We start from the raw sequence: 535,079 nt of genomic DNA, 5'->3' as shown, positions 1-535,079 counted from the left end.
GACACTATACATTCTGGGAAACCTTCCTTCATACAAACATCTCTAAGGAATGTAATCACCATTCTGGAATCTGTTTCCCTAATTAGCTTCACTTCAGGCCATTTGGTGTAGCAGCCAATGAGGATTAATGCAAATTTGAAATGACTTGGTAGGGAATTAAATTAAATGGGCCCACCAAATCGATACCCACATCCAACCATGGTCCCTCCGCCTTCAGTGCGGCCCTCCATGTGACTGGCTCTGCCCAGGAGGAGGCAGAGGTTGAGAGGACCCCAGTGCTAATAAGACGCACCCTCCTGCCTTCAGTGAGGCTCTCCATGTGACTGACTCTGCCCAGGAAGGAGGCAGAGGTTGAGAGGACCCCAGTGCTAATAAGACACACCCTCCTGCCTTCAGTGAGGCTCTCCATGTGACTGACTCTGCCCAGGAGGAGGCAGAGGTTGAGAGGACCCCAGTGCTAATAAGACGCACCCTCCTGCCTTCAGTGGACTCTCCATGTGACTGACTCTGCCCAGGAGGAGGCAGAGGTTGGGAGGACCCCAGTGCTAATAAGACGCACCCACCTGCCTTCAGTGGACTCTCCATGTGACTGACTCTGCCCAGGAGGAGGCAGAGGTTGGGAGGACCCCAGTGCTAATAAGACGCACCTTCCTGCCTGTTGAGTGCGGCCCTCCATGTGACTGACTCTGCCCAGGAGGAGGCAGAGGTTGAGAGCCCTGCAGAGCTAATAAGACGCACCCTCCTGCCTTCAGTGCGGCCCTCCATGTAAATGACTCTGCACAGGAGGCAGAGGTTGAGAGGACCCCAGTTCTAATAAGACGCACCCTCCTGCCTGTTCAGTGAGGCCCTCTATGTGACTGACTCTGGCCAGTTGGAGGCAGAGGTTGAGAGCCCTGTAGTGCTAATAAGACACACCCTCCTGCCTGTTCAGTGCGGCCCTCCATGTGACTGACTCTGCCCAGGAGGAGGCAGAGGTTGAGAGCCCTGCAGTGCTAATAAGACGCACCCTCCTGCCTTCAGTGGACTCTCCATGTGACTGACTCTGCCCAGGAGGAGGCAGAGGTTGGGAGGACCCCAGTGCTAATAAGACGCACCCTCCTGCCTTCAGTGCGGCTCTCCATGTGACTGACTCTGCCCAGGAGGAGGCAGAGGTTGAGAGCCCTGCAGAGCTAATAAGACGCACCCTCCTGCCTTCAGTGCGGCCCTCCATGTGACTGACTCTGCCCCGGAGGAGGCAGAGGTTGAGAGGACCCTCAGTGCTAATAAGACGCACCCTCCTGCCTGTTCCGTGCGGCCCTCCATGTGACTGACTCTGCCGCAGCCCTGCCAGCCTGTCCACGTCAGCCATATATGACTGACTTTCCTCCAGTGCGGCCACCACCAGGTTGTTTCCGTCCATACTCGACAGGTCACTGTGCGGGCCTCTCTGTGGCCAGCTGGGGTCTGGGATCAAAGTCCGGAGTCCAGCACACCTGCCCTGCTGCCCCATCTCACCCCAGCCCACCAATGCCTGACCACCGTGTGGGGGTCCACCTGAGGAGGGGTCCGTGCAGGAGACAGGCTGCGGGGGTGGGGGTACAGTTAGGGGTGTACATTATAGGCAGGAAAATAGGCTCGTTTACAGGTACTTTTCTGTATTTGCAGTGACTGGTGTCTGCGCGCAGGTAGGTGTGTGTTAAAGTGAGGTATGTAACTTTACTAAGAGGAGTAGTTTCATGAGTGGGGGCCCCCTGACAACATCACAACATCATCTGTAAGCGAGACAGGGGCGGGGTACTGGATACATAGGCAGCGAGTGCCTTATCTGCAGGGCGAGGAGGTGGGGCAAGGGAGTGAGTTACAGGACTGGCTGTGCTCCTATAGACAGGTATTTGCAGTGACTGGTGTTTGGGCACAGGTAGGTGTGTGTTTTTGGGTATGTGACTTTATTAACAGGAGTGGTTATGTAGGTGTGGGGCCCCCTGACCACATCGCCTGTGGCACGGAAGGTGGGGGGCGGGTGAGTTACCGGAATACATAGGCAGGGGGTGCCTTACCGCAGGGCGGGGCCACAGGAAGGGCTGTGCATTTATAGACAGGTATTTGCAGTGACTGCTGTTTACGCGCAGGTAGGTGTGTGTTATACTGAGGTATGTAACTTTTACCAACAGGACCGGTTTTAAAGGTTGGGGTTCTCTTGGCCTCTAAGCTCTCGAGCCAACACTTTAGAGCCGGTAAGTGGGAGGTGTAAGAACATACAGTTTGGAGAATGTATATCCCCACTGGCCTATAGTGGAGGGGAGTGTGCACGGTGGGAGACAGTCAGCCCTCTATTTTCGGCACTTTAATAATATCACCCAAACATAAACAGAGTTCTGAGCTCCGGATTTGGTTGAGCTGCGTAAAACTGCCGAAAATAAAATGCTGAAGCCTGTCACAGTCTGCAGCCCCCCCCAAGAACGAAGGGCGAGCGCCAACCTTTGGTGTCAGAGGTGATGCCTGGAGGGGGGGCTGGACGTGCACGTGCTCTGAGCAGGACTAGTTGTCAGCTGCTGGCAGGAAGTTATTTAACGAGCAGACATGGCGCTGGCTTTAAACATTGCCAGTATTTCCTTGGTGCCCCCTCCTGTGTGCCCATGCTGACGGAAGCTGCCTCTCTGCCCTTGGGTTGATGTAAAATTGGAGTCCTTCGTCTGTTTTGTGTAATTGTAGGAAAGTACCATCTTGCCTGGCATGTTACCCCCATATTTCACTGTACATATGTTGTTTTAGTTGTATGTGTCACTGGGACCCTGCCAGCCAGGGCCCCAGTGCTCATAAGTGTGCCCTGTATGTGTTCCCTGTGTGATGACTAACAGTCTCACTGAGGCTCTGCTAATCAGCACCTCAGTGGTTATGCTCTCTCATTTCTTTCCAAATTGTCACTAACAGGCTAGTGACCAATTTTACCAATTTACTTTGGCATACTGGAACACCCTTATAATTCCCTAGTATATGGTACTGAGGTACACAGGGTATTGGGGTTCCAGGAGATCCCTATGGGCTGCAGCATTTCTTTTGCCACCCATAGGGAGCTCTGACAATTCTTACACAGGCCTGCCACTGCAGCCTGAGTGAAATAACGTCCACGTTATTTCACAGCCATTTTACACTGCACTTAAGTATCTTATAAGTCACCTATATGTCTAACCCTTACCTGGTAAAGGTTGGGTGCTAAGTTACTTAGTGTGTGGGCACCCTGGCACTAGCCAAGGTGCCCCCACATTGTTCAGGGCCAATTCCCCGGACTTTGTGAGTGCGGGGACACCATTACACGCGTGCACTACACATAGGTCACTACCTATGTGTAGCTTCACAATGGTAACTCCGAATATGGCCATGTAACATGTCTAAGATCATGGAATTGCCCCCACAATGCCATCCTGGTATTGGGGACACAATCCCATGAGTCCCCGGGTCTCTAGCACAAACCCGGGTACTGCCAAACTGCCTTTCCCGGGGTTTCACTGCAGCTGCTGCTGCTGCCAACCCCTCAGACAGGTTTCTGCCCTCCTAGGGTCCAGCCAGGCTTGGCCCATGAAGGCAGAACAAAGAACTTCCTCAGAGAGAGGGTGTTACACCCTCTCCCTTTGGAAAAAGGTGTTAAGGCAGGGGAGGAATAGCCTCCCCCAGCCTCTGGAAATGCTTGCATGGGCACAGATGGTGCCCATTTCTGCATAAGCCAGTATACACCGGTTCAGGGATCCCCCAGCCCTGCTCTGGCGCGAAACTGGACAAAGGGAAGGGGAGTGACCACTCCCCTGGCCTGCACCTCCCCTGGGAGGTGCCCAGAGCTCCTTCAGTATGCTCCAGACCTCTGCCATCTTGGGAACAGAGGTGCTGCTGGCACACTGGACTGCTCTGAGTGGCCAGGGCCAGCAGGTGATGTCAGAGACTCCTTCTGATAGGCTCTTACCTGTGTTGCTAGCCTATCCTCTCACCTAGGTAGCCTAACCTCCTTTTCTGGCTATTTAGGGTCTCTGCTTTGGGGAATTCTTTAGATAACGAATGCAAGAGCTCATCAGAGTTCCTCCGCATCTCTCTCTTCACCTTCTGCCAAGGAATCGACTGCTGACTGTGCTGGAAGCCTGCAAAACTGCAACAAAGTAGCAACGACGACTACTGCGACCTTGTAACGCTGATCCTGCCGCCTTCTCGACTGTTTTCCTGGTGGTGCATGCTGTGGGGGTAGTCTGCCTCCTCTCTGCACTAGAAGCTCCGAAGAAATCTCCCGTGGGTCGACGGAATCTTCCCCCTGCAACCGCAGGCACCAAAGAACTGCATCACCGGTCCTCTGGGTCTCCTCTCAGCACGACGAGCGAGGTCCCTTGAACTCAGCAACTCTGTCCAAGTGACTCCCACAGTCCAGTGACTCTTCAGTCCAAGTTTGGTGGAGGTAAGTCCTTGCCTCCCCACGCCAGACTGCATTGCTGGGAACCACGTGTTCTGCAGCTACTCCGGCCCCTGTGCGCTCACCGAGGATTTCCTTTGTGCACAGCCAAGCCTGGGTCCCCGGCACTCTAACCTGCGTTGCACGACCTCCTGAGTGGTCCTCCGGCGACGTGGGACCTTCTTGTGCAACTTCGGGTGAGCTCCGGTTCACTCCACTTCGTAGTGCCTGTTCCGGCACTTCTGCGGGTGCTGCTTGCTTCTGAGTGGGCTCCTTCTCTTGCTGGGCGCTCCCTCTGTCTCCTCACGCAATTGGTGACATCCTGGTCTCTCCTGGGCCACAGCAGCATCCAAAAACCCTAACCACGACCCTTGCAGCTAGCAAGGCTTGTTTGCAGTCTTTCTGCACGAAAACACTTCTGTACGACTCTTCACGACGTGGGACATCCATCCTCCAAAGGGGAAGTTTCTAGCCCTTGTCGTTTCTGCAGAATCCTCAGTGTCTACCATCCAGTGGCAGCTTCTTTGCACCCACAGCTGGCATTTCCTGGGCATCTGCCCACTCCCGACTTGATCGTGACTCTTGGACTTGGTCCCCTTGTTCCACAGGTACCCTCGTCTGGAAATCCATCATTGTTGCATTGCTGGTGTTGTTGTTTCTGGCAGAAATCCCCTATCACGACTTCTGTGCTCTTTGGGGAACTTAGGTGCATTTTGCACCCACTTTTCAGGGTCTTGGGGTGGGCTATTTTTCTAACCCTCACTGTTTTCTTACAGTCCCAGCGACCCTCTACAAGGTCACATAGGTTTGGGGCCCATTCGTGGTTCGCATTCCACTTCTAGAGTATATGGTTTGTGTTACCCCTATCCCTATGTGCTCCCATTGCATTCTATTGTGACTATACATTGTTTGCACTGTTTTCTATTGCTATTACTGCATATTTTGGTATTGTGTACATATATCTTGTGTATATTTGCTATCCTCATACTGAGGGTACTCACTGAGATACTTTTGGCATATTGTCATAAAAATAAAGTACCTTTATTTTTAGTATATCTGTGTATTGTGTTTTCTTATGATATTGTGCATATGACACTAGTGGTACTGTAGGAGCTTCACTCGTCTCCTAGTTCAGCCTAAGCTGCTCTGCTAAGCTACCATTATCTATCAGCCTAAGCTGCTAGACACCCTATACACTAATAAGGGATAACTGGGCCTGGTGCAAGGTGTAAGTACCCCTTGGTACTCACTACAAGCCAGTCCAGCCTCCTACAGTAATGTCCCGGTTTTTGGATTTCAAAACCTGGTCACACTAGTCAAGCCGGGATTTTGGGGAAGGGGTGTGGCAGAACATAAGAGACTTTAAGAGAAAAGGGAACAGAAAGAAAAGATATGTGTATATACTAAAAATGGGTGATTTGGAGGTGGGTAGCCACTGTAAATCCGTAGGTCTGCGGAGGTGGTGGGGGCGGGGCTGGGGTCTGTACGATTTGGGGGCTCTTCAAAAGCACAGACTCTGCCTCCCAAATTACCGCTTCCAGATGACCCTCAGGGTGGCCCTGATTTCAGGCCAGTTCCCCACCAGAATCCCATACCAGGCAGGCCTGCCTGCTCCACTACACAGCAGAGGCGCTGCAGTCACCACAGTGTGCCTGTTCTACCCAAGCCCTGGCTTCACTATTGAAGGACTTCTGGGTGCCGACGACACCCAGACTGTAGCCGCGCAGTCTGGATTCAGGCCCAACCACAGCACAGAAACACCACCCATCACCTGCACAGGCCACATCCGCATGATCCTTGGCAGAAGAGGCACGGCCTCGTTCTCCTGGACCTCTCTGTTGCGTTTGACACGGTTTCACACCCCGTCCTCATGACACATCAGCACGAGCACTACGTAACGAAACTGGAGGGGGCCACCCCGCAAAGAGCGTAGAGGCCACCCTTCTGGACTCGCTTATTCCAGGAGCTTTGCTGAGGGGGCCGTCTGGAGCTCACCCCCCTCATCGCACCGCACAGGCTGCAGAGGCCTTTGTTACGCGCTGGGCATGAGACTGGTATTCAAGGACCTGCTCTCCCTTGGATCTGCTCCTTCTTCATGGATGTCATGTAGTGATAAGCAGGGGTCACAACTGCAACCCCTGGCTTGACCCTTGCGACCCCTGGCACCACCTTTACAACACCTGGCCTGAGTGATGGCAAAAGCAATGCCAAGGACAGAAGATAAACAGTGTCCTAGTGAGCAGGGTTCACTTTCTGCAGCTTCCACTGTGACTTGGGACATTAAGCTTTTAATATAGTAAACAAACAAACTCACTAGTGCAATGCACACTTTACTGAATGTATTAATAAATGAAATAAGATGTAAACAGCATGCTGCCCAGTTTCATTATTGTGAGAAGATGTTCAATGATGTGTTTGAATAAAAACATTACCTCTGTGCTTTGCAAGCGTCGATGATGTCTCACAAGCGATCAAAACGAAAATATAGTAACTGTGATAAGAAATAAGTTAATGTAACTCACACGCAAAATGTAGTCTCCATGAATTAATTCAGGGAGATAAACCCCACTATTATGTTTGTATGCTTTTTCATGTTATTTACCAGAATATGTTATTCTTGGGGTGTACACTAGAGGAATCAATGAATCCTTGTTGGTTTTGATTTAAATATGTTGGGTTCTGAGGGTTGCCACTTTGAACGCACTCCTGCGTTTTTATGCACTAACAAGGAGAGATGCCCACTGTTCCTATCATGTGAGCACCTTCTTTAATGGAGGTGGTCTACAGTATAAACACTCATCTGTGTTGGTACCTTTTGTGTTGTTGTATAATTGTGCACATTGGGGCTGTTAATTTCAACAGTGTCAATTATTTTGATGTCATCAACGTAATGTGACATCACTACCTGATACAATTAAGTGTCAAAAATCATATGAAGCCACTTCCTGTGATGGTATTGGGGCAAAGAGTGGGTATGGGATGTCACTTGCACGCCCCATACCATTTTGGTCAATCCCCATGAATGAAGGTCTTTGCCTGGCTTCTTACTTCTCAGAAGCCCACAAACACATCTGTGGAGTCCCTCAGCCCAGCCCTCTTCAACGGCTACACGGCTCTTTGGACAGTATCATTTGTGCACACATCAACATCCTCTCCTACACTGAAAACACGCAAATCAAACTCTCCCTCTCGGACAAGATCCCCAGAACAAGGAACAAGGTTGACTCCTACATGTCCAAAGAAGTCAAGTGAATAAAGTCCGACTCCTTCAAGCTCAACACCGAAAAGACAGACATAGTGATTTTCAGCAAGAGCACATCACGGTGGGATTCTACCTGGTGGCGGGCCGACTTGGGACCCACGCCCATCCCTAGCACCCACGCCAGGAACCTGGGGATAGTCACTGACGGCAAATTGGACATGACGAGCAACTCAATGCTGTCACAGCATCCTGATTCCACACACCAAAGGTGTTGAGAAAAATCTTCACGTAGCTCATAGCAACACCAGAAAGACCTTCACACACCCTGTCACCAACAGGTTGGACTTAGGGAACACCCTCTACACGGAGATCAGCAAGCAACTCACCACAAGACTAAATAATCCAGAACACAGTAGCTAAACTCAACCTCAGCTTCCCTCACAGAACGTACATAACACCACACCTTAGGGAACTCCATTGGCTCCTGATACACAAGTACACACACCTTCAATGCACTACACAACACAGGTCCCCATACCTGAACAGTCACAGCTCCTTCCGCCAACCCACCAGACACCTCCGCTCTGCCAGACTCCGACTCACATAGATCCCACGCATACACAGAACTAGATACAGACTGGTCCCTCTCTTACATCGCTTCTGAGGAGTCGACATCACATAGCACAACAAAACACAACCCAACACAGCGTAACATATCTCTCAAGGGCAATCTGCACACCTAATAACAATTCTGAATCAATCTAAGTTTGGTCAGTTGTTGGGTTGACTGATAACTTTAAATCCTGGTGCCATTCAGCATCAAAGCGTTTAGCTGGGTTTACTTCAAACAAGACCAGTAAGGTGCCCTGCAAGATGGTTTTCAGGGAAGAATTTGCAACCTACATGGCAGAAATAAGGAGGGGTGAGATTCAGAAATAAGTACCTTCATTTCACGCTGGTGTGCTGCAGTCCCCCACGTCAGGTAGGGATACACAGAAAAGGTAAAGTCATCAGTTGTAATCCAGCATTTTTCTTTGGGACCAAACACAATTTTTCTCATAAGTTTAAATTCTTGGTAATAAAGAATAGTAGAACGAGTTCTGCGGACAGTTTTTAGCGTGCCTGAAGGGACTCGATGTAGCAATTGAGAGTTTCTCACCCTCCAGAAGGTCTTGATCCCTATCCCGCAAGTACTGTGTAGTAAGGTCGGTGTCCAATGACATCAGGTTACTTTGATCATCTCCCTCAGGCCTCTAAGGGATGCCATCAATTTGTAGATTAGACAGACAAGACCTATTCTCTAAGTCCTCACATTTCTGTGATACAGTTTTAATCTAAAGAAGAATGTTATTTTGGACCTCTTCCACAGCAGCTTCTAATGAAGTGATTCTTACTTCAGTTCTAGAGTAAAGCTCCATAAATGTAGTCAATCTCTCATCTTTGGTCTGGACTTTCTCCGTTTGGGGCTCAGCCTAATGTGCCTCTTACTTTTGGCTTTATGTAATAGCCCTGCTCTTTTTAGGAGCTTTTCCAATCTATTCGATCCTCTGACTATTTAGTACATGAGGGGGGCTGGTTCTGTTGATGCTCTAAAAACCCTGGTTCTCACTGGATACATCAGTCTCACTGATGTAATTTAGCTCAGAAGATGGGCCCAATAGTTGAAACCAGTTACTGTTACTGGTGCCTGACTATTTTAAGGGCCCCTTCCAAAACATACTCGATCTATTGCACTTGTGTTTGTGTAGGAGGCTGACATGCTTTGTAGTGGGTATCAAAGGTACTTAAACCTTATACCAGATCCAGTTATCCCTTACTAGTGAAGTGTAGGCAGTGTAGAAGCCAGGCTCTCTAGAGGTAGCTGTAGTAGAGCAGCCAAGGCTGAACTAGGAGACATGCAAAGCTCTTGCAATACCACTGTGGTCACACAATACTCACACACATGAAAGACAGTACTCAGTGTTACTAAAATAAAGGTACTTTATTTTATTCACACAATGCCAAAAATACTTTGGAGACTATACTCCCTTAGGAGGTAAGTAAATTACACAATATATACACAAGTAACCAGAAGCAGGTAAGTACACAGTAGGAAAAACAGTGCAAATAGTACAAATCACAATAGGTTGCAATTGGCCTAGGGAGAATACAAACCATATACTAAAATAGTGGAATGCGAAAGTCGGTTTCCCACCTAGGCAAGTGTAGTGTGTAGAGGGGCGCTGGGAGTGTAAGAAAACACCAAAGGCAATTAAAATACCCCACCCCAGAGCCCAGGAAAGCAGGAGTCAAACACAGCAAGTTTCCTAAAACACACTAGAAGTCGCGATAGAAGATAATGCAAGAACCAGAAGAGACTGCAAGACACCAATGATGGATTCCTGGACCTGAAGACCTGTGGAAGAAGGGGACCAAGTCCAAGAAGCACCGAAGAGTCCAGGGAGAACAGCAGCCCCTGCTAATCCGGATGAAGGTGCAAAAGTGGAACCTCCGGTTAGAAGACAAAGTCAGCAGTGAACCAAAGAAAACAGCTACGGGGCCCTGGTCGGTGCAGGAGATATCCCATGTCGGATGGATGAATGCAGGCTGGTTTGCGTCGTTGGATTCCACCAACAAGCCTTGGCTCATGCAAGATACACGTTTAGCGGGAAATGGCACTGCTTGGGCCCAGGAGGACTTGGAGGTCTCACCTCAGGATGAAGAGACAGAGGTGGGACAGGAGTCCCACAGCATGGGGACAAAGGAGGTGCAAAATGAGGCCCACGCAGCACGACACAAAGGATTCCCACGCAGCCGGAGAACCACTCAGGAAGCTGTACGTCGCAGGATGGAGTGCCGGGGGCCTAAGCTTTGCTGTGCATGAAGAACTTCCTGGAAGGTCGCACACAAACCTTGGCAACTACAAGTCATGTTGTGCATGGGGGCACTGTTTTGCAAAGGGAGGCAAGTTCTTACCTCTACCAAATTTGGACAGCTGGATGTTGGGACTGTCGGAATCACTTTAGTCCACCACCGGTGTTGCTGGATTCATGCCTGTCATCTGGAGAGAGGACCCAAGCCACCGGGCGTCGCTGCAGAGAGGTGCCTGCTGGAGCAGGGAAGTGACTCCATCACTCCACAGGAGATTCCTTTGGTTCTTCTGGTGCAGGCTAAAGACAGGCAGTCCTTGGAGGTTGCACAACCTGGAAACTGTTGCAGTTGCTGGCAGGAGCTGAAGATACAATGTTGCAGAAGTCATCTTAGCTTCTTTGTTGCAGTTTTGTAGAGTTCCTGGAGCAGTCAGCAATAGATCTGTCGGTAGAAGATGAACTAAAGGATGCAGAGGATTTCTGCTGGAGTCTTGCAGTACGAATCTGAAGAAACACCCAGAGGAAAGACCCTACATAGTCCTGAGAGGGGGATTGGTCATCTAACCGGGTAAGCCAGTGGTTCCCAAACATTTTCGACCCACGGCTCCCTTGATCTATTGGCCACTGGCTGCGGCTCCCCATTATGTTACTTTTTGTTGGCGGGTGGGGGATGTAAGCCTGGCCTAGGGAGTACATCCATTTTTCTCCCTGAAAAGAATTGGGATGACGCCAATGAAGGTATTGTAATTCTATATATAACTGTAAAAAATAAAAATGTAACAGTAGTTTAATTACAGCATGCATAGGGTTTTTTAGTAAGGGGAAAATATTGGTTGACGGTAACCCTAGTAAAATGGGCAGGTCTCATTTTTATGTAGTTATAACATAACTGTTTAAATATTGTGAAATGTAGAATCCCTTTAGTTGTGTTTAACCACCAGAGGGCGCTCAAGGACAAAATTAAAAAAGAGCTGCTACAACTGATTAGTTTTATTTTGTACGAACTGGCCCAAGGGCTATAAATAGCTCAGTGGTTCCCAAACTGTGTGCGGCGCCCCTGGCTAGTTATGATGGCGCACCAGCGAGCCGCGGCGCACAGATTGGGAACCACTGGGGTAAGCACTTATCAGGAGGGGTCTCTGACGTCACCTGCTGGCACTGGCCACTCAGATGCTCCCGGAGTGCCCCACCACCTTGGAATCCAAAATGGCAAAACCCAGTGACACTCTGGAGGAGCTCTGGGCACCACCCCTGGGGTGGTGATGGACAGGGGAGTGGTCACTCCCCTTTCCTTTGTCAAGTTGTGTGCCAGAGCAGGGACTGGGGGTCCATGAACCGATTTAGACTGAATTATGCAAGGAGGGCACCATCTGTGCGCTTCAAAGCATTTCCAGAGGCTCTGGGAGGATACCCCTCCCATGCCTGTAACACCTATTTCAAAAGGGAGAGGGTGTAACACCCCACTCCTAAAGGAAATGCATTGTTCTGCCTTCCTGGGATTGAGCTGCTCAAGCCCAAGGAGGACAGAAGCCTGTCTGTGAGGTGGCAGCAGCTGGAGCTGCAGTGGAAACCTCAGAGGGATGGTATGGCAGTACTGGGGGTCCACTGTGGATCCCCCAGAGTGCATGGAATTGTGCAACCTATACTGGAATCAGTATTGTGGTACAATCCCCAGTTGTTAGACACCTTACATGGCCATATTTGGAGTTACCATTGTGAAGCTGTGCATAGGTATTGACCTATGTACAGTGCACACTTAAAATGGCGTCCCTGCACTCACAAGGTCTGGGAAAATGGGCCTGGACAACGTGGGGGCACCCCTGCTAGTGCAGGGGTGCCCTCACACACAGGTACTTTGCACCCAGTCTTCAGGGTCCGAAGGCCTGACATATAGGTGACTTATAAGTGACCTGGTGCAGTGAAAATGGCTGTGAAAAAGTGCATGCACTATTTCACACAGGCTGCAATGGCAGTCCTGTAGAAACCTTTGTATGCGCTTCCTATTGGTGGCAAAAGAAATGCTGCAGCCCATACAGATCCCCTGGAACCCCAGTGCCCTGGGTACCTAGGCACCATATACTAGGGACTTATAAGGGGGGTCCAGTATGCCAATTTGGAGTGAAATACTGGGTTACCAGTATGTAAGGACAAATTTGGAACCAGAGACAGCATAGTGACTAGGGTCCTTGTTAGCAGGATCCTAGTGACACATTCAAAACACACTGACAAACAGGCCAAAAAATGGGGGTAAACAAGGTTGAAAGAGGCTACTCTCTCAATGTTTGTAATTCAGTATTGGCGTGTAACATAGAGGTTTTGGGGGCCATTAACAGTTCTTGCTGTTTAGTCTTAGAGAAAATTACAGGAGTTCTCACAACATCTGAAACGCCTATTCCGGAGGATTAATTTTATTCTTGTGCACTGGTACAGAGGGAGACTTTAGCAAATGAGGGACCATGAGTATAATTATCATAAACGTTCTAGAGTGCACGATTACCTAAAAAAGGCACCCTAGCGCTGAGCTTGCGAACCCTTTACAGGGTGAGCAACTTCCCAAACCGAATATACTCGGAAGTCCACCTGTTGCTGTTCCAGAGGCGGGAAGCCTGAACTGAGAATGCTCTTCCACTAACATAGGAGAGTCTAAATTTCAGCTGCAACGAAAGGTTGGCATCAGAGGAACAAGAAACAGCAGCAGGGGTGATAACAATTAAACTGGTCTCAAAGAAAAAAAAAGGCCAGCCTGATAGAAGTCCCTGTGGACAATGCACGGAGACTTGAGGACATCCTTTTTGGCACAGGAAGCCAATGCAGTGTTGTTAGAGCAGCAGCCACATACAATTCAGGGAAGGGAAACAACCAGGCGCACAGCTGCATTTTCAATACAGGAGAGGCGCTCGATGAGATAGTTCGCCGTCCCCATTAAGACTTTCCCGCTGGGCTGACCGGCGGAAACCAATGTTTCTGCCGGTCAGCCCAGCGGGAAAGTGGCGGCAGCTCATAATCGAGCCGGCAGCAAGGCTGCTGCCCACAGGTGGCACCATCACCCTCGTAATGCACACTGTCTGCACAGCTGAGGTCAGCGCCGCCCTGACTGATTCCAACCTGCACTGGTGTCAGCCTGTCGGGACCCCGAGCCCGGCGGAGGCTGCAGCCAACCTCATAATGTGGAGGTCGGATGCCACAACTGCAGCAGTCTGACAGCCACGGAGAGTGTGGAGGTCTGAGGATAAATAAATATGATTTAAATATGATTTATTCTGGCTACCTTTTACTAATTTTCTCCTTCTGCACTCAATTCATTCTTAGTTTATCTTGGTCTAGGGTCCTATTTTTCCTCCTTCGTTCTTACTTTTCCTGACTCTCATTTTCTTCTTCTCTCCCTTTCTTTCTATTTTCTGTCTTTTTTCATATATTTTTCTCAAAATCTTCTACTGTTCCTGTTTTGCAATGTTTTAATATTCATTAAAGTATACAACTGTACTTATAACTATAATATTGTTAACTGTGATTACCAATAAAAATGATTTTTTAAAGAGATAAACCCCAGCAGGTGAACCCACGGAAAGAAAATCAAACTTGGGGGGGCAGAAGTATGTGGGGAGAGTGCGGGGGATCGTTTTCAGGGTGCAAGAGAGGACCTCAGCTTTATCCTCATTAAACCTGAGGGCGTTCGTGGTCAGCCAGCTAGTGAGTGATTATGCACATGCAGTGATGGAAGTTCTCATACGGAGCAGGAGACGTGGTGTCTTCTAGAATCACAAGTTGGGTGTTGTCCGCATGGCTCAAGAAGATGGCACCATGATTGTGGAGTGACTGAGCTAGTAGCCTCAGGTAAATATTAAACAGAGTGAGACTCAGAGCCGAGCCCTGCTTGGTGCAATGGATCCCAGAATGGAACAGAGGAAACCAAACCACCTGCACTCTGTTGTCAGCTTATGAAGTGCTTCAGTGAAACTTTTGATAATTTCCATTGATTCTGCTGTGAGATCTAACTGCTCTTGATAGTATTTCTTTCTGAAAAGGCCACAGTGATTGAGTCTTTCTATGTGGACATTATTCGCAGAGATAAGGTGTCTGAAGGATGCTCAAGTGCAGAAGGACGAGGGACACGCACATTTAAGTCCCTCTGGATTGTCTCTGCCTTTAAGGGTGTTGCAGAAAAACGGCAGGAACTGAGGTCAGAGCACCAGCTGGTGCCACACACGGCTCTGTGATGTCACATCCGGATGTGCTGGAGTCACCTCGCAGCCATGATGCCACCTGCTGCGGCTGCTGCAACATTTCTTGATCCAATCTGGCACCTGGGGAGATTCCAGAAGTGAGGAATCTACAGGTAGATAGAGAATCCACCAGAGAGATTGTTACCAAAGGTCAGTCGTTATTTCATTTATGAAAATAATCGAAGTCCTTAGCAAGGACAGAGCATTGTGATTTTATTTTCCAAGTAAATCTGCTGCCATGAACTCCCAAACCCCCACTGAGTAGTGTCCTGAGTGTGAGAGCTTCAATCATGGGGAGACAGTATGACATACCGGCCGGAGCTGCCGACTTTGGAGCTGGGGAACCAGGTTCTGGCACCGGCGTCGGCTCAACAGCTTGTGTTTCTGGGGATGTCACTTACGGCCTGATTTAGAGTTTTGCGCAGGTGGGGTTACTTCGTCACAAACGCAACAGAAATCCCATTCTCCGTATTACGATCTCCATAGGCTATAATAGGATCGTAATATAGCAGACGGGATATCCATCACGTTTGTGGGGAAGGAACCCCCCTGCAAACCTACAAATCAGGCCCTTAATCTGCCCGTGCCTACCAAAAATGAATGAGTCCTTGTGTAATGTAACTGGTGCTCGTGTAAAGTGCTCCAACACCTTCGGGTCGAGTTTGTGCTATAAAAACCTGTAAATAAAAAAAGGATGTAGGGCACCAAGACAGGAAGCTGTTTCGGCTAGATATTTAAGCACCTCTGCCTTGGGTCCCAGACTGCGGATGATGATGCTTTGTGTAGGGTATAGTCATGCTTTATGATCTCCTATTGCGGGAGGCATTAGCAGGGGTCTTTAGAGAGCGGCCAATGGAGCTTTCCCACAAACAGTGCTGATGAACACCTTTGGGGTGCAGTGCTTCCCCCAGGCAGAGAAAGCTGTTCTGCGCTTGAGATTGGAAAGAGGAAAGTCGGATATCGCACAAAACTGGAGGGACAACCTATCCTCTAGGGTTCCTAGATGGAAGTCTGGGCTTGGGTGTCCGTGATTCCTCCACAGCCCCCAATATTTGAGGCGATTCCTTTTCAAACGCTCCCCTTCTTTCTAGCCATGTCTCCCAACTAACAGGCACACACCTCACAGTGCCTCATAGCGAGTGTGCCATAGCACCTTGTCAGGTGCAGTGTGTGTGACGTGCAGTGCGGGTCCCACAATGCCTCAGTGTGAGTGTGCCATAGTGGATTGTCAAATGCAGTGCGTGTGACGTACAGTGTGGGTGCCAAAATACCTCATAGCGAGTGTGCCATAGTGGATTGTCAAATGCAGTGCGTGTGACGTATAGTGAGGGTGACACAAATGCCTCACAGTGAGGGTGTCGTAGTTTGATTCTTGCTCTAGGCAGGACTGCTGGTTTAAGGATGACAGTACTTACATATGTAGATGACTAGGCCCATCCTACAACAAGTCGCAACTGTCGGCCCAACCCTCCTGGCTCACAAGCAGTACCTTACCAAAAACCCCAAACAGTAAAAAGTGATTGTGGTAGCCTTTATGCATGGACTCAAGAGTGCGACATCTCAGGGAGGTCGTGGTTAAACCGAGATTACTCCTTTCTCACATGAACAACATGTCTCAGTCAAACACAGGCAATGATAAGGATAATGAACAGTGCAAGAAGCAGAATTGTGAACACAAGAGTCATTCATACATAGACCCCCAACATCTAGCAATAACATAAAATGGCATGAGATATGAAATATGCCCTAATACCCTAGCATGATGAGCCCAATCTCTAACCTAAAAGAGGGCTAGGTGTGTTAAACCTAATCTGCCAATGCCATGTCCATGAGAAGAGCCCCCAACCCGCGTCACCTTGGAATGACGTCTCTAGTTCAGACTCCGTAGGGTAAAGAATACTGGGTCAGCGTTGAGGCGACGTGTAGCATGGATAGCGTGGATAGCGTCAGTGGCTTCTGGTAGAAATCACTCTGACTGTCTGTGTAAGGTGCATTTATACAGATCTGATCAGACCCCTGACGTAGGTCTGCTCCCAAACAACAGATAACAAGACATGCTTGGGGCGGTAATTACATAAACAATTCCCTGGAAAGCACAAAGTGGGAAAGTACCTAATGTGAATACCTACATCCTATCCATCTCTGGCGCTAATAGTGACGCCTTAGCAGAGTGGCGCTGATAGCAGGACACTAAAGCATTGTCCTAACTAAAAACAATGCAGCCATCTTGGAAAGATTATAATAAAACAGAGCAAGCGAAGTAGGGTAAAAGTCACTGGGTGATGGGGGCACAGGCCTGCAAGCCAGAAGGCTCTGCTAATTCCTGCTTCCCATTAAAGCAAGATAGGATTCACTACAAGTGTGCTGTAGCGCTTTGTCAGGTGCCGGGTATGTGACGTGCAGAGAGGGTCACACCATACCTCTTAGTGAGTGAGCCATAGTGCCCTGTCAGGTGCAGCATGTGTGACGTGCAGTTCGGGGCACACAATGCTTCATAGTGAGTGTGCCATAGCGCCTTGTCAGGTGCAGCATGTGTGACGTGCAGTGCGGGTGACACAATGCCTTATAGTGAGTGTGCTGTATCGTTTTGTCAGGTGCAGTGTAAGTGACGAGCAGAGAGGGTCACGCCATACCTCATAGTGAGTGAGCCAAAGCGCCCTGTCAGGTGCAGTGTGTGTGACATGCAGTGCAGGTCACACAATGCCTCATAGTGAGTGTGCCATAGCACCTTGTCAGGTGCAGTGTGTGTGACCTGCAGTGCGGGTCACACAATGCCTCACAGTGAGTGTGCCATAGAGCCTTGTCAGGTGCAGTGTGTGTGATGTGCAGTGCCTCATATCATGCACCACGGGTGATGAGCACAGTGGAGGACATACTGAAGACAGTGAGGGTGACACCGTTCATCATTAATTGCAGTGGGGCAACATACTGCACTGCCAATGACTTGGTACCTCGTGTGATACAGTGTGAGTGATGTGCTGTAGTGTGGGTGACACAGTGACTTATCAGGTGCAATGTGTCTCATAAATTGCAGTGTGGGTGACAGGGTGTCTCACGTAGTGCAGTGTGGGTGACACGTGGTAGCCTGGGTGTCATGGTGTCTAATGGTGCAGTGTGGGCGGCTCAATGATTTTTAAAGTCTATTGTGGGTGGCAATCAGCACTGTGGATTAGCTAGTACCATACTGTGTGCAGTGTGTGTCATGTGCTGTAGCGCAAGTGACATGGTGTCTCGTGAAGTGCTGTGAGGGTGACATGGTGTCTCACGTAGTGTAGTGTGGGCGACATGATGTCTCACGTGGTGCAGTTTGGGTGACATGTTGTAGAGTGGGTGAAAGGGTGTCTCACGTGAAGAAGTATGGGTGACATGGTGTCTTACGTGGTGGTGCAGTTTGGGTGACATGTTGTACAGTGGGTGAAAGGGTGTCTCACGTGAAGCAGTGTGGGTGACATGGTGTCTTACGTGGTGGTGCAGTTTCGGTGACATGTTGTAGAGTGGGTGAAAGGGTGTCTCACGTGAAGCAGTGTGGGTGACATGGTGTCTTACGTGGTGGTGCAGTTTGGGTGACATGTTGTAGAGTGGGTGAAAGGGTGTCTCACGTGAAGCAGTGTGGGCGACATGGTGTCTTACGTGGTGGTGCAGTGTGTTGTAGAGTGGGTGAAAGGGTGCATTGTGGGTGACATGTTATAGGGTGGGTGTCAGGGTGTCTCACAGGGTGCAGTGTGGGTGACATGGTGTCTCTCGTGGTGCAGTGTGGGTGGTATACTGCAGCATAGGTGATACAGTGCAATATAAAGTGCAGTGTGGTTGACACAGTGATACACTGCATTATAAAGTGTGGTGTGGGTGACATGTTGAAGAGGGGGTGACAAGGTGTCTAATGGTACAGTGTGGGTGACAGAGTGTCTTGTAAAGTGGAGTGGGGGTGACATGATGTGTGGGTGACAGGGTGTCTCACCTGGTGCAGTTTGGGTGGTATACTGCAGCATAGGTGATACAGTGCATTATAAAGTGCGGTGTGGATGACACAGTGATGCAGTGCATTATAAAGTACAGTGTGGGTGAAACAGTGCATTATAGAGTGTGGTGTGGGTGACACAGTGATACAGTGCATTATAAAGTGTGGTGTGGGTGGCACAGTGATACAGTGCATTATAAAGTGCAGTGTGGGTGGCACATTGCTACAGTGCGTTATAAAGTGTGTTGTAGGTGACAGTGCTATAGTGCATCATAAAGTGCTTTGGGGTGACACAGTGCTACAGTGTATTATAAAGTGCGGTGTGGGTGGCACAGTGCTACAGTGCATTTTAAAGTGTGGTGTGGGTGACACAGTGCTACAGTGCATTATAAAGTGCAGTGTAGGTGGCACAGTGATCCACTGCATTATAAAGTGCAGTGTGGGTGACACAGTGCTACAGTGCATTCTAAAGTGCAGTGTGGGTGGCACAGTGCTCAGTGCCTTATAAAGTGCCATGTGAGTGGCATGTTGTAGAGTGGGTGACATGGTGTCGCACATGTTGCAGTGTGGATGACATGGTGTATCTCATGGTGCAGTGTGGATGACATGGTGCCTCATGTGGTGGAGTATGGGTGACATATTGTAGAGTAGATGACGGTGTCTCTTGTGGGGCAGTGTGGATGGCATGGTGTCTCAAGTGATGCAGTGTGGGTGGTATACTGCAGTGTAGGTGATACAGTGCATTATAACGTGTGGTGTGGGTGGCACAGTGCTACAGTGCCTTATAAAGTTCTGTGTCGGTGGCATGTTGTAGAGTGGGTGACATGGTGTCGCATATGTTGCAGTGTGGATGACATGGTGTATCTCATGGTGTAGTGTGGATGACATGGTGCCTCATGTGGTGGAGTGTGGGTGACATATTGTAGGTGACGGTGGCTCACGTGGTGCAGTGTGGATGGCATGGTGTCTCAAGTGATGCAGTGTGGGTGGTATACTGCAGTGTAGGTGATACAGTGCATTATAAAGTGCAGTGTGGGTGACAGTGTGCTACAGTGCATTATAACATGCAGTGTGTGTGGCATGTTGTAGAGGGGGTGACATGGTGTCGCACATGTTGCAGTGTGGATGACATGGTGTCAGCACTGTACGTGCAGTGTGTGTGACAAGGGGTCTCACATGCTGCAGCGCAAGTCACACACTGTCTCATAAAGTGCATTCAGGGTGATATGATGTGTGGATTACACGGTTTCCCACCTGATGCAGAGGGGGTTACAATGTGCCCTACCTGTTGCAGTGTGAGTGACATGGTGTCTCACCTGGTGCAGTGTGGGTGACATGGTGTCTCACATGCTACAGTGAGGGTGGTATGCTGCTGAATAGATCATACAGTGCATCGTTAAGTGCAGTGTGGGTGACATGTTATAGAGTAGGTGACATGGTGTCTCACATGGTGCAGTTTGGATGACATGGTGTCTCGTGGTGCAGTGTGGGTGACATGGTGTCTCTCTTGGTGCAGTGTGGGTCGTATACTGCAGTGTAGGTGATACAGTGCATTGTAAAGTGCAGTGTGGGTGACACAGTGATACAGTGCATTATAAAGTGCAGTGTGGGTGACACAGTGATACAGTGTGCTAGAAATGGGTCTCTAGTTGGTACTCGGTTTGCACCCTGTAGGGACCCTCACTCTAGTCAGGATAATGGAGATAACTGCTCAGATAACCCTGCTCACCCCCTTGGTAGCTTGGCATGAGCAGTCAGGCTTATCTCAGAAGCAATGTGTAAAGCATTTGCACATAACACACAGCAATACAGTGAAAACACTACAAACGGACACCACACCAGTTTTAGAAAAATAACCAATGTTTATCTGTTTAAAACTAGACCAAAACAAGAAAAATCCAACATACAGTAACAAAGATATGAGTTTTGCAAGAATGAACTTAAAAATACAGTTTCTTGAAGTGGATAGCTCCGTCTGGGCTATCTTGGCATCATGACCAACAAATCCAACAGTTCAGGCTGACCACGGGGTCGTAGGCTAGCTACGGTGTCTGGAAGACCTGCAAACAGTACCTTGGGAATGTAGGGTGTTGTGATCCTCAATATGAGATCCCGAGTGCGGATTCACCGACGTCAGCAGCCGTATGCAGGTGTCAGTTCTGGAAGCCAGTGAAGGGTTCGTTGGGCCCTTGAAGTCACACGCGTTGCAGATCGAACTCCGGGGTGACGATGAAGTCAGGAGCGCTGGCACTGATGGCTTAGGGGCAGCGGGGCGAAGCAGGACGGTCCACACAGGTCACGGTGCAGGCAGCGGCTCAGTGACGGTGTCCTGTGGTTTCAGTGAGACCAGGGCTGGGGTGTGAAGCGGGCGGTGCGCAGTGCAGTGTCTCCAGGTCGCGGTGCAGGCAGTGGCATCATCGTTGCAGAAGTGCTTTCGTTGGTAGGCCCAAGGCGGCGGTATGACACGGGGTGGGCTTTGTGCAGCACCCACGGGTCGCAGAGCAGACAGGGGCATTTGTTGACAATGCTGGAGTCAATGGCACTGGTTTCGGTGGACCAGGGCTGCGGTGCAGTACAGGATGGTGCATTGTGTACCTCACGAGCGGTGTTCACAGACCACGGTGCAGGCCGCAGCGTCGGTGTCAGCGTGGAGCGGCGTTGTCAGGAATGCCAAGGCTGCAGTGTGAGCAAGGTGATGCGGAATACAGGGCCCACAGGTCACGGTGCAAGCAGTGGCTCAAGGATGGGGTCAGGTGGTGGCAGCGGTGAGACCAGGGCTGCGGTGCGAAGCAGGGCACGGCTCCATGCGTTGTCACCAGGTCACGGTGGAGGCAGCGGCGTCGTTGATGGAGTCATGGTGATTTTTCTTCTGTTGCAGCGCAAAACACACAGTTCCCAGTTCTGCACACATATGACCCTGAAGTCTTTGGTATCCCTGAGACTTCCAACAGGAGGCAAGCTCTACTCCAGCCCTTAGAGAAACTTCACAAGCAGGACACACAGCAAAGTCCAGTCTTTGCCCTCTTCAAGGCAGAAGCAGCAACTGCAGGCTAACCAAGTAAAGCACACACAGCAAAGGGATGTACTCCTCCTCCAGCTCTTCTCCTTGGCAGAGGTTCCTCTTGATCCATAAGTGTTCTAAATGTCTGGGGTTTTGGGTTCACTACTTGGAGGTTGCATTGTGTGATGACAGGCACAGCTCTTTCAGGTGCAGGTGTCAGCTCCTCCCTCCCCATTCTAGCCCAGGAGACTCATCGGGATATGCAGAACACACCTGAGCTTGCTTTGTATCACTGTCTAGAGGGAATTAACAACAGCTCAACTGCCAGTTTGACCCAGACGTGGAATACACAAGCAGGCAGAGAAACAGAATGGTTTAAGCAAGAAAATGCCCCCTTTTTAAAAGTGGCATTTTCAAACTGACAGGCTAAAAAACAACTCTACCAAAAGATGTATATTTAAATTGTGAGTCCAGAGGCCCCAAACTCCATACCCCTATCTGCTTCCAATAGAAATATGCACTTAAAAGATATTTAAAGGCTGCCCCCATGTTAACCTATTGGAGAGATAGGCCTTGCAATAGTGAAAAACGAATTTGGCAGTACTTCACTATCAGGACATGTAAAACACATCAATACATGTCCCACCTTTAACATACACTATACCCTACCCATGGGGCTACTAGGGCCTACATTAGGGGTGCCTTACATGTAGTGAAAGGGAAGGTTTGGGCCTGGCAAGTGGGTACACTTGCCAGGTTGAACTGGCAGTTTAAAACTGCACACACAGACACTGCAGTGGCAGGTCTGAGCCATGTTTACGGGGCCGCCAATGTGGGTGGCATAACCAGTGCTGTAGGCCCACTAGTAGCATTTGATTTACAGGCCCTGGGCACCTCTAGTGCACTTTACCAAAGACTTACCAATAAATAAAATATGCCAATCATGAGTAAACCAATCACCAATACAATTTACACAGGAAGCTCCTGCACTTTAACACTGCTTAGCAGTGGTAAAGTGCGCAGAGACAATAAACCAGCAAAAACAGATCTGAAAAAATAGGATGAAGAAGGCAAAAAGTTTCTGGATCATCCTGCAAAAAGGGCCATTTCCAACACACGTACAGTGTGGGTGACATGGTGTCTCACCTGGTGCAGTGTGAGTGACATGATGTCTCACCTGGTGCAGTGTGGGTAGTATGGTGTCTCACCTGGTGCAGTGTGGGTGACGTGGTGTCTCACCTGGTGCAGTGTGAGTGACATGGTGTCTCACCTGGTGCAGTGTGGGTGACGTGGTGGCTCACTAGGTGCAGTGTGGGTGATATGCTGCAGCGTAGGTGATACAGTGCATTATAAAGTGCAGTGTGGGTGATGTGGTGTCTCACCTGGAGCAGTGTGGGTGGTATGCTGTAGCGTAGGTGATACAGTGCATCATAAAGTGCAGTGTGGGAAACGTGTTGTAGAGTGGGTGCCAGAGTGTCTCACCCAGTGCAGCGTGGGTAGCATGATGTCTCACGTGGTGCAGAGTGGGTGGCATGGTGGCTCACCTGGTGCAGTGTGGGTGACGTGGTGTCTCACCTGGTGCAGTGTGGGTGACATGGTGTCTCACGTGGTGCAGTGTGAGTGACATTGTGTCCCACGTGGTGCAGTGTGGGTGACATGGTGTCTCACCTGGTGCAGTGTGGATAGTATGGTGTCTCGCCTGGTGCAGTGTTTTGTGACGTGGTGTCTCACCTGGGGCAGTGTGGGTGACTTGGTGTCTCACCTGATGCAGTGTGGGTAATATGCTGCATTGTAGGTGATACAGTGCATTATAAAGTGCAGTGTCGGTGACATGGTGTCTCACCTGGTGCAGTGTGGCTGGTATACTGCAGCGTAGATGATACAGTGCATTATAAAGTGCGGCGTGGGTGAGAAGTTGAAAAGTGGGTGACAAGATGTCTGACATGGTGCAGTGTGTGTTGCATGGTGACTGACATGGTGCAGTGTGGGTGACAAGATGTCTGACATGGTGCAGTGTGGGTGACATGATGTCTGACATGGTGCAGTGTGGATGACATAGTGTCCCACGTGGAGCAGTGTGGGTGGTATATTGCAGCATAGTTGATACAGTGCATTATACAGTGCAGTGTGGTTTACACAGTAATACAGTGTATGATTAAGTGTAGTGTGGTTGACACAGTGAGAAGTGCAGTGTGGATGGCACAGTGATACAGTGCATCATAAAGTGCAGTGTGGGTGACATGTAAAGTGGGTGACATGATGTCTCACCTGGTGCAGTGTGGGTGACGTGGTGCCTCACCTGGTGCAGTGTGAGTGACATGATGTCTTACCTGGTGCATTGTGGGTGGTATGGTGTCTCACCTGGTGCATTGTGGGTGGTATGGTGTCTCACCTGGTGCAGTGTGGGTGACATGGTGTCTCACGTGGTGCAGTGTGAGTGACATTGTGTCTCACATGGTGCAGTGTGGGTGACATGGTGTCTCCCCTGGTGCATTGTGGGTGGTATGGTGTCTCACCTGGTGCAGTGTGGGTGACGTGGTGTCTCACCTGGTGCAGTGTGAGTGACATTGTGTCTCACATGGTGCAGTGTGGGTGACATGGTGTCTCCCCTGGTGCAGTGTGGGTGGTATGGTGTGGGTGACGTGGTGTCTCACCTGGTGCAGTGTGAGTGACATTGTGTCTCACATGGTGCAGTGTGGGTGACATGGTGTCTCCCCTGGTGCATTGTGGGTAGTATGGTGTCTCACCTGGTGCAGTGTGGGTGACGTGGTTTCTCACCTGGTGCAGTGGAGGTGACGTAGAGCTTCTTAAAGTGCAGAGTGGGTGACACTCCGAAGCAGTGCTGGTGTCGTGCAGTGCGAGTGCCACGCTGCAGCAGTGCGGGTGACGTCACATGCAGTGTGAGTGCCATGTTGTCTTGCAGCAGCCGCGTGGCTGGAGGTGAAGGCTTGTGCTCTGACGGGAAGAGGAGCCTGTCCGGAATAACTTGTCCTCCGCACCAGCCCTGCCAGGCCTCTGGGCGTTACACTGGGGCGGGGGTTAAATACCTCCGACAGGAGGGCAACAACTGCTGGATGGGAGCTGCACTGAGTCAGACTGAGCCTGCACTGGGACAGACAGAGCCCGCAGTGGGACAGACAGAGCCTGCAGTGGGACAGACAGAGCCTGCACTGGGATAGATAGAGCCTGCAGTGAGTCAGACTGAGCCTGCACTGGGACAGAGACTGCAGTGGGACAGACAGAGCCTGCAGTGGGACAGACAGAGCCTGCACTGAGTCAGACTGACCCTGCAGTGGGACAGTCAGAGCCTGCACTGGGACAGACAGAGCCTGCACTGGGACAGAGACTGCAGTGGGACAGACTGAGCCTGCAGTGGGACAGACAGCACCTGCACTGGGACAGACTGAGCCTGCAGTGGGACAGACAGAGCCTGCACTGGGACACACAGAGCCTGCACTGGGACAGACTGAGCCTGCAGTGGGACAGGCAGAGCCTGCACTGGTACAGAGACTGCAGTGGGACTGAGCCTGCAGTGGGACAGACTGAGCCTGCAGTGGGACAGACAGAACCTGCAGTGGGTCAGACAGAGCCGGCACTGGGACAGACAGAGCCTGCACTGGGACACACAGAGCCTGCACTGTAGACACAGCTTGTACAGGCACACAGATGTTTGCCCCTCTACACAGAGACCTGTCCCAGCACACACAGAGAGCTTAGCCCAGGATACAAACGTACTCAATCACACAGAGGCCTGCAGGAGAGGGGTCCTGCCCCAGCACACACTGGCCTGTCCCAGTACACAGGGCCTGTAGCAGCACACAGAGGCCTGTCCAGCACACACAGGCCTGACCCAGCACTCAGAGTTCTATCCCAGCACATTAGGGCCTGTCCCAGCACACGGAGGTGTGTCCTAGGACACAGGGCTTGTCCCCACACACGCAGGCCTGCCCTAGGACACAAGGCTTGCCCCACCCCACACAGGCTTGTCCCAGGACTGAAGGATTGCTCCAGCGCACACACAGACCTGTCCCAGCACACACTGGCCTGTCCCAGCACACACTGGCCTGTCCCAGCACACACAGACCTGTCCCAGCACACAGGGCCTGTCCAGCACACACAGGCCTGTCCAGCACACAGAGTTACATCCCAGCACACACAGTCCTGCCCCAGCACACACAGGGCTTGTCCCAGCACACAGTCCTGCCCCAGCACACACAGGCCTGTCCAGCACATTAAGGCCTGTCCCAGCGCACACAGGGCCTGTCCCGCATATTAAGGCCTGTCCCAGCGCACACAGGGCCTGGAGCTGAGTTTAATATAGTCCTGACCTCTGGGAAGGACAGAGGGTGAGATCCGGCGGCTGGTGGGGTGGGGGGGGGGGCAGCCTCCGGCACAACAAGCAGCAGCTGAAGGACAGAGGGACCTTCGGAAGTAGAGGACCCCCAGCCCGGCTGTACCCCAGGATGGAGAGGACCACCTCCCCCAGGGAGGAACGCACCCCCAAAATACCAGGTGCGTGAGAAGACGGGGGAGGGGGGGGGGGGGGGGTGCGGTGTGGGGGCAATGGGGGGGGGACTTGTTTATTTTGGGGCAGCACTGGCCCTGCTGGGCATGTGACATTATTATCACAGCCGCCCCTGCCCTGGCACAGAAAGCGGCCCGGATTCAGGCCGGGAGTGCTGTGGAGCAGGGTGGGGGTCTCCACACTGACACAGGCTAGATGTGGGGTACCAGGGCAGTGGGGGTCACCACACACTCCGGGGGGGGTTAGTTTGACTGCTGTGGTGTCACCCTGACCCAGGGGGGCCTGGAATTGTAACCGGGCTCTGGTGGGCACCAGACACTGCACAGACTGGTTGTGATGTTGTGCCTGGTCTGTGGTTGTGTTCACACTGACCGAGGTTGGTTGCCGTGTTGTGCCTGGTATGTGGTGGTCTTCACACTGACCGAGGTTGGTTGTGGTGTTGTGTCTGTTCTGTGGTTGTCTTCTCACTGACCGAGGTTGGTTGCGGTGTTGTGTCTGTTCTGTGGTGGTCTTCACACTGGCCGAGGTTGGTTGTGGTGTTGTGCCTGGTCTGTGGGGGTCTTCACACTGGCCAAGGTTGGTTGCCGTGTTGTGCCTGGTCTGTGGTGGTCTTCACACTGGCCGAGGTTGGTTGCGGTGTTGTGCCTGGTCTGTGGTTGTGTTCACACTGACCGAGGTTGGTTGTGGTGTTGTGCCTGGTCTGTGGGGGTCTTCACACTGGACGAGGTTGGATGCCGTGTTGTGCCTGGTCTGTGGTGGTCTTCACACTGGCCGAGGTTGGTTGCGGTGTTGTGTCTGGTCTGTGGTGGTCTTCACACTGACCGAGGTTGGTTGTGGTGTTGTGCCTGGTCTGTGGTGGTCTTCTCACTGACCGAGGTTGGTTGTGGTGTTGTGTCTGGTCTGTGCTGGTGTTCACTCTGGCCGAGGTTGGTTGCAGTGTTGGGCCTGGTCTCTGTGTGGTGGTCGCCACACACCCTCAGACCAGTTCTAGCCTGTCTGACGCCCGAGAGCCAGGGCTCCTGTTTGTTTACCTTTGACAACTGTCCTCGCACATCTGTCCTTTGACTGACCAGTAGCCTCTCACTGTGCGATGGGGGAGGGGTGTATTGGCATTAAGGGTCGGAGAGCTTCCTTGTGGACCCTTCTGTCCACCACAAGGGCGAGGGAGCACAACCTGACGTCACAGGACCACCTTGCACCCCACCCTCGGGCTGTGCACACAGACAGGGCTGACTGACCCCATCCACCTGTGCGCACAGATCCTGTTAGCCAGCCTGGACACACACACCTACGAGTGAACCCTAGCCGTATGTGCGCACAGGTCCTGCTAGCCAGCCTGGCCAGCTACACCTAGAGTGAACCCTAGCCGTGTGTGCGCACAGATCACTTGCCTAGCCTGGCCAGCTACACCTAGAGTGAACCCTAGCCGTGTGTGCGCACAGGTCTTGCTAGCCAGCCTGGACACACACACACGTAGAATGAACCCTTGCCAAGTGTGCGCACAGGGTCTGCTTGCCTAGCCTGGCCAGCTACACCTAGAGTGAACCCTAGCCGTGTGTGCGCAAGATCCTGCTAGCCCAGCCTGGACACACACCTAGAGTAAACCCTAGCCGTGTGTGCACACAGGTCCTGCTAGCCAGCCTGGACACCCACACCTACGAGTGAACCCTAGCCGCGTGTGCGCACAGGTCCTGCTAGCCAGCCTGGACACACACACCTAGAGTGAACCATAGCCGTGTGTGCGCACAGGTCCTGCTAGCCCAGCCTGGACACTCACGCCTACGAGTGAACCCTAGCCGCGTGTGCGCACAGGTCCTGCTAGCCAGCCTGGACACACACACCTAGAGTGAACCCTAGCCGTGTGTGCGCACAGGTCCTGCTAGCCCAGCCTGGACACTCACGCCTACGACTGAACCCTAGCCATGTGTGCGCACAGATCCTGCTAACCAGCCTGGATACCCACACCTAGAGTGAACCCTAGCCGTGTGTGCGCACAGATCCTGCTAGCCTAGCCTGGATCCACACCTAGAATGAACCCTAGCCACGTGTGCGCACAGATCCTGCTAGCCCAGCCCGGGGACACACACCTAGAGTGAACCCTAGCCGTGTGTGCGCACAGATCCTGCTAGCCCAGCTTGGACACACACCTAGAGTGAACCCTAGCCGTGTGTGCGCCCAGATCCTGCTAACCACCTTGGACTCTGTAGGAAAGTACCCTCTGTCTTGCCATGATGACCCCTATTTTCTGGCTGTTATCAGTATGCTTAGACTGTGTTCACTGTGATCCTGCTAACAAGGATCCCAGTGACTGTGCTCTCTCCCTTCAAACTTGGTAACTTGGTTACTTACACCTCACATTTGGCATACTGGTGCCCCCATAGTATATGGTACCCAGGGCATTAGGGTACCAGGGGATCCTCATGGACTGTAGCATGTATTATGCCACCCATGGGGAGCCCATACAAAGTGTTCTGCAGGCCTGCCATTGCAGCCTGCGTGAAAGGGTGCAAGCACCCTTTTACACCATACGTCACTGCACCAGGCCACTGTAAGTCACCCTTATGGCAGGCAGAGGGCAGGGTGAAAGTACCTGTGTGTGGTGGGCACCCCTGCACTAGAAGAGGTGCCCCTACAAACTCCAGTTTGATTTTCCTGGACTTTGTGAGTGCGGGGACGTCATTTTATATGTGTACTGTACATAGGCCACTACCTATGTCCAGCTACATAATAGTAACTCCGAACCTGGGCATGCTTGGTATCAAACATGTCGGAATCATACTCCAATACTGTTGCCAGTATTGGTTGTATGATTCCATGCACTCTGGGGGCTCCTTAGAGGACCCCCAGCATTGCTCCTACCAGCCTTCCGGAGTTTTCCAGGCAGCCCGCGCTGCTGCCTTCCCGAAGACAGGTTTCTGCCGTCCTGCTGCTTGAACAGCTCAAGCCCAGGAAGGCAGAACATAGGGTTTCCTTTGGGAGAGGGGGATAACACCCTCTCCCTTTAGAAATAGGTGTTACATGGCTTGGGAGGGGTGGTCTTCCCAAGCCCCTGGTATGCTTTGAAGGGCACATTTGGTGCCCTCTGTGCATAAACCAGTCTAAACTGGTTCAGGGACCTACAGTCCCTGCTCTGGCGTGAAACTGGACAATGGAAAGGGGAGTGACCATTCCCCTGTCCATCACCACCCTAGGGGTGGTGCCCAGAGCTCCTCCAGAGGGTCCCTGGGTTCAGCCATCTTGAATCTAAGCTTCAAGGGGCCAGGTCATTCAGGTGACGTCAGAGCCCCCTCCTGACAGGTGGTCACCTGGCAACGTGACCAACCCCCCTTTCAGGGCCATGTAGGGTCTCTCTCTTGGGTTGGTCCTCAGATTTGGCTTGCAAGATTCAAGCAGGACTCCTCTGCAACCTCTACTTCGACTTCTAGCTATTGGGACCATGACTGGACATTCCAGGAACCGACAATCTGCATCCAGGATGAAGACTCTGCTTGCTACATTATTTCCACGGCTCCTTCCAGCTTCTGCAACATTTCCCTGGCTGTGCATCCTCTGAGGGTGGCAAGTCTTCAGTCTGCATGAGAAGGAAGAAGGAATCTCCCCTGGAGTGAAGGAGTCCCTCCTCTGAATCCGGATGCACCAACTGCAACGACAACCGGCTGCGTGGATCTCCTCTCATCCTGAGCTGCATGGATCCTGCATCATGGGTGGTGGTCCGGAGTAGTCCTCTTGGTCCTCTCTGCCAGCTGTCCAACTTTGGTGGAGGTAAGCCCTTGTCTTCCCACACAGGGCAGTTCCACAGTGCACCATGTCTCTTGCAGCTACCAAGACTTGTTTGCATCTCCTCCAAGGGATCTTCAGGGTCCCTGCAGCCCCAGCCACCAGAACGTCTTCCTGCAATGCACAGCCCTCTGTGTGTTTCTCCTGCGGCGTGGGACCCTTCTTCATTTATGCTGCGTGGGTTTCTCTGTGACTCCTGTTTCCTCATCCAGTGGGTCTCCTGTGGGGGTTGCCTCTTCTTTGGACTCCCTGCCTTGCCGAAGGCTCCCTTAGGACTGCCCCTGTGGGTTCAGTCCTCCTGGACCTTACTGGTCCCAGGCAGCTCCACTTTTGCTTCACCGCAACTTCTGCCTTTGCCAAGGTTTGTTGGTGGCTTTTCCAGGCCACTGAACAACTGCAATCACCCATCCGGTGTGGGACGTTGACTGTATCCTCCAGGAACTCTTCACCTGCTCCAGGGCTGCATTCCTGACTGTCTTCGTCCCACCGTAGACCAACTCCTGCATCCACCGCTGGGTGGGTAGTAGCTCCTACTCCTCCTGGGCTCTTCTGTGAGTTCTGGACTTGGTCCCCTCCTTCCACAGGTCTTCCTCTTCAGGAATCCACCGCGGGTTTCATGCAGTCTTGTCTGGGTGTTTTCCTCATTTTCTTCCTTTTGGGTGGTTTGGGGAAAATCTAGTAATTTACTTCTTTCCTCCTGGTCACTAGGGGGCACTGCGGTACTTACCTCTGTGGTTTTCTAGTACTCCCAGCTCCCCTCTACATGTTCCACTTACCTAGGTGGGGGTCCTGTGTTTGCATTCCATTTTTTTTAGTATATGGTTTGGGCTCCCCCTAGGGTCACTATTTATTTGCATGTGCACTGTTTTCTATCATTTTTTATGTCTATTACTGATTACTGGTGTACATACCTAGCGTGCTACCTACCTCCTTTAGGAGGGTTGCATCTCTAGTTCTTTTTGGTATTGTGTCACTAAATTAAACTACCTTGCTGCATGAGCAATATGCCCCCACTGTGTCCTTACCAAACCTGGGACATAGTGAGAGAACAGAGCCGCCATTTTAATACGTGTGCTGGACACTGGTCAATACGAGTTTCACAGCTATGTGATGGCCACTCGGAACCCTGGGTTGTTTGGTACCAAACAACTCCGAATGATAAATCCAAACTGACACCAGTGTTGGGTTTATGATCAAATGTACCCAGAGGTCACTTTCAAGGCGCCCCCTTCAAAAGCGAACTATCCTGGCATGGTTGCTGGCCAGAACATCCAGCCTGCCACCTCCAGACACAAATCTGCACCCCTGGGGTTAGAGCCTCTGCCCTCTGGGATGTCGAACAAAGCTGTTCCTGGGTGGAGGTTCTAACACCCCATCCCTTAGGAATGTGCACTGCCCTGGCTTGAGCTTCAAAGGGCTTACCGCCTTTGAAACGTGACCTCCAGGCCTGCTGCTAGCAGCCGATGGCCTCCCCAGTTGTACACCTCTACTTTTGGTGGGAGCAATGGTGGGAAGTTCGAACAAAGGAAGTGGCCCTACCTGGCATGCACCACCCCTAAGGTGTTGCATGTGAGGTGGACCCTCCATTTCATTTTCCTTCATCTTGGATGGAAGGAAAATAGCCAATCGGGTGGAGGGAAGTGACGTCTGCCCACAGGAAGTGGTCACTCAGTGGGTGTAGCCAGCCTAAGGTACATGACACATTTGTAACTACAAGGTTTCCCCTAAAACGCCCACTGAATACAGTATTTAGTGGGCATCCCCAGACCAAGGAATCAGATTCAACGGACAGAAGAAGACCAGCACCATGAAGATCCAAGGCACAAGAACTGTGGAGCTGCTGCACCAAAGAAAAGGTTCCAAACGCTGCCTGCTGCCCCCAGGACCTGTCAATCACCACTGAGGAGCTGCTGGACAACTGGAAAACCTCTAAAGAATCCCAGAGGACCTCCAGGCTTCCCAAATTGCCAGAGAACTCCCTACAGAGTGGAGGTACCACTCTAAACCCAAGGGAAACCAACAAGCCAGTGAGGCCCACTTCACTGACCGAACACTAACTCTGCAGCCGGGCAAACTCCATATTGACAACTGTGAGGACAAACCCTGCCAGTGTGCTAAGTTTGGTGGCACTGTGTACTCTAGTGGCTGAACTGAACCAATTCCCCCGGCATTGGTCACCTGACTTCGGACACCAAGAAAAACAGTTCACCCGGGACTGAAAAAAGGACCAGGATGAAGCCCCAGTGGAGGGAGACATGAGAAGCAACCTGGACCTCCCTCCAGAGTGCCCCCCGTTGTCCTGCAATCTACCCTTGAACCAACCTACTTCCTGCTTCTGAGGGCATCCTTGCGCACAGCTCCTGGCTCATCGATTCGCTGTGCATCCGGCCACCCTGGGCCCTGCACCAAAGAACCTGCTGTGCCCTACGGGTCCCCCGCCCCTTGCAACCTCGACACTCCAAAGTGACCCCAGGATTCATCTGTAAACTTACCTGTGCAGTGCTTATCCAAGTGGTCTCTCACAGTGGCCCTGCACCAGCTCCAGAGACCTTTTCCCACTGCCCCCTCCGGAACCGGGAGCCGCCCGAACTTCTCCAGCTGGCACAGTGTGCCCACCGACGACCTCGACCAACCTGCAAATGAAGAACTTGGAAAACCCTCTGTGATTTTATATGTACTTTCAAAGGTTATCCTCGCATGATTCCTATGGTGCGTAATTAGGCACAAAAATACTTTTTTTAAACTTCAAAAATTCATATCTCGAAAAATACTTAACCAATTTTGATGATCTTGGTCTTAAAAATTACATAACAATCTGAAGTATTTGTTTGTTAATTGGTCTTGAGTTATTCCTTTGAGTGTGTGAGTTGCAAGGTTTATGCTGTGAGTACAACAAATGCTTTGCACTTCTCCAAGATTGGCCTAACTGCTCGACCAAGCTGCCATAAAAATTAGAGCATTAGGTGATCTAGTTTTTACCCCGTAAACCGAAGTGTGGTTGCCTGGACCCCTTGCACGGTGTGCCTAGCCTTGCACGCTACATAGAGGTCAAACTCCCCATGTACACACATTTAGCGGCCCCCACATCCGCCCATGTACACACATGCACAGGCCCACACATGTGCCCCATATAAACACATGCAGGAGCCCCCAACTCTGCACCAGTACTTTTCAGTTGTCATCTTTTGAGTACCAGAACGTCTCCTTCACCAAGGAGAGCACCGGTACCCGACAGGATGAGTGGCATGAGTGCGCAACCGTGCCACTCTACAGATGGGCCCCGGTGTTGCTCCAAGCTGAGCTGCTGATTTGCTCTATCAGGGCTGCCTGCAGGTTTGGACAGCTTGCACCACAGTACGATTCAAGGTCAGGGCCGGACTAGCAGTTCCAGGCATCGGGTGTTTCCCCGGGGGGGCGGTTTTGCAGAGGTGGGGGCCAGTTTTGTTACTGGGGGCCGTTTCCAGCCTTCCGGGGCCAGGAAGAGCTGCCCCAGGGGCTGGTCCGAGAAAACTGCCTAGGCTGCTTCGGGTTCCCAGTCCAGCCCTGTTCACACTGGTGGGTCCACTGACCCCGCACAGTTAATCCCACTGTAGGTGTGCGCTGCAGGCCCGGCTGCCTGTCCCTTGCGAAACGGGACGTTAAATCCAAGTTGTGTAAGGTTTTTGTTTTTTAAGAGATCTGAGTGATTTTGAGCTGCAATGCAGTTTGGAAGGCAATAGACAGTGTAGAAAAACACTAGAGTTCTGCGTGGACACAATTTTACAAGGAGAAATATTTAAGCTGCATTCAGTTTCTCTCAGTGGGGGGGGGGAGAGGGGAGAGGGGAGAGGGGAGAGAGAGAGAGAGAGAGAGAGAGAGAGAGAGAGAGAGAGATTTTTTTTTTTTTTTTTTACAGGAACGGACAAGTTTCACAGTGGTGGAGTGTCTGAGCACATAAGACCGATTCAATTAAACAATAACTCTCTGTAAAATATCAACCAAGCCCCTTCCAGCACCTCTTTTTTAGGGTCGAGCCTGCGTCGCATACGCTTGCCCATGCGTATCGCTAGCGAGACACTTTAGGAATTAGAAAAGGGCTCGGAGCCCCATCCACGTCACGTCAGTGTCTTTCATTGGTTCATGGGCTTGCCGGTTAGAATCTGCTTGCTTTGATTAGTGGAAGGCACGCATACGTCATGCCTTTTCCTGTGGTTAGCCCTCCTCGAGCGCAGCGACCAAGTACAGAAAACAGGCGAGGCTCGCTGTTTCCCGTCAGGTTTGTGGACTACTTTTTCTTTATTTTCGCAGCGCGATCTCGCTTGGCAGAAGTCGAGCACTTTGCATAATATCGACCCTGTTACACAGTTAATTGCACTTTTGCCGGTTCCGTACATAATTGCACCTTTGCTGATGGGTTTCATTAAGAGTGAACTGTAGCAGCGCGATTGCGCTGTTTTTTTCTTTTAACGTGGCAAGAAAAATCCGGTTGGGAGTTTACAACTGGTAATAGCTGTAACTCGGACAAATGCGAGACCCTAGTGCATTGCAGATGCTTGTTATAATTTCCAGCTATTTCGAACTTTGCACGTGTGATGCACGTGCACACAAAGTAGGTCAGCAATGCAAGAATAAGCCAGGTGCTCGTGCTTTAAATTGGTTCTGTTGCAGCAAGGTGCTTTTTATTCTGTGTCACTGGCTTGGTCGCTAGTGCCTTATTTAGGATTTTGTGCAATATTTGCAGGGCCACTCAAATTACGTGGTATGGTGGACTAAATTATGCAGCAAGAAAAGGCAAATTATGAGGCATTTTGTGGCACATTTTATGTTTGCATTACCTCATTTTACATAAGATAGCATTGTCAGGGAAAAAGTTCCCCTTGTGAGTACCGGTTTAATACCCAGATACAGCGATAGGATGCTCAGAGAGGACCAGCCAACCTTTTCGAAGGGCCTCCCACTGCAGAGGAACACGTGGCGCCATGTTTTTAGTAACTTTTGATCCGTATAAGCTGGAAACTGTTTTTTTTTGTAAGATCCGCAGATGATGGTTCATAGTCCAAATGGTGCAATTCTGTCATTATGCAGGAAATGCTGCAGCCGCAGAATCGCGTGCTTCCAGCGCTCTGCAGATAGGGTTGTAAAACGGTGGCCTGGAATGCACGTGCCGGGTGTTTGACAGGTGTGACGAGGCCAGTACTGCTTCTCTGGCAGGTAGCTCTTTCTGGTACATGATCAGTATGAAGGTCAGTCTGAGGGCAACAAGGACTGACTGCCGAGTCGACGAATCCTGAGCTCTGCGCGTGCGCACTTAGAACATTCGAAAGGAGAGACAGAAAGGAGAAGAGGGACAAACCGGAAGTAGAGTGAGAAAGGAGAAATAGGAATTGGAAGAAAGAGTGAAAGGAAGGTACTGGGGAAAGAGCAGGAGACACAAAGATGGGAACGAGTGAGTGACAGAAGGAAGAATGAGGGGTGAAGACAAGACCAACAGTTAGCAGAGACCGGACGACTGACGAGGAGTCACCGAGATACAGCTCAAGAAAGGAGGAAGGAAGAGACTGATGGACAGGAGGAGAGAGCAGAAGGAAGGATGAGGGGAAAGGAGGTGGGAAAGTGCAGATTGTGGTTACAAGTGAATTATAAATGCATAGTTTCAGGGGGTTCATCTCTCCTGAAGAAGTAGGTTAGCTCCGAAATTCATTGGAATCCCACTTTTACTCATATAAAGTTACATGCTGCAATGATGGAAAAATGAAAGAAGGGTTATGAATACTCATAGTACCTGTTTACAAGACACTCATGTCCTTTAAATGCAAATAAAAACACACAGGAGGAACTATGAGTGCACTTTGAACTTTCCCATGAAGTCAGGTGGCTTGCAACCACAAGGGGTGATTAAAGACTCAGAGCTCATTTTCTCAGTCACCACATGGAGTGGCACAAACTTTGTTTTTAGGTTTCGCCTGCATGTATGTACTTGAGTGCTGTGCTTGCGAAATTTTTTGTGAAGAAAAAAAAAATCTTTAAAGGGGCTTAGAACCTGCCCCTTACTTACCTGAACTTACCATTCGTTCATTCCAACATTGGTCTCAGTTACTCGCTTCTCATTGGCCCACATGCCGTCACACGTCATCTGCTTTCCGTTCCTGCTCTGCTTTTGCCATTGATGCCATCCAGTGGAGTCGGGACCAAGTACAGCTTCCGGTCACTCGTTATTGGCTGATGGCCAGTGTCCTTCCACAAGAATAGTTATCCTTCTCGAGTTGCACTAAAGTGCCCACGGACCGGCTTCATCACTCTGCAGTCTGTTGTTACTACCACTGACGCCGAACACTCACCCTCCTACCGCCAAGGGAAAGTGACGACGCCTGCCCGTGCTCATGCCCACCCGCTCACTAAACCACAGCAAAGCTGCCACAGGACACTAGTGGACGTGCATCACTGCATGTTACTGTCTCTTCCTCTCCCACAGATGCCGTGCTTCCACTGCATCGCCCTAATACTTCATCGCTTTGCTGCGGTGGTTGCAGGCCCACTATGCTTCTCGTGTTGCTGAAGCAAATCACAACCAACCACATAACTGCGTGATCCCGTCTTTAGCCTGCCTGACCAGCCTTGCGCTCGTTTTTACTTTCACGCTCTCCCCTTCTAATACATCTTTCTGTAAAGATATAGATTAAAAATCTGCCGACTTCCACGGTTCTGGATATCAGCTCTAAGCATTATAATCAGAGACAACAAGCATTGGCTAAGCCAGTAGGTTTCACCGCTATGAACTTTTTTGGCTTTGTCATTGTTTTGAGACACGTCACACGGGAGCACTAGCTGCTGTGCAGCAGGTCTTATCGTTTAAACAAAACAAAAAAATCTATACCGTGGCCACCATTGACCCCATTACAGTTTATTGGTCACCGCGTCAGAGTGCTTTCTTTTTTAAACTTAAAGACATGATGCTCTATAGCTAGCGCTGCTGTGTGACGTGTTTAGAAGAACAGTAACAGAGTTCGCAGAGGTGAAACATACTGGCTTTGCCAATGCTTGTTGTGCTGCAGATCCCTTACATCAACGTACTTCAGTATTTTGTAGGACCACGTTAAGTGAATAAACATTATTGCATGCGTTCCTCTTGACCCCGCCTTTACCCCCAGCCCAAACCCCACCCTCGGTCCCAGCTGAGCACCTGCACTTACATACCCTCATAAAGCACTGGTCCCCCGTATGCCCCCCCATCCGTGGCACACGTGGTGCACGCCAATACTGGTCCCCTGTACACATACGTGCACGCCCCCCTCATCCGTGGCACACGCCAATACTGGTCCCTTGTACACACGTGCACGCCCCCCCATCCGTGGCACACGTGGTGCACGCCAATACTGGTCCCCTGTACACACGTGCACGCCCCCCCATCCACGGCACACGCCAATACTGGTCCCCTGTACACACACGTGCACGGCCCCCCCATCCGTGGCGCACGTGGTGCACGCCAATACTGGTCCCCTGTACACACATGCACGCCCCCCATCCGTGGCACACGCCAATACTGGTCCCCTGTACACACACGTGCACGGCCCCCCCATCCGTGGCGCACGTGGTGCACGCCAATACTGGTCCCCTGTACACACATGCACGCCCCCCCCATCAGTGGCACACGCCAATACTGGTCCCCGGTACACACACGTGCACGGCCCCCCCATCCGTGGCGCACGTGGTGCACGCCAATACTGGTCCCCTGTACACACATGCACGCCCCCCCATCCGTGGCACACGCCAATACTGGTCCCCGGTACACACACGTGCACGGCCCCCCCATCCATGGCACATGTGGTACACGCCAATACTGGTCACCTGTACACACGTGCACGCCCCCCCATCCGTGGCACATGTGATACATGCCAATACTGGTCCCCTGTACACACGTGCACGCCCCCCATCCGTGGCACACGTGGTACACGCCAATACTGGTCCCCTGTACACACATGTGCACGGCCCCCCCATCCGTGGCGCACGTGGTGCACGCCAATACTGGTCCCCTGTACACACATGTGCACGGCCCCCCATCCGTGGCGCACTCCAATACTGGCCCCCTGTACACACACGTGCACGCCACCCCCACCCATCGCTCACGTGGTGCACGCCAATACTGGTCCCCTCTACACACACGTGCACGCCCCCCCATCCGTGGCACACGCCAATACTGGTCCCCTGTACACACACGTGCACGGCCCCCCCATCCGTGGCACACGTGGTGCACGCCAATACTGGTCCCCTGTACACACATGCACGCCCCCCCATCCGTGGCACACGCCAATACTGGTCCCCTGTACACACACGTGCACGGCCCCCCCATCCGTGGCGCACCTGGTGCACGCCAATACTGGTCCCCTGTACACACATGCACGCCCCCCCATCCGTGGCACACGCCAATACTGGTCCCCTGTACAAACACGTGCACGGCCCCCCATCCGTGGCGCACGTGGTGCACGCCAATACTGGTCCCCTGTACACACATGCACGCCCCCCCATCCGTGGCACACGCCAATACTGGTCCCCTGTACAAACACGTGCACGGCCACCCCATCCGTGGTGCACGCCAATACTGGACCCTTGTACACACATGTGCACGGCCCCCCATCCGTGGCGCACTCCAATACTGGCCCCCTGTACACACACGTGCACGCCACCCCCCATCCATGGCTCACGTGGTGCACGCCAATACTGGTCTCCTGTACACACACGTGCACGCCCCCCATCCGTGGCACACGCCAATACTGGTCCCCTGTACACACGTGCACGCCCCCCCATCCGTGGCACACGTGGTACACGCCAATACTGGTCCCCTGTACACACATGCATGCCCCCCCATCCGTGGCACATGTGGTACACGCCAATACTGGTCCCCTGTACACACGTGCACGCCCCCCCCATCCACGGCACACATGGTACACGCCAATACTGGTCCCCTGTACACACGTGCACGCCCCACCATCTGTGGCACACGTGGTACACGCCAATACTGGTCCCCTGTACACACACGTGCACGCCCCCCTCATCCGTGGCACATGCCAATACTGGTCCCCTGTACACACGTGCACGCCCCCCCATCCGTGGCACACGCCAATACTGGTCCCCTGTACACACGTGCACGCCCCCCTATCCGTGGCACACGTGGTACACGCCAATACTGGTCCCCTGTACACACGTGCACGCCCCCCATCCGTGGCACAAGTGGTACACGCCAATACTGGTCCCCTGTACACACATGCACGCCCCCCCATCCGTGGCACACGTGGTGCACGCCAATACTGGTCCCCTGTACACACGTGCATGCCCCCCATCCGTGGCACACGTGGTACACGCCAATACTGGTCCCCTGTACACACGTGCACGTCCCCCCATCCGTGGCACACGTGGTACACGCCAATACTGGTCCCCTGTACACACATGCACGCCCCCCCTTCCGTGGCACATGTGGTACACGCCAATACTGGTCCCCTGTACACACGTGCACGCCCCCCACAATCCGTGGCACACACCAATACTGGTCCCCTGTACACACGTGCACGCCCCCCACCATCCGTGGCACACGTGGTGCACGCCAATACTGGTCCCCTGTACACACGTGCACGCCCCCCATCCGTGGCACACGTGGTACACGCCAATACTGGTCCCCTGTACACACGTGCACGCCCCCCACAATCCGTGGCACACGCCAATACTGGTCCCCTGTACATACGTGCTCGCCCCCCCCATCCGTGGCACAAGTGGTACACGCCAATACTGGTCCCCTGTACACACATGCACGCCCCCCCATCCGTGGCACACGTGGTGCACGCCAATACTGGCCCCTGTACACACGTGCACGCCCCCCATCCGTGGCACACGTGGTACACGCCAATACTGGTCCCCTGTACACACATGTGCACGCCCCCCCCATCCGTGGCACACGTGGTACACGTCACTCCCAGTCCTGATGATGATGCAGGGTCTGGTGACCGCCGTGGGAGGGGAGGTCCTCGCCTGTGCTTCCGTCGCAGATCACACGGCGCGTCGGCCGGCTCCCCTCCCCCACGGGGCTGTGACCCGCTCCAGCGGACAGGCTGGCCTTTGTAGCGCCTAATCTGCATTCGGCCTGCCCTGCCGGGGGAGGAGCTGGGGGAGGGCCGAGGGGTAGGGTCCCCAGCATAGCAAATAGCTGGGGCATGAGCTGCAGGAGGGGCCGGGGACTCAATCACAACAGCAAGCAGGGGGTCGGGGCGGGGCCCCTAGCTTTGCAAACATACGGGGCCTGAGGAGCCCCCCCACCGTTGCATCCAGCCTGGTCCTGGGGAGGGGGGTAGAGGACCCCCCCAGCATTGCATGCAGCCTGGTCCTGGGGAGGGGGATAGAAGAGCGCCCCCCCCGCAGCATTGCATCCAGCGTGGTCCTGGGGAGGGGGATAGAAGAGCCCCCCAGAATTGCATGCAGCCGGGCGGGGGGAGGAGCTGGGGGAGGGGCCCCAAGCGTTACAACCAGCCTGGTCCTGGGGAGGGGGATAGAGAAGCCCCCCAGCGTTACAACCAGCCTTGTCCTGGGGAGGGGGATAGAGGAGCTCCCCAGCATTACATCCAGCCTGGGGAGGGGGATAGAGGAGCCCCCCAAGCATGGCATCCAGCTTGGTCCTGGGGAGGGGGATAGTGGAGCCCCCCAAGCATGGCATCCAGCTTGGTCCTGGGGAGGGGGATAGAGGAGCCCCCCAGCATTACATCCAGCCTGGTCCTGGGGAGGGGGATAGAGGAGCCCCTCCCCAGCATTACATCCAGCCTGGTCCTGGGGAGGGGGATAGAGGAGCCCCCCAGCATTACATCCAACCTGGGGAGGGGGATAGAGGAGCCCCCCCCAGCATTACATCCAGCCTGGTCCTGGGGAGGGCGATAGAGGAGCCCCCCAGCATTGCATTCAGCCTGGGGAGGGGGATAGAGGAGCCCCCCCAGCATTACACCCAGCCTGGTCCTGGGGAGGGGGATAGAGGAGCCCCCCAAGCATGGCACCCAGCCTGGTCCTGGGGAGGGGGATAGAGGAGCCCCCCCCAGCATTGCATGCAGCCTGGTCCTGGGGAGGGGGATAGAGGAGCCCCCCCAGCATTGCATGCAGCCTGGTCCTGGGGAGGGGGATAGAGTAGCCCCCCCCAGCATTGCATGCAGCCTGGTCCTGGGGAGGGGGATAGAGGAGCCCCCCCAGCATTGCATGAAGCCGGGCGGTGGGGGGGCGGGGTTGGGGGAGGGGCCCCGGCATTGTATGCAGCCGGGTCCGGGGGGGGGGGCAGCAGCCCCTGTGAACACGCGGTCACAGCCTTTATCTCACACCACACATTGCACCACAGCCCCCCACCCGCCTTGAAGCCGCACCGCCCCTGCCTGCCGGGGCTTCGTGGCGCACTCAAGGCCAGGAGGTGGCCCCTTGTGCTGGGAGGAGCCAGCCAGAGTCAACCAGGCGCTAAACCGGAGCCAGCCAGAGGCCTCCAGGCGCTAAACTGGTGCCAGCGCGCCCCGTGGAGGCGCCGAGTTCCTTATCCGCGCCAGTAGACCCAGCCGAAGGAGCTAAACTAGCGCCACTGGACGAGCACGAGTACAGCGCCGACCACCCCCCCCATTTAAAAACAACAAACCCGTGCCGACGAAAAACGTGCGCAGTGGAGCCTGCGATCATAGAGTGCCACGAAGGCACCCACTAGCGCCAAGAAGTGCCTGACCGACTCAACCTGCACAGATTCAGGGAGCGCCTCCACGGCCGGACAACCACCTTCGAAGCACCAGCCACCAGTAAGGAGAAGCTCCGGCCTCCTGGCGCAGCTGGCAAGAACCATCGACCGCCCATTGGTGCCAGTGGGCACAGATAAGCACCAGTAAGAGCCAGTGGGCCCAAACAAGTACAAACTTTGGGTAAAGAAAGCCACGGACACTGACGAGTCACCAGCGAGGACCCCAGACACAAAGAAATGTAAAGAATGACCATTAGTGAGGTCTGATGGCACCTGCGCACCCGTGATCAACTCATGTGCGCCTGCAGCTGTGCCAACACCCATCAGTGCCAGCAACCCCTCGCCTTCACCAATAACCAACGCTGTGCCAACACCCATCAGTGCCAAAAATCACTTTCACCAGCAACCAACGCAGTGCCAACCACCAACGTGAGCCTGCAGCCAACACTGTGCCAAGATCCATCACTGCCAACGACCACCGACTTTCACCAGCAACCACCTCTGTGCCAACAACCAACACAGTGCAAACAACTACTGACGTACACCAGCAGCCAACATACTGCCAAATACTACCAGTGCAAACAACCACTGGCCTTCACCAGTAACCAAGGCAGTGCCAACAACCACTTACGTTCACCAGCAATCAATCACCTCTGCCAACAACCACGACGTGTACGAGAAACTAACACAGTGCAAACAGACCCACACCAACGCTGCGCCAGGCAAGACCATACACTTGGCAAGTAGCGCCAAACAATGTCCTGCTCTCCTCGTGCACGGAAGCAAACCGCACCGAGCGCCAACACACACCTGTGAGGCCACGGAAAGCACAAACAAGCACTGGTGAGTACCAGCACAACTGTCTAGCGCAGAGAAGCCCAAGCGGGCGATGAATGAGCGGCCATAGGGACCCGTCAGTGGCCACCAAAGAGCACCAGCCGGCACCGTACAGCGCCTAGAACCTCTACAGGCACTGACAAGAGATAGGAAGCGCTCCTGAGTGGTGACCAGCATCACTGCACGCCCCGACCGGATGGCCCAGGGGTTGTGCAACCCCAAGAACAAGCGTGCCCTCCGACCCCAGAGGCTTCCAGCGGTGCCAGCACCTGGTCCAGTACGGCGGAGATCACTCGCGGGGTCCGGACCCTCTTCTGTTTACACCTGGAGTGTTCTGGGGCCACGTGTGGCTTAAGTTCGGCCGCAGAAACCAACCTATGAGCAGCCGGAAGTGTCACCGACAGACAAGGGCGGGGGCCAACGAGCCCCAGCAGGGGCCAGTGCGCACCGACTAAGCGCCAACAGGCTCCATCAAGCGCCAACCAGCACAGGCGCCCAGAAGCCGTCCCAGGTGCCAGCAGCAGGCTCAGTCAGCTGCGAGGATGTCCCACCGGGCCTGGGAGCTCACCCAGACCCCTCTGCAGAAGATCTGGATCCCGCACACCAGCAACCGGCTGACCCAGCGCAGAGGGTGTAAGTGGGGGCTTCTGGGCGCGCGGAGAGGGCGGTGGAGGCCTCCAGGCGCTGTCCGCTGCAAGCACCTGGTGGCAGGGATTGGCTGCACGCTGAGCATGGGAGGAGGGTGGAGGGAGGGTGTCCGAGTGCAGGGTGGACTGGACTTCAGGGAGGTACCAGGGGAGGGCAGTGACCCCAGGAGGCCTTCGGAGAGCTCCCGGAGATGGCAGTGACCCCAGGATGCCCCCAGAGAGCTCCCCGGGGATGGCAGTGACCCCAGGAGGCCCCCAGAGAGCTCCCTGGGCAGTGACCCCAGGAGGCCCCCAGAGAGCTCCCTGGGGATGGCAGTGACCCCAGGAGGCCCCCGGCCCCCAGAGAGCTCCCGGGTATGGCAGTGACCCCAGGAGACCCCCAGAGAGCTCCCCGGGGATGGCAGTGACCCCAGGAGGCCCCCGGCCCTCAGAGAGCTCCCTGGGGATGGCAGTGACCCCAGGAGGCCCCCAGAGAGTTCCCCGGGGATGGCAGTGACCCCAGGATGGCAGTGTAGGAAGCTGGCCTGGTGTCTGGTGGGCACCTGTGGTACTTACACCTTATACCAGGTCCAGGTATCCCCTCTCAGTGAGGTGTAGGCTGCGCCTAGAAGCCAGGCTCTCTAGAGGGAACTGTGGATGAGCAGCCAAGGCTTATCTAGGAGACATGCAGAGCTCATGCAATGCCACTGTAGTCACACAGCACTTACACACATAAAGGAAAACACTTGGTTGTACAGAAATAACGGTACTTTATTTTAGTGACACAATTACCAAAAAGTACTAGAGAGGCGACCCTCCACTAGAAGGTAAGTAACACACTAGATATGTACACTAGTAATCAGAAATAGGCATAAAAAGTAATAGAAAACAGTGCAAACAACAATAACCAAAAGTGACCCTGGGGGGAGCACAAACCATGTACTAAAAAAATGAAATGCAAACAAGCTACCCCCACCTGGGTAAGTAAGATGTGTAGAGGGGGGCTGAGGGTACTAGAAAACCACAGAGGTTAGTAACACAGTACAACCCCAGTGACCAGGAAAGCAGGAGTAAATCATTGGAATTTCCCCAAACCACCCAAAAGGAGGAAAAGAAGTAAAAGGAGACACCCGACAAGACTGCAAGAAACCAGCGGTGGATTCCTGGAGAAGACGACCTGAGGAGAGAGAGGACCAAGTCCAGAAGTTACAGCAGTGTCCAGTTGGGGCAGGATCCCCTACCCACCACACTGAAGATGCTGGAGTTGGTCGACGGTGAAGAAAAACAGGTCAGCACTGCAGCCCAGAAGGTGGAGAAGAGTTCCTGATGGATGCAGATGGAATCCCATGCTGTAAGGAAGATTGCAGATGGGTGTCGGTGCAGGAATTCCACCAACAAGCCTTGGCAAATGTAAAGTTGTGGATGGAGGAAAAGAGGTGTTGCCGGGGAACAGCAAGGCCCAGGAGGGATTTACCCAGGAGGGGGAGTCACAGGGGACCCTCAGCGTTGCAGAAGGCCCATGGGAGCAGAGACGGCACCCACAGGACAGGGACACAGAAGTCGCTGAAGCAGCCCACGCAGCACCAAAGAAGTTGCTCCCACGTCGCTGGAGGACCACGCAGAGGCCCAGGAGCTGCAGGAGGCGGTGCCGTAGGCTGAAGCTACACATCACCCGAAGTTCCAGTTGGAGGTGAAGCAAACAGGCCTTGGCAGCTGCAAAGGACGCAGTACATGGGAGTGCGGTCTTGCACGGAGTGGAAAGGCCTTACTACCATCAAAGTGTGACAGCTGGCAGAGAGGACCAAGGGAGACTCTTTGGACCACCACTCATAATACAGGATCCACGCCATTCGGGATGAGCGGAGATCCATGCAGCTGGTCATCGTTACAGCCAGGTACCTGCAGTTACAGGGGACTGATGCCTTCACCCCAAGGGAGATTCCTTCTTCTTCTTGTGCAGGCTGAAGAGTTGCAGTCTTCTGGGGATGCACGGCCGGGGAAATGTTGCACGCTGTCAGGAAGTCTGGATACAATGTTGCAGAAGAGTCGTCCTAGTGGATCTGCATCTTGTGCCTCCTCGTGGAGGGTCCAGTCGTAGCTCCGGAGGAAAGAGGGCAAAGCAGAGGAGTTCTGCTGGATCATTGCAAGCCCTATCAGGAGGGAGCTCTGCTGTCACCTGCCTGGCCACTCAGATGCTCCCAGAGTTCCCTGCCAACCTTGGAATCAAGGTGGCAGAACCCAGGGACCCTCTGGAGGAGCTCTGAGCACCACCCCTGCGGTGGTGATGGACAGGGGAGTGGTCACTCCCCTTTCCATTGACCAGTTTTGTGCCAGAGCAGGGACTGGGGTCCCTGAACCGGTGTAGACTGGTTTATGCACAGAGGGTACTAAATGTGCCCTTCAAAGCATACCAGAGGCTCTGGGAGGCTATCCCTCCCAAGCCAGTCACGCCTATTTCCAAAGGGAGAGGGTGTAACACCCCTCTTCCAAAGGAAATCCTTTGTTCTGCCTTCCTGGGCTTGAGCTTCTCAAGCAGCAGGAGGGCAGAAATCTGTCTGAGGGGTGGCAGCTGCTGGGCTGCCCGGGAAAAACCCTGTAACACTGGTGGTAGCAATGCTGGGGGTCTTCTAAGGAGCCCCCAGAGTGCCTGGATTCATACTTCCAATACTTGCAACAGTATTGGGGATTGATTCCGACATGTTTGATAACAAACATGCCTAGGTTCGGAGTTACCATTATGTAGCTGGACATAGGTAGTGACCTATGTCCAGTACACATATAAAATGGGGTCCCCCCACTCACTAAGTCCAATAAAATGGGGCTGGAGTTGCAGGGGTGCCCTCACACACAAGTACCTGCACCCTGCTGTCTGAGCTGAGAGGGCCTACCATAGGGGTGACTTATAGTCACCTGGTGCAGTGACCTGTAGTGAACACGGGTGCATGCACACGTTCACGCAGACTGCAATGGCAGGCCTGCAGAGTCCTTTGCATGGGCTTGTATGGGTGGCAGAATAACTGCTGCCGCACATAGGGATCCCCTGGTACCCCAATGCCCTGGGTACCTAGGTATCATATACTAGGAAAATATACATGGGGGGACCAGTATGCCAATTGTAGGAAGAAAAAAGTGCAATTTAGAGGGGAGAGAAAAGTTACTGGGGTGCTGGTTAGCAGGATCCCAGTAGACACAGTCAAACATAGTGACAATGGGCAGAAAATGGGGGTGAGCATGCCAAGAGAGAGGGCACTTTCCTTATATCTTAAGGCATCGGCCACCCTTTTGCAGTTTAGGAAATAACTTAACACATGTCTCTGTTCCCAAAATGTGGCATTGTAACACCGCTAATCCTATGTATATGGATCTGATTTTGTATTTACGGACGCCAGCGGCAAGAGAAGACGCCTTAGGGCATTCAAGTGCTTTATAAACTTATCAACATCAATTTATGTACCTTGTGACACTAAGGGGTCTTCCATCAGCCTGAAGTAGTCACATATGGTTAGGACACGTATGTAGTGTGTGCGCTGTGAGTTCAGGGCCTCACTCCTGGGATGTGTCTACAGGTGAGGGAGAGACGGGTGAATCCCTGTGTCTATAGACGCAGACCGGTTCCGTCTGACTTGCTGTAATATAACCTGGATACTTGTGAATACTTGTTACAGATTACATACGCTGTGTGTGTTTTTACCTCTGTAAATGTGTTTTTACCGTGGAATTCTTGGAGTTCATGTCCTAATACCAAGATGATGAAAGTGTAAAGTAGGTTACTCCAGTTCTTGCCAAGACCCCCTCTTTTTAGGTCGAGCCTAGCTGCTCGCAAGCGCTGCTTTTACAACGTGTTGGTATCTACGCCCCTCACTATCACTTGTTCATGAGCTTGCCTTTCAAAAATCCTTTGTTATCATTGGTAAATGCTTTACGTTTGTCCTGCCTTTGGGCGGTTTTGTTACCGCCTTGGACACCGACCCTGTTACATGGATAACTGCACGTTTGCCGATACGTTTGACTGCGAGCAAATTTCGTCTTCCTTTTGTGAGTCTCCTCACGCTGATGCTCATGGCGGCCGTGGAGCTTTAAATCGGCTCGCTTATGTGAAACTGTTTTACTTTTCATTTTATGTGGTAAGAAAAATCTAGTTAGGAATTTACAACGCTAATGGCTCTAACTCGAGCAAATGCAAGACCCATTACATTGCAAATGCTTGTTTTAGTTCTAAGGGTCTCCAGGTTCTCTGCCACGGTGGGGGTCAGACCCCTGCCCCAGGGACACCTTTCCACCGGGCCTGGGAGGTTTTATGTGTGACTCTCAGGATGGTGGCTGTTTAGTGTCTGGACATCTGTGCCTTGGGCTCATTCATAGAGCTCCCTCTCTCCTGTCCCTCATTGGAAATATTCAGCAGAAATCTGTATACAGTATATTGTATACGTTGTCCCCCCAGGAGTGAGGAATATTTCAATGACTCGTCACTTCTAGATGCCAAACTTCGACTTTAAAGCGCTAATCGGAATCAAAGCGCTATAACTCTACACAGGTATTAAGCGTTCTCAGCAGTACTAAGTTGGTCCTTCCATAATACACATTTCTGGCCTGATTTAGTGCTTGGAAACAGATTTCTCCCCCACCACCGCAGCAGATGGCACTCCTCTGGCGAGGAGGCAGGGGAAAATTACTAAGTTTAGGGTACTCAGTTGACACAGGATGAGTCCTCATTGGTATCATACCTGCCACAGGTCGAGTGCTCTTTGGGAGTATACTTTGCCACAGGTGGAGTCCTTATCTGGAGCATACCTGCCACAGGTGGAGTCCTCCTATAGAGTATACCTGCCACTGGTAGAGTCCTCCTCGGGAGCATACCTGCCACTGGTAGAGTCCTCCTCGGGAGCATACCTGCCACAGGTGGAGTCCTCCTCTAGAGTATACCTGCCACAGGTGGAGTCCTTGTCTGGAGCATACCTGCCACAGGTGGAGTTCTTATCTGGAGAATCACTGCCACAGGTGGAGTCCTCTAGAGTATACCTGCCACTTGTAGAGTCCTCCTCGGGAGCATACCTGCCACAGGAGGAGTCCTTATCTGGAGCATATCTCCCACAGGTGGAGTCCTCCTCTAGAGCATACCAGCCACAGGTGGAGTCCTCCTCGGGAGCATACCTGCCACAGGTGGAGTCCTCATCTGGAGCATCACTGCCAGAGGTGGATTCCTCCTCTAGAGTATACCTGCCACTGGTGGAGTCCTCGTCTGGAGCATACCTGCCACTGGTGGAGTCCTCATCTGGAGCATCACTGCCAAAGGTGGAGTCCTCCTCTAGAGAATACCTGCCACAGGTGGAGTCCTCCTCTAGAGTATACCTGCCACAGGTAGAGTCCTCATCTGGAGCAAACCTGCCACAGGTGGAGTCCTTATCTGGAGCATCACTGCCACAGATGGAGTCCTCCTCAAGAGCATACCTACCACAGGTGGAGTCCTCATCAGGAGCATATCTGCCGCAGGTGGAGTCCTCGTCAGGAGCATATCTGCCGCAGGTGGAGTCCTCGTCGGGAGCATATCTGCTGCAGGTGGAGTCCTTATCTAGAGCATCCCTGCCACAGGGCGAGTGGTCATCGGGAGTGTACCTGCCACAGGTGAAGTCCTAGTCGGGAGTGTACCTGCCAGAGGTGGAGTCTTCATCAGGAGCATACCTGCCGCAGGTGGAATGCTCATCTGGAGCATCACTGCCACAGGTGGAGTCCTCGTCGGGAGCCTACCTGCCACAGGTGGAGTCCTCTTCAGGAGCATCACTGCCACAGGTGGAGTGCTTATCTAGAGCATCCCTGCCACAGGGCGAGTGGTCATCGGGAGTGTACCTGCCAGAGGTGAAGTCCTCGTCGAGAGTATCCATGCCGCAGGTGTAATCCATATCAGGAGCATCCCTGCCACAGGTGGAGTCTTCGTCAGGAGCATACCTGCCACAGGTGGAGTCCTCGTCAGGAGCATACCTGCCACCATCAGAGTCCTCCTCGGGAGCATACCTGCCACAGGTGGAGTCCTAGTCTGGAGTGTACCTGCCGCAGGTGGAGTCCTAGTCTGGAGTGTACCTGCCAGAGGCGGAGTCTTCGTCAGGAGCATACCTGCCACAAGTGGAGTCATTATCTGGAGCATACCCGCCACAGGTGGAGTACTCTTCGGTAGCATCCCTGCCACAGGTGGATTCCATATTAGGAGCATACCTGCCACAGGTGGAGTCCTTGTCAGGAGCATACCTGCCACAGGTGGAGTCCTCGTCAGGAGCATACCTGCCACAGGTGGAGTCCTCGTCAGGAGCATACCTGCCACAGGTGGAGTCCTCGTCAGGAGCATACCTGCCACAGGTGGAGTCCTCGTCAGGAGCGTACCTGCCACAGGTGGAGTCCTAGTCTGGAGTTTACCTGCCACAGGTGGAGTCCTAGTCTGGAGTTTACCTGCCACAGGTGGAGTCCTAGTCTGGAGTTTACCTGCCACAGGTGGAGTCCTAGTCTGGAGTTTACCTGCCACAGGTGGAGTCCTAGTCTGGAGTGTACCTGCCAGAGGTGGAGCCTTCGTCAGGAGCATACCTGCCACAGGTGAAGTCCACCTCTACAGTATACCTGCAACAGGTGGAGTCCTCGTCAGGAGCATACCTGCCACAGGTGGAGTCCTAGTCGGGAGTGTACCTGCCACAGGTGGAGTCCTAGTCTGGAGTGTACCTGCCACAGGTGGAGTCCTAGTCTAGAGTGTACCTGCCAGAGGTGGAGTCCTAGTCTGGAGTGTACCTGCCAGAGGCGGAGTCTTCGTCAGGAGCATACCTGCGACAGGTGGAGTCCTCTTCGGCAGCATACCCGCCACAGGTGGAGTACTCTTCGGTAGCATCCCTGCCACAGGTGGAGCCTTTACCAGGAGCATACCTGCCACAGGTGTGCACTAAATGGCGCAGTTGCACAGCCAGAGGCTCATCTGGTGAATCCACCTTGTTTTGTGGGATTCTGTGTTACCGCCCTTCCTACTGAAGACCCTTTAGTCTCCTTTGGACTCCACAGGAGAAAGGTCAGGATGGCAGATCCAGGCAGCTCCAGAGGTGACAGCAGAACCCCAGGGGCAGTGAATGGGGCAGAATTCACAGATCTCCACCTGGTCACACATTGGTACCTGATGCCTTTAGGGAAAGCGCTTTACTCCGGTCCAGCGACGGACAGCCGACCGCCCAATCTGAAGGAAGATACTTTGTATCTGACTTCTTGTCAGCTGTACTTCATCAGTACAACGAGTTTGGGGGAACAGGTGGTGAACCTCAGTATCAGGGCTGGTTTGTGTTGTTCTGCGGTGGGGTCAGAGCTTATTGCAGGTATCCAGGCTGCTGTCCCAGAAAGGTTTGCGCAGGGTATAACACGTCCTGATTGTAATTCTCAGAATCTGAGCTGAGATCTGAGGTCAGAGTCTCAGACCTTGAGTTTGACTCCTTTGCTGAGGTACAGGCATTTACTAACTTGTGACTTTTTGTGTCTTTGGTAGTCGTGGCCGCCAGGATCAACATGGCATTGGGTTTGCCAGTGGCAAGTATCTGCCTGGTTCTGAGAATAACTTTTGTCACCACGGGCGCCCCATTGCAGACTGGGCATCAGGGTCGCAGTCCTCTGCCAGGGCTACCATACGTCACAAACTGGCACTGACTGAGAAGGAGCAGGGTGGGTGGCACACGCCCTGCATCCTCCCGGGGAGGTGGCGCTTGTCCCACACCTTCCTGGGAAGGTGACGCATGTCCAGTCACCCTCCTACGATTGGCACCCGTCCAGGCACCCTCCTAATGCAGGCGGCACATGTCCTGCACCCTGCTAGGGCAAGGGGCACATGTCCTGCACCCCCCTAAGGCAGGTGGCACATGTTCTGAACCCATCTAGGGCGGGTGGCACATGTCCTGGTATCCTTCTAGGGCAAGTGGCACATGTCCTGCACACATGTAGGGCAGGTGGCACATGTCCTGGCATCCCCCTAGGGCAGGTGGCACATGTCCTGCACACATCTAGGGCATGTGGCACATGTCCTCCACCTTCCTAAGGCAGGTGGCACATGTCCTGCACCATCCTAGGGCAGGTGGCACATGTCCTGCACACATCTAGGGCATGTGGCACATGTCCTCCACCTTCCTAAGGCAGGTGGCACATGTCCTGCACCATCCTAGGGCAGGTGGCACATGTCCTGCACCATCCTAGGGCAGGTGGCACATGTCCTGCACCCTCCTATGGCAGGTAGCACATGTCCCAGCACACTCATAGGGCAGGTGACACATGTCCAGGCACCCTCCTAGAGCAGTTGGCACGTGTCCTGGCATCTTCCTAGAGCAAGTGGCACGTGTCCTGGCATCCTCCTAGGGCAGGTGGCACTTGTCTCTGCTGCTTGTAGGGCAGGTGCCACATGTCCTGGCACCCTCCTAGGACAGGGGCCACATGTCCTGGCACCCTGCTAGGGCAGGGGGCACATGTCCCACACCCTAATAGGCCAAGGGGCACATGTCCCGGTACTCTCCTAGGGCAGGGTCACATGTCCCGGCTCGCTCCTAGGCCAGGTGGCACTTGCCTCTGCTCCTTGTAGGGCAGGTGGCACATGTCACTAACCACTTAGCGTGGGGCGCTGTGGTAGATGGCTCCAGCTGCCTCGCTCTGCTGTACAGATGTATGCTTGCATAAGGGTCCAAACATTTGCTTTTTGCACCTCAGAGAAAATAAACTGAGAGCAAAGTGCTGTGACCACTCTCACTGGGATGTTGTCTCCTTCTCCTGCAGCATCCATCCCGCAGTTCACCAACTCTCCCACCATGGTGGTCATGGTGGGGCTGCCGGCCCGAGGGAAGACCTACATCTCCAAGAAACTGACCCGCTACCTCAACTGGATCGGAACCCCCACCAAAGGTGAGGCCATTGGATGGTGTGTCTGTGTGGTCTGGGCCCTTCCACCAAGGTTCAAGGCCTCTTCATGTGGCTGCTCCTGGGGCACGAGGGCATATTAACTAGGAGTTGGCATAGGGCAGTGCCGCAAGCCTTTCTGCTGCGCTGCCCTGCGCCAATCCAAAAGGGCAAAAATGCGGCATATTTACAACAAATGGTGCATTTCTGTTCTTCCCCCCTGCACTGCTGCACAAATTGCTGCCTCGCGCCAAGCCAGGCACCCTGGCACCATGGTGCAAAGGTGTCTGCATGTCGGCAGGATTGTTTTTGTACAGGAAGGGCACCTTCCTGCTCAAAACAATCCTGGGAGGCTTTTCTCTCTATGTGTCAGATGGCAGCACACATGCAAAGAGGGAAAAACTAGTAGAAATAAAGATATTTCTCCTCTTTACGCCTGCCCTGGGGAGGCGTAAGTTTTTGGCGCTGCCCCAGGTTTACAGATTCTTGTAAACCAGTGAAAGTGTCAAACCCCATGAGTATTGAGAGGCTACACTCACCGCAATGGCCATGGTACGCCTCCCTGATGCAGTGGAAGGCAACGCAGGGACCTGCACTGCGTTGCTTTACACCTTATCTACAAGGCCACGAAAAGCCACGCTAATTAGCTTTGCGTGGCCTCATAGATAAGGGTCTGCACTCTGCACCTCCGGTCCGTCACAAAAAGTGATTCACCAGCGGCTCGTCAGGCTTGTAAATATGCCCCACGGTGTAGTGTTGACTTTAACTCACAGTGTGAGATCATTGGCCATTGTGTGAGTTTGTCATCCATGATGGGACACCTTCAGCTTGTGGCTGTAGATTCATTTGTGACGTGGAACCTTTACTAACGGTGTGGCTGTATAGAGAGAGGGGCTGCACGCATGGCATGGGTCCTGCACTCAGTGTGACACCTTCATTAAAGGAAGGCTGGTCTCACCCTTAGCATGGAACCTTTACTCATGTTTTGCCCATCACTCATTGGAAGAAACTTTTATTCGTGGAGTGAGACCCATTGTGTGAGACTTTGAGTAGTTGTGGGAGATTTTCAGCGTGGTGTGAGATGTCCAGACCTCATCCACACACTTGAGGTTTTAGACATTATGTTCACACAGTGTGTGCTGTCACTCATAGAGTGAGACCTTCTGTCTCTCTTGGAACCTACTGAACTGAATATGCCACACAGGGAGTGTGAAGGATGCTAAGATATTGGTGCAGTCTCCCTGTCAGGGGTCCAAAGCAGGGGGTGTGCAGCAGGAAATATGGCGCCATGCAGTGCGCCACTTACAATTCTGCTTTGGAAGGAGGGCAATGGTTGTGCGACCTATGTGTTCTTCTTCTCTCTCCTTGCCAGTGTTTAATGTGGGTCAGTACCGCCGTGAAGCTGTCCGCACGTACAAGAGCTACGAATTCTTCCGCGCAGACAACGAAGAAGCCATGAAAATCAGGAAGTGAGTCTTTCTTTTATTTCTCTTTTTGATTAAGTTAATAACCAGCAGTTACAGTCACACAGGTGACATCAGTGTCCTCATCAGATATTGACGCAATCAGATGTGGATCCCATAAACAATAATTATTATATAATATTGTTGCTCTAAATTCCATAAACATCCCCCACATGTTCTTGCCATGCCTGTTCAAACTCTTAATCACCCAAGTGGCTTTCTACTTTTGAAACAATTTGCCCAGTATTCTGCTAGTAGCAGGAACAGGTAGCCTTGCTTTCTCACAATAGATTAACATTGAAAAACACAACATGGCCCCAATCTTTCCAGCGAAACCAAATTTAAACACCCGAACAACTGTGACGTTCAGCCTGGGGCCTGAAATGTGTTAAAGGTCACTACATGTTTTTACTCATACAAGTGACAAAGAAGAAAGACTTCATCAAAGTAGAAGGTGATTTGAAATGTTCAGCAGCACCCCAAGGCTGCTAGAAGCACTCAAGAAGCACTACACCAGGCACTGGAGGAATGACGCACATTTTAACCCAATGCGATTCCTCTTCAGGATTAAGTCCACCAGGAGATCTGTGTTTCAATATCTAAGTGAATAGATTTTAAATATGGCCCATAGTTGAGTTATTCATTGATAATTTTAAGATGTAAAACATAGCTTAAGATGTAAAGCAGAAGTACTGGCCAGAGACGAAAACTCCAGAGGGGGAGAGTTGTAGGGAAATCAGCAACTAATGTAAAGTTGAATATGAAAATGTCTGTTTACTGAGCCTTCTGGAGAAAGGCTGTGTAACGATTTAGAGTCTGTGTAGTGAAGGGGTATGTGGATAGGGGAGGGAATAGTAAAGGACGTCTGCAGCAGATAAAGATACACCAGGAGCCATTGGCTCCATGTGGAATCAACCTCAGTGCGTTGTCCTGGTGGCTGAGTATGAGGTTGGAAGCCTTCTCCTGACTGTTCAGGGAGAGGAGGTGTTTGTAAGGTGCGCATTGCCAACATGTCTCAAGTCCTGGGCTTTACCAGAGAAGGAGCACTTGTTGGTGGTCATTTTGTTCAAACGCAATGCTTCAAGTCATGTTTATGGAAAACAACATTGTTTGCTCTACTTACAAATGACTCCTTTTCTTTCTCCAGTCTTTTAAAGATCTTGGAGTAAAATCTGTCCTCTACATCCTTGCAGCTATAAGAGTTAAGTCAGGCACACAGATTATATGTTCTATTATATTACACAGAAATCTTGGTTCTAGTGTACTAGTCTTCAAGTCAGAATAGTGTTTCCTGGTGTGCTTTCATACTCAATGTAACATCACTTTTCATACTCTGTGTGGTGGCACCTTATAGTCTTCAGGTTAGCGCTCTGTATGTCCTGGTGTGCTTTCATGCTCTGTGTGATGGCACCTTTCATGCTGTCTATGGTGGCACCTTACAGCCTTCAGGTCAGCCCTCTCTTTCTTCTGGTGTGTTTTAATGCTCAGTGTGGTGGCACCTGTAGACTTCAGGTCAGTGCTCTGTTTCTCATAGTGTGCTTTCATGATCTGTGTGATGGCATGTTTAATGCTCTCTGTGGTGGCTCCTTATGGCCTTCAGATCAGTGCTCTGTTTCTCCTGGTGTGCTTTCATGTTTCCTGTGATGGCACCTTTCATGCTTTCTATGGTGGCACCTTATAGCCTTCAGGTCAGCCCTCTCTTTCTCCTGGTGTGGTTTAATGCTCTGTGTGGTGGCACCTTATATACTTCAGATCAGTGCTCTGTTTCCTGGTGTGCTTTCATGCTCTCTGTGGTGCCACCTAATAGCATTTAGGTCAGTGCTCTGTATCTCCTGGTGTGCTTTCATGCTCTCTGTGGTGGCACCTTATAGCTTCAGGTCAGTGCTCTGTATCTACTGGTGTGCTTTAATACTCTGTGTAGTGGCACCTTATAGCTTCAGGTCAGTTCTCTGTATCTACTGGTGTGCTTTAATACTCTCTGTGGTGGCACCTTATAGCTTCAGGTCAGCGCCCTGTATCTCCTGGTGTGCTTTCATACTCGGTGTGGTGACTCCTTAAAACCTTCAGGTCACCGCTCTGTATCTCTTGGTGTGCTTTCATACTCTGACCATGTATACACCTCTCCATGTACAGCTGATTCACCACTAGCCATAGAGGTGAAAGCCTGACCCTGTGTACACCTCTCCATGTACAGCTCATCACCCACCTGCCATAGAGGTGAAAGGGCCTGACCCTGTACACACCTTTCCATGTACAGCTCATTCACCACTAGCCATAGAGGTGAAAGGCCCTGACCCTCTACAAAGCTCTCCATGTACAGATCATCACCCACCTGCCATAGAGGTGAAAGGGCCTGACCCTGTGTACACCTCTCTATGTACAGCTCATCACCAGCTCTAGAGGTAAAAGGCCCAGACCCTGTACACACCTCTCCATGTACAGCTCCTCGCCAGCCCTAGAGGTGAAAGGCCTGACCCTGTACACACCTCTCCATGTACAGCTCATCGCCCACCTGCCATAGAGGTGAAAGGGCCTGACCCTGTGTACACCTCTCCATGTACAGCTCATCACCAGCACTAGAGGTGAAAGGCCCTGACCCTGTACACACCACTCCATGTACAGCTCATCACCAGCCTTAGAGGTGAAAGGTTCTGACCCTGTGTTCACCTTTCCATGTACAGCTCGATCACCTCCAGCCATAGAGGTGAAAGGCCCTGACCCTGTACACACCTCTCCATGTACAGCTCATCACCACCAGCCCCAGAGGTGAAAGGTTCTCTGATCCTGTCCAGATACGTGTTGTGCCATTCCATGCACACATAGCGCCACTCGGCAGAAGCGCTTTATTACTGGAGATCTTGTCTGTGATACGAGTTTAGCTGGAGAGAGGACCCTGACCAGCCTCCAACTTGTCATTTCAGGAAGTGCGCCCTGGCAGCCATGAGGGACGTGGAGACCTACCTCTCGCAGGAAGACGGCCACGTGGCGGTGAGCAGAGCCCCCATCCCTCCCCTGTGCATGAGTATCACGTGTGGAGTGTGGTGCTGCGCGTGGCACGTGTGGGGTGCACTGCGCCCGGTGAAGGGGGGGCCACCCGTGGCGGCTGCTGAGGTGGTGGGAAGTAAAGGTTCATCACGAATGACCTGTCATGAGCGAGCGACCCCGGCGGGGATACTGGGGTGGGGTTGGTGGGAGGGACAAATGGTGCATTTTTAAGTAAATCTGAGAAAGCAAGAAGATGAATAAGGCAACTGTGAAAGTACTTCTGTCTCCAAGAGGGAGATGTCATTCTGATGATGTAGGGAGCTGCTAACTCCCTACAACCGAAGCACAGGACTTCAGAGGCTTCCAGATGCCAGTGGTGACTGGCAGTGGACAATCCGCCCCCAGACTACGAGCACGTAGTGGAGAGCCCGCAGGGGTACAGCACGCGGCCCTTAGGGAGTGCAGGGGTACAGCACGCAGCCCTTAGGGTCTGCAGGGGTACAGCACGCAGCCCTTAGGGCCTGCAGGGGTACAGCAAGCAGCCCATAGGGTCTGCAGGGGTACAGCACGCAGCCCTTAGGGTCTGCAGGGGTACAGCACGCAGCCCTTAGGGACTGCAGGGGTACAGCACGCAGCCCATAGGGTCTGCAGGGGTACAGCACGCAGCCCTTAGGGTCTGCAGGGGTACAGCACGCAGCCCAGAGCCTGCCGGGGTACAGCACGCAGCCCAGAGCCCGCAGGGGTACAGCACGCAGCCCTTAGGGACTGCAGGGGTACAGCACGCAGCCCTTAGGGACTGTCCGCAGGGGTACAGCACGCAGCCCTTAGGGACTGCAGGGGTACAGCACGCAGCCCTTAGGGACTGCAGGGGTACAGCACGCAGCCCTTAGGGACTGCAGGGGTACAGCACGCAGCCCTTAGGGACTGTCCGCAGGGGTACAGCACGCAGCCCTTAGGGACTGCAGGGGTAGAGCACGCAGCCCTTAGGGACTGCAGGGGTACAGCACGCAGCCCTTGGGGTCTGCAGGGGTACAGCACGCAGCCCTTAGGGACTGCAGGGGTACAGCACGCAGCCCTTAGGGACTGCAGGGGTACAGCACGCAGCCCTTAGGGTCTGCAGGGGTACAGCACGCAGCCCTTGGGGTCTGCAGGGGTACAGCACGCAGCCCAGAGCCTGCAGGGGTACAGCACGCAGCCCTTAGGGTCTGCAGGGGTACAGCACGCAGCCCAGGGCCTGCAGGGGTACAGCACGCAGCCCAGAGCCTGCAGGGGTACAGCACGCAGCCCTTAGGGTCTGCAGGGGTACAGCACGCAGCCCTTAGGGACTGCAGGGGTACAGCACGCAGCCCAGAGCCTGCAGGGGTACAGCACGCAGCCCTTAGGGACTGCAGGGGTACAGCACGCAGCCCTTAGGGACTGCAGGGGTACAGCACGCAGCCCTTAGGGACTGCAGGGGTACAGCACGCAGCCCTTAGGGTCTGCAGGGGTACAGCACGCAGCCCTTGGGGTCTGCAGGGGTACAGCACGCAGCCCTTGGGGTCTGCAGGGGTACAGCACGCAGCCCTTAGGGACTGCAGGGGTACAGCACGCAGCCCTTAGGGACTGCAGGGGTACAGCACGCAGCCCTTAGGGACTGCAGGGGTACAGCACGCAGCCCAGAGCCTGCAGGGGTACAGCACGCAGCCCTTAGGGACTGCAGGGGTACAGCACGCAGCCCTTAGGGACTGCAGGGGTACAGCACGCAGCCCAGAGCCTGCAGGGGTACAGCACGCAGCCCTTAGGGACTGCAGGGGTACAGCACGCAGCCCTTGGGGTCTGCAGGGGTACAGCACGCAGCCCTTAGGGACTGCAGGGGTACAGCACGCAGCCCTTGGGGACTGCAGGGGTACAGCACGCAGCCCTTGGGGACTGCAGGGGTACAGCACGCAGCCCTTGGGGTCTGCAGGGGTACAGCATGCAGCCCTTAGGGTCTGCAGGGGTACAGCACGCAGCCCTTGGGGTCTGCAGGGGTACAGCACGCAGCCCTTGGGGTCTGCAGGGGTACAGCATGCAGCCCTTAGGGTCTGCAGGGGTACAGCACGCAGCCCTTGGGGTCTGCAGGGGTACAGCATGCAGCCCTTAGGGTCTGCAGGGGTACAGCACGCAGCCCTTAGGGTCTGCAGGGGTACAGCACGCAGCCCTTGGGGTCTGCAGGGGGGGTCTGCAGGGGTACAGCACGCAGCCCTTGGGGACTGCAGGGGTACAGCACGCAGCCCTTGGGGTCTGCAGGGGTACAGCACGCAGCCCTTGGGGTCTGCAGGGGTACAGCACGCAGCCCTTAGGGACTGCAGGGGTACAGCACGCAGCCCTTAGGGACTGCAGGGGTACAGCACGCAGCCCTTAGGGACTGCAGGGGTACAGCACGCAGCCCTTGGGGTCTGCAGGGGTACAGCACGCAGCCCTTAGGGACTTCAGGGGTACAGCACGCAGCCCTTAGGGACTGCAGGGGTACAGCACGCAGCCCTTGGGGACTGCAGGGGTACAGCACGCAGCCCTTAGGGTCTGCAGGGGTACAGCATGCAGCCCTTAGGGTCTGCAGGGGTACAGCACGCAGCCCTTGGGGTCTGCAGGGGTACAGCACGGAGCCCTTAGGGACTGCAGGGGTACAGCACGGAGCCCTTAGGGTCTGCAGGGGTACAGCACGCAGCCCTTGGGGACTGCAGGGGTACAGCACGCAGCCCTTAGGGACTGCAGGGGTACAGCACGCAGCCCTTAGGGACTGCAGGGGTACAGCACGCAGCCCTTAGGGACTGCAGGGGTACAGCACGCAGCCCTTGGGGTCTGCAGGGGTACAGCACGCAGCCCTTAGGGACTTCAGGGGTACAGCACGCAGCCCTTAGGGACTGCAGGGGTACAGCACGCAGCCCTTAGGGACTGCAGGGGTACAGCACGCAGCCCAGAGCCTGCAGGGGTACAGCACGCAGCCCTTGGGGTCTGCAGGGACCCACAGGATGGACAGGCCTTTGCTGGGTTAACCCCCGATGAGGGGAGGTACAGACCTCTGGGGTCTCGTGGGGTGCCTTAAACTGAATACTGAAGACCCCCGTCAGCCGGGCCTTCGCCCCCGAAGGATTTGCCCCTTTTCATGGTACAGAAGGGGGTGAGTTCGTCCTTCCCGGCGGCGGCGGGAGAGGCCCTGGTTGCTATTCAAAGCCTCGTAGATCAGAAGCTCTCCGGCCGCCGCCTCAAAGTCAACGTATGCGCTGCATGTGAAGCTCGTTCTCTTCTAATGGGGTTCCTAGTGGAGCCCCCGCCCCAGCGCCCCCATGTACTCGCGGCGGGGCGCAGAGGCCGTGACTTCCCTCTAGGCTGCGATTAAAAATGACTTCTTGGTTTCATGGCACACAAACCTCCTAGTGCGGGCAGCACTTTATAGGTAACAATAAAAATGTCAAGAAAGCTCTGGTGATTCATGTTCCTGCTGCTGAGAGGTCAGATTTGTGTCTAGCGGCAGTTTTGACTCCTCTGAGGTAGCGCCGAGGGTGAATGCGCTATACAGTATGAACGTGATGTGAGAGGGGCAGGGAGAGGTGAGGGGCGCTATGAACCTGATGTGAGAGGGGCGAGGGAGAGGTGAGGGGCGCTATGAACGTGATGTGAGAGGGGCCAGAGAGAGGTGAGGGGCGCTATGAACCTGATGTGAGAGGGGCGAGGGAGAGGTGAGGGGCGCTATGAACCTGATGTGAGAGGGGCCAGGGAGGGGCACTATGAACCTGATGTGAGAGGGGCGAGGGAGAGGTGAGGGGCGCTATGAACCTGATGTGAGAGGGGCGAGGGGCGAGGGAGAGGTGAGGGGCGCTATGAACCTGATGTGAGAGGGGCGAGGGAGAGGTGAGGGGCGCTATGAACCTGATGTGAGAGGGGCAGGGAGAGGTGAGGGGCGCTATGAACCTGATGTGAGAGGGGCGAGGGGCGAGGGAGAGGTGAGGGGCGCTATGAACCTGATGTGAGAGGGGCGAGGGAGAGGTGAGGGGCGCTATGAACCTGATGTGAGAGGGGCGAGGGAGAGGTGAGGGGCGCTATGAACCTGATGTGAGAGGGGCGAGGGAGAGGTGAGGGGCACTATGAACCTGATGTGAGAGGGGCAGGGAGAGGTGAGGGGCGCTATGAACCTGATGTGAGAGGGGCGAGGGGCGAGGGAGAGGTGAGGGGCGCTATGAACCTGATGTGAGAGGGGCGAGGGAGAGGTGAGGGGCGCTATGAACCTGATGTGAGAGGGGCAGGGAGAGGTGAGGGGCGCTATGAACCTGATGTGAGAGGGGCGAGGGGCGAGGGAGAGGTGAGGGGCGCTATGAACCTGATGTGAGAGGGGCGAGGGAGAGGTGAGGGGCGCTATGAACCTGATGTGAGAGGGGCGAGGGAGAGGTGAGGGGCGCTATGAACCTGATGTGAGAGGGGCCAGGGAGGGGCACTATGAACCTGATGTGAGAAGGGCGAGGGAGAGGTGAGGGGCACTATGAACCTGATGTGAGAGGGGCAGGGAGAGGTGAGGGGCGCTATGAACCTGATGTGAGAGGGGCGAGGGGCGAGGGAGAGGTGAGGGGCACTATGAACCTGATGTGAGAGGGGCCAGGGAGGGGCGCTATGAACCTGATGTGAGAGGGGCCAGGGAGAGGTGAGGGGCGCTATGAACCTGATGTGAGAGGGGCCAGGGAGGGGCGCTATGAACCTGATGTGAGAGGGGCCAGGGAGAGGTGAGGGGCGCTATGAACCTGATGTGAGAGGGGCGAGGGAGAGGTGAGGGGCGCTATGAACCTGATGTGAGAGGGGCAGGGAGAGGTGAGGGGCGCTATGAACCTGATGTGAGAGGGGCCAGGGAGGGGCGCTATGAACCTGATGTGAGAGGGGCCAGGGAGAGGTGAGGGGCGCTATGAACCTGATGTGAGAGGGGCGAGGGAGAGGTGAGGGGCGCTATGAACCTGATGTGAGAGGGGCAGGGAGAGGTGAGGGGCGCTATGAACCTGATGTGAGAGGGGCCAGGGAGGGGCGCTATGAACCTGATGTGAGAGGGGCCAGGGAGAGGTGAGGGGCGCTATGAACCTGATGTGAGAGGGGCGAGGGAGAGGTGAGGGGCGCTATGAACCTGATGTGAGAGGGGCAGGGAGAGGTGAGGGGCGCTATGAACCTGATGTGAGAGGGGCCAGGGAGGGGCGCTATGAACCTGATGTGCGAGGGGCCAGGGAGAGGTGAGGGGCGCTATGAACCTGATGTGAGAGGGGCAGGGAGAGGTGAGGGGCGCTATGAACCTGATGTGAGAGGGGCGAGGGAGAGGTGAGGGGCGCTATGAACCTGATGTGAGAGGGGCCAGGGAGAGGTGAGGGGCGCTATGAACCTGATGTGAGAGGGGCCAGGGAGAGGTGAGGGGCGCTATGAACCTGATGTGAGAGGGGCCAGGGAGAGGTGAGGGGCGCTATGAACCTGATGTGAGAGGGGCCAGGGAGGGGCGCTATGAACCTGATGTGAGGGGGGCCAGGGAGAGGTGAGGGGCGCTATGAACCTGATGTGAGAGGGGCGAGGGAGAGGTGAGGGGCGCTATGAACCTGATGTGAGGGGGGCCAGGGAGAGGTGAGGGGCGCTATGAACCTGATGTGAGAGGGGCGAGGGAGAGGTGAGGGGCGCTATGAACCTGATGTGAGAGGGGCCAGGGAGAGGTGAGGGGCGCTATGAACCTGATGTGAGAGGGGCGAGGGGCCAGGGAGAGGTGAGGGGCGCTATGAACCTGATGTGAGAGGGGCCAGAGAGAGGTGAGGGGCGCTATGAACCTGATGTGAGAGGGGCCAGGGAGAGGTGAGGGGACTGCTGGGGGCGCTGCCAGTGAAGGGGTTAGTGGACAGGGAGGTCACGGGGTCACCAAGCGATCTGCTGATGGGTACAAAGGTCTTCTTGGCTATTGATAGGGTAACATGTCGCAGTCCATCTCACCCGCAACAGACTGGCACAGCAGGCTGGCACCGTGTGACCGCAAGGCCAGCAGCTTCAAAACAAACCTCCGACTTCGGCCAAGGAAGCCAAGCCCCACCTGTTACTTCGGCTTCACGTCAGTAATGCCGTTTCCAGTATTTTCTGTGTCTGTCAGTCTTGATTTTGGGACTGGGCTTCAGTCCCTGACTCACAAAAGATAACACTATTCTTGTGATGTGGTCATTTAAAAGGCCAAGTGAGTGGATCATGCACCTGGCCTGTGTGTGGTTTTTTTCAGAAGGCAGTTCGAGGCCTGGTGGGCAGTAAACACATGACCCCTGCAGGAGAGATTGCGAACTAGAGGAGGGAGAGTACGTTTTGAAAGTGCTGCAGTGTGTGAGTGCTCTCTGCGGGAGCCGTCACCCAACCAGGCCGATGTGCCACACATCACACGTTCACCCTGGTGACGGGGCTCCTGGTGCCTCGCCGGGGCTGAGCGTGTGATGCCGTGTCCGGGGGGGGGGGGGGGGGGGGGAGTATACACTTTCCCATTTCACCTACGTGTGCGAGGCTTGTGATATGCAAAACGTCACTTTGGCGATGGTGATTGATGTTCACCTGACTCCAGCGCTTGCTTAATGTGTATTTTCCTCTCTCTCCACTCACGCCCTGGGTCTCGGTGCTCACCTGGGATGTTGTTCCCTGATTTTACACTCCTCGTCCAGCACTAAAGGTCCTCATTCACGCAGCCAGGCAGTGCTTCATTTGTGCTTGTTGTTTCCGGTGCGGGGCACTGGCACTTATTTTTGAGGCCAGCAGTTATTTTTCTGCCTGAAGTATTTACTTAGAGCAGAAGACACACATAGGAAAGACGGAGGAAGAGAAAACTGAAAAAGCGTCACAATGTGAGAAAGCAGAAAGCTGCAAGAGTGAGCTGAAGGGGCAGGGAGTGGCTGTAAATGGATTAAAGAGGCTCGAGACGGCTTCAGGATTGCGCCGCCTCAGTATTCCGTGCTCGCACATTTAATTGCAGCAGCCGCGTGTTCAAGAGGAGAGCTTTGGGCACCAGGATGTTTTTATTTTCAAATGAAGTACTGCAGCCAGGTTAGTGAAAACTATGAGACATGGGCTTGAAATATGCATGTTATTTGAAGAGAGCGAAGTTGGTGTTGTGACGGACAAACGAAATGAACACACTTCTTTTCCGATCTGGCTGTGGCCTGTGAACAGAATATGCTATGCGACCCTCAGACCCTCCCATTCACAGCTTGCCTCCTGGCTCTCCCCAAACCTTACAACAGCTTTCCCAGGAGGGGCGCGCCCAGACCAGCAGCCTCTGAAAGGGGCCCTGAGTGCCTCAGACCTGCAAGCCTTGGGTACCGGGCTGTGGCAGCGGAGAAAGCCCCATTGTACTCCTCGGAGTCTGCAGGCGCCATAATGTCCCATGATGTGGGGTATCCCAGGGTCCCGCAGAATATCCGCCTCAAGGGTGGAACCAGGAAATCCACACAGCAACAGTTATGCCGAAGCCTGACCCACGTGCCACCTGCCATTCCGTTCATTCTGGTGTAGGGCATCCCACGATTCAGGAATATCTTTTCTTCGGCCTTTAGGATCAGTACACAGTGGGAGAAATTGAGGGCACATAAATGCCTCATAAACCTGATTGTAAATGAGTGGTAGACGCCTCAGTGGCTGCGTCAGTGGGCAGAGGGCGTCACAACAACAACTTTCTTTGTGTCCCTTACATTTGTTTCTTTTCAAAGTCCACACTGAGGGGCTGAGGGCTGAGGGCCAGGGATACCTTCGCCGGCTCCCTCGGTTCGAGAGCAAAATGATCAAATGCGCACACCCCAGCAACACGTGGACTCGGTGGAGGAGGAGGTCACAGGTCATCGCAAGGTGTGACCCATGAGCAGCCCTGCCCAGCACCGCCAGGGATGCCCAACCAGTGCATGGCTTCATGATAATCATACAGTGACTGCTCATGTTAGTAACGAGGCAACAGAGCCCCACCCCCTGTGCACAACCTGCACTAGAGCGTCTCGACCAGGCACCAACCGCGATAGCCAATCCGGACGCAGCGCCAGCACTGGTGGAGCGTCCTAACTCACCGCTCATCAGTAGACTGGGGGTTGCGGCTTTGAGCGACCCTCACTCGCTAATGAGCAAGTGAGGAGAAGCCTTTAGTGCGCATGTCGGGCCGGCCGGGTAACGGCAGCCGTCCCACCAGACATGCGCACTACCGAGCTCCGCCGTCTGCCACTGCCAGCACCATTAGTTGTTGTCGGACTGACGTGACGTGTGTCTTGCCTAGTCAGTCATTCAATTTAATTAGGCCCAGCCCCGCCCCTTCGCAGCTGAACTGAACCGCCCACGGCAGCGAAGGCGGGCACACGAAAGAAGATAATAAAATAATGCGTGTACTGTGTTATTATACTCACACATAACGGGGGACAAAGCGGGCCAAAAATATTAGTGGGGCAACGCCCCGACGCCCTAAGGCAGAAAGCGCCCCTGGTGACCCCCTCCCTTCAGGTCCTTGCAGACGCGGCTCCAGCCCTGAACCTTCCACCCTCAGATCTTTGGTCCCAGATGTGCCCTTCTAGTGGATTCAAAGGGAAGAAACAAGACCCAGAAGGCGTTAGTTCATCAAAAACACGGCCACTGGAATTATGCGGCAGAGGAAGGCCAGATTATGCAGAGGGTTAAATAAATCATGCAGAAAGAAAAGGTAAATTATACGGCATAATCTGGCACGTTTTATGATGATTTTATTTCATTATGTTGTCACTTGTACACTTGTTAACACTGTCTGGGCATTGGTTGCACCTTATTGGTATCAATTTATCACTTATATGTGGCAAAACGCAAGAGAAATGTGGCCTGTCCAGCTTTGCAAAGAGCCTTTCACTGCGCGGCAACACGTGTCGCTGCGTTTTTAGTAACGTTTGAACCATATGAACTAGAAACAACTGTTTTCAACTGCTGTGCCAACAGGTCTTTGATGCCACCAACACCACCCGGGAGCGGAGGGCTCTGCTGCTGCAGTTTGCAAAGGAGCGTGGGTACAAGGTACAGTGAAGTGCATGCTGGGAAATCAATGTTCAATTGGGAGTGTCGGAGACGAGGCCTGAGGTGCCCTAGCAGAGCTGTGTGGGTTCTGGTACTGGAACAGCTAGGGGTGCAGCAGGTCAGGACTTAGGTGCATCGGAAGAGCTCTGCTTCGGTCCCAGTACTGGAGCAGTAGGGGTGCAGCAGGTCAGGTCTGAGGTGCATCGGAAGAGCTGTGGTTGGGTTCCAGTACTGGAGCAGTAGGGGTGCAGCAGATCAGGACTGGGGTGCATTGGCAGAGCTGTGCTTGGGTCAGAGTACTGGAGCAGTAGGGGTGCAGCAGGTCAGGACTGAGGTGCATCGGAAGAGCTGTGGTTGGGTCCCAGTACTGGAGCAGTAGGGGTGCGGCAGATCAGGGCTGAGGTGCATTGGAAGAGCTGTGGTTGGGTTCCAGTACTGGAGCAGTAGGGGTGCAGCAGGTCAGGACTGAGGTGCATCGGAAGAGCTGTGGTTGGGTTCCAGTACTGGAGCAGTAGGGGTGCAGCAGATCAGGACTGGGGTGCATTGGCAGAGCTGTGTTTGCGTCACAGTACTGGAGCAGTAGGGGTGCGGCAGATCAGGACTGAGGTGCATCGGAAGAGCTGTGGTTGGGTCCCAGTACTGGAGCAGTAGGGGTGCTGCAGGTCAGGACTGAGGTGCATTGGAAGAGCTGTGGTTGGGTTCCAGTACTGGAGCAGTAGGGGTGCTGCAGGTCAGGACTGAGGTGCATTGGAAGAGCTGTGGTTGGGTTCCAGTACTGGAGCAGTAGGGGTGCAGCAGATCAGGACTGGGGTGCATTGGCAGAGCTGTGCTTGGGTCAGAGTACTGGAGCAGTAGGGGTGCAGCAGGTCAGGACTGAGGTGCATCGGAAGAGCTGTGGTTGGGTCCCAGTACTGGAGCAGTAGGGGTGCGGCAGATCAGGGCTGAGGTGCATTGGAAGAGCTGTGGTTGGGTTCCAGTACTGGAGCAGTAGGGGTGCAGCAGGTCAGGACTGAGGTGCATCGGAAGAGCTGTGGTTGGGTTCCAGTACTGGAGCAGTAGGGGTGCAGCAGATCAGGACTGGGGTGCATTGGCAGAGCTGTGTTTGCGTCACAGTACTGGAGCAGTAGGGGTGCGGCAGATCAGGACTGAGGTGCATCGGAAGAGCTGTGGTTGGGTCCCAGTACTGGAGCAGTAGGGGTGCTGCAGGTCAGGACTGAGGTGCATTGGAAGAGCTGTGGTTGGGTTCCAGTACTGGAGCAGTAGGGGTGCTGCAGGTCAGGACTGAGGTGCATTGGAAGAGCTGTGGTTGGGTTCCAGTACTGGAGCAGTAGGGGTGCAGCAGATCAGGTCTGGGGTGCATTGGCAGAGCTGTGCTTGGGTCCCAGTACTGGAGCAGTAGGGGTGCAGCAGGTCAGGTCTGAGGTGCATCGGAAGAGCTGTGGTTGGGTTCCAGTACTGGAGCAGTAGGGGTGCAGCAGATCAGGTCTGGGGTGCATTGGCAGAGCTGTGCTTGGGTCCCAGTACTGGAGCAGTAGGGGTGCAGCAGGTCAGGTCTGAGGTGCATCGGAAGAGCTGTGGTTGGGTTCCAGTACTGGAGCAGTAGGGGTGCAGCAGATCAGGACTGAGGTGCATCGGCAGAGCTCTGCTTGGGTCCCAGTACTGGAGCAGTAGGGGTGCAGCAGATCAGGACTGGGGTGCATTGGCAGAGCTGTGCTTGCGTCACAGTACTGGAGCAGTAGGGGTGCGGCAGATCAGGACTGAGGTGCTTCGGAAGAGCTGTGGTTGGGTCCCAGTACTGGAGCAGTAGGGGTGCTGCAGGTCAGGACTGAGGTGCATTGGAAGAGCTGTGGTTGGGTTCCAGTACTGGAGCAGTAGGGGTGCAGCAGATCAGGTCTGGGGTGCATTGGCAGAGCTGTGCTTGGGTCCCAGTACTGGAGCAGTAGGGGTGCAGCAGGTCAGGTCTGAGGTGCATCGGAAGAGCTGTGGTTGGGTTCCAGTACTGGAGCAGTAGGGGTGCAGCAGATCAGGACTGGGGTGCATCGGCAGAGCTGTACTTGGGTCCCAGTACTGGAGCAGTAGGGGTGCAGCAGGTCAGGTCTGAGGTGCATCGGAAGAGCTGTGGTTGGGTTCCAGTACTGGAGCAGTAGGGCTGCAGCAGGTCAGGACTGAGGTGCATCGGCAGAGCTCTGCTTGGGTCCCAGTACTGGAGCAGTAGGGGTGCTGCAGGTCAGGACTGAGGTGCATCGGCAGAGCTCTGCTTGGGTCCCAGTACTGGAGCAGTAGGGGTGCAGCAGGTCAGGTCTGAGGTGCATCGGAAGAGCTGTGGTTGGGTTCCAGTACTGGAGCAGTAGGGGTGCAGCAGATCAGGACTGAGGTGCATCGGAAGAGCTGTGGTTGGGTCCCAGTACTGGAGCAGTAGGGGTGCTGCAGGTCAGGACTGAGGTGCATCGGAAGAGCTGTGGTTGGGTTCCAGTACTGGAGCAGTAGGGGTGCTGCAGGTCAGGACTGAGGTGCATTGGAAGAGCTGTGGTTGGGTTCCAGTACTGGAGCAGTAGGGGTGCAGCAGATCAGGTCTGGGGTGCATTGGCAGAGCTGTGCTTGGGTCCCAGTACTGGAGCAGTAGGGGTGCAGCAGGTCAGGTCTGAGGTGCATCGGAAGAGCTGTGGTTGGGTTCCAGTACTGGAGCAGTAGGGGTGCAGCAGATCAGGACTGGGGTGCAGCGGCAGAGCTGTACTTGGGTCCCAGTACTGGAGCAGTAGGGGTGCTGCAGGTCAGGACTGAGGTGCATCGGAAGAGCTGTGGTTGGGTTCCAGTACTGGAGCAGTAGGGGTGCTGCAGGTCAGGACTGAGGTGCATTGGAAGAGCTGTGGTTGGGTTCCAGTACTGGAGCAGTAGGGGTGCAGCAGATCAGGTCTGGGGTGCATTGGCAGAGCTGTGCTTGGGTCCCAGTACTGGAGCAGTAGGGGTGCAGCAGATCAGGTCTGGGGTGCATTGGCAGAGCTGTGCTTGGGTCCAAGTACTGGAGTTGTAGGGGGTGCAGCAGGTCAGGTCTGAGGTGCATCGGAAGAGCTGTGGTTGGGTTCCAGTACTGGAGCAGTAGGGGTGCAGCAGGTCAGGACTGAGGTGCATCGGCAGAGCTCTGCTTGGGTCCCAGTACTGGAGCAGTAGGGGTGCGGCAGGTCAGGTCTGAGGTGCATCGGAAGAGCTGTGGTTGGGTTCCAGTACTGGAGCAGTAGGGGTGCAGCAGGTCAGGACTGAGGTGCATTGGCAGAGCTCTGCTTGGGTCCCAGTACTGGAGCAGTAGGGGTGCTGCAGGTCAGGACTGAGGTGCATCGGCAGAGCTCTGCTTGGGTCCCAGTACTGGAGCAGTAGGGGTGCAGCAGATCAGGACTGGGGTGCATTGGCAGAGCTGTGCTTGCGTCACAGTACTGGAGCAGTAGGGGTGCGGCAGATCAGGACTGAGGTGCTTCGGAAGAGCTGTGGTTGGGTCCCAGTACTGGAGCAGTAGGGGTGCTGCAGGTCAGGACTGAGGTGCATTGGAAGAGCTGTGGTTGGGTTCCAGTACTGGAGCAGTAGGGGTGCAGCAGATCAGGTCTGGGGTGCAATTGCAGAGCTGTGCTTGGGTCCCAGTACTGGAGCAGTAGGGGTGCAGCAGGTCAGGTCTGAGGTGCATCGGAAGAGCTGTGGTTGGGTTCCAGTACTGGAGCAGTAGGGGTGCAGCAGATCAGGACTGGGGTGCATCGGCAGAGCTGTACTTGGGTCCCAGTACTGGAGCAGTAGGGGTGCAGCAGGTCAGGTCTGAGGTGCATCGGAAGAGCTGTGGTTGGGTTCCAGTACTGGAGCAGTAGGGCTGCAGCAGGTCAGGACTGAGGTGCATCGGCAGAGCTCTGCTTGGGTCCCAGTACTGGAGCAGTAGGGGTGCTGCAGGTCAGGACTGAGGTGCATCGGCAGAGCTCTGCTTGGGTCCCAGTACTGGAGCAGTAGGGGTGCAGCAGGTCAGGTCTGAGGTGCATCAGAAGAGCTGTGGTTGGGTCCCAGTACTGGAGCAGTAGGGGTGCTGCAGGTCAGGACTGAGGTGTATTGGAAGAGCTGTGGTTGGGTTCCAGTACTGGAGCAGTAGGGGTGCTGCAGGTCAGGACTGAGGTGCATTGGAAGAGCTGTGGTTGGGTTCCAGTACTGGAGCAGTAGGGGTGCAGCAGATCAGGTCTGGGGTGCATTGGCAGAGCTGTGCTTGGGTCCCAGTACTGGAGCAGTAGGGGTGCAGCAGGTCAGGTCTGAGGTGCATCGGAAGAGCTGTGGTTGGGTTCCAGTACTGGAGCAGTAGGGGTGCAGCAGATCAGAACTGGGGTGCAGCGGCAGAGCTGTACTTGGGTCCCAGTACTGGAGCAGTAGGGGTGCTGCAGGTCAGGACTGAGGTGCATCGGAAGAGCTGTGGTTGGGTTCCAGTACTGGAGCAGTAGGGGTGCTGCAGGTCAGGACTGAGGTGCATTGGAAGAGCTGTGGTTGGGTTCCAGTACTGGAGCAGTAGGGGTGCAGCAGATCAGGTCTGGGGTGCATTGGCAGAGCTGTGCTTGGGTCCCAGTACTGGAGCAGTAGGGGTGCAGCAGATCAGGTCTGGGGTGCATTGGCAGAGCTGTGCTTGGGTCCAAGTACTGGAGTTGTAGGGGGTGCAGCAGGTCAGGTCTGAGGTGCATCGGAAGAGCTGTGGTTGGGTTCCAGTACCCGAGCAGTAGGGGTGCAGCAGGTCAGGACTGAGGTGCATCGGCAGAGCTCTGCTTGGGTCCCAGTACTGGAGCAGTAGGGGTGCGGCAGGTCAGGTCTGAGGTGCATCGGAGGAGCTGTGGTTGGGTTCCAGTACTGGAGCAGTAGGGGTGCAGCAGGTCAGGACTGAGGTGCATCGGCAGAGCTCTGCTTGGGTCCCAGTACTGGAGCAGTAGGGGTGCTGCAGGTCAGGACTGAGGTGCATCGGCAGAGCTGTGCTTGGGTCCCAGTACTGGAGCAGTAGGGGTGCTGCAGGTCAGGACTGAGGTGCATCGGCAGAGCTGTGGTTGGGTTCCAGTACTGGAGCAGTAGGGGTGCAGCAGATCAGGACTGGGGTGCAGCGGCAGAGCTGTACTTGGGTCCCAGTACTGGAGCAGTAGGGGTGCTGCAGGTCAGGACTGAGGTGCATCGGAAGAGCTGTGGTTGGGTTCCAGTACTGGAGCAGTAGGGGTGCTGCAGGTCAGGACTGAGGTGCATTGGAAGAGCTGTGGTTGGGTTCCAGTACTGGAGCAGTAGGGGTGCAGCAGATCAGGTCTGGGGTGCATTGGCAGAGCTGTGCTTGGGTCCCAGTACTGGAGCAGTAGGGGTGCAGCAGATCAGGTCTGGGGTGCATTGGCAGAGCTGTGCTTGGGTCCAAGTACTGGAGTTGTAGGGGGTGCAGCAGGTCAGGTCTGAGGTGCATCGGAAGAGCTGTGGTTGGGTTCCAGTACCCGAGCAGTAGGGGTGCAGCAGGTCAGGACTGAGGTGCATCGGCAGAGCTCTGCTTGGGTCCCAGTACTGGAGCAGTAGGGGTGCGGCAGGTCAGGTCTGAGGTGCATCGGAAGAGCTGTGGTTGGGTTCCAGTACTGGAGCAGTAGGGGTGCAGCAGGTCAGGACTGAGGTGCATCGGCAGAGCTCTGCTTGGGTCCCAGTACTGGAGCAGTAGGGGTGCTGCAGGTCAGGACTGAGGTGCATCGGCAGAGCTGTGCTTGGGTCCCAGTACTGGAGCAGTAGGGGTGCTGCAGGTCAGGACTGAGGTGCATCGGCAGAGCTGTGGTTGGGTTCCAGTACTGGAGCAGTAGGGGTGCAGCAGATCAGGACTGGGGTGCATCGGCAGAGCTCTGCTTGGGTCCCAGTACTGGAGCAGTAGGGGAGCAGCAGGTCAGGTCTGAGGTGCATCGGAAGAGCTGTGGTTGGGTTCCAGTACTGGAGCAGTAGGGGTGCAGCAGATCAGGACTGAGGTGCATCGGAAGAGCTGTGGTTGGGTCCCAGTACTGGAGCAGTAGGGGTGCTGCAGGTCAGGACTGAGGTGCATTGGAAGAGCTGTGGTTGGGTTCCAGTACTGGAGCAGTAGGGGTGCTGCAGGTCAGGACTGAGGTGCATTGGAAGAGCTGTGGTTGGGTTCCAGTACTGGAGCAGTAGGGGTGCAGCAGGTCAGGACTGAGGTGCATCGGCAGAGCTCTGCTTGGGTCCCAGTACTGGAGCAGTAGGGGTGCAGCAGGTCAGGACTGAGGTGCATCGGAAGAGCTGTGGTTGGGTTCCAGTACTGGAGCAGTAGGGGTGCAGCAGGTCAGGACTGAGGTGCATCGGCAGAGCTCTGCTTGGGTCCCAGTACTGGAGCAGTAGGGGTGCGGCAGGTCAGGTCTGAGGTGCATCGGCAGAGCTCTGCTTGGGTCCCAGTACTGGAGCAGTAGGGGTGCAGCAGGTCAGGTCTGAGGTGCATCGGAAGAGCTGTGGTTGGGTTCCAGTACTGGAGCAGTAGGGGTGCAGCAGATCAGGTCTGGGGTGCATTGGCAGAGCTGTGCTTGGGTCCAAGTACTGGAGTTGTAGGGGGTGCAGCAGGTCAGGTCTGAGGTGCATCGGCAGAGCTCTGCTTGGGTCCCAGTACTGGAGCAGTAGGGGGTGCTGCAGGTCAGGACTGAGGTGCATCGGAAGAGCTGTGGTTGGGTTCCAGTACTGGAGCAGTAGGGGTGCAGCAGGTCAGGACTGAGGTGCATTGGCAGAGCTCTGCTTGGGTCCCAGTACTGGAGCAGTAGGGGTGCAGCAGGTCAGGACTGGGGTGCATCGGCAGAGCTGTGCTTGGGTCCCAGTACTGGAGCAGTAGGGGTGCAGCAGATCAGGACTGGGGTGCATCGGCAGAGCTGTGCTTGGGTCCCAGTACTGGAGCAGTAGGGGTGCAGCAGGTCAGGTCTGAGGTGCATCGGAAGAGCTGTGGTTGGGTTCCAGTACTGGAGCAGTAGGGGTGCTGCAGGTCAGGACTGAGGTGCATCGGCAGAGCTCTGCTTGGGTCCCAGTACTGGAGCAGTAGGGGTGCAGCAGGTCAGGCCCGAGGTGCATCGGAAGAGCTGTGGTTGGGTTCCAGTACTGGAGCAGTAGGGGTGCAGCAGGTCAGGACTGAGGTGCATCGGAAGAGCTGTGGTTGGGTTCCAGTACTGGAGCAGTAGGGGTGCAGCAGGTCAGGACTGAGGTGCATCGGAAGAGCTGTGCTTGGGTCCCAGTACTGGAGCAGTAGGGGTGCAGCAGGTCAGGCCCGAGGTGCATTTGAAGAGCTGTACTTGGGTCTCAGTACTGGAGCAGTAGGGCTGCAGCAGGTCAGGCCCGAGGTGCATTTGAAGAGCTGTACTTGGGTCTCAGTACTGGAGCAGTAGGGCTGCAGCAGGTCAGGACTGAGGTGCATCGGAAGAGCTGTGGTTGGGTTCCAGTACTGGAGCAGTAGGGCTGCAGCAGGTCAGGACTGAGGTGCATTTGAAGAGCTGTACTTGGGTCCCAGTACTGGAGCAGTAGGGGTGCAGCAGGTCAGGTCTGAGGTGCATCGGAAGAGCTGTGGTTGGGTTCCAGTACTGGAGCAGTAGGGGTGCTGCAGGTCAGGACTGAGGTGCATCGGCAGAGCTCTGCTTGGGTCCCAGTACTGGAGCAGTAGGGGTGCTGCAGGTCAGGAGTGAGGTGCATCGGCAGAGCTCTGCTTGGGTCCCAATACTGGAGCAGTAGGGGTGCAGCAGGTCAGGACTGAGGTGCATCGGCAGAGCTCTGCTTGGGTCCCAGTACTGGAGCAGTAGGGGTGCAGCAGGTCAGGACTGAGGTGCATCGGCAGAGCTCTGCTTGGGTCCCAGTACTGGAGCAGTAGGGGTGCAGCAGGTCAGGACTGAGGTGCATCGGCAGAGCTCTGCTTGGGTCCCAGTACTGGAGCAGTAGGGGGGCAGCAGGTCAGGACTGAGGTGCATCGGCAGAGCTCTGCTTGGGTCCCAGTACTGGAGCAGTAGGGGGGCAGCAGGTCAGGTCTGAGGTGCATCGGCAGAGCTCTGCTTGGGTCCCAGTACTGGAGCAGTAGGGCTGCAGCAGGTCAGGTCTGAGGTGCATCGGAAGAGCTGTGGTTGGGTTCCAGTACTGGAGCAGTAGGGGTGCTGCAGGTCAGGACTGAGGTGCATCGGCAGAGCTCTGCTTGGGTCCCAGTACTGGAGCAGTAGGGGTGCAGCAGGTCAGGACTGAGGTGCATCGGCAGAGCTCTGCTTGGGTCCCAGTACTGGAGCAGTAGGGGGGCAGCAGGTCAGGACTGAGGTGCATCGGCAGAGCTCTGCTTGGGTCCCAGTACTGGAGCAGTAGGGGGGCAGCAGGTCAGGACTGAGGTGCATCGGCAGAGCTCTGCTTGAGTCCCAATACTGGAGCAGTAGGGGGGCAGCAGGTCAGGACTGAGGTGCATCGGCAGAGCTCTGCTTGAGTCCCAATACTGGAGCAGTAGGGGGGCAGCAGGTCAGGACTGAGGTGCATCGGCAGAGCTCTGCTTGGGTCCCAGTACTGGAGCAGTAGGGGGGCAGCAGGTCAGGACTGAGGTGCATCGGCAGAGCTCTGCTTGGGTCCCAGTACTGGAGCAGTAGGGGGGCAGCAGGTCAGGTCTGAGGTGCATCGGCAGAGCTCTGCTTGGGTCCCAGTACTGGAGCAGTAGGGGTGCAGCAGGTCAGGTCTGAGGTGCATCGGAAGAGCTGTGGTTGGGTTCCAGTACTGGAGCAGTAGGGGTGCAGCAGGTCAGGACTGAGGTGCATCGGCAGAGCTCTGCTTGGGTCCCAGTACTGGAGCAGTAGGGCTGCAGCAGGTCAGGACTGAGGTGCATCGGCAGAGCTCTGCTTGGGTCCCAGTACTGGAGCAGTAGGGCTGCAGCAGGTCAGGACTGAGGTGCATCGGCAGAGCTCTGCTTGGGTCCCAGTACTGGAGCAGTAGGGGTGCTGCAGGTCAGGAGTGAGGTGCATCGGCAGAGCTCTGCTTGGGTCCCAGTACTGGAGCAGTAGGGGTGCTGCAGGTCAGGACTGAGGTGCATCGGCAGAGCTGTGCGGTGGTGGCTGCGGTGAGTGAATGGGGCGAGGGCGATGCCACCACTCACTAACCCTACGTTTCCTCTACATAGGTGTTTTTCATAGAATCCATCTGTGACGACCCGGACATAATCGCCGAGAACATTCTGGTGAGATATACTGGCAAAGCCTGGGTGCTGTGCCGTGTCCTGCTGTATTGTGCCGTGCCCTGCTGTGTTCTCCTGTGCCGTGGCCTGCTGTGCCATGCCCTCCACTGCTGTGCTTTGCCGTGCTGTGCTGTGCCATATCCTGCTGTTCTATAACGTGCCCTGCTGTGTCATGCCCTGCTGTTCTGTGCTGTGCCCTGCTGTGCCATGCACTGCCCTGCTGTTCTGTGCCGTGCCCTGCTGTCCCGTGCCATGCCTTGCTGTTTTTTGCCCTGCAGTGCTGTGCCCTGCTGCTCTATCTCGTGCCCTGCCGTTCCCTGCTGTGCCATACTCTGTCATACTGTGCTGTGCTCCTGCTGCGCCGTGCCCTGCAGTGCTGTGCCTTGCTGTGCCCTGCTGCTCTATGCCATGCCCTGCCGTTCCCTGCTGTGCCATGCCCTGCTGTTCTGTGCCAAACCTTGTCAAGCTGTCCCGTGCCCCTGCTGTGCCGTGCCCTGCCCTGCTGCTCTATGCCGTGCCCTGTCATACTGTGCCATGCCCCTGCCATACTGTGCCGTGCCCTACAGTGCTGTGCCTTGCCCTGCTGCTCTTTGCTGTGCCCTCTTGTGCTGTGCCCTCTGTGCCGCACCGTGCCCTGTCATGCTCTGCCATGTCTCTGCTGTGCCCTGTCATGCTGTGCCATGCCCTGCAGTGCTGTGCCTTGCTGTGCTGTGCCCTGCTGCTCTATGCCACCCCCTGCCATGCCCTCCTGTGCTGTGCCCTCCTTTTCTGTGCCGTACTGTTCCCTGTCATGCTGTGCCCTGCTGTGCTGTACCTTGCTGGTCCTTTGGCAGGTTGCCTCCTCCGGCTCCAGATGGTGGCTGCTCTGATCCGTATTTCACAGCAGCCCACGGGAGGGGGGTGCGGGGAGGGGTGGATCATGGGGATTATTTTAAATGTAGCAGCAAATTATTCTTTTTTCAGACAGAGGGCGGGGCTTGCACCAATAGTGCCTTGTGACTGGGACTCGCAGAGGACCAGTCGTGCCATTGACCGAAGCCACTAACCGTGAGCTACTGTGGCTGAACTACTGGAAGTTACCCTGTGTAACATTCCATTCCATCATTGTTTGGCTAGATGCGCCCTTAGAGAAGACCAGCAATATGCAAACAAGTGTTTGGGAGTTCTAAGAGAGCCGTCCCTCCTGATTGGCTAGGGCCCTTCCTGTCTGCGTGGCAGCACACATCCCACAGGTGTATTTAAACCCAAGCCATCACTTCTTTACTGCCAGAAATCCACCTGGGCAGCATTGCAAGCAGCGTGCCTTTTCAGAAGCAGACCAATCATATGCAAGCCGGTCTTGGGCCTGAGACAGGTAGAGCAGAAGCAACACGGGTGGGGGGGAGGGGAGCAACATGGGTGCCGCGGGCACGATGGAGGGCGCAGATGGGGGAAGTGGACAACACAAGGAGAAACCTAACTGGAGTGTTGGCGGGGAGCAAACAAGAGAGAGCAACATCGAGCGGGCTGTGGAGAAGCAAACAGGGGAGAAAGCAACTGGAAGTTGTGGGAGTACACAAGGAAAGCACCGGTGGGGGGAGGGGAGGCAAAGAGCAACACATAATGCAGGGGGGGGGACATAGGGGGTAGATGACTCAAAAACACATGCTCTCTAATAGAATGCTTCACACAAAAGAAAAAGTAGTGATTGAATAGCAAGAATCAAAGCAGCAATGCCAGCCAGTCAAAGAGATGGTAAAGAGGCAATGCTCCATGGGAGGGACAAACACATGATTGACAAGCTGGGACACAAATAAGAAACAGGCAAATGAGAGTGACCGGGGAGCCAATCGTAGGAAGCAGTGGGCGGGCTCCAAGCTCCTCTACGTTCTTGGTGAGCCACAGCATGTCTCGTACCGACCCCACATGCGCTATTGAGCTGGCTCAACCTAATGAGGCTGTGGATGGTGAGTGTGTGAAAAGTTCTCCGACAGCCGAGACCTTCAACACCAATACTCACTCGAAGCGAGCAACTCTTCAGTCTCTTCCTCTCACCCCTTCCTCCTCCTCTCTTGTCAGCAAGTGAAGCTCTCAAGCCCGGACTACAAGGACTGCGACCGCGAGGAGGTGGTGGAGGACTTCCTGAAGAGGATCGAGTGTTACCAGACCTACTACGTGCCCCTGGATGACGACCTGGACAGGTGAGACACTTGTCAGCAGTCCCCGTCTGAATAGGGTGATCGGGTGTCCCGGATTTGCTGGGCAGTCCTGGTTTTTCAGGAGCTATTCCGGCAAATTTGGCTCATGTCCTGGTTTTCAGAGAGGGTCGAGTGAAAACCGAGGGAGGCACGTTTTTATATGTTCCAAAGCAAGACTAGTTACCATCTGTTCTCTGTAATTAGCTGTGATAGTGGGTTTACAATTGCACTTTATTTATTTCCTCAGTGCCCCGTTTGTTTTTCTAGGTTGATAGGCCCTGTCATTCTGTACATCTTGGTTGATGAAAAATTGTAGTCCTCCTTCTATTTTAGTGAAATGTCCTAGTTTTGGGGTTTTTATCTCTGGTCACTCTACCCCAGAAATTACCAGGGTGTCCAGCTTTGCCTTCTGCATCGCACCCTCACGCGTTCGCCCCTCTGTTCTCCTGGTTCAGGGTCAGTCTGTCTGTCCGGAGAGGCATCATCTGCTGGGCAGACGCTCTGAGCAGATAAATGCTTTAATACCTGGGATTACATGCTCCTGGAAGGACTTGCTGGGGCTCTGGAGGGATGTTCTCCTCAAGGGGGAGGGGCTTACAAGAAGACTCACTCCCAGGGGAGGAGTTATGGACAGGGCAGCCTGGGAGAGTGAGGTCACCTCCCATCTCTGCTTCCTTTATTCACTTCAGCCCCAGTCCTCTCCGCAGACCGGCCACAGGGGGTGGCACAAAGGGACCCCGGAGTGTTGAAAACAGGCTGTGAATGTAGACTGACCAGGCGTCCCGGATTTGCCAGGACAGGCCTGTTTTTTTCACCAGATGTCCCAGCAGATTTTGGGAAATTTACTCATGTTCCAGTTTCTAGAGAGGGTCGACTGAAAACGGTGGGAGATGCCTTTTTTTGTTTTCCAAAGCTGGGGTATTTTATTCCAGCAATTTAATTAACAGACATGACACTGCCTTAAAAAACTGCATTTTATTCATGTTCTTAGCACCTCTTCTGTAATTCTGTGCTGATGTGTGCTTTCATTTTGTGCGCTTGGTTGAAGTAAAACTGTAGTCCCTTTGCTATTGTTATGAAATGTCCCAGTTTTTGGCTTTAAAACTCTTGTCACCCTGTGTGAATGTTGCTGTAAGGAGGGTGAGAGCCCAATTTGTACCAACTAACAGAACCCGTCCCCTCTGAACCCGGATCCCCCTCCCAGCCAAGACCCCTCTCCAGCTCCCATGAACCCCAGGCCCTCAGAAAGCCCCCGTCCCAGCCAAGGACCCCTCTCCCGCTCCCATGAACCCCAGGCCCTCAGAAAGCAGTGGATCCCCCTCCCAGCCAAGGACCCCTCCCGCTCCCATGAACCCCAGGCCCTCAGAAAGCAGTGGATCCCCGTCCCAGCCAAGGACCCCTCCCGCTCCCGCTCCCATGAACCCCAGGCCCTCAGGAAGCCCTGGATCCCCGTCCCAGCCAAGGACCCCGCTCCCGCTCCCATGAACCCCAGGCCCTCAGAAAGCCCTGGATCCCCATCCCAGCCAAGACCCCTCTCCCGCTCCCATGAACCCCAGGCCCTCAGAAAGCAGTGGATCCCCGTCCCAGCCAAGGACCCCTCCCGCTCCCATGAACCCCAGGCCCTCAGGAAGCCCTGGATCCCCGTCCCAGCCAAGGACCCCTCTCCCGCTCCCATGAACCCCAGGCCCTCAGGAAGCCCCCGTCCCAGCCAAGGACCCCTCTCCCGCTCCCATGAACCCCAGGCCCTCAGAAAGCCCTGGATCCCCGTCCCAGCCAAGACCCCTCTCCAGCTCCCATGAACCCCAGGCCCTCAGGAAGCAGTGGATCCCCATCCCAGCCAAGACCCCTCTCCCGCTCCCATGAACCCCAGGCCCTCAGAAAGCCCTGGATCCCCGTCCCAGCCAAGACCCCTCTCCAGCTCCCATGAACCCCAGGCCCTCAGGAAGCAGTGGATCCCCGTCCCAGCCAAGACCCCTCTCCAGCTCCCATGAACCCCAGGCCCTCAGAAAGCCCTGGATCCCCGTCCCAGCCAAGACCCCTCTCCAGCTCCCATGAACCCCAGGCCCTCAGAAAGCCCTGGATCCCCGTCCCAGCCAAGACCCCTCTCCAGCTCCCATGAACCCCAGGCCCTCAGGAAGCAGTGGATCCCCGTCCCAGCCAAGGACCCCTCTCCCGCTCCCATGAACCCCAGGCCCTCAGAAAGCAGTGGATCCCCGTCCCAGCCAAGGACCCCTCCCGCTCCCATGAACCCCAGGCCCTCAGGAAGCCCTGGATCCCCGTCCCAGCCAAGGACCCCTCCCGCTCCCATGAACCCCAGGCCCTCAGAAAGCCCCCGTCCCAGCCAAGGACCCCTCTTCCGCTCCCATGAACCCCAGGCCCTCAGAAAGCCCTGGATCCCCGTCCCAGCCAAGGACCCCTCCCGCTCCCATGAACCCCAGGCCCTCAGGAAGCCCTGGATCCCCGTCCCAGCCAAGGACCCCTCTCCCGCTCCCATGAACCCCAGGCCCTCAGGAAGCCCCCGTCCCAGCCAAGGACCCCTCCCGCTCCCATGAACCCCAGGCCCTCAGAAAGCCCCCGTCCCAGCCAAGGACCCCTCTTTCGCTCCCATGAACCCCAGGCCCTCAGAAAGCAGTGGATCCCCGTCCCAGCCAAGGACCCCTCCCGCTCCCATGAACCCCAGGCCCTCAGAAAGCAGTGGATCCCCGTCCCAGCCAAGGACCCCTCCCGCTCCCATGAACCCCAGGCCCTCAGGAAGCCCTGGATCCCCGTCCCAGCCAAGACCCCTCTCCAGCTCCCATGAACCCCAGGCCCTCCGAAAGCCCTGGATCCCCGTCCCAGCCAAGGGCCCCTCTCGCTCCCATGAACCCCAGGCCCTCAGAAAGCCCTGGATCCCCGTCCCAGCCAAGGACCCCTCTAGCTCCCATGAACCCCAGGCCCTCCGAAAGCCCTGGATCCCCGTCCCAGCCAAGGACCCCTCTCCTGCTCCCATGAACCCCAGGCCCTCAGAAAGCAGTGGATCCCCGTCCCAGCCAAGGACCCCTCCCGCTCCCATTAACCCCAGGCCCTCAGGAAGCCCTGGATCCCCGTCCCAGCCAAGGACCCCTCCTGCTCCCATGAACCCCAGGCCCTCAGGAAGCCCCCGTCCCAGCCAAGGACCCCTCTCCCGCTCCCATGAACCCCAGGCCCTCAGAAAGCAGTGGATCCCCGTCTCAGCCAAGACCCCTCTCCAGCTCCCATGAACCCCAGGCCCTCAGGAAGCCCTGGATCCCCGTCCCAGCCAAGACCCCTCTCCAGCTCCCATGAACCCCAGGCCCTCAGGAAGCCCCCGTCCCAGCCAAGGACCCCTCTCCCGCTCCCATGAACCCCAGGCCCTCAGAAAGCAGTGGATCCCCCTCCCAGCCAAGGACCCCTCCCGCTCCCATGAACCCCAGGCCCTCAGAAAGCAGTGGATCCCCGTCCCAGCCAAGGACCCCTCCCGCTCTCATGAACCCCAGGCCCTCAGGAAGCCCTGGATCCCCGTCCCAGCCAAGGACCCCTCTCCCGCTCCCATGAACCCCAGGCCCTCAGAAAGCCCTGGATCCCCATCCCAGCCAAGACCCCTCTCCCGCTCCCATGAACCCCAGGCCCTCAGAAAGCAGTGGATCCCCATCCCAGCCAAGGACCCCTCCCGCTCCCATGAACCCCAGGCCCTCAGGAAGCCCTGGATCCCCGCCCCAGCCAAGGACCCCTCTCCCGCTCCCATGAACCCCAGGCCCTCAGGAAGCCCCCGTCCCAGCCAAGGACCCCTCTCCTGCTCCCATGAACCCCAGGCCCTCAGAAAGCCCTGGATCCCCGTCCCAGCCAAGACCCCTCTCCAGCTCCCATGAACCCCAGGCCCTCAGGAAGCAGTGGATCCCCGTCCCAGCCAAGACCCCTCTCCCGCTCCCATGAACCCCAGGCCCTCAGAAAGCCCTGGATCCCCGTCCCAGCCAAGACCCCTCTCCAGCTCCCATGAACCCCAGGCCCTCAGAAAGCAGTGGATCCCCGTCCCAGCCAAGGACCCCTCCCGCTCCCATGAACCCCAGGCCCTCAGGAAGCCCTGGATCCCCGTCCCAGCCAAGACCCCTCTCCAGCTCCCATGAACCCCAGGCCCTCCGAAAGCCCTGGATCCCCGTCCCAGCCAAGGGCCCCTCTCCCGCTCCCATGAACCCCAGGCCCTCAGAAAGCCCTGGATCCCCGTCCCAGCCAAGGACCCCTCTAGCTCCCATGAACCCCAGGCCCTCCGAAAGCCCTGGATCCCCGTCCCAGCCAAGGACCCCTCTCCTGCTCCCATGAACCCCAGGCCCTCAGAAAGCAGTGGATCCCCGTCCCAGCCAAGGACCCCTCCCGCTCCCATTAACCCCAGGCCCTCAGGAAGCCCTGGATCCCCGTCCCAGCCAAGGACCCCTCCTGCTCCCATGAACCCCAGGCCCTCAGGAAGCCCCCGTCCCAGCCAAGGACCCCTCTCCCGCTCCCATGAACCCCAGGCCCTCAGAAAGCAGTGGATCCCCGTCTCAGCCAAGACCCCTCTCCAGCTCCCATGAACCCCAGGCCCTCAGGAAGCCCTGGATCCCCGTCCCAGCCAAGACCCCTCTCCAGCTCCCATGAACCCCAGGCCCTCAGGAAGCCCCCGTCCCAGCCAAGGACCCCTCTCCCGCTCCCATGAACCCCAGGCCCTCAGAAAGCAGTGGATCCCCCTCCCAGCCAAGGACCCCTCCCGCTCCCATGAACCCCAGGCCCTCAGAAAGCAGTGGATCCCCGTCCCAGCCAAGGACCCCTCCCGCTCTCATGAACCCCAGGCCCTCAGGAAGCCCTGGATCCCCGTCCCAGCCAAGGACCCCTCTCCCGCTCCCATGAACCCCAGGCCCTCAGAAAGCCCTGGATCCCCATCCCAGCCAAGACCCCTCTCCCGCTCCCATGAACCCCAGGCCCTCAGAAAGCAGTGGATCCCCATCCCAGCCAAGGACCCCTCCCGCTCCCATGAACCCCAGGCCCTCAGGAAGCCCTGGATCCCCGCCCCAGCCAAGGACCCCTCTCCCGCTCCCATGAACCCCAGGCCCTCAGGAAGCCCCCGTCCCAGCCAAGGACCCCTCTCCTGCTCCCATGAACCCCAGGCCCTCAGAAAGCCCTGGATCCCCGTCCCAGCCAAGACCCCTCTCCAGCTCCCATGAACCCCAGGCCCTCAGGAAGCAGTGGATCCCCGTCCCAGCCAAGACCCCTCTCCAGCTCCCATGAACCCCAGGCCCTCAGAAAGCCCTGGATCCCCGTCCCAGCCAAGACCCCTCTCCCGCTCCCATGAACCCCAGGCCCTCAGAAAGCCCTGGATCCCCGTCCCAGCCAAGACCCCTCTCCAGCTCCCATGAACCCCAGGCCCTCAGGAAGCAGTGGATCCCCGTCCCATCCAAGGACCCCTCTCCCGCTCCCATGAACCCCAGGCCCTCAGAAAGCAGTGGATCCCCGTCCCAGCCAAGGACCCCTCCCGCTCCCATGAACCCCAGGCCCTCAGGAAGCCCTGGATCCCCGTCCCAGCCAAGGACCCCTCCCGCTCCCATGAACCCCAGGCCCTCAGAAAGCCCCCGTCCCAGCCAAGGACCCCTCTTCCGCTCCCATGAACCCCAGGCCCTCAGAAAGCCCTGGATCCCCGTCCCAGCCAAGGACCCCTCCCGCTCCCATGAACCCCAGGCCCTCAGGAAGCCCTGGATCCCCGTCCCAGCCAAGGACCCCTCTCCCGCTCCCATGAACCCCAGGCCCTCAGGAAGCCCCCGTCCCAGCCAAGGACCCCTCTCCCGCTCCCATGAACCCCAGGCCCTCAGGAAGCCCTGGATCCCCGTCCCAGCCAAGACCCCTCTCCAGCTCCCATGAACCCCAGGCCCTCAGAAAGCCCTGGATCCCCGTCCCAGCAAAGGACCCCTCTCCTGCTCCCATGAACCCCAGGCCCTCAGGAAGCCCTGGATCCCCGTCCCAGCCAAGGACCCCTCTCCCGCTCCCATGAACCCCAGGCCCTCAGGAAGCCCTGGATCCCCGTCCCAGCCAAGACCCCTCTCCAGCTCCCATGAACCCCAGGCCCTCCGAAAGCCCTGGATCCCCGTCCCAGCCAAGGGCCCCTCTCCCGCTCCCATGAACCCCAGGCCCTCAGAAAGCCCTGGATCCCCGTCCCAGCCAAGGACCCCTCTAGCTCCCATGAACCCCAGGCCCTCAGAAAGCAGTGGATCCCCGTCCCAGCCAAGGACCCCTCCCGCTCCCATTAACCCCAGGCCCTCAGGAAGCCCTGGATCCCCATCCCAGCCAAGGACCCCTCCTGCTCCCATGAACCCCAGGCCCTCAGGAAGCCCCCGTCCCAGCCAAGGACCCCTCTCCCGCTCCCATGAACCCCAGGCCCTCAGAAAGCAGTGGATCCCCGTCTCAGCCAAGACCCCTCTCCAGCTCCCATGAACCCCAGGCCCTCAGGAAGCCCTGGATCCCCGTCCCAGCCAAGACCCCTCTCCAGCTCCCATGAACCCCAGGCCCTCAGGAAGCCCCCGTCCCAGCCAAGGACCCCTCTCCCGCTCCCATGAACCCCAGGCCCTCAGAAAGCAGTGGATCCCCCTCCCAGCCAAGGACCCCTCCCGCTCCCATGAACCCCAGGCCCTCAGAAAGCAGTGGATCCCCGTCCCAGCCAAGGACCCCTCCCGCTCCCATGAACCCCAGGCCCTCAGGAAGCCCTGGATCCCCGTCCCAGCCAAGGACCCCTCTCCAGCTCCCATGAACCCCAGGCCCTCAGGAAGCAGTGGATCCCCGTCCCAGCCAAGACCCCTCTCCCGCTCCCATGAACCCCAGGCCCTCAGAAAGCCCTGGATCCCCGTCCCAGCCAAGACCCCTCTCCAGCTCCCATGAACCCCAGGCCCTCAGGAAGCAGTGGATCCCCGTCCCAGCCAAGACCCCTCTCCAGCTCCCATGAACCCCAGGCCCTCAGAAAGCCCTGGATCCCCGTCCCAGCCAAGACCCCTCTCCCGCTCCCATGAACCCCAGGCCCTCAGAAAGCCCTGGATCCCCGTCCCAGCCAAGACCCCTCTCCAGCTCCCATGAACCCCAGGCCCTCAGGAAGCAGTGGATCCCCGTCCCATCCAAGGACCCCTCTCCCGCTCCCATGAACCCCAGGCCCTCAGAAAGCAGTGGATCCCCGTCCCAGCCAAGGACCCCTCCCGCTCCCATTAACCCCAGGCCCTCAGGAAGCCCTGGATCCCCGTCCCAGCCAAGGACCCCTCCCGCTCCCATGAACCCCAGGCCCTCAGAAAGCCCCCGTCCCAGCCAAGGACCCCTCTTCCGCTCCCATGAACCCCAGGCCCTCAGAAAGCCCTGGATCCCCGTCCCAGCCAAGGACCCCTCCCGCTCCCATGAACCCCAGGCCCTCAGGAAGCCCTGGATCCCCGTCCCAGCCAAGGACCCCTCTCCCGCTCCCATGAACCCCAGGCCCTCAGGAAGCCCCCGTCCCAGCCAAGGACCCCTCTCCCGCTCCCATGAACCCCAGGCCCTCAGGAAGCCCTGGATCCCCGTCCCAGCCAAGACCCCTCTCCAGCTCCCATGAACCCCAGGCCCTCAGAAAGCCCTGGATCCCCGTCCCAGCAAAGGACCCCTCTCCTGCTCCCATGAACCCCAGGCCCTCAGGAAGCCCTGGATCCCCGTCCCAGCCAAGGACCCCTCTCCCGCTCCCATGAACCCCAGGCCCTCAGGAAGCCCTGGATCCCCGTCCCAGCCAAGACCCCTCTCCAGCTCCCATGAACCCCAGGCCCTCCGAAAGCCCTGGATCCCCGTCCCAGCCAAGGGCCCCTCTCCCGCTCCCATGAACCCCAGGCCCTCAGAAAGCCCTGGATCCCCGTCCCAGCCAAGGACCCCTCTAGCTCCCATGAACCCCAGGCCCTCAGAAAGCAGTGGATCCCCGTCCCAGCCAAGGACCCCTCCCGCTCCCATTAACCCCAGGCCCTCAGGAAGCCCTGGATCCCCGTCCCAGCCAAGGACCCCTCCTGCTCCCATGAACCCCAGGCCCTCAGGAAGCCCCCGTCCCAGCCAAGGACCCCTCTCCCGCTCCCATGAACCCCAGGCCCTCAGAAAGCAGTGGATCCCCGTCTCAGCCAAGACCCCTCTCCAGCTCCCATGAACCCCAGGCCCTCAGGAAGCCCTGGATCCCCGTCCCAGCCAAGACCCCTCTCCAGCTCCCATGAACCCCAGGCCCTCAGGAAGCCCCCGTCCCAGCCAAGGACCCCTCTCCCGCTCCCATGAACCCCAGGCCCTCAGAAAGCAGTGGATCCCCCTCCCAGCCAAGGACCCCTCCCGCTCCCATGAACCCCAGGCCCTCAGAAAGCAGTGGATCCCCGTCCCAGCCAAGGACCCCTCCCGCTCCCATGAACCCCAGGCCCTCAGGAAGCCCTGGATCCCCGTCCCAGCCAAGGACCCCTCTCCCGCTCCCATGAACCCCAGGCCCTCAGAAAGCCCTGGATCCCCATCCCAGCCAAGACCCCTCTCCCGCTCCCATGAACCCCAGGCCCTCAGAAAGCAGTGGATCCCCGTCCCAGCCAAGGACCCCTCCCGCTCCCATGAACCCCAGGCCCTCAGGAAGCCCTGGATCCCCGTCCCAGCCAAGGACCCCTCCCGCTCCCATGAACCCCAGGCCCTCAGAAAGCCCCCGTCCCAGCCAAGGACCCCTCTTCCGCTCCCATGAACCCCAGGCCCTCAGAAAGCCCTGGATCCCCGTCCCAGCCAAGGACCCCTCCCGCTCACATGAACCCCAGGCCCTCAGGAAGCCCTGGATCCCCGTCCCAGCCAAGGACCCCTCTCCCGCTCCCATGAACCCCAGGCCCTCAGGAAGCCCCCGTCCCAGCCAAGGACCCCTCCCGCTCCCATGAACCCCAGGCCCTCAGAAAGCCCTGGATCCCCGTCCCAGCAAAGGACCCCTCTCCTGCTCCCATGAACCCCAGGCCCTCAGGAAGCCCTGGATCCCCGTCCCAGCCAAGGACCCCTCTCCCGCTCCCATGAACCCCAGGCCCTCAGGAAGCCCTGGATCCCCGTCCCAGCCAATACCCCTCTCCAGCTCCCATGAACCCCAGGCCCTCCGAAAGCCCTGGATCCCCGTCCCAGCCAAGGGCCCCTCTCCCGCTCCCATGAACCCCAGGCCCTCAGAAAGCCCTGGATCCCCGTCCCAGCCAAGGACCCCTCTAGCTCCCATGAACCCCAGGCCCTCCGAAAGCCCTGGATCCCCGTCCCAGCCAAGGACCCCTCTCCTGCTCCCATGAACCCCAGGCCCTCAGAAAGCAGTGGATCCCCGTCCCAGCCAAGGACCCCTCCCGCTCCCATTAACCCCAGGCCCTCAGGAAGCCCTGGATCCCCGTCCCAGCCAAGGACCCCTCCTGCTCCCATGAACCCCAGGCCCTCAGGAAGCCCCCGTCCCAGCCAAGGACCCCGCTCCCGCTCCCATGAACCCCAGGCCCTCAGAAAGCAGTGGATCCCCGTCTCAGCCAAGACCCCTCTCCAGCTCCCATGAACCCCAGGCCCTCAGGAAGCCCTGGATCCCCGTCCCAGCCAAGACCCCTCTCCAGCTCCCATGAACCCCAGGCCCTCAGGAAGCCCCCGTCCCAGCCAAGGACCCCTCTCCCGCTCCCATGAACCCCAGGCCCTCAGAAAGCAGTGGATCCCCCTCCCAGCCAAGGACCCCTCCCGCTCCCATGAACCCCAGGCCCTCAGAAAGCAGTGGATCCCCGTCCCAGCCAAGGACCCCTCCCGCTCCCATGAACCCCAGGCCCTCAGGAAGCCCTGGATCCCCGTCCCAGCCAAGGACCCCTCTCCCGCTCCCATGAACCCCAGGCCCTCAGAAAGCCCTGGATCCCCATCCCAGCCAAGACCCCTCTCCCGCTCCCATGAACCCCAGGCCCTCAGAAAGCAGTGGATCCCCGTCCCAGCCAAGGACCCCTCCCGCTCCCATGAACCCCAGGCCCTCAGGAAGCCCTGGATCCCCGTCCCAGCCAAGGACCCCTCCCGCTCCCATGAACCCCAGGCCCTCAGAAAGCCCCCGTCCCAGCCAAGGACCCCTCTTCCGCTCCCATGAACCCCAGGCCCTCAGAAAGCCCTGGATCCCCGTCCCAGCCAAGGACCCCTCCCGCTCCCATGAACCCCAGGCCCTCAGGAAGCCCTGGATCCCCGTCCCAGCCAAGGACCCCTCTCCCGCTCCCATGAACCCCAGGCCCTCAGGAAGCCCCCGTCCCAGCCAAGGACCCCTCCCGCTCCCATGAACCCCAGGCTCTCAGAAAGCCCTGGATCCCCGTCCCAGCAAAGGACCCCTCTCCTGCTCCCATGAACCCCAGGCCCTCAGGAAGCCCTGGATCCCCGTCCCAGCCAAGGACCCCTCTCCCGCTCCCATGAACCCCAGGCCCTCAGGAAGCCCTGGATCCCCGTCCCAGCCAATACCCCTCTCCAGCTCCCATGAACCCCAGGCCCTCCGAAAGCCCTGGATCCCCGTCCCAGCCAAGGGCCCCTCTCCCGCTCCCATGAACCCCAGGCCCTCAGAAAGCCCTGGATCCCCGTCCCAGCCAAGGACCCCTCTAGCTCCCATGAACCCCAGGCCCTCCGAAAGCCCTGGATCCCCGTCCCAGCCAAGGACCCCTCTCCTGCTCCCATGAACCCCAGGCCCTCAGAAAGCAGTGGATCCCCGTCCCAGCCAAGGACCCCTCCCGCTCCCATTAACCCCAGGCCCTCAGGAAGCCCTGGATCCCCGTCCCAGCCAAGGACCCCTCCTGCTCCCATGAACCCCAGGCCCTCAGGAAGCCCCCGTCCCAGCCAAGGACCCCGCTCCCGCTCCCATGAACCCCAGGCCCTCAGAAAGCAGTGGATCCCCGTCTCAGCCAAGACCCCTCTCCAGCTCCCATGAACCCCAGGCCCTCAGGAAGCCCTGGATCCCCGTCCCAGCCAAGACCCCTCTCCAGCTCCCATGAACCCCAGGCCCTCAGGAAGCCCCCGTCCCAGCCAAGGACCCCTCTCCCGCTCCCATGAACCCCAGGCCCTCAGAAAGCAGTGGATCCCCCTCCCAGCCAAGGACCCCTCCCGCTCCCATGAACCCCAGGCCCTCAGAAAGCAGTGGATCCCCGTCCCAGCCAAGGACCCCTCCCGCTCCCATGAACCCCAGGCCCTCAGGAAGCCCTGGATCCCCGTCCCAGCCAAGGACCCCTCTCCCGCTCCCATGAACCCCAGGCCCTCAGAAAGCCCTGGATCCCCATCCCAGCCAAGACCCCTCTCCCGCTCCCATGAACCCCAGGCCCTCAGAAAGCAGTGGATCCCCGTCCCAGCCAAGGACCCCTCCCGCTCCCATGAACCCCAGGCCCTCAGGAAGCCCTGGATCCCCGTCCCAGCCAAGGACCCCTCCCGCTCCCATGAACCCCAGGCCCTCAGAAAGCAGTGGATCCCCGTCCCAGCCAAGGACCCCTCCCGCTCCCATGAACCCCAGGCCCTCAGGAAGCCCTGGATCCCCGTCCCAGCCAAGGACCCCTCCCGCTCCCATGAACCCCAGGCCCTCAGAAAGCCCTGGATCCCCGTCCCAGCCAAGGACCCCTCCCGCTCCCATGAACCCCAGGCCCTCAGGAAGCCCTGGATCCCCGTCCCAGCCAAGGACCCCTCCCGCTCCCATGAACCCCAGGCCCTCAGAAAGCCCTGGATCCCCGTCCCAGCCAAGGACCCCTCCCGCTCCCATTAACCCCAGGCCCTCAGGAAGCCCTGGATCCCCGTCCCAGCCAAGGACCCCTCCTGCTCCCATGAACCCCAGGCCCTCAGGAAGCCCCCGTCCCAGCCAAGGACCCCTCTCCCGCTCCCATGAACCCCAGGCCCTCAGAAAGCAGTGGATCCCCGTCTCAGCCAAGACCCCTCTCCAGCTCCCATGAACCCCAGGCCCTCAGGAAGCCCTGGATCCCCGTCCCAGCCAAGACCCCTCTCCAGCTCCCATGAACCCCAGGCCCTCAGGAAGCCCCCGTCCCAGCCAAGGACCCCTCTCCCGCTCCCATGAACCCCAGGCCCTCAGAAAGCAGTGGATCCCCCTCCCAGCCAAGGACCCCTCCCGCTCCCATGAACCCCAGGCCCTCAGGAAGCCCTGGATCCCCGTCCCAGCCAAGGACCCCTCTCCCGCTCCCATGAACCCCAGGCCCTCAGAAAGCCCTGGATCCCCATCCCAGCCAAGACCCCTCTCCCGCTCCCATGAACCCCAGGCCCTCAGAAAGCAGTGGATCCCCGTCCCAGCCAAGGACCCCTCCCGCTCCCATGAACCCCAGGCCCTCAGGAAGCCCTGGATCCCCGTCCCAGCCAAGGACCCCTCCCGCTCCCATGAACCCCAGGCCCTCAGAAAGCCCCCGTCCCAGCCAAGGACCCCTCTTCCGCTCCCATGAACCCCAGGCCCTCAGAAAGCCCTGGATCCCCGTCCCAGCCAAGGACCCCTCCCGCTCCCATGAACCCCAGGCCCTCAGGAAGCCCTGGATCCCCGTCCCAGCCAAGGACCCCTCTCCCGCTCCCATGAACCCCAGGCCGTCAGGAAGCCCCCGTCCCAGCCAAGGACCCCTCCCGCTCCCATGAACCCCAGGCCCTCAGAAAGCCCTGGATCCCCGTCCCAGCAAAGGACCCCTCTCCTGCTCCCATGAACCCCAGGCCCTCAGGAAGCCCTGGATCCCCGTCCCAGCCAAGGACCCCTCTCCCGCTCCCATGAACCCCAGGCCCTCAGGAAGCCCTGGATCCCCGTCCCAGCCAATACCCCTCTCCAGCTCCCATGAACCCCAGGCCCTCCGAAAGCCCTGGATCCCCGTCCCAGCCAAGGGCCCCTCTCCCGCTCCCATGAACCCCAGGCCCTCAGAAAGCCCTGGATCCCCGTCCCAGCCAAGGACCCCTCTAGCTCCCATGAACCCCAGGCCCTCCGAAAGCCCTGGATCCCCGTCCCAGCCAAGGACCCCTCTCCTGCTCCCATGAACCCCAGGCCCTCAGAAAGCAGTGGATCCCCGTCCCAGCCAAGGACCCCTCCCGCTCCCATTAACCCCAGGCCCTCAGGAAGCCCTGGATCCCCGTCCCAGCCAAGGACCCCTCCTGCTCCCAAGAACCCCAGGCCCTCAGGAAGCCCCCGTCCCAGCCAAGGACCCCGCTCCCGCTCCCATGAACCCCAGGCCCTCAGAAAGCAGTGGATCCCCGTCTCAGCCAAGACCCCTCTCCAGCTCCCATGAACCCCAGGCCCTCAGGAAGCCCTGGATCCCCGTCCCAGCCAAGACCCCTCTCCAGCTCCCATGAACCCCAGGCCCTCAGGAAGCCCCCGTCCCAGCCAAGGACCCCTCTCCCGCTCCCATGAACCCCAGGCCCTCAGAAAGCAGTGGATCCCCCTCCCAGCCAAGGACCCCTCCCGCTCCCATGAACCCCAGGCCCTCAGAAAGCAGTGGATCCCCGTCCCAGCCAAGGACCCCTCCCGCTCCCATGAACCCCAGGCCCTCAGGAAGCCCTGGATCCCCGTCCCAGCCAAGGACCCCTCTCCCGCTCCCATGAACCCCAGGCCCTCAGAAAGCCCTGGATCCCCATCCCAGCCAAGACCCCTCTCCCGCTCCCATGAACCCCAGGCCCTCAGAAAGCAGTGGATCCCCGTCCCAGCCAAGGACCCCTCCCGCTCCCATGAACCCCAGGCCCTCAGGAAGCCCTGGATCCCCGTCCCAGCCAAGGACCCCTCCCGCTCCCATGAACCCCAGGCCCTCAGAAAGCCCCCGTCCCAGCCAAGGACCCCTCTTCCGCTCCCATGAACCCCAGGCCCTCAGAAAGCCCTGGATCCCCGTCCCAGCCAAGGACCCCTCCCGCTCCCATGAACCCCAGGCCCTCAGGAAGCCCTGGATCCCCGTCCCAGCCAAGGACCCCTCCCGCTCCCATGAACCCCAGGCCCTCAGGAAGCCCCCGTCCCAGCCAAGGACCCCTCTCCCGCTCCCATGAACCCCAGGCCCTCAGGAAGCCCTGGATCCCCGTCCCAGCCAAGACCCCTCTCCAGCTCCCATGAACCCCAGGCCCTCAGAAAGCCCTGGATCCCCGTCCCAGCAAAGGACCCCTCTCCTGCTCCCATGAACCCCAGGCCCTCAGAAAGCTCTGGATCCCCGTCCCAGCCAAGGACCCCTCCCGCTCCCATGAACCCCAGGCCCTCAGAAAGCCCTGGATCCCCGTCCCAGCCAAGGACCCCTCCCGCTCCCATTAACCCCAGGCCCTCAGAAAGCAGTGGATCCCCGTCCCAGCCAAGGACCCCTCCCGCTCCCATGAACCCCAGGCCCTCAGGAAGCCCTGGATCCCCGTCCCAGCCAAGACCCCTCTCCAGCTCCCATGAACCCCAGGCCCTCCGAAAGCCCTGGATCCCCGTCCCAGCCAAGACCCCTCTCCTGCTCCCATGAACCCCAGGCCCTCCGAAAGCCCTGGATCCCCGTCCCAGCCAAGGGCCCCTCTCCCGCTCCCATGAACCCCAGGCCCTCAGAAAGCCCTGGATCCCCGTCCCAGCCAATACCCCTCTCCAGCTCCCATGAACCCCAGGCCCTCCGAAAGCCCTGGATCCCCGTCCCAGCCAAGACCCCTCTCCTGCTCCCATGAACCCCAGGCCCTCCGAAAGCCCTGGATCCCCGTCCCAGCCAAGGGCCCCTCTCCCGCTCCCATGAACCCCAGGCCCTCAGAAAGCCCTGGATCCCCGTCCCAGCCAAGGACCCCTCTAGCTCCCATGAACCCCAGGCCCTCCGAAAGCCCTGGATCCCCGTCCCAGCCAAGGACCCCTCTCCTGCTCCCATGAACCCCAGGCCCTCAGGAAGCCCCCGTCCCAGCCAAGGACCCCTCTCCCGCTCCCATGAACCCCAGGCCCTCAGAAAGCAGTGGATCCCCCTCCCAGCCAAGGACCCCTCCCGCTCCCATGAACCCCAGGCCCTCAGAAAGCAGTGGATCCCCCTCCCAGCCAAGGACCCCTCCCGCTCCCATGAACCCCAGGCCCTCAGAAAGCAGTGGATCCCCGTCCCAGCCAAGGACCCCTCCCGCTCCCATGAACCCCAGGCCCTCAGGAAGCCCTGGATCCCCGTCCCAGCCAAGGACCCCTCTCCCGCTCCCATGAACCCCAGGCCCTCAGAAAGCCCTGGATCCCCGTCCCAGCCAAGACCCCTCTCCAGCTCCCATGAACCCCAGGCCCTCAGGAAGCAGTGGATCCCCGTCCCAGCCAAGGACCCCTCTCCCACTCCCATGAACCCCAGGCCCTCAGAAAGCCCTGGATCCCCGTCCCAGCCAAGGACCCCTCCCGCTCCCATGAACCCCAGGCCCTCAGGAAGCCCTGGATCCCCGTCCCAGCCAAGGACCCCTCCCGCTCCCGCTCCCATGAACCCCAGGCCCTCAGAAAGCCCTGGATCCCCATCCCAGCCAAGACCCCTCTCCTGCTCCCATGAACCCCAGGCCCTCAGAAAGCAGTGGATCCCCGTCCCAGCCAAGACCCCTCTCCCGCTCCCATGAACCCCAGGCCCTCAGAAAGCCCTGGATCCCCGTCCCAGCCAAGGACCCCTCTCCCGCTCCCATGAACCCCAGGCCCTCAGGAAGCCTCCGTCCCAGCCAAGGACCCCTCTCCTGCTCCCATGAACCCCAGGCCTTCAGAAAGCCCTGGATCCCCGTCCCAGCCAAGACCCCTCTCCAGCTCCCATGAACCCCAGGCCCTCAGGAAGCAGTGGATCCCCGTCCCAGCCAAGGACCCCTCTCCCGCTCCCATGAACCCCAGGCCCTCAGGAAGCCCTGGATCCCCGTCCCAGCCAAGGACCCCTCTCCCGCTCCCATGAACCCCAGGCCCTCAGGAAGCCTCCGTCCCAGCCAAGGACCCCTCTCCTGCTCCCATGAACCCCAGGCCTTCAGAAAGCCCTGGATCCCCGTCCCAGCCAAGACCCCTCTCCAGCTCCCATGAACCCCAGGCCCTCAGGAAGCAGTGGATCCCCGTCCCAGCCAAGGACCCCTCCAGCTCCCATGAACCCCAGGCCTCAGAAAGCAGTGGAAGCCGAGGGCCCAAGGGTTTGGATCAGGGTTCAGCCAGCAGCAAGGATGTTTAGGAGGCAGTGGGCCTTTCATCCAGGCAGCAGCAGCGATCTGTGCCCATCTCAGGAGACCCCAGGTCTGGACACACAGGAGCTGCCTGAGTCCTTGCAGTATACAGCCTCCCCTCCACCCCGGGAACTCTCTTCTGTGCCCCCCCCGGGCTCTACCAAATCCACGGCGAGGTCTAAAACTAGACAATCAGCTTGGGGAGCTGGAGGTGCTGGTGGAACACGCTTCCCTGTACCTCAAAGCATCATAGAAAGCCTTTTGCAGGTTAGGAAACAACTCCAAACGTGGCTCTTTTCACAAAGTCTGGACCTTCCATTTTGCATTGAGATCTTTTTTCCTTCAGTATTTACGGACGCTAGCGCCAAGACGCCCATGGCCATTCGAGCGCTTTATATATGATCAGTATGTCAGTATCTGTGCTTCACCCCCTCTTTGATGCACACTGATCCAGGACAGCTGGCTGACCCCTGGGCGGGGCCACTGCTGGACCCTGGGCGGGGTCACTCCTGGATCCTGGGCGGGGCCACTGCTGACCCCTGGGCGGGGTCACTCCTGGACCCTGGGCGGGGTCACTCCTGGACCCTGGGCGGGGTCACTCCTGGATCCTGGGCGGGGCCACTGCTGACCCCTGGGCGGGGTCCCTCCTGACCCCGGCTCTATCCTGCTTACCAGGTTTCCCTCCCTCTCGTCGCTCTTCCCTCGCTTTCAGTGGTCTTGCCGATATTATAATCACGGCTCCCGGTTTTATGGTATTTCTTTTTTACACTTTCTCGTCTGTATTTATCCATCATTTTTTATTTTTTATTTTATCTGTATTTAGCGATAGTTATGCCGGGTTTTGTGAACACATTTATTGAAACTAATATATTTCCACATTTATTTAACCAATAAATGCACGCTGATACTTGAACAGCTGACAAGTTTTAATGACACGAGTAGCTGTGAATGATAAATCAATACACTGGAATGAAAACATGTACATTTTAGTTAGTAGAAACTTCGTCTCTTTTTTGACCCACTTCCCTGCCAATCCACACAGCTATTCGCCTGGCAGTCATGACTGACAGCATTTAGAATCACTCAACAACAACAACAAAAGTTAATTTTTATCCATATTTAAAAATGAGGGCAAACCAGAAAATATATAGTTTTGTAGCACGATTCCCTTTCTGGATTTCACACGCTGTGCCTTATTCCACCATCTAGTGGATGGGTCTGGAATTGTGTGTTTCCCTTTTTTTTAATTTTTTTTAATTTTTATTTATTTACTTATTTTTTCATTGTGTGCATCATCAACCACCATTTGGTCCTACTGATAACAAACTATTTCGTTGTCTGTCTATATTCACCTGTAAAAATCAGTAAAAACGGAAACCTGTGAACCCTAATTATGATCGTTCATTCTCTCGCTCGCAGCGGTCTCTCTTACATCAAGATCTTCAACGCGGGCAGCCGGTACCTGGTGAACCGCGTGCAGGATCACGTGCAGAGCCGAACCGTGTACTACCTGATGAATATCCATGTGACGCCCCGCTCCATCTACCTGTGCCGGCACGGGGAGAGCGAGCTCAACATCAAGGGGCGCATCGGGGGTGACTCCGGGCTCTCCCCCCGGGGCAAGCAGGTATACACACCCCGAACCAGGCAGCACAGCTCAAACCCCCAACTAGTGAGGGACTGCATCCTTCCTGGGGGGCTCCTATCAGCACCAGACTGTCAATAGGGAAAACCAGGAGGGTTGCCCAGAAGAACGGGGCAGGGGCGTAGCTTCACTGGGGAGGGGGTGGGAGTGGGCCGACGGGGGTACACCTTCCCTAATAAATGTATTTTCTGGTAAATAGTTGGGTACAGGTGACTTCAGTTGGGTATGGTGATGTGTTTTTCAGATTTCACCAGGAATTTTCACATAAACATAGACAAAAAAGCACACTCTCTCCATTTCTGCTTTTGAAGTCATTGGTTATTTTAGAAAGTAATGGATTTTCTCTTACTTGGGGCCAAATGTACAAGCTTTTTTCAGCTCGCAAACGGCCCAAATCTGCAAATTGGGCTGTTTGTGTCCAGAAAAAGGCATTTTCCTATGTATCAAACTCTGTTTTACAATTCATTAACTATTACTGAATTGCAAAAAATGGTTAGCGATTCGGTGTTCGGAAGGGGTGTGTTAAGGGCGCCCCTTCCTAATTGCGACTCACAGTGGTATTTACAAATGTTTTGCAACTGAAATGCAGTCGTAAAACATTCACTTTTGACCACCAATTACAATTTGGTGGTAACCCGTTTGTAAATGGGAAGGGGTCTCCACGGGACCCCTTCACTTTTGTGGATGGTCGTAAAAACGTTTTTTAAGAGCAGGCAGTGGTCGCACAGATGACTGCCTACTCTGAAAACATGAAAAGAAAAAAAAAATTTTTTTCATTTTTGTTTTTGTTTTGAAACCCATTCCGTTTTCCTTGAAGAAAACCGGGCAGCATTTAAAAAAAAAAAAGTGTTGCTTTATTTAAAAGCAAACATAGACATCATTGTTTCCTGACCCCAGCAGGCCACAATCCCTGGAATTTTACCGATTCCCAATGAGTCACATATTACGTGCCTCCTGAATATTAATGAGGTAGGAATCGCAAACAGTGTAAAGCACACTGTCGTATATAGCTGTTTGCGATTTCCTAATAGCCAATCACAAAAATCCACTATTAGGTAATCACAAAACTAGAGCTTTACATCTGGCCCTTAGTACCACAGCAAATCCGCATTCGTCTCCTTTATCCCTCTCATGCGCTCTGCTTCTGGTATAATGTATTTTAAAAAATATACCAGTGAGATTGTTGGCAAATATGAAGCATACAAACACCCACCCACCCGAAACTTACTGACCAAGCTACACCCCTGGAGTTGGAGTCCGAACAGCTGGGGTGAGCTGAGGAGTGGTTTGCATGTAGCAGACGTGCTCGCCTGAGGTTTACGTGTAGGTTTCATGGGGCCAGTGTTGCACCTTCACAGGGTTCTGCTCTGACCAGTGTTCCTTCCCCGCAGTTTGCCAACGCGCTCGGAGCCTTCATCAGCTCCCAGAAGATCCCAGACCTCAAGGTGTGGACCAGTCATATGAGGCGCACCATCCAGACGGCGGAGGCGCTTGGAGTACCCTACGAGCAGTGGAAGGCGCTGAACGAGATTGATGCGGTGAGTTAAGCTTAACCATCCTTGAAAACGGCAGCTTTGAAGCTGGCTGCCGAAAACGCCCAAACACATAGAGCCTGATTTAGAGCAGAGACAGACGAGTTACTCTGTCACAACCGTGACGGATATCCCGTCTGCGTGTTAGATTCCCGTAGGATATAATGGGATCATAATACGGCGGACGGGATATCCGTCACGTTTGTGACAGAGTAACGCCATCCACCAAACCCTAAATCAGGCCCAGAGTTTCAGCGCCTCGCTCGAGCAGGGAACTTTCAGACCCACCTGTTGTGCTGCTTTCCCTCATTTCTTGACTGACCCAGCCAACAAAGCATTAAAACCCAACCACTGTCAAGTGTGGTGAATATATACGTTCACTGTAATCCTCTGCATGCCACACCGCCCTTTATTGAGAGATTTCACCCAGGACCCCGTAGGCAGGTGAAGTTTGTGGGATTGCAAAGTCTCGCTGGGGAACCCCTAACATAACTTGAGTTTGTGAAGCACATGTTCACTCTTCAGGGGATCTTGCCAATGAATAACAGATGTTTATATTTACTCAATTCACTGGTACTCATTTTTTGACCTTGATAGATTGAGTTGCTGAGTGGGCCACGTGAAATTTGAACCTGTGACCATAAGGTCAAGCACTGATCTAGGAATGCATTCCACCTCCCTGCTTATCATTGACTTTAAGTTTGTCACTCACTGTTGCATGCTTTCTATTCACTGGCTTTATTTGTTTTAGTCCCTCCAGTTTGTATTTGTCCCTCCCGTGGAGCATAGCCTGTGTACCACCCCCATTTGGGTCCTTCTATTCTTCCACAAGTGCTCATTTTTCAGGATTTTTTTTCCTTTTTCTTGAAGCACTCCAGGTGAGTGCATGTGTTTCCCATTGTGTCCCTTGTGTACTTCCGTTACCCCATTTCACTGCGGTCCATCCAACACGAATCAGTAACTAAAAAAATAAACTAAGAAAAGCTACTGCATTGCTTTGTAGGCACACACCTGCATGGCGCATGGTCTGGCAAAATGACGCGGCTGGTGGCATCAATAGTTGTTTTTTTAAAACATTAGCCATGCTGCAGAGCATCAGGGTCTGCATAGGATGGCTAAAGACGATTGTGAAAGCCAATAGCTCCAAAAGGCGAGACCTATTGGCTTTGCCAAAGCTTGCTTTCATACAGGCATGGAAAAAAAAGTTAGTTTTAAAGTGGGATTGTAGTTCCTTCTGAAGTTAACTAACAAATGGGGACATTGTCACTCAAGATGGTTTATGAGATGGACTCTGATCCCTCACTCACATTAGGTGGCATGCTTTATCCTCGGGACCACTCCTTACCTGTAACGGTTTGTTACAGGCAGGGTCACTATGAACTCTTTTCTGAGCACTTTTGTGAATCCAACTATGTTGAAACTGGACACTGCCAGCAAAAGGTGTTGTGATTGGTCACCTGATGGTTGTACTTATATGAAAAATGTTTCTAGGGGGAATTAAAATAGGGGGAGAATAGGAGGGAAAATACTTTGATTATCCCACTAATACAAGGTTCAAACAATTAGTGACTGGGGATCTTATTAAATGCCTGCCTCGTCCTTATCTGAAGATCAGCATGTTTCGGCCTCTTGCAAATAAGTCTTTCGGTTTTGGGGCCTTCTTCAGGTCCACCCGGACGCCTTGTGTCATATTATTCCAACCCTATGCCCTGAGTCTGCTTTGAGATCACTGTCAGTGGAAGGATAAAGAGTTCAGTGCACAACCTGTGAGTCAAGGACCACAGAAGAAACCTGTGCCCTGGAAGCTCTCCTGTAGAAACTGCAACCACTGAAACGTTCGTTGTGACCAGCCGAGCAAAGTGCATCAGGACTTGTATACAGGCACTATATTCAGTATCGAGGAGCTCTGTAGCCTACTTTCTCCTATCCACCACTCATGCTCCACCTCCGGTGTACACACTGCACACTGTGGTGCCAGTGCATGACGATACAGTGATCACTTACCACACACTCACTCACACTGGGTTTCACTAGTCCTTGAGCTGGTGAGGTGGCCACGTCCTCCACACCCTCACAGGGTATCAGCGACTTCCTTGGCACCGAGGGATAAAGGCATGCGGTAAAGAGATACTCTTCTTGTTGTCGTGTGGTCCTGTATGGACTACCTGAACCCTAGTGCCACCTCCTTGTAAAAGCAGAGTGCATTTCTGTCTTTCTTTCTTCAAGACGTTCTTTGTGCAGGGACGTTGTAAGGCTTGGGAAAAGTGGGCTCTGGCCCCGGGCCCCAGCCGTTTAGGGGCCCCCATAGAGTCAACTCTGTTCTGCAGAGAGTCTATCCCTGATGACCTTAAGTAATTCTTAATCACATCGCTTTAAATACTGTCTCCCTTTCATTTAATTTTAATGTGTGGGAGTCTGTTACAGACATTTTGCAGAGAAATGTGTTTGGTTCATGCAACTTCCATAAAAAGTTTCTTTTAGATCAAAAGAGAATCACACATATGAGGAATGAGAGGGTGTCACAGAGATTATTTGCAGTAGTATTACTGAGCTGTTGGTGTCTTACCATATTGAAAACACACGTCACTGTCCCTGAATATTAGACGTAAACACATTTGGACCAGTGTGGCTGTGCACTGTCAGTGACCTGACAAAGAGGGCAAGATAAAGCTGAAATTGTATCATAAATTCAAAGCTGTGGTGAACAGGGGTCTACAAAATCCATTTGGCCCCGGGCCCCCAACCCCTCAAGAGGTCCCTGACTGTGTGTAGTGGTTTTCTCCAGAGTCTTCACTTTGGTTTCTCCCAGTAGGATTTCCATGAGGGTGGTGTGTGACGTTCTTTGTGCTGCATCGATAGTGAGAACTCGCCAGTCCCTTGTACACTTCTGTGGTGTGTAGGGTCTCTCCCTTCAGGAGGCCCTGGTGATGGTGGTGACAGGCACTCCCTTTGCTGCTGCTTTTCTTCTGCAGGGCAGTTTTATTTGATTTTTCTCCAAGGTGGTTGGGCTTGCGATTCATCCATATGGTTTAGTATGCCTTTCGAAAGACTCGGGGCTCGCCTCTGCCGTGTGGTAGGGGCCTTGGGGTGCAGCGGGTGAGCAGTGGAAGGGGTAACAGGCCCCTGAGAAGGCTCTGCACTTTGGACCTTCGGGCTCTAAAGCAGGACAGCTGATAGAGGTAAACTTGTCCTCTGCTCCGGGGTCAGTAAATTGCATCTTCTACTCACTTCTCCTAGGGTCAGACTTGGGCAAAAAATAGGCCAAGGCCCAAAATAAAAGTGTTCCCCATTAGTGAGTCAGATAGCTAAAAAAGTGGGCCACGTTTGCAAATTGGAACAGTTCTGAAATGGTGAAACACACACTCTATATGTGTTTTGCAAGGTATGGAAGGCTGCATGGGTTTGAGATTCCTACAGGCAATACTTGTAGTAATATCAGGAATATCAAGAGTAAAAAATGGCCCAGAACAGCATTAAACAAGCCCACAGGCAGCAACCAATATAGTTCTGCCACTGACCTATCAGATCAGCCCATCGGGCCCTGCCTGACTGCCCTGAAGGCCAGGAGGACCCCGATTTCGCCTGCGGCTAGGGAAAGTGGGGGGTGTTTTAAAAAGATAGTTTTCCCCCATAGTAAAGATATGTACAAGCCACATGGGCCTCCCTGATTTGGATGGGACGAAGGGGAGGGGCTGCTTCAGTTGGTCTTATCCCCATGTGGTTTATTAGACTGTCTTAAAAGTTCTGCATTAAGATTAAATACGGATTTAGAAAGCAAGTGACAGAAAAATGGTGCCTTTGTTAACTGACCTTTGAGAGAGGGGAAGTGTTCTGGAGGAGGAAACAAAGGCTCAGTCCAGAGCAGTTCTTCGTGGCGGACCAGTGTCCGCCCTCCATCCTTCTGAAGAGAGCCAAGGGGCCAATCACCACCAGTTACTTTAGGCATCTTGAAATGGGGGTCTTCCGTTAAAAAAGACCTCAAGTTTGTCGTCTGAGGCAGAAACCCCCCTTTGGCTGTTTCTGGGACATCTTGTGATCACAAGTCCTCCGATGCTGTCCGTGTATCATTAATGGAGACCCCCTGAAGCCGTACGTGGTCTGTGTACAGCTCCAAAGCTGCCCTCTCCATTCAGCATTCCTAGACCAGAATATCTTAGATATTTGCTGAATAATTTCTTGTGATACTTTTGCCAAATTGGTCAATTTTAGCAAGTGAAGATGATCTGGGCTCTGGTGTTTGCATGTGACAGCACAGCTTCTGATATCGTCTTCAGTAGAATTGTCGTATTTTCTGGAACCAGAGCCTTGATGGCGAGCACCCGGCCAATGGGCACCTTCTGCTAGCAGCTGCAAAGACCAACAAACTTCTTGTAACTTTGCATTTCAGCCCCCCTAGTACAAGCAAACGCAGCTTCATGGGGGTTCACATCTACCGTCCAATCACTTTAATTAATTCATAGCCCTACGAGTTTGTGTTTCCTAAAGTAGTGAATAAGGTTACATCCCGATGACTACGCACGAGGCCTCCTGAGGTGCCCTCCTGGTGCGTTCGGATCTTGTGACCGCTCTCCAATGGATCGGATCCAGCTACAGCTACTTGGACACTTCTTGGGAGGGCTGGCCACTGGACAAGGACTTTTAAGTCATTCTTGGTGTCCTTACACCATGGTGGTCTGGTATCTCTTAATTCATGGGACTTGCGTTGTTCAGTTTTCTCTAAATATGGGGGAAATGCTCTGACTTTTACCAGCTTCTTTGCAGTTTGTAGTAGGAATGCGTCTTGTGGAGACTCTTGAGCCCAAGGCCTCGGTGCTGTTCATGCGCTGCGTGCACCTTGGGGTAAACCTACCGCCAGTACCTGCTGGTGGTTGATTGCTCTGCCCTCAGCTGCCCTGCTGACACCAAGGTCGCTCTTGTTCCAGTTCACACTGAGGTTGCAAAGTCTCTGTGCTCTGGAGTCAATGTAGTTTCAATACTTTATTGATCGCAGAGCCTTGTCCCTGCTAATAGCACGGATGTTACTGGTTTGTGTTAATTGAATCCATACATCATGTCCCCTAAGGCATGCATCAATATGTCCTGATGTGCTCGAGCATCGCACGTGGGTCAGCACGCTCGTCAGCGCACCATGTGACCATGTGATGGCATGCTGGGTCTGGCCTCCATTGAGGCGCCAGGGCAGGGGCAGGCCTGTGCTGATTCTGCACTGCCCACATCCCACGTGACTGATGGAGCCATGGCAACCAACAGATGGGCAGACTCTGGTGCCAATCAAACATCTGGGTTATACCATCATTTTCAATAATTATATCCCCTCTGGCTTGGTGAGTGGGAAATAGTCTCTAGTGTTTAGTCAGCTTTTGATGTCGGATCACAGGGTTTCTGCTAGAACCGAGAAGAACAGGAGTGCACCTTTTTTTTCTAAGGTACCAGGAGCGGCTCACGGGACGGAAAAGGGGTGGGCAGCGCGTGGCAGGCAGAGAGGGTGTTGTAGTGGAGGGGTAACGAAACAAAATGTAATAAAAAAAACAAAGTACCTTTTTTGTCCCTCGCTTTTCCGCAACCATCCGCTACTACACTGGACTCAGGCACAGGCTCCCAGCCTGCCCTGCGTCCAATCCTATATCTGCTTTCATGCTGCTGGCAGCATGAAAGCAGCGTTGGGATTGGATGGAGCGCCCAGCCAAGGCGCTCTGTGGCAGACTGAAAGTCTCTGCCTGCTCTCTTCAACTCAACAACACAGTGCCTGCGTTGATGGCTTTGAGAGTGTGTTTGGCTGGCCCAACATACATGCGCACTGAGGGGGAGTGCTGTGCACTCCCTCTTGTCTCCATCACAGCCCCAAGGTCCCGCACCGTTTACTATAAAATTATAATAAACGTAGTTTATTACCGTTTTATAGAAAAAGTTGTGCAGCTGTTGGCGCTGCCGGGGGACGGGGGGGCGACTCTCCTGCGCCCTAACGGAGGCGCCCTCCCTGTAAGGTACATGTTGGGATTTGCAGATTGACCGAATAGGAGATATCAGTTAGTCTCGGCTGCCTTTGGCCCCACACTTCTCAACAAATGACCGTATCTGGGAGTACCTTCCTGCACAACTATGCTGCAAGGCAAGTTTCTCTTCATCTATGCGCTGCGAAATGGAGCCCACATGCAAAGAGTGAAAAATGAGGGGAAATAAAAATATGTCTCCTTCTTGCACCAACCTCAGGGAGCCATAGGATTTAGGGGCTAACCCATGTCTGGATGGAAAGGAATACCAGCGCACCACGCACGGAACGCTACCTTGATGCAAAGTAACACAAGGCAGCGCATTGCTGGGTCAAAAAACGTAACACAAACCCGATGCGTAGCGTTTGTAAATCTGGGCCTGGCTGTGTGATGGTAGACTACCTCCTGTTTGTACTGGGACTGTGGTTGGGGAACACCGCAGGCACCCCAACGATCAGTCACATGTGGTGGGTTGGGACAGTCACATGTGGTGGGTTGGGACAGTGCACCCTCGCATTCTGGGCGATCACAGGCGAGCTGCACCTGCACGAACCAGGCGATGCTGTGCTGACGTCCTCTGGGACAACAGGATACTTACGGTTTTTCAAGCAGTGTTATAGACGTTTGCCCCGTCTCACGTCCTGTTCACACGGCACACATCAGTCCATCATGCGCAACTCCTATTTTGCAGCTGACTTAGGTCTCAAATGGAATATGGTAATCCTGTTATTTGAATAAGATGAATTATAAATGCAACCTTTGGTAAACATCTCAGCTGAGCTTCCAGGAGTCCACCCCCCTGTGTGTTTGTGTCTGTGGGAGGTGCACTGTTGGCCCGCTCTGGCTGAGGTCGACTCTTACGGTCAATACACAGCGCTCTTGAAAACATTCATTTCATGGTGTTTGTTGTGGGCCTTGTGCAGCGTGTTAAATTACATACATACAACATGCACATTCAGTGCTGGGTTTCTGGCACTGTGCATGGCTGCTTCTGCTATCTCAAGAAAAAAGGGCCAGTCTTGGTAGTGCCTGCTAAACCTTCTGCAGGGTGAGAAAAACCACAGGGCTTTTTTATAACCCTCCCCCACCAGGTTGCCCCTTAGTGGCATGCTTCATTATAATGTTCTCCCCTTTCTGTTATGGAACAGGGCGTGCTGCTACCTATAAATACGCGGCAGTGCTGTGCTCTAGATGGTGATAGAATACGAGTAGAGGGGCGTCTAAATGCCATTGGAAAATACCTGTCTGGTCGGAGAGCCAGGCTTTATTCCGACCTCCACACGGTTTGGTTATAAACTCCATACCATCCGGAGGACGGAATAAAGCGTGGCTCTCCTGCCAGGCAGGTATTTTTGACGGTAGTAGCACGCCCCATTCCATAACGGAACTGGAGAAACCCTGTGACGATGTGTGCCAAGGGGCAACCCTGGTGGGTGAGGGTCATACAAAGAAGCCCTGCGCTTTTTCTCACCGTGCAGGAGGTTTAGCACGCAGTACCAAGACTCAATGTTTTCTCCTGAGATTTATGCAACTAGGAGGACGCCCCCCCGAGATACTCCTCTCGTCTCCTCCTTCTTTTGACTTGGATGGTTCAGGACCAGGGTAAAGAGTTCTCAGCCCTGGTACCCAGGGTCTCAAAGGCTCGCCGAGGTCTCTGGCTCCAGGAAGGCCATTGTGGCAGGCTCGCTTGTGGTTTAAATCTTGGTCCTGTTGTTCTGTCCTCCTAGGGGGTGTGCGAGGAGCTGACCTACGAGGAGATCCAGGAGTACCACCCCGAGGAGTTCGCACTGCGCGACCAGGACAAGTATCGCTACCGGTACCCCAAGGGTGAGGTGAGTAGTGGCCACCCCAGGATAAGAGGGCAAGGTGTGATGGGGATCATGTGTAATAACCCTATGTCCATCCCTTCTCCACTCTGTGTAGTCCTATGAGGACCTGGTGCAGCGCCTCGAGCCAGTCATCATGGAGCTCGAGCGGCAGGAGAACGTGCTGGTTATCTGTCACCAGGCAGTGATGCGCTGCCTCCTTGCCTACTTCCTGGATAAAAGTGCAGGTACTGTACCTCGTCCTCCCAACTCACTGCAGCTCAGATTTAATTTCAGGTTTCATTTCTGCAGCCAGTGCATGTAATGCAAACCGCTGCCTGGTTAGGCAAACAGCATGAGGCGTCCTGGCATTCCTTACTTCCTGCAACAAGCACGCAACCATGCATGCTCACACCCACTTCCTGCAACCGACACATGCTTGCACCCAGGGCACAAGTCTGGGGTACACGCGGGTACATGGCGTCCACTTACTGTTTTTACAGGGTAGGAGACGTCCACCCCGTCAAGAAGTTGAGCCGCACTGAAACATGCTGAACTCGTCCAGGTGTAATTTTCAGACAGCGGGACACGTTCAGCTGCGCCTGCATGTTGTCTGCTTTCCATTCCCAGGCTTTTTATCTTCACACCAGCTGAGCCAAAGATGAAGGCCAAAGTTAAGGGGCCATCAGGCCTTCTTCTGTTCCACTATGTTCCTGGCTGCTTGGGCGTGGTCTGCAGCCTCACACTTGGATGCAAATGCAAGGGAGTGAAACAAGGGCACACAGCTTGTTCTCACTTCACACGTGCTTAAGAGAGGCTGCTTTAGAGTTCAGTCAGTCCCTGTATATGAGATATGCATGCACCGTGAGAATGTCAGATGTGATGGCCTGTCCCAGCATTTACTCAAGTAACAATTTAAATACCACAATTTTATTTCTTGTATAGCACTACTCATCCAAATGCAGGGTGTCACAGCGCTTTACGTAATGTACACATTATAGATACACAGTAAATGATGTAAGTGTGTAAATGAATGTACAAGATACGTTACCTGGGACAGTGAGGGTTACAAGATGTAGGAGTCGCATGTATCTGATGTCACTTCCAATGAGGTCACTCCCCGTGATGCCACATGCAAAGTCACTTGCCGTGGTGTCATGCGCAGTGATGTCACGCACCATATTGTCACTTGCATACCACCTACCTTGGTTAGTCCCCCGCTTCTTTTTGTTTTAGGACTTGTGCCCTGCTTGCACCCAGTGTGCCACACACACCTTCCAGTCAACGCATGAATGTTCACTCTCACTTCCGGTAATCAATCTGTGCAGGCACTGCGTTCGTGTGGACTAGCACCTCCCCTTCCTGCACGCGGTGCATGCACCTCGCTCACAGTACTTACCTCTGGTGGGGACTGTGTACCTGCTGAGGGCCTAGTATGTAACATGTAATGAGGTACCTGCTCACTCCCTGTCACCCCTCACTAATTTCACAAAACATTCCTTCCAAACAAACCTTCCCTGGTGATGAGTACCAGAGACGTGAAACGACTTTAGTTTTAGTACAGAGATAGTGTACGTCAGTATTGTATTTACTCCTTTCAATAAACATATTCACACCTTTTGTGTCATAACAAACAGTGCATAATTTGTAAATAAAAGCGTGTCGGTGCTCAAAGCCCTCCTCTTAAACACACAGCTGCTGCAGTTAAATGTACGAACACGGAATACTGAGGCAGCGTAATCTTGAAGCCATCTTGGGCCTCTTTAATCCATGTACATGTACTCCCTGCCCCTTCAGCTCACTCTTGCAGCTTTCTGCTTTCTCCTATTGTGAAGCTTTTTCGTTTTTCTCTTCCTCCGTCTTTCCGTATGTGTCTTTTGCTCTCAGCAAGTGCTTGAGGCAGAAGAATAAGCCCCGGCCCTGAGAAATAAGTGCAACAAAGCAGATGAAACTGTGTTGGGGAATGTAGATCTCTTGTAAGTTGCCTTCTCGGGGTTCTGGTGACATGAAGTAGCTGCGCGACCTTCACCTGAGCCGTGTGTGACGTCACCAGACCCCTTGATGGCTCCACCTATAGGCTGCAGGTCAGGGGAGGAGCCAGGAGAGTAAGATCCTGCCACTGAGGTCCCTCAGCCGCCGGGGAGGGCCAGTGAGAACTGTCCACCCAAGGAACTCTCCCAAAGATTCCTCAATAACAACTCATGGTCTTAAAGGAATCCGGCCAGAAACTGCATTGACCCGGGTTCACTTCTTTCACTCTCTCTTTTTTCATTGTGTCCTTCTTTCATCCATCTTTCATTCCCGCTTTCTTTTCTTCTTTCCATTCTCCTTTCATTTCTTTTAGTCTTTTTCCATCTGTCCATCTTTTTTTGATTCCATCCCTCATTCTTTCTATCCTTTTTTATATTACTGTTTTCTTTCCATTCTTCTTTGTTTTTATTTTCTTGTTCCTTCCTTTCTTCCTATGATCCTCTTGTCCTTCATTCCATGATTTTCTTTTGTATTCCTTCCATTAGTTTCTCTTCTTCCTTCCATCTCCCATTTCTCCTTTTCATTATTTCAATCTATTTTCTTCCTCTCCATATTTCTTTCCCTCGTTGCAGTCTTATTTTAGTTATTTGTTCCTTGCATTTTTTTCTTGCTGTCCTTTCCATGCTTCATTGCATTTCTTTCCTTCCATCTTTGCGCCTTTCTTGCTTTTAATTTCCTTCCTTATTTTCATATTTCTTCTTTTGTGTTGTTTCCCATGGTGCTTCCTTTTTGTTTTCCATCTTTCTCTCCTGATTTGCATTCTATTCTCCTTCCTTCTTTCACACTCTCCCCCTCCAATTCCCTCTCACTTTTTTGTCTTTGCCATTTAAATACATTTTCTTTTCTCTCCCCTTTTGGCTTCCGTAGGAAGTCTTCATCCCTCACACCACAGCTTTGTCTTGGTGGCTCCTCTTGCCACACTGCAGCCACGTATCCAGGGTTAGGAGGGGCCATAAAACAATTATTTTTTCTCCAGTGGCCCCCGCTTAAGCTGGTAAGGCAGGTGCGTCACTACGCCCTTGCCGCAGGTACCCAGAGTCAAGATCTAGGGTCTGCTCCGTGTGCAGTGCTTTTGGCGGTGGGTCAGGGTCCTCCTGCATGTATGAAGTGTCCGTAACTCGCATTACAGCAGCAGAGCTGCTTCGGTATAAGTAGGCGTGAGGTGAGCACCCATGACGCGTGTCTGGGGCACATGTGGCAGAGACAGGTGGAGACCATGGCTTAAGGACACATGGGGAGGGCACGGGTGGTGAATGCGGGTGAGTGACCTAGAAGGGACAGGACTGGAAGGCATGAGACCTATGCAGTGGGCATAGACACGGACCAATGGGCCGTATGTAACCTGTGTAAGAGGTGCCCAGCAGGGCCTTTGTAGGGGGTTACAAGGTGCAGGCTCCTTTGGAGAGGGGTGCACAGGTCTCGGTGGCTTTCTGTAGGTAGGTGTACACAGTGCAGACCCGTTAGTAGAGGTGGCACTGCACGTGTTTTTAGAGTACCGGGGTGAACAGTGCAGGTCCGGTGAGGGTGCAGAATGTTGGCTTGCAGAAGAGAACACAGTGCAGGCCCCGATAGTAGAGCTCACAGTTCACTGTTTGTAGGGGGTGCGCAGTGCAGATCCTATCCCGGCTGTATAAATGAGCGCACAGTGCAGGCCCCACTAGTAGAGCTCACAGTTCATTGTTTGTAGGGGGCGCGCAGTGCAGATCCTATCCCGGCTGTATAAATGAGCGCGCAGTGCAGGGCCTGTTAGTAGAGCTCACAGTTCATTGTTTGTAGGGGGCGTGCAGTGCAGATCCTATCCCGGCTGCATAATTGAGCGCGCAGTGCAGGCCCTGGTAGTAGAGATCACAGGTCATTGTTTCTAGGGGGCGCGCAGTGCAGATCCTATCCCGGCTGTATAAATGAGCGCGCAGTGCAGGGCCTGTTAGTAGAGCTCACAGTTCATTGTTTGTAGGGGGCGTGCAGTGCAGATCCTATCCCGGCTGCATAATTGAGCGCGCAGTGCAGGCCCTGGTAGTAGAGCTCACATGTCATTGTTTCTAGGGGGCGCGCAGTGCAGATCCTATCCCGGCTGTATAAATGAGCGTGCAGTGCAGGCCCCGGTAGTAGAGCTCACAGTTCATTGTTTGTAGGGGGCGCGCAGTGCAGATCCTATCCCAGCTGTATAAAAGAGCGCACAGTTCAGACCCTGGTAGTAGAGCTCACAGTTCATTGTTTGTAGGGGGCACGCAGTGCAGATCCTATCCCGGCTTTATAAATGAGCGCGCAGTGCAGGCCCCGGCAGTAGAACTCACAGTTCATTGTTTCAATGGGGTGTGCAGTGCAGATCCTTTCCCGGCTGTATAAATGAGCGCGCAGTGCAGGCCCCGGTAGTAGAGTTCACAGTTCATTGTTTGTAGGGGGCGCGCAGTGCAGATCCTATCCCGGCCGTATAAATGAGCGCGCAGTGCAGGCCCCGGTAGTAGAGCTCACAGTTCATTGTTTGTAGGGGGCACGCAGTGCAGATCCTATCCTGGCTGTATAAATGAGCGCACAGTGCAGGCCCCACTAGTAGAGCTCACAGTTCATTGTTTCTAGGGGGCGCGCAGTGCAGATCCTATCCCGGCTGCATAAATAAGCCCGCAGTGCAGGCCCTGGTAGTAGAGCTCACAGTTCATTGTTTCTATGGCACGTGCAGTGCAGATCCTATCCCGGCTGTATAAATGAGCGTGCAGTGCAGGCCCCGGTAGTAGAGCTCACAGGTCATTGTTTCTAGGGGGGGCGCAGTGCAGATCCTATCCCGGCTGTATAAATGAGCGTGCAGTGCAGGCCCCGGTAGTAGAGCTCACAGTTCATTGTTTCTACGGGGTGCGCAGTGCAGATCCTATCTTAGCTATATAAATGAGCGCGTAGTGCAGGCCCGGTAGTAGAGCTCACAGTTCATTGTTTCTAGGGGGCGCGCAGTGCAGATCCTATCCTGGCTGTATAAATGAGCGCGCAGTGCAGGCCCGGTAGTAGAGCTCACAGTTCATTGTTTCTAGGGGGCGCGCAGTGCAGATCCTATCCTGGCTGTATAAATGAGCGTGCAGTGCAGGCCCCGGTAGTAGAGCTCACAGTTCATTGTTTCTATGGCGCGTGCAGTGCAGGCCCCGGTAGTAGAGCTCACAGGTCATTGTTTCTAGGGGGCGCGCAGTGCAGATCCTATCCCGGCTGTATAAATGAGCGTGCAGTGCAGGCCCCGGTAGTAGAGCTCACAGGTCATTGTTTCTAGGGGGCGCGCAGTGAAGATCCTATCCCGGCTGTATAAATGAGCGTGCACTGCAGGCCCCGGTAGTAGAGCTCACAGTTCATTGTTTCTACGGGGCGCGCATTGCAGATCCTATCCTGGCTGTATAAATGAGCGTGCAGTGCAGGCCCCGGTAGTAGAGCTCACAGTTCATTGTTTCTACGGGGCGCGCAGTGCAGATCCTATCCCGGCTGTATAAATGAGCGCACAGTGCAGGGCTTGTTAGTAGAGCTCACAGTTCATTGTTTGTAGGGGGCGTGCAGTGCAGATCCTATCCCGGCTGCATAATTGAGCGCGCAGTGCAGGCCCTGGTAGTAGAGCTCACAGGTCATTGTTTCTAGGGGGCACGCAGTGCAGATCCTATCCCGGCTGTATAAATGAGCGCGCAGTGCAGGGCCTGTTAGTAGAGCTCACAGTTCATTGTTTGTAGGGGGCGTGCAGTGCAGATCCTATCCCGGCTGCATAATTGAGCGCGCAGTGCAGGCCCTGGTAGTAGAGCTCACATGTCATTGTTTCTAGGGGGCGCGCAGTGCAGATCCTATCCCGGCTGTATTAATGAGCGTGCAGTGCAGGCCCCGGTAGTAGAGCTCACAGTTCATTGTTTGTAGGGGGCGCGCAGTGCAGATCCTATCCCAGCTGTATAAATGAGCGCACAGTTCAGACCCTGGTAGTAGAGCTCACAGTTCATTGTTTGTAGGGGGCACGCAGTGCAGATCCTATCCCGGCTTTATAAATGAGCGGGCAGTGCAGGCCCCGGCAGTAGAACTCACAGTTCATTGTTTCAATGGGGTGTGCAGTGCAGATCCTTTCCCGGCTGTATAAATGAGCGCGCAGTGCAGGCCCCGGTAGTAGAGTTCACAGTTCATTGTTTGTAGGGGGCGCGCAGTGCAGATCCTATCCCGGCTGTATAAATGAGCGCGCAGTGCAGGCCCCGGTAGTAGAGCTCACAGTTCATTGTTTGTAGGGGGCACGCAGTGCAGATCCTATCCTGGCTGTATAAATGAGCGCACAGTGCAGGCCCCACTAGTAGAGCTCACAGTTCATTGTTTCTAGGGGGCGCGCAGTGCAGATCCTATCCCGGCTGCATAAATAAGCCCGCAGTGCAGGCCCTGGTAGTAGAGCTCACAGTTCATTGTTTCTATGGCACGTGCAGTGCAGATCCTATCCCAGCTGTATAAATGAGCGTGCAGTGCAGGCCCCGGTAGTAGAGCTCACAGGTCATTGTTTCTAGGGGGCGCGCAGTGCAGATCCTATCCCGGCTGTATAAATGAGCGTGCAGTGCAGGCCCCGGTAGTAGAGCTCACAGTTCATTGTTTCTACGGGGTGCGCAGTGCAGATCCTATCTTAGCTGTATAAATGAGCGCGTAGTGCAGGCCCGGTAGTAGAGCTCACAGTTCATTGTTTCTAGGGGGCGCGCAGTGCAGATCCTATCCTGGCTGTATAAATGAGCGCGCAGTGCAGGCCCGGTAGTAGAGCTCACAGTTCATTGTTTCTAGGGGGCGCGCAGTGCAGATCCTATCCTGGCTGTATAAATGAGCGTGCAGTGCAGGCCCCACTAGTAGAGCTCACAGTTCATTGTTTGTAGGGGGCGCGCAGTGCAGATCCTATCCCGGCTGTATAAATGAGCGCGCAGTGCTGGGCCTGTTAGTAGAGCTCACAGTTCATTGTTTGTAGGGGGCGTGCAGTGCAGATCCTATCCCGGCTGCATAATTGAGCGCGCAGTGCAGGCCCTGGTAGTAGAGCTCACAGGTCATTGTTTCTAGGGGGCGCGCAGTGCAGATCCTATCCCGGCTGTATAAATGAGCGCGCAGTGCAGAGCCTGTTAGTAGAGCTCACAGTTCATTGTTTGTAGGGGGCGTGCAGTGCAGATCCTATCCCGGCTGCATAATTGAGCGCGCAGTGCAGGCCCTGGTAGTAGAGCTCACATGTCATTGTTTCTAGGGGGCGCGCAGTGCAGATCCTATCCCGGCTGTATAAATGAGCGTGCAGTGCAGGCCCCGGTAGTAGAGCTCACAGTTCATTGTTTGTAGGGGGCGCGCAGTGCAGATCCTATCCCAGCTGTATAAATGAGCGCACAGTTCAGACCCTGGTAGTAGAGCTCACAGTTCATTGTTTGTAGGGGGCACGCAGTGCAGATCCTATCCCGGCTTTATAAATGAGCGCGCAGTGCAGGCCCTGGCAGTAGAACTCACAGTTCATTGTTTCAATGGGGTGTGCAGTGCAGATCCTTTCCCAGCTGTATAAATGAGCGCGCAGTGCAGGCCCCGGTAGTAGAGTTCACAGTTCATTGTTTGTAGGGGGCGCGCAGTGCAGATCCTATCCCGGCCGTATAAATGAGCGCGCAGTGCAGGCCCCGGTAGTAGAGCTCACAGTTCATTGTTTGTAGGGGGCACGCAGTGCAGATCCTATCCTGGCTGTATAAATGAGCGCACAGTGCAGGCCCCACTAGTAGAGCTCACAGTTCATTGTTTCTAGGGGGCGCGCAGTGCAGATCCTATCCCGGCTGCATAAATAAGCCCGCAGTGCAGGCCCTGGTAGTAGAGCTCACAGTTCATTGTTTCTATGGCACGTGCAGTGCAGATCCTATCCCGGCTGTATAAATGAGCGTGCAGTGCAGGCCCCAGTAGTAGAGCTCACAGGTCATTGTTTCCAGGGGGCGCGCAGTGCAGATCCTATCCCGGCTGTATAAATGAGCGTGCAGTGCAGGCCCCGGTAGTAGAGCTCACAGTTCATTGTTTCTACGGGGTGCGCAGTGCAGATCCTATCTTAGCTATATAAATGAGCGCGTAGTGCAGGCCCGGTAGTAGAGCTCACAGTTCATTGTTTCTAGGGGGCGCGCAGTGCAGATCCTATCCTGGCTGTATAAATGAGCGCGCAGTGCAGGCCCGGTAGTAGAGCTCACAGTTCATTGTTTCTAGGGGGCGCGCAGTGCAGATCCTATCCTGGCTGTATAAATGAGCGTGCAGTGCAGGCCCCGGTAGTAGAGCTCACAGTTCATTGTTTCTATGGCGCGTGCAGTGCAGATCCTATCCTGGCTGTATAAATGAGCGTGCAGTGCAGGCCCCGGTAGTAGAGCTCACAGGTCATTGTTTCTAGGGGGCGCGCAGTGCAGATCCTATCCCGGCTGTATAAATGAGCGTGCAGTGCAGGTCCCGGTAGTAGAGCTCACAGGTCATTGTTTCTAGGGGGCGCGCAGTGCAGATCCTATCCCGGCTGTATAAATGAGCGTGCACTGCAGGCCCCGGTAGTAGAGCTCACAGTTCATTGTTTCTACGGGGCGCGCAGTGCAGATCCTATCCTGGCTGTATAAATGAGCGTGCAGTGCAGGCCCCGGTAGTAGAGCTCACAGTTCATTGTTTCTACGGGGCGCGCAGTGCAGATCCTATCCCGGCTGTATAAATGAGCGCGCAGTGCAGGGCTTGTTAGTAGAGCTCACAGTTCATTGTTTGTAGGGGGCGTGCAGTGCAGATCCTATCCCGGCTGCATAATTGAGCGCGCAGTGCAGGCCCTGTTAGTAGAGCTCACAGGTCATTGTTTCTAGGGGGCGCGCAGTGCAGATCCTATCCCGGCTCTATAAATGAGCGCGCAGTGCAGGGCCTGTTAGTAGAGCTCACAGTTCATTGTTTGTAGGGGGCGTGCAGTGCAGATCCTATCCCGGCTGCATAATTGAGCGCGCAGTGCAGGCCCTGGTAGTAGAGCTCACATGTCATTGTTTCTAGGGGGTGCGCAGTGCAGATCCTATCCCGGCTGTATAAATGAGCGTGCAGTGCAGGCCCCGGTAGTAGAGCTCACAGTTCATTGTTTGTAGGGGGCGCGCAGTGCAGATCCTATCCCAGCTGTATAAATGAGCGCACAGTTCAGACCCTGGTAGTAGAGCTCACAGTTCATTGTTTGTAGGGGGCACGCAGTGCAGATCCTATCCCGGCTTTATAAATGAGCGCGCAGTGCAGGCCCCGGCAGTAGAACTCACAGTTCATTGTTTCAATGGGGTGTGCAGTGCAGATCCTTTCCCGGCTGTATAAATGAGCGCGCAGTGCAGGCCCCGGTAGTAGAGTTCACAGTTCATTGTTTGTAGGGGGGGCGCAGTGCAGATCCTATCCCGGCTGTATAAATGAGCGCGCAGTGCAGGCCCCGGTAGTAGAGCTCACAGTTCATTGTTTGTAGGGGGCACGCAGTGCAGATCCTATCCTGGCTGTATAAATGAGCGCACAGTGCAGGCCCCACTAGTAGAGCTCACAGTTCATTGTTTCTAGGGGGCGCGCAGTGCAGATCCTATCCCGGCTGCATAAATAAGCCCACATTGCAGGCCCTGGTAGTAGAGCTCACAGTTCATTGTTTCTATGGCACGTGCAGTGCAGATCCTATCCCGGCTGTATAAATGTGCGTGCAGTGCAGGCCCCGGTAGTAGAGCTCACAGTTCATTGTTTGTAGGGGGCACGCAGTGCAGATCCTATCCTGGCTGTATAAATGAGCGCACAGTGCAGGCCCCACTAGTAGAGCTCACAGTTCATTGTTTCTAGGGGGCGCGCAGTGCAGATCCTATCCCGGCTGCATAAATAAGCCCGCAGTGCAGGCCCTGGTAGTAGAGCTCACAGTTCATTGTTTCTATGGCACGTGCAGTGCAGATCCTATCCCGGCTGTATAAATGTGCGTGCAGTGCAGGCCCCGGTAGTAGAGCTCACAGGTCATTGTTTCTAGGGGGCGCGCAGTGCAGATCCTATCCCGGCTGTATAAATGAGCGTGCAGTGCAGGCCCCGGTAGTAGAGCTCACAGTTCATTGTTTCTACGGGGTGCGCAGTGCAGATTCTATCTTAGCTGTATAAATGAGCGCGTAGTGCAGGCCCGGTAGTAGAGCTCACAGTTCATTGTTTCTAGGGGGCGCGCAGTGCAGATCCTATCCTGGCTGTATAAATGAGCGCGCAGTGCAGGCCCGGTAGTAGAGCTCACAGTTCATTGTTTCTAGGGGGCGCGCAGTGCAGATCCTATCCTGGCTGTATAAATGAGCGTGCAGTGCAGGCCCCGGTAGTAGAGCTCACAGTTCATTGTTTCTATGGCGCGTGCAGTGCAGATCCTATCCTGGCTGTATAAATGAGCGTGCAGTGCAGGCCCCGGTAGTAGAGCTCACAGGTCATTGTTTCTAGGGGGCGCGCAGTGCAGATCCTATCCCGGCTGTATAAATGAGCGTGCAGTGCAGGCCCCGGTAGTAGAGCTCACAGGTCATTGTTTCTAGGGGGCGCGCAGTGCAGATCCTATCCCGGCTGTATAAATGAGCGTGCACTGCAGGCCCCGGTAGTAGAGCTCAAAGTTCATTGTTTCTACGGGGCGCGCAGTGCAGATCCTATCCTGGCTGTATAAATGAGCGTGCAGTGCAGGCCCCGGTAGTAGAGCTCACAGTTCATTTTTTCTACAGGGCGCACAGTGCAGATCCTATCCTGGCTGTATAAATGAGCGTGCAGTGCAGGCCCCGGTAGTAGAGCTCACAGTTCATTGTTTCTAGGGGGCGCGCAGTGCAGATCCTATCCCGGCTGTATAAATGAGCGCGCAGTGCAGGCCCGGTAGTAGAGTTCACAGGTCATTGTTTCTAGGGGGCGTGCAGTGCAGATCCTATCCCGGCTGTATAAATGAGCGTGCAGTGCAGGCCCCGGTATTAGAGCTCACAGTTCATTGCTTGTAGAGGGCACGCAGTGCAGATCCTATCCCGGCTGTATAAACGAGCACACAGTGCAGGCTCTGTAGTAAAGCTCTTAGTGCAGTTTCTTATAGGCTTGTGGGTTGGGTAGGGGTTCACAATGCATGTCCTGTGGGAGTGTTGGCTTTGAAAAGGTGTACAAGGGTGAATCTGGTGTGTGGGGTCATGGTAAGGGCATCCCTGGAACTTACCTAACCACTATTTTCCTTTCTTCCCCTTCAGAGGAGCTGCCCTACCTCAAGTGTCCCCTGCACACAGTGCTGAAGCTCACACCAGTGGCTTACGGTGAGTGACCAACATTCACAAGTAAAACTCACATCACAGAAAATAGCACCACTGAACACGGGCCACACCAAGGGAGGAGGCAGTCATTCACAAGGGAGGCAGAGAAATGGCCTTGCCTCAGCCTAACATCTGACTGACTCTCTACATGGCCTACTGGCCTCTCATGAAAACTTATAATTTCCTGTAGGCTGGTTCTCCACTGGGGAACCTCTCTCCCCCTGTCTAGGGTGGTTTCCCTCCTTCTCCGAGGGCATCTTGCCTTGGTCTAATCGCAGGATGTTGTTGCTTGCTCCTTCCCTGCACTGGAAGAGCAGCCTGTCCTATGTCCAAATCCCTCCCACTCCTTGCCGAGGAGGGTAACCTCCCACAGCACTTCTGGTCGAGTGGTGCTTCTGTGCTCCCAGGAGACTCCTCTCTCTGTCCTAGGACTCAGGTGGTGAACAATCTTGCAGACACGGGAGCAGTATCTTTCAGTGGTGCATACTCGGGGCTGCAGACGCGCAGCTCCTGCAAGGGAAGAACCGGCTGCGGAGCTGGTCTGGGCCCAAGAGACACACAGGCCCTGGAGGGTGCCCAGCGCCACCTTTCCTTTCTCGTCCTGGATACTGAGGGTGCACAGGATCCACAGACCTACCCAGAAGATGCTGATGCCCACATCACTCATCCCGCCCTTTGAGTGTATGGGGACAATACATGGTTCCCTAAAGCACCCACCTGTCCAGTCACAAGCTCTTTGGGTACGGTTGTGGACTGGCCCGGTCAGTATCTCCCCTCTTTGAAGTTTATGGCTGACACCCCATGTTTCAGACCCCCCCCCCCCCACACCCAACGTCCACCATTGAGCAAGACCTCACAGTGTTTTGCATCTTACACTTATCGAAGAGGATTGCGGTGAGGAGTGACTGCATCAGATCCACATCCTTGAGAAAAGCACAGTGGTGCAGAGTAGCTTGGGAGTGAGTGCAGTGGAATAGAGCGCACTGGTTTTGAGTTAAGGGTGTAGAGTGCAGTGGTGCAGAATAGATTAGCATGGAGTGATGCAGAGTGTAATTGCTTACCTGTGCATTGGTGTAGAGTGCTGCAGAGTGCAGTGGCACAGAGTAGAATAAGGTGGCGTAGAGTGCAGAGCGGCGTGGAGTTCAGTTTTGTAGAGTGCAGTGGTGCTGAGTAGTGTAGAGCAGCACAGACAGCAGTGGCACAGAGTGCAGAGTAGAATGCAGTGGTGTAGAGTGCAGTGACAGAGAGCGATGGTGTAGCATGCAGTGGTGTAGAGTACAGTGGTGTAGAGTGCCGTGGAATTCAGTGGCAGAGAGTGCAGTTTTTTAGAGTGTCAGAGTGGAGTGGCGTAGAGTGCAGTTGTGTAGAGAATAGTGTTTCAGAGTGGGGTATATTGGTGTAGGGTGCAGTGGCGAACAGTGCATTGGTTTTGAGTAAAGTGTCATTGGAGGTAGGTGCAGGGATTTGGAGTAGAGGAGAGTGTAGCAGATGCAGTGGAAGAGTTCAGTGGCAGAGAGTGCAGTGTTGCAGAGTAGACTGTAATAGAGGGAAGCGGTGTACCATAGAGTGGTGTACAGTGGCATAGAGTGCAGTGGCGCAGAGTAGGATAGAGTGGCAATGAGTGCAATGACAGAATACCATGGCACAGAGTACAGTGGCATAGAGTGCAGTGATACAGAGTGCAGTGGTGTATAGTGCAGTGGCGCAGAATAGAGTAGAATGGTGTAGAGTGTTTCAGAGTGGTGCACGGTAAAGTATAGTAGTGTAGAGTATAGTGGCATAGAGTGCAGTGGCACACAATAGAGTAGAGTTGTGTACTGGCGTGCAGTGGCACAGAGTAGATTGGTGTGGAGTGGTGTACAGTAGTGTAGTCGATTAGAGTGGTGTACAGTAAAATGGTAGAGAGTGCACTGGTGTAGAGCTGAATGGTACAGAGTAGAGTGGCACAGAGAGGAGTGGTGTAGAGCGCAGTGACGAAGAGTGCAGTCATGCATAGTGGAGTAGTGTGAGGTAAAGTGCATTGGCATTGAGTGCTTTCGAGTGGAGTGGGGCAGAGTGCAGTGAAATATCTATGGTGTGCAGTGGTGCAGAGTAAAGTGAAGTATTTAAGGTGTGGAGTGGTGCAGAGTAAAGTGGTTCAGCGTAGAGAGCAGTCATGCATAGTGGAGTAGTGTGAGGTAAAGTGCAGTGATACAGAGTGCAGTGGTGTATAGTGCAGTGGCGCAGAATAGAGTAGAATGGTGTAGAGTGTTTCAGAGTGGTGCACGGTAAAGTATAGTAGTGTAGAGTATAGTGGCATAGAGTGCAGTGGCACACAATAGAGTAGAGTTGTGTACTGGCGTGCAGTGGCACAGAGTAGATTGGTGTGGAGTGGTGTACAGTAGTGTAGTCGATTAGAGTGGTGTACAGTAAAATGGTAGAGAGTGCACTGGTGTAGAGCTGAATGGTACAGAGTAGAGTGGCACAGAGAGGAGTGGTGTAGAGCGCAGTGACGAAGAGTGCAGTCATGCATAGTGGAGTAGTGTGAGGTAAAGTGCATTGGCATTGAGTGCTTTCGAGTGGAGTGGGGCAGAGTGCAGTGAAGTATCTATGGTGTGCAGTGGTGCAGAGTAAAGTGAAGTATTTAAGGTGTGGAGTGGTGCAGAGTAAAGTGGTTCAGCGTAGAGAGGGGTAGAGTGAAGTGGCGTAGAGTGGTGCAGAGTATAGTGCGGTGACAGTGTGGAGTGGCGTAGTGTGGACTGGTGCAGAGTGCAGTGCATTTGTGTGGAGTGGTGTAGAGGAGAATGTAGCGGCGTAGTGTGGACTGATGCAGAGTGCAGTGCATTTGTGTGGAGTGGTGCAGAGTATAGTGCGGTGACTGTGGTGTGGGGTATGGTGGACCTGATGCAGAGCGCAGTGCATTTGTGTGGAGTGGTGTAGAGTATAGTGCGGTGACAGTGTGGAGTGAGGTGGTGTGGACTGGTGCAGAGTGCAGTGCATTTGTGTGGAGTGGTGTAGAGTATAGTGTAGCGGCGTAGTGTGGACTGATGCAGAATGCAGTGCATTTGAGTGGAGTGGTGCAGAGTATAGTGCGGTGACTGTGGTGTGGGGTATGGTGGACATGATGCAGAGCGCAGTGCATTTGTGTGGAGTGGTGCAGAGTATAGTGCGGTGACTGTGGTGTGGGGTATGGTGGACCTGATGCAGAGCGCAGTGCATTTGTGTGGAGTGGTGCAGAGTATAGTGCGGTGACTGTGGTGTGGGGTATGGTGGACATGATGCAGAGCGCAGTGCATTTGTGTGGAGTGGTGCAGAGTATAGTGCGGTGACTGTGGTGTGGGGTATGGTGGACCTGATGCAGAGCGCAGTGCATTTGTGTGGAGTGGTGCAGAGTATAGTGCGGTGACTGTGGTGTGGGGTATGGTGGACCTGATGCAGAGCGCAGTGCATTTGTGTGGAGTGGTGTAGAGGAGAGTGGAGGGGTGTAGAGTGATCATGGTGTGTTACTGCACTTCCATTACAGGCGACACATCTTCATTTGAAATGACCATTACATTTGCCCAAACATACAGTGTCGCTGATAAAACTATACGGTGCACAAATGATAATGTGCGGAAATGCCATCACCTAGTGTATTGATTTGTTTTGATCATATTAAAGTATTTGTTTTCACCACACTTCAGCATTACCAAAAATGTGCTTCATTTGTGCTTTTCTAATTCTGAAGTATCTGCAGTTTGTTTACAGACATTTACATTTGTGTTGTGAGTCTGTGCTGTGTGAAGGGTAGTACTGTCACCCACATACAATAAAACCAATAGGCCTCAGAAGGTGGGCTTTTCAACCCAGCTTCCAGCCTTCTTCAGTCTATTAAAAGAGCTGTAGAAGTAGGTAATAAGAATTATATGTGGGGCCGGTGTACAACTGGTTGTGTGCAGTAAACGGAATCAGGATGCGAAGCACTCTATGTACTGCCCAGTACTGTCCAGCAGAGGGCAGGTGATGCACACAAATGAATCAATCAAACCAACGCCCAATTCCCTCCCCCACACTCCACTGTCCAATCAAGTCTGCGGTTAAGGGCTGTGCAGCACCTAAAGGTTTCAGTAGATCACTGCTGAGGCGACTTGCTGTCTTCTAGATACAGGTATCCTGGGGTCAAATCGGATTAAACTGCTAAGAAGTTAAGGGTGCTGCAGACACCAATCAGTAAAACGGCTGAGCAGTAGGGTCCAGGGAAGTAGGAGACAATTAAAAATGGAATAGGGGTCAACTCATAAAAATGTTTTAAAAAATAAGTAACATCCAAGCATGATTTGCAGAAATGAAAATGTAAATAAATAGCTGAACACTGCCATCTACAGTCTGAAGCGAAACTTTACATCAGTCGAATCTTAATAGGTTCATCCAGTGTAAATGCAGAAAGGTTTAAACATAGGGACCCATAATTAATTACCTGAAGATTAATTGAAAAAGATTAATACCAAGGTAACTAATGGTTCTAGAATAGGCACGCGGGACTGGCAAGCTCTACACACTGGTGATTGCACATGCTGGAGCTCCAGGTCTCCAGTAACGCTGACTATGCAAACCTAAGTAAGAGCAGCGTAGCACGGCACACCTCTGAGGGAGCACGGCTGGGATGAGGCTCCAAAGTGTGCATATCAGGTGCATCAAGTTACGGCTTTGGTGCAACTGTACAGTGTGTGCTTTCCCACCCCCAGGCGACACCGGGGAACTTAGTTCAGTGCACCAGCGATGAATGTGAAAGACGGATCACTGTAGCCCCGCAGATCACTAGTCACTGTCAAACTGACATAGAAGCATTGCTTTTGGGTTACTAACAATCCTAGAAACGGACCAGGGGCATTTGGAAACAGCAACAAAACATATGACTTTATGCACCGTATCACAAACACTGTACTAAGAAGAATGAACACCTTTGAGTTAAAAGAGTTATTTATTACTATAGGAACAATCTGTTCCTTAGAACATCTAAAAAAAAATAAAAAAAATTACACAGGATATTGCAAAAACAGGTAGACGGCACGTTAGGAATAACAAGCATAGAATTAACATTTCGAACATTGTTAAAATGCCATTAAGAATGTCATCTAGAACCTGGTCTACCTCTATGCGCTATATTAAGGAAGCATGGAAGGCAGAGCAACTTGCAGCCTAGAGTTTCTTAGGGAGTGATGACGTACTGCATACCTTGTTGACAGCAAAAGCTGCCTCAGTGGAGGCACAACCACAGTGTTCCCCATGAAGGGCAAACACAGGCTGCTGTAGCAGTCAGTCAGTCAGTCTTCCTTCGGGACTTGGCTCTTTCAGCTTCCTTCTTCAGGACAGATGTATCCTGTGCAAAGTCTGCCGGCAGCAGGTGAGACCGTCTCTGGTGATACCTGGCCGAGTGACTTCTCCTGACAAGTGGCCGTCCTTATATACTAAATTCTATTAGAAATTGGAATTTCTGACATAAGTTTAAGAATGTCTGACAGACTATGTGCACCAAGGTATGCATCCTAGATGTTTCCTTATGAACATATAAGGCAAAAGGACGACAATTCAGACTACACTCTTTTGATTATATGTCTGTATGTTTTCTTAATCAACGTTGATATGGTGGAAGGCAGACATCTGACCTAGACAAAAGTTTCACTGATGGTTCTATATGCGTCATCGATAGAAGGACATGAGGCTCTCACAGCTCTTAGAAAGATAATCTCAGGTGACATCTGCGTCTGATAGCAGACATGACAATAATTCTGCATAAATTAAGAAACATGGTGCTTCCATTGTTTGAGCGCGAAGCTGGTGGCCTCCAGTGGTCAAGGTGGAGTCGCACCTTAGAGACTTTACGTCAGAGGGATGTGGGATATGCTGCATTACACTTTTTTTCCATATTACATGGCAATACTGCACATATGTATAATAATATAACAAGTACAGAGAAATTAAGTCCCATATTTACTAAGGCCAGTTGCCAGCATGAAGAGATGCACTATATTTACTTTCCAGTGCAAAAGTCATCTTGCACTGGAAAGGTTCCATTTCATCTGCCCAAAAAGCTCTTTGGGTCGCTTTGTGTCACGGGGCATTTCTAGGGTGCTAGAGAGAGAAAGCGGTGCAAACATCCATAAGTTTAGACACAAAGCTTGAGCTAGTAAAATAGTTTTTAGTGAAAACTATGGTCTGGCTACACCTCCTTGAGAATAGGTGCTAACCGTGAGAAATGTTTTCATTTCCACCCCAAAAATACAAGCATGACATCAAGTGCACAGCACACATCCAGTGCGTGGGGTCCTTGTATGTTTGTCTGGACAAAGGAATCTGTACTGGAAGGGGAGCTTCTAGTACAAATCCTACGCTAGACAGTGCACACTGCGCTCTGTGAGGCTGTGCATTGTGCAAGACAGCCTTACTGGAGCACCACGACAGGGCATGACAGCAGCAGCAGTTCAATCTTAATAGAAGCGCCGTTAGTCCCCTTGTGCAACGCAGCACAGCAAGTTTGGTTGCTGTGCTGCATGAAACATTATTAAATCTGGACCCAAGTGATTTGGCCAAGATCAAAGAATTTTGGTTCAGGTGCTGAAGCCGTGATTGATATCACAGTTCTCTGGTTACAGCATCTTACCCATGACACCATACCCCCACCCATTCATTTCTGCAAGGCCTCTTCTATCCCCTCAGTGCTCACTCATCAGAGTGTGCCTACACCACTGGATTGGCATCCAGATGCCAGGGGGAAAAAAAAGTTTTATTCTCCCACCAAACCTAGGACTCTTACATTTGGATCCAGGCAGTCAACTGAGTAACTCTAAACCAGGGAGAGGAGGTTGGAGTTACCGCCCCAAACCCCAGACCACCAAGAAACAGGAACTACCCGAGTTAACATACAAAATGCAGAATCATGCAAGAAATCTCTTTAAATGTCTTTAGGTTATTGCTTGTGCTCTAGGTGTGTCCCTACAAGTCATTGCTCAGAGAGATCCTTTTGGCACATCCTCTCCGTAGTCGATTGGTACGACACCAGAGTCCGTCTTGACCAACTGGGGGGGTTATGTCCTTGGTGTTGCAGATCAGTATGACCCCCCCCCACCTTCATTTACAATGTCTGCCAGACCGATCTACTGCCACCAACACCCATCCTCGGCTTCAAAACACACTTCCAATGATAACTCTAGACTACATTAGACACTAAGGCCCTCATTATGACTTTGGCGGTCTTTTTTAAAGACCGCCAAAGCCACGGGTGCCAGAAGACTGGCAGTCTTCCAACACCATATCATGGGTACTGCTAGATTTCCATCACACTCTGGGATGAAATCCGGCAGTAGACGTGCTGGCGGGCGGAGGCGCTCTGGCGGTTCCACCACCTGCCCCGCCCCACCAGTAGGACACCGCATACTGTATCATGGGCCATAATACGGCCTGGCGGTGTCCTGCTGGCGGGCCTCTGCCAGCGGTGGAAGCACCTCTTCCCGTTCCCTGATGGACGACCTTCTCCCTGGAACTGGTAAGGTGATTGTCCGACAGGGGAGGGAAGGTGGCAGAATAGGGGGTGTTGTTCGTGCATGTGTGAGGGTGTAGTGTCTGCATGTGTGTGAGAATGTGTATGCATGTGCGTTTCTGCACGTAAGTGTGTATGCGTGTTTGGATGGGTGTGAGTATGCATGCTTGAATGCATGTATGTAAGTAGGTGAATAGGTGTATGCGTGGTGCGTGTGGGTGTATGTGTGCATGTATGCGTGGTGGGGGAGGAGAGCACTGTGGCTGGAGGGGGCTGGGGGTGCTGTGGCTTAAAGGGGTTGGGTGTGAGGGAAGGGGAGGTCTAGTGCTTGCTGGGGGGCATGGGGAGGACAAGTGCTTGCTGGGGGGTGGGGGAGCTCTCTACCGGTGCCTGTCACCGGTCGCTGCGGAAACCATAGTGGAAAGCAGGTTTCTAATACCACCGGTGGTCTTCTGTGGACTGACGGGTCAGAGATGATGGTCTCCGGCCTGGCAGTTCCGACCGCCATGGCGGTATGACTGGAGATGTGGCGGGTTGGCACAGGCCAACCTGCCACACTCATAATGTGGCGCTCTGCACTGCCAGCCTGCTGGTGGTGGGACCGCCACATTTACCCTGGCAGTCAAAAGACCGCCAGGGTCAAAATTACCACCTAAATCCTTGAGTAAAGCATTTAAATAGCCGCAAAGTTTCCCTGCTTTAGAGAACATTTCTTCCTGTGACTTGACAGCAAATTGTTCTATGAGGAGGAGCAGGGAGCCCATGATCTCATCTTCTGGTGTCCAGTGCTCGAAGTGTAGTTCCAAGACTTTCCACCCGGTGGAACGGCACAGAGCAGGCGATAGCATAGTAATGAGAACATTACAATTTTGAGAACAAGTTCACCATCAGATAATACATCCGCTAAAGTTGGGATCTTTGACAGTCTTGGAAAGGCTGTACAGCGACTCAGTGGTGTGTCCGGCATCACTTCACAAAGGGTCCATTTTATTAACCTCACACAGGTGAGTAGATTTTAATTACTCTCACTGTAGCATTCTCCTTGACATGGTGATGCCGCTGGGGTGGACTGTCTGATAAAGGGCAGCCGCTCAACATGCTCTCTCCTTCTACACACAGGTTGCAAAGTAGAGTCCATCTTCCTGAATATTGAGGCAGTGAATACGCACCGCGAGCGGCCAGTGGTGAGTACTCATCACCGTACATCAACCATCTGTGGCACATTCACTCACTTGGCTGCAACTCCCCCTCCCTGAGTTGGAGGGATGGGATGAAGCTTTGAGGTGGAACATGCTTGGAGCAGGGCTTACAGACCCTGGTACCAGGCGAGGGGCTGGGATGCCTTCAAAGCATCACCTGGGGGTGCTTTTTTGCTTTATTAGAAACATAATCCAGTTTCCATTTGGGGAGTCGCAGCTCAGACAGAAGCGGGTGGCTCAGGGGAAATCCTTCTTTGGTGCAGCTTTTCTATTGATCCTTCCCTCTCATTTATGGCTACATTCACTTTGTCAGACCTGTCCCTTCTCTGTTTCCCAACATACTCCCTGATCTCTTCTCCTCTCCCATCACCTTCCTGTAGTTCTGGAAGTTACTGCCTCTTTGCCTTCACTGCTGCTTTCTGCTTCTTCACTCCTGTTTTTGTTCTGCCTCCCCGTCCCCTTCCATCCATCCATCCATCTTTACTCCTATGTCTTAATTTTCAATGACCCTCTCTTCTCCATCCACCCAGCTGTTTCCTCTCTTGTGCTCTTCTGCCCTCTTTCAGACCACCATCTCCTGCTCTTTTTATCTTGTGTTGGTAATTGTCGTCCCCACATGTTTATTTGTTCTTTAGATCTCCATGCACAGTTTGTCAACACTGAAGTAAAGGTCAGCATGTCTTCACAGACCGAGGCTTGCTTAGATGATAACAAAATATATTCTTTGATCAGATCCTTCACATCTGGAAGAGCAGAGGAGTGAGATGTGGCACAAGGTGGCCTTGGCACTGAAAGAAAACACAAGGAACCAAACAAGCACTAGCAAAGTCACTTGGTCTCACCTATGTGAATTATTGGCTTTGGCAAAGTTGTGTAGCCGTGCTGTACAGCCTCACACATGCTGTGCAGTGTGGCTAAAAGTAATTGTAAAAAGTGCTATGATGCTGGCAGGGCTAATGCAATTTTTTTTTTTTTAAAGGCGCATTAGCACCGGATGCACAATACTCCTTTTTTTATTAATATTCTTTTTAACCAAGCTGCACCACAACCATGCATGCTTTACAGCATGGCTACAAATCATCGTTAAAGCTGCAGTGCCAATGCTGTATGCATGAACAAAAGCCCATGGCACAGCCAAGACCTTTTGGCTTTGCCAAAGCTTGTTAGGTGTTCGCACAACACGCCTGTGATTCTGAGCAAATCAGTTCATCTCTCCATGTGCGAAAAGGAAATAAAATAGATTTGGCAAAAAAAATCCTACCACACAGAAAAAGCAATTGAGCCCATATCTTAGTGAAAATAAAACTTGAAGCAGATAACATCTGTTGTGGCAATAAAAGCAGACACCACCTGTTAGCATAATAAACATCCATTTCAAAGGAAAAAAGGGCTTCTTTGAAGAGCAGATGGCGCAGTAAAACAGCTACAAATGGCAAGAGGTTGAACACGGATAACAGGGAAGAAGAACAAGCATTTACAATGCAATGGGTCTCGCATTTGCTCGAGTTAGAGCTGTAAGCGTTGCAAATTCTTAACTGGACTTTTCTTGCCACTTAAATTGAAAATGAAAAGTAAAACAGCTGACATAAACGAGCTAATTCAAAGCGCCACGGCTGCCATGAGCATGAGTGCGAAGGAGAGACACAAAAGGAAAAAGAAGTTCACTTGCAGCCAAACGTATCAGCAAACGTGCAATTATCAATGTAGCAGGGTCGATATCCAAGGCGGTAACCAAACCGCTGTAAGGAGGGGCAAACAAAGCATTTACCAATGATAACAAAGGATTTTTGAAAGGCAAGCCCAAGAATGAGTGATAGTGATGGGCGTGTGGTGGGTGTGGTTAAAACCTCACACATAGATTACAACACGTCAGAGCGCTTGCACGCCCCTCCTAAAAAATAAAAGTAGTACCTTGATCACAGCACAATCAGCAGGACAGCAATTAAGCGGAAGCAATCAGTACTTGGTCCATGCTCCAGTCAAAAAAAGAGGAAGTAAAGACAGCATATTCTAGCCAATCAGAAGGCAGCAAATAAGAGTGACAATGAAACCAACAAATGTTAAGCGGTGGACGGCTCCAAGCCCTTTGTTGTATACAATATCTTGTGCAAGTGAGAGCGCACGCAGCACATGTGCTGTTGTGGGTCAGACCTAAAAATCAGAGCGTTCTGTAAGGAGTTTAGTGAGAAACCAACGACACAAACGTGCCGAGGCCAGGTTATAAGGACACATGAAAACAGTTTGAAGGAAACCGAACCTTATCTGAGTTCAGTAACCTTAGAGGAATGGAGATGGAACTGGGGAACAAAGGCGATAAGAGTGATGAAACTGGAGTGCCTTGAGGTTCCCCCCATCCCTCATCGTTTTAATCTTTAAATTCCCCCATTGATGCGCTCCCTTCAGCTGCTGAAGGTGAAAATATACAACTGTGCTGAAGATATGCTGCTGATTTTACCATCAACAATATGGTGGAATCCATAGAATTCTTCCACAATACCGTGTTACACATCCCAGGGACTGGATGAACAGCCATCCCCTGAAGCTGAACGGAGATTGTGGTGACTAAGAAAAAAAGTCACCAATGGAACCCCTCCTTTTGGCCTTCCAAGATGGGGTCTCCCTCTAAGCCCAAAAAAGAGGTGAAAAGCCTTGGAATCCTCACTGACGATGATCTATCCACAAAACTCTGGATAGGTGCTGTGACTTCCTGACGCGGTCACTAACTTCAGAGAATTAGAAAAATCAGGAGGTACTTCAACTTTGAAACGATCATTCAAATTATCATTGCCTTAGTGATGTTCCGGATAGACTGTGCTAATGCTCCCTATCAGGGGCTCCCCATTGGCCTAAACCACAGATTGAAAATAGTGCAAAACCAAGCAGCCCGACTGGTCTTTTAATCAGCCTAGACATTCCCGCACCTCACCCTTGAGGGAAAAGATGCACTGGCCCCCAGTAGCCCAGAGGACCATTTTTAAAACAGGCTGCATAACTTTTAAATCCCTCTGCGGCAAAAGTCCAGCCTTTGCATCTACTAGAACTCAGCACTGCGCCCCTAATGGACATCTGAGATCAGCTCATCTGAACCTACTGACTGTTCCAAGAAGCAAAACGAAGAGGCTGGGCGGGGCTAGGTTTTCAGTGATTGCTCCCCACACCTGGGACACTCTCCCCCTTGCTATGAGATCTACAGGCAACTATGTGGGTTTCAGGGAACACTGAGAAGCTTGGCTGCTTAGATAAGCCTATGACTTATTTCTGCTTGCAATTGCCAAACTTTACCTCCGGGCCAACACACCTTTTTGGTGTACATACACCCAATAAATACCTAATAAGATAACATAACAAGAAATAGGGATACATAATCAAAGAATTTGTGAAAAATAGGGAAGAAGAGAAAGAGGACAGAAGTTTGATAAACCTGAGGAATCTAAGATTTTTTCATCAATGGAAGGACTGCAGCAGATTCAAAGGAAGCAGGGAGAATACATGAGGGAGGTGAAATAGTAAAGTCATCGGATGTAGAAGAACAGCAGAGAGAAGGACCAGGGGGCAGAGACAGCAAAAGGTTGAGACAAGAGAAAGATGTGGATCTTGAGCTTGACTCAAAACAAACTTTGAAGATAAGAATCCTTCACAGCGTTCAGCATAGATGGATAATGACAATGAGTGTCCAGCAGCTGGGAGAGATCATAAGGCGCCCTAAGCTTACATCACAGGTGTCCAGGAGCTGGGAGAGATCATAAGGCGCCCTAAGCTTACATCACAGGTGTCCAGGAGCTGGGAGAGATCATAAGGCACCCTAAGCTTACATCACAGGTGTCCAGGGGCTAGGAGAGATCATAAGGCACCCTAAGCTTACATCGCAGGTGTCCGGGAGCTAGGAGCGATAGCAAGGCACCCTAAGCTTACATCACAGGTGTCCAGGGGCTGGGAGAGATCATAAGGCGCCCTAAGCTTACATCACAGATGTCCAGGAGCTGGGAGAGATCATAAGGCACCCTAAGCTTACATCGCAGGTGTCCGGGAGCTGGGAGCGATAGCAAGGCACCCTAAGCTTACATCACAGGTGTCCAGGGGCTGGGAGAGATCATAAAGCACCCTAAGCTTACATCGCAGGTGTCCGGGAGCTGGGAGAGATCATAAGGCGCCCTAAGCTTACATCACAGGTGTCCAGGGGCTAGGAGAGATCATAAGGCACCCTAAGCTTACATCGCAGGTGTCCGGGAGCTAGGAGCGATAGCAAGGCACCCTAAGCTTACATCACAGGTGTCCAGGAGCTGGGAGAGATCATAAGGCGCCCTAAGCTTACATCACAGGTGTCCAGGGGCTAGGAGAGATCATAAGGCACCCTAAGCTTACATCGCAGGTGTCCGGGAGCTAGGAGCGATAGCAAGGCACCCTAAGCTTACATCACAGGTGTCCAGGAGCTGGGAGCGATAGCAAGGCACCCTAAGCTTACATCACAGGTGTCCAGGGGCTGGGAGAGATCATAAAGCACCCTAAGCTTTCATCACAGGTGTCCAGGAGCTAGGAGAGATCATAAGGCACCCTAAGCTTACATCACAGGTGTCCAGGAGCTAGGAGAGATCATAAGGCGCCCTAAGCTTACATCACAGGTGTCCAGGAGCTGGGAGAGATCATAAGGCGCCCTAAGCTTACATCACAGGTGTCCAGGAGCTAGGAGCGATAGCAAGGCGCCCTAAGCTTACATCACAGGTGTCCAGGAGCTGGGAGAGATCATAAGGCACCCTAAGCTTACATCGCAGGTGTCCGGGAGCTAGGAGCGATAGCAAGGCGCCCTAAGCTAACATCGCAGGTGTCCAGGAGCTGGGAGAGATCATAAGGCGCCCTAAGCTTACATCACAGGTGTCCAGGAGCTAGGAGAGATCATAAGGCACCCTAAGCTTACATCACAGGTGTTTAGGGTCTGGGAGAGATCATAAGGCGCTCTAACCTTACTTCACAGGTGTCCAGGAGCTGGGAAAGATCATAAGGCACCCTAAGCTTACATCACAGGTGTCCAGGAGCTGGGAGAGATCATAAGGCTCCCTAAGCTTACATCACAGGTGTCCAGGAGCTAGGAGAGATCATAAGGCACCCTAAGCTTACATCGCAGGTGTCCAGGAGCTAGGAGAGATCATAAGGCACCCTAAGCTTACATCACGGGTGTCCAGGAGCTGGGAGAGATCATAAGGCGCCCTAAGCTTACATCACGGGTGTCCAGGAGCTGGGAGAGATCATAAAGCACCCTAAGCTAACATCGCAGGTGTCCAGGAGCTGGGAGAGATCATAAGGCACCCTAAGCTTACATCACAGGTGTCCAGGGGCTAGGAGAGATCATAAGGCACCCTAAGCTTACATCGCAGGTGTCCGGGAGCTAGGAGCGATAGCAAGGCACCCTAAGCTTACATCACAGGTGTCCAGGGGCTGGGAGAGATCATAAAGCACCCTAAGCTTTCATCACAGGTGTCCAGGAGCTGGGAGAGATCATAAGGCACCCTAAGCTTTCATCACAGGTGTCCAGGAGCTGGGAGAGATCATAAGGCACCCTAAGCTTTCATCACAGGTGTCCAGGAGCTGGGAGAGATCATAAGGCACCCTAAGCTTACATCGCAGGTGTCCAGGAGGCACCCTAAGCTTACATCGCAGGTGTCCAGGGGCTGGGAGAGATCATAAGGCACCCTAAGCTTACATCGCAGGTGTCCAGGAGCTAGGAGAGATCATAAGGCACCCTAAGCTTACATCGCAGGTGTCCAGGAGCTAGGAGAGATCATAAGGCACCCTAAGCTTACATCACAGGTGTCCAGGAGCTGGGAGAGATCATAAGGCACCCTAAGCTTTCATCACAGGTGTCCAGGAGCTGGGAGAGATCATAAGGCACCCTAAGCTTACATCGCAGGTGTCCAGGAGCTGGGAGAGATCATAAGGCACCCTAAGCTTACATCGCAGGTGTCCGGGAGCTAGGAGCGATAGCAAGGCACCCTAAGCTTACATCACAGGTGTCCAGGGGCTGGGAGAGATCATAAAGCACCCTAAGCTTTCATCACAGGTGTCCAGGAGCTAGGAGAGATCATAAGGCACCCTAAGCTTACATCGCAGGTGTCCAGAAGCTAGGAGAGATCATAAGGCGCCCTAAGCTTACATTGCAGGTGTCCAGGAGCTAGGAGAGATCATAAGGCGCCCTAAGCTTACATCGCAGGTGTCCAGGAGCTAGGAGAGATCATAAGGCGCCCTAAGCTAACATCGCAGGTGTCCAGGAGCTAGGAGAGATCATAGGGCGCCCTAAGCTAACATCGCAGGTGTCCAGGAGCTGGGAGAGATCATAAGGCGCCCTAAGCTTACATCACAGGTGTCCAGGAGCTAGGAGAGATCATAAGGCACCCTAAGCTTACATCACAGGTGTTTAGGGTCTGGGAGAGATCATAAGGCGCTCTAAGCTTACTTCACAGGTGTCCAGGAGCTGGGAAAGATCATAAGGTGCCCTAAGCTTAAGTCGTAGCTGGCCAGGAGCTGGGAGAGATCATAAGGCACCCTAAGCTTAAGTCATATCCGGCCAGGAGCTGGGAGAGATCATAAGGCACCCTAAGCTTACATCACAGGTGTTTAGGGTCTGGGAGAGATCATAAGGCGCTCTAAGCTTACTTCACAGGTGTCCAGGAGCTGGGAAAGATCATAAGGTGCCCTAAGCTTAAGTCGTAGCTGGCCAGGAGCTGGGAGAGATCATAAGGCACCCTAAGCTTAAGTCATATCCGGCCAGGAGCTGGGAGAGATCATAAGGCACCCTAAGCTTAAGTCGTATCCGGCCAGGAGCTGGGAGAGCCAGTAAGGTGCCCTAAGCTTAAGGTGTAGCCGGCCAGGAGCTGGGAGAGATAGTAAGGTGCCCTAAGCTGAAGCCGTAGCCTGCTGGGAGAGAGAGTAAGGCGCCCTAATCTTAAGTCGTATCCAGCCAGGAGTTGGCAGAGATAGCAAGGCGCTCTAAGCTGAAATCGTAGCCGACCAGGAGCTGGGAGAGATAGTAAGGCTCCCTAAGCTTAAGTCGTATCCGGCCAGGAGCTGGGAGAGATAGTAAGGTGCCCTAAGCTTAGTTGTAGCCGACCAGGAGCTGGGAGAGTTAGTAAGGTGCCCTAAGCTTAGTTGTAGCCAACCAGGAGCTGGGAGAGATAGTAAGATGCCCTAAGCTGAAGCCGTAGCCTGCTGGGAGAGAGAGTAAGGCGCCCTAAGCTTAAGTCGTATCCAGCCAGGAGTTGGCAGAGATAGCAAGGCGCTCTAAGCTGAAATCGTAGCCGACCAGGAGCTGGGAGAGATAGTAAGGCTCCCTAAGCCTAAGTCGTATCCGACCAGGAGCTGGGAGAGATAGTAAGGTGCCCTAAGCTTAGTTGTAGCCGACCAGGAGCTGGGAGAGTTAGTAAGGTGCCCTAAGCTTAGTTGTAGCCAGCCAGGAGCTGGGAGAGATAGTAAGGTGCCCTAAGCTGAAGTCGTAGCCTGCTGGGAGAGAGAGTAAGGCGCCCTAAGCTTAAGTCGTATTCAGCCAGGAGCTGGCAGAGATAGCAAGGCGCTCTAAGCTGAAGTCGTAGCCGGCCAGGAGCGGGGAGAGATCATGAGACGACCTAAGCTTAAGTTGTAGCTGGCCAGGAGCTTGGAGAGATAGTAAGGTGCCCTAAGCCTAAGTCGTAGCTTGCCTGGAGCTGGGAGAGATAGTAAGATGCTCTGAGCTTAAGTCGTATCTGGCTGGGAGAGATAGTAAGGCATCTTAAGCTTACATCGCAGCGGCCAGGAACTGGGAGAGATAGGAAGACGCCTTAAGCTTACATCGCAATCTGCTAGGAGAGATAGTAAGGCACTCTGAGCTTACATCGTAGGCAGCCAGGAGCTGGGAGAGATGTTAAGGCGCCTTAAGCTTACCATGCAATCAGGCAGGAGCTGGGAGAGATAGTAAGGCACCCTAAGCTTACTTCGCAGGCAGCCAGCGGCTGGAAGAGAGAGGAAGGCACCCTAAGCTTACATCATAGGTGTTCAAAGAACCAAGAGCGGGTGGTTCAGAAGTAATTCAGGGTGTTTGAGGTCTTGGTCTGCAGTTGAAAGGTCTAGGAGCAGCTTTCCCTTTGGTCTATATGTACTTTCCCTCCAGTCCATGTTGTTGTCATTGCTCTGCATGTCCCCTCTGCTCTCCTGCCTGCTTCCTCCTCTCACTCTGCCTTGGCTTTCTCTCCAGTTCTCTCTGATGCTTCTGCCTCTTTTGTCCTTGGTCGTCCTTCCCCTCACACTGCTGCCCGCTGGTTATTTAGACTCTTCTCTCGCCACCTTCTTTTACCCTTCGTTTCATCTCTCGGTTTGGTCTCACTTCTCTAGTTCTTAGACCTCTTTCTGCTCTCTTTTCTTTTCCTTTACAACCCCTTCTCTTTTCTAGTTCTTTGGTCACCGCTTTGCTATTTTCTGCTCATTTAACTCCTTGTGTGCCTCTTACTCCATTAGCACATTCTTTCTTCCCCCTTCTCATTTTTTTCCCCAGAGGTGTCGCCCTGTCCCTCGTGTTTTCTTTTTGCTTGGCCTTGTCCTCCCCGTGCAACGCATTCTTTCTGCTACTAGGTCTCTGTGCTTTGCCGCTTTCCTCCTTCAGTTCCGCCTTACTCGGTTTGCTTTTTGTCCTTCCTTGTTATACCCCTGGGGCCTCATTTACAAACATTTAGTGTACGAGAGCGCTGCGAGTCTTCTCGCTGCGCTGCCCTACGCTAATCAAAAGGGCAGGAATGCACCCTAATTACAAGATGCGGTGCATCTCTTTCAGCCAGCACCGGCGCACAATTTGCTGCCTAGCACCAACGCAGGCACCCTTGCACCCTGCGTTGTTGGCAGGACAACTTCCTGCACAAAAACAATCCATGGAGGCGTTTTCCTCGTTCTGTGTGTGCTGCAGAATGCAGCACATATGGACAGAAGAAAAAAAGAAAGAGAAGTGAAAACATTTCTCAGCGTTACACCTGTTCAGGGTAGGCGAAAGGTTTAGTTGCTGAACCAGGTTTACGTGATTTTCTGAATCTGGGGCAGCATCAAAATCAATGGGTGTTGTGTGGGAACAGGCAACGCAGCGTTCATGAAACAGAGCAATGCAATGCAGCGCTTTAGCTGCCTTGCTCCATATCGATGAGGCCATGCGAAGCCACGCAGGGTCGCTTTGCGCCGTCCCATAGATATGATTGAGAAGCTGGCGCCCCTCGGAACAAGTGACGCTTTGGCAGCGCAGGCCTCTTGTAAATAACCCCCTTGTGTCTTCCCACCTCCTCACGCGGCATCCATGTTCTATCCTTCTTCATTTTCCTCTCCCTTCTGTTTGTTCTTTTTTTTTTTCTCCCACTCGCTCACGTTGTTTCTCTCTTCTTTGCCTTATTGTCTGTGCCCTGCTTGCCAGCATCTATCGCGAATGCCCAGCAAGGCTCCCTTGTACCGCCATTTCCACGCAATGCCCATGGCTAGCCCAGAACCAACCAAAAAGCCCTCCCTGGACGATCTGGGCCAGGCAGCGCCTCTCTGCACATCCATCTCCGTGTGTCCACAGGTAACTGGTTCTGCACCACACCCCTCTCCTGACTAACCGCTGTGACAGTAGGGCCTCGAGTGCCTCCCTGAATTAACTCCACATGTTCACACCGTCTCTGGGTCTATCAAGGGTGCACCCTAGGGCTTTCTCTGCTGCCACCTAGTGTTGCTCTTTGAGATCTCCTGCAGCAGATGAACCAATCACTACCAAGGAGACAACAAACACCACCCGTGAGTCAACTTGGAGGGAATCCATTTTCACTCAAGTGGGGGCTTTCCTATTACCTGCGTTTGGGAATTCAAAGTAAAACATTCAAGGCGCTGGGTGGAAAGGACACCTATTGAAAAGGTCACCGCTTGACACAGTTTCTTTTTAAGGGCACCATAGTTCCAATAATCCCTATTTAAATTGAGTTATCAGCAGTTTTGATACAGAGTCCATCGTACACAGGAAATGAGACCGCAATGGAGAAGAAATGCAACTAATAGCTACTGACGGAGCGGCAATAGTTTAACATGTCATGACAGTGGCATTTAATGTGAACTTGATAATAAGAAGCTCTAAGAACACAATTAAACTTCCATACATTGCTCGCATGCTTGGACCTGGGCGCACACCAGAGCTTAAGATCTAAAGAGAGTCGCATGCCGCTGGAACTGCATATGTACCTTAGTGCATGAAGCTATGCCACACTCGTGCATGTGGGCATCCAGATCCAGTCACCAGGACCTGATGGTGAGAGGGGGCGGGTCAGAGGGTGGGCATCAGAGAACCCAAAGCAGAGATTACCAGAGACAAGTTGAAGTCAATGGTTCTCATGCATCTGTCCATCTCTCTCGCTTATTAATTACAGGCAAGAGGGAGGAACACTTCACTGGACAACCAACCTTCAGTACCGGTGTCTCATCTAGGCGTCCATCTCTCTTCCATGTCACCAGCTCATCAGAAGAGCTATACCCAAGAGGGGGAGGGAGACAGCGTAAGGGCGCCAGGCTCACTGACTGCTCAGATCTCTCTTCCTGAAACTGACCATCCTTCCAGACAATAGTGGATGTAGAAAGTGTGCACTGTAGCCCAGTCAGCTGCCCTACAAATGTCCTTGCCCGGCAGTAGTCCTCCAAACATCTGGAGGTGCATAAATGTGCAGCAAACAAACTATCCTTCAACAGCAGCAGCAGCCAATGAGTCTAATCTGCCACAGTGTAGAATAAAAAGTGCTCACCTACGGAGCAACAACAGGTAGAATCCGCTCAACGAAGAGTGTGGTATCGGGAAAATACGGAAGAAACATGGAATACCTGAATATGGAACTTCTGTAGGGCTTTCAGTAGAAACAAAAGGCCGTGCCCTAAACACCACCTTCTCCATGAAAGGAAAGATGCCTAAAGGGTAGAGGATGAAGCTTCTGGCTGAAGGGATGGTCACCAGGGACGTCATCTTCAGCTGTAGTTGGGGTCACAATATGCCAGGGCAGAAGGAGCTGCTGGAAAGATGCAACAGAATTGCATTGAGGCACCATTGGGAATGAAGGGCCGTACACACAAAACCTTTTTGGCTGTTTTCAAAAGCAAAAAAGCATTTTTAAATGTACAAAAGCCAAATTGTAATTCAGTGTTTGGAAGGGATGTGTTTACGGCGTCTCTTCCAAATAACGATTCACAGCAGTATCTATAAATTTTTGGAACCCAATTACGGTTGCAAAACATTAAGGGGGTCATTCTGACCCTGGCGGCCGGTGCCCGCCAGGGCCACCGACCACGGGAGCACCGCCAACAGGCTGGCGGTGCTCCCACGAGCATTCTGACCGCGGCGGTTCAGCCGCGGTCAGAAGCGGCAAGTCGGCAGGCTCCCGCCGACTTACCGCTGCTCGGGGGAATCCTTCATGGCGGCGGAGCGCGCTCCGCCGCCATGAGGATTCTGACCCCCCCTACCGCCATCCTGTTCATGGCGGGAAAGCCGCCATGAACAGGATGGCGGTAGGGGGGGTCGCGGGGCCAATGGCATGGGCACGGCAGGGGCCCCCGTAAGAGGGCCCCGCAAAGTATTTCAGTGTCTGCCTTGCAGACACTGAAATACGCGACGGGTGCCACTGCACCCGTCGCACCTTCCCACTCCGCCTGCTCGATTACAAGCCGGCATCCTCGTGGGAAGGGAGTTTTTCCCTGGGCTGGCGGGCGGTCTTTTGGAGACCCCCCGCCAGCCCAGGGAAAAACTCATAATACCCTCCGCGGTCTTCTGACCGCGGAGCGGTATAATGGGGGCGGAATTCTGGCGGGCGGCCTCCGCCGCCCGCCAGATTCAGAATCACCCCCTAAGTTTTGACTGATTACTGAAAGGTAGTGGTAACGATTCGCAAATGGGATGGAGTCCTCATGGGACCCTTCTCCTTTGAGAATTCAAAAATTATATATCTGTTAAGAGTAGGCAGTGATCCTACTCTTGAAAAATGAAACTTAAAAGTATAATTTTTCTTTTGAAACGGATCCCATTTTGCTTTAAGGAAAACAGGCTGCATTTCAAAGAAAAAATCGTTTGCTTTATTAAAAAGCAATCACAGACACGGTGGTCTGCTCACCCAAGCAGGCACCATCCCTGTGATTGGTGCGATACCCTGGTGGGTCACAAATTGCGACCTACCTCATTAATATTCATGAGGCAGATCAATTTGCGACCTCACTAATAATCACTTTTTAAAAATATATAATTAGTACATTAGGAATTGCAATTTCCAAATTGTGATCTAGTAAGAATCACAATTCAGATTCTGCTATTCCTAAGTTTTCTACATATGGCCCAAATTTCTTACCAGAAAGATCCCTGAATTGATATTTAATAGTGTCACTGGCCGACAAACTGATTGATCTGGAATGGTTAGCCTTGTCTAGATCCTCCTGCACAGGACGACCTTCCAGAAAGTTCTGATGACTGATGTACCAGCTTCAAACTGCATTGGAGGTCGTGGATTTATTGCTGTGTTTACTCTGGAATTTTTTCTGTTCCAAGCACAAATGGGTTTGCTATGGAGGATTCCGTTACCTCAAGGGGACGAGCTCAAGAAAGTCGAGAACACTTCCATCACCACAGCCTCCTTCCTGGAAGTCTGGAAACAGGTTGAGGTGCAGCCCCGTCTGAAGAAACCATCCACCGACCCAGCACAACCCAAGAACTACCAGCCCATCTCACTACAACCCTTTCCAGCAAAGATTCTAGAGAAGCCAATCAACCAGCAACTAACCAAACATCTAGAATGCAGGAACGTCCTGGACCCTCTCAATCCGAATTCGGAGTCAATTACAGCTCGGAGGCAGCCCTGATGCAGTCACAGACGACACTGGAGCCATCCTGGAGCGCAGCGAAACAGATGCCCTCATCCTCCTGGATCTGTCAGCCGCCGCCTTCGACACTGAATCCCATCACATCTTGATCAACTCCACCACATTGGCATCCAGGGAGACGCACTCAAATGGATCACTTCATACCTCATCAGAAGAACACAGAGAATCCGTCTCCCACCATTCACATCTAAACCCAAGAAGAAAATCTGTGGGGTACCTCAAGGATCATCCCCGGTCTCACCCTCTTCAACACATACATGACCTCCCTCGCCAGCATCATCCGATCTCACGCACACGTCATCTGCTATGCTGACGACACTCCGCTCATCCTCTCGCTGTCAGACGACCCCTCCACCCCCAGAGCCAACTTCCACAGATGCTGGATGAACATTGCCAACTGGATGAAGGAAAACTGACTCAAGCTCCACACGGACAAGAGGGAAGTTCTCATCTTTGGGAACAACACCTCTTCATGGAAGTACGCTTGTCGAAAGATGCAGAAATATTTTCAGATGTTTGTGAGAAACCACACAAAGGCCAGTAGGGCAGTGCCAAAAATAAGGACATTAAACTGTACTTACTGGAAATAGATTGAACATTCTTGAACGTTCAGAAAAAATAATTTGATTAAAATGTTAGGGTCTCAGACCTGCTTACTTTAATCTCTTGAACTCAGATTCAGGAGTCCAGATATGAATGTCTCCACCCCCCCTCGCACACTTCTCAGCAGCCTGTGTGCTGGTGCGTCTGCATCCTCACACATCTTCCCTCAGGCGCATCTGCAGGTTTACAAACTTCAGACCTGATTACTACACTCTTTAGGAGACGGCAAGCATCACTCAATCCTCTGGGAGCTTCCCTGCAAAGATACTGTGCCCATGGAGTAAAACCCCTGATTATGTGAGGCCTTGCGACGCCTTCAATGTTCTCTAGTGTAAGCAACTCGGTTTGGTGGCTTGTAACAGAGCCCAGAAAGGAATGGAAGGAACCATTTGAAGATTAAAGCAGAGGGACGGAAAGGGCCATTTGAAGATTGTGTGGCAGAGCCCACGGGTGGAAGGAACCTTTGAAGATTGTGTGGCTTGTAACAGAGCGCAGCGGTGGAAGGAACCATTTGAGGATTAGAGGCCAGGGGTGGAAGGAACCATCTGAGGATTAGAGGCCAGGGGCGGAAGGTGCCATTTGAAGATTGTGCGAACATGTCAGGCATTGTGGACGTGCAATCAGTGTCCTGCAAGCGTCGCATTGCTGACATTAAGAAGGTCTAAATCCACAAATTTCTAATTTGAAACAACTTCTCCACCACCCCCAGTTAAGATGCTGGACTCCATGGGTGGGCTGCAGGGTGGCAGATTCATATTAAACAAATCAGCGGAGATCCGCAGAGCTCTACTCGGAAGAGCCGGGTTAGACCCAGAGGAGCATATTTGAGCTTTTGGAGCATGGCCGCGCAGCGAGTCACCTTGCCGCGTTGTACTGCGTCACACAGGACGAGCAGGAATGCACTGTATCTATGGAACATGGCACGGCCATATCCTTTCCCCATGCGTTGGTGTCATTTCGGCAGGCTACCACCAACGCAGACTCCCTTCCATCATGGTGCAGGGGTGCCTGCGTTGCAGGTAAGAATGTTTTGTGCAGGAAGGTACACCTTCCTGTACAAAAACTATCCCCTGAGGCATTTTTCGCTGTGTGTGCTGCAGAAAGCAGCGCAGATAGAAAGAGGAAAAAACATGGAGAAAAAACGATAGTTATCCTCGTTGCGCCTCCCCTAGGGAGGTGTAAGGTTGTGGCGCTTCCCTATGTTTACAAGGGCTTGTAAATTTGGGAATGTGTCAAAATCCATGAGTTGTGGGGTAACACCCACCGCAACGCTCCTGAAACGCCTACCCATGGCGGCGTACTCGAGATTTAGGAGGCCACTTAAAGCCTTGCAAAGTGGCTTTGCCTGGCCTCATAAATCTGACTTAGAGCCCTGCATCACGCATATACCACTTGCGTGGTGCAAACGTGACACAAGGCTCTCATAAATATGGGCCTGAGTCTGTAGAGAGAGATACTCGCCCTCCTTGGGTTGGTCCTGCGAAGTTGGGCATTTGCAGGGGTGCAGACGTGGAGCCAGATCAAAGGCTTTCCTTCAGGGCCCCAGTGCCACCTCAGCTCAGAGGGGCAGGACTTGGCCGCTGCTTAAATAATTATTTTGAGGGTCAGCTGCTGGGACCCACCTATAGGAAGACACACATACACTGCAACCAGGCTTGAATAGCACCAGCCATGCCCATGGGCAGCAAGCATCTGATAAACTGTCGGGAGTGCTGCCAATCCATGCTGGCACCCTGCAGCTGGCAACAGGGAGGAATGCACACATGCATGGGTACGTATGGGCAGCCTGAGGTCGGCCGCCGGGCTGTGATGCCAGGATTGAGAAATGGGGGCAGGCGAGTTCCCAGTCAGGCCCAAAGAGTGGCCCTTTAATGGTATGTTTCACTTCTTTGCTAACCGGGCTGGGTGCCTACATCATTCCGTGGGGTGAGCGGTGGAAGGAACGCTGTCACCACCTCGCTTCTCACTCTTAACCTCCATGCCTGGTGTATGACACTGCACAGCGAGTCCATCTCTGCTGGTGGCGCCTTAAGGGATGCACTGATATGGTTCCTACAGACCGCAACTGCACTAGTCAGTCGGCGCATAGAAGCCCTGGGGTCTCTCAGGGCTTGCTGTGATGTGACTCAGGAATAATGAACACTGGGTGACCTGCTCCAGACTGCAGGCTATGCCCCTGCCATACTGAGCTCACCAGCATGGTCTCTGAGGTGCCCACTGTGTGGGTGCTCACCATGGCACCTTTGTTTACCCACATAGAAGCCTCTTACGTTACACATAGGTGTGCATTCTTTACACCAGCGCAGGTGTGGCAACGCCCGCCTCAACGCGCTTTTTAGGTGCAGGCGCAACACGCATGAAGGGGCTGGCATTGCCTGCACTGGGTGCTATCCTGGCATGTGCTGCAACGTATGCATGAGGACTCTTGCTTACACAGGTGTGAACATGCATGGACTGGCATGTGTACTTTGAACTGGCAAAGCAACACCTATTGGTATGCTTCCTTGGGGCAGGTGTAGCAATTCTGCATCAATGCGCTCCCTTGGCACAGGGGTGGCAGTGCATGGGTGTGCTCCCTTGGCACAGGAGTGGCACTGCATGCTTGGGTGCGCTCCCTTGGCGCAGGAGTGGCAGTGCATGCTTGGGTGCGCTCCCTTGGCGCAGGAGTGGCAGTGCATGCATGGGTGTGCTCCCTTGGCACAGGAGTGGCAGTGCATGCTTGGGTAAGCTCCCTTGGCGCAGGAGTGGCAGTGCATGCTGGGGTGTGCTCCCTTGGCACAGGAGTGGCAGTGCATGCTTGGGTGTGCTCCCTTGGCATAGGAGTGGCAGTGCATGCATGGGTGTGCTCCCTTGGCACAGGTGTGGCAGTGCATGCAGGGGTGTGCTCCCTTGGCACAGGTGTGGCAGTACATGCATGGGTGTGGTCCCTTGGCACAGGTGTGGCAATGCATGCATGGGCGTGCTCCCTTGGCACAGGCGTGCCAGTGCATGCATGGGCGTGCTCCCTTGGCACAGGTGTGGCAGTGCATGCATGGGCGTGCTCCCTTGGCACAGGCGTGCCAGTGCATGCATGTGTGGTAGCTATACTTTCTGCAACCCCTCACCATGCAGAACTTCGCCCTTCAGATCTGAAACCAAAGATCTCATCCAGCGCCTCGCTCTCCTTTGACGCTAAAAACATTTACTTTTTTCTTTACACAGAACGTGGAAGTTTCCAGAGACCCAGAGGAGGCGCTGGACACGGTCCCGGAGCACTTTTAGACGACTGGAATCATAGGTTTTAAGAAGCTCTAACATTTTCTGGTATTTTTTAACCTCAAAGACAATATTTTTGCTGTGAAGAACATCTATATTTTTGTTTGACTAGAAGTACAAGATCTTCCCTTAAAATGTGAATCCTCGGCCCCTTGGAGGTTCAGGTTTGGGTGGGTTGATTATCTGCCCTGAAGGACCCTCCAGTCTCAGAGGCAGCCAAGACAAGCCTGGAAGATGGATATGAAATGTCCACCAAAGGGACAGTGGGTCTGAGAGTGCTCTACCTTCAAGACATACCTCACCCAGGGGCTCAGAAGATGGAACCTGTGTGCAGGCACCCCATGCCAACCGGACACTCACCCAGGGCACGCCGGCATCTGTGTGGGCTAAGGACAGGAGTACGCCAGGTGGTATAGAGTGACCAGAGAGACCATCCCCCTGCTGGTTGAATCCTCAGAGCCCCTGCGCCCCGTCGCCCTCTGCGCATAGAACAGACCCCAGGGACACCAAGCCAGGAGAGGCCACTGAGACTATCCAATCCACCAAGGAGGTGCCCACTGTGTGGACCCTCAGGCACACCAGTCCAGGAGAGGCCATCAAGACGGTCCAGTCCACCAAGGAGGTGCCCACTGTCTGGACCTCCAGGCACACTGATTCAGGAGAGGCCACTGAGACTATCCACCAAGGAGGTGCCCACTGTGTGGACCCTCAGGCACACCAATCCAGGAGAGGTTATCAAGACGGTCCAGTCCACCAAGGAGGTGCCCACTGTCTGGACCTCCAGGCACACTGATTCAGGAGAGGCCACTGAGACTATCCAGTCCACCAAGGAGGTGCCCACTGTGTGGACCCTCAGGCACACCATTCTGGAGAGGTCACCAAGACGGTTCAGTGCACCAAGGAGGTGCCCAGTATCTGGACCACCGGGCACACCATTCTGGAGAGGTCACCAAGACGGTTCAGTCCACCAAGAAGGTGCCAAGTTTCTGTAGCCTTTTCTCAATTGGCGTCCCCGGGGGTCCAGCACTGGGTACCTCCTTGGTGGGCTAGACAATCTGTGGCTTCTCCTGGATTGGTGTGCCCGAGGGTCCAGAGACTGGTGGACTGGACAAAGAGGTGCCCAGTGTCTGGACCACTTGCATACTGATGCAGGAGAGGCCACGGGGACTTTCCAGTCCACCAAGGAGGTGCCCACTGTCTTAACCCCTGGGCACACCGCCCTGGAGAGGCCACAGGGATCGTCCAGTCCACCGAGGAGGTGCCCAGTGCCTGGACCCCTGAGCTCACCGTCCTGCAGACAGCCTTCAAATAACACCAGCCTGGTGACAGCACCCCACTTCTTATGTGGGACACTTGGATGGTACATGTACATTTAATGTAATTTCATGTGGTACAGGGCGGGGTGGAGGAAAGGGCACCAGCACCCCAACCTGAAGCTGTGACTAGCGATTGCTCTCTCTAGAGGACAACGTTCATTTATATTTGGACTTATCTGGAAGTCTGTGTAGCTCACCCCTTCTCTGCCCATCTAGTTTAGGGTCACCCTTTACAAATAGTCTAGAATTCATGAAAGTCTGCATACCAGGATGTGCAAGGCCAGGTGTGCCTGTCCAGAGAAGAGCGGTTTCGATTGGTGCCCATTCCTCCCATCAGTCACCCAGTCTGAGGTCTCTTGTCGCCCCCTGCCCAGCTGATCCTGACTGTACAAAGGCATTAAAGCGTGGACAATCGCCCTACCTCATGTCTCACCTGCTTGTACTGCACAGATTCTTGTCTTCAATTTCTGAGGTCGTGCTGGCCGATCAAACCCAAGACTGACAGAGTATTCTTGAATTTGTACAACCATGTGCCCTGTCTTGGGGACATAAAGCAAACACTCACACTGCCATATAGAATCGAAAAGGTTTATTGAAAACAAAAAAAATGGACATCAAAAACAAATTAAAAAAATTAACAACAAAAAACGAAAACACTTTCCGTCCTAAGACTATTTCAAAGAAATATACAACTTGGCACAAAAGCTAATCTAACAATCCATATACTAAAGGGGCACAGTCCCCACCTCAGGGCTGTAATGCCCCCTAGAGGCCTAGACCGGAAGCACATGAGACAGAGGCCCTTAGCCCCTCCCACAGGAAGGCCCCAAGCCCCTCCCCCTCAGGTGTTGGAACACTCGCCCACCATTCTCCCCACATCCTGTAGACATGTCTTTGGTGTCAATGAAAGTGTCACTTGCCGGTGGTCTGGGGGTAAATGTCGTGGTCAGCCTCGGCGTGTGAGGCGTCGTCAGCGGGTGCACGAGCTGGGTTTCGATGTGCCACCAAGGATAGGCCACTGAGAGACTCCACACGTGCTGTCCTTGCTAGGTGCTCTAAAAGGAGCCGCCTCCAGCCACGCAGCTGACCCCGCTCAACTCTTCCACTCCCCGTCCATGGTGTCGGTCACTACCGCCGGCTTGCCTGGGAGGGCCCTGGGGTTGCAGGGGGTGGGACAGCCTCCGCCTGGGCCTCCTTGTACTGCGACGTCCATGACTTGGGGTCCTTGCTCTGGATCTGAGGGGCGGGAACGAAAAGACAAAAAGGTGCAAGTCAGCCAATTTTACAAAGCACAAAACGACGAATTCTGGCACCAGGTGAAAGGGGGTTTGTGCATCACTGTAATGTCCCTTCATTACCCACGCACAGGTTCCCCCATTGCAAGACCCTTTTATAGTATCCTTTCCTGCAGCCAGCATAGCTGGATGAGTCAAGCCTTAGAGATTTACACCCAAGTGCACAAGAGTCACACAATTCAGTCCCTCAGAGAAGAGCAAAGGCTGGTGCAGTCTATCCCATGAACCGCAGCCTCTCACCCACTGGTCTTTCAGTGGCAGTCGGAGAGCTTTTAAACTGCTGGCGTAGAAAGACCAACTACACCAGACAAGAGACAGGATGGAGCAATCCAGACAGACGCCTCTCAAGCCCTCGTCTCCCACCAGTCTATGGTCATGTTCGGTGAGAGGAGATGTGATCCCGAAACCAGACCTCCTAATTTTGAGTAAATATTCTTAATTTGTCCAACATAGCAGAGTCTAACTTCTATTAAAAGACTTTTTATCCACAAACATTTACTGTTTCTTAGAAAAGACTCCTTTTGTCTTTCAATATTTCCTTTTCATTGTAGAAATGCACTATTTTGTCTATAATATTGTGATTTCCATCAAGTACTGTCTTTTACCCTTGTCCTGTATGAACAGATACTGCTTCACAATACCATGTGTGACTTCAAGACAAACACACGCCGCTGCACTCCACGACAAACACACGCCGCTGCACTCCACGACAAACACACCCCGCTCCCCACCACGACAAATACACCCCGCTTCCCTCCACAACAAACACACTCCGCTCCCCACCACAACAAAGACACGCCACTTCTCTCCACAATAAACACACGCCACTCCCCACCACAACAAATATGCTGCTTCCCTCCACAACAAACGTAAGGCGCTCCCCTCCACAACAAACACACGGCGCTCCCCTCCACAACAAACACACGGCGCTCCCCTCCACAACAAACACACACATGGTGCTCCCCTCCACAACAAACACACCCCGCTCCCCCCACAACAAACACACGCCGCTCCCCTCCACAACAAACACACCCCACCCCCCACAACAAACACACGCCGCTTCCCTCCACAACACTCCGCTCCCCACAACAAATACACGCCACTTCCCTCCACAATAAACACACGCCACTCCCCACTACAACAAATATGCCGCTTCCTCCACAACAAACATAAGGCGCTCCCCTCCACAACAAGCACACGGGGCTCCCCTCCACAACAAACACACCCTGCTCCCTTCCACAACAAACACACGCCGCTTCCCTCCACAACAAACACACCCCGCTCCCCTCCACAACAAACACACCCCGCTCCCCTCCACAACAAACACACCCCGCTCCCCTCCACAACAAACACACCCCGATCCCCACCACAACAACTCCACGCCACTTCCCTCCACAACAAACACACCCCGCTCCCCTCCACAACAAACACACCCCGCTTCCCTCCACAACAAACACACGGCACTCCCCTCCACAACAAACACACCCTGCTCCCCACCACTACAAACACACGCTGCTTCCCTCCACAATAAACACACGCCACTCCCCACCACAACAAATATACTGCTGCCCTCCACAACAAACACACCCTGCTCCCCACCACAACAAACACACGCTGCTTCCCTCCACAATAAACACACGCTGCTTCCCTCCACAATAAACAAACGCTGCTTCCCTCCACAATAAACACACACCACTACCCACCACAACAAATATGCTGCCCCCCTCCACAACAAACATACGGCGCTCCCCTCCACAACAAACATACGGCGCTCCCCTCCACAACAAACACACGGCGCTCCCCTCCACAACAAACACACGGCGCTCCCCTCCACAACAAACACACGGCGCTCCCCTCCACAACAAACACACAGCGCTCCCCTCCACAACAAACACACAGCGCTCCCCTCCACAACAAACACACAACGGTCCCCTCCACAACAAACACACGGCAGTCCACTCCGCAACAAACACACGGCAGTCCCCTCCGCAACAAACACACGGCGCTCCCCTCCGCAACAAACATACGGCGCTCCCCTCCGCAACAAACATACGGCGCTCCCCTCCGCAACAAACATACGGCGCTCCCCTCCGCAACAAACACACGGCAGTCCCCTCCGCAACAAACACACGGCAGTCCCCTCCGCAACAAACACACGGCAGTCCCCTCCGCAACAAACACACGGCAGTCCCCTCCGCAACAAACACACGGCAGTCCCCTCCGCAACAAACACACGGCAGTCCCCTCCGCAACAAACACACGGCAGTCCCCTCCGCAACAAACACACGGCAGTCCCCTCCGCAACAAACACACGGCAGTCCCCTCCGCAACAAACACACGGCAGTCCCCTCCGCAACAAACACACGGCGCTCCCCTCCGCAACAAACACACGGCGCTCCCCTCCGCAACAAACACACGGCGCTCCCCTCCGCAACAAACACACGGCGCTCCCCTCCGCAACAAACACACGGCGCTCCCCTCCGCAACAAACACACGGCGCTCCCCTCCACAACAAACACACACATGGTGCTCCCCTCCACAACAAACACACCCCGCTCCCCCCACAACAAACACACGCCGCTCCCCTCCACAACAAACACACCCCACCCCCCACAACAAACACACGCCGCTTCCCTCCACAACACTCCGCTCCCCACAACAAATACACGCCACTTCCCTCCACAATAAACACACGCCACTCCCCACTACAACAAATATGCCGCTTCCTCCACAACAAACATAAGGCGCTCCCCTCCACAACAAGCACACGGGGCTCCCCTCCACAACAAACACACCCTGCTCCCTTCCACAACAAACACACGCCGCTTCCCTCCACAACAAACACACCCCGCTCCCCTCCACAACAAACACACCCCGCTCCCCTCCACAACAAACACACCCCGCTCCCCTCCACAACAAACACACCCCGCTCCCCTCCACAACAAACACACCCCGATCCCCACCACAACAACTCCACGCCACTTCCCTCCACAACAAACACACCCCGCTCCCCTCCACAACAAACACACCCCGCTTCCCTCCACAACAAACACACGGCACTCCCCTCCACAACAAACACACCCTGCTCCCCACCACTACAAACACACGCTGCTTCCCTCCACAATAAACACACGCCACTCCCCACCACAACAAATATACTGCTGCCCTCCACAACAAACACACCCTGCTCCCCACCACAACAAACACACGCTGCTTCCCTCCACAATAAACACACGCTGCTTCCCTCCACAATAAACAAACGCTGCTTCCCTCCACAATAAACACACACCACTACCCACCACAACAAATATGCTGCCCCCCTCCACAACAAACATACGGCGCTCCCCTCCACAACAAACATACGGCGCTCCCCTCCGCAACAAACACACGGCGCTCCCCTCCGCAACAAACACACGGCGCTCCCCTCCGCAACAAACACACGGCAGTCCCCTCCGCAACAAACACACGGCAGTCCCCTCCGCAACAAACACACGGCAGTCCCCTCCGCAACAAACATACGGCGCTCCCCTCCGCAACAAACATACGGCGCTCCCCTCCGCAACAAACATACGGCGCTCCCCTCCGCAACAAACACACGGCAGTCCCCTCCGCAACAAACACACAGCAGTCCCCTCCGCAACAAACACACGGCAGTCCCCTCCGCAACAAACACACGGCAGTCCCCTCCGCAACAAACACACGGCAGTCCCCTCCGCAACAAACACACGGCAGTCCCCTCCGCAACAAACACACGGCAGTCCCCTCCGCAACAAACACACGGCAGTCCCCTCCGCAACAAACACACGGCAGTCCCCTCCGCAACAAACACACGGCAGTCCCCTCCGCAACAAACACACGGCAGTCCCCTCCGCAACAAACACACGGCAGTCCCCCCTCCGCAACAAACACACGGCAGTCCCCTCCGCAACAAACACACGGCAGTCCCCTCCACAACAAACACACGGCGCTCCCCTCCGCAACAAACACACGGCGCTCCCCTCCGCAACAAACACACGGCGCGCCCCTCCACAACAAACACAGCGCTCCCCTCCACAACAAACACACGGTGCTCCCCTCCACAACAAACACACGGCGCTCCCCTCCACAACAAAAACACACAGCGCTCCCCTCCACAACAAAAACACACAGCGCTCCCCTCCACAACAAAAACACACAGCGCTCCCCTCCACAACAAACACACACAGCGCTCCCCTCCACAACAAACACACACAGCGCTCCCCTCCACAACAAACACACACAGCGCTCCCCTCCACAACAAACACACACAGCGCTCCCCTCCACAACAAACACACACAGCGCTCCCCTTCACAACAAACACACACAGCGGTCCCCACCACAACAAACACACGGCGCTCCCCACCACAACAAATACACGCCGCTTTCCTCCACAACAAATACACGCCGCTTTCCTCCACAAAAAACACACTCCGATCCCAACAACAAATACACGCCACTTCCCTCCACAATAAACACACGCCGCTCCCCACCACAACAAATATGCCGCTGCCCTCCACAACAAACATACGGCGCTCCCCTCCACAACAAACACACGGCACTCCCCACCACAACAAATATGGCGCTTCCCTCCACAAAACACAGACGGCGCTCCCCTCCACAACAAACACACTGCTCTCCCCTCCACAACAAACAAACATACGCCGCTTCCCTCCACAACAAACACACGGTACTCCCCTCCACAACAAGCACACACACAGCGCTCCCCTCCACAACAGCGCACCCCTCCACAACAAACATGCGTTGCTCCCCACCACAACACACGCTGCTCACCTCTGCAACAAACACACGTCGCAACCAAATACCACTCCCCTCCGCAACAAACACACGCTACACCCATCCGCAACAAACCCACACCGCTCCCCTGCGCAACAAACACACGCCGTTCCCCTACACAACTCCACTGCATGAAGTAAGGAGGCTGGTGCTGAAGCAGGATGTTTACAAGTGCCCACTGCTTCGCTTTTGCATAGCACTGCGGGCCGGGGCCTACACATCAGCTCTACCATTGTACCTCCACCATCAGGGCCATTTCTAAAGCCAATAGGTCTTCCCCTGGCAACAACAGAATGCATTTTATTTGTTAGTTGAACATGCCAGTGCAACTGGCATTTAAAGTTTAAAAGTAATAAATAGTAAAAAAAAATATAAATATATGTCTGTCTAAATATGGCATGCATGTTAGTTTTAAAAAAAATGTACTTAACTTTGAATATGATTAAAAAGAACAGAAATTCACTGGAGAAAAAAAACAATGGTTAAAGCAGTGTTTTAGTCAGGTATGGTAATAAGCTCTTGTGCTCAAAATAAAAAATAAGAAAATAAACCCATTGAAAAACTAAGGTTAAGGTGACATAGTAATTAGGTGTTGAAATGAGATAAGAACTAATGTTTAAAAAATAAAATGAAAGCATGAAAGTTGGAACATGGGCACTAAAGTGCACATTTTTTAGGCTAATGTTCGCATGTCAGGGAAGATGGCGGCACTGCCAGTGAAGTCTCGATGGCCGAAGTCCATCACACGGCACTGATATTACCATGGCAACGAACTCCAGGATCTTCTGCTTGGAGGTCTCCTTCAGGGCGCGGGGCCCCCAGCGCAGCTCATACTCCACCGGATCCGTGTGCGGGATGCGGTTGTACTCCAGGTACCTGTGGGGAGAGACCTCATTCAGTAAAGGTTACTCTTGGCTCGTGCGCTCCCAGTTCAGCCCCATCCCGATCCGCCCCACCCAGCGGAGAGGCTGTCCCCCTGGCACAGGGGTCTCCCGTGGGCCAGACCAGCCCCGAGAGCTCCAGCATTAGCTTCCAGCCGTTTGTTGCCTTTTTCTGTACATGCGGGTGTTAAGGACAGAAACTGTACAACGGGGGCAGAAGGAAGCTTCTCTGGGGAGGAACCGTGAGACCGGGACACAGACGTCACTGCAGTGGATGATGCGCTACAGTCGGGTCAGACTTTCAGACTCACTGAAAGGGCTCCATTTACTCACAAAACCCATAGAGGTGGCAGGATGCAGCCCGGCGGTCCAGGCATGTTTTCATCATTAATAACTTTGGGGGCATTGGCCGAATTTGTATAAGTCTTTAAAACAAAAATTCCCAGGTTAATTCCCACAGCAAAGATTCTTTACTAATACAGAAAAAAACAACAGGATGGAATTACACAAAATTATCAACAAGTGAGAATCTTACTCAGAAAGGGCACTTCCTGTTTGGTGTAGATTAATACAGCCGTTTAAGAAATCAGAATTAAAATAGGCGGTGGGGCGGGGGGACAGGAAGAGGTTAACGCTGTGAAACGTTTAAGATATGTTTGGTGCAGTGCCACTCTGTGGCCAACCCCATGCGCAGCGGGGGAGGGTTGGCAGACGGGGGGTTGGGTGCAGCTGCACGGTGGGGCTTGGATGCTCTTTGGGAGTGGGGGGGAGAAGCGGGAGGGTGCAAGGCCTGGCTGGAGACCGGACTCTGGGGCCAACCCTGCAATGGCAGTCTTGGCACCAAGACCCTGCCGACCAAACTGGCACTGTGCAAAGCCAGCGGCTGTGCGGTTTAACCAGTCCCTCCAACCCCGAGCGCCGCATGGCTTCAGGCAATGCCCAGGATGGGTCGGGCCCAGCCCCCAGCCAACCCTCTGCATAGAGGTGCGTCGGGCTGGGGGGCTTGGGGGGCTTGGGGGGGGGGGGGGGGGGAATGGGAGGCCAGGTGCAGGCTGCCTGCTAGGTGCGTTGAGCATATGGTTAAAAGAAACAAAAATTCACTGAAGAAAGGTTAAAGCAATGTTAAAGTTAGGTACGATAATAAGGTCTCAGCTTGCGTAAAAAAAATAAAACTCCAGAAATTCATTTAAAAACTAAGGTTAAAGTGACAGTAGTTGGGTGTTGAAGTGAGATAACTTATGTTTAAAAAAAAAAAAAAATCACCTAGCTCCTCCAATCACTGTTTGGTAAACAAACTATAAGTTTCGCCCTGGTCATATACTGCTTAGGACTTCACAAATGACATCACTCAAGACATGTTAAATGAGATGAATGATACCCAAATGACATCGTGCTATCAACTTTACTCTATAAACCCTTTCATCACGTTTAATATGGGCCTGCAGTTATATACTTCGGAGTTACTGGGGGTCATGTGTGTGAACATGGAGTGGAAACCCCATAACCCTTAGAGCGCGTGAGGTTGTGCATGCTGAAAGTGAAATGGTGCACTGTTTACGAAGCACTAAAGTTTGGGGTGCAAGAAGCCCCCGTGTCAAACCACACAGAGGCTGAGCTCGCCGGATGTGGTTGCAGGGTCTTCTCTCAGAGCAGGTTGTGGCTGGAAGCTTCTGCAGGTTATAAGCTATCCGGCAGAGCGCCTGGCCGTGCTCCGCACTATAACGGTGTTTGCAAATGGTTTTCTCTTTCATCCTTCACTTTTTAAATTAGAACTCAGAATTTCGGGATAATATGATAAGTTTTTATTTGTGTCTGCCTTGAAATGAGGGGGGTTAATGTACCTAAACAGCTAATTTATTTCGCAACATAATAGTTGATGAGGGCTGGGTGGGATACAATGAGGAGGATGCTGCAAATAATCATCATGAAGGATGTATGAGTAACCAATGGATTTTCAGACAGCTCGTTTCATGTGGTTTTACACCTAAAATGTCCTTACCTGCCAAACAACCACATCTTTGATAGTGTGAGGAGGTATTGATTACCAAAGGAGGTGGGTTACATCTAAGATCGCTTCCTCTCTTGAATCGTGAGCTAATAGACACTGCAAGTCAAGAATCAAGTCTGAAGGAACCTTCGTGGTTTCAGGCACCTAACAAAGATTAATAGGAAGACTTCTGCAAATGGAGTATTGTTTACCTTGCAAGCTAAAGTCATTCAGATTACAAACACAAGAATGACACACTCTTAAGCCAAACTTGTTTTCTATTTGTAACTCGGGAATCCCGGATCTACAGTAACAATGACCTATGCATATTGAGATTTCAAAGCAGCTGCTGCACAAAGCTTTTGAAAACCACCTCCGAAGAGCATTCTTAAAATGACAGAGGAACGGCTTTAGGTTTGAGAGTACCTGCAAAGGTGCGTGCTGTTCATGTCTGCACCCATTCTCATCGGGGACCTCCCTCTCACAAATTAAAAAAGAACAGATATTACAGAGGTGTATATCTAAAGGAAAGGTCATCTGTTTATACTGTGCTCAGTGCCAGGGAATAACCTGTATGACTTAAAGGAGGGGGCCGGCTCCTCAATTCTAAGGTGGGAGCAGCGCAGACCATATTTGTCCTTGAAAACCTCCTTTCCCCCAGCCAGAGAATCAATCTGTGGAAATATAAAATGTTCATCTACTAGGTGGTCTACCCTTACCCCATTCCAGTGGTGCTTTATGCCTATGTATTTTCCCACAATGAGAACATACCACCTGTATGAGACAGACCCCCAATACAAAAATGATTCTACATTCGGAATGCACACCACAACAACAGAGGAAGCTGAATATAAAAGTTGACATTTGCACAGAGGTAGCATTTTTTGTAATGAGGCACATAGGCAACTCAACTTCTTTCTAGTGGCCAATTATGAGAATTGTATAATATTGTTTAGTAGGCCCCAGTGCCAGCTCTCACCCCCCTGTACACACCCCTGAGGGGCCCTCCTTCATCCTGCGCGTCCTTCAGAGTGACGCACCGAGCGGACTTGCAGGAAACGTTAGCGAGGGGGGCGCAGGGGGGGTCTGCACAGACACCTTCCCTCCACCAGCTCCACGGGGTCCAAAGGCCTCATTCACTCACCGAACCCCTTTCTCCATTAAACAAAGGCTCATGGGGGGCATCCATCACAGCACGCCAATTAGAGATCTGGTTCCTAAGGTTTGGGTGAACATGTTTTTAGATCCCACTGGTGGATACCACAGTTTGAAACACTAGACAGAAAGGTGTGAATTGTTTTTACTTGATTCGGATGAGACAGCCGTTCTCTCAAGGCTGCTGATCCCATGTGTGGTCATTCCCATCCCAGGAATGTCCGGTGGTGGCCGGGCAGGTCGGGTGTGATACGTGAGCAAAGAGGTGACTTAGTAAGCATGCAGAGACTTTGAACATGCTGGTGTACCGTGTGCACATATGAAGCTGGAAGTACCACACTAAAATAGACTAGATTTCTGGGGGCGGATCATCGCATGAAGGAGAACATGCGGAACGTCATAGGGGCAGGTAAATCGCTACCTTCGGCTTTGTGTATCTGTGCTTTGATGGCCCGACTTCATGCGGTTTACTAAAAACGTAGCTCATGTCACAGAGTAGATGAACTACCTTTAAGAAAGAAGTAAATATAGATTTTTCTGTAATTGGATGGATTAAAGGATTGAAAAAATTGGTTTGCGGTCATGTGTGGCAGTAGATACACATACTCTGCATACTTCTGCCATCTAGTGTTGGGTCCGGAAGGTTGCAAGTTGTTTTTTCTTTGAAAAGTCTTTCGAGTCACGAGGTATACGGACTCCTCCTCTTGCTAGTAATGCTCATGGGCCTCGACTCCATAGTTGGACTGTTTTTCCGCAAGCGGGTGAGACTAGAGTGTATTGTAAGTGCAAAGCTAGAGCTGTCCATGCAAGTGAATATAGAAATAACTGAAGAGACTGCAATGGCCACAGGTGTACAGGGGGGAGGGCGGGCGCATGTGACTCTACAGCACCACATGCCACGAACAGATGTCTACTGGGTAAGTAAAATAATCCTTTTGATGGTATGTGTGGGTGTAGATACACATGCTCTGCATAGACTGTTAAGCAGGGCCTCCCAAAAGCGGTGGCTACCCTGTGGGTGTTGCAGTGGTGTGTGTATGTAGTACAACCTGTCCTACATCAGCTTCCTGGCAAGCCAGAACCTCCACACAATGATGTTTAGAGCAGGTGTGTGGTGTGGACCATGTAGCTGCCTTACATAGGTCAGCTATAGGAATCTTTCCTAAAAAGGCTATAGTTGCTCCTTTTTTACGAGTGGAGTGTGATCTAGGAGGAATAGGTAAAGGTATTTTTGCTGTAGTGTAACAAGTGTGAATACATTTAACAATCCACCTGGCGATGTCAGATTTAGATATGGGGTTGCCTTTGTGTGGTGGTGAGAAAGTAACAAAAAGCTGCTTTCTAAAAGTTTTAGTTATATAAACGTAGAACATAAGTGCCCTTTTAAAGTCTAAAGTGTGGAGAACTCTTTCAGCAATCGAATCTGGTTACGGAAAAAAGACTGGCAATTCAATAGATTGATTTAGGTGGAATTGAGATACCACCTTTGGTAAGAATCATGGGTCAGTGCGAAGAACTACTTATCCTTGTGTTTTTGGAAAAAGGGTTCTTGCAAGGTTAAAGCCCGGAGCTCGCTTACACACCCAAGTGAAGTGATATCACCTAGAAGTCCACTTCCAGGACAAAAATTGTAAAGGGCATGCATGTGAAGTCTCAAATGGTGGACCCATTTGTCGTGTAAGTACAATATTTAGATTCCTAGACAGTAGTGGAGGTATCCTTGGGTGAATCACTCGCTTAAGTCCTTCCATAACGGCTTTAATGACTGGGATCTTGACGAGAGAAGAATGTTGTCTGTTCTGAAGATAGGCAGCTGTGGCCGCTAAATGTAATCGTGTGGCAGTGTACACTAGGTTTGCTTTTTACAAATGAAGGGGGTAGGAAAGAATGCCCTGCACTGATAGTGTGAAAGGGTCCCATTGCTTGGGTAGACAGTAGCAGACAAAACATTTCCATTTTGCAGCATAACATGCCCTAGTAGTGGGTCAAAGAACTTGGGGCATAGAGCAATGGCTGGTTAGCCAAACAAGCCACAACACCCCTGGGTCTGACCTCAAGTGACCCATGAAGACCTTACACTGTAATTTAGGGTACTCAAAATTCCACTACAGCATTTTTAACTCTTGCATCTTCCCTTACATGATGCACCTCTTTCAGCAACTGGTTTCAATTACAAGGAGCGACTATTTCATAGCTCTAAAGCACAGACAGAACACTGTACGCTGAGCCAAGCATACCAGAGAAAGATCTAGAGCCTCACAACCTCCCAAGGATGACCTGAGGCCTTAAAGCCCCTCAACTCCCACCCCCTTCCCTGAAAAGGGTCATGGGACCCACAAACTGGAAGGGAAAGCAGCTCAAGTTACAGATCCTTCCAGCAGGGTGGGGCTGCCTCAGGGATCTAAAACATCGCAGTGAGAGTTGGAGGGGAGAAGGATCTCTAGATGTTGTACATCCGGAGAAAGGTTTCAGGACTGAATACCCCACAACCCGAGGGAGGCTCCTGCGAGACAGAAACAGAGGAGGGAGAATATCTCCCAGTACAAAAACCTGTAATAAAGTGTTAAGGGGCCAAAGCATCCAGAAACTCCTGGAGGTGGGTGTGAGAATTGAGAACTCTGGATCCAGAACCTCCAGAGACGGGTATCAAAGCTTGCGACTCAGAGCAGACCGAGACTAGTGCCTTGCCCTATGCTAGCTTCCCTCCTTAGCGCGCAGACTTCTCTGGTAAGCTGAAAGAGTTTAACAGGTTCAAGGGTGGTGTCCTAACCCCTAGTGTTCCCAGTGTCACCCTCGGATGGGGTCTTCTCTCATTCAATCAGACAAGATTAGCGCACACAAGACCTGCCCGCAAGCCACCCGGTACGTCTGTCCCCTCCGTCACCCAAAGATTACAAACACAAACATACTTTTGTCTGACAAACTCTTCCGTTATCAGCTTCTTAACGTCACCGAATTCAGAGTTCTTCTCCCTATAAAACACAAAAGAACCAGTAAATTCCACATCACTAGAGGTTTGTCTCATTCTGCCTACCGCCTGTTCATCAAGAACATAAAATACCTGGGGCACGATTTAGAGTCTGATGGGCAGGGTACTCCATCGAAACAGAGTAAATGTCCAGCAAAGTGTCGGTCCACCCTTTCGATTTGGAGTCGGGTGGATTGCCAGGCTTATGCAAACAGAGTAAAATATACTCAGTTGGCGTAAACCTTCCCCAGACAGTACGGGAAGTCCGAGGTAAGCCATCCAACTGTCCGGCCTTTTTAAAGTGTGAAGTCAGATGCCTTTATTTTAATTGTCCATCACCATAGACAGTAAAAACGTATTAAAAAAAATACCCCCATACCACTGGAGAAAGCGCCCATGGTGTCAGGCAATTTCTTTTTTAACAACAAACTCTCAAAAAGATTTAAAAGTTTGGTCTAAATATCAGTCGCCAACAATGGATCCACAACAAACTTAAATGGATTTGTACTAATTGCAATGATGGCTGTTCTTACAAACCCAGAGTCCACCACGGCCAGCAGTGAACTCAAGATTTAGTGGGTGGGGTAAAGGAATAGTGATGGATGTTCAATCCTCAACCACCCTGACTGACTTTATTCCACCCACCAACGTCTAAATCCGGCCCTCAGTCAGGAAGGGACCTACTGCGTGATACCTGCCTCCCAGGGCTACCACTCCCACTGTGCATTACCCCCCACCAGACCACCAACTGCCCTGCATGATCAGTGGCAGATTAAGGACTGAACAAGATGGATGTGAAAAATCAACCTACGTGGGGTCCAGTCGCAGCCTCCGGAGAGTCTCCCATATGACGGCTGTAAGACATGGAGAGGGACAAGGCAGTCAGCGAAGAGGACCTGCATGAAGGACCCCTGCCCCTCCAGTAGTGTTGGGCCAAGCTTCACCCCACTCACCTTCCTTCGCCACGTTTCCTTTCATGAAGATCAGGCTGAGGATCACGGTTAGAAGGCCCAGCTTGGCCGTGCTCTCATCCCTTGGGAGACACAATATGGATTATGGGCGCTGCCATCCGCCTCGCACTGTCTCAAGCTCACTTCCATGGAGTCCGGCTTCCTGTCCCGGACCCGGATGTACTAATGCTGCTCAACTACTGCTTATTGCTGGCTGGTGCCCTCCAAGCCCTGGTCCCTGGCTGGTGGCCTCCGAGCCCTGGTCCCTGGCTGGTGCCCTCCGAGCCCTGGTCCCTGGCTGGTGCCCTCCGAGCCCTGGTCCCTGGCTGGTGCCCTCCGAGCCCTGGTCCCTGGCTGGTGCCCTCCGAGCCCTGGTCGCTGCCCTCCAAGCCCTGGTCACTGGCCACTGCCCTTCACCAGGCTGCCTTTTTTGCTGCAGTGTTACATACTTGCCCTGCCCCCCTTGCAGCTCCTGGCCTACTCGGCTGCCAGTGCCCCCGCTACAGCCCCTCCTGACTAGCCACACTTCTGCTACCCCCTGGACTAGCTGTGCTTCCGCCTCCCCTGGACTAGCTGCGGCACCGCTGCCCCCCGGACTAGTAGCCACGCTTCTGCTGCCCCAGGCTATCTGTAATGCTCCCTTGCTATGGCCCTTCTCCCACTGCCCTCTGTCCTAGCCTGGCTCTCTAGCTGCCCTTCTCCCTTCTGTACTAGCCCTCTCCTTTCCTGCCACTGCCTGTTAGCCAGCTCTGCTTCTGTCATTCTCCCCATCAGCCAATGTCCACCCACCTTTAAAGTGCTACAGCCCACCTCTAGGGCTGCTCTCCTGCCCAGCCTTTAACCTCTGCCTTCTAGGACCCGCTCTCTGCTCTGGCTGCTCCTTCCTGACCATGCCTGACAACCACCCCCTGCCCTCCTTACCATCCCTGCCCCATGCTACCCCGACCGACAAGCAAACACTGAGCCAGTGACAGGACCAAGCGCACTCTTACACTTTCATCTTGTCGCCCTCCAATCGCTCCAGGGTGTTGATGAGAATGTAGGTGTGATTCTTGGTGTCTATCTCTGCCAACTGCAAACCGAAGACCTGAGAGGGTGAGAGACAGATGTGAGGGACGGAGGAGCGTGAGAGGAGGCGTGGGAGGGACAGCGGAGTAGCATGAAGGACAGCGGAGGAGTGTGAGAGGAGGAGTGTGAGGGACAGAGGAGAAGTGGTGACCCGGAGAAGGATACAAGTACATCAGCAAGGTCATCCCAAAAAAAACACCTGTAACTAGGGGCATGTGAACATGTGGAAGAACAGAGGTTCCTAGTGGAGCAAGCAATGTGAAAATACAATTAATATATAGTCAATCGTACATTACATATATCATTTAATGGTAAGGAATACTGGGACACCTGGCAGACTTGCATACAAGATTGTATTTGAGTTCTTCAAAGATCAACAATGACCGAAAACATAGAAAGTGCTCTGTGCCCTGGTGATCGAAGGTGAGCTCCAATAAAGCTGTGCAGTTGTGTGTGTAGTACAAGGCGGCAATGGGACAGCAACAAACCTACAAAATGTGTACTCTTTGATGTCTCAAACATTCAGACACCAGTACGCAGCATTTATTGTTTCGTTCACACTGCTGCGCCAACAGCATTTACACAAGACATTAAGGGCCTTCATCAGGACTGATATACGCATGTGCAGCAAGAGCAAATCACCGGAAGGAGTTCAGTCCATGTGAGGTCATAAGCGCTGCATGGCGCGGGCGCGAGTTATAGTCACTTCATTTAACTATAACTGGTGAATTTGTGTTTTTTTTTTCTTCTATTCAAAATTTCAAGTTTAAACTGACATTTTCACCTAACTATAACGTCACATTAACCTTTGATTTTTGCAGTGAATTTTTTAAAGTAATTTTGTCAGAGCTTTTAGTAATGTAGGGTGAGATTTTATTACCATACGCAACTATGCCAACACCCTGCGTCTACGTCCGGCTCCCGCCCCTCTGCGGGCAATCAAATCTCCACCATCCATGGCCTTTCACCGTGCACGGGGTGGAGTTGGCTGCAGGGTCTGGCCTGCCCTAAGGGACAGCACCTACTTTTTGTTCTTTTTTGCAGGAGTAAATTGGGATGGGTCACACTGATTCCTGTGAGTCCTGTGGGATAGGAGCAACCCAAAAATAAAAATAAAAGGATTTTTTTTCCTTGTCTATATCTTCAGCGCCGCTTCACGCATCTTCACAAAACTTTCCCAAAAAATTTGAAAGCCCCCTCATCTGCTGCCTGCAAAGTTTCAGGGTGATCTGTGCAGAGGGTCAGAGAAAAGGAGGTGTGGAGAGGGGGTCCCAAAACACATTTTCCCCATTCATTTTTCCATAGGGATTTTAAACAGCAAAAGCACACAAAATACTGGACCGAATTACACCATATTTGGCAGAAAGTTCGGTCCTGGTCCAGAAAGAGTGCTTTTTTGTTATGGTGTAATTATGCTCAGCTGTTTTTGAGAAATTAAGGGAGAAAACAAATTTGTATAGAAGGATTCACAACCCCTAACGATCTCGTGCCGAGATCTGATTGGCAGATAACACTTCAACAACAGAAGCCGTTGAAATATTGTCAGCCATCTTGTCCAAACCCCCACCCAAAAAAAAACAAAAGGGGCCAGGGTACAGACACCCTGACCCCTTAGCCCTGGTGTTGGGATCTCAAAGGGCCCCCAGGGCTAAAAAGCAGGTTTCTTTTTTCACAAGCATTCCCCCCAACATTTGATTTGGATATGTGCCCCAGGGAGGTGGTGGTCCCCGGTGCTGCAGGGGGGCCGGGCACCACACATATTTAATTTGATTAGAACCCAGGGGAGGAGGTTTGGGCCGGGCGGAAGGGGGTTGGGGGGAGTGGGAGTGCAGCCCCCTGCATTTTCAAAAACATTCATCCTGGGGAGGTGGCGGTCCCTGGGGGTGCCGTGGGCCAGAGGTCTCCCTCATTCAGAATATAAATGCCCTGGGACCTGGCCTACCCGGGGGCTCCATTAAAAAAAGCACAGAAGCCCATGCTTTCATTTTTTTTTTTTTTTTCACTTTGTGGCAGACCCGCCAGAACTGCTTTTTTGCTCTGATGGGTCTCTCTGGGACTCCAGGGACCAGGGCTAAGGGGTCAGGGTGTGTCTACCTTGGCCCCTTTTGTTTTTTTCATTTTTTTTGTGGAATTCGGCTGAAGCCGAGTTCCAAGATGGCTGCCAACACTTCCTTGTTGAAGTGTTCTCAGCCAATCAGATCTCAGGAAGAGATCGGGAGGGGTTGCAAATCCTTTGCGTCCCTATGTATACAAATTTGGATTTTCTTTAATTTCTCTAAAACTACTGAATGGGTTTACACCAAACAACAACAAGGGTGCTTTCTGGACCAAGACCTACCTTATTGCCAAATTTGGTGTAATTCCGTCCAGTAGTTTGGGCGCTATCACCGTTCAAAATTCCTATGGGAAAATGATGGAGGGCAAATGCGTTTTGGAAACACTCCCCCTTCCTCTCAGCCCACACCTGACGGATCACCTCAAAAATTTCCAGACAGACGTTGAAGTGAGCGTCGTAGTTTCTTGGAAAACTTTGTGAAGATTCATCAAACGGTGCCAAAGTTATTAGCAAAACAAAAAAACGCTTTTTCTATAGAAACTAGGTCCCAACTATAACTACCCAGTGGCGACCGCCAATAGGATATATTTTTAGCAGTGGGAGAGTAGATCAATTTTCAAGCAGTTCGGGAAAGATCCTTGGCGTAGAGACCACTCAGGGTGAACCTAGTGGGGCATGAGAATACTGTGCATTCTTTTAAGCAGGTACTTAGGAAGGGACTGGGGTCAAGGAAATGGTAGAAGGCTTGAGTTTTGTAATGGGTTATAGACTTCAGGCTGCGGGATGTCCATGAAAGTAACCTAGCTGTTGGGTGCTTTGTTGGTAACAGTTAAGTAGGGAGCGGTGGAAGTCATGAGAAGTGAAAACTCAATAGTTTTGATTTCGGTGTAAAGTGGACAAACTCTTCACTCTTTTTGTCAGGATCGGGGATCATCAGGAAAGCCCTTGGCTTAATTGCTGCTTTGACAACTTCAGATATCACTCTGGATCTCTTTCTGGCACAATCAATGGGGATCCTAACACATTCTAATTTGACTTTAAAGACAAGTTTTTTGTGCGTGTGCATAGAGCTGCACAAAAGTGCAATATCTGGCTGTGAAAGGTTTTGGAGCCAAGAGCACTCGGTGGAATCCGGGATGTGAACGAGATCTTTCCCTACATTACCAGGTCTAGTGTAGCTCCTTTGATTTGAGTGGGATTCAGGGAATGTTGCATCAACTCATCGACTCTGGCGAAGGAGGAGAGAGTATGGAATGTGTTGACCCTTTGGTCATCCCAGTGGATATTGAAGTCTCCTAGGAAAACATGATGATGGTTGGACATGCATGTCGTGAGGTGATAAAGGTAATGTAATGTTCAGCAAACGGTTATTTTTGGCCCCAGAGGATGGTAGGTGATAGGAAGGTTTAAGTGTCTATACCGAGGCAGTGGAAGGTGAAGGTTTCCATTCTCTGCCATTTGCAGAGGATAAACATTTTGTGATTATAGCGACTCGGATTGCCATTCTGCCTTCTCTGTCTAATCATATGATAACATCTTTGGGGGTGTGGAATCGAAGTACAGGACAGGCCGATACCCATTATTGAGACATTTCTGTCACTAGGTTGAGGTCCTAGTCATTAATCGAACCCACCGTGTATTGTGCGCCTCAGCGATGAAGCAGTTGTGAAGAACGCAGTGGAGGTTAGTAATAGATCAGGAAAAGTAAGCAACTGATTCTACAGAACCTTCAGGGAGGTTGTTGGGATTCGTTCTTCACGTAGGGCGCCTGGTCCACGAAGACCCATCTGGACAGCGATAGTTTCGAGATTCAAGACCAGCGCTAGACATGTTGGTTTACCCAGAAGGGCTAGAACAAGGGTGGGGAGGATGAAGCTAATATTTTGCCTACAGATACCTCATATTTTTTCAACAAGAAGTTTGTTTCCTCAGTATTGAGACTGGGCGGATTGGTGTGCGGTGGGGGAGGGAATCTTAGTTGCAGAGATTTCGAGTTTGGAGAACTTCGTAGACAGCGGACTCAGCTCTGTGGTAAGAGACTTCATACTGGATATTAAGGTGTTTATACCACTGGATACTGGGAAGAGTGGTGCGACCGGTCAGGGCAGGTGTCATCATTGGGCGACCTACTAGGAGATACGGGAAACAATGGTGCATCCTGTGGACATCAGGAATAGATGGGCAATATCTGGAGGGAAGATGGGGGTGGCGGTGGAGAAGGGGGAATATATGTTAGGACGGAAAGATGTAAGTGTGAGGGTGATTAGAAGAAAAAATGGGAGTTGGTATGAGGGGGCCTACAGGAGAGGATTAGGGAGGAAGGTTTGGGGGGGGGGAACCCTATCTCTGTGAGAGGGGATCACAGTGATACCAAGAGAGGCAGCTGCTTGGAGTGCAGGGGAAATATGGAAGGCCTGAAAAAGCAGAGGGCCGGCGAGTGGTTGGACTAGAGAAAATGCTTGAATTTTGGGTCATGAACGGGGGAAGCGAAGGAGCTTCAGGATGCCAGGAGACTTTGGTCAGATGGACGGAGAGGTCGGGGGAGTGGAGAGTTAGAGCGGACTTCAGGGAAGAGGTGGAATACTTAATAGCTTGGCCAATGGAGGGGAAGTTGGGCTCAAATACTTCCAGATTGGAGTCAGAAGCTTGGATCATAATCGTACCATTGTTGTAGCTTAAGAGGCGGGCCTTAGGGTCGCAGAGGGAATAGAAGTGCGTTTGTGACCATAGGGTAAGTTCAGGTTGCACTCAACATTCAAAGCCTGCCTTAAGGTATGTATCAAGGTAGCAGTGTTATCAAAGCAAAATAGGAGATTTCTTTTTAGCGATCTATTTCACACGTGGTGTTACTGGTCTATGAATGAGGTTTCAGGGTGAACAAGAAGGATCTTGTGCTTGAAGGCTGTGGCGGCATTGTTAGATAAGTTAGGGGTAAATGATTTTTTTTGTGTTGGGTCTGTACCTGGGAAGGGGCTCGGGGGCACCAGGGGGGCATTATTTTGGGAGGAGGCCGGTCAGCACCTCGAGTGGTGGGATGGGGAGATGCTCCAGGTGGCTGCAGAGGTAGTAGGTCCAGAGGGAAGTTGGACAGAACAGAGCACAGGGTGGAGCTTCTGTTCAAGGTGTAAAGATGCATTTAAAGGAAGAGAGTAGGGCTTGGTAGAATAAAAAATATACTAGCCAGACGTAGCACTGGAGGCTTTGTGTTACCTTGACTATTGGCTGAATGTTAAGGGGAGAAGGCAAGTGAGAAAGGGCGCTCGAAACAAGCCCAGAAGATGTTAGTTTCACCAAATTAGAACTCCATTAACGTCTACTAAACTTGTCACAGGCAAAGGATTTGTTTTCAAGGGAGGTTGCCTTGTTTTGTCCATTTGGGCCTTGCTACAATGGTGGAAGGCCTTTTATTAGGGTGTAGGCAGGTCAAGTTATAAATTAATGCTATTGAGGGATTTAGAAAAAAGGATAACTTGCCAAAACACATTAAAATTGGCTCAAGTCACTTGTAATGGTGACCACACTTGGCTCCAGCAAAGCTAACGAAGAGCTAGTCTGTCTTGTGTGCAGTTCATGTAGTAAGATGTGGCACAGCTGGAGCTCACTCTAGGCAGCCATTCTTCCTCTGTGTTTGGATGCGGAAGAGGAAAGAAAAATGGAAGGGTGATAGAGCAGCATACATGAAAAGGAGGAACTGTCTTGGGTACGAGGGACTCAAACGTGTAGAGAACTAACTGGGTAGAACCCTGAAGACTGGAAAAACGGATCAGTCATGAAGTTCCCAGATCCGGCAAGCAGAAGGGAGGACCACTATCAGAACTGTTTCTAGGATAAGAGGGTGAACCGGGCAGCTGTGAATTGGCTGGAAGGGAGATGTCATTAAGAAAATCAAAAACAGGTTAAAAACGAAGTAGGGAACAACAACGTACTGGGAGAGAAGAAATAAAGCAACCCTTTTAGCAAAAAGGAACTAGTTGTGTTTGTAAGGAAATGCCTCCTTGGCTTGGTTACCCCCTAACTTTTTGCCTTTCCTGATGCCAAGTTATGATTTGAAAGTGTGCTGAGGCCGGCTAACCAGGCCCCAGCACCAGTGTTCTTTCCCTAACCTGTACCTTTGTTTCCACAATTGGCACACCGTGGCATCCAGGTAAGTCCCTTGTAACTGGTATCCAGGGTACCAAGGGCCCTGATGCCAGGGAAGGTCTCTAAGGGCTGCAGCATGTCTTATGCCACCCTGGGGACCCCTCACTCAGCACAGACACACTGCTTGCAGATTGTGTGTGCTGGTGGGGATAAAATGACTAAGTCGACATGGCACTCCCCTCAGGGTGCCATGCCAACCTCACACTGCCTATAGGTATAGATAAGTCACCCCTCTAGCAGGCCTTACAGCCCTAAGGCAGGGTGCACTATACCATAGGTGAGGGCATAAGTGCAGGTGAGGGCATAAGTGCATGAGCACTATGCCCCTACAGTGTCTAAGCAAAACCTTAGACATTGTAAGTGCAGGGTAGCCATAAGAGTATATGGTCTGGGAGTCTGTGGGGCACGAACTCCACAGCACCATAATGGTTACACTGAAAACTGGGAAGTTTGGTATCAAACTACTCAGCACAATAAATGCACACTGATGCCAGTGTACATTGTATTGTGAAATACACCCCAGAGGGCATCTTAGAGATGCCCCCTGAAACCATACCGACTACCAGTGTGGGCTGACTAGTTTTAGCAGCCTGCCACACACCAGGCATGTTGTTGGCCACATGGGGAGAGTGCCTTTGTCACTCTGTGGCTAGTAACAAAGCCTGTACTGGGTGGAGGTGCTTCTCACCTCCCCCTGCAGGAACTGTAACACCTGGCGGTGAGCCTCAAAGGTTCACCCTCTTTGTTACAGCACCCCAGGGCACTCCAGCTAGTGGAGTTGCCCGCCCCCTCCGGCCAAGGCCCCACTCTTGGCGGCAAGGCCAGAGGAGATAATGAGAAAAACAAGGAGTCGTCACTGGCAAGTCAGGACAGCCCCTAAGGTGTCCTGAGCTGAGGTGACTCTGACTTTTAGAAATCCTCCATCTTGCAGATGGAGGATTCCCCCAATAGGATTAGGGATGTGCCCCCCTCCCCTCAGGGAGGAGGCACAAAGAGGGTGTAGCCACCCTCAGGGCTAGTAGCCATTGGCTAACCCCCCAGACCTAAACACACCCCTAAATCGAGTATTTAGGGGCTCCCAGAACCCAGCAAGATAGATTCCTGCAACCTAAGACGAAGAAAGACTGCTGAGCTGAAAAACCTGCAGAGAAGACGGAGACACCAACTGCTTTGGCCCCAGCCCTACCGGCCTGTCTCCCCACTTCAAAAGAACTGCTCCAGCGACGCGTTCCACAGGGTCCAGCGACCTCTGAAGCCTCAGAGGACTACCCTGCATCTAAAAGGACCAAGAACTCCTGAGGACAGCGGCTCTGCTCCAAGAAAGAAGCATCTTTGCAACAAAGAAGCAACTTTGAAAGAACACACGTTTCCCGCCGGAAGCGTGAGACTTTGCACTCTGCACTCGACGCCCCGACTCGACTTGTGGAGAACAAACACTACAGGGAGGACTCCCCGGCGACTGCGAGCCCGTGAGTAGCCAGAGTTGACCCCCCTGACCCCCACAGCGACACCTGCAGAGGGAATCCAGAGGCTCCCCCTGACCGCGACTGCCTGCTTCAAAGACCCGACGCCTGGTAAGGACACTGCACCCGCAGCCCCCAGGACCTGAAGGATCTGACCTCCAGTGCAGGAGCGACCCCCAGGTGGCCCTCTCCCTTGCCCAGGTGGTGGCTACCCCGAGGAGCCCCCCCCCTTGCCTGCATCGCTGAAGAGACCCCTAGGTCTCCCATTGGACTACATTGCAAACCGGACGCCTGTTTGCACACTGAACCCGGCCTCCCGTGCCGCTGAGGGTGTACTTTTTGTGCTGACTTGTGTCCCCCCCGGTGCCCTACAAAACCCCCCTGGTGCCCTACAAAACCCCCCTGGTCTGCCCTCCGAAGACGCGGGTACTTACCTGCTGGCAGACTGGAACCGGGGCACCCCCTTCTCCATTGACGCCTATGCGTTTTGGGCACCACTTTGACCTCTGCATCTGACCGGCCCCAAGCTGCTGGTGTGGTAACCTTGGGGTTGCTCTGAACCCCCAACGGTGGGCTACCTTGGACCCAACTTTGAACCCTGTAGGTGGTTTACTTACCTGCAAAACTAACAAACACTTACCTCCCCCAGGAACTGTTGAAAATTGCAGTGTCCAGTTTTAAAATAGCTTATTGCCATTTGTGTGATAACTGTATATGCTATTTTGCTAATTCAAAGTTCCTAAAGTTCCTAAGTGAAATACCTTTCATTTAAAGTATTGTTTGTAAATCTTGAACCTGTGGTTCTTAAAATAAACTAAGAAAATATATTTTTCTATACAAAAACCTATTGGCCTGGAATTGTCATTGAGTGTGTGTTCCCCATTTATTGCTTGTGTGTGTACAACAAATGCTTAACACTACTCCTCTGATAAGCCTACTGCTCGACCACACAACCACAAAATAGAGCATTAGAATTATCTCTTTTTGCCACTATCTTACCTCTAAGGGGAACCCTTGGACTCTGTGCATGCTATTTCTTACTTTGAAATAGTGGATACAGAGCCAACTTCCTACAGTGTTTATAACAGGGAAGGTTGGCTGGGAAGACAAAGGTAGACAAAGGAGCTGGGTATCCTGAACTATAGGCATCGCCAGACCCTGCTGTACGAGGGACCGTGCAACCCTCAAACAAGACTTCAAACAAGTGAGATATTAATGCCATCAACTCGTGCAACTACACAAACTTATTTCAGCAGCTTGCATAGATCAATTTGGTGGAGAGATTCCTGGCAATGTCTCAGGAAGCCTCCAAATCTGATGTGAAGGAACTAAGGGATAGGATCCCAGCAGGTTTCTAATTCACCACAGGCTCTGGGGCTCATGTCCATGGATGTGCAGCATCAGTCGGCGTCATGGTCTGAGCCAATGGAGTCGCCAAGCCTTCAGGAGGAACCGCTCCTCCTCTTCTTAGGGAGAAGCTCACAGGGTATCCAACATTGTTTGTCAAAATACCTTGACGTGCACAAGGTCAGCCCAAGGACCAGAAAACTCTAGTCTCATATTTTGAGGGTCAGGGGGTTCACCAAACACCAAGGAAGAGACTGCTGTTGGCGAATGGTTCCTAGACACCAAGTGGTACCAGCAGGCACTTCTTCCTGGACAAAGACAACTTTTCCTTCTTATTGTGTTTTTTGAGGGATAATCTTTGGAGAACGATACCGGGAGGGACACTCACCTTTGGGACAAAGTCTCCTTCGGCTGAGAAATCAGGCAGATGTAGCCATCAGAAAGGGTAGAAGAACGTCAACCATGATTGCTTTCCTTTAATTTCTTGCAAATGGCGCTTTATGAGAATGATGGGCTACTGGTTAACTTTGGGATAACCTATATCCCGGTCGTGCCAGCGCGGGGAGTCTCTTTTCTGGGAACAACCCATAATTACACCTTTAACCACAAATTGGTAATTTTATACCTACCTAAAACAAGCATTGACAAAGCCAATAGGTATTAACAATGCAAGAGCTACTGGCTGTTTTAATGTTAATATCCTTTACCCATGTAGCTCAAGAGCACACAGTTTAAGCAGAGAAGCTGTGATTTATCCTCGTTTTCTGGATTTGCCCCTTTATTTTTCTTTATTTTCTGTTTAGTACAAAGCATGGTAAGGTAGCTATGAAGACACAAGTCGCAGTCCAAATTTCTCTGGGTATTATAGGAGTGTTACACATTTGTCAAGGGGCCTCGGAGTTCAAAGCTAGTTGAAATAAAATGGTTTCTTGCTGAAATGTAGCGCTGAAGGTGTCTAGTTGTTTTTCTAATGGGAGCAAGAAGCAATGACCAGATTCTATCGGGCTGCCTCAAACACTACTAGAAAATGAACTGCGGCGATAATAGTTTGCGAGCAATACTTGTCCATAAAATAGATAATACATAACACCATATTAGGATCCTGTAATGCCCTTGTGTGGATGTGAAGACTTGCAGTAAGACAAAACTATGCATCGTATCTCAAGTGCATTTTGATAGCGCTTACTTACCTCGAAAAGGCGCTAGTATGCTTCAACACATCTTATAGAGTGTTCAAATGGGAATGAGATAAGTTTTCCTCGTGTTGCTGACTTTACTGTGACACTCGACAGGTCATACACAAGGAAATTTAGGTTCATTTTGAATTGTTTGCGGTCTAGAAAATGTTGTTTTGCTATTGCCACACTTGTACAGTGACACACCAGAAGGCGGTTTTGTCCCATGCTTTCAAACAGAGTACATTAAGATGCACGCAGGCATGAGAAGCAAAGTTACGAGACAACGGAAGCTCCGTATGTGAAGTACAAAACGCGACGTACACTGCATGTGCGAGAAGCTTGCAAATGCTAAAGCTTGCAGTGTGCTAGATGCGTGTGAGGCAGATAAAGGTGCACATGCAAGAAACACAATGGGGAAAATGCACACAAATAATGAGCACAGTGAGATATACAGTACCACGTGTGTGGGTGATGTTCAGAAATGTGGTGTTTGAGATGAACATAGACACGAGGCCGAGTCAGGTACTTGCAAACGCAGCAAGTGTAGTGTGTGTGAGAAAACCTTACAAATGAGTACACTGCACAAGAAGGTCACAAAACAAAAAAAGGTAGTGCATGAGGTGCTTAGAAGCAAGACAAAGCAACTACAATAAAGCATTTTGTAGGTGATGCTTGGTACAGTGTGTTCAGCTCACAAACACTGGAAGCCTCGTATGGAGAAGGCTTAGAAACAGAGGCGTGGGGGTGGGAGAGACTCCTTAACATGGAAAACTAGTGTGAGATGATAACAAGCAAGCCTTGTGTGCGAGATACAGTGTGTGATTTTACCACACACACAAGAACCCCGGTGCGAGGTACTCATAAAAGTGTACAGTGTGAAATGCTCAAGACGTATAAATCCCAATAAAGCAGCATTCAGGTGTAAGGGTGACGTGACTGGGGTTGGGATTGGGCAAGAGGCAACAGGGGACGGAGCAAGTGAAAACACAAGCACTCGTGTGCAGTCCACAAAGAAAAAAGTAGCTCCTAAAATGGAAGCAGTGGATGGACACAGGTACTTGGTCCATGCTCCAAGAGAGGGCTAAACAAAAGAGGCATGACGCATGCCATGGCCAAGCAGGGCTAAGGATAGGAGAGCAACTATGAAGCGAGCAAATGCTAAGCCTATGGGCGGGCTGAAGCCCACAAATTGTAAGCAACATGACTCTCTGAGGCAGCACATACGCTGTCTGGCCAAGACTTTAAAAAATGATTGTAAAGTTTTGATTTTCAGTTACTTCAATTTGCAAGACAAACTCCTAAATAATTTCCACCTAATTCTAAATTCAGTCTAAAAAACTAGGCCATTTTAGAACAGCTCAGGGTAACCACCCTGTTAGACTCTAAGCTCACGCCACATGGACCACAAAAAAACTAATTGTAGAAGATCACAGACAGGACAGAGCGTGTAATGCACTTGATTTGGCACAAGTTACTGACAAGATCCTTAACAGCATAGAGCCCTAGTGTCCTGCTCATGCACTAGTTTCATAGCACGTTAATGCCCCCAGAGCACTACCAACCTCACATGTCCCCTTGCTGCCACCACACACAGGAAAGAAAATAACAACCAACCTTCTGAAGCGTCTTCCCAGCCTGGTTGACAATCTCAGAGTAGACGTCCTTGTACTCTTTCACCACGTTCTTGATTATGTCTGGAGGAGAGAGTGACCAACAAGTGCTAGGATATTAAGAAGGTGGACAGCAAACCAGCACCTTAACCTTTTGGATCATAAGTACAAGCTTCCAGGCACTATTCCAGCACACGCCAGTCGTGGCATGATGTGGTGTCTAGAAGCTGCCACATCCAGGAACCAATCTGACCACACACTCCTTTCCCTACTCCCACTTTACAGAATGTTTTCTTGGGGCAGATAGAAAATCTCCCCATAATACCAATAACTTCGAAACGCCGGTAGGGATGGAGCAAATTGCATTAGGTTATGCACAATGCTACCCTGGTCATCCTCTGAATGACATTGAAGCAATATACTTCTGTGACAGTTACACCCTCATACTACCCATGGCATGGAAAAGCCTGACAAAACCAAGTAACGCTCGATTTCCCTACACACAGCATGCAACAGCTCACCATTCCATCAAACCATCATACACAGCAGCACGCAGATTCCGCAGTCCTATTCACTAGGCAACACTCGAGCAGGACCTGGACTGCTGCAGTCTGAATACACCTTGACACCTCCACCCTCACTGCCCCACCTTTCTGTCACAACACCTACCCTCGAGCAAATCGTAGGTTGTACAGGCCCATCAGACAGCCTCTTTCCCCATCAGCAAAGGGCCTGGATGCCTAGTTGCACCAGTGTTTTACACCCTTCCTTCACAACTAAGGGGGTCATTACGACCCTGGCGGTCGGTGGTAAAGCGGCAGTAAGACGCAAACAGGCCGGTGGAAAAAACAAACGCCGCGGTCATCCGACACTTCACCATTCCGACCGCCATGGCGGTGAAGACCGCTGGGCTGGAGATAGCGGTCTCCAGCCCGGCTGTCGTCACTAGACCGCCGACGGTATCAGGACGCTGCATACCGCCATGAATCTCGGGTGATTGGGCACCGCCATGAGATCCATGGCGGTAGGCACTATCAGTGCCAGGGAAATTCATTCCATGGCACTGATAGGGGTCTCCCCCATCCCGCTACCCCCTACGAATCCTCCCCCACAACCCCCCAGCCACTCCCCAAAGGTGGCACAATCCCTCTCCCCACCCCAACCCCGAACATGCACATATACACACCCCTACACGCACACACCCCCAACATGCACATATACACACCCCTACACGCACACATACACCCCGACAACACATACCAGCACACAGACATGCACACCGTCCGACCCGCACACATTTCCCATACACACAACACACCCTGCATGCATACACGCACTCACACACCCCCTCTACACTCTCACACGCGCACCCCCATGCATGCACACAACACCCCCCCACCCCCTTCCCTAACGGACGATCAACTTACCTTGTCCGTTGATCCTCCGGGAGGGGACGGGATCCATGGGGGCAGCTCTGCCACCAGAACACCGTCACCAGAACACTACCACACCGAATCATGGGACGTGATTCAGTGGGCGGTGTTCTGTTGACGTGGCGGTGGAGGTTGAGCAGCCTCCACTTTCCCGCCGTCCGCCAGTATGGCTGCTGGCCGCTTTCCGTATGAAAAAGGACGACGGCCTGCCAGCAGTCATAATACGCGGCGCGGAAGACCGCCACCACTGGACCTCGAAACAGTCTGTCACACCCCAGCAAGATTAAACCACCTGTCTTTACACCCATCTGTTATAACCATGCCCGATCAGAACATGAGTCGCAGATCTATAGATACCTATCGCGTCCTAGGTCTTCATTAGAGATACTATGCATCCCACGCTGCAAGTCATCCATGCCCCCTAATCGGAACTGGGAAACCATAGCATCACCTGCCCCAACACAATCCCAGGCCTGAAGCATATTTCACAGTCAAACCTCCCCCTCACAGGTCCTACAAGACATGGACCCCAGTGGCCTCCCTGACTGTAACCCCACCTGTCACCAGCAGCAAAAGGCACCCAAAGAGTAACCTGCCTACCAGCACCAGGTCATGGACTACACCTCCCACCCACAAAAGAACATGCAGTCGACAGTCCCACCTGCGTGTCAAATTCCCTGACCCAGCAGGATATAAAACACAACCATTTATACTCCCTTCCCTCTAAAGAGACTTTAGGCTCTTTAGATCTCACTACTTCCACCTGCCAGCTACAGGACATGGAGATCACATCGTTATGTGCCTCACACACGCCTCTCCTTCAGTAGGACTCAGGCCACACATCCCCTCCGGCCGTTCATACCCTTTGCCTGCCCCACCACTACTTGGGTACGCAGCTCAACCACCAGTTTAACTCACACTATGACATGCAGGCCACATCCGATCTGCCAGGTCACCCAGCCACATCTGAACAGAGAGACATCCCTGCATCCTTCTCAGACAGACGCGGACCACGCAAACCTACCTGCGCGTTTGATGGGCATCTTCTTCTGATCCTTGACCAGCAAGTACTGCACGACCTCAGCCACCTGAGGGAGAACAGGAGAGGAGGGTATGAGAAGCCAGGACTTGTGTGTACTTATCTTAAAAGGGGCAACACCCCATTCTCGCAAAAAAAAACCTCACCTTGCGAGCCACCAGCTCCGGCGAACGCTTCTCCAAGTTGCGCTGCACTTGCGTAGGTGTCTGTGTTTGGCTCAGATTACTGTCATCGTCCATTTCCACATTATCTCCCTGGAAGAAGTTCAGATACAAAGAGATGTCACTGAAAGTGTGGCATGCCTCAAGAAGAGCGAGTTAGGTAACGAATGAGTGAGCTAGGTAGTTGGTTGGTTGGTTCCTGGACAGATGATGGCTGAGGTCTCAGGAAATGTACGTTACCCCAAAGGTTTTTTGACAGCTTCATAAAGGAGTGTGGATTTTATACATGGACTTGTCTAAGGGACAGAATGCTTCTTAAATCTACTTGCCCTGTATAAAAGCCCATGTGGCACATTTGATGCCATGCAGCGAGGTGCCAAGTTAGGACACTGGCTTCCACAAAATATTTGACAAACACAGATATTTGCACTCCAGTGCCCAGGCTGCCAACTGAGAATCAACAAGGCCGCTCAGTCTGACCTTTTCCACTTAAGCGCACTGTATAATTCTTGGGCAAATCGCTTCATCTCACTGTGCCCTAATTTCATTGTACGCCACAACTGTGAGTTTGTACTAAGCGCTAGATCAGTGATCAGTAGATCACTGGTTCGTGGGTTACAAGTAGATGAACTCTGCAAGCTCTTGGCAGAGTCACAATGTTATGGGCCAGAATGTCAGAGCTATTTGTGCATGAAACCCTCGCTTACATGAGTGAACGTTGCTTTTCCAATGATAAAAAGACTTATGCACCTGAAGATGTTCCTGTGTGTGGGTCTACTCACAGGATGGACGCAGGAGGTAAGTCGCGATTCCAGGTCTAAATACACTGCGAGTATGCGCACACCCACAAACTTACATGTTAAACCGCATTCACCAACCCCTTTTGAACCCATATTCACCCTGAAAAAGGTTGGAAATTTACTGCTGAAAACTGCAGAAGTAAAAAACGTTTCCAAGGTGGGAAGTGACCGGCACCCTCCTATGAATAGGGAAGGAGTTTAGGGAAAGGAGCGTCTTCGTGGGGGAATACATTTCCCTACTGAAGAAAGGAGGGGAGTTTTAACAAGTGAATTTGCACTTCACACGAGCAAATATACATGTGTATTCTTGTACCTGAGAAAGTAGAATTCAAAACTACTGGCTACGAGTCTGGTTTCCAAGCCCACGTATGTAAACACTTGTGAACTCCTGAAAGTTGCACATCTGCACCAGTGGAAGGCCAGAGACACGTGGGTGCACCTTTGTGCCCAATTTATTTTATTGACACGCTGGCCTAATGGTTATGCATGAATTCTGCAATATTTTTTAAATACTTGCATGAGACAAACACATGTAATTAAGTGGTGCTGAAGAGAAATGGTATGAAAGGTTGTCCTTAAAATGTGCATGACAGTTTAGCAAAACATATAACTTTCATCCCTCTTTTTAAAATCAAATTGCAATAATTTATGATACATTTTTTATTTTACATATAGTTAAAGAGAAATCTGGGAGCATTATAAAGAGTTACAAATTGCTGTATTTTACACACATGAACGTCTTTGTATTGAATCCACTGTCAGTAACGCATGACGAGTTTACCGCTGAATGCATTTAAAGTGCTCACCCTATAACAGTAAAGGGTTTGCATTTACAGCACTACATAACGTCTCTACCATTCATATTGATGTAGAGGACTTTCTGTCCAGTGGACAAAGTAAACATGAAGACTTTTTGACTTCATCCGCAAAGAACATGCCTTGGGCCACATCTGTTGATTCTAGCTTTAGTGGTAGTCAGGTAAGCCAGTGCAACGCAGGTGAATGTGTCCACCTCTGCGTCCGCCTTCTCTGGTTATGGCCCCTGCCACACCTACTTAAAATAGGAGGGTTGCCTGCTCCTTCGCTGCAGAAACAGAAACCAAGGGCATTCTCCAGTAGGTTGCTTAGCTCCATTACACAAGCACTGGGTGTTATGGGATGCCTTGTAATCGCAAGGGAACCAGACTGACCGTCTACCTTTGGAATCGTATGTCATGGAACTGCACACCTGAAAGACATATGCACCTTGACAGACTGTCTCACTCCAAATTGAATGGTATTAAAGAGTCTTAGATAACTATAGATAAATAGATCATTTATGTTGCTTTTCTCTGGCAGCAGCATATATGAGAGGAGGGTAGTCTTGAACCTACATGGAGTTTTAGGTCTGAATGTGCAACTGTTACCTGGTGGTTTAACCTACACCAATGTTATTCTATAGTTCTTTGCTTCCACACGTTTCCACATATGCCTTTACTACGCATGCTTTTACAAAGAAAAAGACGCGTCGTGGTTCCAACCACGTTGTTAAGGCATTTGTTGTTCCAGCAGTCGTGGTTTTGTCATACAACCCAAATAGTTGAGGAGAAGCTCAGTGGACCAGCGCAGAGGTAGGATACTCAAGACGCCCCCCCTGAAGTAGTAGGAAAAATATTCCCAGATTGAAGGACCAGAAAGGAGGGAGGTTCAACTGTAGAGAGTCTGCCTTAATGGAGACCAGCACTCCAGGTGCAGAAGTTCCACATGCTTTCCTAAAAAGTTCTGGCCTGCCAAGTGCTGTACAGATCAGAGAATTACAACTGCTGCCGCCTCAACCTAGGATCACACAAGGTGGACAGCAAAGCTCTCATTCGACCCCCAAAAGAAAAGTGCAAATGTGTGACCCTAGGTGTGCATGGAGACAGCAAATGACGCATTCAGTCAACCCATGCGAAGATGAAGATTCCGCACCACCACTAACACTCAGTATTGCCTGACTGACTGACCCCTGCGTTGTCCACAGTGTGGTCAGAAGGCAGTGGCTCTGGATTTTATAACCGTCTCCTCCCTCACAACTGAAAACCACACGGAACCCGCATTTTGACAACAGTCCGCGAGTGCCTGCTTAGTCTAGGGCGCCTGGCTTTCTGACAGCCCGCATCCCACACTCTGGTACCAGCCCCACCCAGCAGCCCTCCGAGTGTGCCGGTTAAACATGCAAGAAGCTCAAGAGAAGTTTCCACTGGTCTGTGATCATGTGTAGCAGGTTCCTTATTGTGACAGCACCGATGAAACGCCAGTCTCCACGCAACACTGATCACCGCCACACCTCCGCGCGAGAGAACACCGCTCCTGGCTCTAACCCACATGCTCATATTAGGCCGACTCACTGGTCCTAACTCACAAAGGTAAACTTAGACTTTTGGTGTAAACTTAGACCAAAAGTCTAAGTTTATGACTTTGGGAATTCACAAAGGGCATTTACGAGTAGTACCTTTTGGTCCACACGCGGTGATCTGCCCCAATGCGGACCTGAAGATTGTACTCGAAAATGCCCTTTGTTAATTCCCAAAGTCATAAATTTACACTTTTGGTCTAAGCTCAGACCAAAAGTGTAAGTTTACCTTTGTGAATCGGGCCCTTTGGCTGCAGTGAGGTAGGTAAGAGTTATACTGTGAAAGCCCACACCCCCTGATAAGCCAGACGCGGGCCCTGGCAGGCCTGCTCTTTAACTAACAAAGGCACAGCCAGAGACAATTCAACACATAGGATGCTGTAACGCGCCTGCACCAGCACTGGAGTACCTGCACTATATTCCAGATGACGGTGGTTTTATATTTAATAGAATTAGTTTCATCTTCTCTAGGAAAAGGTCCATCACTAGTTGGACATTTAAGCCATGGTATGATATGTATATGCTGAGTGAAGCGCCCAGTGCCCACAATCAACATTCACTAGCGAGCCTCGATTGGTTGACTTTCTTTTCTGTGGAACAGATTTTAATAATCAGTTGTTCATAACAAAATACAGAACAAAGAACTAATATTGCAGATGGCATCATCACAGCTTCACACTTGGGAAGGGTGACCATGTTTAATCTTCAGTGTCGAGACAGGAAGGACCTTGCATCCATCACTATCTCACGAAGTTTGGTAAGTTATGGGGTTAGGTTGAGTTCCTGACATGGCCTTGAGTCAAATGAAATATTTACTTCCCAGTACTGAACTGTGGGAGGTGTGCAGTCTGTGTAAAAACCCTCCTCAGTGGTTACAATTCACTCTACGACCAGAGGCCATTCCGTAGATTTCAAACTCTCCCTGGTCCATCGCGGATATTTAATGTACATTATCAGATCTGCCCTGTCTCTTCTATGCTGCCCTGCGATGGAACCCCTGTGTAAGGGCATCCCTTGTGATCCAGACTGCAAGCAGCTCTATAATAACAACAAAAGCCAAGGAGGGGGTAGGCACCCCTGAATGGTTCCTCGTTCAATAGGAAGGGGGTCTAACAACTGCCCATCGACCTTGACGCGGGCCAGGAGCTGTGTATAAAGCCGGTGTACCCTCGTACTCTGCAGCTACCTCTGAGTAGCTACTCTACGTGCGGTGCAACCTAGTAAATGAAAAGCTTTTTTGGTTGAATTAGGCATCTTTCAAAAATGGAAAAGGATGCAATTAAAAGTAAAATGTGGCTTTGGCAATTATTTTTAAAGTTAAATGGGAATTGGGGCTTCTTCACACAGACAAAATACAAGGAGTTGAATCAGTGGGTTTGACTATCAAAAGAAGGAAAGGAGTAGCTGTCCTGGGCCTCTTATGATACAAGCCAAGGCCCCTAAATCACTTTTTGCTACCCTTCTCGAAACTGATCACCACCCTCGCCCTCTCTCACACGAAACTCTTTGTAGTGCGGGACTTTAATGTTTGGGCAGAGGAGTCCTCCCATACCCAGGACAGGAACTCTTGAATACATGCTAGATCCTAGGACTAAAACAACTAGTGACTGGCCCAACACACTCATGAGGACATACTTTAGATCGGATATTCACACCCACAAACTAAATCAACAAAGCAAATCTACACCCTCTGAGCTGGTTGCACCTTATACTAGTTCTTTTGAGGTGGTTTGGATCCAGCAGAAGAGGGGGAGCCTAATGCTCCGAAGCAGGTTCAGGGCAGACATTGGCACAGGGTAAAGAAACTTAAAGAGAGAAAGATGTCTGCGAGACCAAGCTTCTTCCACGATGAGAAGGGTGGACGTGAATGTACACTGATCTACAGGACGCTGTAAAGGACATCCTTGAGATCACATCAGTAAAAACGGTGACGAAACCTGGAAGACCATCACAGCCACGATTTAGAGTCCCTGAGAGAAAAGAAAAGTCCCTGCAGAAAATTAGAACGTACTTAGAGCATGATAAAGCAGAGTTATGTATGACCCTGAAGATTCGGAGCGGGAAACCAGGCCAGCCAAAGAAGATTAATACACAGATACTAATAGACGCAACCAATACATTGAAAATGGCATTTACTGTGGTAAATAACTTAGTTAGATCAGCTTGAACTAAACAAGACGTAAACCCCTCGCAGGAACTCTGTGATAAGCTGTCACAATATTCCAACGACAAAATAGAATTAATTCTAGCAGATATTAGCAATGCTTCCGGGAGTAACGATCGACCCTTCAAGGAAGGGATGGGAGTTTAAAACACCCCCCCCCCCTCAGAAGGTACCAAATTAAAGCTAGAGCAAATAGAACTAATAAATGTAGAGGAATTCAAACGATTATCACAGAACATCTCCTCTGGTTCCATGCTAGAGCCTTTGGCTCCATATGTCTGGAAAGATAGAGAAGAGGAGCTTCTCCCCCCTCTACTAGAGATTTGTAATCCATCCCTGTGGACCAGTACTGTTCCGGAGGCATGGAAGAAAGCTCTAGTGACCCCTTTACTGAAGAAGCCTTCGGCGGAGCTGAATGTTATGAGCAACTACCGCACAATATCTCTAGTTCCCTACCCTAGCAAAACTGAGGAAACCGATGAGTAACGTACTCACAGACTTCTTGGAGCAGAATAGTATCCCTTAGTAACCTGATGATATCTACCAAGCGCTTTCTTCATTCGCGACGTTAGGACTGCAGTGCCTTATCAAGTACTCGGTGTGTATTAAATCTGTAAATCTATGTCTGAATCCTGGTAGTGTATCTCCTTGTTCTCCAATGTGTTCGACTACCAGTGGAGGGTTTGAGATAATTCAAGAGAGAGAGGAATCGTCCATCACCTTCATGGTGATGAGATGCTCTCCCAGGGGGAGGAGAGGAAACCTTTTATTAATTATGACTTCACCATAGATAGTAAATGTTAAACTGAGATTCTAAATGTTTAAATGTAGGGCAACCGCATCACAAACTCACGAAATGTTCCAGGTGGAACACCTTTATTTTCCGGAATCATGGCGGTGTATAGATAATTTAATGTTCGTGGCATAAGGCTTACATACAGAAATGTATCCAATCCCTCAAAGACAGTGACCAATTTAACAGTCTATATAAAGAACATGAAGATTTTTGCTTTGAATAATGCCCAATATGAGGATTTGTACTCTCTAGAATTTAAATAAATGTCAATGAAATCTGTAAGTGTCCTGCACTGACAAAGGGGTTCCGCCTACGCTCACAGTCACTGATGCATGGCTACATCTACAGACCCGGAAGCTCTATGAAGGGCAGGTACTCCCAGGAGCAAGGAAGTGGAGTACACCTGTGAGGAAACGAGGTACGTACCTGGGAGGTGGAGGCAGTGTGGTTCAGGCTTGGACGCCCTCTTCCTCGTTTCCGCTGAGACATTTCTCTTACCTGTAGAGAAAGATGATATACAGTGAATCTGTACCCCAAAGCCAGATTAGGACAATCTCACACGACATTAGAAAACAGGAGCTCCAAAGTGCACTGTTTGAAAATCCTGGACACATCCCACAACTTATCCTGCTATATAACTGAACAGTGAATGCAACTAAGGGCTTTATTTAGATATTGACGGACGGGTTATTCCGTCACAACGTTGACTGATATCCCATACGCCAAAATCGAAATCCCATTATTTCCTATGGGATTTAGATTTCGGCAGATGGGATTTCCAATATCTAAATAAGGCCCCAGGTCTCTTGACCCACCAGCAAAGATGGGGTGCAGGTAGGGTGTGTGGAAGACAACCAGAAATGTGGAAGGAGACTGGCTGTAAGGGGGGGCAGAGATGACACGAGGGGAGCTGAACCAAGAGAACAGAGTTGCAGAGACCATCTGAATTAGGGGATAGGGTAACACGTATGAAATAATCAGATGTGGGAAAAAGACGGGAGGAAAGAGGATGGGAGGGGGGGCGAAGTTGAGATTAGTTTAAGCGCCTGGAGATGTGGAAAAATGAACAGTTTATCATACATTTTCAGAAACTAGTAAAACTGCAAGAGAGACTAGAGGCTGAGAAAGAGCTGTGAATCTAGAAAACAATTCGGACAATTGTATATAAGAGGATAGAAGTGTACCAAACTAGGGGCCTATTTTCCAGTTATCGCTTAGAAATTGAACGTGAAGGATGCTCCATAGCCAAGAATACTTTGGTCATACATTAGTACTGCTGTGTCAGTTAGTAATAATAATTAGTAGGGTCCAGGCACAGGACCCAAGCAGCTATCCAGAAGACGGTACTCAGGAAGGAACCAGCTAAGGGCTCACAGGGCAAGGTAGGGGGAGCACTTCAAGTTAGCTGCTGAATTATGAATTCCATTCCACAGGGGTCATTTATAGCGCTCAGATTTCCATCATCAACAGAAAAAGTAGGTACACTGTATACCAGATAATTTGTATGGTGTAGATCTGGGGAAAGAAAATGTGAGACAATATTTCACATAGTAAAAGTGAAACAGGAACTGAGCTGAGAGCAAGTGGATTGGTTAAATACCCTCCATAGCCTGAAGGTATCTGCAGTGAATGACAGGCAGCTGCACCAATGCATGAACAGAGCGTAGGCACGAGCAACACAGAAATGGTTAAATAACACCTAGAAACTGATAGGAAGCGACAGGTAAGCTGTATATGCTGAAGGCAACAGAACGAGTGACATAGATGGGTTAAGTGATCTGAATGGATGAAGCCAACAACATCAAAAGAGATGCAGAATAGCTTAAGTAACCAACATAAAGTGAAGAAGACAGCATGAGAGACACAGGATGGGTATCTGGAAAGACGGACAGAATGAGAGACACAGGATGGGTATCTGGAAAGACGGACAGCATGAGAGACACAGGATGGGTATCTGGAAAGACGGACAGCATGAGAGACACAGGATGGGTATCTGGAAAGACGGACAGCATGAGAGACACAGGATGGGTATCTGGAAAGACGGACAGCATGAGAGACACAGGATGGGTATGTAGAAAGACGGACAGCATGAGAGACATAGGAAGGGTATGTAGAAAGCCGGACAGCATGAGAGACACAGGATGGGTATGTAGAAAGACGGACAGCATGAGAGACACAGGATGGGTATCTGGAAAGACGGACAGCATGAGAGACACAGGATGGGTATATAGAAAGACGGACAGCATGAGAGACACAGGATGGGTATGTAGAAAGACGGACAGCATGAGAGACACAGGATGGGTATGTAGAAAGACGGACAGCATGAGAGACACAGGATGGGTATGTAGAAAGACGGACAGCATGAGACACACAGGATGGGTATGTAGAAAGACGGACAGCATGAGACACACAGGATGGGTATGTGGAAAGACGGACAGCATGAGAGACACAGGATGGGTATGGAGAAAGACGGACAGCATGAGAGACACAGGATGGGTATGTAGAAAGACGGACAGCATGAGAGACATAGGTAGGGTATATAGAAAGACAGACAGCATGAGAGACACAGGATGGGTATCTGGAAAGACGGACACCATGAGAGACACAGGATGGGTATGTAGAAAGACGGACAGCATGAGACAGGATGGGTATGTAGAAAGACTGACAGCATGAGAGACACAGGATGGGTATCTGGAAAGACGGACAGCATGAGAGACACAGGATGGGTATATAGAAAGACGGACAGCATGAGAGACACAGGATGGGTATATAGAAAGACGGACAGCATGAGAGACACAGGATGGGTATGTAGAAAGACGGACAGCACGAGAGACACAGGATGGGTATGTAGAAAGACGGACAGCATGAGAGACACAGGATGGGTATGTAGAAAGACGGACAGCATGAGACACACAGGATGGGTATCTGGAAAGACGGACAGCATGAGAGACATAGGATGGGTATGTAGAAAGACGGACAGCATGAGAGACATAGGAAGGGTATATAGAAAGACGGACAGCATGAGAGACACAGGATGGGTATGTAGAAAGACGGACAGCATGAGAGACACAGGATAGGTATCTGGAAAGACGGACAGCATGAGAGACATAGGATGGGTATGTAGAAAGACGGACAGCATGAGAGACATAGGAAGGGTATCTGGAAAGACGGACAGCATGAGAGACACAGGATGGGTATGTAGAAAGACGGACAGCATGAGAGACACAGGATGGGTATCTGGAAAGACGGACAGTATGAGAGACACAGGATGGGTATGTAGAAAGACGGACAGCATGAGAGACACAGGATGGGTATATAGGAAGACGGACAGCATGAGAGACACAGGATGGGTATCTGGAAAGACGGACAGCATGAGTCATGTAGGAGGGTTACAGGCTGGATTGGGGAGCCTCTGCAGACCAAGTGCCTGCTCTACGTGACAAGGGGTGGATCAGCAGCTCCACAGCACACAACACTTGAAAGCTACAGACATATCCTTCCTATGGAGCAGCAGCATTCACAGGTTTACTGTACAATGCAGAGGCTCCCTGAGGTAGACGTCTGCTTAGAGAGGTATAGAGGGAACTGTTGAAAGGGTGGGTAAGTGTGCACAGAGCTTGTCTTTTCAGCATCTCGACAAATGAGCATCTAAATGTAGAGGTGGTGAAGGATATGACCTGGGCAACAGCTGCTTTGGGGGATTCTAGAGGGGGGCAGATGTACCCGCACGAGAAGAGAGGCCAATTATTGGTCACAAGTAAGCCTAACAGTAGAAGTTATAAAAAGGGGCTTCACTTCTGCCCTGGGGGTGATGGAGAAAGAGGCAGTAGTAGCCCTAGGACTGTATACTTCTGTAGAGAAGCAGAGGGGAAGCCCTCTGAAGCAAGCCGGAGCGCAGGACATGGGAGGGCCCCTGACTAGAACGAGTAGTGCGAGGTGGGCCTCGAGTAATAAGATAAAGGATTTTGATCTGCGACCACAAAAATATGGGGAAAGTCTGGGTTCCGCCCAAGGCTGGCGCATACTAATCCGGTCGCCACTTTCAAGGCCCTTTAACGGGTGTCAAACTGTTGCGGTGGGAATGCGCACTGCATGGCATAACATGATGTTCCACTGCACCGAGTACCCAACTGCTACATATAACTGGTATCCTAAAAGTTCGACTCTATCTCACTAATCTAGCTCGTGCGCAGTCCTAGGCCGGTCCAAGACTATGCGAGGGCATGGAACTGTCCTGTGACTGGAGAGGCGCACCCATCGTTTCATCAGAGAAGACAGTGGACTAATGTCTGTGTTGAGTACACAAAGCGGGGAGGGGCAGCATTCCATACTTTGGAGACTGATGCTGTGGTCAGACCATTGAATCTGAGAATGGGACCTACAGGCCCCTCTTGTGTAAAGCTCAGCTGTTGTGTATGAGCAGAGCCCATGTAGAGAGCATGTGTAGTATGCGTGTAGCAGAGTGCAGCAGTAAGGCTCACAGTGACTGGGCCAGAGTGCATGCTCCAGTGTGAGGGCAGCCAAGGTGCCTTCTGAGGCAAGAAGCAACCCTGCACAAAGACTGTGTCTGGAGAGCAGCCTGGGAAGGACACTTGAAAGAGAACCACCCAGATCGATGCTGAAGTTAGAGCCGGTGATCCACATCCATGGCCTAGAAAGTGCGTTTACAAGTGAGACCCCAAGCATCGCACTCGGATTCCAATGTCAGGTCCTTCACGATGAAGGAAGGCAGCGCTCCACACTCTACTGGAAGGATTCCTGTGTGACTGACGTGGTCTTTGCCAGACAGCTAATCTGTCAAATCAGAGGGGACATCACCTTAACTCAGTAACATCAGCTGGGAGAGCTGAGGATCTGGCTTGTACCTAACTAAGCTTGCATGCGAGAGTGTAGGGGTAAGCCTGGCACTGCAGGGGGATAGGCTGCCGATTAGCAAAGCTAAGTGGTCCCAGAGGAACAGCCAGAGCGAAGCCATGTGCGACCATGTTGCAGTATCCCCCCCGTATCTCAGATAATGTTTGGCATGAACTGCTTCACGCCTTCAGGGCTGCATTGGTGCAACTGGGACTCCAATTGCTGCAATGACTGCACTGGCCCGATCTAGGTTAGCGCTGCTGTGGCGACTGCACGGCCCAGTCGAAGCCTGTAGCCTACCTCCTATGGTGGGGCGGAGATGCAGCAGCCAGACTAGCCCCAGACGTAATTGCCAGATCTGCTGCTCATCACTGCGCTGGGAAGCTGCATGTACAGACACAGGCCACGTCTGGCCTCCTTGGCAATCCCTGAAACAGTCTTCTTTACCCACAGGGCAGAGCCACTGCCTTGTATGCTGGACTGAACTGTGTAGTGTTTAGTATTGCTGTGTAATGAAAAAAATGGATTCTTTCTCAAGACAGACAAGCACTGGGCTGGCTGGACACCGATTTATTGAGCAGATTGGTTGATGGTCAAGTTGAGAGCTCATGCACCCACTCTACTTACCTGGGAAGCCAGCGACTGGTCTTCCTTGCACCCCCTGAAGACTGCACTTGAACCAGTTTGCAGAGATACAGTACGACAGACTTCAGGACACCAGTGGCAAATGACCTCAAACATCACGGTTGGGGCCCAGTAGCCCCTCACTGCCCTGTGGCCCCCCCGAACGGGGTCTGATGAAAACCTAAAGGGCGAACACAGCTGCCTGAGTATCAAGCAAGTGGTGAGACGGAAGGGAAGCCAAGGGCAGTATTGTCAGAAGGGACATTCTCTTACAGATGATAGAGACGGGATCCTCCTGAAGTATCTAAGACTACTGGGAGAAGCCTCCTTGAACATTCCTGAATGTTTGGGACTGTCTATGGATGCGGCAGATCAGAGAAACAAGCATTGGCAAAGCCAAAACGTCTTGACCTGGCAAACAGTTGCAATAGTACATTTTTTATTGAAAAAACATGCCACAAAAATAAGAATGAATAACATATCCTGCCATCTAAACATGGATGCCATATGCTTGCAATAAAAACATGTAGTTTAAAAAAACATTTACTGATGTGGTCATTTTACTAGCAATGCTAGTTAAACAACTAGCCCGTCAGACGTTCCAAGCATTTTATATTAATATTTGTGAAAGACAAAAATAAAAACTCAACCAAATGTTGAAACTGTAAGCAGGTGCAATGTTAAAATGTCACCGGCCCATTTTATACCCACAACTTTGAAAGGAGATAGAAAAGCAATCGCCTTAAGTGTAGACAACATAGCTGACAGTTATTCAAAACTGAAAAGTAAATTAATATTTGTGTTTTTCTTTCCAAATATGGTACTATGTCGCCAGATAACCTACAGGCACTTTGTACCCTTGCTTTTCTGGACATTTCTGTTTTTTGTTATAAAAACAATATAAAAGTATTTAAATGAAAAAAAGCAAATTAAGTGAATTATGAACCAACTTTGTCACTTACGGAGAAATGAACTATTTTAAGACCGTGCAAACAAAGTGCACAGACTTTGTACAGACACAAGTGAAGGGAGTCAATGAGTAAACCGGGCTAAGCCACTGTCCTATGCTGGGTGCAGAAGCTTATCTGAATGACAGCTTAAAAGGCCAATAAGCGAAGCCTGCTGACCAAAGTGCACTCTATGTATGTATGGTATATAGGTTGTTCTTTTAAAGAAAAAAAGTGTAGTCTGGCAGGATATCTAACGCGGTCTCAAACGTCAAACCTAAAACTAAAGACCATGGTCACATTCAGAAGCGTGAAATCCATGTCGTGAATATGTGGTGGACACCCTTACCGTTACATGTCAAGTCTAGCAATTTAATGCAAGATTGAAGTCCACAGTGACAGCCATGACAAAAAAACAAATCAAGCAAAAGATATTTCGCCATTCTTCGTATTTGCACAAGAGAGGTGTGCAAACACTTTACTGAGTCAATGTTTGCTTATCACATCCAAGGTCCTGTGTGCTTTATGACCGAGAGGTGGTGAAGGCAACAAGCAAACAGACCATGGTCCATTGGAACATAAGGGAGGCTTGAGGAAGAGTGTGGCCGAGAACATGGAAATGTCCAAGGCCAGGGTTAGGCCCTAGTACCACCAGACGCTACTGTGTATGTATGTGGCATGATGCCCTACGCAAACATCACCAACTGATCCGCACAACCAAAAGGACACACTTCAAAAACCGCATCAAAGCCAACACTCACAACAGTAAAGAGCTCTTCGGCATCGTCAATGAGCTCTCCACCCCCAGGAACTGCTCCAACGAACCCCCGCAATCACAGGAGCTCTGCAACTCACTGGCAACCCACTTCCGTCGAAAGATAGAACAAATCCACAATAGCTTCAAACCCCAGACCCACCAGCTGACTACAAACACCCAAGAACCCAATGCTCCAAGCAACACCCACCTACTCCAAACCTGGGCCCACGTCAACATAGAGGTCACCGCCACCACCATGGCCTCCATCCACTCCGGATCACCATCGGACCCCTGCCCACACCATATCTTCAATAAGGCAAACATCATCATCGCCCCCCACCTCTGCAAAACCATCAACCGCTCCTTCGAGTCAGCAACCTTCCCAGAAAGATGGAAGCACGCAGAAATCAATGTCCTGCTGAAGAAACCAAAGGCAGACCCAGGCGACCCCAAGAACTACTGGCCGATCTCCCTCCTCCCCTTCCCAGCCAAGGTCATCGAAAAAATTGTAAACAGCCAACTATCCCGGTTCCTGGAAGACAGCAAGGTACTCAACACCTCCCAATCCGGATTCCGCAGTCTGCCACAGCACCAAGAGTGCACTCGTTGCTGCCACAGACGACATTAGGACCATGCTCGACGAAGGAGAAACAGCAGCACTCATCCTCCTGGAGCTCTCTGCAGCTTTCGACACGGTATGTCATCACATTCTCCGCACACGCCTCCACAACGCTGGAATCCGCGACAAGGCACTCGACTGGATCTCGTCATTTCTCTCAGGCAGAACCCAGAGAGTCCGCCTCCCACCGTTCTTGTCAGAAGCCTCCAGAATCATCTGTGGCTTTCCCCAAGGATCTTTGCTCAGCCCCACGCTCTTCAACGTTTACATGGCCCCCTCGCCAAAATCGCACGAACCCACCACATCAACATAGTTTCCTACGCAGACGACACTCAGCTCATCCTCTCCCTCACGAAAGACCCTACAACTGCAAAGAACAACCTCAGCAACGGACTTCACGCCATCGCCAGCTGGATGGAATCAAGCCACCTCAAGTTAAACACAGACAAGACAGAAATCCTCATCTTTGGCACCAACCCCTCAACTTGGAATGACTCCTGGTGGCCCACCTCCCTAGGAACTGCACCCTCACCCACCACCCACACGTGCAACCTAGGCTTCATCTTGGACTCCACACTCAGCATGACTCAGCAGGCCAATGCCATCTCCTCTTCCTTCTACAACACTCCCCGCATGCTCTGCAAAATCTTCAAGTGGATTTCCGTTGAAACCAGGAAAACTGTCACCCACGCCCTGGTCAGCAGCCGATTGGACTACGGAAACGCCATATATGCAGGTATAACAACCAAACTCCTAACAAAGCTGCAAAGAATCCAAACGCATCAGCCCGCCTCATTCTGGACATCCCACGCCACGACCACATTTCCCCCCACATCAGAGACCTTCACTGGCTACCAGTATCAAAGAGGATCACCTTCAAACTCCTCATCCACGCACACAAGGCCCTCTACGACACAGGCCCAGCCTACCTCAACGACAGACTCACCTTCCACAAGCCCACCCGCAATCTTCGCTCCGCCAGCCTCGCCTCCATCCCCCGCATCCGCTGCACCACCGCCGGAGTAAGATCCTTCTCTCACCTAGCCGCCAAGACCTGGAACTCCCTACCGCTCCACCTTCGCCAGACCCAAGACCTCTTGACATTCAGGAAACGCCTCAAGACATGGCTCTATGAAACAGTAGCTCCCCCCCAGCGCCTTGAGACCCTAACGGGTGATTAGTGCGCTCTATAAATCCTTGATTGATTGACTGATTGGGAACAGCACACCGTGCAGAAAGGCAGCGGGAGCCACACCACAACAGAACAATAGTGGCTTTAAGAGGTCAGATTTGTAGAGCAGTGAAACCCAATGTTCCTGAAAGTTGATGGACGGGTGATGGGCTGAGTTCTCCCTAGTGTGTAGTGTCAGGGGACACCTCAGCTGCATTCCACGTCTGTGCCTCAGCTCCAAGAGACCCTCGGATCCTTTCCACAGCCCACCACCCAGAGACCCTGTTCTAACCACCTATAACAATGCCCTTCTCCAGCAAGACCCACATGTCCTGCACCAGTGTCCTCTCAGTTCCCACTCACATCCTGCAGCCAGCTCCTCCCCAGCCCACAACCATCCTGTACTCTGCTCCAGCCTCAGCTCTTGTGGTCTGTCATACCTGTAGCCACCAAGGCCCCACTCCCCTCGCCCACCTTCATTCAGCCATGCCTCCTTCAGCCGCTACACTCTTCGTCATCCCTCTTGCTTCAATGTCTTTCTCCAGCCCCACACTCACCTCATGAGCTCTCACAGCCTCTCCCCTACCCCACTCAATCCCCCACAACCCATCTCTCCCCTCCTACTGATACTCGCCTCCACTACTCTTACACAGTCCGTTTCTGCCGCAACTCACTACACTCACCTCTCACTCTCCATAAGACTGTCTCTCTCTAGCTCCACATTCCCCTCCTCCACCCTCTCTTCTGGAACTGTCTTCCCCCACACTCATATCCTGTGCAACCCCACAGCCCATCTCATTCTTCATCCCACATCCACCCTAAAGCACCCGTCTCTCATCCAAACCCAAGACGCCTATTCAGTTCTGCAAAGAGGTCGCAGGCTACTCCCAGGTCCATCCACTGCCCCCATACGGGGGGAAGGGGAAGAACATCTGGCTGCTCTGCCACTGGCCGACAGGAGCCAAGGTGAGCCAGGTCAGCACTATGCCTCCCACTGAAACAGTCACTGAAATGGGACCAACTGGATGCCTAGTTTTCAACCAGGATGGCCAGATTTAGGCTTAGAACTCCACACACAACAAACATGTGTTTGAACTGACCCACGGCTGAAAAAGTAATATATCACGTTTTGCAGTTTTTACTGCATTCTGCTGATTGTAGTTTTCTGATATAAATGCAGGACTACAAATAGAAAAGCCACTGGCAATGTCAAGAGGCCTGGTTTATGAATGAAAGTGACTTCTGTATCATTGAAAGGTTTAAGCACTCAATAAGGCATCATACATGCACTCTGTCACTCATCTTTGCATACATTCATTCATACATCCACTGAATCATTCTTGTATTCACAAACAAATGCACTAAAAAAAAATCTAAAAAGAACAAATACAACCTCAACAATTTATGCAAGATAAAGTAAAAGAATACAACTAGAAAAAAGAAAACCCGCTGCCATATAAAAACAGTCTTTATGTGCTTGCAATTGAAAAAATAAATAAAAACATAGCAGCTGAGGCCAGTTATGCAGAGGTATTTTAAATAGTATATTTTCTTTTAAAGTTCCAGCATGGCCGTCAAATTTAGAACCAAAGTGTAGGCCATTTTGAAACGGTCAACAGCATTCCATAATGATCCAGTATAGTGTCACGTAAGGAAGCGGAGGAGGTTTGGAGGGCGTGGCCAAGATGGCGATCGAGTAGGTAGCACACTACAGGGCTCCGAAGTACCCAGCCCGAAAATAAATATCCTGACCACCGAACACAGCTCTCCACTAACCATCAGAGACCGGAGGCACTGGAACTTGGTCGACACCCCTCTGAAGGAAGGCGACCCATCTACTGGTACCCATGACTCTGCCTGGCTGCACCGAATCGACCCATGCACATGGGCTGAGGACTTCGCCTAGAGATTGATGCAGCATCCAAAGAAGTGGCTCCCCTAGGAGGTTGAACCCTCCCCTCACTGTCTGGGGGATGGGGAGCGACAGGGGCAAACAACTGCAGGCCTGCTGAACGTTTCAACTCACTGATCAGCAGAACGAGCTGTGAGTCGTTAGACACACCCCGAGCAGCAGTCTGAAAGGAAGCTACCCGTCTTCGGCAATTCAGACTGCCACAAAATAAACCTTCAGAAATAGGGGCATCTCCCGGATGCAATTGCCCCGTCCAACCTCGGAGCTGAAGGACGATACTGACTGAGCACATGCGGGGACGCCCTGGAGGAGTTCCACCCATGGGGCCCACTCCCGCATCCTGTGGACCCTTCAGTCACCAAAGGTTTCCCCCCACCCACTCCTGGGGATCCACACCTGGGGAGCACAGCAATTGACCATGTGCTGTCTCGACCTGGACTTGGGATCACCGCGACAAGGCAGGTATTGTATCGACCCGCCCAGACTGCTTGGGAAAGGATCAACAGCGGGGTGAACCCGCATCAAGGGACAGGCCCACATCATAACCCACAGAGAACATTTCCTGCTCCGGGATCCCACAGTGAAGCCGAGAAGCAGGGACCACTTTGTCCTTCATCACTGACACACTCTTGGGAGAGAAGCTCTCAACCCCTCCTCTTCACCACTCTGGGCTCCACTGAAGGGATTCACACCCAGGAAAAAGCCCCCCCCCTCCCACAGAGTGTCCAGGCTAGACAAGTGAAGCCGAGTGCCGGGCTGAGCCTCACCAGACGTGACTAGACCCATGAGTGAATGGGGGTGCCAAGATCCCCTTGTATCGTTGGCACTGCAAGACTGATCCCCCCATGCTGCCCTCCCCAGACAAAGCAGCCTTCTGGGGCTAAGATCCAGCAGCCAACATTAACCACAAACTGTGAGGAGGCAGACACCTCTCTCCTACAGAGCCTCCCAACGCCTGACTCTGTCCCCAGTTATCCACCAGACAATTCCATCTCTACGTCCTCCTGGCCCAGCTCTGCAGATTAAAAGGTGAACAGCAATTGATAAGTGATAATATAGATTACAGGAATTTCAATACTCACTAGACTATGTCACTGGCACAAAGAGTTGTGTGGTCAGTTGTCTATCCAGATTACCCTCATGTGAGGAATGTATGTGAAAGGAGTGTCCTGACGATATTGGGATGGTGTGTGAGATGAGCTCTGTGTATGTTATCATGGAAGGAGCTCTATTGGAAGAAGAGTGGAGGTAAGCTTTCCTGGGTGACAGTGAAGTGCAGTTATGAAATGTGTATCTCGGGGTGACCTGACAAACTTGTTGTAGGATTGTCTCATTCCCTAAAAGAAAGTGGCATATGAATTGTCAGTTATGGATGGCATGCTACTCAGAATTGGTTTGTTGGTGGTACCCAAGAGACTCCGCAAGAGAATTATAAAATTAGTCCATGGAAGACAAGTGGGAGTGTGTGCTATGGAAAGTAGATTGCGAGAAGACCTTTGGTGGCCTTGGGTTGATAAGGAAGTAGAACATTTTGCATGGGACTGTACTGCATGTATTATGAGTAACAAATCTCAGGCAACTGTACCTAGTCACATTACTCCTCTAGTAACTTACTATCGCATAAGTTGAATCTGTATATTTCAGGGCCTTTTGGAGTTATAGGGAGTTGACTACGTTTGGTATTGTGTTAATAGATTAAGACTTCAAATGGCCTCAAATAAGGTTTGTGGAGAGTGTTAACACACAAGATATCACTGTGTTTTTTCAAGAAGTATTTTTGAGAGAAGGTGATCCTGAAGAGCTAGTAACTGATAATGGCACTCAGTTAATTTCTTAAGAAATGCAAGAATTTTTAAAATATGTGGAGGTAAAAAAAAGTTTACAAAACTTTTTTGTATCACCCTCGTAGCAACTGACTGGCCGAAAGAGTGAATTGAGAAGTTAAGAACTAGTTGCAACTAGTGTTAATTAACAGACAGGAATGGAAGTCAGTTGTTACAGATACAGGTGCAGGAATTTCACCTTTTACTCTGTTGAGAGGGAGAGTTGCAGGTGCCAAATAAAGCAAGGAATGGTGAAGAGAAAATGTGTGGATATTGACAATGTTGAGAGTGCTGTTGATGTTTGGAGAATGGTTCAGATTTAGTATCGCTCAGCGGAAAAAAGATGAACACTGCATGGCAAGGTAGATAACTGGGTTAGGAGAAAAAAAACAGGTAATGTTCAGAAAAGACTTTCACATTTCTTTACCCCCATACGGGTCAAAAAGTTAAGAACCTGTTTGAAGTGTGAGAAATTAGTAAGGTGTGGAACAAATCTTGAGGGAATTTGTTCATTGGTCTCAAAGATCTAAAAATTTGCAAATTAAATATAAAGATTTTGGCACTAGCATGTGGGAATGTGATCCATGTTAGACATATTCACAAGCTTGAATTGTTTTCTTTCTTCAACAAAGTATGGTTACACTCATCCAATTTGGTTGGTTGGATAGGAAGGAGGTGTGGGTTCAGTGTAATTTTTGGATCATAGACATTTTATGTTCATTTAGACATCTGTATTTTATATTAATCATCTTCATTTTAGGTTAATGCACTTGTAGTGGTTGGAACTAGGGCCTCTGCATGTTATGTTACTGCATTTGCTAAAGATAATTTTGGTTGTGAAGTTTTATTACAAATATATTTATGTTATCAACTGTGTGAATTATACCTGTCTGTATAATTGTTTGTGTAGGAAAAAGGGAGTGTTGTGTCTGAGTTTTGGAATGCAGAATGTTGGGGAAAGGGGAATTCTCTCCTCGTTCTGAGTGTCAGTTGCTGCCTGGACCAGGCGATGGATGGTTGTGTATTAATGAACATCTAGAAGAATCATCTTTTCAGGTATGTACTCCAAGAAGGAAATCAAAGATTCCAAAGCATATTTACACCAGATGTTTAATCCAAGAGTAAGGGCTCCAACCATTAGCTCTCAATCTCAACTGAAGCTAGAGTCATAACAATTCTCATACGCAATGTGGAATAAAGAACACACAGAAACACTATGTCTACACCCCTGAACAAAGAAACATACCACAAATATACACGTATATAAAATGTATTTATTTTTTAAATGATAAGATCCTGGCAGACAGCTAAGAAGAAATTCTAGCAATAATTATCACAGTGCATATGTTCTACTGGATAGTCACCACAACCAACTGAAGCCTATTGTACTGAACGTAATCTTTCCACAAGGCAACCGTCTGGGATACAGTCATAAAAGTACAAATATATACACAATTCGGTTGGCAAAGCAAAATACCATCTCTTCTGAGACGGCCTATTGAGGATTATTGTAGGAGCATACCTTCTGTACCCATGGTATGTTAGTGTTGAACAGCCACCCAAACACCCTTGTCTACTACCGAAATCTGTGAAATTCCATGTAACAAAATACCTGCCTATAGGCTTTAACATTGTGTAATAACAATCCACCCTTAAACTACATGTCATGAACAGATGTGTTTCAAAATACGTAGGAGAGGCATACTGGCTTGGTCACAATATTTTATTATAAATAGATCAAACCTATGAAATCGGACATGAGTTTCCCAAATGAGCTAACAAAGCCTTTACCTTTTACCTCTGGCTTTATAGCTTACCCAACACCTGCAAATTGAAGGGCCTGAATACTGGCAACCATCATGCATAGTTATTAAGTTAGGAATCTGTAGAAAAATACAGCTTGCAAAACAAAACACAACTCCTCTCAACAGGCACTAACAAAAATTACCAATGTGAAAACCCCAAGAGTTTGCCAGAGTGGGTGGTCAATACCAAAACCCTTGCCTACTACTGTAAATCTGTGAGATCACATGCAAGACAATAGCTGTATAGGTGTAACACAACGTGATAATCAAATGTAAAAGTCTTACTGGCTTTTACAAATGATTTTCACAAAATATAAGCTAGAGTTATTGATATCACACACGATTTCCCAGTGCACGTTTTAGATCTATAGCTTGTCACTGTAATTAACTGAGGCCTACAGTTTGGAGCATACACTTTTCCACAAGGCAACCAGCAGACACACAGTCCTAAAATTATAAAAGTATACAAGATTACAGCTGGGTAAGCCAAATACTATCACTCTGAAGGGCTCTCACAGAGTAAAACTATAACCATGTATGGTCACAATGCGTAACCAACACCAAACAATCAACAAAAAAAACAAAAAACACAAAAAAAAATAGGGGTAAAGGAAATTGATAACGGTCCATCACATGTCTTTCCTAGACTACATAATATTACAAAAAAGTGATATTCCAAAGAGATCTCTAACCTACATTGGGAGCAGGAACTGAAAATGAATATTTATGTTGTTTGTTGTGCAGCGATCGCCATAAGTAACCGTTTCAGGATGCAAGGACCCTCACCCACCTGGGTGACAGGGTTCATCATTGGATCATCCTCCGCCAAAGGCAGGCGCTGCAACGCAACGCTCATCAGGTCCCTATTACAGGGGTTATTTAATAAAGATTTTTTCCGTCCCTTAGTGAGTTGGAGTCAAAGATGATAGTGGTTCCGATGAGATTAGTGGAACTCTGGGCATTCCAAACTGCTCTCACACAGAAAACTTGAACTCTGAAGTCTAAAGTTATTGATGGAAGGGGAGGGTGCTGGGATTGCAAACCATTCCTCATGACTGCCCCCTAAACTACACTGTTTAAAATCCTATTTGTATTTTATGTAAATGTGAAAGCAGGTTACTGCGTTTGACACTTAGATCCTTTTGTTACTTGTAGTTCATGAGATGCAATCCCTAATATAGCACAGTGAACTATAGCATAAACCAATGTCGAGGAGCTACATGCAAACTGCAAGGCGTGGGTTTAGAACCTAATTGTTATTTTCTCAACACTTGCTACTGTGCTATGTTTTAAGATTTCAGTTTGCGTTTCTCCCCACCATGCACTCTTAGCACACCATGCCGACCTATAAGAATAATAATGTGTGACTCCTATTCCTAGAAATCCTTATAGTTATATGTAAAATTTCCTGTTCCTTCAGTTAGGCATTTGTATGATTCATTGTCTCTGTATAAGTTGTGTGTGATGAAGAGTGCCCCGACACCCTGCACTGGGATGAGTAGCACCTTCAAAGAAATACAAAATGATTGCTGTTGAACTTATATGTGATATTACTCCGAGACATATGGGCATTATTGCAGGGAAAATCTTCAGTTTCCCCCAGCCCCACACTCACCTCCCCCACTCATCTCCCCCAGCCCCACACTCACCTCCAGCCCCACACTCACCTCCCCCAACCCCACACTCCTCCAGCCCCACACTCACCTCCAGCCCCACACTCACCTCCCCCACTCTCCCCAGCCCCACACTCACCTCCCCCACACTCACCTCCAGCCCCACACTCACCTCCCCCACTCCCTCCAGCCCCACACTCACCTCCCCCACTCCCTCCAGCCCCACACTCACCTCCAGCCCCACACTCACCTCCCCCACTCTCCCCCAGCCCCACACTCACCTCCCCCACTCTCCCCCAGCCCCACACTCACCTCCCCCACTCTCCCCCACCCCACACTCACCTCCCCCACTCTCCCCCACCCCACACTCACCTCCCCCACCCCCACTCACCTCCCCCACTCTCCCCCACCCCCACTCACCTCCCCACACTCACCTCCCCCACTCTCCCCCACCCCACACTCACCTCCCCCACTCTCCCCCACCCCACACTCACCTCCCCCACCCCCACTCACCTCCCCCACTCTCCCCCACCCCACACTCACCTCCCCCACTCTCCCCCACCCCCACTCACCTCCCCCACTCTCCCCCACCCCACACTCACCTCCCCCACTCTCCCCCACTCTCCCCCACCCCACACTCACCTCCCCCACTCTCCCCCAGCCCACACTCACCTCCCATCTCCCCCAACCCTACACTCGCCTCGTCTCTCTCTCCCCAGCCCCCCCCCATCTCTCCCACTCCCCCCTCTCCAGCCCCACACTCCCCCTCTCCCCCGCCCCCCTCGCTCACCCCCCGCGCCCTCCGGTGGTTTTACCGCTTCTCGGATCCAAACCAGGCAACCAGGAAGTAACCGCTACCGCCTGTAGAAAAGAGCGCGAAGCAAGCCCCGCCCACAGAACGACAGGGTCTGGCTGGAAAGCTAAAGACACAAAAGTAGGACCAGGGCTGGCGTTGCGGGAGCACAAACCCAATCCGCCTCCCCCCGGGGCCCCCGCCCTCCATCCGCCGGGGGTGACCCCCGGGGAACCCCCAGGAGCTGCAGCCTGGGGCGACCGAGCCGAGGAAGGCTGGAGGGAGGCGGTCCTTGTACCGGGGGTCTGTGGGCAAGGGGGAGACTTCCTCTCCGGGCCCTGTAGGACACCCCAGGCCTCTAACCCCGAAGGGGTCACCCCAGGCCTCTCTACCAGTAGAAGGGGTCACCCTAGGCCTCTAACCCCGAAGGGGTCACCCCAGGCCTCTCTACCAGTAGAAGGGGTCACCCCAGGCCTCTAACCCCGAAGGGGTCACCCCAGGCCTCTAACCCCAGAAGGGTCACCCCAGGCCTCTAACCCCGAAGGGGTCACCCCAGGCCTCTAACCCCAGAAGGGTCACCCCAGGCATCTAACCCCAAAGGGGTCACCCCAGGCCTCTCTACCACCGGAAGGGGTCACCCTAGGCCTCGAACTCCGAAGGGGTCACCCCAGGCCTCTCTACCCCCAGAAGAGGTCACCCCAGGCCTCTCTACCAGTAGAAGGGGTCACCCCAGGCCTCTAACCCCGAAGGGGTCACCCCAGCCCTCTAACCCCAAAGGGGTCACCCCAGGCATCTAACCCCAAAGGGGTCACCCCAGGCCTCTCTACCACCAGAAGGGGTCACCCCAGCCCTCTAACCCCGAAGGGGTCACCCCAGGCCTCTCTACCAGTAGAAGGGTCACCCCAGGCCTCTCTAACACCAGAAGGGGTCACCCCAGGCCTCTCTACCAGTAGAAGGGGTCACCCCAGGCCTCTCTACCAGTAGAAGGGGTCACCCCAGGCCTCTCTACCACCAGAAGGGGTCACCCCAGGCCTCTCTACCAGTAGAACGGACACCCCAGGCCTCTCTACCAGGAGAAGGGACACCCCAGGCCTCTAACCCCAGAAGGGTCACCCCAGGCCTCTCTACCACCAGAAGGGGTCACCCCAGGCCTCTCTAACACCAGAAGGGGTCACCCCAGGCCTCTCTACCAGTAGAACGGACACCCCAGGCCTTTCTACCAGGAGAAGGGACACCCCAGGCCTCTAACCCCAGAAGGGGTCACCCCAGGCCTCTCTACCACCGGAAGGGGTCACCCCAGGCCTCGAACTCCGAAGGGGTCACCCCAGGCCTCTCTACCAGTAGAAGGGGTCACCCCAGGCCTCTAACCCCGAAGGGGTCACCCCAGCCCTCTAACCCCAGAAGGGTCACCCCAGGCATCTAACCCCAAAGGGGTTACCCCAGCCCTCTAACCCCGAAGGGGTCACCCCAGGCCTCTCTACCAGTAGAAGGGTCACCCCAGGCCTCTCTACCAGTAGAAGGGTCACCCCAGGCCTCTCTACCAGGAGAAGGGACACCCCAGGCCTCTAACCCCAGAAGGGTCACCCCAGGCCTCTCTACCACCAGAAGGGGTCACCCCAGGCCTCTCTAACACCAGAAGGGGTCACCCCAGGCCTCTCTACCAGTAGAAGGGGTCACCCCAGGCCTCTCTACCACCAGAAGGGGTCACCCCAGGCCTCTCTACCAGTAGAACGGACACCCCAGGCCTCTCTACCAGTAGAACGGACACCCCAGGCCTCTCTACCAGTAGAACGGACACCCCAGGCCTCTCTACCAGGAGAAGGGACACCCCAGGCCTCTAACCCCAGAAGGGTCACCCCAGGCCTCTCTACCACCAGAAGGGGTCACCCCAGGCCTCTCTAACACCAGAAGGGGTCACCCCAGGCCTCTCTACCAGTAGAACGGACACCCCAGGCCTTTCTACCAGGAGAAGGGACACCCCAGGCCTCTAACCCCAGAAGGGGTCACCCCAGGCCTCTCTACCACCGGAAGGGGTCACCCCAGGCCTCGAACTCCGAAGGGGTCACCCCAGGCCTCTCTACCAGTAGAAGGGGTCACCCCAGGCCTCTAACCCCGAAGGGGTCACCCCAGCCCTCTAACCCCAGAAGGGTCACCCCAGGCATCTAACCCCAAAGGGGTTACCCCAGCCCTCTAACCCCGAAGGGGTCACCCCAGGCCTCTCTACCAGTAGAAGGGTCACCCCAGGCCTCTCTACCAGTAGAAGGGTCACCCCAGGCCTCTCTACCAGGAGAAGGGACACCCCAGGCCTCTAACCCCAGAAGGGTCACCCCAGGCCTCTCTACCACCAGAAGGGGTCACCCCAGGCCTCTCTAACACCAGAAGGGGTCACCTCAGGCCTCTCTACCAGTAGAACGGACACCCCAGGCCTCTCTACCAGGAGAAGGGACACCCCAGCCCTCTAACCCATAGGGGTCACCCCAGGCCTCTCTACCACCGGAAGGGGTCACCCCAGCCCTCTAACCCGAAGGGGTCACCCCAGGCCTCTCTACCACCGGAAGGGGTCACCCCAGGCCTCGAACCCTGAAGGGGTCACCCCAGGCCTCTCTACCCCCAGAAGGGGTCACCCCAGGCCTCTAACCCGAAGGGGTCACCCCAGGCCTCTCTACCAGTAGAAGGGACACCCCAGGCCTCTCTAACACCAGAAGGGACACCCCAGCCCTCTAACCCCGAAGGGGTCACCCTAGGCCTCGAACTCCGAAGGGGTCACCCCAGGCCTCCCTACCACCGGAAGGGGTCACCCCAGGCTTCTCTACCCCCAGAAGAGGTCACCCCAGCCCTCTAACCCGAAGGGGTCACCCCAGGCCTCTCTACCACCGGAAGGGGTCACCCCAGGCCTCGAACCCTGACGGGGTCACCCCAGGCCTCTCTACCACCGGAAGGGGACACCCCAGGCCTCGAACTCCGAAGGGGTCACCCCAGGCCTCGAACTCCGAAGGGGTCACCCCAGGCCTCTCTACCCCCAGAAGAGGTCACCCCAGGCCTCTCTACCACCGGAAGGGGTCACCCCAGGCCTCGAACTCTGAAGGGGTCACCCCAGGCCTCTCTACCACCAGAAGGGGTCACCCCAGGCCTCTCTACCCCCAGAAGAGGTCACCCCAGCCCTCTAACCCGAAGGGGTCACCCCAGGCCTCTCTACCACCGGAAGGGGTCACCCCAGGCCTCGAACTCCGAAGAGGTCACCCCAGCCCTCTAACCCGAAGGGGTCACCCCAGGCCTCTCTACCCCCAGAAGAGGTCACCCCAGGCCTCTCTACCACCGGAAGGGGTCACCCCAGGCCTCGAACTCCGAAGGGGTCACCCCAGGCCTCTCTACCACCAGAAGGGGTCACCCCAGGCCTCTCTACCCCCAGAAGAGATCCAAACAGTCCAATCAACAGTTTCTGAGTCAATAAACTCCAATGGAGCGCCCATCCTGTCCTCTTTCTTGTGGCTAGGCCCATTCTTGCATTTCCAGGGTGGACTTGCTTTCCTCATTACCAAAAGAATAAAACACACACACACTAATGTACATGGTTTCACAACAAATTTCCAAATAAAGAATAGAAAAAATAGAATTATTATAATCTTGACATTTACATAAGCCCAGTATTAATAACAAGAAAAGAACAAACAACAATGAAGGTCAAAATAGTAGCATTTTGTTACTATTACTATGAAGAGGCTGAAAAATGCTTCCTTGTCCTTCACAGACACGAATGCTAGGCCATTGACTTCTAAACCGGCCCAGAGGCAAGGGTTTTGCTAGTTCAAACCTAAGATACCATCTGTAACAGCATGATGGATCTAAAATAGCATTTCTTAAAAGGCAACTCTTCTAACCAGTCGTCTGCCTTCAGACTACCTCCAGAGGTCTTCCAGGTGGACTCTTGTCAGCACCGACTTCGTAGCCGAAGCTCCTCTGGGTGACTGAGCTGAACCTCTTAAAGTCAGTTCCTGCCTGGACCATGACTATTTGACTTAAAGTAGCTCTCCACAAACTCCTTTTAACAATTTCCTGATTAATGGCTGTTGCCCTACAGGATGTCTCGATCCATAAATGTGGCCTGACAAAATTTCTGAATTCTAGGAATTCTAGTTCACTAGGCCAGAGCAAGCTAATTGGAAACGTTCACTATATCTGTCCTCACTGAATTGAAAGCCTGTTCTCCACTCCGGTGGCCCAGCTAGCCCATGTAGATTTAGGGTCTGTGTAAGAGGAAATAAAATTGGGGTGCACAAACCAGTTCCAATGAAGTGGAAACCATGGTTGCGATCTCCACCGCAGTGTCACTAAGATCACTTCCACTTGTTGGTGCCTGATATGCAGTGAGGCCTTCGGGATCCACACAAATGGTGGAAATGCGTACTTCGGGCCTACACACCAGTCTTTAAGGAAGACATCCATGGCTGCTGCTTCGGGCCAGACTCCAGCTGAAAAGTGGGTAACTTGCTGTAAAAGCCAGGAGGCAAAGGAATCCTTGAAAAATTGAACACATCAGCACCCAAACTTAGATCGGATCTAGTTTTGGCTCACAAGTCCTTGAGATGTCTACAATTTCATTCTGCCCCCATATTCTCATATTCCTGCAAATATTACACCTTCACTGAGACGTTGTAACATATGCAGTGATGCCAAAAGTCTTTATCTAACTCTGCCAGGACTTTTGATCCTGTGACCACGCTGTCTGTTGAGATAACACACTGCTGATATGCTGTCCATTTTCAAAAACACAATACAGTTTGTCTTGTCCTTTACAAAAGCCTTAAAGGCAAAGGAGCGCACTAGCAAATCAAGGTAATTTATGTGCATATTCAGTTCCTGTAATGACCACATCCCATCTGTGTTCAGGGGTGTAGTTGGCTACTCACCTTGCTTGCTAGAGTCAGACTTTATAACCAAGTTGGCGTCAATCTGAAAGTAGCCCACCATTCCATACTTCCACGTGGGATAGCCACTAGTGGGGCTCCTGTCGGGACTCCTATGAAATAGGAATCATGTGCGGGTATGCCAGGCCACTTCTGAGGTAAACAATCTTCAATCTGGAGGGCGCTTAAGAGAATAGGAAGCAGAAGCATCGCCTGAATGGATGATAAAAGTAACGCGATGATTCTCGCTAAGATTCTCAAAGAAATGGTATCCTGGGAAAGAACTGTTCTCAGTTCCTCCTTGACCTATTTTATCTTGCTCTCTGGCAACAGAAGGGCCAACCACTTGGTGTCGATCTGGGAGCCCAAATATTTTATCAGCTAGCTCAGCATCAGAGAAGAGTTGAGACCATTGATAATGAACCCAGACTCTGTAAAAGGTCCAAGGTCAGCAACCTTTTAGTGCAGTGATGTTAGAACAGCAAGGGAACATCATTAAATTAGACTGTTCCCCGAAAAAAGTGCATCACCTCCCCCTGTGCAGTATACAGACCCTATACCAAGTGTGGTGTACTCCAGACTGTTTAAAGGGGATGCCCCTGGCTTGACACACAACAGGAGATGTGCTGTTAATGTCTAAATGCCCTGCACACTCGGACTCACATCTTTAAACAATCTTTTCTTTACGTGGAGTACAACCCAATTCAGCTTAATTTTGTCAAGTGTAGTAAGAGATGTATCAATGCAATTACAAAACAATAGAATACAATGGGAGATGTTTCCTGAGAACCACAGGATCCTGAGCCAACAGTAGCATGTCTTCTAGCTAAATGACAATATGAATTCCTTGAATCTGAGATACCCCACCACCAGTTTCATCACCTTGGTGAAACATGGTGGTCCTTTTTAAGACGAGAAGATGCTGCTGGTTTTCATAACCCTTTATTACATAAGAAGGATCTATGACCCCTGGCTATGCTGAGCTCCTTCCAACTGATCCACTCCAGGTCCCAGTAATTTACAACCCGTTTCTAGAAATAGAAGCTTAGTTGCCATGACAGCATCAGCCCTAAAGCTGAAGTCAAATGCTAGTTCAGACGATTTGGAACTCTGACTTTTCCATTGGAATTGTAGAAACCTCTTGTGAGTGGGAGCATCAGAGTGGAAAAGGAAACCTCTTTCAGATCTAGAAGCACAATCCAGTATCCATGTTGGAGAATGTCTTGTAAGTGATGGTTGCCATCCATGTTGAAGTGGCAGTAGAGAGCAAAAGTGTTGAGTTCCTTCAGGTTTGTCGCCATTTGAAATCTGTTGTTGTGCTACACTGCTTGTAAACCCGACCTGCCAACTTGAATAAAAATCTCACCATGTGAAGAGGGGGCCTTGGAGGGGCATGGTCTTGTGCCGAGAAGTACCTAAGCAGTGCTTTTGCTCCCACCCCTCCCCAAAACCCCTTCCAACAAAAAAAACTTGCTGAGTCCGCTGCTGATGTCCTGGGGTGTTTTCACACCCATTAATAGACGTCTGCGTCCATAGCCTCTGAAAACAATCCGAAAACCACTGTTTACAGTGGGTTTCAGCTCGATTTTCCTGCCACTGTATGATATTGGTTCCTCACAGGGTGACCGCGTGATGGGAGCTGATATAGTGTGTCACATGGTGGCACAGTGTGAATTGTCAGGTCTGTGTAAACCCATTTGGCTGATGGGAGAATGCAACTAGCTCCATGGACGAACAACATGCAACACTGTCCAAACAACCACAGCTTGAAATGAAACTGCTGTGTGGAACTTCACCATGGGTCCTGCGCATCAGAGAGTCTCTTCGGTTCAATAGAACTCAGGATCAGTTGTAGGAAAAAGATTAGCAGTCTACGTAGCCCTAGAGCAAAAAAACCCACAAGCAATGAGTAATATCAACGATAAATTGTTAGTACACAGAAATACAACTTCTCTGAGCTGTCATAGCAAAAGAAAGAGGATTTCATAGGAGTTTATTGACTGAGGAGCTGTAGATTGGATTATTTCAATCACATTTTGTAGTTTTACTGAATATTTTGCTGTGTTTTTCTCAGTTTGGTACTGAGCTTCTGTGAAAATAAAGCAAAGGAATTTTAGATTAATCCTCGCCTCCGGTCCTGTCATAGAATTATCACTTAGATGTCAGATTCAAAATTAAATTTGAAACTGCCGTCATTTGGTCCTCATACACAAGTGTTCAGTTTATGAAAAGATTAAACATGTTGAATGCACACATTTACTATAGGTACAGATGGATAGATTCAGCCATGCAGGCCCCCGTGTCATCAGCTGTTATGGATGTATGCTGCATAAAAAAAAAGTTTAAAACTCTGTTTTTGTTTGCCAGATGTTAGAAATTAGGTCTTCAGTTCACAGAGGCCTCACCCTCTACAAGCAGGAACCACAGTCCTGGTCAGGGTAAGTCAGATACACATTAAAAGATTGCCTGTGCTCACCCTCCGGTAGCTTAGCACTGAGCAGTCATCTATCTAAAGAGGCAATGTGTCAAGTATTTGTGCAACACAACACAACACAACACACAGTAACACAAAGAAAACACGACAAAAAGACTCCAGGTTAGAAAAACAGACAATCATTTTATGAATAAATTAAGACCAAAATGGGAAAGATCCAATAAGTAGAGTTTTACAAGGCACTTCCGGGTATGCTCCACCTACAAGGCACTTCAAGGTATGCTCCACCTACAAGGCACTTCAAGGTATGCTCCACCTACAAGGCACTTCCAGGTATGCTCCACCTACAAGGCACTTCCGGGTATGCTCCACCTACAAGGCACTTCCAGGTATGCTCCACCTACAAGGCACTTCCGGGTATGCTCCACCTACAAGGCACTTCCAGGTATGCTCCACCTACAAGGCACGTCCAGGTATGCTCCACCTACAAGGCACTTCAAGGTATGCTCCACCTACAAGGCACTTCCGGGTATGCTCCACCTACAAGGCACTTCCGGTTATGCTCCACCTACAGGGCACTTCCAGGTATGCTCCACCTACAAGGCACTTCCAGGTATGCTCCACCTACAAGGCACTTCAAGGTATGCTCCACCTACAAGGCACTTCCGGGTATGCTCCACCTACAAGGCACTTCCGGGTATGCTCCACCTACAAGGCACTTCCAGGTATGCTCCACCTACAAGGCACTTCAAGGTATGCTCCACCTACAAGGCACTTCCAGGTATGCTCCACTTACAAAGGAACTTCCGGTTATGCTCCACCTACAAGGCACTTCCGGTTATGCTCCACCTACAAGGCACTTCCGGTTATGTTCTTGGTCCTTGTAACAGTCCAGTTATTGGAGTTCTGAGTCTAGTTAAGGACAGAACTGAGTGTCTTTGGCTAGTGATAGGAATGAGTTGGGCATAATGATCCTTTTTCCACTAAGTGGCATATTTAAGAAAAGTGGCGTTGCACCCAGGGTAGCATCACATTTTGCACACCTTAGCGCTCCACTACCGCCACCATGGGTGCGCTATATTTAAAATATGGCGCACAGGGGCAATAGCAGCAGAATTCTTGATGCAATTGCTGTACTGTTCAGGGTTAGTGGCAACATTTTGGCGCTATCCGTGAACCGTACATAGGGGCCTATGGTAGCCACTGGTGTACCCCCTTTTAACGCCCGCTCTGAGCAGGCGTTAAAAATGCAAAAACAAAATGATGCAATGGAATCTTTTAGATTTCTTTGTGCCATTATTTCAGACCCCCTAACGGAACGGTGCAAATACGCCACGCCCATGGTGTCGTTAGGTGGCTGTGGGGGGGGGGGTGCAAGAAATCTGGGTCATGAGTACTGATGCACCAGATTCTTGTAAATCTGGGCCCATGGGTGCGCCATATTTCCAATACGGCACACACACGTTAGGCCAATTGCGTCAACATTTTTTACGCTATTGTGGCGCTTTGCTGCACTAGCGTCAAACATTTTGACTCTAGTGCAGCAAAGTGCAAGGAGGCCCATTGACTTCAATGGGTGCGTCCTTTTAATACCTACTTTGAGCAGGCGTTAAAAATGACCCCAAAAATGGTGCAATGAAATCTTGTTGATTTTACTGCGCCATTTTTGCGGGCCTTCTAATCCTGGAACGCCTCCCTTGCATACAGTATGCTTGGAGGAAGCATAATGTGGCGCAAGGAGTTACAAAGTGGTGCAATGCATGCATTGTGGCACCTTGTAAAAATGGCGCAGAGATTTTTGCCTCATTGAGCCACGTTAGCATTAAAACAAATTATGTTAATGTGGTGCTAGGGCCTTGTAAATCTGGCCCTAAGAGCGCTTGTAACCTTGGCACAGAGCGCAGAGACCTTCACTGACACAGTCTAGAGACGTTTAAGGCCTGGGCAAAGTGGGCTCTGGCCCGGGGCCCCAGCCTTTCAGCGGCCCCTGATAGAGCCAGTTCTGTTATGCAGAGAGTCTTGTCCTGATGACCCTTAATAGTTTATTTATTTATTTTTAATGTGGGTGATGTGTGTGAGTCCATTACAGCCATTTTGCACAGAAATGTGCTTGTTTCATGCAAAGACCATAAATAAAGGTTTCTTTTAGGTCAAAACAGGAGCTCACATATGAGAAAAGGAGGGCGTCACAGAGATTATTTTCAGTAATATTAGTGAGCTGCTGCTGTGTTACAATATTGAACACAAGGTCTATTTCACCAAATATTAGATGTAAACACGTTTAGAATGTGTCCCAGTATGTGAGTCACTGACCTGGCCAAAGAGGGCAGGAAAGAGCTGAAATTAGGCAACAAATTCAAAGCTCTTCTGAACAGGGGCCCCAACGTTACGTTTGGCACAGGGCCCCAAAAATCCATATGACGTCTCTGGGACAGTGAAAGGAAAACATGAGAGGGGACATTGCCCCCGGTGGTCCTTGACTGATGCCCCCGGCTGGTGCCCAGGTGTGGGCACGGGGTGTTCCGGGTCCGCACCCACTTTTCTATCCTCATCCTTGCTTGGGGTGAATCGGACAGTCTTGCGGCTTGAGTTCCTCACGTGGCCGTTTGCGAAATTTGCTCTTCTTTATACAGAACTCAGAAATACTTCTAAGCGCTTTGTCGTCTATTTTAGAAAAGGCGAATTTATTGCCCGACCTAAAAGTAGCAGTGGCTTTCCAGACTCTGAGCTGTGAGCACAGCTCGGCCCGAGCGCCAGGACATGGACATTGGTGGCAGGGGAGCGGTCCGTGATGTGTTCACACAGCTCCTGCCAGGGCCTGAGGAAGACATGATGAATACCAGGCGCACTGCACGGCTGGGGGTACTATCCACCATGGTCATGGGGTGTGGGGCCCACACACAAGACTGATGCACACTCAGCTGCAAGTCACCAGATGGAAGTCTGTACTGCCGGTCCAGTATGACTGAGATCACGGATTCCATCCTTGGAAGCATCAGCACCTTCAAACTGGGTACCACTGCGCCCTGCTCCTTACAGCGCTTAGAGGCGGAGAGATTGAGGTACGAGGTGCACGAGCTGTTGTTATTACAACATCTGCCTTACCCTAGGATATCAACTTCCGGTTGAAAGAAAGAAATACCAGGCTGATATTAGGGAGGGGAAAATTTAATTATGAGAATGTGTGTCTGTGCTTGTGTGTCTGTGTGTGTCTGAGTGTGTGTGTGTCTGTATGTGTATGTGTCTGTGTGTGTGTGCATGTGTGTCTGTGTGTGTGTGTGTGTGTGTACACCCACATACACATAGGCATACAGTCACACAAGTACACTCTTCTCGGTTGTCATAAAACATGTATCTGTGGCTCCTTTAAAAACTTTTCCTGGCGAAGTCACTGATTGGTCTGGGCGGTGTCCATCATTCTTTAGCTCAAATGTCACATTAGCTGCTGAGACCAAACACATGCAAATCAGTTTTTGCCCCTTCTTAAAAGAGGCAATCCAGCCTGAACAGCCAGGCCTCACCACCTCTGAACACAATCACAAGAAAGCTCAGTGAGTCTGTTCCTTGTTGATGTCCTAGGGCACAGAGGCTTCCCAGATGTAGGACCCCAGCGCTCTCTGCACCCCACTGATGAGGCTCAGTGAGTCTGTTCCTTGGTGATGTCCTAGGGCACAGGGGCTTCCCAGATGTAGGACCCTAGCGCTCTCTGCACCCCACTGATGAGGCTCAGTGAGTCTGTTCCTTGGTGATGTCCTAGGGCACAGGGGCTTCCCAGATGTAGGACCCCAGCGCTCTCTGCACCCCACTGATGAGGCTCAGTGAGTCTGTTCCTTGGTGATGTCCTAGGGCACAGGGGCTTCCCAGATGTAGGACCCCAGCGCTCTCTGCACCCCACTGATGAGGCTCAGTGAGTCTGTTCCTTGGTGATGTCCTAGGGCACAGGGGCTTCCCAGATGTAGGACCCCAGCGCTCTCTGCACCCCACTGATGAGGCTCAGTGAGTCTGTTCCTTGGTGATGTCCTAGGGCACAGGGGCTTCCCAGATGTAGGACCCCAGCGCTCTCTGCACCCCACTGATGAGGCTCAGTGAGTCTGTTCCTTGGTGATGTCCTAGGGCACAGAGGCTTCCCAGATGTAGGACCCCAGCGCTCTCTGCACCCCACTGATGAGGCTCAGTGAGTCTGTTCCTTGTTGATGTCCTAGGGCACAGAGGCTTCCCAGATGTAGGACCCCAGCGCTCTCTGCACCCCACTGATGAGGCTCAGTGAGTCTGTTCCTTGGTGATGTCCTAGGGCACAGGGGCTTCCCAGATGTAGGACCCCAGCGCTCTCAAATGTAATGTAATGAGGTTCAAAGTGGCCAAAAGTGGTCCAGGATTTTTATTTTCCAGTTTTATAATGCGCAAACTCGACCAGAGGTATTAGAGCGCTTTACATTAGCACCATTTACATTACACAAGGACACATTTATTTTTGGTAGCAAGGGGTGATGAAGTGATTTGCCCAGGATCACAGGCTGTTGAGCTGATGCTGAGACTCGAGCCTGGTTCCCCAGCTCCAAGGCTGGCAGCTCAGGCCCTTATGCCACATCCTCTCCCCCAGGTTCACAGGGCACATGGCCTGACAGTCGACGTACACTGTCCTGTCAGAGCCGAACCAAGAGTGATTGGCATATGGTTGGCCCCTCTCTGTAAGAGGCAGAGTGACGCTGACGTGGACGGGTACCGCAAGAAAAGGGAGGAATATGCAAGGTCAGCTGCCCCGGCTCTATATGCATATGACAACCTGAACCCCATGCTGCATTATAACACCCCCAGTATGTTTCCTTGCACAGGGGACCCAAGGCCTGAACTTCCTGACCAGTGTCCTAAGTGATTCTCACTTGTTGTCATCCCCAGGATGCTAGACTGTGCGATGAGTCGTGTGCTCAGAGTGCTGCTGCTTTTAACAAGGCGGACTTTGATCCCTTTGGCCACGACAGGACACTTCTAACAGTGGTGGCTGGTGCAGGCCACAGCTCGATGGGGAGACTGATTAACGCCTCTTGTGGGTAACCCAGTGTACATGAGAGGTGGAGTATCCTTGGGCAGGGTTACACCTGGTTCTACTAGTCTCAGTCTCTCTCTCGCTCTGTGTCTCTCTCTTTCTTTCTCCCTCTCTCTCTCTCTCTCTCTCTCTCTCTCCCTGACTCTCTCTTCTCTCTCTCTCCTCTCTCTGTCTCTCTCCTCTCTCTCTGTCTCTGTTTCTCTCTCTCTCTCTCTCTCTCTCTCTCTCTCTGTCTCTCTCTCTTTCTCTCTCTCTGTGTGTCTCTGTCTCTCTTTCTCTCTGTCTCTTTCTCTCTCTGTGTCTCTGTCTCTCTGCCTCTCTCTCTCTCTCTCTTTCTTTCACTCTCCTTCTCCCTCTCTCCCTCACCCCCCAAAGCAGTGGTCATCAAACTTTTTAATGCTGTGTCCCCCCAGCCAGTAAAAAAAAAAATATTGACCCCCCTTACAGATGTTCCCCATTTTTTCTATTAAATTGGCAATGTTTAAATATGTCTAGATTCATTTAAACATTGCAGTTAGGTTCCGTTACTGTTCTAAAAACACAATCAAGTACATGATGCCAAACATATTACTCTGGTCAGGCGGGACTTACTAGCATGTAAAAGTATCCGCAGTGAGATTATTAGAAGTGGGGGGGGGAGGTTTGAAGAGTATTTGGCGCCTCCTCTCTCTTGACACAGACCCCCATCTTGGATATAAATGACACAACGTGTTAGTGATCGCCCAGTACGGAGGGGATCCCTGCTGCTCACTTTATTCAGCTTAAAACAAAGCCCTGTTATCAGCATAGTGCTTCTTTGAGCTAGAGTCTGGTGCCCCCCCAAGGATCATTTGAGGCAGCCCTAGGGAGGCCCACCCCCGGCACTCCCTGTTTGAAGAACCTTGCTCTAAAGACAAGGAACCAATTGCTGTAACAGAACAAAACAAAATGTAATGCACACTGCGCGACCTTCAACACCACACACTGAGGATTGCCAGCCCCCTCAAGTTTGAGCAATGAGAAGCCCAAGAAGGAGCAGGAACTGGTCAAGCACCCGGAGGATGCCAGAGGAATTCACTCAAATGGAACCGGGAGCCAGATTGGCCCGATTCACAGAAATCGGTCTGTTTACGCACAGAAAAAAGCTATTTTGGATGTACAAATACTATTTTGCTATTCGCAATCAATTACCAAATCGCAAAAAAGGATTGCGAGGTGCTATTAGGAAGGGGCTTGTCAAGGGCGACATGGAGGGGGGTTTATTATTGTTTTGTGACCGTGAATGCAGTTGCAGAACAAACACAGTTAACACCAATTTCAAATTCGTGTTAACCCATTTCCAAACAGGAAGGGGGCCCACGGACCAGTGCCTACTCTGAAAAAATGAAAAGAAAAGTTCTCATTTTTAGTTTCTTTAAGGAAAACGGGCTGCATTTTAAAATAAAATTGCTCTAAGACTCAAATGGCTACACCTATTTGAGTCTTGGCTATACTTACTTGAGTCTTCCCTACACTTATTTGAGTGTTGGCTGTACTTACTTGAGTCTTCGCTAAACTTACTAGAGTCTTGGCTGTACATACTAAAGTCTTGGCTATACCTATTTGAGTCTTGGTTATACTTACTTGAGTCTTGGCTGTACTTACTAGAGTCTTAGCTACATCTATTTGAGTCGTGGCTATACTTACTTGAGTCTTGGCTACACTTATTTGACTCTTGGCTATACTTACTTAAGTCTTGGCTACACTTACTAGAGGCTTGGCTACACTTACTAGAGTCTTGGCTATGCTTACTTGAGTCTTCCCTACACTTACTTGAGTCTTTGCTATACGTACTTGAGTCTTGGCAATACATACTTGAGTCTTAACTAAACTTAACAGGGTCTTGGCAATACTTACTTGAGTCTTGGCTAAACTTACTTGAGTCTTGGCAATACTTATTTGAGTCTTGGCTAAACTTACTTGAGTCTTGGCAATACTTACTTGAGTCTTGGCTAAACCTACAAGAGTCTTGGTTACACCTATTTGAGTCTTGGCTATACTTACTTGAGTCCTCCCTACACTTACTTGAGTCTTGGCTATACTTACTTGAGTCTTGGCTAAACTTACTAGATTCTTGGCTGTACTTACTTGAGTCTTGGCTACACCTATTTGAGTCTTGGATATACTTACTTGAGTCTTCCCTACACTTACTTGATTCTTGGCTAAACTTGCTAGAGTCTTGGTAATACTTACTTGAGTCTTGGCTAAACTTACTAGAGTCTTGGCTGTACTTACTTGAGTCTTGGCTACACCTATTTGAGTCTTGGCTATACTTACTTGAGCCTTCCCTACATTTACTTGAGTCTTGGCTATACTTACTTGAGTCTTAGCAATACTACTTGAGTCTTGGCTAAACCTACTAGAGTCCTGGCTGTACTTACTAGAGTATTGGCTGTACTTACATGAGTCTTGGCTATACTTATTTGAGTCTTGGCTATACTTACTTCAGTCTCTCTTACACTTACTTGAATCTTGGCTATACTACCGTGAGTCTTGGCTAAACTTATCAGAGTCTTGGCTCTACTAATGTGAGTCTTGGCTAAACTTACTTGAGTCCTGGTTACACTTACTTGAGTCTTGACTACATTTACTTGTGTCTTGGCTTCAATTATCTGAGTCTTGGCTACACTTACTTGAGACTTGGCATCACTTACTTTAGCTTTGACTATACGTCCTTGAGTCTTGTCTACACCTACAAGAGTCTTAGTTAATCTTACTTGAGTATTAGCTACAATCACTGAAGTCTTAATGATACCTTCTTGAGTCTTGGCTACAATTACTCAAGTCTTAACTATACTCACTTGAGTGTTGGTTATACATACTTGAGTCTTTGCTATACTCACTTGAGTCTGGGCTAAAGTTGCTAGAGTCTTGGTTATACTCAATTCAATCTTGGTTACACTTGCTTGAATCTTGGTTTTACTTACCTGTGCCTTCATTATAGTTACTTGAGTTTTGTCTACACGTACTTGAGTCTTGGTTATACTTACTTGAGTCTTAACTATACTTATTTGGGTCTTGGCTTTACTTACTTGAGTCTTGGCTAAACCTTCTTGAGTCTTGGCTTTACTTACTTGAGTCTTGGCTGTACTTACTAGAGTCTTGGCTAAACCGTCTTGAGTCTTGGCTTTACTTACTTGAGTCTTGGCTACACTTACTTGAGTCTTGGCAATAGTTACCTGAGTCTTGGCAATAGTTACCTGAGTCTTGGCTATACTTAGTTGAGTTTTCCCTACACTTACTTGAGTCTTTGCTATACGTACTTGAGTCTTGGCAATACTTACTTGAGTCTTGGCTAAACTTACCAGGGTCTTGGCAATACTTACTTGAGTCTTGGCTAAACTTACTTGAGTCTTGGCAATACTTACTTGAGTCTTGGCTAAACTTACAAGAGTCTTGGTTACACTTACTTGAGTCTTGACTACATTTACTTGTGTCTTGGCTTCAATTATCTGAGTCTTGGCTACACTTACTTGAGACTTGGCATCACTTACTTTAGCTTTGACTATACGTCCTTGAGTCTTGTCTACACCTACAAGAGTCTTAGTTAATCTTACTTGAGTATTAGCTACAATCACTGAAGTCTTAATGATACCTTCTTGAGTCTTGGCTACAATTACTCAAGTCTTAACTATACTCACTTGAGTGTTGGTTATACATACTTGAGTCTTTGCTATACTCACTTGAGTCTGGGCTAAAGTTGCTAGAGTCTTGGTTATACTCAATTCAATCTTGGTTACACTTGCTTGAATCTTGGTTTTACTTACCTGTGCCTTCATTATAGTTACTTGAGTTTTGTCTACACGTACTTGAGTCTTGGTTATACTTACTTGAGTCTTAACTATACTTATTTGGGTCTTGGCTTTACTTACTTGAGTCTTGGCTAAACCTTCTTGAGTCTTGGCTTTACTTACTTGAGTCTTGGCTGTACTTACTAGAGTCTTGGCTAAACCGTCTTGAGTCTTGGCTTTACTTACTTGAGTCTTGGCTACACTTACTTGAGTCTTGGCAATAGTTACCTGAGTCTTGGCTATACTTAGTTGAGTTTTCCCTACACTTACTTGAGTCTTTGCTATACGTACTTGAGTCTTGGCAATACTTACTTGAGTCTTGGCTAAACTTACCAGGGTCTTGGCAATACTTACTTGAGTCTTGGCTAAACTTACTTGAGTCTTGGCAATACTTACTTGAGTCTTGGCTAAACTTACAAGAGTCTTGGTTACACCTATTTGAGTCTTGGCTATACTTACTTGAGCCTTCCCTACATTTACTTGAGTCTTGGCTATACTTACTTGAGTCTTAGCAATACTACTTGAGTCTTGGCTAAACTTACTAGAGTCCTGGCTGTACTTACTAGAGTATTGGCTGTACTTACATGAGTCTTGACTATACTTATTTGAGTCTTGGCTATACTTACTTCAGTCTCTCTTACACTTACTTGAATCTTGGCTATACTACCGTGAGTCTTGGCTAAACTTATCAGAGTCTTGGCTCTACTAATGTGAGTCTTGGCTAAACTTACTTGAGTCCTGGTTACACTTACTTGAGTCTTGACTACATTTACTTGTGTCTTGGCTTCAATTATCTGAGTCTTGGCTACACTTACTTGAGACTTGGCATCACTTACTTTAGCTTTGACTATACGTCCTTGAGTCTTGTCTACACCTACAAGAGTCTTAGTTAAACTTACTTGAGTATTGGCTACAATCACTGAAGTCTTAACGATACCTTCTTGAGTCTTGGCTACAATTACTCAAGTTTTAACTATACTCACTTGAGTGTTGGTTATACATACTTGAGTCTTTGCTATACTCACTTGAGTCTGGGCTAAAGTTGCTAGAGTCTTGGTTATACTTAATTCAATCTTGGTTACACTTGCTTGAATCTTGGTTTTACTTACCTGTGCCTTCATTATAGTTACTTGAGTTTTGTCTACACGTACTTGAGTCTTGGTTATACTTACTTGAGTCTTAACTATACTTATTTGGGTCTTGGCTTTACTTACTTGAGTCTTGGCTAAACCTTCTTGAGTCTTGGCTTTACTTACTTGAGTCTTGGCTGTACTTACTTGAGTCTTGGCTAAACCGTCTTGAGTCTTGGCTTTACTTACTTGAGTCTTGGCTACACTTACTTGAGTCTTGGCAATACTTACCTGAGTCTTGGCTATACTTAGTTGAGTCTTCCCTACACTTACTTGAGTCTTTGCTATACGTACTTGAGTTTTGGCAATACTTACTTGAGTCTTGGCTAAACTTACCAGGGTCTTGGCAATACTTACTTGAGTCTTGGCTAAACTTACTTGAGTCTTGGCAATACTTACTTGAGTCTTGGCTAAACTTACAAGAGTCTTGGTTACACCTATTTGAGTCTTGGCTATACTTACTTGAGTCCTCCCTACACTTACTTGAGTCTTAGCTAAACTTACTAGAGTCTTGGCTGTATTAAATTGAGTTTAGGCTTTACTTAATTGAGTCTTGGAAATACTTACTTGAGTCTTGGCTACACTTACTTGAGTCATGGCTTTACTTACTTGAGTCTTGGCTACACTTACTTGAGTCTTGGCAATACTTACTTGAGCCTTGGCTTTACTTACTCGAGTCTTGGCTACACTTACTTGAGTCTTGGTCGTACTTACTTTAGTCTTGGTAATACTTATTTGAGTCTTGGCTACATCTACTAGAATATTAGGTAAACTTACTTGAGTGTTGGTCGTACTTACTTTAGTTTAGGTTATATTTATTTGAGTCTTGGCTTGGCTATACTTACTTGAATACTGCGACCAACCTCTGCAGGGTGCATGTTCAGAGTTATGTTTATGCCATTAAATATTTCAAACTTACTAAACCTATTGTCTTAACATAAAGTCTAGTATATTTTATGGAACAGCATAACAGTGCTTACATATTATCTTTGTTGCGAGTGATAGCTCTGCTGTATGAACCAGATGTTCTTCACCACATGACCTGCAACAGTTCAACCTCACAACCCCCTGACAATCAAAGCCTAAAGAATCAAATCAAATCAAATCATTAACATTTATAAAGCGCGCTACTCACCCGTGCGGGTCTCAAGGCGCTAGGGGAAAGGGGGGGTTACTGCTGCTCGAATAGCCAGGTTTTTAGGAGTCTCCGGAAAGCGGAGTGGTCCTGGGTGGTCCTGAGGCTGGTGGGGAGGGAGTTCCAGGTCTTGGCCGCCAGGAAGGAGAAAGATCTCCCACCCGCCGTGGAGCGGCGGATGCGAGGGACGGCAGCGAGTGCGAGATCAGAGGAACGGAGGAGGCGGGTGGGGACGTAGAAGCTGAGGCGTCGGTTGAGGTATTCCGGTCCCTTGTTGTGGAGGGCTTTGTGTGCGTGGGTGAGAAGTCGAAAGGTGATCCTTTTGCTGACTGGGAGCCAATGCAGGTGTCTCAGGTGTGCGGAGATGTGGCTGTTGCGGGGTACGTCGAGGATGAGGCGTGCCGATGCGTTTTGAATGCGTTGCAGGCGATTTTGGAGTTTGGCTGTGGTCCCGGCGTAGAGGGTGTTGCCGTAGTCCAGGCGGCTCGTGACGAGGGCGTGGGTCACGGTTTTTCTAGTGTCGGCGGGGATCCAGCAGAAGATCTTGCGGAGCATGCGGAGGGTGAGGAAGCAGGCGGAGGACACAGCGTTGACTTGCTTGGTCATGGTGAGAAGAGGGTCCAAGATGAAGCCGAGGTTGCAGGCGTGGTCTGTGGGGGTCGGTGCGGTGCCGAGGGCCGTGGGCCACCAGGAGTCGTCCCAGGCGGACGGGGTGTTGCCGAGGATGAGGACTTCCGTTTTTTCAGAGTTCAGCTTTAGGCGGCTGAGCCTCATCCAATCTGCGACGTCCTTCATACCCTCTTGTAGGTTGGTCTTGGTGCTGGCGGGGTCCTTGGTGAGGGAGAGTATAAGTTGGGTGTCGTCGGCGTAGGAGGTGATGATGATGTCGTGCTTGCGAACGATGTTGGCGAGGGGGCTCATGTAGACATTGAAGAGTGTCGGGCTGAGCGATGAGCCTTGAGGTACGCCGCAGATGATCTCGGTGGGTTCTGAGCGAAACGGAGGGAGGTAAACTCTTTGGGAACGGTTTGAGAGGAAGGAGGCGATCCAGTCCAGGGCCTGGCCTTGGATCCCGGTGGAGCGGAGGCGGGTGATTAGGGTGCGGTGACAGACGGTGTCGAAGGCAGCCGAGAGGTCGAGGAGAATGAGGGCGACTGTTTCACCGTTGTCCATCAGGGTTCTGATGTCGTCAGTGACTGAGATGAGGGCGGTTTCCGTGCTGTGGTTGGTTCGGAATCCGGTTTGTGAAGGGTCGAGCAGGTTGTTGTTTTCCAGGAAGGTGGTCAGCTGTTTGTTGACGGTCTTCTCTATTACCTTGGCTGGGAAAGGCAGAAGAGAGATGGGGCGGAAGTCTTTCAGGTCGCTCGGGTCAGCCGTAGGTTTCTTTAGTAGGGCGTTGACTTCGGCGTGTTTCCAGCATTCGGGGAAGGTAGCAGAAGAAAAAGAAGAATTGATGACGGTCTGGAGGTGCGGGGCGATGATGTCGTCTGCTTTGTTAAAGATGAAGTGAGGGCAGGGGTCCGAAGGGGCGCAGGAGTGGATAGAGTTCATGATGGATTTGGTTTCTTCATTGTTGATGTGGGTCCAGTTGTTGAGGGTAATGGCCGGGGGTGCGGGTTCGGTGGTGTTATGTTGGGTCTGGTGTCCGAAGCTGTTGTGGAGGTCGCTGATCTTGCGATGGAAGAAAATGGCGAGGGATTCGCACAAATCCTGTGAGGGCGTGACGGCGTTGGCGTTGGCATTGGGGTTGGAGAACTCCTTGACGATGCTGAAGAGTTCTTTGCTGTTGTGGCTGTTTTTGTCCAGTCTGTCGGTGAAAAAGGTCTTTTTAGCAGCGCGGATCAGGCGGTGGTGTTCGCGGGTAGCATTCTTGAGGGCGGTCATGTTGTCAGCGGTGTGGTCCTTGCGCCAGGCCTTCTCGAGGGCGCGACAAGTTTTCTTTGATTCTTTGAGGGTGTCAGAGAACCAGAGAGGTTTTTTGGTGTTGGTCTGTCGATGCGTGCGTTCGATGGGGAGCAAGGTTGTCTGCGCAGTTGGAGATCCAGTTTGTGAGGCTGAGGGCTACTTCGTTGGGGTCGGTGGTGAGGGTGGGTTGGTTGGCGGCGAGTGCTGAGAAGAGTTGCTCTTCGGGGATCTTGTTCCACTGTCGACGAGGGATGGGTTGAGTGTGGAGGTGGCGGGTCTCGCGTCGGAATGTGAAGTGGACACAGCTGTGGTCGGTCCAGTGTAGAGCGGAGGTGTGGCTGAAGAAGACGTGTTTGCTGGCGGAGAAGATAGGGTCAAGCGTGTGTCCGGCGATGTGGGTGGCGGTGTTCACCAGTTGTTTGAGGCCGAGGTTGGCGAGGTTGTCGAGCAGGGTGGCGGTGTTGGGGTCGTTGTTTTGTTCCAGATGGAAGTTGAGGTCGCCTAGGAGGATGTAGTCCGGTGAGGCGAGGGCTTGCGGGGAGATGAAGTCGGCGATGGCGTCGCTGAAGGGGGCGTGCGGTCCGGGAGGACGGTAGACGAGGGATCCTCTGAGGGTGGTCCTCGGGTCGGTGCGAATCTGAAAATGCAGGTGTTCAGGGGCGAGGGGGGTGTCTTCGGTGGAGGTGGTGACGCTGATGGAGTCTTTGAAGACGATGGCGATACCTCCTCCTACTTGGTTGGTGCGGTCTTTTCTGGAGATCTTGTAGCCTTCGGGGATGGCGGTGGCGATGTCTGGAGCAGAGGAGGCGTTCATCCAGGTCTCTGTGATGAAGGCGACGTCCGGTGCTGTGGAGTCCAGGAGGTCCCAGAGTTCAACGGCGTGCTTGTGGACGGATCGAGCGTTGACCAGGATGCACTTGAGGTGGTTGATGGCGCGTGGGCTTGTGGTCGTGGTAGTTGCGTGGTGGAAGATGCGTTTGCAGGAGTTGCAGGCGAAGGGTCCATGGGTGCGTTTGGGGTGAGCTTGGAAGCAGGTGTTGGAGCGTCCTGGGTTGAGGGCGAGGAGGGTCGTGGGGTCGTAGCGGATCAGCGGGGTTTGGGAGAGCTGGGGACCAGGGGTCGTGGCGCTGGGCGCGGGCCAGGCGCAGACGGGCTTGCCTCTGGCGCGCCAGCGGCGCGCCCGCTGTGCAGTTGCGCAGCGGCCGCCATATGAGGTAGGAGGGGGGGAGGGGTCAGCTGGGGGCGAATGGGAGCTGGGGGGCGGGGGCGAGCAGGAGGTCGCGGCGGGAAAGCGCGAGGGAGGGGGGGACAGGTAGATTGAGAAGAGCTGGGGGAGGGGGGTTTAAGGGTGGAGGGGGAGAGTGTTAGGAGGTTTGGGAGATTAGGAAGAGAGATAGGAGTTGGGTTTTGAAGATAGGGGAGGGGGGGTTGTAGAGGTGGGTGAGGGTGAGAGTTAGAGTGAGAGGATAGGAAGAATAGGTAATAGAGGGGGTGGCGGGAAGGGGGGGAGAGATAGAGAAATAGATAGAGAATATGGATAGATAGAGAAATCGATAGAGAAATAGATAGATAGAGAGATAGGTGGATAGGAGGAGGTGGGGAGTGAGGGAGTTAGATAGTGAGATAGAGAGATAGAGAGATAGGTGGATAGGAGGAGAGAGGGAGGTAGATAGCGAATGGGTTAGATAGGGGTGATAGAGAGGGGAGGCGAGTGAGGGAGGGGGATGAGGCAGGAGCAGGAGGGCAGGCGCGGGGAGAAGAAGACGGAGGGGGCAGAGGAGCCGAAGACAGAAGATAGAAGACAGAAGAACAGAAGACAGAAGAACAGAAGACAGAAGAACAGACGACCGGAAGAGCAGAAGAACAGAAGAACAAAAGACCGGAAGAACAGAAGAACAGGAGAACCGAAGAACAGGAGTCCAGAAGAACTCAGAAGAGCGGAAGTTCACAGAAGAGCAGAAGATCACAGATGAAGATACGAAGAACAGAAGGCAGAAGACAGGCAGAAGACCTCAGAAGAAGATGAAGAAGAAGAGAGGCGACAGGAGAGGCAGAGAAGCACACAGAAGAAGAGAGAAGACGGGGAGAAGAAGAGTATAGAAGAAGATTACAGGCGAGGAGCGAGGAGGAAGAACAGAGAAGAAGAAAAGAAGAAAAGAAGCAGGAGCAGGAGAGAGGGTGAGTAGCGCGGGGCAGGGCGAGGGGTTGGGAGGTGGGGGGTTACCTCTGCAAGCTCAAGGTAGATCCTTGTTCCTGTGTGTCAAAGGACAGCGGAAGTAGTTGCCACAAGGACTTCCTAACAGCCCTCGAATCACACAGATGTCAAAGAAAGACCTGACCTCGATAAACTCAAGCATTGCATCCATCACATTTCTATGATGCTCATTGGTCATCGAGTTGAACAGTGTGTACCACCTGCCCTAAACGTACAGTTCATGACCACTTCCTCATACCCCTGTGACCCCAGAAGCACAGAGGGCTTTTGGGGACCAGCAGTATGTGGCAGCTGGACCATAAATAGTCATTGAGAGGCCCACAAAGACACAAGCCTTCACAGGTTTCTGCAAGATGTAAACCCTGGAGGTTCTCTAAACAAGCTCTGGTGTAGAGTTACAGAATCCAAGCAGTGTCACAAGCTTGGGATATATTTGTGGTCAAGACCATGGTCCAAGGTTAAGTCCTGCTCTGAGCCCCGTTACAGCGAAACCATCATGTTCAATGGTGTACCACCAGAGTATTGCGTTTTCTGTACCTACCTACACAATATTGACTTCAGAATAATTACTATTACTGTACCACCAAGGTAAGTACATAAAGGTAAGCATAGATTTACTATCCTTAATTCCACATATATGAACCTTAACAATATTTGTATTTTCAATGGCAGTGTGAGCTAAAGGTGGCAGCGAGAGGAGGGGATCCGCAGGAAAATGTTGAGTCCTATGCAGGTCATATCCTAAGCAGGACGGCGAAGACAGCACATGGTGGGCAGCCCAGGACCTCACTACATGATGCACCATGGAGGGGGCATTAAGAATCAGTTGGTATGTGGGCAGTTACTAGTCAGGTGGGACAGAATGGGCAGAACCAGGAGTGTGATTTCCTATGGATAGAGTTGTAGAGCTCTTTGAAAGTGATTGGCTCAAGGAAATTACTGCTAGAAGCCAGCATGCAGGCTACCAAAAAGGGGGTGCATTTTTCAAGCGGTAAGAGTGAGGGACTGGCAGATGTCCTATGCAGTGGGTTGGGAATACGAGGAAGTCAGGGAAAAAGGCAAGTGGGTTTAGCTGTTGACTGTGTTGTGTAGCTCTTGAGTGTATCCGCCCAATTGAAGGGGTCGCTTGTGTGTGGAACCGAGCATTGGTGCTGGTGTGTGACGACTTTGACTTTCCAGCAGGTGCGTAGGGATCTCCAGTGTTTGTGGGTGGGCCATCAGGCTTTGATACCCCAGGCTGGCCTACTGCAGAGTAAGAGGAACAGACAATGAGTCCTTGTGCCTGAATGCTGGTTCTGGAAGCACACAAGGTTTGCTGGCTCTAGTTGCCCATCAGTCAGATACACTCATCCAGAGTAGAGCTGCCAGTCTGGCAGAAATCCATGCAGTATTGAGGTTATAGGGGAAAGGCAGCCAGATAGAGGGTAACAGGAACAGGATCGCACCAAGAACCTTCAGGAAACAGCACCTAATTATTCTTTCAGGACAGACGCCACTATGGTCAGAGCTTAAATCTGGTGAAGAGGATGCACCAATGGAAAGAAGGTCACAGACAAGAAGGAAAGCACACTCCAAGTGGGAGCATAATGGTTTGAAGGTGGCCTGCATGTCTTGGCAGGAGGGTGCTCAGGACATAGAGGTTCTTCTAGATGGGTGCTCCCCACAGACTATCTATGTGAACCTCTGCCTAGAACTCTCAGGACCTCTTTGTAACCTTGATGTCACTTCCTGGCCACAAAGACATAAGGCTCTCCTGCAGGAGTTATGCTCTAATCTTCTCACACACACGGTTTATCCATCTGCCTGCCTCCCGGCCAGTCAAAGAAGAAAAATAATTCCCCCACAACCAAGAGAGAAAAGCTTTGGCTCATGGCAGACAAAAGAGTGTTGGAAGGTCTTAGGCTGCTCCCAGAGCTGACCTCACTGAATTATGTCAAGACGTGACTTCTTAAAATTATGACAAAGTTTATTTAGAGTAAATAGTTCAAACAGTTTTGCAATTACCAAACCTCTGCCCACATCCACCTGTCTGGCATTGAAAGTTTGATGCAGGGCGAGAAATGGAAGTCCCTGAGTTTAAAAGGCAGGTTTATATCAATGTCACATTTTAAATGGAGAATGGCACTAAAGCATGACAGCCTTCAAAGTGCACAGGTTACATTGCCTTGGTCCTATAGTGGCCAATGACCAGATTCACCCAAGGTGGCTACATTGTTTTTCATATGTGTTTGACCACAGGAAGATCTGTGGTCTTCAGTCGTGCAAAACACACCCATCATATAAAAGGGGTGATGTACACCCCGACCTCTCATGCCTGAGGACAAAGTCACAGGCATCTGTTACAGGTGTGCAATAGGGGTGTCTATGCTGATGTACCTTAAAATTTCCTAAGATGGAGACCGAACAGTAAAAAGGGTTTAGCTTGATATTGGCTATATCCAAGATGCTTCCTCCAACAAACAAGGATAAATAAGCATCTTTGGTAGGACTAGAATGGAGCACATCAAGGCCTTTCTGTACGATCCCCAGAAAAATAGGCAAGTTGAGAGATCCAATTAGCTCACAAAAGATACTACACAAATGGCCCTGTTCACCTTAAAGTAGCTCTGAGGACCAGATTGTAGTCTTACTGCACAACCCAATACTGTACTATGGATAAGACCTTGTTTGTGTTACTCAGGGGGGAGGTTTGCCATCACTAGACTTCAACCTTACTGGTCATGGTCTGGAAAAGATGGAAACTCAACACCCAGGCTAGGCATAATGCCAAGCTATGTGGAACTGTTAATAAATAACAACACAGTATGTGTAGAAAGTATATCATAAATGCAGTCAAGAAGTTAAGTGGGGATCATGTCAGAGTTAAACAGGTTGAAAAGAAACCCAGTGAAGGCGGGTACAGTGAGTCACATCACATGAGTAAGATGAAAAATACAACTTTCTTATTAGAGAAGAAAGAATGGTGGAGCGGCTTGAGTGTTGTTGTTGTTAGACCGGGTGATTCTGGTGACCTGGTACTTTTCCAAAGTAACACTGCTGTTTCTACACTCCATGAGTATGTTAATACTCATGATGATGTGCAACAGTGTTTCAGGAATGGCTTTGTCATGACTGGTCACTGTTAATCATCGCTCAGTTAGCACCGGTGCTCCTGGGACTGTTGAAGTATCCAAATGTGATGGACGTACACGTAGGAATGTGGGGTTCCTGCTCAATTTAAAGACTTCATCAAGCACATTTTCTTGATTAGAGGGAGGAGATGTAGTCTACCATAACTTTATTGATGCACAGATCATCGTCTGACTCACACCTTCACCTGTTCCCTGCACCCTTGTACCTCTCCATGCGGTGCCAGTAGAGTGTCTAGAGAGCTGTGAATGTGAAGGTTCTTTGTCACTTGCAGCGGCACTCGCTGGCGCTCCAGTGAGAAATAAGCGCGTTTATCTGCAAACCCTTCCTGAGTGGTCTCTACTCCTCTTTTTGTTCCTGACCTTGGCACAGCTACAGGCAATTCTGGCCATCAGTTACTCCTGTTTGCCACCTTTGAATGTCCCCTGCCTCCATGGTTCATGTTTTCTGGGAGTCAGCCAGCTCTGCTCAGAGTGATGCTTCCTGGCTCTGGGTGGTTCAGCTCAGAAGCACTTGGGACATAGGTGGTTTGATCTCTGTTGGGTGGTTGGGGGTCTAGCACGCTGCACATTATAATAGCCAACCTGTCCCCTACTCCTAGCAGTACTAATCTACGTACCAATCATTCCTTACAAGTAATGATTGGGACGAGGACAGTGGACGTAGAGATAATGTCCCAGTTACTCAATGATAAGCTTTGTTACTGCTAGCAGTACTAATCTACATACCAGTCATTCCTTACAAGTAATGACGAGGACGACAAACGTAGTGGTAATGTCCCAATTACTCACCAATAACCTTTGCTACTCTTAGCTGTACTCTTCTACATACCAGTCATTCCTTACAGGTAATGACTGAGATGAGGGCGATGGACGTAGAGGTAATGTCCCGGTTACTCACTGATAAGCTTTGTTACTCTTAGCAGTACTCATCTACATACCAGTCATTCCTTACAAGTAATGACGAGGACGACAGACGTAGAGGTAATGTTCCGATTACTCACCAGTAAGCTTTGCTACTCTTAGCTGTACTCTTCTACATACCAGTCATTCCTTACAGGTAATGACTGGGATGAGGGCGATGGACGTAGAGGTAATGTCCCGGTTACACACTGATAAGCTTTGTTACTCTTGGCAGTACTCATCTACATACCAGTCATTCCTTACAAGTAATGACAAGGACGACAGACGTAGAGGTAATGTTCCGATTACTCACCAGTAAGCTTTGCTACTCTTAGCTGTACTCTTCTACATACCAGTCATTCCTTACAGGTAATGACTGGGATGAGGGCGATGGACGTAGAGGTAATGTCCCGGTTACTCACTGATAAGCTTTGTTACTCTTAGCAGTACTCATCTGCATACCAGTCATTCCTTACAAGTAATGACAAGGACGACAGACGTAGAGGTAATGTTCCGATTACTCACCAGTAAGCTTTGCTACTCTTAGCTGTACTCTTCTACATACCAGTCATTACATACAGGTAATGACTGGGATGAGGGTGATGGACGTAGAGGTAATGTCCCGGTTACTCAATGATAAGCTTTGTTACTCTTAGCAGTACTCATCTACATACCAGTCATTCTGTACAAGTAATGACTGAGACTAGGATGATGGACGTGGAGGTAATCTTCCATTTGTTCAATGATAAGCTTTGTTACTCTTAGCAGTACTCATCCAGATACCATTCATTCCTTACAGGTAAAGATGAGGACAAGGGTGATGGACGTAGATGTAATGTCCCGATTACTCACTTATAACATTTGTTGGTTTTAGGACTACTCATTACTCTTAGCTCTACTCATCCAGGTACAATTTATTATGAATGACAGAGTCGCCCTTTGAAGGTGGCTTGCTATTGGTGAATGCTGTGTACTTCAGCCAGGGGTAGGCGGGGCTTGCCTTTGCAGCATCTTGCTGGCCTTTCCTGCCTCAGGTGGGATTCACTTCACAGGTGAGAGCCGGGAATGATGAACCATCTGATCAGGAGATTGACAGTGTCGGTGACAGAGTGGGCGGGTTTTATTTTGCTAAGTGTGGCAGCCGGAGACACTTAGGGGCAGATTTATGGGCAGGTCGCCCTGCTGCGCTGCCCTGTGCGATGGCATATGGGCAGGAGTGCGCCGTATTTAAAAGAATATGCCACATTCCTGCCTCTCCCTGCACTGGCGCAGGTTAAGCGGGCCCCCTTGCACCATGGTGAAGGGTGCCTCCGCGGCACGCAGGAATATTTTTGTGCAGGAACTCTTTCTGTGTGAAATGCAGAACGCAGCGCATATAGAAAGAGGAACAAAATGAGAAAATGTAAAGATATTTCTGCTTATTACGCCTCACCTGGGAAGACGTAACATTTTGGCCCATTCCCAGGTCTACCACTACTGGAAAATCTGGGAATGCGTCACAATCCTTGGATGTTGCGTAGGAACACCCAGCAATGCCCTTGGAACGGCTGCGTGTTTTCCCCTGGAAAGTACCCTAAATATAACTCAAAACAGCGCAAATCACTGCTTTGCGTTAGCGCCACAGGGGCGTTACACTGGAGGTGCATGGGGGAGTTCCCAAGCACCCACCCATGCTTTTCGATGCTAAACCCTATCTACTAGCATTAGTACACAGTGTTTTGTGCCAAAAGTTTACACTTTTCAAAAGGAGGCGTTAAAATGCGTGTGTTTGTGCGGCCCTGTGCAGCACACGTACAACGTAGGGAAAGTTTTAAAGTGTGTCTACGCATAGTATTTTGTACTGGAAGGCAGCCTTTCCAGTGCAGCGCCTATGCTAGCCTCACGCACACACCCTTGCACTATGGCGCAAATGCGTGTGCGTTGCGCACGGCGGCTGAAGTCAGCGCAGGTGCCTGGGAGAGGGGAGAAGTGGGACATACTTCTGTAGACATGGCGCTCTCCTGCCCCCTCCCTGTCACGCAGCGCAGTGCACTGCCCGAGTATGAGGTACAGCTGGGCCCTGGGTGCCCTGGCACATCGGATTTCATTTCTGAGTCCCCTCCCCCCCTCTCGGAGGTGGGGGTTTGACCCTCAATTTAAAGGCCACCGCACATGGCCTTATTAAACAGGCGTCTCCACCTGCCTCCCTCCTCGGTGATAATATAGCGCCCAGCGAGGCGTCATGGGAACTCTACAGGCAGGACAAAAGAAAGTACAGTATAGTGCCTACAGTGGAGTTTGTTCCCTGTCGGTGTGGAGCGCTATGGCTAATATACCCACAGACGGGGCTGTAGAACAGAAAGCGCCTACAGAGGCCCTGGGTGCGGGGTGACCCGTAAAGAGACCGCAGCAGGCAGAAGGAACTGTGCACACATGAACACACAGCAGGCACTGACTCACACACTTCACTCACACCGGAAGGGCGTGAAACAGGTAACAAAGCAAGCCTGGACTGAGGTGGACCGGTGTCCTCACGCCTGCATCAGCTGAGGGGCCAAGGACTGTATGAGGAAAAAGTATGGAAGAGGTGCAATAAAGAGAAACAAAGGGAAGACAAGGTCCCTGGTGCCTCTCTGCCTTGGGGAAGAGAGAGTATCTGACCATGGACCTAGTACACACCTGCAGCCCTGCAGCAGCCCGGGCCGGGAAACATCCTGAACCACTAGGTCTAAACCACCACTTGCCTGAACCACTACTGCTAAACAACTAAAAAGTCTCTACAACTAAGTACTGAACAACTACTGTCTAAACAACAATTGTGCCTGAATAACAATTGCCTGAACAACTAATTTTAAGGTAAGGTTTTCTTTTTGGTTTTTATGGTTTATTAGTTGTTTAGAATATATATATATATATATATACATATATATATATATATATGTATATATATATATATATATATTAGTTGTTCAGGCAATTGTTATTCAGGCACAATTGTTGTTTAGACAGTAGTTGTTCAGTACTTAGTGGTAGAGACTTTTTAGTTGTTTAGCAGTAGCGGTTTAGGCTATAGTTGTTTAGGACCTAGTTGTTCTGTCACATATTCGCCCCGGCCCCTCCAGCACCTACCGCCGGGCACCACCTCCAATGATGGAAGCGGTCCAGTGAGTCTATCCGTGACCGGGCCTCTCCTACACGAGCCCTCGCCCTGGGCAGAAAGCTTCCTCTGCAGCAGTGGGAGCCCCCTCCTGCCCACAGTGTACACACACCCTTACAAAGGAGGCTGTGTGCTGCGGGACCCCTCGGCTGCCCTGGGCACCGGCACTGGTTGGCACTACCAGGTCACAGAGAGTGGCACATGGGAGAGACAGGGGAGCTACACAGGGCTTTTATGAGGGACGCGTGATGCACAGAGTACGAACGAGGTACACACACTGTACAGGGCATGCAATAGGTACACATGATACATGGAGCATGAAAGAGGTACACATGGTACACAGAGTATGAAAGTGGGTTTACCTGGTACCACAGCATGAAAGATGTACATGCGATACACAGAGCACGAAAGAGGTACACCTGGAACACAGAGCATGAATGATATACATGTGATACACAGAGTATGAAAGGGAGTATACCTGGTAAACAGCATGAAAGATGTACATGCGATACACAGAACATGAAAGGGGTGCACCTGGAACACAGCATGAAAGATACACACACTGCACAGGGCATGAAAGAGGTGCACATCCTACAGAGAACATGCTAGAGGTATTTGTGGTATACAGAGTATGAAATAGATAAACACATTGCACACAGCATAAAAGGTACACATGATGCACAGAGCATGAAAGAGGTACACATGGTACACAGAGTATGAAAGGGGGTTTACCTGGTACACACAGCATGAAAGATGTACATGCGATACACAGAGCACGAAAGGGGTACACCTGGAACACAGAGCATGAAAGATATACACACACTGCATGGGTTATAAAAGAGGTACACATGATACATGGAGCATGAAAGAAGTACACATGATATATGGAGCATGAAAGAGGTGCAGTGGTACACAGTGTGAGAAAGAGGTACACACGTTGCACATGGCCTTGAAGAGGTAGACCTGGTACCCAGAGCATGAAAGATGCACTCATGGTACTCAGGGCACGAAAGAGGTACACACACACTGCTCGGGCATGAAACAGGTGCACATGATATACGGTGCAAGAAAGAAGTACCTGTTGTACACAGAGCATGAAAGAGATACACAGTGCCTGAAAGAGATACCTGTGGTATAAAGGGCACAAGACAGGTACATTGTTACGCACACCAGGCTAAGCAGACCAATAGTAGGAGAGGCGGACACACCAAGGTGCATAGACCAGGTGGGGGGAGGAGGACTCAGTAAGGTACACAGCACAGAGGACATGGATACTCCGAGGTGCACAGACCAGGGGACACAGGCACCCCAAGCCACCCAGACCAGGAGTGGGGTACACGACACAGTAAGGTACACAGCACAGGGGACACGGACACCCCAAGGTGCATAGACCAGGAGACACAGACACACTGAGGTGCACAGACCAGGAGACACAGACACACTGAGGTGCACAGACCAGGAGACACAGACACACTAAGGTGCACAGACCAGGGGACACAGACACACCAAGGCACCTAGACCAGGTTTGGGGTCACACCCCAGATTCACCAAAGTGTCTGGACCAGGTGCAGAGAACACAGACACACAAGGTACACACACACACACGAGGTGCTGGGGACACAGGCCAGACACACAAGGTACACAGACCAGGTGTGGGGGTCCGTCTGGCACACCGCAGACGCCGGCTTATCTCTGTCCAGAGGGGGGAGCTGCCCTCAGCAGAGTGGTCTATTAGGTGCACCATCAATAGTGATATATATGCACAATCAATGGCACACAAAATGCAGTTCCACTCTTGTACCGTGCCTTTGGTGTGTGCATGACGTGTACCTGGACACTCGTAAGGACAGATGGACACTGCATATAGATAAATAAATATGTGTGGAAGCGTGGGTGAGGATGCACAGACATGCTCCCTAAATTACCAGGCACGCCAGATTTCAACTAACACACTTTTAATACTTACCCTGGACTTACCCTACTACGAAGAGGATGAAGATGTACCCAGATGTACCTATATGTCCCAGATACATCCAAATGTACCTAGATGTACCCAATGTACCCAGATGTACTAAGATGTACCCAGATGTAACTAGATGTACACAGACGTACCTAGATGTACCCAGATGTACCTAGATGTAGTAAGGTATACCCAGATGTACCTAAATATACCCAGATGTACCTAGATGTCCCAGATGCACCCAAATGTACCTAGATGTACCCAATGTACCCAATGTACCCAGATGTTGTAAGATGTACCCAGATGTAACTAGATGTACACAGATGTACATAGATGTACACAGATATACATAGATGTACCTCGATGTATCCAGCTGTAACCAGATGTACCTTGATTTCTCAGATGTACCCAGATGTACCTAGATGTAGTAAGGTATACCCAGTTGTACCTAGATATACCCATATGTGCCTAGATGTCCCAGATGCACCCAAATGTACCTAGAAGTACCCAATGTACCCAGATGTACTAAGATGTACCCAGATGTAACTAGATGTACACAGATGTACCTAGATGTACCCAGATGTACCTAGATGAAGTAAGGTATACCCAGATGTACCTAGATACACCCATATGTACCTAGATGTCCCAGATGCATCCAAATGTACCTAGAAGTACCCAATGTACCCAGATGTACCCAGATGTACCTAGATGTACCCAGATGTACCTAGATGAAGTAAGGTATACCGAGATGTATCTAGATATACCCATATGTACCTAGATGTCCCAGATGCATCCAAATGTACCTAGATGTACCCAATGTACCCAGATGTACTAAGATGTACCCAGATGTAACTAGATGTACCCAGATGTACCTAGATGTACGTAGTTGTACCCAATGTACCCGTATGTACACAGATATACCCAGATGTATCCAAATGACCCCAGATATACATAGATGTACCCAGATGTACCCAGATATACCTAGATGTACCCAGATAGACCAAGATGTACCTAGATGTACCTGGATGTACCCAGATCTACCTAGATCCTTCAACAATGCTGGGAGATCCATGCTCTTACTGTCTGTGTCTGACCAACATACGCAAGTTCACGAGGGCATTTCTGTAGATAAATGGCATTGGTACATTTGCAATTTGTGAATTCTACAAATGTGATGGCTCTATCAGATGGTGTGAATGATTTCCCTTCTGTGGTCCGGCCTCAAGCTTCACGTTTTTTACATATGTAATGATGGGTGCTCTCACACCAAGATCCCTCACATTTCTGCATTTCTTTGAAGGCATACCAACGTTTTTCTGTTGTGTCTAATTCATCTGATACCAGATTCCAGCTCCTATTATTAACTTTTTGGATTTCACCAATGTAAGTTTCCTTCCGCCCGCCTCAGCAAACAGCACTAGCAAAGGACCAGCCCACGTCAGCCATTGGCTCTTTTCAGTGCGTAGGGCTCCATTTTGTTTGTGCACATCCACCTAAAAGTAGTCCTCATCATTGCCTAGCCTGGTGACTCAATCCCTCTTTTATTTCTGCATTCATGTTTTTAATTAATTTGTGTTACAGGTCAAATTTTACTTTATTCTGCAACATATGCACGCCATCTTTAGACTGTGACATTTTTACTTGGTTAACATAAAAACTTTTGATGCTGATTGCACGTTTGCATAACTAAATAAATAAAGAAAAACTGCACCCTTGCAAAGACAACACAAATGCTTGTTTTGTCAGCATTCTGGTATTTGTAGTTTTACTTTTGCGACAGTAACTGCACCAGACAGCAAAACAGAACCGGAAACCTACTCACGCCTGGCTTGGGGCACCTATAGCGCCACACACCACCCACCAGCAGCACCAGTGATATCAATTATATCTTTATTATATAGATTACAGCATCTCTCTTATATCTTACAAAATATACACACCTTTAAAATACAAATTAACAATGATTAAAAACTCTCTTCGCTCACAAAGATAATCAAGACAGACATTGTTACTTGGAGCACTTTGCATCCCCGCAAACCCCCATTGGGTGGCACATTGGTGGACACCCAGAGTCTGAGTGTCCCCACTTCATACCTTTGGTTTGCATAAAAACGCTCACAGGAATGCCACATCATCAACGTTTGGTTTTCCGTGCAGCACAATGTAATTAGCTTAATTAAAACTCTCACATTCTTAAGGCCTGGACATTAGTGTCTCATCTTAGCTTCTGGTGTTGGTTGGTGATCCTGTGGCCCCGGCGGGGGTCTGAACATAGGTTCATTATCTCCATAGGGAGATTGTAGGAACAGGCTTGTGTTTTTGAAAGGTTGTAAGGGATCTAGCCAGGTTGATATCGGGAAGCAGCTGTCACTTCAGTGATCTGATCCAGCCCCGCCAGCCAAGAGGAGGACCTGGCCAGGGAAGAAACCCCATTGTTGTCAATAAGTTCATGTATCTCTGGGCACAAATACTTCTGGCTCCAGTTTTGAAGAGGACGATACCACAGATGGTCAAGAGGAACCAAGTGTGTCCTCCTAGGTGACTTCCGGCCTGAAGGCCATCCTACTCAGTCAAGGGACTGTTTGCCAGAGAAGGCTGCCCAGTCATTATAGGTTTGGTCAATATTACTCATATGATTGTTCCGTTCGTCTCTGTTAATGTAGACCTAGTTTCAGAATGACATCCTTGGTGGGGAATTTGTTGGAGTTCTAAGGTCTTTCAAAGCTCTATCATATTTGGATCTCTTGGCGGAAAGCATTTATAAATTCTGTGGTCTTTGGTGCTAATTGGTCAAAACCCATTATGAGGCCATGATCCTTTGCTTTCGTTGATGGGAATGTTTTTTTAATTCATAATTCTTGGTACTCGTTGGTCAGAATTCCGTCAGGCCCATGATCCTTCCATCTCATTGGCGGGAGTTCGATTCTAAACCATGATCTCTGACTTAGCGTAGTGGGAAACCATTATGTTCAGCTCATATTAGTGGAATTCCTTTTTTGAGGATATAAATCCATCCTGTAATTGGTGCAATTCATTTCTGTGGCTCTCATTAGCTGGAATTACCTGTGGTAAGTTCTATATCATCTACAACTCACTCATACAGAAATGAGTAGAGTGTTTGTCGATAGAAGAAATGTGAGTAAGTCACAGGATCAAGAGAGGAGGAATGGCAAAGGGAACAGAAGAGAATGACACATGGAGGTGGGGATGGAGAGATATGAATGAGTAATGGAGATGCAAGCACAAGATACAAACAAGCCATGGACTTAGGGTGGGAGAGATGTGAATGAGTCAGAGGTTGAGTGGAAGAGATTTGACTAAGTAAGGGTTTGGGTGGGAGAGATGTGAATTAGTAAGGGTCTGGGTGGGAGACATGTGAATGACTCAGAGGTTGGGCGGGAGAGATGTGACTGTGGAAGGATTTGGGTGGAAGAGATGTGAATGTGTAAGGGCTTGGTTGGTTTTGGGTAGGAGGGATGTGAATGAACGAGGTTTGGTGTGAGTAATGTGAATGAGGAAGGATTTGGGTGGGAGAGATGTGAATGAGTAAGGGGTTGGGTGGGAGAGATGTGAATGAGTGAGGTTGGGTGGGAGAGATGTGAATGAAGAAGGATTTGGGTGGGAGAGATGTGAATGAGTAAGGGTTTGGGTGGAAGAGATGTGAATGAGTCAGAGTTTGAGTGGAAGAGATGTGAATGAGTAAGGGTCTGGGTGGGAAAGATGTGAATGAGTCAGAATCTGAGTGGAAGAGATGTGAATGAGTCAGAGTTTGAGTGGAAGACATGTGAATGAGTAAGGGTTTGGGTGGGAGAGATGTTAATGAGTAAGGGTTTGAGTGGAAGAGATGTGAATGAGTCGGAGATTGAGTGGAAGAGAAGTGAATGAGTAAGGGATTGGTTGGGAGAGAAGTGAATGAGCAAGGGTCTGGGTGGAAGAGATGTGAATGAGTAAGGATTTGGGTGGGAGAACTGTGAATGAGTAAGGGTTTGGGTAGGAGAGGTGTGAATGAGTAAGGGTTTGGGTGGCAGAAATGTGAATGAGTGAGGGTTTGGCTGGGAGAGATGTGAATTAGTAAGCGTTTGGGTGGGAGAGAAGTGAATGAGTAAGGGATTGGTTGGGAGAGAAGTGAATGAGCAAGGGTCTGGGTGGAAGAGATGTGAATGAGTAAGGATTTGGGTGGGAGAACTGTGAATGAGTAAGGGTTTGGGTAGGAGAGGTGTGAATGAGTAAGGGTTTGGGTGGCAGAAATGTGAATGAGTGAGGGTTTGGCTGGGAGAGATGTGAATTAGTAAGCGTTTGGGTGGGAGAGAAGTGAATGAGTAAGGGTTGGGTGGAAGAGTTGTGAATGAGTAAGGGTTTTGGTGGAAGAGATGTGAATGAGTAAGGGATTGGGTGGGAGAGATGTGAATGAGTGAGATTGGGTGGGAGAGATGTGAATGAGTAAGGGATTGGATGGGAGAGAGGTGAATAAGCAAGAGTTTTTGTGGGAGAGATGTGAATGAATAAGAGTTTGGAAGAGAGAGATGTGAGTGAGTAAGGGTTTGGGTTGAAGAAATGTGAATGAGTAAGGGTTTGGGTTGAAGAGATGTGAATTGGTAAGAGTTTGGGTGGGAGAGATGTGAATGAGTACGGGTCTGGCCGGAACTGACATGAAAGAGTAAGTGTTTGGGAGGAAGAGATGTGAGCAATGAGTTGGGATATATGTGAATCAGTCATGAGCTAGGATGGGAAATATGTGAGTCAGTCATATATCGGGATGGGATAGATGTCAGTCAGTCATGATTTGGGGTATGATAGATAAGAATCAGTCATGAGTTGGGGTAGGATGGGATAGGTGTGAATCAGTCATGAGTTGGGATGGGAGAGATGTGAATCAGTCATGAATTGGGATGGGATAGATGTCAGTCAGTCATGATTTGGGGTAGGATGGGATGGATGAGAATCAGTCATAAATTGGGGTAGGATGGGATAGATGTGAATCAGTCGTGAGTTGGGATGGGAGAAATGAGAATCAGTCATGAGTAGGGATGGAATAGATGTGAATCAGTCATGCGTTGGGGTAGGATGGGATAGGTGTCAATCAGTCATAAGTTGGGGTGGGATGGGATAGATGTCAATCAGTCATTAGCTGGCATGGGAGAGATGTGAAGCAGTCATGAGTTGGTGTGGGACGGATAGATGTCAATCAGTCATGAGTTGGGGTGGGATAGATGTCAATCAGTCATGAGTTGGGATGGGATGATAGAGGTCAATCAGTCATGAGTTGTGGTGGGATGGGAGAGATATCAATCAGTCATGAGTTGGGTGGGACGGGAGAGATGTGAATCAGTCATGAGTTGGGGTGGGATGGGATAGATGTCAATCAGTCATGAGTAGGGATGGAATAGATGTGAATCAGTCATGCATTGGGGTAGGATGGAATAGGTGTCAATCAGTCATAAGTTGGGGTGGGAGAGACGAGAATCAGTCATGGGGTGGGATGGGAGAGATGAGAATCAGTCATGGGCTCGGATGGGAGAGATGAGAATCAGTTATGGGCTGGGATGGGAGAGATGTCAATCAGTCATGGGTTGGGATGGAAGAGAGATGGGAGAGATGAGAGTCAGTCATGAGTTGGTATGGGAGAGATGTCAATCAGTCATGAGTTGGGGTGGGATGGGAGAGATGTCAATCAGTCATGAGTTGTGGCGGGATGGGATGGATGTGAATCAGTCATGAGTTGGGGTGGGATAGGAGAGATGTGAATCAGTCATGAGTTGGGATGGGAGAGATGGATATCAGTCATGAGTTGGGATGGGAGAGATGTCAAACAGTCATGAGATGGGGTAGGATGGGATAGATGTGAATCAGACATGAGTTGGGATGGGAGAGATGAGAATCAGTCATGAGTTGGGATGGGAGAGATGTCAATCAGTCATGGGTTGGGATGGAAGAGAGATGGGAGAGATGAGAGTCAGTCATGAGTTGGTATGGGAGAGATGTCAATCAGTCATGAGTTGGGGTGGGATGGGAGAGATGTCAATCAGTCATGAGTTGTGGCGGGATGGGATGGATGTGAATCAGTCATGAGTTGGGGTGGGATAGGAGAGATGTGAATCAGTCATGAGTTGGGATGGGAGAGATGGATATCAGTCATGAGTTGGGATGGGAGAGATGTCAAACAGTCATGAGATGGGGTAGGATGGGATAGATGTGAATCAGTCATGAGTTGGGATGGGAGAGATGTGAATCAGTCATGAATTGGGATGGGAGAGTTGGGAATCAGGCATGGGCTGGGATGGGGGAGATGTCAATCAGTCATGAGTTGGGGCGGGATGGGATAGATGTGAATCAGTCATGAGTTGGGGTGGGATAGGAGAGATGTGAATCAGTCATGAGTTGGGATGGGAGAGATGAGAATCAGTCATGAGTTGGGATGGGAGAGATGTCAAACAGTCATGAGATAGGGTAGGATGGGATAGATGTGAATCAGTCATGAGTTGGGATGGGAGAGATGTGAATCAGTCATGAATTGGGATGGGATAGATGTCAGTCAGTCATGAGTTGGGGTAGGATGGGAGAGATGTGAATCAGACATGAGTTGGGATGGGGGGATGAGAATCAGTCATGAGTTGGGATGGGAGAGATGTCAATCAGTCATGGGTTGGGATGGAAGAGAGATGGGAGAGATGAGAGTCAGTCATGAGTTGGTATGGGAGAGATGTGAATCAGTTATGAGTTGGGGTGGGATGGGAGAGATGTGAATCAGTCATGAGTTGGGGTGTGATAGGAGAGATGTGAATCAGTCATGAGTTGGGATGGGAGAGATGGATATCAGGCATGGGCTGGGATGGGGGAGATGTCAATCAGTCATGAGTTGGGGCGGGATGGGATAGATGTGAATCAGTCATGAGTTGGGGTGGGATAGGAGAGATGTGAATCAGTCATGAGTTGGGATGGGAGAGATGAGAATCAGTCATGAGTTGGGATGGGAGAGATGTCAAACAGTCATGAGTTGGGGTAGGATGGGATAGATGTTAATCAGTCATGAGTTGGGATGGGAGAGATGAGAATCAGTCATGAGTTGGGATGGGAGAGATGTCAAACAGTCATGAGTTGGGGTAGGATGGGATAGATGTGAATCAGTCATGAGTTGGGATGGGAGAGATGAGAATCAGTCATGAGTTCGGATGGGAGGGATGTCAAACAGTCATGAGTTGGGGTAGGATGGGATAGATGTGAATCAGACATGAGTTGGGATGGGAGAGATGAGAATCAGTCATGAGTTGGGATGGGAGAGATGAGAATCAGTCATGAGTTGGGATGGGAGAGATAGGAATCAGGCATGGGCTGGGATGGGGGAGTTGTCAATCAGGCATGAGTTGGGTTGGGATGGGAGAGATGAGAATCAGACATGAGTTGGGATGGGAGAGATGAGAATCAGTCATGAGTTGGGATGGGAGGGATGTCAATCAGTCATGAGTTGGGGTAGGGTGGAATAGATGTGAATCAGACGTGAGTTGGGATGGGAGAGATGAGAATCAGTCATGAGTTGGGATGGGAGAGATGGGAATCAGGCATGGGCTGGGATGGGGGAGATGTCAATCAGTCATGACTTGGGGATGCTAGAGGTTGTATATCCCGGGCAGGGTATGTCCCACTTTAACCTTGTGAGAAACATATTACTGTGCTGTAGGACTCAAGGAGTGATATTGGGTCCAGCAGGGTGTTCTGGGATCCCCACCGTGGAGCTATAGGGTATATCACCCCGTTCTCTGTAGCACGGGTTGTGCCAGGGGGGAGGCGGCCCTCACTCCTTTGGACCCGGGAGAGGTGCACATCTGCACTGTACGCTTCTAGCCAGCCCTTGCAGCTTGGAGGAGACCTGCAGACTCCCAGCCCTGTCACTCACCCTGTCCAAGGCCAGGGCGGCCACAGCTGGCGCGGAGCCGCCCCAGGGCACCCTACATGTCCAACAGGTGAGGGGCCAGGTAGCTGCTGTACGCGCCGTCCAGGATCGCCTCCACGTCGCCGTGCTTCACCAGCCAGCAGTGGCCCTCATGGGAGTGAGAGCTGGAGTCCTTCAGCACTTTGGTTACCAATGTCACGGGCACTGCCATGTTGTTCCTCTGCAGGGCTCCTGTCGCTGCAGTACTGCCCTCAGGGTGGTCCTCTGTGCTGCCTTTGGTGATGTGCATGTCAGCACTCTGGAACTGACCTGGAAGAAAGCACAGGTGTCAGGCTGGGCTCCTCTGCTCTTTGAAGCACCTCCCACCTGTGGGAACACCAGCATTGGCCAAGTTCAGAGAACATTGGTCACCGGTAACAGCGGCCTCCTACGCTGGCATCTGAGATAGAGTAGAGGGGTGGAGGGCACTTCTCAGCAGCGTGTGATACTATGCAAGATGCCAGCACTGGGCAATATTTACTGACCTACATCTCACCCTAGGGATCAGGGATAGTGACCATCTCCAGGTGAGCAGCTCTTGGAGGAACAGAAGGACCTTGTGCAGTGACCTCAACCCTTGACCTCACTGACAGAAGCTCCAGGGGTGTTTAAATTACTTCCAGGGCCACTGGGATTATGCAGCAAGAGAGGGCCAAACTATGCTGAAGGGTTGAGTAAATTATGCGGCAAGAAAAGGCAAATGATGCAGCACATTTTGTAATAGTATTAGATCATTATTTCATTTTCTATCTTGATTTCACTATCTGGGCCTTTGTTGCACCACATTAGTACCATTTTAACACCCAAATACATTAATACGGAACAGAAAGGTGACCAGTCAAGCTTTGCAAAGGGCCGCCCACTGCGCGGCAACACGTGATGCTGCATTTATAGTAACTTTTGAACTGTTTGAGCTAGAAACAATTTTTGGTTAAAATCTGCATATTACACATCAGATGATGGATTATGTAGCAAATGTGGCAAAACTATAATTATGGATAAATTGCTGCGGCCGCACATTTGCATAATTCCAGTGGCCCTGGTTACTTCCCAGAGGAGTGCTGGAGGAGCACACAGAAGGTTTAACCAAACCCTAGGAAAGGGTTGGTGCTGCTCCTAGCTATGATGGAGGAGAGATCTTTCTTACCTGGATCCCTAGGAGCAGTGACCGCTGACCCTCACGATAAGTCACTTCTATCTTCCATAGCTGGCATCTTCCGCTCCCACCTGTGTGCAGCCCTGTGTTGTGCTGATGTGTCGTGTGGTGGCCCTGTGTTGTGCCGATGCGTCGTGTGGTGGCCCTGTGTTGTGCCGATGAGTCGTGTGGTGGCCCTGTGTTGTGCAGATGTGTCGTGTGGTGGCCCTGTGTTGTGCAGATGTGTTGTGTGGTGGCCCTGTGTTGTGCCAATGTGTTCTGTGGTGGCCCTGTGTTGTGTCGACGTGTCGTGTGGTGGCCCTGTGTGGGCCGATGTGTCGTGTGGTGGCCCTGTGTTGTGCAGATGTGTCGTGTGGTAGCCCTGTGTTGTGCAGATGTGTCGTGTGGTGGCCCTTTGGTGGTGACATACCCGGGGCTCACGTGGGCCATGAGTGGTGTATTGTGAGGACTCACTAGCTGTTGTACAAGATGGCAGTTTGTTTGTTCCCCACTCACAATCCAGGTCTTCCACTTGATATAATCTGCTCTGATCATTCTAGCTGCCAGTCATTCTCATCCTTCCCTCGGCCTGAGCAGCTGGACAGCCCCAATCCCACCCTCCGTCACTGTAAGAGGTTGGAAAAGGTTGTCAGAGAAGGAGCTTTGTAACTAATCCCATCTTTGACTCTGTGACATGGAAAGCAGCTCTTCCCACCTCACGTCTGGTGGATCATTTCTAGACACTCTTGTACACTCTGTGGCAGGTACTTCAGCTCCTGTTCAGCAGATATCGAAGGAGGCTCCACTCCAGTCCCCAAGTTATCGCACGTGGCGACTGAACGCAGCTGGCATCGAGCCTTTAACCCTAACATCAAGACCAAGTGGACCACGTTGAACTGTGACTACTAATACACCACTTGGAAGGGGAAATTTGCCATCTATTCCACAAACAATCCTTCACTCAGCCAAACCTACAAAAACTAATTTCTTAGTCATAAAAAAATCTTTTGTGATCCACTTGTCCAGGAGTATAGAAAGTCTAATCTGAAAAGTAGCAATTTGGTAATTTTGTTTCTGGATAAAATGGAGGCTCTTCTGTCATTCCTAGATGTATCCTTCTAACTACTGACTGCCCTCCTTCTCACTTGAACCATGTTACTCTACCTACGTACACACCTTGAAATGCTAAGGAACTTTGTGCAAAGCAAGCCCTCGTCCTCCCCATGGGACCCAGTCCCAGCCCCCTACAGAAAGGGTGCCTTGGGCTAGAAGTAGGTTGAGTTACATCCAGTATCAATCTCCCCTCCTCCGAGGCTGTGTTCCAAACATGTTAAAGAGGGGACGCGTCTCCCCACTTCTGAAGATACCGCCTCTGAACCCGGAGCTCCTGTCCAGGGACAGACCTCTTCACATCTCAGTCACCTACTGGAGAAAAAGCCCTACCACAGCTCTCTAGGTCTGTGACTAGTAACTGATTCATAGACTCTCCTCAGAAGGGCTTCTGTCCAGTGACAGACCTCTTCACATCTCAGTCACCTACTGGAGAAAAAGCCCTACCACAGCTCTCTAGGTCTGTGACTAGTAACTCATTCATAGACTCTCCTCAGAAGGGCTTCTGTCCAGTGACAGACCTCTTCACGTATCAGTCACCTACTGGAGAAAAAGCCCTACCACAGCTCTCTAGGTCTGTGACTGGTAACTCATTCATAGACTCTCCTCAGAAGGGCTTCTGTCCAGTGACAGACCTCTTCACGTATCAGTCACCTACTGGAGAAAAAGCCCTACCACAGCTCTCCAGGTCTGTGACTGGTAACTCATTCATAGACTCTTCTGAAGGGCTTCTGTCCAGGGACAGACCTCTTCACATCTCAGTCACCTACTGGAGAAAAAGCCCTACCACAGCTCTCTAGGTCTGTGACTAGTAACTCATTCATAGACTCTCCTCAGAAGGGCTTCTGTCCAGTGACAGACCTCTTTCACGTATCAGTCACCTACTGGAGAAAGAGCCCTTCCACAGCTCTCCAGGTCTGTGAGTGGTAACTCATTCACAGACTCTCCTCAGAAGGGCTTCTGTCCAGTGACAGACCTCTTTCACGTATCAGTCACCTACTGGAGAAAGAGCCCTTCCACAGCTCTCCAGGTCTGTGAGTGGTAACTCATTCATAGACTCTTCTGAAGGGCTTCTGTCCAGGGACAGACCTCTTCACGTATCAGTCACCTACTGGAGAAAGAGCCCTACAACAGCTCTCCAGGTCTGTGAGTGGTAACTCATTCATAGACTCTCCTCAGAAGGGCTTCTGTCCAGTGACAGACCTCTTCACGTATCAGTCACCTACTGGAGAAAAAGCCCTACCAAAGCTCTCCAGGTCTGTGACTGGTAACTCATTCATAGACTCTCCTCAGAAGGGCTTCTGTCCAGGGACAGACCTCTTCACGTATCAGTCACCTACTGGAGAAAAAGCCCTACCAAAGCTCTCCAGGTCTGTGACTGGTAACTCATTCATAGACTCTCCTCAGAAGGGCTTCTGTCCAGGGACAGACCTCTTCACGTATCAGTCACCTACTGGAGAAAAAGCCCTACCACAGCTCTCCAGGTCTGTGAGTGGTAACTCATTCATAGACTCTTCTGAAGGGCTTCTGTCCAGGGACAGACCTCTTCACGTATCAGTCACCTACTGGAGAAAGAGCCCTACAACAGCTCTCCAGGTCTGTGAGTGGTAACTCATTCATAGACTCTCCTCAGAAGGGCTTCTGTCCAGTGACAGACCTCTTCACGTATCAGTCACCTACTGGAGAAAAAGCCCTACCACAGCTCTCTAGGTCTGTGAGTGGTAACTCATTCATAGACTCTCCTCAGAAGGGCTTCTGTCCAGTGACAGACCTCTTTCACGTATCAGTCACCTACTGGAGAAAAAGCCCTACAACAGCTCTCCAGGTCTGTGAGTGGTAACTCATTCATAGACTCTTCTGAAGGGCTTCTGTCCAGGGACAGACCTCTTCACGTATCAGTCACCTACTGGAGAAAGAGCCCTACAACAGCTCTCCAGGTCTGTGACTGGTAACTCATTCATAGACTCTTCTGAAGGGCTTCTGTCCAGGGACAGACCTCTTCACATCTCAGTCACCTACTGGAGAAAAAGCCCTACCACAGCTCTCTAGGTCTGTGACCAATAACTCATTCATAGACTCTCCTCAGAAGGGCTTCTGTCCAGTGACAGACCTCTTTCACGTATCAGTCACCTACTGGAGAAAGAGCCCTTCCACAGCTCTCCAGGTCTGTGAGTGGTAACTCATTCACAGACTCTCCTCAGAAGGGCTTCTGTCCAGTGACAGACCTCTTTCACGTATCAGTCACCTACTGGAGAAAGAGCCCTTCCACAGCTCTCCAGGTCTGTGAGTGGTAACTCATTCACAGACTCTCCTCAGAAGGGCTTCTGTCCAGTGACAGACCTCTTTCACGTATCAGTCACCTACTGGAGAAAAAGCCCTACAACAGCTCTCCAGGTCTGTGAGTGGTAACTCATTCATAGACTCTTCTGAAGGGCTTCTGTCCAGGGACAGACCTCTTCACGTATCAGTCACCTACTGGAGAAAGAGCCCTACAACAGCTCTCCAGGTCTGTGAGTGGTAACTCATTCATAGACTCTCCTCAGAAGGGCTTCTGTCCAGTGACAGACCTCTTTCACGTATCAGTCACCTACTGGAGAAAAAGCCCTACAACAGCTCTCCAGGTCTGTGAGTGGTAACTCATTCATAGACTCTTCTGAAGGGCTTCTGTCCAGGGACAGACCTCTTCACGTATCAGTCACCTACTGGAGAAAGAGCCCTACAACAGCTCTCCAGGTCTGTGAGTGGTAACTCATTCATAGACTCTTCTGAAGGGCTTCTGTCCAGGGACAGACCTCTTCACGTATCAGTCACCTACTGGAGAAAAAGCCCTACCACAGCTCTCCAGGTCTGTGAGTGGTAACTCATTCATAGACTCTCCTCAGAAGGGCTTCAGTGCAGAACTCGCTGCTGCTTCAGTAAATGAGGACTTCCAACAAACTGCCACGATTAGAATTCCTGCTGCATTCAGTCTTTTGACTTCTCCATGGCCCCCTAATCTTTGTTTACTCAGCAGGTCCTTCCAATTGAGCCTTCGGGGTTTCAATTCATATCTGCAGACAATACCCAGAGTATTGTCAATGTAAGATGCACCTCGAAAGTGCAATGCTTTAAGAGCAAAACGTCCCTAATACGTAATGGGAACAAGACTTTCCCAGTGAAAGCGCTGAAAACTGGAAGTACACATTAATTTAGCTCTTAGGTTAGCTGAGCACGTGTCCGAGATGTTGACATCCTGCCTGTTGCACATTCAGACCCCATGCCCTGTAGAAAAGATGCAGACACTGAGTAATTTCCCATCCTCTTGTTTGAATCTTTGCAATGCTATTTATTTAGCTTTGCAGTCGTACTTGATTCAAAACCTACAGCTGCTCCAGGAGTATTAAGCCAGGAGTAATAAACTGCAGGAGTAATATCTCCCAAATGTTGGCCTCTTCACCGGCGAAGGAGCACACCCTTTGCATCACTTGGCCTGGACCACAAAGCAATTTCCTCTTCTGAGAGCCCATCTCAAGGTGTCCTCCTTCTGGTGCTTTAAGAAGTGCCAACGCTTATCTTCTGAGGACTCCAACATGCAGCTAAACACGGTGGGCGATGGAGCCCTTTCAATCACAGCGCCAGCTCGATGGATTCCCCTTGTCTTTGTCCCTCCCCGCTGGGCCTGTTTGTTAAAGTTCAGAAAAGCTTTAAAGACCTGGGGCCAGATGTTCTAAGCACTAGTTGCAAAATAGTGGTCGAAATTTGCAACCAGTATTTTGTTTTGTGCGACTGGTGCAGTATTTCGCAAACCGACTTATGTACCAATACGTCGATTCGCAAAATACTGAATCGCACTGGGTTGCAATTCAACATACCTCATGAATATTAAAAAGGTAGCCGCAAATTGCAATTGTGATTCGCTAGGATTCTCTGCCGTCGCAGTGATGGTGGCCTTCTGGAGTCAGCAAACCACCCTGTCTGTGATTGCCTTTAAATAAAGCAATAATTATTTTAAAAGTACATCCTGTTTTCTGAAAAAAATGAAGTTTAATAAACATTTTTTAAGACGAGGCAGTGGTCCAATGGACCACTGCTTAGTCCTAAAAAAATTTTTGTAAATTTTCACAAAGGGGAAGGGGGTCCTTCACATTTGTGAATTGTCTTCCAGTACTTTTCAGTAGTCAGCAAAATGTTAATGTTTTGAGAACGGATTTTGGTAAAAAAAGATGATATATTCCATTACAATTTGCTATTTGGAAGGGACGCCCTCAACACACCCCTTCCAAATAGAGGTTTGGGGCTAGATGTATCATGCATTTTTGCGATTGCAAACGGCCCAACAGGTCATTTGCGATCGCAAAAATGAATTTTGGTATGCATTAATTCCAATTTGTGATTCAGTAACTTGTTACCGAATCGCAAATTGGAATTGCGACTACATTCCGATTCCGTATTAGGAAGGGTCATGGCAAGCTCGTCCCTTCATAATACTGAATTGCAGCGGTATGTGGGAATGTTTTGTGACCCAAATGCTGTCGCAAAACATTTGCATTTTACCGCCTACTTCAAGTAGGTGGTAACCCATTCGGAAACAGGACCCCTTCCCCTTTGTGAATGTATGCGAAAAAATGTTTTAAGGAGCAGGCAGTGGTCCCACGGATTGCTGCATACTCTGAAAAAATTAGAAGAAAACTTTTCATTTTTCTTTTTTAAACACATCCTATTTTCCTTTAAGGAAAACAGGCCGCATTTAAAAGAAATATTGCTTTATTGAAAAGCACTCACAGACGTGGTGGTCTGCTGAGCCCAGCAGGCCACCATCCCTGTGATTATAGCCATTCACAATGGGTTGCAAATTGCGACATACCTTATGATTATTAATGAGGCAGGTCAATTTGCGAGCCCTTGGAAATCGCTAAACGCTAACTCCTGGAGTTTCTTACATTCTAAAATCGATTACCTAATTGCAATTCGCAAAAAATCACAATTTGGTATTCGCTATTGGGAAAATTGATACATCTGACCCGTGGTGTGTAGTCGCAAAACCAAATTAAGATCTGTTAACTTGTTATTGAATCGCAGGTTGGGGCTGGTACACAAAAAAAGGCCAATTTGAGGTTGCAAATGGTCTGATTTTGAGAACTGGACTTTTTGCGACAGCAAAAAGCCACTTTTTGTTGTGGCAGTGTTTGTGCATTTTAGAAATCCTTAGAGTTTAGCGCCTTGGTACCTTAGCAAGGTGACAGAGGACTCTATATAAAACCCGAATACAACGAAAAATACAATTGTTCTAGGGTTACGAATATTTCAGCATCCCTGTTCCTGGAGCAGACCCTGTGGTCTGCATGTCAGGGACCCCAGAGTAATGTCCTCCACATCTGGTTTCTTGGTGGCATTGCCTAGTCCATCCAGGGATCTTCTCTACAACATTTGGTCTCTGAAGCAGACATGGCTGCGTGAGGAGTCGCAGAGCTTATCAAACATTGGGATGTCTCTCCTGTGACCTGTCAGCTCTCATCCCCTTGTCTGTCTCTTGCTGTCCTTTCCATCCTGTACAGGAAGCCCCGAAGAAAGCCAGCGATGAGACCTTCTGTTCTACTTGGTTGGGAATTATAAATTCAAAGATGGCACCCTCTCCTTCCCAGACCCTTGGTCCTTGAGTACAAGTGAATGATGCTCATTTTGAGTTCAGAATCCGTCTGTGTCACAGCTCCAACAGGCGTGCAGCCGGTGCAGGGCACCGGTTACTGCTTTCCTTCAGGCTGGAATCAAGCCCAGGGCCCGAAGAGAAGGCTGGCGCTGCTGCCTCTGCTTGAAGGACGAGGAGCTGGACTGGCCCCCAGCCACGGGAGGATCTTTATGGTGTGAAAGGTAGAGCCAAGACCCAGCTGACTGAGACCTGTGTGTTGGAGAGATCAAAGGGCAGCCTCTCCTGGAGCTCTGGGACCCTGCAGGCCAGGTGACCCACCCAGGCCTGAGATGGAAGAGTCCTGCTTCATGAGATGGTTGAGGACGTACCCAAGCCACAAAGTGTCTGCAGCTCTTACCTGCCGCGTTGGACACTTGCCCCAGCAGCGTGCACCGGGGACTGCGACTTGAGTTGTTTCTGTGAGTGTGGTGCAAAGATCATCGCAGACTCCCAGTGGGAGTGTGAATCACCCATTTGCGAAGATCAACTTTCAGGTGTCCAGACCCTTCAGTTGGCTCGGGCTGGCTGCACAGACCTTAGACGAGGCTTCTTCAAGACTGGAGGCACTGCCTAGCATTTGCCTCTTTCCCAGCAACCTCCTTTCCTTCTCGACTGGAATCCTGGTTTAGTCTTGGGGCTGGTGGGGTTGGTGGGTTCTGTGGGCTTTGGCTTGGTTGCAGGAGGACCACTGGGACCAACAGATGGATCACAGCCCCAAGAGGAGCAGAGTTTCTCCGTCTACTGTTGAAGTCCCCTAAATGGGAATATAAAGTCTAGTAAATATGACCGGACAGGAGTGGATCCCAGGGCAGGTGATTCATCGTTGGAAAAGATTGTGCACTGAGCACCATGTGAAAGTCATTAGAGCCCTTAGCTCGTTAGCTTCTAAAATAACCTCTAGAGTCAAGTCAATCCCACAATGTGATGGGATCTTTGGTTTTTGTTTGTATAATAATTGCAACTGTTTCACGATTTACTGCTGTAAATAGCATCTGTCCTCCTGGTGGCCAGTTAAAATGTGCCATAGTCCAGGCTACCAACCCAACTCTGGATCAAGCCTTGGTTGCTTCACCACACACCCCGAGAATTGTCAAGAACTAAAGATGCACGCTTGGTACCCAGTGACTGAGTAATAAGACCTGAGGCGCTGGGCACTGGAGTAAACCACTGCTGCTCACTATAAAACTGTACATCAGTCCCTGGCCGCCATACTGCCTGGAGGAAAGGCCTGACAGTTTGTACCGTGAACGGACCCTACTCAAGGCAGTACCTCTAATGCACAGCATCTCACATCGCTTATAGAGATATTTTATAAGCTCATCGACTGGACCCACGCCTTCGATTGGAAGTGTGTGTGTGGAATTTACGCATGAGTGACTAGATTATGCACAGATATATGTCATTTACAGCTGTAAGTCAGGCTTACTCCTCCGTTTCGAAGAGAATCTCGAGTTCATTGACACATGTACGTTGCATTCAACTCTGCACTGGAAAAGGGTAGTCTGGGATGTAATTGCACATTTTAGATTTCCCGCCCCCCTCCCCTGGAAGCAGTGTTCTCTTGTGGGGAAATTCCTTACTGTTATCTCGCTAGAGGTTGGTGGCGTTTTATTACTGATCATCGCAGTTGGGACTGGATACAAAGATTTTACCCAGTGTCAGGCACCAATTGTACTTACATTAGGATGTTTTTGTCATTGTTCTCAATGCCCCTAAGGGGCTGGAAGGCTGGAGATGAACAGCCTTGACATGCGAAGAAGATCTAACCTGCTTAAGTGAGAATGAGCTCCTAACCCTCAACCCAAAGCGCCAGGCTAGGCTCACCTTGGAGGAAGCCCGCGCAGCTCGCTTTGACTCACCTAGAAGTCCACGTGTGGAGGCGGAGAGGGCCTCCGCCTTCACCAGGTAGAAGCCCAGGTGGTCCAGCTGCAGGTACGTAGGATGCCGGTAGTGGTGGAAGAGAACCATCAACTCAAGACCACGCCCAATCCAGATGGTGATGTTGGAGGACGGCGACACCTTGATTGCCAGGTTGGGCTTCTTCAGGAGGGTTGGCTGGTCGGTGGGGAGTACCAGGCGGCCTTCACTCTGGAGGGTCACCTGATCCAGGGTGATGTTGATGATGTAATTCACCCGCGGACGGTGAACGAGGATGGTGATGATGTTGAAGTACGTGCGCATACGGTCTTCGTGGCCACTCTTGAAAGGAGCCCCAAGAAGGTGGCCATTGACTGTCACACCTGTAGGAGAAACAAGGTGAGACATTGAGATCCACCGGAGTTTAACCACTAGGATTCTAACAGAGAAGAGGCACCAATTCTGCTACATGACTATACCCAGTGTGTTCTATACAGAATACGTGCCCACTATGCATGCCATCACTAAACACCCAGTGCCCATTCAAGAGAACTTGCCCACTATATACTCCTTCGCTAAACCTCATGTACTCCTACCGAGCTAAGGTGCCCATCTGCACTCCACCACTAACACAGCCTGTGTTCCATCTCTGTTGGTGCCCAATCTGTCCATCCAATATCTTGTTATCAACCATGCCCTGCTCATCCTCATGCTTCTAGGTTGTTTCTACCTTCCACCTTCGATCCTTACCACAGACTTTGTTCCACTGATTGTCCTTCTCAAGCCTGTATTTCCACTCTTCATAACCTGAGATAGAATGCTCCCCTTGAGGGCAGCATGGTGCCACATATGCCCAGTGGTGCAGGAGTGTATGAAGGTTCTACATATGCCCAGCGGTGCAGGAGTGTATGAAGGTGCTACATATGCCCAGTGGTGCAAGAGGGCACCATGGTGCCACAAATTCTCAGTGGTGTCAAAGTACGTGAAGGTGCCACAGATGCCCAGTGGTGGCAGAGTGCGTGAAGGTGCCACACATGCCCAAAGCACTGAAACCACATGGATCTTGTGAAGTTTGGGCGCTGGTGTTGAGGTGCGTCTATTTTCACATACTACATGCAAGAAGTTCACACATGCCGCTGCCCTGAAGAAGAGTCACAGCTGTGACTATCACCCACAGAAGGTACACATTACACGTCTCCCTCAAAGCCGAGAACGCCCAGCCAGCTGGACACTGCCGCCTCACAAAAGAGCCTCATTACTTCACTCCAACCAGGCCATACCCATGTCTGCAGCCCATTCTACCAGTGACCTAATGTCCCTCCCGCTACAGACCAATGTCAGCGTCACTCTCTCCCAGTACATGCTTGCAGTGCAGCAGCAGGTGCCAGTGTCCTTAGATCGAATGACTGACTGTTGGACGTGACCTTTTGCTGGACACGGCTTGGACGGCTGATATAAAGACTGTTCTTTTGACCTTAAACCATATTGTTGATTAAGTAATCCTCAATCAAATGGCGTATGGCAATCCATTTTTTCCTAAGCACATTCAGAAAGATTGAGTGTCTCATGTGGCGCTGTATGCTCACACATGCTGATGATGTTTTTTATTTCATGTTTGCCCTGAGGAAGCCTGTGATAAGGCGAAACGCGTTGGCTGGGCTTGTTTACATGTTTTGAAGAAAGAACAAGATTAAAACGAAAAAAGAAACAGGCCTATTTGTCTAAGGCTTGTTTGCTTTATTGTAAAACCTTCTTTGTGTATATTGTGTTATGCTGCCTCTCATTTGTGTCTACGTGCAGATGCCAGAATCCCCTGTGGGTCCTATTAACATGCTATCTCTGCAGAATCCTCCTCATTGGCTGGTCTACACATGAGCCACCTGTATCATCACACGGACAGTACTTCTGCATGGGCTACGCCATGCACCAGGCAATGGACACGTGCCATATAACAAATAAATAAGATGAACACCCCACTTTTAGGTACCCTTGGCACATGGCTTGTACATGACATTTCTATGCGCCGAGGTCAAACCTTGGTGCATCCGATGGGCGCCTGGATAGAGATCCAACAACTGCTCATTTCACAAAAACAACCAACCCACACAATCCCAGCAGGAATTGCTTTTGGGTCTCCAGTGATAGAGATGGAAGCCCACCCCCTTGGTCCTGGAGGTGAGTTCTGTCTGTTCTGCCACCATCCGCAGTCAACACTTAGCCATGATTGGCAGCTCGGTGTTAATGGTGCCTACTGGTGCAGCTGCATAGAGAGGTGGCCATCCGGGCTCAGATCTGGACAAGTCACAGCCGACAGCGGACAGCCCTTGCCCGGTGAGCCCGACGGGCACCAAGCACACCACGGTCACTGCAAGCACCAGGTGAAGCCTACCTAGCTTTAGTGTTCTTGACAAAGCATGCATGCCCATCAAGTTTTTTGATTTCACTTAATTATGTTAGATTTTTAAAACTTCAGGATTTCATTCACCCTTTGTAGGCGTTTTTGTAGAACAAACTTCACCCTTGAACAAAATTGAATGTTTTCAGGTAAGTATGGAATGACAGGTTGTGATTTCCCCACAAAATTATGCACCAAAATAGAAAACCAGTAAAAAAACACAGAGCATTTGAAGGGGTCATTCTGGACCCACTACAAACCCATGTCGAACCACAACAACCACATGGCTTTGGCCATTAATGCCTCACCCCAGCCAAAATGCATCTAATTTTTGGTCCTCTACATTAACTCCAGAAGTGTCATTCTCTGAACAGACAGAGCAGAGTTTTGAATACTGTTCAGGCAGATCTGTAAGGTCAGCCGGCCCGCGGGCTTCCGGTCCCAGCCCTCAGGAGCGGGTCTATGGTGGTGGACCCCCCCACTCGTCAGTCTATCAAGGCAGTTTGAAGGGTTATAAAAAGGAACCCTTCTTTCATATCAAACCGTGATGATGATATCTAAAACACAGACAGCAAAAACATCTTTTGAAAAAAAAAACAGACTACCAAAATCTCAACCTTCTATATAGATCTTGCCACAACAATTTCAGCCTGCCACTGATCACCCTATCAAGGGCACGCCTCCTTACGGAGTCCACTGATCACCCTATCAAGGGCACGCCTCCTTATGGAGTCCACTGATCACTCGATCAAAAGCACGCCTCCTTATGGAGTCCACTGATCACCCTATCAAGGGCACGCCTCCTCATGGAGTCCACTGATCACCCTATCAAGGACAGGCCTCCTCATGGAGTCCACTGATCGCCCTATAAAGGGCACGCATCCTCATGGAGTCAACTGATCACCCTATCAAGGGTAAGCCTCTTCATGGATTCCACCGATCACCCTATCAAAAGCATGCCTCCTTATGGAGTCCACTGATCACCCTATCAAGGGCACGCCTGCTCATGGAGTCCACCAATCACCTTCTCAAAGGCACGCCTCCTTATGGAGTCCACTGATCACCCTATCAAGGGCACGCCTCCTCATGGAGTTAAAATAGTACATTAACCCAGTCCCAAAAGATTTGGGAGGTGAGTTTAACTGGCTTTAAGAAATAAATGCAGGTCTAAGTTTTAAAGATATTTCTGTATGGTTAGGCAGCCTATATTTTGAAGCCTGTGTTTTTTCAAAATATGTTTTTGAAGTTTATGTTTTAATGTCAAATAAAAAAGATGTTCTAAAGCCTGGGAATTCCCAGCCTTCACCCAGCGAGGATCTGTAATCTTGTGACCACTCTGCCCTTAATGGATCTTTCTTCGTGCACAACAGCATTGTGACATGACGCGCCTAGAAGCCAGCAATAATGCTGTGATGCGGATTATAGTGAACTTCTGTAAGTGTTTCATTATAATGCAGGGCAGAAGGGAATAAAACTTAAGTTAAGAGCCCTTAATACTAATAATGGGAACATTTCATTAAGTAGTATTCTTAAAGATCCCAAGGGCCTTCTCCAATCAGTTTGGACAGTTCCAGTTGACCTCAGAGTATAAAAAGATACTCTTTCAGGTTGATCCAGTGTAGCCTTTTTAATTACCCAAGGGACAATTTTCAGGGGTTTGGAGGATGTCCAGATGTTAAGGACACTTTCTTTGCCACCATTAGGTTCTCGTAGCCACATGTATGACCTGACGTATAGACTTATTCTTCAGGAGTCCACTGAAGGTCATGTTCTTGGCTGAGCATCCAATGTCGCTGCCTAGAACCTGTTTGCCTGAAGTGGTAGTTCATTTCCAGCAGTGTATATTTGGACATTTCAGGAGGATATGAAGAATGTTTGAATATGGTTTTATACACCAACACTAGGGCCCTCATTATGTACTTGGCGGTGTGGGCCGCTATTCCAGCGGTAACGGGAAATTACGCAAACCGGCATGGCGGGCCACACCGCCACATAATGAACCGATGGAGGGCCGCCATATGCGGCCCTCACTCACCGCCAGACTGCCTCCGACAGGCAGCCTGGCGGTGGACGGCATCATTATCCGACAGGGCAGCGCTGCTGCCCCTTGGATAATGATCCCAAATCCCCCAGCCAAACCCGACAGGGAAAGGCTGGCAGAAGGGGTGCTCTGGGCCCCCCCCAGGGGCCCTTGCACTGCCCATGCACTAGGCATGGGCAGTGCAGGGGCCCCCGTGCAGTGCCCTGTCGCGCAGGTCACTGCCCGATTTACAGGCAGTGATCTGCACGACAGGTGCAGCTGCACCTGCCGCACAGAGGAATTGACGGCGGCTCCAATGTCTCGGCCAGGCATTCTGCTGGGCTGGCGGGCGGAAACAATGTTTCCACCTGCCGGCCCAGCAGAATGTCCATTATACGTCCGGTGGGGCTCCAGGGGGGATGGCGGTCACTGGAAAGACCGCCAGCATGAACACGGCGGTGTAAACTGCCGTGTTCATAATGACCCCCTAAGAATGCTGCATTACAATTAGGCTTTCTCACTGGTACATACAGACAGAACATCATCTATTTTGCTGTCTGGATTTATTTTTAAACATGGATGAAACCATGACATGAGTATTGTTAGAATAATTTTCAATCCTGCCACCAGAGGCTGCCAGGCCAAGAGCTGTGCAGGGTGGTAGGCTGGGTGGTTTGAAAGTGAGGAATGTCTCCTAATGAAACGTAAGAGGTGGAGACGTGAACCTGTGTGGACCACAGAGCCCTTGTTTGTTGTCGATGAGTACTGGTCGCATTAAAATCCACCATGCATTCAAGAATAAGTGTACATTTCTTGTCTAAGGAATTGCAGAAATATACCAGTTTCAGCTCAATGTTTGCACTAAACCCAAAATAAGTGTGGGAAACACAGACGGAAATGTCAACAAATAAATTCCATAAAACTTGAAGTGCTACCAATAAAGCAACTCTTGACAGATACCTGAAAGGTCTAATGCTTGAGATGGTTTATGATCCAAATATGTTCTGCTAAAACTGGAGCCCATATCGGCCTACAGTTCATCTGCCCATCTTACCTCCAGCTGACTCCAAGTTTTGTCAAGTTGACCAAGTGGCTGCCGTGTAGTCACAATGGTTGTCAGGAGTCTGGTGCTCATAGTTGTGGTGTATTAGATGTGGGTGTCCATGCTTACATCTTGTGTGAAGTCTTTGTTAAGCAGCATGGCTTTATTGGTGAGGTTGTGAGTACATATAGGGGAGACATGAGTGCATACACAACTTACATCTATACAAGACCTCATAACGTCAGAACCCACCGCAATATTATACGTCTGGTAGCGACCACTGGTAACTGGGGCAGGGCCTGTGCACCGTGCTCATAACCCCGGCGCCTCTACGCCTGCAGACACAGTTCACCTGGTGGTGTACGTAGGACAGGTGTGTACCTGCGATAGGGTCAGACAAAAGCCTCAGGATGTCCCCCGGGCGCCCGTCCACCGTGAAGCACAGCTTGTCCTCTGAGGAGGGCAGCCTCACCACGAAGTGTGGGTCACCGTCAGCTGAAAGAACAAGAGAACCAGAGTCACTCTGAGAACTGGGGAGTCTCGGCATCTCTGACTGATGCATGCGTAAAGAAACTATGGGGCATAAGGAAACTGGCTCTGCACTCAGTGCAGCGACACTTTTCTTGCACCCATTAGTGTCCCCCTACAGCACCATGTGTGCCCTGTATTTAAAATACAGCGTACGATGGCGCAGGGTAGGAGGCAATATCGTCAAAGCTTTTGAGGCTATTGATATACTGTGCAGGGTTAGTACAAAAATGTTGGTGCGAACCCTGAATAGTACATAGGGGCAATTGTAACCAATTGTGTGCCCCCTTTTAATACCTGCTCTCAGCAGGCGTTAAAAGTAGCTAAAAAAATGATGCAGTGAAATCCCTTAGATTTATTTGTACCAGTTTTGTGATCCACCTAAAGGGGAAACGCCCCTTTTGCATACATTATGCATGGTGCATGCATAATGTGGCGCAAATGGTTCCAAAGTGGTGCAATGCATGCATTGCGCTACTTTATAAATATGACATGGCGATTTTTGGAGCCTAACGCCATATTAGCGTACAAAAATTACACTAATGTGGTGCCTTACCTGAGGACGTAAAGGTCTGCGCTCCAGCAGATCCGATGACGTAATCTAGAACACAAGAGGAGAAGCATGGTGACCTCTCTGACCAAATGACCAAAAGCATAGCCCATAAGCAACTGCCCCACCACCCCAAGCATACATCCGCTTCTTTGGCCTACAAAGACTTAATGACCCAAACACTCAAAGCTTCAAGACCCTCCTGGGGCTCTCGCTGGTCCATCACTGTTGTTCGTTCTGGATTCATAAACGCCCAATCAACGAGCAAGTGTCCCATCCTCAGACCTACGGCAACTGCTTGGAGCTGTCCTCCCTTGGGTTACCCACTGGAGTCCTGTGATTTTTCAAGTAGCTTGTTATGATGCAACTCAGTACCTGTCTACATAGGGGGCACAGCGCCTTGAGACCCTCACAGGTGATTTACTGCACTTTATAAATCCTGATTGATTGATTGGTTTGAGAAGATCCTTCCATGGAAATAACTCTCTGATTAATCATGACGTGCCTTGATTTACATGTGGCTTTGATATCACCTAAGCATTAACATTATAATGCATGGCACCCGCTCTGCAAATACTTTTTGCTAGTGTGGAGGCATTGAGGAAGGAGGTTGGAGTGACATCGCTGGATAAATCTAAATTCCAAAAATAACTTTCGGATGCACAGAAGGAGCGGTCCTTGGGAACCCTTATTCTGGTGGGACCTTGTTCAGGCTGCGGAAGATCTGCCTTGCATCCCGGCTTGGATTAAGGGTCATCATTTTCAAAAAGACTGCTAAGTTCTCATGGTGGAAAGGTTTCCTAGAGCAAGAAGTTATATATTTATGGCCATCTAGAAAATCTTGGATGAGCATTTACAGCAGCCAAGTGGCCTCAATGGAAGTGAACCGTTAAGGTTTGGCCAACAAAGGAAGTTAATATTGTGCCTTTCTGATAAGGTCCTTAGCTGCCTGCATCAGATGGGCAGCCTCTTCTTCAGGAACTCAAACAGTCTATCCCTGTCTGTAGCGCAGGTGTCTCCAGTCAGACACCTCCAGAGCAGCCTGTGCCTTGAGTTCATTTGTAGATAAGCACATGGCCCATGTTTCCTTTTAAAGGTAAGGGAAGGCAGTGTCTATTTTATATTATTATCACCAGGCTGCAGGTAGCAAGGCCTGATGATGAGCAGTGCTGGAGTCAGATTTATGACCCGGGGCACAGAGGTGAAGAACTGAAGCACCGAAGTATTTAACTCTCAAATTAAATTCCTTGTCTACTCAATATTGGATGTGAGAACAAAACAATGTCTCTCAAGGCTTTTAAGTCAGAAACAAGTACAATGAAAAGTTAGCTTATTAAGAAAGTTAACATTTCATTTTCATTCTTTTTTGCTGGAAGTTGTAGGAAAGTACCCTCTTTCTTGGCATGGTTACCCTCATTTTCTCCCTGCTCTCAGTGTGTTTGGCTGTGTTCACTGTGATCCTGTAACCAGGATGCTAGCGACTGTGCTGTCTCCTCTAAATGTGGTTGCTGGTAACTTTTTATCCCCATAATTGGCATACTGGTCCCCCCATGTAAGTCCCTAGTATATGGTACCTAGGTACCCAGGGCATTGGTGTTCCAGGGGATCCCTATGGGCTGCAGCAGTTATTCTGCCACCTCCTTTCTGAGTGTGAGTCAGTTATGGACTATTTTTATATGTCACTAAACACAGCACCCCACAAGAGGTCACGCTGCTATTCACAGATAACAGATACCTGTTCCCCAACTAAATGGTATTTATTCTATCGACCTTAGAAGGACGATACTTTAATGCACTATTTGCTACTAGTATTTATAAAATACGTCCTTGGGTAAAATGTTCATAATAATGTAAAGTGCACTTACTAATATTAATATAGAGTACCATGTCCTCCCAATGAAATTCATACATATCTCTACCAATCTCTTCCCTCAGATGTTGTTTCTAGGGCCCATGCCCCCCAAAATTATAAACCAGGCCTGACATCAACCCCACCCTGATGGCTGCCCTTGCCGGACTGTACCATCTTCAAAACCATCAGACTGGAGAAGAAGGAGCTCAGAGCAACGTGTCATCTCCATCGATGCCCCCAGGATCTGGGACAACCTCTGTATCCATCAGGACCGCCCCAACGCTGCACCAATGTAAGGAAGAGTTGAAGATGCAGCTCCTTATAGACTCCATCAGAACCGCCTCACTCTGCTCTTAGAACCCAGCTTCCTCCCCAGCCATTCGCTGTCTTTGGGCCTGGTTTAGGTCTGGGCGGAGGGAATATTGTCACGAACCTGACGGGTATTCCGTCCGGCTTACCATCTCCATAGGATATCATGGGATCGGAATACGGTGGACGGGATATCCGTCACGTTTGTGATGGAGTAACTCCATCCGCCAGGACCTAAATCAGGCCCTTTGCCTTTGACCCTGTACAGCACTCCGATGGCTTCTGGAATTTACGCTGCACCGATACCACGTACAAACACAGAAGTGCAGCAGGGGTAAAATGCTGCAGCAGACAGAGCGGAGCTGCTGCACCTCGGAGAAGCCACAGAATGTAAGCTGGAGGCAGTCTGCCAGGAAGCAGAGGGTGGCCATGCCCTGGGCAAGGGAATCTGCCCTTTGCAATCAAGGAGTGCACACCATACAAGGATGGCTGATGTTTGCAGAACAGGCTCTGGAGGAATATGAAACAACACAACAACAAATACTATGTTATGACAGAATACGCGTAATGAGCAGATTATGACACATTTTTCCAGAACTATCAAATTATGTCAACTAACAATTAGTCATATTTCTGTAGAATTACAGTTATTTTACAAGTTCTATAAGAAAGTGAAAGTTAATGGAGTAGAAAATGCAGAATTATGATTGTGTCACAGGCTGAGGACATAACTGCACAAGACTGTTTAGAACAATTCACAACTAACTACACAATACAAAATATTGTCACATTATAGAATATTTTCAAATTGGTAAATTGCGTTTTAGCAGTTTTACATATCAGCAAAATCCAGGATGGAATCTTAGAATGATTTTTCACAATGAGCAAATTATGTCACAGAAATGGTAAATTATTAAAGCAGTTGGCAAAATTCGAAAATGATATGTCAGAATGTGCCCAATTGTGTCATTGGATTCTGCGCACTTGGATAATTATGCGAGGTGTCATGAAATTACATGGACCAGGTTTGTAATTTAGAGAATGTGACAGAACAGATACAAACTTCAAGTGGGGAGATCTTGGCCCATCCAGTCTGCAAGCACTAGCATCCTCCTCCCAGGCAGCCTCAAGGTACCTTTTGATACTTTAAATTCCCACCACAATGGACACCAAGAGGTGATGCGCCCGCATTCAGATGTGCACCACCAGCCCACCCTGTCTGATGTACTTACAGTCTTGATCCACGTCAGCAAAGTCTGAAAAAAACAGAAAAGAAGCCAGGGTTAGTAAGTGTGTCCTGGTGGGCAGAAGGACATATGAGCAGACACAGTGTATGCATTGCTTGAGTAGGGGCATCTCTGTGGGGTTCCCAAGCCCTTTGGGTGAGAGCTCATGGTTGCTTGGGGTGCAGTAGACGCCTGTCTTGAACCCCCTTTAATGAGAATGGCCAGAAACACCTACAGACACCTTTGGTCCTTTGGTAGATGGCTTCTCTTGGTTGTACTCGAGAAATGATTCCCAAACTAACTTTTGGGTTCTTTTAAGGGAGGGATTCTCCTGAGGACCCGGGAGCCCACGGGCAACCTTTACCAAAACCTCCAGAGAAAGAGCAGAGAAGGGCTTGAAGAGACTGCTGTTTATGCTCACCAGAAGCCTGGTGTGGGGGTTTCCCAGTTTCCTACACCGTTGTGTGGATCCCAGGAACACTGCAGGGTTAGGGGAGTGGACCTTACTGGCCATCTCAGAGCTGAGAAGTTAGGAGGAGAGAAGAGTTCAAGGAGTGAGTCCCTGGGCACCGTCTCAGGTCAGAGACGCGAGGTCCATAGGGGAGCATGCTGTACTGTCTCAATCCTCCAGAACCGCCCCGATCGCCCCCTTTATGCCAACACTTCTTGTTGCAACAACTGACCTCTATAAGCATGAGAGTTTTTACAGAAAGAGGGCATAGTATCCGGGTACATGCTGTGCTGAATACTAGTAAAGAAAACACAGAACAGTACTGAAGTCTGCAGTACATTTTAATACATGCAGTGCTATAGTCTAGTCTATATCTACAGTTACAAGGCATTTCTTAGATGTCTACCATTTCAGCTAAGATGGAATCAAAGTGGAGTAACACTAATCTTAAATGCTACCAAATCCTACCCAGCCCATGATGTCCACTCTTCAGGTGTTTAGCAAATGCTGCACTGTTACATTTAATTAAATATCATAATGCAAGGAAGGCTATATTGCATTTTAGTAAGGTTGCAGTGGATGCAAGTAAATGGTTTGCTCTCTTGTAGTAAATATTGAAGTAAGAGTTAAACAATATTCTACTCTAATGTTACAATGAAACCAAGTTAAAGTAGCCTGTGTGTAGGTCATTGTTATACCATGTTTAGTGTACATAAGAGCACATTTTAGTCAAGTATATATCAGATTTCAGTAAATGGCACATCTACTTGTATTGGCTTTGTATTTTGGTAAAGCTTACACCACATGACAGTCAACGTATTGTTCTTTAGTAAAGGTCATGCTGGTGTTTACTAAGGTTACCCTACTTAGTATTACATTTTAACTGCATTTGATATGTAGTTAAGGGGAAGTTGTACAGTATTTCAAAGAATATGTATTTGCTTTTTATTAAACATCACTTCCCTGCTGGATTTAGGCAGATGGTGCATTTGCAGAAGCCCTTTGCAGAGGGAGTCTATTGGTTGGGGGTGTAACCAATACATTAAAGTCTACTCTTTGCCTCAACATTACAGGAGAGGTTTGGGGACAGATGGGATGACACAGTGACCAGTGGGGCGGTGGCTTTCTGGAAAATTATAAGAATAGAAACTTCACCATAGCTGCACAATATCTGCCAAGTATGGTCCTTGACATCTACTTGTCCTAAGTTTGTGAATCACAATGTGAAATGTGGAACCAGATTTTGCTTTCGCGTATCTGGGTTCTACTTAGATTTTTCAAAACTGTAGAGAAATAGGTCTGATCTGTTCTCTACCCTCACACGTCAACATGCACTACATACGTAGGAGTTTGCTCCCTCTGTGACACCTCAGCCCTCCTCAGCTGCTTCCCGTCTGAAGGCGCCTTACCTGAGTAGTCCTCGTAGTCCCCGGCGACGGCTGGAGGGAGAGAGCAATGGAAGACCAGTCATTGTAAGGGGTTAAGTGAACTACACAGGCCACTGGTGCAAACATATTACAATTCAAACAACAAAGGTGCATCCGGTGGGCTTCTCTGCAGAATTACTGTCACTTACACCTAATTCCAACAGAGGAGGTGTGAGTAGTAATGACTCACCTAGCGCAGGAGAGCAGGCTCTCCTATAGCAAGGGGACAGACCTTGGCGCACCTATGGACGGGATCTGAGATCTTTTGATCAAAACCAGGTACTTGTTTGCGTGGAGCGTAGACACCCTGTAGTTATACAGCTGTCCTTTGACTATAGAGGACAGACATAAGAGAGTCAGGCTTGGTGACACAACAGATTAATGCATCCATTTCAGGAGTCGGTGTTAGGCCTCATGGTTGCAGGTTTGAATTGCACTGGGTCCCCTTGGCCTGTTATCAAATCAATATTGATAAACTGAGTAGCACTGAGATGGGTAACAAGAACATCTGTTATTTAATGCCAAAATGCTCCTTGGGGTGGGTCACTTCCAGAGAGAGGACAGACATCCTATAGCCAGACCCCAGGTCTCTTGCAAATGGAGGGCAGAAACCCTGTCGGCAGACATCCTGTCGGTAGACATCCTGTGGCAAAGCCCTGGTTCTCTTACAGATGGATGGCACACATCCTGTTTGAGGACCTGGTTCTCTTACAGATGGATGGCACACATACTGTAGTAAAGCCCTGGTTCTCTTACAGATGGATGGCACACATCCTGTTTGAGGACATGGTTCTCTTACAGATGGATGGCAGAGATCCTGTTTGAGGACCTGGTTCTCTTACAGATGGATGGCACACATCCTGTAGTAAAGCCCTGGTTCTCTTACAGATGGATGGCACACATCCTGTTTGAGGACCTGGGGCAAGATGTAGCAAAGGGTTTTTCCCATTCTGTGTCAATGGGAAAATGTGTTCGTACATATGGCCCTAAGTTCTCTTACAGATGGATGGCACACATCCTGTTACCACTGCATAAATGATGGCTTTGCAGGCTAGGTCCAGTGACACCCCCTGCCTCTGATGAAAAGTCCAGTTCTGATCTCCTAGGAAGCTCTGCCCAGTCATGGTGGGAACCCAGCTGGGTGAACTAGGTGGTGGTTAACCAAGTTCGTCCACAGTTTCAAGAGAAACGCCATTCAAGTTGATGAATTCAGCTGGTGAATGACTTTTATTGTTTAATTTTTTCTTCATGCTGTTTTCTCACTATGGCACACAGAGCCTTCTTCCTCTCCACTTCTGCCCCCTCCCCCTCCTCCCCTTCTCTTGTTCTTTATCCTTTTCCAGGCTGATGGGGGAGGGGGCTGAAGCCCTCTTTCTCATTCAGTACCGGCCCCTACTTCATCTTTCCTGTGAATTTAAAACTTTGTCTTCTTAGGTCTGGTAAAGCCAACCCCTTGCGCTCTGTACACAATGAGTAGACTTTAGGCCCGCCAGCATCAAAACAATGACTTGTTTGAGTGAGATTCTTCTGCAGTTGGCTGGAGGCATTGTCAATCACACAATCACATCTCGGATCAGCCCATAGGAATACTTATCCTCACTTGCATCCTATGGCCTGTATCCTTCCAATTACTAGAAGGAACCTGGGTACATCTGAAAAGTACAGACAACCATCACACCTATATCTACTTATTTATATATATATATATATATATATATATGTGTGTGTGTGTGTGTATATATATATACACACACACAACACACACACACCTATATCTACTTAGATATATATATATATATATATATATATATATATATATATATATATATATGTGTGTGTGTGTGTACATATATATATATATATATATATATATATATATATATATATATATATATATCGATCCAAATGCTCGAACTAGAACTAAATCGGCCCGAGAGGGGTGGTGCAAGAACCGGCACGAGCAAGCTGGTAATTCATAAATCGTGACCAAGGCTGCTGTGTCAACCGAAACGCTTTGTGTTGTATTAAATTTATTTTTACTTTCCCTGGAGTCCTGAGTGTGCAAGTGTTACCTGTTTAATTTATATATATATATATATATATATATATATATATATATATATATATATATTATATATTCACGTTCTGGCAAAACAAATACATTCCTAAGGACGCCAATGACCTGTTCATCTCTAATTACTCATATTAAAACATCATCCTCTTTGGCATCCCAGGCAACGTTCAGCATTTGGCCTGCTGAAGATGCAGCTTCAGCCCCCTGCTTTGGCTCTCCCCAGGACCCCGTCCCCCCCTGGCTTCTATCTGGTGTCTGGCTGCCATACGCTACATTCAGGCTCTTGAAATAAGGTTCAGCAGAAACAGAAAAAAGACCACTGTGACCCCGAACACTTCATTTATCTGTTACTCTATTTGTCCTTTTAAGCTAAAAGTGAAAATAGCTCCACAAACGCATTTCATTTTAGAATCGGGATATTTGTGTACAGGTTTGAACTTGTTTTTAAGGTCATGCAGACCCAGGATTCGGAAGCACTTCAAAGCGCCATCTCACAGGAACTTCCTTCTTGCATTGGCCTGTGATGCCTCTCCATCCCTCCCAGATGACCTGCGACCTTAGGCTTTTGTTTACAAAACCCCTCCAGATGATTGGCCATCCTGGATTATTCTGATGCAATGACTTATCTGCCGCAGGTGCTTGGCCATTTTGGATGCTGGACATTGGACCTGCCACCTGTCACAGAAGGACGCCATGTTGGACTTTGCCTGTCTCACTTCTCATCTGCCAGAAATGGAACGCCATCTTGGATGTGGCCTATTACGCCTCAAACCTTATGCAAAATGAATGCACCAATTGCATCTCACACGCCATACCCCTCCTGCTCTCCCACACAACCTATTCTTTTGGTCCTCACATCAGACACACTTAAGAGTCCAACTACTGAACTAGCACTTCGGCTCTCACCTGATACCTCGGAGATGTCTGCACTGGTGGTCAGAAAGCTGTACACGGGCGGAGGATTCACCGACTCCACAAACATCATGTCTCTGTCAGAGAAGCCCAGCAGCTCTGACTCCTCAATGGGCATGAGCAGCGGCAGTGAGAGGAGGACTGTGGGGGTCAAGCTGGTTGGCACTGTCTGGACCGATGTGGCCTGCGCGTTGTCCACTCCAGGCTGAGTCACTGCTGCAGATGTTGCGTTGTGTGGAGTGGTGGTCAGTCTGGCACTGGCATTGTACAGCCCTTGGTTGTGTTCTTCAGGTGAGGGCACCGCTGTAGCGACGGGTGCTTGAGTCATAGCAGAAGTTGGGTTGAAGACAAAAGGCACCTTTGCAGTCTTTGCGATAGTTGGTACCACCGATGAAGCAGTGTGGGGATGTTGCTCAGCACTTGGGGGCGGGGTGGTATCATACTCCTGAAGAAACTTGGTGGTATGAACTACAGGCCCAACTGTGGGAACGCTGAGAGCAGGGGTGGTCTTGGGCAGCACTGCCACAAGCTCTGTGAGGAGCAATCCTTTTGTGCTGCCCATGTTTCCCTTTGTCCCTGAAGTATGCGGAGCAGGCATTGTTTTGGGGTTTCCTGGTTTACCCGTGGTAGTGGTCACAGTGGCCCTGGTGGGTTTAACAACCGGCTTTGTACCTCTGGGACTTGATGTGGTCTTGGATCTCGCAATAGTGGTGGCCAGGTGACTGGTGGTCTGAGCAGTGCTGGCTTTCATGGTGACTTGGGCTATGTGTGTTGGTGCCAACAATGTTACGGGCACTGCAGTGGTCGACCCCCGTAGACGCTTGTCCCTGTATTCCTGCTCCGGCTTTACCACAATCATGGAGGTCACCGGTGTCACAAAGTTGTACTTGAGCGACAGGTTAGTGGCCTTCTCGGTTAGCAGTCGGCGGGCAGTAGTGTCATTGGCTTTGATTCTGGCCAGTAGTAGGTCCTGAATGGTGAAGTAGGCCCACAGTCGTTGCACAAAGCCCTGAATCTGCTCGAGATCCTCAGAGCAGCCAAATGCCGGCTCGCTGGCATTGCCCGTCACTGGTATGTCATTCTCAAAGCTAACTTGATCTTTGTAGTTTTTGGCCGTCATCCGGACTTGCAGGTCGCCAACACCTGACTTCACCTTTCCAGCCACCACCAGTTCCGAGCCCGCAAAGTAGTTGGGGAATAGCGTCTGCGTGACGTCCTGCACGCTGTTGCCCAGGTAGGCCAACTCGATATCGTAGAGCAAGGGGCTGGCTATCTCATCATAGAAGCCCTTCAGCTGCAGCGTGGCATCAGCGTCCTCATAGATCCGGCGAGCCACGCCGCGGTTGTCCAATGAAAGCCGCCGCATTAGGTTGTAGTCGGCATCGTCCCCAAAGGCCAGGCCAAAGAGCGAGATGTTGCCACCCATGGCGTGCCGGGCATTGGCCAAAATGCGGCCAGCTGAGGTCACCCCAGAGGTCGGCTCCCCATCGGTGAGGAAGATAAGGAGTGGTATTTTCTTCTTCCCTTTGACCTTCTCCCACTCCGGAGTGGTCTGGTTAAAGACGGAGGCAGCTGCCAGCAGGGCCGCGTTAATATCAGTCCCTGGTGAGCAAGAGAGAAAAGGTGGTGACTTTCTGGCACATTAAAACTGGTAAACAATAGATCTGTATTGATGGTGGCACACTTTCAGACACTCGTGTGAGCAATAGACAGAGGGCCTGATTTAGATATTGGCGGACGAGTTACCCCGTCACAACGAGGACAATATCCCGTCGGCCAAAATATACATTTCATTATAACCTATGGGATTTAGATTTCAGCGGATGGGATATCCGTCACTGTTGTGACGGAATAACTTGTTCGTCAATATCTAAATCAGGCCCAAGTTCCTGGCGCACTCTGATGATTTGGGCACTTGAGGAGTGCCGTACGCCTTACTATCCTCCCCTTGGGCAGAGCTGTGTTACAACATCTGAGAACCCCCCATACCCTCTTCCCCAGACTGGACTAGCCACTACAAGAGTGCGTCAAGAATGGCCTCCAGGAAGTGACCTGAAGATGTTCAGCTGGGAGGAAACCAAGATGTGGACCTCTCTCCTACCTATCCATCGAGGGAGTAGCTTAGGGCCTCTCCGGCCGCGGGCTCTCACAGCAGGACCGGCCACACACAGTGGCGCAGGCCACGAGGTTACGTCTCCGTCTACAGGAATCAGAGTTTGCTGGTTTTGGGGAAACTTACAATACCTGGGCTGGTTTCTGGAGCATCTCCAGGGTGGCAGCTCCAGCTGCCCCTGTTCTGTTTTAGGCATCTGGATGCAGGATTGATTGGCTATCCTTAAACCTCTCCCAGCACCCAGAGGGTCTCTTGGCACAGGAGTGCTGGTGCTGGTGAACCTCAGTTCTGGAGTGCAAGGGTTGGTGAATGCATCGTGCCACATTTATGTTGTTTTGGGGGGCATATGGATGCAGAGGGGTGGTCCAGGCACTCTTACCTCAGGTCTGCTGGTTTGAGGGGCTAGAGAGCCGGCTTGGGACACTTGTTTGCAGGAATGTTGTGCTTGGGGAATATTACTGCACATTTGCTGGTCTGGAGAAGCTTGCAGCTCCTGAGGTCTGCTTTGCTTGGACTGCAATGAGCTGCATCAATTATTATAACTCACAAATGGCAGACGTAAAGACAATCTGAGGCCAGGGGGGACCAGTGATCATCACCACCCCACAGCGACTCAGGCTCCTGGTGTCCGGAGGAGGGCGCAACCTCTGCTGAGATGGAGAGAAGGAAGCGAGAGAGGCGGAGAGATGAGGCGGACAGAAAGAGAGAAACATCAGGAGATCTACGCAGCAGTGAAGGCTTCAGCTGCAACGGAGTGGATTGGGTGCAGAGACTAAATACTGTATCTCAATTACGGCGCAGCCGCAGTTGGTGGCTACCAGGGCTACCCCAAGGTAGATTCAGAGGGTGGTCTGGGGCAATCAGCTATGGTGGGGTGCACAGCGGATAATCAGGGGGCTCTTGTCACATTTATCATTATTTCTGCTGCCTGAAGCTAGGCATGGCTGTTTTTGTTTCCCTGTGCGGGGGGGGGGGGCAGGGTATTTTGCATGTGATGTACCATGTGGCAATAACATGCACACAATACATCAACCTACCACTACCTCGTGACAGCAAACTCACCATCTCCAAGAGAACCCCATCCCTGCGAGGCTCTGTAGCCCTGCGCCTTGAAGCCCCAACATTTGAGACAAAAAGGACTCTGGCACAAACCTTCTCAAGGTATGAGACACCATCTCACCCCTTCCACCACCACCCCACCTTCCCTGCCCTTCAGAAAAAACTCTACCCTCAGGGTACTCAAAGTGGAGGCGTAGGCTCTCCTTTTTAGGTTTCGCCTCAGTGCTACTGAGTAGGCACAAAAGTGAAGCCTGTGGGGGTTAAGATACAAATGAGTATTTGGCACGTCACTAGGCAGACTGCACGACTACGCGTCACTAGGTAGAACGCATGACTATGCATCACTAGGCAGAATGCACAACAGCGAGTCGCTAGGCAAAACGCACAACTACGTATCACTAGGCAGAAAGCATGACTACGCGTCGCTAGGCAGACCCCATGACAACCCATCACTAGACAGACTGCATGACGGCACGTCAGAAGGCAGATCCCATGATTGCCCATCACTAGGCAGACCCACTGACTGCCCATCACTAGGCAGACCTCATGTCTACCCACCCGTAGGCGGAACGCAGGACTACGCGTCACTAGGCAGAACGCATGACTACCCATCACTAGACAGACTGCATGACGGCACGTCAGAAGGCAGATCCCATGATTGCCCATCACTAGGCAGACCCACTGACTGCCCATCACTAGGCAGACCTCATGTCTACCCACCCGTAGGCGGAACGCAGGACTACGCGTCACTAGGCAGAACGCATGACTACCCATCACTAGACAGACTGCATGACGGCACGTCAGAAGGCAGATCCCATGATTGCCCATCACTAGGCAGACCCACTGACTGCCCATCACTAGGCAGACCTCATGTCTACCCACCCGTAGGCGGAACGCAGGACTACGCGTCACTAGGCAGAACGCATGACTACCCATCACTAGACAGACTGCATGACGGCACGTCAGAAGGCAGATCCCATGATTGCCCATCACTAGGCAGACCCACTGACTACCCATCACTAGGCAGACCGCATGACGGCACGTCAGAAGGCAGATCCCATGATTACCCATCATTATCAGGCCCACTGACTACCCATCACTAGGCAGACCGCATGACGGCACGTCAGAAGGCAGATCCCATGATTACCCATCATTATCAGGCCCACTGACTACCCATCACTAGGCAGACCTCATGTCTACCCACCCGTAGGCGGAATGCAGGACTACGCGTCACTAGGCAGACTGCATGACTACGCCTCACTAGGCAGACTGCAAGACTACGAGTTACTAGGCAGAACGCATGACTACGCTTCACTACGCAAAACGCATGACTACGCATCGCTAGGCAGACTGCACGAATACGAGTCACTAGGCAGAACGCGCGACTACGCATCACTAGGCAGAAGGCACTACTGAGCTTTGCCAGGCAGACAGCATGGCTATGCCTCACTAGGCAGACTGCACTTCTACACATCACTAGGCAGAATGCACGACTAGGTAGACCACATGACTATGCATCACAAGGCAGACCCCATGACTACCGATCACTAGGCAGACCGCATGACTACCCATCACTAGGCAGGCCCCATGACTACCGATCACTAGGCAGACCGCATGACTACCCATCACTAGGCAGGCCCCATGACTACCCATCACTAGGCAGGCCCCATGACTACCCATCACTAGGCAGGCCCCATGACTACCAATCACTAGGCAGGCCCCATGACGACACATAACTAGGCAGACCGCATGACAGCGCATCACTAGGCAGACCGCATGGCCATGCATCGCTAGGTAGACCGCATGATGGAGCATCAATAAGCAGCCCGCATGACTACCCATCACTAGGCAGACTGCACGACTACGCGTCACTAGGCAGACTGCACGACTACGCATCAGTAGGCAGAACACATGACTATGCGTCACTAAGCAGACCGCAAAATTATGTGTCAGTACGCAGAGCACACAACTACGCATCACTGGGCAGACCACATGACTACGTGTCACTAGGTAGACCGCATGACTACACCTCACTAGGCAGAATCCACAATTACGTGTCACTAGGCAGACCGCACGACTACGCGCCACTAGGCAGACTGCATGATTACGTGTCACTAAGCAGACCGCATGACTATGCGTCACTAGACAGACCCCATTACTACGCATCACTAGGCAGACCACATGATGGCGCGTTACTAGGTAGACCGCACAACTGGTTGCTATGCAGGCTGAAATGTTCAGCCTTCCTCTCGCCTAGCAAGGAGTCCCTCTACGGCATTGCCTTCCATGCCTCACCATGGAGATTCACTGCCAGAGAGAAGCAAGTCCCTCGATCAGTGATTCTCTGTACCTGCCCCCCTCTCTCTAGAACACCAGGCTGCTGGGACCCACCCCACATCAGGCACTTGCACCCGCTGGGCCCTCCCATCCTCGTACTCCTGCTTTGTTTTCACCTCCCCCATGAGGCGTTCTCCTTGGGCGACGAACCCACATCATGATACAACAAGCATACCTGAGGAAGATCATGATGTAACAAGCATACCTGAGGAAGATCATTATATAACAAGCATACCTGAGGAAGATCATGATATCACAAGCATACCTGAGTAAGATCATGATATCACAAGCATACCTGAGGAAGATCATGATATAACAAGCATACCTGAGGAAGATCATGATATCACAAGCATACCTGAGTAAGATCATGATATAACAAGCATACCTGAGGAAGATCATGATATAACAAGCAGACCTGAGGAAGATCATGATGTAACAAGCATACCTGAGTAAGATCATGATATCACAAGCATACCTGAGGAAGATCATGATATCACAAGCATACCTGAGGAAGATCATGATATCACAAGCATACCTGAGTAAGATCATGATATCACAAGCATACCTGAGGAAGATCATGATATAACAAGCATACCTGAGTAAGATCATGATATCACAAGCATACCTGAGGAAGATCATGATATAACAAGCATACCTGAGGAAGATCATGATATAACAAGCAGACCTGAGGAAGATCGTGATGTAACAAGCATACCTGAGTAAGATCATGATATCACAAGCATACCTGAGGAAGATCATGATATCACAAGCATACCTGAGGAAGATCATGATATCACAAGCATACCTGAGTAAGATCATGATACAACAAGCATACCTGAGGAAGATCATGATATCACAAGCATACCTGAGGAAGATCATGATATAACAAGCATACCTGAGGAAGATCATCATATAACAAGCATACCTGAGGAAGATCATGATATCACAAGCATACCTGAGGAAGATCATGATATAACAAGCATACCTGAGGAAGATCATGATATCACAAGCATACCTGAGTAAGATCATGATACAACAAGCATACCTGAGGTAGATCATGATATAACAAGCATACCTGAGGAAGATCATGATATCACAAGCATACCTGAGTAAGATCATGATGCAACAAGCAGATCTGAGTAGGACTGTGATGCAACAAGCATACCTGAGTAAGATCATGATATAACAAGCATACCTGAGTAAGATCATGATATAACAAGCATATCTGAGTAAGATCATGATATAACAAGCAGACCTGAGTAAGATCATGATGCAACGAGCAGACCTGAGTAGGATCATGATACAACAAGCATACCTGAGGAAGATCATGATATAACAAGCATACCTGAGTAAGATCATGATGCAACAAGCAGACCTGAGGAAGATCATGATATAACAAGCATACCTGAGTAAGATCATGATGCAACAAGCAGACCTGAGTAGGACTGTGATGCAACAAGCATACCTGAGTAAGATCATGATATAACAAGCATATCTGAGTAAGATCATGATGCAACAAGCAGACCTGAGTAAGATCATGATGCAACGAGCAGACCTGAGTAGGATCATGATACAACAAGCATACCTGAGGAAGATCATGATATAACAAGCATACCTGAGGAAGATCATGATATAACAAGCATACCTGAGGAAGATCATGATACAGCGTGCATACCTGAGTAGGATCGTGATACAACAAGCATACCTAACTGAGATCATGATAGAACAAGCATACCTGAGTAAGATCATGATACAACATGCAGACCTGAGTAGGATTGTGATGCAATAAGCATACCTGAGTAAGATCATGATATAACAAGCATACTAGAGTAAGATCATGATACAACAAGCATACCTGAGTAAGATCATGATACAACAAGCATACCTGAGTAAGATCATGATACCACAAGCATACCTGAGTAAGATCATGATACAACAAGCATACCTGATCCACATTACTGCATACTACACACATTATGATACAACAAGCACACCTGAGCCACCCTCACTAGGTTACAAAAAGTCTATTCCACCCTTATCCAGATCCCCAGGCATTTTGCATTCTGTACTCACGCCCCTCAGCTTCAATCGTACACCCCCCTCAGATTCTATCGTAATCACACTCCTCAGCTTTGATCATACTCACGCCCCTCATCTTCAATCGTACTCACACCCTTCAGCTTCAATCGTACTCACACCCCTCAACTTCGATCATACTCACACCCCTCTGCTTCAATCGCACTCACACCCCTCGGTGTCGATCATACTCACACCCCACAGCTTCGATTGTACTCATACCCATCAGCTTTTATCGTACTCACACCCCTCAACTTCGATCATACTCACACATCTCAGCTTCCATCATACTCACACCCTGTGCTTTGATCTTACTCACAACCCTCAACTTCAATCATACTCACACCCCTCGGCTTCGATCGTACTCACACCCTTCAGCTTCGATCGTACTCACACCCCTTGACTTTGATCGTACTCACACCCCTAGACTTCGATCGTACTCACACCCCTAGACTTCGATCGTACTCACACCCCTTGACTTCGATCGTACTCACACCCCTCAACTTTGATCGTACTCACACCCCTCAGCTCGCTCGTGCTCACACCCCTCGACTTCGCTCATACTCACACGTCTCGACTTCGATCGTACTCACACCCCTCGACTACGATCGTACTCACACCCCTCTGCTTCGATCCTGTTGACGTAGTCTTTGGCGCTCTTGATGTTCTGCGGCGTGGCCTGGATGGATGGTCCACTCTTCCAGACGTTCACAGTGTCAGAGAACGTGATGAGGTTGAAGTAATCGTCCTGGTGAAGGTCACCCAGTATGACATGCATGGCCTTCTTCGTCTAGGGAGGAGGATAAAAGAAAGTAGAGACACCCATGACACCTTCAGCTTCCAGGTGACCCTAAGTGGTGTCAAAGAAACTACAAGATGAGAGACATAAGGAGGCATGTATACCATATATAGAGTGACTTTCGCAGAAGCTACAACTCTTAGGATGGGATATAAGGAGTGCATATTAAAACTGTATTATCATTACTAAAGGTGAGTAGTCTGCCCCGAAGGGGGGGGCATACAGTTTTGTAAAATCCACAAGCTTTGCAGTTCATAAAAGATTCGAAGTTAATCAACAGCGCAAAGTCCTGCCCTTGCCAAATCATTTTACCACAAAACGATTTCAGTGGAAATACTCCTGCTAACAAAGATCTCTGCCATGGACATCATTTAGGGGTCACCAGGGGTCACAGCTGCAACCCCGGGCTTGGCTCTTGCGACTCCTAAGACTGCCTGTGCGACTCCTACCCTCGCAAAATCAGTGCCAGGAACACAGGGGAGGCCTCGCATTCCTTTCTGCCCATTATACTAATAGTGAATAATATTCTATTGTTCACTATTACTATAAAAAGTGTAGCACGCTCAACTGGAACAGAACCTTTGAGAGCTGTGGGAAGTAGATTTTTTAAATGTATGTGGTGTAAGTTCTTGTGGGTGAAAGTTTGTCGATAAGGATTCACTTCAAAACCCAGGAGTGTTGACGTGGGAATGCGCACGCGCCACCCATGGAACGCTCCCTTGACGCAAAGTAACGCAAAGCAGTGTATAGTGCAACTTTGGGATCATTTGGGATACTCTTTTATTTATTTTTATTTTTGTTTACAGTGTTTTATAAAGCACAAACATGACTCAAGAGTTTCAGGGCGTGGTACATATGATTGAAAGACAAACAAAGAAACTGAACCCTAAAAATGACCACCTAACAAAAACATAAACCAAAAACTTAAGTACAATATGGCATGTTGTAACAGATATATTATAAAAAATCCGCCGTTCATTTGTGAAGTAGTTGGGACTCTCCAAGGTGGATTTCTGAGTCTGCTCTGAGCGCGAGCATCCTCAGGTACCCGGTTGAACACTGCGCTCAGGGGGACAAGCTAACTGAGGCCTATGAGAGGAATCTGTTCCTTGGGATCTTTTTGACCTCATTTTCCTATAAAACAAATGTGTGTCGATGGGTTTGACCGAACCTTGGGTGGTAGGGAATTCCAAATCCTTGGAGCCGAGCCCGAAAAGGAGAGTGTGTACGTGTTTTGTTTTCTGAATCTGGGGGGGAGGGGGTTCTGAGAAAGTCTGCGCCTCCTGAGAGGCAGATCTCTTCTGCCAGGTATCTGGGTTCATTATAATGTAAAGCTTCATGAGTCAGGCAGGGGATTTTCAGTTGAGTTCTTGACTTGAGGGAGCAGTTGAGAGGCCTCAGTGATGGGATAATGGGTCAAAGCGCCTTGTGGCGGTTACCAGTTAACTTTGAGTGGAGCTGTTCTCGACTTGGGGAGACCTGAAAGGGTCGCCCATCCATAGTCTAGCCTGGACATCACAGGGGAGTGCACTGGTATTGAAGTCTGGGGGTGGCAGGAGTGGTTTCAGTTTCTTCAATAGTTGGAGTTGGAATGACGCGCTGCGCATGGTTGCACTGACATGTGCAGCCTGAGGTTGTGTTGAGTTTTAGTAGGATGACATCCTCTGGGGAGGGTATCCTTCAGTATAGTTGTGTGTCGTGTGTGTACATGTCGTATGCAAGGTTTGATTGTTTGAGGATTTTCATTAGCGGCTCCCTATGGAGGTTAAAGCGTGTGGGGGTAATGGACGATCCTTGTGGGACGCCGCGTCTCACTGGTGAAGCATCTGAGAATGAGTCGGCTAGTTGGATTCACTGTGAGCGGTTCTGCAGGAAGGATGCGGACCAGGAGGGCGTTTTCCCAGACAGCCCCATTCGGTTTTGTAGCAATCTTCGTAGGATGTTGTGATTGAGCATGTCAAGTGCCGATGAGAGGTCCAGGAGGATGGAGTAGGCAGGAATCGTCATTGTCCAGCATCTCTAGAGTGTCATCCATGATGTGAACATTGGCTGACTCCGCGATGTGCCCAGAGCTAAAGCCTGACTGAAATTTGTTAATAGGTTGAATTTATCAATGTGCGGATGCAATTCGTTGTGCACACATTTTTCCAGTAATTTGGCCAGAAAGGGAATATTCGACTCCGGCGGAAAGTTGCTCAGAGCTGTAGGGTCTGCCCCTACTTTTTCAGGAGGATTGTCCCTTGCTCAGTCTTCGGGCAGTCCAGGATAGAGCCTTGTTTTAGCAATGAATGTATGATCTCAGTCAGTATGGGTGGGAAGAGGTCACTGCGTTCCTTCAGTATTGTGGAGGAGATAGGGTCATTGAAATGTGAAACTGGTTTCATGGATAGTAATGTCCTGTGGACCTCCTCCTAGGTTAGTGTTTTAAACTCACTCCGTGATGCGTGATTTTTGGTCTTGGAAGGGTGAGTTGCGGAATGGAGATTCATCGTCGGAATGGTGATCATTCTCTATAGTGGCTTGTAATCTTTCTTTGGCGGTCACTATTTATTTTTAGATTTCTAAGATTTTGTCATTGACAAATGCAGAGAAAGCGTCACAGTTTTCCAGTGAGTTATGGATAATCCTGGTTATGTTGTGCGCCCCGGTTGGTTGGTTGACAATCTTGAACACTTGCCTTGGGCGATTTCTTGCTTTGTTGAGTTGGGATCTGGAGCACCATGCTTTTGAGTTACAAATGTGTTATTGTAGCTGTTCCGCCGTTCTCGTAGTTTGATCAAAAGCAATATTGGGGGGTCCTGTCTCCATCTTCACTCTGCATGTCTGAAGCTAATCGAGACTGCGGTTGGATAGTAAATGCCACCTTAACACTTTGCACTGGGTTTGCATTACAAAGGTGGTGCAAACCCGGAGCAAAACATTCATAAACCGGAGTCTGAGTGTCAGTGAGTTTAAGTGAGTGAAATTAAGAGCCCATGCAAGTGAGTGAGTGAGAGTGAATAAGAATGAGTGTAATAGAGTGAGTGTGAGTGAGAGAATGAGAATGAGTGTGACTGAACGTGAGTGCGTTATAGAGGTCCCGGGACAAAATACTGGTGCAGGCATTCCACTTCCAGGAAATATTAGCACAACAGGCTCCTGTGCCAACATACTGGCACGAGGGGTTCATTCTTGAAGTAAAGGGCACCTATTGTAAATTACTGGTACTAATACAAGCGGTTCATTCCTGAAATAAATGGCACCTATTGTAAAATACTGGCACTGACACAAGGGGTTCGTGTTTGAAATAAAGGGGACCTATTGTAAAATACTGGCACTGGCACGAGGGGTTCATTCTTGAAATAAAGGGCACCTATTGTAAATTACTGGCACAAGGGGTTCATTCTTGAAATAAAGGGCACCTATTGTAAAATACTGGCACTGGCACAAGGGGTTCATGTTTGAAATACAGGGCACCTCTGACAAAATACTAGCACAAGAGGTTAATTCTTGAAATAAAGGGCACATATTGTAAAATACTGGCATTGGCACAAGGGGTTCATTCTTGAAATAAACGGCACCTATTGTAAACTCCTGGCACTGGCACAAGGGGTTCATTCTTGAAATAAACGGCACCTATTGTAAACTCCTGGCACTGGCCCAAGGGGTTCATTCTTGAAATGAAGGGCACCTATTGTAAAATACTGGCACTGGCCCAAGGGGTTCATTCTTGAAATGAAGGGCACCTATTGTAAAATACTGGCACCGGCATGCTAGAGGTAATCCATGGCATATACGGTAATCCATGGAAAAATACTGGCATACTTGCTGACAGTCTGGGCATGTTGGCCCCCGGTGGCAAAATGCAGTTACTAGTAAAAAGGAGGTAATTCTTGGCATAAAACTAGACAACGTGCAATATTGGAGGGTGGCACCCATGATAAAACGGTGACCCAGGCACAATAGAGGTCATTTTTGACAGGTGGGTGCACACATATCACATTGTGAAAAAAATGAGGCCAGCTCCTGGTGGACGTCATGTTTCATTGGCTCGCCATGAAAGAATTTGACTATTTAATGAGTGCCCATCCAGCACCTATGGCATTTTAGCAACACTGTGTGAAAAGTAGTCACTAAAGTTGACTGTTTCACCCCATTCTTTTTCATTTTTCTTGGGGGGGTGACAGGGGACCCACTCGAAGACGTCTGGCTTAATTGCTTTGCTCCCTTATTACAATTCAGGGCAAGTATTATTCCCTAGAACTTTCAACAATCGAGGTCAAGAGTCATATGATGTCACTTCCTGTGACGTTATTAAGGTTAAGTGGTGTGTGATGTCACTTCCGCTACCGCTGGCATTTTGGTGAATCGATGCCCATGAGCTTTGCAAGTATTGTTTCAAATCTATGCATACTTTTGCCACATGTTTCTCACAAATCATTACTTTTAACCATCACCGACTTGGCGAGGTTTCCAAACGTTTGAGGACGTCCTCAAAGACTACTGGCCTGATTTACCTTTCTGCGGACGGATTACTCATCACAACGGTGACTGATATCCGACCCGCTGAAATAGGAATCCCATAAGACAGGGTTCTGCAAAGTGGGTCCTGGAGAGCCGGGTCCATGCCAGAGTTTTAGCATATCCACAGTTAGAAAACTGTAGATTTCTGAAACATCTTTTTTCTAAATGGTGATATGGAATTTATATTTGGGCAGATGGGATATCCGTAATCAGGCCCTTAGTGTATGAAATATTTTGCTCACTGGCACAGCCCTCTGGTACCATGTAGCCACCCCCACGGTACCAGCAGTCCAGGGTGGGGGTCACACCTGCTTCATCTTCGTGCCGGACATCGAGCCGCTGACGTCAATGACGAAGACCACGTTCTTCTGCACCGCTGGGAGCCCACGAGGGGCGAAGTAATGCACGAAGTATCCGTTGTAGATCTGTGGAGGGAGAGCAGGGTGTCAGGAGGGGCGCTGGGAAGAGAGCTCGTGCTCCATGCATGTGCGGATGGCGCCCCAGGGGAGCTGTGAGCGGAGGCCTACTCCCAAGGGAGCCAGCAGGCACAGACAGGCAGAACTAGCAGGCAGAGACAGGCAGAACCAGCAGGCAGAGACAGGCAGAACCAGCAGGTACAGACAGGCAGAACCAGCAGGTACAGACAGCCAGAACTAGCAGGCACAGACAGGCAGAACCAGCAGGCACAGACAGGCAGAACTAGCAGGCAGAGACAGGCAGAACCAGCAGGTACAGACAGCCAGAACTAGCAGGCACAGACAGGCAGAACCAGCAGGTACAGACAGGCAGAACCAGCAGGTACAGACAGGCAGAACCAGCCGGCACGGACAGCCAGAACTAGCAGGCACGGACAGGCAGAACCAGCAGGTACAGACAGCCAGAACTAGCAGGCACAGACAGGCAGAACCAGCAGGTACAGACAGCCAGAACTAGCAGGCACAGACAGGCAGAACCAGCAGGTACAGACAGGCAGAACCAGCCGGCACGGACAGGCAGAACCAGCAGGTATGGACAGCCAGAACTAGCATGTACAGACAGGCAGAACCAGAAGGTACGTACAGGCAGAACTAGCAGGCACAGACAGGCAGAACCAGCAGGTACGGACAGCCAGAACTAGCAGGCACGCACAGGCAGAACCGGCCTGTACGGACAGCCAGAACTAGCAGGCACAGACAGGCAGAGCCAGCAGGTACGGACAGGCACAGACAGGCAGAACCAGAAGGTATAGACAGGCAGAACTAGCAGGCACAGACAGGCAGAACCAGCAGGGACGGACAGGCAGAACTAGCAGGTATAGACAGGCAGAACCAGCAGGTACGGACAGGCACAGACAGGCAGAACCAGCAGGAATAGACAGGCAGAACCAGCAGGAATAGACAGGCAGAGCCAGCAGGAATAGACAGGCAGAGCCAGCAGGTACGGACAGGCAGAACTAGCAGACAGGCAGAGCCAGCAGGTACGGACAGCCAGAACTAGCAAGCATAGACAGGCAGAACCAGCAGGTACGGACAGGCAGAACTAGCAGGTACGGACAGCCAGAACCAGCAGGTATGGACAGGCAGAACTAGCAAGCATAGACAGGCAGAACCAGCAGGTACGGACAGGCAGAGCCAGCAGGCATATACAGGGAGAATCAACAGCCATGACAGAAATAATAGCCTTGGACAGGCAGAACCAATAGGCAGAACTAACAAGCATGGACTTGCAGAGGTGAGAGGCATGGACAGGCAGAACCAACAAGCATGGGCAGGCACAATGAATGGGCACACCACTTTATTTTGTAGTCTCTCACTCCTTAAGACACTAATGCTTTTTTAAATGACCATCGCTTCGTGCGCTCTGCAGTGAGGCCAAAGACTGGATGAGCATGTAGTCTGCACATATCCACGACCAACTGACAGGCACCAAGAGAAACCTACAATACCTGCTGCCTCAACAGGTGTTTCGCCAGCAGGCAGCTTACAATGTCTGTCGACAATACCTAAAAAAGCAAATATTCTTAGGGAATGAAAGAGAAAGTAAAAGATGTCAAATGTACGCAGGGGCTGCATCATCAACTTGGAATATTTTATGGGCTTTTATAGTCATTGTTCAGCGATATATCCACTGACACATGCAAGTTGCACCTGCACAGCAGCACCTGGCCCTGCTGAAACATACAAGCTGCACCTGCCCAGCAGCACGTGGTCCTGCTGAAACATACAAGCTGCACCTGCACAGCAGCACGTGGTCCTGCTGAAACATAGAAGCTGCATCTTCACAGCAGCACGTGGCCCTGCTGACACATACAAGCTGCATCTGCACAGCAGCATCTAGCCCTGCTGACACATACATGTTGCACCTGCACAGCAGCACCTAGCTCTGCTGACAGATACAGGCTGCACTGCACAGCAGCACCTGACCCTACAAATACCGAAAGGCTGCATTTGCACAGCAGCATCTGGCCCTGCTGATACATACAAGCTGCACCTGCACAGCAGCACCTGGCCCTGCTGACAAATACAAGCTGCACTGGCACAGCAGCGCCTGACCCTAGAAATACCGAAAGGCTGCATTTGCACAGCAGCATCTGGCCCTGTGATACATACAAGCTGCACCAGCACAGCAGCATCTGGCCCTGCTGACAGATACAAGCTGCACTGGCACCGCAGCAACTGACCCTACAAATACCGAAAGGCTGCATTTGCACAGCAGCATCTGGCCCTGCTGATACATATAAGCTGCACCTGCACAGCAGCATCTGGCCCTACTGACACATGCAAGTTGCGCCTGCACAACAGCATCTGATGTTACTGATACATACAGCCTGCACATTGACAGGAGTACCTGGCCCCGCTTTCACATACAACCTGCACAGCAACAGTGGCCCTGCTGACACGTACAAGCTGGATCTGCACAACAGCACCTGGCTCTGCTGACACGTACAAGCTGCACCTGCACAACAGCATCTGACGTTATTGATACATATAGCCTGCATAGCAGCACCTGACTCTGCTGACACATACAGGCTGCTCCTATGAGACCAACACCTGACCCCACTGATACATTCAGACTGCACCTTCACCGCAGCACCTGGTCCTGCTGACAAGTACAGGCTATACCTGCACAGCAGCACCTGATGTTACTGATACATAGCGCCTGCACAGCAGCACGTGGCCCTGCTGACCCATACAGACTGCACCTGCACAGCAGCACCTGACGTTACTAAAACATAGAGCGTGCACAGCAGCACCTTGCCCTCTTGACACATACAGACTGCACCTGTTAAGCAGCACCTGACGTTACTGATACATAGAGCCTGCACAGCAGCACCTGCCCTGCTGACACATAAAGACTGTACTTGCACAGCAGAACCTGACATTACTGATACATAGAGCCTGCACAGCAGCACCTGCCCTGCTGACACATAAAGACTGTACTTGCACAGCAGAACCTGACATTACTGATACATAGAGCCTGCACAGCAGCACCTGCCCTGCTGACACATAAAGACTGTACTTGCACAGCAGAACCTGACATTACTGATACATAGAGCCTGCACAGCAGCACCTTGCCCTCTTGACACATACAGACTGCACCTGCACAGCAGCACCTGACGTTACTAAAACATAGAGCCTGCACAGCAGCACCTGATGTTACTGATACATAGAGCCTGCACAGCAGCACGTGGCCCTGCTGACCCATACAGACTGCACCTGCACAGCAGCACTTGACGTTACTAAAACATAGAGCCTGCACAGCAGCACCTTGCCCTCTTGACACATACAGACTGCACCTGCACGGATAATCCAAGGGAGAGTGTGGGGTGTCTTCCTGATACCACACACCCTCTCTATCAAAACAATGTCTCCCAACAATGACAACAACCTACATCAACAGGGACTAGCACAGCACCACTGGGTCCAGAATTTCTGAAGAAGGAAACCTCACTCACTCTTTTGTGGCATGCTTCATCAAAGGGAACTTTAGCTCTTTGGGCAAAGGGAAGCAGAAATTAAAATTACCTTATAGTTAAACCCATTTTTATTGTGATATTAAGGGGACCCACTGTAAGATTAAGAAGGATAGGGCAGATGTCTGGTGCGCACTATGACTCATGCATCCTATGAAATGCTAACATGTTTCGGTCTATATGGTGCTTTTGTGGGTCAGATGCCTTCTTCAGGACTAAATGTGATCCCTATATGACTGCTGCATAATTTCATTCACACAGGGCCCCGGGGACACTGCCTCCTGTCCCTCACTGGGTCATGAGTTTGTACTCAATGTAACCTAGCAATGAGTAAAGTCATCATAAATTTACTTGAACCCCTAACATGAAAGTAAACAAAAAGATAGTGTCCCCAAAGTGACAAAACTTGAAAACATTACACAAGAACATAGCATGTGTGGGGTTGTTGATACAAGCACTCTCTGTCAATCAACTTACCCTGACCGAGGGATATCCTATCTTCTCAATTGTTAGAGGAGTGACCCTCTTATACAAGTAGAAAGACTGATAGAGAATAGCAGCTACGTTCACAGTAGTGAGAATATAGTGAACAATCTCAAAAGAAGTATGTTTCTCAAGTGGAGGAATTCAATAAACACGAATAGAAGTTAATCTTACTCCTAAATTATACCCCATTAGTAGAAAGAGAAGAGAGTGCCCTTTACCTCTCTCCCACATCTGGGATGTGGGATCATACATCCAAGCACAGATTAGATTTGTTTTATACCCTTTACTATTGTTTCACAGTTCTCATCATTGTGCTGATCTCTGTATGCTTTGTAAATGGGGATATGTGAACAATAAAGGAGTAGCCAGAGCCTACTCATGCATCATGCTCATGCATCCATGCTGCACCCACAAGCCCGTGTACCAGCGATGCTGCGCGTGCGCCTTCACCTGAACATCCCCTGCCAGGTCCTTCGCATTCACATCGTACTGCACCACAAAGTCAGCCATGATGCCGGAGCGGGAGTAGGCGGCCTGTTCACCGGGCGTTGGGGCAAAGGTGACCCTGGCGCAATGAGTGCCCTTCTTGACGCGCGTGGACGGAGGGAGCTCGGCCTCACCTGGGGGTACGGTGGAAAGTAGCAAGCACATGAATATTGGGGTCACCAGGAGTATGGCACAGCAGCTCCTCTCTCCAAACATAGCTGCTTATTCCTGAGCTACAGTTTGAGCTTTCCAAATTCTAAGCCGCTTGACGCCAACTCTATGCACAATTAAATCAAAGGACCTGATTTATATTCCAATATAGCCTATGGAACTTGTAGTACGGCCGACGGGATGTCCCTCACGTTTGTGACGGAGTAACGCCACCGCCAAACTCTAAATCAGGCCCTAAGTCATTGAATCAATTCTTTTTCTATAAATAAACAATTTTTTGATATGGAGCCTTTTAAAACTGCAGCCATCTTGGTAAGCAAGGGAGCTGCCAGGATCTTTCACCTGAGCAAAAGTGCTGAATGAAAAGAGAGTGAGAGAGATAGGGAAATAGGAAAGAAGAACACATTCCTGAAAGTAATATACTTTCAAAGAGAGAGACTATGTTATACCAACTACCAGGAAAGCAAGAAGGAAGAACTGAGGAAGGTGGTAAAAGGTTAAAGCAGGAAAAAGTCAGGATGGGGACAGCAGTCTCTTTACACAGCAAAGTGCTAGAAAGACAGCCTTTGTACACTCGCCTTACATTCAAATGCCTGGAAGCATATGTCTCCCATATCTGGACGAGAGGGCCAAACAGTACCTCCGCACCTCTGGTAGGCTGTGCTGTACCAATAAGCAGAACAGAGCTGCAGAGCTGTGGGTTGCACATCAAAATTGGAACTATATAGCTACAGAAATATCTACCCAGGATGTGATATATATATATTGTATAGATATATATATATGTATATATATATATGCTATTAACTGCACATCTGCATTCCTTGAAGATATATATTGACAAGGTACATGTATATGGAGTTGAGTTCACAGATACAAACCATATTCTCTATTGTGAGAAAATCTCACTTTTTGTCATACACATTTTTTTTGCCGAATGGTATTCCTACTTTTTAAACTCTGCACACTGGGGCACTGCTGACCGGTCCCCTGTGTGTGTGCTCTGACCAATAAACATGATGACTTTGGCTAATCCCCACTTAGTTTATTTAACTTTCCAGTAAGGCCATCGTTTCTGGGTCAGGAAATACACAGGAAGGAAGTCTACTTTTAAGTTTTAAAAAGTCACCCCTAAAAGGACCTTCTACCTGGCAACATTGGGTGTATAATATTTAAAAAAGAAACATGCAAGACATTAGGGTTGGTATGTGCCTACAGTGAGTGCCCGCAAAAGCAATTTTCACTGTATAGTGATGTGGTTGTCTCTAAGAGAAAAACTAAAATACAATTAATTTTTGGCGACTTTAGTTTGAAATAAGCCACAGAGCCTATTAAACCACTGTTTTTAATATTCATAAAAATTTCAATTCAATGGTGAGGCTGTATTTTTTTATAAATTTGCAGAAAATGTGACTTTTTAAAAGTTAGACTTTGCCTGCTGAATGCTGAAGCTCTAGTCTGCTAATTAGCATTAGCCTGCCTGCAGCTGCCTTTCTGTCGGTGCTTTCCCCTTGATCAGATTTTACCACTGCTCCCAGAGCACAGACATTCACTTGGGGCTTTTGGCAGGAAGACCTGGGTGGGAGATATGTGACTTAATATCTTCCAGAAAAAGGCAGCAGGGATGGTTCAGGAATTTCATAGTGTGAAAGGGACTGGGGAGAGACCTGCCCATTCATAGGCAACTGACAATTCAGACCTGGGGAAGGGGGTCCTCTGATTCCAGGGCCAACTGCAGCCAGCCTGGCTCCCGTCCAGTGTGAGGGGTAGCTGGTGCCAGAACCGTATCTCTCAGGTTACGTGGGTGGCTTTTTAGCTGCAGGTTGTTTGTGGGTGGTTTGGACCCCTGACCTTGAATCTCTGGCATTTTTGGGGTGGCTTGTTCTACATGGGTTTGCACCTCTCAGGTTGGGTGTGCGGCTTGTTTTGCCCTGGGCTTGGGCCCCACAGGTTGTTTGTGGGTGGTTTGTTTACCCTAGTCTTGTGTCTTTCAGATCAGTGTGTAGTTTCTTTTCCTCTGTCTGTGCCTCAGGTTGGGTGGGTGGCTTGTTTTCCATGGGTCTGTACCTCTCAGGTTGTTGGTGGGTGGCTTGTTATTCTTTGGGTATGTACCACTCAGGTTCTTGGTGACTGGCCTGTTCCCCCCACCCTGGGACCTATCAGGTTTCCGTGTGTGGCCTCTTTACCCTTGGCTCTATACCTCCCAGGTTGGGTTGGTGATATGATTGGTGGATGGCTGGTTGGCTGGTTGGCTTGTTTTCCATTGGGTCTGCACCTATCAAGTTTCAGGAGTGGGTGGGATCTTTACTCCTGGGCCTGTACCTCTCAGGTTGCTGGGTGGGTACCATCTTCCCCAAGGGCCTGTACCTCTCAGGGTGTTGGGTGGGTGGGATCTTTACTCCTGGGCCTGTAACTCTCAGGGTGCTGGGTGGGTGCCCTCTTCCCCCAGGGCCTGTACCTCTCAGGTAGTTGGGTGGGTGGCCTCTTTACTCCTGGGCCTGTAACTCTCAGGGTGCTGGGTGGGTGCCCTCGTCCCCTAGGGCCTGTACCTCTCAGGGTGCTGGGTGGGTGCCCTCTTTCCCTCAGGGCCTGTACCTCTCAGGTTGCTGGGTGGGTGCCCTCTTCCCACAGGGCCTGTACCTCTCAGGTTGCTGGGTGGCCTCTATCCCCCAGGGCCTGTACCTCTCAGGGTGTTGAGTGGGTGGGATCTTTACTCCTGGGCCTGTACCACTCAGGTTGTCGGGTGGGTACTCTCTTCCCCCAGGGCCTGTACCTCTCAGGTTGCTGGGTGGGTGTCCTCTTCCCCCAGGGCCCTCTTCCGCCAGGGCCTGTACCTCTCAGGTTGCTGGGTGGGCGGCCTCTATCCCCCAGGGCCTGTACCTCTCAGGTAGTTGGGTGAGTGGACTCTTTACTCCTGGGCCTGTACCTCTCAGGTTGTTGGGTGGGTGGCCTCTTCCCCCAGGGCCTGTACCTCTCAGGTTGCTGGGTGGGTGTCCTCTTCCCCGAGGGCCTGTACCTCTCAGGTAGTTGGGTGGGTGGCCTCTTTAATCCTGGGCCTGTACCTCTCAGGTTGCTGGGTGGGTGCCCTTTCCCCCAGGGCCTGTACCTCTCAGGGTGCTGGGTGGGTGGGATATTTACTCATGGACCTGTACCTCTCAGGGTGCTGGGTGGGTGCCCTCTTCCCCCAGGGCCTGTACCTCTCAGGTTGCTGGGTGGGTGCCCTCTTCCCCCAGGGCCTGTACCTCTCAGGTTGCTGGGTGGGTGCCCTCTTCCCCCCAGGGCCAGTACCTCTCAGGTTGTTGGTGAGCAGCCGGCTGGTACGCAGTGGTAGGACCCTCACGTACTCGATGCCAGTACGCTCAGAGATGGTCACCTCCACGGTTAGGTTCTGCACCACCTGCTGAGGCCGGATACTGACTGCGTGCTGGTACCTGCCCAGGTGTCGCTGCAGCAGCTCCTCGTAGGTCAGGGTGAAGGTGATCTCCTCTTCCGGCTCCACGTTCACCAGCACCCGGAACTTCTCCGTCTCTCGCTCCCTGTGGAGGGGAACAGCCCATTACTGCCCTCATCAGAGCACATGCCCACCCTTGTGCCCTCTGCCCATCATCTGCCACAACCTTCCCTCCTCTAGGCAGAGGGGAAGAAGTTCAGGACTGCTTTAGTAATGATCTTTCCCTATATCTTGAAAATAAGGGTGGAGGGTGTATGTGAATCATAGAATGGTGGTGCTGTGCAACATACATCAAGGATCCCACCATGGCGCTGTGGAACATGCATCAAGGATACCACCATGGTGCTGTGGAATATGCATCAATGATCCCACCATGGTGGTGCTGCGCAACATGCAGCAAGGATCCCACAATGGTGGCGCTGTGCAACATGCATCAAGGATCCCACCATTGTGGTGCTGTGCAACATGCATCAAGGATCCCGCCATGGCGGTGCTGTTCAACATGCAGCAAGGATCCAGCAATGGTGGCACTGCGCAACATGCAGCAAAGATCCCACCATGGTGGTGCTGCGCATCATGCATCAAGGATCCAACCAAGGTTGTGCTGTGCAACATGCAGCAAGGATCCCACCATGGTGGTGCTGTGCAACATGCAGCAAGGATCCCACCATGGTGGTGCTGTGTAAAATGCAGTAAGGATCCCACCATGGTGGTGCTGTGCAACATGCAGCAAGGATCCCACCATGGTGGTGCTGTGCAACATGCAGCAAGGATACTACATTGTGGTGCTGTGCAACGTGCAAGGATTCCACAATGGTGGTGCTGTGCAACATGCAGCAAGGATCCCACCATGGTGGTGCTGTGCAACATGCAGCAAGGATCCTACAATGGTAGTGCTGTGCAACCTGCAGCAAGATTCCCACCATGGTGGTGCTGTGCAACATGCAGCAAGGATCCCACCATGGTAATGCTGTGCAACATGCATCAAAGATCCTACAATGGTGGTGCTGTGCAACATGCAGCAATGTTCCCACAACGGAGGTGCTGCTCAATATGCAGCAAGGATCCCACAATTGTGGTGCTGTGGTACATGAACGTGGACAATAGAGTGGCGGCACTGTGGTATACGTGGTTGGGGTCATGTTATGGTGGTCCTGTGATACAGGTAGCAGGCATCATGTAATGATGGTGCTGTGGTAGTCACTGTAGGCATCACAGAACGGTGTTGCTGTGGTACACAAACGTGAATGACAGAATGGGTTTGCTGTGGTATACGTGGTAGGGATCATGTAATGGTGCTGCAGTACAGGTAGCAGGCATCATATCATGATGATGGTGCTACGGTAATCATAGTGGTACATGTTGCAAGGATCCTAGGATTGTAGGGCCGTGGTACATGTAGCAAGAATCATAGGACAGTGGTGCTGTGGCACACGCATCAGGAATCATAGGCTACTGGTGCAGTAGAACACATCAGGGATCATACAATGATCATGCTGTGGTACACACGCCTGGATCATGGAATGACGGTGTTGAGGTACACTTATCAGGGGTATAAGAATGCTGAGATTACCACTGTTTTTTCACATTTGTGTGTGGAGGGATGTGAAGTGGTTTATGTTGCACGGTTTTAGGGTGCTCCTACCCCACAAGCACCTTTACCCATAAAACAAGGACCCCCTTTGGCTTGGGCACAGCAATTTACTTCATGCAAGAGATAAAGACATAACCATCAGTCCAAGATGCACATCTTCAAGCAGTGCCTACACCACAGCAAGCATTATAACTTTATACCATTTCACAGTTCCCATCTGCATCCCTCTCCCAGGGCGGATGGTGAGACCCACCAAACGCAGAGACAGCTGCATGCATGGCAACACCAAGAATTCACTCCACAGAGCCACGATTTCCCCAGTGAGTGCCCGCCGCCTCGTCCCTGCCAGAGCACTGTTTGCCATCTTAGCCCACTGCTGAGGTATCTGAGGTAGAGCCGGACGTGCGGGTACCCCTGGCAGATCAGCCCCCCACTCTTCCAACCAGCCTTAGCCATAGATAATCTCTCCTGATGAGACCCAGGGACCCTGCTCTGGCACCCCCAAAACAAAGAGGGCACCTCATGGACCGCACCCCTCCTTAAACCCCCTGCTTCCCCCATAGATCGCCTATCTATGAACCCCTTCCTGTCTCCATCCGGCGCTTCTATATTCAAGGCTGCTTGTATCACCCCGCAGGGAGCTGGGTTCTGGTTGCAGTACCGCCCCCCTACCTTTTTGCCTGTTTTTTTGGATGCAACTTCAACTGAAGTGCACTGGGTTCCTGCCAACCAGGTCCCCGATGCTAGTGTTCCTTCCATAAAACAAGACACCTGGTCACTTGATTCCCCAGGGGCCAGGCCCTTCAGCTCCCTATAAGTCCCTAGTAAATGGACCCTGGTATCTAGGGCATGGGTTCTGAAGAAGGCCCCTCAGAGCTGCAGCACAACTTATGCCACTCTGATGGACCCAGCACCAACCTTATGCAGACTGCGTGCCAAGGTGCTCCGAAAATTGAAAACAGGACATGGCACACAGCCGGTGTGCCATGTCCCTTAACACTGCATGCAATATATATGTCACCCCTCTAGCAAAGCATACAGGCCTAACGCAGGGTGCAATATATTTTATGTGAGATATCTCCTATTTCTTTGTCGATTCTCAGACATAGTAAGTGAACAGGGAAGCCATTTTTTAAATGCATGTGATGCACACTTGTCATACGCGTTCCCCAGCTACATGATGGCTTCTCTGAATCCTGGGATGTTTGGTACCAAACATCTCAAGATAATAAACTCTCACTGATTGCAGTGATGGATCTATTAATAAATGCACACAGAGGGCACCTTAGAGGAGCGCCTGAAAACCTACCATCTACTAGTGTGTTGAATAACTGGTCCTAACCAGCTCAGCCACCACAGGTGCATTTCCGCACTCCCACGGTGAGAGCCAGCGCTCCCGAGGGACTGAGACAAAAAGCCTGCACTGGGAAGAGGTGTGGCCTCCTCCCCCAGGCTGGATGGACATTCTAGGGCAGGGGGCTTCAAAGGCTTCCCTGCCTTTGAAATGCAACCCAGGTCTCCCCAAATGGCAGAGATGACCAACTCCCCTGTCCTGACCCCACTTTTGGCATCAGCACAGGCAGAATAATTTGTTAAATCAGGAGGAGTGCCCACTTCATGCCACTCCCACCCCAAAGGTGGAGAAGCTGAAGTGGACACCACTTTTTAAATTCCTCCATCTTGTTTGCAAGTAAGTAGGCCACTCGAGTTAGGGTTATGCCCACTTCCCAGCAAAAGTGGTCATAAGAAGGGTGTAGCCACCCTGAAGGTGGGCAACCAATTGGCTGCCACCCGGAACTCCCTGTGACACCCCTAAAATTAGTATTCAGGTGGCACTCCAGAACCCTAGAACTCAGATTCCAGACAACCTAAGAAGAACCGAATGCTACAGAATCGCATCAACAGAGAAGACTGCAGACACCAACTGACTTGGCCGCAGCCCTACCGGCCTGTCTGCAGCCCTCGACGATTCTGTGCCAAAAGATGACCGTCCTGCAACCCAGCAACCTCCAAAGCTTTGGGAGGATTGCCTGCCTCGACAAAGATCTCCTGAGCACAGTGGACCTGTTAGAGAAGAAACCAACTTTAAAAGACAATAACTCTGCCCTGAGGAACAGCAAAATCACCTCTGCACCCAGCGCCCACGACGTGAGTCCAAGTGGCCCACTGGTCCTGCAAAGGTTCACCAGCGATTATGAGTCAGAGTCCACCGTGGGCTAACCCCTGCCGGACTCTGCCTCAAAGCCTGCAGCCTCAAATCGAAGACTTCCCCTGACTGCAACCAGCCCAGTAAGCTGTTCCCAACGCCAAAGTACAACCCTGCACCTGGAGACCCTGGGAGAGCTTGACCGTTGGTGTCCCTACATCCCCTAGCATCAGAACTTACCTGGGCAGCTTCTTTGTTCAACCTCCTGTCCCGAGGTTGCAACCTTTTTCCAAAACTGATATCCCCCATTGACTTGCATTGGGCACCCAGTGCTGTGTTGGCACTCTGCACCCAGCTGCCCCTGTGTCACTGAGGGTGTAAGCTTGGTGCTGCCTTGTGGCCCCCCTTGTGCTTACCTCAACTCCTGGGGATCGACCCGTGATACCACTTTATTTACCTGTGAGCAGCGTGTCTTCGGTTACCTCTGTCTCGATTGGTTAGCATTGGGGGCCCGAAGCTGCGCTGGCACTCTGCACCCCGCCGCCCCTGTGCCGCTGAGGGTGTTAATTTGGTGCTGCCTTGTGGCTTCCCCCAGTGCTTACCTCAACCCCAGACGATCGATCCCTGACAGCGCTTTCCTCACCTGTGAGCAGTGCATCTTCCTTCATTCGCCCCCCCAGTCTCCATTGGTTAACATTGGGCATGCGACTCCAAATTCGACCTCTGCACCCGGCCGCCCCTGTGCCGCTGTGGGTGCACTCTTGGTATTGATGTGAACCTTGCCTGGCGTTGACATGAAATCCAGAAGACTGGATTTGTAATTTGTGTACTTACCTACAAATCAAACTGCATTCTTGTCTCCCACCCATAGGTTAAGATTACTGAACTGAAAATTGTACTGTGTTGATTTTTGACACTGCAAAGTATTTTTAATTTAAAAACTACTTACCCTATAATGAAGTTCTTTGGTTCAAAGCACATATAAAAGAAAATGTTAGTTTTGTAAGTTGGTCTTGGATTTATTCATTGAGGGTTTGTCTCATTTGCTGCCTCTGTAAGTACAACAAATGCTTAACACGACTCCTTGATAAGCCTAACTTTTCGCCCACACTACCATAAATAGAGCATTAGTCTGATCTACTTTTGCCTCTGCAATACCAATTGGGGATCCACTGGACTCTCTGCACAGCGTACTTCATTTTAGTGCTCCATATAGAGAGCCAGCGTCCTATACACCCATTAAGCCATTCACACTCCCCCCCCTCGCTGCCTAGCAGACAAACTCAAGATAGGCGGTGGCTCCAGAACCTCACGAAATGCTGAAAAATCTTCTGCTTGAACCTCCAACCTCCAAAAGGGATAGACTCATGGCGCAATCTTTCTCAGGCAAAGCGACTAGAATTTGGAATTCGCTACCTCCAAACCTTCGCACCACCACCTCTTTTCGGATCTCCAAAACATACTTTAAAACTATTCTCTTCCTAAGACATTTTTTCTCAATAACACTCGTCGCCGGTGCCTTAACCAGGCACAGGCCTCGCATTATATAGCGTGACCATGACTATTGCATGACACCCTGGAGAGCTATAATGACCGTTCGCTCCAGCTCTGTAAATATGTAATATATATTTATGAAACCCTAATTGCTTTATTCTTTTCAACATGTAATTTGTTATGATTATGTAATTTGTAAATACGTAAGTCTCACCATGAGCAACGATAGAAGCTCTACGTACTGTCACCTACTGCCATGTCACCCAAAATGTTTCTCATGCAACGTTCTTGCGTTCTATTGTAAAGTGCTCTGACACCTCTGGGTAATTTCTGCGCTAAATAAAACTGCATGAATACACTGGGAGGGTCCCTGGTCCTGCCTTACCCTGACCATTCACCTGAGCCCCTCCCTCCTGCCCGCCATTGTGACCCCCTCATGGCGCCCTTCTCTGATGTTTCCATGGCCTTGGTCCCATGCATGCAGAATACAGAACTACTGAATGTCAGTAGTTTTAATCAAAGTGAAATGTTAACTGGATGGTAATCTGGTTAGCACACATTTCCCACCCTTTACCAGCGCTCTATCCAAGGATCGGGTGATGGAGAGCAGATCTCAGACCAGAGATGACAGGTAGGTGGTCCCTGGAGGACCAGGTGATGGAGAGCAGATCTCCGACACAGAGATGACATGTAGGTGGTCCCTGAGGACCAGGTAACGGAGAGCAGATCTTAGACATGGAGTTGACATGTAGGTGGTCCCTCAAGGACCAGGTGAGGGAGAGCAAATCTCAAACACAAAGATGGCATGTAGGCCGCCCCCTGAGGACCAGGTTATGGAGAGCAGATCTCAGACGCAGAGATGACATGTACGTGGTCCCTGAGCTCCAGGTGATGGAGAGTAGATCTCAGACGCAGCAACGACATGTAGGTGGTCCCTGAGGACCAGGTTATGGAGAGCAGATCTTAGACATGGAGTTGACATGTAGGTGGTCCCTCAAGGACCTGGTGAGGGAGAGCAAATCTCAAACACAAAGATGGCATGTAGGTGCTCTCTGAGGGCCAGGTGATGGAGGGCAGATCTCAGGCATGGAGATGACTTGTAGGAGGTGGTCCCTGAGGATCAGGAGATGGAGAGCAGATCTTAGACACGGATGACAGAAAGGTGGTCTCTGGAGGACCGGGTGATGGAGAGCAGATCTCAGACATGGACAAGACATGTAGGAGGTGGTCCCTGAGAACCAGGTGATAGAGAGCAGATCTTAGACACGGATGACAGAAAGGTGGTCTCTGGAGGACCGGGTGATGGAGAGCAGATCTCAGATATAAAGAAGACATGTAGGAGGTGGTCCCTGAGAACCAGGGGATGAAGAGCAGATCTCAGACACAGAGATGACAGGTACGCGACACCTGGAGGACATTCGCAGCTCGCTGACCTCTAAAGGGGTGGGGCAGGTGCAGAGTATGCTGGGGGGCATATAATTAAAAAAAAAGAAAAAAAAAAAAAAACTTACCTCCTCCCTTGCTGCCGAGCCACTTCTCTTTCCCTCGTCGTTGCGCCAACTGCAGGCACGGGCTCCCAGCCTGCGGTCAATCCTGACACTACTCAGAGCAGCATTAGGATTGGCTGGGAGCGCCCAGCCAGGGCGCTCCCAGGCAGACTGGGAGCCTGTGCCTGCTCTCTCCAGCACGGCAACACAGTGCCGGGCTGGTGAGAGCCTACTGTGCATGTGTGTTTGGCCAAACATACATGCGCACTGATAGGAGTGCTCTGTGCAATCCCCTCAGTGCTCGTCACTCCCAATGCCCCGCCACTTTACAAGAAAACAATAATAAACAAAGTTTACATGTAGGGGGCACCTACAGGACCGGGTGATGGAGAGCAGATCTCAGACACAGAGATGACATGTAGGCAGTCCCTGAGGACCAGGTGATGGAGAGCAGATCTCAGACACAGGGATGAAATGTAGGCGGTCCCTGAGGACCAGGTGATAGAGAGCAGATCTCAGACACAGAGATGACATGTAGGCAGACCCTGAGCACCAGGTGATGGAGAGCAGATCTCAGACACAGAAATGACATGTAGGCGGTCCCTGAGGACCGGGTGATTGAGAGGCGCAGATTTCTGGCACAGCGAAGACATGTAGGCGGCCCCAGCGGACCAGGTGTTGGAGAGCGGATCTCAGACACAGAGATGACATGTGGGCGGTCCCTGTGGACCGGGTGATGGAGAACAGATCCCAGACACTGAGATGACATGTAGGCAGTCCCTGGCCTGCAGGCGGTACTGTGACTAGACACAGCCCAGAGGGCTCTTACCTGGTGCCGATGTGGGCCGCCGTCCTCCCTTGCATCCGCGCCTCGTCGTAGATCCGCTTGGCCTGGAGCCGCTCCTTCACTTCTGCCACATACTCCTTTCCATTGATTGTCCTGGAAGTAAGAGGAAATACCAGGTGACTGACTGTGAGAGATACTGAGGGATCAACCTGTTGACTGACTGCAGGAAGTTCTGAGGGATCAACCATGTGGCGGACTGTGGGTGGTACTGTAGAATCAACCAGGTGACTGTAGGTGTTTCTGAGGGATCTACCAGGTGACTGACTGACTGTGTGTGTTACTGAAGGATCAACCAGGTGGCTGACTGTCGGAGTTATAGGGGGTTCTGCCAGGTGAGTGAACAACTGTGGGTGTTACTGAAGTATCAGCCAGGTGACTGACTATGGGTGTTACTGAAGGATCAGCCAAGTGATTGACTTACTGTGGGTGTTACTGAAGGATCGGCCAAGTGACTGACTTACTGTGGGTGTTACTGAAGGATCACCCGGTGACTGAATGTGGGTGTTATTGACAACGAATCACTGCATGTGGATGTTATTGACAATGATACACTGTGGCCAACAGCATTCCATAACAGTCGCCTGGTTTGGCGGGAGGGCCACGTGGGATGCAATGCACGGCAGATGAAATGAACGGCAAGCGAGGTGCTCGCTAGACCCGCACGAGAGCTGCAGAGCCCTCTTAAAAAATAAAACACAAAGAGGAGAAGCAAACAAGTGACGATGAACTATAAAAGGAAACCATGAGAAATAAAAGATTGGCCAGCCAGCCACTCATCTTCCGATGGATGTGTAAATGACACTCACTCAAACTAATGGCGGAAGGCCTATTGGTGTTAACGTATGGGTTACATAGTAAGTGATCCGACCTCTGGCTGTTACCATCGGGCTGTCACCATAACCATCTCGGGCCTCCTGTATACTGAGCGTAAGCTTTCCCACAGGGCAACCATCAGGCATACAGTCACAGCATTACTAATGGATTCAAAGCTGTAACTGGCAAAGCAAAGTATCATTTCTCTTAAAAGGGTCTATCGTGGATTCTCACAGTGAAATTCTTCTTGGTAATCTGAGAGATTCCATGTAACAAAGTGCCTGCCAGTAGCCTTCATTACAGAGGAATAACAATCCGCTCTTAAATGCCTATTGGCTTTAACATATGCATATTACAATCAATGGCAGATCTACTACCCTTAAAACGTGTCATTATAAACAATCATGCCTCTAACTTGTATCCCTGCTTCTCCCCATCCCACAGACCTTCTGTGCTGGGCCTAGCCTTTCCCACAAGGCAACTATGAAGTATACTGTAATACAATACCAAATATGTACGACATTACAGTTGTTAAAACATGTCAAATTCTTCCAAATAAGGAATAGTGTAGCCCACAACTTCTATGAACATGGTTTGTTCAGGTGGGTCACCAAGGCCAAAACCCTTTTCCACTCTGGTAATCTGTATGTCCCTTGTAGCGATGTCCCTGTGTACAAGCTTTAGCACAGTGTCGTAACAAACCATCCTTAAATCCTACTGTCTTTAATACACGTGTTTCACTATAAGAAGGACAGGCCTACTGGGTTTGTTATAATGTTTGATAGTAGATGAAACCTGTGGAATCTGGCTTAGTTTTTCCTAGTAAACTGGTGAGGCCTACAGCCTTTATCAATGGCTTGGCACCACATTCTACAGAGGACATAAGGTGGATATGCATAGAGTTATAAAATTACAAACATGTAAATAAATACTGTACGCAACACAATATAAGACCAGCCTCAATGGGGATTATCAGGGATCATCACAGTGAAACCCCCAGGGTCAGTTAGGATGAGTGGCCAGTGCACAACCACTGCCTACTACAGGAATCAGTGAGATTACATGTAACACAATTCCGGTCTACAGCCTGTAAATGCATGTGATATCAAACCACTGTGAAAGGATTGCTGGCTTTAACAAAGGAACTTCACAGTAAATAAGCTAGGTGTACTGCCTCTGTCACCCCCTTTCATAATAAGCTGATCAGGACTATGACATCAGACATGATGATTTGTTCCAGTGCACCAAACAGGCCTACTGCTCGTCACTAGAATTAACTCAGGGCTCCTGCTTGTCACTAGAATTAACTGAGGCCTACAGCTCGTCACTAGAATTAACTCAGGCCTACCGCTCGTCACTAGAATTAACTCAGGCCACTAGAATTAACTCAGGCCTACTGCTCGTCACTAGAACTATCTCAGGGCTCCTGCTTGTCACTAGAATTAACTCAGGCCTACCGCTCGTCACTAGAATTAACTCAGGCCTACCGCCCGTCACTAGAATTAACTCAGGGCTCCTGCTTGTCACTAGAATTAACTGAGGCCTACCGCTCGTCACTAGAATTAACTCAGGCCTACTGCTCGTCACTAGAATTAACTCAGGCCTACCGCTCGTCACTAGAATTAACTCAGGCCACTAGAATGAACTCAGGCCTACTGCTCGTCACTAGAACTAACTCAGGGCTCCTGCTTGTCACTAGAATTAACTCAGGCCTACCGCTCGTCACTAGAATTAACTCAGGCCTACCGCTCGTCATTAGAATTAACTCAAGCCTACCGATCGTCACTAGAATTAACTCAAGCCTACCGCTCGTCACTAGAATTAACTCAGGCCTACCGCCCGTCACTAGAATTAACTCAGGGCTCCTGCTTGTCACTAGAATTAACTTTTAACTCAGGGCTCCTGCTTGTCACTAGAATTAACTCAGGCCTACCGCTCATCACTAGAATGAACTCAGGCCTACCGCTCGTCTCTAGAATTAACTCAGGCCTACCGCTTGTCACTAGAATTAACTCAGGCCTACCGCTCATCACTAGAATTAACTCAGGCCTACCGCTTGTCACTAGAATTAACTCAGGGCTACCGCTCGTCACTAGAATTAACTCAGGCCTACCGCTCGTCACTAGAATTAACTCAGGCCTACCGCTCGTCACTAAAATTAACTCAGGCCTACCGCTCGTCACTAGAATTAACTCAGGGCTACCGCTCGTCACTAGAATTAACTCAGGGCTACCGCTCGTCACTAGAATTAACTCAGGTCTACCGCTCGTCACTAGAATTAACTCAGGCCTACCGCTCGTCACTAGAATTAACTCAGACCTACCGCCCGTCACTAGAATTAACTCAGGCCTACCGCCCGTCACTAGAATTAACTCAGGCCTACCGCTCGTCACTAGAATTAACTCAGGCCTACCGCTTGTCACTAGAATTAACTCAGGCCTACCGCCCGTCACTAGAATTAACTCAGGCCTACCGCTCGTCACTAGAATGAACTCAGGCCTACCGCCTGTCACTAGAATCACTACTGCTCGTCACTAGAATTAACTCAGGCCTACCGCTCGTCACTAGAATTAACTCAGGCCTACCACTCGTCACTAGAATTAACTCAGGCCTACCGCTCGTCACTAGAATTAACTCGGGCCTACCGCTCGTCACTAGAATTAACTCAGGCCTACCACTCGTCACTAGAATTAACTCAGGCCTACCGCTCGTCACTAGAATTAACTCGGGCCTACCGCTTGTCACTAGAATTAACTCAGGGCTCCTGCTTGTCACTAGAATTAACTCAGGCCTACTGCTCGTCTCTAGAATTAACTCAGGCCTACTGCTCTTCACTAGAATTAACTCAGGCCTACCGCTCATCTCTAGAATTAACTCAGGCCTACTGCTTGTCACTAGAATTAACTCAGGCATACCGCTCGTCACTAGAATTAACTCAGGGCTCCTGCTTGTCACTAGAATTAACTCAGGCCTACCGCTCGTCAGTAGAATTAACTCAGGGCTCCTGCTCGTCACTAGAATTAACTCAGGCCTACCGCTCGTCACTAGAATTAACTCAGGCCTACCGCTCGTCTCTAGAATTAACTCAGGCCTACTGCTCGTCACTAGAATTAACTCAGGGCTCCTGCTCGTCACTAGAATTAACTCAGGCCTACCGCTCGTCACTAGATTTAACTCAGGGCTCCTGCTCGTCACTAGAATTAACTCAGGCCTACCGCTCGTCACTAGGATTAACTCAGGGCTCCTGCTTGTCACTAGAATTAACTCAGGCCTACCGCTCGTCACTAGAATTAACTCAGGCCTACTGCTTGTCACTAGAATGAACTCAGGCCTACCGCCCGTCACTAGAATTAACTCTGGCCTACCACCCGTCACTAGAATTAACTCAGACCTACCGTCCGTCACTAGAATTAACTCAGGCCTACCGCTCGTCACTAGAATTAACTCAGGCCTACTGCTCGTCACTAGAATTAACTCAGGCCTACCACTTGTTTCTAGAATTAACTCAGGCCTACTGTTGTGAGTGTAAACTTCCCTCAAGGCGCTGTCAGGTACACAATCATAAAATTACAAAGGCATACACAATTACAATTGGTTAAGCAAAACATAATGTGGTTGATTTGGAGTTTGCAGAGAGGGTGCTCGTCGTAAATGTGACAAAGTACCTTGTCCATCAAACTGATGGTCTGCCGCCTCATTGAGACTTGGGGTACGGTAAGTATTCCTTTGACTGAGCCACCATTGGCTCCAACAACTGAATACTTCCTGCTGTGGTCTGACAAAGTGGTGGCCGTTAGAGCAAGCGCTGTGCACAGTCTGCTCTACGTCACTGCCCAGAAAAACCTACTGGTAAAGGACAGAAAAATAATGGCACCCACACCCTGAGAGAAAACTGCAAGAAAGTTGGGGACATTCGTTTTGTTTTCAAAAACATTCCCACTTTGGGGGTTTGGTTGTCAAAAGCAAAAATGTTTTGAAAAGTTTGAAGACCAAGCTTCCTGTCTGACAGCACCATGCGTTAAGCGTTTCCTACATTGGCAGGAAGCGCTATGACGGGCGTTCCTTCCAAGGTACAGAGTTGTCCCCGGGGATGCCAGAGGTATCTTCCTCCACCATCCAGACAGAGTAGCCTCTCTAACTCATGCACTCTACTTCCTGGGAGGGCATGAAAAGGGTTCCCACAGAGGAACTCTTTCATAGCCATGGCTTGCCTATAACAATAACCTGTGGGGTTCCACTTAACAAAGTCCTTCCCTGTAGCTTTCATGCAGATTAACAACAACCTAGCCTTCAACTGATTGATTCTGACGTATGGTTTCACAAAAAATACATCAAGCCTACCGCCTTCGTCGTACCTTTTCATCATAAACAGATCAGACTATGGCCAGGATTACTGGCTTTCCTCTATCCTCAGCTCAGACCCGATGCATTGCATATAAGCTTTGCCACAGCCAAAACGTGGCGTACAATCACTGTTTTCAGTGGGAGCGCACAACTTGGCCCAATCCAATCGTGTGCTTAGGGGAAGCAGGACACGGGTGGAGCCTAAGCCGTCTCTCAGCGGGACTCTGAAGGGGCTTTTTTTGTTGATTACATAAGGCCTGCAACAGTTGCTGTCTCAAGCAAGACCTAATAATGGGCTTTGAAGGATCAGCCAGACAACAACATTTGGTGCTGTTAGACATCATAGAAGCACAGACTGGCAGCCAATAGGCCATGTAAGTGATGACCTTCAAGAATGGATTTGTGAGTCCTGCATAAGGTACACAGAATATTATGAGGGCTGAATGTTCAGAGCCAATCATAGATGAAAGATGTGTAATACCCCAAATGTGGACCCTGAGTCAATCCATGTCCTCTGTCGGCTAGGACGGGATCCTCGGAAGGGTATGGAGAGGTCACTCAAGCAAGGCCAAGACAGCCTTTGGGCGTGTTCGGTCACTGAGCTGCATTTTCAGTGTGACAGAGGAGGCCCCCCTGAAAGGTTCTCTGGAGGTTGGAGTCAGTGAACTGTTTGCTTTTAGGCCATGTCAATGCATCATTGATTTCAGAAGGTGGCTTTTGGCCAGGTTCACACTATACAAATACCACATACATGCCTACAAACATACAAAGCTGTGCTTAAGAAAATAAGCAGAAAATTAGGAGATTTAGCAAATAAGGAAACTGTGGTAGAAACAAAGGAACATCTATTTAGGGAAGGGCCAGTTAAAAGCTCTGGGAAGCACATTCACACACTTTATTTACCAAGTTCTTTCCTCTGCTAAATATCAAACTGGCACTTGCTTAATGTCTTGTTTCATAGAGCTCCTTGCTTCCTCATGTGTGCTCAGCCCACTCAGAGGCCCTTTTAAGTCCAGGGGTGCTCAGCCTGGGTTCAGGCGGTCAGCCTCCAAGCCAGGTTCACAGAGGCACCATGTGTACTTATATGCAAATGAACCAAATGTAGTTAATTTGATTAGTAAGTGGTTATCCTGAAAACCTGCAACAGATCCAGCCCTCATGGACTTACGTTAGGCACCGCTGCCATAGAACGCCAAAGGCTTACAGGAGCCACTGCTTTACGTGTGCTTGACCTGTAGACCTCTGACATGTGACAGAGTTGAATGGGCACCTTGGGTCCTGCCCTAGCGAGGCTCTAAGGCCAAGGTCACTGATGGTTTCGCTTGCATGTCGGGTCTAGAAGGAGAATATCAGAAATGGCTGTCATCCCTTAAATGGGGCAGGACAAATGCCATGGTGACCCGACAAACATGTGGCTGATTGGCCATCAGGTCAAAAGATTTTCAGGAGGATGCAGCTGAGGTTCCGCTGGCAGAGACACTGCAGCTCCCCCCCCCACCTCTACATGAGGTGCGGGAACCACATGTTGACTGGCGTGGGAGCACTGCCACAGCAGCAGTGCTTAATTTGAGCCGGTGGTTTCCGGTGCTCAGCTCCAGCATTTAATTGTCAACACCGGCACTTACGACAGTCTGCCACATGGTGGCGCTTTTGGTCTAAGTTAGAGATCAGCACAAAAACAATTGTTTATCAATTTAATATGCATTAAAATAACTAATACCTGCCGCATAAGCCCTTCTTGTGGCTTTGGGTGGTCTGAAATAGTCTGATTGTTCACATTTTCAGAGGGTGATGGTTAAGAGTCGTGTTGGTACCATCATTGGCAGGGCTGGCAGGGGCAAAGGGTGGTGCAAGCTGCAGTGGCCTCCTGACGAGGGCCCGGCACTTATTGTTTTACAAATTTAGCACGGTATGGCAGTGGTCCTAGCCCATGAAACTATGAAGAGCCCCTGAGCCTGGAAGGTAGATAAGAATAGATTGTTGCAGAGATTTGCACTCTCCTCACATTTCCTAGCCAAGACATCTATAAATCAAGGTTTCCGCTGAATTATCAGGTCCTAAATAGTAGCCCCTCTGATGCTGATGACACAGAACCCACAACATGGTGCATTAGTACAATCCAGCAGCGGTGTGCACCGGGATGTGTCCTGGCTCCTAGCCTTTTCCTTCTGTACACAGATGGACTGTTTGATTTTCTTGTTGAACGCTGTAAGGATGGTCCTAAAATTAACGGTAAGAGTCTGGAATGCTTTGATGGGCACACATGGTGCCCATTTCTGCATAAGCCAGTCTACACCGGTTCAGGGACCCCTCAGCCCTTCTCTGGCACGAAACTGGACAAAGGAAAGGGGAGTGACCACTCCCCTGACCTGCACCTCCCCTGGGAGGTGTCCAGAGCTCCTCCAGTGTGCTCCAGACCTCTGCCATCTTGGAAACAGAGGTGTTCAGGGCACACTGGACTGCTCTGAGTGGCCAGTGCCAGCAGGTGACGTCAGAGGCTCCTTCTGATAGGCTCTTACCTCTCTTGGTAGTCAATCCTCCTTCCTTGGTAGCCAAACCTCCTTTTCTGGCTATTAAGGATCTCTGCTTTGGGGAATTCTTTAGATAACAAATGCAAGAGCTCACCAGAGTTCCTCTGCATCTCCCTCTTCAACTTCTACCAAAGGATCGACCGCTGACTGCTCCAGGATGCCTGCAAAACCGCAACAAAGTAGCAAGACGACTACCAGCAACATTGTAGCGCCTAATCCTGCCGGCTTTCTTGACTGTTTCCAGGTGGTGCATGCTCTGGGGGTAGCCTACCTTCACCCTGCACCAGAAACTCCGAAGAAATCTCCTGTGGGTCGACGGAATCTTCCCCCTGCTAACGCAGGCACCAAAAGACTGCAACACTGGTCCTCTGGGTCCCATCTCATCCTGGCGAGCGTGGTCCCTGGAACACAGCAACTCTGTCCAAGTGACTCCCACACTCCAGTGACTCTTCAGTCCAAGTTTGGTGGAGGTAAGTCCTTGCCTCCCCACGCTAGACTGCAAAGCTGTGTAACGCGTGATTTGCAGCTGCTCTAGCTCCTGTGCACTCTTCCAGGATTTCCTTCATGCACAGCCAAGCCTGGGTCCCCAGCACTCCGTCCTGCAGTGCACAACCTTCTGAGTTGTCCTCCGGTGTCGTGGGACTCCCTTTTGTGACTTTGCGTGGACTCTGGTTCACTTTTCTTCTAAGTGCCTGTTGGGGTACTTCTGCGGGTGCAGCCTGCTTTTGTGTGGGCTCTCTGAGTTGCTGGGCGCCCCCTCTGTCTCCTCCTCCAAGTGGCGACATCCTGGTCCCTCCTGGGCCCCTGCAGCACCCAAAAACCTCTACCGTGACCCTTGCAGCTAGCAAGACTTGTTTGTGGTCTTTCTGTGTGGGAACACCTCTGCAAGCTTCATCGCGACTTGGGACATCTGTCTTTCAAAGGAGAAGTCCCTAGTCCTCTTCTTTCTTGCAGAACTCTAAGCTTCTTCCAACCGGTGGCAGCTTCCTTGCACCTTCAGCTGGGGTGTCCTGGGCTTCTGCCCCCCTCGACACTGTTGCGACTATTGGACTTGGTCCCCTTGTCTTACAGGTACTCAGGTCTGGAAATCCACTGTGGTTGCATTGCTGGTGTTTGTTCTTCCTGCCGAATCCCCCATCACGACTTCTATGCTCTCTGGGGGTAGTAGGTGCACTTTACTCCTACTTTTCAGGGTCTTGGGGTGGGGTATTTTTCTAACCCTTACTGTTTTCTTACAGTCCCAGCGACTCTCTACAAGCTCACATAGGCCTGGGGTCCATTCGTGGTTCGCATTTCACTTTTGGAGTATATGGTTTGTGTTGCCCCTATTCCTATGTGCTCCTATTGCAACCTATTGTAATTCTACACTGTTTGCATTACTTTTCTTGGTATTACTTACCTAATTTTGGTTGGTGTACATATAACTTGTGTATATATATTACCTTCTTACTGAGGGTACTCACTGAGATACTTTCAGCATATTGTCATAAAAATAAAGTACCTTTATTTTTAGTAACTCTGTGTATTGTGTTTTCTTATGATATTGTGCATATGATATAAGTGGTATAGTAGGAGCTTTACATGTCTCCTAGTTCAGCCTAAGCTGCTTTGCCATAGCTACCTTATATCAGTCTAAGCTGCTAGAGACACCTCTTCTACACTAATAAGGAATAACTGGACCTGGCACAAGGTGTAAGTACCTCTGGTACCCACTACAAGCCAGGCCAGCCTCCTACAAGGTGTTAACATGACGCACCCATTATGTTCAATGGGCCTCCCTGTGCTTTGCTGCACTAGTGTCAAAGGTTTTGACACTAGTGTAGCAAAGCGCCACAATAGAGTAAAAAATGTTGACGCTATTGTGCGCTTCATTTATGATGCACCAAATCCTTGTAAATATGCCCCAAAGTTCTGGGATAGGGGTCTGAAGATAGGGTAAAGATCGGGGAACCAAAGTCTGGGTCATGGCCCGGTAGGGGGGTCTGGCATGAAAGTCTGGGTGGTAGGGTTGCCGGGGTGGTGGTCTGTAGGGAAGAGTCAGGCAGTGGGTATCTGAAAGCGGAGTCTGGCAGAAAGGGCGTGGGAGAGGAAGTCTCAGGAGTGAGGCCTTGGCTCAGAACAAAGGTCTCAGAGCAAGGTGTGAGATGCTAGGATGGACGCTGGGATCTGAGATTAAGATTTAGGGTGTGGGAAGGTAGTTTTAAAGTGGTGGTTTGGGAGCAGTGGTCTTGGAGGGATGTCTGGTGTGACGATCGAGCGGTAGGTTGGACAGTATCGTTCTGTGTACAAGGACCTACAGTGGGTGATCAAAGCTGAGTCAGGGAGTGGAGTCTGCGGGAAGAGGTATTGGGGTTCAGTTTACAGTTCAGTGTATAAGCTGAGATTGGAAGTCTGGAAGGCTGTAAGATCAGCATGGTGTTGGGGTGTCAGTGGGGTGTGAGGTTCCAGTCTGGAATGACACTGGGGACCATGCACTAAGGCCCACCTGTCGAGATCTCCTCTGGAGAGTTACATCCCCACTACACAGGCATAGCACTCACAGGGTGAAGTTGGAGACGAAGGCTGTGTTGGGTAGGTCAAGGTCGAACATCGCCTCCTTGGCCTCGGGGTGAGGGTTGACCATGACGCTTCGCACCTTGGTGACGGCGTAGCGGGATACAATAGTCGTTTCCACACGGAAACTCTGGATGGTGAGCTGGGGATGATAAGAAAAGGCAAGACACTGTCAGCAGAAGCATCCTGAGTTGTGATGGAATTGATACAGTCCAGACTACTATGCAAAGGTAAGTAAGGTTGTGTTTCTTGCGATTAAAGGTACAAAAGAGCCCCAACCACAGCTACCAGGACAACTATCCAAGCATCATCTGATTGGAACAGAAGTTTGCAAAATGCCACAAAGAAGAGAATACCGAGAGCAGATGAGTTCCACCACCAGTGACCCTAAGAAAGATGCAACATGGGAGTGTTAATCCGCATCCCCAGTAACAAAGGGTGTACGTTGACGGCAGGCTATCACATCCGCAACACAACAATGCTCTACTCCATCGAAGACACCATTACTCATAGGCGGTGCAAGCTAATCCTCACACCACAAACCCTCCTCACTTGAAGGACAATCATCGGCAGTATGTGACTATGTGCACCTCTGCGCGGTCGAGCTTTGTAACTCCTAGAAGTCCTTCTAGAAGACACGACACAAAGAAAGATAATCCCAGAGGGCTGTGTAGACCACACCAACAACTCTAACAATATTCAAAACAGGTAACTTTTGATGACAGTCTAACAAAATAATTCATGGGAACCCAAGGAGATCAGTAGCTGGTCCTGGTACTTTATCAGTGAAATCTGTGGGTTGTTTCCTTTTAAGAAGTGGTACCTCTGATTTAGCTCCTGCAAGGGGTGTTTTACAGCCCCGCATGTATGTTCGGGCAGCAGCACACTCCAGTGATGGAGAGGAGCCTCCTCTTCAGCCTGGGACCAACACAGGGCCTCAATTTTCTCACCTGCTCCAAGGCGATTCTCTGTGGGCCTCAGAGGGGGGTGGTAGGGCTGGACCCTGCCACTCCTCTTAGAAGCAATAGTCTAACAATCCCTTCTCTGTCTCCAAGTAGTGCCAACCTGTGATTTACTCAGAGGTAGGAATGAAAACAATCTGTGACGGTGAACCTGTCCGTCCCCATCAGTCCTTGCCAGACCACCTGTCAGACCACCTGTCCCTTGTCCACTGACCTCTTTTCTCAAGGCCTAGGGCAGTCAGTGGTTACCTGACACAACACTGATAGACTCAAACCGGGTAGCCAAGTGACATCTTTTGTACACTCAATGGCAAGGGTACTGAGGGTGTTAAGTAGCCAAGGCTTGTTTCATGGCAGAGTGTTTGGATTATATTTACGAGCCCCTTGCACTGCCTTTCCTTCACTTTTTTTGGTGGCACAAACCTTGAAATCATATCTACGAGGCCACTCCAAGCCACTTTGTGGGCTCTGAATGGAATCATGCATATGGAGTGAGGCAAGGCCGCGCAAATCACTGCATTGCCTTACTCTTCACAAGGGAGGCGTTCCATGGGCACTGCGGGGGTGTTCCCACGCAACATCCATGGATTTTGATGAATGCCCAGATTTACAAGGCCTTGTAAACCTCCCCAGGGGAGACGTAACCAGGAGACATATCTTTATTTATCCTCGGTTTTTCCTCTTTGTATGTGTCCTGCGTTCTGAAGCACACATAGAAAGAGGGAAAAGCCTCCCAGGATTGTTTTTGTGCAAGAAGGTGCCCATTCCTGCACGAAAACAATCCTGCGTACAATGCAGACACCTCGCACCATAGTGCTAAGGTGACTGTATTGGCGCTAGGCTGCCGAAACGGTGCCAACGCAGGGAAAAGGAAAGGAATGCGTCGTAATAGATAATTACAGCACATTCCTGCCCTGTCCTTGTGAAGCAGGGCAGCAGAGGAAGGGGATTTGCTGCGATGCCCTGCCATAAAAATGGGCCTCGATGTTCAGTCTCAGCTCTCGCTATACAAACCTCACAAGGGCTCCATTTAACCGAGACTGCTGGCGCCCTTCCCCCTGGCACCACTTCACCCCGGGCCCAGGTGGGTCCTGCAAATATTCCCTGAAACTGGCACTGCACTTCCTGGAACCACATCCGAAGCCTCTCTGAAGGGCAGGAGTGTTCTCCTGCCACAACAGTGATATTTTATAATTTTTCTGTGCAAGGCCACACTCGTTACCATGGCAGAGTTGCCCAAAAAAGGAATGCACTAAAATGATGTTAAATTTATCAGCCAAACCCATGACTTTTAAGTGTCCCCAGCAATGGAGCGGGTGACAAAACTCCAGTGCTTAAATTGTAAAAAGAATGAGCGCCAAGCCCCTCGGGAGGCCGCTGAGCTACAGTCATCCGTTACCCCTGCCTACACTGCCAGTGGCAGAACCAACACAACTCCTAACCATCTCCTACAAGTGTGACAATTCAAACTATTCCAGGCCCCAAAGCTATAAGAATGCCTCGGGCAGCAGGTATTAGTTATTTTCCATATAAATTTAATAAGAAACAGAAGTTGGCCGTGTGAATCCCTAAATTAGGCAGACAGCACCGCCATGTGGCAGACTGTCATAAGTGCTGGTGCCGAGTGCTGGAAACCACAGGCTCAAATTAAGCACTGCAAAACTCCATCCGGAACACTGTCTTCTGCCGTCCTTTAAAGGAGGTCTGGATAGGAGAATAGACTAGGAGGGCGGAGGGATGTCTATCTGTTTTCAATGATGTGCTCTTACCCACCTCCTGTGGCGCAGGCATAATGTAGCGCAAAGGGTTACAAAGTGGCTCAATGCATGCATTGCACCACTTTGTAAATTTGGCGCAGCGATTTTGGCCTCGTTGGGCAACATTAGCATAAAAAAATTACACTAATGGGGTGCCAGGAGGCGCTAGGGGCTCTGAAATCTGCCCCATTGTTAAATGCTGTAAATCATTTTTAAAATGACCTTGGATCCTGGCCTTTGGGTGCCACAAAAAGGGATCTGTATGTCCTCTGCCTTTAACTAGATGTATCTTTAGTGAATGCTGTTTTATGTGCAGTTTTAACACCTGTGACAGCTTCCTTTTATTGTCCTGGTTTTGTCATTCATTGATTTGCTGTCAGATGGTAGTCAAGGGTTTTGCAATGCTTGCACTTTGTGGAAGGCAGAGGCTGGTTTTGTCTTACGTGGGCACCATCATTCCTTACTCCAAAGCGGGTATGCAATGAGAGGGGCTACATAAATATCCACACGGCCCCTTCTAGTCTTTCCCAGCCTGCACCAGGTGTTCACTCGCCTCCATGTTAGTGCATGGATGTCCAGAAGGGTTCTGATCATTTATCATTGAGAGAGTTTCTGCAGACCTTTTTCATGCTTTCAGACCTTATTTCCTGTAGTCCAGTGGTTCCCAACCTTATGACTTCTGTGGACCCCCCAATTTACAATTACTGGAACCCGGACACCCCCACTGCATCATTATTGGGACCCAGGGACCTCCACTGCATCATTACTGGAACCCGGAGACCCCCACTGCATCATTATTGGAAACCAGGGACCCCCACTGCATCATTATTGGAATCCGGGGACCCCCCCTGAGCCATTACTAGCAGCGGGGGACCCGGGCTAAACATTGTCAATGATTTGAATTGCAAAACAATACACATAAAATACAGAAAAAAGCATTCTTTACACACAGACACAAATGATAACACATTTTATTTAATTTTGAAACAAATATAAATAAAGAATAAAAAAAATAAAAAATGTTTAATAGGAAGGTTGCAGTTTTCTAAATTCTATTGAAGCCACGCATCGTCCATTCTATGTACTGTTTGATGCACCTGAGCGGCTCCCACAAATCCATCTGAGGAGACTAACTTATATCCTTCAATCTCAAATCCCTTGACATTTACAGGACGTTTTAAAATTTTCACTTGTACATTTAGTCACATTACTTATATACACTTTCTCAATCTGTTAATATTATTTAATTTTCTAAGCAGTCGCGGGCCCCCTGAGGAGGCTTCGGGGGCCCCCAGGAGTCCCGGGACCACAGGTCGGCAGCCACTGCTCTCGTCCGCCCATTCTCTGTGCTGGTGAAGTGCACTCATCACTCCTGGGGACCCATAGAGTAACCATCAGAATGGGAACCTGCTGTCACCTGAAGCCCTGGGAAACCATAGTAAAGGCAAATGTCGCCCACAATAAATGGGAGAAACATCACATACAATTAAAACAATATAGAAACTTGAATGATAAACATAGGAAACCTCTTCTTCAAGTCCAGATGAGAGATTCTTGCAACGCCAGTTCTGTCCCTTTAGGGAACTCAACAGGTTCCTGCAGCAGGTAATGAAGATGGTTGCACTGAGCGGAGAGATCCGCCTGGGACATAGAGAGTGAACCTCTTGGTAAAGAAGTCTGGAGGTCCTTGGTCAATGGCTCCACGAAGACACACCATGGCTTCGACGTGACCCTTCTCTTCATACGAAGCCAGTGCTGGTTCACTATGGGTGAATTATGGGAGTATTTAGGCGTGCAAGTGATGAGCCGAGAGGCAGCATTCGGCTCAAGCTCAAGTTGATGCACAAGGTTGTCAGAGGTGGTAGCTCAATCAATCATTTACAAAGCGCGTCAAATCATCCGTGAGGGTCTCAAGGCGCTGGAGAAGGTGGCTGCTGAGTGGTGTCTTCAATTGAACATCGAGGTCTTGAGTTCTTTCCTGAATTCCTGAATTGCAGGAGAGATGGGCCGGCCTAAGGTGCAGGGAAGGTTGTGCCATGTCCTGGCTGCCAGGTGTGAGAAATAGCGTCCTCCACTGTTGGTTCGGCAGTTCCGGGCTCAATATGGAGCATTACCATGGTCCAGCCTAGACTGGACTAAGGCTTTGACTTCTGTCACGTGCAGGTCAGAGTCAATGGAGGTAGAAATGACCTCAGCATTCTAAGGCCCAGATTTCAGAGCACCTAGCACCTCCGAGCGCCACATTAGCGTCATTTTATTTTTACGCTAATGTGGCTCAACGAAGCTAAAATCGCAGCGCCATATTTACAAAGTGGCGCAATGCATGCATTGTGCCACTTTGTAACCCTTGCGCCACATTATTCCTGTGCCAGGCATGATGTATGCAAGGGGTGCGTTCCCGTTAGGAGGCCCGCAAAAATGTCATTTTTAAAGCCTGCACAGAGCAGGCGTTGAAAAGAGGCACCATTGTTTCTAATGGGCCTCTATGTACTTTTCAGGATTAGAGACAACATTTTTGGAGCTAATCCTGAAAAGTACAACAATAGCATCAAGAATGCTGGTGCTCTTGTCCCTAAGCTGCTCCATGGTGCGTGGTATATTAAATATGGTGTCCACATGGTGGAGGTAGAGGGGCGCAAAGGGTCGCAAGAACAGTAGCGCCACATGTAATATAGCGCTAGTTTTCTTAAATCTGGCCCTAAGTATCCAGAGCCAGTTTTGGACACTTCAGTACCTGGCTCTTTGGAGACAGAGAGGCGTCGATGGGAGGGCCCGGACTGCAAACTGATGATGCCAAAAAGGGACGAAGGCTATCCTATCAGGCCAGGTCAAAGAATCCGCTGGCAGTGCTCAAGGGTGGAAGAACTTGCTTCTCGGTTTTAGGAGGTTTAAGTCTCATAACACTGGGGGCCGCCCCCCGGCGAGTGATGGAGAGACAACTGTTTGTTTCCAATCTTCCAAAAACAAGGCTTAACCCAGTTTATGATAGTCCTGAGATGTCCACATCTGAATGCTAGTGTAGGGTGGTCGGTGGTGTCAAGCACTCCCAAGAGACTGCGCAATATCACTGCCCAACACCGGGCGTCCACAAAACTATGCAAGCCAGAATGAACACACGTAGTTCATGCTTCTGCAATGACAAAGGCCTCCTTGGCAACTGTCTAGGTTGTAATTGCTCTCAACATGGTTTTGAAATTGAGAAAACACAGGTTGTTCCAGGATTTTCCCCAGAAACAGGAGTAGAGAGATAGTGTGTAGGTATTCAAATCCTCAGGCAGGCTGTGTGAACACTGAAGGACACTGCAGCTCATTTATAACCCTACGATGTTCTTGTGGTATATTCAACACCCAGCCAATCAGGTTAGAAAAACAAGCCTTCTAGCACCTTACATCTTCTCCCTATAGGATTTATGAAAATAAGAGTAGCTGGTTTTTAAATTGGGGTCATGCAATTAACACCACCTATGCTCAAGATGTCAGGTTTGTTGGTTCAGCTCACCACTGGTGAGGGAAAACCTTGGGTTTTGCTGTTTAGGTTTAAGCTTCCTCTTTTGCAGAGGGATCATAGGGTCCAGTGTTTCTGCCAGGGAGTTACTGAAGCAGTTTAGAATATCAAAAGGGTTTGTATTCAAAAGTAATTTATAGCAGATGTTAAAGTCAAGGAAGTCTGAGAAGCCATTGATTCAAGTGGAGAACCTTTCCAGTCTCTTCTATGATGGATTTCAGTTTGATGATTTGACTTGAGAGGCTCAGGAAGGGGAATATCAAACAGGCTGTTCCAGGCTAGAGAAGTAAAGGTGTCGCCGTCTTTTGTATCAACGATGGAAAAGGCCGGGTTTAGTAGTCGCCTGCTTAATGCAGAGGATAACTTCCTTCTTTCTGAGACTACAGTGTTCAATCTCCTCTATTAGTGAAGGCATGTGTGCAATGGAGAAGCTAGTGGGTGACATATGTTAGGATGAAGTAAAAATAGGATTTATTATCTTTACACGAGAAAGCAAGCAGTTAAACGTGGAGTCAATGATGTGTGAGCTCACAATGGTGGTCCTATATAGCCTTATAGCCCGCCGTAGCTGGCTATACGGCCATTAAAGGCCCGCTCTAGTGTTACAGGCCCAAGCCGAAGATGAGAGTCGTTAACAAGGGAGCGGGCCTTTAATTGCTGGTATAACCCAGCTACGGTGGGCTGTAAGGTACTAGATCATTCTGCACCTAGAGTGCAGAATGTTCTAATTTGTCAAATAAAGGCCTCACGGAGCCCGAGAGGGTTGAAATCCCCTTGGGTTCCATGAGGCTTTTGTTCACAGCAACAGCAAACATTAGACTGTTGAGGCTCCGGGCTTCTACCAGCCATTAGTAGCCCAGAGCACTCAATCTTCTTTATTGGAGCGATCAATATTCCAGTGCTCTAATCCATTGTCCTCAATGGATCGCTCAACATTCCACGTTCTAATCCATTGTCTTCAACTGAGCGCTCAACATTCCAGTGCTCTAATCCAATATCTTCAAAGGAGCGCTCAACGTTTCAATGTTCTAATCCATTGTCTTCAATTGAGCGCTCAACATTCCAGTGTACTAATTATTTAATCTTCAATTGAGCGCTCAACGTTTCAATGTTCTAATCCATTGACTTCAACGGAGCGCTCAATGTTTCAATGGTCTAATCCATTGTCTTCCATGGAGAGCTCAACATTCCAATATTCAAATATTGAATATCGACACCAACAACATTGAGACACCAGCATTTCAAGGACAGAATATCGAGGGGCAAAATATCAAAGGTAAGTGCACGTATGGAAGTATTGATTTATTCTTCCTAACTCCACTTCTATGTACCTTGAAGGCATGTGTACCATGTAGGTACATATATATGTACATTTGAGTGTAGAAAATCTAGACTTACCTGTCAATATTTTTTTTTCTGTTTTGTTCTTGCTATTCTGTCTCACTGATTTTGTGGGTTAGATATTCAGGGTACACAATTACTGTGGCTTCCCAGCTATCTTTGTGTACCTTAGCCATAGCAGTAAAATTTAAATCTTTGGGGGGCCCAATTCATCAGTTAAAATATTGCTGTTGTCAGTACGCCTGGCTTCTGTCATACTAAAAAGTTCAACTTTCATTTGCTCTAGAGATCTCTTTTGGGTAAATTTGAAAATTGTCTGTAGTTATGAAAACACCTTTTGCTTTGAGTTACAAGTCATTTTACGTTGGTACAGAGGGAAGGCTCCCAGGTGTGGAATAAAGCTATATTAGCATGCAGGGACTAAGATTTTGTATATCTTGCTGCTGGTAACCAAAGCAAGTGTTTGGGAGAGGAAGTAAGATACTAAAGGATTGCGCACAGAGTCCGGGTTCGTACCATGGGACTCCATCTGAGTGGCACACTGACAGCAGTCCATTCTAGCGTGCTTGAAGGTGCAGAAGGGCTTGCCTTTGGTGCACTGGCAGGCAGTTATATAGGAGCCTAATTTTTATGGGATTCATTTGCTCATCACAAAAGAGCTAGACCTCAAGGCCACAAAAACTTGAAGAAAAAGGAAGATACAAGCAAAAACAGAAAGTAATGAAGGTGTAGGATTTTTAACTCCTACAGGGTCACCCTGGGGTTTTTGCTTCTTGCTAAACACTATATTTTTGCTGGCTGAAGAGCTCTGTGCACTTTACCCCTGATAAACAGTGCCTGAGCCCCTCCCCCCCCTTTTAACATGTTGAAATTGGCATACCCGCCTAGTGGCATATTTAACCTACCTACAAGTCCCTGGTATATGGTACAAAGTGTGCCCATGGCATGTAAGTTAAATGCCACTGGCGTCCTGCAGCACCCATTGTGCCACTCCCTATATTGCCACTGCAAACATGACTGCAGGCCGACCATATCTAGTGTGGCTGTTGCAGATTTAAACTGCAAAACTGCAACTCTGACCTGTGAAAATAACCTCTCATGACAGGTCAGAAGCTTCCTCTTAAATATGTATATGTAGATCTACTTGCCTATACGGCAGGGTGCATGGTATTTGAAAGTAGGAATGTTTTGTGAACAAATCCTTACAGTAAAAAAGCCCCCCAAAAATATTTTTACTGTAGCAAGCATGGCTGTTCAATAGGATAACAGTGGGTTACATGATTACAATTGTTAGGAAATAACTAGACAAATAGTAGAACAACTACTTTAAATGATATTAAAAATCCACTTGAGTGGTGAAGTTGGGTTTTTGATAAATATTAAGGAAAGTGTACTTTTTGAAAGCTACCTTTTCCCTGCATCAAGACTCTAGGGGCCCATTTGCATTTGCTCTCCTACTTCTGCCGGTCAGTAATTAGCATACGAATAGGTGTGAAATGCCTCCCAGGGACAAACTATAGACTGACCTGAATGGGTCTAGATGGCCCCTCTCAACCTGACAGAATATGCAGGATGTGAGCATCCTTTTTTAGATTACAGTCTCTTACTTGAATGCCCAATACTGCTAGACAGGCCTGCTGGGGTTTACATTTAACACTTGGGGCACACTTCAAGTGTGAAGAACAGAATATCAAAACAATTCTTGTGTATCTACTGTTCAGTTGCCGGAAAACCCTGCCATGTCATACCAGACGTTTGTCTCTGGGTTTATGATGGGTACAGTGACAGCCTCACTGGATTTTAGTGTCAGAGGTGGGAGGACACTGGGATTACCATTGTAGTGTCCCCACAAACACCTCAAGCCCTTAGACCCCAAACTGCCTGTGGGTAAAGTGGGTAAGTTTGGCCCTGAGAACCTTTACCCTATTAGTTAGGGCATGGCTAGGAGTCATTCCCACCCACTAGCTCATGCCAGGTATGAATGTGGAACCTCTAGGCACCCAGTACAAACACTTTTGAACCTGAGGAAGATCAGGGGCCATATTACAAAAGTGCCCCGGGGCATGTGCGCCCGCTTTGCATTCCCCAGAGGCACTTTGCTATTACCGAAGAGGCCACAAAAGCTTGTGTGGACGCGGAGGCTCTCTGAATCAATCACCTCCAAGTTCAGAAACGCTGGGTAAGAGGCAGTTGAGGCGAGCCCAGGTCTACAGCACAGCCATTCAGAGCCTGATCGAAGAACATATGTATGGATATTGTGGACGTGGGGAGGCGAATGTGAGACTTGATACAGAACATATATGAGGTACCAAGTGGTGTGAATGTAGAGAAGGAGATGAATACTGAAGGCAATTCAGATTAAACTATGGCAGACTTCTGCAGTGACTTTACAGATCCCTTCCTCATCCTCGACAACTTATTGATTTCTTTCTGCTGCATCTATTTGCCGACGGCGCGAATACAGTTTAGCTTCTGTACACATCCCTTGCGAGGACACCTGTAGTTTGACAGTAGTACTGCAGTGATCGCATCAACAATGAATACTTACCGTGATAAGTGGTGCAAGTGCTTGTACCTAAAACAGCTTGCAGATTCTGTATACACAAATGATATCATAAACCACGTCATTTGTGACATCAGGTATGATGTCACAGGGCTGGTGTGATTACACTGTTAACTTTAACCGGCAAAGTTCAATGATTAAGTAAGTTGGTTGGTTCAGGGAAAAATATATTTTATTTTGTTAACAAAGGCACCAAAATCTAAAAAATATATAGCATTTTAGTTGTTTCTGGAAAATGGCACATATATTAGCTGGGGAGGGGGCTAATGTTGATTTTGCCATTTCAATGTGCACAGAGATGTTTTTGCAAAGGCATCAGGAAACCGCTGCACTGGTCAGCACAACGCGAGTCTGCAGCCACCACCTGTGTATGGTTTTTGCAACCTGGTGAAAATCCAGTGACTGCTGAGAACATTTTGCAAAAAAAGGTGAGATCCATAAATTAATAGATACTGGGGAAGGAAAGTTCCCCAATTTTGTGATCCACAAACTTCAAAGTTTTAACCTGAACTCTGAACCTTATTGACTGTGAAATGCTGATGAATTTGTTCTCTGTTTAAGTTCTGCGAGCCTGGCCTATCAGTGGCCTTGAAGGATTTGGAAAGGTTGAGGGGTGCAAGGGATTTGGGGTGTCAAGACAGATGCCGAGTTCTAAGAAGGCCTTTGACACATGTATTCCTTGGCACAGTGTGTGAGGTTGCAATGCAAGAGAGGAGGTTGGGTTCACTGTGAATGGTGCTTTAGAGATAGCCCTGCCCAGCACCTGCATGCACAATTCATCTTTGCATGTATATACTTTACATTCAGTAGTTTTTTGGAATGTATCAGAAGTGTTACCTTTTAGGTCTGGCTTGACAGTCAAGCTTTCCCAAAACATTTATTACCAAAATTGTAGTGTCAGTTTTGACTCTGCCCAAATGAGTATTTCTCTTTTATCTCATGCTATTGGGTGTTTAGTTTATCATTCATTGGCCTGTTATATTGTCATTCATATTTTTCTTCTACAACACACAGCACAGGTCAGTGGGGTGGCCCACTTAGGCCTCTCGCTGATCTCACTGAGTTAATTCTGCTCTTTCACGAGGACCACATCCGAACACAAAGGAGTTCCCTTCAGTCCCAGGGAATACTGTGGCAATTTGTGCTGTTTGAACCAAAACTAGTTTTTATTTTAACCGATGTGTTTTATACTGGAAAGGGCACAGAAACTACAGCAGTAATAACGTTTTTTTAAAACATGAAAAAAAAACACAAGCGTGGAAAAAGCAAAAAGGCTGAAGACCAAAGCACGGCTTTGACAAAGATTTTTTGTATTTATTTTTCACTGCAATAGGCTTTTTTTCCTGCTTTAGTCAAGGCTCACAATTCGCTAGCCGGTGTGTTCCATATGCTGGATAAACAAGCATGTGCAAAGCAACTGGCCCGACTTTAATATGTCAACCCAGGTTTGTACAAAAGTTGTTTGCATACTTGTGCACATTTAAGCCAGACCTATTGGCTTTGCCAATCCTCGTTTCTATTAGATTCGTGTGCTCTGCAGACTTGAACCTGTGTATTTATACAATGATTGTGTATTAGAAGAGTTTTTTTTGTTCAAGGTTTATGTAATGGAAGTAAGGCTTGTGTTTTGTGTGTCGGGGTACATGAGACAGTGCACCCTTGTCTGGCAGCAGACGTCAGGTGCAGGGAGCTCCTGGCAGACTTCCCCCAAGTCACTCCTTCCACTTCTTCCAGGAGCAGTTGTGGGCACCAGGGGGGACGGAGAGGGGGCAGGGCTCCGGTGCCAGCTAGTCCAACGGTGGATGTGAGCCGCAGCCTATGGTGGTGCCCCAGTGGGCCACCCTCCTGTCCCGGATGTGGGGTGCTCAGTGTTTGCACTTCCTGCAGGTGAGACCTGGTAAGGCCAGGCTGAGGCTGTGACCTGTGACCTGCGGTGAGTGCTTCTGGACAGTGAGGTGGGGCGGTTTCTGTTCAGCCCTCACTCTGGATGGCAATGAAGCAATCACACGTGGAGCTGCCATCTGGGGCAGCACAGGGACCCCATGACCATGTGCACCTCCTTCACAGAAGGGGGGACATCCTGAGCCCCATTCACAAAGGTAAACTTAGGCGTTTGGTCTACACTTGGGGGCGGATTTAGAACTCGGCGGACGGGTTACTCCATCACAGCGGTGACTGATATCCCGTCCAGTAAAATCTATCCCATTCTATCCTCAGGGATTTAGGGCCAGATTTGTGAAGCCCTAGCACCCCTGCACCATATTTACAAGGTGGCATTACGCCACTTTTTGTGGCTGAACGTCACTGTGTAAATACAGCCCCCTTCACAGCAGCCCAGTGCGTGGGAGGGGCGTGCCACACCAACACCCATTGCATTTTGACGCTGCCCCAGGTTAATGAGTATCTGTAAACCTGAGGCAGCGCCAAAATCTAAGGTCACCCCAGAGGTGCTGCTAACATGGCGCAACAAGGACAAATGCTTTCATTTCTCCTCGTTCTGTTGCTCTCTCCGAGTGTGCTGCATTCTGCGGCAACCTTAAAAGGAGTAAATCACCATTGAAGATTGTTTTTGTTCAGGAAGGTGTCCCTTCCTGCACAAAAACAATCTCCCCCGCAACGCAGCCATCTTTCCATCAGGGCGCAAGGGTGGCGGCGTTGGCGCTCTGCAGCAAATTTAGCGCCAGCACAGTTGCAACACAGGGGTGCAGCGTATTCTATTAAATACGGAGCATCCCTGCGTTTTGAAAATGACGGAGCGCAATGCTGCCAAATGTAGTTTCTTTTAAATCAGGGCCATAGATTTCAGCAGACAGGAGATCCGTCACCGTTGTGACGAATTCTAAGTTTACAACTTTGGGAATTGACAAAGGGAATTTACAAGTACTATCTTTAGGTTCACACTCGGAGGGGAGATCCGCCCCGAGTGCGGACCAAAAGATAGTACTTTTAAATGCCCTTTATGAATTCTCAAAGTCGTAAACTTAGACTTTTGGTCTAAGTTTAGACCAAAGACCCAAGTTTACCTTTGTGAATCGGGCCCATAGTTACAGGTCCCACTTCTGAGGCTGGCACTCAGCACTTGTCCGTCTTCTGAGGCTGCCAATCAAATCAACATGTCTCCCTCTCCTAGGGCTGCCTATCAGTAGCCAGCACCTGTCCCTCTTCTGAGGCTGCCAATCAGACCATGTCCCTCTTCCAAGGCTACCAATCAGCATGCCTCCCTTGAGGTAGCCGTCATGCAGCTCTCTCAGCGCCTGCTGATACGAGTGCGGCCCGCTGCAATTCTTGTGATGGGGCGCCATGTGTGTAGTCTCTTCAGGAGCTGTGATGTGATTCTGGATGGTCTGTAGTCTCTTCAGGAGGTGTGATGTGATTCTAGATGATCTGTAGTCTCTTCAGGGGGTGTGATGTGATTCTGGATGGTCTGTAGTCTCTTCAGGGGGTGTGATGTGATTCTGGATGGTCTGCAGTCTCTTCAGGGGGTGTGATGTGATTCTGGATGGTCTGTAGTCTCTTCAGGGGGTGTGATGTGATTCTAGATGATCTGTAGTCTCTTCAGGGGGTGTGATGTGATTCTGGATGGTCTGCCGTCTCTTCAGGGGGTGTGATGTGATTCTGGATGGTCTGCAGTCTCTTCAGGGGGTGTGATGTGATTCTGGATGGTCTGTAGTCAGGAGGTGTGATGTGATTCTGGATGGTCTGCAGTCTCTTCAGGGGGTGTGATGTGATTCTGGATGGTCTGTAGTCAGGAGGTGTGATGTGATTCTGGATGGTCTGCAGTCTCTTCAGGGGGTGTGATGTGGTTCTGGATGGTCTGTAGTCTCTTCAGGGGGTTTGATGTGATTCTGGATGGTCTATAGTCAGGGGGTGTGATGTGGTTCTGGATGGTCTGTAGTCTCTTCTGGGGGTGTGATGTGATTCTAGATGGTCTGTAGTCTCTTCAGGGGGTGTGATGTGATTCTGGAGGGTCAGCAGTCTCTTCCCGGGGTGTGATGTGATTCTGGATGGTCTGTAGTCAGGAGGTGTGATGTGATTCTGGATGGTCTGTAGTCTCTTCAGGGGGTGCAATGTGATTCTGTGTGATGTGGTTCTGGGTGGTCTGTAGTCTCTTCAGGGGGTGTGGTGTGGTTCTGGATGGTCTGCAGTCTCTTCAGGGGGTGTGATGTGATTCTGGATGGTCTGCAGTCTCTTCTGGGGGTGTGATGTGATTATGTGTGATGTGGTTCTGGATGGTCTGTAGTCTCTTCAGGGGGTGTGTTGTGGTTCTGGATGGTCTGCGGTCTCTTCAGGGGGTGTGATGTGGTTCTGGATGGTCTGTAGTCTCTTCAGGGGGTGTGTTGTGGTTCTGGATGGTCTGCGGTCTCTTCAGGGGGTGTGATGTGGTTCTGGATGGTCTGTAGTCTCTTCAGGGGGTGTGATGTGATTCTGGATGGTCTATAGTCAGGGGGTGTGATGTGGTTCTGGATGGTCTGCAGTCTCTTCAGGGGGTGTGATGTGATTCTGGATGGTCTGCAGTCTCTTCTGGGGATGTGATGTGATTCTGTGTGATGCGGTTCTGGATGGTCTGTAGTCTCTTCAGGGGGTGTGATGTGGTTCTGGATGGTCTGCGGTCTCTTCAGGGGGTGTGATGTGATTCTGGATGGTCTGTAGTCTCTTCAGGGGGTGCAATGTGATTCTGTGTGATGTGGTTCTGGGTGGTCTGTAGTCTCTTCAGGGGGTGTGATGAGGTTCTGGATGGTCTGCAGTCTCTTCAGGGGGTGTGATGTGGTTCTGGATGGTCTGTAGTCTCTTCAGGGGGTGTGATGTGATTCTGGATGGACTATAGTCAGGGGGTGTGATGTGGTTCTGGATGGTCTGCGGTCTCTTCAGGGGGTGTGATGTGGTTCTGGATGGTCTGCAGTCTCTTCGGGGGGGGTGATGTGATTCTGGATGGTCTGCGGTCTCTTCAGGGGGTGTGATGTGGTTCTGGATGGTCTGCAGTCTCTTCAGGGGGGAGTGATGTGATTCTGAATGGTCTATAGTCCGGAGGTGTGATGTGGTTCTGGATGGTCTGCGGTCTCTTCAGGGGGTGTGATGTGGCTCTGGATGGTCTGTAGTCTCTTCAGGGGGTGTGATGTGATTCTGGATGGTCTGTAGTCAGGAGGTGTGATGTGATTCTGGATGGTCTGCAGTCTCTTCTGGGGATGTGATGTGATTCTGTGTGATGCGGTTCTGGATGGTCTGTAGTCTCTTCAGGGGGTGTGATGTGGTTCTGGATGGTCTGCGGTCTCTTCAGGGGGTGTGATGTGGTTCTGGATGGTCTGTAGTCTCTTCAGGGGGTGTGATGTGATTCTGGATGGTCTGTAGTCTCTTCAGGGGGTGCAATGTGATTCTGTGTGATGTGGTTCTGGGTGGTCTGTAGTCTCTTCAGGGGGTGTGATGTGGTTCTGGATGGTCTGCAGTCTCTTCAGGGGGTGTGATGTGGTTCTGGATGGTCTGCGGTCTCTTCAGGGGGTGTGATGTGGTTCTGGATGGTCTGCAGTCTCTTCAGGGGGGGGTGATGTGATTCTGGATGGTCTGCGGTCTCTTCAGGGGGTGTGATGTGGTTCTGGATGGTCTGCAGTCTCTTCAGGGGGGTGTGATGTGATTCTGAATGGTCTGCAGTCTCTTCAGGGGGTGTGATGTGATTCTGGATGGTCTATAGTCCGGAGGTGTGATGTGGTTCTGGATGGTCTGCGGTCTCTTCAGGGGGTGTGATGTGGTTCTGGATGGTCTGTAGTCTCTTCAGGGGGTGTGATGTGATTCTGGATGGTCTGTAGTCAGGAGGTGTGATGTGATTCTGGATGGTCTGTAGTCTCTTCAGGGGGTGCAATGTGATTCTGTGCGATGTGGTTCTGGGTGGTCTGTAGTCTCTTCAGGGGGTGTGATGTGGTTCTGGATGGTCTGCAGTCTCTTCAGGGGGTGTGATGTGATTCTGGATGGTCTGCGGTCTCTTCAGGGGCTGTGATGTGGTTCTGGATGGTCTGCAGTCTCTTCAGGGGGGTGTGATGTGATTCTGAATGGTCTGCAGTCTCTTCAGGGGGTGTGATGTGATTCTGGATGGACTATAGTCAGGGGGTGTGATGTGGTTCTGGATGGTCTGCAGTCTCTTCAGAGGGTGTGATGTGGTTCTGGATGGTCTTCAGTCTCTTCAGAGGGTGTGATGTGGTTCTACATGGTCTGCAGTCTCTTCAGTGGGTGTGATGTGATTCTGGATGGTCTATAGTCAGGGGGTGTGATGTGGTTCTACATGGTCTGCAGTCTCTTCAGGGGTGTGATGTGGTTCCAGCGTAGGGCGTTGCCACAGTCCAGTCATCTTGTGACTAGGGTTGAGTGACTGCTCCTCTGGGGGGGGGGGGGGGGGGAGCCGCTTGGAGGCCTTAGAAGCGGGGTGAGTTTGGTGTCATTGTCTCTGTCATAGGGTTGGAGTGGAAACCTCAGTTAAATTGCCCTAATCTTGTGAATTTCACATTATACTTGTTATGTGAAATTACTGAAATTATACCATTGGGCCATGTGACGCAATTACATTGTGTTTGTGGCATAATTTTAGCATCAGAACATAGGACCAACCAGAACGCAAGTGGCTCTTGCTTGTGACACGTGTTTTTATACTATTTTTTTGTTGTTGCGAGAAATGCGCACTAAATGCCGGTTTTGCATTTCATGTAATTTCACATAATTACTCGAAAGCAATTTACAAGAATTTTGCACACTAATTGTAACTTGTGACCCACATGTTAGGTAAGTGTCTCAAAAACAAAAGAATGCTCTCACAGAGCTAGCTTTCCTACGATGCAAGACGTGTGGCTGCGTTTACAGGCAGTGCCATGAAAAGGGCATAAATAATGCACTGAATGTATCATCACCCTGGCAGCGCCGCACTGGCACCAGGGCTCTGTCACACAGTGCATGGATGGATGGATGACACTGATATACCGAGGCCCTCGCCCCACCGCACTGGACCCAGGGCTCTGTCACACAGTCCATGGATGAATGGATGGATGACTGTGACATGCCAAGGCCCTGGCAGCGCTGCACGGGCCCCAGGGCTCTGTCACACACTGCATGGATGAATGGATGGATGGATGACACTGATATACCGAGGCCCTCGCCCCACCGCACTGGACCCAGGGCTCTGTCACACAGTCCATGGATGAATGGATGGATGACTGTGACATGCCAAGGCCCTGGCAGCGCTGCACGGGCCCCAGGGCTCTGTCACACACTGCATGGATGAATGGATGGATGGATGACACTGATATACCAAGGCCCTGGCAGCGCCGCACGGGCCCCAGGGCTCTGTCACACAGTGCATGGATGAAAGGATGGATGGATGACACTGATATACCAAGGCCCTGGCAGCGCCGCACTGGACCCAGGGCTCTGTCACACAGTGCGTGGATGAATTAATGAATGACAGTGACATGCCAAGGCCCTAGCAGCGCCGCACTGGCCCCAGGGCTCTGGGCCCTGGCAGCGCCGCACTGGACCCAGGGCTCTGTCACACACTGCATGGATGGAAGGATGGATGGATGACACTGATATACCAAGGCCCTGGCAGCGCCGCACTGGTCCCATGGCTCTGTCACACAGTGCATGGATGAATGGATGACACTGATATACCAAGGCCCTGGCAGCGCCGCACTGGCCCCAGGGCTCTGGGCCCTGGCAGCGCCGCACTGGTCCCATGGCTCTGTCACACACTGCATGGATGAATGGATGGATGGATGGATGGATGGATGACACTGATATACCAAGGCCCTCGCCCCACCACACTGGACCCAGGGCTCTGTCACACAGTGCATGGATGAATGGATGACACTGATATACCAAGGCCCTGGCAGCGCCGCACTGGCCCCAGGGCTCTGTCACACAGTGCATGGATGAATAGATGAGACTGACATGCCAAAACCCTGGCACCACCGTACTGTTCCCAGGGCTCCATGTCACACTGTGCATGCAAGGGTGAGTGACACTAACATGCCAAGGCCCTGGCAGCGCTGCACTTGACCCAGGGCCCTGTCATAAAGAGCATGGATGAATAAATGAATGAATGACAGTGACATGCCAAGGCCCTGGCAGCACCGCATTGGTCCCAGGGCTCTGTCACACAGTGCATGTATGAATGAATGACAGTGACAAGCCAAGGCCCTGGCACCACCGCACTGTTCCCAGGGCTCTGTCACACTGTGCATGCAAGAGTGAGTGACACTAACATGCCAAGACCCTGGCAGCGCTGCACTTGACCCAGGGCTCTGTCACACAGTGCATGGATGAATGAATGACAGTGACATGCCAAGGCCCTGGCACCACCGCACTGATCCCAGGGCTCTGTCACACAGTGCATGGATGAATGAATGACAGTGACATGCCAAGGCCCTGGCACCACCGCACTGATCCCAGGGCTCTGTCACACAGTGCATGGATGAATGAATGACAGTGACATGTCAAGGCCCTGGCACCACCGCACTGATCCCAGGGCTCTGTCACACTGTGCATGGATAAATGGATGAGGCTGAGATGCTAAGGCACTGGCAATGTCGCACTGGGTCCAGGGCTCTCTGTCAAACAGTGCGTGGATGAATGAATGAATGAATGACAGTGACATGCCAAGGCCCTGGCAGCGCCGCACTGATCCCAGGGCTCTGTCACACAGTGCATGGATGAATGGATGACAGTGACATGCCAAGGCCCTGGCACCACCGCACTGTTCCCAGAGCTCTGTCACACAGTGCATGGATGAATGGGTGACACTCACATGCCAAGGGAGGGTCTAAGGAAAGCTGGGCGCTGTGGGGTTTCAGTGAATCCCAATATCGGGTCTTAGCAAGAAGAGGAGCCAACGACCGACTTTACCTCTTTAAATGTGGAAGGGTAATTTGTATCCCGACCCAGGTACCATAAAAAAACTCAGTGAATGGCCACACGGCTCCGACATTCCCGTTACACACGTGGGTGGACCTGTGGGGGCAAGACGTCATCAGAAGCCCCTTCTTCTGGCCCCATCCTGAGGACTGGTCAAGGGGGCTCTGCGCAGCTCTGGCGTGTGCACCCCACCACGGCAGGTTATTGGGGCCACCCAGCTCCATATGTAGTGTGGGTGAGGGAGGGCCCTGTGCTGGCACCCAGGCCCTGGACCCAGCCTGCTCAACACACATGCACATAATGGTGAACAATCCACCCCCTCCCCCACCACCACCAGGAAGTGACGTGACACTCACCATCATCAGATCACACTGTCTCTGTGGGCCATGATCCCCATCAAACCCCTCCGGCAGACCTTAATGTGTGACTGACTGCTTCCCAGCTCCTCCTTTCATTAAGAAGCACAGGCTTCCCTTGGCATGTGACTCACTCCGCTTCAGCACCCCCCCCCCCCCACTTCCAATAAGAACCACAGGGTTCCCCAGCCCTCCCTCCAGTGAGAAGTAGAGGCTTCCCTTGACATGTGACTGACTAAGCCCCAGCCCCCCTTTCATTAAGAAGCACAGGCTTCCCTTGGCATGTGACTCACTCCGCTCCAGCACCCCCCTTCCAGTATGAAGCAGAGGGTTCCCTGGACATATGACTGACTCTGCCCCAGCCCCCCCCCTTCAAGTAAGAAGCACAGGTTTCCCTGCGCATGTGACTGACTCTGCCCCAGCCCCTCCTTTCATTAAGAAGCACAGGTTTCCCTGCACATGTGACTGACTAAGCCCAAGCCCCCCTTTCATTAAGAAGCACAGGGTTCCCTTGGCATGTGACTCACTCCGCTCCAGCCCCCCCACCCCCTTCCAGTATGAAGCAGAGGGTTCCCTGGACATGTGACTGACTCTGCACCAGTCCCTCCTCCCAGTAGTTTCCCTTCACATGTGACCGACTCTGCCCCAGCCCCCCCCCCCTTCATGTAAGAAGCACAGGTTTCCCTGCGCATGTGACTGACTCTGCCCCAGCCCCTCCTTTCATTAAGAAGCACAGGTTTCCCTGCACTTGTGACTGACTCTGCCCCAGCCCCTCCTCCCAGTAGTTTCCCTTGACATATGACTGACTCTGCCCCAGCCCCCCCCTTCAAGTAAGAAGCACAGGTTTCCCTGCGCATGTGACTGACTCTGCCCCAGCCCCTCCTTTCATTAAGAAGCACAGGTTTCCCTGCGCATGGGACTGACTCTGCCCCAGCCCCTCCTTTCATTAAGAAGCACAGGTTTCCCTACGCATGTGACTGACTCTGCCCCAGCCCCTCCTTTCATTAAGAAGCACAGGTTTCCCTGCACATGTGACTGACTCTGCCCCAGCCCCTCCTCCCAGTAGTTTCCCTTGACATGTGACTGACTCTGCCGCAGCCTCCCCCCCTCAAGTAAGAAGCACAGGTTTCCCTGCGCATGTGACTGACTCTGCCCCAGCCCCTCCTTTCATTAAGAAGCACAGGTTTCCCTGCGCATGTGACTGACTCTGCCCCAGCCCCTCCTTTCATTAAGAAGCACAGGTTTCCCTGCGCATGTGACTGACTCTGCCCCAGCCCCTCCTTTCATTAAGAAGCACAGGTTTCCCTGCACATGCGACTGACTCTGCCCCAGCCCCTCCTTTCATTAAGAAGCACAGGCTTGTCTTGACATGTGACTGACTCCACCCCGCCCTTCCTTTCATTCGTAAGGACAGGCTTGTCTTGACATGTGACTGATTCCTTCCCAGCTCCTCCTTCCAGTAAGAAGCACAGAGCTCCCTGAACATGTGACTGACCCCGCCCCAGCCCTCCTTCCAGTAAGAAACACAGGCTTGTCTTGACATGTGACTAACTCCGCTCCAGCCCCACCCCCCTTCCAGTATGAAGCAGAGAGTTCCCTGGACATCTGACTGACTCTGCCCCAGCCCTCCTTTCATTAAGAATCACAGGCTTCCCTTGGCATGTGACTGATTCGGCCCCAGCCCCTCCTTCCAGTAAGAAGCACAGGCTTCCCTGCGCATGTGACTGACTCTGCCCCAGCCCCTCCTCCCAGTAGTTTCCCTTGTCATATGACTGACTCTGCCCCAGCCCCCCCCGTAAGAAGCACAGGCTTCCCTGCGCATGTCACTGACTCTGCCCCAGCCCCTCCTTTCATTAAGAAGCACGTTTCCCTGCACATGTGACTGACTCTGCCCCAGCCCCTCCTCCCAGTAGTTTCCCTTGACATGTGACTGACTCAGCCGCAGACCCCCCCCCCCCCCCCCCCAACACATACTCCAGGATTCCTGGTCCTTTCCTGCAGACTCCCAGGCCCGCGCCAGGCTCTGTTGACAGACGGATGCAGAATTACACTTTAAAAGTGTAATGACGGAAAGAGATGATGATTTTCACGGTGATGTGCCCCCCACCCCGCAGGAAGCCACCCACCCCTCCCTGGGCACAAAGCTGACGTGTGCTGGCCAGGGCCCCGCTGAGGGGCCGGCAAGGGGCCCGGGCTCTGCCAATAAATAGCCCTTTCAGGGCCCCCGGGCCTGGAACTCCCCCCTCCACACTGAAGGCTGCCGGGACAAGACCTGGGGTTCCGCACTGAGGCCCCTTTTGCAGGTACTGGCACCCCCGAGGGTCGGGACCTCGCTTCTAGGAGCCGCTGGACCCCAAGTAAGGGAGGACCGACCAGGGTACGGGAGGATGGGCACCAGGGTGCAAGAAGGCAAGAACTCAAAGACGAGGCACTATGTGACGGCTGTGTACTGGAGGCGCTATGTGAGGGTTGTGTACTGGAGGCACTACGTGAGGGCTGTGTACTGGAGGCACTATGTGAGGGCTGTGTACTGGATGCAAGATATGAAGGATGCACACTGGAGGCAAGATGTGAGGGTTATGCACTGGAGGCAAGATGTGAGAGCTGTGTACTGGAGGCACTATGTGAGGGCTGTGTACTGGAGGCACTATGTGAGGGTTGTATATTGGAGGCAGAATGTAAGGGTTGTGTACTGGAGGCACGATGTGAGGGCTGTGTACTGGAGGCAGAATGTAAGGGTTGTGTACTGGAGGCACGATGTGAGGGTTGTGTACTGGATGCAAGATATGAAGGATGCACACTGGAGGCATGATGTGAGGGTTATGCACTGGAGGCAAGATGTGAGAGCTGTGTACTGGAGGCACTATGTGAGGGCTGTGTACTGGAGGCACTCTGTGAGGACTGTGTACTAGAGGCGAGATGTGAGGACTGTGTACTAGAGGCGAGATGTGAGGGCTGTGTACTAGAGGCGAGATGTGAGGGCTGTGTACTAGAGGCGAGATGTGAGGGCTGTGTACTAGAGGCGAAATGTGAGGGCTGTGTACTAGAGGCGAAATGTGAGGGCTGTGTACTGGAGGCAAGATGGCAAGGCTGTGTACCAGAGGTAAGATGTGAAGGCTGCGTACCGTAGGGAAGATTTGAAGGCTGCGTACTGGAGGTGAGATGTTAGGGCTGTGTACTGGAGGCGAGATGTTAGGGCTGTGTACTGTGGTGAGATATGAGGGCTGTGTACTAGAGGCGAGATGTGAGGGCTGTGTACTAGAGGCAAGATGTGAGGGCTGTGTACTGGAGGCAAGACGTGAGGGCTGTGTGCTGGAGGCACTAGGTGAGGGCTGTGTGCTGGAGGCACTATGGAGGGCTGTGTGCTGGAGGTGAGATGTGTGGGCTGTGTACTGGAGGCACTATGTGAGGGCTGTGTACTGGAGGCGAGATGTGAAGGCTGTGTACTGGACGCACTATGTGAGGGCTGTGTACATGGAGGCGAGATGTGAGGGCTGTGTACTGGAGCCACTATGTGAGGGCTGTGTGCTGGAGGCACGATGTGAGAATTGTGTACTGGAGGCAAGATATGAGGGTTCTGTACTGGAGGCACTGTGAGGGCTGTGTACTGGAGGCAAGATGTGAAGGCTGCCTACTGGAGGGAAGAAGGGAGAGCTGTGTACTGGAGGCAAGATGGCAAGGCTGTGTACCAGAGGTAAGATGTGAAGGCTGCATACCGTAGGGAAGATGTGAAGGCTGCGTACTGGAGGTGAGATGTTAGGGCTGTGTACTGAGGCGAGATGTTAGGGCTGTGTACTGGGGTGAGATATGAGGGCTGTGTACTGGAGGTGAGATGTGAGGGCTGTGTACTGGAGGCACTATGTGAGGGCTGTGTACTGGAGGCGAGATGTGAGGGCTGTGTACATTGAGGCGAGATGTGAGGGCTGTGTACTGGAGGCACTATGTGAGGGCTGTGTACTGGAGGCACTATGTGAGGGCTGTGTACTGGAGGCACTATGTGAGGGCTGTGTACTGGAGGCACTATGTGAGGGCTGTATACTGGAAGAAAGATGTGAGGGCTGTGTACTGGAGGGGAGATGTGAGGTCTGTGTACTGGAGGGAAGATGTGAGGGCTGTGTACTAGAGGGAAGATGTGAGGGCTGTGTACTAGAGGGAAGATGTTAGGGCTGTGTACTGGAGGTGAGATGTGAGGATGTGTACTGGAGGCAAGATGTGAGGGCTGCCTACTGGAGGCAAGATGTGAAGGCTGCCTACTGGAGGCAAGATGTGAGGGCTGTGTACTGGAGGCGAGATGTGTGGGCTGTGTACTGGAGGCACTATGTGAGGGTTATATACTGGTGGAAGGACGTGAGGGTTGTCTACTGGAGGCAAGAAGGGGAAGCTGTGCGCTGGAGGTAAGATGTGATGGCTGCGTACTGGAGGGAAGATGTGAGGGCTGCATAGAGGAGGTAAGATGTGAAGGCTGCATAGAGGAGGGAAGATGTGAGGGCTGCATAGAGGAGGTAAGATGTGAAGGCTGCGTACTGGAGGTAAGATGTGATGGCTGCGTACTGGAGGTAAGATGTGATGGCTGTGTACCGGATGGAAGATGTGATGGCTGCGTACCAGAGGTAAGATGTGAGGGCTGCATAGAGGAGGTAAGATGTGATGGCTGCGTACTGGAGGTAAGATGTGAAGGCTGTGTACTGGAGGCGAGATGGTGAGGCTGCGTACCGGAAGAAAGATGTGAGGGCTGCGTACCGGAAGTAAGATGGGAAGGCTGCGTACCGGAGGTAGGATGCGAGGGCTGCATAAAGGAGGTAAGATGTGATGGCTGCGTACCGGAGGTAAGATGTGAAGGCTGCGTACTGGAAGTAAGATGTGATGGCTGCGTACCGGAGGTAAGATGTGATGGCTGCGTACCGGAGGTAAGATGTGGGGCTGCGTACCGGAGGTAAGATGTGAGACCTGCATACCGGAGGTATGATGTGAGGGCTGCGTACCGGAGGTAAGATGTGAAAGCTGTGTACAGGAAGTAAGATGGTAAGGTTGCATACCGGAGGTAAGATCTGAAGGCTGCGTACCGGAGGTAAGATGTGATGGCTGCGTACCGAAGGTAAGATGGTAAGGCTGCGTACCGGAGGTAAGATGTGATGGCTACGTCCCAGAGGTAAAATACAGTCCTGCTCCGACATAGAGAGAACCAAAACCCTAATAGATGCTGCAGTAATCTCTGAAATTAAGACAAGTTCCTATGCTACTTATGTGGCTCAGACACTATTAAAGGATTTTCAACCCCTTTTTTAGTTCCTAGTGCAGCTGTCAAGCTTCCTAAAGACATCTTGAGGACTTTCAGAAAGTTAACCTCAGAATGCATTCTGCCCTTGATTACCATTGGCTTTGTGGTTTATAACTCACACTTTCCAGCTTTCCATTTACTGGCTTTATTTGCTTTAGGCTCTCCGGGTACTGTTTGTCCCTCCCATTGCCTGAACCATGTTTTCTGAATCCTGCCATTGAACTGGCTTTCTGTAAACAGGCCTTTAAATCTTGTTGTTATCTTGTCACATTTGCTGTGCATTCAAATCCTGAGGTCAAATGTCAGCCCTGCCTTCCATGGTGCTTACAGACAACACATTTTCAATTGAAAGGCTCATTAGATTTGCACAGACATACAGTTTTACTCATAAAACGACACAGGCACAGACGGAAATTTGAGGAAATAACATCACCTAGTATAATGATTTGTTTTGATCACATTAAAGTATTTGTTTCCAACACACTTCAGAAATAACAAAAATGTCCTTCATTTGTGTTCCTAACTCTGATTTATTCTGAAATACTTACACAGTTCATTTAAATGTTGTTGTGTGCTAGAAAAAACTCTTTCCTACCCCCAGTATCCAGCAAAATTGTCACAAAAATCCTCTCACTTTGAAGTCAGAGAAATAAAAGTAAACAAGCACCCTTGGAAGACAGTGCCTGATATTTGACCGCAAAGCCAGTGGGAATCAACAGGTGGAATGCATTACTAGATAAACTTTCTGAAAGTCCCCAAGATGTCCTCAGGAAACCAGGCAGCTGCGTGTCTGGTAGGCTGTGACCTGATAACAGAAAAGGATTGAAAGGAGTGAGCCCTTGGCTGTTGAAAGAGGAATATCAGAAGCTCCAGTACTTGAAAGAAACCAAGGTTTTTATTCGATTTTGTTACTGGACCCAAAGCAAATGCTTCTTGTCCCGCAGTGATGAGTTTAAACATTGTGAACCTTAATTTTCTGAAAAATCCTGTTCAGTTGTGACGAAAGGAGGTCTAATGATGATGCTAGATTTCAAAAATGCGTATTTCATGTACCCATCCCGTAGTGACGCCAGCCTCTGCTACGTTTGTTGTGGCAGCAAACCACTATCAATTCGGGGTTTTACCGGTGGTCCTGACGAGGTCGCCAAGAGTCTTCTGTCTTCCCAAAGGTATTAGCTCCGATAGAGGGTCTTTTACATTTGGAGTGAATTCCTGTCTGACCATACCTTGATGATCTGTTGTCTCGTCTTCTCTTCCTGAGGCAGTGACTGATATGGAGAGATTTGTTGAACCTAAAAGTTCTCAGTTGGTTCCATCACAGCAAAGACTGTTTATCGGGGCACGGTTTGGTTCAATACAGTGGCTACAAAAGCCTTCTTGCCAGAGACAAGGATCTGGATTTTACACCTTGAGACAAATCCTCTCCTGCCAGGAAGCACCTACAAGGAAGTTTTTTAAGGCGCAGGAACTTATGTCAGCCACAACGGAGGTAGTTTCTTGGGCACACCTTCACCTGAAGGCGGTAACTAATCACCAGCTATCTCATTGGACTCCTGTGTCTCAGGTGTAGGAGACTTTGATGCCAGTTTCTCACTCTCCTCTCCAGGATCTGACTTGGGTTGGAGAACCCACAGAAAGGGGTGTCCCTTCTGTCTCCCATGCCATTGATGGTTACTACTGATGCCAGTTAGTGGAGCTCTGGGACAACCTTTGCAGAGCAAGGGGTGAAGAGGCAATGGTCACCTACAGAATTAGCACAGTATTTCAATTTCAGGTGGTTGGCAGCCATAGAAAAAGCTCTCATATTCTTTACTTCTCAGATTCACACAGGATGTGTTGTTGAGCAAAGTCACCTATTGTCACGCTCGACAATGTACATACCAGGCAAGGACAAGTTCCAGGCAGACATCTTAAGCATGAACATGCATGAACCGCAGGAGCAGGCGAGGGCCTGTAAACTTCCACTGAGGCCAGAAGCGATCCATCTAAATCTGGAGTAATGTTGTCATCCTTGGATGGACCTTTTGGTCTCTCTGAACAGTGCCCTCCTTCGAGACTACCGCACAGCAGTCAGGTACTCCCAGGCTTGGAAGGTGGATACTCTGTCCTTCAGCTGGCCGAGGCTGCTACTACAAACCCCCTCTCCTGTTTCCTTTCTCCACGGTGTCCAGAGGAAGGCTGGGAAGGAGAGTATGATAGTAATCCTAGTAGCTCCTTTTTGGGCAAGGAGGATGTAGTTTCCTCCTCTATCTCAATGTGCAATATAGCAGGAACTCCTTTTTCCATTCGACCTCTCACAATCAGTAACCCCCTCCTTCTGCGTGTGACTCTTCAGCCTCAAGTCTGCTGGCCTGGAAATTGAGAGGAGGGGTTTGCAGGCCTTAGGATGTTCACAAGAGGCGGCAGCGTCTATACAACAATCTACAAAACCGTAAAACTTACTGGCAAACACTGAGGAGGTTTTGAAAAGTGCTGTGTTATTAACAACTGTATCACAACAAAGGTGTTGGTGAGTAATTGCTGAATCTCTCCTAAATATGTCCTCTGGTTAAGAGATTGTTTAAGGGATTCAGAATGAAGAAACCTGTTTGATATCTGGAGAATCCTCTTTGGGATTTACCAACAGTTCTATGTGTCTTCAGAAAGCTCCCTTCCAGCACTCAGAGTCAGCCTCGCTTCAGTGGGTATCAAACAAAGTGAACTTCTTGGGGGCAATTAAGTCCGCAATTCCGGAAGATGCGAACCCTCTTAGCCTCATCTCCCTATGTCGGATTTGGTGCACATACAGTGGTAAGGAGGTAAGGTTAATTTTAAGGTTTGGGGTTGGGTACTGGTTCTAGGGGCTTGCCTTCCCTAGAATACGCTCAGCTCTTCATCACTATTTATATCTATGGGTGTCCGAGTATCTATGTCACGTATGTAATTGTGTTCTAAGTGCAGCCAGTGCGCCCAGTCAGAGTAACCACAAGGCTGCTCTCTCGAAGCAGTGCGTCCGGGGCATTGAATATAGGAACATAAAAGTCACAGGCACAGAGTGTGACCCCTGGAAGGACACCAAAGCAGACATGAAGGAACTCTTACCTCGATCTTCGGAGCTCGAGACTGCCGCTTCATCCGCTGCATGGAGGGAAAAAAGACACATGAGTGGATGGGGAGAAATACAGCACGTGCACAGCGGACATTACACACATGGTTTCAAGTAGGGTGGATCCTGCTGGGTCTCAGACAATGGACTAATTAAAAACTGACTTTATAACCAGTCCCTATCGGGCTCTACATTTATCCCCTAACTTTACTGGCAAAACATTGGTCGATTTTTCTAAAAAGACTGTATAAATCCAAAAGGTTTTCCAGGTCAAGGTCGTCGTCCCAGTTTATAATTGTCATATTTTACTTCATCCTGCATTCTCTAAGACTGTTTGTTTTTTCCAGATGTTGTGTTCTGTAGTGTTTTGCATGCAACACCCCAGGTGCCTGAGTGAGTTCAGGTTGAGTGTAAATGTTTGTGGCTGAAGGCAAGCAGGTTTCTCACAGTGCCTGCCAGCAAGTCACAGAGGCGTGCAGATTACATGCTCATCCAAACCTTGGCCTCTCGGCAGTGCGCACAGGGCAATGGTTGCACATGTGTCCATGGTAATTGTGGGAAAGTATTAGATTTGCACATGAAGGATTGCAGAGGGTTGTGGGTTGAGAATGGCATCAGTGTCTAGCAGAGTGACAGACTCCAGGAGAAAGTGGTGTAAAGATTGGAATAGCAGTGTCTGAGACACTCTGAAGGCCACACCCCTTCCACAGACCTTAGCAATGTTTTAATATTTTCAGAATTGAAATCTGTTTACTTCTACTGGTTCACCATAGATTCATTGTTTTTACTCATTTATCTGGTACAGATTAAAAGCATTGGCTAAGCCAATAGGTCTGGCTTGTTGTATGTGTGTGGTGTTGTGTGACATGCCTGGATGCAATACCAGAAAACTCAGGCACCTAATGGTGTTCAGGAGGCAGGCTGTGGGATGCACCGGTTTCTAGTTCCTGTGCTTTGAGGCGCACCCTTAATTACATAGGCCAGGACTTTTGGAAAGATTTTTAGTTAAGCTTCTTTGGCCCCTCCCCTTGTAGAGACCCCCCCAACACTTTAAGCACTGGTGGTGTGACAAAGGCCTGATGCCGGACCTTCCTTACATCTTGGTCCCTTCCAGCATCCCCCTCGGCTTCAGGAGTATGTGCACCAGGGGCCAGCCTGCCTCACTCCTCTTTGTCGCCTGCTGCTACTGCCGTAGATTTGCATTTATTTACATATTGCGTTATGTAGTGCCAACTCCGCCCATCAGGGTTCAGGGCACTGTAAAACAGCCTCGGTCACACACTAAGCTTTCCATATGGTCACACAAAATACCTGTCAAAAAAGCTACCAAGATCAGAATAAACTCCTAACCCACGCAGTACTGACTCAATACTTCTAGCTCCGCCCCCTTCGAGGAGGAAAGGCTCCATGCACGCGCGTTCTGCGGAAAAGGAAAACATGGGCCTGATTTAGAGTTGGGCGAATGAGGTTACTCAGTCATAAACCTGACAGATATCCCGTCCACCGTATTACGATGTCCATAGGATATAATGGGATGAAAATACGGCGGACGGGATATCCGCCACACTTGGGACTAAGTAATCCCATCTGGCAAACTCTAAATCAGGCCCTTAGACTCAAACACTGAATCCAATATTACTGGTACTCGACCTCACCTGACCTCACACACACACATCCTACCTCAGCCCAGAGCAGCCATCCTGCAACCGCCAAGGACCTCCACTGGGGTTACCGGATACACAGAGGGGTGGCTCCTCTGCAATGGCGGAGGAGCGCCGCCCCTCTGGCTCAGAGCCAGCAGATGAAAAATAAAACAATAGTTTACTATCGTTTTATTTTCCATCCGCTGGCTCAGCCAGCAGTGCAGGGAGGGGCAGGGCTGGGCCACGGGAGGGGGGAGAGGGAGTGAAGTGCACTACATGCACATGTGTGTTTGGCCGGCCATCTTAGGTTAGTCAATCACACATGCGCACTTAGTTTTCTCCAACCCAGGTGTGTTGAACAGCTGCGCTGGAGAAACTGCACAGACCCCAGTGCAGTGTGTGAGCGGCAGTCCGAACCACTCAGACCAATCCTGGAACTGCTTTCATGCTAAATTTAGCATGAGAGCAGTGCCAGGATTGCTGGGGAGCCTGTGCTGGTGTCCCAGTGAATGCTGGGACACCATCAGGACCAGAGGAGCGAGGCAGCAGTAGACGGCGGCGACAGGAACAGCGGGAGGTAAGTGTTTTTTGTTATTGTTCCCCCCCCAGCCCCGTCGTCCCCTGCGCCCCCTTGAAATTTGTGGCGGCCGCCACTAGATACACATCAAACAATTTAACTTATACATATATGTATCAGAGGGTTTTTGGAAGATGGAACGTATATAACATGATATGTAACTTTGGAATCTACGTAACCACTGCTACAGGTGGGCTGTTGCTGTTTACTGTACAGCGCTCTGATGTCCTTGAATCATGTGCCCATTATATAAAACTCTCAAACTAATACATAAATATATGAGATAAAGTACCCCCATGTGCACGTAATGTGGCTACTGCAAGTCACTCTTGGGTTCCGTGACTGTACATATGGGCAGAGCTACAGGCCTTGTGTCATGGAGCACCGAGGGAGCTTGTAGCATCAGCATTTTATACATGTGAGTGTATTTTATTCCTCACAACCTATCGTTAAATAAGGTCCATACAGATCAACAGTGTCAAAAACAAGACATATCTTCACATGCAGGTGGATGCAATCTGCTTATGACATTTCCTCCTTATCTCTGTCTCACTGGCCCTCAGCGGCTTCTGTGGGATGTGGGTAACCTAAACCTCACTCGCTGTGAGAGCAAACGTCCTTAAACCTTAGTGAACCTGTATAGATTGTTTGCTGAAAAGGTGGTTCTGCTCTGAACAATGGGGGGCAATGTTTAACTGTAGAACCAACCACCAGATGAGCAGGCATGGAATAACTGAAGAGATCTGCCACATGGCCTGGCCAGTGGAGGCCTTTAATTCAGCCCACCACTGAAGGTGCCAGCAAGTTACATACAAGACCCTCCTTGACATCTCACAACAACGAGCAGATTTACGATGATATCAAACACAGTCCATCCCGGCAACCTCCAACCTGTGCCTGCTCAGGACCATAAACTTTAAACAAAATATCTCGCAATGGACAACCCAGTGCGGTAACCAGCTCAGTGGACCATGGACACAAAAATACCATAAAAGGACCTGCAAAGCTGCTCAAAGCTGCCGGCTTACTGGAAACCATAGCTGTGAGCCCGTCACTCAGACATCATCATCACACTGCTACACGCTGCGTCCCGTAGCACGATAACCGCACCTCAGCGGTCCTCACGCGCATGGGAGCGTGTCTCACAGTAGATCAAAACAAAGACACGCCCAAGCACGCACCCTTCACGGGTAGCGTGCTGCTCACGTAGGTAAGTGCTTCAGTGCCCCACATGGGGGTAGTAATGGTATTTAAATGTTGCAGCACAACATACTAATTAAAAATGTGCATGCTACTAGACTCCAAGTGGTTTAGTTTTGTAGCTAAAGTGTTAGCCCCAGTTTTTTTTTACAGATTAAAAGAAGAAGTTTTGATGCTGGTAAACAGCATCCATCCTTTGCCTGTGATAACACGCCAGGCACACAGGGAGCATGTCCAGGCAGATCTTTGTGTATAATCTGGCTGGGGTGTCGTACAAAAAACAAATGGCGTTATGCACACAAGAGGCCAGCTGGCTGCTGCGGAGCGGTTTTGCAGCAGATGGAATAAATGAACTTGTCAGCTCTTGTAAATGTATTTCAAACTGAAACACTGCACTCTACACCACTATACTGTACAACACTCTACGCCAATGCACTCTACACAAGTCCACTCTACTCTATGCCATTCCAGTGTACGGCACTCTACGCAACTCCACTCTGTGCCACTCCAATACGCCAACTGTATGCCAGGCTCGGATTGGGAAAGCAGACATTCGTCCAGTGTCAGAGGCCAAATGTGGGCCAGTTTGCTTCCCTGAACAATTATCAGGGTTGGGGCTAGCTTGTGCTGCCCCTGAAGCCACAGCAACCCTCCCCAATCTAGCACTGGAGGCTGAGCCGTCATCACATGGAGAAGAGTGGGCCAGCCTGAGCAGGGAGGGCATGCACCAGGCCTCCTCGGCCCCAGCCCTACGGCAGTACAAGGAGCCTCCCCCATGATGATGCTTCACTGAGCAGCCATGCTGGTCTCCCGAAGGGAAGCGGTGGGGGCCATTGAGGGAGTTCTACTTTTATCTGAGGGGTGTATATTTATTTATTGATAGGTTTATATAGCAGGGGTTCCATCCAAAGGTATTGAAACGTTTCACATGAGCACAGGCTATATTACACAAGGACATTCGTGTTTTTGTAGCCATGGGGGGGACGTCAAGTGATTTGTCAAAAGTCATAAGATGTTGTCTTCATGCCCTTCATATTTTCATTGGCAGCACCCTCTGTTACCCCCCCCCCCCCCCCCCCCGCACACAGGAGCAGTCCAGCTAGGGAAGATGGCTTTTTTAAATACAACAAATGTGCAAAGATGATCCCTCCCCCACCACCCACCTGACAGCAGGGTGCATTCTGGAACTTGTATTCCTTAATTAAAGCCAGTAGTAAGACCTTAAAAATGTAAGTATGCTCGGTGTTGTCAGTTATAAAGCTAAGTTGCCCGATGGTGTCACACGTGACAAAGATCCGATTGGTAAATGTCAACGTGGCAATGTGCAAGCAGCTGTTTATGTAAATTCCTGATCCCACCACCCATCTCACTCCTTTTAATGAACAGATACATTGTAAATGCCCACATTTTTTGGGAACTACATTACTGTCATCTTGTAACTGTGTATACTGTAGGAAAGTCACTCTTTTGGCATGTTTACCCCCACTTTTTGCTTGATGTCAGTGTGCTTAGACTGTTTTCACTGGGATCCTGCTAACCAGGACCCAGTGATTGTGGTCTCCTCTAAATTTGGTTGCCTTGGTACGATTTACACCCCATAATTGACATTCTTGTGTACCCCTGTAAGTCCCTAGTATGTGGTACTTAGGTACCCATGTTATTGGTACACCAGGGGTACCCCCATGGGCTGTAGCATGTATTATGCCACCCATGGGAGCCCATGCAAACTGTCAGCAGGCCCGCCATTGCAGCCGGTGTGAAAAGGTGCATGCACCCTTTCACTACAGGTCACAGCACCAGGTCACTGTAAGTAACCCCCATGCCACGCCCTTCTAGCCCAGAAGGCAGCGTGCAAGTACCCGTCTGTGAGGGCACCCCTGAATGAGCAGAGGTACCCCTATGAACTCCTGGACTTCGTAAGTGCAGGGAAGCAATTTTACCCGTGTACTGGCCACAGGTCACTCACTACCTCTGTCCAGCTACATAATGGTAACTCCAATCCCAGGCATGTTTGGTATCAAACATGTTAGAATCATACCCTAATACTAATGCCAGTATTAGTGGCATGATTCTATGCACTTTGGGGGCTCCTAAGAGAACCCCCCAGTATTGCTCCTACCAGTCTTCCAGGGTCTGTGGGCAGCCCGCGCTGCTGCCACCCCTCAGACAAGTTTCTGCCCTCCTGCTGCTTGACCAGCTCATGCAGGGGAAGGCAGAACAAAGGATTTCCTGTGAGAGAGGGGATGCAACACCCTCTCCTTTGGAAATAGGTGTTACTGAGCTGGAGAGTGGTCGCCTCCCCACCCACTGGCTTGCTTTCAAGGGCACATTTGGTGGCCTCCTCGCATAATCCAGTTTGCACCAGTCCTAGGACCCCTGATCCCTGCTGTGGTGGGAAACTACACAAACGAAAATCGAGTGACCACTCCCCTGTCCATCACCACCCCAGGGGTGCTCCCCAGATCTCCTCCACGTGGCCACTTGATTCTGACATCTTGGAAACAAGGTGAGCAGAATCCTCTGGGACCATCTGGTTGGTCAGGACAGGTAACTGACATTAGTGACCCTCTCTGATAGACGGTCACCCTGCAGAGTGACCAAGTCCCCTGTTAGGGCTATTTAGCGAGTCCCTTGCAGGTGGGTCCCCAGATTCGTCATTCAAGGCTCCACCAGGACTTTTCTGCATCAACCTCTCCTGCTCTTGGCCACCGGAACCGCTATTGGACTTCCCAGGAACCAAACAAGCCTGCAACCCCTGTAACGACCTCGCCTTGCAACATTGTTTCTCCGGCTTCTTCCAGTAATTGCAACATTTCCACAGCTGTGCATCTTCTGAGGTCAGCAAGACTTCAGCTGCACCAAATAAGGAAGAAGGAATCTGCCTTGGAGTGAAGGAGTCACTCCCCTGCATACGCAGGCACCTAAGGCAATGACGTCCGACTGCTGGGATCTGCTCTACGCTGGAACTGCGTGGATCCCCCAACACAGGTGGTGGTCCTGAGTGGTCTGCTCTGCTTTCTGTCCAACTTGGAAGACAGTGATCCCTTGCCTATCCCTGCAGGACAGAATCCCTGTGCACCGGGACGCATGGAGCAACCAAGGCTTGTTGACTGCTGCTCCAAGGGATCTTCTGTCTCCAAGTAGCCCCAGCCCCCAGCACTTCTTCCTTGCAAGGACAGTCCACTCGCTGCTGTTCCAGTGATGTGGGACTCCTCTCCCGGTGTGCTGACTGGGCTTCACTGCAACTTACTGTGGCTGCTGCCAGTGGGTTGCCTGTGGGGGGTTTGGACTGCTTCTGCTGGCTCTCCTGACTGCTGAGGATCAGTCCGGACTCCCCTCCCAGGGTTGAGTCCCCTAGACCTTGCTGATCCTCTTCAGCTCTGAAAACTGTCTTCAGCCCAGATTTGAACTTGCCAAAGCTTGTTGGTGGTCCTTCTGACCATTGACCTGCGTGTGACCGGTGTGGGGGTAGCTTTTGCATGACTTCAGGGACTCCTGTGCAGCTCTTGGGCTCCACATCTGACCTTCATCTTCCACCGTCAACCCGGATCTTCACCCACAGAAGGGTGGGCAGTGGCTCCTGCCCCACCTGGGCACTCTTACGTGGAATGGACTCTGCAGGTCCTGTTCATCCAGAGTCCACCGTTTGGTTCCACTCGGCTGGTCCTGTTCTTGCATACTTCTTTTTCCAAGTCCCCTTGTTAGTCCCTGGGAAGACCAGGTAACTTACCTCTCCTGGTCGCTGGGGGCCACCTCTCGAGGTTCCAAGTACTCCCAGCTCCCTACTAACCGCATCCTTGGGTGGGGGACCTGACTTTGCATTCCACTATTTTAGTATATGGTTTGGCCCCCTATAGGGCCCTAGCTTTTTTCTGTTATTTCTTGCCAATGCTTGTAATTTTTCTATGCTTATTCCTAGTACTTGCTGTGTATATATAGTGTGTACTTACCTCCAGTTGGGGGACGGCCTATAAGTAATCTAGTTCAGTGCTACTGTAATAAAGTACCTTTATTTTTTGTAACAATGTGTACTTCTTTCATGTGTGTAAGTGCTGTGTGACTTCAGTGGTATTGCATTAGCTTTGCATGTCTCCTAGATAAGTCTTGGCTGCTCACAAAGCTACCGCTAGAGAACCCTGGCTTCCTAGACCATGTCTCACTAACTAATAGGGGTCACCTGGACCTGGTATAAGGTGGCAACACCATAGGTGTGCACCACACACCAGGCCAGCCATCGCACATATACATTCTCATCCCAAGCTCTCTGAAGCTCCCAAAGGTGGAATCTTAGCACTACATAAAACACTCTAAGAGCACAATCTTAAGACAGGCAAGGTGGCGTCATGATGGGTTTTCAGTGCAGAAGATCACACAGCTCTCTAGTTTCCCATAGGTCAGGTGTGAGGAGCTCTTTTTTACTTTGGATCTGAGCACGCGTTCATCATTTAAACTGAGCAAGAACACTGCACGTGCCAGAATGCAAAGTAAAACCCATGACTGAATGAGCTACGCCTGCCAGGTACATGAGTTTGGAAACCTCTGGGTGGCACTCCAATTATTTTCACTTTTTAAATACATTCTGTCTTTCCATGTTCAAATATTTTTTACTCCCTTCTTGGCGTTATACAAAAGCGAGTCCCTCTGGTCCATGAAACTCTGTTTCTAAGTCATGGAACCAGTGCTTAATTTGTGGTTGTTGTTTCCGGTGCTGAGCACTGGCACTTATTTCTGAGGGCCGGCGCTTATTCTTCTGCCTCAAGCATTTGCTGCGAGCAAAAGACACATACGGGAAAGACGGAGGAAGAGAAAAACGAAAAAGCGTCACAAAGGTAGAAAGCAAAAAGCTGCAAGAGTGAGCTGAAGGGGCAGGGAGCAGCTGTAAATGGATTGAAGAGGCCCGAGATAGCTTCAGGATTACGCTGCCTCAGTATTCCGTGCTCGCACATTTAAATGCAGCAGCTGCATGTTTGAGAGTAGGGCTTTGGGTACCAGCACGTTTATATTTCCAAATTAAGCACTGCATGGAACCATCAACCCTCTTTCTGCTGGCGACCATAATTCATTTCAGTCAAGATCTTAGAGTGCAGGGTGTTAAGCGGATAAGCAGGACCTTCTTGGAACTGAGGGTTAGCGAAAGCCTCCGGCAACCAAGATTGAGGAGGAAGCCTTGGAAACCCGAGTATTCACTGGACGCTCAAGGTTCTAAGCTGAGAAGGGCCACTGGAGGGAAACTAAGTGTGAAATGGATTGCCAATACAGTGCATCCATGGCGTTGTTAGGGGATGTGCGGCAGGCCGCAGAAATCTGACGCATCGATGACGATACGTCAGATTCTTGTAAATGAGGCTCTGAGTGTCTTAGGGTGAGCGGGCAGCCAGGTCATAGAGAATGAACAGAAGTCAGACCTAAGGGTGAACATGATCCTTCAGGATCTGTAAATCCGAGTGCAATGAGAACCCGAAGAATGCATAGGAACCTTAACGTCTAAGAGCAGGGAGATAACTCAGGAGTCTAAGGGTGAGCACAGGCGAAGGGAGGTTCGTGATAAATGTGAAATGCGTTAAATAATGACGTTTTCAGTCCCTTCCAATGTTACTGGCCCTACAAGCTAACACATCTTTTATTTACCACAAAGTTCTCCTAAAATTAGCCAAAGCAATGGTTTGTGGAAGGCTGTGATCCGCAAACGTAGGCCACTTTTTTGTGGAGTGCCCAGGCCTATTTTTGTTCCCAGTCCGACTATTCTATGCCACTCCAGTCTACAGCACTCTCCTCCACTCTCCTCTACGCCACTACCTTTTGGCAAGGCTGAACAGCAGCCACACTGGTGTATAACCCGGCTAAAACACACTGGCAAAGCCAGTAGCCCTTGCATAGGCGAGACCTATTGGTTTTGTCAATGCTTGTTTAAAGTTTTTTTTAGACACCAGTGATGTGCCATAGTGACAGCGCATGCGCGCTGCCTGCTGGCTGGACCTAAAGATACAGCCCATCAGGCCATACAGAGACCCCCAAAGGACCCGGCACTGATCTGTCAGACCAGCCTTCTGCATGGCTGACTGCCCTCTAGGCCGGTCCGGCACTGACCTCCTTGCCAAGGGGGAGCTGGGAACGACCCTGCACCCCTGCAGTCCCCTGCTGCTGGTAGGCCCACTCCAGCCGAGGCCACAGCTCTTATTCACCACCAGCAGGCGCAGCGCCCCCCATCAGCTTCCGGTGCCAGTGCACAGTCGAGAGAGGTACAAGATCACACGGTGCGCCCTGCACGGAGAGGGGTGGCAGAGTTCACACCGCCGGATGGGACTTGTAATGACCAAAGACCCCCTGCTGCTTCTCCTCCACATTCTTGGCCAGTGGATGGGACCCCCCCTCACTGGTTCTTGGCAGATTAGGGTCGGATACCCAGGTGGCCCCCATCCCCAGCAGCTGCAGAGCATCCTTGGATCGACTGCCAACATTCCTTGCATTTTCTTGGCAGTTTTCTTTCCTCTGCCTTCCCTGTGTCCGGTCCACTCTGTACTCTCTCCTGGTGCCCCTTGTTTATCACTCCAGCCGCAGGGCAGCGCCTTGACTCCACCTTTATGTGTTATAGAGCGCTATAAAATCATCCACAAATACACTGTTTTGCTTAACATTTCTGGGTAGACAGGGCCCCCTCCTTTTACCTCCTCGTCACAGGGTCCGCCACAGGCTCTGTCGTCAGCGGCACAAACAGATCACATAGCGCCTAGAAGGCAGTGACTCCCTCAGAAGGATCCTCCGCCAGTCACGCCTTCTGGTGTCATGTTGGGTGGGCGGCGTGGACTAGGGATATCTGGGTCCTAGCGCGTGGACCCAGCTGTGCCCATCGACCCCGCTGTGCCCATCGACCCCTGCAGCGCCTCGTTCTATTGGGACCCTCTCCAGTGCTATAGCACGTCTGCGGTTGGCAAAGGAATACCCGCAGCAGGGCGGCTACAACAACTCGTCCCCACTCCCCCAGTGGGTAACATACATCGTGGCACATCTCCTCGGGCTGAGCTCAGGGTAAAGAGGGGAATTACTGATGCCACGGGCAGTAGAGGGTATTTACTGATACCACGGGTACAAGAGGGCATTTACTGATGCCACAGGCCCAAGTGGGCATTTACTCATGCTAAGGGCACAGGAGGGTATGTACTGAGTCCACGGGCAGAAGAGAGCATTTACTGCCGGCTGGCACAAGTGGGCATTTGCTAATGCCGCTGGCAGAAGAGGGCATTTACTGCTGCCACAGGCACAAGTGGGTATTTACTCATGCCAAGGGCACAAGAGGGTATTCACTGATTCCTCAGGCAGAATACGGTATTTACTGATGCCACAGGCACAAGTGGGCATTTTACTCATGCCTTGGGCACAAGCGCATATTCACTGATTCCACAGACAGAATAAGGCATTTACTGATGCCACGTGCAGAACAGGGCATTTACTGCTGCAAGCACAAGTGGGCATTTACTGATGCTAATGGCGGAAGAGGGCATTTACTGCTGCCACAAGTGGGCATTTACTCATGCCAATGGCAGAAGAGGGCATTCACTGATGCCACAGGCAGAAGAGAATATTTACTGTTGTCACAGGCACAAGTTGGCATTTACTGATGCCAAGTGAAGTAGAAGGCATTTACTGATGCCACGGGAAGGAGAGGGCATTTATTTATAGAAGGCCCAGGCAGAAGAGGGCATTTACTGTTTGTTAGAAATTAGGTTTCTGGTTGGGCAGGGTATGCACCTAAGCCAGGCAGAACCCACCACTCTAGTCAGGGCGAGTAAGTTACACACCAAAGATAACCTGCGCTCACCCCCTGGTATCTTGGCACAGAGCAGTCAGGCTTAATCCCAGGGGTCATGTGTAAAGCATTTGTGCAACACACTCACATCAGTGACACAATAAATGCACCACAAAAGAGACTCCAGGCAGAAGGTATAACTATATATTGCTCTAGTGGCATACGTCGTAGACCAAAAACTGGCGTAAATGATGAACACTCTGCCTCCTGTGCAGATACTGAACAGTAGACTGTTATCCTGTCAGGGTAAGCACACATCATCAGAAAAAGGCCGCAGTGTAGTTAGGAGGCAGACACCAATTACCCTCCAAAGTCCACAAACCAACAAGGGTCACGATTGGCGCACCAATAGTACTGAGCCCACCTAGCTCCAGGGACCCTTGCCCCCTCCAGCGGGGCTAAGGTACTCCTAAGAGAGTCTGGGGGGGAGAGGACCCCAGGGCCTACTTTGGGTAATGTGGTAATCTTCCTTTGCACCGCGCTCTTGGATTGACAAGGTTTGGTTGGTGGCCTCTGAGGGAGAAGCCAGCGCACTGACGCGCTGGACAGGTATCACGCAACCTGCGCAGATCAGGCCCAAAAGTGTTTCAGCGTGCGCCGCCGCGCTTTGGGCAGCAAAGATCAAGGGAACGCTGACCGTGCACTAGACTCCTCTGGAGATACCGGGGAACGTGAAGTGCTCGCCAGGCGCCACCGTAAATAACAGGAAACACTCTTCACGCCCTAGGAGGCGAATAAAGGGCTCAGCATGCACTCAGCAGAGGAGAAATACAGAAAGAAGCGCCCACCGGGTGCTAGGGTAAATAATGAAGATGCTCCTCGTGCACTCAGAGGAGCATACAGCGCTCCCCCTGCACTGAGTGTAGAAGAGGCCACGGAGCTGGAAACAGCGCGGCCCCACATGCTGGGCTCCTTGGCAGGCACTTGAGTGGCATGAACGGGTCAGGCAGGCCAGCACAATGAAGCATGTCGCAGTCCCACAGGGTCTGGAGACCCAAGGTCAAGGGGCGGCTAGCCGCAGGGCAACAAGTAAAGTGGAAAAGCAATCCAGATGGGTCCTTTGTGCCACCCAGCAGGCAGTAGGGCAACAAAAGGAGAGCAGTCCAGATGGGTCCTTTGTGCCACCCAGCAGTCCTTCTGGCAGAGGTTCAGTCCCAGTTCCAAAACTACTTCAAAAATATGGGGTCACAGCCCCTCTACTTATACTCAAAATGCACAGCTTCTAGAAGGTGGGAGAAGGTTCCAGCCAGATCTGGCCAGTTCCAAGAATTTCCCTTCCCCCATGCCCTGGCTCCAGACATCAGTAGGGGGTTAACAAGCCCTTTGTGTGAGGGCTGAACACATCCTATTCAAGTGTAAAGTGGGAATGACCTTCCCTCTCTCCCAGCCCAGGAAGACCATCAGTATGTAGATGAATGAAGATATAACCCTGTCACACCTAACCCTCACTGATGGATGGCTGCCTGAGGAGTGTGCACAAAGCCCAGCTAAGTCAGGCTGCAAGCACCAGAGTTGTAAGCACAGAGAAATGGCCACTTTCTAAAAGTTGCATTTCTACAATACTAACCTAGAATCCACCTACACCAGTAAGCACTACCATTCCAAACATACCAAACACGCCCTACACTACTCCTTTCAGATCAGAAATTACCGCTTAAAATATATACAAGGAAATTCACAATGCAAACCTATGAGAGGAGCAGCACTCACAGCAGTGAAAAAACTAAATAGGCTGTCACTACTAGGACATGTAGCACATAAAATATATGTCCTACTTTTTACATACAAGGCACACTGCCCGTAGGGCTATCTAGGGCCTATCTTAGGGGCGACTTAGGTGTAGTAAAAGGGGAGTTTAGGCCTGAGCAAGTAATTTGAAATGGCAAGTCACTTTGGCAGTAAACTACACACGCAGGCCCTGTGCTAGCAGGCCTGAGACAGGTTTGAAAGGCCACTTCTGTGGGTGGCACAATCTGCACTGCAGGCCCACTAGTAGCATTTAATATACAGGCATTTGGTATATGGTATACCACTTTACAAGGGACTTACAGGTAAATTAAATAAGACAAACAAGTGTGAGCCAATTATACCAAGTTTTAGGGGAGAGAGCACATGCACTTTAGCACTGATTAGCAGTGGTAAAGTGCCCCGAATCCTAAAGCCAACAAAAAGAGGGTCAGAAAAATAAGAGGAGAAAGGCAAAAAGTTTGGGGATAACCCTGCAGAAAGGGCCATTTCCAACACTGATGCCATGGGCAGAAAATAATATTTACTGACACCACAGGCACATGTGGACTTTTACTGAGGCCACTGGCAATTGAGGGCATTTACTGCTGCCACTGGCACAAGTGGGCATTTACTGATGCCACGGGAAGGAGAGGGTATTTACTGATGTCACGGACAGAAGAGGGTATTTACTGATTTCACTTAAAGAAGAGAACATTTACTGATGCCAAGGGCAGAAGAGGGCATTTACTGATGCCACTAGCAAAAGAGGGCATTTACTGATGCCACATGCAGAAGAGGGCACTTACTGATGTCACAAGAAGAGGGCACTTACTGATGCCATGGGTAGAAGAGGGCATAATCTTCTTCCTAGGGCTGTCAGTCTCACCAGGATGTCCCTCTGAAGGGCTAGGCCAGAGTCAGTCTCATCAGACCCGTCCTCTGAAGGGCTGGGACAGAGTCAGTCTCACCAGACCAGTCCTCTGAGGGGAGGAGAGGGGGGGGGGGGTCAGTGCCGGGGCAGAGTCAGTCTGATCAGACCCGTCCTCTGAAGGGCTGGGATAGAGTCAGTCTCACCAGACCAGTCCTCTGAGGGGAGGAGAGGGGGGGGCAGGGCCGGGGCAGAGTCAGTCTCACCAGACCCCTCCTCTGAAGGGCTGGGATAGAGTCAGTCTCACCAGACCCGCCCTCTGAAGGGCTGGGCCAGAGTAGGTCTCACCAGGGGGTCCCTCTGAAGGGCTGGGGCAGAGTAGGTCTCACCAGGGGGTCCCTCTGAAGGGCTGGGGCAGAGTCAGTCTCACCAGGGGGTACCTCTGAAGGGCTGGGCCAGAGTCAGTCTCACCAGGGGGTACCACTGAAGGGCTGGGGCAGGGTCAGTCTCACCAGGGGGTACCTCTGAAGGGCTGGGGCAGGAGCAGTCTCACCAGGGGGTACCTCTGGAGGTAGGGCAGGGTCAGTCTCACCAGGTGGGCCCCCTGGAGGAAGGGCAGGGCCAGACTTACCCCGTGCTGTGCGGGATGCGCCTCCAGAGGCGCGGCGGCCGCGGGCCCCAGTAGCGCCTGGAGGAGCAGGAGTGGCAGGACAGCGCTGCGCGGGGACTTCATGGCGCTGGAGCTCCGGACAGGAGTGTGCGTCCGCCGCCTCCCCAGCTCTTATACAGCGGACTATTTCCTTCATATTTTTCCTGTTTTCATTTTTCAGGTGGGGCGAGGAAGAGGGGGGGGGGGGGGGGGGGGCTGTCAAAAGTCACATTCATGCTGCTACAAGCCGCCATTGTAAGGCACTGGTGTGCCTGGACCCGGGCCAACCCTGCGGGCTCCTGGGGGCTCTGGGAGGGCTCAGGGCCTGGGTTACCCGCCTCCCACCCCCAAGAAGGTGGAGACACAGAGGGAGAGGAGGTGGAGCAATGCAGCGCCTAGAAGCGGGCTCCTGAGGGCTCTGGGGTTGCCCGCCTCCCACCCCCAAGAGAGTGGAGAGGATGTGGAGCAATGCAGCGCCTAGAAGCGGGCTCCTGAGGGCTCTGGAGTTACCCGCCTCCCACCCCCAAAGGGTGGAAAGACGGAGGTTGAGGCAGCGCCTAGAAGCGGGCTCCGGGGTTACCCGCCTCCAACCCCCAAGAGGGTGGAGACATAGAGGGAGAGGTGGAGGCTTTACAGCGCCTAGAAGCGGGCTCTGGGAGGGTTTCGGACCTCTGGTTACCTATCTCCCACGCCCCAAGAGGGTGGAGAGACAGAGGGGGAGAGAAGTTGGAGGCAATGCAGCGCCTAGAAGCGGGCTCCGGGTCTAGGGGTTATCCGCCTCCCACCCCCAAGAGGGTGGAGACACAGAGGGGCAGGGGGAGAGGAGGTGGAGCAATGCAGCGCCTAGAAGCGGGCCCTTGAGGGTTCCGAACCTTGGGTTACCGGCCTCCCCCCCACCCTCCAAGAGGGTGGAGAGACGGAGGAGGAGAGGAGGTGGAGCAATGCAGCGCCTAGAAGCGGGCTTCTTGGGGCTCTGGGGTAACCCGCCTCCCACCCCCATGAGGGTGTAGAGACGGAGGTGGATGCAGCGCCTTGAAGCGGGCTCCGGGGTTACCCGCCTCCAACCCCCAAGAGGGTGGAGACATAGAGGGAAAGGTGGAGGCTTCCCAGCGCCTGGAAGCGGGCTCTTGAGGGCTCTGGGAGGGTTCCGGACCTCTGGTTACCCATCTCCCCCCCCCCCCCCCCAAGAGGTTGGAGAGACAGATTGGGAGGGAGAAGGTGGAGGCAATGCAGCGCCTAGAAGCGGGCTCCGGGTCTGGGGGTTATCCGCCTCCCACCCTTAAGAGGGCGGAGACAGAGGGGCAGGGGGAGAGGAGGTGGAGGCAATGCAGCGCCTAGAAACGGGCTCAGCTGTGTCCAGAACACTAAGCATCAGAGCGCAAGAGGAGAACGGGGTACAGCGTGTCGAGAAGTGTCTGAATTCGGGAGAAAATGCAATTTAGCGCCTAGAAACGGGCTGAGCTGTGTCCACATCACTGACCTTCCGAGCGCAGGGGGACAGGGACACAGCGCCTCGAGAGGTATCCGCATCTGGGTCGGGGAGAAAAGGCAATGTAGCGCCTTGAAGGTGCGCACATCCCTCTCCCCGGGTGCGTGGATGGAAAAGTAGAAAGATCCGTTAAGGTAATGCAGCGACTTGAAGCGGGCAGTTCCGAGTTCTTCTTCAGAGAGGCTGGAAGATACTAACGTGAGTATAGGATTAATGTAATGCAGCGCCTTGAAGATCTGAGAGGTCCACAAGCACTGCCGAGAAGGGATCAGAAGAGGTGTAAACGCGATGCAGCGCCTGGAAGCGAGACCTGAGCTATCGCTCTCTCCCGCGCCACACCCACTCACTGCACGGAAAGTGTCAAAGAAGGTGTCACCTTAATGCAGCGCCTTGAGGCGTGTGCACACGACGAGGGGCGAGGGACTGGGGTTAAGGTTTAGGCGGAGTATAGCGATGGAGCCCGGTTAAACTCTGTCCTGCAGAGGGGCCAGGGCAAATGCAATGCAGCGCCTTGAAACGTACCGTGGGCCTCTGGGCCTCCCACATCCACAGGAGGGCAGGAAAGAGTGTGGTAGTGTTGTAAGTGTAGCGCTTTGAAGCGAATCCGGCACTGTACAACCGCAATATCTGATGTGACATTAACACGGAGAGGACGTGGCCTCAGGCCCAGAGCTGCCGACTTTATAACTGGAGAAACAGCCTCGAGTCCTGGCACGGCACTGAGCGGAGTAAAGTGGCGTAGACTGGAGTAAAGTGGTGTGGAGTAAAGTGGCATAGACTGGAGAGGAGAAGAGTGGAGTAAAGTGGCGTAGACTGGAGAGACGAAAAGTGGAGTAAAGTGGTGTAGAGTGGAGTAAAGTGGTGTAGACTGGAGAGACAAAGAGTGGAGTAAAGTGGTGTAGAGTGGAGTAAAGTGGTATAGACGGGAGAGGCGAAGAGTGGGGTAAAGTGGTGTAGACTGGAGAGACGTAGACTGGAGTAAAGTGGCGTAGACTGGAGTAAAGTGGTGTAGACTGGAGAGACGAAGAGTGGACTAAAGTGGTGTAGACTGGAGAGGCGAAGAGAGGAGTAAAGTGGTGTAGAGTGGAGTAAAGTGGCATAGACTTGAGTAAAGTGGCGTAGACTGGAGAGACGAACAGTGGAGTAAAGTGGTGTAGACTGGAGTAAAGTGGCATAGACTGGAGTAAAGTAGTGTAGACTGGAGAGACGAAGACTGGAGTAAAGTGGTGTAGACTGGATTAAAGTGGAGTAGACTGGAGTAAAGTGGTGTAGGCTGGAGAGACAAAGAGTGGAGTAAAGTGGCATAGAGTGGAGTAAAGTGGTGTAGACTGGAGAGGCGAAGAGTGGAGTAAAGTGGTGTAGACTGGTAGTGGAGTAAAGTGGTATAGACTGGAGAGACGAAGAGTGGAGTAAAGTGGCGTAGACTGGAGAGGCGTAGAGTGGAGTAGAGTGGAGTAAAGTGGCATAGACTGGAGAGGCGTAGAGTGAAGTAAAGTGGTGTAGAGTGGAGTAAAGTGGCGTAGACTGGAGAGGCAAAGAGCGGAGTAAAGTGGTGTAGATTGGAGAGGCGTAGAGTGGATTACAGTTCCGTAGAGTGGAGTAAAGTGGTGTAGACTGGAGAGGTGGAGAGTGGAGTAAAGTGGTATAGACTGGAGAGACAAAGAGTGGAGTAAAGTGGCATAGACTGGAGAGGCGTAGAGTGGAGTAAAGTGGCATAGACTGGAGAGGCGTAGAGTGAAATAAAGTGGTGTAGAGTGGAGTAAAGTGGCGTAGACTGGAGAGGCAAAGAGCGGAGTAAAGTGGTGTAGACTGGAGAGGCGTAGAGTGGATTACAGTTTCGTAGAGTGGAGTAGAGTGGAGTAAAGTGGCGTAGACTGGAGAGGCGAAGAGCGGAGTAAAGTGATGTAGACTGGAGAGGCGTAGAGTGGATTAGAGTATTGTAGAGTGGAGTAAAGTGGCATAGACTGGAGAGGTGAAGAGCGGAGTAAAGTCGTATAGACTGGAGAGGCGTAGTGTGGATTAGAGTATCGTAGATTGGAGTAAAGTGTTGTAGACTGGAGAGATGAAGAGTGGAGTAAAGTGGTGTACAGTGGAGTAAAGTGGCGTAGACTGGAGAGACGAAGAGTGGAGTAAAGTGGTATAGACTGGACAGACGAAGAGTGCAGTAAAGTGGTGTAGACTGGAGAGGCGTAGAGTGGATTAGAGTATCGTAGAGTGCAGTAAAGTGGTGTAGACTGGAGATGTGAAGAGTGGATTAGAGTATCGTAGAGTGGAGTAAAGTGGTGTAGACTGGAGAATCGAAGAGTGGATTAGAGTATCGTAGAGTGGAGTAAAGTGGTGTAGGCTGGAGAGGCGTAGAGTGGATTAGAGTATCGTAGAGTGGAGTACAGTGGTGTAGACTGGAGAGACGAAGAGTGGAGTAAAGTGGTGTAGACTGGAGAGACGAAGAGTGGATTAGAGTATCATAGAGTGGAGTAAAGTGGTGTAGACTGGAGAGGCGTAGAGTGGATTAGGGTATCGTAGAGTGGAGTACAGTGGTGTAGACTGGAGAGGGGAAGAGTGGATTATAGTATCGTAGAGTGCAGTAAAGTGGTGTAGACTGGAGAGGCGTAGAGTAGATTAGAGTATCGTAGAGTGGAGTACACTGGAGAGGTGTAGAGTGGAGTAAAGTGGTGTAGACTGGAGAGGCGAAGAGTGGATTAGAGTATCGTAGAATGCAGTAAAGTGATGTAGACTGGAAAGGCATAGAGTGCAGTAAAGTGGTGTAGACTGGAGAGGTGAAGAGTGCAGTAAAGTGGTGTAGACTGGAGAGGCGTAGAGTGGATTAGAGTATCGTAGAGTGCAGTAAAGTGGTGTAGACTGGAGAGGCAAAGAGTGGAGTAAAGTGGTGTAGACTGGAGAGGCAAAGAGTGGATTAGAGTATCGTAGAGTGCAGTAAAGTGGTGTAGACTGGAGAGGTGAAGAGTGGAGTAAAGTGGTGTAGACTGGAGAGGCGAAGAGTGGATTAGAGTATCGTAGAATGCAGTAAAGTGATGTAGACTGGAAAGGCGTAGAGTGCAGTAAAGTGGTGTAGACTGGAGAGGTGAAGGGTGCAGTAAAGTGGTGTAGACTGGAGAGGCGTAGAGTGCATTAGAGTATCGTAGAATGCAGTAAAGTGGTGTAGACTGGAGAGGCGTAGAGTGGATTAGAGTATCGTAGAGTGCAGTAAAGTGGTGTAGACTGGAGAGGCGTAGAGTGGAGTAAAGTGGTGTAGACTGGAGAGACAAAGAGTGGATTAGAGTATCGTAGAGTGCAGTAAAGTGGTGTAGACTGGAGAGGCGTAGAGTGGAGTAAAGTGGTGTAGACTGGAGAGGCGAAGAGTGGATTAGAGTATTGTAGAGTGCAGTAAAGTGGATTAGAGTATCGTAGAGTGCAGTAAAGTGGTGTAGACTGGAGAGGTGAAGAGTGCAGTAAAGTTGTGTAGACTGGAGAGGCGTAGAGTGGGTTAGAGTATCGTAGAGTGCAGTAAAGTGGTGTAGACTGGAGAGGTGAAGAGTGCTGTAAAGTGGTGTAGATTGGAGAGGCAAAGAGTGGATTAGAGTATCGTGGGGTGGAGTAAAGTGGTGTAGACTGGAGAGACGTAGAGTGGAGTAAAGTGGTGTAGACTGGAGAGGCGAAGAGTGGATTAGAGTATCGTAGAGTGGAGTAAAGTGGTGTAGACTGGAGAGGCGAAGAGTGGATTAGAGTATCGTAGAGTGGAGTACAGTGGTGTAGACTGGAGAGGCGGAGAGTGGATTAGAGTATCGTAGAGTGGAGTAAAGTGGTGTAGACTGGAGAGGCGTAGAGTGGATTAGAGTATCGTAGAGTGGAGTAAAGTGGTGTATACTGGAGAGGCGTAGAGTGGATTAGAGTATCGTAGAGTGGAGTAAAGTGGTGTAGAGTGGATTAGAGTATCGTAGGGTGCAGTAAAGTGGTGTAGACTGGAGAGGCAAAGAGTGGATTAGAGTATCGTACAGTGCAGTAAAGTGGTGTAGACTGGAGAGGCAAAGAGTGGATTAGAGTATCGTAGAGTGCAGTAAAGTGGTGTAGACTGGAGAGGTGTAGAGTGGATTAGAGTATCGTAGAGTGGAGTAAAGTAGTGTACACTGGAGAGGTGTAGAGTGGAGTAAAGTGGTGTAGACTGGAGCGGCGTAGAGTGGATTAGAGTATCGTAGAGTGGAGTAAAGTGGTGTAGACTGGAAAGGCAAAGAGTGGATTAGAGTATCGTAGAGTGCAGTAAAGTTGTGTAGACTGGAGAGGTGAAGAGTGGAGTAAAGTGGTGTAGACTGGAGAGGCGTAGAGTGGATTAGACTATCGTAGAGTGGAGTAAAGTGGTGTAGACTGGAGAGGCTTAGAGTGGATTAGAGTATAGTAGAGTGGAGTAAAGTGGTGTAGACTGGAGAGGCGTAGAGTGGATTAGAGTATCGTAGAGTGGAGTAAAGTGGTGTATACTGGAGAGGCGTAGAGTGGATTAGAGTATCGTAGAGTGGAGTAAAGTGGTGTAGAGTGGATTAGAGTATCGTAGGGTGCAGTAAAGTGGTGTAGACTGGAGAGGCAAAGAGTGGATTAGAGTATCGTAGAGTGCAGTAAAGTGGTGTAGACTGGAGAGGCAAAGAGTGGATTAGAGTATTGTAGAGTGGAGTAAAGTGGTGTAGACTGGAAAGGCGTAGAGTGCAGTAAAGTGGTGTAGACTGGAGAGGTGAAGAGTGCAGTAAAGTGGTGTAGACTGGAGAGGCGTCGAGTGGATTAGAGTATCGTAGAGTGGAGTAAAGTGGTGTAGACTGGAGAGACGAAGAGTGGAGTAAAGTGGTGTAGACTGGAGAGACGAAGAGTGGATTAGAGTATCATAGAGTGGAGTAAAGTGGTGTAGACTGGAGAGGCGTAGAGTGGATTAGGGTATCGTAGAGTGGAGTACAGTGGTGTAGACTGGAGAGGGGAAGAGTGGATTATAGTATCGTAGAGTGCAGTAAAGTGGTGTAGACTGGAGAGGCGTAGAGTAGATTAGAGTATCGTAGAGTGGAGTAAAGTGGTGTACACTGGAGAGGTGTAGAGTGGAGTAAAGTGGTGTAGACTGGAGAGGCGAAGAGTGGATTAGAGTATCGTAGAATGCAGTAAAGTGATGTAGACTGGAAAGGCATAGAGTGCAGTAAAGTGGTGTAGACTGGAGAGGTGAAGAGTGCAGTAAAGTGGTGTAGACTGGAGAGGCGTAGAGTGGATTAGAGTATCGTAGAGTGCAGTAAAGTGGTGTAGACTGGAGAGGCAAAGAGTGGAGTAAAGTGGTGTAGACTGGAGAGGCAAAGAGTGGATTAGAGTATCGTAGAGTGCAGTAAAGTGGTGTAGACTGGAGAGGTGAAGAGTGGAGTAAAGTGGTGTAGACTGGAGAGGCGAAGAGTGGATTAGAGTATCGTAGAATGCAGTAAAGTGATGTAGACTGGAAAGGCGTAGAGTGCAGTAAAGTGGTGTAGACTGGAGAGGTGAAGGGTGCAGTAAAGTGGTGTAGACTGGAGAGGCGTAGAGTGGATTAGAGTATCGTAGAATGCAGTAAAGTGGTGTAGACTGGAGAGGCGTAGAGTGGATTAGAGTATCGTAGAGTGCAGTAAAGTGGTGTAGACTGGAGAGGCGTAGAGTGGAGTAAAGTGGTGTAGACTGGAGAGACAAAGAGTGGATTAGAGTATCGTAGAGTGCAGTAAAGTGGTGTAGACTGGAGAGGCGTAGAGTGGAGTAAAGTGGTGTAGACTGGAGAGGCGAAGAGTGGATTAGAGTATCGTAGAGTGCAGTAAAGTGGATTAGAGTATCGTAGAGTGCAGTAAAGTGGTGTAGACTGGAGAGGTGAAGAGTGCAGTAAAGTTGTGTAGACTGGAGAGGCGTAGAGTGGGTTAGAGTATCGTAGAGTGCAGTAAAGTGGTGTAGACTGGAGAGGTGAAGAGTGCAGTAAAGTGGTGTAGATTGGAGAGGCAAAGAGTGGATTAGAGTATCGTGGGGTGGAGTAAAGTGGTGTAGACTGGAGAGACGTAGAGTGGAGTAAAGTGGTGTAGACTGGAGAGGCGAAGAGTGGATTAGAGTATCGTAGAGTGGAGTAAAGTGGTGTAGACTGGAGAGGCGAAGAGTGGATTAGAGTATCGTAGAGTGGAGTACAGTGGTGTAGACTGGAGAGGCGGAGAGTGGATTAGAGTATCGTAGAGTGGAGTAAAGTGGTGTAGACTGGAGAGGCGTAGAGTGGATTAGAGTATCGTAGAGTGGAGTAAAGTGGTGTATACTGGAGAGGCGTAGAGTGGATTAGAGTATCGTAGAGTGGAGTAAAGTGGTGTAGAGTGGATTAGAGTATCGTAGGGTGCAGTAAAGTGGTGTAGACTGGAGAGGCAAAGAGTGGATTAGAGTATAGTACAGTGCAGTAAAGTGGTGTAGACTGGAGAGGCAAAGAGTGGATTAGAGTATCGTAGAGTGCAGTAAAGTGGTGTAGACTGGAGAGGTGTAGAGTGGATTAGAGTATCGTAGAGTGGAGTAAAGTAGTGTACACTGGAGAGGTGTAGAGTGGAGTAAAGTGGTGTAGACTGGAGCGGCGTAGAGTGGATTAGAGTATCGTAGAGTGGAGTAAAGTGGTGTAGACTGGAAAGGCAAAGAGTGGATTAGAGTATCGTAGAGTGCAGTAAAGTTGTGTAGACTGGAGAGGTGAAGAGTGGAGTAAAGTGGTGTACACTGGAGAGGCGTAGAGTGGATTAGACTATCGTAGAGTGGAGTAAAGTGGTGTAGACTGGAGAGGCTTAGAGTGGATTAGAGTATAGTAGAGTGCAGTAAAGTGGTGTAGACTGGAGAGGCAAAGAGTGGATTAGAGTATTGTAGAGTGGAGTAAAGTGGTGTAGACTGGAAAGGCGTAGAGTGCAGTAAAGTGGTGTAGACTGGAGAGGTGAAGAGTGCAGTAAAGTGGTGTAGACTGGAGAGGCGTCGAGTGGATTAGAGTATCGTAGAATGCAGTAAAGTGGTGTAGACTGGAGAGGCGTAGAGTGGATTAGGGTATCGTAGAGTGCAGTAAAGTGGTGTAGACTGGAGAGGCGTAGAGTGGAGTAAAGTGGTGTAGACTGGAGAGGCGAAGAGTGGATTAGAGTATCATAGAGTGCAGTAAAGTGGATTAGAGTATCGTAGAGTGCAGTAAAGTGGTGTAGACTGGAGAGGTGAAGAGTGCAGTAAAGTGGTGTAGATTGGAGAGGCGTAGAGTGGAGTAAAGTGGTGTAGACTGGAGAGGCGAAGAGTGGATTAGAGTATCGTAGAGTGCAGTAAAGTGGATTAGAGTATCGTAGAGTGCAGTAAAGTGGTGTAGACTGCAGAGGTGAAGAGTGCAGTAAAGTGGTGTAGACTGGAGAGGCGTAGAGTGGGTTAGAGTATCGTAGAGTGCAGTAAAGTGGTGTAGACTGGAGAGGTGAAGAGTGCAGTAAAGTGGTGTAGATTGGAGAGGCAAAGAGTGGATTAGAGTATCGTAGGGTGGAGTAAAGTGGTGTAGACTGGAGAGGCGTAGAGTGGAGTAAAGTGGTGTAGACTGGAGAGGCGATGAGTGGATTAGAGTATCGTAGAGTGGAGTAAAGTGGTGTAGAGTGGATTAGAGTATCGTAGAGTGCAGTAAAGTGGTGTAGACTGGAGAGGCAAAGAGTGGATTAGAGTATCATAGAGTGGAGTAAAGTGGTGTACACTGGAGATGCGTAGAGTGCAGTAAAGTGGTGTAGACTGGAGAGGCGTAAAGTGGATTAGAGTATCGTAGAGTGCAGTAAAGTGGTGTAGACTGGAGAGGCAAAGAGTGGATTAGAGTATCGTAGAGTGCAGTAAAGTGGTGTAGACTGGAGAGGCAAAGAGTGGATTAGAGTATCGTAGAATGCAGTAAAGTGGTGTAGACTGGAGAGGCGTAGAGTGGATTAGGGTATCGTAGAGTGCAGTAAAGTGGTGTAGACTGGAGAGGCGTAGAGTGGAGTAAAGTGGTGTAGACTGGAGAGGCGAAGAGTGGATTAGAGTATCATAGAGTGCAGTAAAGTGGATTAGAGTATCGTAGAGTGCAGTAAAGTGGTGTAGACTGCAGAGGTGAAGAGTGCAGTAAAGTGGTGTAGATTGGAGAGGCGTAGAGTGGAGTAAAGTGGTGTAGACTGGAGAGGCGAAGAGTGGATTAGAGTATCGTAGAGTGCAGTAAAGTGGATTAGAGTATCGTAGAGTGCAGTAAAGTGGTGTAGACTGGAGAGGTGAAGAGTGCAGTAAAGTGGTGTAGACTGGAGAGGCGTAGAGTGGGTTAGAGTATCGTAGAGTGCAGTAAAGTGGTGTAGACTGGAGAGGTGAAGAGTGCAGTAAAGTGGTGTAGATTGGAGAGGCAAAGAGTGGATTAGAGTATCGTAGGGTGGAGTAAAGTGGTGTAGACTGGAGAGGCGTAGAGTGGAGTAAAGTGGTGTAGACTGGAGAGGCGATGAGTGGATTAGAGTATCGTAGAGTGGAGTAAAGTGGTGTAGAGTGGATTAGAGTATCGTAGAGTGCAGTAAAGTGGTGTAGACTGGAGAGGCGTAGAGTAGATTAGAGTATCGTAGAGTGGAGTAAAGTGGTGTACACTGGAGAGGTGTAGAGTGGAGTAAAGTGGTGTAGACTGGAGAGGCGAAGAGTGGATTAGAGTATCGTAGAATGCAGTAAAGTGATGTAGACTGGAAAGGCATAGAGTGCAGTAAAGTGGTGTAGACTGGAGAGGTGAAGAGTGCAGTAAAGTGGTGTAGACTGGAGAGGCAAAGAGTGGAGTAAAGTGGTGTAGACTGGAGAGGCAAAGAGTGGATTAGAGTATCGTAGAGTGCAGTAAAGTGGTGTAGACTGGAGAGGTGAAGAGTGGAGTAAAGTGGTGTAGACTGGAGAGGCGAAGAGTGGATTAGAGTATCGTAGAATGCAGTAAAGTGATGTAGACTGGAAAGGCGTAGAGTGCAGTAAAGTGGTGTAGACTGGAGAGGTGAAGGGTGCAGTAAAGTGGTGTAGACTGGAGAGGCGTAGAGTGGATTAGAGTATCGTAGAATGCAGTAAAGTGGTGTAGACTGGAGAGGCGTAGAGTGGATTAGAGTATCGTAGAGTGCAGTAAAGTGGTGTAGACTGGAGAGGCGTAGAGTGGAGTAAAGTGGTGTAGACTGGAGAGACAAAGAGTGGATTAGAGTATCGTAGAGTGCAGTAAAGTGGTGTAGACTGGAGAGGCGTAGAGTGGAGTAAAGTGGTGTAGACTGGAGAGGCGAAGAGTGGATTAGAGTATCGTAGAGTGCAGTAAAGTGGTGTAGACTGGAGAGGCAAAGAGTGGATTAGAGTATCGTAGAATGCAGTAAAGTGGTGTAGACTGGAGAGGCGTAGAGTGGATTAGGGTATCGTAGAGTGCAGTAAAGTGGTGTAGACTGGAGAGGCGTAGAGTGGAGTAAAGTGGTGTAGACTGGAGAGGCGAAGAGTGGATTAGAGTATCATAGAGTGCAGTAAAGTGGATTAGAGTATCGTAGAGTGCAGTAAAGTGGTGTAGACTGCAGAGGTGAAGAGTGCAGTAAAGTGGTGTAGATTGGAGAGGCGTAGAGTGGAGTAAAGTGGTGTAGACTGGAGAGGCGAAGAGTGGATTAGAGTATCGTAGAGTGCAGTAAAGTGGATTAGAGTATCGTAGAGTGCAGTAAAGTGGTGTAGACTGGAGAGGTGAAGAGTGCAGTAAAGTGGTGTAGACTGGAGAGGCGTAGAGTGGGTTAGAGTATCGTAGAGTGCAGTAAAGTGGTGTAGACTGGAGAGGTGAAGAGTGCAGTAAAGTGGTGTAGATTGGAGAGGCAAAGAGTGGATTAGAGTATCGTAGGGTGGAGTAAAGTGGTGTAGACTGGAGAGGCGTAGAGTGGAGTAAAGTGGTGTAGACTGGAGAGGCGATGAGTGGATTAGAGTATCGTAGAGTGCAGTAAAGTGGTGTAGACTGGAGAGGTGAAGAGTGCAGTAAAGTGGTGTAGACTGGAGAGGCGTAGAGTGGGTTAGAGTATCGTAGAGTGCAGTAAAGTGGTGTAGACTGGAGAGGTGAAGAGTGCAGTAAAGTGGTGTAGATTGGAGAGGCAAAGAGTGGATTAGAGTATCGTAGGGTGGAGTAAAGTGGTGTAGACTGGAGAGGCGTAGAGTGGAGTAAAGTGGTGTAGACTGGAGAGGCGATGAGTGGATTAGAGTATCGTAGAGTGGAGTAAAGTGGTGTACACTGGAGATGCGTAGAGTGCAGTAAAGTGGTGTAGACTGGAGAGGCGTAAAGTGGATTAGAGTATCGTAGAGTGCAGTAAAGTGGTGTAGACTGGAGAGGCAAAGAGTGGATTAGAGTATCGTAGAGTGCAGTAAAGTGGTGTAGACTGGAGATGTGTAGAGTGGATTAGAGTATCGTAGAGTGGAGTAAAGTAGTGTACACTGGAGAGGCGTAGAGTGGAGTAAAGTGGTGTAGACTGGAGCGGCGTAGAGTGGATTAGATTATCGTAGAGTGGAGTAAAGTGGTGTAGACTGGAGAGGCAAAGAGTGGATTAGAGTATCGTAGAGTGCAGTAAAGTTGTGTAGACTGGAGAGGTGAAGAGTGGAGTAAAGTGGTGTACACTGGAGAGGCGTAGAGTGGATTAGAGTATCGTAGAGTGGAGAGAAGTGGTGTAGACTGGAGAGGCGTAGAGTGGATTAGAGTATAGTAGAGTGCAGTAAAGTGGTGTAGACTGGAGAGGCAAAGGGTGGATTAGAGTATCGTAGAGTGGAGTAAAGTGGTGTAGACTGGAAAGGCGTAGAGTGCAGTAAAGTGGTGTAGACTGGAGAGGTGAAGGGTGCAGTAAAGTGGTGTAGACTGGAGAGGCGTAGAGTGGATTAGAGTATCGTAGAATGCAGTAAAGTGGTGTAGACTGGAGAGGCGTAGAGTGGATTAGAGTATCGTAGAGTGCAGTAAAGTGGTGTAGACTAGAGAGGCGTAGAGTGGAGTAAAGTGGTGTAGACTGGAGAGGCGAAGAGTGGATTAGAGTATCGTAGAGTGCAGTAAAGTGGATTAGAGTATCGTAGAGTGCAGTAAAGTGGTGTAGACTGGAGAGGTGAACAGTGCAGTAAAGTGGTGTAGACTGGAGAGGCGTAGAGTGGGTTAGAGTATCATAGAATGCAGTAAAGTGGTGTAGACTGGAGAGGTGAAGAGTGCAGTAAAGTGGTGTAGATTGGAGAAGCAAAGAGTGGATTAGAGTATCGTAGGGTGGAGTAAAGTGGTGTAGACTGGAGAGGCGTAGAGTGGAGTAAAGTGGTGTAGACTGGAGAGGCGAAGAGTGGATTAGAGTATCGTAGAGTGGAGTAAAGTGGTGTAGACTGGAGAGGTGAAGAGTGGATTAGAGTATCGTAGAGTGGAGTACAGTGGTGTAGACTGGAGAGGCGGAGAGTGGATTACAGTATCGTAGAGTGCAGTAAAGTGGTGTAGACTGGAGAGGCGAATAGTGGATTAGAGTATCGTAGAGTGCAGTAAAGTGATGTAGGCTGGAGAGGTGAGGAGTGCAGTAAAGTGGTGTAGACTGGAGAGGTGAAGAGTGCAGTAAAGTGGTGAAGACTGGAGAGGTGTAGAGTGGATCAGAGTATCGTAGAGTGAAGTAAAGTGGTGTAGACTGGACAGGCGTAGAGTGGAGTAAAGTGGTGTAGACTGGAGAGGCGAAGAGTGGATTAGAGTATCGTAGAGTGGAGTAAAGTGGTGTAGACTGGAGAGGCATAGAGTGGAGTAAAGTGTAGACTGGAGAGGCGAAGTGTGGATTAGAGTATCGTAGAATGCAGTAAAGTGGTGTAGACTGGAGAGGCGAAGAGTGGAGTAAAGTGGTGTGGACTGGAGAGGTGAAGAGTGCAGTAAAGTGGTGTAGACTGGAGCGGCGTAGAGTGGATTAGAGAATCGTAGAGTGCAGTAAAGTGGTGTAGACTGGAGAGGCGAAGAGTGGATTAGAGTATCGTAGAGTGGAGTACAGTGGTGTAGACTGGAGAGGGGAAGAGTTGAGTAAAGTGGTGTACACTGGAGACGCGTAGAGTGGATTAGAGTATCATAGAGTGCAGTAAAGTGGTGTAGACTGGAGAGGCGTAGAGTGGATTAGAGTATCGTAGAGTGCAGTAAAGTGGTGTAGACTGAAGAGGCGTAGAGTGGATTAGAGTATCGTAGAGTGCAGTAAAGTGGTGTAGACTGGAGACGCGTAGAGTGGATTAGAGTATCATAGAGTGCAGTAAAGTGGTGTAGACTGGAGAGGCGTAGAGTGGATTAGAGTATCATAGAGTGCAGTAAAGTGGTGTAGACTGGAGAGGCGTAAAGTGGATTAGAGTATCGTAGAGTGGAGTAAAGTGGTGTAGAGTGGATTAGAGTATCGTAGAGTGGAGTTAAGTGGTGTAGCATGGATTAGAGTATCGTAGAGTGGAGTAAATTGGTGTAGACTGGAGAGGCTTAGAGTGGATTAGAGTATTGTAGAGTGGAGTAAAGTGCTGTGGAGGGGCAATGACTGGAGTAGTGTCATAGAGTGGAGTAGCGTACATTGCAGTAAAGTGGTGTAGCATATAGTAATGTAGAGTGGCGTAAAGTGTTGTGGAGTGGTTTTGAGTAAAGTAGTGTAGAGGAGTAGAGTGGAGCAGTGTAGAGTGGAGTGCCACAGAGTGGAGTTTCATGGAGTAAAGTGGCGTAGAGCTCAGTGGCATATAAGGTGTCGTAGAGTGAAGGGGTGTAGAGTGGAGTCTGCATGGCGTGGAGGTTTGCAGAGTGGAGTGGCATTGAGTGGCGTGTCATAGAGCGGGTAGAGTGGCGTAGAGCTGAGTGGCATATAGTGAGGTGTCGCAGAGTGAAGGGGTGTAGAGTGGAGTATGCTTGGCGTGGAGTTTTGCAGAGTGGAGCCGCATTGAGTGCAGTATGTATGGTGTGGAGTGGTGCAGAGTAGAGTGGAGTGGCGTTGAGTGGAGTGTCATGGAGTGGGTAGAGTGTTATAGAGTGAAGTGTCATAGAGCGGGTAGAGTGGAGTGTCATAGAATGGGTAGAGTGGTACCGAGTGGAGTGGTATAGAGTGTCATAGAGTGAAGTGTCATAAAGCGGGTAGAGTGGAGTGTCATAGAATGGGTAGAGTGGTATAGAGTGGAGTGGTATAGAGTGTCATAGAGTGAAGTGTCATAGAGCGGGTAGAGTGAAGTGTCGTAGAGTGGTATAGAGTGGGGTGGTATAGAGTGTCATAGAGTGAAGTGTCATAGAGCGGGTAGAGTGGAGTGTCATAGAGTGGGTAGAGTGGTATAGAGTGGAGTGGTATAGAGTGTCATAGAGCAGGTAGAGTGGAGTGTCGTACAGTGGGTAGAGTGGTATAGAGTGGAGTGGTATAGAGTCAAGTGTCATAGAGCGGGTAGAGTGGAGTGTCATAGAGTGGGTAGAGTGGCATAGAGTGAAGTGTCATAGAGCGGGTAGAGTGGAGTGTCATAGAGTGGGTAGAGTGGAGTGTCATAAAGTGGTATAGAGTGGAGTGGTAGAGAGTGTCATAGAGTGAAGTGTCATAGAGCGGGTAGAGTGGAGTGTCATGGAGGGGGTAGAGTGGTATAGAGTGTCATAGAGTGAAGTGTCATGGAGTAAAGGGTCATAGAGTGGGTAGAGTGGAGTGTTGTAGAGTGGTATAGAGTGGAGTGGTATAGAGTGTCATAGAGTGAAGTGTCATAGAGCAGGTAGAGTGGAGTGTTGTAGAGTGGTATAGAGTGGAGGGGTATAGAGAGTCATAGAGTGAAGTGTCATAGAGCGGGTAGAGTGGAGTGTCCTAGAGTGGGTAGAGTGTCATAGAGTGGAGTGGTATAGAGTGTCATAGAGTGAAGTGTCATAGAGCGGGTAGAGTGGAGTGTCAAAGAGTGGGTAGAGTGGTATAGAGTGGAGGGGTATAGAGAGTCATAGAGTGAAGTGTCATAGAGCGGGTAGAGTGGAGTGTCATAGAGTGGGTAGAGTGTCATAGAGTGGAGTGGTATAGAGTGTCATAGAGTGAAGTGCCATGGAGTGGGTAGAGTGGAGTGTCATAGAGTGGGTAGAGTGGTATATAGTGGAGGGGTTTAGAGAGTCATAGAGTGAAGTGTCATAGAGCGGGTAGAGTGAAGTGTCATAGAGTGGGTAGAGTGTCATAGAGTGGAGTGGTATAGAGTGTCATAGAGCGGGTAGAGTGGAGTGTCATAGAGTGGGTAGAGTGGCATAGAGTGGAGTGGTATAGAGTGTCATAGAGTGGTATAGAGTGTCATAGAGTGAAGTGTCATAGAGCAGGTAGAGTGGAGTATCGTACAGTGGGTAGAGTGGTGTGGAGTGGTATAGAGTGTCATAGAGTGAAGTGTCATAGAGCGGGTAGAGTGGAGTGTCATAGAGTGGGTAGAGTGGTATAGAGTGAGGTGGTATAGAGTGTCATAGAGTGAAGTGTCATAGAGCGGGTAGAGTGTAGTGTCATAGAGTGGCATAGAGTGGAGTGGTATAGAGTGTCATAGAGTGAAGTGTCATAGAGCAGGTAGAGTGGAGTGTCGTACAGTGGGTAGAGTGGTATAGAGTGGAGGGGTGTAGAGTGTCATAGAGTGAAGTGTCATAGAGCGGGTAGAGTGAAGTGTCATAGAGCGGGTAGAGTGAAGTGTCATAGAGTGGGTAGAGTGGCATAGAGTGGAGTGGTATAGAGTGTCATAAAGTGAAGTGTCATAGAGCGGGTAGAGTGAAGTGTCATAGAGCGGGTAGAGTGAAGTGTCATAGAGTGGGTAGAGTGGCATAGAGTGGAGTGGTATAGAGTGTCATAGAGTGAAGTGTGATAGAGCGGGTAGAGTGGCGTAGAGCTGAGTGGCATATAGTGAGGTGTCGTAGAGTGAAGGGGTGTAGAGTGGAGTCTGCATGGCGTGGAGGTTTGCAGAGTGGAGTGGCATTGAGTGGTGTGTCATAGAGCGGGTAGAGTGGCGTAGAGCTGAGTGGCATATAGTGATGTGCGTAGAGTGAAGGGGTGTAGAGTGGATTGGCGTGGAGTTTTGCAGGGTGGAGCGGCGTTGAGTGCAGTATGTATGGTGTGGAGTGGTGCAGAGTAGAGTGGATTGGCGTTGAGTGGAGTATTCATGGTGTGGTAGTCACAACCATTACAGAAAACACGTTTTCTGTTGAAATGACCAATTCTGATATATATTTTGAAACATTTGGACAGTTCACTTACTGGCATTTACATTTTGTTGTGTGCTAGCAAAAACATAAGACTCCACAGCCTTCCCTTTCACACCCCCAGTATTCAGCAAGATTGTCACATAAATCCTATCCCTTTGCAGGCATAGAAAGAAAAGTAAACACTTAGGGCCAGATGTATCATCACGGCCCTTTGCGATTCGGTAATAGCGATTTTTAAGAAATCGCGATTACCGACTCGCAAAGGGCCATGTATCACATTTGAGATTCGGTAATAGCGATTTCTTAAAAAACGCTAATGCTATTAACGAATCGCAAATTGCGATACCGGCCCCATTCACAGCTATGGGCCTGTTGGCCCATAGCTGCGAATTTTTTGCATTTCCAAAATTGCGATTTCTGAACCAGAAATCGCTATTTTTGAAATGCAAATCCCTATGGCCCCCTCTGCTGCACCCCAAAAATGTTTTGGGGGACATGTAATGTACACACATGCCAAAAGGGCATGTGTGCATTACATGTCCAATTTAAAAATGCATTTTAAATGCATTTTTAAATTTTGCACCAGGTTACCACCTGGTTGCAGTCCATGGTATTTTGCAAGTGCAAAATGCCATTCTGCGAAAAATCGCAATTTACGATTTTTTGCAGCATAGCCTTGCGACCTGGATTTTGAAAATCACAAATTGCGACTCGCAATATCCAGGTTGCAACGCAAGAAATCGCAATTTTTGCGATTTCTACTTTGTGGTCTGCGAATGCCTTTCATGCATTGCAGACCACTATTTTGCTCTCGCAAATGGCCGAATTTACCGATTCGCACCATTTGCGAGTGCAAAATATTTTCATACATCTGGCCCTAAGCTCCCTGGAAGACAGCGCTTGACCTTTGACCTCTGTCTCTTGGTGCACAGCAAAAGTGACAAGATAGGAACACAATCTGAAGGCCTGTTTACTGCGCATTCACTTCGGACCTCCAGCAGCACATGTCACAGGACAGGAACACAATCTGAAGGCCTGTTTACTGCGCATTCACTTCGGACCTCCAGCAGCACATGTCACAGGACAGGAACACAATCTGAAGGCCTGTTTAAGCTCCAGCAGCACATGTCACAGGATAGAACACAATCTGAAGGCCTGTTTATTGCTCGTTCACCTCTGACCTCCAGCATGGTTATCTTGGATGCTTCAGCTACCTCATCCCCTACTTCCAGCACCTATGGCACAGGCCTAAAACCGAGGAAGAAGATTGTTTAAGTTATGCTAGTAGTAAAGAGCACCAACCAAAATAAACAAGCTGGTAAACAAATCATTGCTCCTCACAGGCATCTGGTAGTGGAAAAGATAAGTAGAATCTGTCACGAAGAAAGATAGGAGGGAGGAAGCCTCTTCAAAGAAATACAGCACATTAAGAGCCATATGTACGAACACTTTTTCCCATAGACACAGAATGGGTAAAAACCTTTGCTATATCTGGCCCTTACTGCTGTGAACTAGCATACAGGAAACAGCTGAAAACACATTCCGTCCCATGGAGTGCCTCACAAAGAATAAAAAAAGAGTTCCCAGAAAGCAATTGTTCATGGAAGAATACAAGGAGCCAGTCAGAGAGGTGGTAAACAGGTTACGATCCATGGAAGGGGCTGGCTCAAGCTGGACAGCATAAAACAAATAATGCAAGCAAATAGAAAGCCACCAAATGTGTGTTACAAAACACCAAGCCAATGGTCAGCAATGGGTGGGTGTGTCCTAGGGAAGGTATCAGCATGTCCCCGATACGTCTTTGCAAACAGACAGCTGTGCTGTCTGGTAGACTCCGACCTAAAAACCGTATCCACTCCCGACCACTGCTCAAACCCAAAGGCTTCGGATGACAGACAGATTTCAGTAACAGGCGGTGAACCCACTGCACTACCTTACCCTCTAAACTGTACAAGACATGTCACAAAGTAATCTAACAACCCGATACCAAACAACATAGTTTATCACTTCACAACGTAAACTGACACGCAATTTGTAGCACAAACTTATATAGTATGGCATAACATATCATCTTGAGAATGCAAACATGGATATAATGTCAGCAAGATGATTTACCACAACAGGCACTGGACAGTGTAATGTAATATTCCCTTCCACAACAAAAGACTTCACAATGACATCAATGTCCAGTCACTGCCTGGTTTGAAAGACCTAATATGGGCTTACCAAGCATATTAGGTCTTTCAAACCAGACAGCTTGCTCTGCCTGGTAGGCGAGAGCTAGAAAACATGTTTGCCAAAGCCAGACCTACTGACTTGTTCAAAGCTTGTTTGCTCTTTGAGATCAAAGCAGTGACTGGACATTGATGTCATTGTGAAGTCTTTTGTTGTGGAAGGGAATATTACATTACACTGTCCACAGCCCGCCCATTGTTTACCGTTTGTTGACTTCCTTGTCACTCTCCTTATCATGCTTCTTATTTGATGATTTTTCTTGTCCATCATCTGTTTGTCTCTCCCCTGGAGCAGAGCTTCTTTACCATCCCTTTAATTGGGTGAATTGTATCCTTCTATTGCTCACTTTTACAAAACTCTTTTTCTTCTTTTTGGTTAAGCAATCCATGAGAGTGCATGTGTTTTTCAGCTCTCTCCATCAGGTTCTTTTCCTCAACATATCCCCTGCACTTATAATTTTTCTTGGCTTCTCCTTAGTGAGCTTCCCCTCCCCAGTCTTCTTAATGTGCTTCTCTCCCCGCAAAAACCCCCACCCTCTGTGTTGCTCTCTCCCTCATTTGTTCCCCTGTGAAACTCTCCACTCTCTGCACTCTGTGTTGCACTCTCCCCCTCGTGTGTTCTCCCACTGCAAATACCCTCCCTGTGGACCGTGGTGCTCTCTCCACTGTGTGCATACTTCTAAACACTCAGTGTAGCTCTCTGCCTCATGTGCCTCCCCTCTGCTAACGCCCACTTCCCACAACACTGATTGTCCTCAACCTCTCAGCAGCATTTCAACACGGTCTCCCACAGCACCTTATGCACCAGACTCCACGAAGCAGGAATCCGCAGAAAAACCTTGCAATGGATTCATCCTCATCTGAAGCTCCCACCCTTCATATCCACACCAACAGAAGTCAGCTGCGGAGCTCCTCGGGGATCCTCCCTGAGCCCAACTCTCTTCAACATCTACATGGCCCCGCTTGCAGCCATCGACAGAGGGCACGGAATGAACATGGTGTCATACGCCGATGACACACAACTCATCATATCCCTCACTGAAGGTCGGACAAAGCTAAGAGGAACTTTCACACCGGTGAAAGCCATCGCCGCCTGGATGAGGGAGGGCTGCCTCAAGCTCAACTCAGACAAGAGCGAAACTCCACTTCAGTCTGGTATGGCGCCTGGTTGCCCACATCGCTCAGCGCACCGCCTACTCTGACTGACCAACCCACCAACCTGGTAATTATCCTCGACTCCTCCCTAACAATGACCCAACAGGTAAACGCAGTCACCTCTTCCTGCTGGCACACCCTCCACCAACTCTGCAAGATCTTCAAATGGAACCTGGACGACTGCCACAAGATAGTCACTCACGCCTTAGTCACAGGCAAGCTTGACTACGGCAACGCACTCTACGCCGGCACCATGACAAAGAACATCAGGAAACTACAACTCACCCAAAACGCCGCAGCCCGACTCGTCCTGATCTCACCCGCCAGGAACACATCCCGCAACACCTGAGACTCCTCCATTGGCTCCCGGTGGAGAAGCGAATGAACTTCCAACTACTCACCCACACCTACAAGGCCCTTCACAACATCTGACCGGCCTACCTGAATCATCGCATCTCTTTCCATAATCCCGCCAGACCCCTCCGACCCGCCCAGCAGGCACTAGCCACCATTCCACGCATCCAGAAAACCACCGCCAGAGGAAGATGTTTCACTACCTCGCAGCCAAGAGCTGGAACAACCTCCCCCTGCACCTCAGACAAAGCCCATCACTCACCATCTTCAGGAAGAACCTCGAGACATGGCTCTTCGAATGAGGCCCAGACCCACCACCAGCACCTTGAGACCCTCATGGGTGAGTAGTTGCGTTTTACAAAAATTGAATGTTTGATTGATTGACTTCCCCTGTGCTCCGTGTTTCTTCTCCCTTGTGTGCTTCCCATACATGCAAAACATATCACCATCTGTGCTGTGTGTTGTATCAGGTACTTCCCGAGCACAACCTTTTATTCGTGCAATAAGAGCTGCACGAGGCACTTTACTAGGCACATAGTGAGTACTAAGAAGCACTAGGCACTTTACTAGACACATACTGAGTGCTGGGAAGCACAAGGCACTTTACAAGACACATACTGAGTGCTGCAAAGCAGTAGGCACTTTACTGGACACATACTGAGTGCTGCAAAACACTAGGCACTTTAATAGACACATACTGAGTACTGCGAAGCGCTAGGCACTTTACTAGGAGCGCGGCGAAGCGCTAGGCACATACTGAGCGCTGCAAAGCACGAGGCCCTTTATTAGATACATGCTGAGAAGCGCTAGGCACTTTACTAGACACATACTGAGCGCTGTGAAGCGCTAGACACTTTACTAGGCACATACTGAGCGCTGTGAAGCACTAGGCACTTTACTAGACACATACTGAGTACTGCGAAGCGCTAGACACTTTACTAGGCACATATTGAGTGCAGTGAAGCACTAGGCACTTTACTAGACATATACTGCGAAGCGCTAGACACTTTACTAGGCACACAGTAAGTGCTGCGAAGCACTAGACACTTTACTAGACACATACTGAGTGCTGCGAAGTGCTAAGCACTTTACTAGGCACATACTGAGTACTGCGAAGAGCTAGACACTTTACTAGGCACATACTGAGTGCTGCGAAGCACTAGGCACATACTGAGTGCTGCAAAGCGCTAGGCACTTTACTAGGCGAGCATCCTCTTATTTCAATGACATATCCTGATAATGAGGTAGAAGCCTTGTATTTTGGATTCTTCAATGTATATTGCTGACCCGTTTCCTATTATTTTTACTGTAATATACACATGTGTGCTTGTATGTTATATGTACATGTATAGTTTGTGTTTTTGTAAACCTTCCATAAATGTAAATAAATAAATACCCCGCAGTGGGCCGACCAACAAGTGTAGTCCAGTTGTTCACCAAAGCTCCTCCTACCAGTGCTCTCTGTGCCAAAGACGTATAATTGTATAACTTCATTTAGTAAGAATTCTGCAACCGCCTTGAGCTGAGCCCTTGTGGCAGGCACTATGGAAGCACTTGCTTTGGGTAATTCAGCTAGTGTGTAGCGCCTCGTCTGTCGTCGTTGAAGTGCAGAATCGACGTTTGGCCTATGTGGAGTCAAAGCGGAACTCCAGCCACTGTCAAACGTTTGAAGATAAGTGAAGCTTTCTTTATCCTCAAACGCTTCACGTCAGACGTCTTGTACTACGTAGTGGGGGCCATCGTGGAGGTACCATTTGGCGAGTGACGGAGATTCGCACACTATTATGCAATATATAAAGATTAAATATATTCAGAATTGTCTTCAACATCTATTTATATTGGCGAGTTCCAGTGATTCGCCCACCCGTAAATACCATCAAAACATCATTTAATATATTTCCATTACACAGTTTATTTACATTGTAAAGTGTATTGTGGAAGCATGTATTTATACATTTATAAAAAATAAAAATATATAGAGCAGATTTCGGTGATCTGCACACCATATGAATATTGTCCGGAATTGTTACAAAAATAAAGGTACTTTATTACGGTAGCACTGAACTAGATTACATATAGGCAGTCCTCCAACTGGAGGTAAGTACACACTACATATATATATATATATATATATATATATATATATATATATATATATATATATATATATACGGTAAGTATTAGGAATTAGCATAGAAAACCATGAATTGCCAAGAAATAGCAGAAAATAGCTAGGGCCCTACAGGAGGCTAAACCATATACTAAAATAATGGAATGCAAAGTGAAGCCCCCCACCCAAGGATGTGGAATAGTTAGAAGAGAGCTGGGAGAACACAGACCCCCAAAGTGAGTACCTAGGTGGCCCCCAGCGACTAGGAGAGCAGAGGCAGTTTACCTGGTCTTCCCTAAGACTAACAAGGGGACTTGGAAAAGGAAGATGGCAAGACCCGGACCAGTCCGGAGGAACCCAACAGTAGATTCTGGAAGGGGAGGACCTTCAAAAGAAAGGGACAGAGTCCAGTCCATGCAGGAGTGTCCAGGTGGGCCACGAGTCACTACCCACCTTTCTCTGGTTGAAGATCCAAGTCGACGGGGGAGGATGAAGATCAGCTGTGGAGCCAAGGACCTGCAGAGAGGTCCTTGGAGTTGAGCCAATGATGTCCCACGCTGGTCGCCGGGTCGCAGATGGTCACTACTTAGGAGTACCACCAACAAGCCTTGGCAAATGCAAGTGGAAGTAAAAGAAGATTTGCAGAGAAGAGGAGGACCAGCAAGGTTCAGGGGACTCGACCATTGGAGGGGAGTCCAGGCTGACCCTCAGCAGACAGGAGAGTCAGCAGAAGCAATTGCAGCCCCCACAGGAAACCCACTGGCAGCAGATGCAGTAAGTTGCAGTGAGGCCCAGTCAGCACACCTGGAGAAGAGTCCCACGTTGCTGGAGCAGCAGAGGAGAGACTGTCTTTGCAAGGATGAAGTGCTGGAGGTTGGGGCTACTTGGAGCCTGAAAATCCCTTAGAACTGGAGCCAACAAGCCTTGGTTGCTGCAAGAGTTGCAGTGCACAGGGGCACTGTCCTGCAAGGAAAGGCAAGGGCTCACCGTCTTCCAAGTAGGAAAGAGGGCAGAGAGGACCAAGATGACCACTCAGCACCACCACCTGTGTTGAGGATCCGCACAGTTCCAGAGGAGAGCAGATCCCAGCAGCCAGATGTTGTTGCCTTAGGTGCCTGCAGATGCAGGGGAGTGACTCCTTCACTCCAAGGGAGAGTCCTTCTTGCTTCTTTGGTGCAGCTGAAGTCTTGCTGACCCAAGAGGATGCACAGACGTGGAAATGTTGCCATTGCTGGAAGAAACCGGAGAAACAATGCTGCAACGCGAGGTCGTCTTGGGAGTTATAAGCTTGTTTGGTTCCTGAAGAGTCCAGTAGCGGTTCTGGTGGTCAGCATCAGAAGAGCTCAATGCAGAGGAGTCCTGGTGGAGTCCTGCACGCCAAATCTAGGGACCAACCCACAAGGGAGTCCCTAAATAGCCCTTACAGATGACATGGTCACACTGCAGGGTGGCCACCTATCAGAGGGGGTCACTGATGTCAGTCACCTGTTCTGACCAACCAGATGCTCCCAGGGCCTCTGCACATCTTGTTTTCAAGATGGCAAAACCAAGTGGCCACCTGGAGGAGCTTTGTGCACCACCCTGGGGTGGTGATGGAGTGGTCACTCCCCTTACCTTTGCGTGCTTTCACATCAGAGCAGGACCGGGGGTCCCTTGACTGGTGCAAAACAGATTATGCAAGGAGGGCACCAAACGTGCTCTCACCTCTCCCCAGCCCTGTAACACCTATTTCCAAGGGAGAGGGTGTTGCCTTCCTCTCCCACAGGAAACCCTTTGTTTTGCCCTCCCCTGCTTGAGCTGGTCAAGCAGAAGGGGGCCAGAAACCTGTCTGAGGGGCTGCAGCAGCGGGGGCTGCCTGCAGACCCTGAAAGACGGGTAGGAGCAATACTGGGGGGTCCTTTAAGGAGCCCCCAGAGTGCATGGAATCATACCACCAATACTGGCATCAGTACTGGGGTTAGATTCCGACATGTTTGATACCAAACATGCCCAGATTCCGAGTTACCATTATGTACCTGGACCCAGTGGCGTAGCGTGGGTTGTCAGCACCCGGGGCAAGGCAAGTAATTTGCACCCCCTAACCCGTGGATTTTAGCACTCGCGAGTGCGAGCGCGCCCCCCCCCCCAGATGTTGCGCCCGGTGCGGCCGGCCCCCCCTGCACCCCCCACGCTACGCCACTGCCTAGACCATAGGTAGTGACCTGTGTCCAGCACACGGGTAAAATGGCTTACCCGCACTTACGAAGTCCAGCGCCTTGGAACTGAAATTTGCACGGGCACCTCTGCTCATGCAGGGGTGTCCTCATACACAAGAACTCGCAGCCTGCCCTTTGGGCTAGGACAGCCTAACATAGGGGTGACTTACACTGAGTGACCTGGTGTAGTGATCTATAATGAAAAGGTGAATGCACCTTTTCCCACAGGCTGCAATGGAAGACCCACAGAGAGTTTGCATGGGCTCCCATGGGTGGCTTAATACATGCTGCTGCCCATGGGGGACCCCTGGTGTACCAAAGCCCTGGGTACCTAAGTACCATATACTAGAGACTTACAGAGGTACATCAGTATACCAATTGTGGGGCGTAAAGGGTATTAAAGTAACCAAATTTAGCGGAGAGAGAGCGCAATAACTTGGGTTCTGGTTAGCAGGAGCCTAGTGAAAATAGTCTAAACACACTGATAAACAGGCAAAAAGTGGGGGTAACCATGCCAAAAAGAGTGACTTTCCTACAGACGCACACCCACAAGGCCAAGCAACAATATCAGTTGAGACAAATCAACACCAAACAAAATCATCGTCAAAATGTTTGTCAGTACCAGTATCCTGTGAAAGCGAATAAGATGATTGTGCAATGTCTATGTTTAAAATGGGCACATGTTGGACTGGCCACACGTGCAGAAAAATACCAGTCAAAGAAATGTTGACACAAAAAAGCACCAAAGTCACTCAAACATTGTCCTGATATTACACTGAATATACACGTTTTTTAATACCTTTCGTCATTGGCAGTGGTGTGTCGATAAATATTATGCCAGAGGAAAAAAATTAATGAAGAATCTCCATTGCCACGACTAACGCCATCGAAAACTAAAGTGTACACATGGGCCGCATCAACACGCTTGAAAAGTAAAGGTTAATCCGTAGTTACTATAAACCACAAGAAAACAAATGTGAATGTTCATCGTGATATAGTAAATCGGTTCCTTTCATGGTTTCATGAGTTAAGAAAACCTAAAACTATGAAAGTACAATTGTATATCAATGAAGAAATCTGTCCTGTTGCACAAAGACACAGAAGAACTGCATTTCATTCACAAAAGGAACTCAAATCAATTCTTTAGCATGCTATCATTTAAAAAATAACATATAGCAGTTTTTATTTGTAGATTAAATAATTGATTGTGTTAATTATTTAAATGTTTCTAATAATTTGTTTTTGTGTTTGTTGGAATGTTAGGGTAATAGGGTAGTAAGTATTTTAAACCTATTTTTTAAGTTGTTGGTTGATGTATTTGTTCATTATGATTTGATGTATAATTTCATATGTCACTTTTGTATTTTAGATTTTAATAATATTTATAAATGATAAAATGTTGCTGTTGCTCAGTTTGGAGCATGAATAGTGACCCCACTAAAGTTCGATATTTTCCCTACTGTGTTTTAGGTTTGAATGGGAGTAGTGAATTTAACCCTTCGAATTTTATATTTTTATCTGTTTTTAAAAACAATTCTCTTAATATATATTTTGGTTTTAATTTTAAAAAGTTTTTTTATTTCAACTTTGTTATTGTATAATTTTTTAGTTTGTCAATATCCCGTGTTTGTAATTATAAATATTATTCAAATTTTGTTGACTGTTTTAAACATTGTTTTAATTTCTTGCAATTATTTAAAAGTATTTTTTGTTAAATTTATGTTATAAATTTTGTATGTATTTTTATATTAGAAGCATATATTTTTAAAATGCAATATTACTTTTATAGTTAATATATGTGTTAAAGTTAACATAGTGTATAGTAGAAAATATATAATAACAATACTGTGGCCTTCAATATTTTTGTTGATGTTTTTGATTTTACATGCGAAGTAGGTAAAGTCGATATTTGTGTTGGTGATATATTTTAAGTGATATTTTTGCTGTCAATATTTCATCATAAAACCACAGGTGACACTGCACACAATTACAACCTGCACAAACACACAGAGGGCACTATACACATTTTTGATAATGCACTAAACACTAATCACATGTGCATGCACACATGCTGTCAAACACACACGCAGACACACGCACATAACATAGGACCTGCATACACACAATGGGAGAAAGTAAGGGCCAGATGTAGCAAAGGTTTTTACCCATTCTGTGTCTATGGGAAAAAGTGTTGGTACATATGGCCCTAAGATCCAAAGCTATTGAAAACTGCAGTAGGCTGCCTCCTCACCAGGCGTGCCGGTAAAAGGGTCTGTGCCCCATAAGCGTCGATCACCTCCATGCCATCAGTCACCCTCCAGCCCAGTAACAGTGAGGTATGCTTTGAGTTCAGCCTTGACCAGCAAGATCTAGGGCTTCCCTGGGGAGGTCACAGAGATGCAGTCCCCCTCCCCGGTGCACTCACAGGTTCTCAAGTCTAGGGGGAAGAGAACCACCAACAGACCTAGGGTCACAGCTTCCCCAAGGACACCTGGGCTGCCAGCCCCAGAGGTTTCTTTGAGTCTTAACCCGGAAGTAACAAGACGTCCCCTGCTGGGCAGTGTGTCTCCCACACATGTGAATGCACTTGCTTCACTGGGAGGTGTCTTCAAACTGAAAACAACAGGCCCAGGGCACTTGGGCAGGTTCTGTGGGTGGCTTTAAATTCTGGCTCCCATCAGTAACAGTATGGTGTAAAAACCAAGCAGCTTCATGAGTGAAGAAAAACATTTCAATAAGAATATCATTCACAGAACACAGAACCCTGCATCCAGTCCAGCTTTCTCTGTGGTCCGGGTTGCTGCGTTCCCTCTTCCCCTGGAAGGCTGGTCTGAGTAGGTTCTGGGCCTCTTGCTCCTGTAGATGTCTCTAAACCCTGTTTACTGTCTGCTTCTGGCCCTCTCTTGACTTCCTTTATCCATCCATCTTCAATTAAATACTTCAAAAAAGTAGTTCTGGCGTCTGGTGAAGTGCCCTGACGTCCTTTGCCGAAGCACTTTACACGAAACTGATGATAAACAAATCAGTTCACCCTGAGTAATTGGCAGCCGTGTACCGAAGAGTACACTAAGGGCCTGATTACGACCTTGGCAGATGGGATACTCGGTCACAAACGTGAAAGATATCCCGTCCCCCCAATTAGAAGTTAAATTGTATCCTATGGAACTTGTATAATGGCGGGTGGGGATATCCGGCAAGGTCGTAATCAGGCCCTAAATGTCAGAGTCCCACACTGCGCTGTCATCTGTATAGTATAAATTGAATGGTGGGGTGTGTGCACTGTTATCTGTACAGTGTACATTGAATGTTGGGGTGTATGCACTGTTATTTGTGTAGTGTACATTGAATGTTGGGGTGCTGCACTGAGTGTTATTTGTATAGAGTACATTGAGTGTTGGGGTGCTGCACTGAGTGTTATTTGTATAGTGTACATTGAATGTTGGGGTGCTGCACTGAGTGCTATTTGTATAGCGTACATTGAATGTTGGGGTGCTGCACTGAGTGTTATTTGTATAGCGTACATTGAGTGTTGGGGTGCTGCACTGCGTGTTTTTTGTATAGCATACATTGAATGTTGGGGTGCTGCATTGAGTGTTATTTGTATAGCGTACATTGAAGGTTGGGGCGCTGCACTGAGTGTTATTTGTATAGCGTACATTGAATGTTGGGGTGCTGCACTGAGTGTTATTTGTATAGCGTACATTGAACGTTGGGGTGCTGCATTGAGTATTATTTGTATAGCGTACATTGAACGTTGGGGTGCTCCACTGAGTGTTATTTGTATAGCGTACATTGAACGTTGGGGTGTTGCATTGAGTGTTATTTGTATAGCGTACATTGAACGTTGGGGTGTTGCATTGAGTGTTATTTGTATAGCGTACATTGAATGTTGGGGTGTTGCATTGAGTGTTATTTGTATAGCGTACATTGAAGGTTGGGGCGCTGCACTGAGTGTTATTTGTATAGCGTACATTGAATGTAGGGGTGCTGCATTGAGTGTTATTTGTATAGCGTACATTGAGTGTTGGGGTGCTGCACTGAGTGTTATTTGTATAGCGTACATTGAATGTCGGGTGCTGCACTGAGTGTTATTTGTATAGCGTACATTGAGTGTTGGGGTGCTGCACTGAGTGTTATTTGTATAGCGTACATTGAATGTTGTGGTGCTGCACTGAGTGTTATTTGTATAGCGTACATTGAATGTTGTGGTGCGGCACTGAGCGTTATGTGTATAGCGTACATTGAATGTTGGGGTGCTGCACTGAGCGTTATTTCTACATTGTACATTGAATGGTGGGGTGCTCCACTGAGTGTTATTTGTATAGTGTACATTAAATGTCGGGGTGCTGCACTGAGTGTTATTTGTGTAGCGTACATTGAATGTCGGGGTGCTGCACTGAGTGTTATTTGTATAGTGTACATTGAATGTCGGGGTGATGCACTGAGTGTTATTTGTATAGTGTACATTGAATGTCGGGGTGCTGCACTGAGTGTTATTTGTATAGTGTACATTGAATGTCGGGGTGCTGCACTGAGTGTTATTGGTAAAATGTACATTGTATGTCGGGGTGCTGCACTGAGTGTTATTTGTATAGCGTACATTGAATGTCGGGGTGCTGCACTGAGTGCTATTTGTATAGCGTACATTGAATGTTAGGGTGCTGCATTGAGTGTTATTTATATGGCGTACATTGAATGTTGGGGTGCTGCATTGAGTGTTATGTGTATAACGTACATTGAGTGTTGGGGTGTTGCACTGAGTGTTATTTGTATGGCGTACATTGAATGTTGGGGTGCTGCATTGAGTGTTATGTGTATAGCGTATATTGAATTTTGGGGTGCTGCACTGAGTGTTATTTGTATAGTGTACATTGAATGTTGGGGTGTTGCACTAAGTGTTATTTCTACAGCGTACATTGAATGGTGGGGTGCTGCACTGAGTGTTATTTCTATAGCGTACTTTGAATGTCGGGGTGCTGCACTGAGTATTATTTGTATAGTGTACATTGAATGTCGGGGTGCTGCACTGAGTGTTATTTGTATAGCGTACATTGAACGTTGGGGTGTTGCATTGAGTGTTATTTGTATAGCGTACATTGAACGTTGGGGTGTTGCATTGAGTGTTATTTGTATAGCGTACATTGAATGTTGGGGTGCTGCACTGAGTGTAATTTGTATAGCGTACATTGAACGTTGGGGTGTTGCATTGAGTGTTATTTGTATAGCGTACATTGAATGTTGGGGTGCTGCACTGAGTGTTATTTGTATAGCGTACATTGAAGGTTGGGGCGCTGCACTGAGTGTTATTTGTATAGGGTACATTGAATGGTGGGGTGCTGCACTGAGTGTTATTTGTATAGCGTACATTGAATGGTGGGGTGCTGCACTGAGTGTTATTTGTATAGTGTACATTGAATGTTGGGGTGCTGCACTCAGCGTTATTTGTATATTATACATTGAATGGTGGGGTGCTGCACTGAGTGTTATTTGTATAGTGTACATTAAATGTTGGGGTGCTGCACTGAGTGTTATTTGTATAGTGTACATTGAGTGTTGGGGTGCTGCACTGAGTGTTATTTGTATAGCGTACATTGAATGTTGAGGTGCTGCACTGAATGTTATTTCTATAGCGTACATTGAATGTTGGGGTGCTGCACTGAGTGTTATCTGTATAGCGTACATTGAATGTTGGGGTGCTGAACTGAGCGTTATTTGTATATTATACATTGAATGGTGGGGTGCTGCACTGAGTGTTATTTGTATAGTGTACATTAAATGTTGGGGTGCTGCACTGAGTGTTATTTGTATAGTGTACATTGAATGTTGGGGTGCTGCGCTGGGTGTTATTTGTATAGCGTACATTGAATGTTGGGGTGCTGCACTGAGTGTTATTTGTATAGTGTACATTGAATGTTGGGGTGCTGCGCTGAGTGTTATTTGTATAGTGTACATTGAATGTCGGGGTGCTGCATTGAGTGTTATTTGTATAGCGTACATTGAATGGTGGGGTGCTGCACTGAGTGTTATTTGTATAGTGTACATTGAATGTTGGGGTGCTGCACTGAGTGTTATTTGTATAGCGTACATTGAATGTTGGGGTGCTGCACTGAGTGTTATTTGTATAGTGTACATTGAATGGTGGGGTGCTGCACTGAGTGTTATTTGCGTAGTGTACATTGAATGTCGGGGTGCTGCATTGAGTGTTATTTGTATAGCGTACATTGAATGGTGGGGTGCTGCACTGAGTGTTATTTGTATAGCGTACATTGAGCGTTATTTGTATAGCGTACATTAAATGTTGGGGTGCTGCACTGAGTGTTATTTGTATAGCGTACATTGAATGTTGGGGTGCTGCACTGAGCGTTATTTGTATAGCGTACATTGAATGTTAGGGTGCTGCACTGAGTGTTATTTGTATAGTGTACATTGAATGTTGGGGTGCTGCACTGAGTGTTATTTGTATAGCGTACATTGAATGTCGGGGTGCTGCATTGAGTGTTATTTGTATAGCGTACATTGAACGGTGGGGTGCTGCACTGAGTGTTATTTGTATAGTGTACATTGAATGTTGGGGTGCTGCACTGAGTGTTATTTGTATAGTGTACATTGAATGTTGGGGTGCTGCACTGAGTGTTATTTGTATAGTGTACATTGAATGTCGGGGTGCTGCATTGAGTGTTATTTGTATAGCGTACATTGAACGGTGGGGTGCTGCACTGAGTGTTATTTGTATAGCGTACATTGAACGTTGGGGTGTTGCATTGAGTGTTATTTGTATAGCGTACATTGAATGTTGGGGTGTTGCATTGAGTGTTATTTGTATAGCGTACATTGAACGTTGGGGTGTTGCATTGAGTGTTATTTGTATAGCGTACATTGAATGTTGGGGTGCTGCATTGAGTGTTATTTGTATAGCGTACATTGAGTGTTGGGGTGCTGCACTGAGTGTTATTTGTGTAGCGTACATTGAATGTCGGGGTACTGCACTGAGTGTTATTTGTATAGCGTACATTGAGTGTTCGGGTGCTGCACTGAGTGTTATTTGTATAGCGTACATTGAATGTTGTGGTGCTGCACTGAGTGTTATTTGTATAGCGTACATTGAATGGTGGGGTGCTGCACAGAGTGTTATTTGTATAGCGTACATTGAATGTTGGGGTGCTGCACTGAGCGTTATGTGTATAGCGTACATTGAATGTTGGGGTGCTGCACTGAGCGTTATTTGTATATTGTACATTGAATGGTGGGGTGCTGCACTGAGTGTTATTTGTATAGTGTAAATTAAATGTCGGGGTGCTGCACTGAGTGTTATTTGTGTAGCGTACATTGAATGTCGGGGTGCTGCACTGAGTGTTATTGGTGTAGCGTACATTGAATGTCGGGGTGCTGCACTGAGTGTTATTTGTATAGTGTACATTGAATGTCGGGGTGCTGCACTGAGTGTTATTTGTATAGTGTACATTGAATGTCAGGGTGCTGCACTGAGTGTTATTGGTATAATGTACATTGTATGTCGGGGTGCTGCACTGAGTGTTATTTGTATAGCGTACATTGAATGTCGGGGTGCTGCACTGAGTGTTATTTGTATAGCGTACATTGAATGTTGGGGTGCTGCACTGAGTGTTATTTGTACAGCGTACATTGAATTTTGGGGTGCTGCACTGAGTGCGATTTGTATAGTGTACATTGAATGTTGGGGTGCTGCACTGAGTGTTATTTGTATAGTGTACATTGAGTGTTGGGGTGCTGCACTGAGTGTTATTTGTATGGCGTACATTGAATGTTAGGGTGCTGCACTGAGTGCTATTTGTATAGCGTACATTGAATGTTAGGGTGCTGCATTGAGTGTTATTTGTATGGCGTACATTGAATGTTGGGGTGCTGCATTGAGTGTTATGTGTATAACGTACATTGAGTGTTGGGGTGTTGCACTGAGTGTTATTTGTATGGCGTACATTGAATGTTGGGGTGCTGCATTGAGTGTTATGTGTATAGCGTATATTGAATTTTGGGGTGCTGCACTGAGTGTTATTTGTATAGTGTACATTGAATGTTGGGGTGTTGCACTGAGTGTTATTTCTACAGCGTACATTGAATGGTGGGGTGCTGCACTGAGTGTTATTTGTATAGCGGACATTGAATGTCGGGGTGCTGCACTGAGTGTTATTTGTATAGTGTACATTGAATGTCGGGGTGCTGCACTGAGTGTTATTTGTATAGCGTACATTGAACGTTGGGGTGCTGCACTGAGTGTTATTTGTATAGCGTACATTGAACGTTGGGGTGCTGCACTGAGTGTTATTTGTATAGCGTACATTGAAGGTTGGGGCGCTGCACTGAGTGTTATTTGTATAGGGTACATTGAATGGTGGGGTGCTGCACTGAGTGTTATTTGTATAGCGTACATTGAATGGTGGGGTGCTGCACTGAGTGTTATTTGTATAGTGTACATTGAATGTTGGGGTGCTGCACTGAGCGTTATTTGTATATTATACATTGAATGGTGGGGTGCTGCACTGAGTGTTATTTGTATAGTGTACATTAAATGTTGGGGTGCTGCACTGAGTGTATTTGTATAGTGTACATTGAGTGTTGGGGTGCTGCACTGTTATTTGTATAGCGTACATTGAATGTTGAGGTGCTGCACTGAGTGTTATTTGTATAGCGTACATTGAATGTTGGGGTGCTGCACTGAGTGTTATCTGTATAGCGTACATTGAATGTTGGGGTGCTGCACTGAGCGTTATTTGTATATTATACATTGAATGGTGGGGTGCTGCACTGAGTGTTATTTGTATAGTGTACATTGAATGTCGGGGTGCTGCACTGAGCGTTATTTGTATCTTATACATTGAACGGTGGGGTGCTGCACTGAGTGTTATTTGTATAGTGTACATTGAATGTTGGGGTGCTGCACTGAGTGTTATTTGTATAGTGTACATTTAATGTTGGGGTGCTGCATTGAGTGTTATTTGTATAGCGTACATTGAACGGTGGGGTGCTGCACTGAGTATTATTTGTATAGTGTACATTGAACGTTGGGGTGCTGCACTGAGTGTTATTTGTATAGTGTACATTGAATGTTGGGGTGTATGCACTGTTATTTGTGTAGTGTACATTGGATGTTGGGGTGCTGCACTGAGTGTTATTTGTATAGAGTACATTGAGTGTTGGGGTGCTGCACTGAGTGCTATTTGTATAGTGTACATTGAACGTTGGGGTGCTGCACTGAGTGCTATTTGTATAGCGTACATTGAATGTTGGGGTGCTGCACTGAGTGTTATTTGTATAGCGTACATTGAGTGTTGGGGTGCTGTATAGCGTACATTGAATGTTGGGGTGCTGCACTGAGTGTTATTTGTATAGTGTACATTGAATGTTGGGGTGCTGCATTGAGTGTTATTTGTATAGCGTACATTGAACGGTGGGGTGCTGCACTGAGTATTATTTGTATAGTGTACATTGAACGTTGGGGTGCTGCACTGAGTGTTATTTGTATAGTGTACATTGAATGTTGGGGTCCTGCACTGAGTGTTATTTGTATAGTGTACATTGAATGTCGGGGTGCTGCATTGAGTGTTATTTGTATAGCGTACATTGAATGTCGGGGTGCTGCATTGAGTGTTATTTGTATAGCGTACATTAAATGTTGGGGTGCTGCACTGAGTGTTATTTGTATAGTGTACATTGAACGTTGGGGTGCTGCACTGAGTGTTATTTGTATAGTGTACATTGAACGTTGGGGTGCTGCACTGAGTGTTATTTGTATAGTGTACATTGAATGTCGGGGTGCTGCATTGAGTGTTATTTGTATAGCGTACATTGAATGTCGGGGTGCTGCATTGAGTGTTATTTGTATAGCGTACATTGAATGGTGGGGTGCTGCACTGAGTGTTATTTGTATAGCGTACATTGAATGGTGGGGTGCTGCACTGAGTGTTATTTGTATAGTGTACATTGAATGTCGGGGCGCTGCACTGAGTGTTATTTGTATAGCGTACATTGAATGTCGGGGTGCTGCACTGAGTGTTATTTGTATAGCGTACATTGAATGTTGGGGTGCTGCACTGAGTGTTATTTGTATAGTGTACATTGAATGTTGGAGTGCTGCACTGAGTGTTATTTGTATAGCGTACATTGAATGTCGGGGTGCTGCATTGAGTGTTATTTGTATAGCGTACATTGAGTGTTGGGGTGCTGCATTGAGTGTTATTTGTATAGTGTACATTGAATGTTGGGGCGCTGCACTGAGTGTTATTTGTATAGTGTACATTGAATGTCGGGGTGCTGCATTGAGTGTTATTTGTATAGTGTACATTTAATGTTGGGGTGCTGCACTTAGTGTTATTTGTATAGCGTGCATTGAATGTTGGGGTGTTCCACCGAGTGTTATTTGTATAGCGTGCATTGAATGTTGGGGTGTTCCACTGAGTGTGATTTGTATAGCGTACATTGAAAGTTGGGGTGTTGCACTGAGTGTTATTTGTATAGCGTACATTGAATGTTGGGGTGCTGCACTGAGTGTTATTTGTATAGTGTACATTGAATGTTGGGGCGCTGCACTGAGTGTTATTTGTATAGTGTACATTGAATGTCGGGGTGCTGCATTGAGTGTTATTTGTATAGCGTACATTGAAAGTTGGGGTGTTGCACTGTTAGTTATATATTGTACATTGAATGTTGGGGTGTTGAGTTGAGTGTTATTTGTATAGTGTACATTGAATGGTGGGGTGCTGCACTGAGTGTGATTTCTATATTGTACATTGAAAGTTGAGGTGTTGCACTGTTATATATTGTACATTGAATGTCGGGGTGCTGCACTGAGTGTTATTTGTATAGCGTGCATTGAATGTTGGGGTGTTCCACTGAGTGTTATTTGTATAGCGTACATTGAATGTTGGAGTGCTGCACTGAGTGTTATTTGTATAGCGTACATTGAATGTTGGGGTGCTGCACTGAGTGTTATTTGTATAGCGTACATTGAATGTTGGGGCGCTGCACTGAGTGTTATTTGTATAGCGTACATTGAATGTCGGGGTGCTGCATTGAGTGTTATTTGTATAGCGTACATTGCATGTCGGGGTGCTGCATTGAGTGTTATTTGTATAGTGTACATTGAATGTCGGGGCGCTGCACTGAGTGTTATTTGTATAGCGTACATTGAATGTCGGGGTGCTGCACTGAGTGTTATTTGTATAGCGTACATTGAATGTCGGGGTGCTGCACTGAGTGTTATTTGTATAGTGTACATTGAATGTTGGAGTGCTGCACTGAGTGTTATTTGTATAGCGTACATTGAATGTCGGGGTGCTGCATTGAGTGTTATTTGTATAGCGTACATTGAGTGTCGGGGTGCTGCATTGAGTGTTATTTGTATAGTGTACATTGAGTGTTGGGGCGCTGCACTGAGTGTTATTTGTATAGTGTACATTGAATGTCGGGGTGCTGCATTGAGTGTTATTTGTATAGTGTACATTGAATGTTGGGGTGCTGCACTGAGTGTTATTTGTATAGCGTGCATTGAATGTTGGGGTGTTCCACCGAGTGTTATTTGTATAGCGTGCATTGAATGTTGGGGTGTTCCACTGAGTGTGATTTGTATAGCGTACATTGAAAGTTGGGGTGTTGCACTGAGTGTTATTTGTATAGCGTACATTGAATGTTGGGGTGCTGCACTGAGTGTTATTTGTATAGTGTACATTGAATGTTGGGGCGCTGCACTGAGTGTTATTTGTATAGTGTACATTGAATGTCGGGGTGCTGCATTGAGTGTTATTTGTATAGCGTACATTGAAAGTTGGGGTGTTGCACTGTTAGTTATATATTGTACATTGAATGTTGGGGTGTTGAGTTGAGTGTTATTTGTATAGTGTACATTGAATGGTGGGGTGCTGCACTGAGTGTGATTTCTATATTGTACATTGAAAGTTGAGGTGTTGCACTGTTATATATTGTACATTGAATGTCGGGGTGCTGCACTGAGTGTTATTTGTATAGCGTGCATTGAATGTTGGGGTGTTCCACTGAGTGTTATTTGTATAGCGTACATTGAATGTTGGAGTGCTGCACTGAGTGTTATTTGTATAGCGTACATTGAATTTTGGGGTGCTGCACTGAGTGTTATTTGTATAGTGTACATTGAATGTTGGGGCGCTGCACTGAGTGTTATTTGTATAGCGTACATTGAATGTCGGGGTGCTGCATTGAGTGTTATTTGTATAGTGTACATTGAATGTTGGGACGCTGCACTGAGTGTTATTTGTATAGCGTACATTGAATGTCGGGGTGGTGCACTGAGTGTTATTTGTATAGCGTACATTGAATGTTGGGGTGCTGCACTGAGTGCTATTTGTATAGTGTACATTGAATATTGGAGTGCTGCACTGAGTGTTATTTGTATAGCGTACATTGAATGTCGGGGTGCTGCATTGAGTGTTATTTGTATAGCGTACATTGAGTGTTGGGGTGCTGCATTGAGTGTTATTTGTATAGCGTACATTGAAAGTTGGGGTGTTGCACTGTTAGTTATATATTGTACATTGAATGTTGGGGTGTTGAGTTGAGTGTTATTTGTATAGTGTACATTGAATGTTGGGGTGTTGAGTTGAGTGTTATTTGTATAGCGTACATTGAATGTTGGGGTGTTGAGTTGAGTGTTATTTGTATAGTGTACATTGAATGTTGGGGTGTTGAGTTGAGTGTTATTTGTATAGCGTACATTGAATGTTGGGGTGTTGAGTTGAGTGTTATTTGTATAGTGTACATTGAATGTTGGGGTGTTGAGTTGAGTGTTATTTGTATAGTGTACATTGAATGTTGAGTTGAGTGTTATTCGTATAGTGTACATTGAATGCTGGGGTGCTGCACTGAGTGTGATTTCTATATTGTACATTGAAAGTTGAGGTGTTGCACTGTTATATATTGTACATTGAATGTCGGGGTGTTGCACTGCACTCTTATTTTTGCAGTGCCCCCAACACCCCTTGCACTGGCCCCAGGTCCACACCCTACTCAAGTAGGAGCTATTTTAGGAAAGCTCAGACAGTCCTGGCAGCAGAGCCGCAGCCTGTCATGTGTGTTTACAAGTTTCCGCATTCCTCTCCTTTTCAGACACAACTTGATTGAGACCAGAAACGCACCATTTATCAGCAAAAAACACCCTGGCTTGAATTCATCACGTGCACATTCTGAGTGCATTTGTTGTCTAATGATGCAGTAATCCTGCTCTGATCTCCCAGCACAAAGCATCAGGAAACATCTCTCAGAACATGTAAGTACAGAAACTTGTGCAAAGTCACGGCTGCCTACTCAGGGCACAAGCCATCATCCCTCCTCCTCACACAAGGCCTCACAGACCCTCAGTCCTTTCACTCAAACACATGCAAGAAACCAGCAAGACTCCTACTCGACCTCCCCAGAAGGGCCCACATCACACCGCATCTCAAGAAACGGCACTGGCTCCCGATTCAGAAGAGATGCTGACCCTACAAGGCGTGCACAACGAAGGACCAGCATACATCAACAAACGCCTGGCCTTCCACCAACCGACCAGACACCTCCGATCAGCTTCCCTCTACCTCACAGACACCCCACGGAGCTGTCAAGCCAACAGCAGAGGACGCTGCTTCTCGCACCTGGCAGCCACGGCTTGAAACAATGCACAGGTGATCCATTGCTGATAACAGTGTTCCATGTACAGGTGATCCCACGATGATCACAGTGCTACATTTACCGGTGATTCCAGGTGATCCCTCGCTGATCACAGTGTTTCATGTACAAGTGATCCCTTGCTGATCACAGTGGTCATGTACAGGTGATGTTATCCCTCGTTGATTACAGTGTCCAAGTATAGGTGATCCCTCACTGATCACGGTGGTCCATGTACAAGTGATCCCTTGCTGATCACAGTGGTAATGTGCAGGTGATCCCAGGTGATGTTATCCCTTGCTGATCACAGCAGTCATATACAGGTGATCACTTGCTGATCACCGTGGTCATGTACAGGTGATCCCTTGCTGATCACAGTGGTCATGTACAGTGGTCATGTACAGGCGATCCCTTGCTGATCACAGTGGGAATGTACAGGTGATCACCCACGTACCACAATGTTCCATGTAAGGTGATCCCCGTTGATGGGAATGCAGACACAACTGATTCCCCAGTACATTGACGCTTAATGGCACCTCAGCTTCCAGGAGAGGCAGGCTCCTCTGATCTATGAAACAAGGAAGCTTGTTCAGCAGGTAACTATATCTGCTGCATGCAGGGGGACCTGGCGCTGTGTTAGGCTTGAGATGAACATAGCCAAAGTAAATTGGGGCCTGTTGCCCATTGTGCCCAGGGACTTGTTAACCAGGAACCAGGACGCTTCCAGGCAGAGTGTTGCTTCCTGCAGCCCCCAGAAGGATCTTCTGCAGGAGACCTGACCATCTGACACTGTCCTACAGGCAGCGTCACATCCTGTTCTCCGGGCAGGGTACCTTCTCCCACCCGATTTGGATCTGGCCCTTTCCGGACTGGCTCCCTCTAACCATTGTCTCACCAGCAAACAAGTGCAATTCCAGTTTGAGGACACAAATGCACACAACCAAATCTTGCAGTGTGTCAAACATATCAGTGATCACATAGCTCTTCATCAGTTCATCCCAGCCGTTCCCCTGCAAGCACCCGAACGCATCCACTGGGTCATATGTAAAAATATCAAGGTCAATACCATTGATTGGCACTAATATGGACTCCTCAATATCAACTTCCAACATATCATAAAGGGCTGCATATGTAGGAAAGGATTGATTGTTTGTAACTCCACATCTCGTTGCCTTGACAACAGTACATTGGTAGTTGATATTGGGCAGTTAGTGTAAGTGGAGGTTGACTAGATATTTTGGTAGAATTGGATTGATGTGATCAAAGTCCTTTTGCCAAAGGTCTTCGGTCTCTCTGTGTAGCAGATCAGGGTGGGGACTGTCAGAGCCGTCTCATGAAAGCTGTGGGTGAAGCTGAGCAAGGCCACTCGCCACCATCCACAAGCAGATGGTCATACCGATGGTTTAAATTGGGCAGTACTTAACATGGTGGATATTCAGAAGCTACACTAAAAGGACAAGAGGAGCCCGGATGTCTCTTCTGCAGTTCATTCCTACACCTGCCCAAGAAACAAAGCCACAGGTTCCCTAATACTTTATCTGTGAGGACGCTCACCTATTCATCAATATCAGTCTGGGCTTCATCGTCATGATAGCAGACCTGAAGAAACAACCTGAGAAGGCGTATGTAGTGGTACAGAAGCTGCTATCAACAGCGTCTGGAAGAAACAAGGCCTGCCAACACAAAGCTGAAAGAACAGGAGCTCCTGTCAGAAGACTGTCAAATGGAGGACTAAAACCTCACACATCTACAAACAGCATCTTGAGATCCAAAGTACTGAAGTTAGCTCTGACATGACTGAATGAGGTCCCAGGTTCCTCTGTAGTGTTTGATCTCAACAGGTTCCTTCGCAGCCACACTCCTGCCTTCAGGTGGAATTCTTCTGAGAAACCACAGGACAAGGAGAAAACAGGGTCAAGCTAGCTTCCAAGATGAAAAACATTTTCTCTATCTGCCTTTATTTAAAAAAATAAAAACATAAAAAAAACAAAGGGCCTCATTACGAGTTTGGCGGTCCCACCACGGGACTGCGAAACTCTCTGGGAGGACGCTACCACCAATGCAGTGACGTTCCACCCAAGTGTATTACAATGTTCCCTGCGGGCTGACCTGCGGGAACATTGTAATACGCATTCCCGCCCTGCTGACCGCCAGGAACAGTGTTAGGATAATGGTCTCTGCTCATTTAAGGGAGCCCCTAACACTCCAGCACCCTCGGAACGCGCACTGTCCGCAAAGCAGACAGTGCGCGTTCCGAGGGTGCTGGGCAGTGGGGGCCCTGCACTGCTATTGACATGGTCATGGGCTGTGCAAGGGCCCCCTGTGGCCCCGGGCACTTCCTTTCTGCCAGCCTTTTCATGGCAGGCTCCGTGCCATGAAAAGGTAGGTGAGAAGAGGGGTTGTAATCAATCAGGCAGCGCTGACTTCAGCACCGCCATGGCTGATTGCAAGCTCCGACTCCGTCATGTTGTCGGGAACCATGTTCTCAGCGGGGACAGTGGTCCTTTGCCAGTCCGACTGCCAAAGTCGTAATTTGGTGGTCAGACTGCCAGAGCCATGGGGGTCTGACCGCCACTGCGAGTTTGGCGGTCTCATGACTTAACTTCAAGGGATTCCCCTAAGCACTGATTTGCACATCATTAGAATACTAATATTTCCATGGGAGTGGTATTATTTCATATATGGCTGCTTATACCCCTAAACCCTCAACAGGATCCCAAGTGTGGGTGCCCCTGTATCCATTAAATTAATATGGCATTGCAGTGTAACATATATATATATATATATATATATATATATATATATATATATATATATATATATATATATATATATATAGTGCCTACTACCCCTAATTGGGAGCTTTGACACTTGCCTACACGGGGAGCATGCCACACAGTGTAGGGTGGGTGGTTGCAACGGTGCTGTCTTTATTTTTTGATCCTATGTGGGGAGTGTTTCCATGTCGTGCGTGATGACCACTGAGGTGTGTTTATCGTTTTATGAGACTCAGGGCTTAGCAGTGTGAACGGTGAATGAGTGAAACAGATAGGAGTTCAGTTTATGGTTTTGTGTAAATTGTGGGTTTGATCTGCTCTTTTGGTATTTTTATGGCCATAGCTCACTAAGTTGGTTACAGCACAAAGACTGTCCAATCTGAAATGTTTGTTTATGTTTTTGCTCCTGAGCAGGTGTAGGAAGTTGGCTCTGGATACACTATTTCAAAGTAAGAAATAGTGTGCTCAGAGTCCAAGGGTTCCCCTTAGAGGTAAGATAGTGGCAAAAAGAGATAATTCTAATGCTCTATTTTGTGGTAGTGTGGTCGAGCAGTAGGCTTATCAGAGGGTAGTGTTAAGCATTTGTTGTACACACACAGGCAATAAATGAGGAACACACACTCAAAAGACTTACTCCAGGCCAATAGGTTTTTATATTGAAAAATATATTTTCTTAGTTTATTTTAAGAACCACAGGTTCAAGATTTACAGTAAACACTTTGAATGTAAGGTACTTCACTTAGATACTTTAGGAACTTTGAATGAAAACAATATCATGTACAGTCTTTGTAAAAATGGCAATAAGCTATTTTCAAAGTGGACACTGCAAAAATCAACAGTTCCTGGGGGAGGTAAGTAAAGGTTAGATTAGGAGGTAAGTAAAAACACTTACAAGTCTCAGTTTTGGGGCATAGCCCACCGTTGGGGGTTCAAGGCAACCCTAAAGTTACCACACCAGCAGCTCAGGGCCGGTCAGGTGCAGAGGTCAAAGAGGTGCCCAAAACACATAGGTGCCTATGGGGAACAGGTTCCAGTCTGCCAGCAGGTAAGTACCTGCGTCCTTGGGGAGTAGACCAGGGGGGGTTTGTAGAGCACTGTGGGGGACACAAGTAGGCACACAAAACACACCCTCATCGGCACAGGGGCGGCCGGGTGCAGTGTGCAAAGCAGGCGTCGGGTTTCAGGTAGGAAACAATGAAGGGACCCGGGGGTTGCTCTAGCGGTGCAGGCAGGCACAGGGGGAGCTTCTCGGGACAGCCACCATGTGGGCTAGGCAGAGGGTCGCCTGGGGGTCATTGCTGCGTCGAAGTTCGGTTTCTTCAGGTCCTGGGGGCTGCGGGTGCTGTGTTGGTTCCAGGGGTCGGGTCCCTTGTTACAGGCAGTCGTGATCAGGGGGAGCCTCTGGATTCTCTCTGCAGGCGTCGCTGTGGGGACCCAGGTGGGTCGTCTCTGGTTACTCACAGGCTTGCAGTCGCCGGGGAGTCCTCCCTGAGGTGTTTGTTCTCTGGATCTCGAGCCGGGGGTGTCGGGTGCAGAGTGTGAAGTCTCACGCTTCCGGCGGGAAACGTGCAGTCTTTGAAAGTTGCTTCTTTGTTGCAAAGAAGTAGCTGGTTTTGAACAGGGCCGCTGTTCACTGGAGTTTCTTGGTCCTTTAGTCCAGGGCAGTCCTCTGAGGCGTCAGAGGTCGCTGGTCCCTGTCGGATGCATTGCTGGAGCAGGTTTTCGAAGTTGGAGACAGGCCGGTAGGGCTGGGGCCAAAGCAGTTGTCGTCTTCCTCCTTCTCTGCAGGCTTGCAGGTCAGCAGTCCTTCTTGTTTCTTCAGGTTGCAGGAATCTGATTTCCTGGGATCTGGGGAGCCCCTAAATACTGAATTTAGGGGTGTGGATAGGTCTGGGGGGCAGTAGCCAAGGGCAACTGTCCTTGAGGGTGGCTACACCCTCTTTGTGCCGCCTCCCTGTGGGGAGGTGGGCACATCCCTAATCCTATTGGGGGAATCCTCCAAACTCAAGATGGAGGAGTTCTCAAGGCAGGGGTCACCTCAGCTCAGGACACCTTAGGGGCTGTCCTGACTGGTGGGTGACTCCTCCATGTTTTTCTCATTATCTCCTCTAACCTTGCTGCCAAAAGTGGCGGCAGTGGCCAGAGGGGCGGGCATCTCCACTAGCTGGGATGCCCTGGGGCATTGTAACAAAAGGGGTGAGCTTTTGAGGCTCACCACCAGGTGTTACAGTTCCTGCAGGGGGAGGTGAGAAGCACCTCCACCCAGTACAGGCTTTGTTACTAGCCACAGTGTGACAAAGGCACTCTCCCCATGTGGCCAGAAACACGTCTGGTTGTGACAGGCTGGCAGGAACTGGTCAGCCTACACTAGAAGTCAGTTAGGTATTCAGGGGACATCTCTAAGATGCCCTCTGAGTGTATGTTACAATAAATTGCACACTGGCCTCAGTGTGCATTATTGTGCTGAGAAGTTTGATACAAAACTTCCCAGTTTTCAGTGTAGCCATTATGGAACTGTGGAGTTTGTGTTTGACAAACTCCCAGACCATATACTTTTATGGCTACCCTGCACTTACAATGTCTAAGGTTTTGCTTAGACACTGTAGGGGCATAGTGCTCATGCACATATGTCCTCACCTGTGCTATAGTGCACCCTGTGTTAGGGCTGTAAGGCCTGCTAGAGGGGTGACTTACCTATGCCACAGGCAGTGTGAGGTTGGCATGGCACTCTGAGGGGAGTGCCATGTCGACTTAGTCATTTTCTCCCCACCAGCACACACAAGCTGTGAGGCAGTGTGCATGTGCTGAGTGAGGGGTCCCCAGGGTGGCTTAAGACATGCTGCAGCCCTTAGAGACCTTCCCTGGCATCAGGGCCCTTGGTACCAGAGATACCAGTTACAAGGGACTTACCTAAGTGCCAGGGTTGTGCCAATTGTGGAGACAAAGGTACAGTTTTAGGGAAAGAACACTGGTGCTGGGGCCTGGTTACCAGGGTCCCAGCACATTTTAAAATTATAACTTAGCATCAGCAAAGGCAAAAAGTTAGGGGGTAACCATGCCAAGGAGGCATTTCCTTACAGCAGGTGTAGGTTGGAGGGAGAGATCTGGCCCTTGGAGGGAGAGATGGTCAGCAGTTCTGCTGGGATGGACTTTGCTACAATCGTCCCTTATATGAATGTAATTGTAAAAACTCAAGAAGTGCTCACAGTCTGTCGAGACCTTCAGTGACGGACTAAATTAGAGTCCTCCAGTGGTCAGTGGTCAGTGGCAGGCAGCAGACCGCTTCAGTCTTCATGCCTGTTCAGTTGATGGTTTATTGCTGTGGACTTGTACTGTAGTGGGTGAGAGACCTGACCTGTAGTGTTCCAGTTTTATGTGACTGCGAGAGAGCCAACCGGTGTAAGGGAATTTATATGCAGTCAGTTTGAGCTACAATTAGATGCAATGCTGGTTGTTACAGGGTTAGTATACTGAGATCTAGGAGGGTTCCACAAGAATATACATTAGTATAGAAAATACCAGGCTAGGCACAGGTCAGTGCATCATAACTTACCTGGAAACAGAAACTTCTTAAAGTGTTTGCGTGCTGGTCAGGCTGTTCCATATCTGTGTACTGTACATTGTGCGGGTGAGATACATTATTGTTCCAGGTTCTCTCCCACCCAGGGTTGTGGGTTGATTCTGTTATCATGGAATATGCCATGTTTTCACCTGTCTTCTGAAGTGTAAATGCTCCTGGAGGCTTCGATGCTTCGCGGGAAGTGAGTTCTAGCGGCTTGTACAGGGAAAGCATTACCTCCTCTGGATTTCTAAAATAAGGTGGTATGAAGTTCTACGGTGAAAACCTGCAGCGTAGTATCCTGTTTTGTTTGTATTGCAATGTAACGTGCATTATAGCGGTCCTTTACTTTGTAGGCTCTGTAGACACTGCAGAGTGCCTCGAACATTGCCCTTCTATCTATAGGTAGCCAGTGGAAGTACTGCAGGACGGAGTCAGGCGTCCTCTTGGGTGAAGGAGAAGAGGAGTCTTGCCGCAGTGTTTTGGATGAGTTGTATTTCCAATACACCACGTTCTAAGCTGTTGGCATAGTCAAGCTTGGAGATTACGAGCGCGAGGATGGCTTGTGGTTTGTGCTCGCGCCTGAGGTGTGGGAAGGTGAGCAGCAGTGTTTTCATTGTGTGGCAGGCACTCTTTGTGACACTGTTGACGTGGTGTCAAGGATAGGTCTGAATCCACGCTCACCTCCAGGCTCCTTACCTATCTTGGTGTAGATCCCAGGACATCTTCTGACTGTACGCCTGATGGTGGCCTTGTTAGAATTATTACACTCAATACTGTAGGCCTGAGTTGGTTGTGATGACAAGCTCATGGTAACAGATACAGGCCTGACGGGTTCACTGTTAAAAGTTATGACCAAAGCCATAGTTCTGATCTCTTCTTTATAAAACGCTATTACAAATGCAGTAGGCTGGGCTTATTTATTGTGAAAATCATTTGTTAAAGCAAAGAGGCGTTTAACCATGGACTGTTATCCTTCTGCGCTACAGGCGCAGACCAGTATTTTGATGCTTGAAATCTCACAGATTACCAGAGGAGGCATGCTTTGGTGTTTGTCATCCCCGGTTACAAAACCTGCAACACCACCGACACGCTAAATATTCTCACTGCAAATGTCTGTTTCTCTAGCAGAGTTTTTAAGCATAGGATGAGCACAGCGCCATCCATAGTGAGCTAGAGAGCAACAAAGCCTTTTGCCATTTGACAGGAAAATCTTTAGGCATAGGATTAGCAAATGCCACCAAACTGAAAAATGACAAAAGCCTTTTAGCACGCCAGGCTTAGTATTACAGCTTTGCATTGGTAAAACACCATCCAAGCCAACCTGGAATGGATAAAAGCAATCCCTGACATGTGTGTTTCACTCTAGTTAGAGCTCTTCATAGAGGTATACCTTAGTCCAGGCAGAAGGGAGCCCCCAGTATAAGTCAAGACAATACCCTTTCAGGCTTAGAGTACCACATAAATTATGCAAAAAAAGGAAACTGGGAACTCTGGGTAGTTCCCAGTTCAGGTGGAGAGCAGGTCCTTTATATGAAGCACAGTACAACACCACCGACATCTGCTCATCTATATATATTGACAAGCTGAGGGGGACCCGCAAACCCTCTTCGTCTTTAGATATATATAAATATTTTTATTTAATAATTTTAAAACTACTGAACAGATTTACACCAAATTACACAACGTGCTCTTTCTAGACCAAGATCTAGCTTTCTGCCAAACTTTGTGTAATTCCGTTCAGCGGTTCGGGCTATAGTCACGTCTAAACTGAATCTCAATATTTGCTCATTTTACAGAATCTTAGATTATGAGTTTTCCTAAATTATCATCAAAGTGAAATCATTGGACTACTTTATGGCTGCAGTGCCTGAAAAAAATTGTAAATAAATAACCAAACGTGATCTACCATACTGGGCAGCTCTGGTGAATTCATCACTTGTGCATAGAGTTCTGGGAATTGGGTGTCACCCCTTCTGAAGAACCCCTCAGCTGTTGCTTATGAGCTCAGGAACTTCTACCCTGTTTCAAGCGTACCTGTTTTAGGAAAGTTACTAGAAAGTTGTGTTGCCCCCCAACTTTTCCATCACATCCAGTTTAACAATCCTGTGGACAATTCTCAATCTGGTTTCAGACCGGGCTGCAGCACGGAGACGGCATTTCTACACGCTGTTGACGGTGCATTCACTTTCTAAATTCGTGACACTTTCGCTTGCTTGAGTTTCTAGACATATCAGCGGCCTCAGAAAGGGTCAGTCATACATCTTTGATCAGTATGCCCAAAGAACATATGGGAAATGAAGGTGCAGTGTTAAGGGGGTTCTCCTCCTATCTGTGAAACGGAACCCAAACGAGTAAAATGGTTCATTCTCTCTCACACAATGACTTTCTGTGACAAGAGGCTTTATACGGCTCCGTTCCTTCTCTGACACTCTTTAATCTGTATTTAGAACTACTTGTCTAAACATCAACTAACACGCAACCCCTCAAAAACATAGGGCCTGGTTTAGAGATTGGCGGACGGGTTACTCTGTCGGATATCCCGTCTGCCGTATCGCGATTCCATTATATCCTATGGGGATCATAATATGGCGGACCGGATACCTGTCACGTTTGTGATGCAGTAACTAATCCAACAAACTCTATATTATGCCCATAGTTCTCTTAATTTCCCTGAAAAAAGTCAAACCTTCCCGTTCACTCGTGCTTGACAGGCACACTCAGCTGGATCATACACCAGCTTTTGTCGATAACAGAAACCCCTGGGTGTCATCCTTGGCAGCAGAGGTAACCTACATGGACAGAGCTCCATCACGGCCTAGAGCGCACAACGCCAACTTTGGTTGCTTTCAGGTTTCCTGCAGTTTATTCCTGAGCAAGACTGAAGACCTCAGTTCGGCTTCTTGTTTTCTCCAGACTCGATTATGGTGACTTGTGTCTCTCTGGCTACCAGACGTCCATCTACCCACCCTCAGAGCAAGCAGTGGTGTATAGGGCTGTCCAGTTTCTTTCTGGAAGCAAGAACTCTGAATTCATCCCTTCTTCCCTTACAAAACCACAGTGACTTCTGATTGAAGCAAGGGGGTAGTTTAAGACGCCTGCATCACCCACAAACTCCTTCTCCAGCCTTCACCCTACTATTTTGTTAAGAAAGTGAGGAAAATATTTATCAAGGTTTTGCGTCATCCTTGCGCCGTGCAAAGGGAACGTAAAACCTAGAATGATATTTACTAGGCAACACGAGGACACCTCGCATGGCCCTGCGTGGCTTGGTAAATCTGGAGTAAGGCAAGGCAGTGCAAATGGCTACCGTGCGTTATTCTGCCCCGGAGAGACGTTACATGGGTGGAGCGTGGGTGCTCCCATGGATCCGCCCATGGGTTTTGGTGCATTGCCAGATTTACCATAAGAGGTAGACTTTGGAATACGTCAGAATTCTATGCCTCCCCAGGGGAGGCGTAACAAGAAGAAATACCTTTATTCCTCCTAATTTTTTTCTCTTTTTATGTGTGCTAAATTCCGCAGCACACATAGAAAGAGGGAAAAAACCTCTGAAGATTGTTTTTTTGCAGGAAGGTGCCCCTTTCTGCACAAAAACAATTCTGCCAACAATGCAGATACCCTTGCACAAGGCTACGTGTTGGTGCTACGCAGCACTCTGTGCGCCAGTGCAGGGGTGAAAGACAGGAATGGCCCATGTAATGTTAAAAACAGCCCATTCCTGCCCTTTCACGCAGCGCAGCACAGCAAGGTGGCTTGGTGCGTTGCGTGAATTTTGGTAAATACGGCTGTGAATATCTATGGCAATCGTCAAGGGTTGTGTAAAGCAGAATCCTTCGCCTTGAGCCAAAAGAGGGATGTATGAAGCCACCCTTCGGTGGCAGCACCACAGGGATGTAGAAGTCGCTCCCCAGAGCCCCTCCTTCCATTTCTGTCTCAAAACCTTTAAAGGAGCTTAAAATCTTTGGGTTCCCCGGACACGCAGGTGATGACTGAGAACAGTTGTTAGCGGGTCTGACCTTAATAAGTAAACTTACAAGGGGACGCGAATAGGTCGATGAACCATTTGACTCGCAATTAAGATGTTCTTACCAAAGATCCAGTACATAATCAATAATCAATACACAATGATCAATAATCATTAGCAATCATTAAATCAATAATCACTGGAGTCAGTAATTGTCACGCACCATGACCTTTCAGTTATGAATAACTACACCTTTAGTAAAAGTTTAGAATGTTTATTTCCCTATATTAACAATGCTCAGGTCATGTAGATTAATCTCAAAATCAGATGAAACACAAACAGAAACAATGCTGCCTATCCAAAGCGGCGGAAGAAACGTAATCTAATCCTTAGTCCCTGTTATCGTAACTCATTAGTGAGAATCCTTAACTAACATCAGATTAGCATCAGCAGGTTGGGCTTCAAGCAAAACAATTTAGTAACACAAATTTGGAAAAACATCTAACTATGGCTCTATCAAAACAGCACAGTTGGTACCTAGAAAGAAAAAGCAAATATGCATAATAATCACAATCTGGATCATAATACCTATCCTCAGGGTGGATTATCAAAGCAGAATCAGTGTGCGTCCTCAGGACATCAGTCAATCAGCAATGCATCAGGCTTCAGCACCAAGCATTAAAGTTAAGCATGTCTCTTGTCAAGACACATAAGGAAGTAGTAACCTCTCGGTCAGGAAACAATGGGCAGTAAGCTGTCTTCTCTCAGAATGAGGTCTCTTTACTCTGTGCAGAGTCGTTAAGTCAAAGTTACCTAAACTACCCCCAAATCCCTGTTGGTCAATTAATCGTATGATCGCAGTCTGTCCAATAAAACTAATATCCCAAATCTATGAGTCCTAATATTACTCCGTTCACACATCGTTGATTGGTTTGTCTTGCGATGTCCTCATCATCCGGCTCGTCGGGTAACAATATTGTTGCATCTACTACTCTAGTCAGTATCTTCATTGTTCTTGTCCTGGGAAAGTCCGTCTCACACACATTACACACTAAGGGCCTCATTACAACCCTGGCGGTCAAAGACCGCCAGGGCTGTTTTGGAGTTTGTACCACCAACAGGCTGGCGGTACAAACTAGGGGATTACGACCGCGGCGGAAGCGCCGCGGTTACACCGCCGGGACCGGTGGTTTCCAGCCACATTGGTCCCGGCGGTTGTAATCCCCCAGGGCAGCGCTGCCCAGGGGATTACGAGTCCCCCTCCCGCCAGCCTTTTCATGGTAGTCGCGGGGCCCCCAGCCACGGCCCCATGGAGCTTTTCACTGTCTGCATAGCAGACAGTGAAAAGCGCGACGGGTGCAACTGCACCCGTCACACCGCCGCAACACCGCTGGCTCCATTTGGAGCCGGCTCCCGTGTTGCGGCCGACATCCCCGCTGGGCCAGCGGGGATGTCTTAATGGCCTCCGCGGGAGTGCGGCCGCATTGGCAGCCACACCCGCCAAAGTTGTAATGAGGGCCAAAATGTTGCATTAGCAAGAACATCATCTCCTAGCAGTCGGTTCACACGGAAAGCTTCCGTTATGAGCACATTTAAACAATACGATAGAGATTCACAGTTTAACTTCTTGGTCAGCTATTTTATTAAACGGTAAGATATACAGCTTTTATGTGAGGCCTGGCGAGTATGCCAATACACTCGTTGGAGTTAAGGCCTACAATTAATAAAGCTAATGCTTACTTCATAACCCTTAAAATGACATATTACTCCATTAGTGTAACATATATTCAACATTTCATAAGTATTAAATCATTGATTAGTACATTTCATTTACATTGGTGGCCATTCTTCGTAATCACAGTTTCAAATGCGTGCATTATTTTTCTACGTCATTTTATTTTCTACATAAACTTATTATTCATAATACATAAGCACTCATTAATCATTTTTATTAGAACAGCTGTGCTAGCACAGAACTTCCTCCCATACTGCCCACTGGACGCAACAAACGTACCTCCTCCCCTTAATTTGGTTCCACTTCCTCCCGGTCCCTGCTCCTGGTCACTGATTTGCGTTCCTTCCAGGTTCACCATCGGTTCCTACTGTCCCAGTTTTATGTAATATATTGTAGGTCTGTTTTCTGGCTCTGAAGGATCTGTTTCACCCCTGTGTCGGATGTGTGCTACCGTCATGTCTGGTATTTTCTGTGACTTATTCTTGTTCCCTTATAAAAATCTCTCTGATACTCTCGCGCCAGGCTTCCACTCTATAAAACTACAAGAATTAAATGAAAGTAAATATATGCATCCCCTCGGGGTGCCCCCTGCGCATGGGAGGCCCTGCTTCCTTGCACACAGTCCTGTGATGCTGCAACTCAGGTTCCCAGTTCTGCAGCGCCCCCTGCCGGCAGCAGTCTAGCATTTATATGCTGCGCTTCTCAATTTATCCATATATAGGTCGCAAAAGCATTGGCAAAACCAAGAGACTTGAATTTTCAGCTCTAAACCAGCCGTACTGGCCTTGCCGAGAGCACCGGCGGCGCTGAGTCTGTATTTCAGCAGTAGCCTAGCGCAGGAAGGCTTCTAGGCGCATTGAATCAACGATCCAGGCGCTGCAGGTGGGTGCCGGCCGGGGATGCCAGGGGCGTTGATACACTGGGGGCAGGCGCCACCTCCTACAGATATTAGCGGTGCTCCTGCAACACCTGCGAGCCCAAGACCCAGGATGAGATCCCCAGCTCCTCCATCCTCGTGGGGGGCAGAGGGCACCCAGGTCCCAGCACAAGGCATCGGGGAGCACGTCCAGGAGCCATTCACAGTGTCCACACATACCTCTGTACCTGTCCTAGGACAGTGCTGCGGCGCTCCGGGTCCCAAGGCTCCTTGTGCACATGACTCTGTTCCAGAGCGTGTGTGTACATGCCCCTGGAAATGCCCACATAGAGATCCAGGGCACCTGTACTCATCTTTCTGAATGCCCATATGGGTTCCAGAGCACTGGTCCACGTGTCTCTATAATGCCCACATGGGGTTCCAGAACACTCTACACGTGTCTCTATAAATGCCCTCATGGGGTTTCAGAACACTGATACACGTGTCTCTATAAAGCCCTCATGGGGTTTCAGAGCACTGGTCCACGTGTCTCCATAAACGCATACATGGGGTCCAGAGCACTGGTACACGTGTCTCTATAAACGCATACATGGGGATCCAGAACACTGGTACACATGTCTCTATAATGCCCTAATAGGGTTCCAGAACACTGGTCCACGTGTCTCTATAAACAAATACATGGGGTTCCAGAGCACTGGTCCACGTGTCTCTATAATGCCCACATGGGGTTCCAGAACACTCTACACGTGTCTCTATAATGCCCTCATGGGGTTTCAGAGCACTGGTACACGTGTCTCTATAAACGCATACATGGGGTTCCAGAGCACTGGTACACGTGTCTCCATAATGCCCTCATGGGGTTCCAGAACACTCTACACGTGTCTCTATAATGCCCTCATGGGGTTCCAGAGCACTGGTACACGTGTCTCTATAAACGCATACATGGGGTTCCAGAGCACTGGTACACGTGTCTCTATAATGCCCTCATAGGGTTCCAGAACACTGGTACACGTGTCTCTATAAACGCATACATGGGGTTCCAGAGCACTGGTACACGTGTCTCTATAAACGCATACATGGGGATCCAGAACACTGGTACACGTGTCTCTATAATGCCCTAATAGGGTTCCAGAACACTGGTACATGTGTCTCTATAATGCCCACATGGGGTTCCAGAACACTGGTACACGTGTCTCTATAATGCCCTGGGGGGTTCAGAACACTGGTACACGTGTCTCTATAATGCCCACATGGGGTTCCAGAGCACTGGTACACGTGTCTCTATAAACGCATACATGCGGTCCAGAGCACTGGTACACATGTCTCTATAAACGCATACATGGGGTTCCAGAGCACTGGTACACGTGTCTCCATAATGCCCTCATGGGGTTCCAGAACACTGGTACACATGTCTCTATAATGCCCACATGGGGTCCAGAGCACTGGTACACGTGTCTCTATAAACGCATACATGGGGATCCAGAACACTGGTACACGTGTCTCTATAATGCCCTAATAGGGTTCCAGAACACTGGTACACGTGTCTCTATAATGCCCACATGGGGTTCCAGAGCACTGGTACACGTGTCTCCATAATGCCCTCATGGGGTTCCAGAACACTCTACACGTGTCTCTATAATGCCTTCATGGGGTTCCAGAACACTCTACACGTGTCTCTATAAATGCCCTCATGGGGTTTCAGAGCACTGGTACACGTATCTCTATAAACGCACACATGGGGTCCAGAGCACTGGTACACATGTCTCCATAAACGCATACATGGGGTTCCAGAACACTGATACACGTGTCTCTATAATGCTCTCATGGGGTTCCAGAACACTGGTACACGTGTCTCTATAATACCCTCATAGGGTTCCAGAACACTGGTACACGTGTCTCCATAAACGCATACATGGGGTTCCAGAGCACTGGTACACGTGTCTCTATAATGCCCTCATAGGGTTCCAGAACACTGGTACACGTGTCTCTATAAACTCATACATGGGGTTCCAGAGCACTGGTACACGTGTCTCTATAATGCCCTCATGGGGTTCCAGAACACTGTACATGTGTCTCTATAAATGCCCTCATGGGGTTCCAGAACACTGATACACGTGTCTCTATAAATGCCCTCATGGGGTTTCAGAACACTGATACATGTGTCTCTATAATGCCCTCATAGGGTTCCAGAACACTGGTACACGTGTCTCTATAAACGCATACATGGGGTTCCAGAGCACTGGTAAACGTGTCTCTATTAACGCATACATGGGGATCCAGAACACTGGTACACGTGTCTCTATAATGCCCTAATAGGGTTCCAGAACACTGGTATATGTGTCTCTATAATGCCCACATGGGGTTCCAGAACACTGGTACACGTGTCTCTATAATGCCCTGGGGGGTTCAGAACACTGGTACACGTGTCTCTATAATGCCCACATGGGGTTCCAGAGCACTGGTACACGTGTCTCTATAAACGCATACATGGGGTCCAGAGCACTGGTACACGTGTCTCTATAAACGCATACATGGGGTTCCAGAGCACAGGTACACGTGTCTCTATAATGCCCACATGGGGTTCCAGAGCACTGGTACACGTGTCTCCATAATGCCCTCATGGGGTTCCAGAACACTGGTACACGTGTCTCTATAATGCCCACATGGGGTTCCAGAGCACTGGTACACGTGTCTCTATAAACGCATACATGGGGATCCAGAACACTGGTACACGTGTCTCTATAATGCCCTAATAGGGTTCCAGAACACTGGTACACGTGTCTCTATAATGCCCACATGGGGTTCCAGAGCACTGGTACACGTGTCTCTATAATGCCCTCCTGGGGTTCCAGAACACTCTACACGTGTCTCTATAAACGCATAAATGGGGTCCAGAGCACTGGTTCAGGTGTCTCCATAAACGCATACATGCAGTTCCAGAGCACTAGTACACGTGTCTCTATAAACGCATACATGGGTTCCAGAGCACTAGTACACGTGTCTCCATAAACGCATACATGGGGTTCCAGAGCACTGGTATACGTGTCTCTATAATGCCCTCATAGGGTTCCAGAACACTGGTCCACGTGTCTCTATAATGCCCTCATGGGGTTCCAGAACACTGTACATGTGTCTCTATAAATGCCCTCATGGGGTTTCAGAACACTGATACACGTGTCTCTATAATGCACTCATGGGGTTTCAGAGCACTGGTACACGTATCTCTATAAACGCATACATGGGGTCCAGAGCACTGGTACACATGTCTCCATAAACGCATACATGCGGTTCCAGAGCACTAGTACACGTCTCTATAAGCGCATACATGGGGTTCCAGAGCACTGGTACACGTGTCTCCATAAACGCATACATGGGGTTCCAGAGCACTGGTACACGTGTCTCTATAATGCCCTCATAGGGTTCCTGAACACTGGTACACGTGTCTCTATAAATGCCCTCATGGGGTTCCAGAACACTCTACACGTGTCTCTATAAATGCCCTCATGGGGTTTTAGAGCACTGGTACACGTGTCTCTATAAACGCATACATGGGGTTCCAAAGCACTGGTACACGTGTCTCTATAATGCCCTCATAGGGTTCCAGAACACTGGTACACGTGTCTCTATAAATGCCCTCATGGGGTTCAAGAACACTCTACACGTGTCTCTATAAATGTCCTCATGGGGTTTCAGAGCACTGGTACACGTGTCTCTATAAACGCATACATGGGGTTCCAGAGCACTGGTACACGTGTCTCCATAAACGCATACATGGGGTTCCAGAGCACTGGTACACGTGTCTCTATAATGCCCTCATGGGGTTCCAGAACACTCTACACGTGTCTCTATAAATGCCCTCATGGGGTTTCAGAGCACTGGTACACGTGTCTCTATAAACGCATACATGGGGTTCCAGAGCACTGGTACACGTGTCTCCATAAACGCATACATGGGGTTCCAGAGCACTGGTACATGTGTCTCTATAATGCCCACGCGGGGTTCCAGAGCACCTGTACTCATCTTTGTGAATGCCCACATGGGTTCCAGAGCACTGGTACACGTGTCTCTATAAACGCATACATGGGGTCCAGAGCACTGGTACACGTGTCTCTATAAACGCATACATGGGGTTCCAGAGCACTGGTACACGTGTCTCTATAATGCCCACATGGGGTTCCAGAGCACTGGTACACGCACTGGTACACGTGTCTCCATAATGCCCTCATGGGGATCCAGAACACTGGTACACGTGTCTCTATAATTCCCACATGGGGTTCCAGAACACTCTACACGTGTCTCTATAAACGCATACATGGGGTCCAGAGCACTGGTACACGTGTCTCCATAAACGCATACATGCGGTTCCAGAGCACTAGTACACGTGTCTCTATAAACGCATACATGGGTTCCAGAGCACTAGTACACGTGTCTCCATAAACGCATACATGGGGTTCCAGAGCACTGGTATACGTGTCTCTATAATGCCCTCATAGGGTTCCAGAACACTGGTCCACGTGTCTCTATAATGCCCTCATGGGATTCCAGAACACTGTACATGTGTCTCTATAAATGCCCTCATGGGGTTTCAGAACACTGATACACGTGTCTCTATAATGCCCTCATGGGGTTTCAGAGCACTGGTACACGTGTCTCTATAAACGCATACATGGGGTCCAGAGCACTGGTACACATGTCTCCATAAACGCATACATGCGGTTCCAGAGCACTAGTACACATCTCTATAAACGCATACATGGGGTTCCAGAGCACTGGTACACGTTTCTCCATAAACGCATACATGGGGTTCCAGAGCACTGGTACACGTGTCTCTATAATGCCCTCATAGGGTTCCAGAACACTGGTACACGTGTCTCTATAAATGCCCTCATGGGGTTCCAGAACACTCTACACGTGTCTCTATAAATGCCCTCATGGGGTTTTAGAGCACTGGTACACGTGTCTCTATAAACGCATACATGGGGTTCCAGAGCACTGGTACACGTGTCTCTATAATGCCCTCATAGGGTTCCAGAACACTGGTACACGTGTCTCTATAAATGCCCTCATGGGGTTGAAGAACACTCTACACGTGTCTCTATAAATGCCCTCATGGGGTTTCAGAGCACTGGTACACGTGTCTCTATAAACGCATACATGGGGTTCCAGAGCACTGGTACACGTGTCTCCATAAACGCATACATGGGGTTCCAGAGCACTGGTACATGTGTCTCTATAATGCCCACGTGGGGTTCCAGAGCACCTGTACTCATCTTTGTGAATGCCCACATGGGTTCCAGAGCACTGGTACACGTGTCTCCATAAACGCATACATGGGGTTCCAGAGCACTGGTACACGTGTCTCCATAAACACATACATGGGGTTCCAGAGCACTGGTACACGTCTCTATAATGCCCTCATGGGGTTTCCGAGCACTGGTACACGTGTCTCCATAAATGCATACATGGGGTTCCAGATCACTGGTACACGTGTCTCTATAATGCCCTCATGGGATTTCAGAACACTCTACACGTGTCTCTATAAATGCTCTCATGGGGTTCCAGAACACTGGTACATGTGTCTCTATAATGCCCTCTTGGGGTTTCAGAACACTGATACTGGTGTCTCTAAAATGCCCTCATGGGGTTCCAGAGCACTGGTACATGTCTCTATAAATGCCCTCATAGGGTTCCAGAACACTCAACACGTGTCTCTATAATGCCCACATGTATAGTGTTCTGAAACCCCATGAGGGCATTATAGAGACACGTGTACCAGTGCTCTGGAACCCCATGTGGCCATTTTAGACACACATGTGTCAGTGTTCTGGAACCCCATGTGGCAGAACACTGGTCCTCATGTCTCTATAATGCCCTGGGGGGTTCAGAACACTGGTCCATGTGTCTCTGTAATGCCCACATGGGGTTCCAGAACACTGTACATGTGTCTCTATAAATGCCCTCATGGGGTTCCAGAACACTGTACACGTTTCTCTATAAATGCCAACATGGGTTCCCACAGCATTGTACACCTGTCTTTGTAGGTGCCCAGATGGGGTTCCAGAGCACCTGTACACATCTCTGTAAATTGCCACATACGATTTTTGAACACATGTATGCATGTCTCAGTATTCACCAACACAGGGTTCAAAACCATCATGTATATGCCGGGTTAAGTGCTTAATTTCCATCTCCGAGACTAGTGTTGGCATTGGACCTGTGCCAGTGCAGGGCCTTGTGTCATGACTTGTGTGGTTCTAATGGCACCACTACCCAATTGGATTGGCATCCAAAACCAATTCTGCACAGAGTGCTGGGCCAGGGTCCATTATTCTCCTTCCCTGAGACATGTGTTGGCTGTTGAAGGCTTCTTCACTGGCATTTGACCACTCAATCTTGCTATTCCTCCAGGGCTGACTGTTCTAGTGAGTCACCCCTGGCAGTGGAGGCTGGGGTTGCAAAGCCTTTGTTGTATTGGGAAGAGCAGCTCACCATAGCCAGGGATGATTGCACCTCTCTGGCATCAGCTGGTGGGAGGGAGATGTTCAGGAATTATTCCTTCTTTGGGCTGCTTGGCATGCATCACGTTGAACAAAAATGTGCCCGGAGTTCTTTTTTGTAAACCACTCACTTCACTGAAACCAGCTCACTAAAGCTCGGTGAATACCTCAAACAAAGCCTGGTCTTGTTTTAAATCACTTCTATGACATACTGGAATGTTGTCACTGCAGTTAAACAGTTCTGCACAGGTCTAATGTCCTTTTTGACAGTCTCTTCAAGATATCAGTCATGGACACAATACAGACATGTGGGCATTTGTATCCAGACAGCCCCAGCCACGCAGAGAACATTGCAATGAGTCTCAATGGTTTGTCCATTTCTAGCTGGTGATACTCTTTGGAGATGTCAAGTCTCGAAAATATTTGGGTTCATGTCAGCTGGCTGTGGGGCTCCGGGCATCTTTCACACTCACTGACGTACTTGGAACACAGAAGTTGTCTACACATGTTCTTATTTGATTAGTGTCTTTCTTTAGTACAGCAACTATAGGTGGCATCAAGGGTGTGGATCCAGTAACTGGTGGTTTCACGTTTTGACTCAGGAGATTGTTGATGCCATCTGCAACCTGACATAGGACTAGTACACATCGGTGTTGCTCGCTGAACTCTGCCATTAGTGTGTAACATTATCCCAGATTCACGAAACCTCCCCAGACTCTGTGGAAAGCAGTCCCTAATGTTTTGATCATTGCCAAGTCAGTATCTGCAACAGTCCATCATTTCTTTCATCAGTTTCTTTCTGAACGCAGACCAATAACAACCTTCAATAAGTCTGATGCATTTTGCATCTTTATTGGTGAATCTGTCACAGTTGTAATGCACAAGATAGACTGCTACACGGGATGAGGACATCACAAGGCTGGTGTGGCTCCTGCACACCACAGTACTCTGTGTTAGAAATGGGGTCTCTAGTTGGCAGTCTGTTTGCACCCTGTCCAAGTAGGGACCCTCATTCTAGTCAGGATAATGGAGATAACTGCTCAGGTAACCCCTGCTCACCCCCTTGGTAGCTTGGCATGAGCAGTCAGGCTTATCTCAGAAGCAATGTGTAAAGCATTTGCAGATAACACACAGTAATAAGTGAAAACACTACAAAAGGACACCACACCAGTTTTAGAAAAATAGACAATATTTATCTGTGTAAAACAAGATGAAAATGAGATAAATCCAACCTACAGTGCTAAAGATATGGATTTTGTAAGAGTTAACTTAAAAATACAGTTCCTTGAAGTCGATAACTCCACCTGGGGCTATCACGGCGTTGTTATCAAGAACACCAACAGTTCAGGCCAGCTACGGTGTCGGAAAAACCAGCAAACAGTACCTTTGGAATTGCAGGGTGTTGTGATCCTCGTGGTGAGATCCGGAGAGTGGCGTTGCTAGCGTTGGGGTGTCAGTTTCGGAGTCGTCGGGCCCTTGAAGTCCCACACTGTGCGGATTGAACTGCGGGCCGATGAAGTCAGGTGCGCCGGCGTGGATAGCGTCGGGGCTACAGTGCATGCGGGACGATGTGACGTGCGGTGCCCACAGGTCACAGTGCAGGCAGCGGCTTGATGGCGGCGTCCAGCGGCATTGGTGAGACCAGGGCTGCAGTGTGAAGCGGGGCGGTGCAATGTGCGTTGTCACCAGGTCACAATGCAGGCACCAGCATCGTCGCTTCTGAAGCTCTGTTGCCTGTAGACCCAAGCCAGTGGTGAGGGATTGGACGGTGCTTCGTGGCCTTCACGAGCAGTGTCGACAGGTCATGGTGCAGGCAGGATGCCTGGTGACCACACTGGAGTCAATGATGCTGGCAACGGTGGACCGGGGCTGTGGTGCGGGACGAGACGGTGCTTTGTGTACCTCATGAGCAGTGTCCGCAGGCCACGGTGCAGGCAACGGCACCGGTGTCAGCAGGAGCGTCGTCGTCATGGATGCCCAGGCGATGCTGGAGTGAGGGGCGCACAGGTCGTGGTGCGAGCAGCAGCTCGGTGAAGTCGTCCGATGACGGTGTTGGTGAGACCAGGGTCGTCGGCAGGTCACGGTGCAGGTCAGCAGCTTCGTTGAAGGCGCTGCTTGGTTTCTCCTCTTGAACAGCACAAAATAGACAGTTCTCAGTGTTGAAGGTCAAGGAAACTGAAGTCTTTGGTGTCCCTGAGACTTACAACAGTTGGCAAGCTCTCCTTGGAGAACTTACTCAAGCAGGACACATAGCAAAGTTCACCCTTTGCACTCTTTTCAGGCAGAAGCAGCAACTACAGGCCAGTCCAGCAAAGCAACACAGCAAAGGGACAGTACTCCTCCTTCAGCTCTTCCGCTCCTCTCCTTGGCAGAGGTTCCTCTTGATTCCAGAAAGATTCTAAAAGTCTGGGGTTTTGGGTCTTTTTTTATACCCTGTTCTGCCTTTGAAATTGGCAAACTTCAAAGCAATGTATCAAGTGTTTGCAAGATCCTTCCTTGTCCAGGCCAGGCACCAGACGCATACCAGGGGGTTGGAGACTGCATTGTGTGAGGGCAGGCAGAGTCCTTTCAGGTGTGAGTGACCACTCCTCCCCTCCCCTCCAGCATAGATGGCTAATCGGGATATGCAGGCTACATCCCAGATCCCTTTGTGTCACTGCCTTGAGGGAATTCACAACAGCGCAACTGTTAAACTGACCCAGACGGGGAATGCACAGATAGTCGCAGAACGGTTTAAGGAAGAAAATGCCTACTTTCTAAAGGTGGCATTTTCAAACTCAAAATCTAAAAACCAACTTCACTACAAGATGTATTTTTCAATTGTGAGTTCAGAGACCCTAAACTCCATATTTCTATTTGCCCTCAAAGGGAATCTGAGCTTTAAAGTTAATTAAAGGCAGCCCCCATGTTAAGCTATGAGGGAGAGAGGCCTTGCAACACTGAAACCCAAATTTGGCAGTATTCACTGTTAGGGCATGTACAATACACCAGTACATGCCCTACCTTTTAAATACACTGCACCCTGCCCATGGGGCTACCTAGGGCCTACCTTAGGGGTGCCTTACATGTACCAAAAGGGAAGGTTTGGGCCTGGCAGTTGGGTACCCTTGCCAGGTAGAATTGGCAGTTTAAACCTGCACACAGAGACACTGCAGTGGCAGTTCTGAGCCATGTTTAGAGGGCTCCTAATGTGGGTGGCACAACCAGTGCTGCAGGCCCACTGGTAGTTTTTGATTTACATGCCCTGGGCACCTCTAGTGCACTTTACTAGGGAGTTACCAGTAAATCAAGTATGTCAATCATGGATAAACCAATCAACAGTACAATTTCTATAGGGAGCACTTGCACTTTAGCACGGATCAGCAGTGGTAAAGTGCGCAGAGACAATAAACGAGTACAAACAGATCTGAAAAAATAGGAGGAAGAAGGCAAAAGGTTTGGGGATAACCCTGCAAAAAGGGCCATTTCCAACACAGCTCTACTTCCTACACATCACATTGTAGTGTGGTCAGTTTTATGTATCCTTTGTGCGTTAGCTTCAGGCTTTAGGCCTTTGTGCATTTTGCCCTGGTTGTATTTTATTCATTTGCTCGCAGCTTAGAGCCTCTGTGCACTTGGCTCTAAATCAACGGTACTCAAAGTACGGCCCGCGGGCCGCCAGCGGCCCCACGGACCTAGCTTGGCGGCCCGCGAGACGCACCCCAAACGCCACATCATAATGGCAGCCGTATGTAAACATAGAAGAGGGCCGCAGGAGCATGCTCCCGCGGCCCTCCTCTATGTTTACATACGGCGGCCATTGTTTATGGCGTTGCCCTGACGATCCTGGAAGCCAAAGCCTCATAAAAGTCAGCGCTTGCAGCTAACTTTTATGGGGCTTTGGTCGTCTGCTTCCTGTCACCGGCTCCACGTCTGCTGCCCGCCTGCCTGCCTGCTGTTCCACATTTGTGGCATCTTTACAGTGCTTTGAGTCAGGTAAGGCTCTTTGGTTATTTATTTATTTGTTTTTAATGTAGTGTGTGTTACTGGGGTAGGCGTGAGAGCAGATTGCGCTGTGTGTGTGCGCTGTGTGTGTGTGTTACTGGGGTAGGGGTGAGAGCAGATGGCGCTGTGTGTGTGCGCGCTGTGTGTGTTACTGGGGTAGGGGTGAGAGCAGATGGCGCTGTGTGCAGATGGCGCAGTGTGTGTTACTGGGGTAGGGGTGAGAGCAGATGGCGCTGTGTGCAGATGGCGCTGTGTGTGTTACTGGGGTAGGGGTGGGAGCAGATGGCGCTGTGTGCAGATGGCGCAGTGTGTGTTACTGGGGTAGGGGTGAGAGCAGATGGCGCTGTGTGTGTTACTGGGGTAGGGGTGGGAGCAGATGGCGCTGTGTGCAGATGGCGCAGTGTGTGTTACTGGGGTAGGGGTGAGAGCAGATGGCGCTGTGTGCAGATGGCGCTGTGTGTGTTACTGGGGTAGGGGTGGGAGCAGATGGCGCTGTGTGCAGATGGCGCAGTGTGTGTTACTGGGGTAGGGGTGAGAGCAGATGGCGCTGTGTGTGTTACTGGGGTAGGGGTGGGAGCAGATGGCGCTGTGTGCAGATGGCGTAGTGTGTGTTACTGGGGTAGGGGTGAGAGCAGATGGCGCTGTGTGTGTTACTGGGGTAGGGGTGAGAGCAGATGGCGCCGTATGTGTGCGCGCTGTGTGTGTTACTGGGGTAGGGGCATTGTTTTGAAAAAGGGGGTGGGGTGGTTGTTCCCCCTCTAAGCCCCGCCCCCTCTAAGCCCCGCCCCCCGCTGTCACTTCAGTGCGGCCCTCGGCCGCAAACCATACTGCAATTTTGGCCCCCGAGAAAAAGTTTGTGAGTACCCATGCTCTAAATGCTTTTTATTCAGCTTCGTACTGTTATTTTTCAAATAGCCAGTTCTACGGTCTTGTTTTATTTTTTATATCACACTGTTTAGCCTACTTCAGCACTTGAGTTCTCAATAACGCATTCTTGTTCACTCTGTGCTTCAGTCAAGGATACAGTCTGGTACATTGCCGATAGACGTGGTAGGAGTTTAGTCTTTGGCATTCTTGCGTAGGGACATTTTGTGATCACACTGACATGTTAGTTATAAAAACACTTCCTTGTCCTAATACATGCAAGAGGGAGATTCCGACCAGGGAACCACAACTAGACGCTGACTGCCTTGTTGCAGATGCTGAACCAGATCACAGGCCTTTGCTCAGGTATGAGGGTTGATGGCTTCCCAGGGAATCTAAAATGCAAGTTAGAAGCTTAACATGCTGTGCTCAAAATAGAACTAGCAGAGGGAGAGTAGAAACTGTTAAACACCATGATAGCGTTATTCTTATGTTTCACTCTCCTCGTGACTATTTCAATCCTACTGTGTTGTATGGTTCTGGTTATTGCGGCTCACGCCTTAATATCTAAAATGCAGTCATTTTATTAAAACAATCTATAAAACTCAAACTGCCTTTGTCATTTGTATATGAGATCATACTGTAAATGAGAGAGCTGGTTTGGATCTGAGTGACCACGACTTCCCTGAGAAGTTCCAAAGATGTCATGCGCTCGGCTGCCCAATCATCTCTTCCCCTTGATAGAGATGAGGCACTGCTAGTTAGCCGGAGCAAAACCGGATTTGAGGTGACAGTGGTCCTTCCAAGTGGGTAAGACTTAGTCCCCCACACCAGGAACAACCCTGCTACCTAGAAATCCAGTAGTCTCAATTAGGATAATGAGAGCCCACGCAACAACATCACCTACTATGACTAACAGTGCAGTCGTAAACATCAGGAGCAGTCACTCCAGGCTCCATGCATTACTAGTCACAAAAACTACCACGATGCTTGAGGGATGAATTGGGTTTTACTGTAACGTGCCCTCCCTAGTGAGAGGATGCCCACCTCTGGCAGAGCCCATATCTGGTCATCTCTTTTCCTGGGCAGCCAGCCAGGAACTGATATCGGTCTGCAGCATGGCACCTCGTGTTCTGCTCCTTCCTTCCATTCAGTGGGTGCTCGGAGATAGTAACAGGAAAGTAGGACGCGATGGGAAAGCAGCTAGCACAGGAACGTGGTATAGCATACGTCCGGCAGGATGCAGCAGTGTTCTAACTGACCAGGGTCAAATTCCCATCAGACCTGAAAATGTTGCTTCTGAGTGAGCAAGGGTATAGACTTACAGGCCTCGAAAAATCATAAAAATGTTATTAGGCCTGCAGGTCGAGCAGCTTGAGTAACCTACTCGACCTAACTGTAATGTACTTGGCCCAGAAACGGGTCTCAAATTGTGTGATCCTAGGCAAATAGTTTACAGAGTATCCGTTTTCTTTATTCTCACATATGATTGTACCTTCAAATATGGGAGTTCCGCATTTCTGCTGTAAAAAAGTCCTTTTGTTTGATTAAATACACTAAACATTTGCTCCATGTATAAAAATCTGGCCCATATATAGGGTACACATGATCCATGCATGACTTGCCTCTTAGTTTACTAATAGCTTTGCCATCAGGACAGGAGTGTTTCTCAGTTTATGTTTAAATACTCTCTTTTAATAAATATATTACTAAAACTTGATGTGGTAGCACATTACATTTCCAAAAAAACGTCCAAAACCGTTCCCACTAACTTACAGCTTTACTGATAAAACAATATAGTTTATTAACCACAATCTGTGAAAACTGGGTTTCAGAAAACGTTTATCATTTACACATCACCAAGTAAAGTGTTCTGACTTCTTTTCTTCCTATTTCATCACACAGAAGAACAAAAAAGGGTCTTTCACAGCTACTAGAATACATTTTGAAATACTTAAAAAGTTGACTTTGTTATATAAATGTTGTGTTTTAGGAAAAACCTGACACAAAAGCCTCTCATTTCACACAGGTCAGACAGTTCACCTTACAAAATCCTGGAACTCTGCAGTCACAAGGGAATGTATTTGCATTGCAAAAAAACAAGCTGACTTTTGATCTCTGTCTCTGCACATAGAGCAAATGTGACAAGAACAAGATTTAAAGGCATCGTAACTGCTAATTCAGTTTCTGAGTCAACAGAACACCTGTTCTTCCTCCACTTCACAGAAGGGGTGGAATCTAAAAATAGCTCGACCTCATGAAATAAAACTTTCAGCCCTGGACTTGAAGGTCTCAATATGGCTCTTCCAACAACATCCTCTTCTGCAAAGATCACCAAGTTTCTGCATCTTTCAAGAGTTAGGATGCTTCTCGCCTCGCCTGCAGTCTAAGGTTTCTTCTCACAGCTTCCCCTGTGTGTTCACCAGAGCAGCAGGTTCACCTACAGAACCCCCGAGCCTTCGGCCTCGAGAGCATCCCCGGGCTCAGCCTTCACCTGGGGACGGAGGGAGCCTTCAAGCCCGGCTGAGGGGCCTGTGCCTTCAGAGGCAGCTACAAGACCAGATGACTCCACGTCACCAGCACACAACTCCTCCAGTCCTGGAGTTTCCCACTGCACACATTTTCAGTGCCACGGTGCAGCGGGACTACGAGTCCCAGAATGCACTGGTGTGGAAACCAGCATCGTACAGTTAGAGAGGTGTCCGCCTGACATGGAGTCCTAAGGCAAACCTACAGGAAGGCCACTAGGCCGAATTAGGAGACATTACTCGCTTCAGCGCCTCTTCGGGGGTAGTGAGCGCTATATTAATGTCAGTTCTGTGCCATCGTCACCCAGTATAGAAGAGAAACGCCTACAAAAGGCACAAAGTGTGAAAAGGGTCAATAAACTACAAAAAAACTACAAATAGGTACAAACAGTGCCAGCATGATGGAATGAAGGCATGTAAACTAATCTCGAAAATCTGCAGATTTCCTGGCAAATGTTATTTATTTTGCGGTTTCATGGAAGCCCACAACCCCAAGATGTTCTGATTTCCGACACAACAACGTGTTTGTTCTCTGCACAAAGCTCCAGGGCGAAGGCGCCGCGTTTCGACCTCGCATGAGGACTGGGGGTGGGAGGAGGACGAGCTCCGAGCTGGGGGCCTGAAAAACAAACAAACAAGCCTTGGAGGGGACGGCCCCCTCGGCGGGGGGAGCACCTGTACACACAGGCCATAGTGGTGCATTCATCCACACAGGAAACCTTCCAAGACTACACTGCTGTGGGCCTCATTGTTAACCCCTAACCCTGCTTACGAAACGCCCAGATGTACTTGGAGGCCACAAGCTCTTATGGAAGGCCAGTGTCTTTGAAAGGCTGGGAGGGTTGGGGAAAAGTCAGGCAAATGCAAGGACATCTTAAGGATTTCGGGGGCCCTTGGCCAATCCTATTTTGGGGGCCCCTGCTCAGAACACTTTTGAAGATGTGATCCAATTCCAGCTCTTGTGCGCCCTCTCGCCATCTCACTGAAAGTGCAGAGGCACACTCCTGCAGGCCTTAAATGTGTTTATATCTAGTATTCAGGGATGGAGATGTTTGTTTTCAGTATTATAAGGCAACAGTACCTCACTGACCTGAATGCAAATAAGCTCTACCACTCTCATTTCTCACATGTGAGCTCCTGTTTTGATCTAAAAAGAAACTTTTTTATGGATCTTGCTTGAAACCAACACATTTCTCTGCAAAATGTCTGTAATTTACTCTCATATATCACCCACACTAAAAATAAATGAAAGGAAAACATATTAAACGATCCGTTTATGAATTAATCAAGTTGTTGAGGTCAAGACTCTCTGCAGAACAGCGCTGGCTCTATCAGGCCCCCCCCTGAAAAGCTGGGACCCGGGGCCAGAGCCCACTTTGCTATGGCATTGAACCGTCTCTGTGCAAATATCAGACTTGTAGCCCCAGGCCTCCGAGAAGGCACAAGGCCTGGGGATGAGTCGGGCCCTGAGGCAGAATAAGGCATATGGGCGTCCTCTGAGAATCAAGCAGGGCTGGGACTGAGTCAGTAACATGCCAGGAATATGCCTGAGGTAGAGCTGCTTCCTGTTTCAGGTGAAAATACCAGCCATGTCCTGAAAGTGCTCACCTGATGCAACCCTGTGTGTCTCTGAAAGGTGGGCATGGCAAGGATCACATTCACCAACATATCCGGCAAACACCTTATGTGCCGCTGCCCTCTCCGACCATAACCACAGCCTTTCACCAGCCAAGGGCTGCTGGGAAACTCTCTCCCCCGAGGCCCACTGTGGTGCTCAAGTGGGCTGGGTCTGCGACCCCAGAGCAGGTTCTAGGATTTTTGGAGCCCCGGGAAGAAAGGGAACTTGTGAGGCCCATCTAATCTGCATACAATATGACCTCACAGGAAGTACCATCAATGACTACTTATCCTCTGGTATCATTGAAATGACTTTGAAGAAACAACTTTCCTGGTGCGAATATCAGTAAAATAATAAAAACACACAGTAACCCTAACAAAATAAGCAGATATATGCTAAAGCTCTACTGAGTGGAACTTCAATATACTAGTCACTCTAGGTGGAACCGTCTGGGGCCAGGCCACACTAAAACTTATATCGTTACTCCAGTGTTAACAACTGTGTTCCAGATTAGAGCATTATTATGCATGTATGTGGGTGGTGTTTGTATACCACTTATCTATCTGAAAGGCAGCAGAGAACTGAACATTGTCAAACACAAGTACACAGTCAACACTCAACACACATATGGAAGGGGAGCTGGCTTTTGGAGGGTTGCTGCCGCAGGATGTAATGTTCTAAAAGAGAGCTGTGTTGGGGTCTTTCAGGTGGCTATGGGGATATCGCTCCCAATCCTCACAGCACAGATAGCGAAGGCCTTTAGCCTTGTTTTTTCTTTTTGCACTTTTAATCTCCGTCTCAAGGAGTGCTGGGTGCAGGTGTGTGCCAAGAAGCAGAGATGGTGAGCTTTGCATCTAAGTATGCGCCAGTCAATATAGCTTTGTAGATGGTGCAGCTCGTTTTGAGGCTGGAGCGGGCTGGCAAGGGGCCTATGGAGCTCCATCGGGGTGATGTGGTCCTTTTCTTCAGGTGGTTCCAATGAGGCATGCTGTGGATACTAGGTTGTCCTTAGGAGTGGCTAGAGTTAGCTCACTAGGGGCCAGCTGTACCAAAGGCGTTTACCCATTCTGTGCCTATAGGAAAATGTGTTCATACGTATGGCCCTAGAGGTCTTAGAAAGCATTCTTCACTTCACTGAGGAGGCCAAACAAGTCTGTGAAAACTCTGGGTTCCTTGCGTTTCTGTTGAAAGGGGACATGATATTACATAGCTGCTTTGTTCTGATCTAATCAAGACCAACATTGATTTGCATAAGGTTGGTCCCCCAGTGAATGGAATCCTACCGTTGTGGAATCCCTTTTAAAAAAACAAACCCTTGACTCACAAGATCTCAACACCTTTTAGCCAATCTCTGTCCATATCATTCCCTGACAGACTTTTGGAAAAACTGTTTGTTTAAACAGCGTTCGCAATTTGTCAAAGACAGTAATCTTTTGGATGACGCCCAAGCCAGATTCCAGGGAGGACACAATACAGGACAGGGTATCCAATTGGTTTTGCATGACCTTTGATCTCTGGTCAACAATTGTGTTGTAGGGAAATTGATACTTTTAGAGCTGTCAGTAGCCTTCAATACCATAGATCATTCCATCCCAGGAAAACATCTAGGGCTAGATGTACAAAGATTAGCAATACCAATTTCCTAACTGAGATTTTTTGTAAATCTCAATTAGGAAAGTGCTGTGTCTAATGTATGAAATTTATTGAGTTTCATTTAGAGATTAGTAGTGGGTCACAAATAGATCTACCGCATGAATATTAAAGAGGTAAGTCGCAATTTGTGAGCCCCAACAATTCCCTGCCATCACAGGTCATCAGACCACTATGTCTGTGAGTGCTTTTAAATAAAGCAATTTGTTTTAAAACGCAGCCTGTTTTCTTTAAAGGAAAGTGGTATGTATTTAAAAAGACAAAATAAAAAGTTTACGTTTAATTTTTTAAGAGCAGGCAGTGAGTGGTCCCTTGGACCACTGCCTGCTCTTAAAAACATATATTTTCAACCCTTCTTAAAGAGGAAAGGATTCCTTTGGGATCACTTCGATTTTGCCAATGGGTTACCACCAACATTGAGTTGTCGGGACGCCATAGACATTCCCCTTTCAAATACTGATTTGTAAACCCAAATTGCAATATGGGAACAGGTTAGGGGTTTGTACATTTGGAAATGCCTTTTTACGTACACAAACAGAAACGGCTTTGTACCTCTAGCTCTTAGACCTCAAGACATGACAGGATCTCACTGTTCCTAATGACCCTGCACTGGGCACCCACTGCCTCAAGAGTTACCTTCAGAGCCCTTATAATTGCACATAAAATCTTACATCATCATTGTTATACCTTCCTAACCTTTAAAGGTTTACTTTATCAATCAAGTAAAACCTTATATTCCACTAACACGTTCTTAATAACAGTGCAATAAGTAGAATGGGTCTGTAAGGGAAAGGATCCTTCTTTACAGCTGCCAAACCGTGGAGCTCTCTTCTAGCTGCCACTCACTCAGAACTTGTTTTACTCAAATTTAGGAAAGCTGTAAACCCTACACGTTGTCACAAAAACGTCTCTCTCTTTTTGGGCTTGTTGTGTGACTCACTTTAGAATCAAGAAGCTTAGCGTGTTTTCTATAAATAAAGATAGCAAAATATAAGTGTAATGTCCTCCTCCCGACCTGGAGCATGTAAATTAACACGCCACATGCAGAGCTCTGTAACAGACATCTTATGCTTCAACATAGTAGTACATAATACTGGCCTAGAGTCCACCCCGGATCGCAAGGGCCCTAGTGGGCATGATAGCAAAGACACTACAATAAGCTCTGTTTTCTCTCCAGACCTGGGTACAACTAAAGTGAAAACACAAAGGTACAACCAGCGTCCATGCAGGCAAAGTAGAACAAGAAGTGGGAATCTGAAACAGTGGATATTTCACAGTTTAACAATCGCAAAGAGCTCAACGCGGTAGCATGGCTGGTTCAATACATTATATATTTGAAAACTTATGTCCTTTTAAGTAAAATCTTGTGCATTGTCTTTTAGCATTACACAAATGACTGCCACTGCACTTTCAGCACTATTGAAAGCCATGCCTGTGACAGGAGTCTCAACCCCCAGAACTTGAAGCCAAGTTCCAAAAATTCATGCAAAGCATTTCACTAAATTGTGTATCTCTGACCGTGCCAGGGCCCTATGTGAGACTTAGGAGGTTTGGATTCCTTTTAGGCATTTTATTCTGGTTTGTCTTCCTTCCCCCTTGTGAGGGTTCGTGAACAGCAGGAGCCCACATTTGTGACAGGAACCATGCTAATGATCAGTCCAGAGGAATATTCACTTGTGCACGCCCAATAGTGCATTCTCTGAAAAAAGGGCCACTCCATGCCCACTGTCTATTCTGCTACAGTTCAAAGCTGTTCAAGGTGCACTTGAAGGGTAGAACCTCTGCCCCCAGACCTCAGTGTATGACTTGTACACACAGAAAACCACTCTCCTACATACCAACACACCCAGTTCAGATGGGAGACTCCTGATTTTCAGCCATGCCAAGTTACCCAGGTGCATGCGTGATGGACTGCTCAAGTCCAGGTTTCTTCTTTGAGTTCTGGGACTTGTACTCCTGGTTACTCCATCATAAAGCAGGACTATAAGTCCCAGAATTCAAAGTAAAAAACCTAGACTGGAGGAACACACTACGCATGGGCCTGGGAGACTTGGGAGCTATGGATTTTTGAAGCTAAAAATGGCTTTATTTTGGCAGGCTCCTACCTCACACTGCCTCTGTTTCAATAGAAGGCAATCGAGGAAATACATTCTCCTTATTTTTCTTTTAAGGTCTCCCACTTTCCTTTTAAATTTTAGCCCATATTTACTCTGCACATCTAGGGCCATGGAGAGGTGCAGTATCCACAGGCCCCGTCTCAGTTGCTGCAGGGGGAGGAAAGCTAAAGACTAGACTGTTTTTATCCAACCTCATGACATAAGTGGCTGGCAAACCCAGCAACCAGGGTTAACAATGGCGCTCTAGTTTTATTAATATCAGGTCCAGAGCCTCATGACAACCTTAATTGCTATTGCGTTCCAAGCCTCTCTCCGGGGCCAGCGTCTTCTCGCCGAGAGGGGCAGGTGCGATTCAAACCTCGCTTTGGATTCACCGCCCTGCGACCCCGCCCAGGAGCAGTCATAAACGGACCAATGGTGGGCGCGTTAATGAAAGGCGAGCGCTGATTGGAGGCCTTGCTGTCACTAGAGGTGAGCGCATGCGCGCAGGCGGCCGGCAGATCGCGGAAGAGAGTATATGCTCCTCGCATGACGTGGCTTAGGAGAAAGAACCATATGCGCCGCAAACTGGAACAAAAGCGCGGAGGGACACCAGTGCCCCCTTCGTTGACGGGTTCAAGAGACGCGCGCTCCCCCTCTTCCAGCAGCTCACGCTGGGGGCGGAGCGGCAACGCTGGAGCACCCCGACCCGCCTTCCTGCGCTCCCATTGGCCGTAGTACTTGTCAGGGGCGTGGTCTGGTGATGGCTTTCACCAATGGCTGTGAGGAGGCTGGTCGGGGGCGGGGTTACAGCGTGGGCGTTCCAGGGTTCAGGTGCTTTCCTGGTATAGCGCCAGCGAGCGCCTTGAAAACACATAAGCGCTGTACAGAATCGCTCAATAAACGAGATTTACACACAACTTGAAGTGAAATGTAAAATGCGGGGCCTCTGAAATCGGTTTAGCCAAAGAAGCTTAGGAGGAAACTTTCCCAGAGTCATTGGCATAAAAATGACCTGGAATACTTCACACAGCCCCCCATTCTACCCCCCCCCCCCAATTCTGTATTTTCATTCCCTTTGCAGCTGCTCATGTATTTAGCATCGCGCCCTTCTAAAGGTGACCCACCGAGAGCAAGCACTGTATTCAGTAATCACGATAACTGCTGTGTGTAACAGAAGGTCCTGTCTGTGGTTGATAAAGTTCATAACTGGGGTTCGACAAGTAAGTGTTTGATTTGCAGAAGAAATGTGACGTTAGCTTTCTGAAAAATGCCCAAAGAGCCACCAAGTACATCAGATCAGGATTACACAGATTGTACAAGTAAGGCCGTGACCGTGGGGCCAGTTTCAGTGGGCGCTTGTTAGGCCTCCCAGTGCTGCCCCCCACTGGCACGTCACATTACTGGTAATGCACCGCCCGCACTGGAATACCCCACAGAGAGTGGTATTTGGTTAACTTGTAGTCATTTCCGTCGCATTAGGAATATAATCACAGGTCTATTATTCGCAGCAAAAATGATCGATTTTCTAAAGTTGGCTCATTACTTTTGTCCTGTTTTACTAGAATCCTAATCGGTGCGAAATGGCTTGACGTGACAATCCCTGTCTCATCAACAACCCCACAGACTAGCACAAATGAAGGAACAGTAAGTGTTGTGAATGTCCTCAGCAGAAATTCAAACCCAAATGTTTGCATCAATAGGTTGGTTTCCGGGGTTCAGATGCACCCCAAAAACCATTTTATATAGTGACACCCCTGGCTATTTGTCTGAACAAGATTAATGGTCACTCCAACAACTGACACCTTAACAACATCAGTGGCAGTTTTAACAAGATGGTCCTGAAGGCAGCGGAAGAGGACCACAGATTGGGCGTGTCGCTCAAGGCTGTGCCTGGACCCCTCTGGGATAAAGTCAGACGAATAGGAGCAATATACCCAGTATGACGTCAGGGACAAAGCATGCTTGTGCTTCTCGCTCAGTGAAGGTGATGGACCAGGTTCTTGAGCAGATTTCTTTCTCCTCCCCTGCACACCTGGACTCGGTGTCTCGGTCCATCGAGCTATCCTCGTGAGGTCCTTCCAGTCACCTGGGTCATATGCAGGTCTTCCAGGAATCAGGTCACTCCACCATGGAAGGCTCAGTCCAGCCTTGTAGTTGCTCGGTTCTACCTTCTCTTCCCAGGTCACAGCAGCAAGGTCACTGTAGGCTTTCCCCAGCCTCATCTGGAAGAAGGACCCAACTCCTCTCTACCACACCGGTGGGCAAACCACTGTCAAGACTGTGGTGGGTCCCCAGGACTGGCTGAAGGATCCAGTACTTCTACTCTGCTGGGGTCCAGGTGGGATGCCAGAGGGTCTGCCACGCTCAAGGGTTTCCGGGCATCTCCTATCCTGGAGTGGCATTCGTTGTCTCGTGACAGATTTCACAGCGCTATCTGCCCGGTGTCCACAGTTGGGTGAATTCCCACTGGTTCAGGGTGTGTATCTGCCGCCTCCTGTAGGTTAGGTCTGTACTCGTTGGCAGTGTCTATGGCAACAACACACGAAATGGGTGACTTTCACTTGCACATGGAGGATCTACCCTTGCACAAAGGGAACGCGTCGTGGACCAGGTTTGTGCAATGGAGAGGGTGCAGTGATATAATTGTCATCACTGGCTCAACACAAAGGTCTGGCCGTTATGTGCAGCAGATGCTTGGGATCCAAAGGACCCCTGCAGTCTCCATTCATTTGTAAACCACACACTCAATGCCAGACACTCAGCAGGCGCCCTTCAGTGATGCCCTCGACAACAGACTTTACTTAGGGGAAATGGATGGGCCCTTCACTTGGGAAAGCAGGCAGGCAGCTCCTTGCTGGTTGGAGTACAAAGTCCTTTGCCCCTGCCCCACAGTCCCCCTGCCATCACACATTGCATGGAGTAACATGTTGGTAGCTACTTAGAGTAGGTGTCCCCCCTGAAATCAGCCCACATTTAATATTGAGCAAAAGCAAGTCTCGTGATGGTGAACCTCACAGGGGAAAGAAACACCGGTTTGTCCAGAAAAACATGCAGGGGTCAGAGCAGTGAATAGTTTTTGAATGCTATCCAGAGGGCTTTCATTCCAGCAGGAGTGTGATGAGATTACCGCTATCCAGAGGGCTTTCATTCCAGCAGGAGCGTGGTGAGATTACCGCTATCCAGAGGGTTTTCATTCCAGCAGGAGCGTGATGAGATTACCGCTATCCAGAGGGCTTTCATTCCAGCAGGAGCGTGGTGAGATTACCGCTATCCAGAGGGCTTTCATTCCAGCAGGAGCGTGGTGATGATTACCGCTATCCAGAGGGCTTTCATTCCAGCAGGAGCGTGGTGATGATTACCGCTATCCAGAGGGCTTTCATTCCAGCAGGAGCGTGGTGAGATTACCGCTATCCAGAGGGCTTTCATTCCAGCAGGAGCGTGGTGATGATTACCGCTATCCAGAGGGCTTTCATTCCAGCAGGAGCGTGGTGAGATTACCGCTATCCAGAGGGCTTTCATTCCAGCAGGAGCGTGGTGAGATTACCCCTATCCAGAGGGCTTTCATTCCAGCAGGAGTGTGGTGAGATTACCGCTATCCAGCCTCACAGAACGAGCCTGCTCTGGCCACAAACGCTCCATGGGGAGAGGATGCCCTTGTCTTTGGAGTGTCTCGGAGACTAGACGTGCTTTGTGTAAGATTGCACAATCAGTGCAATCTCGACGGACCGAAAGGACACACACACACACACACACACACACACACACAGCCTGGTTGGGGTCTCAAGGGGAACTGCGTCAGCGCAGCCCCAACTTTATTATCACACCTCGGTTCCGCCCTACGTCCGGACGTGCGGAACCTGGTCACAACAAAAGGAGAGCCCGGGTGGCTCTCTACATCCCTCCCATGTTTTACTTCACACAGAACGGAAACAAAAGAATGCAAGAAAACTAGAAACACAAAAATGAAACAGAACGGATTAGTCACAGAACAGATGCAAAGAACCAAAGTCTCAGGAGCAGCACCTTTCAGGGATCCAGGGTAGACACAAAGTCTCGAAACTGACTGTTCGGCACCGGATTGGGGCGTAGATGATAGTGTCCACCCCGGGGAAGTGACTCAACCAGAGAGTGTTGTACACTGGGCATCGCTACCTGAGCCCCCTCGGCCTGCACCTCCTCAGCCGGTGACTCAAGCAACAAGTCATCACTCTCTGCCTCCTCCTCGGATGTGATCGCAACCCCTGTCTTTCTAAAGTGTGATACATTCCTGGTTACCCTCTGCCGGCCTCGAGCAGCTGTTATCATGGTACCCCGGACACTGACAACCTGCCACAGTTCCAAACTCAAATGGAGTTTGGAATTTCCCACCTGGCCGGCGATTCTTCACTACAACCATATCTCCTTCCTGCAAACCCCTGTATCGACCTCGTCTCCGTTCAGTGGCTTTCCGATTAGTGCGTTCCCTGCGCTGCTGAGTGGCTTCAACATCCAGCTCTGGTGGTGTCCACTGAGGACCAGACGGGATGTAATCCTGCAGCGGAACTTTAAACATCCTGGCAGCCGGGGCACACCCTGTAGTGCTATGAGGGGTTTGGCGATAAGCACTCAAGAAATCTTGTAGACATTTCTCACTGTCTTCTCTTTGATCAACTCCTATTCTGGGGGCACGGTTTAGAGTTCGCATAAACCTTTCTACATCCCCATTAGCCTGTGGCCAATAGGGCATGACCCTGCGATGACGTATATAGCTAAACTATCAAGATAAGATAGAAACTCCTGTCCTTGGAAAGGCGGGCCATTGTCTGTCCTAACTTCATCTGGAAGGCCAAACATGGCAACAAATTTCTGAAGCACCGGCCTCACATTCTCAAAGGCCGTGGAAGATACGATGTCAACAACGGGAAACTTGGTGCAAGACTCATTGAGGACAACAGACAGCCGCCCATCCGGAAAGCTCCCAAAGTCAATGTTCACTTTTGTCCATGGCTTCACACTAGCTGGCTCAGTGACCACGGGACAGCAGGGTGGCTCCCCTGAGGTGATTACACAGGAATGGCATTTTCCCACCAATTCGTCCACTTGGCTGTCCATGCCAAGGAACCACACCTTGGCCCGCAATCTTGCTTTAGTCTTCGCAGCGCCTTGATGGCCTTGATGTGCTAACTCCACTACTTTGGCCCATAAACTCTGAGGCAGCACAATTCTCCTTCCTCGCAGGATCAGTCCTTGTCCATCTGTGGACAATTCAACTCGCACCCTCCACATTCCTTGCATTGCTGCTTTACATTCATGATTAGACACGTTAGTCTTTTCCAGGAAAAGCTTCCATTTCCTGTGATCAAGTGCTTCTTTGACCTGGGTGGGCGTTGAATACCCCTTTGTGGCGTCCACAATGTCTCCTACACTCAGGGCATTAGGGCATGCCACCTTCACCACCATGTTGACAAATATTTCTGTGTTCTCTTCATCTTTCTCGAGAGTCATCGGGCATGGTTAGCGACGGGTGACAAGACAAATGATCTGCCGGGTTGTTCACTTCCGGGCGGTAGATGACAGTAAACCAGTACAGTTGCAGCAGAACAGTCCATCGCTCTATCTGCGGGGGTGCCAGGCGAGGACAACCTGCAAACAGTGCAACTAAAGGCTTGTGATCGGTCACTACCTGAAATTCTTGGCAATAGAGATACAGGTGAAAATGCTTGCATGCCCACCGAATCGCCAAAGCCTCTCGTTCTATTTGGGCGTATCGTGTTTCAACCGATGACAACGCTCTACTGGCATACGCAACCGGAACCCATTCCTACGGGTTCAGCTTCTGGAGAAGAACAGCACCCAACCCCACCGGACTTGCATCTACCACCACCTCCGTTCGTCGGCGAGGGTTAAGATATGCCATCGTTGACTTGTCCAGTAAAGGCGTCTTGATGTCGGCAAACGCCTTGTCTGCCATCGGGCTCCACTCCCACCGATGCCCTGTTTTCGTGAGCTGCCTGAGAGGTTCTGCCATGGTTGCCAGCTGTGGGATAAACCTTCCACAATAGGTTGCCATACCCAGGAAGCTTCTAACTTCTGTGGTGTTCTTCGGAACTGGGGCTTGACGAAAAGCATCCGCTTTTCGAGGGTCCACCTGTAGACCATCCTTTGAAAACACATCGCCAAAAAAATCTACTGACGTGTGATAAAACACACACTTTTTCTTGTGGCGTGTCAGTCCAGCCTCTGATAACCTCTGCAGTGTAGCCCTTAGGTGTCGATGGTGTTCTTCTCGGGTTTTGGAATAGATGAGAATATCGTCACTCAAATTGATTACCCCCTGCAGTCCTGACAGCTTCTCCCTAATCACATTTTGGAACACTTCAGCGGCCGAGGATACCCCAAAGCTTCGCCTCTTGTATCGCCTAAGTCCCACATGCGTTGAAAAAGTAGTGATGCTTCTGCTGTCAGGCTACAGCTGATGATACCCAGCATTGAGATCTAATTTCGAGAACCACTGGGCACCATTCAGATCTGCTATATCATCCATTGTAGGCATTTATGTGCCGCTCTCTTTTGATAGCTTTATTGGGTAAACGCATATCGACGCACAAACGGATAGCGCCAGGTTGCTTAGGCTTCGGCACTATTACCAGCGGTGACACCCACAGTGTGGGCCCATCTACCTTCTCAATCACTCCCTGATCTTCCAGCAACTGTAGTTCCTTCTCCACTGCTGGTTGTAGGTGAAATGGAACGCATCTGTGTCTGAGGGCCCCGGGCGTAACTCTATTATCTATGTGTAGCTTGACCCTTTTACCTTTGAGCCGTCCCAGGCCTTCAAAGAGCTGCGGAAACTCGTTAACTAAACGTTCAGCGTGGGAGTCATACACTTGTCTAGCAAAGAATACCCATTCGAGCTCTTCCGCAGTATGACAGCGTACCTCAATCTCCAGCCACCACGTAGAATCTTCCCAGCATTGATGCTTGCCCGCTGGACACCGACACCTCCACAGTGCCCCTCAGGGGCAGTGGTTTCCTGCCCCCATAGTTGTAAATTCGAGTGGTAGTTGGGGGTAAGCGATGGTGTTGGGATCAGCTGCCTGAACAGAGTCTCATCCATCACATTCACTGGCGCTCCAGTATCTATGAGTACTGTTGCCGACCTGCCATTGATCTGGACATTGCTCATGGGTGGAGGTCGTTTATTTTGTTGCCTCCCCCCAGTGAACGAGATCACAAAGATGTCTTCATCTTCGTCCTCTTCAAAGACTGGGGTCTTCTGATTAGTGGTGTCACCAGAGTCATCAACTTCTTTAGTCACACTTCTGATTTTTTTTGTGTCCCTTGCCTTCTGGTTCCCTTGCCATCCTTGGCCAGACCGGCATACTTTCGCAAAGTGGTTATCTTTGCCGCATTTGATACATGTTTTCCCTTTCGCTGGGCACACCATTGATGGTTTGTGATCATATCCACAGCTTCGACAGGTGCGTGCGTTTTGTCTGCCGGAGTTGACCTTTCGTCCTGGTGGTTGACGAGTTTGGATGGCCTCTACCTGCTCTTCCTTCACCTGGACTGGACGTGTATTTGACGCAGCGGCCAGTGATTGTCCTCTTACTGCCGCCATGGCATCCGTGCGCACTGCTGATAGTTCGTATGACCTTGCCAAAACAAGGATGTCGTCAAGGGGCATGCCTTGCTGGCGTAGAATGAGTTTCCTTAGTGCGTTCGACCGGCATCCTTGAATGATTTGTGCCCTAATCTCTTCCTGTTGATTAAGGCCTACGCACAAGCTTGCTAGCTTTCTCAGCCGTGCATAGAACATATCCATTGACTCAGCATCCGTTTGCTGAGCCTGCCGAAGTTTGAAGCGTTCAAAGTCTGAGTTCAGCTGTGGGTCGAAGTGTTTGTTCAGGGATTCCACTGCTGCGTTGAAATCCGCCTTATCACCTGTGTTTGGGAGTGCATCAAACAGCTCTTGCAGTTCGTCTCCCCCCCATGAGCAACATGAGAGATCTGCGCACAGCCCCATCCGTCGCACGAGTTGCGCAAAAGTAATTTTCTAATCTGTTTAGCCACCGGCGCCATCTTGGGGATGCTGTGGCCGGATCCACCAGTTGGCTGAACGGGGGCAGCGCAGTGACTGAGGAGTGGGCACTTGCGCCTGCTTGCATGGGGAGTTGGGGGTTTTCTTGTGGTGGGGCACTCATGATGCCCCTAGGTATGTAGGCGCTTTTGGAGTTATGACTTTTTCTTTGTCTTTGTCCCTTTTTTTTTTTTATTTATTTATTTATTTATTTATTTTTTTTTAAAAAGTCTTTCTTACGGGGCTCCAGCCCCTCTGGCTCTTCAGCTGCGTTTCCCTCCAAGGGGAACACAGCCTGAGCGTTGCGTAGTGAAACAATGGGGCGCGCGCGTGTGCAAACGCGCACAACCCCACTCAGCGGTGTTGGCCTCGACGAAGGCGCGGCTCAGCAGCAGGCGTTGGAGGTATGCTGCCTCCTTTCCTTAACTGCCGCGCGCTGTTCAAGCAGCGGCAGGGCTTGTGTGGTTGACGCGCGCCGTACAGGCCGCGGCAGGGTTCCGTGGGGGAGTCAGGGCAGCGTACCTTTGAAGTTGGGCGCAGAGCACATCTCCCCCACTTAGTCGGCTTTCGCGGGCCACGCGTCCTCGTGTGTTCTTTGGGCACAGACCTATAGGTCGGTCACTGTTTCGCCTTCTCTTTTTTTTTTCTTTACTCTGTTGCTCACTCTTATTTACATGTGACGCGGGGTATCGATCCCGCTCGTTGCCATTGTAAGATTGCACAATCAGTGCAATCTCGACAGACCGAAAGGACACACACACACAGCCTGGTTGGGGTCTCAAGGGGAACTGCGTCAGCGCAGCCCCAACTTTATTATCACACCTCGGTTCCGCCCTACGTCAGGACGTGCAGAATCTGGTCACAACAAAAGGAGAGCCCGGGTGGCTCTTGCATGCAAGTGAAAACAAGCTTGTTATGGGTGCCCCCCCCCTTTCAGAAGCTCCAAGAGAACTCAAGCATGCGTGACTAATGCTAACAGGAGGCCAAAAACAAGCACGAGCAAATGCAAGCGCATGGTTTTGTAAAGTGTTGTTCTTCAGTGTGGAGCTGTGTAATTTAGAATTAGAGGATTTTCAGAGTCTTTTGGGAGGTTTTCATCTGTCACTGATCATCTCAGATACCTAGCACTTGTCTGGAAGTGGCCCGTGGACCTCCCTCAGCTCTGCAGTGCTTCTTGGTTGAATTTGATGGACCTCACCAGCATCTTGACGGCTTCCTTACCCAAGGTCACTTTCGTGGCAAACTTTAGTCTCCGGTTCAAGGCGTCCTTGACGAGACTAGCCTTGTTACTTTTATTTTATTTTCTATCAGCTTGGTCCAAGAGAACTTGGCACTGGCTCATGTTCCAGGTCCTATCCTTTACCACCAGTCACTACCTTATATGGCCTGGAAATTTCATTGCTGGCACAGTTCGAGATACTTCTGTGAGTCCGCTGTACCGACAGGACAACCTTGTCGATAGAACAAACTGGAAGTGAAAGTGGGGATGACCTGGCAGTTGGAGCCGCTCACTGGAGCCTGGCGACCTAGGCTGGAATCCTCGCCTCTACGCTCGATTCAACATTGTGTGATTCTGTGCAAATTACTAGGTCTCCCTGTGTCTAAAAATGTGTGAATTGTATTTGTGTAATCCCCACTTGATGTACACAATCTTGTAGCTCGCCACCCATCCCCCAGCGCATTGCATCTAGGTTTGCGCTCCATAAATTCCAATGCAGACCTACAAGAGGCTGGCGCACAGCTGGGCAGCCGAGCAGTCTACATTAGACTTTTGCACCTGTGTTTTCTGCTGAGCTGTAATGAACAGAAGTGTTTACTGCCTCTTTGCTCAAAAAGTGCAGGGGTTTTAGGAATTGATTCAGGTGATTACGGGCCCGGCTAGACAGCTTTAAAGAACTCTTTTGGAAATGGGTGTCTTTTGCTGTGAAGAATACTTCATGGTGAATTGCTGGAACTGGTTTAAGAATATTGTGGAGGGATTTGTGGTTTTGCGTCAGAAGGCTCTGGATTCATGCAGCCTGTCCGGAGCTGGGCAAGGGCGGGTTGGAATGAGAAGGGGTAGGCATTGAGTAGGCAATGAGGAGTTGTTCATTTCAGACCGGTCCCAAGGGAGCATTGATGGAGGGAGGTAGTCTATGGCAAGCACGGAGACCGGTCTGGAGGTTGGCTGAGGGGATTCATGGTGAGCAGTTGTGAGCTTGGGATGGAGAAGAGAATGAGGACTTGCTGGGCCCGGGTGATGGTCCTGGCTGCAGCTTTTAATCATGTGGTGCACTGTGGATCTGTTCTATCCTTCCTCACAGCTCCAGGGCTGCTGCTGTTGAACACTCATCTTTCACGGGCTCTACCACGGATGGATGTGCCATGGCTTCTTCTACTGACCTCCTGCCTGCCCATGGTCATGTCCAACCTAGAACCGGGGCGCCTGGAGGAGGGGCGGACCCAGCTGCAGAGGCTGCAGGAGTTCTCCAGGCACCCCCGTTTTGGAGACTGCTGGACCGGGGCTCTTAAGAGAGTTGACATGGGCTGCCGACAGCTGGACGAGGACGAGCAGAGTCACATCGCCCTGGCCTTCACGCACTGCCACCTGCAGAGGTAGGTCTAATCATGATGGAAGAATATGGATCGTTATCAGTACTCCTAACTGGTCCAGAAGAGCTCCTCCTTTCCCACTTCCCTTCTTGTGTAAGGTGGCTGGATAATAATGTACAATATTAAATGGTGGGACACCTCAGACCCTTATTTTTATTTACCTTCTGGGTTATTTTAGCATTTTTGCTGCCCAAACGATCTGTGTGGCTTGCTTCTGTGACATATAATTTGAACAGAGACTCTTGGAAAAGAGAATATAACACATGCCCATGACAGTATTCTTAACTTTCTGGATAACCTGATGTTAAGATACAGGCGTCTCCATCTGCTTTTACAGAATTAAGCATCTCTGACATTGAATTGGCAGACCTCTTCATGGTCTTGTACCACATCAGTTCTGGGTCACTGAGACTTTAAATCCCAAGAACTTTTTAAAGCACTTTCATCCTCTGAAACATCCTTTGTGGAAGCCTGAAAACCTCCCAAACAAAAGGCAATATCATTTACAATATATTTATTTATGCGCCTTGCAGGTGAACTACTTCTTCTGTTGTTCTCAGTACTGTGTACCGTTTTTAAGGCCTGACTCCGTAGAGTGAGGGATGGTGATAGGAAGCTGCCCCTGCTGGTGCATGTTGAACCACATTCTACTGACGTGCAACACATTCAGGTTTATTTTTATAAAGGTTGCCAAGAGTTGGCCCAGGTTCATGGTTTGAACATTGGACTAAATCCCATTCCATCCAAAAAGGGCTCATTTACCTCCAAAGCCTCCCCGGCATCCCATGAATATAATGTTAAAGATATTTATATATTTTTTAAATGTTCTTACTGAGGTATCCATATTTCTGCTGTTCATATGGAGCCCCATACCACAGCTCTTCCACTACTGAGCACTGTCAACAGCAGATGCTAATATTGTGGGGCAGGACCATGTGTGCCAGAGAAGCTTCCAGTGATGCAATAACTTGTCTTCCTTTCCAGTAAATGAACAAGACTGGTGTGATGGTTTCATCCTCTCCTCGCCCTGCTCTCCTCTTAGGTCTGGACGGGCCTTCCCCGCGTGCACGGAGAAGAGTTCGATCCGAGAGTGCACGCAGGGCATGGACGCGGTGGCTTTTGGTGCCTACACCGAGTTCTTCACCCATGCCCACAGCATCTGCTACTTCCTGCAGAACGAGGTCTGGCAGAAGCAGGCAGAGGACACCATCCTACGGTACGAAGGGGCACCGGCAGGGGGGGATCTAAGGTAGTTCTGAGATATCTGGGCTAGTGGAAGGGGTATTACGCCATCCTCGGCTACATACGCTGTCTACTACATTGCTGCGGTGAGGGGAGTATCTGGGTGTCTGCCACCATTGGGAGGGTAAGGTTTGCCCTAGGAATGTTGGACCGCTGTAAAATGAGCTCTGGCACCATTTTCAGGTGCGATGGAGTGGGTTCTTTATTTTGCTCAGAGAACCAGCGCTTGGTCTCAATGATCCCAGCATTTCCTCATCTAGAGGAAGAGGCAGTCTGAGGTTATGTCACCTCACTCCTCGGTATTGTGAGAAGTCTGTTTTTTTTTTATGGTCCTGTTGCACATGTCTTGATCTCTAACTTTGGGTTGTTTTTTAGAGTCTTTGTTTTTTTTTTTTTTTTTTTTTTTAAAGACTTCTTATTGCCATGAAGGTATGTCTGTTTCTCTTTGCAGACTGACAGTGAACTCAGACAGCGTAGCCAGGCAGCTGGAGGCCACCAACCACATGGCTGCTGAAATGATCCAGGCCCAGAATGCCACGCTACAGACCCAGGAGGAGATCCTGAGGAACGGTGATCTTCTGAAGAAGACCCTGCAGGACTCCACTCAAGGTAGGTCCATGGCCCTTGCAGGCCTCTGCCCTCGGTTGGTCACTGTATCCTGCAGTGCTCTGCCCCGGGTAGGACCTCAGACCCTGTTTGCTCTTTCAAGGGTAGGTCTTTCAACCCTGCAGGGCTCTGCCCTGGGTTGGTCACTGTACCCTGCAGGGCTCTGCCCTGGGCTGGTCACTGTACACTGTAGGCCTCTGCCCAGAGTAGGACTTCAGAGCCTGCAGGCTGTTTCAAGGGTAGGTCCTGGTACCCTGCAGGCCTCTGCCCAGTGTATGTCCTTCGACCCTGCAGGCCTCTGCCAAGTGTATGTCCTTGGACCCTGCAGGTTCTTCCAAGGGTAGGTCCTTGGACCCTGCAGGGCTCTGCCCTGGGTTGGTCACTGTACCCTGCAGTGCTCGGCCAAAGGTAGATCCCTGGCTCCTGTAGGCCTCTGCCCAGTGTAGGACCTCAGACCCTGCAGGCCCTTTCAAGGGTAGGTCCCTGGACCCTGTGGCACTCCTCCTAGAGTAGGTGCTCTGCTCACCTTACATCTTCAGAAATGAAAGCTCTTTTGTTGGCTGTGGGTACATACCACACACCACTAGCCCTGCCAGGGTGCCATCCTGCTACTCTGGCATGAAGTGGGCCTTCCAGGTGGACGTTGAAGCTCCAGAATAAGCAGAAGCAGGGGGTGGTATTGTGAAGGGACTAACCACTTCTCGTCGCTCTCCCACTGCTGCAGGTGTCAAGCAGGCCTTCGAGGACATGCAGCATTCCGCCAGTGAGCAGCGCCTCCTCTTTGCAGAGATCTTTAACCGGGTCACCTACCTGCACCAGTTCGTGGTGGGGGAGTCCAACACGCTCTACTCCTTCCTGTATAATCTTCTGGCCTGCACCGCTGTGTTCCTGGTAACATCAACACAGCGCACCGCAGGGGCCAGGTAGGAAACTAAGATTGGGGGGCTGGGGCAGTGCTTCCAAGCTCCTACTGACAATGCAATTTCTCCTTCTTATGCAACCTGGTGCCCTATAGTGCTGCGTTGAGCTGACCTGTCTAGACTAGCGCCTTGCAGAAGCTCCACAAACCAGGAGCAGGGTCGGACGGGGACAAAAATAGACGTGCCCCCCCCCCATTATGGTGTTGGTTAGCTAACCAAAGCAGCACACACATGTAAATCGTGCTAGTTTTGCAGTTGTAAGGGAGATCCCTCTGACAGATGATAGACCTGGTCAGAGGATGCCTCTGTGCACCTGTAATCTGACCATCAAAGACCAAGTAGTCCCGGCTGCTGAGGCCCTGCTTACCTTGAGTTCAGCTGGGAAGTGAGGGGTCTAGCAGGGTAAGGGACATGAGATGGCACAGGGGGACCCCTGTTTTAAGATTCTGTTGCACACTCAAGCTGCTAAATGAATAGCCTTAATGGCCAGACGTTGAAATGGAGCATCAGCCCGGCTTTCCTCGGTGTAGTCCATGTGAAATGAGTACCTTTGTGGCACAAAATACAGAAAAATTGAAAATGGTGTTCAAAATGAAGGCAAGCTTGCTGTCTATGGTGGACTCTTGGTGTTGGGTGGTGGTTTGGCGGGGGGGCTTTACTTCTTGTTGAGTAGTTGAAGTCCTCTCCAGGTTTACCCTATGAGCTGTTGGGGTTCACAAACCTGCTCTTTGCTCCCACAGGTTAATGCTGTTTGCTGTTGTTGCAATGAATGTCTACGCGGAGCGGCTGATCTGCTCGTCCATACTTGAGAGTGCTGAGGAGTCGGGCTATGAGCAGATGGTGAGTTCTCCACTTCCACAAGGCAGAGTTTTCTGAGAGGAAGAAAGGTTTGGAAGGCCAGCTCCACATCTGAGCAGCTCTGACCTGGGCTGCCTTTGAGTGTTAATGACTTGCTCCTCCTACAATACTTTGCTTTTTAGTTTCCTGTCTCACCCTCTCTTTTCTGGCTGGATAGGAGCAGCAACAGGTACATGGTCTGAACTTTGTGTCTCTCACAACAACACACAGAGCAGCTGGTCCTCAAACTCCAGGCTTACAATGAGGCAGCTCTCTGCAGGTCAGGTGCTCAAAATCTTTTTTGCTTTGCATCACAGCACGACTAATTTTTTCCTCAGTCATGGAGTAGATTGCAGACTCTTTCAAGGGAGAAAAAAGTTTCTGGTATCTGGTCCAGTTGTTTTCTGTGCTGGAGGATGAGCAGGTGAACTCTGACCTGGGTAATAAGGGCACCTTCTGTTCTTACTCAATGCCTATTGGGCATTTGTCACCTGGCCACTCAAACCCAAAGTTGTCCCCAACTCTTTGTATAGAACCAGTGACTAAAAAGTATATTTTCTGTAGTTGTTGAACATTTCAATGGCAATCTCCTACCAGGTGGTACACTGCACTCTGGTTTTCCTGGGGTGGCAGTCATCCCTTTAATATCCATTGTGGCAGGGGGCATGTCCAGATGGCCTCAGACCGCGCTGGCTGCTGCAGGGCCCTTGCTTCTTGGACAGAGCAAGATGCAGGGGTTGGCAGGCAGCCACGTCTTTTGTGAAGGCATCTTCCAGTGGCCTCAGCCTTTGGCCACAGTAGTTTGTCGAGGTGCCTCATCTTTAGGGCAAAAGGCTGACCAGATGCAAATAGTTTTATCCAGAGAAAGGGCACACAAAGAAACCTTCCTACCCCTTTGAAACATGTCTGAATCCACACTAGCACAGATGCCTTAAAATGGCATCCGCCAGGAGGAAACGGAAGTAGAGTCAAGCAGGGTACACACTGCGAATAAAAAGCATACTTCTCACTCCAGCTGCACCTATTAATTACCCCCACTACATCAGTGTCCGGACCACATCTCACAAACTACTTAATCGCAGGCAGTCAGACATGAGAGTAATCTGTGTTTGACTTTAAAGCAGAAAGCACAACTTCAACAGTGGCTGCACGAGCAGCGCTTACCATTCCCATCTGTAGGTCTGGTGCTCCTCTCTGGGTGGGGAAGGTGTCCCACAGTCTGAATGTATCACCTCCTGAAAACCTCAAGAGACTTGTGACACAAGGCCTCTGCACAGGAAAACATGCAACTAGAAGGATGAAAAGAGAAGGGTGGCACATGGGCACTGTGCCAGGGACTTTCCACCCACAGTCCGTGTCCACTCAGTTGGACATCCTTGGAGACTGTTACCTGGAATGTTAACTTTAGCGAAAGTCTATTTCACCATTCCCCGTGATGCTTTGGACTTCTCTTGATGCTGAAATTTAGGGCCTTAAAGAAATAACCAAAAGTGCCTCTGGTGCCCATCGCCTTTCATGGCGATCTAGGGCTTCTGGTCACTGATTCCTCAATGTGGTCCCCAAACCGATTGAGATGGGAACTCTTCAGTGTTCAGATTGCGGCATTTGGTGCTTCCTCAGTTCTCGCCAAGTCTGGCTCTCTTTGTAGGAGGAGAGAACTGATAAAAGCTAGTGGATGGTTTTGCTCTGCTACTGTGCCAGGATGACCCCAACACTTGTAAGGAGCATCTTCTTGTGTTAAAGTGCAGCCTGTAGTCAGTGACTTCAATCGGACCCTCCTTGAGCCTCTCAAAGGTGTCTTGATGTCCAGCTGTACAATTGGCAGGTTTGAGATGCTTCTTGGAAGTTAAGGCAGTCCAGAGGCGCAAATATGGTCCCCTAATTTTCATAAAAATCGAGAGTATTTGTGTGTCCTAGATATCATACACCCAAGCCTCGGGAACCTACTAGTCCAACACAGTTTGGATGTGGCTTCCAGAAGCTGAATCTTCCCCTCACCTCCCTAGTGCGCAATGTAGATTATCAAGCTTTGCCAAATCTGACACGTTTTTGCTTTGCTGTCTGTAGCCCAGTCTCGGGTCGTTCAAGTGTTTGTCCCAGCCAGCTCTGAATACCGTTATGTCTTTTAAGAAGCAATACCTGAATTTCTCCAAACTAGTGATAATGGCATTCAACACCCTTGGAAGATGGCAAGGGCATTCGTCATCCCAAGTGGCATGAACTGGTAAAATCTTACTGGGGTCTAAAATGCCAGTGTCGTCTTTGTGCCAAAGTTAAGCACAGTCTGCCAGTAGGAACTGGGCAGATCAGATTTTCAAAACATACAGCACCATCTTCTCCACAGTCTCACTGTGCTGTGGAGTTGGATTAACATTTGTGACCTCAATGAAGCTGTGGTGGAGAGGGTTGTATCTTAAATTGATCCAGCACAATTGGGGTTGCCTTGGACTCCATGACTTCTGAATACATATGAGGTCCAGTATGTTGGCAACCTGGCTAGATGCAAATCTGCACCTTATTCAAAGTCCTTTATGCCAGGATCTTCACAGGAAGACTGTCTCCAGTGTCTTGTTGTGCACACGTACTGGTATCAGACCTAGGCTATCCAGGAACAGGCCTGAGACTTGTCTCCGCACTGTCCTAGGTTACTCTTCTTGAACGGGGTCAAGATCAGTAATGGGATCTGATGCCTCCACTGAGCCTTTTCTTGCAGCAAAGCTTGAGGGGCTTAACACCCTTCGTCGCATTTTTCTCCAGCTACTAATATCATCCCACGCAGCAATCTGTTGATTCAGCCAGTTCACTCTATAAAGCCTTCTGTGATCAAGGCCATGGTGTCCAGAGCATACAAGTAGTTGGCCCCACTCGTCTGATGAAGTTCTGCTCCGCAGCTTTAGACCCAGCAGCCTTCATCTAGACCTTCATCTTCTTGGGAGTCCGGCAGAACAGCTCTCTGCTTTTATCAGAACTTTAGTAACTCTAAGCATGACTTTTTGCGTAGCACATCAGTTACTCCATCTTGTGCCCAATGCCATGCATGGAGCCCTGCATGCTGTGCATGGGGATCTTTGCTTTTCCTCTGTCACCTAAGTGAATGGGCCAAGGACCGGTTCTAGAAAGCGGCTAAAGCTCGCCTCCTTCTGTGGCATTTCGTGGTACGCAGTGTAGGTTGTTTGGGGGAGTGTGATGGGGTCAGACTTGCACACATCTGTCATCCTTGCCCCCAGGACCTCCATCTAGATCAGCACTTTGCAAAGAAGAGAAGACCGCTAGACCCTTGGCTGCCAAGGGAAGGGTCAGTGTTTCTTAGTGAAACAGATTCTGGATCTAACTGCCTGGACCATAAACACCATGCTATGCTTGTGCACAGGTGTTGAGGGAGGTCTAAGGGGCCAACAGCATGAACCTGGACTCTGTCAAAAGCTGCTCCTAGGGTTGGTAGTGGTACGAAAGGTGCCTTTGTGCCCTAGACTTACCACACATCTGATAAGTGGAGCAAGACCGCAGAAGAGTTCAATTTCAACGGCCACTCCAAGCGCCTCATGAGTCTCTTTAAACCCTTCCCATCCTCTAAGTGTCCTAATGGGAGTGCCTCATGGAGATCATGCACTAACACATTCTTGTGCACATGGGGGACTCCCAGATACTTCCTGCTTCCAAAGCCTCTGTCTTGGGGCTCAGTATGGAGCAGCCGATCTTCATAAGCAATTGGGCACCGCCTTGGGTTGTAACGCCCTGCCTTTGGTTCGAACAAGCTACCTTTTGTTTGGTCTGGTGGACCTCCACTGTTCCCGTAGCCAATCTCAAATGTCCCATCCCCTTTGGCCTTTTCCAGATTCTGAATGGCTGTTGACATTTTTCAATCTTGTGACCTGCTGCCGTGTATTCTTGTCACCACAGCTTTCACCACTTTGCCTGTTCTGTCCCCCCCCTGATTTTGCTACCTGCTCCTCAGCATGCGCTGCACGCTTCCTGGGGTCAGGTCTATTCGCAAGCGCCCTAGCATTACTCAAGGAGCAGCTTGAACAGCTCATGAGCCTTCCCATTCACCAACCTACATACTCTTGTGCCTCCCAGTGCAAAATAACCATTTTCTCTGCCGTCTCAATGCATTTGTAGTTCTTATCCAGGGTGCTTTAATCGCCAGATCATGGCGTCCTGCACGTATACGTTCTTCTTTAAGCTACAGTCACTCCATCCTTGAATTCATCCATAATAACTTGATTTCCTGCCCAGGGAGGTTCAGCATTGAAATCGTCGCTGTTTCATTTTTCACTTCAGTTTTGCTTTTCACAAGAGATTTCAAAGATATTCACTCACACAGTCTAGTCGGCCCCCAAGGTATAACTGGAATCTAAATCCTTTGGGTGCAATGAATGTGCAGTGTAGTCACAGATACAACTTTCTGTAAAGAAACCCTACTGTCTGTGTTTGATTTCCTCCATACAAGAGTGATACCGTGCTGATGAAACTGCTTCAGATACCAGCACTGGTGGAGAAAGGGGTTCAGCAGGGCTGCGATACCTGTAACGATGGGGAGCAGATGGTTCTGAATTCATTTCAGTATACTGACATGGTGTGAGACTTGTTTGTTTCCCCCCCCACATCTTAGTCTTGCAGTTAATCTATTTGTAAATCCCTCCCTGATCTGCAGAATGAACAGGGCACTTCTAGTCGGCATGGTAATAAGCAGGCCACTAGGGACGACCAGCCTTCTACTCATGATAAAGGCTCCCCAAGTGTGTGCGAAGATGTGCACACTCAGCAGCTCCTGTGGCTGTGCTACAGACCATGGTGATATTTTTCTTGGTTTGATGGTGCTTGCCTTCTGTCATCTTGGTAAATTACTGTTTGGTATAGTTAGGTATTTCAATGTTATTTTGAGGCCTAATACTAAGTACGAACTGCAGATTTCTCGCAAAGGAGAGAGTGAACCTCTCTACTTCTAGGACCCCTTCGCCCTAATGCCACGTGTGAAGGTCCCTCCATGTCCTCTGGGTACAAAGGTTTTTGTTGGTGGCCCTCAAAGCAAGCCTAACATCTCTACACATGCTGAAAGAGAACCCTCTCTGGGATTTTACATTTGAGGTTCTGTCAAGTTTGGTCAGTATGTACTACAGGCACAGTCAGTCCGGCCATACAGATGAACTCAGCCTTCGAGGAGAACTAGGATAAAGAGTCCATAGTGAACATATCCCAGCTGTCAGAATAAACTCTGACTGGTCTTCTGCCCACCAGTCTCTCTCCTCTGGATCCCCTAGCAGGTATTGTATTGTATTGTAGGTTATTTGTAAAGTGCAGTCCGGCCGTAGCATCGAAGTGCTGAAGACTAACGTAGCATCAGAAAGGAGTCCTAAAAAGAATGGAGAAAGAAAGGAGTAGCCAGTATATCAGAAAAGTAGAGGAATAGCACAAAGGGAAAAGGGGCCGCAAAGAAAGAAAGGTGCTTAGCCTAGTCTGAGAATAGCCAAGTTTTAAGCCGCTTCCGAAAGTAGAAGTATGTATCCTCCATCTTGATGGAAAGTGGAAGAGTTCCAGAGTCTTGCCGCTGTAACTGAGAAGACTTTATTATTCCCCCCCTCCTCCTCCCCATGTAGCTGTACGGCAACGGGGGATACATATAATTTCCAGTGCAGACTATCTGAGCTGACGTCCTGCTGGTACGGCCGTAAGGTCGAACTTAAATAATTACAGCCTTCCTGATAAAGCCTTATAAGTAAGGCAGAGTGCTTTGAGTGTAACCAATGCAACTGTCTTAAACTACTGCTGGCCGATGAAGAGCTCAGTAGGTCCAAAGCTAAGCGAGCCGTCGCATTCAGAATTTATTGTAATCGATTTAAGAGAGACCTTCTTGATGTTAAGCATCAGCGCATTACAATAGTCAAGTCTAGAAATCACTAATGCTAAGGTCACCCAAAGTTTAAGTTCTTTTCCACAGGAGGTGGTGGCTTGGCCATGAGGCAGCTGCATACTTGAAAATATCACTTTCACTGATGTCTGGAGAGCCAGGCCTACACCACTTAGTAACTGTGAAAGTTGAGATGTTCTTGACTGGTGCCTGGAAATATTTCAAAGCTGAAGGCTCGCCAGGGGAACAGTGTCGTCCCAGAAAGCGGCTGCCATTTGATAAGGAACATTTAAGGCACTTGTTCTAGCTGTACGTTTGGTTGACCCGGCGTCTACTCAATGTTGTAATCTCGCCACAGTATCCACTTACTAAGGCCTTTTCTTGACTCCTTTATCTTGCTTTTTTTTCAGGAAAAGATTGCGTTCTGGGTGGGAATAGCGCGGAAGACCTCAGCTGCGATTGGCTTCTCTATTCTGGGCTACTTTGCGGCCACCTACAGGGATGTGCACAGGCAGAACCTGCAGGTCCTGCAGTCCCTGCGCAGCACACAGGCGGAGCTGCAGCACATAGTGCAGGAAGCAGGTAAGGTGATGCGGGCTGGGGACAACCCTCCCTCTGTTTCATGTCAACAAATAAATTCTTGTTTACACTGTCACCCTTATGAATTCACCGAAGGACAGCTGAAATGTTCCCAAACCCTAATAAGCCAATTCCATGATCAACAGGTTCTGTTGCATTTGCACAGCCCAAGTAACACCTTGAAATAAAAGTACTTAAGTTACAATAACCTGTGGCTATTAAATGTGAGAGCTCTGCTTCAGACCTGGGATTCGGTGCACCCCTTTAGAGTTTTTACCTCGTAATACTCCTATATTTATTTAAGGTGTTTTATCTATCACTACTCTACCAGTTTGTCTGATACAGCACATGCATTTAACAAACACATTACCTAGCATATCCAGTTTAACAGATTTGATAAATAACTTGGGTAACAACCAACTATTTCTATTCGCATTTATAGAAACAGCCAATGTCCTTCACGCTCGGCAATCAGGCTTCCGCCCCAAGTACTCCGAGGAACCGTCCCTGTGGAGTCGCAGATACGCTAAATCTCCAGCTGGATGCGGGAAAGAACACTGTGCTGATTCTATTGGATCTGTCGGCAGCATTCAGTACCATCTCCCGTGATATCCTACTCCAGCGTGTCAGACTAGGGGATTGTTGGTCCGGCCTTTTCTGGTTAAAATCATTTCTCGCTGATTGTAGACAGTTGGTCAAGCTTGGCCCGTATTCTTCTTAAGAATCCACAATCCTCTCTGGCGTTCCGCAGGGTTCCTCACCGAGCCCAGTGTTATTCGACAGGTGTATGGCTCCTTTTAATTTCCTCAATAAAATCCTTCGGCATAGATACCATCTTGTATGCTGATGACACCCAGCTGATATCGCTGGACAAATCTTCACTGGGATCTGAGCTGAACTTGAAAAACTGCTGAACTGCTATCATCCAATGGATGCGTTTCAATCACCTGAACTGTAGCACTGATAAAACCGAGACTATGCCATTGAGTAACTTTGTGCCCTTTAATTGGTGGCCAGATGAAACAAACCACCTCCCCGGCCCCCCGCTACAGTGCAGGCTGTTAGAAACCTTGGTATAAAATTTGATGCCCTCCTGTCGTTTCATTGCTAGGCCCTGGCGGTGGTAGGGACTTGTTTTTAACCTAAAAAAAAAAAAAATAAATCCCTGAAGAAATCCTGTGATTTTCCCGCCTCTCACAGTTAGAAAACATTTAGCCTGTGCGCTCATCTGTAGGCTAGACTATTGTAATAGTCTGTATGCCGGCTCTTCTAAACAGTCTGTACAAAAAAACCTGCAAGTCGTCCAACACACAGCTGCTTCAGCAGTTCATAAACTACCTATTGGATCATTTGCTTCCTCAGCTTTAAAAGCTCTCCACTGGCTGCTGGTTCACAAGAGTTCTCTTTAAAATTCTCTTAATGACATTTGTCGCCTACAAAGCAACCGGACCTAAATTCCTTACAGCAAGTTTCATTCATTACACGACTAACCGAACACGGAGGTCCTCACAGGCCATTTAGTTCAAACCAGCATTATTCAGACTGAAAACAAGAGGGGGTAAATCCCTCAGCGTTGTAGGCACAAGGGCCTGGAACTTTTTGCCCAGTCATTTAAGGTTCATAGTCTCGGAAAAGCAGCTCAAGATGTGGATCTTTGGGATCCCAGATACTGTTATTCCCTCATTTTGTCAATATTCAGCTCCCTTTTTAATTCTCTCTCTCTTCAAGCGGACAATTCTGCATCCTCTGCCTGCATCCAGTGCCTTGATGCTCCCTTGGGAGTGACAGTTGCGCTCTACAAATGACAAACAGAAATAAACTAATCACTCTGAAACAGCTGCTAAACTATGATAAACTGGGCCTCAATTCTACTGGCGGCAGCAGCTTGGAATTAGCTTTAGGATTTGGGAGCCCTTCAAACACAACTACTGTTCATAGTAACAAGTCTCCCTATAAGGTCCAGTGTGGATGTGGACCTGCAATACACTTAGAACAGTGGTTGGCACGTGGATCGGCTAATGGGAACACCGGTATTAAAATACTGTATCACGCGCTCAGTTTAAACTGAAACAGAATGTTAGAAATGAGGTTTCTGGTTGGTCAGGGTACGCACCTAAGCCAGGCAGAGCCCGGCACTCTAGTCAGGGCGAGTAAGTTACACACCAAAGATAACCTGCGCTCACCCCCGTAGCTTTGCATGGAGCAGTCCAGCTTAATCCCAGGGGTCATGTGTAAAGTGTTTGTGCAACACATTTGCACCAGTGGCTAGGTATCTTGGCTGGGCAAGATAATGAGTACTAACTCAGGATTTGCATAGTGCGCACTGTACTTACAAATATTGTCCTTTTGGTTTGTTATACACAGTACACTATGTTTGTATATAATCCTGTATGGAGTCTCTTGTGGTGTATTTATTGTGTCACTGGTGCGAGTGTGTTGTGCAAATGCTTTACACTCACCACCTCTGGGGATCAGCCTGACTGCATCAAGCTGCCGATGGTAGGCACAGGTTAGCTTTGGTGTGTAACTTACTCCCCCTGAACAACAAGGACTACAAAATTAACACTTTTTTTTTTTTTTTTTTTTTGAATTAGGGAAAAGTTAGTGAGATTGATGAAAGAAGGTTGAATGGAACCATAAGTGATTTTTCAGTGCTTGTTTGCATTCAGTGAAGGAGAGTACCGTAGGGGTGGGTGCTCCAGGGCTCTGGTCTTTGCAAGTTGAAAGATGTGTATTGTAGTAGGCACAGGGGGCGGGTGAGGACGACCACCTGGTGACTGGCTGAGTGTGCATTGCAGCCAGGGCAAATATCAAGCAGCCATGCCATGGCGGGCCTTGAACCCAGGAGAGAAGTTTGTACTAACCTCTGTTTGATGGAGAGCCATCCTGATTTGCATCTGTCGGGTGAATAACGAACAAGCTACTTAGCTTTGACAACACTTTCTCATGGATACCTTAGCTAACCACAGATTCCAGACCTTTTGACTTGACCTGGCAGCAGACTGGATCAGGAAAGGATTTTTTTCCTTGACTTGTTCCCATGTGCTGCTAGGTGGTACCAGCATGCTGTGTGGCATCCTTGTCCCACTTCGAGAAGTGATGGCATTGAGCCGTATATAGGTGCACAATCTAGCTTGGAAAAGCAATGCCTAGAAGGTCACTCCACAGAGCTGGGAAGAGGGTCCATCTGTGAAGAATCTGCGTTTAGAGTATTCACCAGAAAGTGTTACCGACGGTAAATAACTTGTTCTTCTGATGTGTACTTTGACTGCAGATTCCTCGCCTTCTGAGTAGATGCCAGAGCAGAACCGCTCAAAAGGTGGAGGGTCTGAGGACTACTCCACAAAGTTGGTCATCCGCTGTGTGCTCCGCCTGATCAGTGTAAACGGTAAGAGCTCTCTAGGGGTCCGACTGGTGCAGCTCCTCCTCCTTAGAGAAATGCGGCAGAGAGAAGAAAGTAAGAGCATAATGGTACGCTCCACATGGAGAGGCTTCACCATTGTTGGCAAAAAGATGGCTGAAGCACCAGCCTATCTAGAAAGGAGGTATTTGGTGGTTGCACCGACAATGTCTGCAGTTCACTGTCCTAACGTGCGGAAGTAACTGCAGTGAGGAAGACAATTGAGTCAGTCACCTCAAAGCGCAGCTGTACACAGACTGGAAAGCAGCGCCCATCAGGAAGGTAAGCACCAAACTGAGGCCAGATATCAACGGCTGCAGGCGAAAACCTATATACAAGTTCTTCCAAAAAGACGCATCACAACTAGTGACTTATTTAAATGGCAGACCTGTCAAATGTACAAAGGCCAAGAGGGTGACCATGTCAAGACTTTGCCATGCCAGAGACTGGACAGAGAATAAAATCAGAAAGTTTAGCCTGCAGTGGATCAACAGGACACCCTCGCATCAGATCAGAAACTTTGCCTAACGTACAGAATAGATCTACTCCGTGGACTGATGTTGAGCAGCCACAATAACATCTACCAATTTCCTGTGCGGGTGATAACCATTCAGCTGGTTCCACTCCAGCTCCTTACATGGAGGTTTAGGTGTAGAACCCTGCCCTGCTGTTGAGAGCAGGTTCTCCTGAAGAGGTGGACTGAGTGTGAGAGAAGTGCTCAGTCGCGGGAGGTACCGTCCTCTTACCAAACCTCCCAAGCTCAGTCTGTGGCTATCAAAGTCCACCAACTCTAGACATTCCTGACCTTGTTAAACTGGGAAGCAGAGGCAGGATGATTAAAGGAGACCGGAGACCTGTGGCAGGAGAAACAAATCTTTCAGGGGGTCCAGAGGAGGAAACTGCTGCAAAACCCTTGACGATGAATGTTCTTCGAGGTGGCGAAAAGGTCTCCCCGAAGTACGACCCACTGGGCCAATTTGCCTTGAGCCCCTTCTGGATGCAGATGCCACTTCTGGTCCACAACGTGAGCTTCTCTGCCCTGGCAATCGTGGACCCCGAGAGGCTGACAGTGGCAATGGCCGGGCAGCCTCACACACTCAGTGCCTCTTGGCACAGCAGACATGACCCCACACTTCCTGCTTCTTCTCACAGCATGTGGCGGTTGTGTTGTATGTCTGGTTTTCCACAGGGCTGCCCTCAATGGAGGCAGACAGGGCTTCAGGGAAAGTTGGTTGGCATACAGCTCCAGATAAGTGATGTGGTGTCTCTGCTCTCTCCACCGGCCTCTGCTCCCTCCACCGGCCTCTGCTCCCTCCACCGGCCTCTGCTCCCTCCACCGGTCTCTGCTCCCTCCACCGGTCTCTGCTCCCTCCACCGGTCTCTGCTCTCTCCTCTTATCCAGGTAGCTGCTATTGGTCCTGAGCAACCCCTTCTGACCCACAAATGAAGTCCAAGAAAAAGCCCTATGTGTTTAGTCCATGGAAGGTGGAGGTTCCACTGCAGAGCCTCCATGTGCCGACGGACATGAGGCACCAGAAGCATACACAAGACCAGGAGACCAGCATTTTGGTGTGGCATGGTCTGAAGCCTGTATACTTTGGACGAGACATACCTAGAGCACTGTTGCTGAAAAAATTGTCTTGGAACTTGGTGGAAAAAGAAACCGATTTTGGAATTGGAGCTCCAAATCCCTGTTGAAGGGTGAAGAGAAACAGAACTAACCTCCGTGTGCAGGGGCGGTGCTTGTACCTTGCCCCACGCTGGCTCTTCCACAAGGGGCCACCATGAGGTCTGACCGTCCCTACTGGCAGGTGAAAGCAATTGTTGGGAACAGGATTTTGGACTCCGCAGTATCCATCAGAAGGGCAGGTTGCACAGAAAGCAGATTGAGTGGAACATATTAGTAGACAGTGTGTGTCTTGGCTGTGAAGAATGGGAAGTGTGGATGGATTGAAGTACACGCTGGAGTTCTAGATGTATCTTGAGTGGGACAGTGATTTTTAAATTTTCTGCTTTGTGAACCTACTCAAGAAGTCACTCGCGTCTATGGTTACATGCCGCAGACACAGGAATTGACTGGCCTTTCTTCAGAGGTGAGACCCTCATGCAGCCGGTGGCACCAACAAGACTGTTTGTTTCAATGCCCCCAACTAAACTTTCCTTGGTCCAGTGACTGTTACTCAAAGTAAGGATTGTTCCCGGGGGTAGCTTTGCACATGGAGGGCCACCATACACTCAGGCATGTAGGAGAGCAGGCAACAGTCCTCTGGTATCCCTAGCATTTATGGATTAAGTTATGTTTTGTGCTTTAACTTTCCACACAGAGAGGCTTCTGGGTAAACGCAAGTCGCCCCGCCGGTGCTCTTATCTCTCCAAGTTCAATGAGACGTTTGTGGATTCTGGCATGCTGGATCCTTCTGCGGCTGATCTAGGCGATGGCGCTGCTCAAGAGCCGGTCCTTCCACCCTCCCAGGCTGAGCTTCTCCACCTGACCTTCGGCCCAAGCGAAGAGCCTCTCCCTGCCTCGCAGTCATTGGTCCAGCGGCAGGTCCTGCTTCACCTCGTGGCACTGCCAGAGATTAAGCTGCAGACACGTGAGTGCCCTCATGGTAGAGGTGATGGCTGGTACAGTGCAATATCCTTCTCTCTCTTTTCTCTCTCTTCTCTCTCTTTTCTCTCCTCATGCAAAGGCTATCATTTTCTGTGGTTGATAATTCGCTTTCCGGTGACGCCCATACAAATCGGGTTACACTGAAGTTTTTTTTAAAGGGATTTCTGTTATGAACTGGATGTTCAAGCACTGATTAGGTGTCAAAGGTGCAAAGCAGAGATGCAGATCTTGCAGTTGGTGCCCATTCACCTGGGGTGGTTGTAGGGTGCTCAAGTCCAGAGTTGGTTAACTTGTGAAGATAGCCTTATGAAGCCTGGCAGGCCAATGCTACTGGGTGCAAAATAACTCTTTTATTGATATTTTATTGTTTTATATAGCGCACAAGTGCCCTAGCGCTTCTTGGCACTGATATCTGCTAGAGTCGCACTGAGACACATGAGCATATCAAAGAGTAGGAAAATAGCCAAGTTTTGAGGTGTTTCCTAACCCTCTCCCCACCCCCTTCCATTTAATTCTCTGGATTTGATGCACATTGACTGTTCTGGAGGTAGCAGAGAGCAAAGTTCTCTGGGACTATACCAGGAGAATTTCCTGCTTAGGTAATCCAGACCTCTACCGTGCAGTGCTCTCCGCCAAGCAGAGTGCGTAAAAGCATTTCTGTTCTTAACTGGGAGTCAGTGGAGCTCCACTAATACCCCTGACACTTACCTGAATTTGGGAACTTTCCTAAGGAGTCGAGCCACCGCATCCTGCAGCGTCTGAAGTTTCTTTAGTGCTTGTTGACGAATACCTGTGTTTAAAGCATTACAGTAATCCAGCCTGGACGGAACCAGCGCTGTGACTACTGATTGCTGGAGATCATATGGTGTAAAGGGGAGGACTTTTATTAAGATGCGCATCAAAGAAGCAGAATGAAGTGAGTTTGTTAATCTGGGCATTAAAAGAGAATCAGAGGTCAAAGATGATCACCCTCAGATTCCTAACTGAAGATACTGGATTGGTGTGGAGTTACGGGGGAGAATACCCAGAGATCGAGGCCACCAAGATTGATCCCAAAAGGTAGTGTCCTTGCCGAAGAGAAGAACCTCTGTTCTCTCAGGGCTCAGCTTGAGGCTGGTGTATTTCACCCACTCAGCTCCTGCTTGACGACTACCACTCTAGCGCCTGCCAGAATGAGATCATCACATCCCCTGCCCTGATGGAGACTCTCTAATCCTTCTCAAACAGGACCAAGTAAGGAGTACCACGCCAGGCGTAGGAAGGGTACAAACACTACTACAGTTTGTAAACTCAACCCATTCCTTGGTTGTTACTGAAATGGTGCACAGCCGATGGGTACCTACACCAAGGCACAAGTGGAACCATTTTTCAGGGGTAGGCTGTTGCTGATCATGCAAAATTCTAAACCAGTGGTTCCCAACCTGTGGTCTGGGGGTCTGCGACTGCTTAGAAAATTAAATAATAATATCCGATTAGCTCCCCCAGCATTCAGTAATGACAGGGTGGGGTGGGTCCCCAGATTCCAATAATGATTCAGTAGCGGTCCCTGCGTTCCAGTAATGGTAAAGTGGGGGTCCACAGATGTCAAAAGGTCGGAAACCACTGCTCTAAACCATACACTGGACATACAGTCAGCCCTCTGTTTATTCCAATACCTTTTGTGGAGTGAAATGTTTTGTAGGGAGGTTTTGATTCCCTCCTTTCATCTCTCGAGTGAACAAACATGCTTTTGCTTCCTCAGCGGATCGTCGCCTCACCAGCACCCCTCGGAAGAGGGCGGTCTCCCCGTCACGTAAGGCCAGCCGGAGGAGTAGTGCGCAGCGAGCGGAACCAGCGGTGTACAACATCCCCGTGTCCGAGGAAACCGTAAGTCTGCATGATGCTGGTATCTGGCTCGTACCACGGGGCTCTGGCAAGAAGGATGTCTGCCATTTTACCCACTAAGTACAGTTACTAGCCTTTGGTAATGATCTCTCTAGTGCCTACTGTCTACCTGCAGATTCCTCACCTTTTGACTGTCCGCAGGCACCAGACTGGTTCTGGAAACTTTGCAAGACCTCTTCTGCACTCTTCGGTGGCACTGGCTTCATCTCTGCACCAGATGCAGTGAAGGTGTGATGCCACTGGAGCCATACAGGGCCACACCAGCCCTATGACATCAGTTCTTCAGCCCTGTATCCCAAGCAGCACGTGCTGCCCTGACACAGGTGCCAAACTAGTGCAGGTGAAGGAGCCACAGGCACGACGCTGGCATCGGTGGTGTGCCTTGAGGGCGGACTGTGGGGTTGAATGGTGCTGAGGGTGCACCTGCTAGTGGTCGGATTGCTAACGCAGGAACTCTGTCAATAGGGGATGGGGGGAGGGGGGAGCGGCGCCTGTGTTCCTGATACATCTGCATCCTGGCCTGCGAGGATGGAGATGGAAGGTCTGGGTAAACCAGAACAGGATCTGGAGCCGGGACCAGGAGTGCAGCTGGCCCGGTGCCTGTAGAGGAACGGGTGGAGGGTATGCAAGGGATCCGGGCCGGGCCCCGGAGCAGGTGGCAGAAGAGACGGTGGTACTACCAGGGGAGGATCCCTGGTGCAGCAATGCCCACTAGCTCCACCTCCGAAGAAGAGTCCATTGGAGGTGGAGAACAGTGATGTGACTGAGGGGATGTCCCTTCTCTGCTTTGTGTGCTCCCCCCGCCTCTTTCAATGGCTTGGAGGATGGCAAAGAGTGGGACTTCAAGCATTAGCTCGCCTGCCACTGGCGCTGGGGCCGACACTCGTCATGCCTGCCATACAGAGTTTGCCCCACTTGTTGATAGCTTTGGTAATGATGGGTCCTTACTTCTCCCTTGACTTGGAGTCCTGCTTCAGCCCCAGGCACCACAGGCCGACCAGCGAGGGACGAGGTTGGGGAGGGACATCTGCCCACGTCAATAGCAGCAAGGCTTAAACCCTGATTTCTGTGTGGGAGGCCAGGTGGGCAGGGATTTCTCAAAAGTACTCAACATTTGTTGTAGAGTTTTGACTTGGAAAGACATTTAAAAACAAAATCCCATACACCATCTCTAGATCTGCAGTGAAGGGCATGGAACTGGCATCAGGGTGGCACTATGAGGCTCCAGTGACGTCACACCAGCACCATCTACCAGCATGGAGAGCTAGTGCCAAGTTTCTAGGTCACTCCGGTGTCTGGGAAATTTTCGAAAGCTACAGGTAGAAAGTTAGAAGCATCCATAAAAAAAGGGGCACTTCTTTTTTGTAACTCGGGAGTTGGGGGTTACAGCATAAGATCTCTGAACTTCACAAACCTAGATCCTAGAATTGTACTCCCGGTTTGTTTTTAACCTCATATATCCTTAGTTGTACTTAAAGGAAGTATTGGATCCTTCTTTCTTTATATTCAGCATTTGTTCTTTTTTTTATTTTTTTTTATCCCCCCTTGTCAGTCGGCTTTGTCCTCCAGTCTCTGGTTTTGTCACTAAATTACCAAACTTGTTGAAATGCTCTTGGTTTGGGCACAACTTTGTCCTTGTGTCCTCCTCCAGTGCGGAGATCCTAGTCCACCAGACTCCATTTCCTTGGTCCTGCCTCATCCTGTGTCCAAGTATCTGCTCCTCTTTTCCTGCCCTTCGGTGGCCGTCTCACCTACTGGGTGGACTGACTCTCTACCTTCATTCACTTAACAGTGATCCTCCCCCAAGTCGGATAATGTCCTCCTCGGGTTCCTCTCCTTCCCTGGTTTTGAAAGGGTTTGCAGATAATATTTTCCGTCTTCATCTATGGTGCATTGAGGAGGTGCTGTGGCCTGCTGCTTTAAATCCAGCATGCCCGTTCGAAGTGCCAGCATCCTGGATCCGTGGGGGACGTTCCGTACAACCACTCACTACTTACAGAAGTTCCATTTGAATCCACTGTATCTAAACTTACCTTACTTTAAAATGCTGAAAATCTGGCATATATTGGACCTGTCAACTTTAGAAGTTGTTCTGGTGGATGGAAGCACCTAAGCATTTGCATTTTCTCTTGCTTTACTCACAAATCTCACTATCTTCACTGCAACAGTATTTTGGCTGGATTAATACCTGTCAATGTTCAGATTTTGCTGTCCTCAGGCATATCTTGTAAATTGGAGGCCTCTTCTTTGGAGAAGCAATGGTACCACAGCTCCTAGTTGAAATGGTTTTTGGCCCCTTGTATTCCTGCAATGCATCTTCTAGGGAGGCTTCTGCGGTGACTCAGCGCACTTCTTTTATCCATACCTGTAAATACTCAGTAATATCTGCAGAGTTTACAGCATATTTTCTTATTTCACAAGAGCCCCTTCTAAAACAGACCTTGGTACTGAGAAAAGTGGGGAGGCTGCAGTCAGTCCCTTCTGAGCCAGTGGCCAGAGGAAGTAATCCTTTTCATGTGCTTCTTCACAGCATACTCTGCCTGAGTACTTTTTATGAGCAGGCTGAGTAACAATTACTCTATCCTCAGTCCACGACCTCCTAAGTACCTCCAAGCTGGCAGCTTTGTACTTGTTTTTTGTTCTGGCATACTGTGCTGCCAGACCAGGAAGAAACCCCTTGTTGAAAAGCATCAGAAGCTTTGCTTGGTTCTTCCTTTTTCCAGGATCTGCATGGATCTGAGACTTGTGGGGGGGGGGGTGGGCTCTGCCTAAAACATGTATCTTTGTAAAGGGCAAGAGCTGCTTGTGTTCAGCTCTGGGGGGAATTAAAATAAAGGAGTTCATCTTGCTGATGGTCTCCAGACAGGGATGAGATCTCAATACTTTTGTCTGTTCCCCTGTATTTTTTGACTGGCGCAGCAATGGCTGCGCAAGGGACGAGGTCAGGCGTGGAGTCGTGCGTGTCTGAGGAACAAAGTTCACACCCCAGGCACTGCCTGACGCCTAGTGGCCCCTTCAGCATCTACTTCTGCCAGTACACCCACATGTCTTCCCTACCACTACTTCTCCACCTTTGTTTCACCACCAAATGTTTCCTGTAAAAACACCCTACATCTAGCCCCCGCTAGAAGCCTGTGAAGGACAAACTCCCTCGGCGGCCGCTTCCCAAAAAGCGAAACCAAGCTGGCGTGTTCCTTTTATTTACTTCTGGGGCGGGGCATGGGGAAATGACCATGTTGCTTTTAAGTTTTCTATGGAGCTTTAGGGCCCCAACCTCCCTTTGTTTCCATTCGTTCAGTGATACCCAACGAAGATCATTCATATATATATATATTAAAAAAAAAATTTTTGGAGCTGCTGCAGGATGTCCACTTTCGTTACCCCTCCCAGCAGATGACCTGCAGGTTTCCCTCGCGCCGCAGGCTTCAGGGTTGGTTGTCGAAGGCTATGTTGGTGTTGGACGGTCTTTCGAAGTGACCAGCAGGTGTAGGCTCGAAGCATCTGGGAGACGTGGTTGGCTTTGGCCCAATGACTGTTTTTGTATGGCATGTAAATACGTGTTGTGCACAGTGATGCAAATACCGATGAAGGTCGCGGATATTTCCAGTAATACTAAAAAAGGCGCATCAATGAAATTTGCGTCTTTTCAAGGAGTCTCCTAAGATTGGTAATACAGTTTATCCTCATTAATAGATATGCTGGGGAAGTGGAGGCTGATGCAAGAATTCAACTGCAGGCCTCCCAGCCAATCAATTCAAATGCCTGCGGCGCGTCCAGAACGTGGCAGGACTCTTTGCCACAAGCTTTACACTGGCTACCTGTTCATCCATGGGTGCGAGGCAAATTCTAGTGTCCTGCTTCCAAACACATACCTTGCGAGGTCTGGGTGCGCACCTTTGCTAGAGGGTTTTGGCCCAATTATTCCTTTTTAAAGGTTGTCTGCTCATGCTGGGTTTCCAGTGGTAACTGTGGCTTATTCCTGACGGCTATGAAAGGCTCTGCCTGTTATCCTGTGTGAAAGTGTTTCTGTTTTGGAAATTCCTCAAAACGAGGCATTATGAACTGGTCTGTAGATTTCTTCCTAGCCGTAGGATTAGAAAGCCTTACAACTTTCCCAAGTTTCTCATATTATACTCCTGATTTAGTGCTTTCATGGGAAACCCCAGGCTTTGAAATGCGCTCAGATGCCACAACTGTGTCAGGTGATGCTCCGTCAAGTGTTCTTCTTGGCGCTACATCAACAAGTCTTGTGTGGCGCACCACAGCTTCCTGAAGCATCCATTGCGCCAATCAATAACCGGAGTATCAAAGACCCTGTGTACAAAGCCATGGCAGCAGGTCTTCAAACAGGAACTTTTGAAACCAAACTACTTTAAATGTTTACCTTATTGCTGAACTCACTGCAGATTGAAAATGGCAATCGGTAGCGCCACGTGGACGAAGGATGTGGCTTCACTGGGGACAGACATTCAAACATCAGGATGGTAACTTGCATGGAATAGTGCAGCTTGCAAATCTTAGACCTTTACATGCTGTCCTAGAAACCTCTGGAGCCCTTCTTACAGAGGATCATTGGCCACAAAAGAGAACAGACTAAACTCTTAAACACTTACTCTATCACTAGAGACCTAGGAGGGTGATAATGTATTTTGATAATGATTTATAAATCCAAATATATCATAATCCAGTAGATGGAATTCAAAACCAGCAACCATCGACAGGAGGATCAAAATGAGAACGTCCTTTGAAAGTAGGAACTTTTCTCACTTCTCACCACACATGTGATTAAGGCTCTTCAATATTACATCACAGGACCAAAGACTTTAGGAACTAAAAACCTATAACTACTGGCTTGGCAACTGTACCCAATCTGATCCATAGTTCATGAATGACATTTGAAGGTGGCCACATGGAGATCAAGTCGTACCTTGGCCAATGACTACTGACTGGTCTTGGACGTCAGAAGACCAATAAGTAGCTATTGTTTTCTGCAGAGTTCTTTAGTCTTTAACTTTACCCATAGTTCCTAGCTTTGACACCAACGTGGCTGAGGATGAACAATCCTACTGAAGCATTTACGAATGTAATATTCAAGATCCCTGGGGGAAGCAAAGTTACTTGCATTTAATCCTGGTTCTCCATCATTGGTATTTTCAACAAATTCACAAAGAACCTGCTACATCCTAGGAGAAAAGCCAGGATATTTGATAAAGAATCAGTTTAAGATCCTTTCAGTTACTCTCAAGATGAACTGACTGTCATTTTGTGGCAGCCCAGCTGATCCAGATGCAGCATCACGTCAGACCCCTCTGGCAATACCTTGTTTTGAAATTGGATTTCCTGTATGAGGTTTTTGGAAGGCAATAAATAGTTGTTTTGTCTTCCTAATTTATTTTGTCCTGTCAATGTAGTACATTAGTGCTCTTTTGATGTCTAATGTATGTAGTGCTCTTTCAGCTATTGAATCTGGCTGTGGGAAGAACACTGGTAATTCCACTGTTTGGTTTAAGTGGAACGGTGAGATAACCTTTGGTAAGAATTTTGGATTTGTTCTTAGAACGACCTTATTTTTGTGTATTTGAATAAATGGTTCTTGTATGGTAAACACCTGTATTTCACTTACTCTTCTTAGAGATGTGATGGCAATGAGAAATGCAACTTTCCACGTTAAGTATTGCATTTCACAAGAATGCATGGGTTCGAAAGGTGGACCCATGAGCCTTGTCAAGACAATGTTGAGGTTCCATGAAGGAACAGGTGGTTTCCTTGGTGGTATAATTCTCTTTAGGCCCTCCATAAACGCTTTAATGACAGGTATTCTAAATAGGGAAGTTGAATGAGTAATCTGCAGGTAAGTAGATATTGCTGCGAGATGTATTTTTATGGAAGAGAAAGCTAGATTTGATTTTTGTAAATGTAGTAAATATCCTACTAAATCTTTTGGAGATGCATGCAATGGTTGGACTTGATTATTATGGCAGTAACAAACAAATCTTTTCCATTTACTTGCATAGCAGTGTCTAGTGGATGGTCTTCTAGCTTGTTTTATGACCTCCATACACTCTTGTGTGAGGTTCAAGTGTCCAAATTCTAGGATTTCAGGAGCCAAATTGCTAGATTCAGCGATGCTGGGTTTGGATGCCTGATCTGTTGTTTGTGTTGTGTTAACAGATCTGGCCTGTTGGGTAGTTTGACATGAGGTACTACTGACAGGTCTAGTAGTGTGGTATACCAAGGTTGTCTTGCCCATGTTGGTGCTATTAGTATGAGTTTGAGTTTGTTTTGACTCAATTTGTTTACTAGATATGGAAGGAGAGGGAGAGGGGGGAAAAGCGTACGCAAATATCCCTGACCAATTCATCCATAGAGCATTGCCTTGAGACTGCCGGTGTGGGTACCTGGATGCGAAGTTTTGGCATTTTGCGTTTTCTTTTGTTGCAAATAGATCTATTTGAGGTGTTCCCCAAATTTGGAAGTAAGTGTTCAGGATTTGGGGGTGAATTTCCCATTCGTGGACCTGTTGGTGATCCCGAGAGAGATTGTCTGCTAGCTGGTTCTGGATCCCTGGAATAAACTGTGCTATTAGGCGAATGTGGTTGTGAATTGCCCAATGCCATATTTTTTGTGTTAGGAGACACAACTGTGTTGAGTGTGTTCCCCCCTGTTTGTTTAAATAATACATTGTCGTCATGTTGTCTGTTTTGACAAGAATGTATTTGTGGGTTATCATTGGTTGGAATGCTTTCAACGCTAGAAATACTGCTAACAATTCTAGGTGATTTATATGAAACTTTGTTTGATGTACGTCCCATTGTCCTTGGATGCTGTGTTGATTGAGGTGTGCTCCCCACCCTGTCATGGAAGCATCTGTTATCACGTATTGTGGCACTGGGTCTTGGAAAGGCCGCCCTTTGTTTAAATTTGTACTGTTCCACCATAGAAGTGAGAGGTATGTTTGGCGGTCTATCAACACCAGATCTAGAAGTTGACCCTGTGCATGCGACCATTGTGATGCTAGGCACTGTTGTAAGGGCCGCATGTGCAATCTTGCGTTTGGGACAATGGCTATGCATGAGGACATCATGCCTAGGAGTTTTAATACCATCTTTGCGTGTATCTTTTGTGTTGGATACATAGCTTGTATCACCTTGTGAAAATTTTGAACCCTTTGTGGACTTGGAGTGGCTATCCCTTTTGTTGTGTGGATTGTCGCTCCTAAGTATTGCTGTGTTTGACACGGCAAAAGGTGTGACTTTGCATAGTTGATGGAGAAACCCAGTTTGTAAAGGGTTTGTATAACATAATCTGTGTGGTGTGAACACTTTGTTAGCGAGTTGGTTTTGATTAACCAATCGTCTAGGTACGGGAACACGTGTATTTGCTGCCTCCTGATATGTGCAGCTACTACTACTAGACATTTTGTAAAGACTCTTGGTGCTGTTGTTATTCCGAATGGCAACACTTTGAATTGGTAATGTATTCCTTTGAAAACGAACCTTAGGTATTTCCTGTGCGAGGGATGTATCGGTATATGGAAATACGCGTCTTTTAGATCTAACGTTGTCATATAGTCTTGCTGTTTTAGTAGTGGTATTACGTCTTGTAACGTGACCATGTGAAAGTGGTCTGATTTGATGTAGGTGTTTAGTGTTCTGAGATCTAATATTGGTCTCAGACTTTTGTCCTTTTTCGGTATTAGAAAGTACAGTGAGTAAACTCCTGTGTTCTTTTGTGTTTTTGGTACTAATTCTATTGCATCTTTTTGCAGTAATGCTTGAACTTCTAGTCCTAGAAGGTCTATATGCTGTTTTGACATATTGTGTGTTTTCGGTGGGACGTTTGGAGGGAGTTGGAGAAATTCTATGCAATAACCATGTTGGATAATTGCTAAGACCCAAGTGTCTGTTGTTATTTCCTCCCATGATTTGTGGAACTGGCTTAGTCTCCCCCCCACTGGTGTTGTGTGAAGGGGTTTTGTGACTTGTGAGTCACTGTTTATTTTGAGGGGTTTTGGGACCCTGAAACTTTCCCCGGTTTCTTGGGAATTGGCCCCCTCTGTATTGGCCTCGAAAGCCACCCCTTTGATATTGTCCCTGGTAGGTGGGTGGTCTTGTTTGTGAGGTGCTGGCTTCTGTGGCTTGACCTCAAAACCCTCCTCTGAAAGTTGTTTTGCGAAATGTGCCAAATGTGCCTCTGCCCTGCGGGGAATAGAGTGCGCCCATGGCTTTGGCTGTGTCAGTGTCCTTCTTCAATTTTTCAATCGCAGTGTCCACTTCTGGGCCAAACAATTGCTGTTCATTGAACGGCATATTGAGCACTGCCTGTTGTATCTCAGGTTTGAAGCCAGATGTGCGCAGCCATGCGTGCCTCCTTATCGTCACAGCAGTATTTATTGTTCTTGCAGCTGTATCTGCTGCATCCATAGAAGAACGGATTTGGTTGTTGGAGATATTTTGCCCCTCTTCAACCACTTGTTTCGCTCGTTTCTGGAATTCTTTGGGGAGGTGCTCGATGAGATGTTGCATCTCGTCTCAATGGGCCCTGTCGTATCGCGCTAGGAGTGCTTGCGAGTTGGCGATGCGCCACTGATTTGCAGCTTGTGCCGCAACCCTTTTCCCAGCTGCATCAAACTTGCGGCTCTCCTTGTCTGGAGGTGGTGCGTCGCCTGATGTCTGCGAGTTGGCTCTTTTACGAGCTGCTCCTACGACTACTGAATCTGGTGTCAGTTGTGATGTAATAAAAGCAGGGTCTGTGGGCGGTGCCTTGTATTTTTTCTCCACCCTTGGAGTTATTGCTCTGCTTTTAACAGGCTCCTTGAAAATCTGTTTAGCGTACCTTAGCATTCCCGGGAGCATGGGAAGGCTTTGATAATGGCTGTGGGTGTAGGACAGGGTGTTAAAGAGGAAGTCATCCTCAATAGGCTCCGAATGTAGAGATACATTATGAAATTCGGCTGCCCTAGCTATCACCTGTGCATATGCTGTACTGTCCTCAGGTGGTGAGGGTTTAGTTGGGTACGACTCTGGGCTATTGTCCGATACTGGAGCATCATAGAGGTCCCATGCTGCCTGATCATCCTGGCTCATGGTGGTATGAGCTGGTGATGGTGGTGGAGTCTCTGCCGGTGATACATGAGGTGACTGGGGTGGAGAGGGTGGTGGAGTTGCCCTCTTTACCACCTTTGCTTGTGGTGGCTTGTCTTGTTGCTGGAAGTCAAGCTTCCTTTTCCTTCTGATTGGGGGAAGAGTGCTGATTTTCCCTGTACCCCTTTGGATAAAGATCTGCTGTTGCGTGTGATCTACCTCTGTAGTTTGTAATTCCTCCTCAAATCTGTGTCTTTTTAGTTGGGAGGAAAGTGATTGTTCCTCAGAGTAGGAACTGGTTTTTGGTTCGGTTGCCGGGTGTTTTGGCACCGAAACCGTGTCTTTAGTTGTTTTCGGCTCCGATGAGATCTTTCTCTTTTTCGGTGTCTTGGCCTCTCTGTGCCGACCAGCTTCGGTGCCGCTATCTCTGTGCCGAGCAGCTTCTGTGCCGCTGTCTCTGTGTTGAGTAGCTTTGGTGCCGCTATCTCTGTGTCGAGCCTTTTCTGCACCACTCTCTCGGTCCCGAGAGTGTTGCATGCCTGTGTCTTGACCTGAGTCGGACGACTTCGGCACCAGCTCGCCCTTTTTCGGTGCCGATAGACGGTCACCTACTTTATGGGTTATGCCATGGCCTGTCGGCAGTGGCGTCCCCTGGGCTTTGTCTGTTTTCTCGTGTGATCTTTCTTTCGACGTCTTACTCACAGTTGGTTGCACGTCGACGTCGAATTCTTCGGAATCCGATTCGCGGATGGAGAAAGTTTCTTCTTCTTCCTCCTCGAACCCTCGTTGTCCTGTCGGCGTGGAAGCCATCTGCAACCTCCTGGCTCTTCGGTCCCCGAGCGTTTTTCTCGACCGAAACGCGCGACAGGCCTCACACGACTCTTCCTTGTGGTCGGGGGACAGGCACAAGTTACAGACCAAATGTTGGTCTGTATAAGGATATTTACTGTGGCATTTAGGACAGAATCGGAACGGGGTCCGTTCCATCAGTCTCGGTGTTGCACGCGGTCAGGCCGACTAGGCCCCGACGGGGGATCGAAAATACTCCGAAGGGTTACCGGAGCTCTTTAAGGCTCGGTGTCGATTTGCCCTAACTATCCCGATACCGAACGAAACAATACCGACGAATTTTCCGTTGATTCTGACTAACTTTCCGACCCGAAACACGGAGCGAAAAGGAACACGTCCGAACCCGATGGCGGAAAAATAACAATCTAAGATGGAGTCGACGCCCATGCGCAATGGAACCTAAGTGGGAGGAGTCCCTCGGTCTCGTGACTCGAAAAGACTTCTTCGAAGAAAAACAACTTGTAACACTCCGACCCAACACCAGACGGCGGACTATGCACAGCATGTGTATCTGCAGCTACACATGCCACCGAACATATATTTTCTTAGTTTATTTTAAGAACCACAGGTTCAACATTTACAAGTAATACTTCAAATGAAAGGTATTTCATGTAGGAACTTTGAATTGGCAAAATAGCATATACAGTTGTCACATAAATGACATATAGCTATTTTAAAACTAGACAGTGCAATTTTCAACAGTTCCTGGGGGAGGTAAGTGTTTGTTAGTTTTTGCAGGTAAGTAAACCACCTACGGGGTTCAAGTTTGGGTCCAAGGTAGCCCACCGTTGGGGGTTCAAAGCAACCCCAAAGTTACCACACCAGCAGCTCAGGGCCGGTCAGGTGCAGAGGTCAAAGTGGTGCCCAAAACGCATAGGCTTCAATGGAGAACGGGGTGCCCCGGTTCCAGTCTGCCAGCAGGTAAGTACCTGCGTCTTCGGAGGGCAGACCAGGGAGGTTTTTTAGGGCACCGGGGAGGACACAAGTCCACACAGAAAGTACACCCTCAGCGGCACAGGGGGGGCCGGGTGCAGTGTGCAAACAAGCGTCGGGTTTTCAATAGAAAGCAATGGGAGACCAAGGGGTCTCTTCAGCGATGCGGGGGGGGGCTCCTCGGGGTAGCCACCACCTGGGCAAGGGAGAGGGACACCTGGGGGTCGCTCCTGCACTGGAGGTCGGATCCTTCAGGTCCTGGGGGCTGCGGGTGCAGTGTCCCTACCAGGCGTCGGGTTCTTAGAAGCAGGCAGTCGCAGTCAGGGGGAGCCTCTGGATTCCCTCTGCAGGCGTCGCTGTGGGGGGCTCAGGGGAGGCAACTCTGGCTACTCAGTCTCGCAGTCGCCGGGGAGTCCTCCCTGAAGTGTTTGTTCTCCACAAGTCGAGCCGGGGTCGTCGGGTGCAGAGTGTCAAGTCTCAAGCTTCCGGCGGGAAACGCAAGTTGTTTCAAAGTTGCTTCTTTGTTGCAAAGTTGCAGTCTTTGGTGAACAGAGCCGCTGTCCTCGGGAGTTCTTGGTCCTTCTAGTTGCAGGGCAGTCCTCTGAGGCTTCAGAGGTCGCTGGTCCCTGGGGAGAGCGTCGCTGGAGCAGTGTCTTTAGAAGCGGGGAGACAGGCCGGTAGAGCTGGGGCCAAAGCAGTTGGTGTCTCCGTCTTCTCTGCAGGGTTTTTCAGCTTAGCAGTCCTCTTCTTAGGTTGCAGGAATCTGAGTTCCTAGGTTCTGGGGAGCCCCTAAATACTGAATTTAGGGGTGTGATTTAGGTCAGGGGGGTTAGTAGCCAATGGCTAATAGCCCTGAGGGTGGCTACACCCTCTTTGTGCCTCCTCCCTGAGGGGAGGGGGGCACATCCCTAATCCTATTGGGGGAATCCTCCGTCTGCAAGATGGAGGATTTCTAAAAGTTAGTCACCTCAGCTCAGGACATCTTAGGGGCTGTCCTGACTGGCCAGTGACTCCTCCTTGTTTTTCTCATTATCTCCTCCGGCCTTGCCGCCAAAAGTGGGGCCGTGGCCGGAGGAGGCGGGCAACTCCACTAGCTGGAGTGCCCTGGGGTGCTGTAACAAAGGGGGAGAGCCTTTGAGGCTCACTGCCAGGTGTTACAGTTCTTGCAGGGGGAGGTGATAAGCATCTCCACCCAGTACAGGCTTTGTTACTAGCCACAGAGTGACAAAGGCACTCTCCCCATGTGGCCAGCAACATGTCTGGTGTGTGGCAGGCTGCTAAAACCAGTCAGCCTACACGGGTAGTCAGTTGAGGTTTCATGGGGCACTTCTAAGGTGCCCTCTGGGGTGTATGTTACAATAAAATGTACACTGGCATCAGTGTGCATTTATTGGGCTGAGAAGTTTGATACCAAACTTCAGTTTTCAGTGTAGCCATTATGGTGCTGTGGAGTTCGTGCATGACAGACTCCCAGACCATATACTCTTATGGCTACCCTGCACTTACAATGTCTAAGGTTTTACCTAGACACTTGTTGGGGCTTAGTGCTCATGCACTTATGCCCTCACCTATGGTATAGTGCACCCTGCCTTAGGGCTGTAAGGCCTGCTAGAGGGGTGACTTATCTATACTTCATAGGCAGTGTGAGGTTGGCATGGCACCCTGAGGGGAGTGCCATGTCGACTTAGTCGTTTTATCCCCACTAGCACACACAAGCTGGCAAGCAGTGTGTCTGTGCTGAGTGAGGGGTCCCCAGGGTGGCATAAGATATCCTCCAGCCCTTAGAGACCTTCCCTGGCATCAGGGCCCTTGGTACCAGGGGTACCAGTTACAAGGGACTTACCTGGATACCAGGGTGTGCCAATTGTGGAAACAAAAGTACAGGTTAGGGAAAGAACACTGGTGCTGGGGCCTGGTTAGCAGGCCTCAGCACACTTTCAAATCAAAACATAGCATCAGCAAAGGCAAAAAGTCTGGGGGTAACCATGCCAAGGAGGCATTTCCTTACAAAACCCATTCTATCAACCACGTAAACAACATTTTTTGGCACTCTGATTCTCAAACGGGGCAAGGCTGCAAGCTGAGCCAAACAGGGCTACTTGAGTCCAGATATCCTCTCCACGATGTGCTGCTGAAATAGATTTGCTGCTGTAGAAACCTCTGAGCAGGAGAAACCTGAATCTTTGTTCCAGCAACAATGCATTTTGAGATTGCTTTGGTAGGTTTGTCCCGGTCTTCTATCTGTTCTCCAAACAAAAAAATCTTGAAAAAGTCTCCAGGTTTTAGGGTTAGGCAGGAGCCGTACACTCAGACTCCAGCCAAGGGTTACAGGATCTCAGGGTCGTCACTTGGGTGGCAGGACTCACTCCAACAGAAACCACCTGCAGGGTCAAGGGCAGGTCCAGTAGAAACTGGTCAGCTGAGCTCTTTCAGGAAAGTGGGCTGTTTGCAGCTTTTATGTCCCTGTAGCTCAGGTTGGCCAACTGACCCATGGAGCGGACTTCTTAGTCCTGGGTACAAGTGGGAGCAGGTTCAGTTCACAGGGTTCTCCTCACACGTCACAACAGCAGACGTTCTTGTCTTCCATGGGTCTAGTAGTGTCCTGAAAAGGTTGTCCTGGGGTGCTACATTTATGAATGGCACTAACCTGTTGGGGGTGTCTCCTGGCCCCTCTCAAACCAAACAAAATGTTCCCAGGGGCACACGTTTACCCACTTTTGCAACAGTTCCTGCATGCCCTACAGCAAACAGTCCCACAGTGCTGAACTCTACCTAAAATCAAGATGGCAGAACCTTTCCTCCCTTGTGCAGGGCTCCTGTGCCCACCCCAGAGGTGTGGCCAGGGAACTAAGCAAACCCTCCCTTGTGGTCACTCAAAACTGGTTCTGGGATCAGCTCCTCTCCCACTGGGACTGGAGTCTGGCAGGCTAGGAGTTGGGCAGACCCAAGTGAGAGCTACATCTGCCTCTGACAAGGTATGCATCCTTTGAAATTAGATTCCTGGGCATAGCCCAGATGGTCATCCTGTCGGAGGAACAAGACACCTCCCCACACCCAAGTCCTTGATCTCAGCTCTGGGAGCCAGATCACACCTCATCAAGGAGCTGTTCAGTTCCTGGCTGACAGTTGGAAGTTCATGCAAATCGGCTTCTAGAGGCTTTAGTTATCTTAAAGCTGACTTTTTAAAAGCACCCTTTCTAAAAAACAAAAAAAGTTACAAATCAGACTTTAGTAATGTATTGGATTTGCAATTAATATTTTTAACAAGTCCAAAAATGAACTCTGTGTCTGGTTCCTTGGCACAGATAGCATTAACTCTAATAATACAGCCCATGCCTTCCTATGGAAAGCTAACCCTGTTACAGTGAAAATAGCTTTAGGGCATTGTCACTGTGAGGACCTGTTTAACATTGTTATTACGTGTGTCCTACTTTTAAATATCATGCACTCATCCATATGGGCATGAAATGCCTACGTAGGAGTGACCTATTAACACACAGAAGGGGGGTCGGCCGGTCGAGGGTATTCTGACAGGTAGAATTTGACGTCTAAACCTGCAGAGCCAGGTTAGGGCGGCAGGCCGGCATCACGCTTTGCATTTTCACGTTCGTGGTGGCCCAATAAGTGCTGCATTCTAATACTGGCATTTAACTTACAAGCCCTGGGTACCACATACTAAGGATCTAAAGGTAAATTAAAAGTACCAATCGGTCATTGAGCCAAGTACATGTTTTAGGGGTCAGAGCACATGCACTGGACATTAGTGTCTAAGTGTGCACAGTCACACCAAATGGGGGTGACCGTGTAAAATGGGCATTTTCCTACATCCCTCTATTTAAAAAATAATAATAATAATCGTGCTCCTGCGCTGTGTACTTATTCGCCAGTATTCCTCGCCCGCTACTGAAATACATTTTGGAAGCAGTGATGGATCACCTGACACTTAGGTTGGACGGGGAAGAACCCACATGTCAAATGGAGCCCGCCTGAGTTCTTCCTTATGAAAAAGGCTGAGTTGCCGTGCCCAGTTTTGAGTGCATCACTTGGTTGCTTAAGCCCACTACACTTTATGACATCTGCCTCTTCTGCTCCTGCCACACGCCTGGGCTGAAACGGTTGGAGGTGGTTAAGGGTGGTACACGCGCCACATCTCTATCAAAGGACTGCATACCCCAGAAATTGACTGTCCGCAGTAGCTTGTGCAAACTGAGCCTGTGAGTCATTTGAGAAAGGTTGATCTCCCAGTCTTGTATTCACTTGAAAGCCCTCTGTGGAATAATCCTGCTTTTCTGCCAACCTCAGAGCAAAGCCTGCTCAATACTCTAAAAATATAAAATGACCTTACCCAGTGGGACGCTTATCTGAGGATGAATCCTTCATCACAGTGGAATATTTTAAAGCATTAGTTGCCAGTAACCCTCTGGATATATTTGTATAGTTGTACTTGAACACTGTGAAGGCCCAAAACCTGTCCTTTCTTGAAGCACCCAGGGCCCTGGATCTGGTCACCACAGTAATTATGCAAGAGGCAGGAAGGGAAGGGTTGCCAAGTTATACAGATGGTTTGCTAAAGACAGAATAGAGACATGGCAGCAGATAACTGAGTACGATGAGCTGAAAAGAAATAGGCTTATTGGTGACGCAAACTGCTCTCACATCCGCCAACTCTATGCATGGACTGTAAATGTTGACTTTCTCTGCAGAATACGACTCCCTTGCATAAGACTGACCCAAGTAAAGGGCAGTAGTCTGCGTGGGACACCACACGCTGGATCCACGTACTTGGCATTGACGTGCCCTGGAAGTTTAGATTTCTGGCATGCCTTCGGAATAGAACCTAACAAACTACTGTACAAGCCATACCGGTCAGCCCTCTAGTCCTGTTTCTTGGCTAGGTGGCTGATGTCCAGGACTGTTACAAGACTTACTGCTATGTTGCTTCAATTGGCAAGGAGACGGGTGGCACTCTGTTGGTGGACAAACCTCTGCCAACGGCGAGGGAATGGTTCAAGGCAGCACTGTGGTGCAAATCCAGCACCAAGATGTAGGCCCATGGATATGTGGAACATGTTTGGAGTATGTCGGTGCACTCCAGTGACCCTCGATACATGCTGCACAGCGACAGGTGTCGTTGGCTTTCGAGTTCCTCGTACCTAGATCACCTGTGGGAGCCCGCGCTGCCTACCATGTGCTGCATGTTTGGATTATTGAAATGCTGTCATTGCTTTCTCATGCTGTTATGATGGTCTATCGCGGTATCTTAGATTATAGGACATGCGGATGATATATGGCAACATGGCTATTGTGAATTTATGGCTTAAATACAATTGTAACAAAAACTTAAACTTTGTATTGGTTTTACCAAAAACACAAATTAACTTGCTGACAGACCTAATCTGACCACCCTCAACAGCCACCCCACATCACTAGTTTAACTTATAACTTTTATATAGCACAATGCGAATCGTGCTCTTGGCCTCGATGCCAGGAGACTGGCCAGTGGTCGGAAGACATTTACCTTCTTGACTACTTTCATGTGGAAACGCCCTCCGCTGCCAGGGAGCCAGGAATGAGAAGCTCTGCCCCCTCGTTCTGTGAAGCAGACGCCCACTCGTACCCCATATTCCTCAGCAGTGCCTTCAGCGTAACCTAAATCCACATCTGTACAGTGAGTGCAGAATTATTAGGCAAATGAGTATTTTGACCACATCATCCTCTTTATGCATGTTGTCTTACTCCAAGCTGTATAGGCTCGAAAGCCTACTACCAATTAAGCATATTAGGTGATGTGCATCTCTGTAATGAGAAGGGGTGTGGTCTAATGACATCAACACCCTATATCAGGTGTGCATAATTATTAGGCAACGTCCTTTCCTTTGGCAAAATGGGTCAAAAGAAGGACTTGACAGGCTCAGAAAAGTAAAAAATAGTGAGATATCTTGCAGAGGGATGCAGCACTCTTAAAATTGCAAAGCTTCTGAAGCGTGATCATCGAACAATCAAGCGTTTCATTCAAAATAGTCAACAGGGTCGCAAGAAACGTGTGGAAAAACCAAGGCGCAAAATAACTGCCCATGAACTGAGAAAAGTCAAGCGTGCAGCTGCCACTTGCCACCAGTTTGGCCATATTTCAGAGCTGCAACATCACTGGAGTGCCCAAAAGCACAAGGTGTGCAATACTCAGAGACATGGCCAAGGTAAGAAAGGCTGAAAGACGACCACCACTGAACAAGACACACAAGCTGAAACGTCAAGACTGGGCCAAGAAATATCTCAAGACTGATTTTTCTAAGGTTTTATGGACTGATGAAATGAGAGTGAGTCTTGATGGGCCAGATGGATGGGCCCGTGGCTGGATTGGTAAAGGGCAGAGAGCTCCAGTCCGACTCAGACGCCAGCAAGATGGAGGTGGAGTACTGGTTTGGGCTGGTATCATCAAAGATGAGCTTGTGGGGCCTTTTCGGGTTGAGGATGGAGTCAAGCTCAACTCCCAGTCCTACTGCCAGTTCCTGGAAGACACCTTCTTCAAGCAGTGGTACAGGAAGAAGTCTGCATCCTTCAAGAAAAACATGATTTTCATGCAGGACAATGCTCCATCACACGCGTCCAAGTACTCCACAGCGTGGCTGGCAAGAAAGGGTATAAAAGAAGGAAATCTAATGACATGGCCTCCTTGTTCACCTGATCTGAACCCCATTGAGAACCTGTGGTCCATCATCAAATGTGAGATTTACAAGGAGGGAAAACAGTACACCTCTCTGAACAGTGTCTGGGAGGCTGTGGTTGCTGCTGCACGCAATGTTGATGGTGAACAGATCAAAACACTGACAGAATCCATGGATGGCAGGCTTTTGAGTGTCCTTGCAAAGAAAGGTGGCTATATTGGTCACTGATTTGTTTTTGTTTTTGAATGTCAGAAATGTATATTTGTGAATGTTGAGATGTTATATTGGTTTCACTGGTAATAATTAATAATTGAAATGGGTATATATTTTTTTTTGTTAAGTTGCCTAATAATTATGCACAGTAATAGTCACCTGCACACACAGATATCCCCCTAACATAGCTAAAACTAAAAACAAACTAAAAACTACTTCCAAAAATATTCAGCTTTGATATTAATGAGTTTTTTGGGTTCATTGAGAACATGGTGGTTGTTCAATAATAAAATTAATCCTCAAAAATATAACTTGCCTAATAATTCTGCACTCCCTGTATATACTGGGCTTTACCTGCCACAGTACACCTGGAGATGGCCGACAGCACTGAGACATACCAGTGGCAGACCTCTGCTACGCATAAACTCTGGGTCCAGTGTCCCTTGGCCCTGCAGGGTAATGTCGTTTGTCAAACGCCAACACCTCAGACTTTGGCAGAACGAGTCTAAGCGGCTGCTTTGCTTTCATGTTCAATGGTTTTGTTGTGTGTTGAGGTCGCTCCACTGAACTATCACCTGTTCTTTCTTCTTGCAGAGCCCAAGATACAACTTGCGGAGCGGGAAGTCTCCACACCTCTAGGGCAGGAGCCAAGGCCGATGTACCTCGAGTGACTGTTGTCTTCCATGTTGTGTACGGGGCGCTGGATCTTGGTCTCACCCTCCACCTCCTCAAGAGACCCATCTTCAGTCTCCACTGTCCGTGCTCCAGACCCATGAGGCAGAAGAGGGCATCGTTCTCCTGATGCCTTCCTTTTAGGACCAGTTCAACCACACGCGCCCTGCTGTCATGTCTGAGATCTGCGCCTCCATCGAGACCGTGAGGGCTTCAGGACTACTGCTGGTGGTACCGGGGCAGGAAGAGGCCTCCTTTGAGAGCTGGGTTGGGTTGGGCTGGGGTGGAACTTGAGTGTTTTACACTGGTTCTATCATCCGGCCGGACGTACCGTGTCTCTGTTTAGAACAGTGGACACGGGTGAGTTTGGCCACCCAGTGGATTCTCTGGCTGGTACGGTAAACAGGGGGGTGGGGGTTTGACGTTCAGACTTTTCTGTATCACTTAGTTACTTAGCTCTTACCAAACAAGACACAGGCAATGCAAAAAGGACATGGGTCAGGAATACAACCTTTTGTCCACTGTATTTTTAAAACTAACACACAACAAAATGAAACGTCAGTATGTTTTTATTCAGTGTCCTTTTTTTATTTATTTATAAATATTTCATATTTTCAAGGCTCACTTCTCGTCTTTAATCCTATTGGTTCTAAAGACAGTCCACGGTAGGATGTTCTCTTCCAGAGTGTCTGGTGTCTTCCGGGCTGGGAGCTTGTATGGTGACTGGAAAGATTATTTTTGATTAAATAAAGCTCTTGTACAACTTTATGTTTCAGTGTGCGTTTTTGAGTCCAATCTGATTTTGTAATGCAGGTGTCCTGCCGTCACCTCCCCACCCTGAGAAGACCTTCACAACCAATCCAGAATGACTGGACACGGGATGTTTCAAAAATTGAATGTGTCCTCTTTCAAAGTCCCTGTTAGGCTCTCTCCCCTGTGGCCTGGGTGTAGTGGTAACACCGACACGCGTATGGCTAAATGTCAAACAGGTCGAAGTTCATGGCCGCCGTCAAGGTGTCTGAAAGTTTAGTTGCTAATTTATCTGAAAGAGGAGAGAGAGAGAGCAGAATGAGATCCATGTAAGAAATGTTACATTTCAAAGCAGAAGGTCTCCACCCCGAACACGAGTTAAAGAGCCGACTGGACATGAGGGACATCCCTGTGTCCGGAGTGGGGGCGCTCAAGTGCAGACTTCAGCCTCTCCTGCAGTCCGAGCCCCCAAACTGATTTCATTGAAGTGGGGTGAGACCACTACAAACAGACTGCAATACAAACCCCAACACAGTCCTCCCACCAACCCCCTCCAGGACCACCCCAGACTGGAGTCAGCTCAGTAGTGCCACCTTCATTCCACATCCGCCATCAGTGGCGTGTCCCTTTCTCCGGGACTACAGCTCCCCCCACCCCCTTACCCAACCTATCCCCCGATGTAACATATTTAAGGTATGATAACCTCTGTGTGACCTGAAAGGAAGCTTCTGGTACACACTGACGTAGTCTAGGTAGAATTCTGTACTGCCAATGAGGGCCACACCCAAAAATATATATATATATATATATATATATATATATATATTAATAATAAAGCAGAGCGCCTGGTAGTGACGTCGAGAGAGCAGTCTTTCTGCGCGCACTGAAGGACTCTCCACTGTTGGGCCCAAACGCCAATCACGCGAAGACTCTTGCAAAAGCCACGCTCCGGGTGCAGGACACCTCAATGGCCATCATGTCAACAATCAAAATGGCCACGAAGAGATTCAAACAACCCAAAAAACATGAAAAATCTGCTGAAAGGGCTCACACTAGGCCAGTTTATAACAACTCTCTGCAGCAAAGCTGGAACCAGATACTTTTAAAATAGGTTTGACTATTATTGTAGTTAAAGACCATTCATGATACTTTTATTTTTCACTCCAGCTGATCAGGAGAGCGGAGTTACTTATCTGCCTCTTATACAGGGTGGCGTGGTGCTTCGTATGGAAGGGGGGGGGGGGGGGCACCAATGCTAAAGTGTCATATATCCAAGCATGTCGCAAGAGGTGAGACGTTTCACATGGTAAATGGAGCGCTTGAGAACACGTGGAGGGATCAGCGCAATAATGGGTATTGAATGTACGTAGATGCTTCCCCAGTTCTGTTTCAAACTGAGTAATATAGGGGTCAACGCGTACATCCGTTGAGAGTTCCAGATCTTAAGGTGTCCTGGAGAAGTCATGTTTCATGATGGAGGTTTATGTGGACTTTGGAAGGCTGAGACATAGAAGTTTGTATCTCCGTGGTAAGGTGGTTTGTTTGGGAGACACATGGGTGTCGTCGCATACCGTGCCTGCGCTCACATGGGTGCAGCATGCCTCTAGGTTAGCCTGGGAGTGAGGTAAGAACAGGCTTGACCTGGAGCTATTTCTCTGTTCTGGACAAGGGGTGTCCTGCAGAATCAAAGACCGCTTTTAGTATTGCTACACATGATTGGGAGGGACCCACTCAATCAATCAAGGATTTATGGAGCGCACTAATCACCAGTTAGGGTCTCAAGGCACTGGGGGGGAAGCTACTGGTCGTAGAGCCATGTCTGGAGGCGTTTCCTGAATGTCAAGAGGTCTTGGGTCTGGCGAAGGTGGAGCGGTAGGGAGTTCCAGGTCTTGGCGGCGAGGTGAGAGAAGGATCTTCCTGCGGTGGTGCGGGGATGGAGGCGAGGCTGGCGGAGCGAAGATTGCGGGTGGGGGTGTGGAAGGTGAGTCCTTGCCGTGAACAACGCCTGACCAGGCATCTTGAGATTAATCTTGGCAAAGAGTTGTCTAACATGCTGTATGATTTTTCAACAGTGATGTGTGCTCATTGCTATCGCTGTGGTGTGCGTGTCAAGGTGGGGGTTTGACTGGTGGTGATTCGGGCAGTCGATTCCCCTCTATAACTGGTGCATCCACGTATGGGTAAAAGGAGACCCCGTTTCTACAAGCACTCGCCTATTGCTCAGCGTAATTATTAAACTGTCCGGGGCGGGAATGGAGCCTTGCAGCACACAAAGCTGATGGCCAGGGTCTTGATGCCGAGTTGACAATTTTCACTCCGTTTGAGAGTCAGGGAGTCGGGCCAGCGCCTTCAAGGCCTAAGTGCTCTGTTAGAGTAAGGAAGCTGCTGTGAACAAGCTTGTCAAAAGTTTGAGGATAGGTTATGAAATTACAGCAGATGTGCACTCTGCATTGAGGAGTTGAAGTCTGTCATGAGGACTTGAGGAGGCTGCTGTCTGTACCGAGCTCTGAAACTTAACTGTGAGGACCCAAGAGCTTGTTTGACGAGCAGGAAAGCCACACCTTTCCAGAGAATCTTTGTCAGGTAGGGTAGGCCCTAGTGGTCTAAACGCTTCCATTCAAAGGGAAGTCTGTGTCTACCATTATAAGAAAATGTGTCAGATGGTCAATTTCTAGTGGGTCAGGAAGCACTCCAGTCTTTAAAGGGGCATCTGTACAGTTCAGCCTGAGTGGAATAAACACATTTGTTTTGCTTGTTGCTACTTTAGAAAGACTGGGGTCAACTGCATATTGAGATGGCTTCATCTTGGTGATTGCTTTTCTAATGCGCGTGGAGAGGCATAGGTGCCCATTTGGTCAAGATGTTCTTTGATGTCACTGTTGGTTTCTCCTGTGGTACTAGCAAAACTTGCTTTAAGAGGTTAAGGAGCGATTAGGGGCAATTTCTAGTTGTTTAGGGTCTGCTCTTGGCTTTGTGATTGAGTTTTCTGTGCATGCCTTTCTAGGGTTTAACGTTTGTAAGTTATGTCATCAGATGCATATTTCCTCCATCTTGTACCAGCTGTGTGTAGTTTGTACTGGCACATTCACTTGACATGAGTACTAGTGGAATATGAATCCTGCTCATTTAAGGGCGGCAAACCTCTTAAATAGTTTTAAGTTTGGAGTTATACTCTCGAACGAGTGGCATAACTCAAGTATCTACACTCTGAGTACCTGTTAAGGGGCAAACATGTTCTTGAATTGTAGGGACCGCCGTTGTGAAAAACTGCTGTGCAGTAAAGGCAGCAACCTTGTGCAGCAGCGGTGTGGTGACCACGTATGCCAGGAGGGGCCACCATGGATAACTTTGCCATGTTGATTGGCTGGAGACCGTGGACGAGTGGTGGTGACCACGTTATTGGAAGTCACTGGAAGCATCAAGAACACAACTTATTTTACCCGGTTGGATCATGAAGACGGTATATGACCCCAGACACCCATGCGTAGGATCAAGAAAGGGACTGCAATAGCCACTCCCATCGGGAGCATGTGGACACTTATCCCTGATCGCTGAAGGAGCGCAACCAAGAGGAAGAGCCTGTGCACGTGGAGTGCAGCCGCTAAGTCCGAGCACGGCCAATTTACCAAACGAGCTGGAGCTGCTGTAAGCGTCCACACACGCGGTGTACTCCAGGACTCTGGGGGTCATTCTGACCCCGGCGGGAGCCGCCCGCCTGGAGGGAACCGCCGAATGACCGCACCGCGGTCAAAAGACTGCGGCAGCCATTCTGGCTTTCCCGCTGGGCCGGCGGGCGACCGCCAGAAGGCCGCCCGCCGGCCCAGCGGGAAACCCCCCTCAACAATGAAGCCGGCTCCGAATGGAGCCGGCGGAGTTGTAGAGGTGCGACGGGTGCAGTGGCACCCGTCGTGATTTTCAGTGTCTGCAAAGCAGACACTGAAAATCATTATGGGGCCCTGTTAGGGGGCCCCTGCACTGCCCATGCCAGTGGCATGGGCAGTGCAGGGGCCCCCAGGGGCCCCACGACACCCGTTCCTGCCATCCTGTTCCTGGCGGTAAAAACCGCCAGGAACAGGATGGCGGGAAGGGGGTCGGAATCCCCATGGTGGCGCTGATTCCCTGGGCCAGGGGTAAACCGGCGGGAAACCGCTGGTTGCCCTTTTCTGACCGCGGCTTTACCGCCGCGGTCAGAATGGCCCAGGAAGCACCGCCAGCCTGATGGCGGTGCTTCCGCGGTCCCCGGCCCTGGCGGTCATGGACCGCCAGGGTCGGAATGACCCCCTCTGAACGATGCCCTCTTGCTGGAACAGCTAAGGCTTGTTTCGGGTCTGACATCCTCAGGGTAACTTACTGCTACTTAGAGCATGTATGCGCTGGGACACTAGTGACTTTAAAGGAGAGTCGGAGTGGACTTGAGTCTCGGCCGACTAGTGGAGCATAGCTTACAGTGAGTGGGAAGTAATCACAATCGCTAATGTGAGGACTGAGTGCAACAGGGAATCACTCGACCTCCAATCTCAGCGAAAAACTGTGTAATTGTTGTATTCTTCCTTCATGTGGAATTAAATACTTCTCATCTTTCATAAAAGGAAGCTTTTGGCTGGACAATGATTTATTGCTGCTGCTATGCACATTTTGAGTTGAGAGGCTGTGTTCACTAATCTGTATCCACATCTCCCGTCCCCACCCGAGCCATGGACTGATCGACCACAGCTACCACTTAGTGTGAAGGGCAGAAGGGGTACTTGGCCCAGTTGCTCAGAATCCGTAGTAAGCCGAGACCCCAGAGTATCAGGAGTAAAAGGCCTCACCACCCATAGTTTGGCCCAGCAGCCCTGCATCCCCTGGCCCTCTGAACGGGGTTCTGACACCCCACATAAAGACTGAGCGGTCACATGTAACAGATAATCATCTGCCTTCATATCTGGGACATGCGAGGGAGACCTTTGAGCATGTAAGTGGGTGTTGCACATGGGCGCGTAGATTTTGTGAAATGCAGACCTCATCCTGCCGCAATATGGTGTGCTGTGCCTTTGTATATCGCTCCCTTATTTATGACCAGAGAGTATTCACGAAAACAAAAAACGCGTCCGTGGGCCAGTGATTGACACGTTTTTTAACCTGGTATTTTTCATTATTTGTGGTTTGTTTTTAAAAATTGTTTCTCATTCATTATTTGTGCTTTTTATAAAGTGCTTTCCTATTTTTATTTTTTTATTATTATTAAAACCCTATCCCTGGTAGTGCTTTGTCGGTTCATCGTGTTTTTACAAGCAGTGCTGTATTATACCAACTCGATCACTATTAAGGTTTTCTCCACAAGAGCAGAGAGCATCCTGTTTGGTTAAGACATTTCACAAAGGTAATATTTATTGGCACCGACTTGTGAGTCTGGTTCACCAGGCGTACAGTTCATGAGCTTTGACTTATCAACTTCACGAAGAATGCAGCGACAAGTCTGGTCTGGGTGGGGCCCACCTTCAGTACAAGTTGTCTCTGCTAGCGACTGATCATTCCTCATGCTGGGAGGGGCAGACCGTGGAGCAGAGCTTGTCCGGCTCTGAACTCCAGGCAGTGTTCCTCATCCCGCGCATCTACAGAACGTGGGAAGTGGTCTCTGCTCCATCTCCTGCGCACTGCACCAGGTCCTGCTGGTTGTGGGGCACCATCCGCCAAGCCTTCAGCAGGTAAAGGCAGATCACCAGTCAGGGCTCACAGAGCAGCATGGCTGAGAGCTGCAGTCGGGGCTCGTTATGTGGGTTGCATCAAAGGAAAAGCTCTCTGGAACTGAGATGCTAGAAAATGCAGTTTTACGCTTCCAGATATGAAAACCAGTGCATCGCTAGTGAGTGGCTTTGCAGGACTGGAGTTAATCTCTTCCGTCCCCCTTAAACACTGCTGACGAGTGAGACATGGAGGTTTCGGATCCAGTGCGTGCCGGGCCAGCTCACTTTGCAGGCCTCCTGTAGCAGCTTCTGCTCAGTTGGAAGGTTTGTGCTGGGACTAGTCCGGCTCTGTCCTGCCAGTTCGCTAGTCTACCCTCGAGGTGAACGGAAACTCCCCTTGAGCCGAGGAGCAAGCGAAACCGACCAGGACTCATCGGGGAAAGGATGAACCTAGACAAGGTACCTGACAGCTTTTTGGCCAGGATCAAAATGTCTCTCTTTTCAAAAGGGAGGGCTGAGGAATTCCATAAATGTAATCTAGAAACTGATGCTGGTAGACTCCGGACAGACGCTCCTTGACTCCTACCCGAACTAACTTTGGAAGCGAGTATTTTGAACTTTTCTATAAAACTTTTTGTTTTGCTCCTTAGAAAGTTTCCTTCCACGAAGATCTCAAACCAGAAAATCTACAAGTAGTTTTCCATGTGAGACCGACTGAGAAAAGCGGTGCGCGACTGTTGTGACCAGTGCTTGAAATGGGAAAATTAAATTAAAGAAAATTTCTGAGAAGTGCCAGTACTCTCCCTCTCAAAATAAAAAAAGTGCCGGTACTCAGTACCGCACCGTACCGGCCCATTAAAAGCACTGGTTGTGACTATACCAGAAGGTACAGCCTGCGTGAGTTCACAGCAGTTTCCAGGGGACACCCCACCCCCCAATAGTATCTGTTATCTCCTCCGATGCACCAGAGAAGCACATGGAGCAGGTTACTTGTATAGCTCAGAAACTTGACTTCTCTTTGTACTAATTCTATAACTCAGATTTTAGAAATGCCAATTCACTTTTGGGCACTGAGTGACACCCGTTTGCGCACAAGGTTTTGTGAACTGAAACATTTTATCCTAGAAGGGGGTGTAATCTCAGGGCGATCACAAGGGGGCGCATTCACAGCCTCGATCCTTCTGCCCCCCCAAGCACAATCTGCGGGGAGGGGGCAGCTTTGGGAATGAATGAAAAATCTATGTAAATGTGAACACAAACACTGATTTCCGAAGTCATTCTTCATCTGATGGGTCAAACCCCTAATTGTGTGGTAATACCAGCACACGCAGTTATTGCACCCCAGAGTATTGGTAATTCCGGGTACCGTATTACTACTACAAGATTACCCACCCCAGCACCTAAAACACCATCACCTGCACAAGTTTGTAGCCCAAGCAGTGTACACTCAGCAGTGATCGGAGTGTTGATGAAGCGCTAGCCTCGGGGGGGGGCTGGTCCTGTGCGCCCCGGGGACCCCGTCCAAACCGCTCCAAGCAACTCCTCACATGAGCTCCACCTGTCGCCCCGGAAGGGACCGGCTAACAATCCAAGAGCGAAGCAACCACGGGGAGCATCTGGTGCCCTGAAGTTACTCACCTGCAGCAACAGCTTCACGGCTGGGCGCCTTGAGGCCCTGGCGGGTGAGTGGTGCGCTTTACGAGTGTGTGAGTGATTGATGCCAGAATCAGGAGCACACACCCCTCACCGCTCCATACACCAGGCACCGGCTGCAGGACTGTCCATGAAACTGCAGGGTCTGTCGGGGCAAAGCGTCAGAGACCCCCAACTCTGAGGGCAGCGCCTTATTTCCATCTCAGGACATACAAATGGGGTTTTCTTTAAAGAAATTCATTTTTTTCTTTCTAGAAAATACTTTTTATTAGAAAAAAAAAAACTACCTCGCTGTGAGTACATCAGTGCCCGTTAGTCTGGGGCGGGTGGAGGTGAACCTCCCCTAGAGAGATCTTCTAGTTAACGAAGCGCTACCTGTCCAACCCCTCCCGGCACACTGACCCCTCCTTGGTGCCTAATCCGGTGCTAGAGCCTGATGTGCGCCATCGGCCCCAACCCCTCAGATCTCCCAGCTCAGCCTCCCCGGGGCACCACAGACAGACCATCTGCAGCTTTATTTACCGCCTTAAAGGGGAGGGAGGAGAAAATCTAAGGTGTCACTGAGCACCTAGCACAACTCTACATCCTTCCTGGAACACCGCCCCCAAACATGACCATTTGGGGTTCAGTAAGACCCTAATGCGTCTAATGTCCAACACCTGACAAGCCTTTGCACCGAAATGTTTAAAAAAATACAACTACTGGAAAGCTGGGAAATGGTCTTAAATGAAACACGTTCCTAGAACCTGCTAAGAAGACGTCACTTAAGAGAAAACCCAGAACGTTCTGCAGAGAGAAAGAGGCGCCATATGACTGCGCCCTGTGCCATGAACCCGGGGTCTACCCTGCAGCTCAGTGTGCATATCAGACGTAGGGCCTGTGGCCTTGAATCAAGTCTATCTCCCGTCCGTACCAGGACTCCTTCCAGCCCTGGACCTGGGATGAGGTCTCACCTGCGCGTTTCTGCATCTTCCTCCGTTTCTTGCCTGCGGCCCGCAGCCCCTGGCCCTGCTGAAGGGGGTCCATTGCCCAGATCTCCTGCAGATTCGGGGCTCGAGGAACCACTCGCCCACTCTCCGCCTGCGGCCTGCTCTTCTGACTGTCTCTGATCTCCACCGTCATGGAGTCAAACTGGAAGCGGGGGGGGGGGGGGGGGGGGGGGGGGGGAGAGGGCAAAGGACAAAATAAACATTTGCTCATCAGAGGCAGGAATCAAAAACAGACCAGTGTTCACCAGCGCATGTCCCTGAGAACCAGAAGCAACACCTGCCCCAACAGGAGTCTGCCCAAACCAGTTACCACCACCCCTAGCTGGTGTCCATGCAACGCAGACGTGACACCTACTCCTGGGGTCCCTACAAACAGGACGCAACGCATGCCATCAACTCCTATCTGTACAAACCAGTTACCACCACCCCTAGCTGGTGTCCATGCAACACAGACATGACACCTACTCCTCCTGGTGTCCCTACGAACCGGACGTGACGCATGCCCCCAACTCCTATCTGTGCAAACAAGTTACCACCACCCATAGCTGGTGCCCATGCAACACAGACATGACACCTACTCCTCCTGGTGTCTCTACGGACCGGACGCGACGCCTGCCCCCAACTCCTATCTGTGCAAACCAGTTACCACCACCCCTAGCTGGTGTCCATGCAACGCAGACGTGGCACCTACTCATGGTGTCCCTACAAACAGGACGCAACGCATGCCATCAACTCCTATCTGTACAAACCAGTTACCACCACCCCTAGCTGGTGTCCATGCAACACAGACATGACACCTACTCCTCCTGGTGTCCCTACGAACCGGACGTGACGCATGCCCCCAACTCCTATCTGTGCAAACAAGTTACCACCACCCATAGCTGGTGCCCATGCAACACAGACATGACACCTACTCCTCATGGTGTCCCTACGAACCGGACGTGACGCATGCCCCCAACTCCTATCTGTGCAAACAAGTTACCACCACCCATAGCTGGTGTCCATGCAACGCAGACGTGACACCTATTCCTCCTGGGGTCCCTACGAGCCGGACGTAACGCCTGCCCCCAACTCCTATCTGTGCAAACCAGTTACCACCACCCCTAGCTGGTGTCCATGCAACGCAGACGTGGCACCTACTCATGGTGTCCCTACAAACAGGACGCAACGCATGCCATCAACTCCTATCTGTACAAACCAGTTACCACCACCCCTAGCTGGTGTCCATGCAACACAGACATGACACCTACTCCTCCTGGTGTCCCTACGAACCGGACGTGACGCATGCCCCCAACTCCTATCTGTGCAAACAAGTTACCACCACCCATAGCTGGTGCCCATGCAACACAGACATGACACCTACTCCTCATGGTGTCCCTACGAACCGGACGTGACGCATGCCCCCAACTCCTATCTGTGCAAACAAGTTACCACCACCCATAGCTGGTGCCCATGCAACACAGACATGACACCTACTCCTCCTGGTGTCTCTACGGACCGGACGCGACGCCTGCCCCCAACTCCTATCTGTGCAAACAAGTTACCACCACCCCTAGCTGGTGCCCATGCAACGCAGACATGACACCTACTCCTGGTGTCCCTACGGACCAGATGTGACGCCTGCCCCAAACTCCTATCTTTGCAAACAAGTTACCACCACCCATAGCTGGTGCCCATGCAACGCAGACATGACACCTACTCCTCCTGGTGTCCCTACGAACCGGACGTGACGCATGCCCCCAACTCCTATCTGTGCAAACAAGTTACCACCACCCCTAGCTGGTGCCCATGCAACGCAGACATGACACCTACTCCTCCTGGTGTCCCTACGAACCAGATGTGACGCATGCCCCCAACTCCTATCTGTGCAAACAAGTTACCACCACCCCTAGCTGGTGCCCATGCAACGCAGACATGACACCTACTCCTCCTGGTGTCTCTACGGACCGGACGCGACGCCTGCCCCCCAACTCCTATCTTTGCAAACAAGTTACCACCACCCATAGCTGGTGCCCATGCAACGCAGACATGACACCTACTCCTCCTGGTGTCCCTACGAACCGGACGTGACGCATGCCCCCCAACTCCTATCTGTGCAAACAAGTTACCACCACCCATAGCTGGTGCCCATGCAACGCAGACATGACACCTACTCCTCCTGGTGTCCCTACGAACCGGACGTGACGCATGCCCCCCAACTCCTATCTTTGCAAACAAGTTACCACCACCCCTAGCTGGTGTCCATGCAACGCAGACGTGACACCTACTCCTGGGGTCCCTACGAACCGGACATGATGTATGCCCCCCAACTCCTCTCTGTGCAAACCAGTAGCTCCGACTTCCAAATGTCAAGTCTATCTGTGCAAACTCTTGAAATCTGGAGCATTCTTCCACAGCATCATTGGGAAAAACGTAAACAAATGAATATTAACCATTAAAAAAATGGGATGAGTCATCAGAAAACCTGCTCTGCCCAGGCAGGAGTAAAGGAAACAAGGCGCGCTGGACCTTGGGTGGATGGCGACACAACTCTCTTCTGCCATCCAAGGTCATTACAAACCAATGGGGTAACCCAAATATCTTAGGATGTGGGACAATATGTTACATAAAACAGAATGGTCCTAACAGAAAAAGTAACATTCTTTAACAAAACTAAAGAAGAGCGATTTCCACACAGACAACATTTAAACTACATACTAATCCTCAATATCATATAAGCGAAAATAAAAACACCGGAGATGAATGAAACTAATCATAACATCCCATACATACATAATAGACAATTGTAAAGTAGTCACGGTTGCTCGCTTAAACGGGCAAAGAATGAAAGAAAAGTGCTCGTCCAAAAAGAAGTCAGAATAATACAATTTTCACACTTAAGAGAAAGAATCTCAGCGCACACAGGCAGCTCCATCAACCCTGCCCAGTGTCACGCGAATCAAATTATTCTCCATAGGCTGTGGGATGACGAACTACTCAATCCTTTCCCACACAGGGAAGATGTTCTAATCCAGGCCAAAGTGTTAAGATACTGTTGACGTTTCGGCCCACTGAAGATCTGGGTATTCAAAACCTATGGCGGGGTCTTCATCAGGACAGAGTGAACGGGTCCACCTATGTCCTCCGCGCCTCCACTGGTCAGACCAGGAGCCGACGACATATACACTGAAGTGCCCAAGAGGGGTACAGGAGGACAGGTAGACAGGGGACACCACCCCTACCCATCCATAGTACACAAAACTCTAACGATGCAGAAAAGCAGACTCTATCTGCAGAATACAAAAACCCGTCCAAAGGATCCACGTACACACTGTAAAGGCCACAAAGTTACTCCTCTGCCAAAATGCAGAATTCCTCTGCCTCACAAGAACGAACATTCGCTTTAAAGGGGAATGCGCTGCTCACTTGCTACAATGCACGTTGTTCCACAAGTCCACCAAAGGCGGGCATGAAGGGACCCTCTACCAGAGCCGTCTTAGCAAACTTAGGTCATCTGCTGTTTCCATCCCTGGAGCACTCGCATGAGTCGCCAGATTGTGGCAGGCGCTGCCCTGTGGCCTCACGGACTGTGAAAGGTCTGGCTTACGCAAACCTTACCAGTACAGGAGCTGGGAAACTATCTCACCTCTGTGCCTCGAGCCTCGTCCATGACTTCCTCTGCTTCATCGCTGAGCTCTGGTTCCTCTGCCTCCTCGACTTCGATGTCCTCCACACCTCCGCTGGTCAGACCAGAAGCCTCCATCCCTATCCCTTCGGGCACAGATGCCATTTCTAAAACAGAAGAAAATGTTCAAGAACAAGTGAAGTTCCTGGTTACAACTCCTCTCCAACTACGAATGTTCTAATTCACTCAATCATGGCAGGTTTTCACACTGAATATGAATGAATGAATGAATGAATGAATCATGCAAGCCCGCACATCTTAGTGTAGGTGGCTGGACTATCGGGATTTGGGTGCTAGAGGTAAGAAAGTGCTGTACGTGCCAAGGGCCACTATCCAGGTGAACCATCTTGTGTCGGCTACTCACGTGACAGTGCGTCCAGGTTCCCCTTCTCCAGCGCCTCGAAGTCGAAGGCTTTTCCCATTTCCGTCACTATCTCAGCGCTGATGTGCGCGGGCAAGGTGTGCGTCTCTGGGGGGTGTGTGAAATAGCTGATCTTACCGCTGGAAGGGAGAGAGACTGGCACAATGAGCAGCATCGCAGACTGCTGTATGATCACCCACAGCACTACTTGGAACAACAGGTGCACAAATACATTCACCACAAAACACTAAAGGGCCAGATGCACGAAATTCCTATTTTGCATTTCCTAAATAGCGAATCCTGAGAAGTCGCTATAGAGGAAATGGAATGTACAAAAACAGAGATTTCCTAATAGCGATTCCTACAGACTAAGCCTAAAGGCCCGTAGTTACAAATGGTTTTGCATTTCAAAAGCTCCGATTTCATAATAGGAAATTTCAAATTATGAAATGCAACCCCAAGGGGGTCTATGGGCCTATGGACCCCCTTGATGCACCCCAAAAAAAGTGTTGCACATGTAAAGCATGTAGGAGACAGGTTCAGTTTACAGTGTACACCTATGGTGTGGCACCCTATGCTGAGTCCAGGCGACCCTTAGTGATGGTGAATAGGTGTCCAGATAGCAGAAGCTCTCTAGGGGTAGCCGAAGCGAGCAGCTAAAGCTTATCCAGGAGGACTGTAATGCCCCTCCAATACTACAGTAGTCAGACAGTAACCCACTCACAAGACAGAACCACACAAGTGTTGCAAAATAAAGGATACTTTATTACAGCACTGCTACTATCTCCCTTTGGAGATATCTACACAAAATAACCATCAGAAATAGCAGAAAAATATACCTGCCCTAAAGGAGGGCGAAACCATATACTAAAAAAGTGGAATGTGAAAGTGGGACTCCAGCCAAGGTAAGGGTGGTAGTTAGCTAGGGGCAGTTAGGAACACCAGAGGTAAGTACCGAAAGTGAACACAGCAACCAGGATTAAGTCAGTTACCCACCCAGGTGTCCCGTAGGCTAACACAGAAAACAGTGGATGGAGTTGTGGAATTCAGGACCATTCTCAGCGGACCCCGAGGAAACCAGCAGACAAGAGGATGGATGGAGAGTGCCCCTACCCTAGAATACCCAGAGGACAGGAGTACCTACACCAGGGACCCAGGTGTAGAGGGAAGAAGGGACTCTCTCTGAAGTCTGTGGATGCCTCGGATTGTCCAGCTGCTGTCACGACCTGTGAACCAGGCCGGTGGAACCCAGGAACAGATTCCAGTTGTGGAGGACCTACAAAGGAAGGGGGCAAAGTCCAATACCCACAGAACTACCCAGGTGGTGCAAGTGGCAATGCCCACCCTGCTGAAGATGAAGTTCCTGCAAGTCGGTAAAAGAAATTCAGCTGCAGGGTCCAGAAGCTGATGAAGATCCCAGGAGTCTCCTACAAGCTGTCCCTCGACAGTCGCCGGATTACAGGAGGGTCAGTGACCAGAGAGGCCCCCAACAAGCACTGGCAAGTGCAAATAGGAGCAAAAGAGGAGTATGCAAAGTTGTGGGGATCAGCAAGGTCCAGGAGACTCTACCCAGAAGGGTGGAGTCAGAGCTGGCCCTCAGCATGCAGGAAGACCAACAGAAGTCGATTGAGCCCCCACAAGTGACCCACAAGCTCCGGATGCAGGGAGTGACAAGGAGGCCTTTCCAACACAGCAAAAGAGAAGTACCACATTGCAGGAACTCCGGACAGGAGCTGATCTTCGGTTTGCAGAGTGCTGGGGGCTTCTTGGAGATGGAAGATCTCCCGGAGCGCAAGTCAACAAGCCTTGGTAAATGCAACTGTCGAGGGGCACAGGGTGCCAGTCCAGTGGCAAGAGCAAGGGTCTCCCAACTTGGATAGAAGACAAGCAGGACCCAGGCGATGCCACAGACTCACCAACTGTGAAGCAGGATCTTCGGATGCTCAGGGACAGCAGACCCCACCAACCAGCCGACAATGCCTTGAGGTGCCTGAGGTTGCAGGGGAGTAACTCCTTCACTCCAAGGGAGATTCCTTTGTGCTTCCTGGTGCAAACAGAGTCCTTGTGACCGTGGAGGATGCCCAGCCTTGGATGTTGCGGAATTCTTGCAGGATCTGGAGAAACAGGAGCCTTCCCACCAGAGACAGACTTGTTCGGGTCCAGGCAAAGCCCAGCAGCAGTTCCAGAGGCCAGGGGCAGAAGATGTCTTGCAGAGAGTTCCTTGTAGTCTTGCTTGATGAATATGAGGACTACCCCTTGGGGGGAGCCCTTAAGTAACCCTAAAAGGGTTATTCACTCTCTGAAGTGACCCACCTATCAAAGGGGGTCAGGGACGTCATCTAAACCAACGAGATGCTCCCAGGGGTCTCTGCACATTTATTTTCACGAAGGCAGAATCAAGTGATCAACTAGCAGAACTCTGGACACTTCCCTGGGGGGAGCTGGACAAGGGGGGTGGTTACCTCCCTGTACTTTGTGTAGTTTCATGCCAGAGTGGGAACACGGGGTTCTTGAACTGGTGAATACCAAATTATGCAAGGAGGGCACCAAATGTGCCCTTCAAAGCAGTCTAGTGGTGCTCAGAGGCCACCCCAACCCACTGCAGCCCTTAGACACCTTATACACAGGGAGAGGTGGTCACACCTCTCCTTTGGAGGAAATCCTTTGTTCTGCCCCTCCGACCTGCACATGGCTCGTCAGCAGGAGGGCAGAACAGTGTCTGGGGTCAACACCAGCGCGGGTGGGCAGCAGGACCCTGTAAGGCTGCACAAGCAGACCTGGGGAATCCCATAGGGAACCCACAGAGTCAGGGATGCGGAATTCCTATCACCCGACGCCCGGGACATCTTGTTTGGGCTCAAGAGCAACATGTTTTCATGTTTATTTTGTCCTTTGGACAAGTAGGCCCAACTCCCTGCAGCACAAACCCTTTGGCTGCCAATTTACAGAGACTGGAACTGTCTGCAGTTGAGGTAATGCATGTCCGTATGTTAATGGTGTTCGAACTTGTATTTACGGTTCATTAATGAAAAGCCTTCATTAGTAGAGTGCGGGCTGTTAATAAATGTTTTAAGGTCACACTGCAATACTGACAGTGGTTCCAGTAAAAAAAAAAAAAAAAGTGTTCATAGATGTTTGATATGTTTAACGATAGGAGGCCAATGCATATGTTTGCAGAAGCTTGTCAGCAAGAGTGAGGATTCTTTGCTTTTAAAATAAAACGTTCAGAAAAAATACAACCAGGAAAAAAAAGTTTTGCTACTGTGAAACTTTAGATGCTATTTCTTTGAAGCGTCATTTAGTAAAATGTGGTGGTGTATGATAGTATTTCCAAAAAATATTCTTAATGGAAAATCAGTGTAACCATTTCCAGCAAGATTATGGGAAGCATGAAAATAAACAAGCACTGACAAAGCCAACCGATCCGACTTTTTGTGTTAGTCTTTTAGTTTAGTCAATGCGTGTCTTGTTTTGACATGGCTTTTGTAACACTTTATTGTTGTGGGAGCTGCAGGACCTCACCATTGTAACAAACACTGGCAAAAACAAAACGTTTTTGATCTCTAAAAGCAGACGTTGCTACCAGTGGCATAATAAAGGCTCCGCAGCCGCCCTCCAGGGGACCCCTTCAGCACAGCACCTGCCCTGAATGAGTCTGGAGAGACGGCCCCTCCATGTTCTTTGCAAAGGGGTCTCCTCCAGTTATGTTACACCAGTGATTACCACTGTAGTTCCTGACACTGAACAAAACTACTTTGTGTGCCATTATGCTCCTTGTGGAAGAGCAGAATGCGATCACTCACATTAGCCAGCCGACAGAGAGAGAAATAGAAGAATAATAAAAACAAAATGTCTTTGTTAAATCCAGACTTAATTAGGGACCCAATTCTTAAAGAAAGTCACAAAAGTGCACCCATAGTATATGTCTTTGAATTAGTGGCTTTCATGAATTAAGAAGTATACCAGGAAATCGTACTATAAAATATGTAACTTTTTTTTAGCATGGGCAAATATGCATGTATAGATTTGCTCATGTGAATATCTATTGAGTGTTTATAAATTCACTTTACCTCCAACCACTTTTTCCCAAACCTGGAAGAAGTTCAACTTCTGCTATTGTCAGGAGTACATTTCCAACTTTATTATTATGGTTAAAGATTAGAGAAGAGCTGGTGAAAGTCCTTAAATCATGCAAGTTAGTAGGTTTGCAGACTCCTGCCCTGGAACGACTGCTTACTCCAGCCCCAGTATGTAGATCTGTGGAAAGGTGGCAAAATTAAGAAATTGCTACAGTAGGGATTGAAAATGAAAGTATTCGAGCCCTACTGTAGTAGTAGCTCTGGCATAATCAGAGCTCCTACATAACGAGATTGCTCCCTAATTGTTCACCGCACTACTTGGCACCAAAGGGACAAGTAGATTGTTTTTATAGGACAAGTAGATTTAAGAAGCAACCTGTCCCATGGACAAGTAGATATTTTATAAAATTCCACACCCCTGAGAGTACAGGTTATCATGCTACTAACACTGAAATCAGTGTAGTTGCATGATTCCAACATGTTTAATACCAAACATGCCTAGGTTCGGAGTAGTCATTATGTAGTTAAACCACTTATGTTGAGCAGTGCCCACTACGTACCTTAAGATGGCTTCCTCACACTTTGTGTCCAGGAATTGGCCTGGGATCTGTAGAGGTGCCCTGCTCATGCAGGGGTACTCTCACACTTACAGTCATACACACTGCCCTTGGGCTGAAGGGCCTACCAGAGGGGTGACTTATAATGCCTAAGTGAAGTGGTTAGATCTGGGAGTGAAAGGGTGCATGTACCTGCAAGGAACCTGTAATATTGCATGGAATTCTGAAAATTAGACCATGAAATCATCTTTTTATGTGTGTCGGCAACCTGTGCGTGGACCCACTGGGAGCTGCAAAAACGTCTTAAGGGACGTGACACCAGAAACCACTATAAGGGGGAATGTTCATATCCAGGGAAGAAGAGACGACAAAGCTTGGCCTTTGATTGGGTGGCTGGACACAGAGGGAAACAGCAGCTTATCGCCTACCTACTGCTCGCGAGAAGGTGCTCCGTCTAGGGAGCCGCTGCATTTACTCCACAGGACAATGGATGCTGACGGAGCCACCAGTGGTAGTAGGACGGCCCTAACACCCCTCACCCCAGAGCTCCTTCCAGATCAGGACAGATGCTCAATGACTTACTGCAAGGACCAGCCAGTATCGCCTGTACCACGGATGGTTATCACCAGGTCCGCCGCAGGTATCTCGGCACACTTGGGCACTGCTGCGTAACCTGTTCACACAGGTCCAGAGTTTGCCAGAGATGGCCTCTGGGTACAGATCGAGTTCCCGCAATCTGCAGGTCGTGCCCCCACAGAGCTCCAGAGACCAGCCGGGTAGTACGTCTGCGCAAGTACATCTCGCTGCACAGACTGCTGGAGTGGCCTCAGCGTATCCAGACATGCCTTGCTCGGCACTGCATCGTACACTTTCATAGCATGAATAATATTTATTTTTTATGATTATTTTTTGATATTTCATGTGTGTACATGTTTTATAGGACATTCTATAATAAACATCCTAAAAGAAGGTAATCGCTGAACTTAAATACTACTTTTCCTGGGTTTCGACGTCAGACTTCTTGATAGTAAACATTTACGCTTCTCTTGAGTAGACATCTAGACTTCACAAGGTCTTGATGTCTTCTTGCTCACCCTTTCTCTATAACTTGGAGCACTTGCTCTGCAGACCGTTGGGCAGAGAGCTGGAACCCACCCAAATATGCACTTGTGTACTTTAAAGGGATCCCTACTTCTACTGTCGCTCTTCACAGGTGGCTGCAGCTAAGTGACTTCTCTGCAGGCCTCTTACTTGGTCCAGTCGGTCAGGACGGTCTTGGCTGCCTTCTCGTGGTCAGGAAGCCCTCCCTTCCGCAGCTTCCCTTGCCTCTTAGACAGCAGGGCCAGGAACTCCATGGTGTTCTGGAAGTCGGGGATGTTGTAGTGCTGCATGATCTGCGAAGACAAAGCGGACGGTTTAGCAGGCACCGACTGCCTCAGAAAACAAATAATCGCTTGGTCGCTGTCAAACCCATACCTGCTGCTTGTTGCAGCGTCTCAGGATGGCCTCCACAGGCCCCACCGGGTCCACCAGCTGCTCGATCTTCACACAGTTGCGCAGGATCATGGCTGCATCAGAGGTGGAGGTGGCCATGACAATACCGGGGCAGTCCAGGAGTTTGATGTGCTTGTCCAAGTGCACCTGCTGGAGACATCTGGGAGGAAACGGACACAAGAAACGTGAAGCAAGATTAACGTATATGGGTGTGAACACACACATGACTCCAATTTTGTCTACAAAGCTTGAACGACTGGTGTTCGAAAGACTAGGACTCCAAATGGGGCTTGAATAGTCCTCTTTGTGTAGACAGCTGTTTCTAGGTCAGGGGGCTCCAGCCTTTTCCGTAACAAGAGCTACTGATGTTCCATGAAACTGATCGAGATATTATTAGTGCAGTATTACCAGCCATTTCAGACTAGATTACATTACTGTCGCCATATTTAAGATATCTATCCCCTCGGTGCATCGGGCATGCTTGCCAGCAGTAATGTACACAAGGCTTTGTCGATCTGGAATGCCTCTACAGGAGTAATACATATACAGCCGTTGCTGCAATTTCTCTTGCACCAAGGTCATAACATTTGTAAAACGTCTCCCCAGTGCCACATAATTCATCACTCAAATATCAGATGTTAATATATTTTGGAAAGTTAGCCATTTACTGGTGGGGGTGACGGTCCTCCACCCTAGCGGAGGAGCTACCGCTGATGACTTCTGAAAACAAATGTATTTTCATCTCAAATAAACACTCAATTTAGTTTTTTATATATTCATTCAACCAAGCAAAAGCTTCTAGTTTAGCATGCCGGGCTGTACACAGGTGAAGTATTTACAAGTAGCGGGAGAGCCAATCATTGGAGAAACCTGTTCAAGACAAATAGATAATTCTAGTGTTTCTTCTTCTCTGGTGCCATGTGTGAACACTTACTCAATACAGCAGGGCTTTGCTGGTTATGTTGCCAAGCTACTGACCAGGGCTGAAGACTAGATCTGTTTATTATGAAAAGCTATAAGTCAGCGGGCCTGACTTATTTATTGTGAATTTTTTTTTAAAGTCACTAGGCTTAAGGGTGGATTGTTGTTCTAGTCAAATCTGAGAGCTATTCTGTTAGGTGGAATCTCACAGGGTTTAGTGTTGTAACTCTTCTTGCTAACTGTGGGATTAGTTTGTGCTGCAATAATCCTTGTTAGACCCTCTTAGAAGAACTCGTATTTTGCTTTGCCAACTGTATTGTTGATTACATTTCTAATTTTGTGATTGTAGGTCCGATGGTTGCCTTGTGGGAAAGTTCACGCTTAATACAGTTGGCCTGAGTTGGTTATGGTGACAAGTCAAAGATAAAAAGGTACAGGCCTGATTGGTTCACTGTTAACTATTATGCCAATATCCATTTAACCGTGGAAATCATGCTGTACCATAGAAGGCGATGGGTTTGGTGCTCTATGTCTCCTGTGCTGTATCCTGGGGATATAATATTTTCATTGTAATAATCGTTTTTAGGTCCTTTTGAGAGGGGTTGTATATTATTTTGCCAACAGTATTTTTTTTTCATATTTGCAATTTTACAACTGTATGCATGATGGCTGCTTGTGTATCTGCACTTCGGTGGTCCTGTGTTGGTTACGCTGTCAAATCAATGGCACTGGAGTTATTGGTTCATTGGGGAAAGTTATACAAGATTTCATCTGTTTATTTGTAAGAGTTATGAGAAAGCCAGTAGGCCTGACTTATTGTGACAAGCATGTATTAAAAGGCAATGGGGTTTCAACAATGGATTGTAATTCACTGTGGTCAAGCCCGGGTCCAGGTGTTTGGTAAATGCGATCTCACTGATTACGTGAGTAGGCAAGGGTTTTGTTGTTGTGACCGCGCAAACTAACTCATTAGGCCCTCTGAGCAGGTATTTGTGTACATATTTGTAGTTTCATAACTTGGGAAAGCTCATGCTCAGTACGGCAGGTGTGAGCTGGGTACGACGACAAGACAATGATAGTTCAGTGGGAACGGTTATGCCAGATGCCATAGTTCTGAAACTTTTTATACAGGTTAAAACAAAGGCAAAAAAAATAAAATACAAAAGGCATCCTTTGGTTATTATTAAACACACGTGTTAAAGCCGATCGGATGTTAATGGTGGATAGTTGTGTTGTTTTACGCCTCAGACAGGCATTTTGTTACACAAAATCTCGCAGGTCACCTGTGTAGGCAAGGATTTTGGTGTTGGTAACCTCATGACAAACCCCCGGGGTTAGAAGATTAGAATGATCTGTGCTAGAATCTCTTCTGATGGTCTGACAGGCCAGACCATCACAGCTCACCAGCGTGAGAACAGGCTGGTTGCTTGCTGTTCATTTAATCTGCAGTGCACCACATCCCGGGGTGGCCACAACACCGTCATGGAATGATACTGTCCACAGTTTCACTGTTTTGATATTCCAAGATGGCCAACACATTAGTTCTAAACATGATGGCTGCTTCAAGGCAATGAAACACCTTGTACTGCACCATTGCAAGACGGTAACTGGCTGCTGTATGTGATTTGTTTTGTCTCTGCAGGCATCTTCCAGCCACGTTAGGCAGCAGTTTTATAACTGAATTCTTTTAATTTGTCTTGCATTTTTTGCTGAGTTTGTGTGTGAGTTTACTGTGGTTGTGTAAGTGAATGAATACAAGGATGAGTTGGAGGATGAATGGACACGAGTGCTAGAATGAGTGACAGAGTGAGCATGTACCACTACTTCTTGTGTGCCTAAACCCATCAGTGACTTAGGAGGCACTTTCATGTAAATGCCAGACCTACTGGCATTGCCAAGGCTGATTATGGGAAAGGTGACAACTCTACACCTCAGTCATATCTCAATGATAAAATTAGGATTATGTAGCCAATCCTATGAAGCGGTGGGTAATGAATACTCAAAGTACCTCTGTTAGAACAGCCACCGCTCAATAAACAATTAGAAACGCAAAGCCTGGAAAAGAGAGATGTGACACACATATATATATATATATATATATACACACAGATATATATAGATGGAGAATGTCACTTACCCAGTGTACATCTGTTTGTGGCATGTTGCGCTGCAGATTCACATGCTGTGCACAGTCCGCCATCTGGTGTTGGGCTCGGAGTGTTACAAGTCATTTTTCCTTCGAAGAAGTCTTTACGAGTCACCGGACCGAGTGACTCCTCCCTTTCGGCTCCATTGCGCATGGACGTCGACTCCATCTTAGATTGTTTTCCCCGCAGAGGGTGAGGTAGGAGTTGTTAAAGTAAGGATACTAGAGGTGCCCATGCAATGGAGTAAATGTGTATGTACATAGAGTATTAAAGTCAAAAGTATTTACATATATACAATTTCAATGCAACTAATACGGCTACAGGCTCCCGGGGAGGTGGGAGGGCGCATGTGAATCTGCAGCGTCTCATGCCACGAACAGATGTACACAGGGTAAGTGACATTTTCCGTTCGATGGCATGTGTAGCTGCAGATACACATGCTGTGCATAGACTAGTAAGCAGTAATCTCCCCAACAAGCGGGGGCTTAGCCTGTAGGAGTTGAAGTTGTCTGAAATAATGTTCTCAGTACAGCCTGTCCTACTGTGGCTTGTTGTGTTGCTAACACATCTACACAGTAATGCTTAGTAAATGTATGGGGCGTAGACCAGGTGGCTGCCTTACAAATCTCTGTCTTTGGTATATTACCAAGAAAAGCCATTGTGGCACCTTTCTTTCTAGTGGAGTGTGCCCTTGGTGTAATGGGTAATTCTCTTTTAGCTTTAAGGTAACAGGTTTGAATGCATTTAACTATCCATCTGGCAATGCCTTGTTTGGATATAGGGTTACCGGCATGAGGTTTTTGGAAAGCTACAAACAATTGTTTCGTTTTACAAAATTGTTTAGTTCTGTCAATGTAATACATTAGCGCTCTTTTCATGTTTTTTTTTATGTCTAATGTATGTAATGCCCTTTCTGCTACTGAGTCTGGTTGTGGAAAGAAGACTGGGAGTTCCACCGTTTGGTTTAGATGGAATGGTGATATGACCTTTGGTGAAAATTTTGGATTTGTACGGAGAACCACTTTATGTTTATAAATTTGTATAAAGGGTTCTTGAATAGTAAACTCCTGTATTTCACTAATTCTTCAAAGTGATGTGATGGCTATTAGAAAGGCTACTTTCCAAGTTAGAAATTGGATTTGACAAGAATGCATGGGTTCGAATGGTGGGCCCATGAGTCGTGTTAATACAATATTACGGTTCCACGAAGGTACTGGTGGTGTTCTTTGGGGTATGATTCTTTTTAGTCCCTCCATAAAGGCTTTAATAACTGGGATTCTAAAAAGCGATTTGTATGTGTAATCTGCAAATAAGCAGATATTGCAGTGAGATGGATTTTAATGGAAGAAAAAGTTAGATTTGACTTTTGTAAGTGTAGTAAATAACTTACAATGTTTTGTGTGGAGGCGTCTAATGGCATCATTTGATTAGCCTGGCAGTAGCAAACAAACCTTTTCCAGTTGTTTGCATAACAATGTCTTGTTGTGGGTTTTCTTGCTTGTTTAATGACCTCCATACACTCTTTTGAAAGGTTTAAATATCCGAATTCTAAGACTTCAGGAGCCAGATGGCTAGGTTGAGCGATGCTGGATTCGGGTGTCTGATCTGTTGTTTGTGTTGTGTCAACAGATCTGGTTTGTTTGGCAGTTTGATATGGGGTACTTCTGATAAGTCCAACAATGTGGTGTACCACATTTGGCGAGCCCACGTTGGTGCTATAAGTATTAGTTTGAGTTTGTTTTGATTCAGTTTGTTGACCAGATAAGGAATGAGTGGGAGAGGGGGAAAAGCGACCAGCTGATCCATAGAGCATTGCCCTTGGACTGAGGGTGTGGATACCTGGACGCGAAGTTTTGGCATTTTACATTTTCTTTTGTTGCAAATAGATCTATGTTTGGTGTCCCCCAGCGGTAGAAGTGATCCTGTAGAATCTGGGGATGTATTTCCCATTCGTGAGTTTGCTGGTGATCGACTGAGATTGTCGGCTAACTGATTTTGAATACCTGGTATGTATTGTGCTATCAAGCGAATGTTGTTGTGAATTGCCCAATGCCCAATTTTTTGTGCTTAGAGACACAGCTGTGACGAGTGTGTCCCCCCTGTTTGTTTAGATAATACATTGTTGTCATATTCTCTGTCTTGACAAGAATGTGTTTGTGGGCTAGAAGTGGCTGAAAGGCTTTTAGTGCTAGAAATACCACTAGCAGTTCTAAGTGATTTATGTGGAGTTGTTTTTGCTGACTGTCCCATTGACCTTGTATGCTGTGATTGTTCAGGTGTGCTCCCCACCCAATCATGGAGGCATCTGTTGTGATAATGGCGTGACGCACTGGATCTTGAAAAGGCCGCCCTTTGTTTAAATTTACAGGGTTCCACCATTGAAGCGAAGAGTGTGTTTGGCGGTCTATCTACACTAGATCTTGGAGTTGACCCTGTGCCTGCGTCCATTGTTTTGCTAGGCACTGCTGTAAGGGCCGCATGTGTAGCCTTGCATTTGGGACAATGTCTATGCATGAAGACATCATGCCTAGTAGTTTCATCACAAACCTTACTGTGTAGTGTTGGTTTGGTTGCATGCTTGATCTTACATTTTGGAACGACTGAACTCTTTGTGGACATGCAGTGGCGATTGCTCTTTGTGTGTTGAATGTTGCTCCCAAGTATTGTTGTAGTTGGGATGGTTGTAGATGTGATTTTTGGTAATTTATAGAAAACCTTAGTTTGTGTAGAGTTTCTAGGACGTATTGCGTGTGAATTTGACATTGTTGCTGGGTGTTGGCTTTTATTAGCCAATCGCCCAAATATGGGAATACGTGCATGTGCGGTCTCCTTATATGAGCTGCTACTACGGCTAGGTATTTTGTAAATACTCTGGGGGCTGTTATTCCGAACGGTAGCACTTTGAATTGATAATGTTTGCCTTGTATTACAAACCTGAGGTATTTCCTGTGAGATGGATGGATGGGTATGTGGAAATACGCATCCTTGAGATCCAGTGTGGTCATGTAGTCCCCTTTTTTTAGTAAGGGAACTACGTCTTGAAGTGTGACCATATGGAAATGATCTGATTTGATGAAGAGATTCAGTGTTCTGGGATCTAAGATAGGCCTTAATGTTTTGTCCTTTTTTGGGATAAGGAAATACAGGTAGTAAACGCCTGTTCCTTTCTGGTGATAGGGTACTAGTTCTATGGCTTGTTTTTGTAGCAGTGCTTGGACCTCTATATGTAACAGGTCTAAGTGTTGTGGAGACAATCTGTGCGGTTTTGGTGGAACATCCGGAGGGAATGTTGCGAATTCTATGCAATAAACATGTTGGATAATTGATAGGACCCACGTGTCTGTGGTAATGTGTGTCCAATTGTGGTAGTATTTGGTTAGCCCTCGCCTCCCCCGGCCCCCCCACCCCCAACGGTGATAAGTGTTGGGGTAGTATGAGATTGAAGTCACTGTTTGCTAGGGCTTGGTTTGGCGGGCTGGAATTTCCCTCTTCCTCTTGGGAATTGTCCTCTATAGGAACCACGAAACCCCCCTCTTTGGTATTGTTACTGGTAGGTGGGTTTTGTTTGGGAGGTGGATGGTTCAGATGTCTGTTGCCAAAACCCCACTCTAAATTGTGGTTTCCTAAAAGTGCCTCAGAATTGTGGGGAGTAGAGCGCCCCCATGGCTTTGGCCGTATCTGGTTTTTTTTTTCATCTTCTCGATCGCAGTATCGACTTCCGGCCCAAACAACTGATATTGGTTAAACTGTATATTTAGTACCGCCTGTTGTATTTCTGGTTTGAATCCAGAACTTCGCAGCCATGCATGCTTTCGAATCGTTACAGCCGTGTTGACTGTCCGTGCTGCTGTATCTGCAGAGTCTAATGCAGACCGTATTTGATTGTTTGATATGGCCTGTCCCTCTTCAACTGCTTGCTGGGCATGTTTTTGGTGTTCCTTGGGCAAATGCTGGATGATGTCTTGCATCTTGTCCCAGTATGCCCTGTCTTAGCGTGCAAGTAGGGCTTGCGAATTTGCAATTCGCCATTGATTGGCTGCTTGTGATGCCACTCTCTTGCCCGCTGCGTCGAACTTTCGACTCTCTTTGTCAGGTGGTGGGGCATCCCCTGATGATTGCGAGTTCGCCCTTTTTCTTGCAGCCCCCACAACCACTGAGTCCGGAGTGAGCTGTTGCATTATAAACACTGGGTCTGTCAGGGGTGGTTTATATTTCTTTTCGACCCTCGGCGTGATAGCTCTTCCCTTGACAGGCTCTTGGAAGACCTGTTGTGCGTGCCTGAGCATGCCTGGCAGCATTGGCAGGCTTTGATAGGATGCGTGGGTGGATGCCAGAGTGTTGAAAAGGAAGTCATACTCCACTGGTTCAGAGTGCATCGTTACGTTGTGGAACGTAGCTGCCCTGGCTAGTACTTGCGGATATGCTGTACTGTCCTCTGGTGGTGAAGGCCTGGTTGGATAACACTCTGGGCTGTTGTCCGATATAGGTGGGTCGTATAGATCCCAGGGATCCACATCATCTTGGGTCATCCCAATAAGTGTGGGTGACTGCGCCATCGGTGTACCCACTGGTGACAAGTGTGGTGAATGCAGTGGGGATGGTTGTGGTGAGACTTCTGGTGGTGGTGACTTGCCTCTAACCACTTTGGCTTTTGGTTGCATTTCTGATGCTTGAAAGGCTAGTTTTCTTTTAGAATTGAGTGGAGGGATGGTCTGTTTCTTCCCTGTATCCTTCTGGATTTGTAACCTTTGTTGCGTTTGGTCAGGTTATTCTACATCCAGATCTTGCTCAAATCTATGCCTTTCTTTGAGCTGCATCGAAAGCCCTTGCTCCTCAGTGTATGATGATCGTTTCGGCTCCGAAGACGTTTTTTTCGGTACCGAAATTCCTAATGTAATTGTCTTTTTCGGTTCCGAGGAGCTTTTTTCGGGGCTTGCTTGACTCGACAACTCGATGCCGAAATTGTTTGGTGCCGGAATCTCGACTGGAGTCGGATGTCTTTGGCAACTCTTTGGCCTTTTTCGGTGCCGATGTTATTTGGTCACCTTCTTTTCTATGGGTTGAGCAATGGCCTGCTGTCAGTGGCGTCCCCGTGGCCTTGAATTTTTTGGTGTGACCCTGGGTTTGGGACGGGGCAGGTTTACTCACAGTTAGTTGCACCGTCGAGGGTCGTTCACCGTCGGATTCATCCGAGTCAATTTCTTGGATGGAGATTCTTTCTTCCTCCTCGACGTCGAGATCTTGTTTCGGCTGCAACACCATTTGTAGTCTTCTTGCGCGTCGATCTCTCAAGGTTTTCTTCAATCGAAACACTCGGCAAGCTTCACAAGTATCCTCTCTGTGTTCGGGCGACAAACACAGGTTACAGACCTGGTGCTGGTCTGTATAAGGATACTTGGCGTGACACTTAGGACAGAAACGGAAGGGAGTCCGACCTGGCCTTGATGAAGAGTGGAGGCCCCGAAGGGCCGCCGAAGCGGTCTTGATGTTGGTGCCGATACCCTAAAACTAAACCAGTACCGAACGAGAACAATACCGACAAATTTTCGATACTTAGCTAACTTTCCCGATTCGAAATACGGAGCGAAGAGGAACACGTCCGAAACCGATGGCGGAAAGAAAACAATCTAAGATGGAGTCGACGCCCATGCGCAATGGCGCCGAAAGGGAGGAGTCACTCGGTCCTGTGACTCGAAAAGACTTCTTAGAAGAAAAACAACTTGTAACACTCCGAGCCCAACACTAAATGGCAGGAACAGTGCATAGCATGTGTATCTGCAGCTACACATGCCATCGAACATATATATATATATATATATATATATATATACACATATATATACACATATATATATATATACATACATACATACATACATACACACACACACACACACCTACCCCACCTCCCTCCGGGTAAAGGGAGATTAGGACCAGATCATACATTGAAATGGTAAGAGGAGAAGAGGAGATTTAAGGAGGATGCACAGACCTAGGCAAACATGAACAAGATTAAAATGAATACACAGGACAGGAAAGGGAGATTACAACAAGTACACACACAAACACACACTAATGGTAAAGAATGATAGCTTGCCCGATGGTGTACGGTCTACGCGAGGAAGATTGTAAAAGGGAAATCCACAGATTTATAGAAGGCGATGAACACTGTCAACTATTTGCATCCCTAAACGCAGCCCCCCCCCCAATCCACGCCAGGACGCCCTTGCGGTGACAGTGCACTTTACAAATACACATACCACAACATACTGGTTCACCCCACTTACTTGGTGATGCCGGGGGTAGCTCCCACGTTACAGGCTCGGGCACGCTTCAAGCTGTTAATCAAACTGCTTTTTCCCACATTGGGAAACCCTGTAAGAATGTCACAACCAAGAAGTCAGTCAACATGTACCCCAGGTCTGCCGGTCACACAAGAGAGAATGCGTTTTGAACGATAGGGGCAGTATGATCCAATGCAGGGAGCAACAGCTGTGACAATGTCCCTCATAAACATGCTTGCTTCCTAAGGCAGAAACAGCTTCTCCTAGAGATCTCAGCTACCCAGCTCCTGGGAGTCTTCCAACCCTACCCCACAGTGCCCCGCTGCCTCACCTACGACCCCTACGGTGATAGCCGTCTTGATGTCTTGGTTCCGGCAGTAGTTCCCCAGTAGCTTCATCAGGCAATCTGCCCCGATGCAGGCTCCGGAGCTCAGCAGGTCGGCAGAGGCCTGGCTCACCGGCACCCGGCTCTGTTGCTAAAGGAAAGAAATCAAAGGTTTGCAGTGAATTTCACAAATCTGGAAGGAACTGGCGTTGGTGATAAGGGATACGGGGCAAGGGAAGCGCCTGCCACAAATACGAAGGGCATGTCAGAAGGGTGTCCCACAGTGACCACAGAAGTAAGGATAGCTAATGAAGGGTGAAGAAAGAACTCAGACAGGCTGCAAACCTAGTCACAAGAACCCACAACTGGTGCTCGCACAGTTGTAGTAGAGTTTGCTTTCTACACTCCTGGTTGGTAAACCCTAAGTGGTTAATCGAGGGAGGAAAGTCTTTTCCAAGTTGCTCGCTAGTAAAGTTACCGAAATAGAGAAGAGGTAGGGAAGGCGTGCCTGGTGTCCCACAGTGCAATGCTGGGGCATGGATCATCTCTTGTTCCAGAGCAGAAATGTTCCATGCTAGAACCTGTCCCGATACAGGTGCTAAGGCACGGTGAGGGCAAAGGAACCACGGTCTACCGCCTATACTCACCAGGTTCTTATTCTGCTGCTGTGTGGAGGCCTTGAAGGCCACGGTGGGGAACTCGTTGCGTAGATACTTCAGCCACTTCTCCACAATCTCTTTGGAAACCAGGTCTGGAGGGAGAATAAAAGAAAAGGAGAAAGTCAGGATTGAGTTAGTCTAATTACGAGATGACAAAAGATTGAACTCTGGAGGAACCAGATTTAGAAGTCACAGGAAAGAAAGGTTGTCCTTCACCAATGCGGAATATTATCAGACTTCTGGTGCTGGGGCTGACGGCAATGCCCACAAGTCCGTGAGTCCCTCTTTTAGTCTCCTACGAGTGGAAATTGAACAAGCAATCATCCCTGGTATGAAGTAATGATACTGGGGGTCAGAGGACAACTCATTCTTGCAGTATCTCTCTTTCACGCCCAGCTGTTGGTGCCAGGCCTGAATTGTCAAATATTCATTCAACATAATATCCTAAAGTGCATCCCGTCCCACCCTTCCTTAGGCCAATGACAGTGAAAGGGGGCAGTGTATTTGCAGACTTGTGCAACAACAAGGAGGAACCTTAGACATTACTTCTCCAATCGCTGCTGATTCAAAAGCCCAGGCCAATTCCAAGATGCCTACTTACCAATTTTATTCAACACCAGGACAAGTTTCTTGTCGGTTCCCGCTTGCACCACAGCCTGCTCCACCTGAGGACAGCGGCAGCCTTGGGGGTCCCGGGCATCCAGGACTTGTAGAATCACATCAGCTGCCTCCACCACCTACAGGACACAGAGCGGAGATCTTTAATCAGTGTGCACACCTCTTGTTCTTCACGTGGCGAATGCACAATACTTCCACTAGTGCCACTGACGTGAACACTGTAAACCGCAAAAAAAAACAACTCAAAAGTACGGAACGGAGATGTGGGTCAAATAAAACACCGGTGGTAATAGTAAAACAACTTATTATTGATAAACTGGCACCAACATTCCTGGCACAGACCAGATTTAAGCAAGTTGGGTGAGTCTCCAGCAGCCACCCCAGTAACTGCTGTACAATGCTTTAGTAATCATGTGTCCTGCAAGCCAAATCTATCATGGAACTCTCTACAAAATATGAAAGCAGATCCTCTATTTGCTGCTCGGGTCAGCATCCTTTGCAAGCTCCTGCACTTGGCCAGATACTTGGATTTTTTCAAAAAAATATTACAGCTATTTTTCGAACGATGATTACTTCCCTGCTCCTCCTCTTTCCCCCCACAACACCCCCTCCCTCCACAACCACCTTTGCCAGCGTTACTAGGCCCCCTGGCCAGGGGATGTATGTGGGAGAATGTGTACTCCAGGTTGAAAGCAATAAAAACATATTTGAACCATACAAGATTACAGTTATTGGTGAAATTTTGCAAGTCTACAACCAATTTCCTAGGCATCCTCAGATAGCACAGAAATAAAAGGCTCAACTCAAGACAAACTCTTCTCATGTACTAGTGACCCCAATGACCTCTCCAGTACATCTGTCTGCCTCGACTGCAGTCAGTGACCCTGAATCCTAATTTGTGGGTTCCCGAGATATCAAAGTTTGTCTGAGTTACACATTAAGCTCTAATTCCAACTGGAAATAGTCCTATCTTTGGATCCAGTGGGGGCACCAAGTGCAGTAGATGTTTGCTGACAGCAGTCATTTTGAGAACCATCCCCAACGTTTGGAACAGCGAGAGCATCAACTGGGTACTGACTCACTTCTTTATCTGTTTCGTCAAGAAATAACTTACTCAGGTGGTTCCTTACCTGGTCACCTGCAACTGTGCCTCAACTAGACACCAATTATCAGACCCCAGAAGCCTGGTAAAAGTTGGCACCAAGAGGCAGGTATAGGGTGGAGAGACCTGTTTACCAGCCGGCTAGAGCAGTGGCCCAGCACTGACCTTCCCATTGATGTTTCTTTGCTCAGTCTGCTTAGTGAAGAACTTTTCAGCAAAAGTGCTGTAAAGGCTGTGTAAGGAAATGCCTCCTTGGCATGGTTACCCCCTGACTTTTTGCCTTTGCTGATGCCAAGTTATGATTTGAAAGTGTGCTGAGGCCTGCTAACCAGGCCCCAGCACCAGTGTTCTTTCCCTAACCTGTACCTGTGTTTCCACAATTGGCACACCCTGGCATCCAGGTAAGTCCCTTGTAACTGGTACCCCTGGTACCAAGGGCCCTGATGCCAGGGAAGGTCACTAAGGGCTGCAGCATGTCTTATGCCACCCTGGAGACCCCTCACTCAGCACAGACACACTGCTTGCCAGCTTGTGTGTGCTGGTGGGAGAAAATGACTAAGTCGACATGGCACCCCCCTCAGGGTGCCATGCCAACCTCACACTGCCTATAGGCATAGATAAGTCACCCCTCTAGCAGGCCTTACAGCCCTAAGGCATGGTGCACTATACCATAGGTGAGGACATAAGTGCATGAGCACTATGCCCCTACAGTGTCTAAGCAAAACCTTAGACATTGTAAGTGCAGGGTAGCCATAAGAGTATGGTCTGGGAGTCTTTCATGCACGAACTCCACAGCACCATAATGGCTACACTGAAAACTGGGAAGTTTGGTATCACACTCCTCAGCACAATAAATGCACACTGATGCCAGTGTACATTTTATTGTAAAATACACCCCAGAGGGCATCTTAGAGATGCCCCCTGAAACCATACCCGACTACCAGTGTGGGCTGACTAGTTTTAGCAGCCTGCCACACACCAGACATGTTGCTAGCCACATGGGGAGAGTGCCTTTTGTCACTCTGTGGCTAGTAACAAAGCCTGTACTGGGTGGAGGTGCTTCTCACCTCCCTCTGCAGGCACTGTAACACCTGGCGTGAGCCTCAAAGGCTCACCCCCTTTGTTACAGCACCCCAGGGCACTCCAGCTGGTGGAGTTGCCCGCCCCCTCCGGCCACGGCCCTCTTTTGGTGGCAAGGCCGGAGGAAATAATGAGAAAAACAAGGAGGAGTCACTGGCCAGTCAGGACAGCCCCTAGGGTGTCCTGAGCTGAGGTGACTCTGACTTTTAGAAATCCTCCATCTTGCAGATGGAGGATTCCCCCAATGGGATTAGGGATGTGCCCCCCTCCCCTCAGGGAGGAGGCACAAAGAGGGTGTAGCCACCCTCAGGACTAGTAGCCATTGGCTACTAACCCCCCAGACCTAAACACACCCCTAAATCGAGTATTTAGGGGCTCCCAGAACCTAGCAAGATAGATTCCTGCAACCTAAGACGAAGAAGGACTGCTGACCTGAAAGCCCTGCAGAGAAGACGGAGACACCCACTGCTTTGGCCCCAGCTCTACCGGCCTGTCTCCCCACTTCAAGAAAAACTGCAACAGCGACGCGTTCCACAGGGTCCAGCGACCTCTGAAGCCTCAGAGGACTACCCTGCATCTAAAAGGACCAAGAACTCCTGAGGACAGCGGCTCTGCTCCAAAGAAGAAACATCTTTGCAACAAAGAAGCAACTTTTAAAGAACACACGTTTATGGCAGGAAGCGTGAGACTTTGCACTCTTCACCCGACGCCCCCGGCTCGACTTGTGGAGAACTAACACTACAGGGAGGACTCCCCGGCGACTGCGAGCCCTTGAGTAGCCAGAGTTGACCCCCCTGAGCCCAGCCTGAATCCAGAGGCTCCCCCTGACCGCGAATGCCTGCTTTTAAGAACCCGACGCCTGGTAAGGACACTGCACCCGCAGCCCCCAGGACCTGAAGGATCCGACCTCCAGTGCAGGAGCGACCCCCAGGTGGCCCTCTCCCTTGCCCAGGTGGTGGCTACCCCGAGGAGCCCCCCCCCTTGCCTGCCTGCTTCGCTGAAGAGACCCCTGGGTCTCCCATTGAACTACATTGCAAACCCGACGCCTGTTTGCACCCTGCAACCGGCCGCCCCCGTGCCGCTGAGGGTGTACTTTTTGTGCTGACTTGTGTCCCTCCGGTGCCCTACAAACCCCCCCCTGGTCTGCCCTCCAAAGACGCTGGTACTTACCTGCTGGCAGACTGGAACTGGGGCACCCCCTTCTCCATTAAAGCCTATGTGTTTTGGGCACCACTTTGAACTCTGCACCTGACCGGCCCTGAGCTGCTGGTGTGGTAACTTTGGGGTTGCCCTGAACCCCCAATGGTGGGCTACCTTGGACCCAAATTTGAACCCTGTAGGTGGTTTACTTACCTGCAAAACTAACAAACACTTACCTCCCCCAGGAACTGTTGAAAATTGCACTGTCCAGTTTTAAAATAGCTTATTGCCATTTGTGTGAAAACTGTATATGATATTTTGCTAATTCAAAGTTCCTAAAGTTCCTAAGTGAAATACCTTTCATTTGAAGTATTACTTGTAAATCTTGAACCTGTGGTTCTTAAAATACATATACCGCTCCCCAAACTTTAAAAAGGGCAAGGGGACCATGTCACTAGCTGACGGGCATCCACCAATCCCAAGGAGCCCTCATGACTTTACCGTCTCCGATACCCTACTATCACCATTAGTGACTTCAGCAGCGCTCTCTTATTTTTCATGGTCGTGTTTGTTTGATAAAAGGACATTTTTGGAGTGTTAGCTGGAAACTCAGCAGCACAGTGTCCACCTCCCAGAGTTGTCCAGTGTGCACCAAAGTCAGAGCCCAAATATATAAAAGCATTGTCTTCAGATGCCTGGCACTGCCTTGCCACTGACCATATTATCATTTTTATTTTAAACTACTCATACTCCTGTGGACAGGGTAAAACATGATACTGGGCCCATCAAGATGGCGAGTAATGAGGAAAAGCTGCAGGCCATCGCGGCTTAGCCTGGGACTGCAGCGCTCAAATTATCTAAAAACCTCTGGGGACAATTCTAGGCAAACATGAGGATTAACACGTAGACGGAGGTGCGGTAAATCAGATTCCTAAGTGGACTCTCAAATGTCTAACTCATGAAGTGCTGACCACAGGAGATGGTGATCCAGCCGCGAAAGGTATCTCCAGAGGCCAGAATTACCGGATACATGAAGAGGTCACTCGAATGAGGGTCTTTGTGCCTCAGTCTTACCGCACTTGTTACTCCCCCCGTTAATAAAAGTTCTGATCTCAAGGGACCGCCGGACGTTGACACTCCTGAGAGTTATGTGTTGAGTGACATCGAATGTGAGTTTGTAACCCTCACCCCAGCTCCTTGAGTACGCCCCGCTAATCTGAAGAGTCAACATTGTTGTGAAGGGAATAAGTTGGCCACCAAGTGGACTATGTGAGTGACACGGCGCTGGGACACCAGTGGTAAGTATCAGCTCCCACACAGGAGAGGATCCAGGCTTGCAGGTCTCACAGCCAGGAAACAGACAATCTGTTTCCTGCTCACCTGAGCAGGGGCAGGAGGCCCTGGGCTCCCACCACTCAATCAAAGGTTTCCAGAAGGTAAACCTCACCGATACCAAAGACCTCTTGCACTTAGCACAGCAAGCCCCAAGGCAGTAAAACGGACACCGTTCAATCACTTTGTATCTTCTCTGTAGGAGACCAGACCCGCTCTAAAGATCTCCTGGTAGATGTCCAAATGCCGGGGGAGAAACAGGCTGACACGCTGCAGACAGAAGAACCAAAGCAGAACGATGACTTCCATCTCTACCAGGCCTCAGTGATCTGACTTGGGCCTCCCTTCTCAGCTGGAGCTGAGCAACACTTCACTTCCTGTCATTTTCTGTTTTTTAAATAAATTGTCCTGACAAGTAACTCTTTTTTGAGTTACTCACAACCTGTGCGCAGTCTCAAGGAATGATTCCTGAATGGATAGGTGTTTTATTTTTTCTAATTAGTTGTAGTAAGTCCCACAGCGTTTTGTGTCAACCATTGCTGAACTCACAGGTAGCGACAATCTCACAGCCCGCTCTCGCCTCCTGTACTCATACAACCCTCCTCCTCTCCGACCCCAGAAGAGCTGGCCCTCTTACAGGAATGCTCAAGCTATCCCAAGCTCTGAAATAAATAATCACTAGTCTGGAAGAGAGTATCTTAAGATGAGTGTTACTCACTGGAGTACACTGCACATGCAGTGATGCTATGTGCTGAATACTGTGCCACAGAGCTATATGTCTTCCTGCACATCCGCCATACCCTTACAGACGAGATGCGCGAATTACAAATTCAAATATGTTAACATATCTGAGGCCAACCCATGCCACCCACTGCCCAATTAAAAAAAAACAAAGAAAGCAGCAAAAGAAACAACAGAAGACCGTCGCTGTCTCAGCTCGGCCACTGACCTTCTTAAACTCGCGGTAGTAGGCTTTTCTGGAGTTTTCGGTTTCCAGCTGCGAGTGCTTCTGTAAATTTCTCAGATCGATCTCCTGCGGGTGAAGGGGTGACAGAGGAGAGTAAAATATAACATAAAAGAATTATTTCATAAACCTAGGTGCAGTGTCAATATTGGCGGTGGTATTACACTGAACATTGAGCGCTACCCTCCAGACGCAGTCACTGGCCGGAGTGAGTGGATCACAGGTCTCTCGGCGGCCTCAGGGGCTTTGACAGTCACTAGCCTGGACCCTCCACTTCTCTCTGCGACAGGGACTGTGCCAGTTGTAGCCACAAGTAGACTTGAGTGGTGGAACGGATTAGGAAATGATCACTCAAGTGCTGAAATCCGAGACCAAGAACAAGGGAACTGAACAACCTGGAGGAAGCGTCTTAAGCTGAGAACCCCCGGGCTGGCCCAGAAACGCGATCCGAGACAAGGGACTGAGAGGCTGGACTCAGACGAGGGAACTAGGGACTGGACAGGAAAGGGAGACATCAAATATGGGATCTGGGACTGAAATCCATGAGTGGGACTTCAAAAGAACAAAAGAGTAGAACAAGGCTGGGAGGACCTAGGGGTGGTAGAACAGAGAGGGGGACCCGGAACAGATACTAGCGAGGGAGAATCTGAACGTGGCATCAGACTGGAAGAACACTGGCATGGGACAAGAAAGAAGGGGGATCCGGGGGTGGGACCAGAGAGGGAGTATAAAGAGGAGGAACCAGGGGTAGTACCAGAGAGGGAATGACACCCCGCTGGTACGAGAGAGGGACATACCAACAGTAACCGCAGATAGTGGGAACTCAGAGGGGAGAATGGCGTATGAGGCCTTCTCTTGCTGGTCTCATTGGAGTGACACGTTGCTGCCAAATAGCTGTTGTTTCACCACTAGCGTCCTTGGGCCACAAGACTGTTCTAGGGGAACTGAGTGGACACTTAGGTGGTCATTCCGACCTAGGCGGGCGGCGGTTGCCGCCCGCCCGTCGGAAGCCGCCTGAATACCGCCCCGCGGTCAATAGACCGCGAGGGGTATTCTGACTTTCCCGCTGGGCCGGCGGGCGATCTGATTCAGATCGCCCGCCGGCCCAGCGGGAAAGCACCTTCCACAAGGAAGCCGGCTCGGAATCGAGCCGGCGGAGTGGAAGGCGTGCGACGGGTGCAGCAGCACCCGTCGCGCTTTTCAGTGTCTGCATCGCAGACACTGAAAAGCCTAGTTGGGCCCTGTTAGGGGGCCCCTGCCGTGCCCATGCCATGGGCATGGGCACGGCAGGGGCCCCCAGGGGCCCCGCGACCCCCCCTACCGCCATCCTGTTCATGGCGGCTTTCCCGCCATGAACAGGATGGCGGTAGGGGGGGGTCAGAATCCCCTCGGCGGCGCAGCGAGCTGCGCCGCCTTGGAGGATTCTAAGGGTCAGTGGAAATCCGGCGGGAGACCGCCGGTTTTCCCGTTCTGACCGCGGCCAAAGCGCCGCGGTCAGAATGACCAAGGGAGCACCGCCGGCCTGTCGGCGGTGCTCCCGTCCCCGTTGGCCCTGGCGGTAGGGAACCGCCAGGGTCAGAATGAGGGCCTTAATCCCTTCTATCACATGACTCCCCCAGGGCTCTGCGGTCGAACAGTCAAGGCTTACTGCAGGAGATGGCGCGAGTGAAACACCACTAAGAAACAGTGTGAGACTTTAGATGTAAAAATAACTTGAAAGGCAGGATGGAAAACCTGAAGCCAGCACCAGACACGAAGAACTCAGAGGGTGACACATACGTGTGATCAGAATCGAAGAACTCAAACAGGTTAGTCCCGCAGAACAAGCTGGATCTGGGATGGGAAACGGAGACCCCAAAGACGAGAGCAGGGACTGCAAACTCACAACTGACACTACAAAGGGAGCACCCCCAGTGGTGGGACCAGAGAACAGATATGGGAGATCCCTAGGGTGGAACCTAAGAGGAACCACCAAAGGGTCAACCAGCACAAGGCAAATCTGGGGGAAAGCCCAAAGAGCAGCAACTCAAGGGTTGAACCAAGGAGCGAAAATCCAGGATGGAACCAGCCACGGAAAATAGAAGGGTCAAACCAGAATGGACAACCCTCAGAATGGACCAAAGAGAGAGGGACTCAGAAGTGAGATCAGAGAGAAGGTACCTATGTGTGGGATAGGCAATCCGGGCGCTGGACCAATGTGACCAGAGAGGGAGCCCAGCAGGGGTACCGTAGGAGAACACCAAGAGATGGAACAAGAGGCTGGGAACCCACACATCAATCAATCAGGATTTGAAAACTCAGCTAGTCACCTGACAGGGTATCCACGCACTTGTAGGTCCCGGAGAAAGCAGTGAGAATGAGGGAAAAGCAAGGAGAAGGTACACAAATAAGAGGGGAAAAGCCAAAAGAAAGCAGGGAAAAGTGAGAAGACACACAAAAAGGGGGGAAAGCAAGGAGAAAGCAGTGAAAATGAGGGACCACAGATGGGGGAACCTGGGTGTTTTATGAGAGAAGACGGGCCTGAAGGGAGACTGGATTAGAGATACCCAGGGGAGGGAAGTGGCGCTTCAGGGGTGGAACCCAGATGTTGGACAACAGAGAGGTGGGACATCCTTAGTCTGTCAGCAGCCATCGTGCCACATGATAAGGCTCCAGGGCTGTAGATGCACATTGTGTGAAGGATCACAGAAAGTACAGACAGGATGTGACAATGCACACTAGCAAACACCAGCCTAGAGATAAGATGATGTAAGACTGTTGCTGACTGCAAAGATCCAGCGAAAGCGGAGTGCTAACGGCTGAAACACAGCACCCACCCTAAACAGATCCATGAAGTTGCAAGGTCATTCTCCATGTTGCCATATAATGAAGATCGCTCCACTGAAATCAGCCAAGCCCAGTAGCAAACCGGTGACGGCAACCGCAGTTATTTCATGATAGTCTTAGCCCGAGCCCATCTGCACCCAACGTAACCTTGCACTTAGATGGAAACTCTATATGGACAAGAATTGCCAGCAGTGAATGGCCACGTACTGCGTAGAGCGATATCTCGACTTAGTACGAAGAGTTGTCCCAGTTTAGGACAGGAAAAGGGATAAACAGAGCGTGCTGGGTGGGAGCTCTAATTGATACTTTCCATAGCTGTTCCACAACGTTACCCGCTGGTAAGCGTGCACAGCGACCACTGGGCTTACCTTCTGCTCAAACTCCCTTTGTCTCTTCAGAGCGTCCTTCTGCAGTCCCTCCAGACTCCGTCTCTTGTTCATCTCCTTCTGTCGAGCTGCTTTCTGCTTTTCCCTCACGGCCGCCACCTGTTAACACAGAAGACCGTGACTGGCTGGAAGGGACACCTGGTACCCAACATGTACGCCTCCCTCAGTACACCTCAGATCTGTGGGGGTTGCCTGAGAATCACTATTCTGCCTTGTAAGGCATCATCCTCTTCAAGGCATTTAGTTAAGGTGGCACTGTGTAATACAAAGCTGTGTTTGTAAAACAAAAATTATAGCTTCCCCAAGTAGGCCTCCGTTGCATATGATTAAATTCTGATGGTTTGTTCTACTGTGTTAAATGTAATGTTTCAGTTTAAAGTTCAGAGCCTGTGAATCTTGAAAAACTGATCATGGGAGCAACCCTCCTTCCACTGGCAATGATGCCTTCCACCCACACACATTCTTGCAAAGCAACAATGACTTATTTGGATATTTATGGGTCTTTTTTCTCTAAATTCATTAATGAGAGGGCTGAGAGAGGATGGGCCGGACAAAACTGGTCTGTCCTTAGACCAAAGGGAAACAGTTTCAATAACCCCCGGCCAAGTTCAATAACACTGAATCAACTCGCTAAGAATTTAAGGAGATCCTGATTATATCATTTGAGGGAGGGGACTTGTTGCTCTGAGAAGTTGGCAGATGCGCTTAGTTCTTGAGTAGGACATGGAGTGAACGTCTCCATGCCCCTTTACTTCTAAGTAACGTTCAATTTCTGAGTTCATAAGTTGATTTCAATTTACTAAAGCTATCTCTCACCCTCCATAATCCTTTCAAATGTACACCAGAGAGCACTCTGATGTACAGTAAACAGAAGACAGGACTGTACTGCAAAATCACGAGTGTAGCAAAACTCAACCAGCTCTGTGCAGAGCGTCACATAAGTATTTAATGATCAGAACTCATGCCCATCGCTTACTATTAACTCTTTCCAAAAAATACACAATATGGATAGGTTTCTGGAGCCGAGCTTCTGCCCTTAGTGATAGTGATGTCAGGGAGAGACCACCTTCCATTCAAACCTCTCATCCCTCCCCTCCACGGCTGATAAGACCACAGTGCATTTTGAAATTCTACTTTGATTAAACAAATTGAACGTTTTGCTAGTCATGGGACAGCAGAGCACGAAGGCGGGGGTGGGGGTCACCAAAGGTGTTTCCAGGCACGGTTCTGGAACCTGAAAGGTGAGGGCTAAAGTCATGGATCATCCATGAAAAATTGGTATTTAGGAAGGATCAAGCTGTGCTGCAAAACATCCCAAGACCTAGGATCTCTTGTATCTTTCCCTGAGGACGCTTGGCACCGCCGCACAGATTCACAGCCACTGGGCCCGCCGTGCCGACGTGGCCTCTCACCCGCTTCTTCTTCTCTTCTGCTGCTCTCCTGACATGGTTTGTGAACTGGGACAAGTTAGGCAGGCCCGGACTCTTGTTCGCAACATTCTTCCCCGGCTGCTTTGTGTCCTTTCCCTGCAAAGAGAAGGGAGATGGAGTTGTTGAACAAATAACATATGAATGAGACAGTCATTTCCCTTTGAAAAATCTAACACCACCTAGGGTACACCTGGACCACCCCACACACCATGCTCTCCCCTGGGACATGGTTCCTCATAGTTCTCATCCTTGTGAAGTCTAAACTCTGAGGAGGCGCCCTCTGTAGGTTTGTTGTGCACAGAATGATATGTTCCGTACCACTGAGACCTTTAAGTGGAACACCTTTTCACCAACATTTTTTGCAGTTCAACTGTATTCCATTAACATGTCTGATGAGTATTATGTGCCTGAAGCAGGAAGTTGTATGGAAGCAAGGTCTTAGGTTATGGGTCTGGGAAATGAAGGTTGGGTGTGGAGGGACTCAGTGAATGGGATGAAAGGTTTAGTGGTTAGTGGGGATTCAGTGAAAATAACATTCACTGTATGCTTCAGTCCTATTTTTCTGTTGCCTGACAACACTAAATTCACGCATTGTGCTGCCATAATTGCTATCAAAGGATGCCACCGATGATGGAAAAAATACCAGCTAGAGTGACACAAGTTTCAGTACTCCGCCCCTTGACCTCTAGTAACCTTTGAAATGGGTGGGGTGTTACTCCTGTGCAGAACTGCACTGCACGAGCACTGCGCGAGCAACTGGAAGGCTTCTTCTCACAAGAAAACTTTGTCACAATAACACCCAAGCTCACAAGTCTACTGGTGCAATCTGCAGCCAAATTCTCTCAAGAAATTTCCAATTCCAAAATAATTGACTCTACAGGCAGTTATGAGGAGGCGCGCATAGAGTGCACCTTCCAAGAGCATTTGACTATCTGACGTCACTTAACAAATGAAGAGTGATGATGCTGTTTTCTTTAAACACAGGTAAAACCATGCGCATTTTAATAAATTTTAAGCAGCCTAGCACTAAAATACGGAAACATGGGCACAAGTTAGCCCACAACATTCTGCGACTCAGAAGCCATTCTTGGCCTCTTCAAAATGTTTCCGCAGAGCTGATATGTTCCCCTCAGACTGCCCATCTCTACGACCATGATTACAATATAGTTTTCATGTTTATTTTGCCTTTGGGACAAGTAGGCCCAACCCCCTGCAGCACAAACCCTTTGGCTGCAAGTTTACAGAGACGGTAACAGTGTACAGTTGAGGTAATTTGTGTGTTCATATGTTAATGCTGTTCAAACTTGTATTTATGGTTCATTATTGAAAAGCCTTTATTATTAGAGTGAGCGCTGTAAATTAAAATTTTAAGGTCACACTGCACTAATGATAGTGGTTCCAGTAAAAAAAAAAAAAAAAAAGTGTACACACATTTGAAAAGTTGAACAACATGAGGCTAAGTATAATGTTCCCAGAATGCTCTCTGATTAGATGCAAATGTTTGCAGAAGCTTGTAAGCAAGAGTGATGATTCTTTGCTTTCAAAATAAAATGTTCAGAAAAAATGCAAGTAAGAAAAAAACATTTTGCTGCTATGAAATTTTAGGTGCTGTTTCTTTGAAGCGTCACTTAGTTAAATGTGTTGATGCATGCTAGTAGTTCCAAAAAATATCCCTAATGGGAAATCAGTGTAACCATTTTCAACAAGATTATGGAAAGCATGAAAACAAACAAGCACTGGCAAAGTCAACCGATTCAACATTTTTTTGCGAGTCTTTTGGTTTCATCAATGTGTGTCTTGTTTTGACATGACTTTTGTAACATTTTATCATTGTGGGAGCTGCCAGGCCCTCACCTTTGTAACAAACACTGGCAAAAAGAAAAAAAAAGTTTTTAGTTTCAAAAAGCACACATTGGCACCAATGGTGTAACAAAGGTCCCGCAGCCCCCCCCCCCCCCCCCCATGAGGCCCTGCTCCTGTCCTGAGTGAGTCTGGAGGGGAGCCCTCCATGTTCTTTCGAGAGGGGGCCCACTCCAGTTTTGTTACGCCACTGATTGCCACAGTAGTTTCGTGTCACTGAACAATACTACTTTGTGTGCCAATATTTTCCTTGTGCAGGAGCAGAATGTGATCACTCAACCCCAGCCACAAATAGAGAGAGAAAAAGAAGCTTAATAAAAACAAAATGCCAGACCTAATTAAGGACCAAATTCCTAAAGAAAGACACAAAACTGCACCCATGGTAAATGTCTTTGAATTAGTGGCTTTGAGGAATTCACAAGAACTTACAGAAGTAGACCAGGAAGTAATACTTCTAAAAAATATTTGTAAACTGTATTTTAGCACGAGCAAATATGCATGTGTAGTAGATTTGCTCAAGTGAAAATCTATTGAGCGTTTACAAGTTCACTTTCCCTCCAACCACTTTTTTTCCCAACCCTGGAAGCATTTCTACTTCTGCCATTGTCAGAACTACATTTCCAACCTTTCTGATCATGGGAAAAGATTAGAGAAGAGCTGGTGAAAATCCTTAAAACATGCAAGCTAGTAGGTTTGCAGACTCAAAGGCATTCCAGCATGAAACTACTGCTTACTGCTTCCTCCAGCCCCAGTATGTGGATCTACAGAAAGGCGGCAAAATAAGGAAATTGCTAAAGTGGTGATTGAAATTGCAAGTATTCAAGCCCTACTATGGTATTAGCCCTGGCATAATCAGAAGGGCTAATATCAGAGCTCTTACATAATGTGATTGCTGCCATAATCTGTTGCCGCACTAAATGGCACCAAAGGGACAAGTAGTTTTTTTTTTTTTTTTTAATCGGACAAGTAGATTTAAGAAGCAACCTGTCCCATGGAGAAGTAGATATTTTATAAATTCCACACCCCTGCTATAAGCTGTTATAGTGGCTCTACCACGCTCATGACCCTGTCTATTTTCTGGCACATCGAATTTACAGAATTCCACTGAAACGTTCTTCCTTTTCCTTGGCTTCTCTCTTTCCTTCTCAGGCTCTGCCTTGGGTTTCAGACTCTGTACTGTTGTGTGAGAGGTGTGAACTGTTGGTACTGGCCTCACACAGTAAATCACCAGCCCTGGGACAACCCCACTCCCCAGGAAGGGCAGTTGGAGTTGAAGGCTTTTAAAGACAGGAAGATGAATATCTACAAATATCATTATCGTACTGCAATCTATGGCACTATTATGCATGTTTAGAGGGTGAAATATTTCTTAAATGGGCAAGGCACTGCAAATGAGAGTGAATTCATGGAAAGGGCCAAGCCAGTGCATTCTGTGACAGGTTCTGACAGACCAGAGGCCCAGATTAGACTTCTCTTACTTTCAGTGCCAAAAACATACACGAGTCAACTCCAATCATACTTAGAAAAAATATATATATATATAGAACAGCCAATCATAAATACCCCCTTAGAGTCCAGTGAGCTGCCACCATCTTAGCTGCCTCTTCTGCTTGTCCACAGTCAGATACGTTCTGCTGTTTGTCTCATGTAATAGAATTAACTGTGAAATAATGTATTGAGCTTCAGTTGTTACCATGTTTAGGCTGGGCATAACTTACTTTTTACTTACAGCTCTGCATTCCTTACTGGCTGTATCTACTGAAACAGGATCAGTATGGCCCACCATCTCTCCACTTGTGCTGGTAATCCTTTGGCCTAGCACATCAACAGATCTGTGGTTGGTGCCGTAGCCCCCCTTCCCTTCTTCATGTTGCCAGGTGGAGCACTTTGCAAATCTTCAGTGGCCATCAGCTTGGATCAGTGTACTCCTATTTCTTTGACCAGGGACACCCACAGATCCTAGCCCTAGCTAGCCTACATGGTTGGCTCAGAAAGGCATCTTCCTCAAAGGATCCAGAGTGAAAGCTGCAAAACATACTGAAATTCAAGTGTTTATCTTTGTTCCTTTCTGGCAGTCACCACAGTGGTGTAGCATTAGCTCACACAGTGCAGGGGTGGGGGTGAGATCCAGGGGGTGCCTCAGCCCAGTACACTGTGCAGGGGACCCCTGGCCTGAGATCTGACTAGGTCTAGGGGGGTTGTGGGCCTCCATGTACTTTGCAGGGTGCCCCCACTCAAATTCATTACGCCACTGAGCCACCCCAGATCTGAGTTATTCCTGTGGAAGTTGCAGTAGCAGAACACACAAGCCCAGTCTCTAGGAGCAAATGCCTGGCAATATTTCTCCAATCAATTTTTCTCCCTTGTGATCCAAACGCTTGCCTGGGGACATTTTCCCAACTCCTATATTCCGAGGATAGTGTACATCCCCAGCAAATTGTGTACCGGCACTGGCTAGGACTCGTATGTTCAGTCTCACCTACAGTAAGCTTTTAATACAGAGGTTTGGAATAGACTGCAGGTGGAATCCCCCAGACCCTCTCTGTAGCGCAAATTTGCACCCAAAACTGACAATTTACCAAAATATGCTAACTTTCATGAAAAACTCCAACAAAGGGATTGACAGGTTGGGGAAAGTCTGTCAAGATATGTTGCTCGATGTATCGGGTCCCCTGACAAAAACCCTGGTAATGGCCTACCAAGCTAAGGATGAAGGCACATCAATTACAAAATTTCGACAGGCTGGGTGGAAGGAGCAATATGCCTTCTGAGTAATGAACTTATCTGGGAGGAGAGAGTTCAACCCTACCCTTTTTTCAAGAGGCGAATGAAGCTGGGGCGCTCAGCCTACGCAACCTTTCAAAGCTCCCAAAGAGACCTAATGTCGTGCAGAAGAGAAGGTTGGCAAGATATGGGCACTTTGGTGCGTCATTTAGATAATATGGAGGTACGTGTCCCAGGTGATACATTTCTTGTCTCAATTGGTGTCAGAAAGCCTAGCTAACAGAAATGTAAATGATCAGCCATTTCGGCAGGTCACCATCCAATAACAAACAAGCCAGACCATTGTTCTGTAAGATTTGTAGGAATTAACGCAGGTGCTGTAACCCAGATGTACATCATTGCGATATGTCAATGTGGTCCTTAGATTCCTTGAGAGATGGTCTGTAAAGAGAATTAACTCACAAACAACTATCAGCTAAACCAACATTACCTTTTGCCGTTTACTGAACAGTGAAGCACTTTGAAGGGCTTGAATTTAGCAGGTGGAGTATTTTTCCCGGAAGATGACTCTTTTAATATATCTAAGCAAATTAAAAAGGTAATTCTAAACGTATTATCTAACCAAATTTTCTGGATACTCCAAAAGTATATGTGGTTAAATGTATCAAAGCATATGAGGATTATACTAGTTAAGAGTTATGTTGATGGCCTTCTCAAGTACTTTGGCAGGGTAAGGAAGCATGGAGATACGTCAATAATTGTTGAGTTTGCTGGGGTGAGCGGAGGGCTTCTTTAGAAGGGGTCTGCATGATTCCATCTGTCTGGAAGACAGATATGGCGACAGAGGCATTGAGGATGCTTGCGAGTTCCATGCTCATGCAATTGGTTTGAGCTCTAGGTTATACCAGCTGGCTTGTCTTAACGTTTTGTTGGTTCTTGCTGGTTTAATTGGAACAACACTGCCGGCGCATTCGGTGAACCAGGTGGAGAAGTTCTGGACGTCCTGTTCTAGGTCTGAAGAGGTTTTGGGTTGAGAGGGGTAGAGAGTTTGATTCCACCGTGTTTCGATTACCTTGCCAGAGCTGCGGTGGGAGGAGTTGTGGTGCCTGGTGATGGTATGCTGTGTGCAGGAATATGGTGAAGTGAACGATGATGTGGTCAGACCAGTTGAGTTCTGTACTATGGGTGAATTTGACAGGGTTGAGTATGCCCAACTTTGTGCGTGAGCTCGGGGACCTGTCGGGCAATGCCAATGTTGTTCATGTTCTTCAGGAGAGTCGTAGAGTTAGCATCATTGGGATCGTTGATGTGGAAATTTAGGTCGCCAAGTAGGATGCAGTGATCGGAATCAATGTCGAGTGGGGCAATGAGGTTGGGAATGGTGTCGCAGAAGGGTGGTCGAGGTCCTGGGAGTCTGTATATGAGGGTGCCTTTAACTGTTGTCTTGGTGTCGGTCCGTATATGGAAGTTGAGGGGTTCCATGAGGGGAATGTGATTGTCATCCGTGATGATGCATCGGATGGTTTCTTTAAGGTGATGGTGATTCCTCTGCCGTGCTTGTTAGTGCAGTCTTTGTGTATCATGTTGTAGCGGTCAGGTGATGTGATGTCTATGTCTGGGTTTGATGGAGGGCAGAGACAGGTTTCGGTGATGAAAGGTACGTTGGGAGGGAGGCTGATGATGGTGTCCCAGATTTCCATGGTGTGTTTAGAGGGATTGGTCGTTGATCAGGATGCACTGCAGTGGTTCCAGGTTGTTAGTGGTCTTCCGGGCGGGTATGGTGTCGGGTCCTGTGTGGACTGGCAGTTCTGGGTTGCAGGCAAAAGAGGCAGGAAAAGGCCAAAATCAAGGAGAAAATAAGGCAAAAAAGTGAAGAAAAAGGCAGAAACGGGCAGGAAGGGCTGAAGGTGGAGGGAAAAGACCGAAAAGAGCAGACGTTTAGAGGGAAAAGACAAAAAACACAGAAGTAGCAAAAATAGGGGGAAAGGTGGAAACGACCAAAGGTGTCGGAGATACTGGGAAGAGGCAAAAGGAGCAGGAGGACGAGGGAGGCGGACGGGCAGGACCAGGCCGCAAGCGCGATGTGCAGGCGGGCGAACGCGGTCGCTGGTTGGGACCTGTCGCAGGGGAGCTGCACGAGGACCTGGGCAACACCCGCTAAAGGAATACTGAGGCCCACACCAAGTCCAGGACAGGCTACCTGGCACCACAGCCCTAAAGCCACAGGTGACAAAAGGATGTCACTGGTTCACAGTGGGGGTCCCCCACCACCAACCTGGGATGCTGCAGCTATTCCTCAGCATCCTCACTACCACTGAAAATGTGTAATTGCTAGATGTGCATTTTATTCTCATGGGTGAAAGAGCTGTTGCCCGCTCGCCCTGCACAGCACACACTGAGCGAGTGGAGTGTGAGACCACGTGCCTCGGTGACTGACACTGCAGTCTCACCCTGAGCGGCTTTAACTCATGACAGGACTACAAATCCCAAACTGCAAAGCGCACAACGCCGCTAAGGCGCATGCGTACGGCCTTCTAGCAGTATTTTCGTTACTGCGCACGTGTATTACATCGGCGACCGATGCGCATGCGCAGCACACCCTACGTAATGCCTTTCGCCAGCATGTGCGCGGTGCGCGGGGTCGGCGCGCTCGCGCTCACCTTGGCTCGGTTCCGAATCTTCCCGGGCTTTTTCTGCTCTGTGAACGGGAGGAAAGGAAGAGACGTTAGCGCTAGTTCGGGACCGCTCGGTCTTCGCGGCGCGCGCGCCGTACTCACTCTTCCTGGTCATGGTACACGGGAAGCGAAGTGACGGGAACCAGAGGGCGGAAGCATGGGGCCCGGAGCAGGGACATAGAAAGAGGACTTAGCTCCGCCCACAAGGCACGTCAGCGTTACCGCCATCTTGCTCGGGGTTGAAAGGGGATGGGGCACGGAACAGGGACGTAGGAAGAGGACTTAACTCCGCCCACAGGACACGCCTGCGCAGCCGCCATCTTGCTCCGGGTTTTGGAGGAGCAGGCTACGCCATCTTGGGTTGGGTTTGGCCTTCTACCTAGAATGTTGACCCTGGTGCGCGTGCCTGTTTTCCCTCTCTCCCGTGGACCTGTGTGCCCAGATGGGGTTAGAATATATCCGTGTCTCTGTGTTTGCATTGCTTTAAATGGACGGGTGCTCTGTACCTGCACTTCGGTAATCTGAAAGGGAGAGTACTGGCGCTAGCGCAGTACATCAAATGGGAGAGTTCCAACGCTTCTCAGGACCAAACAGATACTCTCAATATAGAGGACCTGCACTTCTCAATTACCATTTAACGCGACGTGTGCTTTGTAAATCGACTTGTGCTATCTTTCCTTCTCATGCACTTCCGGCCACTTCACATCAGTGCGCCAACATACTGGGGGAGTATTTACTTATGCTGTTTTATATCGTGCATGCATCATCCAAAGGTGTTACATGCCTTACTACATATCTAGCTAGTGCTCTACATTGCGAGATACTGTCCGGTACTGAGGACCTACACTTTTAATGGGAGGGTATCTGTTCTTCTAAGTATGGGTGTAATACATTTAATGGGGAGGTACCTGCACTTCTCAGGCGCAAACTGGTACTCTATATATTGAGGAACTGCACTTATTTATTTCCATTTAAAGCACTGTGTATATTGCAATATACAAGGCACATAGATAACATAGTCATAAATAATGTGTTGCCCAATGAAAACAGGCACAACGCTGTAGGAGGTGCTGAATACTGAGGTAGAGAGGCACTTCTCAGGGCAGTATCGGCCATCCTAAGGAGGTAGAGCGCTTTATAATAATAAAATAGAGCATTGCATTATGCGCATAGGTTGCACAGTTGGAAATATAGAGAGACAGAATGAAAGTCTGGAGTATTAGAAGGGTATCAAATCATATAAAGATAGAGGGTTGAATCTCAAGGGATGTATCAGAGCACAGCCTTGGGCACTAGAAGAGGAGAGGAGAAGAGAAATTAGCATTAATGCCAACAGACCCGATCCAGGCGGGAGACTCCCTTTTTTTTTTTAAAGCCAACAGCGGCTTTATTTTGGTTGTCTCCGCACTGAAATTGCCTCTCCTTCAATAGAAGGCAATGGGAGAAATTTATTCTCCCAATTACTTTAAAAAAATCTATTTTCCTTCTTTAAAATGTAGGCACAATTGAATTTGCTAAAATAAGTGACAGTACCGAAGGAGCATCACTCCAAAGAAACTTTTGACTTGTTTGAAGACACAGTAGTTTTAGAGGTTCATTAATAAACCAGGACTGGTTAACAGTAGCCTTTTGTGATATGGCAACATTTCAGAATAGGAAATGACACTGGAATTATGTGGCAAGGGAGCACAACATTTTGCACCAGGATTAACTAAACTGTGTGGCAAGAAAAAGGCAGAATATGCAGCAGATTTTTTTATACTCTTGCATCATTTTGTCATTTTTTTACGTATTTTAGTATTGTCTGAGCAAATATTTCAGATAATTAGAAGCAGGTTAACAACAAAATACAGAAAAAAAACAATCAAAAGATGACCAATTAACTTTTGCAAAGGATCTTGCACACCGTGCAAACCCACATAGATACATTTTTACTAACTGTTGATCTGTTTGAGCTGGATACAATTTGTTTTGTTAAAATCTGCAGATTATGCAATAGATGATGAATCCATAATTATGCAGAAAAAGCAGCAGAATCACATAATTCCAGTATCCCTGATGATAGGTGGAGGAGATGTGCCCTAGCAGCCTTAACTGATGAACCAAATTCAAATCCTGGTCTCTGCTCAAAAACTCTGTTATTATGGACAAAAAGCTTAATCTCCATGTCCCTAAACAAAAGAATATGTATATATTGCTTCTCTCCATGTGGCAATGCCATCTAGCTCCAGAATGCCGTCGATGCCTGGCCAATGACTGTGCTACTGCACATGCCTCTTTATAAACAAAGTGTCTCACTCCAATACAGAGAAGAACCAGCACACAAGAGATGGAATATTGTACGCTTATTTAGACAACAGAAGTGGACCCAACAACACGTTTCAGCCTCCTCCGAAGCCTTGCTCACAATAAAATGACAACCTGAAAGATCACATAATTGCAGCCATGAGTACCACATAGACATTTTGAATTCCTATTTAAATTGGGGGATAGACACAGACTTCATGAAGTTGGCAAACAAAGAACAAACAATCTATGGTATGGTCTTTCATCCCCCCCTTCTAGTCTCTGGAAGAGAATGGAGTAAAATACCACGTCAAAAGCAGTTGAAAAGTCTAGATGGACAAAGGCAGCCTCACCCCCCTTATTCCTAGTTACCCTGTCATTGTTTGGAGCAGATACCAGTACAGTCTTGGTACATGACAACACAAACACTCATTTGGGCGCCACCTAAGATACCATTGTTCTTGATGATGATAAGCTAAAGACAATTGATGATTAGCTGTGTTTTGTGTTTTTTTTTTCTGGAACGGAAGCAGGGAGATGTGTCTGATGTTGGTGAGATATGATGGATCCCCCAAAGGCTTTTAAGTAACAGAATTATTAACACCTGTTCCCATAGGAACCTCCCCATAGAGAGAGAGCTGTTACAGATCTGTGCCAGTCAAGGAATAATGGGCATCCTTATGTCTTTAGCTGCTGTCAAGTGGCATAGATCACGGGGAGATCCAGAAGGAATAATTTTAATTTTCTTCAGTGATGGGCCCAAAGGAGGAATGGCTGAACCAGGTGGGAAGCTAAATTAGCCAAATGGAAACTCTTAGTTTTTCTTAAGGCACACAGTTCCTTGAAGAAACACAGCTTACTTCTAAAGAAAAAATCCTGTTTGCAAACGCAAACAAAGGAATCAGAAAAAATCAGCCATAGGTTGCAAAAAGTTGGGGTATAATTTGCAACCCGATTTTGCAACTTTGTTACATCGGGCCATTACTCTCCAAACATAAGCCTGGTTATTTCCTTGACAGGGGTTCGTCACAACTTCTTTCCTAGTGCTCTTGAAGTCCTAAACACATCAAGGGAAGGCGTTTTGTACACAAGATCATTAGTTCCACTGGGATAGCTTTCTGCCAGGTGCCACCCAGAAGTCCACTTATTTATTTAATATTGCCAAATAAATCATGAACTCCACCCTAACTGGGCTTCAGAGCTATATAAAACTGTCATGGATTAACAATAGCTTCAAAAATTGCATTTTATTTTTATAACTTATCAAGGGTAGAAAAACTACATCAGAATAGGAATGCACATAGAGCATAAGAAAAATTGAGGCACGATATGCTGCAACTGGAATAGTTACATAGGCTAACATACAAGATAGCCAATTAGAAAAGAAGGAAAATCTCCTTATGTGTCTTCATGTCCTTATGCAGCACCATGTGTAAACATTATCTCTTCGACCACGTCTTCCTTTGACAAGAATAGTTTTATTAGTTCACTCATGATTGTCCATACAAAACTTAATGAACAGTGAAAACAGCCATAGCCAACGCGTTTCGTCCCAAAGGACTTCTTCAGGGATAAAAACATACAATTTAAATAACCATAATTTAGTGAAAAAAGAAAAAACTATAAAAAAAAAATATAATCAAACATTAAAATTATTACATAATTGCACCTGTAATAAATCAAATATTTAACATGTTCTCATGTCGCCTATTATATTCATTCACAATGTCCCTATACACTTAATCCTCACGTATCTATGAATTATTTCTCTTAATTTGATATTCTCGATTATTAACATATTCAATTTTGACCCAAAAACAAATAGGGAAAAGGTAATATAAAAATTAATTAATCTTCCAAAGTAATTCGAATTCTGGCTAACCCAAAAAATAATATCCTTAATGATTAATAAATAATTGTTTGTCCATCAATTGTCCATAAATATTATTTTTGTCAACATTGTCCTCTTTTCACATGAAAACCAAAATGCCAGCCAAAAAGCTAACATGTCTCTCCCAATCGCGACGTGGTGCATAATATTTTATGCTATATTATATGGTGAACAGTGAGCGGCAATCTTAATGAGTTAGATCATCGTCACAGACCTCAAAAACATGCCTTCATGGTTTTAATCCGGCGATCATATTAAAGAGATGCTATCCTTAATCTCATACGCATAATGCTTAGATATATCCGACATTATTAAGTCACATACATTATACGTTAAAGTTAATGGGTTAGCATTTAAAATGCGTCGGCCATATTGATTTTAATCCCCACAGTAGGCCTCATGGGCATAGTACATAAACATATCTAATAACGTTTACTTTCATCTAATTTGATATGGACTTGATCTTATTCAGCTTAATATCAGAATACTAAGATGCCCTATTTATTTCAGTATAAACGAACTCAAATTAAAATAGTCGTTTATAACTAAATAATATCATAAATAGACTCCTACCTCGCAGGTCAAACAAGATGGTCCTCTAAATAAAATTCGATATGGCGACAGAGAAGCAAATCTTCTCGTGTTCAATCTCGCTGCATTTATAGTATCCCTTCATTACTATCACCTGTGTAGATTTTTTCAAAAACTCGTATCAATGCTTGCAATTTGGGCAGACATCTTGAAGTGTACAAAGTATCAATTTGATCACCATTCTTTACAGATCATTTCGATCATCATAGATTCAATATGTTTAGTAATAGGATCCAAGGCATGGTCAATCATTTTACATATTTGAATTACAAGCCCGAATTTACTGGATTCGATTAACCTTTTATTTGAGAAACAAATCCATGATTTGCTCCTCATTATTAGCCCTCACATAAATGTGATTTCTTATGGCGGCCATCTTGAATTCAAGTTATTTGCCGACTCGAGTCGGTTCATGAACGAAGACGCGAATATCATTTAGATATTTAAGTTTCACCTACACGATCAATGCACCAAAATCATAATAAGATGCATAGCCATTTCCCTTATCAGATCTTATTAAGTTGTAATCAATTTCCCTCGAATTCCTTTTCATTATGTATGTTTACGGCGGCCATATTTGTGCTTACTGATGGCGGCCATTTAAGGATGAAGTTTTCCATCATTTTACCAACTATAGTCAGTTTGACAGCGATAACAAATGTATTTTATTTATCCAGTTTTAACATGCAAGAATAATCTACTTAATCATAAAATGATGTACCACCATTTCCCTTATTGAATTTTAGATTGTTCAAATTGATTTTCCTCAAATTTCACTCTATTATATATAAACGCAGCAACCATATTTCAATATAATTGCTCGTGGCAGTCATTTAGAATTAATGTTATTTGTCAACTAAAATTAGTTCCAAAAAACAAAAACGTAAATGTCATTTATATAGATTTCCCTCAAATTTCCTTTCATCACGTCTATACAGCAGCCATGTTTTCATGTCAATACACGTTCAATAACGCACATCTATTATTCAAAAAAAGGCCCATGGATATAACACATCAAATTTAGTACCCAACCTTGACACCGATTAATTTCATTGAAACCTTATAAATATTAAATTTATCACAAGTATATCAAAATCATCGTTTGACGTATACAGTACATCATTTAATGTTTCTTGTCTCTTCTGAAAATCAAATTCCTAAAAAGTAATGAAATTCATTATTTACATTTAAACCTGCATTTGCAGATCACAAACAACATATCCATCTTGCCTCAGCTTGCCTGAGTATAAGTTCCCTATTTCCTCCTCTCTCACACTGGGACACATGTTCAATACCATGAAACCAAACTTGAGTGTTTGTGGAATGGACCTGTTGTATGTGAGTGGCCAAAGGATATCTGACATCACCATTTTTTATAGCTCTCACATGTTCTAACACCCTTGTTTTAAGGCTTCGAATACTGCTTCCTTTATAGTTTCCCACATGAACATCCTATGGCGTATATCACAAACGTGGTGTTACAATTGATAAAATAATTGATAGTGTATTCCACCTGAGTATTGTTTTTAAACCTCAGTATTTTGTTGACTCCCATTTTACATATTGAGCATCCTCCACAAGTATAGAAACCTAGCGGTTTGGCTGGCAGCCATGTTTCCACTTCTGATTTCCTGTGGTTGTCTTTTATATAACTAGGACACAGTATATCCTTTAATGTTTTGCCCTTACAAAAAACTATTTTCGGCTTTTTAGATAAAGCTCCTTCTGCCAGTGTTAACTAATTTAAAATTTGGCAATTTTTCTTTAATACATTGAAGACATGATTGCTATATAGATTGTATTTCGTGACAAAACATATCTCCCATTTCTTATTGGTGTTCCTATTTTTCTTTTTGTTTTCACTCTTTTTATAATCTTCTTTCAAGGTAAGCTTTCTATCTAATCCCTTGGTTTTTGTTTTGGCCCTTCATCATATCTGCCAAATTCAAGATCTATGGCCAGCAATCTCTTTTGATACTGTTCATCTTGACTGCAATCACGCCTGGCCCTTACCATTTCACCCTATGGTATGGATTCAATTGTCTTTTTAGGATGTGCACTTGTGGCATGTAATACACTAATACACTATTACAGGCTGTATGTTTTCTAAAAATATCACTATGAATGACTTTATTGTGCACATACAGTTGTAAGTCCAAAAATCCAATAGTTTTGTCTGTCATATTTCAGAGTCAATTTGACATTGAATCTATTTTCATTCATAAAGGCGTGATAAGCCAAAAGATCAGTTAGACTCCCATTCCATTTGATAAACATGTCATCTATATAACAACCATAAAAAATAATATTGTTTATCCATTGATATGCTTGACGTCCCCAGGCATGCTCAACCTTAAACAAACCCATGAAAAGGTTAGCGTAAGAGGGAGCAAACCTGGAGCCCATCGCTGTCCCTTGTTTTTGTAGAAACCAAGTTGGATTGTATAAAAACACATTATTAGTCAAAATCATCCTGGCCATGTCCTACAGCATGTGCGTGTGTCCTAAAAAATTCCATTTTGTTTGTAACTAAAGTATTTTAATGCTTCCATACCACATTCTGTCCAAATGCATCTATATAAACTTTCCACATCCATAGTTACAAAGATAAGATCTGTATTATCCCAGGAGAAATCCTCTAGTTTGTTCCCAAATCCTTGCTATCTAAAATATGAGGGTAGATTCTTAACAAAAGGTTGTAGAAAACTATCTACATATTCTGACGTGTTCAGTTGGGGACCCATTACTGGAGATAATGGGTCTCCTTGGTGGAAACGTACCAGATTTATGGATTTTGGGGAGAATATATATGCTAGGAAATTTTGGATGACATAGATATTTATATTCATCATCAATGAGTAAACAAGATTCATGACAATCCAGAAGTTTAGCATTGATTGATCTTTGAATCTCCATTATTGGATCATTATCCAATTTCTTATAACAAGTATTATTAGAGACTTGCCTTTCAATTTCTTTTAAATAATCAACCTTGTTCATATGTACAATATTGCCACCCTTATCAGCCTCACGTATGACTAAATTCAAGTCATTTTTTAAATTAGTCAAAATACCCTTTTCTCTTATTGTTAAATTGAAGTCATGCCTGCATTTCCCATTTTTGAAATGTGAGTCCTCAATTTTATGTAAACCCTTAGTAACCCTACGATGAAATACATCTATGACACTGTCCTGAATACTGGGAGGCATGAATTTAGACGGTAATTTGAAACAACTTCGTGTGTTTAAATTCTCTTGAATATTGAGATCACTTGCAAGCTGAAAAAGATCTACTACTTCTGAATTGTCTAAGGTGGCAACACTATGTATATCACATAAGTCTGCAATCGTAAACCTAGAAGTCTCTGAAGAACTTGATAGACAATGATGCTTTGTAGGCTGCTCATCAAAATATTTTTTTAATTTGAGATTTCTTACAAACCTAAGTAGAACAATATGCAAATCAACAAAATTACATTTTTTCACTCAGGCAAAAACCTAAACCTTCACTCAAAACTCTATTTTCCTCCTCACTTAAAATTCTTGAGGATAAATTGATAATCTTAAGATCTTTAATAGCATTATCTCCATTTGTCTTTTCATTGGACAAGTCAATCTGTCTGACTTCTGTTTTCTATTTTTTCTCCCCTCTTGGACTCTTTGCCTGTTGTCTTGTCTGCCCTCGTGCCTTTATGTTTGTTCCCCCTCTCCTGGTCCTATATCTTTTATTTGGACCACTCTTCTTCGATTGCCTACCTTTGTACCTTGCATAAAAAACTCAACTTCATTCCAGTTATGTCACGATTACTGGTTCCTTCTCCTGGATCGCTATCAAAGGAAGACGCAGAAATGCTGCTAGAAGATGTACTAGTCAGTCTAGAACGATCAGTAATTATGGAACCCATCTTAACATTAATGTCATCATATCTTCTTGCAAAAGTGAAAATGCGTCCTCTTGCATAATCATTATCATCCCGATTAATTTTCTTTTGTTTCTTATCTTTTAAATACAGCTGGTAACAAGATAGTTCCTTTTTTAAGATTTCTTAATTCTTCTGTGTAGCTTCCGGAAGATTTAATTCCGTAATTTCTTTCTCTAAACACTTGGGCCTTCATTACAACCTCGGCGGTCTTTCAAAAAGACCGCCAAGGCTGCGGGAGACAGAATATCGCCAGTGCCGGCGATATTTCTGGCTCCTTATTGTGACTTTTCCATTGGGCCAGCGTATGGAGCCGGCGGCAATGCTGATGTGCAGCAGGTGCAATAGCACCCGTTGCGCATTTCAGGCAGTGAAATGCGTGACAGGGCTATACCTGGGGGCCCCTGCACTGCCCATGCCAAGTGCATGGGCTGTACAGGGGCCCCTAGGGGCACACCAAGTCCCCCTTACCTCCAGCCTTTCCATGGCAGTGTTTACAGTCGTGGCCAGGCTGGCGGTCGGGGACTCATATTACCCAGAAGGCAGCGGTGCTTGCACCGCTGCCCTGGGGATTATGCCCGCCAGGCGAAAGCCTGGAGCTATAGTGGAGGGGTCGGCGGCATGGCCGTGGCTATTGCGCCACGGTCATAATAGCTGGAGTAACACCGCCAGCCTGTTGGCAGTGTTACCGCCAGCTTACTGCCGGCCGCCAAGGTCGTAAAGAGGCCCTTGATGTCTTCTCTTAATTTCTGTACTCTTCTTTCTGAATTGAGTACTAAAATATCCATCATTTTATATGATGCTTCATATAGATCATCTTCCCATTCTTGTAAAAGATCTGCCTCTAAATCCTCAAAATGAGGAAAAATCAGAATTCGAAGTCCTCTCGGTATTCGCTTGTTCTCTATATACTTTTTTAATGTGGCTCCACCCCCCACTTAGCAAGCTCTCGCTTCTTCATTTTCTCCAACATCATAAACTTGGATTTTAATCCATCCTTATTAAATGCATTGTGAGACGGTTTGTTGGATCTCCCCATATTTTTCATAAAGTGATTATCCAGTAACATTTCCTCTAGACTCGTGCGCTATTTGTCTACGGTTACTGACATACGTCACATATATGACTGAAGGAAAAGGTGCGGCAACTCCTGCCTCGGCACCAGAATTATTTGTATAGTAACATACAAGATATGTAGTGATGGGGCAAATTAGATAAAAAAACGGTAAGGATAAAATACTTTTTACATTTGGAAAAGGTGCGGCAACTCCTGCCTCGGCCCCAGAAGTATTTGTATAGAAACATACAAGATATGTAGTGATGGGACAAATTAGATTAAAAACGGTAAGGATAAAAGACTTTTTAAATTTTTTTGTAATGCCATTAATATATCATATATTGATCTATATATGTCACTTGAGGTCTTACCTAGTATTTAAGGCTTTGTTAATTTTAAATACGCAGCTCAAATTTCATACTGGAGAACAAACTCTAGCAGGTCTATTGTTCCCTTTCTGCCTTGAGTGAGACAGTCACTGTAATAACGCGGGTCTCAGGATCCAGTGGATTGATCCATAAAACAGAGTTTTCAGATACCTGCATATGAAACGTAAAGATTAATTTTCCAACTCCAATTTATTGTGTGTAGTCAGCTTTTCTAACTCCGAACACCACAAATGTTCCCACTTTATTCCCAGTATGTAACTAAAAGCCTCACGTCTCTTCAACTCGGTTTGCACAGCTTTTCATATCTGCTGATTTCAGAACTGACAAAAGTCTCGCAGGCTGCTACTATGCTGCTCCGTGTTTCTAGAAACACAAACATATTTCACTTAATATGCTAACTATAAGGCTAGATACTTGAGCATCATTTTAATATAATTTGAGCTCACCGCATTAAAACAAGGTTCGACATAAACCGTCATTCCTTTTTTTTTTAAATGGGGACCTATTGCTAATCTCAGTTTATACAGGAAGATGGTCTCCCATTAGTTCCCTACATCTCGATTCCATACCCTTATATCTTTAGCCAATCAGAATGTATAATCTTGGAGAACACTAGCAGGAAAGAATAACACTAGAATAAGTTAAAATATAAAGGGGTGAAATTAAGAATGTTTCTCTGTGTATTGGATGTGAGTAGCTTAATTTTGAGAAGGATAATTTGATATCAATTATAAAATGATGATATATGATGAAATGGCTGTTTCAATAGGGATGCCAAATGAAGAACCAGTCTTGGAAAGGGGATATCTTGATCTCTCTGATCTTTTCATGTTGTAATCATGATGATAATAGTCGCTGAGTGCATTAATTAACTATGCATGAAACCCGACATGGCAAGGAATGACCAATCATTTCCACCGATGTTTGCCATGCACAATATAAGAATATCCATGGAATAATAGGTATAAGGATTGGATTTAAAACGTGTTTGCTCTAAAGATGATTGAAATTGAAATAGAGTATTTTACTGATCAGCATAGAGCAGTGTAGGAAGCTGGGTTCTAGTTGCAGCCTCACCCCCTCACACACATTTTGCCTTGTTTTTGATGCAACTTTGACTGAAGTGCACTGGGTTCCTGCTAACCAGATCCCCAGTCCCATTGTTCATTCCCCAAGACACCTGGTCTCTTGATCCCCAAATGACCAGTCCCCTTTAGCACCTCTGCAAGTCCCTAGTAAATGGTACCACCAGTACCAAGCCTCTAGGTTCAGGCAAAAGATACCAATACCCAGTTGGATTCGGGGGTGATTTTGGAGTGGGCCCAGAGAGCGCTATGCCTTTTAGGCAATGCTAATTGCTTGATGTCAGCTGAACGCTGCAAGTGTTTTCTTATGCGCATCGACCCGAAGCGTGCAGATTTGGCCTCCACCGAAGAAGGTCACCTAGCAAATGGCCTTCTCTTCAAAGATAAGTTCATCAAGGACCTGGGTAAATACATGGCCACATTTTCTGCCCTTGACAAGGCCCAAACATCCATGAAGAAAATGTTCAACGGCAACCTTTTTGCAAGGGCCGGGCGCTTTCAAGGCTGAGTGCCTGGTTGTGGATTTAACTAGGCTTCCAGAGGTTTCTCACCGAGAAACAGAGGATTGTCCTACTATTTGTCCAGCGTTTACCCCACTGGTACCAGGGGAGATCACCAAAGCGCCTGTAGAAGTGGATACGTGGAGGAAAACCTTATCACCTTGTCAGAGGCTCAGTTGGGGTAGAGAGTATAAGATATTTAATTCACAAATGGAACATTATTTCTCAGGATCTGTGGATTCTTCAGACGTTTCAGACTGGAATTTTACCTTTCAAGAGAACCATCCAGTTCCTCTTCTTTTTTCCAAAAGAGAGAGCACTTTCATAGACGAGGAAATCCTCTCTCTACTCCAGAAGGGAGTGATAATCAAATCTTATCCTTCAGGGGTTCGTCAGTACAATCCTTTTGGTGCAGCAGAAGGGCAGAGGCTTCCACCTAGTCCTGAACCTCAAATAGTTCATTTCCTGGATAGTGTACCGCCATTTCAAGATGGAGGGCATTCATCTGCTCTGAGATATATTACAGGAGGGAGGCTGGATGGTGTGGCTCAACCTCAAGGGCACCTATCTATTGGTCCTCATCTTCCCTCCTCATCTGCGGTTTCTCCGGTTTTGTTGGCAGCTCCAGTGCTACGAGGTCACTGCCCTTCCCTTTGGACTTTCATCAGCCACATGGTGTTTCACCAAATTACTGCAGCCAGTCGTGCAATACCTCCGAGATGGGTCAGAATAATCATTTACTTAGAGGACATGCTTATCGTGGGGCAAAGCAGAGAGAAGTTCTTATGCATCTCTCTTGGGCGATTCACTTACTTCAAGACCTTGGATTTGTCCTCATTCCAGAAAAGTTGTTAACAACTCTGTCACAGATTCTAGGAATCTTAGGGCTCCAAGTAGACTCGGTTAGAGCCCAGCTTCAATTACTGTTGGCAAAACGGGATTCCATCAAGAAAGAGTTGACGAAAGCCCTTGCCTCAATGACTATATCGTTGAGGATTTTGGCACATCTGGTAGGTCTCTTGGCCTCCTCCATTGAAGCTATATTTTCAGGTCCTTTCGGTTACCGAGCTCTACAACACTTGAAGGTATTGTATCTCCGTAAGGGACTAGCTTACTCAGAGCAGATAGTGCTGTCATAGGAAGCGATGACTGAGATTTTCTGGTGATTGGACCACATGGATGCCTGTAACAGCAAAGCCATTATTGCTTCAATTCCAGAAGTGATCATAGAATCGAATACCAGCTGGTGGGGCTGGAAGTCTCGATGTAGTTCATTGGAGACTTGGGGCAGGTGGTGACCGAACGAGCTTCACTATCACATCAATTGCCTCGGGCTGTTAGCAGGAGCATTTGTGATCAGATCCCTTCCCCTCACAGGGTGAATTGTATTCTCCTGAGAATGGACAGTGTGTTGGCGGTTCGGTACATAAACCGTCTGTGGGGAGGCAAAGTCCCATCTACTAGTAGAAATTGCAAAGGATTTCTGGCATTATTGCCTCAAATACCAACTCTCAGTGATGGCGGAGTACAATCCGGGTCGCTCCAGTGCGATAACAGACTGGAACTCTTCTTTCCTGCACAACTCCAGCGATTTAAGTCTTCACCCCGTGAATCTTTCATGCACTGAATCTACATTGGGGTCCATGCACAATAGATCTGTTTGCCTCTCGAGTGAATACCCAGCTTCCAATCTTTTACAGTTGGAGACCGGATCCCCTAACCGTGAATTCCGATACATCTCTACAGTCTTGGACGACGGGTCTCCTCTATTTCTTCCCTCCATTTTCCATGTTTCAGAGCGTAGTTTGCAGGTACCATTTTAGGTTTTTATATACTTTGTTTTATTTTTATTTTCTTTCTATATTCACTAATTTTAAGTGTCTGATTGTGATGTTAATTTTGAATACTTTTATGCTCACATTAGTTTCAAAAATATAGTTTGATGATGATGATGATGGCTGCTATGAGCACGACTTGAGCAGTCAGTCATCGAGGTACACAAATACATGTATCCCTGACATTCGAAGTTCAGTAGAGTCCACCAACATCACTTTTTAGATCTTGCCTGCCACCAGTGCGTGCGCGGTCACTGCAAGGACTACTGTTTACTATAAAGGTCTTTGAGCCCACCCATTGCTTACCATTTTTGGCATCATTGTCACTCTTCTTTGCTGCCTCCTAATTGGCCAGCGTATGCTGGGCTTCACTTCCTTCTATTTCTGTAGAGCATGGGCCAAGCACAGATTGATTAATCTTAATTAGTGTCTGTCCACTGCTTGTGCTGTGATTGAAGTACTGTTTATTCTTCCCCTCCAACCCACCCCTTCTCTATGTTGCTTCTTCCCCCCACCCACTCCTTTTCTATGTTGCCTCTTTCCCTCACAAACATACCCCAACATCTGAGAGAGCCGTTGTAGAGCTCCCCAGTTTTCAACTCATCAATAACTTTGGTTTAGACCGCCGACAGTCTGTTCACCTATTCTCACAACAAGGTGATTGTTACCCCCCATCATTTTCTATCATGGTTGAGTACTGAACATGTCTGCTACTCCTCTTTGTAGAAGGCTTTCAACATTTTTAGCTCTGAAACACTGCTGCCACCGAACTCCATCTCCTTTATCCCCAAACGTTATGATATATGTTGTTTTACTCTCCCACTAGCCTCTCCTGGTCTTAAATGCATTTATTGGTAAACACACCAATTCTCACAGAAGTGTTTTACATACCAACAAGCTCCTGCATTGGATCAAAGCCATCAGATGTTTACATAGATAGTAGGTCAAGTTAATTGGTAACATATTGTATTAAAATTGCATTTTTAAAGCACTTGGCCTTGAAGTGCTAGAGGGCAATTCATTGCCAACTCAGGCACATTTCCATACTACACAATGCCATTCCATGCCACACAGTGTACCTCCATGCTGAAAAATGCCAATCCATGCCGCACAATGCCACTCTATGCCGCACAATGCCACTCCATGCCACGCAATGTACCTCCATGCTGAAAAATGCCAATCCATTCCACCAATGTCACTTCACTCAATGCCATTCCACACAGTGCCATGCAGCACAATGCCAGTCCGGTCCACACAATTCCACTCCAATTCACGACACACAATGCCACTCCATGCCTCACAATGCCATTCCACTCCATTCTGAACAATGCCTTTCTGCGCCATTCCACGCAAGGCCACTCCAGGCCCTACCACTCCAACAAACTTAACACAAACTTCCACCAAAGAATCAAGACCATCTTCGACAACTTCAGCGAGGACAACCTACGTGCAGAACCCCCTCCACCGTAACCCAAGACCAAAAAAACAACGATCTCCACCTGGACCCTCCTCACCACCGAAGATACACTGAAGACAATGAGGACCATGCACTCCGGGGCCCCTACGGACCCATGCCCCCACCACATCTTCAACAGAGCCACTGAATCCATCGCCCCTATCTCTGCCTCCCCATCAACCGCTCCCTAGCAGACGCCTCCTTCCCTGACGACTGGAAACATGCCGAAATCAACCGTCTCCTCACGAAACCCTCGGCGGACCCCACAGACCTCAAGAACTACGGGCCCATCTCCCTGCTCCCTTTTCCAGCAAAAGTACTCAAGAAAGCTATCAACAGCAAACTCGCCACTTTCATCGAAGACAACATCTTCAACGCCTCTCAAACTGGCTTAAGGAAAACGACAGCACCAAAACAGCCCTCCTAGCCGCAACGGATGACATCTGCTCCCTGCTGGACAAGGGAGAGACTGCGGCCCACATCCTGCTTGAGCTCTAGGCGGCCTTCGACACAGTCTCCCACCACACCCTGATACGTAGACTTCACGAGACCGGCATCAGAGACAAGGCCCTCGACTGGATCCGATCTTTCCTCTCCAGCAGAACTCAAGGAGTAAGACTTCCCCCTTCCTCTCGGACCCCACACCTACCACCTGCGAAGTTCCCCAGGATCCTCCCTCAGCCCCACAATGTTTAACATCTACATGGCACCGCTAGCCGCCATCGTCAGAAACTACGGACTCAACTTCATCTCCTAAGCTGACAACACCCAACTCATCCTCTCCGTATCCAACGAACCCAACACAGCCAGACACAACTTCCAGTCAAGGCATGGGAGCAGTCACCAACTGGATGAAAAGCAGTTGCCTACAACTCAACGCAGACAAAACTGAAGTACTCATCATGGGCCCTCAACTCGACGCATGGAACGAATCCTGGTGGCCCCCCACGCTCGGAAGCCCGCCCACTCCCACGAACCAAGCCTGCATCCTCAGAATCATCCTGAATCATCCTGGACTCCAAACTCAACATGGACCACCAAATCAACTCAGTCGCATCCACCTGCTTCCGCACCCTCCGCCTCCTATGCAAGACATTCAAATGGAAAGAAAGACCGTCACACACGCCTCGTACCAGCAGACTGGACTACGGCAACGCACTCTACTCCTGAATCAACAAGAAACTCACCCGCAAATTACAGAACATCCAGAACGCCGCCACCAGACTGATCCTCGACCTACCCCAACACTGTCACATCTCCCAGTACCTGCGCACACTACACTGGTGCCCGTAGATTGCAAATAGGCAAGATCTATTGGCTTTGCCAATACCTGTTTGAACACTGAAGGGCCATGGTAAGCCCGAGGGGAGCACGGCAAATTGGAAGTGTTCCATCCCCACCATAAATTGGAGATAATGCCTTTAGGACTGCATAGGATAGGTGTATGAGAGTAAGCTTCCTGCAAGTCCAGGGCTATTAAACAATCTCCTGGGTCCATAGCAGAAAGAACCTGAGGGAGAGTGAGCATTTTGAATGTGTCTGTCCTCAGAAAGGTATTCAGTAAGCAGAGACCCATTATAAGCCTAGAGTCCCTATTGTTCTTCAGTACAAAGAAGAAGCATATATAGCATCTCTTTACTTTCTCCAAAGCTAGCACCTATGTGTTGCCCCGCCCCCGGCCATTAGAAGGCTGACTTAGTGTTGCAAGATTGAGGAATGAGTCGAAAGAGTTTTTCTGATGTGGGAGGAAAATGGTGCTACGAGAAAATGAAAGGCAGGGTATCTAGCCCCTTTGAATGGTTTTCAGGACTCGTCTGTCTGATGTGATGGCTCTCCAGCTGGGGAGGAAATGTTATATCCTGCTTACCAATGGCTGGATGTGGGCCTGCAAGGGCAAAATATGAACACGCCTTTGCAGCTGTAAAGGGAGGAAGAGGTAGAGGAAACCTGCCCCTGCTGGTGCTAATGGCCTCAGCCACCCTAATCTCTGTCCTGAAATGACTGGGTCCACTTGTGATGCACAGGTTGGGAGAGCTGGCTTTGGTTAAAAGCTACCCCCCTGGAATAGAGCCTGAATGTTCAGAACTGTTGATGGACCTGTTTGACAGGGATTAGACCCCTAGGTGTCACGCTGTGGCTCAACTGTCCTTAAATCACTTGAGTGCCCGATCTGCCTTCTCTCAAAAAAATCTGGAGCCATGAAAGGGTATGTCTATCAACACGCTTAGAGAGCCCCTGAAAACTCTGTTGATCTCATCCAGATGTACCTTCTAAGCACCACACTGGTGCCAGTTGCTCTACCAGTATAGTCTGTGGTATGCAGGACTGCTTCCTGACCATCATTTGAGCCAGGATGACCAGAAAGATCTCACTGGCCATGTCCTAAAAGCATCGGAGTGCCTGCCTTGAAGGCACACTGTGTTTAAGGATCTTAAGGCTAAACTAGCCGAAGGAAACATTCTCTTTCCAAAGGTGTCAATACGTTTCGACTGCATCCGGAGTACTGCTCAGACAGGCATTAGGGGTGGCTTTACTTGTTGATAGCTGTACAACCAGGATATTGGGTGTGGGATGTGTTGTCAAAATATCCTGTATCAAGTGAGCCGCTCTGTGTCACCTGACAACAGGTCAACTGATCAGAGGGTGCTATCGTGGCTATGCCCCAGTGGCTATGAGAATATCTGTGGGAGCCTCGTTCAGTGGCAGTAGCAGCGCAGATGAGGTTGGGCCAGGTTGAAAGACGTCAGTTAATAAATTTGGCTTGGTTTCAACAGTGAGCAGCTGTAAGTCAAGACCTTCAGCTGTTCGCACAACGAATGCAAAAGAGGCGTGTTCGTGCCTTGGTGGCCTCGGTGGTGAGCCCAGCTCAGTCACTGGAGGTTTATCCACCGCTCTGGCATTCTGTAAATCCAGATATAGCCCGTCATCAGTACAGGGAGGGGGAGCAGGTTGCTTGCCTCCTCATCATCATCAGTGTGATGAGTAGCAGTGTATGCCCTGTACTGCGTCAGAGTTGGATCCGAATAAGGTCCCAAGCGTCCTGTAGGTCTGGTGTTGAGGCCGAGGCTGGTTGCACGATGACCAGCTGCTCTCTGTGACTTGTTTGCTCAGCGTAGGTCCGATGAGGGCTGATGGTGGTTTGGATTCAGTGACCTGTGTCGGAGTTGGATCCGGGGCCGGCTCCAGTGAGGTCAGCGCCAGCATGGAAGGGAGTGATGTGCAACCAGGAGCCAGGGTGGAAACCTGAACCGGTGCGAGTACAGTCTCTGGAATGCGCCGCAGGGGCCATTTGGTGCTGGGAAGGGCCCCTGGGTGAAGGCCAGCTTTGGGCCTTTCTGGCTCTTTATGGGCAAGAGGTGCACTAGAGGGAGCCAGGAGCATCTGAATGATTTGCAGCGCTCATTCTTGAAGGAAGCTATTGGCTGCAGCACCGATGACAACCCGTAAAATTTGAGGTGCTCCATGACCAGTTGCAGGACCAGATAGGAGCCAGAAGATGCTTGCAGGGAAAGATCTTTTGATTGTGCATCTTCTTGCCTGGTTTGGAGTGGTGGGGTGGGGTCCATCTTAGGTTGTGCTTGTGGCTTCTGTTTGATTTCGACACACCGGAAGACTTGGGATGGGTCTTCACAATGGACTGGTCTTTTGAACCAGATCGCTAGCAGACCTGCGACTTGTAGTTAGACACAGGTTTTGACTGTGACCTATCCGATTCATAAACGTACTGTTTCACTTCTCGCTCTAGGATCGCCTTTATGTGCCTGAGGACACATTTATCGCACAACTTTGAGTTGTGAGCCAAGCCCAAGAACAAGAGGCAGACACCACGAAAATCTATAACCAACATTTGGTTTCTGCAGTCTCGGCACAGCTTGAATCCAGCCGTCTTCGCAAAAACATCTTCCCTAGCACACTGAAGAAAAAGATTGGAAGTTGTTGGAAGACTGACAAAGTTAGGAGTGGAGGTCTGGCTCTGCGTTGGAGAGTGCAAACGAAAGGAAATGACGTCAGTGCGCCGGGTTGGCGCCTATACATGATGATCACTTGCAGTGTGGTGTGGAGCTTCAGTGTCATCTGTCAGCACACAGAAGCTTTGCTGAAAAATTCTCCATATGGTGCCTCAGAATATTCTAAAGGTGAGTAATCTACCTGCGATTAGAAGGATCCATCAGAAAGGTGCATGAGCGACCCTGGGGCCTCCATGCCGGTATCTCACTGTACCTGAAGCGAGCTGCTCATTATTCTAGAGTCCTGCGAGCCACCAACTGTGTGTGCAACAGAACTAACTCACCCTACGGAGACACCCCTGTGAACCTGTGGCCCTCAAGAGTGAACCCTGTAACCATACCCACTCCTGCCCACACACCAAAGAAGGAGCCTCCGTGTGACCCAGGCAGTGCCGGAGCGGCGCAGTCCCTACCTGCGGCCGCACCACGAGCTCTGTGTGTCTCAGACCTCTCCTCATCTGAGCAAGGCTTGGCTCAGATACACATCAGGGTGCTATGCTTGGCTAGAAGGTTTCCTAGCAAGGTTCCTGTGTGTCAGCCTGATGGGTGCAAGCCTCAAGCTCAGCGTAACCTGCTGGAGTCCGCAGGAGGTGGCCAGAGTCATGATAATACAACTGAACTTCCATAAGTTACTGCAGATCTTTCTTAATGCAAATAAAGTCTTATTGTCTGTTTTATATAAGGAGCAGCAGTGCTTGCACAGGACATATATTGTGTGACGTGCTATCTAACTAAAGGCTCTGCCCCACCACCCTCCAAGAGTGATGCTAGAACCAGTGGTTCCCAACCTGTGATCCGAGGACCCCTGGGGGTCCGCAGAGCCACTGCAGGGGGTCCACGACTACTTAGAGAATTAAATAATAATAACAGATTAATAAAGCGTATATAAATGAAGTGGCTAGATGTACAATTGAACATTTTTAAATGTACTGTAAATTTCACGGAATTTTAAATTGGAGGCTAAAAATTAAATTAGTATTGGCAGATTGATTCGTGGGAGCAGTGCAGATGCATCAAACAGAATATAGTACGGATGATGTGTGGATTCAATTGAATTTAGAAAACCTCCAACCTTCCTACTAACTTCTTCTTTTTTTTTTTTTTTACATTTCTTTGCAAATTAAATAAAATGTGTTATCACTTGTGTATGTGTTTGATGATTGCTTGTTTATTTTTTGTGTATTGTTTTGCATTTCAAATTATAGACAATGTTTAGATCAGGGTCATCCACTTCCAGTGAAGACTCAGTGGGGGGGTCCCAGATTCCAATAATGATTTGGGGAGGTCCCCGGGTTCCAGTAATGATTCAGTGGGGGTCCCCGGGTTCCAGTGATGATAAAGTGGGGGGTACCCAGATTCCAATAATGATTCACTGGGGGTCCCCGTGTTCCAGTAATGATAAAGTGGGGGATCCCTGGGTCCCAGTAATGATTCAGTGGGTGTCCCCAGGTTCCAGTAATGATAAAGTGGGGGTCCACAGAAGTCCAAAGGTTGCGAACCACTGAGCTCAACTTTTCGACCTCACTCTCCTCTGAAAGTCAGAGCCTAAAGCAGGAGCGGCGTGCGGGGCTTTGTCAGGGCGGGGTTGCGGGGCGCGGGAGAAAATTAATTTTAAAAAATGTTAAAAATCACTTACCTGCTCTGCGCCGCTCCTCTCCCGTTGCTCCTGCAGGCACAGGCTCCCAGCCTGCCCTGTGGCCAATCCTGACGCTGCTCAGAGCAGCGTCAGGATTGCCTGGGAGCGCCCTGCCAGGGCGCTCCCTGGCAGACTGGGAGCCTGTGCCTGCTCTCTCCAGCCCGGCAGCACAGTGCCAGGCTGGAGAGAGCCTACTGCGCATGTATGTTTGACCGGCCCGAGACAACCGGGCAAACACACATGCGCTCTGAGGGGAGTGCACAGTGCACTCCCCTCTGCTCGTCACCCCCATGGCCCCGCCCCTTTCATGAGGAAAGGATAATTAGCAGGGTTTATTATCCTTTCCTTGTGAAATGATTTGCAGCGGTTGCTCATGGCGGGGCGGGCGACTCTCCATCGCCCTTATGGAGGAACCGCGCCTGGCCTAAAGCGGACGTTGTTGCAGGTGGGTGAGCTCGCAGGAGGAGCTGCTCCTGTTCCACAAACAACAGCTGGACTTGCCATGAGGGTGTCCAGCTCTGCATGGGCCCCCTATCCTGACAACAGGAGTGTAACTCGCAGCGCCGTTCTGCAGGCCTGTGGCTTCTTGTAAGGAGGCGCTAGAGCCCCTCATCTGCTGTGAGCGCAGAAACTGACCCCAAAAGTCCGGTTGTGAACCAGAGCTGTGACACACGGAATACAAGAGGCGGATCGTTTATTGCAACAAACGTCTACGTGTAGGCTGGCTTTGTGCTCTGTGCAAAAAGGGGCATTTTCAACACAAAATATTTTACTCTGGGAGGCAGAAAGGATGGCGTTATTACTGGGGAATTTGAGTACTTCCTTTCAAGACAAAATTGTTTATTTTTAGTGAATACTGTTTTAAAGAGGATCTGCTCAATATTTATACTTTTATTTCTTTAAAAAACGTTCACTGAATCTTTTCAAAGCGCTGGAACCCTTCTGTGGCAGCGCCGTGTTAAATGCCATCACGCCTGCATGCCAGTGCCTCGGAGTTGATCTTTGATGACACAGCGCGATGGTAACTTGTCTTCCCCGGTCGCAAACAAATGCAGGTTTGAGACAATTATTTTTATGTTTTTTACAACCAAGCAGGGCACATGTGGTAGTTTGTAACCACACCTCAACGGAGTGCGTCTTACCAACGGAGGAAGACAGGGTGACAAGAATATCTTCAGCAAACGGGAAAAATGCATTCGTTTTAAATACTCTCCAGCTTAGTATTTTTTTCATACAGCATACAATGTAGATACATTTATTTAAAATGTGTCCCGTTTTGACAAAACGCCACCAAGGAGCTCGTTACATTTTAGAAGTGGTTTCTTGGGAACCCTTCACTTGTCAGCTCCTGAGCCTTGTGTGTGTGAGGCTGCATTTACAAAGAGTGACCACTGGATGGCGCCAGAGGCCGGGGTTTGGCCAGGCCTCCAGCACGTGTGTGCCCAATCCCTCCCCTCACCCTCCCTCCTGCAGGGGCTGGGTGTTGCCCCCTCCCCCATGCCCTCAGCCCCTGTAGGAGACCCTACAAGGGCAGAGTGGCTGCTCGGCTGTCCTTATGCCACCTGTTGCCAGGGATCCTCGTGGGCACCTCATGCCAGCCTCCATGCCCCAGACCCCTCACTCCTGGGGGGTCTGAGTGTTGCCCCCTCCCCTATGCCCTCGGCTCCTGTAGGAAACCCTAACATGGGCAGAGTGGCTGCTCGGCTGTCCTTGTGCCACCAGGTACCAGGGGTCCTCGTGGGCACCTCATGCCAGCCTCCATGCCCCAGACCCCTCACTCCTGGGAGTTCTGTGTGCTTTTCCCTCCCCATCCACCCCATGTCCTCAGCCCCTGTTGGAGACCCTTACACGGGCAGAGTGGCTGCTCGGCTGTCCTTGTGCCACCAGGTACCAGGGGTCCTCGTGGGTACCTCATGCCAGCCTCCATGCCCCAGACCCCTCACTCCTGGGAGTTCTGTGTGCTTTTTCCTCCCCATCCACCCCATGTCCTCAGCCCCTGTTGGAGACCCTTACGTGGGCAGAGTGGCTGCTCGGCTGTCCTTGTGCCACCAGCTGCCAGCCTCCATGCCCCAGACCCCTCACCCCTGGGGGCTCGGAGACAAGCCCTCTGTGTGTGTCTCGGGGTTCTCAGACAGACACAGCCAGTGCCCCATCAGCACAGTCCATGTGTCGAGGGGCCGGACAGTCCCATCACAGACCCCTCTGTTCATTGCTGATCATGTGGGGGGACACCAGCTGGCGGCCCCGTGGCGGAATGCCCACAGGGTGCCCGGTTACACACAGGCCATCTGTGCGTGTGCTGGGGGTCAGAGGTCACCTGAGCACACACAAGATGTGCAAAGTGCACATGGGGCTGGTCAAATGTTCACCCAGTGGTTTGTGTGGGGGTTGGTGCCCGTGTGGGCACCGCACAGAGGGCTGGGCACTGCCACAGTCCAGATCCACCAACAAGCACTGGACCCTGTAAATAGTTACCACTGGGTATGAGGACCCTGAGAGCCTGAGTGTGGCGGTCAGCGCACTCCTTCGCAGTGGCCACAGAGCCCTCTCTCCAGTTCGGTTTGGAAGGCGGGCACTGGGCGATGGGCCGCTGCCTCAGGGTCACCCGTGGCAGGATTTGTAGGGCCTTAGAATTTGGAGGAGGGCTTAATCTGTCACAAACGTGACTGATATCTTGTGCACCATCCCATAGAGTGTAATGGGACTGTAATACGACGATGGGATATCCCTCACTTTTGTGATGGAGTAACCCCTCTGCCAAACTTTAAATCAGGCCCTGTGTCACTCAGTCACTGCCAGACCACTGTAATGCGGTGCCAGCTTCATGGGCACTCCCCTGCCTTGTTGTCAAACTGAGGCTGGGGGGCATGTGCCCTTAGGGCGGTACTCACCGCGGCCCCCTGCTTCCTGTGGCCAGCCCAGCCCGGAAGCAGGGTCATTCCCCGCAGGGCCATCACTTTCAGGCCACGGGGGCCGGGGGAGTGTGGGAGTATGCAGGGGTCTTGCGGGGGGCCATTTCGCCCTAAGGCCCCCGGAGCAGCAGTCCTGTGCTTATCTTGACCCCCACCAGGTGATACCCTGAGACTATAGTGGGATGGGGAGGGGGGTGAATAAGAGAAGTGGCCTCCCAAGGGGCCAGGTGTTGTCACCTCAGGTCCAGTGTCTTTAAGGACTTGGTGGAGGGTTTGGGGAGTGTATGCAGCGGCCTCCCTGTGAGGTCACCTTTCCCAGAGAAAAAAACAAATATAGGCGTAATGGTCCGAGAGCTGCAGAGGCTGGAACTGAAGAAGGACATCCCATGTCTGATGTCAGCTCAACATCCAGTGATTCTGGGCAAATCACTTAGGGCTCATTACCAGTCTGGCGGTCACTAGACCACCAGATTCTCAGTGGGGGTCAGGACCGCTACTGCTGTGGTGGTCCGACCACCACATTATGACCCTGGCTGCCAGACAACCAGGTTACCACCATGAATCAATCAATCAATCAGCGCTTGTAAAGCGCAACCACTCACCCATTAGGATCTCAAGGCGCTGGGGGGGCAGGGAAAAGAGTAGTGTATAACGATACCGGTGAGGTGGTTCTTAAAAAAGCCATGTCTTCAGTTCCTTCGTGAAGCTGAGGAGGGAGGTGGTTTGTCTGATGTGGAGAGGAGGGGCGTTCCAGGCAGTGGCTGCGAGGTCGGAAACGGAGCGTCCTCCTGTTCTGGTTTTCCTGATGCGGGGTACTTCTGCGAGGATCTGCCAGGATCAGTGACCCCGATGGGCTGACAATGGGTGCAGGCATCGGTGGCTCCTCTGTTATGGCCGAGGAGCGTCGCCCCCTCCCGCCAGCAGCAGCCGCTGCAAACCTTTAACAATGAAAGGATAATAAACTATGTTTCTTATCATTTCGTTGTTAAAGGGGTGGGGCATGGGGGATGATGGGGACGAGGGGAAGTGCACTGTGCACTCCCCTCAGTGCGCATGTGTGTTTGGCTGGCCGTCTCGGGCTGGCCAAACACACCTGCGCTCTGTGCTCTCACAAGGCCGGCACTGTGATGCCAGGCTGGAGAGAGCAGGCACCTGGGCGCTCCCAGCCAATCCTGACGCTGCTCTGAGCAGCGTTAGGATTGGCCGCAGGGCAGGCTGGGAGCCTGTGCCTGCCAAGGGGAAAGAGCAGCGGCGGCGTGGCTCGCAGGGAGGTTTTTTTAAAACTATTTTTATATTATTAATATCCCCCTGCCACGCACCGCTCTTCCCCTTGTAACCCCCGCGAGCTGTGCCGCTGCACGCAGCGTTGCCCTGCTGATTGCGACCTGGTTCTCCGCCACCATGGCGGAGAACAGGTGCAGGGGGCGTGGCCCCTGGACTGCCCATGCCCGTGGCCCGCCCACCGACCTCCAAATGAGGCCCTCAGTCTCCTACCTAAAATAAAAATACAATTCATCTTGTGCAGTGTAGTTGGAGCTCGTGGCCTTTGACCTAGTGCCTTGGGGCCGCGTTCACACTATATAAACCTATAAAACAAATAACGGTGTGGGAATGTGCCCACTGTTTTTGGGAGTGCCCAGCCTAATTGTGATCCCAGTTCGTCCTGCCTCTCTCCGCTAAAATCAGTCCGCCCGCCCGACGGAGAGCCGGAGTGGACTGCCAGGGTTAGACCGACAAATTGAAATGTACTCCAGGAACATGTACTTCTTCACTGTAAACAGCCCTTTGATGACCCAGGTGCAGTTTTTAGAGAACGTGCTCAGATGTCCATGTGATGGACGGTAAAACTAAAAACATGCATTTTCAATGCAACGGGTCTCGCATTTGCTCAAGTTAGAGCTATTGGCGTTGTAAACTCCTAACCGGACTTCTCTTGCCACACAAATTAAAAGAACAAAAAATGCAGCACGATCGCGCTATGTAAACTCCAGAGCGATCACGCTGCGTGGAAAATAAACAGATAAAGTAGTCCAGAAACCATGCTGAAAACATACAACCTCATATGTTTTCTGTAGTTTACTTGTGCTGTGTAGGAGGGCTAAACACCGGAAAAGGCATGACGTATGCATGCCTTTCACAAATGACAGCAAGCGGACTTTAAAAGGCAAGCCCACGAACCAATGAAAGTGACTGACGTGGCATGGGCGTGGTTAGAAGCCCACAGAGAGATTACAGAATGGACTGAGCGCTTTGCGCTCGCCCCTAACAATGCAGCGCCCCATCCGCAGGCCCAGCCCAGTGCTCCCAGCAGGATGTTGGGGAGGGGGGCCTGCAGTGGGGGCAGAGCCGCGGTTCCCACCGGTACCCGGCAGGGGTCGGTTCCATCCTCTCACCGGATATCTCCACGTCTGTCTTGTGATCTGAGCATCATTGACACAAAGACAGACCTTTTTTGTTGTTTGGTCACTCGAGCTGGTTTTCACTCGCTGAATCTGTGAAGTGTCCTGTGAACCACCCCGGACGCGCGTCACCCACCCAACACTTTACTGACTGTAGGTTTAGAAATGTCCTTTCCGGTACCTTAGTTTCTCTTTCGTTTTTTGTCTGTCCAGAGGAATGTCGGCATGTTATCAGATGGCTTTAAGTGCATTATAACATGGCGTCTTCATAACTAGTGTTTTAAGTATTTACAGGCACCACTGAGTGTTCTTTCAGACCCCGAGGTTCCTGGTTGAAGTGTCAGTGTAGCCCCCTGTTTGTGGTCACAGTGCAGGCCCACAGCTCCGGGGGCACGTACTGGGTGCCCACAGGTCACTGCATAAGCACCCAGGTGGAGCTGGTGTACACTGGCCACCACTAGTGTGCACTGAGCACTGTGGCGGAACTCAGGGGCTGTCCACCAGACCCCCAGGACACCCTCTGTGTCCAGGAGGCTGTCCTCCAGACTCCCCAGGGCACCTCTGTGTGCAGAAGGGCTGTCCACCAGACTCCCCAGGGCACCTCTGTGTGCAGATGGGCTGTCCACCAGACTCCCCAGGGCACCCTCTGTGTCCAGGAGGCTGTCCACCAGACCTCCCCCCCCCCAGTGCACCCTCTGTGTCCAGATGGGCTGTCCACCAGACCCCCCAGTGCACCCTCTGTGTCCAGGAGGCTGTCCTCCAGACTCCCCAGGGCACCCTCTGTGTCCAGGAGGCTGTCCACCAGACTCCCCACGGCACCCTCTATGTCCAGGAGGCTGTCCACCAGACTCCCCACGGCACCTCTGTGTGCAGATGGGCTGTCCACCAGACCCCCAGTGCACCTTCTGTGTCCAGGAGGCTGTCCACCAGACTCCCCAGGGCACCCTCTGTGTCCAGATGGGCTGTCCACCAGACCCCCAGTGCACCTTCTGTGTCCAGGAGGCTATCCACCAGACCCCCAGTGCACCCTCTGTGTCCAGATGGGCTGTCCACCAGACCCCCCCAGTGCACCCTCTGTGTCCAGGAGGCTGTCCACCAGACCCCCAGTGCACCTTCTGTGTCCAGATGGGGTGTCCACCAGACCCCCAGTGCACCCTCTGTGTCCAGAAGGGCTGTCCACCAGACCCCCAGTGCACCCTCTGTGTGCAGATGGGCTGTCCACCAGACCCACAGTGCACTTTCTGTGTCCAGATGGGGTGTCCACCAGACCCCCAGTGCACCTTCTGTGTCCAGGAGGCTGTCCACCAGATTCCCCACGGCACCCTCTGTGTCCAGGAGGCTGTCCACCACACTCCCCACGGCACCCTCTGTGTCCAGGAGGCTGTCCTCCAGACTCCCCAGGGCACCCTCTGTGTCCAGATGGGCTGTCCACCAGACCCCCAGTGCACCCTCTGTGTGCAGATGGGCTGTCCACCAGACCCCCAGTGCACCTTCTGTGTCCAGGAGGCTGTCCACCAGACCCCCAGTGCACCCTCTGTGTCCAGGAGGCTGTCCACCAGACCCCCAGTGCACCCTCTGTGTCCAGGTGGGCTGTCCACCAGACCCCCAATGCACCCTCTGTGTCCAGATGGGCTGTCCACCAGACTCCCCACGGCACCCTCTGTGTCCAGAAGGGCTGTCCACCAGACCCCCAGTGCACCTTCTGTGTCCAGATGGGCTGTCCACCAGACCCCCAGTGCACCCTCTGTGTCCAGATGGGCTGTCCACCAGACTCCCCACGGCACCCTCTGTGTCCAGAAGGGCTGTCCACCAGACCCCCAGTGCACCTTCTGTGTCCAAATGGGCTGCCCACCAGACTCCCCACAGCACCCTCTGTGTCCAGAAGGGCTGTCCACCAGACCCCCAGAGCACCTTCTGTGTCCAGATGGGGTGTCCACCAGACCCCCAGTGCACCCTCTGTGTCCAGATGAGCTGTCCACCAGACCCCCCAGTGCACCCTCTGTGTCCAGATGGGCTGTCCACCAGACACCCCACGGCACCCTCTGTGTCCAGAAGGGCTGTCCACCAGACTCCCCACGGCACCCTCTGTGTCCAGAAGGGCTGTCCACCAGACCCCCAGTGCACCTTCTGTGTCCAGATGGGCTGTCCACCAGACCCCCAGTGCACCCTCTGTGTCCAGATGGGCTGTCCACCAGACTCCCCACGGCACCCTCTGTGTCCAGAAGGGCTGTCCACCAGACCCCCAGTGCACCTTCTGTGTCCAGATGGGGTGTCCACCAGACCCCCAGTGCACCCTCTGTGTCCAGATGAGTCCACCAGACCCCCAGTGCACCCTCTGTGTCCAGGTGGGCTGTCCACCAGACTCCCCACGGCACCCTCTGTGTCCAGAAGAGCTGTCCACCAGACCCCCAGTGCACCTTCTGTGTCCAGATGGGGTGTCCACCAGACCCCCAGTGCACCCTCTGTGTCCAGATGGGCTGTCCACGAGACCCCCCAGTGCACCCTCTGGGTCCAACAGGGCTGTCCACCAGACCCCCCAGTGCACCCTCTGTGTCCAGATGGGCTGTCCACCAGACTCCCCACGGCACCCTCTGTGTCCAGGTGGGCTGTCCATCAGCCCCCCAGTGCACCCTCTGTGTCCAGATGGGCTGTCCACCAGACCCCCAGTGCACCCTCTGTGTCCAGATGGGCTGTCCACCAGACTCCCCACGGCACCCTCGGTGTCTAGGAGGCTGTCCACCAGACTCCCCAGGGCACCCTCTGTGTCCAGAAGGGCTGTCCACCAGACCCCCAGTGCACCTTCTGTGTCCAGATAGACTGTCCACCAGACCCCCAGTGCACCCTCTGTGTCCAGAATGGCTGTCCACCAGACCCCCAGTGCACCTTCTGTGTCCAGATAGACTGTCCACCAGACCCCCAGTGCACCTTCTGTGTCCAGATGGACTGCCCACCAGACCCCCAGTGCACCTTCTGTGTCCAGATGGGCTGCCCACTAGACTCCCCAGTGCACCCTCTGTGTCCAGGAGGCTGTCCACCAGACCCCCCCAGTGCACCCTCTGTGTCCAGAAAGGCTTTCCACCAGACCCCCAGTGCACCCTCTGTGTCCAGGAGGCTGTCCACCAGACCCCCAGTGCACCCTCTGTGTCCAGGTGGGCACCAATAGTACACACACTCAGCTTGCGGGGATGTGGCCTCACTGCAGGGGGCATGTGTCGGGTTACCACAGGTCATTGCAAATGGATGCTCATGTCCACTGCAAGGGAGGCGAGCTTGGTGCACACCTACCCCCGAGAACGCACAGAAAGAGGTGCACGTGACCCACAGAGGCCCCTGACATGCCCAGGACAGACTGCAGGCGTTCAGCAGGAGCTGAGCCCCAGGGTGATCTCAGCTGAAGGAAGGCTGAGAACTCCCAGGTCCTTGGAGGATCTGATGGGCAGATTTATGGAAGGTGGCGTTGCACCGAATGCAGCGCCACAGTCCCTGCGCCCCTTAGCGTCCCCCTCCGCCACAATGTGTGCGCCGCATTTAAAATAGGGCGCACCATGGCGCAGGGTAGAGGCAATAGCATCATTCTATGTCACGCTATTGATGTACTCTGCATGAGTAGCGCCAAAATGTTGGCGCTACTCCTGCAGAGTACAAAGGGGTCCATTCTAAAGAATGGAAGCCCCCGTATAACGCCTGCTCTGAGCCGGCATTAGAAGTGCCGAAGAAATGGCACAAGGAAATCTCATAGATTTCTTTGCGACATTTTTCCAGCTCCCCCTAATGGGGGAACGCCCCCTTTGCATACATTATGCCTGGCGCAGGCATAATGTGGCACAAGGGTTTCCAAATTGGCGCA

The 535,079-nt window shown here is 49.8% G+C and overlaps 5 protein-coding genes across 14 annotated transcripts; 2 read left to right on the top strand and 3 right to left on the bottom strand.

Moving 5' to 3' along the window:
- The first annotated feature begins 25,995 nt into the window (after positions 1 to 25,995).
- Positions 25,996 to 142,502, top strand: PFKFB1 (6-phosphofructo-2-kinase/fructose-2,6-biphosphatase 1). 4 transcript variants are annotated; one of them, XM_069209366.1, is made up of 15 exons: positions 25,996 to 26,153; positions 51,895 to 52,020; positions 53,387 to 53,483; positions 56,399 to 56,465; positions 65,403 to 65,477; positions 74,614 to 74,670; positions 76,726 to 76,847; positions 94,347 to 94,554; positions 95,964 to 96,110; positions 103,822 to 103,926; positions 104,018 to 104,147; positions 115,107 to 115,169; positions 123,781 to 123,845; positions 133,270 to 133,416; positions 140,538 to 140,737. In XM_069209366.1, exons 1-15 carry the CDS (start codon positions 26,105 to 26,107, stop codon positions 140,595 to 140,597), a joined length of 1,518 nt encoding a protein of 505 aa, XP_069065467.1. In that variant the 5' UTR covers positions 25,996 to 26,104; the 3' UTR covers positions 140,598 to 140,737. The 4 variants fall into 4 exon arrangements, with proteins under 4 accessions (XP_069065467.1, XP_069065469.1, XP_069065468.1 ...); XM_069209365.1 differs by lacking the exon at positions 25,996 to 26,153 and adding an exon at positions 42,896 to 43,129; XM_069209368.1 differs by lacking the exon at positions 51,895 to 52,020 and having other exon boundaries at positions 26,002 to 26,153.
- LOC138260892 (non-structural maintenance of chromosomes element 3 homolog) lies at positions 142,482 to 194,588 on the bottom strand. Of its 2 annotated transcripts, none has more exons than XM_069209369.1 (11): positions 194,525 to 194,588; positions 178,011 to 178,082; positions 171,436 to 171,543; positions 171,275 to 171,338; positions 168,822 to 168,901; positions 156,948 to 157,042; positions 155,959 to 156,038; positions 155,817 to 155,859; positions 154,947 to 155,009; positions 148,776 to 148,890; positions 142,482 to 143,143 (listed from the first exon to the last, which is right to left on the bottom strand). In XM_069209369.1, exons 2-11 carry the CDS (start codon positions 178,071 to 178,073, stop codon positions 143,036 to 143,038), a joined length of 819 nt encoding a protein of 272 aa, XP_069065470.1. In that variant the 5' UTR covers positions 178,074 to 178,082; positions 194,525 to 194,588; the 3' UTR covers positions 142,482 to 143,035. The 2 variants fall into 2 exon arrangements, with proteins under 2 accessions (XP_069065470.1, XP_069065471.1); XM_069209370.1 differs by having other exon boundaries at positions 142,894 to 143,143; positions 194,500 to 194,560.
- Positions 194,589 to 230,916: 36,328 nt separating this feature from the next.
- Positions 230,917 to 390,936, bottom strand: ITIH6 (inter-alpha-trypsin inhibitor heavy chain family member 6). 5 transcript variants are annotated; one of them, XM_069209358.1, is made up of 15 exons: positions 390,752 to 390,936; positions 325,657 to 325,692; positions 297,915 to 298,069; positions 287,669 to 287,779; positions 279,956 to 280,203; positions 276,461 to 276,630; positions 271,881 to 271,997; positions 266,889 to 267,060; positions 258,680 to 260,287; positions 255,682 to 255,711; positions 253,828 to 253,851; positions 250,441 to 250,485; positions 249,738 to 249,851; positions 243,902 to 244,282; positions 230,917 to 234,402 (listed from the first exon to the last, which is right to left on the bottom strand). In XM_069209358.1, the coding sequence occupies exons 2-15, from the start codon at positions 325,687 to 325,689 to the stop codon at positions 234,149 to 234,151; spliced, it is 3,462 nt and encodes a 1,153-aa protein (XP_069065459.1). In that variant the 5' UTR covers positions 325,690 to 325,692; positions 390,752 to 390,936; the 3' UTR covers positions 230,917 to 234,148. The 5 variants fall into 5 exon arrangements, with proteins under 5 accessions (XP_069065459.1, XP_069065457.1, XP_069065458.1 ...); XM_069209356.1 differs by lacking the exon at positions 390,752 to 390,936 and adding an exon at positions 340,112 to 340,326; XM_069209357.1 differs by lacking the exon at positions 390,752 to 390,936 and adding an exon at positions 327,341 to 327,356.
- On the top strand, positions 360,361 to 458,350 carry LOC138260890 (uncharacterized). 2 transcript variants are annotated; one of them, XM_069209363.1, is made up of 10 exons: positions 360,361 to 360,822; positions 420,952 to 421,243; positions 422,283 to 422,456; positions 422,934 to 423,091; positions 423,813 to 424,011; positions 424,749 to 424,848; positions 431,104 to 431,275; positions 436,997 to 437,266; positions 439,025 to 439,149; positions 457,505 to 458,350. In XM_069209363.1, the coding sequence occupies exons 1-10, from the start codon at positions 360,819 to 360,821 to the stop codon at positions 457,547 to 457,549; spliced, it is 1,539 nt and encodes a 512-aa protein (XP_069065464.1). In that variant the 5' UTR covers positions 360,361 to 360,818; the 3' UTR covers positions 457,550 to 458,350. The 2 variants fall into 2 exon arrangements, with proteins under 2 accessions (XP_069065464.1, XP_069065465.1); XM_069209364.1 differs by lacking the exon at positions 360,361 to 360,822 and adding an exon at positions 412,150 to 412,233.
- Positions 458,147 to 505,492, bottom strand: GNL3L (G protein nucleolar 3 like). The gene is made up of 15 exons (XM_069209362.1): positions 505,371 to 505,492; positions 505,254 to 505,291; positions 497,992 to 498,105; positions 496,562 to 496,678; positions 493,353 to 493,436; positions 487,733 to 487,868; positions 487,120 to 487,223; positions 486,479 to 486,623; positions 486,151 to 486,238; positions 476,778 to 476,955; positions 476,553 to 476,695; positions 470,669 to 470,805; positions 470,266 to 470,411; positions 466,605 to 466,782; positions 458,147 to 458,624 (listed from the first exon to the last, which is right to left on the bottom strand). Exons 1-15 carry the CDS (start codon positions 505,381 to 505,383, stop codon positions 458,557 to 458,559), a joined length of 1,689 nt encoding a protein of 562 aa, XP_069065463.1. The 5' UTR covers positions 505,384 to 505,492; the 3' UTR covers positions 458,147 to 458,556.
- Between the last annotated feature and the right edge of the window lie 29,587 nt (positions 505,493 to 535,079).

Source organism: Pleurodeles waltl, chromosome 10 (assembly GCF_031143425.1).
Source record: "Pleurodeles waltl isolate 20211129_DDA chromosome 10, aPleWal1.hap1.20221129, whole genome shotgun sequence".
Lineage (NCBI taxonomy): Eukaryota > Metazoa > Chordata > Amphibia > Caudata > Salamandridae > Pleurodeles > Pleurodeles waltl.
This window is presented reverse-complemented; position numbering and strand designations above follow the sequence as displayed.

What these genes read in the sequence shown, in the direction of transcription:
- LOC138260892 (XM_069209369.1), bottom strand. Translation starts at nt 178,073, where the DNA reads ATGTCTCAGCGGAAACGAGGAAGAGGGCGTCCAAGCCTGAACCACACT. An exon ending in CGGAGCTGGTGGCTCGCAAG is followed by an intron (nt 171,339 to 171,435) that starts GTGAGGTTTTTT and finishes GTTCTCCCTCAG; the next exon opens with GTGGCTGAGGTCGTGCAGTA. An exon ending in AGGCTGCGACTGGACCCCAC is followed by an intron (nt 155,010 to 155,816) that starts GTAGGTTGATTT and finishes TGTGTTTTATAG; the next exon opens with GGAGAAGAACTCTGAATTCG.
- PFKFB1 (XM_069209365.1), top strand. Translation starts at nt 43,039, where the DNA reads ATGTCCCACCGGGCCTGGGAGCTCACCCAGACCCCTCTGCAGAAGATC. An exon ending in CAAAGGAGCGTGGGTACAAG is followed by an intron (nt 65,478 to 74,613) that starts GTACAGTGAAGT and finishes TCCTCTACATAG; the next exon opens with GTGTTTTTCATAGAATCCAT. An exon ending in CCATCTCCGTGTGTCCACAG is followed by an intron (nt 133,417 to 140,537) that starts GTAACTGGTTCT and finishes TTCTTTACACAG; the next exon opens with AACGTGGAAGTTTCCAGAGA.
- GNL3L (XM_069209362.1), bottom strand. An exon ending in GTCCTGACCGACTGGACCAA is followed by an intron (nt 470,806 to 476,552) that starts GTAAGAGGCCTG and finishes TCTCCCTTCCAG; the next exon opens with CGGTAAGATCAGCTATTTCA. An exon ending in ACGAGGCTCGAGGCACAGAG is followed by an intron (nt 466,783 to 470,265) that starts GTGAGATAGTTT and finishes CCCCGCTTCCAG; the next exon opens with TTTGACTCCATGACGGTGGA.
- ITIH6 (XM_069209356.1), bottom strand. Translation starts at nt 340,213, where the DNA reads ATGAAGTCCCCGCGCAGCGCTGTCCTGCCACTCCTGCTCCTCCAGGCG. An exon ending in GCTCACCAACAACCTGAGAG is followed by an intron (nt 276,631 to 279,955) that starts GTACTGGCCCTG and finishes CCGTACCCCCAG; the next exon opens with GTGAGGCCGAGCTCCCTCCG. An exon ending in ACCTGGCAGGGGATGTTCAG is followed by an intron (nt 271,998 to 276,460) that starts GTGAAGGCGCAC and finishes CTCCCTCCACAG; the next exon opens with ATCTACAACGGATACTTCGT.
- LOC138260890 (XM_069209363.1), top strand. An exon ending in AGTCGGGCTATGAGCAGATG is followed by an intron (nt 424,849 to 431,103) that starts GTGAGTTCTCCA and finishes CTTTTTTTTCAG; the next exon opens with GAAAAGATTGCGTTCTGGGT. An exon ending in GCACATAGTGCAGGAAGCAG is followed by an intron (nt 431,276 to 436,996) that starts GTAAGGTGATGC and finishes CTTTCCACACAG; the next exon opens with AGAGGCTTCTGGGTAAACGC.